The sequence below is a fragment of the Chiloscyllium plagiosum genome, unplaced genomic scaffold (genome assembly GCF_037043375.1).
Source record: "Chiloscyllium plagiosum isolate Xiang-an unplaced genomic scaffold, Cpla_swu_hap1 HiC_scaffold_18, whole genome shotgun sequence".
Taxonomy (NCBI): Eukaryota; Metazoa; Chordata; class Chondrichthyes; order Orectolobiformes; family Hemiscylliidae; genus Chiloscyllium; species Chiloscyllium plagiosum.
In genome coordinates, this window is record NW_028270156.1 from 116,553,663 (window position 1) to 117,130,378 (window position 576,716).

The 576,716-nt window shown below is 48.8% G+C and overlaps 1 non-coding gene across 1 annotated transcript; it reads left to right on the forward strand.

Annotated features, from left to right (window-relative positions):
- Nucleotides 1-8,824: 8,824 nt before the first annotated feature.
- On the forward strand, nucleotides 8,825-8,906 carry trnal-aag (transfer RNA leucine (anticodon AAG)). The gene has a single exon. It is a non-coding gene; the product is annotated as a tRNA-Leu (tRNA).
- The last annotated feature ends 567,810 nt before the right edge of the window (nucleotides 8,907-576,716 follow it).

Sequence of the window (576,716 nt, forward strand, 5' to 3'; positions counted from 1 at the left end):
ACATATACAAATCCTGTTTTCCATATTGTTAATGTGTTTTCATTCTTCCTCATTCACCCACAGGGTGTGAGTATTACTGGTCAGGACAACATGTATTCTTCGCCCCTTGTTCGTTGCTGCCTGGCTACGGCACACACCCGGGTGCGATCCCAGCCGCGGGTCTCTGTCTGCACAGAATGGGTAGTCTGCACATTCTCTATGTGTTTGCGTTTTTATTTCTCCCACTGACCAAAGAAGAGCCAGTTACAGGGATCAACAATCGGAAATGCAGGTTTATGGGATAGGGAATACCGTGGGGTCTGGTGGGATGCGCTTCGGATGGACCGTCTGTACTGGAAGGGCCGAATACCCTGCTTCTCCAAACGATGGGGATTCTTGAATTAAGGGTCAGCTCATGTTTTTCTGGCCCTGGAGTCTCTCGTTGGCAGGACTGGGGAAGATTCTGCATAAGGGACATGAATTAATGGGATTGTAGGAAATTAAAGTTATTATCTCTGTTTCTGAGGTCAGGCTTGCATTCCAGGTTTTATTCGTCTAACTTAAACATCAGCTTTTCCGTGTCCCAGCCCCCAAGGACAACCAGTTGAAAATATCACCCCAACACCACCTTCTCCAGGTTGAAGTCTTGACTTTGTGGAAGAAACTGATTCTGAGCTGATGCAAGCAAGTGCAGCTGCCACCGCCAGTGTCGGAACCACAGATCCAAACAGCAAAATCATCTGTTAAACCCACCACTGCAAAGTTAACGGCTCAACATGCTCCAATTGTGCCACTCAGCTGTCTTAGCAAGATGCACTATAAATCGCTATGAGAGTATAAACGGGGACAACTATTCCCTTGATCAGGAGAATGAGGAATTTCTTGTGCCTCTATACCATCATAGAAGGACCGCACTGTCACCTGTTGCACCACTGGAACCAGAGAGTAACATCGCGCACTCATCCCATTCCCATTTCCGGTTGGATCTAGGAGGCTGTGCTACAGTTTCTCTGAATCCGAGTCTGTGAACTGGGATTATGTGTGATTATCTGCAACACTGGTTATGGCCTTGAGGAAGCTGGTGAAGTCGCCGATGTTAAGCTAAAATGCTGCTGAAGCATACATTTCAACAATATCCTGTACTGTCCCCCGAGTCTTTGATATTTTGGAGAAATCTATCAATCTCAGTTTTCAACATTCTCATTCAAGGATTTCCACAGCCTCTGAAGACATCGAATTTGAAGATTCAATTCATTCTCAGTTCCCACATGCCTGTCACTGTTCGCTGAGTACTGATATTGTACATTTGCTGTTTTAACGAACATTTCCTCCGCTAGTACACTTATTGCTGCTTGCAAGCATCCTGTTTTGTGGTTGCTGTGATCGTGGTCATCTGTATTTTGCATTGTGACCACAGCAACCTCGATTTGAAACCAAATCACGGCACTAAGTGTTCTCTCCGTTGTCCTTTTTGTGACACATTAATTGTTTTACCTTCAAATACCGCTCTTTTACATCTCTGCGTTCCATATATCAGGATTCAAACACACCCGTTGTCGGAGATTTCTCTCCATCCCACGATCATTAAACCTCCTTTCCGCCCCTCCACCCATTTCTCTGAGGCAATGCACAATCTATCACTCTCTTTCACATTCATACTGTTCTGTCTGTGCTGCGGTCACTTTTGCTGGGTAAACGTGCCCCAATCCCACTTTCGGGACCTCCAAACAGGTCGATCCATTTGAATACCGCGGTTGTGAAATCAATCCCCTTGCAGCAGCTTTTACTGACATAGGACAGAGACAATTGGAGCGTCAGACTCATGGAAAAGACCCAGGCCAGCTTTGGGGAAAAGAGATTTTACTGGAAATGATCAGCTTTTGTGGCTTTCTGTGTTGCTCTTGTGGCAATTTCATACGACTCATAATCGAGACACCGAGGTAATTGTATGAGTGCTCGGGTTTGAGGCCCACCATGCCATATTGTAAAATTTTGATTCAGCAAATATCTGCGATGAAGAATCTAATGATTACTATATATCCATTGACAATTGTTGAAAAAAAAATCTGGTTCATTGATGTCATTTCAGGAAGGAATCTGCTGTCCCTACTTGGTCTGGCCTGCATGTGATTTCAGACTCATAACAATATGGTTGAGTCTCAATTGCCCTCTGGGCAATTCAGAATGGGTAATAAATTCTGCTTAGCCAGAATCGCCCTCTTACTAATATAGAAATTTTAAAACAAATGTTCATTAGGCTCAAGCAAGAGTGTTGTGTGCAGTTTTGCAAATCACATTATAGCAGGGATATGATCACACTGAGAAAATTGCAGGAGATATTTACCGGGATATTGTTTGGGATGAAGAGTTTCAGTTGTGAAGAAAGACAGGACAGAGTGGACTGTTTGTCGCAGTGCAAAGGAGATGTAGAGGAGACATGATTGAGTTAGGGTATGGACATAGTTGATTGAACGAGTTTCCCATTGATGGAGGGATCGATTAGCAGGGGCCAGAGATTTAAGAAGAAAGGCAGAATGTTTTGAGAAGATGTGCGAAACTGCTTTATCAGCCAGTAGGTGGTTGGAATTTGGAATACACTGTCTGCATTTTTCAGAGCGGCAGAAACCCTTAGAACCTGAACAAACATTCAGATTTGAACTTGTGATGCCAAGACATATAAGGCTGTGGGATAAACGTTCTGAAATGGGATTCAGTTCATTAGGCAGTTGTTCTTACAAGAGTCGCCACAATTGGTTGAAGGGCCTCCTGTGACACTCTTGTTCTCGGTAGTATAGTGGTTAGTGTCCCCGCCTGTCACAGGGCTCAATTCTCCACTGGGGACTGTGCAAATATTTTAAAACGGTCGCTCCATTCCCAAGTGCGGGTATTGATACTTGTCCTTCCATTCTCGATGGGGCATGTCACAGGAAGGACAGTGCTGCCTGAATACAGTGGGGAATAACAGCAGCTCTCAGGGAGGCAGAGTGTCAGTGAAAGCGCAAACACTTGACTTCTGAAAACTGCACCTTGTTACTGTGTTGGAATGAAAAGCTTTCGGCAGACTTGTTCCGAATTGAAGTGTTTATTGGAAGCAGGAAAGTGAGGGAGGAACAGCGAAAAAGCATTCAAACATGAGTGCAGAAACATTTCCCGCAGCACGAATCAGATTGTAAAACACAGAGTAGCGTTTCGATACACTGAATTTGGGTTGATGAGGTTGAGTTACCAGGGTATAAAGCCATTATAAATGATTCAGGTTTTGCTCACTATGATGGAACATTGGCTCAGTAATTCGCACTGCTGTTCGGTCTGAGGGTTATGTTGATTGGTCAAGTTAAATTGCCCTCTCGTGTCCAGGGATTGAATTAAGTAAATTAAGTGGGTAACGCTGGGACAATGTCACAGGACGCCAGGTTATAGCCCAACAGCTTTATTTGACATCATAATGGGGAGGGTTGCCCCTTCTTCTGGTGAAATATAAGGGAATGGGGAGGAGTGATAGGTCTTGGCGAGATGCTCTTCAGAGAGTCGACACCGGCTCGATTGACTGAAATGCTCTTTCTGCACTGTAGGATTCTGTGAATCTATCGGAGAGGATAATGACGGTGTTTACTGGGGTGTAAAACCAGTAGAAGCGATGCTGACGAGGTATACTGAGGATGAGATTTTATTCACTTGTTGTTTTCAAAAATTTAGAACAGTTATCCCTGAACCAAGAAAGACTTAATTGGGTTTTTTTCAGGTTATGAAATGTTTGGACAGAGTAAATAGGTGGAAAATTCCCTCTTGCAAGTAAGTAAACTTCGAGACGCTAGACATTCAAAAAGTTTGATAAAACCTTTGAAGGAAAAAGAAATGATGAGAACAGAATCGCTGTCACTCCGACAATATGTTTTTCAAAAAATTTGGAAAGGCACATTTGGTAACATACAAGGAATAAATTTCACAAGGAGAGAGACAGCGTGTGGCTAGAAAAAGGTGTAGGGGTGGGGTGTAGTAGGTCGGAAGTTGCGGGGAAACAATGTTGAAGTGGGTTGACTTTAAATGTAAAGACATTTCGTGAACGCGTGGAGCTGAATAAGATTCGGTTCCAAAAACTCTGGATTTTGAAAGATTTGGCATAATATTCTACCTGAAGCATTGTAAATGGAACTGAGTGGATTTTTCTCATTGTGAAGGGATGATATTACATAATGAATAAGAAGTGACCAGTTGCTTGGAGATCGACTTCCGGCTTTAAAGATGTGAGGACAAACACCATGATGTTTGGTCCATTTTCTACTCGGTGAAATCTGCCAAAGCAACGAGCAACAAAACTGGTGGGTTTTCTTTTGCATTTTAACACTCTAATTTTCTAAGCAATACTTTCCTTAAACTGAAATAAAGTCGGAGCAAATTTGAATACAACATTAATCGTTACAATGAGATAAATCTAATTCACTTCTAATTATTACAATGAACATTGTGAGGTTGCAGCAAAATTAAAATGAAACGAACAAAACAGCGTTTCTTGCGATTTAATCCAATTCAGTTTCAACCATATCAGAAAGGCCATTGAGCCACAACATGGCCTTTATTTCCCTCTCCATGACTGCTTCACGTGAGTGAGAAAGTTACTGAAGACATTATGAGTCAAATGTAGGTGTGAATATGACGGAAAATTCTTGTTCTCTGTTTCATTCTGACACAGTTCTGATGAGGTCACATGCCACCGCTCTACAAGATTAGATTACTTTACAGTGTGGAAACAGACCCGTCGGCCCAACAAGTCCACACCGACCTCCCGAAGCGCAACCCACCCATACATTTACCCCTTACGTAACACTACGGGCAATTTAGCATGGCCAATTCACCTAACCTGCACATTTTTGGACTGTGGGAGGAAAACCACGCAGACACGGGGAGAACGTGCAAACAGGAAAATGTAAACGGGGAGGGCGAGTGGGGAAGTGAGGCAGTTGCAGCTCTGGTGAAATTCCTTCTTTGTGATTCACTCAGCAACCAGAGACGTGAACGTGACTCAGGCGTGAGAACTCTTCACATCGAGAACAAAAAGCACTCAAGGGCAGTTAGCACCTCTTCTGGAGTGAGGGTGGGGTGAGGTAATTACCTTTTGACTTCTGTTACTATGTTCAGAAACTGCCTTTTAGATTGAGATGAACAGAAACTGCATTTCTATAAAGCACCATGGAATTTAGCAAAATGTATTGAGTCGCTTCTCGTCGATTTTCACACAGGTTTCCAACTCAGTTGGTATCCATGTGGCTCATATCCAGGTGTGAAGATCTCTGAAGCGAATTGCACGGTTAAGGCAAAAAGGCAAGGAAAGTGGCATCTCGAAATCTATGAGTTCAGAGTATACTCACAATGTGATCTGTCGTTCTCGGATTGTAATGCTACCTCCGGTTTTAGGGTGGAGAACATTCTTTGGGACCCTTATTCTGCAAAACAGACACAGTGACTGAAACTATGCTGCACGGTATGATGTGGAACACGGCCTGCTAAGCTTTGTGCATTTTCCCTGCAGTCAGGTGTGTTTCATGTTTCGTGTAAACGTGAAAGGTGTCCTGTTTCGAGCAATGGATAAAATCATTTAGCAAAGCAAGAATCGAAATTGCAGTAATGTCAAGCAGCTCATGGTAATTTGACCAAATCATAAGCGAACATATATTCTCACGCACCCACAGATACATTTGTAGCTGAAAAGAGTCTGAGAAGATTTTCTCAGCTTACAATTGATTTTTGTATGGATAGATGGGCTATCATTATCTGCTGCGAAATTGAGGTTGCAGACGGGCACATCCCAGCAGTTGTGCGAGTCGGAGAGGGATCATGGAACCTTTTTCACGTGACTTTGCATCTGTTGTTATGCAGGAGCACAATTGGAAGTGCAAGTAATGGGGAGCGCATCCTCCTGGTAGTGTGGCCGAGCGGTCCAAGGCGCTGGATTTAAGCTCTAGTCTTAAAAAAAGCGTGGGTTCGAATGCCATTTCTGCTGATCAACGACGCAGCTTGTTAAAATGCTGTTTCGACCACTGCTGCATTTCTGTTCAAAACAGAAGAAAAATGGGTTTGATTCCCGGGCAATTAACTGTGGTGTGCAAAAGTGCCGACTTTTCCGAAGTGTCTGTGCTGTCATGATCGTCTTCGCCTCCCGCGCGGAAAATCGCAAACAGCTCTACTGTTGCTTTACGCTCCAGGCAAGTTGAGTTTTTACTGGAACCGAATGGAGACTGTAATTTCATCACTGTTGTGAAACAAAGTCCTACGGTGACTCGACTCGTCGTTATTTGGTTTTCTGGCCAATGAGAAAATCATTCCAATGAATTTCGATGTCATATGTTATTGAATTTCTCCCATTTCCTTCATCTCCGTCCTGGAGACATCGGAAGGGAAAGGTAATCTAATCGAGACTGTGATTGGTGAAATTCACTTTTTATGGCCCACTCTTATTATATTCTTACTTTCTCTCTTTTCAGCATTGTCTGGGAAGTGGTGGTGCACTCAGGCTCAGTATGTTTGAAAGAGAAGTTTGGAATTGCCCTGTTGTTAGTTGTGAGATTACTTTATGGCTCATGCCCCCGGACTGTCTCACATTTAGCATTCATGCATCTCTGTGTCTGAAAATACATTTGGTTTGCCAGTTTTGTTTGTGTTCCGTGTTAAATGCTTTCTGTTTTGCGATTCGCTCAATACATTACGAATTAACAGGGTTTCTGAGGTAACTTCCAGCTGCAAAACTCCTCAACTGAGAATCTGGGAAAATTTCACGGAGTATGGTCAGTCGGTGCAAAAGTAAGGAAGTCGTTCGTTTCTGCAGTGTTTCACAACACTACCTTTCCCGTGAGCAGTCGAACAGACGAAATGATTGTGCCACAGACTGCGACGCCAAGCTCCGCTAAAACGTCATCCTTTAAAGCCGGTGTAAGCAATACAACGTTATTGGGGTACACCGCGTGGAAACAGATACTTCGGTGTATCTCGTCCATGCTCATCACAAAGCCAAATTAAACAAGTCCCATTAAACAACGAGCTATTGGAAACAGAAAGGTGAAAGGTAGAACGGCTTCAACTTTCAGTGCTGGATGCCACTGAGCCGCAGCGCGGCCCGGGGAGACTTGTTTCTGTAGTGTAGTGGTCATCACGTTCGCCTAACACGCGAAAGGTCCTCAGTTCGAAAATGAGCAGGAACTGCTTTGTTCTTCAACTGCAGCCTTTTACATCGACAAGAGCTGAGCTTTCTTGCTTGCTTTCCCATCTGCAAACCTGCCTTCGAATTTGCTTGACCACATCTGCTCTCGTAGTGAAATGTAATGCAATTCCATTTCATGACGGTGCAAAGCATTGTAAAGTTTTTCTCCAACCTGCTTCTGATCATATGCCATTCTGTTTGAGCGTGTAGTTACCGCCTTCTGATCCTTCCACGAAAAGCAGTACCGCAATTGCATTCCTTGCGCAGGCGGCCCGGTTCAAAGACAGGAAAGAAGCTGATGCGCTGGTGTCACAGCGCACCACGAATTCCTGAACTAGTCTGTCTGTCTGTCAAATGTAGCCCAAAGTCGTCTCTGAAAGCCCTCATTTGGAACCTGTCTGTCGTTATTCAACGTGAGAGAATTGGCACAAGAGGTCCTGAATCATGTTTTGGAGCAATTCGCACGTTAGTGGCTCATTCAACCAGCAACAGCAATGAAAGAAATTACACTCTCAGAGGAACCTCTGGACCTGTGCTTTCATAGCGTCGTTTGTATTAAGGTGCGCCCTGAGATCTAAGCCACGTTGGAACTGAAACGGAGGAATCGACAGAGAGGCAACAGAATGACATCGCATCCATTTGGTTTTCTTTAAATCACTGACGAGCTGGAAAATGTAAACGGGGAGGGCGAGTGGGGAAGTGAGGCAGTTGCAGCTCTGGTGAAATTCCTTCGGTGTGATTCACTCAGCAACCAGAGACATGAAGGTGACTCAGGCGTGAGAGCTCTTCACATCGAGAACAAAAAGCACTCAAGGGCAGTTAGCACCTCTTCCGGAGTGGGGGTGGGCTGAGGGAATTACCTTTTGACTTCTGTTACTATGTTCAGAAACTGGCTTTTAGATTGAGGTGAACAGAAACTGCATTTCTAAAAAGCACCATGGAATTTAGCAAAATTTATTGAGTCTCTTGTCGTCGATTCCCACATCGGTTTCCAACTCAGTTGGTATCCATGTGGCTCATGTCCAGGTGTGAACATCTCTGCAGCAAATTGCACGGTTAAGGTAAAAGGCAAGGAAAGTTGCTTCTCGAACTGGCTCCGAGGTCAGAGACCTGTGTTCTCGGATTGTAATGCGACCTCCGGTTTTAGGGTGGAGAACATTCTTTGGGACTCTTATTCTGCAAAACAGACACAGTGACTGAAACTATGCTGCACGGTATGATGTGGAACACGGCCTGCTCAGCTTTGTGCATTTTCCCTGTAGTCCGGTGTGTTTCATGTTCCGTGTAAACGTGAAAGGTGTCCTGTTTCGAGCAATGGGTGAAATCATTTAGCAAAGCAAGAATCGAAATTGCAGTAATGTCAAGCAGCTCATGGTGATTTGACCAAATCATAAGCGAACATATATTCTCACGCACTCACAGATACATTTGTAGCTGAAAAGAGTCTGAGAAGATAGACTCAGCATACCATTGATTTTTGTGTGGATGGATAGGCTATCATTATCTGCTGCGAAATTGATATTGTAGACGGGCACATCCCAGCAGCTGTGCAATGCGGACAGGGGTCATGGAACCCTTTTCACGTGACTTTGCATATGTTGGTATGCAGGAGCATAATTGGAAGTGCAAGAAAATGGGCGGTTGCAGGCGACTGGTAGTGTGGCCGAGCGGTCGAAGGCGCTGGATTAAGGCTCCAGTCTCGTCAGAGGCGTGGGTTCGAATCCCACCGCTGCCATTTCTGCTGATTAACTCCAACGACGCCGCTTGTTCAAATGCGGTTTCGACCCCTGCTGCATTTCTGTTTGAAACAGAAGAAAAATGAGCTTTCTTCCCGTGTGGTAAAGTGCCGAATTTTCCGAAGTGTCTGTGCTGTCACGATCGTGTTCGCCTCCAGCGCGGAAAATCGCAAACAGCTCTGCTGTTCCAGGCAAGTTGAGTTTTTACTGGAACCGAATGGAGACTGTTATTTCATCGCTGTTGTGAAACTACGTCCTGCGGTGACTCGACTCGTCGTTATTTGGATTTCTGGCGAATGGGAAAATCGTTCCAATGAATTTCGATGTGAAATGTTATTGAATTTCTCCCATTTCCTTCATTTCCGTCCTGGAGACGTCGGAAGGGAAAGGTAATCTAATCGAGACTGTGACTGGTGAAATTCACTTTTTATTGCCCATTCTTATTATGTTCTTTCTTTCTCTCTTTTCAGCATTGTCTGGGAAGTGGTGGTGCACTAAGGCTGCAGTATGTTTGAAAGAGTAGTTTGGAATTGCCCTGTTGTTAGTTGTGATCCGGCGTTTGGGATGGTTACCCTTCATTGCGTAGAGCATTGAGAGTAGGAGTTGCGATGTGATGGTATATCTGTTCAGGACATCAGTGAGTCTACCGTATAAGCATTGTTGATTATCTGGAAAAAAATCAACTTGTTCACGTATGTTCATTAGAGAGGGACATCTGACATTCTTACCTGGTCTGGCTCACATGTGACTCCAGTCCCACAGCAGTATGGCTGAGTCTGAGCTGCCTCTAGCCAATTCGCAGTAGGGCAATGTATGCTGGTCCATTCGCTGACAGCCTCAGGCCATGAATGAATCAATGAAAATACAGATGTCCATCCCTACCTCTGCAAACAGCTCTAGCTGCAGCAAATCGTACTGGCTTTGTAACAATGTTCAGGCCTTTGTCCCTCTCTGTAACACTCTCCCCACCTCCAGCACCTTCACCTCTCCCTGTTCTGATCATCTGATTAAACGCTGGCAACGTTTCCTCTTCCGACTACACTCCTCCAGCTAGGAGAATCCCTGACGGTCTCTTTAACAAATGTGTCCACATTTATAAATGTTGGGTTCTTCAGAATTGATAGTTTTTTTTCATCTCTTAATCAAATCTGGTAAGTCCTGGGCCAAGATCGTCCGAAGTGGGAGGAGGAGCATTGGGAAGCTGTTGAGTATCTCGAGACTTTCTGTGGGGAAAATGGGAATCCAGGAGAAAACAGCACAAGGAGCGCATGACCACACCAATGCCACTTCCACACCCTTCTCATAGCCACCTTCTGCCCCAAGTGTAATAGAGTCTGTGGAAGTGTGGAAGGCCACATTGGTCTGTACAGCCAACTCCAGACCGCGCCCCAGCCCACCCCCGAGGGTGGGAGAGAGTCAGCCTCGTCTGTGACCCACCGCCAATGAGATGATGAGATAGGAAGTTTCAATCCCCTCACAATTATCCCAGTGCCTTTGTTACAAATTCCAATAATTCCCTGTTAATGCAGTGTCTAATAATGTGATATCACTCAGTACCTCTCCATATGGTATCCCTCACTGTGTCAGTCTATTTTCTGCCTCTGTCAGTGTTTCTCCCTCTTACAGATGGTCTGAGATCCTGAGTCAACAGAATTGTCCACTCCAGAGAGACGCAGCATCACAGGCAAGGGATGGAGACTGGGATTTTCAAGATCTCTGCTGGACTCAGTGCCACTCTGCATGCGTTATCCTCATTGCATCAGTCTAGTTTCCCATTCTGTCTATTTCTTTCTCATGCAGGTAATCAGGATGATCCTAACTCCTGTCTCATCCATCACCTCATTGAAGATGCTTGGTCAGCCAGAGAGAGATGGAGAGGAAGATCTGGAGCCTTCAGTAAATCCTGCAGCCGGTAAGATCACTCACAGTAAACAGCACAGCGTGGAGGTAGTAGACTTCTATATTCAGACCTGGAAGACAGAACATAGATACAGAGCTGGGCAAGGAACAGCAACATTCTAAGATTCACTCCAACCATCTTGTGAGGGTCCTGCCTTCACCTCTGCTGTACTGGTCCTCGATGCGACAACACAGAGGATCGCAGGCATCAATCCTGACCCATGCTGTATTCGTGAACTCTGTAATATCCTCCAGTCCCGATATTTCTTCCTCTGTTTAAAATCTCCTCTCGTCCACACTACACCTCTGTGTTTGTCTCTGTCAGGTTCTCCAATCCCTAACGCACTAATTCCTAACCTTACCCAGTAGATACTAAATTCCTTCATCCCTGTAAACCCTGACAGTCCTGTCTATCCCTGTAAGCTCCTCCCACCAATACCACGTCCATGTCAATGTATTTGTCTTTAACCTCTCCATCGGTCCCTACCTATGTAATCTTCTCCAGCTCCTACAACCCTTCCTTAGCTGTGAAAAATTTGTAATCTCCTTATCCTTCTCCAATTCTTTGATCTTTATCTTGTTAAATTTCATCTTCATTCCCGACACCTCGCGACCAGAGGAACCTCTTTCAGTTTGTGCAACCCTCCCCATTTGTGTAACTGTCTCCAACCCAGAGACCTGGCATTCTCCATGGCCTGAGTATCAGTGCTGCAATGGATAGAATCCTGGATTGTATGTGAGATGGTTTTCTATAACGTCATATCATATTTGTAGATCAAATGCTGTGTACTAATAAATATCCAATAATCCCATTATAAAGGCGTTTTGTGAGCAGACACCCATAATATTATGCAGGACATATTGAGTTTGTGTTTAGACTATGAGATGTCGGAGAATGAGGCCATTTGGCTCATTGAATGTGCTCTGTCCTTCAGTAAGATCATGCCTGATCTGATACTGTTCAACTCTACTTTCCTGCCTTTTCCTCAAAACCTTTGTTTCCCTGATTCATTAAAATCTGCAGGAGGTTACAGAACATTTGGAAAGATAGACAGAAATGGCAAATTGAGTTTAATCTGGAGAAGTGTGAGATGATGTCAAATTCAAGTAGAAAGTTAGCATACTGAGGGATATTGATATACAGAAGGATCTTGGTGCAAGTCAGTAACTCCCAGAAAATAGCAACAGACGTGTTTCAGATGGGGAAGGAAGCAAATGGAACACTGGACTTCATCGGTAACAAGGTTAAGTATAGTGATTTGCATCTGATGTTGTAATTGTATAAAATGCTTGTTTTGTCACGTGGAGTACTGTGTGCAGTTCTCATCTCCACACAATAGGAAGGAGGTAGAGGCTTTGGACAAGGTGCAAAAGGGGTTTATCAGCATGTTGCCTGTGTTGGGGTTTTTTAAGGGTGTGTTAGGTGTAAGAGGAAGTTTAACAAAGTTGGATAGTTTTGTGAGAATATTAGAGGCTGACAGGTGACCAGATACAGGAATATAACATTTGGAACAGGGATAGATAATGTGGACAGTCAGAATCTCTTTTCCAATGTGTAAGTTCCAAATACTGCAGCGCATCGCTTTAAGGTGAGAAAGAGGAAGTTTAAATGAGATGTGTGAAGCCAAATTTTTTTAACGTGAGTGGATGTTACCGAGGGAAGTCATAGAAGCAAAAATGTGAGTAAAGTTTTGAAGTGGCATTTAGACAGAAACATGAACAGGCAGAGAATAGAGGGATATGGACCCATGTGCAGTCAGATGGTATGAGTTAGAATAGTATCTTAGACAGCATAGACGTGGTGGGCCGAAGGGCCTGTTGCTGTGCTCTACTGTTCTATTTACTAACTTCCCAGCATCTGCCCGATCAGACCCCATCAGAATCTTGGATGGTTCATTCCATTTCTCTCTCATTATCTAAACTTCAATGGGTTCAACCTCAACCTACTCCACCTCTTCTCATTAGAAAATCCCCTCCATTCCCAGGATCAGCCGAGTGACCCTTCTCTGGACTGCCTCCAATTCGAAAATACCTTTCTTCGGGCACTCACACTGTTCATAATATTCGAGGTGTGGTCTGACTTGTGCCTTGTATAGTTTTAGCTAGACCTCCATGTTTTAGACTCCATTCCCTCTGTAATAAATGCCAGCATTTGATTTGCCTTCTCTATTACCTGCTGGCCCTGTGAGGTACCTTTTTCAGATTGATAAACAAGAACTCCCTCAACCCTTTCAACTGCCAATCTGAAACCAAACAGTGTTAGCCTGATACTAAGTCGGGAGCATATTGACATTGTTAGAAAGGATATGTCAATATACAATAACTGGCCACTTAGAAACACATTTGATAAAAGAGAGTTTGTTTTTGAGCATGTTAGATTTAATTTGTTAGTGTGAATATAAATGGCAGAATTGTAAGAGTTCAGGAGGGGTATAGTGGTAGGGGGGATAATGTGTATTTGAATTACCAGAAGCCTTTACACAAGTTTCAATAAGGGCTAAAGAGTAACGTGGTAGAGAATAGGGCCCCTTAAAGATCAATAACGTCACCCATGCGTGGAACCAGAGGCGATGGGTGAGATATGAGACAAAATAGTCTTGTCAGTATTTACTGTGGTGAAAGACATGGAAGCTTGGGAACATGGGGAAATAAATAGTGATGTCTTGGAAAGAATCCTCACCAGAGAAGAGAAAGTGCTGGATCTTAAAACAAATAAAGATCGGTCAATCTTCAGTAGCTCATTAAGTTGATTCTAGAATATTGAGGGAAGCTAGGGAAGAGATAGCAGTGTCCCTTACAGAGATACAGTGAGATGTTGGAAGACTGGAGGTTGGCTAGTGCTGTTCATTCGCTTCAGGGTGCAGGAAAAAGCCAGGAAATTACAAGATACAGTGAGATGTTGGAAGACTGGAGGTTGGCTAGTGCTGTTCATTCGCTTCAGGGTGCAGGAAAAAGCCAGGAAATTACAGCCCAGTTAGACCAGTGACGTGGAAATTGTTGGAGGAGATTCTGAGAGAAAGGAGCTCCTTACATTTACAAAGGCAAGGGCGGATTCGAGATGGTCAGCATGGCTTTGTGAGTGGATAACCATGTTTCTCAAACTGGATTGACTCTTCGAGGAAGGCCAAACTTAGATGAAGGCAGAGCAGTCAACGTTGTCAACATTGACTTTAGCATCTAGTCAAGAGGAAGAAGGAAGGTTATGTAAGGTTGGGGAAGAAAGGATCAGGCAGGGCTCCAGAGACTTGCATTGGGTGGCACGGTGTCTCAGTGGTTAGTACTGCTACCTCAAAGCACCACGGACTCCATTTCGATTACAGCCTCAGGCGACGGTCTGTGTGGAGTTTGCACATTCTCCCTGTGAGTTTCCTCCAGATGCTCCGGTTTCCCGCCACAGCCCAAAGATGTGCCAGTTTGGTGACTCAGCCATGCTAAATTATCCATAGTGTTCATGGATGTGTAGGTTTGGTGCATTAGTCAGGACAAATGGAGAGTAATAGGTTGGGGGAATGGGGCTGGGTTGGATACTGTTTGGATGGTTGGTATGGAGGTGTTGGGTCAAATAGCCCGTTTCCACACTGCAGGGATTCTCTGAAGGTACCAGGAAGGAACTGAGGAATGGAATTAGAGCAACTAGAAGGGGGCATGAAAATGCTTTGTTGGGAAGGATTAAGGAAAACCGTGAGGCATTCTCCACATTCTCGACGAACAAGAGGATGGTCAGAGTGAGGATAAGGCCAATCTGGGGTAGTGGAAGGAACTTGTGCTTGGAGTCACAGGAGGTAGGGGAGGTTCTTAATGAATACTATGCCTCAGTATTCACAGCTGAGAAGGGTCTTGTCGTTTGTGAGGTCAGCGTGAAACAGGCTGCTGTACGTGAACAGGCGGATGTTAAGAAGGAGAATGTGCTGAGTAATTTTGTCAAAGATAAGGATCGATAAGTCGCTGAACCAGACTGGATGCGTCCGAAGTTACTACACGAAGCGAGGGAATGGATTGCTGCGCACCTGGTGATGACCTTTGCACCCTCACTGTCCACTGGAGTCAGACCAGATGATTAGAGGCAGGAAATTATTATTCCCTTGTTCAGGAAAGTGAATAGGGATAACCCTGGGAATTGCACATTTGTCAGTCTTATGTCTGTGGTGTGCAGATTTTTGGAGAGGACTTTGGGAGACAGGAATTATTATTCCTTGGGAAACCATAGTTTAATTATAGATAGTAGCATGGTTTTGTAAGGGGCAGGTCATGCCTTAAAAGTCTTATTGAATCTTTTGAGAATGTGACAGAGCACCTTTATGGCTCATTCAGAAAGTATGGAGGCATGGGATACAGGGAAACCTGTCTGTCTGGATACAGGATTACTGGCCCACAGAAGACAGAGGGTGATGACGGATGGAAAACATTCATCCTGGAGCTTAGTGACCAGTTTTTATTTTCTTCAGGAAGTGGTTACAGTGCGCTTTGTGAGTTGATGAATGACTTGGATGTGTGAGTGGAAGAGTGGGTTAGAAAATTTGCCAATGACACAAAGGTCGGTGGAGTGGTTGATAGTGTGGAGGGCTGTTGTAGGTTGCAACGGAACATTGACAGGATGCAGAGCTGAGCTGAGATGTGACAGATAGAGTTCAATCTGGAAAAGCGTGAAGTCATTCATTTTGAAAGATTGAATGCAGAATGCAGTGTGAAAGGCAGGATCCTTTGCAGTGTGGAGGAACAGAGGGATCTTGAGTTCCAAGTCCCTAGATACCTCAAAGTTTCCAACCGAGCTGATCGGCTGGTTAAGAAGGAATATATTGCGTGGGATTTCATGAGTTTGGGGATTGAGTTTTAAATCTGTGAGGTTATGCTTCAGCTCTATAGAGCCCTGGTTGGACCCCACTTGGAATATTGTGTTCAGTTTGGATCCCCTCATTACAGGAAGGATTTGGAAGCTTTAGAGAGGGTAAAGAGGAGATTTACCAGGATGCTGCCTGTAATGGTAGGCATGTCTTATGAATAAAGATAGAGGGAGCTAAGGCTTTTCTCATTGGAATGAAGAAGGGTGAGGGGTGACTTGGCAGAGGTGAACAAGGTGATGAGAGGCATAGTTAGAGTGAATATAGAGAGTTTTTTTTTTCCCTGACATAAATAGCTATTACAAGGGTTTATAATTTTCCGGTGATTCGCGGATGGTTAAGGGGAGATTTCAGAGCTAGTTCCGTTACAAACAGAGTGGTAGCTGAGTGGAATGCACTGCCAGCGTTGGCAGTAAAATTAGATGCATTAGGGACATTTAATATACTTCTGGATAGGCACATGGATGATAATAAAATGAAGGGTATGGAAGTTAGAGTCATAGAGATGTACAACATGGAAACAGACCCTTCAGTCCAACCCGTCAATGCCGACTAGATATCCCAACCCAATCTAGTCCCACCTGCCAGCACCTGGTCCATATCCCTCCAAACTCTTCCTATTAATATAGCCATCCAAATACGTCTTAAATGTTGCAATTGTAACCAGCCTCCACCACTTCCTCTGGCAGCTCATTCCATACACGTACCACCCTCTGCATGAAAAAGTTGCCCCTTAGGTCTCTTTTATATCTTTCCCCTCTCATCCTAAACCTATGCCCTCTAGTTCTGGACTTCCCAACACCAGGGAAAAGATTTTGTCTATTTACCCTATCCATGCCCTTCATAATTTTGTAAACCTCTATAAGGTCACCCCTCAGCCTCCAACGCTGCAGGGAAAACAGCCCCAGCCTGTTCAGCCTCTCCCTGTGGCTCAAATCCTCCAACCCTGGCAACATTCTTGTAAATCTTTTCTGAACCCCTTCAAGTTTCACAACATCTTTTTGATAGTAAGGAGACCAAAATTGCACGCAATATTACAACAGTAGTCTAACCAATGTGTTGTACAGTCGCAACATGACATCCCAACTCCTGCACTCAATACTCAGACCAAAAGACGAAACATACCAAACGCCTTCTTCACTATCCTATCTACCTGCGACTCCACTTTCAAGGTGCTATGAACCTGCACTCCAACGTCTCTTTGTTCAGCAACACTCCCTCGGACCTTACCATTAAGTGTATAAGTCCTGCTAAGATTTGCTTGCCCAAAATGCAGCACCTTGCATTTATCTGAATTTATCTGCCACTTTTTTTTTTATCTTACCGTCAGATAAAAGATTGGCATGTCATCATGGCCGAACGGTCTTGAACTGTACTGTTCTGTGTTCTATGTGTCATATGGTAAACTGGGTAATAAGCTCAGATCAGTGTAAAAGGTTATGGCATTCAGGAGGAGCTAGTCGACTGGACAGAAAATTGGGCCTGATGCTAGGAGACAGAGGGTGATGGGAGACATGTTGTTTTCTGACTGGAGACATGTGACCAGCGGTGGGGTGAGTCCCCTGTTGTTTGTCATTTGGATAAATGATTTGGATGGGAATATTGTTAAGTAAGTTAAGTAAGTTTTTTGGGTGACACTGAAATTGGTGGTAAACTGGACAGTGATGAAGGTTATCTGTGATATAACAGGATGAACAGTACTGCTGGGATAGTGGGCTGAAGAATAGCAGATGGAGTTTAATTAGATCAATGGGAAGTGTGCCATTTGGGTGAAACAAGCCAGGGTGGGACTTGTACAGTTAATGTTCGGGCCTGGGGTAGTGTTGTTAGTCAGAGACCCAGTGATGCAGGTACACAGTTCTTTGAAAGTGGTGTCACACGCAGACAGGCTGGTGAAGCAGGTCTTTGGGATGGTTACCTTCATTGGGCAGAGCATTGAGAGTAGGAGTTGGGATGTCATGTCGTGGTGGACATTGGTGAGGCCACCATAAAAGCATTGTTGATCAGTGGGAAGAACTCATCTGGTTCACTGACCTCCTTTTGTGTCGAACATCTGATATTCTCACCTTGCCTGGCTAACATGTGACTCCAGACCCACAGCAATATGGCTGACTCTGAACTGTCCTCTAGGTAATTAGCAGTGACACCCACATCCCATGAATGAATAAATAAAAATATATATGTCCCTCCCTACCTCTGCAAACCCCTCCAGCTGCAGAAATCCGTACTGGCTTTGTAACACCGTTCAGACCCTGACCACTCTCTGTAACACTCTCACCACCTCCAGCACCTTCACCTCTCCCTGTTCCTTTTGCGACATTAAACCCTGACAATGATTCCCCTTCCCACTGCCCTCCTCCTGATAGCAGACCCTTTGCAATACCTTTAAAACTTACTCCTAAAACACTCTCTCACTTCAGGATTTTAAGTATTTTTTGGTGATCTTCTAAGTCTCCTAATCTAATATGATACATTTTGTCCTCAGAGAGGGGCCAGTGGGAATTTCTTGCTGAGGTTTTGTCTGTTTCAATGGAATGTTCTTTTGTTGAGTGATTTACACTGTTCCTTCAAATGGTTTCCATTTACAGGCACACATTTCAGTTTGTTTCGCCTCTTTACCTTGGTCAGTTCTCTTCTCAAACCCATGTAATAGACTGTTTTTGTTTCTAGTTGTAGCTTGTTCTTTCTGTGATTCACTTTAAAACTTTATATTTCTTTAAGCTGAACTTTATCACAATTTCCTTGAAGATCTCTCCAGGTGACATTACTCATTCACTAAATTTCATCACACAACGGTCGCTCTGGGATAGTTACATCCCTAGCCAGTTGCACAATTTGTTATTCAAAGAAACACTGAAAAAAATTTCTCTGAACTCCTCTTCCAATATCACTGTCAGTGTGACTGTCCCAGATTATGTGAATATTGAAGTTTCCCAAAATTATCACAATGTGTTTGTTAAAAAATTCTAATGGCTTCCTGCTTAATGCAGTGATGAGCAATGAAATGCTGTTCGGTGGTCTAAAACTGTTCTGCTGCTTGTGTCCTTTGCAAGTAGTGGCCAGAATTTACATTCAGACTGACTCTACTTCATGATCTGAGGCCAAATGCTTTCTCTGTAATGCCTTTCTTATCCATTATTGTTAGCGTTACCCATTTTGCCTGAGTTTCCACAAGGTTGTGATCCATTGAATATTTATGTTCCACCTTTTGTTCGCCCTGTAACTACGTCACCCTGGTGTCTAAATCTCTTTTATCTCTGTGTCACAAATCAATCTACCTTAATGATGAGACATTATCCATTCCAAAAAAAACATAATTTACTCTTTCCCACAATTTCCTGTCACAAACCGATTCCCTGATGCACAATCTTAGTTAAACTCTGTCCCTTCCTGTTCCTTTCTGCTTGTCTTCAGCCACATTCCCATGCTGTTCCCATAATTCACCTTTTCCATTTGGATTTGGAAAGCTCCTTTCACCTGGACCCTGTTACTGCATCCTCTCTGTCAGTTGAAAGCCCTGTCCATTAACCGACGACATGATTGGCCAGTACACTGGTCCCAGCAGTTCCAGTGGGATCATCCTAATGGATTATTTTTTTTAAATCATGTAGGGGATGTGGGTGTCTCTGGCTGACCAACCTTTCTTGCCCAGCTCTAGCTGCCTTCGAGCTGAGTCACTTGCTCGGCCATTTCAGAGAGTAATTGAGAGGCAAACATTTTGCTGTGAGTACGTCGTGCAGACGAGCAGCTATCCTTATCTGAAGGACAAGTGTTTGGGTTTTTTGTACATCAGCACTGGTTTCATATTATTTATGGATTGTTAATCACTATTTTTAAAATTATTGACTTCAAATTCCACCATTTCTGATGGCGGGATTCAAACCCACTTCCCCTGAACATTAGCTGAGATTTTGGATACATGCTCTAGCAATAATACCACTCGGCCATCACTTCGCCTGCTTACTGGTTGCTCATCCCTGAGCACTGATACCAGGGCATCATGAAGCTAAACCCATTCTTTCAACATGACTGTGTGATCCTGAGGTCTTCCAGCATTCTAGTGATATCACTCAGTCTCTCTCCATGTGGTATCCCTCACTGTGTGGGTGTAATTGCTGCCTTGGTCAGTGCCTCCACTCTTGCAGTTACTCCAGATCCTGAGCCAACAGAATTCTCCACTCCAGAGAGATGCAACAGCACAGGCCAGGGATGGAGTGGGATTTTACAGATCTCTGTGGGGCTCATTTCCATTCTTCATGTGTAACCCTCACTGCATCCGCCTAATTTTCCATTCTGTCTATTTCTCTGTCTCCTGTAGGTACTTACGAAGTTCCTGACTCAATAGACTTCCCAATTGCTGGGTGTGTCGTCCAACACCTCATTGAGGATGATTGGTCAGCCAGAGAGACAAAAGGCAGGGAGTTGTGGAGCCTTCAATAAATCCTGCAGTGAGGTAAGATCACTCAGTGCACAGAGCAGAGAACAATGAAAGGCCTCCTAACATTGCTAACAAGTCATGACATAGATGCAGTGCTGGACGGGGAGCACAGTACAGTACAGACACACCCCTGGCTCAAACACCACGTCAACATAACTCACATTGCGCTAGGACAGCATGGGGAATTCATAGTTATCAAACCAGGCCTGTGCTGTCTTAGTGAAAATCAGTACAACAGAGGGGAAAGCAGGCCTCTGATGAGAGGTTGGGAATTCTGCCTGGGATCGTTCTGTTCTGTGTTCTCCCTCCATCACTGTACTAAGACTCATTATTCTGCAACTCTGTACCTATGGCATGGCTTGTGCACCAGTGTCTTTAGTCATTTTTAACTCCTTTCACAGTTCCTGTCCCTGTAACCTCCTCCCTTCCTGATAGTCCATCCACATATTTGAAACGTACTGCATTCCAGACTACCATCCCTATCGCTGTAACTTGCTTCAGCATCTACAACATGCTTTATCTCGGAACTGTAATCCTCTTTAGCTGGATACAGAGTGATACAGCGCAGAAACAGAACCTGTGTCCAACTCATCATTTCTGCCCATGTTTCACACACTGAATAAGTCTCATTTGCCTGTATTTGGCCCTTAGCTCTTCGAACCTTCTCCTCTCCATGTACCTGCCCAAATGAGTTTTCCATGTTGTCATTGTTCTTGTATCTCCCATGTGCCTCTGGCAGTCCGTTCTGTCTGTGAACCATCCTCTGTGGATAATGTTGCCCCTCTGCTCCCTCTTTAAATCTCTGCTCTCTCACCTCCCATTTGTACCCTCGAGTTTTGGACTCCCTTGGTTATTCACCATTCTTAGGCCCAATCCTTGTGGCACTCCACTGGTCACAGGTCTCCAATCTGATAAGCAACCCTCCACCACCACCCTCTGTCTTCTACCTTTGAGCCAGTTCTGTATCCAAATAGTTAGTTCTTCCTGTATTCCGTGAGATCGAACCTTGCAAGTCAGTCTCCCATAGGGAAACTTGTCGAATGCCTTACTGAAGTCCATATAGTTCGCATCTACCGCTCAGCCCTCATCAATCCTCTTTGTTACTTCTTCAAAAAACTCAATAAAGTTTGGGAGACATGAATTCCCACTCATAAAGCAATGTTGAATATCCCTAATCAGTCCTTGCCTTTCCAAATACATGTGCATCCTGTCCCTCAGGATCCCCTTCAACAACTTGCCCACTACCGACGTCACGCTCACTGGCCTATAATTCCCTGGCTTGTCTTTACCACCCTTCTTAAGCAGTTGCACCACGTTAGCCAATCTCCAGTCTTCCGCCACCTCACCTGTGACTATCGATGACACAAATATCTCAGCAAGAGGCCCAGCAATCACTTCTCTACCTTCCCACAGAGTTCGAGGGTACACCTGATCAGGTCCTGGCCAATGTACCCCTCTTTATGCATTTCAAGACATCCAACACTTGCTCCTCTGTAATATGGACATTTTGCAAGGTGTCACCATCTATTTCCCTACATTCTATATCTTCCATATCATTTTCCACAGTAAAAACTGATGCAAAATACTCATTTAGTATCTCTGTCTTATAAACATTGTAATTTTACCCAGATCCACCCCTTCCTCAGGAAGTTCATTCCACAATCAAAACACCCTCTGGGTAACAATTTGCCCCCATGTCTTTTTTTTTGAACATCTCTCTCTTCAAACCTAAAAAATGTGGTCCCTCCTCTTGAGACTCCCCCATCCTGCGGAAAAGGCAACTACCACTAAATCGATCTATATACTTCTTTTTTAAAAAAATACCCTTTTATAACATCACGTCTCAAACTTCAGGCTCCAGTGAAAAAAGACTCAGCCTATCCAGCCCTTTTTCAGAACTCAAGCCATCCATGTCCAGCAACGTCCTGGTAAATCTCTTCTGAACCCCTGCAGCTTAATAATATCCTCCCTATAACTGGGCGACCAGAATTGGACAGAGTATTGCAGAACAGGCCTCACCAATGTCTGCGCAATCTCAACATGACGTCCCAAATCCTCCATTCAATGGACTGAGCAATAGTCAGGTATGCCAAGCACTGTCTTACCCATACTGTGATGCAAACTTCAAGAATTATGTACCTGAACCTGGAGGTCGCTCTGCTCTAAAACACTAACCGAGGCCAGAACATTAATTGTATAAGCTCTACCCTTGTTTGTTTTACCAAGTGCATTACCTCACATTTGTTCAGATTGAATTCCATCTACAGCTTTTCAGCCCATTCACTCATCAAGATCACTTTGTAATCTCAAAAAACCTCCTTCACTGTCGACTAAGCCACCCTCCAGCCTTTCCAGCACATCACACATGGCTGTCAATGGTACAAATACCTTTGCTCGGGGCTCCACAATTTCTTCCCTAGCATCGCACAATGTCCTGTGATACACTTAATCAGGTCCTGGGGCTTTCCATACCTTTGTGTCTTAAAACCTCCAGTACCACCTCTTCTATAACATGCACTCTATTAAAGTCATAGAGATGTACAGCATGCAAACAGACCCTTCGGTTCAACTCGTCCATGCTGACCAGAAGACGTAAATAAATCCAAACCATTTACCCGCATTTGGCCCATGTACCTCTAAACCCTTATTATTCATATACCCGTCCAGATATCTTTTAAATGTTGTCATAGTATCAGTATCTGTTACTTTCTCTCTCAGCTCATTCCATACATACATCACCGTGTGCATAGAAAACTGCCCCTTCAGTCCCTTTTAAACCTTTCCCCTTTAACCTAAAACCTGTGCACTCTAGTTTTGGACTCTCCAACCCCGAGAAAAGACCTTGAATGTTTACAAAATCAATACCCCTCATGTTTATATAAACCTCTGTCAGGTCACCACTCAGTCTCCGGTGCTCAGGGAAAATAGCCCCAGCTTATTCAGCAACAATCCTGGCAACATCTTGTAAATCTTTTCTGAGCACTTTCAAATTTCACAACATCCTTCCTATAGCGAGTATACTGGAATGCAGAAAACTCCAAATGTGGTCTAACATATTACTCTTGTTCCCTGAGTTCCCCAGTAGTTGTACACAGTAAGTTCTGGAGTAAAACATGTGTTTAAGGTCTTAGCCATATCATATGGTTCCACACATCAATGGTGTCATTGCTACTTTGTCTCGAGTTACTCTTTTGCTGAATATATTTATACAATCACTTTTGGATTCTCCTTATCATTCTCTGCCAAGGCTATTTCATGTCCCCTTTCTGCAATCCTGATTTCCACCCAAATTGTATTCCTACAGTCCCTGTGATCCACAGAGGTTCCCTTGATCCAGCTGGTGATACCTGACATGTGCTCCCTTTTCCTTGACCAGACCCTCAGTAGACAGCCAGTGTTTGCTAATGCTGTCAGCATTGACCTGCACACAAACAGGAACATGCTGGTGGTGATCGCTCAATTTATCTCACTTTTAATATATTCTCACTTGCCAGACTTCCATGTCCCTGCAAAGAGACTCCCCAATCACATTTTGAAAGTTCCTGGCTAATACAATCAATATTGGTCAGGCCCCATTTTGTAACTTGAACTTGTGGACCAGGCCTGTCCTTTTCCATCGCTGTTTTCAAACTAATAGAACTGTGGTCACTTTGGCAAAATGCTTTCCCACTAATACCTCAGTCCCTTTTCCTACCTTGTTTCCAAAGGGGGTCAGGTTTTGCCCCTTTCTCTTTTCAGGCCAATTACACATTGATTGGGAGTTTCTGGAACACAATTACCAAATTCCTCCCTTGCAAACACTGAACACTGGCAGTCCCAGTCTCAGTTTAGAACGTTTAAAAACCCCAACCATAACAGCGCTATTATTATGATTAATATTTGGGATCTCCCGACATATTTGTTCCTCAGTCTGCCACGGATTATTCGGGGTTAGTGGGACAATCGTGTCAGAGTGATGACCCATTCTTATTTCTCAGTTTCATTAACATAGCTTCACTGGGTGATCCCACAGGAATATGCACTCTAAGTACTACTGGGATGATTCATGCAATCAAAACCCACCACCACACGTCCTCTCTTTCCTCCCCTTCGATGCTTCCTGTAGTATATCTACCTTGAAACATTGAGTAGCCAGTCCTGCCCCTCCCTCAGCTGTGTTTCTGTAATAACTATAATATCCCAATCCCATGTTCCAATCCATGCCCCTAGTTCATCTGTCGGGACTCTTTCATTGAAATAAATGCAGTTTAATCATCAGTTTTTCCACATTCCCTGCGATGTTCTTGCCTGCCTTGCCTGTTGAATGTTCTCTCTTTAACTTGTGCACTGGCCTCAATCTTCTTTCTGGCTTTACGGCTGTTTAAAGTCCAACACCCTGCCAGTTAAGTTTATATCCTCTCAAGCAATTCACCCAACCAGGGTATTGGTCCCCCTCCCGCTCCCGGTTCAGGTGCCTTTCCCAACCTGTCTCCCTGTGTTGACACCTTCAGGGATCTAGGCACTTGTCCACTAAGGTCCCTGTGTTCCTCAGTACTCCACAAGGTTCGCGCATTCATTATGTCTGCACTTCGCTTATCATACCTCCCACAGGGTATGAACTTACATTGATCAGAACTAAACTCTGCTCAGATTATCATCTGATTGTCATCAAACTGTAGCTAGAGACCATCCCCCTCACTGTGAACAACACCCTCACCTTCCACGTCATCGGCAAACCGACTAATGATACCTTCTGCTTTCACATCGGAGTTATTATTCCACAGAATAACCAGCAATGGTCCCTGCACATACCCCTGTGGTACACCCGCTGGTGAAAGAATTTCAAACACGAAGAAGTTTATACCCCAATTTTGTATCCAAATTACTAACTTGCCTTGAATCCCATGGGCTGTTCCCTTTTGGATCAGCCTTCCACTTGGGACCTTGTCAAAGGCCTTATTCAAGTGCAAGTAAACCACATAATCTGCACTGCCTTCCTCAATATTTTGAGAGATCAATTCAAAAAACACAACTGAATTCTGTGGTAGTATCTTCCTCTACCAAATCCGTGATGACGCAGCCAAGTTGACCATTGCCTTTGTAAGTGTTGATCCATCCTCAGAATATTTTCCAATAATTTCCCTCCCTCTGCTGTCGGACTATCTGCTCTGTAATTACCTGGCCTATCCATGGTGCCCTTCTTGAACAAAGGAAACAGATTAACTATCCTCCAGTCATTCGGCACTTCACCTGTGACCAGCCAAAGTACCCACCACGGCCCCAGCAATCTCCTCCCTTACTTCCTATAGCAGCCCAGGATATATTTCATTGGGTACTGGGGGTTTATCCACCTTTATGCTTGTGAAAGCGTTTAATACCTCCTCCTTATTGGTCGTCACATGTTCGAGAACCTCACCATCCTCGACTGGAATCCCTGGCTACAATGCCTTTCTCCTGTGTGAATAAGGACAGGAGGTATTCATTGAAGACCTCACCTACGTCCTCTGGCTCCATGTACAGATTGTTCCTTTGGTTTCTAACAGGCGCAACCCTCTAACTATACTGATAAAATACCTCGTGGCCTTTCCTTAACAGTATCTGCCAAGGATATTTCATGTCCTTTCTTTGACCCTCAATTTGAAGGACCCCATTGCATGTTCTATACATTTAAAGGGCTTCGCCTGTTTTCATCGCAGTGTACTTTCTTTATCAGGATCACAACATCGCTTGATCAGTATTCGCTGGAGTTACTGCCTTTGACATTCACTCATCGGGGACCACACCGGACCTGAATTCTCACCGTATCACTTTAACATACTTCCTTTTTCCGAATATGAGCCCAACTGCAGATTGTTCCTCCCAGTCTGTGTTTGCCAGGTGCTGTATCATAATCGTGATAATGCCCAGTGACAGTGATATTCTAATGATTAGGGGGCTTCCCCAAATTTGGAATCTTCACTTCTGCACTACCCTTATCTCTTTCCAAAATAACTCTGACACTTAGTGTTATGCTCACTATCCCCAAAACGCTACAAAAATCATTGTGTGTGTCATCTTGCCCAGCACCTACAGCCCACAATGTCTGTAACTTCCAGCCCTTACCGAGGGCTCCAAACATCGGCTAACAAGACATGATATAGATACAGTGTTGGAGCGGGAGCTCAGTACAGACGCACCCAAGGCTAAATCACCACTCCGACTGTAAGTTCTGTTGTACTAAGACTCACTACTCTGCAACACTGTATCTGTGGCATGTCTTGTGGACCAGTATCTTCAATAGTTTGTAACTCCTGTAACAGTTACACTCCCTATAACCTCCTCCCTTCCCGATAGTCCCTTCACATAATTGAAATATACTGCATTCCAGACTACCATCCCTATCGCTGTAACTTGTTTCAGTGTCTATACCATGCCTTATCTCTTTAAAAATCACACAACACCAGTTTATAGTCCAACAGGTGTAATTGGAAGCCTACTAGCTTTCGGAGCGATGGTCCTTCATCAGGTGATAGTCACCTGATGAAGGAGCGTCGCTGCGAAAGCTAGTGTGCTTCCAATTAAACCTGTTGTACTATAACCAGGTGTTGTGTGATTTTTAACTTTGTACACCCCAGTCCAACACCGGCATCTCTAAATCATACCTTATCTCGGTAGTCTCCTCCTCCATTAACAGGAGACAGGGTCATGCAGCACGGAAACGGTTCCTTCGATCCAACTAGTCCATGCTGAACAGAGTCCCTGAATGATTCACGATTCCCTGCATTTGACACAAATCCCTTCAAACGTTCTCCTCTCTCTGTACCTGCCCAAATGTCTTTTACATGTTGTTGTTGTTGTTGTTGTTGTACATTTCTCTACCACTTCCCCCAGAAACTCATTGCATACCTGCACCATCCTCTGTGTGAAAAATCTTCTCCTCCGATCGCATTTTCAGTATTTCTTTCCCAACTCACACTTATGCCTTCTAGAAGACAGAACATAGAACATGGAAGCGCGGTACAGGCCCTTCGACTCTCGATGTTGTGCCAACCTGTGGAACCAATGTGAAGTTCATCTAACCTTCTCTATTCCATTCTCATCTATATGCCTGTCCAATGACCGTTTAAACGCCTTTAAAGTTGGCGCGTCTACTACTGTTGCAGGCAATGCATTCCATGGCTCTACTATTCTGAGTAAAGAACCTACCTCTGGCATCTATCCCATATCTATTAATTAATATTAATATTAATTGCTACCTTAATTTCAAGCTATCTCACTTCGTGCTAGGTATCGCCATCTGAGGGAAACGTCTCTCACTGTCTAACCTACATAACCCTCTGATTATCTTATATGTCTCAATTAATTGGCCTCAAATGTCTTCTCTCGATCAAAAACAGATTCTAGTCCCTCAGCCTTCCTCATAAGACCTTCCCTTCAGACTTGGTAAAATCCTAGTAACTCACCTCTGAACCTTTCCAAATCTTTCACATCCGTCCTCTAATACGGTGACCTGAGCCATAGGCAATATTCCAAATGTGGACGCACCAGGGTTTTGTACAGCTGCAGCATAACCTCATGGTTCCGAAATTTAATGATTGTACCAATAAAAGTTCATTCGCCGAATGCCTTCTTAACAACCCTATCAATCTGCGTGGCAACCTTCAAGGATCTATGTACATAGACAGAGAGATGTCTCTGTTCACCTACACTACCAAGAATCTTACCATATCCCAGTACTCTGTGTTTCTGTTACTTCTTCCAAAGTGAATCACCTCACACTCTCAGTCCAGTTCTGCAGCTTATCTAGACTTCTCTATAACCTACAACATTCTTCGTCACTATCCACAACTCTACCGACCTGAGTGTTATCCGCAAATTTGCTATCATATCCTTCAATGCCTTTCCCAAGTCATTTATATAAATGACAAACAATAGTGGTTCCAAAACAGATCGTGGCAGTTCCAACTAGTAAGTGAACTCTAGCATGAGTATTTCCCTTCAACCACGACCCTCTGTCTTCGTTCAGCGAGCCAATTATCCAATCCTCACAGCGAAATCACCCTCAATCCCATGCCTTTGTATTGTTGGCAATAGCCTACCGTGGGGAACCTTAACAAACACCTTACTGTAATCCGTATGCGCACCAACTGCTTTACCCTCATCCACCTCTTTGGTCACCATCTCAAAGAACTCAATATGGTTTGTGAGGCATGTCCTACCATTTAGAAAACTGTGCTGACTCTCCCTAATCAACTTATCCATCTCCTGCTGATTGTACATGCTCGCTTTTACAAGCCTTTCCAACACTTTACCCAGAATCGAAGTAAGGCTCACAGCTTTATAATTACCAGGGTTGACTCTATTCCCCTTCTTGGACAAGGGGACAACATTTGCCGTCCACCAGCCTTCTGGCACTATTCCTGTACACAATGATGTCTTAAACATCAAAGCCAAAGGCTTGGCAATCTCCTTCCTGGCTTTCCAGAGTCCAAGGATAAATCCCATCTGGCCCAGGGAACTGTTTTTTTAACACTTTCCAGAATTGCTAACACCTTCTCCTTCTGCAGTTCAATCCCATCTCGTTATGGACTCCACTACCCTGGGGTAAAGACGTTGGGTAATCAACTTACCTGGACCCCTCATGGTTTTCTAAACCTTTATAAGATCCCCCCTGAGCCACCTACGCCCAGTGGAAATGCGAAAGACAATAATAAAAATATTTCTGCTCATGTCCCTGCCACTACTTTGTCACAATGTTCTGGGATACGCTTGTTTAGGATCTAGCACTTTCTCTACCTTTGTGTTCTAAGACCTCTACTGTAATGGGGACTCTTTACAAGTCATCACTGTTTATTCCCTTTGTTTCCTCGTCTTTGTCCACTGTACGTTCTGACATGAAATGCTCATTTAGGGTCTCGCCCATCTCCTGTGGTTCCACACATGGATGGTCACATTAATCCATGTTCTACCTTTAGTTAATCTTCTGTTGTTAATATACTAGTAGACTATCTTTGGATTTTCCTCAGCCTGATCTGCCAACGCTTTCTATGGTCCCCTTTGGTCCTTCTCGATTTCCCTGTTAAGTGAATTACTCCACCGGCAATGTTTATGACACGTGCCCACTTTTTCTTGACCAGAGACTTAATAACCCCAGTCACCCAGTGTTTCCTACTTGTGATCGGCATGGTCCTTCACACTAACAGGAATATGCTGGCCCTGAACTTTCATTTTATCTCCCTTTTGAATGCTTCCCACCTGCCTGACGTCCTTTACCTGTGAATACCCTCAACAATCAATTGTTAAAACCTCTTGACAGGAGGGAGATTTGCCAGTGTTATGCAGTGAGGATTTAAACTAGCTTGACAGGGGGTTTGGACTCTGAATAAGAGAGGTACCATCGACCAGTCAAGGAAAAATGCATTAGCCATCAAGAGCAAGTTTCCTATCCAGGATATCCTGGGGCACAGTCAAGGGAGGGAAGATACTTCTGGTTTAAAGGGCATTCATTTCAACGCACGAGGCCTGACTGGTAAGGCAGACAAGCTCAGATCACGGATTGACTCTGGGGACTGGGATATTATAGCCAAAACAAAAACATGACTGAGAGAAGGGCAGGACTGGCAGCTCAGTGTTCCACGATACAGAAGATACAGGCGGGACAGAAGGACAAGTAAGTGAGGAGGGGAGCTGCCCTTGTGATAAGGGAGGATATAACAACAGTTATTAGGATACTTTTTCGACGTGATCAAATGAGGTCATATGTTGAGAAGTTACAAACAGAAAGGGGATGGTCAGTCTGCTGGGATGGTGTTCTCGACCCCTAATAGCCAGCGGGTACTACAGGGGCAGATGTGTAGAGAGATTGCAGGTACCTATAGAAATATTAGGATAGTATTGGTTTGATATTTTAACTTCCCCTCGATTGACTTGGCCACCCAGAGTGTAAAAAGCCCGTATGGAGTGGAATTTGTCAAATGTGTCCAAGAAATTTTCCTAAATCAATATGTAGAGGGCCCACTCTGCTCAGGCGGGTGAAACACTGGACCTCCCCTCAGAAAACGAGGTCAGGCAAGTGTCTGAAGTGTCAGTCGGAGAGCACTTTGGGTCCAGTGAACACAACTGTCTTAGTTTTAACATAGTTATGGAAAAAGATCAGAAAGGTCCACAGATTAATGTCTTTAACTGGAGCAGGGACAGGTTTGGGGCCATGAGGCAGGATTGAGCAGAGGTCGATTGGGTGAATTAAAAATCACACAACACCATGTTTTGTCCAACAGGTTTATTTCAAAGCACTAGCTTTCAAAGCGCAGGTGATCAGCCTAAAAGATAAAACTTCCACTAAACGTGTTTGATATTACCTTCCATGACACTGCAATCCTGTTGCTATACATTCTGTGCCTTATGATTGTGCTCCACAACCACCTGATGAAGGAGCAGTGCTCTGAAACCTAGTGCCTTCAAATAAACCTGTTGGACTGTAAGCTGGTGTTGTGTGATTTTTAACTTTTGTTAACCGATATCTTCCTCCAAATCATTTATGTATATCACAAACAACAGTGGACCAAGCACGGATCCCCGTGGAACACCACAGGGCACAGGTCTCCATTTTGAGAAATTCATTTTACTCTCATCCATATGCATATCCAAAAGTTAATGAAATACCCCTAATGTAACTGTCTCTACCACCAACACTGTCAGTGCATTCCACATACCCATCACTCTCTGTGTAACGTACCTACCTCTGACATCTCCCATAAACCTTCCTCCAATTACCTTAAACTTATGCCCCAAGGTTATAGCCATTTTCACCAGGGGAACATTCTCGGGATATCCACTCTGTGCCTCTCATCATCTTGTACACCTCTATCAAGTCAGCTCTCATCCTTTTTCATTCCAATGAGAAAAGCCCTGGATTCCCCAACATATCTCCATTAGATCTGCCCTCCAATCCAGAAATCATCCTGATGAATCTCTTATGCACCCTCTTCAAAGCTTCCACATCTTTCCTATAATGAGGCGACCAGAACATAACACAATATTCCAGGATTAACCAGGGCTGTATGGAGCTGCAGCATAACCTCACAGGTCGTAAACTCCATCCGCCTGCTAATGAAAGCTATCACATCACACGCCTTCTTACCACCCCTATCAACATGGCTGGCATCTTTGAAGGATCTATGGACGTGGATCCCATGAAACTTCTGTTACTCCACACTACCAAGACTCCTGCATTTAACCCAGTAGAGGTTTTCTGCAGAATCCTTCAATCTTTAACCTTCCCTGTTTTGGTACCTTGCTCCAGTACCCACAAAACTCATAAACTGTGAAGCGTCTTCCCGTCTCTATATTCCTCTTTCGCTCTGTAACCTCCTTTATTGATGTCAACCCTCAAAACTATTAACGCCAATTTTAGCCACTTCAATATTACTAATAACTGCAAAATCCTCCAGTCCTGATATTCCTCCTAACTCTGTAACCCTCACCATCCTCCAGTACCCTTCTGGGGAACATTGCAGAGGAAGGAAGAGTTGTAGAGTCCGGGTCATGTTACGGAGATAGGAAGGGCAGCAGAACCTGGAGGATGGTACAAATGTAGGAAGGGACGGGGATCCTTCAGGAGGTTAGAGGTAGCGGGATTCATATAACCTGCAGATGGGACCGAGACTGCGTTGTGGAACCTGAAGGATATTTTAGTCTGAATGATTATTTTTTTTTTATTAGACCATTGGGCCGATCCTGATGACCTAATTTTGCTGATGTTTACCAGAATTGGCTGTGCACAGCTTCAGATTCCCAGGCTGGGAACTGTGAGTTCAGATGTGAATCTATTTGCCCATTCTGTCTGTGTGCCTGACACTGACCTGGTGCTGCTCTAATAGAAAGTACTCTCCGTGTATCTGGTAACCTCCAGATCGACAGGACTGACCAGAGCTCACCTCATCAAAGTCTTCGTTTAGAATGTTCTTTTTTAATTATTATTTTCAAATGTCAGTTTCGTGAGATACAGGAATTGGGGTGATTCCATTTTAAGAGAATGAAACCTTTATCATTGGAGATTTGGAAGCCTTCAAAAATGAGATAATGGCTTTCCAGAGACAGTACATAGTCTTCCTGTTAGGGTGGAAGGGAATGCTGGTGGGTGTAGGGTATGCTGGATGACGAGAGAATGAAGATTTTGGTTAAGATAAAAAGGAAAAAATTGTCAGGTATAGACAAGAGAAATCAAGTGAATTCTCAGAATATAAAGGCAGGAGGAGTATACTTAAGAGGGAAATCAGTAGGGTAAAAAGGGGACGTGAGATAGCTTTGACAAATAGTGTTAAGGAGAATCCAAAGGGTTTTTATAAATACATAAACGACAAGAGGGCAACTAGGGAGAAAATAGTGCCCCTCAAAGATCAGCAAGGCAGCCTTTGTGTGCAACCGCAGGAGATGGTGGCGATATTATACGAGTATTTTGCATCAGTGTTTACTGTGGCGAAGGAAATGGAGGATACAGCATGTGAGGAAGTAGATGGTGACGTCTTGAAAAGCGCCCATATTGAAGAGGAGGAGGTGCTGGATGTCTTGCAATGCATAAAAGCGCATAAATCCCCAGGATATGATCAGGTGTACCTTAGAATCTGTGGGAAGCTAGGGAAGTGACTGATAGGCCCTTTGCTGAGAAATGTGTATCATGGATTATCACGGGTGAGGTGCTTGAAGACTGGAGGTTGGCTAACGGGGTGCCACCATTTAAGACAGGTGGTAAGGGAAAGCTAGGGAACTACAGACCAGTGAGCCTGACATCAGTCGTGGGTAAATTGTTGAAGGGAATCCTGCGAGATAGGATTTACATGTATTTAGTAAGGCAAGGAATGACTAGGGATAGTCAGCAAGGCTTTGTATGTGGGAAATCATGTCTCAAAAAATTGATTGCGTTTTTTGAAGAAGTAACAAAAAGGATTGATGAGGGCCAATCATTGGATGTGATTTCTACGGACTTCAGTGAGGTGCTTGAAATAGTTCCTCATGGGAGATTGGTTAGCAAGGTTAGGTCTCATGGAATACAGGGAGAACTGACTGTTTGGATACAGAACTGGCTCGAAGGTAGAAGACAGAGGGTGGTGGCGGAGGGTTGCGTTTGTGGGCGGCACGGTGGCACAGTGGTTAGCACTGCCGCCCCAGAGAACGGGTTCAATTCCCGCCTCAAGCGACTGACTGTGTGGAGTTTGCACGTTCTCCCCGTGTCTGCGTGGGTTTCCTCCGGGTGCTCCGGTTTCCTCCCAGAGTCCAAAGATGTGCAGGTCAGGTGAATTGGCCATGCTAAATTGCCCGTAGTATTAGGTAAGGGGTACATGTATGGGTGGGTTGCGCTTCAGCGGGGCGGTGTGGACTTGTTGGGCCGAAGGGTCTGTTTCCACACTATAAGTAATCTAATCACACTGGAGGACGATGGTGTGCCACAAAGATTGGTGCTGGTGTCACTATGTTTCGTCATTATATTAATGATTTTGACATGAACAGAGGAGGTACAGTTAACAAGTTTGCAGATGACGCCATAATTTATGATATAGTGGGTAGTGAAGAAGGTTACCTCAGATTACAACGGGATCTGAATCAGATGTGCAAATGGTCTGAGGAGTTTAATTTCGATAAATGTGAGGTGCTGCATTTTGGGAAAGCACATCTGAGCAGGACTTGTACACTTAATGTGAAGGTCCTAGGGAATGTTGCTGAACAAAGAGACCTTGGAGTTCATAAGTCCTTGAAAGTAGAGTCGCAGGTAAGCGAATAGTGAAGACGGTGTTTGGTATGCTTTCCTCTATTGGTCATAGCATTGATTATAGGAGATTGGGGGTCATATTACAGCTGTACAGCACACTGGTTAGGACACTTTTGGAATATTGCGTGCATTTTTGGTCTTTTTCCTATTGGAAGGATGTTGTGAAACTCGAAAGTGTTTGGAAAGGTTTTACAAGGATGTTGCCAGGGTTGAAGGATTTGAGCTATCGGGAGAGGCTGAAATGACTGGGACTGTTTTCCCTGGAGCGTCAGGCTAAGGGGTGACATTCTTGAGGTTTATAAAATCATGAGGGGCATGGATAGGATAAACAGAAAAGGTCTTTTCCCTGGGGTGGTGGAGACCAGAGCTGGAGGGCATAAGTTTAGGGTGAGAGATGAAAGATTTAAAAGGTACTTTAGGGGCAACCTTTTCACGCAGAGTGTGGTGTATGTGTGGAATGTACTGCCAGAGGAAGTGGTGGAGGCTGGTACAATTGCAGCATTCAAAAGGCATCTGGATTGGTATATGAATAAAAAAGGGTTTAGTGGGATATGGGCCAAGATGGAACGAGATTACGATAGGATATCTGGGTGGCGTGGAGAAATTGGACCGAATGGTCCATTTATGTGCTGTACGTCTCTAGGACTCTCTGGGTCTAAATGTTTTTCACTGTTCATTTACAGACTGACATTTCAGTCTGTTTCCCCAGTTTACCTTGGTCAGTTCTCTCTTAAAATCATGTAATTGGCTTTGTTACTGATGCTCGGGTGTGCTTTATGGTCACTTTAAAGTGTCATAATCTCTTTGAATTCCTGTATAATTTCTTGGAGGATCTCGGTGTGATATTTCTATGTCACTCAGCTTCATCACCCAACGGTCGATCTGAGATAGTTACATCCTAGCTATTTGCACAATGTGTTAATCAAAGAAACACTGACAAAAACATTCAAGGAGGATCTCGGATAATATCACTCCTGCCAATGTGTCTGTCCCAGATCATACAAAGATTGAAGACTCCAAAAATTATCTCACCACCTTTGCTACAAATTCCGTTTAATGCAGGGAACGAGCAATGAAATACTGCTAGGCAGCATAAAAACTGTTCACCTGCTTGTGTTTTTGACACACAGCACCCAGAATTTATATTCAGGCTGATTCAACTGCATAATCTGAGGCCAAATGCTTTCTATGTAATACCTTTGTTATCCACTAGTGTCAGAGTTCCAATCTTGCTTTTCTATTCTGCCTGAAATCCTGTAAGGTTGTTTACTGTTGAATATTTATGTTCCCCTTTTGTTCAACCTGTAACCAAGTCTGTCTGGTGACTAAGTCTCATTTTTCTCTGTGTCACAAGTCTATTACCTTATTGTAGATACTTTGCCTATTCCAAAAAAAATGATAATTTCCTCTTTCCCACAATGTCCTCTCACAAACTGATTCATTGATGTACAGTTTTAGTTAAACTCTGTCCCTTCCTGTTCCTTTCTGCTTGTCTTCAGCCACATTCCCATGCTGTTCCGAGGCTTCACATTTTCCCTTTGGATTTGGAAAGCTCCTTTCACCTGTACCCTGTCCCTGCACCCTCCATGTCAGTTTAAAGCCCTGTCCATAAACCTACAGACATGACTGGCCAGGACACTGGTCCCAACAGTGTTAGTTTTAATTCATTCGTGAGATATTGCTGTCTCTGGCTGGCCAGCATCGCATTCCCACTCTGACCAGCCTTAGAGCTGAGTGGCTTGACAGACCATGACAGAGGGCATTTGAGAGTCAATCCCATTGCTCTGGGTCTGGATTCATATGTAGTCTAGACCGGCAGCCTATAACAGATTTTCTTACTTAAAGGGTATTAAGTAGTCAGATGGGTATCCCTGCTACCGGCATTAAATTCTGGATGAACAGTCTAGTGAGAGTAACGCGAGGCTATTGCCTGGTCCACTGATAGCTCGCTCATCCCTGAGTACTGATCCCAGTGCACCTTCTTCCTGACCGTGATTTGATCCTGATAACTTCCTGCACTCTGGTGATATCACACAGTCTCTCTCCATGTGATATGTGTCATTGTGAGGGTTTAATTGGTGCCGATGACTCCACCTTTTGCAGCTCCTTCAGATCCTGAACCAACAGAATTCTCCACTCCAGGGAGACGCAGCAGCACAGATCAGGGATGGAGACTGGGATTTTCCTGGTCTCTGTGGGACACGGTGCCATTCTCCATGTTTGACCATCACTGCATCAGTCTGATTTCCCATTTTGTTCATTTCTCTGTCTCCTGTAGGTACTCGGGATGCTCCTGACTCAGCAGAATTCCCAATTCCTGTTTCGTCCACCACCACACTGAAGACAGTTGGTCAGCCAGAGAGATGGAGAGTGAGATCTGGAGCCTTCAGTAAATCCTGCAGTGAGGTAAGATCACTCACAGTGAACAGAGCAGACTGTATTTAATACATCGAACTTTGGTCCAGAAGACATGACACAGATTCAGTGTTGAAGCACGAACACAGACCATGAAGGTCCCAGGCTCAATCCCCACCCTCTTGTTTATTTTCATCACTGCTGTACTGAGCCTTCCTATGTCAATATAGGAAGTTGACAGTTATCAATCCAGGCCTGTGCTGTCTTAGTGAGGATCAGTAAAACAGAGGGGAAAGCAGGTCTCCCTCAAGGAGATGGTATTGAACCATGGGATCTTTGTGTTCTATATTCACACATTGTCTCTTGTCATGTGATAGAGTCATAAAGGAAGGAAACATGACTTTCGGTACAACTCATTTGTGCCAGTGTCTGGAATACTTGTAATTCCCAGAAAATTTCCTGTTTCTATAACCTCCACCCCTCTCATATTCCCGCTGTATATTTCAAACCTACTCCAATACTGACGACTCTCCCTATGTGTTAATTGCTCCAGTGTCGAGAACATGCCCAATCTCAATAATCTCATCCTTCACTCAGTACAATAATTCCTATTTCTGTAGTCTTGCACAATACTTACGTGCCCCCGTTTCTGTGCACTCCTCCAGCCTGGACCAAAATACCCTCCTGTGTACCTTCCTCAAGCCCCAAGAGAACATAATATCACTGTAACCTTCTGCAGGCCCTATAACACTCCTGCCTACTGGCCTATAGCACCACATGACCTCAGTAACCTGCTCCCAACCTTACTGAGTACCTTATCTGCATAAACACCTCCAGACACTTTTCAAGACACAACAACACTCCACATCTCTGTTAGCTCCTCCACTCCCCGCAGTCCTCCCAGCACCTCAAACATTGTCTCTGTGTAATTCTGCAATTTGGGCAGCACGGTGGCTCAGTGGTGAGCAATGCTGCCTCACAGCGCCAGGGACCCAGGTTCGATTCCATCGTTGAGTGACTGTCTGTGTGGAGTTTGCACATTGTCCCCGTGTCTGTGTGGGTTTCCTCCGACACTCCAAAGATGTGCAGGTCAGGTGAATTGGCCATTCTAAGTTGCCCATAGTGTTAGGTGCATTGTTAGAGAGAAGTGGGTCTGGGTGGGTTACTCTTTGGTGGGTCGGTGTGGACTTGTTGGGCCGAAGTACCTGTTCCCATGCTGTAGGGAATCTAATCTAAACTTTCCCTCTGCGTTCCATATTATTGTCCCTAAATATATCCCTCTATCCATAAACAGCCCAAAACCCTTCAAGCCTCCAAGTCTGTGTGAACTCCCACAGCTCCAACATCCCTCCTTCACTGTGTCACCTTTTTCAGTCCTGAAACACTCTGAAAATATGGACATCCTACAATCCTCCCTATCTGCATAATCCTCTCAGGTCCCTGCAACGCCCCCGATCTGTGGAACCAACTCCAATGCTTGTGACTCTCCCGATCCGTTTCTACAAGACTTATGTAACATCCTCCCGTCGCTCTCACCAGCCCTGTCAATGTAAGCTCCTCCAGTCTCCCCATCAATCTAATCATCTCCATAACCTTCTCCAGCTCTTACACCCCTATCTGTGTAAATGTTACACTCCCCTACTACCATCCCTAAAGCAGAAACCTCCTCCAGTGTCTGTAATACTCCCTATCTGTGTTAGTGTCTCCAGGCTCTATTGCTGTTCCTGTCTCTGTGAGCTCTGACAGATTGTCCAGCGTTCCGGTTCATATAATTTCCAGAACCTCAGCATCCGACATCAACAAATGAATTCATTAACTACAGCCTTCCATATCTCTGTTCGTCCCTCAATTCCATACAACTTCATAGTCTCTGTAAATAGCACCATTCCATAAAATACTCCCTGTCTGCGTAAACTACCCCAATCCTATACTGAGAAACCTCACTGTCCTTTTGATCACCTGTGGTCCCTTCAGATCTCCCTGTATCTTCCCTGACTCCAATGAATACAGCTCATCTCATGTTATAACTCCTCTAACTCATATGTTACTCCCCATCTCTGTGATATTCTTCAGTTACTGCAATTCTAATTCTTTATCTCCAGAGCTTCCAATCCTCCTGATAGATGTAAGGTTATTGATCTCCTACAGCATGTTTGACACCTCTAGCAGCCTCCAACTCCTCAATGCATCCTGTTGCTGTAACCTTCTCAAATGCGACAGCTCACTGTCTTTGTAATATCTTCCAGTATCTGCAACCCTGTTGATTTTTGTAACCTCCTCCAGAACAGCACTCCACATCTCTGTGTAACTGATGAGAATGCTGTAAACCTGCCTTCACAGTCCTCAGTATCTCTCTGAACTCCTGCAGCCCTACAACCCTCAGTATCTCTGGTTCCTCCAATCCCTACAATTGTCCCTGGCTGTGTGAACTGATCCAGCCCCTTCAACCCTCCCTATCTGACTCACTCCTGCAGCTCCAACTACTGTCCATTTCAGTGTAATTCCCGGCACCAACAATCCTCCCGGTCTCTATAAACTCCTGCAGCTCCAACTACCACCCCAATCTGTGTAATCTCTAGTCCGTCCAAACCTCCCTTTCTGTAGCTCCAAATACCACCCAATCTGTCTAAACTCCAGTGCCTACAACCGTCCCTTTCTCTAAAATCTTCTATAGTTCCAACTACCACCAATATCTGTGTAATCTTCAGTCCCACAACCCTCCCAGTCTCTGTATCTCCTGAACCTCCAACTACCACCCCAATCTGAGTAATCTCTAGTCCCTATATTCCTCCTGATCTCTGTAACTCCTTCAGGACTGATAACCCTGTAACTCTCCTTGACATCTTTCAGCCCGACAACCGATCTGAACTCTAATCACCAACAGTGATCTCAAACCACCCAAAATCTGTAACATTCTCCAGTCTCGACAACCCAGCTTTTCTCTGTTAGTTTCTCTGGTAACTGTATTCCCTTTTATCTCCAGTTACAGATCCTTGCTCAGGGAAACAATGTCTCAGTACTGAATCTGTAAGAACACACGAATCTTCGTTGTATCAATAAAGTTGCCTCATTTTCTAAAATTTAATGACTGCAAGTTCAACCTTCTCCACCTCTTCTTATCAATATCCCTCCATTTTGAAGATCAGCCTGGTGAACGTTCTCTGGGCTGCCTCCAATGCAAGGACATTTTCCCTCCAGATAGGGGAGCAAATCTGTTCACTATTCTCAGTGCGGGCTGACAGGAGTCCTCTATAGTTGTTACAAGCCTTCCCTATTTTTATTCTCCATTCCCTTTGGAATCAATGCCAGCATTCCATTTGCCTTCTCTATGTCCTGCTTGCCCTGTATACCACCTTTCTGAGATTTATACACAGGGATTCCCAAGTTACTCTGTGATGTAGCTTTCTGAAACCAAGAAGTGACATCAATAAGCAGGAAGGTGCTGGAATGTATGGTAAACAATATGCCAGAAATGCGAACTGCACAGTTAGAAACCTATGGAAAAAGCGCAGTCCATACGGCCATCATTTATAGGAGTAGAATTAGGCCATTCGGTCCATCGGGTCTATTTCACTATTCGATTATGGTTGAATTGTTTCTCAACCTCGTTCTCTCACTCACTCCCTGTAACCCTTGATCTCCTTACTCATCAAGAACCTAGCTATCTCTGAATCACTTAGCACCCACAGCCCCATGAGGTAGTGAGTTCCACAGATCCATCACCCTCTGGCTGAATAAATTCCTCCACATCTGTATTCGAAAGGGTCGTCCCTTCACTCTGAAGCTGTGCCCTTGGCCCCTAGTCTCTCCTGCTCATGGAAACATCTCGTCCACGTCCACACCATCCAGGCCCCTCAGTATTCTGTAAGTTTGAATGAGATTCTGCCGCTGCCTATGAAACTTCATCAAGTGCAGACCCAGAGACTTCACCTGCTCCGCATATGACACACATTTCATCCCTGGGATTGTTTTTGGAAACCCATTTCTCGTACCCATTCACTTCCTTTGTCCAGACTCTTAATGTATAACGCGTGGAGTGTAGTCCCAACACTGACCCCTGCGGAGCTCCCCTCATCACCAGTTCCCATCGTGAAAAAGACCCCTTTCTTCACACTCTCTGGCTTGTGCCAATCAAACAAATCCTCTACCCATGCTAAGCTTGTTGTTCTGAAATGGAAATATCATTTCACACACACTGCTGGATTTATTTTTCAGTCTGGATATAAACAGCAGAGTTTCACCATTACCTTCCCATCTGTAATTCCCTGGAGAAGGTGGTGGTGAGCTGCCTTCCTGACCCATTGCAGTCCTTTGGGTGTAGGGACAGACACAGTGCTGGGACGATGGTGCGTGTCTTGGAGGGCACCTTGGAAATGCTGGTGTTCCCGTGTACCTGGAGCTCCTGTCCTTCCAGGGTATAGTGGTTCCAGGTTTATGAAGGGCTGTTGAAAGACCCTGCCTGAGTGACCTCTGTTCGAAAAGGTCTGAAGAAGGGCTTATGCCCGAAACGTCGATTCTCCTGTTCCCTGGATGCTGCCTGACCTGCTGCGCTTTTCCAGCAACACATTTTCAGCTCTGACCTCAGTGCTAATTGTAGATCTTTTATTCCTTTATTCATTAATGAACACGAGCTTTGTTGGCTGACCCAGCATTTATTGTTGAGTTTGAGTTGTCTCTGAGAAGGTGGTGGTGAGCTGCCATCCTGAGCCACTGCTGTTGTTATCTGTGTACCCTCCAGCAGGCACTACAACACTCCTGGAACATAGAACATAGAACATAGAAGAATAGAGCGCAGTACAGGCTCTTCGGCCCTCGATGTTGCACCGATCCAAGCCCACCTAACCTACACTAGCCCACTATCCTTCATATGCCTATCCAAAGCCCGCTTAAATGCCCATAATGAGGGAGAGTCCACCACTGCTACTGGCAGGGCATTCCATGAACTCACGACTCGCTGAGTAAAGAACCTACCCCTAACATCTGTCCCATACCTACCCCCCTTAATTTAAAGCTATGCCCCCTTGTAATAGCTGACTCCATACGTGGGAAAAGATTCTCACTGTCGACCCTATCTAAACCCCTAATCATCTTATACACCTCAATCAAGTCACCCCAAACCTTCTTTTCTCCAATGAAAACAACCCCAAGTGCCTCAGCCTTTCCTCATACGATCTTTCTACCATACCAGGCAACATCCTGGTAACCCTCCTCTGCACCCGTTCCAGTGCCTCCACATCCTTCCTATAGTATGGCGACCAAAACTGCACACAATACTCCAGATGCCGCCGCACCAGAGTCTTATACAACTGCAACATGACCTCAGTACTCCGGAACTCAATTCCTCTACCAATAAAAGCCAGTACGCCATATGCCTTCTTCACCGCACTATTTACCTGGGTGGCAACTTTCAAAGATTTGTGTACATGGACACCAAGATCCCTCTGCTCATCCACACTACCAAGTATCCGACCGTTAGCCCAGTACGCCATCTTTTTATTACTCTTACCAAAGTGAATCACCTCACACTTAGCTACATTGAACTCCATTTGCCACCTTTCTGCCCAGTTCTGCAGCTTATCTATATCCCGCTGTAACCTGCCACATCCTTCCTCACTGTCTACAACTCCTCCGACTTTCGTATCATCCACAAACTTGCTCACCCAACCTTCTAACCCCTCCTCCAGGTCATTTATAAAAATGACAAACAGCAATGGTCCCAAAACAGATCCTTGCGGAACACCGCTAGTGACGGCACTCCAAGATGAACCTTTGCCATCAACTACTACCCTCTGTCTTCTTCCAGCCAGCCAACTCCTAATCCAAACCTCCAACTCACCCTCAATGCCATACCTCCGTATTTTTTGCAGTAGTCTACCATGGGGAACCTTATCAAACGCCTTACTAAAATCCATATACACCACATCTACTGCTTTCCCCTCGTCCACCTCCTTAGTCACCTTCTCAAAGAATTCAATAAGGATTGTGAGGCACGACCTGCCCTTCACAAAACCATGCTGACTATCCTTGATCACATTATTCCTATCCAGATGTTCATAAATCCTATCCCTTACAATTCTCTCTAAGACTTTGCCTACAACAGAAGTGAGACTCACCGGCCTATAGTTACTAGGGTTATCCCTACTCCCCTTCTTGAACAAGGGAACCACATTTGCTAGCCTCCAATCTTCTGGCACTACTCCTGTAGACAACGAGGACATAAAAATCAAGGCCAATGGCTCTGCAATCTCCTCCCTTGCTTCCCAGAGAATCCTAGGATAAATGCCATCAGGCCCAGGGGACTTATCTATTTTCACCCTTTCCAGAATTTCCAACACCTCTTCTCTACATACCTCAAAGTCATCCATTCTACTTAATTGTGACTCAGTACTCACATTGACAACAATGTCCTGTTCTTGATTGAATACTGACGAAAAGTATTCATTTAGTGTCTCCCCAATCTCTTTAGCCTCCACACGCAACTTCCCACTACTATCCTTGACTGGACCTATTCCTACCCTATTCTTGACATACCTATAGAAAGCCTTAGGGTTTTCCCTAATCCTACCAACTAAGGACCTTTCATGTCCCCACCTTGCTGCTCTTAGTTCTCTCTTCAGGTCCTTCCTGGCTACCTTATAACTCTCAATCGTCCCAATTGAACCTTCACGCCTCATCTTTACATAGGCCGCCCTCTTCCCTTTAACAAGGGATTCCAATTCCTTATTAAACCACGGCTCCCTCACACGACCCTTTCCTCCCTGCCTGACGGGTACATACTTATCAAGGACACTCAATAGTTGCTCCTTGAACAAGCTCCACATATCAATTACACCCTTGCCTTGAAGCTTACTTTTCCAGGCCACACATCCTAAGTCATGCCTCACAGCATCATAATTTCCCTGCCCCCAGCTATAACTCTTGCCCTGTCGTGCACACTTATCCCTCTCCATCACGAGAGTAAAAGTCACCGAATTGTGGTCACTGTCCCCAAAGTGCTCACCGACCTCTAATTCTAACACCTGGCCTGGTTCATTACCCAGAACCAAATCCAGTATGGCCTCACCTCATGTCTGTAACTGCATACAGATAATGCATCTCTCCCTTTTATATCTGACATCCTCCCTGCCATATAAATCTGACAGTTTCTCACATTATCTCACCTCCTCCATTCCCTTCTGCGCTAGAGATCACTAAAATTTCTTTATTCTTGTTTAAACTTCTGATCACCAAAAATCTCTCCCGTTTTAAAATTGTAACTCCTTCAGTTCCTGTTACTCTCCATCTAACTGTAATCAATGACAGCACAGGTTCCCTTCCTAAATCTCTATAATTATAATGGATGTATGTGTTAATTGGCGCTTTTCTTCCTCCTTATATATCTCAGGACTTCCAGCCCCTACAATCCCACTATTTGGAATGCCCCCATTCTCTGCACCTCCTCATGTTCTGACGATCCTTGAAAACCACCAGTGCCGCAAAGGTTTACATTCCCCCCAGTTACTGCAAGTCTTCTCACTCTGTCACATGCATGTCTGTCACATCCAAGTCTCCATCCAAGTCTCCAGGACCAGACAACATTTGCTGGATGTCAATTTCCTTTTATTGAAGTCTACACATCACCGTAACCAGTTCAGAAGAAGCCCTTTAGACTCGACAAAGCTCCGTCATGAACAAGCCACCATCTCTCTACTTCCTTTGACTTCTTCAGTGTCTGAAACTCTCACAGTATCTCCCAGTAAGCTTCTTTAGTTGCTGCAGGTCTGCCTAGCTTCCCAGATAACCTGTTACATCCCATATAGCTCGCTCAATCACTGTAACACTCTCTGCTCTGTCTAATCCTCCTCTTTCCCACTGTCTTCCAGGCACAACAGCGATCCTGTAAGAGAGCAGAGAAGAATGGGATGTTATAAATCTCAGCTGAGGCATGAGGCCTACCATTACCTGGGAGTCACAAAGGGAGAGAACCTGAGAGAGATCAGCACAGAGTGGGTGAATATAAATCAGCATCGAGGATCGAGGCCGGCTGGGACTTGGAGTTGGAGAAACAGCAGAGCAGGAGGCTCGAAATCAGCACCGAGTCACAGAGGAAGTGACCATGTGAGGGACCAACTTGGAGCAGGAGCATGAGGCTAACATACCTGGGAGTTACAGAGGCAGCAACGTGGGAGGATATAAATCAGCCCTGAGGAACAAGGCCTTATCGTGCCTAGGAGTCACAGAGACGGTGACCTTGTGAGGGAGCAAAGTGGAGTACAAGCTGGAGTACTACATGCACCTGGGAGGTACAGAGACGGTGACCCTGTGAGGGAGCAAAGTGGAGTAGAAGCTGGAGTACTACATGCACCTGGGAGTTACAGAGACGGTGACCCTGTGAGGGAGCAGAGTGGAGTTGGAGATAGAGGAGGACATGTACCTGGGAGTCACAGAGACGGTGACCCTGTGAGGGAGCAGAGTGGAGTTGGAGCTGGAGGATTACACACACCTGGGAGTCACAGAGATAACTTTCTGCTGCTGGGACTTCCCTGCACTGAGTTTGAAAGAAATGCAAGAGCCATCACAGAAAAGGCTGTAAAATCACTGGCTGATAAATACACTGTTATTAGTGACTGTCAGTTAATTGTTGTAAGTCAGCAAATTTAATTTTTCAACTTCTGAAATAAGAGGAACAAGGGAAACTGTGAGCCAATATAATAACTTACCCTCAGCAAGCCACAGTTGAATAAGGGATTTAACGATATTGCTATTTCCCGAATGTTAACTTCTTCTAAGTAATTAATTAAGTTACTCCAGACATGTTGTATTTTAAGATTTGTAAGACATACTTGTCAGATGGAAAATGTGTTCTGTTACATTGGGAAGTTATAGCCCCTGCTCGTGTCCTAGATGGACACTGGATCATGGAACTCAGACAGTGACTAGAGACTCTATGGGAGATCTGTAATGCTGAGAGTTAGATGGATAACACACACGCAGAGCAGATCACCCTGCAGACATGACGGCCTGGAAGAATGAAGGGTCTGGGGAACTAAGCAATCGGAGAGAAACAGACAGGGAATACAAGAATATCCTGGTGTCTTCCTCCCAATTCAGATTCCCAGTTTGGAAGCTGATGAAGGTATTGGCTGCTCAGAGGAGTGAAGTCAGAGCCATGTCTGTGGCCCCACAAGCAGCCTGACTGTACAGGAGGGGAGGGAGAAGGAAGGAGAAGCAATAGGCACAGGGGAGTCAGGAAAGTGAAGAAGGTGTCAGTGTTTCTGTAATTCCAGGATAGTGGGGTTAAGAATGTCACGGTGGCTGCAGGACATTCGTCTGGGGGACAATGAGCAGTCAAAGGTCATGCCCTGTTGGTAGGAATGACCTGGGTACGAAGGGTGAAGTGGTCTGGGGAGTCAGAATTTAGGGAGCTAGGTGGATGGTTAGCAAGCCATCCGCAAATGTTGCAATCCCCGGAATACTCCCATTGCCGTGTCCAAGTGAGAACAGGACTCGGAAGTTTAGGGAAATGAGAGTGTGACTGGAACGATGGTGCTGCAGGAAGGGCTTCAGATTCCTGGAACTTGTTCTGGGGAAGGCAGCAACTGTACAAGCTGGATGGGCTAACGTGACAGAGCTGGGACTGAATTCCTTACAGGGTGTGTAGAAGTATTGGTTTAGATTAGCGTTAGTTAAGGAGACCGAGAGAAAGAGGATCCGTCCAAGAACAGAATGGATTTGGCTGGAGCTACAGAACAACAAGTATATACAATTACACTGTGAGATACAGTTTGTCGGCCAGCAACCATTGGAAAGGATGGAGAAAATAAATAGGCAGGTTCATTTGAGAGCGATGACAATACTACAGATCGGTTATACTGAGAAACTCAATATTTCCAGATATAGACAGGGATACTGGTGGTGAAAGGTCACGAGGGGCAAGTGTTCCTGGGTTACATGGAGGAGGGCTGACTGCAGTAGTATGTGTTCAGCCCAAGAGGGCATGTACTATTGGACCTGGTCCTTGGGAAAGAGGTGGGGCAAGTGGATCCAGCGTCAGTAGGGGAACGTTTTGGGGCGCAGCGATCATTTTATTGTAAAGATCAGGGTGATGGTAGAGAATGATGTGCAATAATTGAGAGTGAGAAGCATTAGTTGACTGAGATGGAGCAAGAATGAAGCTGGGAACCTTTCAACAATGCCTGTGAAATTGTAGCTTTAAATAGAGTGAACCAGGTCAGATTGAGCTGGGGTTATGGGGATATGGCTGCAGTGTGACCATGACTGAGATCTGAATAAACAAAGGTTTTCCCCATTTCTACAGGAAGCGTAAATTGGCCAACACAGTGAAGTAGCATTGTGTATAAAGGATGGGATCAGTATTATTGTGATTCTAATCAATTTTCACCCTATTCCTCCCTGCCCTCACCCCTCATCCCTGCGTATTGATCATGTCAAACATTGGTAACCTTTGAAAAATTCAGTATAGAGGAGATCACTCTGTCCACTCTCTGTATTGGTAAAGATGTGACGATGTTTTTTAAAGCCCTAGTTCTGTCTCCCCGGACAGTGTAGGACTTCAAGTGCAGATCCAGGCACGTTATTAAAATGGTTTGAGAGTTTCTGCCTCTACTCCGCTTCCATGTGTGACACCCAGATCCCAACCATACTCTGGGTAAATAACAACTTCCTTCACCACTTCTCAAATATTTCAACTAATTACATTAAATATTCGCCGCTCTAACTGAGCTCTTCAACAGGAACAAGGTATTCTCTCCCTTTCTAACCAGCCTCCTGACAATATGTGCACCCCAATCAAATCTCCTGTCAGTATCTTCCGTTTCAATTTTTCCTCATAAACTGCACTTCCACTGTCACAGGATAACGAATCTCCTCTGTACACTCTCCAGTCCAATTACATCCTTCCATGTGATGGGGTGACCAGAACAGCGCACCATCCCCAAGCTGTGACTGAACTCATTATTTATACAGTTCCTGCATAAGCTTCGTGCTTTGAAGCTCCGTATTTTGTCTGATAGAGGAAATAATGCCATTTGCTATATTAACAAGATTATTAATGTTTCCAGCTTCCTTCTGCCCACACTGACTATACTCTCATTTATTGTGCATTCTTCTCTATTGTTGATGCTCCAAAATGCATGGCCTTGCACTTCTCTGAGTTGTTTGCTCCATTCACCTGGCTCCTTTAGTTTCTGTTTTTAAACAGTCTGCCATGGGATCTCTCGTTAAATCCAAGTAAGTCACATGCAGTTATGGGTTAGTGCATCAAACCGACACAGTCAGATTAATAACACACGATCTTCCTTGAACGAATCCAGACTGACCGTCCTGGAGTCCCAGGGACTTCTTCAGTGACCGTTTATCCACTGTCTCAGAATTCCAGCCGCGAACTATTCAGTCATTCCCTTGCTCCACATTAAACAAAGCTGCGGTATCAGCCATTCTCCAGGCCTCCAGCACCATTCCTGCATCCAGTAAGGATTGGATGATGTGGGTAACTATCAGGGAGGGGATTTTACCCGGCTTCTTTTAACAGTCTGGAACATTGTTTTACCCCTATTTTAAGGATTTGAATCTCCTGTAAAATTCTCCACTCCAAGTTAGTTGCTCCCAATATTTCACACTGCATCTCTATTTTACTTCAGACCGACAGAGGCTTCAGCCATGTAATGATTTGGTCAAGTCTCATTTTAGTCGGGTTTCATGGAGGGTTTTTCTCCACAAGATGAAGTGCATTTTCTCATGTTACCATCTCCAATCTGCCTCATTAACTGTTCTTCCCTGCCAACATAGTCTTCCTGTCATCTGACACTAAGCGGATGTTTTTTATTCCCCTTTGTCATAACAACTGCCCATTGCCTGGATATCCCAGAATGCACCAGCCTCTCTGTTACAGGGGCCATCTTTAAAAAGTAATTATACTCTTGGATTGTCAATCTGAAACTGGCCTGGACATGACAGAGGGGGTAAATCTGGGGCTTCACTTTGACACCAAGCCGCTGAGGTTCTGGTGGATGGCATGGTGCACGAAAGGAACACTATTTTCCTCCAGGACTGGCAGGGGAGTCCATGATACTATAACCTGCCAGCTTTATTGGAGGTTGACCCCGGTGTCAGTGAGGTGTCAGCCTTCTTAGTGAATGTCAAGCAGTGTCGGAAGGAGGTCAGTGACCTTCTCCACTCACCATGGTAAGTGCCACCATCTTCACTTTGTGACCTCGCCCTCCCTGTCTCTCTGTTACTGCACCCACCTCCTACAAATGCTCATGTTCTCCCACGGCACTGAATGCAGCACCTTCTCTCGGTCTGTACCAGCTGTTAGAAACAATTCCTCCTCCCTTAATACCGCTTGGTAATTGTCACATTTCGTAAGGAACCACCCCACACGAGAGCAGAAAGAGCCATGAGGGATGGGGGGCTCCCCAACATTCAACTCCTCACCCCATCACAGGGAAGGATCCTGACCCTAACAAGCACGAGAAGCTGACTGACCATGTCCAAGCTGTCGGACTAGAATCTGAGACACCCATTGACTCACTGCTGGGTACCGTGACTGACTGTGGACAATGATATCAAGCTTCCTGGTTTGTGTTTGTGCTAAACACCAAGACAATATGGCAGGCGGATGAGCCTGGTTGATCTGGCTAATGGGAAACACTGCTGAGGGCAGGGTAAGGCAAAGCAATAATTCTGTGAGTATTCAAGTCAGTTCAAAGTGAGTATGTACAAACACGGAGTGAACAGCCGAGCGGGACAGGCCATGAGCTGGGTGTGTGTCAATGAGCACAGTGTCCTTGCAGCAGCATTGAGTGTGTACAAACACGGAGTGAACAGCCCAGAGGGACAGTCCATGAACTGGGTGGGTGTCCCTGAACACAGCGTCTTTGCAGCAGTATTGACTGTGTACAAACACGGAGTGAGCAGCCTGGAGGGACAGCCCATGAGCTGGGTGTATGTCCCAGAGCACAGTGTCCTTGCAGCAGCATTGAGTGTGTACAAACACAGAGTGAGCAGCCCTGAGTGACAGTCCATGAGGTGGGTGTGTGTCCCTGAGCAGTGTCCTTGCAGCAGCATTGCAATGAGAGTTGTCAGTGCACCCTGAGCTGCAGCATTGAAGAACAGAAGCGTACTGTCATTGTGTCGGAGATGTGCTGGGATGGCATGGTGAGGCTGGCATGTGACAGATGCCTGCATTGGTGGGTGTGGAGTACATGCAGCTTCTGTCTGTGCAGTGTCCCCCGAGATGTTGCTGTCCAAGATAGAAGGCCGCAGGAGCGAGGGGCGAGATGGAGTCACCAGTTTCCAGCTCGTACTTTCACGTCCAATTCTCCATATTGAGTTTCCCTACTGTGGGAGGGAGGGTATGAAGCTGCAGATTGTTGAGGAGAGATCCATTGAATGTGGCTGTTGAACATCAGTCATCATTCAGTCAACATCTTGCCACTCCTGCACTCAAATCTTGTTTTAAAGAACAGTCCAGCACAGGAACAGGCCCTTCATCCCAGCAAGCCCGCACTGACATATAATGCCATTCTAAAGTTAAAATAAAAGTTTTTGCTCCGATACCTTCTATGTCATTCTATTCCCTACTTACTAATACTTGTGCCAACATGCCTCTTAAACCTTGCTATATTGGCTTCTTCCCCTCTATCAAGCACTTTCGTATTCTATCTGGAACAGCGAACAAAACTTACCTATCACATCTCCTGAATTTTCTCCCTTTTATCTAAAACCGAACTGTCCTTCAATCTATGCCTCTGATAATTTTGTCAATATCTATCAGGTAGCCCCATAGCCAATGATGCCCAGCTGCACACAAACCATGTTTGTTCAATATCTCCTTCTGGCTAATACCCTCCAGACCAGACAACATCCTGATAAACCGTTTCCATACCATCTCCAACACTTCCACATCATTCTGCTGGTATTGCAACCAGTACTGTACACAACATTTGAAATGTGCCTGAAGTAAGTTTCCCTACAGCTGCAATATGACCTACTAATTTTAATACTGCATGCTCCGATGCATGTCTGCAAGTTTACCATCAGTCTTCGTGATCACCCTATCCACCCGTGTTGCCACTTTCAGGGAACTGAGGAGCTGTACACCTGGAACCCTTCGGATGTTGATGCAGCCAGTAGTTTTTCCATCCAGTTTATACTTCTCTCCTGCATTAGACCTTCTAAAACGCCTCACGTCACAACTGTCCAGATAAAGTTACATCTGTGTTTTCTCTGTCCAAGTCTGCAGCTGATCTAAATCCTGCTGTATTCTCTTGCAATCATCCTCATAATTTGCAACTCCGCCAATCTATTGACACATCTCCAGTCACAAAAACACTGTTCCATCATTACTGTGTCTTCTATGACCAAGCAGTTCTCTGTCCATCTTACTAACTGACCGCTGATCCCATTTCACTTCACCTTCTGTATGAGCCTGCCCTCAGGAACCATATCAAAGGCCTTGCTAAGGTCCAAACGGCCAACATTCAGCCCAATTCCCTCATCAATCAATTTTGTCATTTCCTCAAAATAATCCATCAAGTTTGTGAGACAGGATATTCCCCACTTTACTGTGTTGCCTGTTGCTCGTAAGTCCACACTAGAATACTGTTGGAGCTGCACTCATTCAGACAAGTGTTTATTCCATCATATTCCTGACTTGAATCTTGGAGTTTAGATTAGATTCCCTCTGGTGTGGAAACATGCCCTTTAGCCCAACTAATCCACACCAATCCTCAGAAGAGCATGCCAACCAGATCCATTCGCCTGCCCCACATTTAATCCTGACTAATGCACATAACACTGTGGGCAATTTAGTGTGGCTAATTCAGCTGATCTGCACAACTTTAGACTGTGGGAGAAAACCGGAGCACCCGGAGGAAACGTAAGCAGACGCGGGGGGAATGCGCAAACTAAACACAGACACCACGGACGGAATTGAACCGAGGACCTTTGTGCTGTGAGGCAGCAGTGTTAAGTACTGAGCTCTTTGATGGTTACTGAACAGTGGGAGGTATGTCGGGGTGTGATGGTTACTGTACAGTGGGAGGTATGTCGGGCCGTGATGATTACAATACGGTGGGAGGTATGTCGAGCCGTGATGGTTACTGTACAGTGGGAGGTAGGTTCGGCGGTGATGGTTACTGTATAGTGGGAGCTATGTTGGGCCGTGATGGTCACTGCACAGTGGGAGGTATGTCAGGAAGTGACGGTTGCTGTACAGTGGGAGGTGTGTCGGGCCATGAAGGTAATTGTATAGGGGGAGGTATTTTGGGCCGTGATGGTTACTGTACAGTGGGAGGTATGTTGGGCCGTGAGGGTTACTGTACAGTGGGAGACATGTCAGGCCGTGACGGTTACTGTACACTGGGAGGAATGTCAGGCCGTGACGGTTACTGTACAGTGGGAGGAATGTCAGGCCGTGACGGTTACTGTACAGTGGGAGGTATGTCGGGCCGTGATGGTTACTGTACAGTGGGAGACATGTCAGGCCGTGATGGTTACTGTACAGTGGGTGGTATGTCGGACCGTGATGGTTACTGTATAGTGGGAGGCATGTCAGGTCGTGATGGTTACTGCACAGTGGGAGGAATGTCAGGCCGTGACGGTAACTGTACAGTGGGAGGCATGTCGGACAGTAATAGATACTGTACAGTGGGAGGTTTGTCTGGCCGTGATGAGTACTGGACAGTGGGAGGTTTTATGGGCCGTGATGGTTACTGTACAGAGAGAAGTATGTCGGGCTGTGATGGTTAATGTACAGTGGGTGGTATGTCGGGCCGTGACAGTTACTTTACAGTGGGAGGTATGTCGGGCCGTGATGGTTACATTACAGTGGGAGGTTTTATGGGCCGTGATGGTTACTGCACAGTGGGAGGTATGTCGTGCCGTGATGGTTACATTACAATGGGAGGTATGTTGGTCTGTGATGGTTACTGTACAGTGGGAGGTATGTTGGGCCGTGATGGTTACTGTACAGTGGGAGGCATGTCGGGCCGTGATGGTTATTGTACAGTGGGAGGAATGTCGGGCCGTGATGGTTACTGTACAGTGGGAGGCATGTCAGGCCGTGACGGTTACTGTACAGTGCGAGGCATATCAGGCCGTGACGGTAGCTGTACAGCGGGAGGTATGTCGGGCCGTGATGGTTACTGTACAGTGGGAGGTATGTCGGGTCGTGACGGTTACTGTACAGTGGGAGGTATGTCGGAGCGTGATGGTTACTGTACAGTGGGAGGTGTGTCGGACAATGATGGGCACTGTACAGTGAGAGGTATGTCGGACAATGATGGGCACTGTACAGTGGGAGGTATGTCGGACAATGATGGGCACTGTACAGTGGGAGGTATGTCGGGCCGTGATGGCTACTGCACAGTGGGAGGTATTTTGGGCCGTGATGGTTACATTACAGTGGGAGGTATGTTGGTCAGTGATGGTTACTGCACAGTGGGAGGTATGTCGGGCCATGACGGTTACTGTACAGTAGGCAGTATGTCAGAACATGACTGTTAATGTACAGTGGGAGGTATGTCGGACTGTGATTGATACTGTAGAGTGGGAGGTATGTCGGTCTGTGATAAATACTTTACAGTGGGAGGTATGTCAGGCCGTGATGGTTACCGTACAATGGGAGGTTTGTCTTGCCGTGATGGTTACTGTACAATGGGAGGTATGTCTTGCCGTGATGGTTACTGTAGAGGGAGGTAGGTCAGGCTGTGATGGTTACTGTTCAGTGGGAGGTATGTCGGGCCGTGATGGATACTGTACAGTGGGAGGTATTTTGGTCCGTGATGGTTACTGTAGAGTGGGAGGTATGTCAGGCTGTGGTGGTTACTGTTCAGTGGGAAGTATGTCCGGCTGTGATAGTTACTGTACAGTGGGAGGTATATTGGGCCGTGATTTTCACGGTGCAGTGGGAGGTATGGCGGGACGTGATGGTTACAGTACAGTGGGAGGTATGTCGTGCCGTGATGATTACTGTACACTGGGAAGTGTATCGGGCGTGATGGTTACTGTACAGTGGGAGGTAAGTCGGGCTATGATGTTTACGATGTCGTGGGAAGTATGCAGAACCGTGATGGTTACTGTACAGTGAGAAGTATGTCGGACCGTGATGTTTACTAAGTAGTGGGAGACATGCAGAACCGTGATGGTTACTGTACAGTGAGAGGAATGTTGGTCCGTGATGGTTTTTGTACAGTGGGAGGTGTGTCCGACCAGTATGGCTACTGTACAGTGGGAGCAATGCAGGGCCGTGATGGTTACTGTACCGTGAGAGGTATGTCGGGCCGTGATGGTGACTGTACAGTGGGAGGTATGTCAGACCCTGATGGTTCCTGTACAGTGGGAGGTATGTCGGACCGTGACAGTTATTGTACAGTGGGATGTATGTCGGGCCATTGCAGATACTGTACAGTGGGTGTTATGTGGTGCAGTGACGGTGACTGTACAGTGGGAGGTATGCCAGGCGGTGATGTTTACTGTACAGTGGGAGGCATTTCAGGACGCGACGGTTACTGTACAGTGGGAGCTATGTTGCGCCGTGATGGTTACTGTGCAGTGGGAGATATATCGGGCCGTGATTGTTACTGTACAGTTGGAGGTATGTCGGGCTGTGACAGTTCCTGTACAGTGCGAGGTATATCGGGCTGTGATAGTTACTCTACAGTGGGGCGTGTGTCGGGCCGTGATGGTTACTGTACAGTGGGAGGTATGTTGTGCCGTGGTGTTTACTGCACAGTGGGAGGTATGTCGGGCCGTGATGGTTACGATACAGTGGGAGGAATGTCGTGCCGTGATGGTTACTGTACAGTGAGAGGAATGACAGGCCATGATGGTGACTGTGCAGTGGGAGGTATGTCAGGCCGTGATGGTTACTGTACAGTGAGAGGAATGTCAGGCCATGATGGTTACTGTGCAGTGGGAGGTATGTCAGGCCGTGATGGTTACTGTACAGTGGGAGGTATGTCGCGCCGTGATGGTTACTGTGCAGTGAGAGGAAGGTCAGGCCGTGATGGTTACTGTACAGTTGGAGGTATGTCGGGCCGTGATGTTTAATATATCGTGAGAGGTATGCCGAGCCGTGATGGTTACTGTATAGTGGGAGGTATGTCGGGCCGTGATGTTTACTATGGCGTGGGAGGTATGTCGAGCCGTCATAGTTACTGTACAGTGGGTGGTATGATTTTCCGTGATGGTTACTGTACAGTGGGAGGTATGTTGGTCGGTGATGGTTACTGTACAGTGGAAGTTTTGTCGGGCATTGCTGGTTACTGTCCAGTGGGAGGGATGTCGGGCCGTCTTGTTTACTGTACATTGGGAGGTATGTCACTCTGTGATGGTTACTGTACAGTGAGAGGATGTCAGCCATGATGGATACTGTACAGTGGGAGGTGTATCGGGTTATGACGGTTACTGTACAATGGGAGGTATGTCGGTCCATGATGGTCACTGTACAGTGGGAGGTATGTTAGGCCATGTCGTTTACTGTACAGTGAGAGGAATGTCAGGCCGTGATGGCTACTGTACAGTGGGAGGTGTATCGGACAATGACGTTTACTGTTCAATGGATGGCATGTCAGGGCGTGATGGTTACTGTTCATGGGGAGGTATGTCGGGCCGTGATGGTTACTGGACAGTTTGAGGTATGCCATCCATGATGGTGACTGTTCAGTGGGAGGTATGCCGGGCCGTGATGATTTCTGTACAGTGGGAGGTTTGTCGGGCCCTGATGGTTACTGTACAGTGGGAGATATGTCGGGCCGTGATGGTTACTGTACAGTGGTAGTTATGTCGGGCCGTGATGGTTACTGTGCAGTGGGAGGTATGTCGGGCCATGATGGTTATTGCACTGTGGGAGGTATGTCGGTCCGTGTTGGTTGCTGTACAGTGAGAGGAATGTTGCGACGTGATGGTTACTGTGCAGTAGGAGGTATATCAGGCCGTGATGGTAACTGTACAGTGTGTGGTATGTAGGACTGTGACAGTTACTGTACAGTAGGCCGTATGTCGGGCCGTGATGGTTACTGTATATTAGGAGATTTGTCGGGCCGTGATGGTTACTGTACAGTGGGAGGTATGTCGTGCCGTGATGGTTACTGTACAGTGAGAGGAATGTCAGGCCATGATGGTTACTGTGCAGTGGGAGGTATGTTGGGCCGTGATGTTTACTATGCAGTGGGAGGTATGTCGGGTCGTGATGTTTACTATGTCGCGAGAGGTAGGTCGAGCCGTGATGGTTACTGTATAGTGGGAGGTATGTCGGGCCTTGATGTTTACTATGTCGTGGGAGGTATGTCGAGCCGTCATGGTTACTGTACAGTGAGAGGAATGTCAGGCAGTGATGGTTACTGTACAATGGGAGGTGTATCAGGCCATGACGGTTACTGTACAATGGGAGGTAGGTCGGTCCATGATGGTAACTGTACAGTGGGAGGTTTGTCGGGCTGTGATGGTTACTGTATAGTGGGAGGTGTGTTGGTCGGTGATGGTTACTGTACAGTCGAAGGTATGTCACGCCGTGATGGTTAATGTAGAGTGGGAGGAATGTCGGGCCGTGATATTACTCTGCAGTGGAAGGTATGTCGGGCATTGCTGGTTACTGTACAGTGGAAGGGATGTCGGGCCGTGATGTTTACTGTGCATGGGTTGGTTTGTCACTCTGTGATGGTTACTATACAGTGAGAGGAATGTCAGGCAGTGATGGTTACTGTACAATGGGAGGTGTATCAGGCCATGACGGTTACTGTACAATGGGAGGTAGGTCGGTCCATGATGGTCACTTTACAGTGGGAGGTATGCCGGGCCGTGATGGTTTCTGTGCAGTGGGAGGTATGTCGGGCCGTGATTGTTACTGTACAGTGAGAGGAATGTCGGGCCGTGATGGTTACTGTACAGTGAGAGATATGTCAGGCCGTGATGGTGACTGTACAGTGGGAGGTATGTCGGGCCATGATGGTTTCTGTACAGTGGGAGGTATGTCGGGCCGTGATTGTTACTGTACAGTGAGAGGAATGTCGGGCCGTGACGGTTACTGTACAGTGGGAGGTATGTCGAGCCGTGATGGTGACTGTACAGTGGGAGGTATGCCGCGCCGTGATGGTTACTGTACAGTCGGAGGTATGTCGGGCCATGATGGTTACTGTACAGTGGGAGGCAGTTTGGGAGCGACGGTTACTGTACAATGGAGGGTTTGTTGGGTTGTAAAGTTTACTGTGCAGTGGGAGGTATGTCGGGCCGTGATGTTTACTGGACAGTGGGAGGTATGTCGCGCCTTCATGATTACTGTACAGTGAGAGGAATGTCAGGCACATAATGGTTACTGTACAGTGGGAGGTATGTCGGTCTGTGATGGTTACTGTACAGTGGGAGGCATTTCGGGACGCGACGGTTACTGTACAGTGGGACGAATGTTGCGCCGTGATGGTTACTGTGCAGTAGGAGGTAAATCAGGCCGTGATGGTTACTGTACAGTGGGAGGTATGTCGGGCTGTGACAGTTACTGTACATTGGGAGTTATATCGGGCTGTGTTAAGTACTGTACAGTGGGCCGTATGTCGGGCCGTGATGGTTAATGTATATTAGGAGATTTGTCGGGCCGTGATGGTTACTGTACAGTGGGAGGAATGTCAGGCCATGATGGTTACTGTGCAGTGGGAGGTATGTTAGACCGTGGTCTTTACTATGCAGTGGGAGGTATGTCGGGTCGTGATGGTAATTGTACAGTGAGAGCAATGTCAGGCCGTGATGGTTACTGTACAGTTGGAGGTATGTCGGGCCTTGATGTTTACTATGTCGTTAGAGGTATGTCGAGCCGTCATGGTTACTGTACAGTGAGAGGAATGTCAGGCAGTGATGGTTACTGTACACTGGGAGGTGTATCAGGCCATGACGGTTACTGTACAATGGGTGGGAGGTCGGTCCATGATGGTCACTGTACAGTGGGAGGTTTGTCGGGCTGTGATGGTTACTGTACAGTGGGAGGTGTGTTGGACGGTGATGGTTACTGTATAGTGGGAGGTATGTCGGGCCGTGACGGTTACTGTACAGTGGGAGGTATGTCGAGCCATGATGGTTACTGTACAGTGGGAGATATGCCGCGCCGTGATGGTAACTGTACAATGGGAGGTGTATCAGGCCATGACGGTTACTGTACAATGGGAGGTAGGTCGGTCCATGATGGTCACTGTACAGTGGGAGGTTTGTCGGGCTGTGATGGTTACTGTACAGTGGGAGGTATGTTGGTCGATGATGGTTACTGTACAGTAGGAGGTATCTCACGCCGTGATGGTTACTGTAGAGTGGGAGGAATGTCGGGCCGTGATATTACTCTGCAGTGGAAGGTATATCGGGCATTGCCGGTTACTGTACAGTGGGAGGGATGTCGGGCCGTGATGTTTACTGTGCATTGGGTGGTTTGTCACTCTGTGATGGTTACTATTCAGTGAGAGGAATGTCAGGCAGGGATGGTTGCTGTACAATGGGAGGTGTATCAGGCCATGACGGTTACTGTACAATGGGAGGTAGGTCGGTCCATGATGGTCACTGTACAGTGGGAGGCATGCCGGGCCGTGATGGTTTCTGTACAGTGGGAGGTATGTCGGGCCGTGATTGTTACTGTACAGTGAGAGGAATGTCGGGCCGTGATGGTGACTGTACAGTGGGAGGTATGTCGGGCCGTGACGGTTACTGTACAGTGAGAGGTATGTCGGGCCGTGACGGTTACTGTACAGTGGGAGGTATGTCGGGCCGTGACGGTTACTGTACAGTGGGAGGTATGTCGGGCCATGATGGTTACTGTACAGTGGGAGATATGCATCGCCGTGATGGTTACTGTACAGTGGGAGGTATGTCGGGCCATGATGGTTACTGTACAGTGAGAGGAATGTCAGGCACATAATGGTTACTGTACAGTGGGAGGTATGTCGGTCCGTGATGGTTACTGTACAGTGGGAGGAATTTCGGTACGCGACGGTTACTGTACAGTGGGAGGAATGTTGCGCCGTGATGGTTACTGTGCAGTAGGAGGTAAATCAGGCCGTGATGGTAACTGTACAGTGGGAGGTATGTCGGGCTGTGACAGTTACTGTACAGTGGGAGTTATATCGGGCTGTGATAAGTACTGTACAGTGGGCCGTATGTCGGGCCGTGATGGTTACTGTATATTAGGAGATTTGTCGGGCCGTGATGGTTACTGTACAGTGGGAGGTATGTCGTGCCGTGATGGTTACTGTACAGTGAGAGGAAAGTCAGGCCATGATGGTTACTGTGCAGTGGGAGGTATGTTGGACCGTGATCTTTACTATGCAGTGGGAGGTATGTCGGGTCGTGATGGCTTTTGTACAGTGAGAGCAATGTCAGGCCGTGATGGTTACTGTACAGTTGGAGGTATGTCGGGCTGTGATGTTTACTATGTCGCGAGAGGTATGTCGAGCCGTGATGGTTACTGTATAGTGGAAGGTATGTCGGGCCTTGATGTTTACTATGTCGTTGGAGGTATGTCGAGCCGTCATGGTTACTGTACAGTGAGAGGAATGTCAGGCAGTGATGGTTACTGTACAATGGGAGGTGTATCAGGCCATGACGGTTACTGTACAATGGGAGGGAGGTCGGTCCATAATGGTCACTGTAACGAGGGAGGTATGTCAGGCTGTGATGGTTACTGTTCAGTGGGAGGTATGTCGGGCCATGATGGTTACTGTACAGTGGGAGGTATATATCGGGCCGTGATTGTTACTGTACAGTGGGAGGTATGTTGGTCCGTGATGGTTATTGTAGCGTGGGAGGTATGTCAGGCTGTGGTGGTTACTGTTCAGTGGGAAGTATGTGGGGCTGTGATAGTTACTGTACAGTGGGAGGTATGTCGGACCGTGATGGTTACTGTACATTGGGAGGTATATTGGGCCGTGATTTTCACGGTGCAGTGGGAGGTATGGCGGGACGTGATGGTTACAGTACAGTGGGAGGTATGTCGTGCCGTGATGGTTACTGTACACTGGGAGTGTATCGGGCGTGATGGTTACTGTGCAGTAGGAGGTATGTCAGGCCCTGATGGTTACTGTACAGTGAGAGGAATGTCAGGCCATGATGGTTCCTGTGCAGTGGGAGGTATGTCAGGCCGTGATGGTTACTGTACAGTGGGAGGTATGTCGCGCCGTGATGGTTACTTTGCAGTGAGAGGAGTGTCAGGCGGTGATGGTTACTGTACAGTTGGAGGTATATCGGGCCGTGATGTATACTATATCGTGAGAGGTATGTCGAGACGTGATGGTTACTGTATAGTGGGAGGTATGTCGGGCCGTGATGTTTACTATGGCGTGGGAGGTATGTCGAGCCGTCATGGTTACTGTACAGTGGGTGGTATGATTTTCCGTGATGGTTACTGTACATTGGGAGGTATGTTGGTCGGTGATGGTAACTGTACAGTGGATGTTTTGTCGGGCATTGCTGGTTACTGTACAGTGGGAGGGATGTCGGGCCGTCTTGTTTACTGTACATTGGGAGGTATGTCACTCTGTGATGGTTACTGTACAGTGAGAGGATGTCAGTCATGAAGGATACTGTACAGTGGGAGGTGACGGTTATGACGGTTACTGACGGTTATGACGATTATGACGGTTACTGTACAATGGGAGGTGTGTCGGTCCATGATGGTCACTGTACAGTGGGAGGTATGTTAGGCCATGTCGTGTACTGTACAGTGAGAGGAATGTCTGGCCGTGATGGCTACTGTACAGTGGGAGGTGTATCGGACAATGACGTTTACTGTTCAATGGATGACATGTCAGGCCGTGATGGTTACTGTACATGGCGAGGTATGTCGGGCTGTGATGGTTACTGTACAGTTTGAGGTATGCCATCCATGATGGTTACTGTCCAGTGGGAGGTATGCCGGGCCGTGATGATTTCTGTACAGTGGGAGGTATGTCGGACCCTGATGGTTACTGTACAGTGGGAGGTATGCCGGGCCGTGATGGTTTCTGTACAGTGGGAGGTATGTCGGACCGTGATTGTTACTGTACAGTGAGAGGAATGTCGGGCCGTGATGGTTACTGTACAGTGAGAGATATTTCGAGCCGTGATGGTGACTGTACAGTCGGAGGTATGTCGGGCCGTGACGGTTACTGTACAGTGGGAGGTATGTCGGGCCGTGACGGTTACTGTACAGTGAGAGGCATTTTGGGAGCGACGGTTACTGTACAATGGGGGGTATTTTGGGTCATAAAGTTTACTGTGCAGTGGGAGGTATGTCGGGCCTTGATGGTATGTCGGGCCGTGATGTTTACAGTACAGTGAGAAGTATGTCGCGCCCTGATGGTTACTTTACAGTGAGAGGAATGTCAGGCACATAATGGTTACTGTACTGTGGGAGGTATGTCGGTCCGTGATGGTTACTATACAGTGGGAGGCATTTCGGGACGCGACGGTGGGAGGAATGTTGCGCCGTGATGGTTACTGTGCAGTAGGAGGTAAATCAGGCCGTGATGGTAACTGTACGGTAACTGATGAGCCTTGATGTTTACTTTGTCGTTGGAGGTATGTCGAGCCGTCATGGCTACTGTACATTGGGAGGTATGATTTTCCGTGATGGTAACTGTACAGTGCGAAGTATGTCGGGCCGTGATGGTAACTGTACTGTACGGTGGGAGGTATGTCGGGCTGTGACAGTTACTGTACAGTGGGAGGCATATCGGGCTGTGATAAGTACTGTACAGTGGGCCGTATGTCGGGCCGTGATGGTTACTGTATATTAGGAGATTTGTCGGGCCGTGATGGTTACTGTACAGTGGGAGGTATGTCGTGCCGTGATGGTTGCTGTACAGTGAGAGGCCATGATGGTTACTGTATAGTGGGAGGAATGTTGGGTCGTGATGGTTATTGTACAGTGAGAGCAATGTCAGGCCGTGATGGTTACTGTACAGTTGGAGGTATGTTGGCAGTAATGTATACTATGTCGCGAGAGGTATGTCGAGCCGTGATGGTTACTGTATAGTGGGAGTTATGTCGTGTCTTGATGTTTACTATGTCGTTGGAGGTATGTCGAGCCGTCATGGCTACTGTACAGTGGGAGGTATGATTTTCCGTGATGGTAACTGTACAGTGCGAGGTATGTCGGGCCGTGATGGTTACTGTACAGTGGGAGGTATGTCGGGCTGTGATGGTTACTGTACAATGGGAGGTATGTCGGGCTGTGATGGTTACTGTACAGTGGGAGGTATGTTGGTCGGTGATGGTTACTGTACAGTGGGAGGTATGTTGGTCGGTGATGGTTGCTGTACAGTAGGAGGTATCTCACGCCGTGATGGTTACTGTAGAGTGGGCGGAATGTCGGGCCGTGATATTACTCTGCAGTGGAACGTATGTCGGGCATTGCTGGTTACTGTACAGTGGGAGGGATGTCGGGCCGTGATGTTTTCTGTGCATTGGGAGGTTTGTCACTCTGTGATGGTTACTGTACAGTGAGAGGAATGTCAGGCAGTGATGGTTACTGTACAATGGGAGGTGTATCGTGCCATGACGGTTACTGTACAGTGCGAGGTATGCCGGGCCGTAATGGTTTCTGTACAGTGGGAGGTATGTCGGGCCGTGATGGTTACTGTACAGTGGGAGATATGTCGGATCGTGATGGTTACTGTACAGTGGGAGGTATGTTGGGCCGTGATGGTTACTGTACAGTGGGAGGTATGTCGGGCCGGCATGGTTACTGTACAGTGGGAGGTATGTCGCCCTTGATGGTTACTGTACAGTGGGAGGTATGTTGGGCGGTGATGGTTACTGTACAGTGGGCGTTATGCCGGGCCGTGACGGTTACTATACAGTGGGAGGTATGTCGGGCCGTGATTGTTACTGAACAGTGGGAGGTATGTCGGGCGGTGATGGTTACTGTACAGTGGGCGTTATGCCGGGCCGTGACGGTTACTATACAGTGGGAGGTATGTCGGGCCGTGACCGTTACTGTATAGTGGGGGTTATGTAGGGCCGTGGTAGTTACTGTACAGTGGGAGGTATTTCGATCCAGGAAGTTGCAGACTGTATGAGTTGTACAGAATAAGATGCTGCCACCGCCGCCGATGGGCCATTGTACCTCATGGATGCATCGTCATTATTTGCTTAACCTGTTTAAAGTCTGTACCATTCAGTACATATCATTGTATGGGGGGTCTGCAAAATGTGAAGATAGCCCTTGCTCCCTTTACGGACTGTGTAGTGACCATCCTTACGGATAGATGAAATGGAGCGGTGTATCTGAAGCAGGCAGAAAGTTGACAATGTGGTTAATTATTGGATTCCCTTTTATTGATTCCCGCAAAACCTGCTGCAGAGCAGTCTCACAGCCACAGGATCCAGCATCAATGCTGAGCAGTATGATTAGAATAGATTCCCTGCAGTGTGGGAACAGACCCTTCGGCCCAACTAGTCCACACTAACCCTCCAGAGCGCAACCCACCACCATGGCCAATTCACCTGAGCTGCACATATTTGGACTGTGGGATGAAACCCACGCAGACACGGGGAGAATGTGTAAACTCCACACAGGCAGTTGCCCAAGGCTGGAATCGAACCTGGTTCCCTGGTGCTGTAAGACAACTGTGCTAACCACTGAACCACCATACTGCCCTATATGCCAAACACCTGCCCTCTTCTGCCTGGCTGTGTCATTTCAGTGGGACAAAACCTACCAGAGAGGGTGCTGATGTTGCCTGGGACATAGTCCTGTTCACATAATCTTGCTTTCCATACAATATCTGATTGTTGCTTTATTAGTCTGTGGGAAAGATGCAACAAGTCAATTTTACATTTTGTATAATGAAGAGTTAATATCACTTTATTTCTTACATATTTTAAAATAATTGAAGTAAACAATACCATAGCGCACTCAGCTAACTATCACACAATTCAGTGACTGTAGTAAACAGCTGATTCATGTTCAGATCAGTGAACACACCATCTTGCAGGCAGCAAAGCTGTTGGAAATGACTTTGAGGAAAAGCCTGAATTCAGACATAGGGTTAATGGCCCTCACCATGACCTCCAAAACACTGACCATCTCCACAATCTGTCCAGAGAGCTTCCAAACTGGAGCTGGACAGTAACTCACACAATCCCTCACAATAGACTGGTTAGAGACATACGTTAACAACAGGGAGATGTGTGTGGGGCAGACTGTTCAATGGACTAGCACATGGCGCTGGTCCAGACGCAGTTCAATATTTATAACAGCGACCTGTAAACAACCATGTTTGCAAGTATATTTCTTCTGGTATGTGCCTAAACTCTGTAATTCTGCATCTTGGACCCAATCCTGAATGAAGGTGTTATAAAAGGGATGGACTCCTGCAGCACATGGCATCTTACATTGAATGAGAGAAAGTGAGGGCTGCAGATGCTGGATATCAGAGCTGAAAATGTGTTGCTGGAAAAGCGACATTCCTGAAGAAGGGCTTATGCCCGAAATGTCGATTATCCTGTTCCTTGGATGCTACCTGACCTGCTGCGCTTTTCCAGCAACACATTTTCATCTCTTACATTGAATCCCTCATAAACCATATCCAGTGTATGTTAGCCTCACAATGTCAGTGTCCAAACAGAATTGTGCAGCTCCATTGATGGACATTATGATCCCAGCCCAACATCCTTGTGTATGACTTGAGCTGAAAATTTCTCTTTACATGTTTGCCGCATTGGTCTAACCATTAACAGCAAAGTCTCTTTACTGAAGATCTGTCATCCTTTCATAATACCAACATTTAGATTGTCCAATATGCACAAAATTCACCTATTTATTCTGTTCACTTTTATAACAACAATATGATGAAAACAGTGCCCATCTCACAGTAAGGAACATTGAAATGATGAATCTCATTCCACACCCAAGACCACATTATTATTAAGGGCATGAACTTTGAAAATATGCAATTATTTTCCTTTGTATTAATGTTGTGAACTGATAGTCGACTCTCCTCCTCAGATGCTGCCTGAACGTTTGTGCTTTTTCAGAACCACATTTCTTTACTCTGATCTTCAGCATCTGCAGTGCGCACGTTCTCCCTGGTAATATTCAATCATAATAATTTTTGTGGTAACAATTTCACTGTGTGTTTAAACATGTTAGTCAGATATGAATACATTTTGAATTGCTTATGTCTATCTCAGAGCTCAGATAATGTTGTGTGTGAATGTCAATGTCTGTGTGATGATCGGTTTGTAGGCCATGCCTCTGAGAGACTGGCAGATTAACCCTTCAGCTGTTCACAACAAGCAAGTTACGGACTGAACCCAACTAGCTTGAGCTCACAAAACCCAAAGCATAGTGTCCAGCATTGGACATGTTTGGACAATATTTTTCAATTTAATTTATTCATAGAATATGATTGGGCCAGTATTTATTGTCTGTCTCTTGTTGCCCTTGAGAAGGTGGTGGTGAGCTGCCGCATTGAACCACTGCAGTCCATGTGTTGTAGTTAGACTTCCAATACCATTCGGGAGGGACCTTGAAACAGTGACACTGAAGGAACAGCAATATACTTCCCAATAAAGATGGTGGATGGCTTGGAACAGAACGCAAACATGGTGGGGGTCCCATGTATCTGCTTCCCTTGTCCTTCTTGATGGTCGGGGGATCAGAGGTACGTTGTTAGGAGCCTTGGTAAATTTCTGCAGAGCACCGTGTAGATGGCAGGAATTGCTACTACTGACTGTCAGTGAATGAAGTTTGAAGCTGCACTCCCCCAAGGAAATGGGTAGTATTTCATCACACACATATTCAACATGTGCCTTATCGATGGGGTACAGGCTTTCGGAGATCATGAAGTGAGTTATTTCTGCAGGATTCCTAGCCCCTGACATATTATTGTAGCCAAATAATTTACATACGTCAAAGTGTGGCGCTGGTAAAGCATAACAGGTCTGGCCACATCTGAGGTACAGGAGAGTCGATGTTTTAGCATACGCCCTTCACAGGAAAGGATAGTGAAATCATATGGTCAGTCCAGTTCAGGTTAACGGTAATCCCCAGGATATTGCTAGTTGGGTGTTCAGTGATGGTGGTGGCATTGTTCGTTAGAGCATACGGTTCAATTTTCTATTGTTAGAGGAAATCGTTGTCTGGCACATGTGGAATGGAAATGGTTCTTGTCACTTTTATGCACACACCTGCATATTTCCAGGTGTTGTTGCATTTACACAAGGACTGCTTCAGTATCTGAGTAAATCGCGAATGGCATTGAACATTGGCAAACATCAATGGCAAACATCCCCAATTGTGAATTTACACTGTCGGGATGGTCATTTATGATTGGGCCTAGGACAGAGATCATTCTTATAGCTCACTGATACTGTCCCTCTCTCTAATTTAGGAAGTTTGCTTCTAGTTCCACCTGCTCCAGAGGTGTTTAACAACATATCTGAATGGAATAATATTACAGTATCTTCCCCAAGGAGCTGAGTGAGGACTTGGTTAATTCAATCAGTTGGACGGCTAGATATTAATGCCAAAAGTGTGGGTTCAATTCGTGCACTGACTGGGGTGACTAAAGGACTGTCCTACTCAACCTCTCCCTTACTTGAGGCATGATGACTATCCAGTTAAACTATCACCAGTCGTCTCTGTCTAACGAGAGAGCAGCCCAATCATCCTGTCGGAGTATGGTGCCTTAACTTTCCATTTCTAATTTACAGGCTTACCCAGAAACCCCGCCCCTGGGGAACTGCTGCAGAGCTGTCCTCGAGCTGAAATGGCTGCTCTCCACCCACCCAACCACCGTCATTTATGCCAGGTATAGCTTCAGCCAGTGCAGACGAGACTTATTTGCTGTAGTTTTGCCGTTAATCCTGGATACAACACTTGGTCAAACACAGTTATGATAATGTTAAAAGTGCCGTCACTGTCACCTCACCTGTAGAATTCAGCTATATGTTTTCTTGTTGTACACCATTAAACCAAGGCTTCAATGTGCCCAAGGGATGAATGGCCCTGGCAGAGAATAAACTGAGTTTCAGTGAGCAGGTTGGTGCTGAGGAAGTGCTACGTGATCCCACTGTAGATCCCAATAACATTGCAACACCTTATTTGTGATATGGATTAGAGCAATGGGGCATGATTGATTTTCTGATGTTTTGTCTGTGTGTGTACAGGACCCGGCCGGATAGTTTCCCACATTGTCAAGTATGTCCCAGTGCAATATCCCTGCAGGAACAGCTTGAATGGAATGTTCTCAGGGCCCACAGCTTTTGCATTATCCCATCCCTCCTGCCACTTGGAGATACCAAACAAAAATGAATTGAATTGGCTGATAATTGCCAACTGGAGGAGACTAAAATAGATCATCCCATCGACACTTCTGTCTGAACATTTTTGTGAATGTTTCAGCCTTATCTTTTCTATTGTTGTGCTGGCCTTTTCCATCACTGAGGAAGGTGATATTTGCGGATCCTCCTCTTCCAGTGAGTTGTTTGATTGACCACACAATTCACCCTGATTGCATGTGGCAGGATTGCAGAGATTAGATCTGATTTGTTGGTTAGATCTGTCTGTCACTAGCTGTTTATGCTATTTGGTGAGTGAGTGGTCTTGATTTGGAACGTCACCTCATTGTGAGGTGTAGCTGGTGCTGCTCTTGGCAGGCACTCCTGTATTTTCCATTGAACAAGGGTTTATCCCCTGGCCTGATGGGCAGGGTAAAGTGGACCATATGCTAGGTAGTGACATTGGATTTTGTTGTGGAATACAATTCTGCTGCTGTTGGTAACGATTCGAATCACCTCACAAAGGCCAGTGCTGCGTTCTAGACCTATTCGAAATCTGTCCCGTTTAGCATGGTGATAGTATCTCTCACATGTGCATGCATGTATGTGTGACTTTGTCTCCCAGAATACTGTGTGTGGTAGTCACCGTTCCCAATATGGTCATCATCAATGTGTCTGCACAGTAGGTTGGTGAAGATGAGGTCAAGTGTATTTCGCCCTCTCAGTCGTTCCCCCCTGCCCCGGTGCAGACTCAGTCTCACAGCTATGTCCTTTTGGACACGACCATCTCGATCAGCAGTGCTGCTGCTGATCCCCTCTTGGTGGGGTTTGAATTGGCCCACCCAGTATACATTCTCCAGCTCTGTCACCCTCTCAGTGCGTCCTCCGCGTGTTGTTCAATGTGGAGGGACACTGATACATCAGCTGAGGGAGGGGAGTCAGAAGGAATTTTCCATGTCAGTGTTTGATCAGACCCCGTGTGGCTGAGGGAGGGGAAGCAGCAGGAAGTTTCTGTGTCAGTATTTGATCTGACACCGTGAGGCTGAGGGAGGGGAGTCAGCAGGAGGTTTCCTTGTCAGTGTTTGATCTGACACCATGAAGTTTCATTCCGTCACACTGTTGATTTGAGAAGTCTGTGGGACAGCTCTTCCAGTTCTGGCTCTAGCCACGAAATTTTGGGAACGAGGAGTTTGCAGGGTCTATACGGATCTTCATTTTTGCCAGTGTTGACTGAAGGGCCTCTCCTGAGCTGTCTGGCACTGACTCTATGGGTCCTACAAGGTCTCACTCCTGCAGTTTGTCGATGTCCGTTGCCTATTCCACAATTATCTACATTTTCTTCTCCAATAAGTTATTGTACAATTCTGGTTTGAAACTGTCCACCTGTTCCTCTGTATCTTTCCATCATCTCCTCCAGCTGCAACACCCATTTCTATCTCAGTTACCCACCATATCTCCAAAAACTTCAACACTCTACCTTTAGCTGTACATTCCAGCAGAATCTATACCACTCCCTATCTCTGTAACCTTCTCCAGGTATTGCACACTATCTCTATCTCGGTGACATCCTCCAGCCCCTCCACCCCCCTCCCAATCTCTGTAACCCCATTATCCTTCCCTCTCTGTGTGAGCACCTCCAACTCCACGATCCCTCCCTATCTCTGTGACCACCTCCAAAGCCTGCACTTCCCCATCGCTGTGACTTCTTACAGTTCCTACACTTTTCCATATCTTAATAAACTAATTAAAATCCTAAACCCCTGCCTAACTCTCTCAACTCCTCCAAACCCTACACCCCCACCCTATTCCTCTCACCATCTCTAAACCCTACGCCCATCCCTACCTCTCTAACCTCGTCCAAACACTACTCACATCCCTATATCCCTAAAATCCTCCAAACCCTAGACCCCTCCTTATCGCTCTAACATCCTCAAACCCGACACCCCGCCCTATCTCTCTCAACTCGTCGATACCTTACAGCCCTCCCTATGTTTCTAACATTATCCAAACCCAAACCCCCGTCTCCCTAAACTCCTCCAAACACGACAGCCCACCCTAATAACTGAAACCTCCTCCAAACCCGCCACCCCTCCATATCTCTCTAACCTACTCCAGTCCCGAGCAACACTATGTAAACACTCCCGAAGAGTTTTAGCAAATCTCCCTCCCAGGATATTGGTACCCCTCCAGTACAGGTGCAACCCATCCTCCTTCGACAGTTCCCACCTTCCTTGAAATTGAATAAGTACCTGAAATGAGAATATAGGGAGTTCAGTTGGAAGCTAAAGGGCAAGATAAGCAGTGTAGTAATATCAGGATTACTACTGGTGTCATGTGCTACAGTGGCTAGGAGCAGAGATCGTGTGCAGCTGAACACATGGCTACAGGTCTGGTGTAGTCGGGAGGGCTTCAAATATGTGGATCGTTGGCACAGATTCTGGGCAAGGTGAGAACTGTACAAGGAGGACTGGTTGCACCCGAACTGGAGGGGTACCAATATCCTGGGAGAGAGCTTTGCTAAAGCTCTTCGGGCGTCATTGAACATTATTGGTAGGACAATGGGAACCAGGACTACGGATCAGAGGATGGGGTATCTGGTGGATAGGCAAATGCGGCGTGCAGAGAGTCTGTGAGAAAGGTTAGACAGTTGATAGAAAAATTTTCAATCAGTGCGATGAGATGCACTGTGCCTATTTGAACGCAAGACATCTCAAGACTAAAGGGGATGAACTTAGAGCATGGATCAGTATTTGCAACGAAGATGTTGTGGCCATTATGGAGACTTGAATATCACAGGGACAGGAATAGCTGTTGGATGTTCCAGGGTGTGGATGTTTGAAAAGGAATGGAAGAGAAGGTGAAATAGGTGGGTGACTGGCATAGCTAATCAGATATAGTATCACCGCTGCAGAAAGGGAAGTTATCGAGGTAGGCTTGTGCGCAAAGTCAGTATGTCTGGAAGTTAGGAGCAGTCACTTTCTTGAGAGATTTCTAAAGACCACAGACCCACTCGCCCCCAATAGCAACAGAGACACGGAGGAGCAGATTGGGAGGCAGACTTGGAAAGGTGCTGAAGCAATAAGGTTGCTTTCATGTGTGACTTCATCTTCCCTAATATTGATTGGAACTTCTTTCGTAAAAATAGTTTGGATGGAACGGTTTTTGTCAGGTTTATCCAGTAAGGATTCCCGACTCAGTATGTAATTAGACCAACCAGAGGGAAGTCCATATTAGATTTGGTGCTTGGAAACAAACCAGGTCAGGTGTCAGGTCTCTTGGTTGGCGATTTCAGTGACCGTTATCACAACTCCCTGACCTTTACCATTGTCACGGAGACGGACAGGAGCACATTTTGTGGGAAAGTACTTAATTTGAGAAGGTGGAAATACAATGCTATTAGGCCGGAACTACGCAGAATGCATTTGGCACAGCTATATTCAGTTTAATGTACAACAGAAATGTGAAGATTGTTGAGGAATCACATGCTGATAGCCCTCGATAGGTTTGCCCTCGTGAGGCAAGGAAGTACGGTAGAGTAAAGGAACCTTGGATGATGAGATATTGAACATCTAGTCAAGAAGAAGAAATAATCCTGCTTATGGTTGAGGAGGCAAGGATCAAACGGTGCTTTAGTTGGTTCCAAGTTAACCAAGAAGGAAATGAAGAATGGATTCAGGAGTTTTAGAAGGGGGAATGAAAGAAAATCCTTGACGGGTCGGATTAAAGAAAACCGTAAGACGTTCTATACTTGTGTACGGAACAAGTGGCTGGCCAGAATGAGGTGAGGGCCGATCAGGAAGAGTAGATAGAACTTCTGCCTGGAGTCAGAAGAGGTAGGGGAGGTCCTCAATTGATACTCTGCTTCAGCATTCACTACTGAGAGAAGACTTGACGTTTCTGAGGACAGCATAAAACAGACTGACATGCTCGAACAGGTTGATATTAGGAAGGAGGATGTATTGGAAATTTTCAAGCACACGTAGATAGTAAATTCTTCTGGGCCATAGGGCATGTTCCCAAGGTGACTACAGAAAGTGGGGGATGAAATTTCTGTGCCTTTGGCGATGAACTTTCTGCCCTCACTATTCACTGGCGTAGTACCAGACGACGAAAGGGTGGTAAATGTTATTCCCTTGTTCAACACAGGGAATAGGGATAATTTGGGGAACTATAGAGCAGTCAGACTTACGGCAGATGATGGGCAAAATTGTTGGAGAGGATTCTGAGAGACAGGATTTCTGATTATTTGGAAAACCATAGCTTGATTAGAGCTAGTCAGCATGACTTTGTAAAGGGCAGGTTATGCCTCACAAAACTTAGTGAATTCTTTGAGGATGATACAAAACACATTGAAGAAGGTGGGGCTGTAGATGCGTTGTGCATGTATTTTAGCAAGGCGAATGATAGGCTCATTCAGAAGGTAAGGGAGCATGGATACGGTGAAAACTGGCTGTCTGGATACAGAATTGGCCAGCCCATAGAAGGCAGACAGTGGTAGGAGATGGAACATATTCAGCCTGGAGCTCAGTGACCTGTGGTGTTCCACGGGGATCAGTTTTGGGATCTCTGTTCTTTGTCATTTTTATAAATGACTTGGATGAGGAAGTGAAAGAGTGGGTTACTAAGTTTGCTGATGACAGGAAGTTTACTGGTGTTGTGGATATTGTGAAAGGCTGTTGTGAGTTGCAATGGGGCATTCACAGGATGCAGATGGATTACAAAATGAAAAAAAAACATGAAGTAATTTATTTTGAATGTTCAATTTGAATGCAGTTTACAGGGTAAAAGGCAGGTGTCTGAACAGTGTGAAGGAACAGAGGAATCTTGGGGTCCACGTTCATAGATCCCTCAAAGTTGTTTGAGTATTTAGTAAGGCATATGTTATGTTGGCTTTCATTAGCGGGGGATTGAATTTTAGAAATGCGAGGTGAAGTTGCCGCACTATCGGGTCCTGGTTAGACGAAATTTGCAATATTGTGTTCACTTCTGTTCGCCTCATTACAAGAAAGATGTGGAAGCCTTACAGAGGGTGCAGAGGAGATTTAAAAGAATGTCACCTGAAAGATAGATTGAAGGATTTCGGGTGTTTTCTCAGTGATGCAAAGATTGGTGAGAGTTGTATTGATAGAGGTTTACAAGATAATGAAAAGCGAAGATAGAGTGAATCGTCAAAGACTTCTTCCCAGGGCAGGAAAGGTTATCACATGGTAGTATAATTTTAAATTGGTTGGAGGAAGGTTTACGAGAGATGTCAGAGTTAGTTTCTTTGCACACAGAGTGCTGGGTGCGTAGAATACACTGCCAGCAGTCGTCGTTGAGTCAGATACATTAAGAACATTAACGTGACTCTTCTGTATGCATGTGGATGACAGTAAAATGTAGGCTTTGATCTGAGATTAAGATGAAAGGACTGTTCATTACTAAGGTCTGAATGCCGTGTACTGTACTGTTCTAAGATCTATACCTCCACAACTTCTTCCAGCACCAATAATCCTTCTTCGTTCTATAAATTCTACCAGTCATTCAGTCCTCGTTGTTGATGTAATTCCATCCAGACCCGACTCTATTTCTGTAGCTTCCTGTAACATAACTCTCCTTTCACTCTCTGACACCTCTTCCAGCACCTACACTTCTCCGTCGAGTCGTAACCTTGTCCAGTCCATAAACGCCTTCCTATTTCTGTGTTCTTCTCCAGCATCTACACACCACCTTTCCTCTGCAACCTCCACCATCTTGTCCAATCCTTCTAATCCCTACAACGTCCTCCAGTAACTGCACTCCTCCCTATCTCTGTAACATTCTCTATCTCCTACACACCCTCCTTACCTTTGTAAACTCCTCCAGTCCCTCGTTCACCCACTATCTCTTTAATCAGCAAACCCCTTTCGTTTCTCTGTAATCCCCTCCAGCCCCAACATCCCTCCCTAACCCTGCAAACCCCTACAGCTCCTACACCCCCATCTCTGCAAACTCCTCCAATTCCTACATCCCTCTCTATCTCTGTAATCTTCTTCTGCCCTTATACACCTCTTATTGCTGTAAAATTTCCAGACCTTGATTTGCTACCTATCTCAACATGTTCCATTCCCCCTAACCCACTTATTTCTGTCAAATCTACCAATATATTCAACGCTTCCTATCACTGTGGCTTCCTCCAGCACGAACATCCCTTCAAATCTCTGAAATCCTCACTAGCATTACTTAGCTCCCTGTCGCTATAAACTCGTCAAGCTCCTCCATATCTCCTTATCTTTATACATTCTTTCCAGCTCCGACAGCTTTCAATAGCTTTACAAAGTCTTCCAGCCCATACATCTGTCCATATCTAAGTAATCCTGACTATCAATTTCAGCTTCCCCATATCTGGAACATCCTCCTGAATCAATACCTTCATGCAACTGTAACTTCCTCCAACCCTAAGCTCCTCCATATCTCTGTGAACTTTTCACTGTATTTATTAATGGTGCGTCCACAATCCTTTGGATGGCGAATACTTAACATTTTCATACCATTTGAATGAAGTGTTTTCACATCATCACTGTCCCAACTAAGTTGCCCCTTATGCTCAGATTATGTTTTGGACTCCCTGACCCACAGAAACAATTTATCAGCACCTGCCGATCCAGCTCTTGCCATTCAGAATGTTTTACATTTCAATCAAATCACTTCTTCATTTCCTGAACCTCAAGAAAAACAAATCACAAACTCAACTAGAGTAACCCAGACACCACACAATGGAACATTATGCAATGATAGGTGCCAGATATTGCTGACTGGGCCAACATTTATTGCCCATACATTGTTGTTCTGGACAAGGTGGGTGGTGTGTTGCCTAACTGAACTGTTGCAGTCAGTTTGGTGCAGGACACCCACAATAATGTTAGGGAATGAAAGACAGGATTTTCATTAAGTGCCCCCCGTGGAACAGAGGTATATTTTAAAGTCGGGTATGGTCAGTAACTTTATATGTAACTTTCAGTGGGTAGTGTTTCCATAGATCTGTTGAACTTGCTATTACAGATGATTATGGCTTGGAAGATGTTGTCGAAGAAAATTTGGTAAATTTCTACAATGTATTTTGTAACTCGAACATACTGCTTCCATTGAGAGTTGATGGTGGAGGCAGTGAAGTTTGTGGATGTGATAGCAATCAAGCTGGTCTGCAAGTGTGCACTTCCTTATGCATGGTCAGCATAGCTGTTCTAGATATGTTCATCACATGTTTTGGCAATGCGACTCCTTTTTTACATACATGTAATTTAATTCAACAATTATCTGTTGAAATGAGTTTGGAATTGACTGCATGGTCACCGTGCCATTGCAACATGGAAAACAACATCATCAGGACAGGACGAGGTCGTGGAACTCCTTGTGCCTTTTTCCTAGTTTCAGGAGTTTGTAGCCGAGTTATTGTCTGATTCGATATACCTGCCCGTGGCTCACATTTGTCAGGACGTTTCGTTCGCAAAAGTGTTTTTATCTCAGGCACTAAAGTGCAAACAAATAACTAAACTACACCAACCAAAACAGGGAACAAGATGGATGTAGAGTAGATAACCCAAACTTGTCAACTCAGTGTTTAATATAGAGGTGGTCAAGGGCCAATTTGATTGACAAGATGATGTACTTCATTCGTTGCCTTTGCTTCTGCTGAGAATATTAACAGAAAGGAGATTATTCTTCAACAAAGAGAGTTATACTGCTTTCAATCCAAGAAATAAATGAGGTAGTTGTGGTTCTGATGGCCGAGCTGGGAATTTGTGTTGCAGACGTTTCGTCCCCTGTCTACGTGGCATCCTCAGTGTTTGGGTGTCTCCTGTGAAGCGCTTCTGTGATGTTCCCTCCGGCATTTGTAGTGCTTTGTCTCTGCCGCTTCCGGTTGTCAGTTCCAGCTGTCCGCTGCAGTGGCCGATATATTGGGTCCAGGTCGATGTGTTTGTTGATAGAATCTATGGATGAATGCCATGCCTCTAGGAATTCCCTGGCTGTTCTCTGTTTGAATTGTCCTATAATAGTGTTGTCCCAGTCGAACTCATGTTGCTTGTCATCTGCGTGAGTGACTACTAAGGATAACTGGTCGTGTCGATTCGTGGCCAGAAGGTGTTCATGGATACGGATCGTTAGCTGTCTTCCTGTTTGTTCTATGTAGTGTTTTGTGCAGTCGTTGCATGGGATTTTGTACACTCCATTGGTTTTGCTCATGCTGGGTGTCGGGTCCTTTGTCCTGGTGAGTTGTTGTCTGAGAGTGGCTGTTGGTTTGTGTGCTGTTTTGAGTCCTAGTGGTCGTAGTCGTCTGGCTGTCAGTTCAGAAATGTTCTGACACTGGACAAACAGGAAGACAGCTAACGATCCGTATCCATGAACACCAACTAGCCACTAAACGAAACGGCCAGCTATCCTTAGTAGCCACACACGCAGATGACAAGCAACATGATTTCGACTGGGAAAACACTACTATTATAGGATAAGCCAAACAGAGAACAGCCAAGTAATTCCAAGAGGCATGGCACTCATCCATCGATTCTATCAACCAACACATCGACCTGGACCCAATATACCGGCCACTGCAGTGGACAGCTGGAACTGACAACCAGAGGCGGCAGAGACAAACCACTATTTATGCTAGAGGACACAACACAGAAGCGATTCACTGGAGGCTCCCAAGCACTGAGGATGTCATCTAGACAGGGGACGAAACGTCGGCAACAAAATTTCACAGCTCGGCGAACAGGACCACAACAACGAGCACCTGAGCTACAAATCTTCTCACAAACTTTGAATAAATTATGTAGATTGCCTTCAGGATGAGCCAGGAAGGGTATGGAGGAAAAGTAGGATCTTGGATGGAGGTAATGATGTGTATTTGAAGAGTCTGTGAAAGTACTATTGGCCTGCTTCATCCTAACAGTTTTCTCGTTCGGAAAGTTCTCGGATAGAAAATATAGTAAACAGAGTGGAGGATTTAATATGTCATTCAATGTGGGAATGCGTACAGTGAGGAGGATCTAAAGATTTGTGAAGACTGAATAGGCCTCCACATGGGCAAAATCAGCGCAAAAGACATATAATGTGGTTACATGAATTTACCCACTTTGTTGCAGAAACTGATATGCAGTATATATCTTAAATCGTAAAATGTTGGAAAGTACAGGTGTAACTAATACCCAAGTCTTCCTTGGCTATAACCTTGTTATATCTAACAGACAGGTGCAGCAAGTTGTTTGGAAAGCCAGTGGAATGATAAAAATTATTGTCAGAGGACTTAAGCACAAGAGGAGTGACGTTTTTCCTCAGTTAGATAGGAGCTTGGCCGGACTGCACCTGGAGGACTGTGTACAGTTTTGACTCTTTATCTCAGCAATATATTATTGCCGTAGACAGAGGGCAAGGAAGGTTCAAAGAACACAGACCATTGAACAGTACAGGCTCTTTGGCCTACGATGCTGTAACAGTATTTTGTTCCTAGCTTCAGATTAGACTGACCTACATGCCTTTCATTGTACTATCTTCAATGTGCCTATCCAAAAGTCACTTTAATGTCCCTAATGTATCTGACTCTACTACCACTGCTGACAGTGGATTCCACGCATCTAAATCTCTATGTGTAAATAACCTAACTCTGGCATCTCCCCATAATCTTCCTCTCATCATCTTAAAATAATGACTGCCCCTCCCCCGCCACTGTGATAGCCATTTACACCCTGGAAAAAAAATCTCTGGCTATCCATTCTATCTATGCCTCTCATCGTCTTGTCCACCTGTATCAAACCACCTGTCATCATTCCTTGCTCCAATGAGAAAATCTGAAAAAAGCTGAAGAAGGGCTTATGCCCGAAACGTCGATTCTCCTGCTCCCTGGATGCTGCATGACCTGCTGCGCATTGCCAGCAACACATTGCTCACTTTCTCCAATGAGCTCCCTCAAACGTCCCTCATTAGACAAGCCCTCCAGTTCAGGCAGCATCCTGATAAATTCCCTCTGCAATTTCTCTAAATCTTTCCCATATTTCCCATAATGAGGCGACCAGAACGGGACACAATATTCCAAGTATGGTCCCACAAGGACTCTGTTGAGGTGACCATGACTTCGCAGTTATTAAACTCAACCCCCCGCTAATGAAAGCCAACACACCAAACCCTTCTTAACGACCCTATCAATATGTGCAGCAACATTGAGGGATCTATGGACATGGACTCCATGATCCATCTGTTCCTCCACACTGCCAAGAAACCTACCTTGAACTCTGTATTTTGCATTCACATTCGACCTTACAAAGTGAATCACTTCTCACTTTTCCAGATTGAACTCTATCTGCCACTTCTCAGACCAGCTCTGCATCCTGTCAATGTCCCGTTGCAACCTACAACAGCCCTCCGCATTATCCACAACTCCACCAAACTTCGTGCTATCAGCAAACTTGCTAATCAACACATCCACTTCCTCATCCAAGTCCTTTATCAAAATTCAGAAACAGCAAAAGTCCCAGCACAGATCCCAAAATACTGATTGAATTCCCACTTCTACCTTATTTTCTTGCCATTGGTGTAACATTGATAAATTCGTTAAATCAGACAATTGCATTCCGAACGGCGTCTCACTCCAATGGGAGATAGGTTAATGTTCCTACGACCACAGGGATAGTACCAGATTGGATACCATAAGGTATTGGGAGAACAGTGTGCCCAGACACTCGCTGAATGTGCTCTTATTTTCAGTTCAGTTATGCTTGTTCTGATAGTCCTCAAATTCACTTTTCTGCATTTCCCCTATAACCTTTGATTCACTGATTGATTAAAAATATGTGTCTCAGCCTTGAAAATATGTAAAGACCGTTGCTAAATAGTTTTTAAAATCTTTTACAATTGTTTCCCTCTCACTGATGAGAGACATTTTATTCTTCAATGCTTGGTTATTTCTAGTACACATTGGGGAACCTACATTAAATGGCGCCCTCTCCTATCGCACCTCCTATATGCCCAAATGCAAAATAGTAAATAAAAGGTCAGAGCCTGTAATTTCCTCCTCCTTCTCCCATATCAGTTTAAGATACAGTTCATCCACATCTGGGCATGTTTCCACTCTTTACTCTGCCAAAACTTCAAATTCTTCCTCACACTGCCCATCAATCTATCCAAGGGTCACACCCCCTGAATCCAGTAACTGTTTCTCCACATCTCACCATGCTGCCATAGCCACCCCATTTCCCAGGACTCTTTCTTTTTTCCTCCAACCTTCCTCTTCCACTTGGTGACCATACACACCCCCATCCCGGTGGCCTTGTACCTAACCTAGACGTCTTCATTGCTGACTGCCGTCAAGACTTTGGTTGCCTCAATTTCTCCAAGCCAGTCACCCACGCCAACCTCCCTCCCTCCAAACGTGCAGCACTCCATTCGCTCTGGACTAAACTCCCGTTGACCATCAAACCCGTTGACATAGGCGGACGTTTATATCGCAGAGGCTGAAGACAACTCTCCAACACCACGTCATACCTCCCTCTTGCCCACGATCCTACTGTAACGCATCAGGCCAAAATTAAACAGACTATCCGTGCTCTAATTGCCTCTGGTGATCTCCCTCAACTGCGTCCAAACTCATAGACCCCCAGCCCCACACTGCCCAGTTCTACCTGCTCCACATGATCCACAAGCCCAACTGTCCTGACTGACAAATCGTCTCAGCATGATCCTGCCCCACCAAACACATCTCGTCCTACCTCGACTCCATCATGTCCCCCTTGGACAGGCATTTCCCACTTTTTGCCGCAACACCAACCATGACCGCCACTTTTTCAGGAACTTCCTTCAGGCGGCGCCAAGCGCTTTATCTTCACTATGGGCGTTCACTTCTTATACTCGTCTGTACCCCATAAGGATGGCCTCTGATCCCTCTGCTTTATCCTCTCCAATAGACCTATCAAATCCCCCTCTACCAAAACCCTCCTTTGTCACAACGAACTGGTCCTCATCCTCAATAATATTTTCTTTAACTGCTCCCATGTCCTCCAAATCCAGGGCGTGGCCATGCACACTCGGATGGGCCTAGCTGCACCTTCCTCTTTGTTGGCTATTTCGAACAGTCCTTCTTCAATACCGACACAGACACGGTAATGGAAATCTTCCGCCGTTACTTCAATGACTGCATCAGTGCAGCATCCTTCTCCCAGGCTGAACTGGAGCAATTCATCGATTTCGCCCACAACGTCCACCCACCCTCAAATTCAACTTGGTCCATCTCAGAAATCTCCCTCCCATTTCTTGACCTTACCGCTTCCATCTCCAGCCAGTCTCCAGCCGTCCATTTGCTACAAGCGGACAGACTCTCGCAACCACCTGTACAAACCTCCTCCCAACAAATATCCTGTGAGAAATCCATCCAATTCTCCCAATTTATCCTCATGGTGCAGAATGGAGTGTTTTGGATTCCTGGATAAATGGAGCTCTTTCTGGGGTAGATGAACGTCTACACACAGCATGGTTTTCACGTAAACCAAGGGGACATCAATGTCCTTGGGGCGGGGTGGACATTTGCTAATTCTCTTCAGTTGGTTTTGAAATAATTCAATAGGGGATGGGAATGAAATTGCTGTTCTAGTATACACGGGTTGAGAGTAGTGAGGTCAGAAAGAATGATTCATGGTCGCAAGAGGGCACCGACAAACAAGAAGTTGGTTTGAAATGTGTCTACTTCAACCCCAGGAGCATTTTGTATCAGGTGTGTGAACTTGCATCCTGGGTTAGTACCTGAGATTTCGATGTTCTGCACATTTCAGAGACTTGGATAGAGCAGGGACAGGAATGGTTGTTGAAGGTTCCAGGATTTTGGTGTTTAAGTAAGAACAGAAAAATGGGAAAAGAGGAGACCATAGAGGTGAGGGAGGAGGTGTGGGCGCAGGTGTTGCAGTTCCTGTGGTGGCAGGGGAAAGTGCCAGGATGGGAGGGTGGGTTGTAGGGGGCGTGGACCAGACCAGGTAGTCACGGAGGGAACGGTCTTTGTGGAAGACAATTTCACTTCCCACTTGGTTAAAGATGCCATTCAACGCATCTCATCACCATTCCGCACCTCTGCACTCAGACCCCACCCCTCCAACCGTAACAAGGACAGAACGCCCCTGGTGCTCACCTTCCACCCGACCAACCTTCGCATAAACCAAGTCATCTGCCGACATTTCCGCCACCTCCAAACAGACCCCACCACCAGGGATATATTTCCCTCCCCATTCCTTTCCGCCTTCCACAAAGACCGCTCCCTCCGTGACTACCTGGTTGGGTCCACGCCCCCTACAACCCACCCTCCCATCCTGGCACTTTCCCCTGCCACCACAGGAACTGTAAAACCTGCGCCCACACCTCCTCCCTCACCTCTATGGTCTCCTCTACATTGGGGAGACTGGGCGCCTCCTAGCAGAGCGCTTTAGGGAACATCTCCGGGACACCCGCACCAATCAACCATACCGCCCCGTGACCCAAAATCTCAACACCCCCTCCCACTCTGCCGAGAACATGGAGGTCCTGGGCCTCCTTCACCGCCGCTCCCTCACCACCAGACGCCTGGAGGAAGAACGCCTCATCTTCCGCCTCGGAACACTTCAACCCCAGGGCATCAATGTGGACTTCAACAGTTTCCCCATTTCCCCTTCCCCCACCTCACCCTAGTTCTAAACTTCCAGCTCAGCACATGTCCCCATGACTTGTCCGGACTTGTCCTACCTGCCTATCTCCTTTTCCACATATCACTCCACCCTCTCCTCCCCTGACCTATCACCTTCATCCACTCCCCCACTCACCCATTGTACTCTATGCTACTTTCTCCCCACCCCTACCCTCCTCTAGCTTATCTCTCCAAGCTTCAGGCTCACTGCCTTTATTCCTGATGAAGGGCTTTTGCCCGAAACGTCGATTTCGAAGCTCCTTGGATGCTGCCTAAACAGCTGTGCTCTTCCAGCACCACTAATCCAGAATTAGCTCTATCTATGCCTCTCATTATCTTCTATACCTCAATTAGGTCCCCTCTCCTCCTCCTTTTCTCCAATGAGAAAAGTCCGAGCTCAGTCAACCTCTCTTCATAAGATAAGCTATCCAGTCCAGGCAGCATCCTGGGAAACCCCCTCTGAACTCTCTCCAAAGCATCCACATCTCTCCTATAATAAGGCGACCAGAACTGGACGCAGTATTCCAAGTGCGGTCGAACCAAAATTTTATAGAGCTACAACAAGATCTCACGACTCTTAAACCAAATCACCATATGCTTTCTTAACAACCCTGTCCACTTGTGTGGCCATTTTAAAGGATCTATGTATCTGCACACCAGATCCCTCTGTTCTTTCAAATTTCCAAGATTCCTATCCTTAATCCAGTACTCAGCTTTCAAATTCGACCTTGCAAAATGCAACACGTCGTATTTATCCAGGTTGAACTCCATCTGCCACCTCTCAGCCCATCTCTGCAACCTGTCAATGTCCTGCTGCAGCCTACAACAGCTCTGTATACTGTCAACGACCTTTGTGTCGTCTGCAAACTTGCTGATCCATCCTTCAATCCCCTCATCCAAGTCATTAATAAAAATTACAAACAGTAGAGGCCCATGGACAGAGCCCTGTGGAACACCACTCACCACTTACATCCAGGCAGAATATTTTCCTTCTACTAACACTCGCTGTCTTCTGTTGGCCAGCCAATTCTGTATCCAGACAGCTAAGTTCCCCTGTATCCCATTCCTCCTGACCTTCTGAATGAGCCTACCATGGGTAAACTTGTCAGATAAGATGTGAAGCTCAGTTCGGGCGCTTGACAGTTGCAAGTTAGCCAGAAAAGACCTAAAGAGAGAACTAAGAAGAGCCAGAAGGGCAAAAGAGAAGTGCACCTGGTCGAGTTCATTACCCAATACCAAATCCAATGTGGCCTCACCCCTGGTTAGCCTGTCGACATACTGTATCAGGATTTTCTGAGAAGCCAGCGAGTAGATTGCTGAGCCTTTGGCTTTGATTTTTATGTCGTCATTATCCAAAGGAATCGTGCCAGAAGACTTGAGGATAGCGAATATTGTTCCCTTGTTCAAGAAGGGGATTAGAGACAACCCTGGAAATTATAAACCAGTGAGTCTTACCTCAGTTGTGTATAAAGTGTTGGAAACGGTCATAAAAGATAGGATTTATAATAATCTAGAAAGGACTAAGTTGATTAGGGATAGGCAACAGAGTTTTGAGAAGTGTAGGTCGTGCCTCACATACCTTTTGAGTTTTATGGAAGGTGGCCAAACAGGTGAATGAGGGTAAAGTGGTAGTTGTACTGTATATGGATTTCAGTAAGGTATTTAGTAAGATTTCCCACGGTAGGCTATTTTGCACGAAATATGGGGGCATGGGTTTGAGGGATATTTAGCAGTTTAGATCAGAAAGTGGCTCGGTGTAAGAAGACCGAGGGTGGTGGCTGAGGGGAAATGTCCATCTTGGAGTTTACTTACTAGTGAGTACCGCAAGGATCTGTTTTTTGTCCACTGAAGTTTGTCAGTTTTTATAAATGACCTGAATGAGGGCGTAGAACGATGGAGGAGTAAATTTGTGGATGACACTAAGGTCGGTACAGTTTTGGATAGGGCCGAAGAGTGTTGTAGGTCAGAGAGGAACACGGATAAGCTGCAGAGCTGGCCTGACAGGTGGCGAATGGAGTTCAATGCAGAAAAGCGTGACGTGATTCATTTTGGAAAGAGTAACAGGAATACAGAGTACTGGGCTAATGTTAAGATTTTTGGTAGTTAAATGTGCAGAGAGATCTCGGTGTCCATGGACATAGATCCCTGAAAGTTGCCACCCAGATTGATAGAGTTGTTAAAAAGGCATAATGTGTGTTAGCTTTTATTAATAGAGGGATTGAGTTTGGGAACCATGAGGTCATGCTGTCGCTGTACAAAACTCTCATGCAGCTACACATGGAGTATTGCATACTGTTGCAGTCACCGCATACTAGGAAGGATGTGGACGCTTTGGAAAGGGTTCAGAGGATGTGGCCTGGTATGGAAGGCAATGCTGAGGGATGTGAGGCTGTTGCGGTTAGAGAGAAGAAGGTTGAATGTTGACTTAACTGAGATATATGAGATAATCAAAGGTTTCGATAAAGTGGACAGTGAGAGCCTTTCTCCTTGGATGGTGATGACTAGCATGAGGGACACAGCTTTAAATTGAGCGGTGATAGATTAGGGCAAGTGTCAGAGTTAGGTTATTTACTCAGTGGAGTAAGAGCGTGGAACACACTGTCTGCAGCAGTAGTAGACTCACCAAATTTCAGGGCACTTATATGGTCATTGAATAGATATATGGACGAAAATGGAATAGCGTAGATTCGATGGACTTTGGATTGGTTTCACAGTTTGGGGCAACATCGAGGGCTGAAGGGCCTGTACTACTTTGTAATGTTCTGTGCTGTGTATAGGTTAAGAATTGAGTTTAGAGTTGACGAAAGGAAAGCTGAAAATGTAATGGACTTGGTCAAGCAGTTAGGTATATCGGAGGAACAGACAAAAGCAGTAGGATCAGAAAACTTAAATTGCAAATGAGGCCACTGAACTTAGATGAAAAAGAAGGGGAGAGAATGTTCTTAGCTGAGCAATGAGACAGAGAAGAAAGAAAAAAGAGAGACCGAAGAAAGAGAGAGAGAGGAAAGGAAAACAAAATAGAAAGTGTTCTTAACCTCGCAAAACGAGAGAGAGAGAGAATTGGAACTTCAGAAAGTGCAAATTAGTCAGGAACGTCAAGATGAATGATGGAGATGAAGGCAGAATGTAGGGTTGTATACACATCTATTAATATATTGCCACATTTCAATGAGAAATATGCTGACGCTTTCTTTATTGAATTTGAAAAATTGGTTGGGCAGATGGAGGGGGCAGAGAACGTGTGGGTAATGCTAACTCTGTTTAAGCTGGTAGGCAAGCGAGAGAGCTATTTGCAGTAATGATATATGAGGGGTCAAGCGATTATCCACGCATCAAACAGATATTTTGAGCGTCAATGGATTGGTACCAGAAACGTATGGTCGCAGCTGAGAAACATGGAGAAGCAATCATGTCTGAATTACGTTGAGTTTGAATGACATACCAAATTTGTTAGATAGGTGTGGGACCTAAAAACAGTCAAGACATGGTAGACTGGTTAGCACGGTTAGATCTCATGTATTTCAGGGAGAAATAGCCATTTGGATACAAAACTGGCTCAAAGGCAGAAGGCGGAGAGTGGTGGGGGAGTGTTGTTTTTCAGACTGGAGGCCTGAGACTAGTAGAGTGTCACAAGGATCGGTGCTGTGTCCTCTACTTATTGTCATTTACATAAATAATTTGGATGCGAGCATGAGAGGTACAGTTAGTAAGTTTGCAAATGACACTAAAATTGGAGGTGTAGTGGACAGCGAAGAGGGTTATCTCAGATTACAACAGGCTCTAAACCAGATGGGCCAATGGGCTGAGACGTGGCGGATGGAGTTTAATTCAGATAAATGTGAGGTCCTGCATTTTGGGAAAGCGAATCTTAGCAGGACTTATACACTCAATGGTAAGGTCATAGGAAGTGCTGCTGAACAAAGAGACCTTGGAGTGCAGGTTCATAGCTCCTTGAATGTGGAGTCGCTGGTGGATAGGATAGTGAAGAGGCCGTTTGGTATGCTTTCCTTTATTGGTCAGAGTACTGAGTACAGGAGTATGTAGGTTATGTTGCGGCTGTACAGGACATTGGTTAGGCCACTGTTGGAATATTGCGTGCAATTCTGGTCTCCTTCTTCTCAGAAAAACATTGTGAAACTTGAAAGGGTTCAGAAAAGAATTGCAAGGCTGTTGCCAGGATTGGAGGATTTGAGCTATAGGGAGAGGCTGAACAGGCTGGGGTTGTTTTCTCTGGAGCGGCGGAGGCTGAGGTGTGACCATATAGAGGTTGACAAAATTATGAGGGGCATGGTTAGGGTAAATAGGAAAGTCTTTTCCCCGGGGTCGGGGAGTCCAGAACTCGGGGACGTAGGTTTAGGGTGAGAATTACGGGGCATCCTTTTCGCACAGAGGGCGGTACGGGTATGGATTGAACTGCCAGAAGAAGTGGTGGAGGCAGGTACAATTGCAACATTTGAGAGGCATGTGGATGGGTATATGAATAGGAAGGGTTTGGAGGGATATGGGCTGGATGCTGGCAGGTGGGGCGAGATTAAGTTGGGATATTTGGTCGGCAGGGGCAGGTTGGACCGAATGATCTGTTTATATATTCGACATCTCTATGACATATAAGGCTCTAAGAGGGGTTATTCTGCTGGAGGAGTTTAAAAAATCCACTTCCAGAGAAGTTAAGAATTTATGTGGATGGAAAGACGCTTCAAGAAGTGAGTAGAGCTGCAGTGATGGCAGATGAATATGCATTGGAGCATACGGTAAAATGTTGTTTCTGACACAAATTTCATACTTTGGGAGAAGGGAGTACCGTCAACACAACGCAAAGAGAAGTGCACATTGGGAATAGTTTTCCACAGGTGAAAGAAGAAGCCCAAGGAAGTTAAAGGCCTCTGATGTTTTCATTGTGGTAAGATGGAACACGTAAAGTCAAAATGCTGGTCATGGAAGAATGGCATTGTGGGAAGCAATGTGGTAAATGAGGATTAGCCAGTTGGTATTAGTGAAAATTGGAAATGAAACCCCAAGACATGTGGAGGAGCTGCAAGAAATTGCACAGCCTAGGCAGGATCTGGATGCTACATTAGTGCCCAATCTCTATAAAGAATTCCACTCTTTTCGGTAATGTTTACTCGGGAAGAACAAGGGAAGAAGGGAAAGAAGTTGGACTTTTTTGAGAGATACAGGTTATGGTGAGACTCTGATCGGAAGAGATGAAAGTATTTTCAGACTTTCTGACATGTTAACCAAGATTAAATGCTTTTGGAAAAGACAGGCCGAAATTTAGCATTCTCCTATGTAAGATCAAGTTGGAGAGCCAACTCAAGACTGAGGAAGTTACAGTGGGATTTATTGATAGAATGTCAGTTCCAGGAATTCAGTTTGTTCTTGGGAATGACTTAACATGATGCAAGGTGGGAGTGACGCCTCCTATGGTGCAGAAGCCAAAGAAAGATCAGGAACTCGGGAGTCAAAAGAAAAATGCGTAGGAACAAAATTGCACTGTCATAGGTTACAGGAAGAAGGAAACCCGAAAAAGAAAGATGAAAGAGTTGAGGTTCAGTTGGCGAACACCTTACTTGTTATAATGGTGCAAGAAAAAGCGAACAGGCAAAGATCAGGCAGAAGTGTTTAGTCCTGAAAGGTTAATGGATTTACAAAAGAAGGAAGAGAGAATAAAAGATAAATACATTATATACGTGTGTGTGTGTCTGTGTGTGTGTGTATACTCAGAAAATAAATTAGAATGCATTCTTGAGGGAAATTATATTAATGATAGGATCCTAAGACAAAACTGGAGACCATGGCAGGTTAGTGCGCAGGAGGAATGGCCAGAATTGCACCAGATTGTATTGCCCTTTGCAGTCAGACATGAAGTTTTACGAGTTGCGCAATAACTACCTGTAGGAGGTCACCTAGGTGTCAGAAAGACTCAGGCTAAGATACAAAAGCATGTATTTGGCCTTGAATGCACAAGGATGTGGTTAACGTTTGTCCTACATGTCATACATGCCAAATGGTGGGTTAGTCGCAAGCAGTAATAAAACCAGCACCTTTGTGGCAAATTCCTGCATTTGAATAACCTTTCACGAGGGTTATGACTAAATTTGTAGGTCCCCTCCCTTAGGGTGGGAACTAATATTGCTAATCAGAATGGATGCGTCTACCAGATTTCTGGAGACAATCCGTTTTGGAACATTAAAGCAAAAAGGGTGATGGAGGATTTGGTAGCCTTTTATTTACCCGATTTGAGCTACCCAGAGAGATTCAGTCAGTCCAAGCGTCTAATTTTACTGCTAGCTTGATAAAGGAAGTCATGGATAGCTTCGGTATACAGCACTATCAATCAAGTGCGTCGCATCCTGAATCGCAGGGAGCTTTGGAAGGGTGGCATCAGATCGTGTAGACCATGTTTATAAGGTACTGTCAAGATTAGCTGAGTGATTGCTTCATAAGTACCACATTGGTATTGTTGCCATTAGAGATGCCCAAAATGAATCGACTCAAATGATTCTCTTTGAGTCAATATTCAGACATATAGTGAGTGGCCCCTTGAGACAAATGAAATATGAATTGATTGGACTAAAGTCGGAAATCTCACACCTGGATTATGCACACTTGGAGATGAGGTAAAGATTAAAAAGTGTAGGTCAGTTAGATAATCAATACCTGAAGAGGATACCGTAGAGAATGAAGCAGGTGGCAGATAAAAACTCAAAAGTTCAGACGTTTTCCTTTGGGATGATTCATTAGTGTTGTTGTCAGTGGTAGGAGATCATTTCAAAGCCCGGTTTAGTGGTCCCTATCAAGTTGGGAAAAAAGTCAAGTGAAGTAAGCTATCAGGTAAAGATGCCAGATAGAAAAAGATCGTATCGGAGTGTCATGTAAGTATATTGAAAACTTACTGTAAAAGAGAGAGGAAACTGGATTAACAGGTGTTAGTTACAGCCCCGCAGAGTGAGAAATCAAATCCAGGTTTCATGGATTTTGAAGTGCCTCAAAGTATGTTAAACAATGAGAAGTCTGTCTCCAGAGCAATGACCTGATTTGGAAGGTTTGTTGCAGCAGTACGAGGACATATGCAGGAATAGAATGGGTAGGACTAATACTATTGCGCAAGAGGTGGAAGTAGGGAATGCTATTCTGCAAAAACAACACTCAACAAGTATAATCATTTCAAAACCACATAGGTCAAGAAGGAAGTGGATGTGACGCTCAATGATGCCTTCATCGAACTGAGGCAGAGTGAGTGGAGCTCGTCGATCATGTTACTTCTCAAACCTGACGGGACTCAACGGTTTTGTATGGATTATCAGAAGGTCAATACTCTGGCTAAGTCGGATTCCTGTACAATACCACTCTTGAGGTGATTGGACAAGCCAGTTACATCACAAAATTAGACTTACTCTGTGGTTATTGGCAGATACCTTTGTCAGAGAGATCGAAAGAAGTTTCTGCAGTTGTTACCCCAATGGGCTATATCAATTCAAAATGATGCCCTTTTGAATGAAGAATGCACTAAATATATTCCAAAGACGAATGAACAGAATTTTGATCGTATGAAGAAATAGTGCTATTTATCTTGATGATGTGATTTTCAGCCATCCATGGATCGATCAAAGCTCTTTGAATGATGATTAAAAGCAAATCTGCTAATGGTAAGTTGACCTCAAGGAATAAGAAGACAAAGGTAATTTTCTACGACATTCTTCAAAGAAAGACGAGTTTCAGTTTGGGGACTGGGCAGATTCTACCGGAGGTTTGTTCCAAACTTCAGCAGCGTACTGACACCGCCAACAGAGTTAAAAAAGAATAACATGAACTTTCAGCAGACAGAACAGTGCCGGGTGGCATTTGAGAGTTTAAAATCCGTATTAAGAACAACACCAATTTTAGCCACATCAAATATTTTGCTATTACAGAATCGATGCTCGAGATATAGAGTTTAAAATTGCCTTGATTCAGGAAGTTGACAATGGAACTGAACTGCCAATTAGCTACTCTTAAAGAAACTCAATTTACATAAAAAAAGATCGTCTTCCATCGAGAAAGAGTTCTTATGTTTGGAACTGGCCTTAAAACATTTTGAAATTTATGTGACGAACAATTTTTTGGAGACAGTTGTATACACAAACCATAACCCTCTCATATTTCTGGAAAGATTTAGAAACAAAAATAGATGACTATTGGATTGGGGTATTATTGTACATTTAGTTTACAAATTGTACATGTTGAGGGTGGTAAAATGCGTTATTGTGGATTTAAAAGAAATTTAAAATAATTAAGATTGTAGCTAAGATGTAGATACGATTGGACTATATCGATTCCAATGTCATGTATGTGTGCAGAATTAATATGAGAGGAATGAATTAGATTAATAATGCATTTCACAGAAATGGTTTTCAGAAGTAGAGAAAGAAATAAGGCTATCTTTTCACTATGCTGTTTTTTTCATATGAGGGAGGCGATGTTACATAGTTGAAAATAAGTGTGTTCATTTTAAAATGGCGTGTTTTTTCTGAATGTTGCAAGCTCAGCTGCCCAAATGGAAAGGCTGGAAGATGGGCTGCTCTAAAGTAAATACATATAACAATTACTGTTGAATGGATACTGCATATTGGTTGCTGTTTTGACAACAATTAAGTTTGAAGCAATTAGTTTAAATTATGCCCAGGATAGCAAAACCCAGTCAAGTGTGAATTTATTATTTTGATAACATTTGTCTGGTGACAGGGAAGGATGTTCAAGGTATCAAAAAATGTGTGCGTTTTGAAAATTGTTTAGCGCAACTGTCACGGAACAGAAGGGCAACTGCTATAGAACCGGAGAGCTCGCTCGCTCTCAACAAAAAAAAACTAGATGGCACTCTCTATCACGGGTACATTTTCTGTAAAACATCCGTGCAGTAAAAAGTGTAAAGAAGACCCAGGGAGGTCAGCAAATGCAAGGTTAAAGACAGTGGAGAAGATAGAGCCTGTGTGGACTTGAGATTAAGCTAATGTAATGTTTAATAAGAACATTAATAGGATTGTGCTCAGTTATGGGAAAGAGTATTCAATATGTTAATAGTTTTGTTTAGTGTTCTGTTAGGAAAGTAAACTTACTTTTCTTTAAATATTGGAAATTCGGGAGTAACTCTTCAATCCATTACACTTTTAATAGATTGCGAGGCGAGGCGAGATTTTCTGGGTGTTTAGTTTGAATTAACAGAGGGGTTCGAACTCTGCATCCTAACGTAACATACCAATTATATGAAAACATAAATGTTTTTTAGTATAAATGATATTTTCTGTGTGTGATGGAATAAATCTCATGCCGGATTGTTTATAACAAATTAGTCATGATTCAAGACATTGATCTTTGATCATGGCCATGGGGAAGTAAACCTTTGTCAGAGAAGTCTGACGTATTCCAATGAAGTCCAGTGTTGTAACTTATATAGTATATAACAAGCCCATTGACCAGTAACTAATCAACGTCGGGCAGTCGCAAGCTAACCCGTCAGGTCATACAGATGCCACATACATTGCACAAACCTACATTTCTTAATGTCTACAAAGCTGAATGTTATCTTATACTACAGGTTTACCTAGATAGAAACAGAAACACATAAGTGCCATAATGAACAACACATAATCTATGAAGCATGACTGTGTCTTAGGGGCCAGAGGAACTGAACAGTTTGCAGCTGCAACGTCATGTTATTAAAATAAATTCCTCAGCTTAGTTTCAAACAGCAGGGCTAGCACATTGCTGCAAATATTACATTGTGATAAAATGGCTTTCACGGTCACTTTGTGTAAAATCACTTCACATTTCCTTCCACAATCCCACCTTTTTTAAAAATACTGGATAGGGGGTGTTAGCAAAAGGGGGAATATACCCAGAACCAGGGGGAATGCCAGGCGGTGATAGTTGGAGATTGGCAGGTAGTCCACAGGGTCAGTAAGGAAAGGGGCAGAAGGTGCCATGGTCTGGGAATCATCATCTGGGGTGCCATCAGGATGGGGAAATCTAGGCATCTGCGAGATCGCTGGAGAGGAGGGTCACAACATTGAACTGAATCAAACAGAGGATTGTCTGCAGGGTTACTTTGATTTCTAGTCCAGCAGGGGAAATAAGAAGCTGCAAGTTGCACAAATTCCAGAATGGCTCATTTGGTACGAGTTCAGGATGGATGGGGATATGGGCACATATCCACCATCTAGTGTGGTTGGCCTTCTGTGCATAAAGAAAAGTATTAAACTGTAATTCCCATTTACTAGAGGCTATTAGGCTATCCGTTGTGCTCCAATTAAACATAGTTACTGAAACAAAAATAAGAAAGAGTGTAGTATGAGGCAGATTGATCAGGCTGAGCCATTCGGGGACTCATGATTAACTAATATCTCTGATGGGGTCTTCTGGTGTTTCTCTGGGGGTGAGGCGTGGAGCTCTTTAGTATTGTATCACGTGCATCAATTCAGGCCGCCCCTTAACCTTGACTGTTGTGCGGGTGACCAACAGGACGAAGAAAGGGCCTTTCCACCTCGACTCCAATTTGCCCCAGATCTAACTGTTAGGCTTAGCATACCTGTGAATAGCAACGTTGAAATGTTCTGGTTAACTGATACAGATATTTCACATTTGTCTACCACTATTGTGACAGCAGTATCAGTGGTTGGGATGGTTTTGATTCATCTACTAAATACATCTACGATTATTGGACAATATTCATAACAAAGTACATGAGATAATTGTACAAAGCAAATTGTAGGTAAGTTGAAGGCCCACCAGGCAAGGAAGTGGTTTAACATCCCTTTTACAGCATTCAATATTTTAAAAGAATCAATTATGCATCAGCTCTTTCCTCAGCTGCCATTAGAAAATTTGGGTGCCAACAAGTTTGTACTAGAGTATTAACTATTCTGTCCTTACCCAAGTGAGTACAATAATGCACATAATCAACTGAAATAGGCAGCTGTAAAGAAAGAATGTAAACCTGTCCAGCATGGGTCACTTACATTTTGGTTTGAGTATTGGGAGAGCACCCGATTTGAGTCCCCGTCAGCAGGCGATTTTCCTGTGATTCCTGTACCGTACCCATGTGTGGAAAACCGATTCCTTTTGGGTCGCAGACCGGTCTTTACTGGGAACCCAATGGGACCAGATATTTGGGGTGTAAGCCTGGGTGCTTGGCAGCAGCATCTACTCACTCATTTCCCTTAGAGACTTTATCAGTTGCCTCAACGTGAAATGAACATTTTGATAACAGCCACACTGGTTGGACAAAACAGCATTACTAATGGTTTGTCACGTGTAGGTTAAAATCATATATGTTCCCACAAGGTTCGACAACCACCATCCTCGTCAAAAGCAGATAGAGAGTCGGTGTATATTAGCAGATTCCGAGTTGGTGTACAGTAGCAGAATGAGTGTCGGCTCACATTAACAGAATGAGAGTCGGTGTACAGTGGCAGAATGAGAATTGGTGTACATTAGCAGAATGACAGCTGGTGTACATTAGCAGAATGAGAGACGGTGTGCATTAGCAGAATAAGATTCAGTGTACATTAGCAGAATTAGGGACGGTGTGCATTAGCAGAATAAGAGTCAGTGTACATTAGCAGAATGAGAGTCAGTGTACATTAGCAGAATGAGACTGAGTGTATATTAGCAGAATGAGAGTCCGTGTACATTAGCAGAATGAGAGTCAATGTACATTAGCAGAATGAGAGAGGCTGTTCATTAGCAGAATGAGTCGCTATGCATTAGCAGAATGAGAGTCAGTGTACATTAGCAAAATAAGAGTGCACATTAGCAGAACAAGAGTGTATATTAGCAGAATGAGAGTCAGTGTATATGAGCAGAATGAGAGTCAGTGCATATTAACAGAATTTGACTCAGTGTGCATTAGCAGAATGAGAGTCGGTATACAGTAGCAGATGTTCCTTTTGCTTGGATGCATGCATGTTGATCCTCGGGTTAGCTCCAAGGTGACAATAAGGACACATTGTCCCCCATTGGCCATGTTCCACAGTTAAAGCAAAGGCTTGCAATTTCTCCCGGGGGTATTTCGCTGTTTTGTTCCCGGTCCTAAAAAAGTAGCACTTGCGCCTCCCTGTCCACTTTTCCAGTGTCCGCTTGGGAAAGGGATGCTCAGCAGTGGTCGCTAGGCAGCCATCTGAGGTAGGTTCCGTCCCCAGTGTGTATGCTGGTCTCTATCAATCCCATCGGGGCTGACCCACAGCGTATAGGGGTCCCGAGTTCTTAGCACGGCCATCTGATGAAGGTTCTGCCCCCCAGTGAGTATGCGGGTCTCTATCAATCCCGTCGGGTCTGGCCCACAGCGTATATGGTTGTGAATAATCCTCTTAACTGGACTGAAATGGAAGAATGGGATGCAATTACATTGCCATACAATTGAGAAAATGTATATTTCCAAGCTGTCTGATGTTAAAAGACGTAAAAATCTCTTTATTCATGTGAATATGAACAAGTGATCTTCATGGACTGAACAAAAATAACTTACTGGACATTTACTGTGATCATTGAAAGTCCACACATTTAGTTTTCGCCGGAGAATTTATTTTCAGCACATTTTCAAGTGGAAGTTGCAAAAGTTTTGATCAGTATGTGACTATCATTGGTGGTAAAACCAGAAGACTTTGGAAATGCTCAGTAGTCTTGACAGTATCTGTGACGAGAAAGCAAAATCAATATAAGGTAGGGGAATGTGTCTGGGTGCGTTACTCTTCGCTCATTGTGTTCAGGGATGTGTAGGTTAGATTTCACGAAGGCGTTTGGAAAGGGTTCCCACAGTAGGCTATTATACAAAATGCAGAGGAATGGGATTGTGGGAGGCATAGTATTTTGGATCAGTAATTGGCTTGCTGAAAGAAAACAGAGGGTTGTAGTTGATGGAACATGTTCATCTTGGTGTCCAGTTACTAGCGGCGTACCGCAAGGATCTGTGTTGGGTCCACTGATTGTCGTCATTTTTATAAATGACCCGGATGAGGGCTTAGAAGGGTGGGTTAGTACATTTGCAGACGACAATAATGTCGGTGGAGTTGTGCATACTGACAAAGGATGTATTGGTTCCAGAGAGACATAGATATAATGCAGAGCTGGGCTGAGGGTGGCAAATGGAAGTTAATGTGGACAAGTGTGAGGTAGTAAACTTTGGAAGGAGTAATCGGAATGCAAAGTACCGGACTAATGGTAAGAATCTCGGGAATGCAGATGAGCAGATTGAAAGGGTTGTTAAGAAGGCATGCAGTGTTTTGGCCTTTATTAATAGAGGGATTGAGTTCCGGAACCATGAGGTTATGCTGCAGCTGTACAAAGCTCTGGTGCGGCCGCACTTGGAGTACTGTGTACAGTTCTGGTGACTGCATTATACGAAGGATGTGGAAGCTTTGGAAAGGGTGCAGAGGAGATTTACTATGATATTGCGTGGTATGGAGCGAAGGTCCTAGGAGGAAAGGTTGAGGGATTTGAGGCTGTTTTCGTTGGAGAGAAGAAGATTGATGGGTGACTTAATAGAGACATACAAGATAATCAGTTTTCGCCTGAGAATTTAAATCCAGCACTTTTCCAAATATGTAAGAAGGGAAAGAATGGTGAAAGTAAATATTGTCCTTTTCGAGGATGAAAATGGCGAGGTAATAATGGGAAACTCAGAAATAGCAGAAGCAGAACCAACGCTTCCTGTTTGCACACGGATAGTAATTTATTCACAAAATGTACAGCAACTGCAACCAATCTTAATGGAAGTACGATGACGAGGAAGAAGGGATTAAGTAAATTGGTCGGATTAAAGGCAGGTTAGGCTCTCACGCTTGATGACCTGCTCTCTAGGATATTAAAGAAGGTGACAGCAGAGATAGGGGATTGGTTAATTAGAATGTTAAAAAAAAATCCGTGGAATCTGGAATAGTTCCAAAGTATTGGAAAATTAGCAATTAGATTAGATGCCTACAGTATGGAAATAGGCCCTTCGACCCAGCAACTCCACACCGACCTTCCAAAGACAAACATACGCAGACACATTTCCCTACATCTACCCCGTGGAATGCACCTAACACTATGGGTAATTTCGCATGATCGATTCACCTGACCTTCACATCTTTGGGAGGAAACCAAAGCACCCAGAGAAAACCCACGCAGACAGGGGGAGAATGTGCAAACACAACACAGACAGCCACCAAAGGAGGGAATTGCGCCTAGGTCTCTGGCACTATATGGCAGCAGTGCTGACCACTGAGCCACCGTGCCGCCCTGACATGATTCTTCAAAGTAGGACGTATGTAAAAAGTGAGAAACTTCAGAGCAGCGATTTTGACCTCTGTGGTGGGGAAGATGCTTCAGTCAATTGTAAAGTCGGAAATAACTGAACACTTGAAAAAACAAAGATTAATTCATGATGGGCAAGTTGTGCTTGTCAAACTTGCTGGAGTTCTTTGAGAATGAAACCAGCAAGGTGGATAATAAGGATCCATCTATATTTAGACTTCCAGACGGCTTTCAACAAGGTGTTGCATGAAAGATGATCTAGAAGATTAGATCCCAGGAGGTTAAGGGTAGAATAATGTATTGGATAGAGGATTACCTGACTGAAAGAAAGCAGAGCATTAGTATAAATCGTTCTTCTCTGGCGAACTGAAGCTAATGAGGTGCTGCAGGGTTCAGCTGTCAATTTTCAATTGTTTGCAATATACAAATGAAAGGAAGGAGAGACAGAGTGTTGGAACAAAGTTCAGAGATGGTTCTAAACTATGTGGTAAAACAGGCTGTGATGAGCAGATACGGAGTTGGAAGATGAATATTGATCAGCTAGGAGAATGGGGTAACACATGGCAGATGACGTTTAATGTGGAAAAGCGCGAGGTTGTCTGTTTTAGCGGGAACAGTTTAAGGTTAAATTATTAATTAAATAGGAAACAAATTCAAAGTACGTCATCGATGAAGGTTCCAGTTGTCTTCATGCATCACTCGTAGAAAGTACGTGTACAGGTGCAACATGTATTTTAAAAGGCAAATGAAAGACTGGCTTTTATCGCAGAAAAAATTGGATTACAAAAGATATGTTGCTTTAATTATCTAAGACCTTGGTTTCACATCACAAGTATTCTGTCCAGTGTTGTTCCCTGACTTGTGGAAGGATTTGGTGGCATTTCAGACAGTTCCGATGAGGTTCATCAGGTTGATTCCAGGAATGAAATGGCGGTTTACGATGAGCAGTTAAATAGCATCTGCTTATAATCGCTGGAGTTCTGAAGACTGAGGGAGAATCTGATTGACATAAAGAAACTCGAAAGGAGATTGGAAAAATACTCCCCTGTGAGACAGTCTCGAACAAGCAGTCACAGATATAGAGTGAGAGGAGGTAGGGTTAGAACTAAGAGGATGAGAAACTACTTCTCTCAGAGGATTGTGAATCTGTGGAACTCACTGTCCCACAGTGTATTGGAGGGAAAAATCAATGAACGGATTCAAGAAACAAATAGGTGTGTTTCTGATGTGGTGAGGATGACAGTCACCAGGCCAGAAAGTAGAGTTGAAACCAGGATAACATTAGCCATGATGTTCGAAAGGCAGAAAGGCAGTTCGAGGGAGGGCTGCCTTTAGAGGTAGTATGCGCTGAAGTCAGAAATAGGAAAGGTGCAGTCACCTTGTTGGGTGTTTACTATAGGCCACCCAATAGCAGCAGAAATATGGAGAAACAGATTGGGAAACAGATTTTGGAAAGGTACAGAAGCCACAGGGTAGTAGTCATGGGCGATTTTAATTTCCCAAATATTGATTGTAAGCTCTTTAGATCAAGTAGATTGGATGGGGCGGTGTTTGTGCAGTGTGTCCAGGAAGCTTTTCTAACTCAGTATGTACATTGTCCGACCAGAGGGGAGGACATTTTGGATTTGGTACTCGGTAATGAACCGGGACAAGTGATGGGCTTGTTAGTGGGTGAACATTTTGGTGATGGTGACCACAATTCTGTGACTTTCAACTTGGTTATGGAGAGAGATAGGTGCATGCAACAGGGTAGGATTTACAATTGGGGGAAGGGTAATTACGATGCTGTAAGACAGGATCTGAGAGGCATAAGTTGGGAGCATAGGCTGTCAGGGAAGGATGTCAAGGAACAGATACGACGTGTCCTTCATATGTATGTACCTGTCAGGCAGGAAAGAAATCGTCGAGTGAGGGAACCTTGGTTGACGAGGGAGGTTGAATGTATTGTAAAGAGGAAGAAGGAGGCTTACATAAGGTTGAGGAAACAGGGTTCAGACAGAGCAGTGGAGGGATACATGATAACCAGAAGGGACCTGAAGAAAGGGATAAGATTCCCCATGGTAGGCTTATGCGGAAAGTCAGGAGGCATGGGATAGAGGGAAGTTTGGCCAATTAGATAGAAAACTGGCTAACCGGTCGAAGTCAGAGAATGGTGGTAGATGGTAAATATTCAGCCTGGAGCCCAGTTACAAGTGGAGTTCCGCAGGGATGAGTTCTGAGTCCTCTGCTGTTCGTAATTTTTATGAATGACTTGGATGAGGGAGTCGAAGGGTGGGTCACTACATTTGCAGATGATACGAAGATTGGTGGAGTTGTGGATAGTGAGGAGGGCTCTTGTTGGCTGCAAAGGGACTTAGATATGATGCAGAGCTGGGCTGAGGAGTGGCAGATGGAGTTCAACCCTGCCAAGTGTGAGGTTGTCCTTTTTGGAAAGACAAATAAGAATGGGGAATACAGGGTAAACGGTAGGGTTCTTAGTGAGGTGGAGGAACAGCGGGATCTTGGGGTCTATGTTCATAGATCTTTGAAAGTTGCCACTCAGGTGGATAGAGCTTGAAAGAAGGCCTATTGTGTATTAGCGTTCATTAGCAGAGGGATTGAATTCAAGAGTCGTGAAGTGATGTTGCAACTGTACAGGACTTTGGTTAGGCCACATTTGGAGTACTGTGTGCAGTTCTGGTCGCCTCACTTTAGGAAAGATGTGGATGCTCTTGGAGAGGGTGCAGAGAAGATTTACCAGGATGTTGCCTGGAATGGAGAATAGGTCGTACGAGGATAGGTTGAGAGTGCTAGGCCTTTTCTCATTGGAACGGCGAAGGATGAGGGGTGACTTGATAAAGGTTTATAAGATGATCAGAGGAATAGACAGAGTAGACATTCAGAAACTTTTTCCCCGGGTACAACAGAGTGTTACAAGGGGAAATAAATTTAAGGTGAAGAGTGGAAGGTATAGGAGAGATGTCAGGGGTGGGTTCTTTACCCAGAGAGTGGTGGGGGAATGGAATGCGCTGCCTGTGGGAGTGGTAGAGTCAGAATCTTTGATGACCTTTAAGCGGCAATTGGATAGGTACATGGATGGGTGCTTAAGCTAGGACAAATGTTCGGCACAACATCGTGGGCCGAAGGGCCTGATCTGTGCTGTATTGTTCTATGTTCTATGTTCTATGATCATGTTAAATAGTGCAATGAATCAAAGGGCTGAATTTCCTACTCCCACTCTTAATTCCAATGTTATTTTGTTGTTCCATCTGCAGTTCTTTTGGATTTTATTCACTGTTGATAGTTAGGGTGGTAGGCGTAGAGGTGTTTTGGTAAAGGGAGACGCAGGTTGATCAATGTGAACGGAAAAAGATAGTAATGTGGAGAAAAAACACAACCAGGTCTTGTTGATTGTCATAGAAGACCTGGCAACTGGGTGGCCTATCCCTGTTCTTAATTCCTCATGCTTAGTTGCTGAGTGTAAACAAAATCAAATCGTTACAGTCGGACAGACAGCCTATAATTAACATGCCCATTTCATAATAAAGGGGGAAATGACTATTTGAAGCAGAAGTGAAGAGTTCACAATTCTTTCGACATTTCCTGATTATTTGCTGCAACGGCAGTCTGCTGGCTGGGTCATAGGTCTGCAAAATACTTTAGCATCGTCGTAACTTAATAGTTAGACATCGAGTAAAACATTACATTATAAATTCCATTGGATTATGGCTATAATATTTATCTTTTCAAAAAATATTCTGAATATATTCTGGAAGAATACAAACATTGCAAAGGCTAGAAAGGGAAGTTATGAAGAGGACATGAGTTTATAAAAAGGTCTCAGTGTGTCAAGGGAATGAGCACGTACTGGTCTTTGTATAATAATTGGAAAAATGTGTCTATATTTGAACACGTTGGCGAGTTGAATGGAAAAGCAGTGTATTATTTCAATGGACAGATTGCCAAACTGATGCACGAGGAACGGGACCCAAGATCTCAAAGTAAAACGTCTGCATGGACACCAAGTTTTTCGGGAGGCAAAATCAATGTTAAAATATTTTGAAACCAAATACATAAAGAAATAGAGAAGGTTTTTCTAAATTTTACAGATGAATAGTAAGACCAGATTTCCTTTAAAATTATGTCTCCTTGTGTTGAGCTTTGAGTAAGGCTCTCCGTTCACCCTGTCCATACCTCTCATGATTTGGAGATGCTGCTTTTGGACTGGGGTGGACAAAGTTAAAAAAATCACACAACACTAGTTTATAAATGCAAACCGGTTGGTCTGTAACATTTTGTTGTGTGATTTTTACCTTTGCACATCCCTCATGCTCTTAAAACTCCTTAACCAGAAGTGCCTCTTCAACTACTCTGCCTTCAAATAAATTCTAGCCTCTCTTTATAGTTTGAGTACTCTCTTGTCTTGTTACTTCTGAAATTCATCTTCTCAGAACTGTCAGTGTTAAATTGCATCAGCCAGTGTTCTGGTTACCTTAACAATTCATTTATATCATCCTGAAATCTAACACGTTCCTCCTCACTGTGAATCACTCAGCTAATCGTTGTGTCATCGACAAAATTATTTATCATTCTCCACAAATTCCATCCCTCACATTCTCAATGTCATAATTTGTGACTTTCACAAATAAGCCTTGTTTTTCGTGTTTTTCAGATGTTATTCACAAAAGAAGAATTGAGAATTCCAGCCTCTTGTTTCTACTATTTTCGTGAATATACAGCGTGAAGCAGTTGAGGTCTTTTTATGAGGGGGCCTCAAATTTTATTTTGGACATGGAGTTGAATTCTCCTTTTTTTTACTATGCCCTCTGTAAGTTTTCTTTATAAGTCTTGTACGTAATTAATATTGGACGATTCTTAGGTGCCTTTCACCTAAACAGTTGTATTTTATGATGACTTGAATAATGTTCTTTGTAATGTGCTCTACATTAGTCAGAGCAGAAGGAATTTTTTGTGAGCAGAATGGGCAAAGACTCAGAATTTTGTTTGAAAGAGCTGGGGTGATAAGCATAAATATTCAAATAAATTCTACATTATAGACTAGGGGCAGGAGATCAAATCATCTCGTCATGTCTACCTTGAATTGGAACCAAAGTATTAGAACATATGCCGACTGTTCTACAAAGTTTTTTTAAAAAGTTCTTAGAGCAGCATGGATTTTACAGCTGTTCTTGGGACTGCAAGCATAGTTTAAGATTTCTTACAGTCGCTTTTTACAGTTAATATAGTCGTTATAGTTCACTAAAGAAGAATATTTTTCCACTTTGTTTTATCAAATTTTAAAAACAAAGCAGAAAAGAAAACGAGCAATAAAGGTCTCTTTTTTCAAATGAACTATTTTTAACGAGCTTTTCAAGGGTGGTCTACAATGAAATTAGAAAAGTATGTACTGTATATGTTTTAAAAGATTTTTTTTATTAAGACTGCAATGTTTTGTTTGTTTTGAAAAGTCAAGCAGTTTTTTTTAAAATAAGAGAGAGCTGAACGTGTTCAGCTTTGGAGAAGAATTTTATCTTCGAGGAATTTTTTGAAGAGGAATCTTTGTATTGAGTTAATTAGCTAAATAGTTGCTTGTATTTTGTATATGTTTGATATCTATATATGTTTGTTTTTTTCCATTTTAACATTATTTTCTGTAGGTCAAGAAAGGCAACATTTAGGGTGATGAAACATCCTGCTTTTCAGCATTAATATCATTAAGGCAGTACATAATGTACAGTGTGAAATGGTTAGCAGATTTCGATAAGTTATTATCCAGCAAAATCACTCAGATAGATGGGTGACTGTCAGGAAAGGTAAGAAGGAAGTTCAAAAGTCTCCAGTGGCTATTCCTCCATTAAACAAATTCAGTTTTTGGAACAGGTGAAGGGGATTGTCTCTCTGAGGAAAATAGTAGAACCATCAGCTATTGGACACTTGGAACAATTCTTACCTTCGGCATCTTTTGGCAAGGGGCTCTCCTGTCAGCGGCATTAACAGGAGATTCGTTGGCAGTGAGCATAAGTTGAGGATGGGTTGTTGCTCTCCCGGTGCTAGGATTAAGAACGTCTCTAAAAGTTTCAAACTTATTGTTAAAGGTGAGATTGAGAGTCCAGGAATTATTGCACATATTGGGAGAAATGGCCTCTTTAGGGAAAAATATTAAAGCAGTACAGAGTGAATTTAAGAGGTATGGTAGAAGATTAAAAATGTATCGTAAAATTAGTAATTCCTGGTTTTCTCATAATGTCAAACTCAACAGGGAAGGAACAAAATATCAAAGGCAAAAAAAAACAATAGCTGAACACCTGGTGGGTTGTTGAGGGCTTTAGATCTTTTGGAAATTGCAATCTGTTTTGGAATAGAAAGGGCCTGTTCAAAAAGAGAACAATCAATATCTTAGCAGGGAGACTTGCTCATTCTGTGTAGAGAGACGTTATATAGATAGAGAAGGCAAGGAGGTATTCTAAGTTGCAGTGTAAATGGTAGTTTGGATGGAGAAGGTTATGAATGTGGGAAGAGTACGCCAACTGAAAAAAGAGGACTATAGAGTCAGAGTGTAGAATACTTCTGAAGCACTAAGTAACATTTATTTCAATGTAAGGGGTCTTACAGGGAAGGCTGATGAACTTAGGCTATACTTAGGAACGTGGGATTCTGACATCATAGCTATTACAGAAACTTGGCTGAGAGATGGTCAAGACTGGAAATTCAATGTTCCCGGTGTTCGGTGCTCGAGAACGGATAAAAAAAAGAGAGACATTCGATGGGCAGGGGAGGAGGAGGAGGACTGATGCTTTTAATTGAGGAATAAATTATTGCTCTATCTGGGAAAGAATTTTTCTTAAAAATCGTTCAGTTAAAATATATTGGTAGAAATGAATACGAAAGTAAATATCACTTTCAAGAGATTGTACTATTTGCTCATTTGTGACAAATCGTCCAGTGAAAATATATTTTTAGAAATTAAAAATAAGAAATGAAAGAGCACGTTGATGGGATTATACGATGTGTTATCCAGCAGTAAGACAGAAGTTGAGAAACAAACATGTAGTAAGATCTCAGATATATGTAAGCTTAATAATATTGCTTAATGGGGATTTAAATTTTCCAAACGTTGACTGGCACTACCATAGTGTCAACGGTTTGGATAGTGAAGAATTTGTCAAATGAGTTGAAGAAAAATTTCTTCATCAATATGTGGATGATCCTAAGAGAGATGGAGCAAAATAGACCGCTTCTTGTGTAATAGGCAGGGCAAGTGACTTTCGTAAAAATAAGGGAATACTTTGGGTCTTGCAAGCATAACTCCATTAGTTTCAAAATAGTTATGGAAAATAATAAGCCTTTCATTAATATTATATTTCTAATTGGAGGACCATACATTTTAATGGCAGGAGACGAGGATGTTCCAGTTTAATTGGAGTAGAGTGTTAGCAGGTGAATAGAACGTCTGGAAAGTCGGAAGTGGCCAATAGCGTGACGCTGAGAGTTGACGATGAGTTCCTATTAGAGTGAAGGGTAAGGCTGGTAAGATTAAGGAACAATGGATGACTAACGTTATTGAGGTTCTACTCAAGACTAAAAGAGAGTCTTACTTTAGATATAAACAACTATTTGAATTGACTAAGGGATTCATTTGAATAGAATGTGGTCGCATTATTTAGAGAGAAATCATGAAAGCAAAAAGGTGATATGCGATTTCATGGGAAGGTTAAGGATATTCCAAAAATGTTGTGCAACTACATTAAGAGCAGGAGGGTAATCACGGGTAAGGCCTGTTAAAGATCATGAAGGGATCGTTGTGTTGAATCCAGGAGATGGGGAATAAAACCATCCCATTCCTGATGCATAGACAGCAGCAAACACACACTACAGTATGCACATCACATTTATCCAGATTGAATTGTATCTGCTATTTGTCAGCCTATTGATATATTTGATCAAAATCTTTTTGTAATCTTCGAAAACCTTCTTTGCTGTCCCCTGTGCCACCACCTTTGGTGTTTTTCCATAAACCTAGCAACCATGCCTTCTGTATTCTCATCCAAATCATTTACATAAATGACAAACAATTAAAACCCAGAACTAACCTCTGTAGAACACTTCTGGTCACAAGCCACAACTCCGAAAAGCAACCGTCCACCATAACTCTGCCTCCTGCCATTGCATCAATCGAAAGTGCTGGAGGGAAGGTCAGCAGTTCTGGCAGTATCAGAGCATAGCAAAAAAAGAATCAACATTTTCAGTCCAGTATAACTTGTTCAGAACAGGTTTATATCAGTCTCGATATGTTAACTCTGTTTCTCTGTCCAGATCCTGACTCATCCGTTGCATTTCTCCACGATTTTGTTTGTATTTCAGTTTTTCACTATCTCTAACATTTTGTATTTCTTGATTGGTCTAGATGCTGAACCCGGTTATATTTGGACATTATGCATCATTCCTGTTCCCATTATTTGTACCAGTGACACACGTATTACATTGGAGTCTGTTATTTCCTTTAGTTCTGATCATAAATGCGTGAAGCACAACAAATTGATTTTGATTTTAAAGGCATTTTAGAGACAGTTGCACAGTATGAAAATAATGGCAACATATTATTAATTATGACATTGTCTGTGCCCTTTACGAATATGTTTGTCTCATCTGGCTCTGTAAGTTTTCAATACGTTTCTCCGAATAATTACAGCAAGGATGGTGGTCACGCCGCCCATCATCTCTCCACCAACTCATGATGAGCTATATCCTCACTCTTACTCTGTTGTAACTCTCTGTAACCCCACATATTTTGTTATCTATATCTGTTTTATTAATTCTGAGTATCCTGTCCACATATAAACAATTTTATCAAACTGTATAACCTGCAATTATACAGTCTATATATAAAATGTAATTCCGTATACCATGCTTAAAATTGTCCTATTCTATTCACATTGTCGTTCAGCATTCCATGTATCAAAGTTCATTGGTTACCTAACTCTTCATTGCATTTTATGCTATTTGTCAGAAAGAGTGAAGGCTGAATACGTGTGACTGGGAGATATTAATGTACTGCCCAAAGGTCTCCTCAGTTACTGGCCAGTCCTTTCTGTCACATAGGCAATATTTTATTCATTCCGTCCCTTACTCATTAATTCATGACTTTTATTGAACAAGGTTATTGTATATTGTTATGAATAAGGACCCACCCATTAAAATATTTTGAAGCAGGTAGCCCAGACAGTAACTTTACTAATTGTTGGGGTTAAGTGTATAGTGGGCATTCCTGGAGTGAATTAGCTGGTCATGCTGCCGAGTTTAAACAAACCGCATTTATTTATGAAATTACGGAAGGAACCACAAAGAACCGAAAATTGAATGCTCAAACAAAATATCCTCTCCACGTGTGACAGGTAATCCCGACTTAATGATGCTGTTCTAAATTATTTGCAACAATCCCAATAATCAAACCTTTTAGCAAAAGACTAAAAAATGTCACAAACAAGTTTACAGGTTACGAAGTCAGAGGGCAAAAGGAGGGGGAGAATGCCTAGTTTCAACAGTGAGCCTGATTCAACTAACCCCCGAGCTGAATTGACCTGCGCAGCTACAGAGTTCGCCACGCCCCCTTGGTTACACCAGTTTATTTTTAAAATACTTGAAAGCCTTCAGCCTGAGGCATTAACTATTAGATATAAACAAAATGACCCAATGCGATATTCAAAACTGAGACATGTTGGGACTTTGGGTCATTCTGAACCGCTCCGAAAAAATATCAAGGGCGACATAACCTTGTAAAGAGACCAGCTTTGTGACAACTCCTCCCAAATAAAACTGAATCATGAATATCCAAAGATGTCTTCAGTTTTCAAATGCTCCCTAAAATAATGGTTAGTACATTCACTTACTTTCAACATGCGAACGTGCATAACTGCATCCAGATTTAGTGTGTGATATTGCCATTATCGAATGCCTCCACCTGTCATTCAAATCTCGGCAATGCTTTGGGAATCACGTTTTCAAGACCTGCCACAGGCACAATTTTCAAATTGATTGGCTCTATCAACAAGCTGCAGCTAAACTGTCTGACATTTTTATCCTTAAATTAGTCCAAAACCTTTAATGCGTTATAATCAGTGTATACGATTGTCTCAGATATGTTGCTGGTCACATAAACACTGAAATGTTGTAGTGCCAACACAAAGCTCAAAGTCTCTTTCTCAACTTTCGAATATTTCCACTGATGAATGCTCAATCTAATCAATAGGTCTTTCTATCTCCTCGTCGTCTTCCTGCAGGAGCACAGCGCTGACACCCACATCACTCGCATATACAGCGGCCTTGACATGCTTTTGCATCCCATGACACCATTTGTCTGTATCCAATAACATGGCCCACGAAGGTGACTTGTGCTTTGGCAAATTCACTTCTTTGCTCGGTTTAACACCTGACTTCTGAGGTAGATCTAATAAGTCTGATAAGTGTTCTAAACGTTTCTTCCATGAGTGACTAAAGGCTACCAGTTCATCGATGTACATCACACGTTGGGTAATCCAACAACTTATTGGTTAGTCTCTGAAATGTGGCCGGCACACTTTTCTAAACAAATGACATGAATTTAAACTTCAGTGTTATGAAAGCCGAGATTCTCTTTGCTCTTTCTGACAAATATACCTGTCAGGAGTCTCTGAACAAGTATAACTTAGAAATATAACTTGTTTGTCCCATTTTTTAAACACGGTTTTCCAACTGCGGATTGGATATGTATCAGTCTTTGTAACTGCATTGGCTTTGCGACAGTCCACACAAAACAAGGTGTGAAGGCTCAGTTATGGCGCTTGAGGATTACAAGGTAAACAGGAAAGACCTGAAGAGAGAGCTCAGAAGAGCCAGGAGGAAACATGAGAAAATGTTGGTGGATAGGATCAGGGTAAACTCTAAGGCATTCTATGGGTATTTAAGGAATAAAAGAATGATGAGGGTAAGATTAGGGCAAATGAAGGATCGTAGTGGGAAGTTGTGTGTGGAGTCAGAGGAGATAGGGGAAGCACTAAATGAATACTTTTCGATAGTATTCACTCTAGAAAACGACAATGTTGCTGAGGAGAATACTAAAATACAGGCTACTAGACTACGTTTGATTGAGGTTCACAAGGAAGAGGTATTTGAAATCCTGCAGAGTGTGAAAATAGATAAGTCCCCTGGGCTGGATGGGATTTATCCTAGGAACCTCTGTGAAGCCAGGGAGGAGATTGCACAGCCTTTGGCGTTGATCTATAAATCGTCATTGTCTACAGGAGGGTAACAAATGTGGTTCCCCTGTTCAAGAAGGGGAGTAGAGACAACCCACGTAATTCTAGACCAGTGAGCCTTACTTCAGGTAGATAGAACATAGAACACAGAATATTACAGCGCAGTACAGGCCCTTTGGCCCTCGATGTTGCGTCGCCCTTTCATACTTATCTGAAGCCCATCCCACCTACAATATTCCATGTACGTCCATATGACTGTCCAATGACGACTTAAATGCACTTAAACTTGGCGAATCTACTACCGTTGCAGGCAAAGCATTCCACATCCTTACTACTCTCTGAGTAAAGAAACTACCTCTGACATCTGTCTTATACCTAGCTCCCCTCACTTTAAAATTGTATTCCCTCGTGTTTGCCGTCCATATACTTGTTGGTAAAGTGTTGGAAATGGTTATAAGAGATAGGATTTATAATCATCTGGAAAAGAATAATTTGATTAGGGATAGTCAGCACGGTTTTCTGAAGGATAGGTCGTGTCTCACAAACCTTATTGAGTTCTTTGAGAAGATGACCAAACAGGTAGATGGGAGTAAACAGGTTGATGTGGTATATATGGATTTCAGCAAGGCGTTCGATAAACTTCCCGACAGTATGCTATTATACAAAATGAGGAAGAATGGGATTGTGGGAGATATCGCAGTTTGCATCAGTAAATGGCTTTCTGAAAAACGACAGACGGTGATGGTGGATTGGAAATGTTCATCCTGGCGTCCGGTTACCAGTGGTGTACCACAAGGGTAGGTGTTGGGGCCCCTGCAGTTCATCATTTATACAAACGACCTGGATGAGGGCGTAGAAGGGTGGGTTAGAAAATTTGCAGACGAAACTAAGGTCGGTGGAGTTGTGGATAGTGACAAAGGATGTTGTAGGTTACAGAGAGACATAGATAAGCTACAGAGTTGGGCTGAGAGGTGGCAAATGGAGTTTAATGCGGACAAGTGTGAGGTGATTTACTTTGGTCGGGGTAACTGGAATGCAAAGTACTGGGCTCATGGTAAGATTCAAGGTAATGCAGATGAGCAGAAAGAGCTCGGTTGTCCAGGTACACAGATCCTTGAAAGTTGCCTCCCAGGTTGACAGGGTTGTTAAGAAGACATACAGTGTTTTAGCTTTTATTAATAGAGGGATCGAGTTCCGGAACCATGAGGTTATGCTGCAGCTATACAAAACTCTGGTGTGGCCGCACTTGGAGTACTGTGTACAGTTCTGGTCACCACATTTTTAGAAGAACGTGGAAGCTTTGGAAAGGGTGCAGAGAAGATTTACTAGGATGTCGCCTTTTATTGAGCGAAAGTCTTACGAGGATAGCCTGAGGGACTTGAGGCTGTTTTCGTTAGAGAAACGAAGATTGAGAGGTGACTTGATAGAGAAAGAAGATAATCAGAGGGTCAGATAGTTTGCACAGGGAGAGCCTATTTTCCAAGTATGGTGACGGCGAGCACGAGGGGGCATAGCTTTTAATTGAGGGGTGATCGATATAGGACATATGTCAGAGGTAGTTTCTTTACTCAGAGAGTAGTAAGGGTATGGAATGCTTTGCCTGCAATGGTAGTAGATTCGCCAGCGTTAAGTACATTGTAAGTCGACATTGGACAAGCATATGGACATACATGGAATAGTGTAAGTTAGATGGGCTTCAGATTGGTATGACATGTCGGCGCAACATCGAGGGTCGAAGGGCCTGTACTGCGCTGTAATGTTCTTTGTTCTATGTTCTATAACCGTTGGGTATCACTTGACTTTGGCACCATTACTATCGGTGAGCCCCAGTCACTGTAACTCATGTCGATTATGTCATCTTGGAGCATGCGTTCAATCTCTTCTCTCAACATTATGCATAATTAGATTAGTACTTCCCAATTATTTTCCATATAACTCTCCAAGTAATAGTAATAAGTCTTTTGGGTCTCAGAAAGGTAACATAATAATTTATCCCAATTTTAGACAACTTCCTCATTGTCCAATTTAATTTGAGAAATGTCCAATTCAGAATCCTCTGAACCTGGTTCTTCTTTCTGTGTTTTAATCATTAATACCTTCTTTTCTTGCTTGCCTCCCCTGTCAAAACGCCTTTTGAGCATATTCGCATGACTCACTCTGTGAGATTTCTTTCTGTCTGAAGTCCCTATGAAGTAATTTACCTCGCTCATACTTCTTTCTTTATGATAAGGTGAACAAAAACTTGCTTTGAAAAGTTTACTTATCACTGAACCCACCACTAATACGTTATCCCAGAGAGCAAAATTGCATTTTTTTTCATTTCTTGTCGACCACTTGTTTCATTGTATGCTGTAATTTTAAATGTTGTCCAGAAAATTCGCCAGCTCTATTTATTCTTTTCTTCAAATTTCATATATAGTCAAAATGTGTGGTCTTTGAATTCTGACTTATTAATTTCGCCTTCAACCATTTATACCGGTCCTGTCATTTAATGCCCCGAAACTAATTCAAATGGACTGAATTTGGTTGATTCATTTTGTGCATCTCTGACCACAAAAAGCACAAGTAGAATTCCCTGAACCCAATAATCTGGATAGTCTTGAATATAAGTCCTCAACATGGTCTTTAAACTTTGATGTCACCTTCCTAGCGCTCCCTACGATTTTACATGGTGCGCAGCAGATTTGAATTGCTTTATTCTGAAGCTGTCCTTAAATTTCTTAAATATTTTGGATGTGATGTTTGAACTTTGATCTCACTGCATCTCTATTGGTAATCAGTATCTAGTAAAAAAAAAAGGAGTAATTCTTCTACAATTCTTTTGTCTAACGGGGTGGCCTCTGGAAATCTAGTCAATACAGTTTTTTTTAAATTAGGGGCGCATGTCAATCAATTAAGACACTTGTTAAAGGTTCCTCAAATGCAGGAATAGGTATTAAAGGTGCAGGTTTTATTATCGTCCGTGATTTTCCAATTACCTGTCATGTATTGCACATCTAGCAAAATTCAACTACATCCTGGTGGACTCCATGCCCGTAAAAATGTATTTGCATTTCAGCCTGTGTTTTCCTCAATCCCAAATAACCTCCAGGTTGTACCTTATGCACCACTTGCAACAACTCCTTTCTATACTGCAGTGGCAATACGATTTGTTGAATTTCTGCCAATTTCTCATCTGCTTGAATATGTATTATTTCCCTTTCCTCATTACGACATAATTTTTAAGGTAATAATATACAGGGATGCATTCAGATTCCCTCAGTGTATATGCCTTTTGGATACAACTGCTTTAAATTTTCATCTTTCTGATGTAACTCAATTGGTTTGTCTGAGGTAAAATATTTGCATGATCGCGTATTTGCTTCCACTTTGTCTCAACGATCAGATCAAACACAGCCTCTACTAATGCCACTTTAGCTTCCTTAGCTTTTTTTATTCTTCCAATTTCAATTAGTGACATTGTGAATTAATTACCCCACAATCGATAATGATTCGTGAACAAGAATCCTGCATTGCTTCAATTGCCTTTATGTTTCCAACCACAGTCTGCAGCACTCCTACCGTTGAATCAGCTGTATCATTCACAAGGACAAATTGTATTTCTGGAGCTGAGAGTTTGTCAAGTAGTCCTTCCACAATTTCTCCACTCTTTTCTCGACACTCTCTCTTCACTTCATGTAACTGAGTGCTTTTTTGTCTCACTGTAAATTCCACTTACCCGGACCTTTTCTGGTAGTATTCCTTCTGGAGAACACATCTTCTCAACTTTCCGCATCACAGACTCAGAGGATCCTTTGTCCCTTAGTATTGCGTCCTCTTTACCTGCTACTCCTGGCCAATGTGAATAAACTTTACCTTTGCAAGTTTATTTTCTAAGCAGACCCGGCACTTCCTCCGTAACCAACCTCCAATCCGCCTGTGCGCTCTAATGCAACGTTAAGCTTCGACTGTGCTTTTTCTTACCATTTCAACAAAATTCCCAGGTTTATCCTGTTTTCCTAATCTGGCTTTTTCCTAGTCCACTAACACAGTGATTTCATGTGACCTAATTTATTGCAATGCAGACCGCTGGAGCTTTTTAAATTCTTTGTCCCCTTCAAGGGTTTCAATTTTACCGTGCACTAAGTTATCCTAATGATCTTTACTGAGATCTACCTTTCTCTTTCTACGTGAGGATTTCTCTTTGCCCCAACTTTATCCCTCACGGACTGAAATTGATTCTGGAAGCGAAAACGTGTCTTATGGACCGACTCATACTCACCAGCCACTTCAGTTGCCAGCCTTGCCGTTTTAACTCTCTGCTCTTCCATTTGAGTTTGCGCTATGACAGGCAGTGAATTTCTGATCTCCTCCAAAGTAATTCTCTCTCTCAGTGCATCGTAGATTTGCTGTATTTTTAAAGCTCTTGCCCAGCTATCAAAATTACTTTGTGTGATCCTTTCAAATTCAATATAGGTTTGACCAGGATCCCTCCTTAGAGCCCCGAAACGCTGCCTGTAGGATTCTGGCAGAAGCTTATATGTAAGTTATTTACCTCCTCATACTCCCTCCTCCGATCCCTGTTGTGTTGCGAATACCTGCCAAGCTCGACCTACAAGTTTTGTTTGGACCAACAAAACCCACCTAGACACTTGCCATTGCAACTGTTTAGCCAAGTTTTCAAATGAAATGAAAAACGTTTCCATATCCTACTCATCAAATTTAGGCAAGACGTGAATATACTTAAAATGTTTCTCACTAGGCTTTTGACTACCACGGTTTTGCTCATTCTCACTCTCTTCCTCATTAAGGTCACCTTCACCCTTCATCTCCATTCCTTTAAGCTAACTTTCCATTCTAACTGCCTCTGTTTGAAGCACAAACCCTCTGTTTCTTTGTCTCATGCTAAGGACATTCCTTACTTTTTATTCTCTCTTTCCTCTGCTAAACCAATTCGTTGTCTTTCTTTCTCTTCTGATTTTGGTCGTAACTCAATCTGCTTCATTTCTGCTTCCAATGTAAGCTGCTTCAGTTGCAATTAAAGTTTAGTCATCTCTACAGATCCTAACGGATTTCCATCAAACTGGAATGCTGAGCTACTGGCTACAATCATCTCATCTTTCCTCACATTAGGATGTCAGCTTCAACGCCACCTCGTCTACTCATCCCCGCAGCTTGGACTTTTGTGCATTTTGTAAAACTCTCAAGGTCACTTCTTCCTCCTCCAAAACAACCTTGGTTTCTGCAAGAGCCATTGCTATCGGAAGCTCTGTTTCCCCACCAAATCAACACATGAAATAACAGACACGAATACTTGCCACTCGCTGCCTAAATCCTGCAATCTATCCCCAGTCTGTTATGGACAATCCCTGACCCCTCCAAACATTTTAAAGCAGTTAGCCCAGACCGTAACTTTGCTATTTGTTGTAGATTTGTGTATAGTGGATATTCCCAGAGTGAAATAAATGGTCAGACGGCCGAGTTTTAAACAAATAGAATTTACATACCAAATTACCCAGTGGAACACAAGCAACCTGAATAACTAATCCTATTAAAACCCGACAGGGTATACCGACATAAGAATGCTGTTCCAAATTACTTGCAACAATCACGACAAGCAAACCCCTTAGCACCAAGAGTAAAACTGACACAAAGGCTTACAGGTTATAAGGCCAGAATCGCAGAAGGAGGAGGAGAGCGTCCAGTTCCAACAGTGACCTTGACTCAACTAACCCCAGAACAGATCCGACCTGTCCAGCTCGGGAGCTTTTCATATCCTCTTGATTTCACAAGTTTCTTTTTAAAGACTTTAAAGCCTTCTAACTGAGCCATTATCTGTTAGGTATAAAGAAAAGGACTACAAGAACCTTTCGAAATTCAGACATACTGGCATATAGTTTCGTTTAGACCCTCTTTAGAAAAGCAAGGGCAACATAACCTTGTAAAAGGACCGGTTTTGAAACAACATGCCATATTTGGCTTTGGACTGAATTCAATAAATGTCAGTCTTACTGATTTGAAGCCAATAAAGTGAATTCAGGTGTTTGTGAGTTTACACAAAACAGAGTTGAAATCACACTGTGTGTTGAAGATTCAACAGTGTTTTATTAGAGCAACGAGAGGAATGTCCAGACAGATCGACACTTCTTGTATATGGTCAGGGCACATATGCCCACTGAGAATCTATTGGCTGGTTCTGACCTAGTTGAAGAGAGATCAGCACTTTAACTACATCTAGACTGTGTTTTTTGTGGGTGATTGTGGTGGGAGGTTCAGGCGGTTACAACATTACAAATGGACAGCGCCTTCAATAAGAATTATCCATCAATAAGAATTATCCATCATTCTCCCTCACAGCTAACTTCATGAAGTAACCCCAACTTCAGGATGCTGTTCCAAAATAATTGCAAAAATCCTAATAAACAAACCCCTGAGCATAACGGATAAGTGTGACACAAAATGCTTGCAGGTTTTGAGGTCAGAAGTGAAGAGGGAGGGGGAGAACGTCCCATTTCAACAGTGACCCTGACGCAACTAATTCCCAAACTGAACCGACCTGCCTAGCTAGGCAGCTGGCCACGTTTTCTTGATTATACAAGTTTTTTTTAAAAAGTTGGAAGTGTTCTGCCTGAGGCGTTATCTGTTAGGCATAAATAAAAGGACGCCAATAAACCTTTAAAAATTCAGGCATATTGGAGAGGTAATTTAAGACTCTCTGAAAAAAAAGATAGCCTTGTAAACCGACCGGCTTTGTGATAGCATCCCACATTTGGCTTTTGACTGAATCAAAAAAATGTAAGTCTTACTGTTTCGAAGCCAATAAAGTTACGAAAGTGTTTGTGCATTTATCTAACAATTTTCTGAAGCGCACTGTATGTTGAAGATACAAAATTGCCTTATAACAGCAATGAATCGAATGCCCAGGCAAATCCACACCTTCTGTGTATTTGATTGCAAATATGCCCACTGTGAATCTATTGGCTGGTTCCTGTTCTAATCGAGGAGAGATCAGCACTGTAACAACATCCAAGTTGTGTCTTTTGTGGGTGGCTGTGGTGGGGATTTCAGGCAGTTACTGCATTGCAAACGGACAACACAGCAGAATCATCTAGCCTACAATAAGAAAGCGTCCATTCTTCTCCCTCAGAATTAATTTCACTTGAGCAATTGGTGATGGGTGAAGTGACCAATAGCCAGCGATGCCAATATTCAACTCAGTCCAGTTGTTATTGTGACCTAGAGGTACCGTTACTGCAAGGTTTTAACTGGACCTTTTTGTTCAGTGTCTGTGATTGATGTCAGTCCCCATGGATTCTATTAGTATCACTGGATGATTTCCCTCTTCTATTAGTAAGGGGCTTCTTGCAATCCAGTTGTAGCAGCAAATGCATCACCTCCAACATTAACAAATATCAACAGCTGCAGAGACAGGAAGAGGACTGAGAATAGTCTGCGATGCTCCATTAGTGGATCATGATCTGAGAACATTAGACTGGAATGCTGCTACAGTGAACTGCAGTATACTGGGGTCTTTTCTATCTTTCCTGATCTTGATCTTCATTATCAACTCGGATATATAGTGCACTGATGATTTTCCAAGCAGGTTACAATCCCATTCTCGCGATTGTTGGTGTTCCTTGTAAGTCTCCCCATCTCTATCCTTTCATTAATCCCATATGCCATGGTGAACTTCATTGTTATTTCTGTTATCTAAATTTGGCAAAGACGGAACCTATTGTCTTCAGTTACAAATGCAAATTCCATTCATTACCACAAACTTCTGAACTGCCCAACACCTCCCCGCCCCCCCACCCACAAACATCTGCGAACAAGACCGTTCACAATCACAAAGTACATTTTTGCCCTGAATTCATTTATTTCCCCGTATTCTCTCCATCACCAAACTTACCAACCACCAGCTCCATAATATCCCCAGTCCCCATCTTGAGGACTGTGCAGGTGCTAAATAAACCGTTACCTATGCTTTGGTAAAATTCAGACTTTATAATTCCAGTTTTCTTCTAAGCACTCTTTCCGTTACAAATATGTCCATCATAACCTTGTTCTTGTCTCTAAAATAAATTCATGACAGCGACACTGTGTCAAAGAACGAATGTTACTGCCCATGTAATTCTGAGGCTCAGGTTACTACACTATGGACACTGTTTCAAATCTTCCCGCAGATGATGTCAGAACTTAAATTCAAATGACAGGAATTGGAAATTAAAAACTAATTTCACTACTATCAACAATAACAGCATCAGCATTTTGTCAATAAGTTTATCTATCTCATTGATATCCTTTGGTAAAGAAACCGAGCATTGATACCGGGCCTAGCTTAAGACTGACATCAGATGCACAGCAACGTGCTTGGCTCTACACTACCTGAAAGAATGACCTTACAGTAAAGGGCATTTAGTGAGATCAACAAATGCTGCCCTTACCAGTGATGCAGGCATCCCATGTCATAACATTACTGAAGTTTAAATAAAACATTGAATGATGCGAGAGATCAGAAGCAAAAGAAGAACGAGAAACTGCCATAGAAACTGAGCAGATTTGGCAACCTTGAGTCAAGAGAAAAATTGAATTGACATTTCGAGTCCACTGACCAACCATCATAACTGAACACATCTTGGAAATAATGTGATTGATGTTGGTGGCAGTGATGTCGATTATGAAGGGGAGAAGGAGTGAGTTGAATAGACAGAGAAAGGGGGAGAGTAAAGAAAATAAGCAAACAAAGGGATTGACGATGATCAGCTGTAATGGAAATAAAAAGAAAACGAGATTATTCTTATTTATTTTTCTCCTGTTCCCATATTGCTGAATATCATGCCGGTTTAGGGTATACATCATAGTCTCTGGTTAAAGTGAGTTATGTCCCTTTGTCTCTCTTCCCTGAGTGCGATCATCTTCCTTTATTCATTAACAGGATGCTGGGCCAGTATTTAATTCCCTTTCCTCATTGTCCTTGAGAATGTGCTGGTGAGCTGTCTTCCTTACCCACTGAAGTCTGTGGAATGTAAGTAGTCAGTGCTTAGGTCGGTGTGTTTGCATTTCGTTGAGGCTTTGTAGCGAGCGATATAACTGAACGCCTTGCTTGGCTATTTCAAAGGGCAACTGAGAGTCAAATGCGTTGCTGGAGTCACATGCAAGCCCGGTGGTAAATTTCATTCCCTGAAGGACATTAGCGTGCCAGGCAGGATTTTTTGACAATCGTCAATGGTTTCGTAGCTTCATGTGATTTTATTAATTTCAAATTCCACCATTTGACGTGGTGGGATTCGAATTCCGTGGTGGGGATGAGCACCTGGGTCCCTGGATTAACAAACTCAAGATAATACAGCGAGGACATTGCCTTCCCAGCATCTCCAACCATCTCCACTCGCAAAATGGGTGTTGCTGTTGGTGTGGCTATGCTTGAAGCACAGCTATTCGCAAGGCTAAGGAATGATTTGGCAAAACGCTCCATCCTTCTTACTTTTGTATGGTTGAGAAGGTCAGAGGATGGGAAGAGCCTTTGGGGAAAATGAGCTGGGTGTCCTTGGTCATGTGTCACTCACAGAACTCATACCAGGCAGCAAGTAATCAACACAGTAAATTGTGCACTGTCTTTCATTGCAAAATGATTCAAGTATTGCAGTGAAGGCACTTTCCTGCCGTCGTAGAGTATTGTTCAGAAAGTACTTGGGGCACTGTGTACAGATTATCTTTCGCTTATAAGGCCTGATCACCTTGCCACAGAGGGACAGTGTAATGAAGTTTCACCGGAGTAATTCCATGTGGTGATGGCATCACGAGGAGACTGTGAAGGAATAATCTGTATAACTACAGAATAATAAAATGTGATCGCATTAAAACTTGGGGGTTATGAACCAAAACTCATTATTTTCAAAAACAAAACCTTTTTAGCGTTAACTAAAACATGTGTTCTTTTGCGAAACATGCTTTCACATTTGGGCAAATATATAGAAAGGAAATTATTAGAAGGATGGGGAAAAGTGCAGGGAAATGGGGTTAGCATGAATGTGCATTTTGGTCATCATGGACCAGTTTAGTCTGAACGGCCTGTCTCCGTTCTTTCGGACTCTATGACTCTATGATACTATACTTACCTGAGTGGAGCCTCATGTTGCTTTAGCGAGTGCTCCAAGTTCTGAATGAACTCTCAGCGCCACATTGTTCAGCTGGTGTGTGACCCTGTACTGAATGTCGTGTTCATACATTTGTCAGCAGTCACAATCTGATAGAGTTCGCCATTCCCACCAGCTTCTGACCTCCATACAGAAAACCAGCCTGTCTTCTGGGAAATGGGAGATGCCTCCTTGAGACTTGGCACAAACCTTCCACTGTCCCTCCTCGCTGTCAGCAAACCATGGTATTGTTAACATAACACATGTGTACCATTAGCAATGGAGCCAGGAGGACCACCAAGGAGCAGTCTATCTGTGCAGTCTATGCCTCATTGATTTGTCATGTTGGAGCATCAATGACATCCTCCTTTGTGTTACATACTAGAGGGGCTGAATGGTCTCTTCTCTTCATGCGTTCGTGTTTCGAGGGGCTGAATGTCCTCCTCCTGGTCCCAGAGAAAATGTTCACGGACATTATTAGGCGAACCTTGATTACTGCTTACCAGCGTATTATACTAACTAGACGCCTTATAATTGTAGACAGGCAGGGGGCTGGAAGAACACAACAGGCCAGGAAAAAATGAGTTCTTAAATTTCAATTAACCTCCCTTCCAATCCCCCAACTCCTTTCCCAACCCCCTTCCATTCCTCTGATCAACCCCTCTTCCAGTTGTCAACCGGATCCAGTCCTCCCAACGTCCAGCCCAGTGGTACCCCTCTACATACGTTCGCCTAACCCCACCTCACCACACTGCCTCCTCCATTCTCGCCCTGCCTCTTTATCTGTGGCTCCCTTACCACAGCCTCCAGTCCTGAAGAAGCATCACCTCCTGATGCTGCCTGGCTTGTTGTGTTCTTCCAGCCTCCTGACTGTCTACTTTGCATTTCAGCATTTGCAGATTTTTTTTCAAAATCTCTTCCTGTGTAATAGGCCAGAGAAAGCGAATGGGCTATGTCTCTTCTTATCCAATACTTTTGATGGGTTGAATGACTTTCTCACATTCCTGTGAAACAGAAACTCATTAACAAATACATAACCTTTGACTCCATCTATCACTCTCTGAGAAATAGAACAAGACATGACACCATCAACACAGGAAGTTGCATCACATACTCAAGGAAACCTAAACACTTAACTATAAAGTGGGACGAAACAACAGCACTTCACCGGAGGCACAATGATGGTGTTCCCTAATATAGTAATGAACCATCTGAAAATGAACTCTCCAGCTCAGCGACCAAACCGACCTAGAATAAGCGTAATTTCTCTCATCCTTCCTTTAACTAAATCGTTTATTCCAGCAATCATTCTGATTATTTATAAAGTTACTGGTATTACTTTGCTAAGTAATGTGGTATCTGTCTGTCTCTTTGTGTGAATATGTGTGCGAGAGTGATTGAACAATCCTCTGTAATCTCTGGATTACTCCTCGTGCCATGTGAAAAAGAGGTAAGGATCAGGAAGACAGTAGAGCTTAACATTTTGTTAAAAAGCTAGTTCAGGGGTGAGGGTTTCAGATTTTTGGATCATTAGAATCTCTTCCAGGGTAGTGGGACCTGTACAAAAAAGACAGGTTACGTTTTAACTGGAAGATCTTTGTGGGTAATTTTACTAGTGCATTTCGAATGGATATAAACTCATAAACCAGGAGTGTGGTAGCCAAAGCAGCAGGTAAGGAACTGAGAAGAAAGTGGAGGTGAATAGCACATCAGGCACGCCCAGTCTAATGACCATGCTGAGGAAAGGAATCGGATCAGTTCACAATGTGAGTTGGAGGTTGGAATAAATGATAGAGATGAGGCGCAGGTTTTTCAGGGATGAACAAATCAGGATGGAGTTTATGGTGGGTGTGAGGGAGTAAGGTATATGAAATCAGGAAGGTAGTGCAAAAGAAAATATTAAAGAGGAAAGAGGTTAGGGTGGAGTGGGGAGGGGAATTCTGTGATAAATAATCGGCAGCAAAACACGGGAAAACTTGCTGTTTTTCAAAGTGAATACCTGGGAAGGTACTTATTATGCTTCAAAAAATAGCACCCTAAGAGCTAGAAGTCTGTATTCTATTGAAGGAACCGCTGTGTCATGATATTACTGTAGCTATAATAATAGTTGCAAACAGCTGGAATAATGTTCGTGCTTTTGTTGGACAATCCTTGTACTGAGTACATGAATTTCCCTGGATGTTCCCAGAGATGGCTGGGCTGCCCTTGGCTGGTTAAGTGCTGAAGCTCCATGAGACGATGCTGGTTTGTAATCTCTTATTGAGTGTACACTTATTGAGTATAGTCAAAGGAACAAACCAGCAACTACTATTACTTATTTATACAGAATATTTCAGAGTGTCCATGGCTGTCCCCGCAGAGAATCATGCAAAGAAAAACAGGCCTATCACGTCTGCGCCACCAAGTCCACATCCAAAGGCTTTTTTTAACGATTGTGAGGTTACCTGCCTCAACCACCCTCATAGGCAATGCATTCCGCACTCATAACACCCTCTCAGTTCGAAACAGGCTGCATAAATCCTCTTTCAACCCCCTACCTTTTATTTAAAATTGTGTCCCTTGGCGTTTGACCCTTTGAGTAAGAGAAACAGCTGTTGTCTATTCATCCTTTTCATACCCCTTATGCTCTTGTGCTCCTGTACCACACTCCGTCCTCAACCTTCCCTTCTGAAAAGAAAAAACGAGCAAATTTTGTCCTCCTCCTTCACAGTTTGTGTACTCATTTGTCTTGTTATTTCTGACGTGAATCATCCCAGTGTATCGGTGTTAAATTTCATCGACATTGATCTGGTTATCTGAATAATCTGTTCATATACTCCTGTAGCCTAACACTTTCCTCCTGACTGTGAACCACCCAGGTCATCTTTGTGTCATCCACCACATTTTTTATCATTCCACTGCGCACCCCCCCACCCCATCTTCCACATTATCACCATCATAATTCATAAATATCACAAACAAACCGTGATTTCATTCCTGTTCTCCAAATGTTATTCAGAGGAACGTTTCAGAATTCCAGTCTTTTGCTTTTCATATTTTGGTCAATTTACAGAGTGATGCAGTTAACATCTTTTATGAGGGAGCCACAAATAGCATTTTCAACACAGAGTTGAATTCACCTTTTACGCTCTGCCCCTCTGCATGTTTTATTCATAGAGCTTGTAAATAATTTCGGATGAAATAGGGTTTGGCATCTTGCACGGCAACATTATCATTTTGTGTGACACTGTTCTTTGTAACATTCTCTGCAATAATTAGAGTTGAAGAATTGCTCCATCTGCAGGATGGACACGGACTCATTCATTGTTTGTTTAAATCAGCTAGTGTGATGAGGATACATATTCAATTAAATTCTACGTTACGGACAAACTGCAGGAGATCAAATCAAATTCATATCTACCTTGAATTGGAAACAAATATATAATGTAAAAGAATATTCAAAAATGTTGAGAAACCACACTAGCGGAGAAAATAAAATGTTTGCACTTGATGGAGACATAGAGTACATGTCCAATCTGACCAAGAATCAACTGATAGTCCCGAAAGTACAATAAATCTTTTCTAAATTTTCAATGGAAACCAGATCTCGATTTTCCTGAACAGTAATGCTTTCTAACCCATTCTCACTTCCCCAAAAAAACAGCTTTTCCCTGTCACTAAAACTTCATATAACATTCTTCCTCACCATCCTACTCTTTCCTTACACTATCCCTCCTATTGCTACATGCGCTTTGACTGATGATCTCTCTTCACACCCTTCCTCTGCCATTCCCACTGTAAGTTACACCAATTTCCCAGTTAATCCCACTTCTAGCCATCCCGTTCCCTTTTAACTTTCCAACTGAGCTGATGGAATCTGCTGACCTCTGTGTTGCTACCGGTCATCAGGGAATGATGAGATTAAGATGATCAATGTCCAATAGGAACAGAAAACATTGTGTGTCTGTCACTGTCCGATGCACTGTGAACAGGATGGCTTTGTTCCCCATTGTACAGACTGGAGCTTCTTTCTGTATCTCTGTCACAGCGCTTAACCAAACAGCCTCATCACAAATAGGACAAAACTGTTCTCAGAATCAGAAGTCCATGCATCTGTTTTCCGCTAAACATTGTGAGGAGAGTGAGCACATTGTTCAAATAAGCCTTGTTCTATCTTTATGCTCTTTATTACTTCAACTGATTATCTTATGTCATTTGAGGTGAGATCAGAATAACTTCCTTTGCATCAAAGCAGTATTTGAATCATGGACCCTGAGTAAACTGTGTTCCAAGGGAATCGAAGGAAATTCTGCGCTGGTAATTTCTTCCGTGAATAGTGACACCTTTCCCAGAGCTAATGGGAATGACAAATAAACCCTGCACTTGCTAGTGCCTTTCAAAACCATGGATGAATTTGTCCTGTTAGTGATGTCAAGCTATATTATGTTTTCACACTTTGGTCTAAAGTCTCAGAAAAGTAAGACCTTGCTGATTGATTGTCAACCCAGTGAAATCAGGACATTACAATAAGATTACCCTCCCAATTATTTTCAATCGGTTACTTTCTGAGGACTAATCATGTGATGTCAGCGCCACCGAGAAATCATTTTCTCTGTCCAGCAGAATCGCCTCTCATTGGCTCTAGGCTGCCCCACTCCATGATTCTAATTTATTCCCTGACTCATTCGCCGTACTAGCCAGATGCACTAGGCTCACAACTTGTAACAACGTAGAGATGTCCATGACCCTGTGGAACTTTCCTCCCATCCTATATCCTATCCTCTGAATCCATCCCCTCCCCCAATCCCACCTCCTGCAAATATTCACCATCCCTCCTAATATTCCAGTCTCTGATGCTGAATATTCTGCCCTCAGCAAATATCTGAACTTTATCTCTCCGTGCCCCCACCTTTATGAACTTCAGGATCGACATGAAGTTGAACTCTTCTTCTATCATCTTCGCCTCGGTGCCTATATCTTTGGGCAAGATTCCTCTCGATATCTCATAGACCCGGTCACCCAGCTCCAACACTGTCCCTCCACATAGACTACTCTCTCTGCCCTTTTACCCGAACTCAATCTGTTCATTGAGAACTCTTCACGTGACATTGTTTGCCTTAATTTCTCTTCATCCCCCTCACCCAATCCAATTTATTACTGTCTGAACTGACTACGCTACGTGCACTTAGATCGAACCATGACTGTGTTATTCAGCCTCTGCCGATAAGGGTGGTGCTACTGTAGTCTGGTGGACTGAACTCGATGTTGCAGAGGATGAGTGCCGGGTCACAGGTACCTCCACTTATCTCCCCTTGGACAATGACCCCACCATTGCACATCAGACCATTTTATCAACTGTGATAACTGTCTTCATTTCATCTGGAGATTCTCGCCACACTCACCCCCAACCTAACTGCCCCCAAGCTGATGGTCCTCTGATAGCAGAGCACGTGTCTATCGCCTTTTGAAATCCACAAACGGAACTGCTTGGGCAGACCCATTTCTTCGGCCTGCTCCTGCCACACAGAGGGATTGAATGGATACACATGTTGGCCCCAGTTATTCCCGTTTCTTCATGGAGAACGTAGAACAGGTTCTGCTCCAGTTTTATTCCAGCCCCCAATAACAACTCTTTTTCTTTGATTCATAGATGATATCATCGCGGCTACATCTCTCTCTTGTCCAGATTTGGAAACGTTCATCGGTTTCACTTCCAATTTGTATCCCTCCATCACTTTCACCCGCTCTTTCTCTGACTCATCCCTTACTTTCCTCGGCATCTCTGTTTCCATTTCTGGGGATAGACTAGATGCTGATATTCAGTATTAAACCATCGATTCCCACAAATACCTGGAGTATACATCCTCACATCGTGTTTCCTCCAAAGACTCCATTCCATTCCCCCAGTTCTTCCGTCTCCACCACGTTGCTTATGATGATGCCATCTTCAAAAATGTGGCCTCTAAAATGTCCATCTTCTTCCTCAACTGAGGATTCTCCAGCTCTGTTGTCATCATGGCCGTCAACCAGGACCGAACCTCCTTCCCTCCTACCATTTCCCCCCCTCTTCCCTCCCGCAACAGCGTTAGAGTTCGCCTTCTCTTTGTCTACCATCCCACCAGCATTCACATGCAGAGGATCATAAGACCGCATTTCCCCCACCTTCAGCGAAATACCGCCAACCGACACATGTTTGCCTCCTCTCCATTGTCCGCATTCTAGAGGGACCATTCCCTGCAGGACACCATTGTCTGCTCTTCATTCGCTCCCAACATCTTCCTCCATCCCCACCACAGGTCCACTTCATTTTCACCTGCCGAAGGTGTAACACTACACCATTTACTGCCCCCTTACAATCCAAGGGCCCAGTCACACCTTCCAGGTGAAGCAGTACCATACTAACATTTGCCACAATCTGGCCTACTACATTCACTGCTCACAATGTGGTCTTCTCTACACTGGGGAAACGAAGGGTAGACTGAGTGACGCTTCGTTGAACATCAAGGTCCACCTATGTAAAGACCCTGAGCTTGAAGTCGCCTGCCAGTTCAAAACCTCATCCTGTTCCCTGGCGAATATTTCTATGTCAGGCTTGCTGCAGGGTTCAAGGAAAGTTCAGCGCAAGCTGGAAGAACAACACCTCATTTTCACGTGCGGACCCTGCACACTTCAGAGTCAAAATCAAGTTCAATAATTTAAAGGTCTGAACTCCCCCAATATGGTGTGTTATGTTTCATTCGTAGAAGGATTGAATTACAGAGTAGCAATATCATGCTGCAACTATACAAAACGCTGGTGCGGCCATACTTGGAATATTGTGTGCAGTTCTGGTCCCCATATTTCGGGAAGGATGTGGAAGCATTGCAAAAGGTGCAGAGGAGATTTACCAGGATGTTGCCTGGTCTTGAGGGACGGTCTTATGAGGAAAAGCTGAGAGATTGAACCTGTTCTCATTGGAAAGAAGAAGGCGAAGAGGGGATTTAATAGAGACATGCAAGATGATCAGAGGATTAGATAGGGTAAACAGTGAAAGTCTTTTTCCTCAGAGGATGACGTCAGCTTGTTTGAGGGGGCATAGCTACAAATTGAGGGGTGAAAGATTTAAGACAAATGTCAGAGGCAGGTTTTTAGGCAGAGAGTGGTAAGGGCGTGGAATGCACGACCTGCTCATATACTCATCTCAGCAACAATAGGGAAATTTAAACAATCCTTAGATGAGCACCTAGATGATTTTGGGATAATGTAGGGGGACGAGCTGAGAATACTTCACTGGTCGGAGCAACATCGAGGGCCGAAGGGCCTGTTCTGCGCTGTAATGTTCTATATCTTAGCCCCCTACCCATAATACACCAGGACTAGTTATCACATAGCCTTTGTTAGCTCTAACAGTCCTTATTAACATATATGTAGACTCTGCTGCATATCAACCAACATTTTTAGGGCTACCATTAGTTTTGACCAAGGGTCACCGGACCAGAAATGTTAACTCTGGTTTCTCTAAAAAAGATGTTGCCAGACCTGCTGAGGTTTTGCAGCAACTTCTGTTTTACTTCAGCATTTTCATGGCAAGTTCTAACAATGCAGTACGTCATCGATATTTAGAGCCCTGTCTAACATAGGAACTTTGTAATTACTCATTTAATGTCCGAAACATTACTCTAGATTTAACTGATATAGCAGCTTTGGTGTTATTGTTTAGACCAGACATTTTGTCACCGTTTGGAAAGTAAAAGAAATTGAAAGAGTTGGAGAGAAACTCAGCAGATCTGAAATCATCTGAGCAGAGATGCACAGAATTAACATTTGATTCAAATATGACTTTTCAGAATAGTGTCACATCATATTCGATATGCTAACTCTATTTCTCTCTGCAGAAGCTTGCTCATCTTTTTTCGTTTCTTCGCCATTTTCTGATTTTATTCGTTGTTTCCATATCATTATATTTCATTTTTCTTGACAGGTCTACATGTTGAACTTGGTTATATTTGGACAATGTGGTACTTTCCGATCCCTATAATATTTGGTGTGTCTGTGACACCTGTATTACGGCTGAAATTTGTTTCTTCTTTAAGATTCAAAGGAAAAAAAAATCTGAATATCCTGTAAATCTCAGGAAATCCACTTTGTTTGAAGACATTTTAGCGGTAGCTGAACTTGATGAATTAATAGGAACAGATTATTGATGAAGGAACACTCTGTGTCCTTCATTGAACAAGCTTGTCTCCCCACTCTCCAAAGGCTTTGAATAAATATCACAGAACTATCAGAGCAACGGTGGAGGAAACGCAGCCCATTGTCTCTTCCAACTTGGAATGAGCTGTATCTCTACTGTTATTCTCCTATATTGTCCCCATGGCCCTCCACATTTTGTTATTAGTGTCTGTTTTAATTGTAAGTACCCTGTCAAATATGAAGAAAATGATCAGTCTCAAAGAAACAGATGTTGGAGAGAAAAATCAGTAAGTCTGGCAGTGTCTGTGAACAGAAATCAAAGTTAATGTCTCAGGTCCAGTGACCGTACTCGAGCTGTATTCCCAATGATTAAATGGTGTCCATATAAAATATACTTCACTTTATAACATTAAAATTATCCTATTCAGTTCACATTCAGCATTGCATCTCCCAAATGTTGGCTGCTTCCATGAGCATTATATTTAGTTTTATCTGTCAGAAAGATTGATGGTGAATGGGGAATATCATTGTATTTACAATGCAGTCTCCATCCTATCTCCTAGTCAATGTTATATTCATTCCGTCCCTGACTAATTAATTCATAGGTCTTAATTAATACGTTCATTGTACGTATCACATTTAGTTTTGGACTGAGACCCAAAAGCGTAAAAATTATGGTTTTACAGCAAGGGAAACTACTATTCTCTATGGAAGCTCCAAAGTTGCCGGATCAGAGCAGTGAGAGGAACATTCAGGGATGTGCACACTTCCTGTCTAAGTTCAGGTTGACTGAACCTCATCACCTCTGGAGATCTCCCATGCACAGCTTCCAACCTCGTAGTTTGGAAACCATGCACCACCCGATTCTACCGCCTTCCCACGATCCACAAGCCTGACCACCCGAGCCGACCCATTGTCTCAGCCTGCTCCTGCCCCACCGAATGTATTGCTTCGATATTGTCCCTATCTCCCCTAGTCCAGGAAATCCCCACATACGTTCGAGACACCATCCATATCCACCACCTCCTCCAAAACTTCCGTTACCCCGGCCCAAACGCCTCATCTTCACCATGGACACCCAATCACTCTACACCTCCATCCGCCATGACCAGGGCCGCCAAGCCCTCCGTTTCTTCCTCTCCCAACGTCCCCAACAGTACCCTTCAACTGACACTCTCATTCGTTTGGCTGAATTGGTCCTCACCCTGAACAATTTCTCCTTCAAATATTCCCACTTCCTCCAGACTAAAAAGATAGCCATGGGCACCCGAATGGGCTCCAGCTGTGTCTGTCTCTTTGTCAGCTACGTATCACAGTCCATCTTCCGTAGTTACACCAGCACCACTCCCCATCTCTTCATCTGCGACATTGATGACTGCATCGACGCCACCTCGTGCATCCGCAAAGAAGTTGAACAGTTCCTCAACTTCACCAACACATTTCACCCCGACCTTAAATTCACCTGGACCTTCTATAACACCTCCCTCCCCTACCTGGACCTCTCCATCTCCATTGACAACCGACATGATTCTGACAGTTTTTCCAAACCCACCAACTCCCACAGCAACCTGGATTACACCTCTTCATACGCTACCTCCGGCAAACATCCATGCCATATTCCCAATTCCTCTGCCTCCATCATATCAGCTCCCAGGAGGGTCAGTTCCGCTACAGAACACACCAGATGGCCTCCTTCTTTAGAGATCGCAGTTTCCCTTCTCACGTGGTTGAAGATGCCCTCCAATGCATCTCATCCACATCCCGCCCCTCCGCCCTCAAACCCCACCCCTCCAACCGTAACAAGGATAGAACCCCCGTCCTCACTTTCCTTCCTGTCAACCTACACATTAGCCAATTCATCCGCCGACATTTCCGCCACCTCCAAACGGATCCTACCACCAGAGATAAAGTTCCCTCCACATCCCTTTCCACCTTCCGCAAAGACCATTCCCTCCGTGACTAACTGGTCAGGCCCACGCCCCCCAACGAACCACCGTCCCTTCGTGGCACACTCCCTTGCCACTGCAGGAATTGCAAAACCAGCGCCCACACCTCCTCCCTCACCTCCATCCAAGCATCAAAGGAGCCTTCCACATCCATCACAGTTTCACCTGCACATCCACCAATATCATTTATTGTATCTGTTGCTCCAGATGCGGTCTCCTCTACATTGGGGAGACTGGACACCTCCTAGCAGAACGCTTTAGGGAACATCTCCGGGGCACCCGCACCAATCAACCCCACCGCCCTGTAGCATAACATTTCCCACTCCCACTCTGCCGAAGACATGCAGGTCCTGGGCCACCTCCACGACCGCTCCCTCACGACCCGACGCCTGGAGGTAGAATGCCTCATCTTCTGCCTCGGAACACTCAACCCAAGGGCATCATTGTGGACTTCACCAGTTTCCTCGTTTCCCCTCCCCCCACCTTACCTCACTTCCAACCTTCAGCTCAGCATTGCCCTCATGACCTGTCCTACTTGCCGAACTTCCTTCCCACCTGTCCGCTCCACTCTCCCCTCTTACCTATCACCTCCATCCCCACCTCCATTTATCTCTCCATCCTGGAGGCTCCCTGCCTCTATTCCAGATGAAGGGCTTTTGCCAAAAACGTCGATTTTCCTGCTCCTCGATACTGCCTGATCTGCCTTGCTTTTTTAGCACCACTTTGATCTGAACTCTGGTTTCCAGCATCTGAGGTTCTCACTTGTACACATTGACAGTCTGCTGACTGGCGTATGTTCCCGTGGAGGAGAGATCGGCACATCCCTGATTGTGTTTCTTTTGGTGGGTTGGAGGGATTTGTGGAGGGATGGTTACAGCATTGCAAACGTTCAACAGAGCAGAGTTATCTACCCTACGAAAAGAAAACATTCATCATTCTCCCTCACAAGTGATTTCTCTAGAGCAGTCCAGTTATATTGTGTACTGAATATGCTGTATAGAAAGCTGGAACTGTTTTCTCAGTGACTGTGATTGATGTCAGTCTCCATGCATTGTAACTGTGTCACTGGAGGGTTTCCCTCTCCTATTGGCGAGGCGTTTCGCGCAGTGCGCTATTCTACGGTAGCAGCAGATGCATCAGCTCTAATAGTAACAGAGATCAGCACATGCGTATTCATGGGGACGACAGAACTGAATATGAGAATAATGGACTGGATAATTACACCAATGGAAATGAGTCTTTCCTTACGTCTTTTCAAGATTTCCCCCTATTGGGAATTTCTACCGTATCAGATATCAGCTGTACTGATTATTATTCTGGGCGGGGTGGACGCTGTGTAACTAAACAATCCTCGCTAATATCTGTGTTCTCCACCTCTGTCCATTCATTAATCTCAGAAACAAGATTGAACGTAATTGCAATTTCTGTTATCTATATGTGTCAAAGAACAAAACTATTGTCTTCAGTTTCGATTGTAATCTCCATTCATTATCCATGAATTGCAGACCACTTGCTTATAAACATCTGAAAATAAAACTGTTCACAACCTCGAGATCCCTTTTTGCCCTGAATTGATTTATGTCCCTGTTCTCTCTGTCACCAAATGTATCCACTACCAGCTCATAATATCACCAATCTTCATCTCTGTGTCAGTGCTGTTACTGAATAACCATTGTCTGCACGTTGATAAAATTCAGTCTTTATGTTTCGAGCTCTTTTCTAGTTACTTTTCCAGTTACAAATATTCCATTCACAAAATTGTTCTTTTCTCAGACTTTACTTCATGATTAGGAAAATATATCAGAGTAGGAATGTCGCAGGATGCGTAATTCAGAAGCAAACCTTATTAAATGAAAAATATTGTTTCAAGCAATCAGGTTCAAGTCCTAACCCAGTTGATGGAAGAACATAAATAAAGTGATAATAATTGGGATAAAAGTGAATTTCACGAGAAATAACCATAAAATTGACGCTTTGTCTGAAAACGCATCTGTTTCACTGATGTCCTTCGATGAAGAAACCTAACGTTATTACCCAGTGTGGGTTAAGTGTGACTTCAGACCCATAACAATATGCTTAACTTTATATTAGCTTGTCGAATGGCCTCACAGTCAGTATAATCAGTGATGGTTAACAAATGCTGCCCTTGGCAGAGATGCCGACATCCCATGAAATAACAAAATTAAAGGTCAAATCAAATAAAGAAAGACGTTGGAGATCTGAAATTATGTAAAAAATGCAAAGAAAAGAATAGCAATTGCTGGGAAACTTTTCAGAAATGAAAGCAGCTGGAAAATAGTGTGATTAATGCGGGTGGTAGGGAAGTCTGCTTTGAAGGAGAGGAGTAGAGGAAGGGAAGGACAGAAGAAAAAGAGCAAACAAAGGGACTGTTGGTCAATTGGGATCGAAATAAAATGTGAGATTCACCTCATTTATTTTTCGCCGTTCCCACCTTCCTGAATGTCATGCCCACGTAGATACAGATATCCCTCCTTTTCAAAAGTTTGCTTTTAGCCAAATCCCTCCGAATGACCTACATTAGGACCTGTTCTCATGAACCAAAAGAAATCAGGAGAGAATTTTCAGTTTTACAAAGAAAGCGATTTTTTTTCCAAAAAAAATTTTCTTCTTCACTTTACGCCATATCAGATTAAGAAAAGTTTTGTTGGAGCACTCTACTTTCAGATGGCGAGGGAAACCTGTATATGTCTAAGACAATGTTTAAAATGATTTGTTGGAGCAACAAATCCCTCCTGTCTTTCTTCCCTGAGTGTGGCCATCCTCTTTTATTCATTAATGAGATATGGGTATCGTTGGCTGGGCCAGCATTATTTCACTTTTCCAGGTGCTCTTGAGAAGACCTTGAGCCACTGCAGTCCACGTGATTGATCTGAACTGATTTGATTTATTTTTGTCAAAAGTACAATGGAAAGCTTTGTTTTGCAAGTAGTGCAGGCATATGATAGTAAAAAAGAAAACAGAGATCATATGGTACTGAGACAGATGGAGGCATACAAGGTTACAGCTGCACAGGAGGTGCGCCAAGCAAGATCGACGTTATTTAGATTAATATTGTTTGAAAAGTAAGAAATGTCAATTAGTCAGTCTAATTACTGTACGGAAGAAGGTGTTCCCGAGGATGCTGCTCCATGTTTTCAAGCCTCTGCATTTCGTCACTGTTGGAAGAGGTTGCAGGAAATCATTACAAGATCTTTGATGTTGCCAGCCTTTCGGCGACAATGACAAGTATAAATGGATGGAATGTTGTCTTCCGTGATGGTCTGGGTTGTGCACACAACCGTCTGTAGTTTCTTATGGTCCTGGGCAGAGCACTTACGATGTCATGACATTGTACTCAGCAATAGCATGCTTTCAGTTGCCAGTATACTGAGCACTGGGAGACGGACAGTTCCAAAATAGATCGATGTAACAATTGGCTGTTAAATGAATACCCACGTTCTGGTTGTTGTTTTGACAACAATTGAAATTTCACCAATAAATTTAAAGTATGTCACCATACAAAAACACACTTGAGTGTAATGTATTGCCAACATCGAACCAACGAGCCACCACATGCTTCAAACGAATAGAGAAGACATCACCATCACAACGAGACAGAAAGGGACAGACATGAAGGAAAGGAGAGAAAGGATGCTGTGAGAGAAACAGAAGGACGACTAATCAAAGAAAGAAAGGAAAGAAAACAAGGAAGCAAACAGTCACATGGACAGGTGATAGCAAATTCAGGGAAAGAAACAGAAGACAGAGAAAAACAAAACACAGGGAAACAGACAGAGTGAGAGAAACGGCGAGAGACAAAGGATACAGGGAGCTGGGGATGGGGTCACAGGGAGCTGAGGGTGGGGAATGGGAGGGGGGAGTGAAGACTGGAGATAGCTGGGAGTGAGCACTGGAGAGAGCTCGGAGGAGGGATGTGAGAATTTATTGTTACCTGTGCCAAGATGAACACGCAAATCATCGGACAGAACAATGGCTGTAAACCATGTCCGAGAGGCATGTAGGTCATTGTGATTCTGTTCGCCGAGCTGGGAATTTGTGGTGCAGACGTTTCCTCCCCTGTCTAGGTGCCATCCTCAGTGCTTGGGAACCTCCTGTGAAGCGCTTCTGTGTTGTTTCCTCCGGCGTTTATAATGGTTTGTCTCTGTCGCTTCCGGTTATCAGTTCCAGCTGTCCGCTGCAGTGGCCAGTATATTGGGTCCATGCCGATGTGTTTGTTGACTGAATCTGTGGATGAGTGCCATGCCTCTAGGAATTCCCTGGCTGTTCTCTGTTTTGCTTGTCCTATAATAGTAGTATTGTCCAGTCCAACTAATGTTGCTTGTCATCTGTGTGTGTGGCGACGAAGGATAGCTGGTCGTGTCGTTTCGTGACTGGTTGGTGTTCATGGATACGGATCATTAGCTGTCTTCCTATTTGTTCTATCTAGTGTTTCGTGTAGTCCTTGCATACGGTTTTGTATACTACGTTGGTTTTGCTCCTGCTGGGTGTCGGGTCCTTTGTCCTGGTGAGTTGTTGTCTGAGAGTGGCTGTTGGTTTGTGAGCTGTTATGAGTCCTGGTGGTCGTAGTAGTCTGGCTGTCAGTTCAGAAATGTTCTATATGTATAGCAACGTGGCTAGTCCTTGGGTTGTGGCATGTTCTCATTCCGTTGTCTTTCCCTTAAGCATCTATTGATGAAATTGCGCGGGTATCCGTTTTTGGCGAATATATTGTCGAGGTGTTCTTCTTCCTCTTTTTGCAGTTCTGGTGTGCTGCAGTGTGTTGTGGCCCTTTTGAGCAGTGTCTTGATGCAAATTCTTTTGTGTGTGTTAGGGTGTTTGCTTTCGTAGTTCAGGACTTGGTCTGTGTGTGTGGCTTTCCTGAAAAACTTTGTGGTGAATTCTACTTTCGGTGTTCTCTGTACCATCACGCCTAGGAATGGGAGTAGGTTGTCCTTTTCTTCCTCTCTAGTGAATCGGATTCCTGTGAGTGTGGCGTTGATGATTCGGTGTGTGTTTTCTATTTCTGTGTTTTTAATAATTACAAAGATGTCATTCACATATCTGACCCAGAGTTAGGGTTGAATTTGCGGTAAGACTGTTTGTTCTAATTTTTGCATTACAGCTTCTGCTATGAGTCCAGAGATGGGTGATTCAATGGGTGTGCCGTTGATTTGTTCATCTATTTGCTTGTTGAATGTGAAGTGTGTTCTGAGGCACAGGTCCAGTACTTTGAGGATGCAGTCTTTGTTGATAGGTTCACCGTCTTGTTGTCTGTTCTGTATGGCCAGCAGGTTGGCTATTGTTTCTCTGGCTAGGGTTTTGTCGATAGAGGTGAACATTGGTATCCCTTCTTGATATCGTTGATTGATATCCCTTCTACTTTGACGGAGTCATCACTGAACTTGCAGCTTGTGTTGTTTGGAATTTGGCAACACAGCCGTGGGTTTACAGGGAGTACTGTAGGGTGCTGAGGACACAGCCGTGGATACACAGTTAGTACAGTAGGGGGCTGAGCACACAACCGTGGGTATACAGAGACTATGGTATGGGCTGAGGGCACAGCCATGAGTGTACAGGGAGTAGGGTAGGGCCTGAGGACACAGCCATGCGTATACATGGAGTATAGCAGGGGGTTGAGGACACAACCATGTACAGGGAACACAGTAGGTTCTGAGGGCACTGCCGTGGGTGTTAAGGGAGTACAGTCGGGAGGTGAGGACACATCCGTACTTGTAGAGGGAGTATAGTAGGAGACTGTTAACACAGCCGTGGGAGTACAGGGAGGACAGTAGGGGGCTGAGGACACAGCCGTGTGTGTACAGGGAGTATAGTAGGGGGTTGAGGACACAACCATGGGTGTACAGGGAATAAAATAGATTCTGAAGGCACAGCAATGGGTGTACCAGGAGTACAGTAGGGAGTTGAGTACACAGCTGTACGTGTAGAGGGAGTACAGTAGCGGACTGTTGACACAGCCGTGGGTATACAGGGAGTACAGTAGGGGGCTAAGGGCGCAGCCGTCGGTGTACAGGGAGTAGAGTAGGAGGCTGAGGGAACATCCGTGGGTGTACAGGGAGTATAGCAGCGGACTGTTGACACAGCTGTTTGTGTGCAGGGAGTACAGTAGGAGGCTGAGGGCACAGCGTGGGTGTACGGGGATTACAGACGGTGGCTGAGAACGCATCCTCCAGGAGTTCCAGTGCTGAGTGCTATTGTGGTGGTGGTTCAGATACCTATCTTCACTGACTGCAGTCCGTGGGTCAGAAACCTTGGGATCCAGTTGCAGAGGGCGGTGCCAAGATCAAGGTTAGGGAGTTTTGAGAGCATTCAGGAGTGGAAACTGATGTTGCAGGTGGAGCTGTAGTCCATAAGCAACAGTCTGATGTAGGCTCATGATGTTGTCCAGATGTCCCAGGAATGAATGCAGGGCTTGAGATATAGCATTTGCTGGTGAACCATTACATCAGTCGCAAAATTATAGGGGATCATGTCAGGCTGGGAGACTGGAGGTCATGTGGGCCATAACCAGCGTCTCAAAGCACTTCATGTTTTTCAGGTAAGAGCCAGTGTGCTGTCTCACTTACAAGGATGATGATGGTCTTCTTGAAGCAGGTTGGGACTTTAGCTTTTATGAGGGAGAGGCTGAAGATGTTTGTGAATATTGCTGCCAGTTGGTCCTCACAGGATCTGATTGATCTGCCAGGAACATCGTCCATGCCAATCACATTCCTTGAGTTTACTCCCAGGAAGACTGATCATGTCTGCAGCTATGACAGCGGGCACAGGTACATCTGAGGCTGTCGGGGCAGGTGTCAGCCTGTCAGTCACACCGTCATTCATTAGAGACCTCCCCTCCCCCATCTCCCTCAATCGCTATCAACACACCGTGACGTTAGTTGGTGTGAGCACCACATAGTTAGTGTTGAGACGGAATGACATCAGTAGACTGGGATTGTGCACCATCAAGTCCTGTGTCACCATAATGGGGTAAATTCACAACAAAACAGCGGGCAGGGTGTGCTCCTATTGAGCGTAGGTGATGCAGGGAGTGAAGGTTTAACAGGTATAATTCCAGTCAGCCACTGCTTTCACCTGAATGGAGTCAAGCACCTTGAGTGTTGTGCCTTGTAAATGGTGGACAGTCCTTAGAGAGTCAGAAAATGCCATTTACATGAACCAACTGAACGAAGGACCTGAGGATATTTTTGTTACATTTACAGATGATACAATGATGTTTGGATGGCAGGTGATATTGAAGAAGTGGGCAAGCTGCTGAAAGACTTGAACAGTTTAGGATTGTGGGAAAACAATGGCTGATGGAATACAAAATGGGAACCTGTGAGATTATGCATTTTAGTAGGCGTAATAGAGGCAGACACTATGTTCCAATAAGATCCATATAATGTGAAGCACAAAAGGATTTTGAAGCACTCGTCCTTTCTTATGATATTTGTGCAGGTTCAGTTGGCAGCTAGGAAAGCAAATGCGATGTTAGCATTCATTTTAAGGGAGCGAGAATACAAGAGAAGAGACATACTGCTGAGGATATAACGGGCTATGGTCAGATGGCATTGATTTTGGGAGCTGTTTTGGGCACTATCTCGGGGGAAAGATCTGCTGGTGTTGGAGGTGATGCATCTTGGGAATGACGGCTTGGCATATGAGCAGCAGTTGAGGACTCTGTGTCTGTCCTCGATGGAATTTTGAAGAATGTGGGGACTGTCCGATTGAAACTGATCGATTACTGCAAAGATTGCTGCAGTGTGTGTAGAAGATATTTCCACTAGTCGTAGAGGCTATGACAAAATGGCACAGTTTCAGAGTGAAGGGATGGGCTTAATAGCCTAACTCTGTTGCTATATCTCATGCCCTTATGGTCATAGGGTCGTTTATTCAGTGGAGAATTGTAAGTCTCTGACCTGCTCTTGTAACACTTGTATTTGTATGTTGATTTGACTTCACATTCTGGTCAATGGCAACCCCTGTGATATGGACGGTGTGAGGATTCACTGTCAGCCAGTAGTGCAGTAATATGTTCAATATAAGCTGCTATTTGTGTGTCTCATCTGGTGGGAGTACATTGACTCTACGATGATTGTCATTTTCAGTCTGGTATTTTCGAAGGATTGATTCTGCTAGGCCAGTATTGCTTAATTTAACAAAACAGGTGCAATTTATCACAGAACTCAGCAACAATGAATCTTGGAATAGTGAACACCCTTCTAATAACAGTAAAGTCTAAAATGTTAAGTATCATAAACACTGCTTTCCTGTTCATGTTCAAATCAGATAACCTGTGTCATCGAGATGCTTAACTTGGAATTGTTTTTTAATTCTTCTTTGGATGTGGGCATCGCTGGATGGGCCCACCATTTCTTGCCCACCCCTAGTTGCCCCCTTGTGAACATGGTGGTGAGCTGCCTTCTTGAACCGCTGCCGTCCCCCTGCTGTGCGTTGACCCATTCTGCTATTAAAGAGGGATTTCCATGGTTTTGAACTAGCAACAGTGAAGGAACAGCGATACATTTCCAAACCTGGATGTTCACTGATTTTCAGCGAAATTTGAAGGTGATGCTGTTCCCAAACATCTGCTGCCCTTGTAAATATAGATTGAAGTGTTCGTGGGATTGGAAGGTGCTTTCAGAAAATCTTTGGGGAATTTCTGCAGTGTTTCTAGTAGATAGTACATAATGCTGCTACTAAGCGACGGTGCTGGAAGGAATGAATGCTTGGATGTGGTGCCAATCAAATGGGCTGCTTTGTCTGGGATGGTGTCAAGCTTCTTTCGTATAGTTGGGGCTCCACTCAATCAGGCAAGTGGGAAGTATTCCATCTCATTCATGACTTGCGCCTTAAGGATGTTGGACAGGCTTTGGGAAGTCAGGAGGTGAGATACTCGTGCAATATTCCTAGCCTCTGATCTGCTCTTATATTTTCATGGCGAGTCGAGTTGAGTTTCTGGTCAATGATAACCGCCAGAATATTGATAGTGGGGAATTTAGTGATGACAATTCTGCTGAATACCAAGTTGTTATATTGTTTCTTATTGGTGGTGGTCATTGTCTGACATTTGTGTGGCGCAAATGTTACTTGACATTCGTCAACCCAAGCCTGGATAATGTCCAGATCTTGTTCCATTTGGGCATGTACTGCTTCGGTATCTGAGCATATGCGAATGGTGCTGAACATTGTGCAGTCATTGTTGAATAACCCCACTTCCGACCTTATGTTGGAGGGAAGGCCATTGATGAAGCAGCTGAAGATGTTTGGACCTGGGACACTGTCCTGAGGGACGACTGCAGAGATGTTCTGGACCTGAGACGACTGACCTCCTACAACCATGACCATCTTCCTATCTGTCTGGTATGACTCTAATAATGGAGTATTTGCCCAAGATGCCCTTTTTGCTCGAGTTCCTTGATGTCACATTTGAAAGAATGTAGCCTTGATGTCAAGTGCTGGAATTCTATTCCTTTTTCTATGTTTGAACAAAGGCTGTGATGAGGTCAGCAGCTGAGTGTCCCTGGAGCAGCACAAACTGGGCGTCACTGAGCAGGTTACTGTCGATCAGGTGCTGCTTGATAGCACTGTTGATGACACCTTTAATCAATTTACTGGTGATGGAGAGTGGACTAATGAAGCGGTATTTGGCTGGGTTGAATTTGTCCTGCGTTTTATGTGCAGAACACACTTGAGTAGTTTTTCCACATTGTCGTTTTGTAACTATACTGGAACAGCGTTATTAAGGCAGCGAGAAGTTCTGGAACACAAGTCATCAGGACTATTGCCGGCATGTTATCAGGCCCATAGCCTTTGCTGTATCCAGTGCCTTCAACGATTTCTTGATATCAGTTAATCGAATTGGCTGAAGACAGCTATATTTAATGATGGGGACCACAGGAAGAGGCCGAAATGGATCATCCATTCGCAACTTCTGACTGAAGATGCCTGTGAAAGCTTCAGCCTTATCTTTTGCACTGATGTGCTGGGCTCTTCCATCAATGAAGATAGGGATTTTTGAGGAGCACCCTGCTCTGGTGAATAGTTTAATCATCTAGCACCATTCATGATCGGATTAGCAGGACTGCAGAGCTTAAATCTGAAGTGTTGTTTTTGGGATCACTTTGGGATCAAGTCGTTCTGTTTGGTGACTTCAGCGGATTAAACTTTTATCTTTATGTATGCCTGGTGCTGCTCCTGGCTTACCATCCTGCTGACTCTATTGCACCAGAGTTAGTCCTCTCGCTTGATGGTAATTATTGAGTTATATGCTGGGCCATGGCATTACAGATTGTGCTATAGTATAGTTTTGCTCCTAATAATGGACCACAGTGTCTTTTGGATGCTCAGTCTTGAGTCGCTAGGTCTGTTGGAGCTCTGTGCCATTTAGCATGGTGATCGTGCCACACAACACAATAGAGCTTATTCTCAATGTGACCGTGAGATTTGTCTCCACAACGACAGTGCAGTGTCACTTTTACCGATACTGTCATGGACAGATGAATCTGCAGTTGGTAGATTGGTAAGGATGAGGTCAGGGATGTTTTTTCCTTCTCGTTATTCCCTCACCACATTCGCGGACCCAATCTAGTAGCTATGTCCTTTAGGATCCGACCAGCGTGATCAGTAGGCCCGCTTCCAAACCACTCTTGGTGGTTGATTTTGTAAGTTATGAGTCCATGAATATGACTATGTCATGCTGTTGTTTGACTACTCTGTAAGGCAGGTGTCCCAATTTTGGTACTAGACCTCAGATGTTAGTAAGGAGGACTTTGCAGGTTCGACAGTGATGTTTCTAATTTTGACTTTTCCACTGCTCAAGTCGACACCTGGTGGTCCATCCGGTTTAATTTCTTTGAGATTTTGTAGCGATTGGTACAACTGAATGTCACGCTTGACCATTTCAGAGGATGATTGAGAGGCTATCACATTGCTTTGGGTCTGGAGTCACATGTCGGCCAGACCATGTGAGGATGGAATATTACTTCATTGAAGGACATTAGTGAACCTTTTCTTTCTGACGATCGGCATAATTTCCGTCGCATCAGTATATTCTTAGTTCCAGCGATTAAAAAAACGAATGGAATTTCCACCATCTGCAGTGGCGAGATTCGAACCTGGGTTCGCAGGTTCGATTGTTTGGATTGATAATCTAGCGATAATACCATGAGGCCTACTTGGAAACACATGCGGTACTCAGCTGCTATTTCTTGTGTTGCCCTATTTTTCATTCATTGCTTATGTTAATTTGGAATCTCATCCTTCAGTAAATCCTGATTGAAATACAACGTCATGTACGTCCTCGTGACTGCTCGAATTTTATTCAGTCTGTTTTGTTTGAACAGACATTTCAAGGCAGCTGTACATCAGATAATAACAGGAAGAGATAATGGGTAAATGCACACTGTACTTGTCACTGGACCAGCTTCAGGTACGTGAAGTTTTTATTGTGTGTCAAAGAACTTTAGAATTATTACAGCACATATGGAGGCCAGTCAGCCCATCATATGGTCACAAGCTCTCCAACTGCACAACTGGAGATAGAGAGAGTGTGTGAAGATAGATTGTGTGAGAGAGAGATAAACAGAGAGATAGAAAGTGAAGGGAGATAAACTGAGATAGGCTAGACACGGGAGTGACTGACTGAGTGGGGGAGGAAAAGGTGTTAGATGACGATGGAGCTCGATAGATCAGAAGACAGCATCAGGTTAGATGGATGTGGATAGACAGAAATAGGAAGTTTTATTTAGAAATTCCTCTGGACTGCAAACCCTTTGTCTGGGTGCCATACCCTCTGAGCATTACGATGATACTGGCTGTCACCCCAGATCACTTACTTCCGAAAATAACATAGAGCTAGATTACTGACTACTAAACAGAACCCAATAGGCCGATGGGTTAGGTCCATGCAGAAGGTGGATATTTAAAAATAGGCTAAGCCAAGAGCAGCAAGAAATGATAATACCCCCACTCCCCAACCCCCGAGATACTATGTAAGAAACTGGGCGAGAGAATCTCAGTGAGGGGGATTACTGACAGAGGGGAAATCAGCACTTCAGCTGTGGGTCAAATAATGATTGATAAACTTTGCACTCCACTTCTCTAGTTTTGCAATCCATATTTCACTTTACATAGCTCAATATCAGGAGTGCATGTTAACAATCTTATCTCTTTGTACTTTGTATATTTTGGTCTGTACAGAAATTCGTTTTTTTCCCTGTATTACATATTGCAAAAACGCATTTCATTAATATTGTCTCTCCTAATTCCTCATTGCAGATATATCCTCGAATCTGTTCTTCAAGTCCCATGTAGTGATTGAGGCTGTACGTTCGTTTGCCTTAACCACAATAATCCTTGTATTGAAATTAACACAGTTCAGCCCAACTCCCTCAGATCCTGACCTGATATTTAGTTTGAGATTCGCTGATGAAAATTCTCCTCTTCCATTCACTGGTGACATTATATTACAAAAGACTATTAGTAAAGCAGGAAATATTGCGAACAGTCAATTCCAGTTTCCTCACTTGTCCCTTCAATCTGTGAATTACATCATGCACACCGCACAATTCCAGTAAAATGCTGGATAATTATTTTACTTCTAACAACTATTTCTAGCCGCTCGCTACAAATTCTGCAACTCTCTCTGGACCCATTGGATTGACTGCGCTCTTCTCCCTCTCTCAACCAAATCTCTGTAATATTAACATTGCAGTAATATATATTCGCCCAAGCTCCAAGTTCATTTGTTTTACCTGTCAGACTCCTAATATTAAAATCAGCAAACTTCAGCCTGCCAGGCCCATTGTGTTCAGAACACTCTGCCTGTTACTTGTTGGTCTTAGCTGGACTGGGATTAGTCCCAACTCCTCCTCAGTCACTGTACTTGTAGACCTACTGCTGTGCATCCATCCCCCTCCCCACCCGCCACACTATTTAAAGCCTCCTGAGGAACAATAGCAAACCCAGGCGATGAACCAGTTTAGGTCTATCCTGTCCTTCTTGTGTATATCCTATTGAGTTGGGAATCCCAATGACCCATGTATCGGAGATTGCTGCACGTTCAAGACGATCCCAACCTTCTTGTGCATATTTTACTGACCCGGGATACCCAATGATCCACATATCGGAAGAGCTGCCACCTCTACCAGATCTTTAGCCATGTATTTAACTGTACTACCTTTCTATGTCTACCATCACTAGCACGTGGCATGGTCTAGTCTCTTCAAAATTCAAATATCCTTTCAGCACAACTCTGGCAAGACATTTTCTTTAAAAATGGATAGACTTGTTAATAAAAACGTATTTCTGACCACATTAACCAGGAACGTGGGGTCCACTGAATCAGTCCAATTACCACAGGATCTGATATCTACCACGTCCATCAAACATGTTTGACAAGGCATACATATGGAATATCTATTTGCAGATGGACAAGGATAAATAGAAGTTAATCCAAAAGACCAGAAAATCTCAAAGCAGATGCATGCCATTCAGGGTATTCATTCTGCTTTACTGTTCAATTGGAATTTTGCTCTTCTGTTCCTTTCAATGACAGGATCTTTACCCAGCATCCCTAGCGCGTCAGAAAGCGCTAAGGTCTTTGTGCGCACAGCCCTGCGTCGGGACCATCTAGTGCGAAGCGATGGGGTGTGGGGAGTCCCAGGGGTAGCACAAGGAAAGGCTGCATGCTGAAGGGCTGAAAGTAATGGAGTGGATAACCAGGGACACTGCAATCACACAAGTGGCCGGGCAAGTCTCCTAATCACCCAGGCCAGCCCGAGCCCCATGGCCATTTTTACAGCAAACCAGCTGCATTTGTTGTTTCTCCACGGTGTGGGAGCTGTTGGACCACATTGTGATTCACAGTGACAATGTCTGCAGTAAATGCTGTATGCTGGAAGAACACTGGATTCGAGTCTGAGTTTCAAACATTGCAACACTACAGGGAGGGAGAGTGTTACCTGGACGCTGTGTTTTAGGAGACAGTTACACTCCTTAGATCCACTAACTCAAATTCAGCCTGTGGTCAGGGACAGGGAGGATGTGGCTATGAGTGAGGCAGGTAGAGGGATACAGGAGGTAGAGTTGCAGGAGCCCCAGCCCCTGTCTGTGTCTAACAGGTACACGTCTTGTTCCCTGTTTGGATGGGAAAGGGGACTGCAGGGAGGATGAGCTGATTGGCCATTTCACTGAGTTTTGGGAGCATTTCAAGGAAGGGAAGAAAAGAGAAAAGTTGTTGTAATTGGGGATAATTTAGTTAGAGGCATAGACACTGTTCTGTGTGACTGCGATTGAGATTCCTGATGGATGTGTTGCCTAACTGGTGTTCAGGTGTGGGATATCTCCTCAGGGCTGCAGAGGAACTTGCAGTGGGAGGGTAAAGATCCAGTCGTCGTGGTCTCAACAGGTACCAAACGACAGAGATAAAACTAGGGCAGAGGTTTTGCTAAGGGATATGAAAAGCTAGGAGGTAAATTAGAAAGCAGAACCAAAGAGGAAATAATCTCTGGATTATAGCCTGAGCCATGAACTAATTAGCGCAATGTCAGCAGGTAAATGTGTGGCTCAAAGATTGGTGTGAGAGAAATGGGTTTCAATCATGGAACTTTGACACAAATACTGGGCAAGGAGGGAACTGTTCCGATGGGATGGCCTTCATCTGAATCTTGAAAAATCAGTAAAACGTTGAGAGAACATCTATCATCCATGATCTGATGCAAAATGTGCGTAAGAAAATATGGGCTTATAACAAACAGATGGCATGCAGATGTTAACAGAGAATTGTACGTGACAAACACAATTCAGATTGTTATTTCAGGATCAGAGAGGGCACGTGTGGGTCAAGCTGTTGATGTTATTGATGTTAAGGAACTGTGATGACGTACCATTTACTGCACTCAATTACATTGTGATTATGACATTGGGGAAAAGACAGAAAACAGAGAGGTCTGGGGGCATTGCTGTTCAGACTAGGAGGAAGGTCAGTTATGTTCCCCAGTCACCAGTATTGGAACGTCACTCCTTATAATGGACTATGATGTTGTGGCCATTACAGGGACTTAGTTGTGAAAGGGACAGGACTGGCTGCTCAACATTTCAGGGTTTCATTGTTTTTGTTCAGATAGAGAGGAAGGTAAAAGAGGTGGAGGAGTTGTATTATTAATCAGGGAGAATGTTAGATCTGCACTCAGAGAGGGCATACTGGAGGGTCCATCCACTGAGGCAACATGAATACAGCTCAAAAGTTAGGTGAATGCAAACACTGTGTTAGGATTATACTGCAGTTCATCCAAAAACCACGGAGAGATTGAGGAACAAATACATAAGCTGATTATGGAAAGGTGTCTTGAAAACAGAGTTGTCATCGTGAGAAACTTTAACATCACAAGTATTGACTGGAACTCCCTCACATTAAGAAACTTGGATGGGGCACAATTTGTTCGATGCATCCTGGAGGGTTCTTGCAAAAGTATGTCGATAGTCCACTAGAGGAGCGGCCATACCTGACCTCATATTGGCGAACGAGCCTGGCCAGGTGACTGACCTTTCATGGGACACCATTTTGGGAAGCAGTGATCACAACTCCTTCACATTTAAGATAGATATGAACATGGATAAGTCCGGACCTCGTGAGAAGCAACTGAATTCGGGAAAGGATAAATTACGTCAGAATCAGGCAGGGGCAAGGGAGTGTTACTTGGAAGGAGCAGTTATCACACAAATGCACATTTGACATATGAAAACGGTCCATTCAATCCTGATTACAATATCGCCTGCTGAGCATCCTCCCGACTGCTCCAATTTCAATCTATTTCGTTTGAACATGTATTTCAATGCCGCTGTATACCAGAGAACAAGAAGAGATAATGAATGATTGTGCACTGTGTCCTTCACTGGACCAGCTTGTCTCTCCAGGCTTCCAAGGTATTTCGTGTGGGTCAGAGTACTTCAGAATTAACACAGCACAGAAGGAATCCATTCATGCCACCGTGTGTCCACGAGCTCTCCAACTGCACAATGTAAAAGCAGAGAGAGTTATTAGAGATAGACTGAGAGAGACCGAGATAGAGAGAGAGAAAGAGAGAGAGAGAGAGAGAGAGAGAGAGAAAACAAAGGAAGTAATTGAAGGGAAATAAAAAGAGCGGTGAGACGACAGAGCAACAGACTGAGTGATAAAAGAAGGGATGTTAGACGGGACTGAAATTAGATAGTTCAGCGGACAGCATGAGTAAAAATAGGCAAAGTATGTAAATTTTATTTCGCACTTCCCCTGGATTGCAAACCCTTTGTCTGGGTACCATACCCCGTGAGCACTGTACTGATACTGGCTGTCATCCCAGATCATTTATCTGCAATAATATCACAGAGCCGGTTGGCTGGCAGTTAAACAGAATCCAAGAGACGAATAGATTAGTTCCAGGGAGAAGGTGGATTGATTGAAATAGACTGTCCCAACAGCAGTAGGAACTGATTAACCCCCGAGACACTGTGAGAATCTCAGTGAGGGGACTCACTGACACAGGGGCGATCAGCATCTCAGCTGTGGGTCAAATAACTTCCATGGTTTTGTAACCTACATTTCAATTTATATAGCTCAATATCGTGAATGCATTTGAACAATCTTGTCTCTTTGTACTTTTCATATTTTGGTTTGCACAGAAAATCATTTTGTCCCTATATTTTGTGTTGAATGAACACAGTTCATTACTGGGGAAGAAAGGATCTGTTCCAATAGAACAGTCTTCATCTGAAACATACTGGGACCTTAGTCCTAGCGAATCGCAGAACTAGGGCTGCAGACAGGGCTTTAAACTGAATAGGAGTGGAGGGTGGGGGCGGCGGGAAGGGAATCAGTTTTGAAGTTTATCAGAAAAGCTGAAATCCGTACAGCATTCAGATAGGCTATTAAAATAGAAATATTTTAAAACAGCAACAAATAGAAAAGAGTATCTGGAAATGATTAACAATCAAACTTCAAGCACACTGGACAAACGAATAATGACGAAAAGATTAGATTGGATTACTAACAGTGTGGAAACAGGCCCTTCGGCCCAACAAGTCCACACCGACCCGCCGAAGCGCAACCCACCCATTCCCCAACATTTACCCATTTACCTAACACTATGGGCAATTTAGCATAGCCAATTCTCCTGACCTGCACATCTTTGGATTGTGGGAGAAAACCGGAGCACCTGGAGGAAACCCACGCAGACACGGGGAGAACGTGCAAACTCCACACAGTCAGTCGCCTGAGTCGGGAATTGAACTGGGTCTCTGGTGCTGTGAGGCAGCAGTGCTAACCACTGTGCCACCGTGCCGCCCACTGCCACAGAAGAGCGATGGCTAATAGAAGACTGACGGTGTTATATCTGAAAGCGTGCAGCAGAAGGAACAGGGTGAACGAGCTTGTGGCATAGATCAAAATTAGCAGATATGACGTGGTGGGCATCATGGAGACGTGGCTGCAAAGGAATCAATTTTGGCAGCAGAATATTCCAGGATATTATATGGAAAAGGTCAGCAGGTTGGCAGAGGGGGTGGGGTTGCCTTATTGGGAAAAAATGAAACTAAATCAAGAGTAGGAAATGAAGTAGGGTCAGATAGTGTAGAGTCTGCTTGGGTAAATTTGAGGAAACACGAAGTTAAAGCAATCATAGTTTGAGTTTTGTACAGGCCTCCAAACAGTAGTCAGGAGCTGAGCTAAAAGATATGCCAGGCAATATAAATGATGCGTCGGAAAGGCAAAGTACAGGGATTTTGGGGGATTTAAATGTGCGGGTCGACTGAGGAAATCAGGTTGGTAGTGGATTGAAAGAAAATCATTTCATGGAATATCTACAAGATAGCTTTTTGTGGCAGCTCGTGTTGCAGCCCACTCAGGGACAGGCAATACTGGATCTAGTGTTGTGAAATGAGACAGATAGATAAGGGAGCTTAATGTGAAGGAACGCGTCAGAATCAGTGCTCATAATAAGGTTAAATTTATTCTGCAATTTGAGAAGGGAGATGATAGAATTATATGTAAAAGTATGTCAGCTGAATAAACGCAACTGCAGAGGCATAAGAGAGAAGCTGGGTAGAATTGACTGGGACGGGTTCTAGCAGGAAAGGCAGGGGAACAGCAATGGAAGGAGCTTCTAGGAGTAATTCAGCAGAAAGTGCAGAGATTCATTCCGTGGAAAAGGAGGCATGGTAAAGGGAAGATGAGGCAACTATGGCTAACTAGGGAAGTCAGGGATAGCATAAAAACAGAAAAGAAAGTATACAATGTGGCGAAGGGCAGTGGTAAACCAGAGACTTGGGAAGTTTACAAATACTAACAGAGGGCAACAAAAATATATAAGGAAGGAGAAGATTAAACATATGGATAAGTTAGCCAGTAAAATAGATGAAGATTGTAAGCGATTCTTAAGATATATAAAGTGCAACAGAGAGGCTGAAGTGGATACTGGGCTGCTGGAAAAAATATGCCAGATAGGCAGGAGTGGGGAACAAAGAAATGATGGAGGAACTCTGTGTCCGTCTTCATGGTGGGAGACGCAAGTAATTTCCCAAAAATTGAAGAGAGTGAGGGGACAGAGCTGAGTATGTTATTCATGAACAATGAGAACGTTTTAGAAAACTGAATGGCCTGAAGTTGGATAAATCACTTGGACCAGATGAACTACACGTCTGAGCTCTATACAGAGCAGCGAGATCAGAATCCAGAAGTCAATACTGGGAATGACATTGGCACTCTGGCCAGTGTACACAGACCCACCGAGTGAGGAGTTATAACATTGAAAATGATCTGGATCTCCTTGTACACCAGTCACTGAAAGCAATATTGGAGGAACAGAACTTAGTTAGGAACATAAATGGTGTGTTGAACATCATTAAAATGGGATTTGAGTCTAGGAGTAAGGGTGTTTTGCTGTAGCTGTACAGCACCTTGGTGAGACCGCATCTCGAACATTGTACAGTATTGTGTGCAGTTTTGGTCTCCTTACCTAATAAAGGACAAACCTGACATTGAGGGATTGCAATAAAGGATGATCACACTGATCACTGGGATAATAGGTTTGGTGTGAGAGCAGAATTTGGGTACACGGGGCCTGTTCTCCATGCGGTTTAGGAAAATGAGCGGAGAACTCAGTGAAATATACAAAATAGTGGCAGGGCCAGACAGTGTTGAAGCCGGGATGATAATTCCCTTGGCTGAGACGTCTAAAACAAGGGGTCACCGTATTAGGTACAGACAGGCGACTCTGCATTGAGATGAGAATAAATGTCTGCACTCAGAGTCTGTTGAACCTGGGGAATTCTTTCCCATACAAGGTTGTGGATGTGAAGGCACTGAACATAAATAAGGATTTCTAGGCACTAACGTAATGGTGGGAGAGCAGGAGAATGCTGTAGGGATAGAGGATCAGCCATCATGACAGGTAATATGGTAGCTGTGATCCTGTGGAACACAGTGTTAGTGAAAATCGTACAATATCAATAATGGATCCTGTTGGAAACAAGCAGTGTAAGTGGGAAACAACCAAAAACGCAACTAAAAATCAAAACAAAAATGACAATTGTTGAACAAAAATGACATTTTAGTCAAAATAACTCTTTAACTCATATATTGTAATGATATAGTGCAGTAAATGTATCACTTTCGCACTACAGTCACTGATGACAGGGAGGGAGAGTATTCGAAAAATGAAGAACACTTATAATGGGGTCAGGCTCTGAAGTTGTGGAATTGAATATTAATTCCTACAGACTTTAACGTACCAAAGTGTCAAGTGAGGTGTTACTTGAGTTTGAGATGTGCTTCATTGGAACATTGCAGTAGCCTGCACTTGCTTAGAATCCTTACAGTGCGAAACCAGGCCCTTCGGCCCAACAGATCCATACTGACCCTCCAAAGAATATCAGAACCAAACCCATTATCTACCTTATTCCTGAAGGTTTAACCCTGACTAATGCACCCAACATCCACATCCCTAAGCACTATGGGCAATTTTGCACGGCCAATTCACCTAACCTGTACATCTTTGAAATGTGGGAGGAAACCAGAGCACCCGGAGGAAAACAATGCAGACTCGGGGAGAATGTGTAAACTTCACTCCAACAGTCACCGGAGGCTGTAATCGAACCCAGGTTCGTGGAGCTGTGAAGCAGTAGTGCTAAACACTGAGCCACCATGCCGGCCAGGTCCGAAATATTATAAGGCCACCAGACTACAGGAGCCGAAATTAGGTCATTCGGTCCATCGAGTCTGCTCCATCATTTGATTATGACTGATAGATTTTCACCCCATTTCCCTGCTCTCTCTCCGTATCTTTGATCCCCTTAGCAATCAAGAACTTTTAAGCCTCTGTTTTAAATATACTCAATGATCTGGATTCAAAAGTTTTGTGTAGTAAGGAATTTCACATCTTAACCATTCTCTGGCGAAAGACGTTTCATCTTATCTCCGTCCAAAAGGGACTTCCCTTTGATCTAAGCCTGTGCCCTCAGGTCCTTGTCTCTGTTACCATTGCAGACGTCCTCCCAATGTCCTATGTGTCCAGGCCATTCAGTATTCGGAGAGTTTCAATCAGATCCACCCACGTCCTTTAATCTCCATCGAGTATAAACCCAGATTCCTCAAACGTTACTCATGTGTTAAGCTTTTCATTTCTGGGATCATTCTCGTGAACCTCCTCTCAAGACACACCACGTCCAATACATCCTTCCTGAGGTATGAGGCAGAAAATACTGAAAATGTTGTCTGATCAGAGCGTTAGAAAGCCTCAGAATCATTGCCTTTGTATTCCAGTCCTCCCGAGATGAATGACGACTTCGTATTAGCCTTCTTAACTACTGACTCAGACTGAAAATTTATCTTTGGCCAATCCTGGAATACCAAGTCACTTTGCACTTCAGATTTCTGAATTTTCTATTGACTATTTGGCAAATAGTCCATGTCTGAATTCTTCATACCAAAGTGCATGACCTCACACTCTCCCACATTGTATTTCACCTTCCACTCCTTTTCCCATTCTCCTGAACTGCCGAAAACTTTCTACAGGCTCCCTGCCTCCTGAATACTACATGCTCCTCCAACTGTCTTCGCATCATCTGCAAATGTAGCCAGACTGCCTCAGTTCTGCCATCCAGATCATTAAACTACAAAGTGAAACGCTGTGATCTCAGCACTGACAGTTGTGGAACAATACTAGTCACCGGCTGCCATCCTGAGAGGGACCATTTTATCCCCATTCTACCTCGTTCCACACAGCCAACCTTCTTTCCATGCTAGCACTTGGCCACTAACACCGCGGACCATTAGCTTACTCTGCAGACTCCTGTGCAGAACCTTACAGAGGCCTTCTGGAAGTCCACATCGATAACTCCCATTGCCTCTCCTAAATCTAAACTGTTTGTTACCTCCTCAAAAAAGTCTCATTAGCTGAGAGCAAGGTAGTTTATTGAAATGGGGAGCAATCAGAAGTCAGTGTCATTCCTACAGACAGAGTGGAGATGTTCGTCAAGGCAGTTTCTGTTTGCTCACTAATGTAAAGGAGACTGCATTGTGAGCAACAATGACAAGACACTGGATTGAACGAGTACAACTGAAATGCTGCTTCACCTGGAAGGTGTGATTGCGGCCTTGGACAGTGAGGAGAGAAGATGTGAATGGGCAACTGTTGCAGCTTCTGTAATTGCAGGTAGGTGCCATGGGGGGAGTGGGGAAGTGTTCGGGGTAATGGAGGGTGTCACAGAGGGAATGGTCCTTGTGAGATACTGACAGGATGGGTTAAGAAAGCTGTGTTTGATGGTGCTGTCCTGCTGGAGGTGATGGTGTTGTCAGAGGATGATTCTGTGAATGTGGATTCTAGTGCAGTAGGAAGTTATGACAAGGGGAGATCTATCATTGTTTTGGGAAGGAGGGGAAGGAGTGACGGAAGTAGTAAGGGAGATGGGACAGTCGCAGCTGAAGGATCAGCTCACCGGAATTAGGAGATTTCTGGTTTGAGAGAAAAGGAGGTCACATAGGAAGCTTCCCACTGGAATGTGGGAACAGAAATCGAACAGAAATAACAGAGCCAGAGAAACTGGGACAATGGAGTGACTCTCATCTGATTATGTGTTCAGCCACATTCGGAGGTTCCCCCTGAATGATTGAAAAGAGCCAGGCATTTCAATTACAGATATATGTCTTATATCTGGTCTAAAATGGAACGTGAAAATGGACCCAGGTGAAGGTCAGTGGATTATTGTGGGAGATATATAAGCAGATACTTCATAATGCTCAGCAATGATTGACTATAATCAAAAAGAAGATGATATGAAAACGTGAAGATGACCCCACCCCCACCCCCCACCCCCCATGATACACAAGGGCTGTAAAGGATACTCATCAATCACAAAGTAAAGAATTCAGATCGGGGAGCATTAGCGTCTGCCAACTTTGGGAAGTTTAAGTTTGGAACCAGAAGCAGATTGTATAAAAAAAACATAAAGGAAAATATTCCAAAACTGTCAAGAAATATGAAGAAAAACTAACTGCAAGAGTTTTCCTATATCGAATAAAAAACGTTCAGGATGTGTATGTGTGATCTTTGGAAGGAAGGCAGGAAAGTATATGTGGGACACCTGGAGGATGCGACTGGGGATTTGATTTCAGGGAACAGGCAGATAATTTAAAACAGTATTTTACATTATTCCTAACAGGGGAAGGCACAAAGAGTTTCAGTAATATAAATAAAACCATAGTCAGATGTAAGTTCTTGTACTGTCTCGAATAAACGAACAAGGCATTTCTAAATGTTCTACCAAGAGTAAACAGATAATCAGCAATTCATAGAATTGGTTACAGAATTATTGGTGGCACTATGGGAAATATTCCATAACTTTCTGGATGGCAGGAGTATTTCAGTGAAACTGGCGAAACTCCAATGTGGTGCCTCTCTTCAAGTAGACAGTGAGTCTTCAAGTGTTTAGGTTCTCCCTTTGTCTGAATAGTGGAGCATATTTGAGAGGCTTAATGGCCTCATGATGCACTTTCATCCTGAGTGATTTAAAAAAAGTAAAACTCTGCTCCTTCCTCTGGTGCGTTGCATACTGGGGATGAATATTTTACTAAAGCTGGGAATTATTTTGAAAATTATCTGGAACATTGTACAAACGATATCTTCCAGAGAATTCAAGAAACCGCTCTCATAAGAACATTTCATAATCAAGTGGGGGTGTTGCGTAGGTGTGTGTGTGTGTGAGAGAGGGAAGGTGTTGCATGTAGTAGTTTTGAGAGATAGAGCCTTATTCTGGGGAAGGCACTGTAACAGATATATAGTAAGTGCGAGGGAGCAGGGAAAATACAATGAGCCTTATCCTGACAGGGCGGGGAAGGTTATTGATGCTTTTCCTGTATTGCTGGACGTTTCTTCAGACCACAGATACTGCACTAAGCTGGATGGTGAGCTCAGACCATGCTAGGTAGGTCTGGTGGTGCGGCCCCCTCTGGGAAGAGAATCGTTCCCCTCTGTACTAGTCCATTCACCAGAACCTCCGTGCCCCTGACGACAAGCTGTTGTGTAATTTCCCCTTATCTGCCATGCTCAGGTAAACTATGCAGGGCAGCTCCAAACTGAGAAAGCTCAACCGTGTGCCGATCGGCCTTTTAAAGATGGCACCAGTGCCAGGGTTTACTGAATATCCATGTGCATCCGGATAAGGTGAGTACCTCCAGCCATGATGAGTTGGATAACGGGCTGGCATTGAATTAGAGGGACACCATGGGGTGGGGTTAGTAGTTAATGAGGTCAGTCCGATAAGATAGCACCAGGAAGTTAACATGACCTCGTGCAGACCTTGCATCTGACACACTCAATGAAAATGACACTGAGACAAATTATTGTTAGATTCAGGCCAGTGAGACGAAAACTCTGCTGATCCTACTCCCAGTTACAAAGCTGCATGGCAAATGCTCATCCAATACCCTAAATCATCATAACTTACACCAATATCCTGTTCACCCATCAGTCCTGGCCTATATTGCAAGATGCTATCGAAATGTTTTCATTTCACAATTTTTAAACCTACCATCAGATCCTTCTCTGAAATTCACTCTCAATCTCCCCCTCCCTTTAACCAAACTCCTCCCATTTGTTGGTATTAATTCTGATTCCCCCACCATTTCTCTCTGGCAGTGAGTTTCACACCGACAGCACCCCGTGTCATGCCACAATGGAGATATGGAGCTGTAAATGGATCGGAGCTGCACATCCTGACATTTCCAGCATGGCCCCACGCGAGGCAATGATCTAACACAGCGTTACTCAGCAATACAGTGATTGGCTTACACAGTTGTATATGCTGGGAAGGTAATTGCTCCAGATGAACAGATAAATTCACTGCTGTTCACTGCACAGCTCCCCATGCTACACAGATACCCAGTCCGTGATTATATAACAATGCCTTTATGTGTTCTATCCAGCGCCCTGTGCAGAACAGATTATCTAGTCCAAGTTTACAGATCAGTGCATTGTTGGACAGATAAGCAGTGGACTGGTGAGCTCTAAACAGTGTTCGATCCTGGACGGATTTCTGAGCAGTACACTAGCCTGGTCTACGCAGTGCTTCATGCTGAGCAGGTACCACATCTGGGCTTATAAGTGTCTGGGCTGGATCTGAGAGGTAGACTGAGTATCCGATATAATTCATGGCATAATTATCACTCCTCCAGCTCAGCCCATCCCGCTTGTAAATGTGAGTTGCTGTGTTTCAGATAGAATTTCCTTGGTCAAAATATTTGACATTATGCAAAACAGAATTTATTCAAACACTGAGAACAAAAGACAACAAAAGGAAGAGGAACTTGCAATAACTTAATTCTCTTGGAAAACGGAGCAGAATAATAGATTATTTAACTACTACACAGAGGCTGCTCAAATATGGTAGCATCCAACGAGCACACACGTGTCAAAAAACAAATTCAGGAAACAGATTGTCTCACATGTTGTTCTCCAATTCACGAGGAAAGAACATCAAAAGACAATTCTGAGAGAAATCACAGAGAGAGTGTGCAGCACCCGGGAGAGATTTCCTGCCTTCCAACCCTGCTGAGACACCAGCAATAACTGGCGAAAAGATAAAACTAAGAATCCTGGTTCTGTGAGAGTTTGATCATCTCTCCACAGGACCAGTTTGCGCTGTAAGGAACACAAGGAATGGACTGTATCTACACCGTCTATGGCACTGTAATTGTCTCTCAAAAATGCCTAAAGCTACCTAAGCTGGACAGATAATGTCAAAGTTAAACATAAATAAATAAAAGATGCAGCAGGCCTGGTGATCAGACACAGATGGCTTCGGGAGCCCAGCATTTCTTATACTGCCAAAACACAGTAGCATCATCGATCTTGTGAAGAGAAAGCATTATCTCTCTGCTTCACTTCTATGTTTACAACTGGAAATATGCCATTAGCCCAATAATCAGCCAAATCAAAATCCCACCCAAACCAAGTTTTGTTGTGATATATCAGAGTTGCCATGAACGGGGTTAATTGGAGATGTTTGTTCAGTGATTGTGATTAATATCAGTCTCCCTGGACCTAACTGGGTCACTGGGAGGAGGGGGGGGGGGTCCCTCTTCCATATTTACAGGCTTCTTCAACTTGTTATGCCATAGTATTTGGGACAGAGACAACCTCAACAAGATTGGGATAAGCAGCTGCAGAGAAAGAGAGAGAGATCAGAATCTGAGAACATTAAAATGTTCCAACGATGAATTTGAATTTGAGCACATTAGACGGGAATCTTCCAACAATGGATCAGAACCTGAGAAAATTAGACTCGAATCTTCCAACAATGGTGTTTATCTTGGGGTCTTTACTATCTTTCTCAGGAATGTCCACAGTTAGGCTTGCGGATACAAGTCGTACTGATCATTATTTAAGCTGGGTATTGTCCCATCCTCGCTATTGTTGATGGTCCTGGTAAGCCTATCTCTGTCAATTCTATAAATGCTGCTGAATGTTATTGTTCTTCTGGGTAATTATATTTAACAAATACATAAACTTTCAATCACAAACGCCACTTCCTTTTCATGCATTTCGAAACTACTTACTCATAAACATTTGAGAAGGAATAAGACTGTGTGGAACCTTGAGTCTCCTTTTTACTGTGAACTGTTTTATGTCTCCATATTCTCTCTGTCATCAAACCTGCCGACACCCACCTACACAATATCCCCAATCTCCAGCTCTGCCTGCGTTCTGTTGCTGGCTTCGCCATCATCTACCCCTTTTTTAACGACAAATTATAAGGCCCTCTGACCTCTATTCCAGTTACAAACAGTTTGACCACAAACGTGTTCTTGGCTCGACAGGTACTTCGCAACAAGGATACTGTATCAGCAAAAGTAAATTCACTGACAGTGTAATTCAGAGGCACAGGTTATGACTCTAAAAACATTGTTTGAAATCCTACCACAGCCGATGACTAAATTTAAATTCCAGTGGAAAAAAGTGGAATGAAACCTAATTTCACTCTTGGCAACCATAAACCGTCATCATTTCTTTTCTTATTTTATTGATAACATTTGGTAAAGAAACTTAACATTTTTGCCCTGTCTGGTATAAGTGTCACTTCAGATCCACAACAATATGGTTGCCTCCATATTGTCTTGACAAGTGGCCGGTGGTCAAGGACAGTTAGGATGGACAACACATGCTGCCCTTAAATGATGTTGGCATCCCGGGAAACAACAACATTAGAGGTGAAATAACTAAGAAAATGTGGATGCTGGAGTTCTGAAATAAAATTCTCCACCGTCGGAGAGAATGTTGGAGAATCTCAGCAGGTATGGCAGTCTGTTGGGAGAAACACAGATAACGTTTCAAGATCAGTGACCCTACCAAAACTGAATGCAACTGGGAAATAATATTATTTTATCAAGGATAGTTGGAAGGCTGAGCGGGAGGTTTGTGTTGAATTGATCATGCCCAGCAAGAGAGAGAGAAAGCGGGTGATAGGCAGAAAGGAAAAGCAAGCAAAGGGATTGCTGGTGATGGACCAGAAGGAAAATAAATGGGAAGTTATTCTAACATTTCCCCTTTTCGCATATTGCTGAATATCATTTTTATTTCGGGATGTCCCTGCTTAACGTGAGTTATGTTTCCTCTATCTCTCGTCTCTGACAGTGGTGATCAACTCCTTCAGCAATACTTATAGCTGCGGAGATATAGAGAAACGCAATGTTCCATTGACAACTGCTTCTTTGGAGAGAGGAGCTGTTGCTGTGGGACTGTATGGAGATGTAGCAGCTTTCTCAGCCAGGGACCGAGGCTTTTTCAACACTGAAGGGTGCACCCTGGATGTGGGGCATTGACTTGCTACTGTCTTTGGAAACTCAGTGGAGGGTCTGTGAATCGTGTTCTCAGGTTTGTGATGTCAGCTGCTGGATTCATTCAGGGAGCCCCGAGGATCTGGTGACCCCACTATAGGCACTGCGTTTAGAGAGTGTCTGGATCCATGGGAAAAAATGTAGCTCAGACTACACAGAAGGGAAGGTTTGTAAACCGTGTGGAGCAGGCACTGCACTATCTTCCCTGGGATTTCCAGGAACATTTGTCTAAGCTGGAACCAGTCAGGTGTAAAGTGTAAAACCAGCTTGTCTCAATATTGAGGTGGTCACTGAGCTGTGTCCCCTCCTCCAATATACCTGTAACCTCACACCAGGGACAGGACTGTGCTGACACCCATGATGAAATAAACTGGATTGATTCTGGAACTTTGCAGGCAGGAGTGAGTAATATATCCACCATCTCTGAAGTGCAGTCGTCCAATGTATTCATGAGCTGACAAAAATATCTGCCAGCTGAGTGGAATCCCTCGGTTCGATCTCTGCAGGGGAACACACAGAAACGAACTTCCAGAAATATGAGGGAACAGAGTGACTGGTAAAAATGGGAATCTGCAGGAAATCAGAATTAATGAAGAGTATGTTTTTGAAAATCTAATTGCATTGAAGTTTCATAAGTTGCTGCATCTGATGAGCTACATCCCAGAGTACTGAGATGATAGCAGAGCTAGTGAAAGAATTACTCATTATTCTTCAAAGCTGGGTAAATTCCGGAAAGGATGCTGCAGACGGTAAAACAGTTATTGTAAACCTAAATATTTAAAACAGGATGGAGAGGGAAAACAGAAAACTAACTAGCTTGATGTCAGCTGTGAAAAAAAACATTGCAACGTTTTATAAGGAATGTGACAACTAGACACTTGGATAATATTGATATGATTGAGTCTATCTAGATTCAGGAAAGGGAAATGATCTTTGATAAACCTGTTTGTGGAGATTGTTCGCTGTGACATCGACAATTGGGAACCAGTGGAAGTGGAGTATTTGAATTTTTAGAAGATGCTTGTCATGTTTGAATACAGGTGAGTGGGAAATGTTAGAGTCCATGGGTAGGTAGGGGTAGAATATATACCACATGGATTAAAAATTGAATAACGGAGATACGAGAAGAATACTGTTATTCTCTGGACTGACGGCTTAATGGGTATCAGAAGGAACCGTGTTTGGGCAATAGCTGTTCACAAGGTATAAAAATGATTCAGATGTGAACAATAAATACCATCATGTACATTTATATTTATTAAATGTTAAAGAGATTGGGAAGTGCTGTTGTTGAAAAGGACTTGGATGCCCTTGGTTATAAGTCACTGACAGAATTAATACGGAGGAGAAAGTGAGGTCTGCAGATGCTGGAGATCAAAGTTGAAACTTTATTGCTGGAACAGCACAGCAGGTCAGGCAGCATCCAGGGAACAGGAAGACTGCAGTCTTCTTCTTGACCTCTCCGCCTCCATCCTACTCCGACCTATCACCCTCACCTTGACCTCTTTCCACCTATCACATTTCCAACGCCCCTCCTCCAAGTCCCTCCTCCCTACCTTTTATCTTCTCCTGCTGAACACTCTCTGCTCATTCCTGAAGAAGGGCCTGTGCCCGAAACGTCGAATCTCCTGTTCCCTGGATGCTGCCTGACCTGCTGTGCTGTTCCAGCAATAAAGTTTCAACCAGAATTAATACGGAGGCAAGCAGAATGATGGAAGTACCAAAGTTAGAATATCTTTCCCACTGATCGTGTTTTGTTGAGAGAGTATTTAGTGCATTGTATACAGGTTTGGTCTGCTTTATAAATAATGATATATTTGTCACCGAGAGAGTGCAGAGTAGTTTCACTAGACTAAACCCTGGCATGATGTTACAATGAGGAGAGAGTGCTGTAGTTATGTGTTTAATCTGTAGCGCTGCGAAAGAATAAGAATTTGAAGCTTGATGGTTATGGACTGAACCTCATTATGTTCCAAACAGATGAATAGGGTGAAAATGCCATGCTTTTCATTGGATGTTTGATTCCCGATAGTTTACATGCATGTGCAGAGAACCTATGTTTATTGACAGAGACGTACAGGCTCTGAATGAACTCTGGACCCTTTAATGCACAGTTACTGTATGACACTGCACTGAATGTCACTTTGGACACAATCCTGTCGGCAACCAAAATACCTTCATTCTGAAACAGTTAGTCATTCCTCACCGGCGTCTGACCTCCTTGGGGACCATTGGTCTGCCTTCTTGGAGATAGAAGACAACTTGGAGAATGGCCTAAAAACGTTGGCTTCATTCCGTCTGCCAGAAAACCATTTTAATGTATCACATATGTACCATGGGTAATTAGCCACGTGGATCAATTTTGAGCAGTCTATCTGTTCACTCGCTGCTCCATTTGTTTGTGATGTTGGAACATCTCCGACACCTTCCTGTTCTTGTGTTGGTGACTTGACAAGCTGAATAACATTCTCCTGTTCCTTTGTAAGTGACTCCGGGTGTGAAATGGTTTTTTCTGATCCCATGTACGTGACATGTCGGAGAGAGCAGACTTCCTGTCTTCCTGTGCAATAGGCGGGAGGGACTGAATGAGCTATCTCTCTTCTTGCGCAGTAGTTGTGATGGTCTGAATGACTTCCCCACATTCTTGTGAAACCAGATTTAGGTGCTGAATGAACTCTTCCTTTTACAGTGGAAATGTGCTGTGCTGTTACATAAATGTTACCCAGACTTTAACAGCACGATCTTGAATGTTTTCCAGGTCTTGCTGCACATGGCCACAGATTGTTTCAAGAGTTGAAGTGGGACAATTAGTTCTGAACATTTTGTAAACTTCAGTGATTAGCCCCTCTTCTGCTGGGACGGTGGCTCAGTGGCTAACACTACTGCCTTACAGCACCAGGGGTCCACCTTGGGCAACTGTCTGTGCGGAGTTTGCACATTCCCCACTTCTCTGCGTGAGTTTATTCCGTGCTCCGGTTTCCTCCCACAGTCCAAAGATGTGCAGGTCAGGTGAATTGGCGATGTTAAATTGTCCATTATATTAGGTGCGTTATTCAGAGTGTGTCTGAGTGGGTTACCCTTCGGAGGGTCGGTGTGGACTGGTTGGGCTGAAGGGCCTGTTTTCACACTGCAGGGAATCTAATCCGCTCAGTTTGGACTCAATAGGCTGAATGGCCTCCTTCCACTCTGTAGGGATTCTATGATGACAAACTGGAGATACCTGGGCTGAGGAAGCTACGCTGAGGATCTCCTGCAGATGTGCCCCACGGCTGAGATGATTGATGCACACCAATGATAATCATCTTCTCTTGTGCTGTGAATGACTCCAAACAGTGTAGAGGTCGCAATTAATTCTCACCAAGTGCGATTTTTTTCAGGCTCCTTCATGTCATCCTCAGACAATTATTGCCTTGAGTTCAGGGCCAGTCTCTCTGACCTGAGCCCCTGTGTTCTCTCTAGTGTTCATATCAAAAGGTCATGATGTCGAAGCAGAGAATGCTTTCTTCAGACAGACGGTAGTGAATGTCAAGAATTCTCTTATGCAGAGTGTTCAGGGAGCTAGATAACTAAAAGGGGCAAGTGGTATCCCGCAGGGTTCAGTTGTCTGCTCTTTGTTATTTTTATAAATGACTTCGATATGTGTGTTGAAGAGTGGGTTAGTAAGTTTGCCGATGACACAAAGGTTGTTGGAGTGGTACAGAGTTTGGAGGGTTGTTGTAGGTTTCAACGGGATAGTGACAGGATGCAGAGCTGGGCTGAGAGTGGGAGATGGAGTTCGAACTGGAAAAGTGTGAAGCGATTCCATTTGCAAGCTCGAATGTAAATGCGGAATACTTGGTTAAAGGCAGGATTCTTGGCAGTGAGGAAGAACACAGGAATCTTGGGGTTCATGTCCACAGATCCCTCAAAGTTGCTACCCAAGTTGATCAGGTAGTTAAGAGGGCGTATGGTGTTTTGGCTATCAGTAGCAGGGGGAATAGAGTTTAAGGGCCGTGAGGTTATGATGCAGCTTTATAGAGCCCTGATTAGACCGCACTTGGAATGTTGTGTTCAGTTCTGGTCTCTTTATTAAAGGTAGGATAAGGAAGCTTTAGATAGGGTAAAGTGGAGATTTACCAGAATGTTGTCTGGACTGGAAGGCAGGTCTTATGAAGAAAGTTTGAGGGAGCGAAGGCTTTTCTCATTGGAGAAAAAAATAGATGAGAGGTGACTTGATACAGGTGTACAAGATGATGAGATGCATAGAGAGAGTGAATAGCCTGAGACATTTTCCAAGGGCAGAAGTGCCAATCACTAGCGGGCATGACTTTAAAGTAATTGGAGGAAGGTTTAGGGGAGATATCAGAGGTAGGTTCTTTAGATAGAGAATGGTGGGTGTGTGGAATCGACTGCCAGCAGTGGAAGTAGAGTCAAATACGTGAGGGAAACTTAAGAGAATCTTGGATAAGCATATGGAAGAAAGTGAACGGAAGCATAGTGATTAGTCTGATTTTAGAGTAGGATAAAAGGCTCAACATGTATGGAAGTGCTCAAGAAGACTTGTACATTAAGGAAGATTTGAGACTTGACGCAGGTCAGCCATGATCTTAGTGAAGGCATGTTTGGGATGTGAATGACCTGCCCATGCTTCTGATATTTTCACATTCTGTTATTGGAACGTTAGTGGGTGTTATTTTCCTAGAAGGACTTTTATGGAAGGTTGCAGCCAGAGAGACCAGAGGATTTTGTGAGCCATCGATGGGTCAGGTATGGGGGCTGTATTCACAGTGAAACTGGGTCTACAACATGACCAACAAATGAAACACAAGTTACAGAGAGGGGAAGCTCTGTAAATGGAGATGAGCGACCTCATTCATATCCAGTCTGTGTTTTCCAATTATATTTTCCAAATCTCCCAAACCATGTGGGACAGTCTTGAGGGACCGAATGTTCTCCTCTGTTTCTGTGCACCAGGTTATAGCAGTAAGTGGCCTTCACGGGGGGCAAGGGGCCCCATGTATTTGTGGTGACAGGGAGCAAGAAGCTCCTGGTGCTTGAGGTTACAGAAAAAAATTGCGATATTTCTTTTAAAAATTAACTTAATTATTCATTGAAGTAACTTTTAAACAAATGCATAATGGGGAATTATACAGACAGAACAGATGATTCATCATCAACGTTAGTAAAATTATGTGAAAGATTTTCTGAAAAATCTGAGGTCTTTCGAAAACTGTCTGGCGGTCTACACAAAACATTGGGAGATGAAGAATGGCCCTTCGGAGGCCATAAAGCTGTTCAATCGGTTAAATCGACTCAATAATTGATCTGGCAACGTAACATGCAGGCGGGGACCGAAGAGTTAATTGGACTGTGGCGTCAGTTCTGTGATGAGAGGAACGAAGAATCAGTTTTGCGATCATGGTAAGATACTGCCACTAAATTCGGGGTTGAATTAATTGCAAACTCCGCTTCTGAAGACACAGAAGATGAAAAGCCCACATTAAAAATGATCCCTGTAAGGGAACTACCGAAACCACAAGATGCTGCTCCCAACGCAACTGTCCGCGTTGATTGCCCATGGAAGCCCCATGAAATCATGTCTATTATTAGTAGACACCGTCACAAGGTGCCTCAACAATCTGTTGATTTCTAAAATACTACAATTAAAGTTTATGATGGTAATGCAAAGGATCTTTGGTCTCTTTTACGACAATTTTTTTCCTGCTCTGAATAATCCCGTTTTATTGAAAACATTAATCATGACAATTTTACTGATTTTGCTAATGCTGTAATTCAGGAGCAACAAATACAAGATAATAGTCTAGCTGCTGCATCTGCTGTATTGGCAAAACCTATTGACCTTTTTCGTATTCTGGAGCTAATACCGAAAAATAAAAAGACTGCTGGGGATTTGTTTTTGAACGTTTTAGAGAATGCTATGAATCTTATTCTGGAGATAAAGACCGAAATTTTAATGCTGTTAATACGAAGTAATACTCTAAGTTATTAAACCGTTTGTCATCCTCTGTAACCACAGCAGTAAAAACAAATAACTTGGAATGGGTTGAAGCCACGCCTAATCAACTCCAGCATTCTATTAGAGTTCTAGGGAAACATCAATGTGAAGAAAAACCTCAACTTTGTGTGAAATAGGAATTTATTGTTCGAGAAGGATCTTCCAAGCAAACATCTTGGCGTAATAATAAAGGTTCTGTAACTATGGACTTAATCAGAGCGCTCGTTACCCTCCATCCAAAAAATATGTCTATTGACTTTTTTAACTGTAATAGCCAATATCATTGTGTCCGATCCAAGTCTGCTCTATCTGTGGCAGTACTTACTATTAGGGTACTGCTTGCCCTAAAAAGGTATCAAAAGAGGAACAAAGAAGACAATTCACCATTTTTTCTCAGAATAATTCTTTTCCTCAATGACTACATAATTTTCCTTTATGTGTAATGACTTTTAAGCTGGAACCTATAGTTCTACTCAAAATGAACAACAAACGGTATCCTTTTTTAAAATTGACACATGATCTTCAATGTATTCTGCAAGATCTGACATGGACTTGCCAATTTCTACAATGAGAGAGCAGAGAATATCTACTTTCTGAACAAGTTCCTATTTATTTTCAAGGTTTTTCCCTATCTCATCGTTTTGTATTTACAAACAAAATATCATGCAACTTGATGGGACGAGATTTGCTGTACGTCTTTCAAGTAAAACTTGAATTTTCCCCCAATGGTGTCCAGCATGATTCTGATTCATACAAACGTCAATTGAATGTATCCACTAAACAACAGTGGTGGTCACTTGATATTGGTCCCCAAATTCCGAAGACCACATACTTTTGCTTATGACCGAACAGGCCAGGATAAAATTCTTGAAAATTTGTTTGCAGATTTAATTGGAACCAAATGGATTGTGCACATTTTGGCCCATGTCACTGGTCCAGAAAGAGAGGCAGATTCTGTTGAAATACCTCCTCATCTATGGAAGCAAGGGGATTTATCAGCACCTCATATCATCCGAAAAGTTAACTCGCCTCATCATGCTGAAGAACATGGCTCTATGGTTCACCGTGCAACTACCAAGGCTGACCCACATTGTTATGTGTTACAGACAATTCAAAACAATTTGACTGTTCAATATTATACAACTCCTACTTCCTACAGTGCTACATTTCAACATCATGAGAGTCGAGACATCCTTGATTTAGATAATCCGGATGTATGGTCTTAGACATCCACGCATGTTGGACTTACAGACTGTGAATCTATTCAAGCTGATTTAAAACCAGATGTTATCTTAACATCCATTCGCCAGTATCCACTGACACAGCAAGCTATTCCAAGTATTACTTATTTAATAAAAGACTTCCTCCATCAAGATATTTTAGTCCCATGCCAATCGCCTTGTAACACTCCAATTATGGCTGTCCCAAAATCTGGATAACCAAATCAATACAGAATGGTTCAAGATTTGAGAGCTGTCAATGCTATTGTTCAGCCACTTTATGCCTTAGTTCCAAACCCAGCACATATTTTATCAAATATACCTGCGGATACTAAATGTTTTGATGTTGTTGATCTTCAAAATGCATTTTTCTCACTACTACTTCATGAGAAAAGCCAGTACTTATTTGCCTTCACCTTCAATGGACAACAGTTAACTTGGACTCGACTACCTCAAGTTTCGTTCATTCTCCAACACTTTTTTTCTCAGATCGTACAGAAACAGCTGAAATGTCTAACCTTAACGAGTGGATTGACATTCGATCAATATGTGGACGACCTCCTTGTAGCCAGCATTGATGAAAAATCAAATATATCTGATGTTATCCTTCTTCTGAATTACTTAAATCACTTGGGTTACGTGGTCTCCTCACAAAAAGTCTCCATCGCACGATCTCAAGTCAAGTTTTTGTGTTTTATTATATCATCTTATTCACGTTCCCTGGAACAGAGCCGCATAACTCCTATTGTCAACTTTCAGCCCCAACTCCTGCGAGGCAAATGCACCAATGACTGGGCATGGTCAACCTTTGTAGACAGTGGATTCCCAATGCAGCTCTCCTTACTAAGACGTTGACTCAATATATTTCCAATGAGGGTACATTTACCCTTTCCTCAGAAGCAATGCAAGCCTTTAATGAACCGAAACAAACTTTAACACTAGCTCCAGCTCTTGGTCGACCACTTTATGATAGACCTTTTCAATTATATTGTACAACTTTAGATGAATGCGCTTCTTCACTGCTTACTCAACAGCATGGAGACAAATATCGCCAAGTTGCTTATTTCTCTACTAAACTGGACACTTGCTTCAGGGCATCCCCGTTGCACACAGATCTTGACTGTCAATTACCTCAGTTTAAAATCGGCAGAGAATCTTACATTGCAACAAGACATCGTCATTTAGAGTACACATTCAATAATCGCCCTTTTATGTAATATGCAAACGCAGCATTTGACAGCAGCTCGACAAAATTGTTACGAGATTTATCTTTTAATTAACCCTCCATTGACTTTTAAGAATTGCACTACCATCAATCCAGCTACTTTTGTGAGTCATCCTCCTTCAGCATTGTTAACTCCAGAACATGATTGTGTTCTCCTGATTAATAAGGGTGTCCAATTTCGGCCTGATCTTTCCGATATACCGATCTCCAATCCTGACAACAATATGTTCACTGATGGAAGTTCCTATATCGACCATACAGGAAATCGTCTTTCAGGTTATATTATGGTTGATGACTGTGGATTCATCTTAGAGTCAGTTGCCTTTGATAGCTCTTTTTCAGCTCAGCAAGCCTAACGTTTTGCACTCAGTCGTGCTTGTATTTTAGAGACAGTCTCAGCACTAACATTTATACTGATTTACTGTATGTTTTTGATGTTGTACATGATTTTGGGCAACTTTGGAGTAACAGGGGATTTTCGACATCATCTGGTATTCCCATCTCTCACCGACAATTAGTGTCATACCTTCTAACCGCGCTCTTACTTCCAAAACAGGTACCTTTTATAAAATGCACTGCTCATGGAAAAGGCCAAAACTCTATTGATATTGGTAACCGTGCCACTGAGATGGCTGCAAAACAAGCAGCTTGTAACCGCCTCGTGATTGTGCCTAAAATAATGACTCAGACTGAATGTTCTGACAAGAATAAGTCTGCCTCGAATAAACTAATGCCAACCATTCAAGATGTAATTACCCTGCAGACGGACGCCTCTGAATCTGAAAGGCAGTTGTGGTTGAAAGCGGCTATTATTGTAATCCTGTTACTAAACTATGGACCACTCCAGCTGGACAGATTTGTTAGTCAAATGAACTGGCTTTATGGGTAGTTGATTGTATTCATAATGCTACTCGCTCTAGTGCTCATTCAACGTCTGATACGCTTTTGAATGCCTGGTGGCATCCTCCCCTCCAGCAGACGGCTCAACAAGTAAGTGGTGGATGCCTTACATGTCAGGAACACAATCCTGGAAAAGGCATTCCTTGCTGCGGGTCAGGTACCCCTATCTGAGGGACATTTTCAAACTATTCAATTAGATTTTATTGAGTTAGAAAAATTAAAAAATTATAAATATGTTTATTTATTGCTGATGTTTTCTCTAAATGGATTGAAGCTTATCCTACTTCAAACACTACTGTGAAAACTGTTGTAAGTATCCTGTTTAAGGACATTATTCCCAATTTGGTATTCATCTTTGCCTCTCTTCTGATAATGGTTCTCATTATATTGGTGAGATAAATGGGAATTGAGCTCTCATTTTGGCATCAAACGTCAACTTCATTGTGCGTACCACCCTCAGGCTGCGTGCCTTGTGGAACGCTGTAACCAAACTTTGAAAACTAAACAGGCTAAATTAACTTCAGAATCTGGTCACTTGGACTATTTTACCTACGCTGCACGCCAGTGGGAAAGACTTGTTTATCCACGCCGAAATAATTTATGGCCGAGTATTTTGTAACCCCTGGAATGATACCATTTCCCCTGTCTACTTTCACCATATGACGGATGATATGAATTTTTATGTACTTTCCCTGAATAAAGTTTTGCGACGAGTTCGTGCAGCTTATGAAAATCTCCCCTGTGTTGAAGGACTTCATAACCTTAAGCCAGGGTCTTTTGCCCTTGTTAAAAATTGGTTGCGCCGTGGCCTACAACTCTGATGGAAATGACCCTTTCAAGTCCTCCTCACTACCCCTATGGTTGTCAAGGTAGCAGGGAGATCTGCATGGATTGTAAGGTTGTTAGAAATCTATCTAAGAAAGTTGGGGGCGGGGGGGGGGGGGGGGGGGAGGTGTGTGTGTGGATGATGGAAATGATGCAGAAAATCAGAGTTGATAACAGAATAATAAAATGTTTTTTTTTAAATGAATGAAGAAAAGAAGTCAGAACCAGATCAGTAGGTCATGGTTGCCTTTTCAATTTGTAATTTCCTTTTTGTTTTAGATATTTTAATTTGCCACAGAAATGAATACCAGGAATAGAGTTATTTTAATCCTAATATATGGACTTGCCTTGGATGGTATTAGTATACAAGAGGGGGCGATCTATGTGTGTGACCCTGGACACCAAGAGACTGTATACCACCTATGGCAGGATGACATTCTTGTGTGCCGAGAGATTGACTCCTTTGATGAATGGAACATTACCCAAGATGATTGTCATAACGGACAACTGCATCAAAGAGATCGAAAACTCCAGATGGTCTTTACCTTGTCAGGGTGTTATGTGTAAATTTGATTTCAGTTGCACTATGGAAAACCCTGATAAGCCTTGTTCTCATTTAAATAGGTCACGTAATAAAAGAGACAAAGGGGGAATGTTACCTTTAACCTATAGCAGGGTGAATAGACAACAGCTGTACTTTTTAGTCAAAGTGTCAGCTTCCTTACAGTCTGAAACCAGGAAATTAGAATGGAGAACAGAGAAGTATGACACAACTACTTCATGTCTGTCTTCCCAGAAAAAAAGACATAAACAAAGCCTTCCCAGCAGTAGGAAAAAAAACCTGAGTCTGATGAGAAAAGGATATAGTATGAAATTAGTAAATAAACTAATTTGGAGAAATTATTGGAACTGAAAATAACGGATATAGAGAAAAATCAACATACATTGATGAAATTAGAAACATTGTTGAGAAACTGACTGTTAGATTAATTTCAGAAAAAAACAATAGAGGCACTAAACTTTGATTTTCAACAGGTCTTTAATAAAATCCCAAGCCTAGTGTGCAAAGTAAAAGCATATGGGATATGCGATAATATATGGACATGGTGTTACAATGGGAGTGTTGACAGGAAACAGAGAATAGGAATACATTATGGTTTTCAGTTTGGAAGGCTTGTGTCGTATCGCAAAGATTGGTGCTGGGCCCCAGATATTCACAATGCATGTCAAACATCTGGTTGAGTGAATCAAATACAATGTTTCCAAGTCTGCTGATGGAACGAGGATTTTGAAAGGTGAGTTGGATGTGAAAAAAGCTTTAAGATGATTGAGACAAAATGAATAAATGAGTAACTATGTGGCAGATGAAGAGCAGTGTGGACTGATGTGATGTCTACTTATTTGGGAACAATAGGATGCCAGCCAGCCATTTGAAAAGAGAGTGGTTGAGAAATGTCGACCTACAAAGGGAACTACACTTTTTTCGTTATTATTTGGACAGAACTCCGAGTTCCGTGCAGTGCAGTCAGTTCTGAAGATAGAACCCAATAATGGGTATACATTGCCACACAAACCAGTGTACACAGACCCATAAAGTTGGGAGCTGTACCTTTGAAAAAGATCTGGGATCACTTGGTACACCAGTCACTGAAAGCAATATTGAAGGAACTGAAAGTAGATAGGAAGATAAATGGGGCGTTGACCTTCGTTTCAGGGGGATTTGAGTCCAGGAGTAAGGGTGTCTTACCGCAGCTGTACATGGCCTTGGTGAGACCCCGTCTTGAACATTGTGCAGTATTGTGTGCAGTTTAGGTCTCTTTGTCTAATAAAGGACAAACCTGACATTGAGGGAGTGCAACGAAGGATGACCAGGCTGATCTCTGGGATGACAGACTTATTGTGGGAGCAGAGTTTGGGGCGATTGGGCCTGCATTCCATGGGGTTTAGGAAAATGAGTGGAAATCTCAGTGAAATATATAAAACTCTGACAGGGTGTGCCAGATTGGAAACAGGGAAGAAAATACCCCTGGCTGGGACGTCTAAAACAAGATGCCATTATATTAGATACAGGCAGGTCACATTGTGTTGAGATAAGAATAACTGTCTGCACTCAGAGACTGGTAAACCTGGGGAATTCTCGCCCATATAAGGCTATGGAAGCCAAGGCACTAAAGACTAATAAGGAAGCATTCACACTGATGTGATGGGGAGAGAGCAGGAGTATGGTGTGGAAATAAAGGGCCAGCCATCATAATATTGAATTGGGTGGCAAACTAGACAGACCAATGCGACAACTGCACTTCCTATTTTATAGCTTCACAAGGTGAATCACATTAAGGATGTGTGCAGTGTGTGAGAAACGTGCATTGAGGAGATGTTCATCCATGAACAAGAATGGGGGAGGCTCAATGTGCTGTATGTCCTAATCCATTCCCGATGTTTCTGTACCGTCTGTGGGAAAGCTCTTTTGTAAATGTTGTCACAAATTCTCAGACGTTAGGAAGGACGTCTCTGCAGAGTCGACAGGACTGTGTTTCCCGTTTCCTTTTCCGACACTCAGGCTGGGCTGGATATTCAGTCCGGTTTTATCGTTTAAGTCCTCGGAACAGTTCGCCACGATTGAGTGTCTTTCTTGGTTGATTCAGAAATCATTGAAGAGTTTATCACATGTCTGTGAGCCTGGAGTTACTTTTCGGCCAGACCAGGGAAGCACAGGAGATTTGCTTCCTGAAAGTACATCGGAGATGCAAATTGGTGTGTACAATCGACATTGACTTCAAGGTCAAAGTTACTGACACTAGGTTTGAGACCTCATTATTTTATTAATTGTTTTTAACTTCCACTGGCTGCTAGGGCATTAGCCTGGTCTGAATTAGTAATCCAGTGACATTTCCACAACAGCACCATCTCCACATGGGGACTGATCGGAAACCACACTGAGCAGGTTATTGTTGTGCTGCTTGACAGCTCCATCAAAAAGAACTCCCACCAATTTGACTAGTGTGATGAAAGTGGTAATTGGTTAGATTGTAATTATTCTCCAGTTAGGGGACTGGACATAGCTACGTAATTTTCCACATTGCCTGGTAGATGCCAGCTGGAATTAATCAGCTTTCAAAGAGACATGGCTTTTTGTTCAGCACAACTCTTCAGTCCTATTGCAGGAATGGTGACAGGACAAATTGCCTTTTTCATATCTACTGTGTTCAGTTCTTTCTTCATGCCACGTGCTGCGAATTGAATTGGTGGAAGACTGGCATCCGTGATTCTGTGGGCATCATGATGAAGATGACTTGCATCATCAACTAATCACTCCTGGCTGAGGATGGTACAGATACTATTCCCTTGTTTTTTACACTGATGAGCAGAGCTGATCCATTGATAGGATTTGGATAATTGTGGAGCCCTCTCCACCATTTAGTTGTTTAATCGTCTATCGTGATTTTTGTATGGATGTGGCAGACAGCAGAGCTTCAATCTGGGTGTGTTGACCTTGTGAGAATGTCTCCCTCTCTATCATTTGATTTGGTTTAATTTGATTTGATAGGATTTATTGTCGCGTGCATTTAAGTGGAGTGAAACTCTTTTTTCATACATGGTTCTGGCAGATCATAGTGGATGTTAGAGCTGCCCTTTTTTAGAGAGATGGAGTGGGCAAAATCTAAAAGTCTACTTCAACTGTCTGGTTTTGAAGAGCCACAAAATAGCCAGAATTTAAAATAGATTGCTTCAGCATAAGTGAAAAAAGGGCCTTTGCGAAGGGAATTTTTCAAAGTCAAAAGAAAGGATAATCTGATTCGCAAGATTCTGATACATGCTAACATTGTGATAAAGAAGATTCTTTTTTTAAATTAATGATTTGTAAGAGAACATAGATGAAATAATGAAATTGTAGCATTAACAGTAGAAATAATAATAACATTACGAGTTTTGTAACAGAATCAACATTTTAATGTAAAATGTGAACATGGAATTTGATAATGGATATCCTGCCCAATGGAGAATAGAATTCATGCAATCCTTCGAGGTAAACAATAATGGGCATGACAGAAAAGATCACAGCCATTAACTTTGGAATGCAACATAGAAAGATCCCAAGGCCAAGACGTAACAAAACTCATTAAACATCCGAAGCAAATAAGAACTGACCGATGTCCATGGGAGTGTCCATCATTGATCAGTTATTTTACAAGATTCGTCCTGCAGAAGGGGTGTGGAGGGGACACTGACTACGTTGTGTATGATCATTGCAACACAGAACGTACAAAAATACTGTCTTCTGCAAATTGAAGTGTATCATTGATCTCTCTTCTGATCTGAGCTGTGGATTAAGTAAACCATTATCTTCTCATGTCAAAGCCAGATTCAAGTAAGATCCTTTGGTACTCTCACAGCAATAACCAGCTTTTGCTTCAATTAAAGTCAACTCCGTGCCTGTCCCCTGTCTGCCTCCAGAGACTTTGCCCCTAGCTGGGTAATCTCACTCCTACAGGAAGCAAGGTCATACAGATCAGAGGGTAAAGGAAAAATAGACAGAGGCATGCAGGCTACACCACAAAGGTCATGCAATAGGCAAGATCAGCGTGAGCAAGATCAGCATTATTTGAAGTTGGACAGTCCATTCCTCAGTTTAATAATGACTGGGAAGATGCTGTTAATAAGCCGCTGATTTGTGTGTTCAAGCTTCTGTATTGTCTGCCTGATGGAAGAGATTATAGGAGATCCATGGTGCAATGGGTCTTTGATAATGTTGTCATTCTTTCCGCGGCTGCGAGCTGTGTACATGCAGTCAATGGATGGGAGGTCAGTTTCTGTGATGACATGGACTGTGCACACAACCTTCTGTCATTTCTCTTACTGTCCTGGGCAGGGCTGTGGCCACACCAGGCCATTATACACCCAGATTGTTTGCTCTCAGTGGTGCATTTGCAGATATTGGTGAGTGTCCTTGTGGACATGTCAAAGGTCTTGAGCTGCCATTGAAATAAGAGGTGTTGCTGTGCCATCTCGACTGTCACATGTACTTGGGTAATCCAGGACAGGATGTCGGTTATCGTCACTCCAAGGAACTAATGCTCTCCACCCTTTTCAACTTCAGTTTCATTAATATAGATGAGGACCTGTTCTCCTCCTTTCTTTCTGAAGTCATTGATCAGTTGGTTAGTTGTGCCGACGTTGAAAGAGAGGTTTTTTCATTGTGCCACGTGACCAAGCCCTCTTTTTCCGTTCTGTATTTTGACTTACCATCATGACACATCTGTCCTACTATAATGGTGTCATTAGTGAACATGTAGATGGCGTTCATTCTGAATTTGGCAATACAGTCGTGGGTGTGCAGGGAGTAAAGTAGGGCGCTGAGGACACATCGTTTGGGATTTCAGTGTAGAATGTTATTGTGGAAGAGGCACAGTTGCCTACCTTCTCTGATTGCAGACTGTGGGTTAGAAAGCTGAGGATCCAATTGCAGAGGGCGGAGCCGAAAGTAAGGTCACGGAGTTTTGTAATCAGTTTGAAGGGAATAATGGGGTTGAAGGTGGACCTATAATAAATGAGCAGGAATCTGACGTAGGTGTCCTTGTTGTCCAGACGTTCCAGGGATATGGTATCCACTATGGACACATTCCACTGGTCGAAAAATTGTAGGGGACTGAGGCAGGCTGGAAGACTGGAGCTGATGTGGCCATGTCTAAACTCTCGAAGCATTTCATGCCCCCCTCAGTCTCCTGCGCTCTCAAGATAAATGCCCCAGCTTATCCAACCTCCCCCTATGACTCAGACCCTTGAGTCCTGGCAACATCCTTGTAAAGTTCCAGTTCAATACCATTCTTCCTATGGCAATGTGACCAAAACTGAACACATTGTTGAACTTGGAACGATTTGGAACTGTAAGTTTTACTCTACTGCCAATTATTGTGCTAATGTAATATTGTTTTTATTATTTGTGTATTCTGAAATCTTATCATTCATTAAATCCTCTGATGGAAATCCCCTCGTGTGAATGTCCTCCTGACTGCTTGGATTTGAATCAATCTATTTTGTTTGGATAGATATTTTGAGGCCGCTGCATATCAGAGAACAGGAAGAGATGATGGATGATTGTGCAGTGTGTGCCCTTGTTTGGACCAGCTTGTCTCTCCAGGCACGTAATTCTTTTAGAATATAGAACATAGCACATAAACAATACAGCACAGAACAGGCCTTTTGGCCCACGATTTTGTGCCAAACGTTTGTTCTAGCTTAAGCAACTATCCATGTACCTATCCAATTGCCGCTTAAAGGTCACCAATGATTCTGACTCTGCCACTCCCACAGGCAGCGCATTCCATGCCCCACCACTCTCTGGGTAAAGAATCTACCCCTGACATCCCCCCGATACCTTCCACCCTTCACCTTAAATTTATGTCCCCTTGTAACACTCTGTTGCACCCGGGGAAACAGTGTCTGACTGTCGACTCTATCTATTCCCCTGATCATCTTATAAACCACTATTAAATCACCCCTCTTCCTTCGCCGTTCCAACGAGAAAAGGTCTAGCACTCTCAACCTATCCTCGTACGACCTGTTCTCCATTCCAGGCAACATCCTGGTAAATCTCCTCTGCACCCTCTCCAAAGCTTCCGCATCTTTCCTAAAGTGAGCCGACCAGAACTGCACACAGTACTCCAAATGTGGCCTTACCAAGGTCCTGTACAGCTGCAACATCACCTCACGACTCTTGAATTCAACCTCTCTGCTAATGAACGCTAATACACCAAATGCCTTCTTACAAACTCGATCCACCTGAGTGGCAACTTTCAAAGATCTATGAACATAGACCCCAATATCCCTCTGCTCCTCCATCTTACTAAGAACCCTACCGTAAACCCTATATTCCGCATTCTTATTTGTCCTTCCAAAATGGACAACCTCACGCTTGACAGGGTTGAAATCCATCTGCCACTCCTCAGCCCAGCCCTGCATCATATCTAAGTCCATTTGCAGCCGACAACAGCCCTCCTCACTATCCACAACTCCACCAATCTTCGTATCGTCTGCAAAGTTACTGACCCACACTTCGACTCCCTCTTCCAAGTCATTAATAAAAATTATAAACAGCAGAGGACCCAGAACTGATCCCTGCGGAACTCCACTAGTAACTCGGCTCCAGGCTGAATATTTACCATCTATCACCACTCTCTGACTTGGACCGGTTAGCCAGTACTCTATCCAACTAGCCAAATTTCCCACTATCCCATGCCTCCTGGCTTTCCGCATAAGTCTACCATGGAGAACCTTATCAAATGCCTTAATAAAATCCATGTACACTACATCCACTGCTCTACCCTCATCCACATGCTTGGTTCCCTCCTCAAAGAATTCAATAAGACTTGTAAGGCAAGACCTACCCCTCACAAATCCGTGCTGGCTGTCCCTATTCAAGCAGTGTCTTCCAGATACTCATAAGTCATATCCCTCAGTACACTTTCCATTACTTTGCCTACCACCGAAGTATGACTAACCGGCCTTTAGTTCCGTCGTTATCCATATTCCCTTTTTTGAACAGGGGCACAACATTCGCCAGTCTCCAGTCCCATGGTACCACCCCCATTGACAGTAAAGACGAAAAGGTCATTGCCAACGGCTCTGCAATTTCCTCTCTTGCTTCCCACATAATCCTAGGATATATCCCGTCAGGCCCGATGGACTTGTCTATCCTCAAGTTTTTCAAAATGCCCAACACATCTTCTTTCCTAACAAGTATCTCCTCTAGCTTACCAGTCCGTTTCACACTCTCCTCTTCAACAATACTGTCCCTCTCATTTGTAAATACTGAAGAAAAGTACTCATTGAAGACCTCTCCAATCTCTTCCGACTCAATACACAGTCTCCCACTACTGTCCTTGATCAGACCTACCCTCGTTCTCGTCAAAAGGCCTTGGGGTTATCCTTGATCCTACCCGCCAAAGTCTTTTCATGCCCTCTCGTAGCTCTCCTAATCCCTTTCTTCAACTCCCTCCTGGCTACCCTGTATGCCTCCAACGCTCTGTCTGAACCTTGTTTCCTCAACCTTATGTAAGCCTTCTTCTTCCTCTTTACTTGACATTCCACCCTGCCCTCATCATCCAAGTTTCCCTCACACGACCATCTCTTTCCTGCCTGACAGGTACAAACATATCAAGGACACGTCGTACCTGTTCCTTGAAAATGTTCCACATTTCAACGACATCCTTCCCTGACAGCCTATGCTCCCAACTTATGCTCCTCTGACCCTGTCTTGCAGTATCGTGTTTACCCTTCCCACAATTGTAAAACCTACCCTGTTTATTTTGGGTCATAGTACCTCAGAATTTTTACATCACAGAAGGAAGCTATTCATCCCATTATAGGTCCATGAGCATAGAACATTACAGCTCAGTATCTACAACATCCTTCAGCATTGGCCACAGCTCCACCCATCTTACTGTCAACTGTAAATGTATTAACTCATCCTTCCATTCCCTCATTAAGGTCATTTTCAAAAGGACAAACAACAGTCACTCCAAAACAGATCCCTGCAATATACCAATGGCAACTGAACTCGAGGATGAACATTCCCCATCAACTACCACCCTTGTCTTCTTTCTGCTAGCTAATTTCTGATCCAAACCGTTAAATCGATCTCAATTCTACGTCTCCGTATTTTCTGGGAGAAAGTAAGGGCTGTTGATGTTTGAGATCAGAGTCGAGAGTGTGGCACTGGAATAGCAGAGCAGGTCAGGCAGCATCCAAGGAGCTCAGAAAAAGTGAAGACTGCAGATGCTGGAGACCAGAAAACTGACTCCTGATGAAGATAACACACAACGGAAGCAGCGACTCTCTTCCTCCCTGGACGCTGCCTCATCTGTTACCACACTCTCCATATTTTCTGCAATAGCCTACCATGGGGGATCTTATCAAACGCTTTACTGAAATCCATATACCCCATTTTACCCCCATCCACCTGTTTGGTCACCTTCTCAATGAACTCAGCAAGATTTGTGTGGCATGACATACCCTTCACACAACCTTGCTGACTATCCCTAATCAAATGATTCCTATCTAGATGATAAAAAATCCCATCTCTTATAATCCTGGTAAATAATTACCAGGGTTGTCTCTCCTCCATTGTTTGAGCAAAGTGACAACATATGCTGTCCCCCAGTATTCTGGCACTGTTCCTGTAGCCAATGACGATATAAAGATCCGAACCCATGGCTGTGTAACCTCTTCCCTAGCTTCTCATAAAATCCTAGGATAAATCCCATCTTTCCCAGGGGACTTACGTATATTCACACTCTATAGAATTGCTAACATTTCCACCTTATTAGCCTCAATCCCATCCAGTCTAATAGCCTGTATCTCAGTATTGGCCTCGACAGCATTGTCTTTTTTCATTGTGAATACTGATTCAAATATTTATTTAGAGCCTGTACTATCTCCTTGGACTACACACACAACTTTACACTACTGTCCTTGATTGGCCCTGATCTTAATTTGGTTGTTCTTTTATTCGTGACATACCGATAGTTAGTTTGAGGGTTTTTCTCGATCCTACTTGCCAAAGACTTCTCATGTTCTCGCCTGGTTCTTCTTAGCTTTTTCTTTAAGTCCTTCCAGGCTAACTTGTAACTCTCAAGCATCCGAACTGAGCCTTCACGTTTCATCTTTACACAAACCTCCTTCCTCTGCTTGACAAGAGATTCAACTTCTTCAGTAAACCACAGCACCCTCACCCAAACACTTCTTCTTTTCCTGACAAGTATAAACCTATCAAGGACACACAGTAGCTGTTCCTTGAAAAAGTTTCACATTTGAATGGTGCCCATCCCCTGCAGTTTCCTTCCCCATTCAATGTATCCTAAAACCTTTTCTAATCGCATCATAATTGCCTTTCCCCTAGCTATAACTCTTGCCCTGCGGTATACACCAGTCCCTTTCCATCGATAAGGTAAACATAACTGAATTGTGTTCACTATCAGCAAAGTGTTCACATACCTACAAATCTAACACCTGGCCTGGTTCATTACTCAGTATCAAATCCAATTTTGCCTCGCCTCTTGTTGGCCTATCCACATATTGTGTGAGGACATCATTCTGCACACATTGGACGAAAACTGACCCAGACAAAGTAATTGAACTCTAAGTTTCTGGTCAATATTTGGAAAGTTAAAGTCATCCATAACAATTACTCTGTTATTTTCGCTCCTATCCAGTATCATCTTTGTAATCCTTTCCTCTACATCTCTGAAACTTTTCAGAGGGCGATAGAGAGCTGTCAACATGGTGACCTCTCCCATACTACCACAGTAGAGGAGTCGTAGTCAATCATCATTTCTGCCAACGTAATACTGTCTTTGATTAACAATGCCACCCTCCCTCTTTTTGAAACTTCCTTGTTTTTAGTGAAGCATCAAAACCCCGGAACCTACAACAGTCGTCCTGCCATTACTCTATCCATTTATCCAAAATGTCCACAACATCAAGCTGTTCAACTGCACAATTTGGAAACATTTAGTGATTGGAGGGATGTTAAACGAGGGTGAGTTGGATAGTTCAGAAGTCAGCGTGAGGGGAGATAGACAGGAACAGACATAAAATGGAAATTTTATTTCGAAATTATCACGGACTGCAAGGCCTTTGTCTGGTGCCATACCCTGTGAGCACTGTGCGGATACTGGCTGTGGTCCCAGACCGTTTATATTCAATAATATCACAGAGCTGAGTTGCTGGCAGTTAAACAGAGTCCAAAAGCCAAGCGATTTTTTTAACAGTGAGAAGGTAGTTGAATTTAAATAGACTGGGTGAGCAGCAGATGGAACTGCGAACCCCCCTCGATACTGAGATACTGCGCCAGAGAATCTCAATGAGGTGGATCACTGACAGAGGGGAAGTCAGCATCTGAGCTGTGGGCCAAATAATGATTGATAAGGTTTGCACACCACTTCCGTGGCTTTGTAATACATATTTCAATTTATGTAGCTCAATATCATGAGTGTATCTTATCTCTTTGTACTTTCCATAGCTTAATATGACAGAAAATAATTTTGTCCCTGTATTTTGTGTTGAATAAACAGATTTCAGTCCTCATTTCTGTTCTTCATATGAGTTGTAAAGAGTAACATTCCAATACTGATGACTGGGGAATATTATTGTCCCTCCCTCCAGTCTGAACTGCCATGTCCCCCAATTCTCTCTGTTTTCTGCCTCCTCCACAACGCCATAATCACACTGTAATTGAAGTCCAGTAAATGACACTTCGTCACAGTTCATTAACATCGATAACATCAATAGCACAGGCCTCGTCTGCACCCTCTGATCCTGGAATAACAATCTGAATTGCATTTGTCACGTACAATTTGTTGTTAACATACCCATGCAATTTGTATGTTATAACTCCACGTTTCTCAGACACACATTCCCCTCAAATCATGATCTATAAAAACTGTTTCAATGTTTTATTTAGATTATAATGCTTGATTGCTAGTTCCTGGACGGACGTTTGCATTTATAAACAGAGAAGCATGTTTACATTCTGATAAATTTATGGCATTGCTCCCATATCCAAGGCAGATTGAATGGTTACACTCAATTGATCTAGCAGCTTCAAGATTTGATCCATCAGTCACCCTCACATATCCCAACCAGAATGCGAAAGTTTTAATCATTGTTTTGAATTTTAATAAAACAGTATTGAATTGACAGGCGTTGGCTGGAGCTATTTGTTCAGTGAGTGTGATTCATGTCAGTCTCTGTGGATCATAAATGTGTCATTGGATGGTTTGCCTCTTCTATTAATTAGGGACTCGGTTCGATGTTCTATCCAAGAATGAGCCGGACCATCACCGACTGGGCTAACAGGGATCAGCAGCTCGAGAGACAGGAAGAGAATCTGAGAACATTAGATTGGAATGTTCCAACAATGGATTAGAATCTGAGAACATTAGACCTGAATATTCCAATAATGGATCAGAATATGAGAGTATTCGACTGGAATATTACAATAGCAGACAGGAGGTTATCCTGCGGTCTTTACTATCTTTCTCAGCCTTGGATATCATTAGCATCACGGATCTAAGTTGTCCTTTGGATTATTCAAGGTGGTTACTATCCCATCCTCGCTATAGTTGGTGTTCCTGGTAAGTCATTCCATCTGACCATTAAATCGAGTTGAACTGAATTGCTGTACATACTCAAATTTTTGAATTTTGAAGACATCATTTTCAGATCCAGTCAAAAATGTTATTCTTTACAAATTATAACTAGCAAATTACTATTCACACCTAACTCAACAATACATGAGGAGAAACCAGACTGTTCTTAAACTCTATGATCTTTTTTCCTCCATTCAGATTTACATTTCTACATATTCTCCCCACTAACCAATCCTGCCCAGGACCACACTCAGGATACTTCAGTCTCCTTCTCAGCCTCAGGGCAACTGCTGAAAAATCCATCGTATGTGCCTTTGGTAAATGCAGATATAACCGTTTCAAATCCCTTCTAATTATGCTTCTGTCACAAAATATGTGCATTTGAGATGACCAATTTGTCCTCTCCACAGAACATGTCAGATGGTGGTCAAGTCATTGACTCATAATCAAGAGGCACAGAATAATAATCTTTTGGTGTCTCCTGTTGGAAGTTGATGGAATGCAAATGAAATCATCGCCACTTGTTTTTAAACTGAAGCCTATCTGTTTGCCTTATGTCCTGTAGAGACGTTAATGTGTCATCCTTCCCTGCTCAGGTCTCTGTGTGATTGCAAACCCACAGCAGTGTGTTTTACTCTCCACTGTTCTGTGGAACAGCTGAACCAGTTACTCAGTTCAGGATCGGCATAACATGCTGGTCTGACCAGGGCTGCATACATCCCGTGAGAGCAGAACAGAATAAAAGATAGTTCCTTCCTCTGCCTGATTTCCATATTCCTGCAAGTCATTTTCATTCAGGTAGGTGACCATTCCCTGTTTCGAGTGAATTCTTTCTGACTGAGTCTCCTTCCGAGAGTGATATTCATCTCCACGGCACCTCTGCTGATGACTTTACTGATGCTGATGTACTGATGTGAGGAACTTCTAAATTCCACATCATTCACAATGTAGAGAGAAGGAATTGCTTTTTATGCCACAGGAAACAAGCTGAGACATCTAAGTGAGGGAAAAGAATTATTGCGATCAAACCTGAGAGTGTTGTTGAGATAGTATTTGGGGTATTGTGGACAGATGCTCTCTCTTTGATAAGGAATAAATCTCTTGGCAGAAAGAGTGTAAAGGAGTTTCACCAGACTAATTTTTGTGATTGTACCACTCGGGAGTGCATGAGGAGTAATGTGTAGTGCTTTGAGGGAATGAGAGGTGATTGGATTGAACCTTAAGGGGATGGACAGTCACTCATTATATTCCAAACAGACACTGATACGGTGATAAATTCCATGGCTTGTTTATTACTTGGTTTACATGATTCTCGAACGTTTAAAAGCCTCTGGGAACGTCCCTCTCACCACACGCCACTCCCCAGTTCGATTGCGAGAGAGAGAGAGAGAGAGAGAGAGAGGACCAGTTTTTGAGTAACCTCTTCCCACATTATGAACGTTATGTGATCCACAATCCTGACAGGAGCCTCAATACCTTCATCCTAAAACAGTTAACAATTACCATCAGCTTCTGACCTACATGGAGAACATGGGTTGTCTTCAGAGATAGAAGATGCCTCTTTGAGACTTGGCACAAAACATTTGGCTTCATTCTTCTCTGCCGGCAAAACATGTTAAAGTATCATGTGTTGCACAGGCAATGGAGCCACGAGGAACATCGTGAGCCATCTCTGAGTGCATTCCCTGCTCCATTGGTTTTTCAGGTTGGAGCATCAATGACAAACTCCTGTTCCTGTATAAATGTCTTGAGGCGCTAAATGGCCTCCTCCGGGTTCCATTAAAAACCGTTAAAGGGTCTTATTGGCCTCTGCCTGTTCCTGTTTAACAGCTCAATGTACTGACCAGAGCCCACCTCTTCCTGGGAAACAGGCAGGAGGATGGAATAGGCTGTCCCTCTTCTTGTTTTGTCGTTTCGATCGGCTGAATCCCTTCCACATATCCGTGTGTTACAAGTTGAGGTGCTGAATGTGCTCCTTTTTAACTGTGGAAATGTGCAGTGTCTGGGTGTGCTGTTATTTGAATGTTACCGACACTTTTACAGCACAAACCGGAATGCTAACCAGGTCTTGCTGTACATGAACATACACTGGTTTAGGAGCTGATGGGGTACAAAATGTTCTGAACATTGTGTGACCTTCGATGATCACCCCGCTTCTGATCTTATGATGGAAGGGGGTGGGGTGCCAGGGGTGCTGGCGCTTAGACGTTGACGAAGGATCTGAAAATATTTGTGCTGAGGAAGTTAATCTGAGAATTCCTTAAGAGATGTCCAGGGACTGAGAGGATTGTCAGCCACCAACCACAAACATCTTCCTTTGTGCTCTGAGAGACCCCACAGCAGTCGGGACGTTAAACGTGATTCCCATGAAGCTCAAAATAAGTAGGTGGTCCAGATGCCATCCTCAGTCAAATACCGCCTTGATATCAAGGTTATTCAATCTTTCCTTAGCCCCTGTGTTCACCTCTTGTTCAAATCAATAGGTGATGGTGTATGTGTCGGGAGTGTGGCCCTCTCACAGAGGGTAATAAATGCCAGTAATTATATGGGCTAGAGAGTTTAGGGAGCTTAATCACGGAAAGTATTTAAAGAGGAGGTAGATGAATTTTTGACCTGTCCATGATCTCTCTCCATTTAAATTGTTTCCTACTGTTCTATCCTTCCTACCACAATAGTCAACTCACGTTATATTATTTCTGCTGAAGGTTTGCTCACTAAGCTTCCCTGTCTATATCACAATGCACATTCCCAAGCTCCATTTGAAGATATATTGAATGATAATCTTGGTGTACAAGGTAATTCGGTTTTGATCCATTTAGTCCTTTCATCCAGATATTTGACATAGATTATTGATCATTGATGACCCCATAGTTTTGTAAAACTATTCATTTATATCTACTGTCTATATCCTGTTAGTGACAGCATCCCTGGTCCTGTGCAGCAGTTCAGGTGGGTTGAATGGCCTCCTCCTGGACTGTGTAATGCACTCAACAAGCTGAATTACTTCATTCTATATCCCATGTAACTCATTGGAGGGGCAGAATGGTCTCCTCCTGTCTCATTGTAACGATCCTGTGTGGTTGAATGGAGTGGTCCCCTACCCTGTAACAGAATGGAAGGGTGGATTGGTGGAACAACACTTAGAGTAGTGGCAAAAGGATATCTCTGTAACAGCATCGAGGGCTGGATCGAGGAAACAACACATTGGATAGGGGCAGCAGTTGGCCATTCGGCTGCACCATTCAGAATTCTCATGGCTGATCAGAGTGTGTCTGACCATCCTTCTCCTGTCTGTTCCCCATAAAACATGGTCTCTCACATCCAGCAAAGATCAGTCGAGCTCATCCTTGAATATCTTCAATAACCTAGTCTTCACTGCTCCCAGAGGATGAGGACACAACGGGTAGCACAACGCTAAAGGGAAATGGATGTCCTTATTTCATTGTGGAACCCATTATTTTAAAACTGTGTTCACCTCACATTAAATCACTGCCCCTTTTCAGAGATAAGGATACAATAACTCGGAATAGACATAAACCATTCCGGCCTCCAACTCTGTTATACCTTACCAGTGACTCTTCCCAATCAAATAGGTATCAAACCCAGATTCTGCTGCTGTCTAAGGAAGGGAATACCTGACAGCATTACACCACACAAGCATTAAAGAAAGGAACAGAATCAATTCTGACATGCCATTCAATCATTTCTTATCTGTTCCTCAACATCAATCTCCTACTTTCTCCCTAGAATCCTTGATCTCCTAAAAAATCAAAAACTTATTTATTTGTACCTTAATGACACTAGTGTCTGTGTTATTTTTGTGTGTATGTATGTGTGTGTGTGTGTCTATGTGCGTGTTATCTGTGTATTTTTGTGACTACGTCAGTCTGTCTGTGTGTTTTATCTGTGTTTCTGTCCATTTGTGTGCAATCATATATGTCTCTGTGTGGTTCTATGTCTGTGTATGCCTATGTCCTTGTATGCATTGTGCATGGTAGTATATTGAGGTGTTGCCAATACTTCTGTGTATTTCAATTCCTGCATCTCTGTGCAATGAGGCATCTGTTCCTTTGCGAGTAAGAGAGATGAGGTTGGAACTGACAGTGGGTTTAAATTGAGAATTGCTCTTTACTGAACATTGCTCCAGACTCGTTTGGTGGGACGTGGATGTTTCAGAATCTCCACACAAAGCCTCCTAGTACTCTTCGGCTCTTTCCAAGATCATCCACACATGTCGGGGTAGGGGGGTGAGGAAACGGATATGGGGCACTCCACCACCTCGCTTGGCCCTTGCAGTCCAATTCCAGATTGTTTCCCCTGGAATGGGAGAAGGGGAGGGATGGAATGAGGATGGGAGTGGGTGTCCCTGCTGTTTGTGCAGGTATTGCTGGAAGGGGGAAGGGGAAGGTGTCCAGTGTTGTATCCACGTCGTGTTATTAGTGTGCAGAGCTATGGCGTCAGTGACAGTAAAAGTGGGGAAGGGAAGGTGCTGAATTCAGTGAGAGTGGTAATGCTTGAGCCTTTTTGGAGAGAGATTGTGAGAATTGTTCCAGGTAGGTGCTATGACAGATACACTGTGAGGTGTGAGGGAGAAGAGAGAATATCGTGACACTTATCCTGTCAGAGCGGGGAGGATATTGATCCTGGTCCTGTATTGCTGACCAATTCTTCAGATCATCCCAGCGTCGAGGCGTGTCTCCCTATACGTCTTGTCCAAGTCTATCACTAATACCGCCACAGAATCTGAGGGACAGAATCTGTCCCTCAGATTCCACAGAATCAGTTTGGGTGGATCTTACAAATAGCAAGGAGAAGCAAACATGTGTGTGTTATATATCGAAACCAAAATTGTTGTGCAAGTACTTTGCATCATATGCTCCGGAAATTGGATATGCAAGTATATGCAAGGCGAGGCAATGACATAGTGATATTATCGCTGGTATCTTAGCCCAGAGACCCAGGGAATGTTCTGGATACCCGAGTTCGAATCCTGCCATGGCAAATGGTGGAATGTGAATTCGATAAGTATTTGGAATCAAGGGTTTATGATGACCAGGAATCCATTGGCGATTGTTCGAAAAACTCATCAGAATGACTGCTGTCCTTTAGGGAAGAAAACTGCTGTCCTTACCTGGTCTGGCCTGCATGTGACTCCAGACTCAAGGCAACGCTGTTGACTCTTAACTGCCCTCTGGCATGGGCAATGGATTTTGGTTAATAATGCGTCGCTCTCATCCCGTGAATGAGTAACAAATAATCGTGCGTGCTGCAGTAATAATGGATGGTCTGAAGTTGCATTGCAACTGCGCTAACTAAGTGACTGCTCATGCTGTTAAAAATATATTCCATAACTGTATATCAAGTAGGTCGAAGAATATGTTGTGAAACAAACTTGGGAGCAGGTTATTTCGGATTTGGTGTTGTGTGGTCACGAGGACTAATTACTAACCTTGATCTGCAGCAGCTTTGAGGAATTGTGACATTACTATGTTGCATTTACACGTCGTCTGCCTACAATATAGAAATTTTGAACATTATAGTCAAACATCGTGGAGGCCTGGAGGCTAGAGGGTCAAGTTAGCTTCAGTAAATTTGAAAAGTACAATATAACATTCAGTGAGAGACAAGCAATGGTTGTTCGAGTCATAGAGTCCTACAGCACGGAGATATTCCCTTTGGCCCAAAGTGGTCCATTCCGCACAAAATGCCCATTCACACTGATCCCACTTCCCTTCAATTGTCTTGGATTCGTCTAATCATTTCCTATCCAAGTATTTGTCCAAATACCTTTTAAATGTTGTTAATGTACCACCTCAACCACTTCCACTGGCAGCTCAATCTATACGAGTACCACTCTGTGTGTAAAATTGCTCCTCAGGTTCGCTTTTATTCGTTCTCCTCTGACCTTAAACTGATGCCCTCTAGTCCGGGATTGCCCAACCTTGGGGAAAAAAAGACTGAGTGCATTCACTCTATTCATGTTTCCCACTATCTTTTACACTTCTATCAGATCTCCCTCAGTCTCATACACTCTAAAGTAACAAGTCCTAACTGGTCCAAACTCTCCCTATACCTCAGACCATTGAGTCCTTGGCAACATCTTTGTACATTTCTTGTGCACTATTTCCAGTTTAATAATATCCTTCCTCGAGTAAAGTGAAGAAAACTGAACATAACGCTACAAGTAAGGAATCACCAACATACTGTATAACTGCAACATAACTCCCCAATGCCCTGACTGATGAAAGTCCGTGTGCCAAAAGCCTTCTTCACTGTCCTGTCTATCTCTGAATCAACTTTCAGAGAACCGTGCACCTGAATTCCAGGGTCCGTCTGTTCCACTACAGCCCATAAGGCCCAACGATTCACCATGAAACTCCGACCTTGAATTGACTTTGCAAAATGCAAGATCTCACATTTATCCACATTCAACTCCATTTGCCATTTCTTGGCCGACGTCCGCAACTGATCAAGGTCCTGCTGCAATTTCTGATAACCTTCTGTCCACGAGACCACATTATTTATTGTCATCTACAATCTTACTAATCATGCCTTGTACATTCTAAACTAAATCATTGTACATAAAACAAACAGTAATTGTCCCAGTACCGAATACTGAGGCACTCCACTAGTGACAGGCCTCCAGTCCGACAAGCATCCTTCCACTATTACTCGATTCTTACTACCCTCAATGTTGTATCCAATTGCCATGTTCTCACTCCTTTCCAGGCAATCTAACCTTCCAGAACAGCATACCATGTGAACACTTATAGAAGGCCTTAATAAAATCAGTTGGCCTACTTATACCACCCTGCCCTCTTCAACGTTGCTGGTCACTTCATCAAAGAACTCTAAAAGATTTGTGAGCCATGATCTCCCATAAACAAAGCCGTGCTGACTGCTCCTAATTACACCCTGCCTTTCCAAATGTATGTATATCTTATCTCTAAGAATCTTCTCAAGTACCTTACCTACTATAGATGTTAGATTTACGGATCTATAGCTCCCAGATTTTTTTTTGTAACCCTTCTTGAATAAGGGCACAGCATTCCCCGTCCTCCAGTCATCTGGGACGTCACCCCTGCCTAGCGATGATGTAAAAATATCAGCCCGACTCCCGCAATCTCTTCTCTTTCTTCTTGCAATGTTCTTCAATATATCTGGTTTATAGAAATACTGCAAAGTCTGAAATAAAAGTCTATTTCTTTAAGGTAAAAAACACCGAAGTGATTTTATGATTGTTAACATAACAAATCAAAGATTATATTAGTCATAGGAAGTGACTTCAGAAGAATTCCAGACATTGTGGAAACCTGAGAAATGTCAGAAATTTATAATCCAGAAAAGAAGAGACGTGAAACTGATAAGGAAATGAAAAAGAGAACATACATGCTAACAAATAGGAACACAAAGACTGCACAAATCTACATTTTGTATTTCAAAGGAAACAAAACAAAGCAAGGTTAAATGTGGAAATTTGTCGTCGAGAGAGGAGAGTTCATTGTGGAGAACAGGGAAATGGCAGAGAAAATAATCTGTTACTCTGCATCTGTCATCATGGAGAATGACCCAGAAAATCATCCAGAAATAGCAAGTGATCATATAGGGCTTGTAGAACAAAAGACGCAAAGTCGATTCATATCAGCAATCAGTTCATATCAGTTTATTCATATACTAACCGTGATCCAAACATGGTAGGTAGATGAATGATATGGATCCAAGCACCTAGAAAGAGAAAAAGTGATATTGTGAAGAAATGCAGACCATATCAGTAACAAGGTAGTCCTTGAACATGTAGCTGGATGGAGCACTACTAAGTCTAACGAAACAAATGTAATTAATTTCAAAATGCCTTAAATAAATCAACAATAGAAATATTAATTGCACTGCCAATGGCTGTGTTTTATTTTCCTGCATATTCCACAGAGGCTGGAATGCCATTGTAGATAAATGGAAGGTAATAAACGTGATCCAAGCATGATAGGTAGATGAATGGAAAGGATCCAAGCATCTAGAAAGAGAAAAACTGATAGTGTGGAGAAATGCAGACCAATTAGCAAGACATCTGCAGAGAAACGTTTGGAATCTATGAGACAGGATGCGATATTGGATATTTAGAAATTAACAGCAACATTGGAGAGAATCAGTATGCATTTTTGAAAGAGAAATCATACTTGATAACTTCGGAAATTCTTGAAGGGTGATTGGAAGAATGTATGTAAGTGGAAAATTAAAGTTGTGTTCACCTTCAAGTACAGGAGTCAGAGTATCGATGCAACAAAATGTTGAAGTCGTTTCACAGCGAGTTGGTGAGACTGTACCTGAACTATTGTGTACAGGGTTGGTTAGACTGTACCTGGAGTATTGTGTACAGTTTTGGTGAACCAATCTGAGAAAGAATATACTGAACACAGAGGTCATGCAATGGGCATTCTCCAGATTCGTCCCTCAGGTGGCGAGATTGCCTTGTGAGGAAACTTGGCCTGTGTTCTCGTGAGTTTCAAAGAATGAGAGGTGATCGCAGTAAAATGTAGAAAATTCACTAAACATATGACGAATTCAAAATAAACAGGATGTTTCTCTGGCTGTCTACCCGACATTTAAGACAAGTAATGGCAGGATAAGGGATAGGCCATTTAAGACCGCAATAAGGAGGAAATTCTTCACTCGGAGACGAGTGACTAATACCTTCTGGCATGGAAACCTTCTGGCACGGCAAGATTAGGGAGAATCCCTAGATAATCTACAGTGTGTCAACCAGAAAAGAATAAACAAGGAACAGGTCGGACTCACTAGTGACTTGCTAAGTTGCATCAAAATCAACTTAGCGGTAGGAGACAGATGATGGTGGTAGAAGCCTGAATGTGTGACTGGAAGCCAGTGTCCAATAGTGAACCACGGGGAGCAGTGTTGTGTGCCTTATTATTGTGATTCGGAGGTACCAATGTTGGACTATGGTGGACAAAGTTAAAAATCACAGAACACCAGGTTTATAGACCAAGAGGTTTATTCGAAGGCACGAACTTTCAAAACGCATAACCACCTGATGATGAAGCAGCACTTCAAAAGTTAGTGTCTCCGAATAAACCTGTTGGACTGTAACCTGATGTTGTGTGATCTTTAACCTTATCATTTGTGGTATTCATAAATGGTGTATCTGTGAAAATGGGCGAGGGTGGGGAGAGTGAGATGAGCAATTTTGTGTTGGACACAAAAATTGGCCGGGTGGTTGTCAGTGAGGAGGAAGGTCTAATATTACAGGAAGATATAGAATGAATCAGATGGGTAGATCAATGGCCGATGGAATGCAACCCTGATAAGTATGAGGTGGTGCACTTTGGAAAAAGGAACCAGACAGGGAATACTCAATGAATGTATTCGCAATAGGAAGGACAGGGGTTCTTCTCCATATATCGCTGAATGTGAGTAAACAGGTTAGTGCATAAGTTGAGAAAGCACAGGGGCCCGTAAACATAGCCTTTATTCATCGAGGCATTAATTATAAGAGCGATGCGGAACTTTGGTTAGACCGTGTGTAGTTCTGGGAACCACATGACAGGAAGGATCTGATTGTACTGAAGGGGGTGCAGAGGTGATTCATCAGGATGTTCCCTGGGATGGGGCATATCAGCTATGGAGAGAGGCTGGATAAGCTCGGGTTGTTTACGTTGGAGTGGAGAGGCTGAGGGAGACGTGATTCAGAAGGATAAGAATATGAGGGACATGGACACGGTGGATAGACAGCAGCTATTCATTTAAGTCATGCGGAGAAGAACAGGGAAGCACATTCTTAAAGTGAAGGGTTTGAGAATAAGAGAGGACATGAGGATCGTTTTTCACCCAGAGGGGTTTGGGGCCTGGAATGCACTACGGAAGAGGGAGTTGTCATGCATAACCTCACACCTGTTACAAAGTACTTAGACGACCTATTGAAGTATCACATAACATTCCCAGCTATGGGACTCCTGTAGAATAGTGGGACTAATGTAGACCGTGCTGTATTTCTGATGGTACAGAGTCAATGCTTCGATGGTTGCATGGTTCCGTCAGGTAAGTCATTGAGAAGCTTACGACAGGAATTGATGGGTTTCAGAAAACTATATGCACAAGGGTAATAAGAGTGAACTTGTAATAGCTTCATAAAGTATGTCAATGGCAAAATTAAGGGAAAAGAACGTGCAGTTTCTTTACAGTTTGAATCCAGAAAATGGAGAATGGAGAAGAGGGAAATTACAGAACTATGCAGCAAACATTTCAGTTATGTATTCACAGAAGAAAACAAAACAAAAAGCAATCTTCTCAGCAATACTTGGAAACTTTAATCTGGTGAGAAGAAAGGGAGTGGAATGAACTTAGCAAATAAATGTGATGGAGAAAGTATTTTAACTGAAAGTAATGAGCTGAGAAAAAGTCAACAGAGATTTATCAAATGGGAATCACATTTGTGAAACTGACATTTAGCAAAATTATGGAGAAGCAATCAATGCAATACGATTGGATTTTCAGAAAGATTTTTGATAAAGCCCCAAGCATACTATGCAAATTAGAAACATATGGGAATGTGGCTAATAGAAGGGCATGGTTTAGAATGGGGAGCTAACAGGAAACAGTGAGTAAGAATAAGATAATGTTTTTTTAGAGCGGAGGACTCAGGGATATAGCAGGATTCAGTGCTGGGACTTGGTTTTTCAAGTACACACCAAATTTTTCTTAGAGGAAATCAAATACAATATTTCCAAGCCTGCTGATAGCACTAATCGGTGTTGAATTGTGAGTGGTTGAGGAGGATGTAAAAAAGCTCCAATGTGACTGAGACAAGTGGAGTTTCTGTGCAAACATGTAGCAGATGGAGATCAATGTGGGTAGATGTGACGTTGTGCCCTTTGATGGGAAAAAGAGAACGGCAGTCTATCATTAGAAAAGTCTGGAAAATATTACAGGATCAGAATGCAGTTAGGATGATAAGTGTGGTGTTGACCTTAATTTCAGGGAGATTTGAGTACAGGTGAAAGGGTGTCTAACTACAGCTGTACAGGGTCTTGGTGAGACACCACCTCGAACACTGTGCACTATTATGTGCAATGTGGGTCTCCTTACCTAACAAAGGACAAGCCTGACATTGAGGAAGAGCAGCAAAGGATGACCAGACTGATCTCTGGGATAACAGACTTGTTGTGGGAGCAGAGTTTGGGTTGACTGAACCTATATTCCATGTGCTTTAGCAAAATGAATGGAGACTTCAGTGAAATAAATAGAAGTCTGACAGAGCGAGACAGATTAGAAGCTCTGGCCATTTTAGAGACCATTGAAGAGTTTAGCACATGTCTGTGCATCTGGAGTCAATTTTATGCCAGACCAGGAAAGCACGGGAGATTTACATCCTGAAAATACACTGGGGAAGCAAACTGCTGTTGACAATCGACATTTGCTTCAGGGTATCTGTGAGTGAAACCAGATGTTAGATCTCGGTATTTTATTAGTTGTTTTTAACTTCCACCAGCTGTCAGAGCATTAGCCTGGTCTGGATTAGTAATCCAGTGACTTTTCCAAAACAGCAGCATCTCCACATGGGGACCTGTCAGAAACCACACTGAGCAGGTTATCTCTGTGCTGCTTGACAGCTCTGTCAAAAAGAACTCCCACCAATTTGATTATCGTGATGGGACTGAGCGTGTGATAATTGGTCAGATTGTAATTCTTCCCCTTTTAGGGAACTGGTTTGCTGAGTAATTTTCCACATTTCCAGGGAGATGGAGTTGTAATGAAACAGTTTCCCCAGCGACACGGCATATTGTGCAGCACAAGTTTTCAGTCCTATTGCAGAAATGGGGTCAGGGCCCATTGCATATGTCGTATCTATTGTGTTCAGCCGTTTCTTCATCTCAATTGCAGTGAATCGAGTTGGTTGAATTCTGGCATCTGTGATTCGGTGGGCATCATGGTGAGGGTGAGTTGGATCATTGGCTCAGCACTTCTGGCTGAGGATGGTGCAGATACTACATCCTTGTCGTTTACACTGACATGCAGGGCTGTTTGATTATTTAGGATGGGGATGCTTGTGGACGCCTCTCCTCCGTCATTTGTTCAATCATCCATCACTATTTATGACTGAATGTGGCAGGCCTGCAGAGTTTCAATCAGATCTGTTGGTCAAGTGCGGTAGCATTAATGGGCTAGCATCAGGTTGTGTTTCAAGTGGTTCTGACCCTGACACGTTCACCCACACTCGTCACTGAGCCATAGATCGTGTTGATAGTAACGCCAGACTGAGGAGATTATCCAGGGCGAAAAAGTTACAGGTTGTGGTTGAATGCAGATCCGTTTCTCCTGCTGCTGTGGTCTGCAGCACTTTATGAATGCACAGTTTTGAGCTGCAAAAATTGCAATGCACTTCTGATGTCTGTTCCTCAATTTACATCTAGACTCATTTCCCAAATCAGCCCTCTACTCAATGACCTACTCTGGTTTCTGATTTGATAATACTTTCATTTTCAAATTTTCATTGTACTGAGAGTCTCTTCCGGGTCATGCTTTCAACCTGACACATTCCACAGAAGCATTTAACTGATTTTATTTCAATTATTTAATTCATTGAGTAATACCATCTTCTGTGTTTAAAGTGAATGCTTTTCCCTCTGTTTCTCTTTCTGACCACGATTAAATGCTCTGCTGTGTCAGTGACGCCAGCCTCATGTAGTTTCAGAGCCAATTAATTATATGGATTCTCAGTAATCTTCACCAGATTGTATGTTTTCTCTTTTGGTTAGATGCTGTCCCTGACTTGCCTTATCGCTCATAGCTGCGTTGTCCTCCCATGAGTATGTTTAATCTTCTTTGCGATGAATTTTTGATATCCTCCGAATTATCCCCATAAACTCCTGACATTGCTGCTCCATGGTCTTTCTTGCTCGTTTCCCCTTCCAATTAACTCTGGCCAGCTCCTCCCGTATGTCTTTGTAGTTACATTGCTTAATTATAATCACATTACATCAAGAAGAGAGCAATAGATATAAACCGAAAGAAGGAGTTTTGAGAGATTGGACACGAGGAAATTGGTGGATTTCTTAACTAGATACAAAGATACAACGAGAAAGAGAATATAGATGTGGAGATGTGAAAAATGAAAAAAACTAGATTATCAAAAGAAGTAGATGTATATCTCTCAATGTTTTGACAATTCCTGTGTGCTGTGGTCCTTTGTACAATGCATGCCTAACAGAATAATATGCTCAAATGCTGGGTCTGCTGCCAGAATTTATATCTTCAATATTATGACAGGCACTAGCTTTGGGAAGAACCCAACAGGCCAATATATTTAATTCCTGGTTGAAATAATTTGGGACAACAGAAGCATATATTTATAACACACATCCTGATAAGAATGAGAGACAAGAGTAGAGAATCCCAGAAAGGGGGGAACGTTGAGAAATGGGGAACATATCACTTCAGATGATGACCAAATAATGTGTTAATGTTTTATAAATGTTATACATCATGTGCATCGTTTTTTGTTAACTGTGTCTCCGTGGTTCATTCCGAATGTAATGTACACATATGAACAATCTTACTTATCTGAACACACACTAATTAAACAGTGTATATAAAATCATTTTTCCTATATTTCGAACTGTCCTGTTGTCATGCTACCAGTATACATGAACACCAACTGGCCACCAAAAGACATGGCCCACTTTCACTCGTTTCTATACATACAGACATAAAAGGACACCACTTTTACTTGGACAACACACACGTCCTACTACAGGTGAAACAAAAACACACACGAAAGTTCTTAGTGGCATGGCAATCTAATCAGAAATACATTGATAAACATATCGATTTAGATCCTATCTACATTCCCTTGAAAAAAAGAACTGGAAATGACATCACCCACCTTAAGAAACCAAGACCGATAAATAGACTCTCACTGATGATGTTACCCAGTCATGGTGACGAAACATCTGAAAAGAAACATTCTAGCTCAGCAAGCTAACTTACATACTTATAAATTGTTATTTTTCTTTTAATAGTGAAATTTGGGACTTCTCTGTCACTCATATTTTAACAGATTACGAGACGAGGTGAGCTTTTCTGGGTATGTGGTCTTAATTAACAGAAGGGTTCGATATCGACATCATATCAGCTTGAGGACTTGTCGTATGGGATTTGGACAGATTTGAACAGGTTTGGGATGAAAATAAAGGTCCCAGCAGATTCTATCATTTGGCAGTTAGTGACCTAGATCTTCAAATAAAACAGGTGAGAATATTCGTTTAATTTTGATTCCTTGTGGTTGGTTAAATTAAAAGTAATGACTTTACAAAAGAGGTTCTGGGGTTTGTAGATGATTCCCAAATTTGCCAAGAAAGTTTAGAAAAACAGCGGAATGGCATTTTCGAATTAACTAATAGATTAGAATTGGGTTTAACCAGGGACAAAAGCAAAGCTGAAATTTTAATGGAGTTGGTCAATCACTTTGGTGTATCAGAGAAAGAGGCAACTGCATTCGAGTTACGAAAACTTAAATTGCAAATGTGGCAACTGTAGTTAGAAGGTAAAGAAAGAGACAGAAAGAGAGAGAGAAGATAGAGAAAGAGAATGAGAGGAACAAGAAAGGGAGAGAGAATTTGAACTTCAGAAGTTGAGAATTAGATAAGAAAGTTAAATTAACAGAATGAAGATGAAGGGAGAACGTAGGGATGTATATAACTATGTTAATATATTGCCATATTTCGGTGAGAAAAATATCAAAACCGTTTTTACGTAATTTGAAAAATTGGTTGAATCGATGGTGTGTCCAATGAACATGTGGGTAATGCTAGTTCAGACTAAACGGGTAGGCACAGCTAGTCAGGTATGCGCGGTGCTGTCGGATGAGGGGGCAAGAGATTCTGCAGACGTCAAACAAGGTATTTTGATTGCTTATGAACTGGTACTAAAAGCATATAGACAGAGGTTCACAAATATAGATGGAACCAGGTCAGAGTTATGCTGAGTTTGAAATAATTCAACGCAGTCATTTTGATAGATAATTGTGGGCTTTAAAGTGGATAAGACCTGTGAGGCTTGAAGGGAGATTATTCTGCTGGAGAAGGTTAAAGACTCACTTCCAGAGATGGTAAGAATTCACGTGAATGAACAGACAGTTCAAGAAGTGAGAACCGCGGCAGAAATGGCAGCTAAATACGCATTGGAGCATGAGATTAAATTTAGCTTCTGGGAGGGTTTTCATCCACTGAGGAATAGAATTTTTGAGAAGGGGAGACCTGACACTGCAAAACATACAGTAAAGCACACTGGCAATTATTTAGCGCAGGAGAGAAAAGATACCCAAGGGGTTGAAAGGGCATTGAAGTGAGGCACTTTGGGAAAAGATGCAGTAAAAGAGGTTAAGCCAGTGTATTAGTGAAACCGGTAAAGGAGACATGAAGTGGAGCCAATGAGGTGCAGGAGAGTGTACAGCCGAGACAGGGGCTGGTTATGGAGTCATGCCTGATCTCTATAAAAAATGCGCTTCTGTGTATAAGGTTTACGCGGTGGGGGTGAGGGGGGAGGACAAGAAGTTATAATTTTGTGAGGTACAGGTTCTGCTCCGTCTCTAATAGTTGAGAAGTGAGGCGCCGGAAAAGCACAACAGATCAGGCAGCATCCGAAGAGCAGGACAATCTACATATCATGCATAAACCCATCGTCAGGAATGTGGCGAGGGGCCAAGGGGGCTGAAAGATAAATACGAGGGTAGTAGCTGGGCTGGTGAGAGGGTCACTGGGAAGGCAATAAGAAGACGCAGTTGGGAGTGATAGTGATATGTCGGAGGGGAGGGTGGAACCTATCGCCTTCCAAGCTACCTCCCACCCAGCTCCACCCCCACCCTCCCATTTATTTCTCAGCCCCATGCCCCTTCCCTTACCCCCATTTTCCTGATGAATGACTTGCACCTGAAACGTCAACTCTCCTGCTCCTCAGATGCTGCCTGACCTGCTGCGCTTTTCCAGGCCTACAGTTTTCAACTCTGATCTCCAGCATCTGCAGTTCTCACTTTCTCTCAGCTTCTAATAGTAAGAGGTGAAAGTATTTTCACTCTTTCTGACATGTTAATCAAGAGCGTGATAATTTGTGGAACGGGGCAGAAATTAAGCATCAGGTTGGAATGCCAAATCAAGGTTTGGGAAGTAACAGGGTGAGTTAATGACAGCGTGTCTGTTAGGAATACAGTTTGTTCTTGGGAACGATTTTGAAGGATCCAAGTTGGGAGAGGCACCCCTTGTGGCGGAGAAGCTGAAGGAAGACTAGGGAACTTGGGAGTTAAAAGAAAAATACTCTGGAATTTTTTTCCAGACTGTGTAGCAACACGATACCACTGCCATAAGTTACAGCAGGAAGGGAAAACGACACAAAAAGACAAAAGGAGTTGATATTCAGTTAACTGACACCCTGTTTAATGTAACGGTGCAGGAAAAGACTGAACAGGCAGAGGGTCAGGCACAAGTGTTTCGTCCCGAAAGGTTAATGGACTTACAAAATATACACACACACATACTCATAAAAAGGAATCAGAATATATTGTGAAACATTATTAACTTAAAGATAGAATCCTAAAATTAACATGGAGACCACGACAGGTTACTGCAGAAGGGAAATGGGCCGAGGTGCACCAGATTGTGTTACCAGTAGCAGACAGTGTTACGGGTAGCACATGAACTAACTGTAGGCGGTCACCTAGGTGTATGGAGACTCAGGCTAAGGTACAGAAGCATTTCTAGTGGTCTGGAATGCACAAGGACGTGGTTAATTTTTATTGTACATCTCATACATGCCAAATGGTAGGTACGTCACAGGCAGTAAGAAAACCAGCAGCTTTGTTGCCAATTCCTGCATTCGAAGAACCTTTCATGTGGCTTATGATCAGTTGTGTAGTTCCCCTTCCTAAAGTAAAAGTGGAAACCAATATTTTCTGACCATAATGGATGTGTCTACCTGATTTCCAGAGACAATCCCATTACTGAGTGTTAAGGCGAAAACGGAGGTGGACGGGTTGGTAGCTTTCCTTACTCGCTGTGGGTTATGCAGAGAGATTCAGTCAGACCAAGGCTCTCATTTACCGCTCAGCTGTTTAAGGAAGTCATGGATAGCAGAGGCATACAGCGCTTCAAATTATGTCCGTCCCATCCTGAGTCCCAGGGAGCCTTGGGAAGTTAGCATCAGACACTAAAGGCCATGTTAACAGCGTACTGTCAGGGTTGCCCGAATGATTGGGATAAAGGTGTCCCATTAAATTGCTTGCCATCGGTGATGCCCCAACTAAATCTACTCAGTTTACTTCCTTTGCGTTAAATTCGTACATTAGTGAGAGGTCATTTGAAATTAATTAAGTATAAATTGACAGGACCGAGGTCTGAGATCTCAAACATGGATTATGTATGTGAGGTGAGGGAGCGATTAGATTATGTATGTGAGTTAGCTAAACAGCACCAGAAGAGGGCACAGTATAGAATGAAGCAGGTGGCAGATAAAAACTCTGAAACTTTGACGATTTCCCGTGGGGATGAGCTATTAGTATTGTTAACAGTGGTAGGAAATCTCTTCAAAACCAAGTTTATTGGCCCCTTTCAAATTAAAAATTGTTGAGTCAGTTAAACTATCTGGTAAAGATAGCGGATATGACAAAACACCAATATCACTTATTGTATCTGTTGCTCCCTCTGCATTCTATGCCTCCTAGCAGAGCGCTTTAGGGAACATCTCCGGGACACCCGCACCAATCACCCACACCGCCCTGTGGCCCAACATTTTAACTCCCCCGTCCCACTCTGCCGAGGACATTTAGGTCCTGGGCCTCCTTCACTGCAACTCCCTCACCACCAGGCGCCTGGAGGAACAACACCTCATCTTCTGCCTCGGAACACTTCAACCCCGGGGCATCAATGTGGACTTCAACAGTTTCCTCATTTCCCCTTCCAACACCTCACGTCAGTTCCAAACTTGCAGCTCAGAACTGTCCCCATGACTTGTCCTACCTCCCACTCACAAGTCTATACTGACTGCGCCGAATCAAACCCTGTGTAAGTAATGGGTGCAGTCAATGGTATGCTTTCTGTCATTGTAAGATGATTCAAGTTTGTAAATAATGCCATCTTCCTGTAGTTGTAGATCCTTGTTGAGAGATCATTTGGGGCACACTCTCCAGATTTGATCTCCTTTGTAAGGAATAATCTCCTTACCACAGACACGGGTGATGGTTTCATGTGCAGACACAGTGAAGAATCTGAGTGTTTAATCTGTAGAGCCGTGTGCGATGAAGAAATGGAGACAAGGAGTGGCAGCAATCTCTTATTCAAAAGAGACATTGAAAGGGTGAAAAACTCCATACATTACCCAGGATTTATTGGTTTGATTTATTGCCACATGTACCTCAGTACAAGGGGAAACACTTTATTTATGAGCAGTGGAGGCAGAACATAGTAAATATGGCCAGACAGATCATCGGGTGGAAATAGACTTTGAAAGTGTAAGGCATACAGGATACACTGCACAGGACGTGCACTAGACAAGATAAAAATGAACACAGTCAGCAGTATTTGAATTAGAGAGTCCATTCATCAGTCTAACGTGACATTCCGAATAGTTTATATGCCTTAATTAACTTTCCGTACGTTATTAAGCGTCGGCGTGTGAACCCTGTACTGAACATCAGGTTGTTCACAGTCCCCAACAGCATCAACAATACCCTCCATCTGAAACAGGTAGCCATTCGTACCAGCTTCCACCCTGCATAGAGAACACCAGGCTGTCTTCTCGGAGATGGAAGATGCCTTCTTGAGACTTCACACAATGGGCGGCACGGTGGCACAGTGGTTAGCACTGCTGCCTCACAGCGCCAGAGACCCGGGTTCAATTCCCGCCTCAGGCGACTGACTGTGTGGAGTTTGCACGTTCTCCCCGTGTCTGCGTGGGTTTCCTCCGGGTGCTCCGGTTTCCTCCCACAGTCCAAAGAAGTGCAGGGTTAGGTGAATTGGCCATGCTAAATTGTCCGTAGTGTTAGGTAAGGGGTAAATGTAGGGGTATGGGTGGGTTTCGCTTCGGCGGGTCGGTGTGGACTTGTTGGGCCGAAGGGCCTGTTTCCACACTGTAATAATCTAATCTAATCTAATCACTAAAAAACCCACGTGTGTATCATGAGAAAAGGAGCCAGGAGGAACAATGTGGAGAAGTCTGTCTGTGCAGGCTCTGCTCCACTTGTTCATCACGTTAGAGCATCAATTCAGAGACAATGAGGACTGCTGATGCTGGAGATCAGGGTAAAGCATCGATTGCTAGAAAAGCACAGCAGGTCAGGTAGCATCCCAGGAGCAGGACATTCCACGTTTTGGGCATAAGCGATTCATCAGAAATCAGAATCAATTACCTCATTCTATCCCATTGCAAGTGCGTGAGGGGAATGGCCTCCTCCTGTTGCTGTGTAAGTGACTCCAGGGCTGAGTGGCCTTCTCCTGTTCCTGTGTAAGTAACTCCACGGGCTGAATGACCTCCTCCTGTTCCTATGTAAGTGACTCAAGGGGCTGAACGGCCTCATCCTGTTCCTGTAAGTGACTCCAGGGGCTGAATGACCTCCTCTTGTTCCTATGTAAGAAACTCAAGGGGCTGAACGGCCTCCTCCTGTTCCTGTGTAAGTGACTCCAGGGGTTGAATGACCTCATCCTGTTCCTGTAAGTGACTCCAGGGGCTGAATGGCCTCCTCTTGTTCCTCTGTTAGTGACTCAAGGGGCTGAATGCCTTCTTCCTTTTCCTGTGTAAAACGTCACTCAAGGAGCAGAGTGGCCTTCTCCTGATCCTGTGTGAGTGACTCCAGGGGCTGAATGGCCTCCTCCTGTTCCTGTGTAAGAGACTCAAGGGGCTGAATGGCCTCATTCTGTTCCTGTGTAAGAGACTCAAGGGGCTGAATGGCCTCATCCTGTTCCTGTGTAAGTGACTCCAGGGGCTGAATGGCATCTTTCTCGTCCGATTGGGCAGGGCAAAGGGCCTGATTTGGGTTGCCCCGCTTCTTGTTTGACAGCTCGATGTACTGACAAGTGTGATGATGCTGCAGCTTTAAGAGGTTATTTTTGTCCTATTTTCTTTTCAGAGAGAGATTGAATGATCGTTACCAAGCTGGTTAGTTAAGACCACTAGAGTAAACAGCGAGGCATGCCTTAGGTTAATTTTGATGCAGACTGAATGGGTGTGGCCAGCTCTCACAGATTAAGATCTCTGGGTTTTGGTTTCTCAGTAACATCCGAAACTATAGGGGTCTCCACAGACTTGGAAGCTTCCGTGAATGTGCCCTGGCTGCTACTCTCTGAATGTTCTCTTGATGCTGGTTTTACATCCTGAATTGGAAATATTTTGACATTCTGTGTCTGAATTTTCCTTTCTGCCAGGGGCTGTGTTTATGGGAATTCCCTATATTGGAACAGTTCATTCGTAATAGTTCCTAGATCTATTAGTCTGTTAACTTGGCCAATATAATTACATTATTCTAAATTCCTCTTTCTTGGTTATATTTCATCTTTCGTGTTTAAGTAAATGGTGTTTTGCTTCACACCGATTAGTTTGACAAGTCACATTGCATCTGGAATAGTGACTTGCATTTTCTTTAAAATAAGAGTCTAGGCTACCGCCTTCAAATATTGTCGAGGGGTTCTGGTGTGCTCGATCATACGAGACACCTTCTCTTCCTGAGTAATAGGCTGGAGGTACTGAATGGGTTGTCCCTGTTCTTCTCCAATAGTGTCAATGGGATGAACGACTTCCTTATATTACTGTGAAACCAATGTGAGGTGCGGCGAATGAGCTCTTATCTTACAGTGACAATGTGCTGTGTCAGGCAATGTTGTGACATGAATTTTACCGACATTTTAACAGCACAAGCCTCAATGGAGTCTGGGCCTTGCTGCACATGGACGCAGACAAGTTTAGGAGCTGAGGGGGGCGTCAAATTATTCTGAACATTGCGGAATCTTCATTGACCATCCCCACTTCTGATGTTATGATGGGGAGGGTGAGGGTGGGAAGACATTGATGAAACAGCTGAAGATGTTTATGAAGGGGAAGCTACCCTAAGGATCTCCCACAGAGGTGACCCAGGACTGAGATGATGAACATCTTCCTTTGTGCCATGTCTGACTCCAAACACTGGCGAGTTTAGATTACATTACAGTGTGGAAACAGGCCCTTCGGCCCAACAAGTCCACACCGACCCGCCGAAGCGTAACCCATCAATACCCCTACATTTACCCCTTACCTAACACTACGGGCAATTTAGCATGGCCAATTCACCTGACCTGCACATCTTTGGACTGTGGGAGGAAACCGGAGCACCCGGAGGAAACCCACGCAGACACGGGGAGAATGTGCAAACTCCACACAGTCAGTCGCCTGAAGTGGGAATTGAACCCGGGTCTCTGGAGCTGTGAGGCAGCAGTGCTAACCACTGTGCCACCGTGCCGCCCATGAAGTGAAGGTGTTGAGGTTTAGAGAAGATATGAGGATTGACTTTTACCCAGAGGGTATTGGAGTCCGGATTAAACTTCCTTAGAGGATAGTTGTGATGGGTAATTGCACAACCATTAAAACTTGCTTGAAGTATCATAACATTTATGTTTACAGATCTCATGTAAGAAAGTGGGACTCATGTAGATCATACTGCTTTTCTGACAGTACAGATTATATGCTTCTGTGATTGTTTTATTATGGACAGTGAAAGCAGTTATGTAGATAATTGGTGCGTTGACCATCATCTCAGGGGGATTTGAGTACAGGAATATGGGCGTCTTACTGTAGCTGTACAGGGCCTTGGTGAGACCCCATCTCGAACAGTGTGCAGTATTATGTGCAGTTTTAGTGTCCTTACCTAATAAAGGAAAAATATGATATTGAGGGTGGGCAGTGAAGGATGACCAGACCGATCTCTGGGATGACAAGCTTCTTGTGGGAGCAGAGTTTGGGGTGACTGGACCTGTATTCCATGAGCTGTTGGAAAATGAGTGAAATATATAAAACTCTGATGGGGAGACAGTATGGAAGCAGGGATGATGATTCCCCTGTCTGGGAAGTCTAAAACAGGGGCCCACCGTATTAGGGACAGGCAGGCCACTCTGCATTGAGATGAGAATAAATGTCTGCACTCAGAGACTGATGAACATGGGGAACTCTCTCCCAGATCAGGCTGTGGAAGACAAGGCACTGAATATAAATAATGATTAATAGGCACGAAAGGGATGGGAAGAGAACAGGAATATAGTGTGGAAATAGAGGATCAGCGATCATTCCACGCTGTTCTCTGATAACGCGGCAGCTGTGTTCCTGTGGAACACTATTATAGAAAGCGGTGCAATATAAATAATGGGGGCTATGGGAAAAAGAGGGTAAGGTGCGAAGACCCAATAATGTCCGGAAATATCAAAACATAAAAATTAGTCAGCCTAACACAAACAACAGCACAGTCTATGTAAATCTTTAAACCATATATTGTAATGAAATAGTGCTGTAGATGTACAACTTTCACACTACAGTTACTGAATACAGCAATGTAGCTTTCACCAAGCTCTTCACCAGAAAGCACGCAAACGGACTGACCACATGACGCTACTGCGGGATTCCAGTTACAGTAGATTCGCGACATTAAGGAGAGATGCCCTTCAACAAAACAAGTCCACACAGAAGAGTAACCCACCCAGACCCATTCCCTAATCCTATATTTACCGCTGACTAACACACCTAACACAATGGCCAATTTAGCATGGCCAACTCACCTGACCAGCACATCTTTGGACTGTGGGAGGAAACTGGAGCACCTGGAGGAAACCCATGCAGACACAGGGAGAATGTGCAAACTCCACGTGTAAGTTAACCCAATGTGGAAATTGAACCCGGGTGCCTGGTGCTAACCACTGAGCCACTCTGCCGTCCCAAGATTTCTCCCCAAGATTCTTCCCCTGGTTTGCAAGAAAGTTCCTTATAAATGTCGACTACAATTCCCAGTTCTGCAAGTAGGTTTTCTCGCTGAGCTGGAAGATTCATACATCCATAATCTCAACCTGAGCTACAAATCTTCTCAAACCTCGCTAACAATTCCCAGTTTCAGGCTCAGTTTCAAGACGTGCAGTGCGGATTACACTCCTGGTTTAGCTGAACACATTGAGGGTGCATTTTGCAGACAGAGGACCCTGAGGGTGGGTTTTGCTGTTCAGCTGGTGCCGGGGATTGAATCATGTCACAGTGAACGGGAGCTCGCTTTATGAAGAAAGTTGCACAATTCATGAATCGTGTTGCAGCTAAATCGTGTTTAATAAGCACACATTATTGGAGAACTGCCTGTGTATTGAATGGAGGAGCAAAATTGATGGGCCGAAGGGACTACACTAATTTTTATTTTATATGTCCTGATGTTTAAACATACTGAGGGATATGAACCTTGTGTGGGGAAAATTGCATTGAGGAGATTTTCTCTATGAACTAGAATGGAGAAGGCTCAATGTGTTTAAAGACCTCCGCCTTTCCCGATGTTTCTGTGCAGTCTGTGGGAAAGCTCTGTAAATGTTGTGAAAATCTCTCAGATGTTAAGAAGGAGATCTCTGCATGGTGATGGGACCGTGTTTCCAATTCTCTTTTCCAATGCCGAGACTGGTGCTGGGTGTTCTGTCCAAGTTTATCCTTTAAGACCTCGGAGCAGTTTGATACAACAGAGTGTCTTGCTTGGGTGTTTCCGATACCATTGAAAAGTTTATCACATGTCTGTGTGTCTGGAGTCACTTTTTACCCAGACCAGGAAAGCACGGGAGATTCACTTCTTGAAAGTACATTGGGGTAGCAAATTGGTGCTTACAATCGACATTGGCTTCAAGGTCGACGCCAGATTTTACATCTGTTACTGACGCCAGATTTTACATCTTGATATTTCATTAATTATTATTAACTTCCACCAGCTGCCAGACCATTAGTCTCGTCTGGATTAGTAATCCAGTGACATTTCTACAACAGCATCATCTCCACTTGGGGACCTATTGGAAATCACACTGAGCAGGTTATTTCTGTGCTGCTTGACAGCTCTGTCAAAAAGAACTCCCACCAATGTGACTATCGCGACGAGACTGAGGGCGTAGTAAATGGTCAGACTGTAGTCATTCTCTTGTTATGGGACTGATTAAGCGGCTATACAGGACATTGGTTAGGCCACTGTTGGAATATTGCGTGCAATTCTGGTCTCCTTCCTATCGGAAAGATGTTGTGAAACTTGAAAGGGCTCAGAAAAGATTCACACGGATGCTGCCAGGGTTGGAGGATTTGAGCTATAGGTAGAGGCTGAACAGGCTGGGGCTGTTTTCCCTGGAGTATCAGAGGCTGAGGGGAGACCTTATAGAGGTTCACAAAATTATGAGGGGCACGGATAGGATAAATGGACAAAGTCTTTTCCCTGAGTTCGGGGAGTCCAGAACTAGAGGGCATAAGATTAGGGTGAGAGGGTAAAAACAAGCACTGCAGATGCTGGAAACCTGAGTCTAGATTAGAGTCCCATTAAAGCTACTGCACTTGACTGGTTACATTCCAAAAAGCAGAACCACCATCTGATGGAGAAGGGGGAAGTCATCTCAGGACTAACAGATAAGATCGAAGCTCTGAATTCTTCCCTCATCCAGTTGGAAAAACACAGCAATTCAGGCAGCATCCGAGGAGGAGTAAAATCGACGTTTCGGGCAAAAGCCCTTCATCAGGAATACAGGCAGAGAACCTGAAGGGTGGCGGGCAAAGATATAAAAGAGTCCTGAAGGGCAACTTTTTCACGCAGAGGATGGTACGTGTATGGAATGAGCTGCCAGAGAATGTGGTGGAAGCTGGTACAATTGCAACATTTAAGAGGCATTTGGATGGATATATGAATAGGAAGGGTTTGGAGGGATATGGACTGGGTGCTGCCAGGTGTGACTAGATTGGGTTGGGATTTGTGCCCGGCATGGACAGGTTTGACCGAAGGGTCTGTTTCCATGCTGTATATCTCAATGACTCTATGACTCAATGGATATAGTTGAGTAATTTTCCACCTTGCTAGGGAGATGTCAGAGTTGGAACTGGATTGAAACAGCTTCCCCATGGACAAGACGTGTTGTGCAGCACAAGCCTTCAGTCCTATTACAGGAATGGGTTCAGGGCCCATTGCCTTTGTCTTATCTACTGTGTTCAGATGTTTCTTCCTGTCACATGCAGCGAATCAAATTGGTTGAAGACGAGCATCTGTGAAACTGTGATCATTATGTGGAGGGTGAGGTGTATTATCGACTCAACACTTCTGGTTGAGGATGATGCAGATACTACATCCTTGTCTCTTACACTGATGTTCAAAGCTGTTCCGTTATTTAGGATGGGGATATTTGTACAGTCCTCTCCTCCAGTAAGTTGTTTAATAGTCCATCTACATTGATGACTGAATGAGGGAAGAATGCAGAGCTTCGATCTTATCTGTTAGTCTTGGGCTGACTTCCCCCTTCTCCATCAGATGGTAGTTATGCTGTTTGGAATGTAACCAGTCAAGTGAAGTAGCTTTAATGGGTTGTCATCAGGTTTAGATACACATGGTTCTGACTGTGGCATGTTCACCGACACTCGTGACTGAACCATCACATGGCTTGATGATAATGGTACAGCGATGGATTATCCTGGGGAAAAAGTTAGGGATTATGATTGAATGCAATTCTGCTGCTGAGATCTACAGCATCACATGATAACCCAGTTTTAGCTGCAATATCTGCAAATAAATTCTACTGATTTTCCCCCAGTTCACACCGAGACCCATTCAAACCTCAGTGACCTAACCTGACTTCTGATTTGCGAACACATCCAGTTTCATATTTTCATTCTGCTGAGGGCCTCTCCCTGATGTCATACCTCTAATTTGTAACAATACTCAGATACTTTAACATATTCATCTGAATCATTTTCTTTCCAGTAATGCCATCTACAGTGTTTGAAGGGAATGTTTTGCCTTCTGTTTTTCTCCCTGACGATGATTAAGACCTCTGTCGTGGCAGTGACGCCAGCCTTATGTCGTTTCAGAGCTAATGAACTTGTGCACTTTGCATTATCGTTCACTTCCCAATGTACCGCGCTCCGTGCTGGGCAGGGCATTTGAGCAGATTTGACGCACGTCTTTGGAACTTGTTCAAAAACAGAAATTGCAGAAGAAACTAAGCAGTCTGGCTGAATCTTGTGGCGTGAAAGGAGAGTTCATCTTTCGGACCCAGTGACCTTTCCCAGTTTCTCCAGAAATATTTATGTTTTTGTTTCCAGTATCCATAGTTATTAGTTTAATTGAAAATTTGTTCTACGCCTATTCATTTCTGGAGAAACTCAGCAGGTCTGGCAGCATTTGCAGAGATAGAGAAAAAGAGTTAGCGTTTCAAGTCCAGTGTAACACTTCGTTAGAAATGAAAACGATTGGAAAATAGGCATTTTAGTCCTTTGGTAGAGGTGGGGGGGGGGGTGACGGAGAAGGGGTAGGTGACAGGGAAAAGAGGGTGTGAGAACAGATAAACAGGCTTTTAGCAGTGGTGAACGAGAAGATAATATAAAATGAATTTAAATTAAGATGTGACTGGGGGAAATGGGTTTTCTCTATTGAGAAAGATAAAGAAGACACAACCACACAAGGTCATAGGGAGACCAGGAGAGAGAATATATAGCATGTCGTATTATATAGATCTGGCAAGAGATACATTTTCACTGTAGAGATCATCACCGCCGTCAGACAAAGGAACGCAGGTGCTTGACGTCTTACTGGCACTAGTAAAACTTTCATGCTGCCTTAGTATTGGAACATAAAGACAAAACATATAACAGAATGAAGTTTGGACTGAGTACTGTTTACCAGTCGCTTTTAATATTGTTTCAAATTTGCAGTGCTTATTTTTAAATGCTTGTTCTTGAAGTTAGTATCAGATGGGGTTTAGGATCTTGAGGGGTAACATTGTAGAAATTTTTAAAACCATTGGAGGAATGGGTAGGATGAAAAGCCAAGATCTTTTAACAAGATAGGAAAATTAAATTATCGAGTGCATAGGTTTAAGTGGGAAGATTTAAAAGGGAGGAAGAGCGAACTTTTTTTTTACAGAGGGTGATGTTCATGGAATGAGCTGCCAGTGGAAGACTGGCAGATGCAAGTATAGCTCCAGCATTTGAAACATTTGGACAAACATATGAATGTGAACCGTTCAGAGGCATATGGGCCAAATGCAAGCAGATGGAAAACCTGGCTGGCATGGACAAGTTGGGCCAAAGATTGTGTTTGTGGGCGATATAACTGTATGAATATAGAAAGCAAAGGAAAGGAAAGAAAAGATGTGATGTAAACAAAGTGACAAGAAATATAAAAACAAGCAGCACGAGCTTTTCCATTTATATAAGAATAGTTCAAGAGGTGGGTGTAATATTTGGTAGGAAGAGAGTCAGGAAAGTTTATTGAGAAAAATGTGGAGGTTGTGACATGGGAAACAGGCTACAGGATACAGACAGATAGTTTCCACCAGTATTTTACATCGTTCCTCACAGGTGAAGGTGCTGTAAATATTTCAATGGTATAAACAAAATGGTAAAAGGAGGTAAGTTCTAGAACTGTCTCGAACAAAAAGAACAAGGCATTTCCTAAACAGATAAGACCAAGGGTAAACAGACCATAAACGATTCATAGCTGGTTTTAAAAGAAGTGGTCACAGAGTGGCTGGTGGCTCTGTGTTAAATATTCCATAACTCACTAGATTAAAGGAGTGTTCCAGTGAAACTGGAGACCCTCCAATGTGGCATCTGTTTTCAAGAAAGGAGCGAGACTGAAAGCCGGAACCATTTAGCCTCAACGTTATTGCTGGGAATTTGTGACAGTCTGTTATTAAGAAAGGAACTGCAGGGCATTTTAAAAAGCATCACACAGAGTCAGCATGGTCTTATTAGAGGCAAACTATATTTTGTCTGTAAAATCATGCAAAATTTTTCTGGAGATCCATGAGAATGTATCACGCGGCCTTGATAAATGGGGACTGATAGATATGAGGTTTTCCGGAGATTTTCCACAAGGTATCACAAAATAAAGGTTCTTACACAGGGCAAAAGCTCATAGTATGACGGATAATGCGTTAGCATGGGATGACAATTGGTATGCACTTAGAAATCGGAGAGTCAGGAATTTTCGATGTTTATGAAAAAAATGTATCTACTGGAGTACCACAAATATCAGTCTGATTGCAAGAGCTGCTTGCAATCTATAGTGATAGCCTGTTGGCGGGAGCTGAGTGCAAAATACATCGGAGTTTTTGGATGACACAGAGAACCAAATGGCCGGCTGTTATTTAATGGAGAGGACTCCCAATAAAAGAGCAGTACAACGGATTGGAGTGTTCATCTGTATGAAAAATAACGTCAGCATATTAACGCAAATATATGGTTCATTAGACTGGTTCCTGAGATGAAAGTGTTGATTTATTGAATACATCAAAAATGCTGAGACCATTATTCATTGTGGTTTAAATGAATAGGGTGGCATTATTGCAATGGACAAAATACAGAGGAGGCTTGACAAAGTAGATGTTGAGAATGTGGTTACACACCTGGGGAGAGTGTCTCACTCCGGGACATAGATACAGAATAAGGAATATCGATTTCAAACTGAGATGCAAAGAATTATCTTCTTTCAGAAGGTAGTGAATGGCTGGAATTCCCTAACCCAGAGAGTTCTGGAGACTGGGTCACTGATTGTATTTACAGACGGTGTGGATTGGCTTTTGACATATCAGCGAGTTGAGGGATGCAAGGGGTTAGCAGGGAAGTGGAGTTGAGCCCTGGAGTAGATCAGCCACGTTCTTACTGAATGACAGTGCAAGATTGAGAGGCCGAATAGCCGGCCCCTATTCCTATTTTTTACGTTATTATTTATGCTTTTGATAAATAACTGGTTATTATCCTGGAAGTTATGATGTAAGTTATTTTATTCAGGAAGAGCAGAGGATTTGTAAGGGTTGACCTTGTGTGAGGTATGGGGACTGTATTCACAGCGAATCTGGGTCTGTAACATGACCCACATCTGGAGCAGAAGTAACAGAGAGGGGAAGCCTGGAAAGAGAGATTGGGTGGGGGTCACTTCCTGAACTAGCCTAGATTTTCCAATTACATTTCCAAACTACACCTAACCATCGGAGTGGCCTTGATCTCCTCCTGTGCAGCAGGAGCGAAGGGCTGAATGGAACATCAGAACATAGGGCTGAGGGTCACGAGTGGGCCATTCGGCCCTTTGGCACTACTCCACCAGTCAATAAGGTCATGGCTCATCTCATTGTATTCCCAGCTGCACTTTTCTCTCATTGCACCATTATCCCTGATTCACCTAACTATAGAAATAGAGACAAAGTCAGCCCTAATATAATATAAAGATTCTGCCATCCCAAACTTCTCCGAAAGAGAATTCCCACTTGAATGAATTCCCACTTTGTGAATTTCTGTTCACTCCGGTTCTGACAGAGGTTGGAAGGTGTCACTGTTTCCTTCTCTGGTCCCACTCCTTCACTGCTCACAACGCATTTTAAAGGAAACCAGATATGGCCGATGATAAAGATCTAAGACTGGGTCAGGTTCAGTTATCAGAACAAGTCAGTTAGATTTCATTCGTCAGTTACAAGTAATTAATAGAACTAACTGAGGAGTATGATGGATATGTGGTTGGCACTGCAGCCTCACATCACCAAGGAGCTGGGTTCAATTCCAAACTCAGGTGACCCTCTATGTGGAGTTTGAACATTCTCTATGCATCTATATGGGTTCCCCCCCAATGCTCCAGTTTCCACACAGAGTACAAAGATGTGCAGCTTAGAGTGGATTGATCATGCTAGATTGCCCATTGTTGAGAGAGGGTCCCCTTCATGGTAACCTATGTCAGTGGGGGGAGTTGGACCTGCGCTGCTGACCTCCCTCTGCATCATAAACCAGCCGTCCAACCAACTGAGTGGGAGACTGTGTAACTGTTACAGACAGAAACATTCACAGACAAAGGGCAAAAAAAAAACGATCATAACAAGGAAAATGGTACAAATCAGATAACGGTCAAGATAACAGCTGAGGATAAAAAAGTTATCTGCTCGAAATTGTATTTTATAACTGGACAAGTGTTTCGAAGCAGGGTTTGGCTGAATACAATAAAGTGAGACAAAGTGAAATAGCCAGAATTACTAGCTGTGATTGGATGTAGAATACGTGCATATGTAGAGAGAGAGAGAGAGAGAGAGAGGGACAGAGAGAGAGAGAGAGAGACGGAAAATCGTCGTGTTAGTTCCCCTTATCTGCCATAAGCGGGGTCAACTGTGCAGTGTCGCTCCAAACTGAGAAAGTTCAATAGTGTGACCATTGACCAATGAAAGATGCCACTCATGCCATTGATCACGGACTATGAGTGGCATCAGTCCAATGGTGAGTACCTCCAGCCATGATGGGTTGAAGAATCGGGCTGGCATTGAATGAGAGGAACGCTATGAGATTGAGTGGGAAGTTAATGAGGTGAGTTCGATAAGATAGCACCAGGAAACTAGCTCAGCCTCGTACAGACAATCCCTTTGTCACACTCAATGAAAATGTCACTGAGATTATTTATTGTTATGTTCAGACTCATGAGTAGAAGACTCTGCTGACCCCTCACCCAGTTACAAGGTTGCAGAACAATTGCTCACCCAAAACTCTCCATCATCTGTACTGACATCAATATCCCCTTCACCTATCATTTCCTACAATACTGGCTCATGTTGCAGAACGCGCCCGAACTGTCTTAATTTCAGCAACGCAGATCACAGTTTGAATCCAGTGACCCTGTTTCACAACTGAAAGCACACTGGGAAATAATATTACATATCCTGGAAACAGGGATGGTTGGGTTGGAGAGAGAAGTGGGGGCTGAAAATGTGTTGCTGGAAAAGCGCAGCAGGTCAGGCAGCATCCAAGGAACAGGAGAATCGACGTTTCGGGCGTAAGCCCTTCTTCAGGAATGAAGACAGTGTGTCCAGCAGGCTAAGATAAAAGGTAGGGAGGAAGGACTTGGGGGAGGGGCTTTGGAAATGCGGTATCTCTCTGGCCGGGACTATGGAATACCGTGTAGGGAATTAGGACTCTATATCAGAGTGATCATGTTACTAGATGAGTAATTCCGAGGCATGGGCTGTGACTTCAAGGCAGTGTTTGAAATCCTAAGACAGCCGGTGTCAGAGATTAAATTTGAATCATAAAAATTGGAATGAAACCTAATTTCACTCATGGAAACTAGAAACCACCAGGATTGATTCTTATTATTTCACTGATAGTCTTTGGTAAATAAACTTACCATTATTGCCCAGTCTGAACTCAGTGTGACTTCATACCCACAACAAAATTGTTGACTCCATTTTGTCTTGACAAATGGCCGCGTGGTCAAGGACAATTAGTGATGGCTAACAAATGCTGCCCTTGCCCATGATGCTGGCATCCCGTGAAACAACAGCACTAAAGGTGAAATAAATCAAGGAACGGTGGGTGCCAGAGATCGAAAATAAAATTCTCCAGCGTCTGAAAGTGTTGGAGAATCTCAGCATGTATGGCAACCTCTGTCAGGAGCAACGCAGATCACAGTTTGAATCCAGTGAGTCTGTTTCACAACTGAAAGCAAACTGGGAAATAATATTACATATCTTGGAAACAGGGATGGTTGGGTTGGAGAGAGAGGTGGGGGCTGAAAATGTGTTGCTGGAAAAGCGCAGCAGGTCAGGCAGCATCCAAGGAACAGGAGAATCGACGTTTCGGGCATAAGCCCTTCTTCAGGAATGAGGAAAGTATGTCCAGCAGGCTAAGATAAAAGGCAAGGAGGAGGGACTTGGGGGAGGGGCTTTGGAAATGCGATAGGTGGAAGGATGTCAAGGTGAGGGTGGATTGGGGGCGCAGAGGTCAGGAAGATGATTGCAGGTTAGGAAGGCGGTGCTGAGTTCGAGCAGAGAGGTGGCCAGTTTTAAATAGAATGGATGGAGAAATGGCCAAAAAAGAGAGGAAAAGAAATGAAAAATGAGCAAATAGATTGCTGATGATGAACTGAAAGGAAAACAAAATGGCAAGGTATTCTCACATTTCCCCATTTCCCATATTCTTGGATATCACGTCCATTTAGATATATCCCTGTTTATAGTGAGTTCGGTTCCCTCCATCTCTCTTCTCTGAGTGTGATTATCAACACCATTAGCAATACTGGTGCTGCCCCTATAGTTGCTGAGGTACAGAGAAAGGCAATGTTACATTGTCAACTACTTCTTTGAGGAGAGAAAGTGTTACTGTCGGACTGTGCAGAGATGCAACGGCTTTCTAAGCCAGGAAAAGAATCTCAGGAGTGGAAATAGTTTTCAAAACTGAACGCGTGCATCATGCGTGTGGGAAATTGACTTGTTCCTGACATTGGAAAATCAGTGGAGTTTCTGTGGATGCTTATCTCGGGTTTGTATTATCAGTCGCTGGGTCTGGTGACACCACACTGTACACTGCATTTACAGAGTGTCTGGGTCCCTGGTAAACAAATGGAGATGAGGTGCCACAGAAGGGAAGCTCTATAAATAGGAAGGAGCAGGACAGTGCACTTTTCTCCCTGGGATTTCCCAGGATATTTGTCTAAGCTGGGCCAGGTGTAAGGTATGAAACCAGTTTATTTCAAATTTGAGGTGGGCACTGAGCTGTGTCCCCTCGTTCAGTATACCATGTAGCTTCAGACCAGTGACAGGACTGTGCTGATGCTGACCATGAATTAAACTGAATTAATTCTGGAACTTTCCAGGCAGGAGCGAATAACATATCCATTATCACCGAAGTGCAATACTCCGGTCTATTGACTCGCTGACAGAAGCTACCTGTCCGCTGAGAGCCATATATAGAGTCCATCTCCCCGAGGAAGGTACAGAAACAACCTTCCAGAGATACAAGGGAACACAGTGACTAGTGAAAATTAGCTACAGCAGGAAATTAGAATAAATAAAAGGTATCTCTTTGAAAATCTCATTGAATTGAAGGTTGGTATGTTGCTGCATCAGATGAGCTACATCCAAGAGTATTGAGGAGGTGGCAGTAGAAAGTGAAGGAATTACTGATTACTCTTCAAAGCTGGTTAGATTCTGGAAAGGATCCTGCAGACTGGAAAGCAGCTTTGTAAACCTAAGTATTTATAACAGGACGGCGAGGGCAATCAGAAAACTAAATAGTGGTTAGCTTGTTATCAGGTGAGAAAAACATTGGAACCTTTTGTGAGGAATGTGACAACTGGACACTTGGAAAATAATGACATGATTTGGTAGATTAGGCCCAGATTTAGGAAGGGGAAATGATCTTTGATCTTTGATAAACCTGCTGGATTTTGTGAAGGTTGTCTGTTGAGACATCTACAATTGAGAACCAATGTGAGTGGAGTGTTTGCATTTTAAGCAGCTGTTTGACATGGTTGAATACAGGTGAGTAGAGAACGTTAGAGTCCATGGGTAGGTAAAGTGGAATACACCGAATGTATTAAAAGTTGGATAATCGAGAGAATGAAGAGAGTGTTTTTTAATCTGGAGTGAACAGTTTGGGGTATCAGTCGGATCAGTGTTTGGACAATAACTCTTCGCAAGACATAAAATGTTTCAGACAGGAACAACAAATATCATCATTCACATTTATATTCATTAAATAGTGAGAAGTTGGGAAGTGCTGTTGTTGAAACAGACCTGGATGTACTTAGTCATAAATCGCTGACAGACCTTTTACGCAGCAGCAAGTAAATGATATGTGGCTCTTCATACAAAATGATTAAAGTACCAGAGTAACTGCATCTTTCCCAGTGGTAGTGTTTTGGTTTAGAGACTATTTGGGATATTGTGTACAGGCTGAATCTGATTAATAAATAATGATCTTGTCAGCAATACAGTTCAAAGAGATTTCACCGAAACCCTGCATGATGTCACTATGAGGAGAAAGTGAAGAAACTCGTATTTAATATGCGCGGGAATAAGAAGTTGAAACTTGATGGTGATAGTTGGACACTCATTATGTCCCAAGCCATTGAATAGGGTGAAAATTCCATACTTCTCATTGGATGCTTGTTTCCCGGTAATTTCCATGCCTCTGCAGAGCCCCATGTCTATTGACAGATAAGTACAGACTCTGAATGAACTTTAATGTACAGTTGCTTGTGACCCTGCACTGAATGTCACATTGTCAGCAGCTACAATGCCTTCATTCTGAAACAGTTAGCCATTCCCCACCAGTTTCTGACATACATAGAGACCATGGGTCTAACTTCCTGGAATGGACAACACTTTGGTGAATGGGTAAAAATGTTGTCTTCATTCCCACTACCAAAAAACCATGTTAAAGTAACACAAATGTACAATGAGTAATGAAGCAATGTGGAACAAGTTTAAGCAGTCTATCTGTGCAGCCCATGCACCATTTGTTTGTGATATTGGAGCATCTCTGACACCATCCTCTTCCTATGTCAGTGACCTGATAAGCTAAATGATCATTTCCTGTAGCTTTGTAAATGGCTCCAGATGTGAAATGGTCTCTTTCTGATCCCGTGTAAATGATGCATGGGAGTGAGCCGTCTCCTCTCTTCCTATGTCACAGGCAGGAGGGACTGATTGGGCTATCCCTCTTCTTGCCCAGTAGTTTTGAAGGGCTGAATGACTTCCACATATTCTTGTGAACCCAGATTGAGGTACTGAATGTTTTTTTTCCTTTTGCTGGGGAAATGCGCAGTGTCTGGCAGTGCTGTTACATGAATATTACCCAAACTTTAAAAGCAAAAGTTTGAATGTTGTCGAGGTCTTGTCGCACATGGATACAGATGGCTTCAGAAGCTGAGGGCTGAATTCTTTTTCTGAACTTCGCGTAGTCGTAAGTGAATATCCCCACTTTGGATTCGTGTGAAATCAATGGACTGAATGGCCTGCTTCCACACTGCAGGGATTCCCCGCTGGCCAACTGCAAATGTCTGGGAATCTCCTGCAGTGTGGAAGCAGAGATACCCCACGGCTTGAGATGATTGATGCCCACCAATAATAATCACCTTCCCTTGTGCTGTGAATAACTCCGAGCAGTGGAGAGGTCAAATCGAGTCACGTTAATGCGATTTTGCTCAGGCTCCTTGATGCCATTCTGAGTCTAATACTGCCTTGACGTAGGGGCCAGTCTCTCTTACCTGAGCGTCTGTGTTCCCTCTTTTGTTCATCTCAATACGTCATGGTGAAGAAGCAGAGATTTATTTCTTTTTCAAACAGAGGGAAGTGAATATCAGGAATTCTCTTAAACAGTGAGTTAGGGGATCTAGATCACTGAAAGGGACCAGTGTTGTTCTGCAGGGATCGATTGTTGGACAGCTGCTCGTTGTGATTTTCATAAATGACTTGGATGAGGAAGCGGAAGAGCGGGTTAGTAAGTTTGCCGATTCCACGAAAGTTTGTGGACTGGTACATAGTGTGGAGGGCTGTTGTCGGTTGCAATGGGGCATTCACAGGATGCAGAACTGGGCTGATAAGTGCCAGATGGAGTTTAACCTGGAAAAGTCTGAAATGATTATCTTTGCAAGCTCGAATGTGAATGCAGAATAGAGGGTTAACATCAGGATTGTTGGCAGTGTGGAGGAGCAGAGGGATATTGGGGTCCATGTCCATAGATCCCTTACGTTTGCTACCCAAATTGTGATAGGGTTGTTAAGAAGGCATATATTATGTTAGGTTGATTAGCAGGGGGATTGAGGTTAAGAGCCGCGAGGTGATGCTGAAGATCTGTAGCGCCCTGGGTAGACCACACTTGGAAAAGTTTGTTTAGTTCTGGTCACCCCATTCTAGGAAGGATGAGGGAGCTTTAAAGAGGGTGCAGATGGAACTTACCAGGATGCTGACTGGACTGGAGAGCAGGTCTTATGAAAAAAGATTAAGCGAGCTAGGGCTTTTATCATTGGAGTGAAGCAGGATGAAAAGTGACTGGATAGAAGTGCACAAGATGATGAGAAGCATAGATAGAGTGAATAGTCAGAGACCTTTTCCCCAGGCAGAAATGTCTGTAACGAGGGTACATAATTTTAAGGTGACTGGAGGAAGGCTTCGGGGCGATGTCAGAGTTCGGTTCTTTGCACATAGAGTGTTGGGTGCGTGGAATGCCCTGCCAGCAATGCTAGTCGAGTCAGTTATCTGAGGGACATTTAAGAGATGCATGGATAGGCACATGAAAGATAATGTACAAAAATATGTCGATGAGTCTGATCTTCGAGAAGGATAAAAGATCAGCATAACCTCGAGGACGGAAGGGCCTGTACTGTGCTGTACTGTCCTATATTTTCTGTGCTATGAAAGTATTACAGAGGCTTTAGATTTATTTTGACCTGTCAGAGAGTTGAGTACTACGAAGACTTAGGCATGAAAGAGGACATGAGATCGAGAGAAGATCAGCCATGATCTTACTGAAGGGCAAGGCAAACTTGAGGGGTCGGGGTAGGAAGCAATAGTCTTGCTTATCTTTCAACAATCTCACATTCTATTATTGGAAAGTTAGTGGGTATTATTTTCCTGGAAGTTCTGTTATTGATGGTCATAGTCAGGGAATCCAGAGGATTTTCTGAGCCATCTCTTGGTGAGGTACCCGAGCTGTGTTCACAGTGAAACTGGGTCGATAACGTGACCAACAAATAAAACACGTTTTGCAGAATGGGGAAGGTCTGGAAAGAGAGTTGAGGGGTCTCTTTCAAAACCAGCTTGGGTTTTCCAATTACATTTTTCAAATCACCCAAACCGTGTGGGAAAGTCTTGAAGGTCCGAATGATCTCCTCTGTTTCTGTGCAACAGGTTATAGGAGTAAATAGCCTCCAAATACTCCTGTCAAGCAAGTATGAGAGGCAGAATGGAACACAGGAACATGGGACTGAGGAGCAAGAGTGAGTCATTGGACACTGTGAGCCTTGTCCACCAGGTACTAAGATTGTGGCTGATCACGTTGTGGTCTCAGCCCCACTTAACTGTCCGTATCCCATTATTCATGACTCACTTCACGGTCAAATAATTAACTAACGCATCGTTGAATAAATGTAAACAAAGAAGCACCAGAAACATTTGGGGAAGAGAATATCCACTCTAAAAGCCTTTTAGACCTATTCCTCATCCCTCTGAACAGCACGGAAACAGACACTTTTGTCCAAATTGTCTGCGCCGACCAGACATCCTCATCTGATCTCGTCTCATTTGCAAGCATCTTGCCAATATAGCTCTGAACCATTCTTATTTATGTACCTATCCAAATATATTTTAAATGTGTGATTATATCCGATTTCATGGGTGTTGTTGTATTCTAAGATAATTTTCCTTACTGTCCACTGCACCAGATTTTGCTGTTAGCTGTAAACTTACTAATCATACCTCTGTAAACTTGCTAATCATATCCAAGTTGTGTATTTTTATATGATGAAAAGCAGCGAGCTCAACACTGAGTTTTTCAGCACATCACTGTCCACAGGCCTCCAGTCTGGAAAATAATCCGTTACCTTCAAGACAATTTTGCATCCAATTGGTTAACTTTCCCTGGATTCCATGGGACCTAACTGCTTTAAATGTTCATTTTTATGCTGAAACTCAATTAGGTTAGCTGAACTAAGCATAGTTCCACGATCACCTATTTACTCCAGTTTTGTCTCAACTATCTGATGAAACAATGTCTCTGCCAATGCCACTTCTGCTTCCTTATCTTTACATTTTTGATCTCTCCTGTTTCAGCTGGTGACATTGTGACCTTGTTACACCGCAACCAGGAAAGATTCCAGAATGAGGCTCCTGCATTGCTTCAGTTGCCTATTTCTCCACTGGCTTTTCAACCAGAGCAGGCAGCATTTCTATCGGTGAATCAGCTCGATACTTTGCAAGGACAAGTATCCCTGGAGCTGACAATTTGCCAATACTCCTACCACAATATATCCACACTTCACTGGATACTCCATCGCCACTTTACGTAAATGTGTGCTTTTTGTCTCACATGAATTCACTTCAGCAGTACCTTTTCTGGAAATAGTCCTTCAGGAGTACATGCCTTCGCATCTTTCAGCATCACAGACTGAGAGCATCCGGTGTCCCTTAATATTGCTTCCTCTTTATCTGCTACTCCTGACCTTTGTGAATACACATTCCTTTGCAGGTATGTTTTATACGCAGATCCGGCACTTGCTCCGTAACCAACCTCCGATCAGCTTGGAGACTCTGATGCAGCTTTCTAGCCTCCACTGTGTTTTCTGTTACCGCTTCAATAAAACTCCCCTGCTTATTCTGTTTTCCGACATCTGTTTCTTTTTCCGTAGCCTACCAACAGAGTGATTTCATGTGACCTAATTTATTGCAACGAAAAGACTGGAGCTTTTTAGCTTCTTTGTCCCCTTCAAGGGTTTCCCTTTTACCCTGTGGTAAGTTATCCTTCTGATCTTCACTGCGATCTACATATCCTTTTCCATGTGAGGATATCTCTTTGCCCCAATTCCCATCCCTCATGGACTGAAATTGATTCTGGAAGAAAAAATGTGTTTTATCGAACAATCCATAATCATCAGCCTCTTCAGCTGCTAACCTTGCTGTTTTAACTCTCTGCCCTTCCACAAGAGTTTGCACTACTTCAACAATGAATCTTTGAATTTCTCCAAAATAATTATCTATCTAAGTGCATCATAGATTTGCTCGATTTTAAAGTCCTTATCCATTTATCAAAATTACTTTATTTGACCCTTTCAAACTCAATATAGGTTTGACCAGGGTCACTCCTAACATTCCAGAAATGGCATAAGTTCATTCGCACTTTCTTCATCTCCTCATACTCCCCAGATCCTTCCTCTGATATTGTTGCGGATCCCTCACTAGCTCTACCTACAAGTTGCGTTTGGATCAACAAAGTCCACACGGCCATTGGCCACTGCAATTGTTTAGCCAGTTTTCCAAATGAAATGAAAAAGATTTCCATATCCTACTCATCAAATTTAGGCAAAGCGTGAATATACTTAAAAAGTATCTCACCAGGCTTTTGACTACCATGGATTGCTCATTTTCACGCTGTTCCAAACTAAGCTTACTTTCAGCCTTCATCACCATCGTTTTCAGCTGACTTTCCACTCTCAGTGTCCATCTCTGAAGCTCAAACGCTCTCTCTTTTTGTTTCTCTCCTGATAAAACCATTCTTTTTTTTCTCTTTTCTGGATAAAACCAATTCGTCTTCTTTGTTTCTCTTTTAATTTTAGTCCTAACGCAAACTGTTTCATTTCTGCTACTAACTCAAGCTGCTTTATTTGCGATTGAAGTTTAGTCATTTCTATAGAACCCAATGGAGTTTCCAGCAAATTAGAATGCTGAACTACTGCTGCAATCATCTCATCTTTCCTCACATTAGGAGGTAGCTTCAACTCCAGCTTGTCTACTAATTCCCGCAGCTTGGATTTATGTGCATTTTGTAAAACTCCCAAGTTCGCTTTTCCCATCTTCAAAACACCCTTCGTGACTGCAAGAGCTAATGTTATCTGAAGCTCTGTTTACTCACAAAATCAACACACGAGAAACGAGACTCTAAAATCTACTACTCGCTGTCTAAATTGCGTAACCCCCCCAATCTGTTATGGACCATGCCCGACACCCCCCCCCCAAAAAAAAAACATTTTAAGCAGGTAGTCCACACGTAACTTTGGTATTTGTTGAAAGGTAGTGTATAGTGGCTATTCCCGGGGTGAAATAGCTGGTCAGACTGCCGAGTTTTAAACAAACAGACTGTATTTACCAAATTACGGAATTAAGCACATGAAACTGAAAATAGAATACGTTACACACGTTATCCAACCAAGAGGCTATCCTGACTTTAGGATGTTGTTACAAAATGCATGCAAGAATTCCAATAAACAAATGCTTTATCACAAAAAGCAAATCTGATACAAAAAGCTTACAGGTTATGAGGTCGGAAGAGCAGAAGGAGGGGGAAATCGTCCAATTTCAACAGTGACCTTAACTCAACTAATCTCCGAAATGAACTGATCTGCCCAGCGAGAGAGCTGGCCACGTCAACTTGATTATACAAGTTTCCATTTAAAGTCTTGAAAGTGTTATGCCTGAGACATTACCAGTTAGGTACAAACAAAAGCATTCCAAATGAATCTTTCAAAATTCAGACATATTAGAATCGTGGGTCATTTAATATCTCACTGAAGAAAAAAGTTCATGGATAACATAACTTCGCAAAAGGACCGGCTTTGTGACAACATGTGCCACATTTGGCTTTGGACTGAATTCAAACAATGTAAGTCGTTCTGCTTTGAAGCCAATAAAGTGTGTTCGGTGTTTGTGAGTTCATATTTAAAAAAGGCGCTGAAGCACATTGAGTGTTGCAGATAAAAAATTGCCTCATTAGGTCAATGAAAGGAATGCCCAGGCAAATCCACACTTTCTGTGTAATGGAGTGCAAATGTATACACTCTAAATATATTGACTCGTGCCTGTTCTAATCGAGAAGCGACCAGCACGGTAACAACATCTGGATTGTGGTTTTTGAGAGGGGTGGTGCTGGAGGTTCAGGCGATTACAATATTGCAAATGAACAACGTCTGTTTGTTCAGTGACTATGATTGATGTCAGTCTCAATGGATCATAATGATGTCACTGGACGGTTTCCTTCTCCTATTAATAAGGGGCTTCTTGCAATGCTTTATGCCATTGTATCAGCAGATGTATCACCTCCGTGACTAACGGTGATCAACAGCTGCAGAGACAGGAAGAGAAGCAGTAAGCATCTGAGAATAGTCTGGAATGTCCCATTAATAGATCAGAATCTACGAACATTAGACTGGAATACTGCAACAATGGACAGGCGTTTATCCGAGGGTCTTTCCATTCTTTCCTGGTCTCAATCGACATTATCAGATCGGATATACGGTGTACTGATGATTATTCAGATAGTTTACTATCCCATGCTCGCTATTGTTGGTGTTCCCGGTAAGTACCTCCATCTCTATCCATTTACTAATCCCATAAACCATGGCGAACTTCCTTGCTATTTCTGTTACCTATATTTGACAAAGACAGAAAATGTTGTCTTCAGTTTCAAATGCAAATTCCATAAAATTGTCTACAAATTTCAGAACCGCCCACACCCCTGTCCTCACAAATACCTGAGAGCAAGATTGTTCACAATCCCGAAGAACATTTTTACCAGGAATTCATTTATGTCTCTGTATTCTGTCAATCATCAAACTTATCCACTATCAGCTCGATAATATCCCCAGAAATCCGTCTTGGCATCAATGCTGACGCTTAATAAACCATTATTCATGACTTTATGGTTAAAGGTCTCCTCGAAGCATAATTTCAGTTGCAAATATTTCGATCGCAACCTTGTTCTTGTCTCTAAAATAAACTCATGATAGGGACGCTGTGTCAGTGTAATACTGTTGCAAGAAATGTAATTTACAGGCGCAGGTTATTACACATAAAGGCACTGTTTCACATCCGACCACAAATTATGTCATAATATCAATTCAAATGACAGGAATTGGAAATAAAAGCAAGTTTCAATAATTATAACCATAGCATCACCAGCATATAGTCTATAAGTTTATCTATTTCACGGATGTCGTTTGGAAAAGAAATCTAGCATTATTACCTGATCTGACTTAAGACTAACATCAGACCCACAGTAATGTGCTTGGCTCTGTACTACCTTCGGGAATGAGCTCACAGGAAAAGATCAACAAATAATGCCCCTGATAGCTCTGCAGACATTCCCATATAATAACAGCAGTAAAGGTTAAATAAATCAAAGCATGGTGCAAGAGATAAGAATCAAAAAGAACGAGAAAGTGCCAGAGAAACCAAGCAGATTTGGCAGCCTCAGATCGAGAGAAAAAAAGAATTGGCATTTTGAGTCCAATGACCAGACATCAGAACTGAACACCGCTGGGAAATAATGTGATTGATGTTGGTGACAGGGACGTTTGCTATAAAGGGGAGAAGGACTGAGTAGAATAGATAGAGAAAGGGAATGACAGAGTGAAAGAAGCAAAAAAACGGATTTTTAATGATTAGCTGGGATGGAAAAGAAACAAGATTAACCTTATTTATTGTTCTTCTGTTACCATATTACTGAAAACTGTGACCATGTAAGGTATACATCAAAGTCACTGTTTAAAGTGATTTATGTCGCTTTGCCTCTCTTCCCTGAGTGTAAACATATTATTTTATTCATTAATGGGATGCTGGGCTAGTATTTAATTCCTTTTCCCTATTGTCCTTGAGAAGGTGTTTGTGAGCTGCCGTGCTGACCAGTGCAGACCGTGGGCTGTAAGTAGTCAGTGCTTAGTTCTGTCCGGTTTCATTTCTTTAAGACTTTATAGTGACTGATATAACTGAATGGCTGGCTTGGCAATTTCAAACTGCAACTGTGAGTTAACCACATTGCTGTGGATCTGGAGTCGCACGTAAGCCCGATCAGGTGAATATGTTGGATTTTCTTCCATGAAGGGCATAGGGGTGTCAGGTAGGACAAACGAGAATGGTTTCATTGTTTTATTTGATTCTTAATTCCTGATAGTTTATTGAATTCAAGTTCCAACATTTGCCGAGGTGGAATTCAAATCCGGGGTCTGGGTCATTACATGGGTCCCTGAATTAATATTCCAGAGATCATATAGCTAGGCCATTGCCTCCTCATCATCTCCAACCAACTCCAATGGCAATAGTGATGATGCTGTTGGCGTGGTTTGGCTTTATAAGGCAAAAAAATGATTTGGCAAAACATGCCATCCTTCTCATTTTGTATTTATGAGAAGGCGAGATAATGGGAAGTGCCCTTGCTGAAAAGGAACTGGATGTCCTTGGTAATGAGTCACTGACAACAAATTCATTGCAAAATGATTAAAGTGGAAGAGTGAAGCCACCTTCTTGCATGTGTAGAGTGTTCTTGAGATCGAACGTGGGACACTGTGAACAGATTTTCTCTCCTTTATAATAAATGATTTCCTTGCTACATAGAAACAGAGTAAATGAGTTTTACCAGACTAATCCCTGCAGTGATGGCACCATGAGAAGAGTGTGAAGGAAGTTAGTGTTTAATCTGTAATGCTACAAAAGAATAAAAACTGATTGCATTAAAACTTGATCGTTATGGACTAACACTCATTATTTTCAAAACAAAACGTGATAGCGTGAAATATAGTGTGTTTTCTGCAATACACGTCTTCACATTTGTACAAATATATAGATAGGCAACACTGAGAACGATATGGGCCAAGTGCAGGGAAATGGGCTGAGCATGGATTGACATTTTGGTCAGTATGAACCAGTTTGGGCTAAAGGCCTGTTTCCATGTAGCAAGATTCTATGACTCTATGTTAATTTACATAGCTCTGTTGAATTCCACCCCCCCCCCCCCACTTCCATGTTGGTTGAGCAGTCGAATTCTGATAGAGTTCGCCATTTCCCCCCAGCTACTGACCTCCGTACAGAACACTAGACTGTCTTTTCTGTAACAAAGCTTGTCCCTCTTTTTTGTTTAAAAGCTGTTCCTTGGCCCAAGGAGATCCTGTCATTGATGTTTATCAGCGGGACAATAAAACGGGGCCTGACTCCGATCAGTCTCGTTTGGTACAGAGATGAAAAGGTTTTCCAGAGGCGTTTTGTTTATATGTTAACAGATGAGACTTCTGCCCTTCAACTTTAACCTGAAAGCATGTGCGTCATTTATACTGGTCTTTAAATGGACTTTGCTTATTGGGACTGTTGTGTATTTTCCGAACATCATAATTAAGTGTATCTGCATAGGTATGTTCTGTAGGGTTTCTTTATTCTGTTCTTTGTGTTTCACTGTGTAATTTTTTGCATACAGTTTTTGTCTTCTTAAATCTAGTAGACAACCTAGCTAACTTACTCCGGGTAATTTTTATTGTGCACTTACCGAAACAAGTTGCAATGTTATGCTCTGGGCGGCCTACTTAAGAATACTTTGAGTGGTCTAGCCTAGTCCATACAGACTGGGGCTCTTTTCGGGAGTTCACACAGCGAGTGTGAGGTGCTCATGTCTTTATTTCGGGTGTTTGGTTTGATGGGTAGACGAAGCTTGGGATATTAATGGTTGGTCCAGTCACCAAAGGTTTTCTGGATGTGGATGCAATGACTTTTGAAGGTTTGAAAAAAGTGAATAAGACCAAGCTGCAGGAATTAGCAGAGAAGCTGGAATTGGACCTGCCTGCTTCTTTAAGGAAAGGAGAGATACTTACAGCCGTAGCTCTCAATTAAACGTGCTGGAGAAACCATCAAAATCTACAGAGCTGGCAAGAATTCAAATGCAAAGGAGGCAGCTTGTGTTAGTGGCAAGAGATAAGGAAAGGGCAGCAGAAATGAATCAATTAGAGTTAGGATTAAAAGCAGAAAAGAGGGAAAAAGTGCAACAGAAGAGATGGAAAAAGAGAGAGCAGCAGAGGAGAAAGAAAGAGAGTGCGTTTGAACAGCAAAAACTGACACTTTAAAAAGGGAAGTCAGCGTAAAGGGCTGGAGATAAAGGCTGAGGCTAGGGTTAGTGAGGAAGAGAGTGAGGATGAGCAAATCCCTGGTAGTCAGAAGCCAATCCTCGGTCAAGCATTGCCTAAGTTTGATGATAAGGATATGCAAGTTGTTTTCAACTCATTTGAAAAGGTGGATAGACAAATGCAATGGCCAGAGTCAATGTGGGTTTTGTTAATCCAAACGAAACTTGTAGGTAGGGCTAGTGAAGCATTCGCATCCCTATCAGAAGAGGTATCTGGGGAGTATGAAGAGGTGAAAAAAACCATTTTCACTGCATATGGGTTGTACCAGAAGGCTAGAGACAAGGTTTCTGGAATCTAATGAGGGATCCTAGTCAAAACTATATTGAGTTTGAAAGAATCAAGCAGAGTACTTTTGGTAGATGAATAAGAGTTGAAAAGCAAGCAATCCAATTTGCCCTTATAATGGTAAGTATTTTGAGGAAATTCAAAAATTCACTGCCTGAAGCAGTGCGACCTCAAGTGGATAAAAAGAGAGTTAAAACAGCAAAGTTATCAGCTGAAGTGGCTGATGATTATCAGCTGGTCCGTAACTCATTTTGGCTTCCAGAATCCATTTCAGTCCATGAGGGATAGAAATTGGAGCAAAGAGAGCTGAAGAAGGGCTTATGCCCGAAACGTCGATTCTCCTGTTCCCTGGATGCTGTCTGACCTGCTGCGCTGTTCCAGCAACACATTTTGAGCTCTGATCTCCAGCATCTGCAAACCTCACTTTCTCCGCAAAGAGATATCCTCACGTGGAAAGGGAAATATAGATCTCAGTGAAGACCATAAGGATAATTTAACACAGGTTAAAAAAAAACCTTGAGAGGGGTAAGAAGTGATGACCTCCATTTCCTCATTAAGACATCATTTGTTAAGTAGTAACAGTTAGGAATGCATTCGCTCTCTTTCTTGCTAAATGTCTCAGGAGTTTTCATTGTAATACAGGTGCCACACAAAATCACAGTGTTGGTAGGCTAGGACAACCATATGTATAAAACCAGACAATACTGTAAGATTTGTTGGACCAGTAACAAAAAGCCTAAGGGAAGTTAGACAACTGCCTACAGAGTATACAAGATGATCAGAAGTTGATCAAGGAGAAGGTGCCAAATATGCTTGAAATATACATACAAATATACATACGTTTATTCACATAGACCAGGAGTCATAGGTAAAGCGGTTCCAATATTAAAGGAGACAGGATCTTCTCAGTCTGCAATACTGAGGGATGAGAAGATATGCACGCCTGAGAGACTATTGCCAGAAAATGAGCTGGTAACAAGAATTCATGGTGAGACAAGAAGTGCTCAGTTATGTAAAGGGAGAACTGTGGATAATGTGTGATAGGATTACTGGACCCCAAACTCTCAGCTCCAGGAATAAAATTTGTCGTTGAAATTGATATAGCTGATTCACTGGTAAAGGCGTACTGCCTAGTCTAGTTGAAAAGCCAGTGGACACGCAGGCAATGGAAGACCCGGAGAATGTTTATCCAGGAATTTTCCCTGAATGTATGATCACAGATCACAATGTGCAGGTTGAAGCGGGAGGGATCAAAAGGAAGCTGATGTAGAGTTATCCAAATCTTATTTTGATTAGATAAGTAGAACAGGGAATGAACACTTTGGAGAACATGCAAGTATTTTTAGCTCTGCTAAGTTGATTGACTTGCAGCAGAAAGATGAGGAATTAACAGTTATATCTTAAAACAGTTATGTCTGTTATTACTTAACAAATTATGTCTAACTGAAGAAATGGAGATCATCACACTTCGAATCAGATCAGACATGGGCAGAAATTCATCAAATTGTTTTTGCCAATTATGTATAGCAAGGAGATGCTATGATTGACAGTTGAGCTACCAATTGGTGGTAATTTTGTGGTGAGGACAACACCAGTTAAAATATAAGGGTTTGTTCACAGGTCTAGACTATACAAAGATGTAGCTGAGTTTTGCCAGACGTGTCAAACATATCATATAGACAATAATAAAACTTGCACCTTTAATACCTATTCAAGTATTTGAGGACCGTTTCACAAGAGTCTTGATTGATTGCGCAGGTCCCCTACCACAAACAAAAGGTGGGAATAAGTATTTATTAACAATAATGGATGTGTCGACTAGATATCCAGAGGCAATCTCATTATGCGGCATCACAGCTAAAAAGGTTGCAGAAAAAAATGCTTTTTTTTACTAGATATGGACTACCAATTATGATACAGTCAGATCAACGATCAAACTTCACATCCAAACTATTCAAGGAGGTGATGGATAACTTGGGAATAAAGCAATGCAAATCTACTGCTCACTATCCAGAATCACAGAGAGCACGAGAGAGATGGCATCATAAACTGAAGACCAGGTTGAGCATTTATGGTCAGGATTATCCAGATGATTGCGAAAAGGAAATTTCTTTTTATTTTTTTTTTACGATAAGAGATGCACCTTATCGTATCGTACCTTATCGTATCGAAAAGGAAATTTCTTTTTATTTTTTTTTACGATGAGAGATGCACCTGAATCGACCAAATTCAGTCCATTTGAATTATTTTTGGGCAAGAACTAGGAAGACCATTAAAATTGATTAAGGAGAATTTAACAAGTCAGAATTCAGAGACCACCCATTTGGACGATGTGCCAAATTTTAGGGAACGATTAAATAGAGCTGGAGAGTTGGCTAGATGCATTTAAAAGTATCACAGCATACAATTAATCAGGAAGCGGATAAGAACTCTTTAAAATTGAAAATTTTGTAATTGTGAATAAGGCATTGAAGTTCCTTCCAGTAACAGGTGAACCTTTAAAACAAGGTTTTGTGTACCATATCAAATTGAGAAGAAATTTAGTGAGGTGAACTACTTGATAAGGAGTCCCGACAGGAAGAAATCTCACGAAGTGTGTCATGTGAATATGCTCAAAAGATAGGTTGATAGTGAAAGAAAGCAAGAGGAGAAGGTGTTGATGATTACAGCACAGAAGGAAGAAACAAGTTCAGAGAATTCTAAAATGGACATTCCTCAAAGCAAATTGAACAATGAGAAAGTTGTCAAAAATTGGGATAAATTATTGAGTTACCCTCATAAGAAAATTGAAATGACCCAAAAGAGTTATTGCTATCACTTTGGGATATATACGGAAATAAACTGGGACGTACTAGCATAATTGTGCATGATGTAGATATAGGAGATGCTGTTCCGATTAAGCAACATCCTGATCGGCATAATCCTCCAAAGTTGGCACAGGTTCAGAAAGAGATAGATTGAATGCTCCAAGATGTCATAATTGAAGTGAGTTACAGTGACTGGAACTCACCTATAATCATGATGCCAAACTCAAATGGTACCCGATTGTCATGTGGGGGCTATCACAAAGTCAACACTGTTACACAGACTGATACATATCCAATTCCATGTTTGGACAACTGTGTTGAAATAGTGGGAGAAGCCACTTACATTTCTAAGTTAGACTTGCTCAAAGACTACTGGCAAGGACCTCTGCCATAGAGAGCAAAGGCAATTTCAGCTTTCATAACACCAAATGAACTGTATCAGTTCAAAGTCATGGCATTTGGTATGAAAAATACTCCAGCCGCATTTTAGAGATTGACAATAATGTTTTTGCCGGATTACCAAACTATGAACTGCACATTGATGACCTGGTGTTTTTTTCGTCACTCATTGATGGAACACTTTGAGTATTTGTCGGACTTGCTCTCTCGACTTCAGAAGGCAGGCTTGGTGATAAACCTAGCTAAAAGTGAATTGTGAAAACCCAAGTCACTTTCCTAGGCCATGTTATTGTATATGGACCAATAGCCCCATGAGATACAAGAAGAAAGTAGTGGGAAAATTCCCACACTATCGACAAAAAGCAGTATTATGGTTCCTGGGATTGATTGGATTTTACTGAAAATTTTACTTTAGCAGTGTGGCTACTCCACTCACCAAATTATTAAGAAAGGGCAAGAACCATCAGTGGACAGCAAACTGTCCAAAGGCAATTGACACCCTAAAATCTGTGTTAACCACTGCCCCCAGTATGAGCCACACTGGATTTCATGAAGCCTGTCAAGGTGGCTATCGAGGCCAGTGATGTGGGTGTCGGTGTGGTACTCCTGCAGGAAGATGGTGAGGGAATCAAAAGACACATCGGATATTTTTCCAGGAAGTTGAACTTCATCAATAGAAATATCCAACGATGGATAAAGAGAATTTAAGCTTGGAGTTGGCATGACAACATTTCAGTGTTTATATCTCCAGCGATGCATCTGAGACAGTTGTATTCGCTGATCACAACCCATTGATATTTGTGGAAAAAACTAAGGACAAAAATGCCAGACTGTTTCGATGGAGCTTGTTGTTGCAGCCATTCATTATGACAATTGTGCATGTGGCAGGTTGTGAAAACGTGATTGCTGAAACGATACTGAAACTTGAATGAGATATGGAGGCGTTTGGTTGTGGGTGTACCGTGGCCTGAATTTGAATGGGGTTGTGCATGTTTGCATGTTTACAGTTGCTATATTGTGTATGTGCATTTTTAGACTACCAACTGGGTTTGAATGGTTAAAATGCAGCCATCTTTTGCTATTGATGGTTTATTTTTTTAAGTGGGAAGGCGTCACAAAGCTAGTCCTTTTTTGTCAAGAAGTTTTTTATTGGCTCAGGTGGAGTCTGTCCATGACTTGTTTTTCAGAGGGACAATAAAACAGGGCCTGATTCCGGTCACTGGATCAGTGGTGCTGGAAGACCACAGCTGTTCAGGCAGCATCAAAGGAGCAGTCAGTCTGGTTTTGACCAGAGACTAAAAGGGTTTTCAGTAGCCTTTTGTTTATCTGTAAACAGATGAGACTGCAGGTCAAAGTGGTCTTGCTTTAGAAGTGACCTGTATAATCAAAGGGGAGTGGTGAGCTCTTTTAGCTGAAATCGCTGAGCTGAGCTGAGCTGAGCTGAGCAGCTTTCAGTTGTGTCTTGAACTGGGAATTTCAACAGGGAGCTGTGTGGAAACTCTCTCTCTCTTCTGCCCTTCAACTTCAACTTGTAAGCTTGTGTTCCATTAATAGTGGTTTTCAAAGCGAGTTTACTTATTGAGACTTTTACGTGAATTCGGAACAGCATAATTAAGTCTAGCTGGATAGGTTGAGTTCTGTAGGGGCACTTTATTCTGTTCTTTGTGTTTCATTGTGTACTTTTGTGAATAAAGTTTTTGTCTGTCTTAAAATCTAGTAGTCAACGTAGCAAAATTACACGATGTATTTTTCATCATACATTTAATGAAACAAATTGCAAAGTTATGCTCTGGGCTGTTTGCTTAAGAATGTTTTGAGTGGTCTAGACTCGTCCATAACATCTCGAAAGGGAAGATGCCTCCTTGGAACTTGGTACAAATCATTCATTTTCCGTCCTCACTGTCAGCAAACCATGTTAACTTAACACGTGTGTACCATTAGCAATGGAGCCAGGAGGATCAACATGTAGAAGTCTGTCTGTGCAGTCTCTGTTTCATTAGTTTGTCATGTTGCAGCATCAAAGACATCCTCCTGTTTCAGTACCACAGTTTGGAGGGACTGGATGGCCCCGAGAACACTGAGTTCCCGATTCCAAATAATCTCCCTTCCAGTCTGCTGACTCCCTTCCCAGTCCCTCCCACTCCCTTCCCATCACCTCCCCATCCCTTCCCAGCCCGTCCACCTCCCTTCCATTACTCTGATCAACCCTTATTTCAGCTTCCAACTGGATTCATTCCTCCATTCGACTAGCCCGATGGTACCCTCTACCAGTGTTGATCCATCCCCACCTCACCACACGACCTCCTCCTCCCCACGCCGCTTCTTTATCCTTACGTCCATCCCCACTCCTGAAGAAATGTTACACCCAAGGTGTTGACTTCTCCACTTCCTGATGCTGCTTTGCTTGGTGTGATCTTCCAGCCTCCTGCTTTTCGATATTTACATATTTAAAAAAATCTCTTCAGGTGTAATAGGCAGGAGTGAATTAGCTGTGACTCTGCTTGTCCAATTGTTTCGATGGGCTGAATGGCTTTCTCACAGTCCTGTGAAAACAGCTTGACATGCTGAATGATCTCCTCTTTTTATCCTGTGAAAATGTTCAGAGTCGACCTGTGCTGTTACATGAATATTACCTACACGTTAACAACATGAGTTTGAACGTTATCCAGGTTTTGAATCTTTATGTGATTTTCATAGAACATCTTCACTTTTGATCGAATGATGGAGGGAAAGACAATGAGGAAGCAGCTGAAGGTGTTTGTGCCGAGGAAGCTACCCGAAGGATCGCCCACAGAGATATCCAGGGACAAAGAGGATTGCTGTCCACCAGCCACATTGTGTTCTGAATGACCCAGTGGGGAGTTTACACCTGATCCCATTAAGTTCAATCTTACTTAGACTCCTTGACACCTTGCTCCGTCAATTCCTGCCATAGTGTCAGGGCCAGTCACTCTGACGCTGAGTTCACATCTTTTGTTCACGTCACTAGGCCAAGATATATGTGTGGGAGTGTTTCCTTCTCTCAGAGGGTAGAGTCTGTTTTAGGGAATCTCTGTCCCAGACAGCTGCATTACAGAAATGATTGGGAGGGGGTGGGAGTGAGTGTCAATGGATTTTGACATGTCAGAAATTCAAGGGCTACAAGGAATTGATTTACTCTAGATGCAGTTTTATAGGCTGGAGGAGCTGATTAGCCTCCTCCTGTAACTGTATATCAGTATCCAGGGCTGAAAACCTTCATCCTGTTCTGGTGTAACTGAAATCCATACAGACTAATTCTACCACCCGAGGAGAAAGTGAGCACTGCAGATACTGGAGATCAGAGCGAAAAAAGTGTGGCACGGGAAAAGCACGACAGGTTAGGCAGCATCTGAGAAGCAGGACAATCGATGTTTGGACATTCCTGATGAAGGGCGTACGCCTGAAACATCGATGCGCCTGTTCCTTGAATGCTGCTTGGTTTGCTGTACATTTCCAGCACCACACGTTTCGACGTCTAACGACCTGCCAAAGTCAACCTTCCTGGTCACATCATCAAATAACTTTGAGAGTTTTTTTTTAGGCATGAAGCTCCATGCACAAAGCCATGCTTACTATTCCTAATCAAACCCTGCCTTTCCAAATGCATGTACATCTTATTCCTTGGTATCTTCTCAAGTAATGTACCTACCAATGATGTTAAACGTACTGGTCTATAATTCCCAAGCTTTTAATTTACAGTTCTTTTTGAATAAGGGCACAGCTCTTGTTCTCCCCCTGTCTTCCGGAATCTCAACATTGGTTAATGGTGATAACAATTTTTAACCAGGGTCCCCGCAAGTTCTTCGCTCGCTCCTTGCAGTATTAATGAATGTACTTGTTAAGGACTGTGAGATTAATCCACCGTCAAACATCCTTGTACGCCCAATACATCCTCTACTGTGATATGGACTGCCACTAAGATATCATCACTAACTTCCTCAAGTTCCAAAGTATTTATGTCTTTCTCCATGGTAAATACAGCGAACAAATGTTTGTTGAGGACGTCGTCCATCTCTTATGGTTCCAAACACATATGTCCACTTTGGTATTTAAGGAATCCTAATCTCTCACTAGTTATTGCTTTCCTTTCATATTCTTGAAATACCTCTTTGGATTCAGCCTAATCTTCTCAGCCAAGGTTCTTTCACACTACCTTTGTCGCCCTCCTGATTTCCATCAAAGTTAAACTCCTATATCCCTCATATACCACCAGAGATTCCCTTGATCCCAGTTGCCTGTGCCTGAGCCACGCATCCCCATTTTTTGAGTCAGAGCCTAAATATCTCTTGCCATCCTGGCTTCCCCATTCCTGCCAACCTTGCCCTTCACCGTCACAGAAACATAAAAACCTTGAACTCTAGCTATCTCACGTTTGAAGACCTCCCACTAGCCAGGAGTCTTTTCAAGTGCAAACAAACTGCTCCAGTTGACCCCTGCAAGCTTCTGTCTAATTCCATCAACATTCACCTTGTCCCAGTTTAGAACTTGAAACTTTGGAACATTTTTGTCCCTTCTCCATAGCTATTTGAAAATGGTCACTGGTCCCAAAGTGCTCCCCCACTGTCACATCAGTCACCAGTCCTACTCTATTTCTCAAGAGTTGTTCGAGTTTTGCTCCTTCCCAAGTAGGACCCTCTACATACTGTTTGAGGAAACCTTCCTGAACACATTTACCGGATTCCACTCCATCGAATTCCCTCATGCTACGGCAGTCTCAGTGTGTTACAAAAATTAAAATCCACTATTATGACAACCATATTGTTCCTGCATGTCTCCCTTCCCCGTGCATATTTGTTACTCTAATTCACGTTGACTATTTGGAGGCCTATATTACAACCACTGTGACATCATCATCCCCTTCCTGCTTCTTAGCTGCACCCCCAAAGCCTTATTGGATGATCCGTCAGTTATTTTATCTCTGATTACTGCTGTTATAATCCTCTTATTCAGAAATTCAACTGATCCTCCCCTACTTCCACCATCCCTGTCCCGCCTAAAACACCTGTGCCCTGGTACGTTAAGACACAAGTCCTGTCCATCGCTTAGCCATGTTTCTATAAAGGTTTTTATCGCAATCCCACGTTCCTATCCACGTCCTTAGTTTATTGGACTTATCTGGCAGCCCTCTTGCATCGAAATAAATACAGTTTAATCTAACATGCATTCCTTGCTCCCTATCATGTTCCAGCTTGATCTGTCTCTTCACTTTACTGTTTCTGCTAACTGTATCTCCTTCCAGCCTCGCACTTGCCTCCCTGATCATGAGGATACCGCCGCTCGCCAATATAGTTTAAACCCTCCCTTATAGCACCAGCAAAATTCGCCACCAAGATATTGGTGCCCTCCCCAGTGCATGTGCCACCTGTCCCTCCTGATCAGGTCAACTCTGTCACAGAAAAGATCCCAATGATCTAAAAATCTAAATATCTTCGCCCCCACCCCCGCACCAATTCTTTAGTTACTTATTTATCTGCCATATCATCCTCTTCTTACTATTATTAGATCATCACACTGTAAGTAATCAGGAGATTACCACCATCAAGGCCCTGGTTTTTAACTTGTCTCCTAGCTCTCAGTAATCACTCAGTAGGACCCCATTCCTATATCTACCTGTGTCATTTATGGCAACGTGCACAATGAGTTCTGGCTGCTGCCCCTCCACTTTGAGGATGTTCTGCAGCCACTCGGAGACATCCTGGCACCTGGGAGGTAACACACTATCCTGGATTTCCATTTGAGGCCACAAAACCTCCGATCTGTCCCTCTAACAATCGACTCTCCTATCTCTAAGGTCCTGTTTACCATTACCCTTTCCCACTGTGGCCCAGAGTCAATGGTAATGCCACCAACTTGGCTACTACTGCTTTTCCCTGAACCGTCATTCCCCTGAACAGTATCCAAAACGGTTTGCTTGTTTTCGCGGGGAATGGCCACAGCGGATTCTTGCACTCTCTGCCTACTCCGTTCCCCATTACAGGTCGTCGTCCACCACCTCTCTGTCATGAACACAACAGGAAGCAAGGACTGTCTGGTGGATTAAATTGCCTTTATTTAAATGCAACAGGACTGACAGGTAAGCCTGATGAACTCATGGAATGCATCTTAACATGGGACTGGGATGTTATAGTCATTACAGAAACATGATTCGTGCCGGTCTTGGGTGTGACCACAACAAGAAAGCTCTTATCTACGAAGTTCTCAGTATCTCGGATGATCCTGAATGCATTCAGCTCCAGCTCACGAACACGGTCTCCCAGAAGTTGCAACTGGGTTCACTTTCCACACGTATAGTCTTCAGGGACGGTGAAAATTTACCTGAGATCGCACATCCTGTAGGAGGAACGTGCAACTGCCCTAACTGCTATCCGCACTGCTGCAACACTAAAGTTGAAAGCACTTTATTTGAGCTTGCCTGTAGCTTTTGCTGAGCTGTTGCTTTCCAAAGCCTCTTGAGCCAAACATAACTACTTACTCTGCTACCAACAGCATTTCTCTCTACCGCTTCACAGTTAGTTTTGGTTAGGGAAGGAGGGAAACACTGCAGTGACATAGCACTTGGACATTAGGGGCTCCTTGACAGCTGGCCACTTACTACCTGCTCTCCAGCCAAGGTCACTGCTTGGCCTTGGAAGGTGGCTTACTGAGGTCTTCCTTTTGGTAGTGCTGACTGTGCTAATCTTCACCCCGACAGCCAATCCGCAATCTCACAGTCCCTTGGTCCTTTCTGTCTAATAGTCCTGCATTTATGAATTCCATGAATCCGTTGACTGCATTCCAAACTGTGTCTCACTCCATAGCGAGAGAGTTTGATGTTCCAGTGAATACAAGGCTGTTGTAAAAATGATACAATTCAACATAGGAACAACAGTATGTCTATCCGCTTACTGAGTCTGCTTTTCCACTCAATTAGGTGAGATCTATTTTGATAATCCCCCATTCCACTTCTCTGCATTTTCCCCATAAATCTTGTATAAAAATCAGTCTGCCTCAACCCTGAATGTACTTAATGAGCCAGCCTCAACAGCCCACAGAACTTTCTGCACTTTTTTCCCTCTCACTGATATGAGACTTGGTGGCCTTTAACCCCATGCGGTATTTCTAGCACTCTGTTTGAAAGTTGTAACGATATTAGATATTATTCTGTCCTAGCACGTCATCTCTGTGGCCAGAGGCAAAACAAAAATGAAGAGTTAAGACACTGTAATCTCCTCACTCATCTTCCACGTCAGCCGAAGATACAGATCATCCTGATCTGTGGATTTGCCCACTCTCTATCCCGCATAAACTTCAATTCTTCGTCAGCTTCTGTATTAATTCACTTAAGGATCACATGGTCGCTCTCCCTGAATCCAGGAACTCCTTCCTCAAACTGAAAACCCAAGGAAAGTCCGTGTCCTCTGGCTCCGTATACTCCCCATTCTCTCCCACGTTATCCTCTTCCCCTTAATAAACCGAAAGAATGTATTTGAATTGTTGCTAATCTTACCGTCTAATGTTTTAACTCCCCGCCTCTACTTCTGCTCTTCTACTGACTTTTTAAGTTTAGCCCTACACTTTCTATATTCTTTGAGGACCTCCATTGACCTGCTCACTTTTTAACTGCTTTAATCTTCTCTTTCCTTTTTAATTCTGTTCGAAATTTGTGTCGACATCTGAGGTTCTCTTGGCTTTTTTTCCTACATGGTATCTGCGGTGTAACATGCTGGGCCGACACTGTCATCAATTCCATTATGATCAAGTGATTCCCCTAACACCCAGCCCCAAGCAGTTCTGCTACAGTTTCACCCAGAAGCAACTGCATTTTGGCCAGATTCTGTCATTTTTTTTTTCATAAAATCGGTCTCCCAAATCCAAAAAGCTTTTATTTTTCAAACATTTTTGGGTCTTTTCCTTCGCAAACTCCAAACATATGAGTCACGGCCATTGGTCCTTTCATGCTCTCCCAATCCTGCCTGCAACATCTGACTGGCTTCGTTCCCCACGGCGAGGCTCAGCACAGCCCCGTATCTGCTGCACGTTGATATAAGAAACTCTGTGCAATAATTTTCATGGCACTTGTCCCCTCTAAAAAGTTATCACTGCCCGAATGAATGTTTGGAATTGAAATGCCTGAATATAATGATCGTTTTGTTATATTAACACACCTCAGTAAATTGGTTTTATATCAGCTCCTGTACTTTCGTTTATCTTGGAGACTACAATATATCCCCAGCGGTGTGTCTGTCGTGGTTTTGGTCCTGAGCTCTAACGACCAAGCCTCATTAGAAGATCCTTCTAACAGCGGTAACTGACTCCATAATTAATAATGCAACCCCACTTACTCTTTTATAACCTCTCCTGTCGTGCCTATAGATCTTGTACCACTGGTTATTGAGTTGTCAGCACTGACCTCCCTCAAACACATCCCTGTGATGGCAAAAAATGTCACACATCCCCATTTCACCTTGTTCACTTATCATATCTGTCTGCCGGACAATATTCCCAGCATTGAGGTAAAGGACTTCCAGCCTGGAATACAACACCTGGAATACTCTATAACGAGGAGTTCTTCAGTCATTCATTGTTTGTTCTCAAGCTGCCCAATTCACGAACAAAACTGTTACTCTAGGAAAAGTGAGAACTGCAGGTACTGGGGATCAGAACCGAAACGTGTGGCGCTGGTAAAGCACAGCCATCGGGCAGCATCTGACGAACAAGAGAGTCAAAACTTTGGGCATCTGCCCTTCATCAGGAAGGCATTGGAGCCTTCCCATGTTTTCCGTTTCATGATAGATAGGATATTGGGAAACAGAAGGCAGTATAGTATATAGTCCTGAAATGGAAAGCAGTCAATCATTTGTTTGGACAGGGAGTAGACAGTTTGTGGTGAAGTACAGATTGATTTAAGTACAAACACAAGAATAGATAAACCACTTAGGCCAGATGGACAAAACCCGAGGTTACTACAGGAAGACAGGGAAGAGATTCCTGTGCCTTTAGCGATGATCTTTACATCCTCACTGTCGACTGGAATACTGCCAGATGTTTGCAGGGCGGTAAATGTTACTCCTTTTTCAAGGAAGGTACGAGGGATTATCCTAAGAATTAGAGACCAGTTAGTCTTACATCAGTATTGGGCAGGTATTGGGTGGGTTTCTGAGAAACAGATTTATGATAACTTGGAAAATCATATTTTGATTTGAAATAGTCAGCATGGCTTTGTGGGAGGCACATCATGCCTCAGAAAACGTATTAAAAACTTTGAGGATGGGATCAAACACATTGAAGAAGGTAGAGCAACGGATGTAGAGTCCATGGATTTTAACATGGCGTTTGATAATATTCCCCAAGGAAGGTTTCTTCAGAAAGGAAGGACGGATGGGATACAAGGAAACCTGTCTGTCTGGATACAGAACTGGCTGGCAGAAAGTGGTGGTTAATGGGAAGTATTCAGTCTGGAGCTCAGTCATTAGTGTGGTTCCGTTGGGATTAGTTCTGGGGCCACTGCTGTTTGTGATTTTTATAACTGACTTGGATGAGGAAATGGAAGGGTAGGTTAGTAAGTCTGTAACAAAGATAGATGAAGTTGTGGATTGTGTGGAGGGCTGTTGTTGTTTGCAATAGGACATTGACAGGATGCAGAACGGGGCTGATAAGTGGCAGATGGAGTTCAACCTGGAAATGTGTGAAGCAATTCATCTTGGAAGGTCGAATCTGAACGCAGAAAAAAGGCAGGATTCTTGTGGAGGAACAGGGTGATCTTGTGGTCCATGTCATAGCTCCCTCAGAGTTGCCACCCAGTTCGATAAGGTTGTAAGAAGGCATATGATGTTTCCATTAGCGGGAGATAGAGTTTAAGAGCTGCGACGTTATGCTGCTGCTCTATGGAACCTTGGTGAGATCACACTTAGAATATTGTGATCAGTTCTGGTCGCCTCATTGTAGGAAGGATGTGGAAACTTTAATGAGGGTGTTGAGTAGCTTTATCAGGATGATAACAAAGAAGAGTTCAGGGCTTTACTTATTGGAGCAAAGAAGGATGAGAGATGACTTAATAGATGTGCACAAAATGATGAGAGTCAAAGTTAGAGTGGATAGGCAGAGACTTTTTCCCATGGTGGAAATGTGTATCACGAGTGCGAAAAACATAATGTAATTGGAGGAAGGTTTAGTGAAGAATGTAGGTTCCTTACACAGAGAATGGTGGGTAGGTGGAATGTACTGCTGGCAACTGTAGTAGTGTCAGCTGCATTAGGAATATATTAAGCAACTATTGGATAGGCAAATGAATGATAGCATAATGAAGGGTAAGTAGGTTAGTCTGAACTTAGAGTAGGATAAAAGGTTGGCTGGTCGTCAAGGGCCAAAAGGTCTGCATTGTGCCGTTCTGTTCTGTGTTTTATGTTTCACCCAGCGTGAGGATTCTTATCAATTGTTGAATGTGTGAGGGAGTGATGTGTGTGAGATCAGGAAGCTTTGTAAGGGCGTTAGGCCAAGACGTACAGTTATTGTGTGCATTCTTACAGTCACCTGAGTACCAGTACAATATGTGTGTGACGACCTACACCAGACAGAATCGTCAAATTCAGTTATTAAGGTGATGCTGGACTTGTCATTTGCTGCTGTTTTCTTCAGATAGATTCTTTTGGGTGACCCATGCATTAATTGTTTCCATCAACAGAGATGTACACATTTATTTTGATTATGGTGAATGTGAAGGTGACATTTAATGGACACGGTTTTAGAGGTTTCTTTGCGAGACACAATGTGCTGCAGAATACTGTCAACCTGATAACGTCTTCGCCCATTGCCTGGTCCAGGTAGCAGATGCTTGGAGTCTGGGAGGCAGGCCAGATGCCATCACAATAAATAACTTGTGCAATGTGATTCTGACACTCTATGCCCATTCATCTGCCCCCGGGCAAGGCTCAGACCGAAGATGCAGTCGAAATAATTTGTTGTGAAATAATGATTGAATGATTACCCTGACCCAGGTGGAAGCTCTCTGGATTCATTTAAGAGCAGAACTATGTCTTACCAAGTATCATAGGCAGTTGTGACTGAATGCCAATCTTTCAAATTCTTCCTTCAATGTAAGCTGATCTGAAAAAAAATCAGATATTTGAGGTGAACCCGGGAGACTACAGCTAAGGTAAGAGTTTTTTTCAAAATTACTTACCTGTAGCGGGCATCGGTGTTTTGTTTTCTCTCTCCTTCACAGAAAGAGCGGGAGCAGCAGAGGAAGTGACGGCAAGCAGAGGGGCAGCCGGGAAGGAGAACTGAGTATAAATACTCACTGTTTCACCACCAACGGTCATTTGAGTGGGAGCAGCGGCCGAGTTGAGGTGAACCCGGGAGACTACAGCTAAGGTAAGAGTTTTTTTCAAAATTACTTACCTGTAGCGGGCATCGGTGTTTTGTTTTCTCTCTCCTTCACAGAAAGAGCGGGAGCAGCAGAGGAAGTGACGGCAAGCAGAGGGGCAGCCGGGAAGGAGAACTGAGTATAAATACTCACTGTTTCACCACCAACGGTCATTTGAGTGGGAGCAGCGGCCGAGGTGAGGTGAACCCGGGAGACTACAGCTAAGGTTAGAGTTTTTTTCAAAATTACTTACCTGTAGCGGGCATCGGTGTTTTGTTTTCTCTCTCCTTCACAGAAAGAGCGGGAGCAGCAGAGGAAGTGACGGCAAGCAGAGGGGCAGCCGGGAAGGAGAACTGAGTATAAATACTCACTGTTTCACCACCAACGGTCATTTGAGTGGGAGCAGCGGCCGAGTTGAGGTGAACCCGGGAGACTACAGCTAAGGTTAGAGTTTTTTTCAAAATTACTTACCTGTAGCGGGCATCGGTGTTTTGTTTTCTCTCTCCTTCACAGAAAGAGCGGGAGCAGCAGAGGAAGTGACGGCAAGCAGAGGGGCAGCCGGGAAGGAGAACTGAGTATAAATACTCACTGTTTCACCACCAACGGTCATTTGAGTGGGAGCAGCGGCCGAGTTGAGGTGAACCCGGGAGACTACAGCTAAGGTTAGAGTTTTTTTCAAAATTACTTACCTGTAGCGGGCATCGGTGTTTTGTTTTCTCTCTCCTTCACAGAAAGAGCGGGAGCAGCAGAGGAAGTGACGGCAAGCAGAGGGGCAGCCGAGACCCGGAAGCAGTTAGTGTAAGCTTAGCTGGGTTAGTTTTTTCCCCCTTTAAAAGCGTGAAGGAGAGGAACCCGAGGCACTACACGGGTAGTGCCTCCCACCCGCCCTCCTCCTCTAACCTAATAATAACATCTGTTGTGGCAAGCAGGTAAGTGCTGAATTTTGCTTGTATTATTTAGACACAGTTTTTGTTTAAACAGTTAGCTTTAGAGGGATGGCAGTGAAGGCAGTGCAATGTTCCTCCTGCAACATGTATGAGGTGAGGGATGCCATCGACGTCCCTGCCGATTACACTTGCAGGAAGTGCACCCATCTCCAGCTCCTCCAAGACCGTGTTAGGGAACTGGAGCTGGAGTTGGATGAACTTCGGATCATTCGGGAGGCAGAGGGGGTCATAGATCAGAGTTATAGGGAAGTAGTAACTCCAAAGATGGCAGATAGATGGGTTACAGTGAGGGGGACTGGGAGGAAGCAGCCAGTGCAGGGACCTCCTGCGGCCATTCCCCTCAAGAACAAGTATACCGTTTTGGATACTTGTGGGGGGGATGACTTACCAGGGGTAAGTAACGGGGCTCAGGTCTCTGGCACGGAGCCTGTCCCCGTTACTCAGAAGGGAAGGGTGAAGAAGAGCAGAGCAGTAGTAATTGGGGACTCGATAGTTCGTGGCACAGATAGGCGGTTTTGTGGGAACGAGAGAGACTCACGTTTGGTATGTTGCCTCCCAGGTGCAAGGGTACGTGATGTCTCTGATCGTGTTTTCCGGGTCCTGGAGGGGGAGGGGGAGCAACCCGAAGTCGTGGTCCACATTGGCACCAACGACATAGGTAGGAGGAGTGCTGAGGATGTTAGACAGGCTTTCAGGGAGCTAGGTTGGAAGCTTGGAGTTAGAACAAACAGAGTTGTTGTCTCTGGTTTGTTACCCGTGCCACGTGATAGAGATTCGAGGAATAGGGAGAGAGAACAATTAAATGCGTGGCTTCAGGGATGGTGCAGGAGGGAGGTGTTCCAGTTTTTGGATAACTGGGGTTCTTTCTGGGGACGGTGGGACCTCTATAAACAGGATGGTCTACACCTGAACCTGAGGGGAACCAGTATCCTTGGGGGGAGGTTTGCTAGTGCTCTTGGGGGGGGTTTAAACTAACTCGGCAGGGGCATGGGAACCCAGATTGTAGCTTCAGGGTGCAGGGCCTGGAGTGTAGGGAGGTGAGGAACATGGCATCAATTTCCAAGGAGGGTGCCTGTAAACAGGGAAGTGGCTTGAAGTGTGTATACTTCAATGCAAGAAGTATACGAAATAAGGTAGGTGAACTTGCAGCGTTGGTTGGTACCTGGGACTTCGATGTTGTGGCTATTACGGAGACATGGCTAGAACAGGGACAGGATTGGCTGTTGCAGGTTCCGGGATTTAAATGTTTTAGTAGGTTTAGAGGTGGGGGTAAAAGAGGGGGAGGTGTGGCATTGCTTGTCAAAGATAGTATTACAGCGGTGGAAAGGACGATGGATGAGGACTTGCCATCTGAGGTAGTTTGGGCTGAGGTTAGGAATAGGAAAGGTGAGGTCACCCTGTTAGGAGTCTTTTACAGGCCTCCTAATAGTCCTAGAATCATTGAAGAAAGGATTGGGAAGGTGATTCAGGAGATGAGTGAAAGTAATAGGGTGGTTGTTATGGGGGACTTTAACTTTCCTGATATTGATTGGGAAAGCTATAGCTCAAGTTCGTTAGATGGGTCAGTGTTTGTTCAATGTGTGCAGGAGAGTTTCCTGACACAATATGTAGACAGGCCAACAAGAGGTGAGGCCATACTGGATTTGGTTCTTGGTAACGAACCAGGCCAGGTGTTAGAATTAGAGGTAGGTGAGCACTTTGGGGATAGTGACCATAATTCGGTGATTTTTACACTCGTGATGGAGAGGGATAAGTGTGTACTACAGGGCAAGAATTATAGCTGGGGTAAGGGAAATTATGATGCGGTGAGGCATGACTTAGGATGTGTGGCTTGGAAAAGTAGACTCCAAGGCAAGAGTGTAAATGATATGTGGAACTTGTTCAAGGGGCAACTATTGAGTGTCCTTGATAATTATGTACCTGTCAGGCAGGTAGGAAAGGGTCGTGCGAGGGAGCCGTGGTTTAATAAGGAATTGGAATCCCTTGTTAAATGGAAGAGGGCGGCCTATCTCAAGATGAGACGTGAAGGTTCAATTGGGGCGATTGAGAGTTATAGGGTAGCCAGGAAGGACCTGAAGAGAGAGCTAAAAGCAGCAAGGAGGGGACATGAAAGGTCCTTAGTAGATAGGATTAGGGAAAACCCTAAGGCTTTCTATAGGTATGTTAGGAATAAAAGAATGACTAGGGTAGGAATAGGTCCAGTCAAGGATAGTAGGGGGAAGTTGCGTGTGGAGGCGGAAGAGATTGGGGAGACACTGAATGAATACTTTTCTTCAGTATTCACTCAGGAACAGGGCATTGTTGTCGATGAGAATACTGAGGCACAAATAAGTAGAATGGATGGCTTTGAGGTATGTAGAGAAGAGGTGTTGGAAATCCTGGAAAAGGTGAAAATAGATAAGTCCCCTGGGCCTGATGGCATTTATCCTAGGATTCTCTGGGAAGCAAGGGAGGAGATTGCAGAGCCATTGGCCTTGATTTTTATGTCCTCTTTGTCTACAGGAGTAGTCCCAGAAGACTGGAGGATAGCAAATGTGGTTCCCTTGTTCAAAAAGGGGAGTAGGGATAGCCCTAGTAACTATAGGCCGGTGAGTCTCACTTCTGTTGTGGGCAAAGTCTTAGAGAGAATTGTAAGGGATAGGATTTATGCACATCTAGATAGGAATAATGTGATCAAGGATAGTCAGCATGGTTTTGTGAAGGGCAAGTCGTGCCTCACAAACCTTATTGAATTCTTTGAAAAGGTGACGAAGGAGGTTGATGAGGGGAAAGCGGTAGATGTGGTATATATGGATTTTAGTAAGGCGTTTGATAAGGTTCCCCATGGTAGGCTACTGCAGAAAATACGGAGATATGGCATTGAGGGTGAGTTGGAGGTTTGGATTAGGAATTGGCTGGATGGAAGAAGACAGAGGGTAGTAGTTGATGGCAAAGTTTCTTCATGGAGTGCCGTCACTAGCGGTGTTCCGCAAGGATCTGTTTTGGGACCATTGCTGTTTGTCATTTTTATAAATGACCTGGAAGAGGGGTTAGAAGGTTGGGTGAGCAAGTTTGCGGATGACACGAAAGTCGGAGGAGTTGTTGACAGTGAGGAAGCATGTGGCAGGTTACAGCAGGATATAGAGAAGCTGCAGAGCTGGGCAGAAAGGTGGCAGATGGAATTCAATGTAGCTAAGTGCGAGGTGATTCACTTTGGGAAGAATAACAAAAAGATGGGGTACTGGGCTAATGGTCGGATACTTGGTAGTGTGGATGAGCAGAGGGATCTTGGTGTCCATGTACACAGATCTCTGAAAGTTGCCACCCAGGTAAATAGTGCGGTGAGGAAGGCATATGGCGTACTGGCTTTTATTGGTAGAGGAATTGAGTTCCGGAGTCCTGAGGTCATGATGCAGTTGTATAAGACTCTGGTACGGCCGCATCTGGAATATTGTGTGCAGTTTTGGTCGCCATACTATAGGAAGGATGTGGAGGCATTGGAACGGGTGCAGAGGAGGTTTACCAGGATGTTGCCTGGTATGGAAGGAAAATCGTATGAGGAAAGACTGAGGCACTTGGGGCTGTTTTCACTAGAGAAAAGAAGGTTTAGGGGTGACTTGATTGAGGTGTACAAGATGATTAGGGGGTTAGATAGGGTCGACAGTATGAACCTTTTCCCGCGTATTGAGTCGGGTATTACAAGGGGGCATAGCTTTAAATTAAGGGGGGGTAGATATAGGACTGATGTTAGGGGTAGGTTCTTCACTCAGCGAGTCGTTAGTTCATGGAATGCCCTGCCAGTAACAGTGGTGGACTCTCCCTCTTTATGGGCATTTAAGAGGGCATTGGATAGGTATATGGAGGATAGTGGGTTAGTGTAGTTTAGGTGGGCTTGGATCGGCGCAACATCGAGGGCCCAAGGGCCTGTACTGCGCTGTATTCTTCTATGTATGTTCTATGTTCTATGTTTGTGAATTGTAATTCACAGAAATGTGAAATATCATTATTCAACCAAAGAATAATTGCATCATCTCTGAAAACAATTAGGTTGATATTATATTAATGGAACTAAAATATACTTTCCTGTCAACATTTTATGATACAAAAATAAAGAATGTATATTTTATTTAATATCGAACAAAGAATGTGTTATCTGACTATAGTGCTGATCACAATTACATACTTTTGGATACATGAACACCAACTAGCTACAAAAGGACATCATCCTCTCTCACTGGTATCATCACATACGGATGAGGAAGGACACCACTTCAACTGGGACGCCACATCCATCCGAGGACAAACCAAATAGAGGCACGTACGAGAATTCCAAGAAGCATGGCATTCCAACCAGAACTCTATCCACAAACTCATCGAGTTAGACCTCAACTTCCACCTCTGAGAAAAGGAACAGGACATGAATTCACCATAGGAAATAACATAAGCACAGGAAATGACATCATCAATCCAAAGAAAGACAAACATATAAATAGAAAGCTGGAATTTTCAGCATTAGTTCGGCAGAGACCCACTGAAGATGAAGATGGTTAAAAGTCAGCAAATGAACCTCCCAGCTCAACGAGCAAACCTACATAAAAAACCTCAACCTGAGCTACAAATATTCTCAAAACTCGCTACAATTACATACTCATTGTCCATATTCAAATGAATACATCGTCGCTCCAGCATTTGAAAAGTCGTTGGCTTCTGAATGATTGTATTTTAGAGTGAGAAAACGATGGAACCATCAGACAGAAATACCGTTCTTACAAATTTATATATAATCAATCAGTTTAATTTCTCACAAAATATGAAAGCTTCAGCTCTTTACCAACAATTGAAAAAAGACAATAATTTAACACGAAAATAGAATATTAGGTTGAATAAATGATTTGTGTTATTAAATTGCAGTAAACAATAATTTTTAGATTGAATGGTAGTTAATGTGAAATGTGAGAAAGAACGATGAACATACATCTATGTGAGTGAACAGTCAGACATTTTCAAATAGTTTTGTGTCAAAGCAAAGACAATATTTGTTTTATTTGTAGGGATACATGATTTAAAATATTCGTACGCTGAGTACTAATTAGACTTCATCATCAAGCTGATCTTACAATACTTGCATTTTAAGTGGTTATGCTGCATCAAAATGATCAGATGTTTGCCAACATTTACAACTGGAAATAATCTGATACTGGCTTTGACTTGCATTTGTACATGATGGAGAACAGAACTTTAATGTACAGAAGGAGGCTATTCGGCCTCTGTGTATGCATCAGCTTGTGAAATACCTCCTAAATCCTTCCATTTGCCATCTCTATCAATGTTGCCCTTGAAATCCAGAACTTCAATTATATCCCTCTTGAATGCTCATTCACAAATCTGCCAGGCAGGGCATTCCAAATCCTAACAACTCTCTCAATAAAGAACTTTTGCCTTATCTCACTCCGAGGTCTTGTGCTGACGAGCTTGAAACTGGGATGCTGTAATGCCAGCTAAGAAAAACGGGGTATTCTTATTTTACCCTGATTATTTTTTTCATAATTTTGATCACTGCAGTAAGTACACATCTTCGTCTGTTCTGATCAATGAAGAGTAATTTCATTACTCTAATTTCTGGCGTTCCTTCTTTAACTAATTTATTCATTCCACTTATCATTCTGATTATTTATAACGATACTGGTATTATTCTGCAAAGTAATGAAGGGTGTGTGTGTGTGTTTGTTTGTGACAGAGAGAGAGAGAGAGAGAGAGAGAACAATTCTCTGTAATGTCTGAATTACACCCAGTGCCTCGTGTAAAAGAGGTAAGGATTAGGAAGGCAATATAGATTAACATGTGGTTAAAGAGCTAGTTCAGGGATGAGAGTTTCAGATTTCTGCGTCATTGGGCCCTCTTCCAGGACAGGTGAGAGCTTTATAAAATGGACAGATTTCATCTTAACTGGAGGAGTACCAACATCCTGGTGGGGAGGTTTTCTAATGCAATTTAAGTGGATTTAAACTAATAAACCAGGAGGCAGGGAAACAAAGAAGCAGGTCAGGAACTGAGCAGAAGGTAGAGGTGAGTTGGACATCAGGCATGGCCAGTCTCATGACCATGCTGCGAGAAGGATTCAAATCAGTCCAAAATGTGAGTTGAAGCTTGGAATAAATTATAGAGATGTTTATCAGAGATTAACAAATGAAGATGGAATGTATGGGAGACATGAAGGAGTGAGGTGTGTGAGATCAGGAAGTTCGTACTCAAGAAAGTATTAAAGGGAAAAAACAAATCAAAAGAACTTACTTAAAAAAAAAAACATTCGTCCTTAAAGCACACAGCATTTGGTATAAAATTGAAGAGCTGGCAGTAAATACAGAGATAAATGGGTATGACCTGGTAAGGATGATTGAAACATGGTTACAGGAAGATCAGGACTGGTCAGTGAACTGCCCATGGGTACTCGGAATTCCGAAAGGATATGCATAAAGGTAAATGAGATGGAATTGATGTATTGGTTAAGGATGATATCAAGGCTATATTAAGAAATGATATAGGCACGAGGACACAAAATGAAAATTAGTCCAGGTACAAATAAAAAGCAACTGAAGAAACCTCTTTGGGAGAGTAATTTTCAGCCACCGTCTCCACAAATTATTTCTGAGTTCGGAAATAATGAGGGGTCGTGACAAGTTAACAACGGTGGGTTAAACGTGCATATTGAATCAAGTAATCAACTTGGCAAAGGGTAGGTTCCAAGTTCAATTCATAGAGTATATGAAGGATTGTTTGTGAGAGCACATGTCATGGAACCAACCAGAGAGCAGGGTACTTTAGATTTGATGTACGGAATGAATGAAAAACGATCTTGCATTTGAGGATCCTCTTGGAAAGAATGAGCACAACATACTATCGTTTCAAATTCAGATTGAAAGACTGAGAACAGAGTCACATACAAGAGCCTTAATGTTGGTTAATACTTTCAGTGGCCTAAGGAAGGTGTAGTTTGGGCGGGGCAGGATAGTCAAAGGTAGGACAACTGAAGACATTTGGCAAATACTTAAGGGGATACTAAATACCTCTCAATTAAAGTATATTCGTGAGAGAAAAAGAATTGCATGACAGAGAAAACAATATCCATGTCTAGATAAGGAAGTCAATGACAGCATGAGGGCAAAGCCTTAGGCAAATCATGCTGCACAAGTTAGTCACTTTCCGGGGGATTGGGTAAGGCAATGGCCTCGTGCATTACAGCTGGACTGTTCATCGACAGACCCAGATAATGTTCTGGGGAGCTGGGTTCAAATCCTGCCATGGCAGATGGTGGAGTTTGATTTCAAATTTGGGAGTAACAAACTGATGGTGAATATGAATAGATTGTCAGGAGAAGCTCACCTGTTTCACTAATGTCCAATTGGGAAGAAAACTGCCATCCTTACCTGGTCTGGCCGATATGTGACTCCAGACCCACCGCAATGTAGATAACTACTAACTGCCCTCTGGGAAATCAAGAGTGGGCAATAAATGCCGGCCTAGGTAGCAATACCCTCTTCCTGTGAATTAATGAAATCAAACAAAGAAAAATCAGCAAAGGGTTAACACACAACATTAAAAGAAGCTATGACAGGAAATGAACGGAAACATAAACACTGATAAGAGTAGCTTTCACTAGTACATAAAAAGAATCGCAGAGTGAAACTAAGTGATGGCTCTTTGCAGGATGAACCTGACAAGGTAACAATGAGAACCTCAAAAATGGCAAGAGGCACAAAAGCAATGCTTTCTGTTTTCACAGACTACACTAAACAATGTAGTTCCTACACAGGATCTTGTCGGGATTACTGCTGTTTGTCATTTTTATAAGTGACCTAGATGGGAATAAAATGATGTATTAGTAGATTTAATGATGATACTAAGATTGGTGAAGTGTGGATAGTGCTGAAGGATGTTGCAGATTACAGAGGGATATAGGTAAGCTGCAGAGATAGGCTGAGAAGTGGCAACTTGAGTTTAGGGTGAAAGAGTGTGAGATGATTCACTTTGGAAGGAGCAAAAGGAATAAAGAGCACTGGGCCAATGGTAAGATTCCTGTCAGTGTCGATAAGCAGAGAGATCTCGGTGTCAATGTACATAGATCACTGAAACTTGCTGATCTGGTCAATAGGCTTGTTAAGAAGGCGTACAATATGTTATCTTTTATTGGAAGAGTGATAGAATTTTGGAGCCATACGATCATACTGCAGGTGCACAAAACTCCGGGGTGGCCGCATTTGGGGTACTGCTTATATTTCTGCTTGCTGCATTGCAGGAAGGACGTGGAGGGTTTGGAAAGTGTTTAAAAGAGATTTACGAGGAGGTTGCCTGATTTAGAGGGAAGTTGAAAATGTGTTGCTGGAAAGGCGCAGCAGGTCAGGCAGCATCCAAGGAGCCAGAGAATCGACGTTTCGGGCATAAGCCCTTCTTCAGGAATTGGATTTGGAGGGAAGGTCTTATAAGAAAAGTCTGAGGTAGTTGACGCTGTTTTGGTTCGAGAGAAGAAGGTTGAGTTGTGTCTGAATTGATCTGTATAAGATAATCAGAGGGTTAGATAGAGTGGACAGTGTTAGGAATTTTTAAGTGTACCTTCAAGAGAGTTGAAAGGCTGGGATGGGGCTTAACAAGTGCACAGAGTACTGGAAAAAAAAATGTAATACTTGGTCAAACAGCTAGCAGTTTCTGGGTTGTTGTGTTTCTGTTCGCCGAGCTGGGAATTTATGTTGCTGAAGTTTCGTCCCCTGTCGAGGTGACATCCTCAGTGCTTGGGAGCCTCCTGGAAAGCGCTTCTGTGTTGTTTTCTCCGGCATTTATAGTGACTTGTCTCTGCTGCTTCCGGTTGTCAGTTCCAGCTGTCCGCTGCAATGGCCGGTATATTGGGTCCAGGTCGATGTGTTTGTTGTTAGAATCGGTTGATGAGTGCCATGCCTCTACGAATTCCCTGGCTGTTCTCTGTTTGGCTTGTCCTATAATAGTAGTATTGTCCCAGAGAACAGCCAGGGAATTCCTAGAGGTGTGGCACTCATCCACATATTCTATTAGCAAACACATCGACCTGGACCTGGACCCAATATACCGGCCACTGCAGCGGACAGCTGGAATTGACAACCGGAAGCGGCAGATTCAAACGATTACAAATGCCGGAGGAAACAACACAGAAGCGCTTCACGGGAGGCTCCCAAGCACAGGTGATGAAACGTCTGCAACACTAATTCCCAACTCAGCGAACAGAAACACGAGTACCCGAGCTACTAATCTTCTTACAAAATTTGAGTATCTGGATTGCTATGAGACAAATTAAAATTCAAATTCAACCAATCAGTTTAAACAATTAGCCAAGATGCCAAATGTTAATCAAGTTTGTATTTAGTGTTTTGACAATATTAAAACCAATGAAACAATCCAATCTTTTGGGGGAAAAGACCAAACATTTTGAACAGTTGACCAGAGCGGCAAAGACAAGCAAGCAACCAACAAGTCCAGCCTGGCAGCAGAAAGATCTGATCTCTGACAGGGACCTTTATCAACCAAAGACCTGGGTAGCAGATTCCCAAGAATAAGAAAAATAAACAGGAATGTGGACAAGAATCGACAGCTGCCTGGTTTTGAAATAAGAGTTTTGAAAAAAATCTTCATCAGGATTTTTTGATCGGACTATTATTGTAGAGGTGGAGTTATCAGTGTGCATATCAGTCTATTGGTGCGTAAAAACGGCGAACTTGCAAAGCTTTGGGCAACGCCATGACAACCTTTGAAAAGGTAAGGTTTTTTCGGTGATTAAACAGAAGAACGAATATCTGTGGGTAAGCAGTTTGCAGGTGCCCAAATTGAAAGAATGGATCAAACCCGTTCAGTTATCAGGCCAAAAGCAGCATTTCCTATTCAGTCAAAAGTTCAAATGCTGCCAATTAACATAAAATGGCTCTTGGAGATTAAGGATCCATTTTCGTGTTAACAACATAAAATCAACCATATAAGAATAGTTTCTTGTGTCAAGGAGGTTTCTATAACAGAGAGGCAATTGGACAGATGGGGAGAGTCAACTGCTATCAGAAAGAATGATGACCGGGAAGTTTCATTCGTGAAAGAAATATTGGAGTCTCACATGCTCTGCCCAAAACGCTCTATCCATTAATAAAAGCGCACAACACGCTGAGCAAATATTCTTGAAAACAGAAAACAACTGAGATGGCATTTCAGACAGAGAAAGACGAGGGAGTAAGATGCAGACATTTCAAGAGAGTCCATTCTGTGTGAACCTTGAGGAACAAAGTTTTAATTTTGTTCTTACTAATAATGGATTTATAAGTGGAATCTGCATTAGTGAAACCGCATATCAGGAAAATCTTGTTTTATTCCATAATAAGCAATTAGTTACAGAGTGATTGTTCAGTTTGTTACTGATGTCTTCACTATTAAAGTTAGAATCAAAGAATACCTAGAGTAGGGAAATAGGCCCTTCAGACGAACAAGGACCACACTGACCTTCCAAAGAGTAAACCACTCAGATGCATTCCACTCCCAAATTAACTGTGTTTACTCCTGATTAATGCACCTAACTTATACATCCGTGAACACTTTGGGCAATTTAGCATGCCCAATTCAAGTAACCTGCACATCTCCGGATTGTGAGAGGAAACAGGAGCACGTGTTTGAAGCCCACGCAGACACGAGTAGAATGTGATAACTCCACATAGACAGTTGCCCGAGGCTGGAATCGAACCTGGATTTTTTGCGCTGTGAGGCAGCAGTGAGCCATGGTGTCACACCCAGACAGGCAAATACTATTTTTTTAATGACAGAGTGCGTGAAAGGATTCCATTTCATTGGACCATTCCTCTATAACAACTGGGTGTCAATAAGGAGGGACACATCACATGTCACACTCCCTTACCATATTAAAAGGCGAGAAATCTTTACTGGGTGCATTGCTTTTAATTATCAGATGGATGTTGACCTCAACTTCATAATATTATAGGGAGTTTGAATTGGTCAAATGAATAATATATTGGTATATGGAGCATAGCCGGAAAAATGTGTCTGTGTTTGAATAGATTGGTGGTTTGAATGGAAAAACAGTGCATTAATCGAATGGAGATTTTGCAAAGCTGAGGCACAGAGGAATCAGGCACTTGGATCACAAAAAAAAAACACGTTGCGTGCACATCATAGGGAGGCAATATAAATTTTAAAACCTTTTGCTGGAGAATACATTCAGGAGTAGGGAAGATTTCGTACAGTTTTGCAGGGTATGGTGAGACCACTTCAGGAGAGCTGAAGGCCCAATTATATGAAAAACTATCCAGAGAAGATTCACTCAACTGATTTCTGTGAGGAGCATTTACCTCTGGAGGAAACATTGTCAGACTGGCCTTGGATCAATTGGAGTTTAGGCAAATGACGCATGATCCCGTTTAAACCCATATAATTCTGAGTAGTCTATTCAAGTTGAATGCTGAAACAATATTTCAATTTGTGCAAGAGATTTCCAGAAATGGATGGACTCCTGGAAACTGCAGAATATCCCAGTGAAGGAGTTGGTGATTGTTTGAACCATCTCAACGGGTTTTGCGTCTGTGGTAACTTCCCTTCCAGAGGTTGGTGGAAGGTAAGACATTGAATATTCTTCAGACACAGGCAGACAGTTCATCGGCTATGAATTATGAATTAAAGTTATAGGGCATAGCAGGAATGTGTGTTTCTGGCCACAATCAGATCATCCATGATCTTATCACATGGCAGACTTGGTTCAAGTTGTCCAGTCACCTACTCCTGATCTTAGTTTCTACATTGCTATTGTCTTTAGATACTGACAAATAATGAAATCATTCTCAAGGGCACAAAGGCTCTCCCTTTCAGAATGATGAGCACAACTTACAAATGTGCTTTTTAATCAGCACTGCGAAAGCACTCGTGGAAGTTTCATGGAGTTATGGAAAGATCAGATGCTTACGTCAAAGTAAAAGCCTCATTAAAACTGCGTTAGAAATCAGATAGGTTAGAATGGATGTCTTTAGTGGAGCAGGTTCCTGTCAGTTGTTCTTGTAAGGTGAATTACGTTAGCAAGACCAGCATTTATTGCTTATGTCTAATTTCCATTCAGAATACGGTGATAAACCCCAGTGATCCTCGTGGTGCAGGGACATTAACTGATATGTTTCAAAGAGAGCCACAGGATTCTGAACAAGTGACAGTGAATGGACAATGATATTGATTCAAGCCAGGATGCTGTGTAACCTTGGAGATTGTGTTCCTCACCACATGATGCTCACAGCGATGGAAATAGTGGGACAGTCTCTTGCTGTTCTTATTTTGGGGAAATTAAGAGTGATGTCGTTAAGGTCTTTTATGAGGGAGCCAGAAATAGCATTTTGAACACAGAGCTGAACTCTCTTTTTACGCACGCTCTGCCACCTCTGCATGTTTTATTTATAAAGCTTGTGAATAATTTAGGATGGACCAGGATTTGGCATCTTGCACTGGAACATTTGTATTTTCCGTGACACTGAAGTATGTCCTTTGCAACATTCCCAACAATCGTCAGAGCTGAAAATAAAATCTGCAGAATTTACGGATTCATTCATTGTTTGTTTGAAAACGTGAGTGTGATGGGGATAAATATTCAATTAAATTGCGCGTAATGGACACACTGCTGGAGTTCAAAATCATATTCTCACGTTTTCCTTGAATTGGAAGCAAATTATTAGAACAAACGCCCATTGTTGCAAATACTGTAAAAACAAGTTTAAGAAATGTTGAGTTGTCTCACTAGGCGAGAAAATACATGTCGTCTGCACTTGATGGAGATACAGACATTCAGAATAGCTGCACAATCTGAACAAGAATCAGGTGATAGGAAAACCATATAACAAGTCTTTTCTTAGATCATGACCCCACCATGGCACATCAGGCCATTGCATCAACTGCGATAACTGATCTAATTTCTCCTGGTGATATCCTCCCCCCCACCACACTGCCCTCCCACACACCAATCAATGGCCCCAAGCTGATGCCCCTCTGATAGCAAAGGTCGCTTCAATCTCCTTCAGACATCCGCAAACAGGGTGGGCCAGACAGACACATTGCTTCAGTCTGCACCTGCTACAAACAACTCATCTCTTCCTACTTTGACTCAGTAATCCCTCCTGGTCCAGTCCCTGCCCACGTACATCTGTGATTCATCTGACACTTTATACCAATTTCAGAATGTCCATTTTACAGGTTCCATCCACCTCCTCTTTCCCATGGACGTACCATCCCATTATACATCCATCAACACCCCGCCCCACCCCCATTAGGATCGTCTCAGGTCTCTCCGCTTTTTCCTGGAACAAAGGCCTGAACTGCACCCAGACACCACCACCATCCTCCAACTGGCTGAGCCCATCCTCACGCTCAACGACCTTTCTTTTTAACATCCCCATGATCACTCAAACTTTGCCTTTCCTACACATCTTTTCTCTCTTCTGGTGTATCTTGTGCCTCAGCTCCTGACTACTGCTTGGAGGCCTGTACAAGTCTCCAATTATGTTCTTTTCCACCTTTTCTATACCTCAATTCTACCCACACAGATTCCCCATCATCTGACCCTACTTGATTTCTTACTATTGATTTAGTTTTATTTATTACCAATAAGGCAACGTCACCTCCTCTGCCCACCGGCCTATCTTTTCAATAAGATGTGTATCATTGAATATTCAACTCCCAATCCTGATACCCTTGCAACCATGTCTCCGTGATGCCCGCCACGTCATACCTGCCAATTCTGATCTGCGCCACAAGCTCATTTACTCTATTCCTTCCAGTGCATACATTGGGATATAACACCTTGAGTCCCGTATTAACAGTTCCTCTTCACATTGTCATTCCTTTGTCCAGTGTGCTTGAAGTTTGAGTGCTAACACTCTCCACACACTCTGTCATATTTATGTCTGTGTGGGAGATTTTAATAACTTCTCCTGAGTTCATCACTCTTACCTCCTCCTTTTACTCGGGTTTTCTCATTCCGCCAATATCTGATCTTGCCCACCCTCACGCTATTTAGTTTTAAGCCCTGTCTAGAGCCCTGGATGTGCAATCCCCTAGTACTCTGATCCAATCACGGTTTGGATGCATACCACGCTATTGGATGCCATTCAGCCCGTTTACTCTGCTTTGCTATTCAACTGAATTCTAGTTATTCTGTTTCTGTCAATGGCAGGGTCTTTACCCAGATCCCGAGTGGGTCAGAAAGTGCCCAGTGTCTTTGTGTACACAGGCCTGCTTCGGGAGCATCCAGTGCCAGGCGATGAGTTTTGGGGAGTCTCAGGAGTGGCTCAAGGAAAGGCTACATGCAGTGATGGATGGACTGAGGGACTGAAAGGGATAGTTTGGGAACCAGTGACACTTCACTCACAGAAGTGGCCGGGCAAGTCTCCTGAACGCCCAGGTCACCATGAACACCAGGGTCGCTTGTACGAAAATCAGTTGCATTTGCCGCATTTCTTCATCGACCTGAAGCAGAAATACTGCCGATGGCATAAACACGGAGATAGACAGTGAAGAGACGAAAGGAGATAATGCTCCTAATGCAAACAGGGGGAGATTGTACAAACGCCACACAGATAGGTTCCAGATATTGGAGTTGAACCCGAGTCCCTGGCACTGTGAGGCAGCAGAGATGTGTCACCATGCCACCCAATGATGGCTAACAGGATTAGCGTAGTTACATGCTGCCTTCTGCACTCAATTCCCTGGAATACTCTCCCCCAATCTCGATAAGACTGGGAAGCCTTTCTATAGCAGCAGAGGATAATTTAAAATAAACAATAAGGCGGAGAATATGGAACGTATAAGCTAGCTCCCCATAGGAAAGGAAGAGTTTAGTTAAGAACTATAACAGGAAGAGATGCAAGAGTGAACATTGGACAATTTGAAAACGAAGCCAGCCTCAGAGAAACAAAGAACAAAGAATTGGAGGATGAACTGAATAGATGCTTTGCATCAGTCCTCACAATGGTTGACAACTAGCAGCGTTCCAGAACGTCAAGACAGTCAAGGGCGAGAGATGGGTGTAGTGGTAGGTGGTGATGAGAATGTGCTGTGGAAGCTGCAATGTTTGAAGATGAATAAATTACAAACTGGAAGGCTAACAATCCAAAGTTCTGAATGAAATAGAGAAGATTGTGGAGGCAGTGTGCTAGTGGATTTTAAAAGATAAATGTCCTCAGGGAGCGTCGCAGAGAACTGGACAATCAGAATGTAAAATCTCTTGTAAGGAAGGAAGCAAAGCAAAAGACAAGAAATCATAAGGCAGTTAGCCTGGCATCGGTCATTAATCGGGTTTTCGAGCCCACTATTAACAATGAGGCCGCAGAGTAGAGTCAAACAGATGTACAGCACGGAAACAGGCCCTTCAGTCCATCTCGTCCATGCCGAATCAGATATTCCAATCTCATATCGTCCCATTTGCCAGCATCCAGCCCTAACCCCCCTGAAAACTTTTTAATCATATACCCATCCAGATGCGTTTTAAATGTTGCAATTGTACCAGCCTCATTAGCTATGGTTGATTTGTGTCTTCAATTAAATTTTAAGCATTTGAAGAATATATATCTGTTATAATTGATGTATATTTTCAAATTCTAGCTATTGCCTGAATCCTGGCAAAGCTTTTAGTGATTTGCCCAAGCCACAAACTTGCCATCTCAGCCAACTTCCCTCTTAGTTTCCTTTGTTCAGATTGCAATTTCTAGTGTCAGAATTAAGTACGTCACAGTCAGACCTCACAGGGTCCATTGTAGTAACTTTATTAATTAGACTTTCTCGTTGCATAGGAGTAAATCTAAAGTAGCCCAACCTCTAATTGATTGTGCTATGTTAAATTTCAATGACGAGATGTGGGTGGTATTAATTGCACATTTGTCATTGAACATTCCCACTTTTGAACTTATGATGGAGGGAAGGGTATTGATGAAACAGCTGGAGATGGCTTAGCCTGGGATATTTCGCTGAAGAACTGGGCCCTTGTAATGCAGTACTTGGAGGTGCAAAGTAAAATAGGGATGAGTCAGCATGACTTCTGAATTTTGTTCATCTATTGGTTACAAGTTGCATAAGCAGAGATATAAAAACAGTTAAATTAATAAAAATAAATCAGCACGAGCTAAATACAATAACGATTGCGGGTCGGGGGATGTGTTATTTCTGCATCATGTGGTAGCTGGAGACATTCACTGTCTCCCTCAGCAATCCTAACCTGCGGTGTGACCAGTTCACTAAACGTGCTATCCACTAACTCCTCAGCGTCGCGGATGCTCCACAGTGAGTCAACCCTTAGCTCCAGAGCCGTCATGCCGTCAAACAACAGCTGCAGCTGGACACACTTCTTGCAAGTGTAAGAGTCAGGAACGTCAGGCACGTTCCTAAGGTCCCACATCAAGCAATAGTCACATGCCACGGGTTTGAGGTCCCCTGCCATTGTAAGCTTAACTTTATATGAACTAACTAAAACCAAGCAATGCACTTAAAAAAATGAACAAGTTGGATAAGAAATAAAAGCCTTACCTGAAAGGAGCTTTTTCTTCCGTTTTGGGGGAGGTGGGGTGGTTAGGGAGATATACGTGTAGTATCTCGATATAGCCACTGCCCAGATATAAATTAAGCCCTAACCTTACCGGCAGCCCTCGCTTCACTCCCCCTTCTCTCCTCGCCGCTCTGGAAAAATATAGTTCGTTGTCAAGTAGGTTTGGTGGAGGTGATAGATATCAGATTCCTCTTTCACAGTTAATAAACTCACACTTAAGTATTTATTGTCAAGTCTGTTCATTTTAAAGAAAAAAGTCTTGCCGGAGTTGTGCTGAAATGATATTTAAGTTTTGGTGTGCCAATGAGGTTAGGAATAGGATGGTAGTAGAGTTAAATACATGGGCAAATAACTGGTAGAGGAGGCAGCATTCCGATATCATTGGGATTCCCGAGTTCCTCTCTCAAACAAATCTCTATAATATTAACATAGCAGTTATATATACTCACGCAAGCTCCAAGTTCATCCGTCTTGTCTATCATATTCCTCACATTATAATCAGCGCACTTCAGACTGTCAGGCCCATTGTGTTCAGCAACCTCTGTCTGTTTGTTGTTGGTCTTAGCTGTACTGGGATTAGTCGCCAACCCCGCCTCAGTCGTGTACTTGTGGACCTACTGCTCTGGTTCCCACTGTGACCCCTCCCCCCAACGGCCAAAATAGTTTAAACCCTCCTGAGTGACAACAGCAAACCTGCCTGCCAGGAGATTGCTGCCAGTTCAGGTCCATCCCGTCCTTCTTGCGTCCATCTTAGTGACCTGCAAATCCCAGTGATCCACATATTGGAGCTTGCTGCCAATTTCGGTCCATCCCGTCCTTCTTGTGTATATCCTATCGACTCAGGATCTGATGGTATTGGGCTGAAGTGTGTTTATGTCAACGCAATGATTATTATGGGTAAGGCAGATGAGCTTACAGCCTGATTCTATACATGGGACCATGATGTTGCAGCCATTCCAGGCACTTAATTTGGAGAGGGACAGGACTGGGCGTTCAACGTTCCAGGGTTTTGTTGTGTTAGATGAGATACAGAGGAAACTAAAAGAGGTGGAGGAGCTGTATTACTAATCAGGGATAATGTTGCATTTGCACACAGAGAGGTCGTACTGGAGAGCTCAACCACTGAGGCAACATGAGTACAGCACAAAAATAAGATTGATGCAATTACTGTATTCGGATTATACTATAGTCCTTTCAACAGCTACCGAGACTTTGAGAACAAATTTCTGGGCCAGTTATGGAAAGGTGTAATAAAAACAGTGTTGTCATAGTGAGTGACTTCAACATCCCCAGCATTGACTGGGACTCTCTTAGAGTAAGTGTCTTAGACGGGGCAGAATTTGATTTGTTTACTTGAAACAATATGTGGATATGGAAATGTGTTGCTGGAAAAGCGCAGCAGGTCAGGCAGCATCTAGGGAACAGGAGAATCGACGTGTCGGGCATTAACCCTTCTTCAGGAATCCACAATATGTGGATAGTCCACTACAGGAAGAGTCATACTGGACCTCGTATTGGCTAATGAACCTGGACAGGTGACTGACATTTCAGTGGGACAACATTGTGGAATCATTTTGGAATCAGTTTTAAGATAGCTAAGAACATTGAAAAGTCAGGACCTTTTGAGAAGCTATGGAATTGGAGTAAGGCAATTTACGTCAGTATCAGGCAGGAGCTAGGGAGTGTTAATTGGGAGGAGTAGCTATCAGGCAAATCCACATTTTGTGTGTGGCAACTGTTGCAATATCATCTGACGAACGTCCTCCCGACTGTTCGAATTTCAATCTATTTTATTTGAACAGATATTTCGAAGTCGCTGTATACCAGAGAACAGCAAGAGATGATGGATGACTGTGCCCTGTATCCTTCAATGAACCAGCTTGCCTCTACAGGCGTCTAACGTTTTTCTTGTGGGTCAGAGAACCTCAGAATTAATAAAGCCCAGACGGAAGCCATTCAGTCCTTCATACACCCACAAGCTCTCCAACTACGCTATCTGAAAGCAGAGAGAGTTATTGGAGATAGAGAGAGAGAGAGAGAGAGAGAGAGAGAGAGAGAGAGAGAGAGAGAGAGAGAGAGAGAGAGAGAGAGAGAGAGAGAGAGAGAGAGAGAGAATGAAATAGAAAGAAAGAATGTGAAGGGAGATAAACAGAGAGGAGAGAAAACTGAGTGCCAGAGTGAGTGAGAAATGAAGGGGTGTGAAACGGGGATGAAATTAGACAGATCAGGAGAGAGCATGAGGAGAAATAGACAAAAGATGGGAGTTTTATTTAAAACTTCCCCTGAACCGCAAGCTCTTTGTCTGGAAGCCATACCCTGAGAGTACCATACTGATACTGGTTGTGATCCTAGATCATTTATCTCCTATAATATCATAGAGTTGAGTGGCTAACCGCTAAACAGAATCCAATAGACCAATTGACGGGCTCCAGAGAGAAGGTGGATTAATTTAAATGGACTGTGTCAATAATAACAGGAACCGATAACCTCCTGAGTCACTGTGCGAGACACTGGGCCAGCGAATCGCAGTGAGAGGGATCACTGTCAGAGGGGAAATCAACATCTCAGCTGTGGGTCACGTAATGGCTGAAAAAGTTTGTACACAACTTCCATGGTTTAATAATCCACATTTCACTTCATATAACTCGATATCAAGAGTATATTTTAACAATCTTATCACTTCGTACATTTCATATTTTGGTTTGTCCAGAAAATCATTTTGTCCCTGTATTTTGTGTTGAATAAACACATTTCATTTCTGGGGAAGAAAAGACCTGTTCTGATGGTTTGGAGATTCCGGTGTTGGACTGGGGTGTACAAATATAAAAATCACCCAACATCAGATTATAGTCCAACAGGTTTATTTGGAAGCACACTAGCTTTCGCAGCGGCGCTCCTTCATCAGGTGATAGTGGGGGGCTCAATCGTAACTCAGAATTTATATCAAACATTTACAGTGAAACGTAACTGAAATCATACATTGAAAATTTGATTGTCTGTTAAGCCTTTCATCTATTAGAATACAGTGATAGCTTCACTTCTTTCATGTGTAATTCACAAAACCTTTTTTTTTCGAAGTTGCATTCTTGGGTTAGCTGTTAACAATGGTGATAGCTAGACAATATGATGAAGGTGTTGACCCCTGTGTTGTCTGTCTATGCCATAATGCTTAGATTGATTCTAATCTCAAAAGTGAAATAACGGAGTTTTACATAAATTCATGCAGTTTTTGAGCTCAGAGTTCTACGTGAATGCATGCAGTGTTTGAGCAAATTACAATGTAACCCTGCAAGGACAAATTCACCCCACTTATGTGTGCATGTGGGTCTTTGTCTTTATTTGTGTGTGTCTGTCTGGGTTAGGGGTTGTGAGTGTGAGAAAGTGTATGTGTGTGTGTAGTGAGTGCAGAATGTCTTAAGTATGTGAAGGGGTGCGTGTGGGAGCGTGTGTGTCTGTAAGGGAGTTTGCTGGTGTCTGTGTACGTGTCTGTGTGTACGTGTGTCCGTGTGTGTGTGTGTGTGTGTGTGTGTGTGTGTAGGAGTATCTGTGTGTATGTATAGTGCAATGGTGGTCACCTGCAATGTGACATGAACCCAAGGTCCCGGTTGAGGCCCTCCCCATGGGTACTAAACGTAGCTATCAGCCTCTGCTCGGAAACCTTTCTATGCTGCCTGTCCCGAAGTCCACCTTGGAGGATGGTCACCCGAAGGTCCGAGGCTGAACGTCCTGGACCACTGAAGTGTTCCCAAATTGGGAGGGAACCCTCCTGTCTCTTGATTGTTGTGCTGTTCCCATTCTTCCGTTGCCATACCCTTTGCACCGTTTCCCTAATGTACCATGCATCTGGGCATCCTTGCCTGCAACATATAAGTTAGACAACTTTGGCTGAGTCACATGAGTACCTGCCATGTACAATGTGGGACGTGTCGCGACGCTTAATGATGGCATCTATGTCCACACTCTGATCCGTCTTGCAGCGTCCATCATGACAGTGTTGTATGGGGTTGTCCTAAGAGCCGGGCAGCTTGGTACGAACAACGATCTGTTTGAGACCCTCCCTCCCAGCCTCCTCCTCTAACCTAACTTTAAAGTCCACAGGTCAGCTACACAGTGTTCTTGTTTTGGAGACTAAGTGTAGAGTAATGGCAGTACAGTCATTGGAATGTTCCTCCTGCAGGATGTTGAAGTAGGGGTGACCACCGATGCTCCTGCCGACTTCATCTGCAGGAAATGCAGTCAGCTCCTGCTCCTTACAGAACGCGTTAGGGAACTGGAACTGGAGTTGGATGAACTGAGGATTATTCGAGAGGCTGAGAGGATGATCAATAGAAGCTACAGGGACATTGTTCCGCCAGAGAACAGAGGTAGCTGGTAACAGTTAGAGGTGAGAAGGGGAGGAAGCAGGCAGTGCAGAGATCCCCTGTGGTCGTTACCCTCAACAATAAGTATACCGCTTTGGATACTGTTGGGCGGGAAGGCCTAGCAGGGGTAAGCTGCAGTGACCGGGTCTCTGGCACGAGGTCCGGCTCTGAGGCTCAGAAGAGAAAGGGAGAGAGGAGGAGAGCGCTAGGTAGAGGAGCCTCTATAGTTAGAGGGACGGACAGGCGATTCTGTGGACATGGGCGAATCTCTCGGATGGTTTGTTGCCTCCCGGGTGCCAGGGCCTGAGTCGTCTCGGACCGTGTCTGCAGAATCCTTAAGGGGAAAGGTGTGCAGCCAGAAGTCGTGGTGCACGTTGGCACCAACGACATAGGTAAGAAGAGGGGTGAGGAGGTCATTCAGGAGCTCAGGGAGTTAGGCTGGAAGCTAAAAGCTAGGACGGACAGAGTCGTTATCGCTGGGTTGTTGCCGGTGCCACGTGACAGTGAGGCAAGGAATAGGGAGAGAGTGCAGTTGAACACGTGGCTGCAAGGATGGTGTAGGAGGGAGGGCTTCAGGTATTTGGACAATTGGACTGCATTCTGGGGAAGGTGGTACATGTACAAGCAGGACGGGTTGCACCTGAACCAGAAGGGCAGCAATATCTTGGGAGGTAGATTTGCTAACACCCTTCGGGGGGATTTAAACTAATTTGGCAGATGGATGGGATCCGGACTTGTCGTCCAGCAAGTAGGTTAGCTGTTTTTCAGGATGTCCAAGAATATCGGGAGGCCGTGGAGAAGGTAGCACTGACAGGGAATACTTGCAGACACAGAGATTGGTTCAAGTGTGAATACTTCAACGCAAGGAGAATCAGAAATAAGGAGGATGAACTTAAGGCGTGGATCGGTACCTGGGACTACGATGTTGTGGCCATCACGGAAACGTGGATAGAAGAGGGATAAGAATGGTTGTTGGAGGTTCCTGCTTACAGATGTTTCAGGAAGATTAAGGAGGGTGGTATAAAAGGAGGAAGGTGGGGTTGCTAATTAGAAATGGTATAATGGCTGCAGAAAGGCAGTTTGAGGGGGATCTGCCTTTGGAGGTAGTATGGGCTGAAGTCAGAAATAGGAAAGGAGCAGTCACCTTGTTGGGTGTTTACTATAGGCCCCCCAATAGCAGCAAAGATGTGGAGAAACAGATTGGGAAACAGATTTTAGAAAGGTGCAGAAGCCACAGGGTAGTAGTCATGGGCGATTTCAACTTCCCAAATATTGTTTGGAAGTTCATTACATCAAGTAGATTGGATGGGGCGGTGTTTGTGCAGTGTGTCCAGGAAGCTTTTCTAACTCGGTATGTAGATTGTCCGACCAGAGAGGAGGCCATATTGGATTTGGTACTTGGTAACGAACTGGGACAAGTGATGGGCTTGTTAGTGGATGAACATTTTGGTGATGGTGACCACAATTCTTTGACTTTCACCTTGGTTATGGAGAGAGATAGGTGCGTGCAACATGGTAGGTTTTACAACTCGCGGAAGGGTAAATACAATGCTGTAAGACAGGATCTGAGGAGCATACGTTGGGAGCATAGGCTATTAGGGAAGGATTTCCACGTCGTGGAAATGTGGAACTTTTTCAAGGAACAGATGCGACGTGTCCTTGATATGTATGTACCTGTCAGGCAGGAAAGAGATGGTCGTGTGAAGAACCTTGGTTGACAAGGGAGGTTGAATGTCTTGTAAAGAGGAAGAAGGAGGCTTACATAAGGTTGAGGAAACAAGGTTCAGACAGAGCGTTGGAGGAATACAGGATAGCCAGAAGGGAGCTGACGAAAGGGATTAGGAGAGCTAAGAGAGGGCATGAACAATCTTTGGTGGATAGGATCAAGGAGAACCCCAAGGCATTTTATGCGTATGTGAGAAACATGACAATGACGAGATCGAGGGTAGGTCTGATCAAGGACAGTAGTGGAAGACTGTGTGTTGAATCGGAAGACATAGGAGAGGTCTTGAATGAGTACTTTTCTTCAGTATTTACAAACTAGAAGGACCGTATTGTTAAAGAGGAGAGCGCGAAACAGACTGGTAAGCTAGAAGAGACACTTGTTAGAAAGGAAGATGTGTTGGACATTCTGAAAAACTTGAGGATAGACAAGTCCCCCGGGCCTGACGGAATATATCCTAGGATTATGTGGGAAGCAAGAGAGGAAATTGCAGAACCGTTGGCAATGATCTTTTCGTCTTCACGGTCAACGGGGGTGGTACCACGGGACTAGAGAGTGGCGAATGTTGTGTCCCTGTTCAAAAAGGGAATAGGGTTAACCCCGGGAATTACAGGCCAGTTAGTCTTACTTCGGTGGTAGGTAAAGTAATGGAAAGGGTACTGAGGGATAGGATTTATGAGTATCTGGAAATACACGGCTTGATTAGGGACAGCCAGCACGGATTTGTGAAGGGTAGGTCATGCCTTACAAGTCTTGCTGAATTCTTTGAGGAGGTGTCCAAGCATGTGGATGAGGGTAGAGCCGTGGATGTAGTGTATTTGGATTTTACTAAGGCATTTGATAAGGTTCCCCATGGTAGGCGCATGCGGAAATTCAGGAGGCATGGAATAGTGAGAAGTTTGGCCAGTTGGATAGAAAACTGGCCAACCAGTCGAAGTCAGAGAGTGGTGGTAGATGGTAAATATTCAGCCTGGAGCCCAGTTACAAGTGGAGTTCCGCAGGGATCAGTTCTGGGTCCTCTGCTGTTTTTTTTTTTATTAATGACTTGGAAGAGAGAGTCGAAGGGTGGGTCAGTAAATTTGCAGATGATCCGAAGTTTGGTGGAGTTGTGGATATTTAGGTGGTCTGTTGTCGGCTACAAAGCGATTTAATATGATGCAGAGCTGGGCTGAGTAGTGGCAGATGGAGTTCAACCCTGTCAAGTGTGAGGTTGTCCATTTTGGAAGGACAAATAAGAATGTGGAATACAGGGTTAACGGTAGGGTTCTTAGTAAGATGGAGGAGCAGAGGGATCTTGGGGTCTATGTTCATAGATCTTTGAAAGTTGCCACTCAGGTGGATAGATGTAAGAAGGCCTATGGTATATTAGCGTTCATTAGCAGAGGGATTGAATTCAAGAGTCGTGAAGTGATGTTGCAGCTGTACAGGACCTTGGTTAGGCCACATGTGGAGCCCTGTGTGCAGTTCTCGTTGACTCACTTTAGGAAAGATGTGGAAGCTTTGGAGAGGGTGTAGAGAAGATTTACCAGGATGTTGCCTGGAATGGTGAATAGGTTATACGAAGATAGGTTGAGAGTGCTAGGCCTTTTCTCATTGGAACGGCGAAGGATGAGGGTGACTTGATAGAGGTTGATAAGATGATCAGAGGAATAGATAGAGTAGACAGTCAGACACTGTTTCCCCGGGTACAACAGAGTGTTACAGGGGGACATAAATTTAAGGTGAAGGGTGGAACGTATAAGGGGGATGTCAGGGGTAGGTTGTTTACCCAGAGAGTGGTGGGGGAATGGAATGCGCTGCCTGTGGGAGTGGCAGAGTCAGAATCATTGGCGACCTTTAAGCGGCAATTGGATAGGTACATGGATGGGTGCTTCAGCTAGGACAAATGTTCGGCTCAACAGCGTGGGCCGAAGGGTCTGTTCTGTGCTGTATTATTCTATGTTCTTTTTTCTATGAGGTTTGGCGGTATTTAAACGCAAGTAGTGGAGGTGTGGAGAAGGTCTTGGTGAGGTGCTCATCCGCATTGATAATGTATTGCAGGTCACGAAGAACATGACGTAATTTTTCAGCTCCTGAGAAGTACTGAACAACGAAGGGTACCCTGTCAGTTGCAGCACGTGTCTGTCTCCTGAGGAGGTCATTACGGATCCTTGCTGTGGCACATCGAAACTGACAGTCGATGAGATGAGCATCGGACCCCGTTCTTGTGAGGGCATCCTTGAGTACTTCCAGGTGTCCTTCACGTTCCTCCTCATCTGAGCAGATCCGGTGTATGCGGAGGGCTTGTCCATAGGGGATGGCTGTTTTAATATCTTCTGGGTGGAAGCTGGAGAAGTGTCGCATTGTGAGGTTGTCTGTGGGTTTGCGGTAGATGTTCTGATGGGACAGCCTTTATATAATCCATGGTGGTACCAGAGTCCGAATGAATCGCATAACTAGGGCGGTAGACAGGGATGTAAATGGAATAGGAGTTGTGGTGGTAGTGAGCGAACATGAATCAGTTATAGGGGTAATTGGAAACCTGAATTAAAAGAGGGGGTAAAAGTGCAGAATTCAGGATAAATTATTAGAATCTCCATCACATACATAAATAGGATAGAGTATCTCGAAATGATTAACAAACAAACTTCAAGCACATTGGAAAACGAATGACAATGAGAGGAGTGATGGTTAATACAAGACTGACAGTGTTATGTCTGCATGCATGCAGTATAAGGAATAGGGTAAATGAATTCGTGACCCGGATCTAAATGGCAGGTATAACGTCATGAGTATCACGGAGACATGACTGCAAGGGGATCAGGATTGGGAGCTGAATTTTCAAGAATATGCACCCTATCCAAAAGATATGCAGGTGGGCTGACGAGGTGAGGTTGCCTTATTAGTAAGAAATGAAATTAAATAAATATCAAGAAATAACATAGGGTCAGATGGTGTAGAGTCTGCATGGGTAAAATTGAGGAAGCACAATGTTAAAGCAACGACAGTTGGAGTCTTATACAGGCCGACAAACAGTAGTGAGGAGCTGGGCCATCAGATACATCAGGAGATAGAAAAGATGTGTAGGAAAGGCAAGGTTACAGTGATTATGGGCGATTTCAATATGCAGGGGGACTGGGCAAATCAGATTGGTAGTGGATTATAAGAAAAGCAATTCATGGATTGTCTACAAGATGCTTTTTTGAGTAGCTTGTGGTGCAGTCCAAGAGGTAAAGGCAATACTGGTTTTAGTGTTCTGCAAAGAGCCAGACTGGAGAAGGGAGCTTAAATTGAAGGAAGCCATCGGAAGCAACGATCATAACATGATTGATATTTTTTCTGCAATTTGAGAGGCAGAAGATAGAATCAGAGGCAACAGTACTTCAGCTGAATAAAGGCAACTGCAGAAGCATAAGGGAGAAATTGGGTAGAATTGACGGGGACAGTAGCCGAGCAGAAAAGACAGTAGAACAGCAATGGCAGGAGGCTCTAAGAGTAACTTAGGAGACACAGCAGAGATTCATTGCAAGGAGAAAGAGGCATGGTACAAGGAGGATGATGCAACCATGGCTGACGAGGGAAGACAGGGATAGCATCAAAGCAAAAGAGAGAAGTATATAATGTGGTGAAAGACAGTATGAAAGAAAAGTATTGGGAAGCTTACAAAGACCAACAGAGGGCAACAAAATTTTATAAGGAGGGAGATAATGAAATAAGTGGGTAAGCTAGCCACTTAGATATATAAAGTGCAAAAGAGAGACAAAAGTTGATAATGGAAATGATGCCAGAGAGATAGTGGTGGAGAACAAAGGAATGGCTGAGGAACTTTGCGTCAGTCTTCACAGTGGAAGATACGATTAATTTCCCATAATATCAACAGAGTGAGGGGAAGAACAGTGTATGGTTGTCATCACCAAAGAGAACGGGTTGGAAAACTGAATGGTCAGAATGCAGATAAATTATCTGGACCAGATGGACTACACCCAAGCCTTCTAAGGGAGATAGCTGAAGGTGTAGTGCAAGCGTTAGTTGTGATCTTTCAGGAATGACTAGAATCAGGAAGGGGCAAAGTGGACTGGAAAATCGCTAACGTTACACCCCGTTTAACAAGGGATTAAGGCAGAAGACAGAAAATTACAGACTGATTAACCTGATCTCAGTTGTGGGTAAGATCCTGAAATCCATCATGAAGGATGCGAATTCTGAATACTTGGATATAGATGGTAATAGGGCAGTTACCATGGTTTCATCAAGGGGCGGTCATGCCTGACAAAACCACTGGAATGTTTTGAGGAAGTACTGAGCAGATTAGGAGAACCAATAGATATTATCTACCTACACCTCAAGACGTCCTTTCACAAATTGCTACACTGGAGGTTATTGCGAAAGGGGACCCATGGTGTCAGATGCAACGTGCAAGCATCGATTGAAGCTAGCAGAGATAAGGGTAAAATGTGCCTTCTCACGATGGCAGTCAGCAACAAGCATTGTTTCACAAGGCACAGTGTTGGGAGCACCAAATTTCACACTTAATGATCTATATGAAGGAACTGAGGGCACTTTGGCTACTTTTTAGTATTAAAATCACCAGAATGTGGAAACACGCCTTTTGGCAAAATAAGTTCACACAAACCCTCCGAAGGTAACCCAAGCAGGCCCATTTTCTACTTACTAATAACGTAATGTTTGGAGAATTTAGCATTTCCATTTCACCTAGTCTGCGCATGTTTGGACTGCAGCAGGAAACCAGAACACCCCCAGGAAACCCATGCAGATATGGGGAGAATGTGCAAAATCCAAACTGGCAATCACGCGAAGTGGGAATCGAACCTGCGTCCCTGGCACTGTACTATGCACTAAGCTACTGTGCCACCCACAGCCTGATGTTCAGACAGTACAAAGACATGAAGAGGGTCAGATAACATTGAAGAGGAGGAGAGCTTATAGAAAGGTGCTCTACCGATTCTCTTCAACTTGCCAAAGCTCTGGACTTGAACCCCACCTTTCCTACAACAACAAGGATAGACAGCCATGGTCCTCAATTTCCATCTCGCCAACCTCCAGATACAAGTCATCATTCCCCACTATTTCTGCCACCTCCAGTCAGACCCCACCACCAGAGGTCTATTTCCCTCCCCACCACTATCAGCATTCTGCGGGGACCATTCCCTCCACGAACCCCTCATTAGATCCACGCTGCCGCCACCCCCCAACCAAGCCATTGTTCACTCCCGGCATCTTCCCTTGCCATCTCAGGTTGTGTAAAACGCGCGCCTACACCTCCCTCCTCACCTCCATCCAAGGCCCCAAAGGATCCTTCCACTCCCCGTAGACATTGTATTGTGTCCATTGTTCCCTGTCGCCTGTACATTGAGGAGGCAGGATGTCAACTTTTGGAACGTTTCAGGGAACATCTCTTGGACACACACACACACGCACACAAACACACACACGCACACACACCACCACCCTATGGCAGAAACTTCAACTCTCCCTCCCAATCCGCCAAAGATATGCCAATCCTGGGGCTGATCCACTGCCAAACCCAAGTCACCCAACACCTGGAGGAACAACATCTCATCTTCCACATTGGAATCGTGCAACCACACGGTATCAATGTCAATTTCACCAGTTTCCTCATCTCACCTTCCCCCAATTTATCTCGGATCCAACACTCCAAATTCGAACTGCCCCTTTGAACTGTCCAATCTGTCCATCTTCTCTGACCTTCACGAACACAACCCACCTTCGTCTAACTATCGCCTTCCACGCTACCATCCCTCCAGCCTTACCCTCTCCTATTTATCTTTCAGCCCCCTTCCGCCCACCCTCCTCAATCCTGACGAAGAGCTTATGACTGAAATGTCGCACCTCCTGCTCCTAGAATGTAGCCTGACAGGCTGTGCTTTTCTGGTTCCATACTTTTCGACTGTGATCTTTTGCATCTGCAGTCCTCAGTTTCGCCTGTAGAAGGACGTAGGCAGTTTGGGAGATTGGGTAAAGAACTGGTCGATAGAGTACAGTGTGCGAAAGTGTGTGGTCGTTCTCTTTACCAGAAAGACAAGAGGCATGGACTATTTTCAATATTAAGAGTTAAATCAGAAGTCTGAATTGCAAAAAGACTTGGGAGCTCTAGTCCAGGAGTCTCTCAAGGGAAACTTGCAGGTTGTCAGAAGTAAGGAAGGCACATACAACGATGCTATTCATTGCAAACGGGTTTGAATATAAAAGTAGGGATATACCTCTGAGGCGGTATAAGGCTCTGGTCAGACTACATTTGGGGTATTGTGTGCAATTTTGGGCCCTGTATCTCAGGAAGGATGCACTGGCACTGGAAGTTGTTCAGAGAAGATTCATAGAAATGGTTCCAGGAATGAAAAGCTTAGCATATGTGGAACATTTGAGGACTCTGGGTCAATATATGTTGGAGTTTAAAATGATCTGGGACATCTAATTGAAATTACCAAATACTCAATGACATGGACAGAGAGGATGTTTGGAAGATATTTCTATTGATAGGAGAGACAATGACTCGACGGCCCAGCATAAAGGGAAGACCGTTTAGAACAGAGATAAGGGGATAGAGTCGGGGATCTATGGAATTCACGGCAACAGAAGCTGGAGAGACCAGGTTATTATGTATATTTAAGACTGAGATGGATAGTTTCTTGATTGTCAAGGGGATCAAGGGTTATGGGGAGAAAGCGGGAGATTGATGTTGAGAAGCTTAACAGCTATGATCAAATGGCGGAGCAGACTCAATGGGCTGAAAGGACACATTTCTGCTCCTATGTCTTCTGGTCTTCTGGTTAATGTTTGTTGTCCTCATCCCTCACTATAGATGCGTCCTGATTCTAACCTTATGATTTATAAAGAGGCCCGTTCCAATACTGATGACTGGCAATATCATTATCTCTGCCTCCAGTCGCAGCAGCAATTTCCCCGAATTCCTCTGTCTCCTCCCCAATGTCATAATCACACAGTAATTAAAGTCCAATAAATGATACTTCATCATAGTTTATTGACATCAATAACATCAACAGCATGACCCTCACTTGCCCCTTCTGATCCTCGAATACCAATCTGAATTGTATTGGTCATGTAAAATTCTCTGTTAACATATCCATGCAGTTTTCCTGTTATAATCCATGTTTTCTTAAGCACATTTTCCCATCAGATTATGGACTAAAAAAATTCACTCACCAATAGAATCACTGATCAATAATTTCAGGCTGTAAGTTTCCATTTATAAATGGAGAAACTGGTTTATGTTCCAACACTCCTCCGTCATTACTCTCATATCCAAGGCAGATTGAATGATTACACACAAACAATCTGCCATCTCCAACATCCCTTCCCCCAGTCACTCCCACATATCCCATGCTGAATGTGTAAATGTTAAACGTTATTTTGAATTTTAATAAAATTAATATTGAATTGAAAGGGGTTAACCGGAGCTATTTGTTCACCGACTGTGATTATTGTCAATCTCTGTGGATTCTAATTATCCCATTTGGGGGTTTCCATCGTTAAACGATAAATGGGCTCTGTCAATGCATTATCCCATAGTGTGAGAGGGAGTATCACCGACAGCACTAACAGGGATTAGCAGCTCCAAAGGGAAGGGAGGAGAGATTAGAATCTGAGAACATTACACTTGAATGTTACAACAACGGATCAGAATTTGAGAACATTAGATTTGAATGTTCCAACAATAGACAGGAGTTTATCCTTGGGTCTTTACTTTCTTGGAAATGTGTTGCTGGAAAAGCGCAGCAGGTCAGGCAGCATCTAGGGAACAGGAGAATCGACGTTTCGGGCATTAGCCCTTCCCGAAACGTCGATTCTCCTGTTCCCTAGATGCTGCCTGACCTGCTGCGCTTTTCCAGCAACACATTTCCATCTCTGATCTCCAGCATCTGCGGACCTCACTTTCTCCTCTTTACTTTCTTTCTCAGCCTTGGATATCATGAGCATGGCGGATCCGGGAAATCCTTTGGATTATTCCAGGTGGTTACTATCCCATCCTCACTATAGTTGGTGCTCCTAGTAAGTCATTCTCTTTGACTGTTACACTGGGTAGAACTGAATTCCTGCTCATGATTTGTAAATTTTAGAAAATGGAAATCAATATGTTCGGTTCCAACCAACAATTCATTCCCTTGTATAATATATGAAGCAAATTACTATTTACAAATTACTCACTGATATGCTAGAAGGAACCAGACTGTTGTCAAGCTCCATAATCCTTTCTGTCCTGCACAGATGTACATTATCATATCCTCCCACCCACCAATCCTGTCCAATACCACCTTGATGATATCCCAGTCGCCTCCTCAGCCTCAGTGCAATTCCTGAATGTACCATCGTTTGTGCTTTTGTTAAATCCAATACAGCTCTTTCTTCAGTCTCTTCAAACCACGTGCAATCTCCTCCATTGCTTCCCAGAGAATCCTAGGATAAATGCCATCAGGCCCACGGGGCTTATCTATTTTCACCCTTTCCAGAATTTCCAACACCTCTTCCCTACATACCTCAAAGTCATCCATTCTAATTAATTGTGACTCAGTATTGACATCGGCAACAATGTCCTGTTCCTGAGTGAATACTGGCGAAAAGTATTCATTCAGTGTCTCCCCAATCTCTTCAGCCTCCACACACAACTTCCCACTACTATCCTTGACTGGACCTTTTCCTACCCTAGTCATTCTTTTATTCGTGACATACCTCTCGAAAGCCTTCGGGGCTTTCCCTAATCCTACCAACTAACGACTTTTCATGTCCCATCCTTGCTGCTCTTAGCTCTCTCTTCAGGTCCTTCCTGGCTACCTTATAACTCTCAATCGCGTCAATTGAACCTTCATGCCTCATCTTTACATAGGCTGCCCTCTTTCCTTTAACAAGGGATTCCAATTACTTATTAAACCACGGTTCCCTCACACGACCCTTTCTGCCCTGCCTGACAGGTACATACTTATCAAGGACATTCAATAGTTGCTCCTTGAACAAGCTTCACATATCAATTGCGCCCTTCCCTTGAAGCCTACTTTTCCAAGCCACGCATCATAATTTCCCTGCCCCCAGATATAACTCTTGCCCTGCAGTGCACACTTATCCCTCTCCCGTGAGGGAACAACAAAGGAAAGTTAGCTCCTGTCTCTGCCTGTTTACTATATTCCGACAGTTCATTTCCATTCAGGTAGGTAACCGTTCCTTGTTTTAAGTGTATTCCATATCTTTGAAATTCTTCACAAGAGTGATGTTCATCTCCATGTTTGGTGTTGGCTTTATTGATGTTGATGTACAGATGTAAGGAACTTGTAAATTTCACGTCAGTCTCAGGGCATAGAAAAGGAATGGCTTTTTCACACCACAGGAAAGAAACAGAGACGGAAAAGTGAGGGAAGGGAATTATTGTGATCATCCCTGAGAGTGTTGTTGAGGCAGTATTTAGGGTATTGTGGGCAGATGTCTTTCTCCTTTATAAGGAATGATCTCCTCGCCACAGAGAGAGTGTGAAAGAGTATCAACAGACTAATCACTGGGATCATGGTACCATGAGGAGTGAGTGAAGATTAAATCTGTAGCGCTGTTAAAAAATAAGAGGTGATTGCATTGAAACTTGAGGGGATGGACAATCACTCATGTTCTCAACAGACACAATGAACGTGATAAATTCCATGGATTGTTTTTTTTTTTTTTACTCGGATTATAATTCTCGACAGTTTAAATGCCTCTGAGAACGTTTCCCCTACTTCAGCCCCACTCTCTATGTCGATTGACAGAGACAGGTTCAGGCTTTGCATACAGTCCCCTCACATTAATACAGTGCATTTGGCATGTTATCTACAATCCCGACAGCAGCCACAATACTTTCACTCTAAAACAGTTAACTAGACCCAACAGCTTCTGTCCTTGATGGAGAACATGGGTCTGTCTTCTCGGAGGTGGAAGATGCCTCTTGAGACATCGCACAAAATATTTGGCTTCTCTCTTCACTACCAAGATACCATTTTAAATAGCACACTTTCCACAGGAAATGGGGCATGAGGAACATCATGGAGCCGTCTCTGAGTGCAGTCTCAGCTCCACTGCTTTCTCACGTTGGATCATCAATTACACCCTCCTATTCCTGAATAAGCCCTGGAGGAGATGAATGTTCTCGCCCTGGTCGCATGGAACATGTTTAATGGTCTGATTGTACTTTGCACGTTCCTGTTTAGAGGTTAGATGCACTGACCAGACTGCTTCATTTCCTGTGGAACAGGCAGAAGGGTTAAATGGTTTGTCCCTCTTCTTGTTCATTCGTTTTGATGGACTGAATGACTCCCACATACCCATGTGCAACCAACTTGAGATGCTGAATGAGCTCCTCTTTTAACTGTGGAAATGTGCAGTGTTTGGCCGTGCTATTACATGAATGTTACCGACACTTTAACAGCACAAGCCTGAATATTGTCTGGGTCTTGCTGCATATGGACACAGACTGGCTCAGACGCTGACAGTGGACAAGATGTTCTGAAAATTGCCTGATCTTCAGTGACCATCACAACTTCTGATCTTATGGTGGAGGAAAGGATTGATGCAGCAGCTGGAGCTGTTTGTGTTAAGGAAGCTCCCCTATGGATCTCCGAAAGTGATGTCCTGGGACTGAAAGGATTGATGTCCACAAACCAAACATATCTTCCGTTGGGCTATGGATGAGCCCAACCAGAGGAGATATTGTGGCTGATGCCCACTAAATTTAATTTAGTCAGCGTTCCTTGATACCTTCCTGAGCCAACTCCTGCCTTGATGTCAGGGTCTGTCACTCTTAGCTGGGCTGCTGTGTTCACCTCTTTTGAACATATCAATAGGTTATTGTGTCTGTGTGGGGAGTGTTTTCTTCTCACAGAGGGTAGTGAATGTCAGGAACTATCTGAACTAGAGAGTCCATGGAGCTAGATCACTGAAAGTATTTACAGAGGAGGTAGATTGGTTTTTGCCCACTATCATTGTGTTGAACGGTGTGAAGAATTGGGAATTGAATGGAGTTGATGCCGACAGTGGATCAGCCATGATGGTATACAATGGCACAGCAGGATTAACTGGCTGAATTACCTCATCCTGTTCCTTATGTGCTCATATCCTGTAACTGGAAAGTTAATGGTTGTAATTTTCCTGAATGTTGCAGTCAGAGAGAGAGCAAAGTATTTTGTGTATCATCTCTGAGCGATGTCTGTGGGCTGTATTCACAGTGAATCTGGGTCCACTACATGACTAACAAATGAAACACAAGTTGCAAAGAGGAGGCTCTCTGTAAAGAGACTAGAGGCGTCTTTCGAACCCAGAGTGGATGTCCAAATAGCATTTTCCAACCCACTACAAACCGTGTGTGACAATCTGGAGGGATTGAATGAGATCCTGAGTTACTGTGGACCAGGTATTTGGAGCAAGTGGCCTCCATCTGCTCCTGTGCGGGGCTGAATAGAACATTGGAACATTTTAGTGAGGATCAGGATTGGCTTATTAGCCACTTTGCCACTGCTGTACCAGGTTCTAAGTTCATGGCTGATCTGGTTGTGGTCTTAGAAGCACTTTTCTGTATGCACCATTTTCCTTCATCAATTCTCTGATCAATGCAAACATCTAGACATCACAATCTTCTGGGAAAGGGGATTCCCACTTGTACAGCTCTTTCAGAATTTCTCATTCCTGTTCCAACCAATGTTACAGGGTCACTAATTCCTTTTGCAGTCACACTCCTCCACTGGTTACAACAAATTTCAAAGTTTAGTGATAAGGCCAATAATATTAGTGTCAGTCTGGCTCATCTTCTCGAAAAATGTCACAAACAGATAAACGTGCAGCTGCATGCACGCATGAACACACACAGTTTAAGACAAAACAGAAAAAAGTGAAAACTTTCCAGAGTTTCATAATGGCTGAACTCGTAACAAATGAAAGATGACAGAATGTCCCAAATGTTATTCTGTCCTCTGAAGTTCTTCCGCTCACACAAGCTGCTGGTAATGGGATATCTCCCCGGAACTGTTGGATTTGGTTCAATTCGCTTTGCGTCAGATAGTGGAAAGATGCCACAGAAACTTTCATCAGGAAATCTCCACGATTGGTAAAGATGACGCAGGATTTTTTTTCTCTTGTGAGGCGGAACACAATGAGAGAGAGACGAAGCACTAGGCTGCTGCTGCTGAGGCAGGTAACATTTTTCTCCCACCCTATGCTAAAATATGCAATAATGCCAATTGAATACCAAAAAGGACCATGTGTGATTTTCTTGAACATTCTCTGGAATGGATGATAAGGTGCTATATGCAAATGCATCATTACTGCTGTTGTACATTGTGCCTTTCCTTAGCAACAACAAAAAAACAAAATCCCAGCTGTATAATTTGATGGCATGTTTACATGTGTCTGCATAATTTTAAGAAATCGTTTGATGTCTTCATTTCATCTGCGTTAAAATCAATTTTACGACAGAGTGTGATGCCCTTCGTTGTGGTTCTGTTCACCGAGCTGGGAATTTGTGTTGCAGACGTTTCGTCCCCTGTCTCGGTGACATCCTCAGTGCTTGGGAGCCTCCTGTGAAGTGCTTCTGTGATGTTTCCTCCGGCATTTATAGTGATTTTGCAATTCCCATGCAAAGACTGCACAAAACACTACATAGGACAAACAGGAAGACAGCTAACGGTCCGCATCCATGACCACCAACTCGCCACGAAACGACACGACCAGCTATCCTTAGTAGCCGCACACGCAGATGACAAGCAACATCAGTTCAATTGGGACAACACTACTATTATAGGACAAACCAAACAGAGAACAGTCAGGGAATTCCTAGAGGCATGGCACTCATCCACAGATTCAATCAGTAAGCACATCGACCTGGATCCAATATACCGACCACTGCAGCGGACAGCTGGAACTGACAACCGGAAGCGGCAGATACAAATCACTATAAATGCCAGAGGAAACATCACAGAAACGCTTCACAGGAGGCTCCCAAGTACTGAGGATGTCAACTAGCCAGGGGACGAAACGTCTGCAACACAAATTCCCAGCACGGCGAACAGAATCACAACAACGAGCACCCGAGCTACAAATCTTCTCACAAACCTTGAAGCCCATCTGCTAATTTAAACCAGACACACAGAAAAAATCACCTCGCCTCATAGTCGGTAAAAGTGTGAGTGACAAAGAACGACCAAATCCCACTATTTATAGAAAATAATCGCAGTTTATTTTTAACTCGAAGAAAAATAAGAAAACGTCAATTTTCCTGTGAATCTTCATCTGTCGGTTTTCCTGGGTCTTTTCTTCGGTCTTCTGCTGCACAGATTTCATAGAACAGGTACCTTTCAGAGAGCGATTCTGCAGTCAGTCTGCATTTGTTAGTGCTGTTTGCTGCTCTGACTAACTGTTCAAAATGCCCGCTTTTATACCACAAAACATCAAATTGTCTCATTGGTTTTATATCATTAAAATTGAAATTCAATAATAATCAGCTCAGTTATTTGTTTCAGCCAAATGTTGCTTTTTAAAAACTTTTCTGCACACTCTGTGCTTGTTAAGTCCTTGCCAGCTTTCACTCTCTTTAAAAGGTACAGTACCTGCCTATGCATTCATAACAATCATTACATTTTATTCTTAATATGTATAAATGTATTCCGTAGTTTTAAACACTCTAACAAGAGAAAATATGTATCCAGATGTTTTTTCTCAAAATCGTGTATGGTTCAAAAACTGATAATTCTTCATATCCCAGGAACGTGTGTACAGGGAGGAGGACAGACATTTTTCGGGCACGTTCCTGATAAAGGGCTGATGCCTGAAACATTGAATTTCCTGCTCCTCTGATGCTGCCTGACCTGCTGTGCGTTTCCAGTGCAAGACGTTTCGACGTTGACCTCCAGCATCTGCAGTTTCGCTGTCCAGATGCTGTAAAACATTGCTACGATTAAACCCGATACACTTTCCCAGAAACAACATCATTACAAACCACTTGTTACATCTGCAGGCTAACTTCATGGATAGGAGCAGCAGTTGACCATTTGGCTGCACCATTCAGAATGCTCATGTCTGATCCGAGTGTGTCTGACCACCCATCTCCTGTCTCTTCCCAACAAACATTGACTCTCCTGTCCAGCAAAGATCACTAGAGCTCAGCCTTGAATATCGTCAATAAACGCGTCTTTACTGCTCTCTGAGGAAAAGGGCATCAGAGATAGCACAGCACTAAAGGGAAAAAAAACGCTATTTCAGGACTCGCTATTTTAAAACTGTGTTAACCTAACACCAAATTGTCACCTTTTTTGAAATATATGGACAGAATAATTAGAAATAGACATAGACTATACAGCCCTCTAAACGTGTCCAATATTACCACTGACTCATTCTCTGCTCCTGTCCCAGGAAGAGAATACCAGATAGCATAACACCACACGAGCATTAAAAAAAGGAGCAGAATTAGGCCATTCGGCGCATCGAGTCTGAATGTCATTTAATAATGGCTGAGAGGTTTCTCAACATCATTCTCCTGACGTCTCTCTGTAACCATTGGTACCCCTATTCATCAAAAAACTATCTATGCCTGGCTTGTAGACTGAAGTGTCTGTGTTTCTTTGTGTCTGTGCATGCACGTCTGTTTGTTCACGTGTTTGTGTGTCTGTGTATTTTTGTGTAAACATTTGTTCTTCCGTGTATTAGCCTCTGCATCTTATCTGTTTATGTCTGTTTGTGTGTGACAGCGTATGTCTCTGTATGCCTCTACATGTGTGCAGGTCCGTCTCAGTGCATGTGCTGTGAGTCTTAGTATGTTACGGTGTTTACATATATCTCTAAGTATTTCTGTGCCTGCATCTTTCTGCAATGGGATATTTGTTGTTTTGGGAGGGAAAGAAGTAGCAGAACAGACCGAGCGGTTAAAGTGAGTCTTGCCCTCCACTTATTCAGTTTCTTATTCAGTTGGTTGGATGTGGATATTACAGAATCTCCATCCGATTCACTTCGTCCGCTCCGGCTCATGTTAGCGTCCTCCCAACATGGCGGGGAGAGGGGGGAATGGGAACGGATATCACCCAGCTTGGCCCTTTTTGTCTTGTTCCAGGCTTTTTATCCTGGAATGGGAGAAAGGAAAGCGGGGAATGAGCTGTTCGTACTGTTGTAGGTGGTGATGGGGGAGAGGGTTGCTGAATGTTGAGGTGTCTGGAGGGAGTCAGTCCACAGTGCAGAATCCATAAGGTGTTATTGGTGTGGGGGTTATTGCATAGGCGACAGACAAAATGGTAGAAGGCAGGTGCTGAATTCAACAGTGAGAGTGGTTGTACATGAACTTTATTTGGAGATCGAGCGTGAGCCTTGTTCAGCGGTAGGTGCTATAACAGATATACTGTGAGTGTGAGGGAGCAGAGAGAATATGGTGACGCTTATCCTGGCAGAACGAGGATACAGAATGTCCTGTATTGCTGGATATTTCTTCAGTTTATCTCAACATCGAGATGAGCCTCAATGAACGTCTTCTCTAAGTCTGTCACAAATAATGCCACCGACCCTGTCCCTCAGATCCCACAGAATCGGTTTGGGAGGACCTTCGCAATGAGAAACAAGCATTGATGTTTTCTGCCATGCAAAATTGCCGTGCAAATTTTGTATATCTTATGCTGTGGAAAATTGGTATTGTTGGTGCTGCTGTAATACTGAATTATCTCACTGCGTAAACTAAGTGACTGCTAATACTGTGAAAAATAAATTCCAGAAGTGTGTATCAGGTAGCTTGAAGAGTGTGTTGTGATCCAAACTAGAGACAAGTTTAGTTTGGATTTGGTCATGTGTGCTCAGAAGGACTAATTAATAACCTTGTTCTGAAGAAAAGTGACATTAATATGTTGCATTTTACACGGCATCTGCATATAAAATCGAATGTTGAACATGATGGTCAAACGTAATGGAAGCCTGGAGGCTGGAGGGTCAAGTTCGCGCCAGCGAATTGGGAAAGTACAATATGGCATTCAGTGGGAGACAAGCAATGTTTGACAGAGTCATACAGTCCTAAAGCACAGAGGCAGACACTTTGTTCCAAACCGGTCCATTCCAACCAAAATGTGCATTCACACTAACCCCATCTCCCTGTCATTGTACCGTTTCCATCTAATCCTTTTCTATCTGTGTATTTGTCCAAATTCCTTTTAAATGTTGTTAATGTAAACCCCTCCACCGCTGGCTGCTCATTCCATATGTGCACCAGCCTCTGTGTAAAAAAAAAAGTTGCCCCTCAGGTTCCCTTTAATTCTTTCCCCTCTGACATTAAACTGATGCCCTTTGTCTATGATTCACAACAGTGGGAAAAAGAGTGAGTGCATTCGCCCTATCTAGTCTCTCATGATGTTATATACTTCTGTAATATATGATTTCAGTCTTGTAACTCTAAAGAAAAAATCTAGCCTGTCCAAACTCTCCCTATAATTCAACTATTGAGTACTGGCGATATCCTTGTGAATTTCTTCTGCACTCTTTCCAATTTCATCACATACTCACGGAGCAAATTGAACAAAAACGAACACAGTATTCCAAGCGCAGCCTCACAAACATCCTGTATAACTGCAACGTAACTCCCCAACTTCGAGTTTTGATTCCCTGACTAATGAAGGCCAGTATGCCAAAAGCATTCCTCACTGTCGTCTACCTATGACTCTACTTTGAGGGAACCGTGCACCTGAATTCCAAGGACCCTCTGTTCCACTGCACTCCTTCAGGCCCAACCATTCACCATGAAACTCCTACCTTGATTGGATTTTCCAAAATGCAAGACCTCACATTAATCTATATTTAACTCCATTTGCCATTTCTCGACTAACTACCTCAGTTGATCAAGGTCCTGATGCAATTTCTGATAACCTTCTTCACTGTACACGATACCGCCTATTTTAGTGACTTCAGCAAAATTACGAATCATGCTTTGTACATTCTCAACAAAATCATTGATAGAGATAATAGCAATGGTCCCAGCGCAGACCCCTGAGGCACTCCACTTGCCACAGGCCTCAGTCCGACAAGCATCCTTCCACTCTTGCACTCTCCTATCTAACATCAAACCAATTGTGTGTTCAGTTTTCCAGCTCCCTCTGGATTCCATCTGATCGAACATTTCAGAGCAGCGTATCATGTGGAACCTTGGGGCGACGCGGTGGCTGAGTGGTTAACATTGCTGCCTCATAGCGCCAGGGACCTGGATTCAATTCCCGCCTCAGACAACTGACTGTTTGGAGTTTCATCATTCTCCCGTTTCTGCGTGGATTTCCTGCGGGTGTTCCGGTTTCCTCCCACAGTCCGAAGATGTGCAGGTTACGTGAATTGGTCATGCTAAATTGCCCGTAGTATTAGGTGCATTAGTCAGGGTGGGTTGCTCTTCGGAGGGGTCGTGAGGGTTCTCACACTGTAGGGAATCTAATCTAATCTAAATGCCTTTCTGAAATCTATGTAGACTACGTTTGTCACTCCACCCTCGTCTACATTCCTGGTCAGTTCATCAAAGAACTCTAAAAACTAGTAGTCATGATTGGGAGATGCCGGTGTTGGACTGGGGTGTACAAAGTTAAAAAAATCATACAACACCAGGTTATAGTCCATCAGGTTTAATTGGAAGCACACTAGCTTTCGGACCGATGCTCCTTCATCAGCGTGTGCTTCCAATTAAATCTGTTGCACTATAACCTGGTGTTGTGTGATTTTTAACTTTAAAAAATAGTAAATTGCGATCTTCCATACACAAAGCTGTGCTGACTGCTCCGTTCTTTCCAAATGTATGTGTATCTTATCACAGAGTCTTCTCAAGTAACATACCTATCACAGTTGTGAAGCTAACTGGTTTATAGTTCCCATGTTCTTCGTTGCAACTCTTCTTGAATAAGGGCACAACATTCGCTCACCACCAGTCTTCGGTGACTTCACCTGTGGCTAACGATGATGCAAAATTATCAGCCAGGGCTCCAGCAATCTCTTCTCTCTCTGATTGCTGTGTTCTTGGATATATCTGGTCAGGGCCAGGAGTCTATAGAAATATTGCATAGTTTGAAAAATACGTCTTTTTTTAAGGTACAATTACCAAAGGAAGGGCAAGTGATTTAATGATGGTTAACATAACACATTAAAAATTATATTAATCATAGGAAGTGACATCAGGAGAATTTCAGACATTGCAAAAACGTGAGAATACTCAGAAATTTGTCTGTGTGGAGTTTCCAATGCTCCCGCTGTCTCCGTTGGTTTCCTCTGGATGCTCGGGTTTCCTCCCACAATCCAAAGATCTGCAGGCTAGGTGAATTGGCCATGAAAAATTGTTCCATATTGTTCAGGGATGTGTGCATTAGGTGCATTAGTCTGGTGTAAACGTAGAATCGTATGGAAATGGGTCTGCGTGGATTACTCTTCGAAGGGGCAGTGTGGAACTGCTGGGCCCAAAGGCCTTTTTCACAATATTAGCATGCTCAGAGCACAAAATCTGCATAAACGGACAATCTGTATTTCAAAGAAAACAAATTCGGAAATTGAGTAATCGGGAGAGGAGAAAATATTGTTGGAAACAGGGAAATGGCCGAGATATCAACGAGTTACTTTGCATCTGTGTTCATAGAGGAAGAGCCAGAAAATCACCCAGAATTACCAAGTGGAACTTGTGACACTAAAGACATAAAGTCAATTTATGTCAGTACCAAGAACCTGTAGATTGATTGCGCATTTCTAAGTCTGACAAACCAGATGTACTTCACATCAAAATATTAGCAATAAATCAGCAAGAGAATTGTTAACTGTGCTGTCGATGACTGTGTTATTTTCCTGCTCTTTGTGCAGAGGCCAGAAGCCATTGTAGATAAATGGAAGGAAGTAAACGTGTTCCAAGAATTGTAGGTAAATGGAATGGATCCGAGCATCTGCAACGGAAAAAGAGACAGTGTGGAGAACTGCAGACCAATTAACTTGACATCTGTAAGAAAACCGTTGGAATCTACTACATACCACGTGATGTTCGATATTTAGAAATGAACAGCAACATTTGAGAGTATCCGCATGTGTGTCTGACAGAGAAACCATACTTGACAAACTTCGGAATTATTTGAAATTGTTTCTTACAGCATAGATAATGGGGAATCAGTAGAATTGGCATAGTTGGATTTTCAGAAGGCTTTTGATAAGAACTCATGCAGTGAGTTCGTAATAAAATTCGTGTGAAAGCATTTTTAGGAACATGTGTAAGTGGAAAGTTAAAGTTATGTTCGCCTTCATTTAAGGGAATCATAATATAGCTGGAAGGACATGTTGAAGCAGTTTCACAGAGTGTTGGTGAGACTGTATTTGGAGTATTGTGTACAGTGTTTTTGATTCAATCTGAGAAAGAATATACTGACCACAGAGGAAGTGTAATGGACATTCTCCAGGTTAATATCTCAGATGGCGAGATTGAGAGGTGACTGCAGTGAAATTTAGAAAATTCACTGAACATATGACAAGCTGGAAATAAACAAATTGTTTCTCTGGCTGTCTAATCTACGTTTAAGGCCAAAAATGGCAGGATAAGGGACAGGGCATTTAAAATAGAAAGAAGACACAAATCCATCACTTGAAGGGACTGACGAACACAGGGGTATGAAAACATGCTTGCAGGGTAAGATTAGGGAGAATCCCCAGGTATTCTGCAGGCATATCAAGTGGCAGAGTGACTCAGTGGTTAGCACTGCTGCCTCACAGCACCAGGGTCACAGGTTCAATGCACACATTGGACTACTGTCTGTGTGGAGTTTGGCAGTTCTCCCCGTGTCTGCGTGGGTTTCCTCCGGGTGCTCCGGTTTCCTCCCACAGTCCAAAAGAGTGCAGTTCAGGTGAATTCGCTATGCTAAATTGCCCATAGTGTTAGGTGCAATCGTCAGAGGGAAATGGGTCTGGATGGGTTGCTCTTTGTGGACTGGTTGGGCCTAAGGGCCTTTTTCGACACTGTAGGAATCTAATCTTATTAAAAGCTGAACAATTCGCACTCATCAATGACTTGCCAAATTGCATTCAAATCAACTTAGTGTTAGCAGAGCATGGTGTTAGAAGGCTGTTTGTGTGACTGTAGATTGATGTCCAAAGTGCACCACAGGGATCAGTGCTGTGCTCTTACTACTGGTAATTCGAAAGTGCCAATGTTGGACTGGGGTGGACAAAGTTAAAAGTCAGATAACACTAGATTATAGTTGTTGTGGTTATGTTCGTCGAATTGGGAATTTGTATTGCAGACGTTTCGCCCCATGTCTAGGTGACATCCTCAGTGCTTGGGAGCCTCATGTGACGCGCTTCTGTGATGTTTCCTCCGGCATTTATAGTAATTTGTCTCTGCCACTTCCGGTAGTCAGTTCCAGCTGTCCGCTGCAGTGGTTGGTATATTGGGTCCAGGTCGATGTGCGACCACTAGGACTCATAACAGCACACAAACCAACAGCCACTCTCCGACAACAGTTCATCAGGACGAAGGACCTGACACCAGCATGTGCAAAACCAATGTAGTGTACAAAATACGATGCAAGGACTGCACAAAACACTACATAGGACAAACAGGAAGACAGCTAACGATCCGCATCCATGAAAGCCCACTAGCCACGAAACGACACGACCAGCTATCCTTAGGAGCCACACACGCAGATGACAAGCAACATGAATTCGACTGGGACAGCACTACTATAATAGGACAAGCCAAACAGAGAACAGCCAGGGAATTTCTAGTGGCATAGCACTCATCCACAGATGCAATCAATAAGCACATCGACTTGGACCCAATATACCAACCACTGCAGCGGACAGCTAGATCTGACAACCAGAAGCGGCAGATACAAATCACTATAAATGCCGGAGGAAACATCACAGAAGCGCGTCACAGGAGGCTCACAAGGACTGAAGATGTCACCAAGACAGGGGATGAAACGCCTGCAACACAAAATCCCAGCTCGGCGAACAGAACCACAACAACGAGCACCCGAGCTACAAATCTTCTCCCAAACTTTGAACAAGATTATAGTCCAACGGGTTTATTTGGAGGCAACAGCTTTCGAAGCACATCATCACCTGATGAAGAAGCAGCGCATCGAAAACTAGTGCCTCTGAATAAAACTGTTGGACTATAACCTGGTGTGATTTTGTAACCTTAAAACCAATTAGCCAGTTGGTTGCAATTGAGGAGGAAGGTCTAAATTTACAGGAAGATGTAAGTGGAACGGTCAGATGGGCAGATCAATGACAGTCGGATCGTAAGCCTACTTAAAGGCGATGATAAAGGGTAGCACACAAATGAATGGGAACACCCTAGGAAGGTCAGCGGGTGCTTCTCCATACATCCCTGAATGGGTATGGACAGGGTACCACACAAGTTGATAAAGCATAGCGACTGTAAACATGGCCTTTTTTTCATCGAGGCATAGATTATAAGAGCTATGCAGAACGTTAGTTAATCCAAGTTGGAATAATTTGCGTAGTTCACGTTACAGGAAGATTGTGACTGGACTGGAGGGGGGACAGAGGAGATTCACCAGGATGTTCCCTGGGATGGACCATATCAGCTATGGAGAGAGGCTGGATAAGCTCGGGTTGCCTACTTTGGATCAGAGAAGGCAGAGGGGGAGGTGATTCAGGAGGATAAGATTACAAGGGTCATGAAGAGCGTGGATTGACAGCATTTGTTCCTTTTAATCAAAGGGTCAAGAACAGGTCAGCCCACTTTTGAAGTGGAGGGTTTGAGGTTTAGTGAGAATTTGAGGATTTGTTTTAACCCAGCTGGTGGTGGGTCCGGAGATGTATGTCCTGAGAGGGGAGTTGACACGGGTAACCTCACAATCGTGAAAAAATGATTCAAGGTTGCGCACTTGAAATACCATAACATTCCCGGTTACGTGTCGTGGGTCAGAAAGTGGGACTAATGTGGACCGTGCTGTATTTGTGATGGTACAGAGTCTATGCTACTCTGATTATATGTCTGCGGAATGTCAGTCATTCAGCACCTTAAGCCAGAATTGATGAGTTTCTGAAGAGTATATTATAAAGGTTATAAAAGTGAATTTATAATTGGTTTTAAACACATGTACGTGGCAAAATTAAGGGAAAAATTAAGTTCCCTGCCAGGCTGAGACCAGAGAATTGAGGAAAGGGTAATGGCAGAACTCTGAAGCAAATATTTCAGTTTTGTCTTCACAGACGAAAACAAATATATAAAAAAAATCAATCTTCCCAGCAATACTAGGAAACTTTAATCTGGTGAGAAAGAAAGGAAATTGAATGGAATTGGCAACTAAACAGTTTTAGAGGAAGTATTGGAACCGAAATTAATGGGCAGAGATAAAGTTAATAGAGATTTATGAAAAGGGAATCATATTTGAGAAACTGATTGAGCAAAATTATGGGGAAGCAATCAATACAATATGACTGGATTTTTAGGAAAATAGGTGATAAAGCTCCAAGCCTGCCATGCAAATTCAAATCTTATGGGACTGGGGTTAATATGTGGACATAATTTAGAATGGGAGAGCTGACATGTCACAGCGAATAGGAATAAAACAATGTGTTTTCGAGTGGAAAGCTTGTGGTTATAGGAGGAATCGGGGCTTGGGTCCCAGCTATTCCCAATAAACACCAAACTTGTGGGAATCAAATGCAATATTTCCAATTCTGCTGATGGCACTAAATGTCGATGTCGGATTGTGAGTCGTTGAGCAGGATGTAAAGAATCTCCAAGATTGAGAAAAGTGAAGTGAATTGACAAGCACGTGGCAAACGGAGAGCAATGGGGGTAGATGTGACGTCGTGCCATTGGGTGGGAAAACAGAACGGCAACCTACAATTTGAAAAGGGATTGGTTGAAAAAATAATGATTTATAAAGGAACTTATGCTGCATTTTTGTTTCGTTCTGCGCAGACCTCCGCGATCTATGCAAGGCAGTGCGTTCTGAAGCAAGCAGTCAATACTGGGAATGAGTTCGGCATGCTGACCAGTGTACATAGAGCCACCAAGTGGGGAGCTGTAACATTGAAAAGTGTTTGGATCTCCCTTCACACCATTCACTGAAAGCATTATTGCAGGAACAGAAAGCAGGTAGGAAGATAAATGATGTGTTGACCTTCATTCCAGGGGATTTGAGTCCAGGAGTAAGGGTGTCTTACTGCAGCTGTACAGGGCTTTGGTGAGACCCCATCTTGAACATTGTGCAGTTTTAGTCTCCTTACTTAATAAAAGACAAACCTGACATTGAGGTAGAAGGCGAAGGATGACCAGACTGTTCTCTGGGATGACAGGCTTGTTGTGGGAGCAGAGTTTGGGCGACTGGGCCTGTATTCAATGGGCTTTAGGAAAATGAGTGGAGATCTCAGAGAAGTTTATAAAACTCTGACAGGGCGAGACAGATTAGAAGCAGGGATAGAAATTCCCCTGACTGGGATGTCTAAAACAAGGGACCACAGTATTAGATACAGGCAGGTCACTCTGCATTGAGATGAGAATAAATGTCTGTACTCAGAGACTGGCGAACCTGGGGAACTCTCTCCCCGATCAGGCTGTGGAAAGCAGGACATTAAATATAAATAAAGATTTCTGGACGCTAAAAGGATCAGCAGACAGCTGGACCACAGCTGTCACAGGCTTTCAGATGTTAAGAAAGAGATCTCTGCAGTGTCAACAGGACTGTGTTTCCCGTTCCCTTTTCTGACAACGAATTTTCTGTAGTTTTATCGTTTCAAATCTTGGAGCAGTTTGATAATGGTGCAATATAAATACTGGCGGCTGTGGGAAAGAAGAGGTTAAGGGGCGATCCCTGAAATATCAGTAAAAACCAAAAATGAAAGGTGGTCTAACACGCACTAGCACAGTCTAAGTTCATCTTTAAAACATATATTGCAATGTACTTTACATGTAACACATCAATACTACAGTCACTCACTACAGCCCTGTACCTTTCACGATGCTCTTCACCAGATATTTTCGGGGCTGACTGACCACGTGATGTTGCCGTGGAATTCCAGTTTTCCCCAAAATTCTCCCCCAGTTTGAGATGATGTTTCTTCGAAATGCATCCCTGTTTTAGTTGAACACACTGAGTGTGGTTTTTGCAGGTAGAGGATCACGAGCTTGGGTTTTGCTGTTCAGCCAATGTTGGAGATGGAATCGCGTAACAGTGAACAGGAACTTGCTTTATTTTTTTAAGCACACAATTCATGAACGGCACGGCAGCTCAACCATGATTAATAGGCATGTGACATCACAGAACGGCCTGTATATTGATTGGAGGAGCAAAATTGATGGACAACAGTGAAGACAACAGTTCTTATTACGTATTTCACGATGTTTAAGCATATTTAGGGATGCGAACAATGCGTGAGGAAAACTGCACTGAGGAAATTTTCTACATTAGCTAGAATGCGGAAGGCTCAATGTGTTGAATGCCCTACTCCTTTCCTGATGTTTCTGTGCAGTCTGTGGGAAAGCTCTACAAACGTTGTCAATAGCTCTTACATGTTCGAAAAGAAATCTCTGCAGGGTCGACAGGACTGTGTCTCCCATTCCCTTTTCCAATACGGAGTCCATTGCTGGGTATTGGGTCCGGTTTTACCCTTGAAGTATTCGAACCAGTTTGATACAATTGAGTGTCTTGCTTGGCCGTTTCAGAGACCATTGCAGAGTTTATCACATGTCTGTGTGTCTGGAGTCACTTTTAGGCCAGACCAGGAACGCACGGAAGATTCACTTCCTGAAAGTACATTGGGGAAAGAAATAAATGTTTACAATCGACAATGGCTTTTGGGTCACCATTACTGGTACCGGATTTTAGATATTTATATGTTATCAATTGTTTTTAACTTCCACCAGCTGCCATAGCATTGCCTAGTCTGGATTAGTAATCCTATGACATTTCCACAGCAGCACCATCTTCATATGGGGACCTTTCAAAAACCGCACTGAGCAGGTTATTTCTGTGCTGCTTGACAACTCTGTCAGAAAGAACTCCCACCAATTTGAGAATCAAGATGGGACTGAGGGCGTGGTAATTTGTCAGATTGTAATTATTCACCTCTTAGCAGACTGGACATACTTGAGGAATTTTCCGCATTGCCAGGGAGATGTCAGAGTTGGAGCTGCAATGAAGCGGCCTCCCCAGGGACACGGCATGTTGTGCAGCACAAGTCTTCAGTCCATTGCAGGAATGGAGTCAGGACCCATTGCCTTTGTAGTATCTACTGTGTTCAGCTGTTTCTTCATCTCACGTGCAGCAAATCGAATTGATTGAAGACTGGCATCTGTGATTCCATGGGCATCATGGCGAGGGTGATCTGCATCATCCAAGCGACACTTCTGGCTGAGGATAGTGCATACACTGTATTGTTGTCTTTTACACTGATATGCCGGGTTGTTCCATTATTTAGGATGGTGGTATATCTGGAGTCCTCTCCTCCATTAATGGTCCGTTGACATTTATGACTGGATGTGGCAGGACTGCAAATCGTAGATCTGATCTGTTAGTATTGGAATAATATCTCCCTCTCTCCCAGATGTTAGCCCTGATGTCTTGAATCCAACCAGTCAGGTGCGGTAGCTTTAATGGGTTATCATTACGTTTAGATACACAGGATTCTGACTCTGGCACACTCGTCACTGAACCATAGATCAGCTTGATGTTCATGGTAGCCTGGTGGATTATCCTCTGTAAAGTTACAGATTGTGATTGATTACAATGCTGCTTCTGCTGCTGCTGTTGTCCACAGCATCACATGACAGAACCAGCTCGAACTGCAATATCTGCGATTCCATTCTCCTGACCGTCCCGCAGTTCAGATCGAGACCCATTCACCCATCAGCCCTGTACTCAGTGCCCTAACCTGGTTTCTGATGTGGTAACACTTCCATTTTCATATCCTCATTCTGCTGAGGGTTTCTCCTGAGTGTCACGCCTTCAATTTGTTACATTACTCAAACACTTTAACATATTCATCTGAGTCTTTTCCTTTCCTGCAATACCATCTTCTGTGTTTGAAGTGAATGTGTTTCCCTTTGTTTTTCTCCCTGACCATGTTTAAGAGCTCTGTAGTATCAGTGATGCCAAACTTATGGAACCAAGGAATTTGTGCACCGTGTGTTATCGTTCACTTCCTGGTGTATGGAAGGCCATGCTGAACAGGGCGTATGAGCAGCTTTGACACATAATTTTGGAACTTGTTCAAAAACAGAAATTGCTGAACAAACTATGCAGGTCTGGCAGGATATTCTGGAGTGAATGCAGAGGTAATTTTTCGGCTAAGTGTCCCTTCTACAAAGCTCCCAGGTACTATAGCGTTTTTTTATATTTTTATTTCCAGTATCCATAGTTGTTGGATTAATTGAAAATTTGTGCTGTGCCTATTCTGGAGAAACTCCGCAGGTCTGGCAGCATTTGGAGAGACATAGGAACAGAGTTAGCGTTTCAAGTCCAGTGTGACGCTTGTTCAGAATTGCAAATTATTGGAAAATGGGCTTTTTATTCCCTTGTCAGAGGTGGGGGATGGATGACAGTGTAAAGAGGGTGTGGCAAAAGATAAATCGAGCTTTTATCAGCGGTGAACAAGAAGATGATGTAAAATGGGTTTAAATTAAGACTTGAGTTGGGGAAAGGATTTCTTTATGTTGAGTGCAAGCTAAAGGAGGCACAACCACATAGGGAAACCAGGAGGAAGAATGTTGACTATGTGGTATTACATAGATTTGAGCAGAGATACGTTTTCACTGCAGAGATTTTCGCCCCTTCAGACAAAGAAATTCAGGTATTTGAATTCTTATTGGCACTAGTAAGAGCTTCATGCTGCCTTTGTAATGTCATATGGAGAAAAACAAATCACGGTATGAAGTTTTGAGCTGAGTGTTGTTTACCATTCGCTTTTAATTTTGTTTCAACTTTGCAGAAATTACTTTTAAATGCTTGGTCTTGAAGTTAATATCAGATGGAGTGTAGGGGATTGAGGTGTGAAATGAAAGAAGTGCATAAAATCATGAGAGACAGGGATAGGTTGCATAACCAACGTCTTTTCGACAGGATAGTGAGATTAAAACATGGAGGACATACCTTTAAGGTGAAAGGGGAAGATTTAAAAGGGACGAAGAAGCAACTTTTTCATGCAGAGGTGATGTGTGCATGGAATGAGCTGCCAGAGGAAAAGTGGTAGATACAGCAGCAATATTGAAAAGACAGTTGGACAAACATATTAATGGGAAACGTACAGAGGCATTTGGGGCAAGTGCAACCAGGTGGAACTAGTCTAATTTGGAAAACCTGGTCAGAATGGAGAAGTTGGATCAAAGAGTCTGTTTGTGGGTGATATTGCTGCATGAGCGCTTCTGTGTTTCTAACAGACAAATTCAGGATGAGTGCGTGACCTTTTGTGGAAATGAAGTCAGGAAAGTATATTGAGGATATTTGGAGGGTGTGACGGGGGAATTGCCCAGAGGGAATTTACAGGTAATTTAAATCAGTATTTTACATTGGTCCTGACAAGGTGAGGCGCTGTAAATATTTCAATGCTATAAACAAAATGGTATTAGTAGGGAAGTTCTAACAAAAGCAACAAGGTTTTATTTTAAAAAAGTAGAGAAATGTAAGGGGGCGGCAGGTCAGCAGAAGTTCATAGCTGGTTTTAAAGGAAAAGGTTACAGAGTGACTGGTGGCACTGTGTAATATATTCCATAAGTCTCTGGATTACAAGAGTGTTCCAGCGAAACTGTAATTCCTCCAATGTGGTACCTGTCTTCAAGAAAGGAGCGAGACTGAAAGCAAGAACCATTTAGCTTCACCATTATTGCTGGGAATCTGCAAGAGTTTGTTATTAAGGAGGGAGTCTCAGGGTATTTAGAAATGCTTCAAGCAGAGTCAGTATGGTTTTATGAAAGGGGACCTATATATAAAAAAAATCATGCAAAGTTTATCTGGATACCCCTGAGAATGTAACAAGCGGACTTGATGAAAGGGAACTGGTAGACATGAGGCTTTCCAGAGAATTTCCAAAAGGCATCACAAAATAAAGGTTCTTACATAATACAGGACCTCATAATATGACCGATAATATATTTGCATGGAGTGACGATTGGTTAACACATAGAAACTGGAGAGCAAGGATTAATAGATCTCTATGATAAAATGTATCATAAATGGCATGAGTTATTGACCATCAATACTGATAGCCTGACGGTGGAACCTGAGTGCAATATACATCCGAGTTTATGGATGACACTGAGAACCAAAAGACAGGCTGTTATTTAATGAAAATGACTCACAAAAAACAGCAGTTCAAAGGGATTGGAGTGTTTCTGTGTATGAAACATAAAGTCAGCATGCTGATGAAGCAAGTAACTAGGTTGGTTCATTAGGCAGGTTCCTGGGATGAAAAGGTTGAATTATTGAGTACATGTAAATTGGTGAGGCGATTGTTTATTGTGCCTGAAATGAATGAGGGTGTTATTAATGGAACTTACAAAATACAGAGAGAGCTGAAAGGTAAATGTAGAGAATATGGGTCCACTCTTGGCCATTGTCTTGAATTCGGGGATTATAGGTACAGAATAAGGGATACCGAATTCAAACTGAGATGCAAAAAATGTCTTATTTCTGAAGGTAGTGAATATCTGGAATACACTAACGCAGAGAGTTGTGGGGGCTGGGACACGGAACGTCTTTACAGACTGAGTGGAATGGTTTTTGACATATCAGCGAGTTGAAGGATACAAGGGGTTAGCAGGAAAGTGGAGTTGAGCCCTAGAGTAGATCAGCCATGTACTTATTGAATGACAGTGTAGGCTTGAGGGGCCGAATAGACCGCTCCTAATCCTATTTCTTTCGTTCTTATGTTATAGTTTTGGAAATTAAGTGGTTATTTTCTTGGAAGTCGTGTTGCACAATGTTGCATTCAGGTAGAGTAGAGGATTTGTTTGAGTAAACTCTGGATGGCGTATGGGGGCTGTATCTACAACTAATCTGGGTCTGTACCATAACCCAAGTGGGGAGCAGAAGATACAGAGAGGGGAGGCCTGGAAAGGGGTTTGGGGGGTGGGGGTCCCTTGCTGACTCAGCCTGGATTTTCGAAGTACATTTCTTAAACTACACTAACCACCGGAGTGGCCTCGATCTGCCCCTCTATAGCAGGATCGAAGGGATGAATGGAACATCCAAACATAGGGCTGACAGACACGCTTGGGCCTTTCGGCTCTTTAACACTACTCCAACATTAAATAAGGACATGGCTCACCTCATTGTGGTCCCAGCTGCTCTTTCCTCTCCATGCACAATTATCCCTGATTCACTTGTCTATGGAAAAGCAGACGAATCCAGCATTGATATAATATAAAGATTCAGCCATTCAAAACTTCTGGGAAAGAGAATTCCCATTGAATGAATTCGCACTTTGTGAATTTCTCCTCACTCTGGTTTTGACTGAGGTTGGGGGGTGTCAACAGTTTCCCTTTCTAGTCCCACTTCTCCATTATTCACAACAAACTTTACATGTAACCAGGTTGGTGATATGGCCGATGATAAAAGTCTCAGACTGCGTCAGGTTCAGTGACAGGAACAGTCAGACAGTTTGTTTTTCTTAAGCCACAAGGAGCATGGTGGATCTCTGTTCAGCACTGCTGCTTCACATCACCAAGCAGCTGACCTTAATTGCAACTTTAGGCAATCCTCTATGTGGAGTTTAAACATTCACCCCGTGTCTGTGTGGGTTTTCTCCCAGTGCTCCAGTTTCCCCCCACGATCTAAAGATGTGCAACTTAGAGTGGATCAGCCATGCCAGATTGCCCATAGTGCCCATGGATCTGTAGGTTAGGTGGGTTAGTCATGGGAAAAGCTGGGTTACGTGGTGGGGGAAGGGCTGTCTCGGATGCTTTTCAGTGGGTTAGTGTGAACTCGATGGGCAGAAGGTCGTGCTTCAACATTGTCGAAGTTTCACGAAAATGACACAAGTTTGTGCTTTAAAAATTCCCAGTGTGTATTTACCTGATCCACTGTCCTCAAGGTTCTGTGTGTTTAATTCAAATCATGTCTCATTCCACGAATAGCCTGTTAAAGCCTCCATAATATAAGCTCTTCATCGCAGTGAAGTGAAACATCTCTGAACTGCTTCCAATGTAATTATATCATTTCAAAGGTAATGAGACAAAAAAATTCTGACAAGCAATTAATTTTGTTTTTGATAATTTGTTATTTTTTTTGCAGATAATTGGAGGCAGAAATATTGAATTGTTTTGAGACACAGACCGCAAGTTCATAAATAACGACGGAGTCATGGACTTTTGGGAAAGGGGCAGGAATGTACAGTGTGGGGGTAATGCTTACAGTGGTACAAAATGACAATGCTCCACAACATCCAGGAATATAAGGCAAAACGAAATGATGACATGGAAAGCATTCTAAAATATTAACAGTGAAAGAATACAGTTCCAAAGACCATGGGGCTGCTCTGTCAATAGAGAGGAAGACCACTCGTGGTGGTTTACGCTGAGGGATACCACACCTCGGGTGATGGGATAAGTTTGAGAGCGCATCCCCTTCACGGTAACCTCTGTCAGTATGGGGAATTGAACCTGGGCTCTTGGTTTCCCTGTACATCACAAACCAGCCGTCCAGCCAACTGCGTGGGAGACTGTGTAACTGCTATATACAGAAAAAAGTCACAGACAAAGAGCAATAGAAATGTTCATAACAAGGAAAAAAGGTACAATTCAGAGAACGGTCAAGATAATGGCTGAGAATAGAAATGTTCTTTGCTATGATTTGTATGTTATAATGAGAAAAGTGTTTAGAAGCTGCCTTTAGCTGAATACGATAAGGTGAGACAAGTGAAATAACCAAAATTATTAATTGTAATTTGATATTGATAACCATAAAATAAGAGTATATTTTTGATTGGTCTGTGTAAAATGTGCTTACCAATCCATAGACGTATAAAGCTGGTGGAATATATTGTTAGGAGAGTCCGTCCCCCATGGGAAATGGCCTTGAACAGGTGCTTGAAGAAAACCGGGGTAAAAGTTTTTGAGTGTCGTCTGGTCAGTGACATAAACCCAAGGGGTTGAATGTCTGAAGCTCGTCTAAGATGGAGGACCGGCCACAATCAGATCACCCCCGATCTTATTCATACTAGAGCACGTTTAAATAGTTGAATGGTCTCATGATGGATTTGAATAGTATGTGATTTTAAAAACATTCATCTCTACTCCTTCCCCTTACGCATTACATACTGGGTCACTGACATTTTTCTGAAAACTAGAATTACTTGGAACGTTGTCTGGAACATTCCATAATTGGCATTCTTCAGAACATTCTATCGCATTGTGGGGGTATTGCAAAAGTGAGGGGAGAGAGAGAGAGTGCTGCATGCAGTAGATGGAGCACCATTTAATGAGTGGGACACCATGGGGTGGGGCGGGTAGTTAATGAGGTGAGTTCTATAAGATAGCACCAGGAAACTAGCTCAGCCTCGTATAGACAATCCCTCTGTCACACTCAATGAAAATGGCCCTGAGACAAACTGTTGTTCAGTTCAGCCCAATGAGTCATACACTCTGCTCACCTCACTCCCAGTTACAAAGCTGCAGAACAAATGTTTATCCAAAATACTCCATCATCTGAACTGACACCAATGTCCCATTCACCCATCATTCCTGAGAATACTGGCTCTGGTTGTACGATGGTCTCGAAATATCTTCATTTCAGCATTCTGAAACCTGTGATCTTCCATGAAGTTGTCTCTCAATGTCTCTTTCTCTTTTTCACAAAATGCTTTTGTTTGTAGGTATTTTAACTGATTCCTCTGTCGTCACTCTCTGCCAGTGATTTACACACCCACAACACCCCTTGCCATTGCACAACGGAGGTATGTAGCTGTCAATGGACGGGAGCTGCATATCCTGTCACTGACAGCATGGGCTGCTAGTTTCTCCACACTGGGTAGAGATCTAACACAGTGTTACTGAACAATGCACTAGGGTGGTGCACACAGCTCAGCATGCTGGGAGGGTAACAGATGAATCCACTGCTATTCACAGTACAGCTCCCCACACTGAACATGATACCTTGTCCGCGTTTATAGGGGAAGACTCTGGTGTGGGCTACATATCGCCCATGCTGGACAGACCGTTTTGTCCAGGCTTCTTAATCAATGCACCAGTGTGGTCTTTACTGCTCCCCATGTTGGACAGATAGCTAGTGGATTACTGAGAGCTGCACAGTATTCCATCCTGGACAGACTGCTGAGTTGTACTGAGCCTGGTCTGCACAGTACTGCGTGCTGAGCAGATATCTCATCTGGTCTTATACATATCTGGGCTGGAACTGTGGTGTGGATTGTGTATCTGATATAATTCCTGATACAGTTATCAGTCATCCAGCTCGGCGCATTCCGCTGTCAAACCCCGTGTTCCTGAAACTTATTGTCCACTAAATAATTATCCAATTAAAACAGGAATATCTGTCCTTCTTGTTTTGGACCCGAACAGACGCCTCTCATAATATATGAAGAAGGACCTGAACGGTTTCTTATTTTAAAAGTAAATTTGAGGTGCTGTGTTTCAGGTGCATTCGTTTGGTCAAAATATTTGACATTAAGCAAAACGCAATTTATTCAAACAAAACAGAGGAACTTGGAATAGTAATTTATTGGAAAACTTAACAGATTAGTAGGTTATTTAATTACTAAACAGTAATGGCTCCAATATGGTAACATCCTAGAAACGCACACTTGTCCAAAAACCAATTGAGGAAACATATTGTCTGACCTGCATTTCTCCAATCCAGGAGGAATGAACATCAAAAGCCAATTCTGAGAGAAATCTCAGCGCGTGCAGCAGTTGGGAGAGGTTTACTGCCTTCCATCCCTGCTGAGACCCCAGCAATAACTAGTGAAAGGTAAAACTAGGAATCCTGGTTCAGTGAGAGTTTGACCATCACCCTACAGGACCAGGCCTTGGCTGCAAGGACAACAAGGAATGGACTGTATCTACACCATCTATACAGCTGTACAAAGTTAAAAATCACACAACACCAGGTTATAGTCCAACAGGTTTAATTGGAAGCATACTAGCTTTCGGAGCGACGCTCACCTGCTGAAGGAGCGTCGCTCCGAAAGCTAGTATGCTTCCAATTAAACCTGTTGGACTATAACCTGGTGTTGTGTGATTTTTAACTTTGTACACCTCAGTCCAACACTGGCATCTCCGAATCATGACTGCTATACAGCTGTAGTAGGTCTCTCAAAAATGCCTAACCCCATCGAAGCCATGCAATGTCAGTAAGATAAATGTCAAAGTTAAATAGAAATAAATAAAGCCAAAGGATGCAGCAGGTCTGGTAATCAGACACAGCCTCATGAGCCCAGCAATTCCTACAGTGCCAAAAGAGAGGAGAATCACTGAGCCAGTGAAGAGAAAGCATCATCTCTCTGCCTCTAACTTTAAAATTCGTGACGTGCCATTAGCCCGACAGTCAGCGATGTCAACATCTCAGGAAGACCAAGCATTATTGCCATTTTTCATGGTTGTTGAAAGGGGTTAAATTGAGCTGTTTGTTGCGTGACTGTGATTGATGTCAGTCTTCATGGATCCTAACTGTGTCCCTGGAGCCTTTCCTCTTCTATTAATAAGGGTCTTTCTTCAACCTGTTATCACATAGTATCAGCGGCAGTGTCATCCTCAAGATGATTGGAATCAGCAGCTACAGAGAGAGGGAGAGGAAGGCAATCTTGGAACAATAGACTGGAATGTTCCAACAATGGATCAGAATCTGAGAGTATTCAACTGGAATGTTCCAACAATGGACAGGAATTTACCTGCAGGTCTTTACTGGCTTTCTCAGGATTGGGCGTAGATAGCTTTGCGGATGAAACCCGTACTGAGGATTATTCTAGTTGAGTATTATCCCATCCTCACTATTATCGGTGTTCCTGGTAGCCAATTTATGGCCATTTTATAAATGATGGTGAAGGTTACTGTTATTTCGATTATTTATATATTAAAAATGCAAAAACTGTTATCTTCAGTTTCAGTCACAAACTCTACTTCATGTACATCAATATTAGACTCCTCACTCATAAACATCTAAGATAGAACAAGACTATTCAGACTGTTGAGTCTCCCTTTTTCCCTGAACTGTTTTATGACTCTGTATTCTCTTTGTCATCAGACCTGCCTACACCTAACTTTATAACATCCCCAGTGCTACCTCTACCTCAGTGCTGTTGCTGAATTAGCCATCATCTGCCTCCTTCATAACTTCATACTTTACGGCTCCAGTTCTTTTCTGACGACTCTTCCAGTTACAAATATTTTGACTACAAACTTTTTCTTGTCTCTCCAGTTATTTCATAATAGGGACCTTATATTTGAGTAATAATGTCACTGGCGGTGTAATTCAGATGCAATTCACAGGCACAAGTTCTGACTTTAAAAACATTGTTTCAAATCCTCCCGCAGCTAATGTTAGAACTTAAACTGGAATGGAAATAATTGGGATGAAACCTCATATTACAAACGGCAACCATAGACAATCAGGATTTCTTTTATTATTTCACTGATAACCTTTGGTAAAGAAACTACATGTGACAAAAAAAAAAAAGATCTGCTCCATGTCTTGACAAATGGTCTCGCAGTCAACGGCAATTACTGATGGATGACAAATGCTGGCCTTGCCAGTGATGCTGACATTCTGTGAAACAACAGCATTAAATGTGAAATAAACCAAGGAACTGTAAATGATGGTGATCTGAAATAAAATTATCCAGTGTCTGAAAACATTGGAGAATCTCAGCAAGTGTGACAGCGTCTGTCAGGAGAAAAACAGATAGAGAGAGAGCGAGATAGAGAAATGAAAAGCGAACAAAGGGACAGCTGATGATGAACCAGAAGGACAATAAAATGGGAGCTTATTCTCAGATTTCCCCTTTTCACATATTCCTGAATATTAATGTTGATGTGTCCCTGTTCAAACTGAGTTATATTCCCTCTGTCCTTCTTCTCTAATTGTGGTGATCTACTACATCTGCAATACAAGTGCTGCCATTATAGTTGCTGAGATACAGAGAAAGGTAATGTTACATTGTTGCCTGCTTCTCTGGAGAGAGGGACTGTGAGTGTGGGACTGTGGAGAGATGTAACGGCTTTATCTGCTAAGAAGAGAAACATTTTCAACACTAAATGGGTGCACCGTGTGTGTGAGGATTTGACTTGCTCCTGTCGTTATAGAGTAAAGAGAGGTTCTATGGACGCTTCTTTTGGGTTAGTGTTATCAGATGCTGCATCCATTCAGTGAGACCCAAACATATGGCGATCCCCTAAACATCATGGCATAGAGAGAGAACACAGGGGGCCAACACCTTGTCTAACTATCACGATAGTTAACAGCTAACCCGAAAATGTAACTTTTTAAAAATGTTTTGTGATATACGCATGAAAGAAGTGAAACTATCACGGTATACTAACAGATGAAAGGCTTAACAGACAGTTAATATTTCAATGTATCATTTCAGTTCCATCACACTATTATTTTTGGTAAAAATTCTGTGTGTTAGGATTGAGCCCTCCACTATAACCTGATGAAGGAGCGACACTCCAAAAGCTAGTGTGCTTCCAATGAAACCTGTTGGACAATAAGCTGGTGTTGTGTGATTTTTATCTAAATGTTTAGAATAGGATGGAGAGGACCAACAGGAAAATAAACAGCTTTACATCAGCTGTGTGAAACACATTGTAACATTTTATAAAGAACGTGACAACTAGACACTTCGAGAATAATAATATGATATGGTAGAGTTAGCCTCGATTCAGGAAAGGGAAATTATCTCTGATAAACCTGCTGGAGTTGGTGGAGATTGCCCGTTTTAATATCGACAACTGAAAATCAATGGGAGCAGAGTGTTTGAATATTCACAAAATGTTTGACACGGTTGAGTACTAGTGAGTGGGGAATGTCAGAGTCCATGGGTAGGTAGTGGTAGAATACACAAAATGGATCAAAAATTGGATAATGGGCAAAATGAAGAGAGTGGTGTTTTTCTCTGGGTGGAAGTCTTGTGGGATATCAGAAGGATCAGTGCTTGGGAAAAAGGTATTCGCTTCGTATAAAATGATTCAGATGGGTATAACAATTATTATGATTCTCATTAATATTTATTAAATGGTGAGAGGTTGGGAAGTTCTGTTGCTGAAAAGGACCTGAATGTCCTTTGATATAAATCACTAACAGAATTCATACGGGACAGGAAGTAAATTATACGTGGCTCTTCGTACAAAATGATTGAAGTACCAGAGTTAGTATATCTTTCCGAACGGTGTGTTTTCTTGAGAGAGTATTTTATTGCATTGCGTACACGTTCAGTCAGTTTTATCAATAATAATCTCTTTGTCACCAAGACAATGCAAAGGAATTTCAATGGACTAAACCCTGGCATGATGGCATCATGCGGAGAGAGGGCATAACTCTGTGTTTAATATGTAGCACTGTGAGAGAATAAGAAGTTGAAACTTGATGGCTATAGACGAATACTCATTCCATCCCAAACAGCTGAATAGGGTGAATATTCCATATTTTTAACTGGATGGTTGACTCTCGATAATTTACATGCCTGTGCGGAACCCTCATGTCTATTTACAGAGAGGTAGAGGGTCTGAATGAATCCTGACATTTTAATGCACAGTTACTGTGTGACACTGAATTGAATGTCACTTTGGACACAATCCTGTCAGCAGATACAATGTCATCAATCTGAAAGAGTTAACAATTCTGCACCACATTCTGACGTCCATGGAGACCATGGGTCTACTATCTTGGAGATGCAAGACACCTTGGTGAAAGGCTATAAAAAGCTGGCTTCATTCCTACTGCCAGAAAACCATGTTAAAGTTACACATATGTACTATGAGTAATTAAGCCACGAGGAACAAGATGGTGCAGTCTATCTGTTAGTCCCTGCTCCATTTGCTTGTGACACCTTCCTGTTGCTGGGTTAGTGACTTGAGAAGTTGAATAATCGCTTTCTGTCCCTCAGTAAGTAACTCCAGGTGCAAAACACTCTCTTTCTGATCCCCTGTAAGTGAGGGAGTGAGCAGATTCCTTCTCTTCCTGTGTATTTGGCAGGAAGGACTAAATGAGCTATCACACATCTTGTCCAATAGTTTGATGGGTTGAATGACTTCCACATATTCTTGTGATCACAGATTGAGGTGCCGAATGAGCTGCACTTATTACTGTGGAAATGTACAGTGTCTAGAAATGCTGTTACATGAATGTTACCCAGACTTTAACAGCACGATCTTGAATAGTGTCCAGTTCTTGTTGCACATGGACACAGACTGTTTCAATATCTGAGGAGGGTCACATTGTTCTGAAAACTATATAAACTTCAGTGAATATCCTTATTTCTGCTCAGTTTGGACTCAATGGGCTGAATGGCCTCCTTCCACGCTGTAAGGATTCCATGATGACAAATTGGGGATGCCTGGGCTGAGGGAGCTACTCTGAGAATCTCTTGCAGTAATGGCCGACGGCTGAGATGATTGACGTCCACTGATGATAAACATCTTCCATTGTGATGTGAATGATTCCAAACAGTATAGAGACCGTAATCAATTCTCATTAAGTGCGGTTTTCGTCAGACTCCTTGATGTCATCCTTAGTCTAATACTGCCTTGAGTTCAGGGCCAGTCTCTCTGTGCAATCCCTTGTGTTTCGTCTTTTGTTCATATCAATAGGTCATGGTGCAGAAGCAGGGAATGTTTTCTTCACACAGAGGATAGTGAATGTCATGAATTCTCTTGTACAGAGTTAGGGAATCTAGATCACTGAAAGCGACCAATGGTGTCCCGCAAGGATCAGTTCTGGGACCTCTTCTGTTTGTGATTTTTATAACTGACTTGAATGAGGAAGTGGATGGGTGGGTTAGTAAGTTTGCCGATGACACGTAGGTTTGTGAAGTGGTACATGGGTGTTTGCAGGGCTTTTGTAGATTGCAACAGGACATTGAGATAATGCAGAGCTGGGCTAAGAAGTGGCCGATGGAATTCAAACTGGAAGAGCGTGAAGTAATTCCCTTTGAAAGCTCGGCTTTGCAGAATATAGAGTGAGAGACAGGGTACCTGGCAGTGTGGAAGAACAGTGGGATTTTGGCGTCCATGTCCATAGATACCTCAAAGTTGCTACCGAAATTGATAGGGTTGCTAAGGAGGCGAATGGTGTGTTAGCTTTCATTTGAAGGGAGATTGACGTTAAGAGCGTGTGGTTATGCTGCAGCTCTGTAGAGCCCTGGTTAGACCACACCTGATGTATTTTGTTCACTTCTGGTCACCCCATTATCGGAAGGATGAGGAAGCTTTAGAAAGGGTGCAGAGTAAATTTACCAGAATGCTGCCTAGACTGGAGGGCAGGTCTTAAGAAGAAAGGTCGAGGGAACTAGGGTTTTTCTCATTTTCATTAAGAAGAATGAGAGGTGACTTGATAGAGGTGTAAAAGGTGATGAGAGGCAAAGAGAGTGAATAGCCAGGGCAGAAATGTCTATCACCAGCGGTCATAATTTTAAAGTAACTAAAGGAAGATTTAGGGGATATGTCAGCGGTAGGTTGTTTCACACAGAGAGTGGTGGTAGTAGAGTCAAATACGTGAGGGAAACTTGGGAGACTCTTGGATAGGCACATGGAAGAAAGTGCACGGAAGAATGTAGGTGAGTCTGATCTTAGAGTAGGATAAACGGGTGGTACAAAATCAAGGGTCGAGGGCCTCGAGTGTGCTGTTACTGTTCAATCTTCTGTGTTCAATGGAAGTGTTTGTAGAGGTTGAAGATGGATTTTGACCTGTCAGAGAGTTGAGAATTATGAAGATTTGGACTTTAAAGAGGATTTGAGACTAAGAGCAGATCAGCCACGATCTTAGTGAACGACAAGGCAGGCGTAGGGGGGTGAACAACATGCTCTTGTTTCTGATGTTCTCACATTCTGTAATAGGAAAGTTAGTGGGTATTATTTTCCTGGATGGTCTATTTGAATGTTGTGGCCTGGGAGAGCAGAGAATTTTGTGAGCCATCTCTGGGTGAGGTATGGGGGCTGTATTCGCAATGAATCTGAGTCTGCAACATGATCAATAAATGACACACAAGTTGCAGAGAGGGGAAGCTCTGTAAGGAGAGATGAGGATTCTCTTTCATAATCATCCTGGGATTTCCAATTACGTTTTCCAAATCACCCCAAACCGTATGTGACCGCATTAAGGGACTGATTAGTAGCCTCTGTTTCTGGCACCATTTTATAGCAGCAAGTAGTCTCCAACTGCTCCTGTCTAGCAGGTTTTAGGGGCTGAATGGAACACAGAAACATGGGACTGAGGAGCAGGATTGGGTCATGAGATACTTCGAGCTTTTGCCAGTAGGCACTAAGATTGTGGCTGATCAGGTTGTGTTGTCAGCCCCACTTTAATGTCTGGATTCCATTATCCGTAACTCACTTCTCTGTCAAATATTTAACTAACCCAGCTTTGAATTCTTGTAATCAAAGAGGCATCTCAATCTTCTGGGGAAGAGAATTTTCACTTGAAAGGCCCTCTTTAGAATTTTTCCTCATCCCTCTTATTCAATCAGAGAGACATACAGGTGGAAAACATATTCTTTATTCCAGCTTGTCCGTGCTGAACAGATATCACAATCTGATCTAATCTCACTTGCCAGCATTTAGCTCATATCGCTCTGAACCATTCCTATTGATGTACCTGTCCAGATACATTTAAGCATGTAATTGTATCTGCTTCCATCACTTTCTCTGACAGGACTTTTCGTACATGCACCACCCTCTGCATGAGAAAAGTTACCCCTAAGGTTCCTTCTAAATCTTTCCCCCGTCACCTTCAAGCTATGACTCTACTTGTGGACTCCCCGGCCCTGGGGAAAAGAACTTGGCCATTCAGACTATCCATACCCCTTATGATTTTATAAACCACTTTCATGTCACCCATCAGCATCCGACAGTCCAGGGGAAAAAGCCTCAACCTGTTCATCCTCTCCCTGTCGATGAAACTTTCAGGTTCCCGAGAACCATTATAAATCTTTTCTGCACCCTTTCAAGTTTAACAACATCAATTCTTTAGCAGACCCAACCAAATTGTACGCAGTATTCTTAATGTGGGCTCACAAGCGTCCCTGTGCAAGCGCAACATGCCACCCCAACTTCTATACTCAATGTTCTGACCGATTCAAGCAAGCATGCCAACTGCATTGTTCACCACACTGTATACCTGCAATTACACTTGCAAGGAACTATGAACCTTCCCCCGCAGGTCACTTTGTTCAGCAACCTTCCCCAGGGCACGACCCTGCTTTAACTTACCAAAATGCAAAACCTCACAAATATCTAAATTTAACTTTATCTGCCAGTCCTTGGTCCTTTGATGGTCAACGGTGCCGTTGTACTCTGAGATAATCATCTTCACTGTCTACTGCACCATGATTTTGATGTTATGTGTAAACTTACTAACCATGCCTCTGATATTCCCATCCAAGTCGTTTATATCCATGATGAAAAGCAGTGAGCTCAGCACTGATTCTTTCAGCACACTGCTGGCGACAGGACTCCAGTCTGGAAAACAATCCATTACCTTCAGGACAATTTTGTATCCAACTGGTTGGCTTTCCCTGGATACCTTGTGACCTAACCTTAATAACCTGTCTATCATGCGGAACCTTATTAAATACCTTGCTGAAGTCTGTGTAAACAATATATACATCAATGCCTTCTTCAGTCTTCGTTGTCACCTCTTGAAAATACTCAAACACATCAATGAGACATGATTTTCATCACACAAAGCCATGTTGACCATCGCTAATCAGTCATTGTCTTTCTAAATGGATAGAAGTCCTATTCCTCAGAATCCCCTCCAACAAGCTCCTCTACACTGACGTTAGGCTTACTGAGTCTATAATTTCATGTGCTTTTGGATCGCGGTTCCCTTTTCTCGTTCCACTCTTCCATAAAAAAAAATAACTGGTATGGTGATGTGGCCAAGGATATAGTATTCAGAGTGTGTCAGGGTCATTGTTAGGAACAAGTCAGATCGATTCTTTAATGTGCTAAAGCATCACGTTTATGACAAAAGCAAAATTCCTCAAACTATGATGGAAACAAGAATGACGAGAGGATTTGCAAATATGTACATTGATACTTCCCTTTGAAAAATACTGTGGAACACACACACACACACACACACACACACACACACACACACACAAACACACACACACACACACACACACACACACACACAAACACACACACACACACGCACACACACACACGTTTGATAACAAACTGAAAAGCAAAATATATGCAAAGTTAACTTGAAATAAATATTTGTCCAAATATTAATCGAACTCATGACCAAAGGAAAAACGAGAGTTTGACCCAAATGCTGTTCTATTAATAGAGTAATCAAGTGCTACAACATGGAGAGAGGCCCTTTGGCTCAAACGGGTCCATGCTGACCCAAATGTCCATCCACACTAACCCCGTTTACCAGCACTTGGCCCATCGACTTATCTTCCTTTCCTGCCCATGTACTTGTCCAAATGACATTTAAATATTGTTAATGTAAATGCCTCAACCACTTCCGCTGGTAGCTTATTCCTGTTGTGTACCACTCACTGTGTAAAATAGTTTCCATCAGTTTCCCTTTATTATTTCCCCTCTCACCTTAAACTGATGTCTTTTCGTCCTCAATTCCACAACACTGGTAAAATAGGTTGTGTCCATTCACCCTATCCATGCCTGTCATAATCTTGTGCACTTCTATTGGATCCCGCTGAGCCTACTATACTCTAAAGAAAAATGTTATCGCTTGTCCTACCTTTCCCTATAAGTTACACTATTGAGTCCTGGCAACATCTTTGTAAATTCCGTCTGCACACATTCCAATTTAAAAATATTCTGATCGCAATGTGACAAAAACTGAACACAACACTACAACTTCAGCCTCACCAACCTCCTACATAACAGCAACATTTAATCCCAATTTTCTCCTCCATGTGCTGACTGATAAATGCCAATGTGCTAAAAGCCATGTCACTGCCATGTCCACCTGTGACCCCAATTTCAGAGAACGGTGTACCTGAACTTCATGGTCCCTCTGCTCAACTGCACTCCTTAAGGCCCAACCATTCACCGTGAAACTCCTACCTTGATCTAACTCTGCAAAAATATTCCTCGACCGACTTCTCTAGTTGATCAAGTTTGTGCTGCAATTTTTGATAAACTTCCTCACTGTCCACGATACCGCCTATTTTAGTGTCATCTTCAAATTCACTGATCATGCCTTGTACATTCTCAATAATATCATTGACATAGATAATAAACAGCAATGAACTCAGCACTGACCCCAGAGGAACGTCATGTGTTTCAGGCCTCGAGTCCAAGAGCAGCCTTCCACTATTACGCTCTGCTTACTACCATCAAGCCAATTGTGTATCCAATTTGCCAGCTCCCTCTGGATTCCATGCGATTCTAACCTTCCAGAACAACTTATCAACGGAAACCTTGTCAAAGGCCTTCCTGAAAACTATACAGATTACATCTATGGCCGTGCCCTCATCAACATTACTGGTCACTTCATCAATGAACTCAAACAAATTTGTGAGGCGTGATCTCCCATTCACAAAGCCATGCAATCTGTTCAGTCTAAACAACAATTAATAATAATTATTAAAATTAATAATAATTAATGGTATGTTTTATTGGAACTTGCATCATGGGTGAAGGGCAGAATTGATTTTGTACCTGTGTCTTAGAACTGTGTTGAAAACAAGCAAGTGTGGCATAGTGGCTCACTGCTGCCTCGTAGTCCCATGGATCTGGGCTTGATTCCAGCTTCGGAAGATTCTCTGTGTGGAGTTTGTACATTCTCCATGTGTTTGTGTGGGTTTCCTCCGGTTGCTTCGTTTTCCTCCCACAATCCAAAGATGTACAGATTAAGTGAACTGGCCATGCTAAGTTACCATTGTGTTATGTGCATTCGTTGGGTAGGGGAATGGGACTGGCTGGGTTACTGTTTGAAGGGTCGGTGTGGCCTTGTTCGGCCAAATGGCCTGTTTCCATACTGTAGGGAATCTGAAAAAAAGCAATTTCTAATCAAACGCTGTCTTTCCAAATCCATTTAGCCCTCAGAGTAACTTACAAGTAACCTACAAGTGACCTACGTACCACAGATGTTAGACTTCCTGGACTATAGTTCCCAGATGTTTCTTTGCTTCCCTTCCTGAATAATGGCACACCATTTTCTACCCTCCAATCATCTGGAACCTAACCTGTGGCTAACGATGATGCGAAAATATCACCCAGGTCGCCGCAATATCTTCTGTAGCCTCTTGCAATGTTCTTGGATACACCTGCTTAGGATCAGGAGGTTTATCCACCTTCATACATTCTAACACATCCAACACATCCTCTCCTGAGATATTGACTCACTCCAAGATATCACCACGACCTTTGTTAACCTCCCAAGTCTTCATGCATTTCTCCACGGTACAGACAGAGGAGAAATATTCATTGAGAATCTCGCAAATCTCCTACGGTTCCAGACATGCATGTCCACTTTGGATCTTGAGCGGTCATACTCTCATTTAGTTATTCCTTTTACTTTAATATACCTAAATAACATCTTTGGATTCACCCTACTCTTCTCAGCCCCACCCCTCCTTTTCGCTGGTCAAAGCCTCAATATCTCCTGACATCCGAGGTTCCCTATTCCTCCCAACCTTGCCTTTCACCCTCACGTAAACATATAGAACTTGAACTGTAGACATTTCACTTTTAAAGGCCTCCCACTTGCCAGACATTCTTCCGTCTGCAAACAAACTCCTCCAACCAACCCCTACAAGCTCCTGTCTAATTCCATCAACGTTTGCCTTTCCCCAATTTAGAACTTGAACATGTGGACCGGTTTTGTTCTTCACCATAACTACTTTAAAATTAATGCATCTATGGTCACTTGTCTCAGAGTGCTTCCGCACTGTCACCTCTGTCACCTGTCCTGCCCTAGTTCTTAGAGTAGGTCAAGTTTCGTCCTTCCCGAGTTGCATTCTCTACATACTACTTGAGGAAACTTTTCTGAACACACTTAATAGATACAGCCTATCTAGTCCTTAATTCTATATCATTCCAAGTCTATGTTAGGAAAATTAAAATCTCCTACTATGGCAATTCTATTGACCCTGCAAGTCTCCCCAATCTCTTTACATATTTTTATTCCTCTAATTCCCCGTTTACTATTTGGGGGCCTCTATAACAACCCAAATGCTGTCACCATTCCCTTCTTACTTCTTAGCTCCACCCACAAATCCTCATTGGATGATCCATCAATTATTTTATCTCTGATTACTGCTGTGATTCTCGTCTCAATCAAAAATGTAACTCCCCGTCCCCTCCTTCCACCATCTCTGTCCCGCATAAAGCACCTGTACCCTGGTACATTAAGTTGCCAGTCCTGTCCCTCCCTTAGCCATGTTTTAGTAATGGCTATAATATCCCAGTCCCACATAACTATTCACATCCTGAGATTATCAGCCTTACCTGTCAGCCATCTTGCATTGAAACAGTTGCAATTTAGTCCAACAGGCATTCCTTGTGGCCTGTCGTTTTCCAGCCTAACCTGTCTCTTCAGTTTACTGCTTCTGATTACTGTATCTCTTTCCAGCCTCACACCAGCCTTCCTGCTGTTGAGGATCCCACCCCTCCGCAACTCCAGCCAAACTCGTTGAAACCCTCCCTTGTAGTACTAGCAAACCTGCCTGCCAGGATATTGGTCCTCTTCCAGATCAGGTAAAACCCGTCATTCCCGAACAGATCACCTCTGCCCCACAAAAGATCCTAGTGATCCAAAAATCTAAATCTCTGCCCCATGCACAAATTCTTAAACCACCCATTCATCTGCCATATACTCCTGTTCTCACCCTCGCTAGCACAGAGCACTGGAAGTAAACTGAATATTAGCACTGTCGTGGTCCTGTCTTTTACCCTTTTTCTTAGCTCTCGAGAATCAATCTGGACCTCATCACTATGTCTACCTGTGTCATTTGTACCAATGTGCACAATGACTTCTGGCTGCTCTCCCACCCCAGTGAGAACGTGCTACTGCCGCTCTGCGACATCCTGGACCCTGGCACGTGGGAGGCTACACACCATCCTGGATTCTCATTTGCAGACACTGAATCTCTTGTCTGTCATCCTCGCTATCGAGTCTGAATAAGTACTTTTGAAGTTATTCTGCTCGCACAACCTTCTGACAATGGGATTCCTTCCTGAAACAGTTGGATTTGGCTGAATTGCGTTGCCTCAGGCAGTGGGGAGTTTCCAATGAATCCTCATCAGGAATCCTCCATGAGTGGGAAAGGCGACTGTTTTTTTTTCACTCCCACATGTTGCTGTGATGAGTGACAGGGAAACAGAAAGGGAGCAATCACAGATAGGCTACATTTTTTCCATCTCTAAGTTAAATCAATAACGTTATCAGACCCCAAACTGTACCGCGTGAGCTCTCCTTGAACATTGTCCAAACTATATGATACCATCACATTCTCGATTCCAGGTCAGTGCATTATTGCTGTTGTCGTACACGGAATCAATTCATTAACAATAAATGGCCCAACTTGTTTTGAAGATCTGTTAATATGTGCCTGCATAATGTAAAAATAAGCGTTTCATGTCTTCACAGTATCTGTGTTAAGATGACTATGTTTTATTCTTAAACAATTACAGAAATTATTGGAAAAGCTCAGCCTGTCTTGCAGCATGTATGAAGAGAAATCAGAGTTCAATGTTTCCGTCCAATGACTTTTCCTTTCAAACTGATTTATTCTGAATTTTTCCCAGTTTTATTCTCCCACACAAAAAGAAATATCCATCCAGTATTCACCAACTATACTCTTCTCAAGATCTTATATGGTCAATACAACATCCCTCATTCTCAGGCTGAACTGTTAATGCTTCATAACGGAATGCCTTCATCCCAAGAATGAGTAAAGAGAAAAAAAACTTTGAAACGTTTCAAAAGCAATTTTGTTTTTATTTTCAGTTGAGGTAATTATAACTGCACATAATACTTCAGATGTGATCTCAGCAATGCCCTGCACTGATGCAGAAAAAACATGGCTAAGATCATACCCAATCCCCCTTGCACGAAACAGAATCATTCCATTTACCTTCCAAATCATTTGCTGCATCTTCAGAGTAATTTGATGTGAGTAATGTGTCAGAACACACAAATCCCTCGATACCACTAATGCCTGCATTGTCCTTGCATTTAAATCATTTTCTGCTCTTTTGTCTTTTCCTCAAAACAGAAAATTCTTATATATCTATCTATCTTATATATATAGAGAGAGAGTACAGTTATTTTTTTCTGGTGAAGCTTGGCTCACAACTGTTCTCTGTTTGCTTGATGCGCTCTGACCTCCCCCCAGTCTGTGTCACATTGCAGACGTTCTGCCCTCCCTCTGTCTCTATCCCATTGCAGCCGCCCTCCCCTCCCACTGTCTGCATCCCATTATGGTCGTTACGCCCTCGCCCTGTCTGTATTCCATTTCAGACGCCCAACCTCCCTTCTCTGTATCTCACTGCAGACGCTCTGGATTCCCTGTCTGTATCCCATTGCAGATGTTCTGCCCTCCCTGTCTGTATCTCATTGCAGACGCTCTGCCCTCCTCTGTCTCTATCCCATTGCAGATGCTCTGCCCTTCCCCTGTCGCTATCCCAATGCAGAGGCACTGCCCTCCCCCTGTCTCTATGCCATTGGAGACGCTCTGTCTCCAGTTGACATCTTATTGAATGACTACCCTGATGCATGAGCAAACTGTGCTCCATCCCTTTCATCCAATTCATTGGTATGGATTGTAATTGTTTGATGACATCATACAGATCCATGAAGAATTCCGCTAGTTACAGCTTTCCAAACACAAAATGAGTAATGATCTCTACTCTGTATTTCCAGACGTACATCAGGTGGGCCTTGACCACTCACTCTATCCATGCCTTTCATCATTTTATAAACTTCTAGAAAGTGCAAATGTGACTCCAATCAACACGAATGGCTGTGCTTTCAGTCATCCTGCGTCTAAATTCTAAAATTCAGAAATCGTATCTCTTCCTTCTCCATCAAGGCACAATTCCAAAAAGAGTTCAATCAACTTGTTCAGTCATATTATGAAACAGTTCTGTGGGCTTTAAAACTGGAATTTTCGGCCCAGTGATAGGGACACTACCATCATTCAGCATTAGCCGCTAAAGCTGCAACATGATGCTTCTGTGTGTTTATTCAGCAGCCTGTTGTAACATGCTGTGACACACCTCCACAGGACATGAATACACACCACCTTCTCCAGTGATAGGGGCACTATCAAACAGTCATGGACTGGAATCGACTCCAGAGTTCTGTCTCGGAAACGTGGGCACCATCCATTAAAAAGGCCTAAACAATGCCCAGATTTTGGGTCATATTTTAAGTGTATGGATCTATTAAATTCTGGTTAACGTTATCAAATTTTACAGGAGACATTTCTCATTGAAAAAGGTACAAGTTAATCGCCTTAACTGTAGGATGTTGAGTGCATTTGCTGTGCCATTGAGATAAACAATGAATCTCTTTAATTGCTTGGCTATCATTCCTGGTTTAAATGGCTATTATCAGTAGTCTCTTATATTAGGGGAAGAAATCCTTCCACACACTTTGCACTATGAATGATCTCGAGTAGATATCAATACTGAACACCAGAGATGAGGAAGGAGCACAATTCTGGTCCCCAAACACCGGTCACTATTTCAAAACTCTCACATGTGGCTTCCCTCTTCCTAAAAGCATTCATTGATACAAGGCAACTGTTTCCTTTCCAGCTTTTGCTCACTGATTCCTCCTTCTGCCTGCGCAAGGCAAACCAAGCTCTGGGTCTTTTCGAAACTCAAGGCTGGTGTCTGTCGGCCTTCTGGTTAAGCGATTGTCGTTTTAATCCGAAGGGGGAATATGAGGGGACAGTAATATCATTCACTGGGCTGAGGTGTGGCAGATGGAGTTTAACATGGATACATGTGAGGTACTGCATTTTGGTAACACAAATAAGGGGAGGGCTTACACATTGAATGCTGGGATTTGGTAGTTACATAGAAAAGAGAGTCCCAGTGGCGCAGGTGTAATTCTTTGAAGTTTGTGGCGCAGGGTGTTTCAGGTTACTTCATTGCTTAGACCATTGAGTTTAGAAGTTGGGAAGTCATGCTGAGATTATGCAGGACATTGATAAAGCCTCTTCTGAAGTACTGTGCGCAGTTCAGTTATAGGAAGGAGATTATTAAGCTGGAGAGGGTTCAGAATATATTTACCAGGATGTTACCAGTAACACCTCATCTTCTGCCTCGGAAGCCAGCAAACACACAGCATGATCATTGGATTCACTGATTTACAAATCTCCCCTGGCCAACCCAGATCCCAGATCCAACCTCTGGACTCACATCTGCACTCTCGAGGAGACATAATGTCCATCTTCCTTCCCCCCCATCTGATCCACACTCCCCACCGATCTATCGCTATCACCTCCTACCTTCACTCACCTATCAGTTTTCCCCAGCCTAATTCCATCACCCAGTTTCTCTTAGCCCCCCTCTCCCTCTCCTGTCCTGAAGAAAGGTCCTGCCTGAAACGTCGACTCTCTTGCTCCTCGGATATTGCCTTGATTCTTGTGCCTTTTCCAACGCCATGTTTTACCTACACTGAATTATCAAACATCTGCAGTCCCCATTGTCTCTTAGGTATCATGTCGTTGTCTGTTATAACCGCACGTAGTCTTAGGGATATTTTCTTCTCAGATCATGGACGATAAAAGTTCTCTCAATGTCTTACTGATATTGCAGTGCTTGATCAGTAGACACAGAATTTATGTTTCAATTTATAAAATGAGAAGCATGCTTATATTCTGATAAACCTCTGGCATTGCTCCCATATCCAAGGCAGATTGAATGCTTACACATGATTGATCTACCATACCCAACATTTGTTCTCTCAGTCACCCCCACATATCCCATCCAGAATGTGTAAATTTTAATCATAATTTTGAATTTTAATAATTAGTATTGAATTGAAAGGGGTCAACGGGAGGTATTTGCTCAGCGACTGTGATTGATGTCAGTCTCCGTGCATCCTAAATGTGTAACTGGAGGGTTTTCCTCTTCTATTAATTATGGACTCGGTTCAATGTAGCAGCGGGAACCAATGTATTAATGTGTCAATGTATCCCATAGTATCAGCGGGAACATCACCGACAGCACTAACAGGGATCAGCAGATCCATATATAGAAGGGGAAGAGCGATTAGAATCTGAGAACATTAGACAGGAATATTCCAACAATGGACAGGAGTTTATCCGAGGGTCTTTGCTGTCTTTCTCAACCTTAGATGTCATTAGTTTTGCGGATCTATGATGTATTGCTTGTTATTCAAGCTGGTTACTATCCCATCCTTGCTATAGTTGGTGTTCCTGGTCATTCATTCTATCTGTTCATTAAGCCAGGTTGGACTGAATTGCTGCTCATATTATTTAAACTTTAGCAAGGTAGATGTCAAGATTTTCAATTCCAATGAAATATTCCATTCCTCACAAATTATATCGAGCAAATTATTCAAGACAAATTACTCACCAATGTGTGAGAAGAACCAGACTGTTCTCAAACTCCATAATACTTCTATCCCTGCACAGATCTACATTTCTATATCCTCCCCACTCACGAATCCTGTCCAATACCACCATCATGATAACCCCGTCTCCTCCTGAGCCTCAGTGCATCTTCTGAATAAACCATCAACTGTGCCTTTGTTAAATCTGGATACATTTATCAAGTCCTTTCTAACCACATGTCAATTACAGAATAATTGTTCTTGAGTATGTTGAACTTGTTCGCTGCACAGATTCTATCAGGCGTGCAGACACTGCATGCTGCTTAAGTCATTGACATGTAATTTAGAGGCACAGAATAATAATCAGTTGGTATGTCTTGAAGGAAATGGATGCAATTGAACTGAAACCATGTCATTTGTGAGAAAAAGCCCATCCGCTTGCTTCATGTCCTTCAGAGAAGTCAATGTGTTATCCATCCTCAGTCATGTCTGTGCATACCCACAGCAATGTGATTTACTCTTTATTGTCCGTGGAACAGCTGAACCAGCCACTCAGTTCAAGATCAGCATAACATGCTGGCTTGACCATGGCTGCACATATCCCGTGAGAGAAGAACAAAAGTAAAATTAGCTCCCTTCCTCTGCTTGTTTTCCTTATTCCTACACTTCATTTCCATTCAGGTAGATAATCGCTCCTTGTTTCAAGTGCAGTCTTTCTGACTGAGTCTCTCCCCAATAGTGATGTTCATCTCCACGGGCACCTCTTTTGCTGGCTTTACTGATGCTGACATGCAGATGTAATGAACTTTTAAATTCCATAACAATGGCAGTGCATAATATAGATACAGAGACCAGGAAGTTAGGGAAAGGAATTATTGTGATCATCACTGAGTGGTTGAGCCAGTATTTGGGGTATTATGGACAGATTGTTTCTCCTTTAAAAGGAATTATCTTATTGCAATAGAGGCTGTGTAAAGGAATTTCACAAGGAAAATCCCTGTGCTGATGGTAAAATAGGAGTGAGTGAAGGTTAATCTGTAGCATTGCATTGAAACTTGATATAGATGGACAATCACTCGTTGTATTCTACACAGACGCTAAGAATGTGATACATTCCATGGCTTGCATTTTTATTTTTACTCGGGATGCAAGATTAAGTGCCTCTGAGGATACAATCTTCAGTCAACTCCTGCCTTGATATCAGGGTCAATCCCTCTCACCTAAGCACGTCAGTTAAACACTTTTGTTAATGTTAATACGTGATGGTATCTGTGTGGAGAGTATTTTCTTCTCATAGAGGTTAGTGAATGTCATGTATTCTCACGTCTAGAAAGTTAGGGGAGCGATATTACTCCAAGAGCAGGTAGATGGAGTTTTGACCTGTCAGAGAGCTGAGGGTCGTGAAGAATTGCGCATTAAAGAAGAGCTAATGCCAACAGTAGGTCAGCCATGATAGCATACAATGGCGTGAGCATCCAATTTACCTATTCCTGTTTCTTATGTTCTCATATTCTGTCTTTGGAAAGTGAATGGATGTAATATTCCTGGAAGTGTTGCTATTGAATGTTGAGGGCAGTGAGAGAAAAGTATTTTGTGAGCCATCTCTGGTAGAGATATGGGCCCGATATTCACAGTGAATCTGGAGCTACCACATGAACAACAAATCAAATACCACTTGAAGAGATGAGACACTCTTTCGAGGTGGGAAACCACATTCATATCCTGATTGGATTTCCCATCACATTTTCCAACCCACAGCAATCTACACAGTGTTGAGGGACTGAATGATATCCTGTAATACTGCGGACCAGGTATTTGGAGCAAGTGGTCTCTAACTGCTCCTATACAAATGGTGTTAAGGACTGAATAGAACAGAGACCTGAGGAGCAGGAGTAGGTCATTAGACACTTTGTCATTGCTCGGGCAAACAGTAAGATCATCCCTGATCTGAGTGTGGTCTCCGCAGCACTTTTCTGTCTGTCCATACTTTCCCTCCATTCACATGTCTGTCAAATGATGAATAAACTCAACTTTGAATAAACGCAAGCATTCAGGCACAATACTAGGAAACTGTACAAAGCCAAAGTACACAGGCAGCACAATTCTGGAAGGCAGCAGGCTTTTGTCTGTCAGTCTTGTTCCAATCCAATTAATTCTGCTGCAGTTTATCATTTTAGATTTGTTCATGGAATGTGGGTGTTGTTGAAAGGCCAACATTTATGGATCATGTCTAATTACGCTGGAAATGGTGATGTTGAGCTGCCATCTTGGGATGAAACCTCTGGGGAAGAGAATTCCCAGTTGTACAGCCCGTGCGAATTTCTCATTTCTGCTCCGATCAATGTTGGAGGTTCACTGTGTCCTTTTTCAGACCCACTTCTCCACTGGTTACAACAGGTTTGAATTGTAACCTAGGTCATTCTCTCGAAAAATGTGAGACACAGAGCCACACACGTGCAGACACATACACAATCGCACTGTCTGAAGAGGAAACGTAATAGGAAAAGGTTTCCAGAATTTCATAGTAGTTGAACTCATTTCAAATGGTAAAGAGATAATGCGTCCGAACTGATATTCTGTCCCCGACGTTCGTCTACTCAAACAAGCTGCTTGTATGAGACTTTCTCCTGGAACAGTTGGATTTGGCAGAATTTCATTTCCTTCAAGCAGTGGAGCGATTCCCATGAATCCTCAACGAGAATCCTCCAAGTTTGGTAAAGTTGACTTAAGGATTTTTTAAATTTCACATTTTGCTGTCAGGAGGGACAAATTAAAGAGAGGGTAGCAATAGACTGTGGCTGACGGCCATAAGATCAACGGATATAGCAACAGAAGTTAGGACATACAGCCTATCGAGTCTGATCCACCATAAAAATATTGCTGACAAGTTTCTCAACACCATTCTCCTGCTTTCTCCCTGTAACCCTTGATCCCTTTGATACTCAAGAAGCGAACTATCTCCAGCTTAAATATACACAAAGACCTGACCTCCACTGCCTTTGTTGCAAACGTTTCGTCCCCTGTCTAGGTGACATCCTCAGTGCTTGGGAGCCTCCTGTGAAGCGCTTCTGTGGTGTTTCCTCCGGCATTTATAGTGGCCTGTCCCTGCCGCTTCAGGGGACGAAACGTTTGCAACAAAAACTTTCAGTTCGGCGAACAGAACCACAGCAACGAATACCCGAGCTACAAATCTTCACACAAACTTTTAATTAGTCAATCTGTAATTTTCCATTGTTTGCTTTACTCCCTTTTTAAACAGGGGTATCACGTTAACGATTTTCCAGTCCTCTGGGAATCTCCCTGATTCGAGAATTTCCTGAAAGATTACCGTCAACACCTCCACTGTCTCATCAGCTATCTGCCATGGAAATCTGGAGTGGAGTCCATCTGGTCCAAGTGATTTACTTGCCTTCAGGCCATTCAGTTTTCCCAGCACCTTTTCCTAGGTGATGCCCACCATACTCAGATCTGTCCACTGAGTATTTTCAATGTTTGGGATATTACTCGTGTTTTCAACCGTGAAGACTGACACGAAGTAATTTTTCAGCTCCTCATCCATTTCCTTGTTCCACATTACTATCGCTCCTGTGTCAATTTCTAGCGATCAAATGCCCATTTTGCCTCTCGTTTGCCCTTTATGTATCGAAAGAAGCTCTTACAGTCTTTCTTTATATGACTGACTTACTTACCCACATATTTAGCCTTCTCACTCCTTTTTTCTTGCTCTCTGTTGATCTTTGCAAGTGTTACGACATGGTGGTGAACGCCTCTGTTAATTAAACCAAACACCCGGAAAGCTCACCTCATCTCGTAATCTATTAGAATATGAGTGACAGAGAAATCCCAAATTCCACTATTTAAAGAAAATAACGCCAATTTATTTTTAACTGTAAAAGTAAACATTACGCCACATCTATTTACAACTTTAACCAACCCACTCCCACAACTGCCCCCAAATCTCTAACAATATGATGTTTCAATAAGACACTTATGAAGATTACATCAACTTAATTTCAAAACCACACAGCCACTGCCGTCCTCTGTGATGTTACTCTTCTGGCTGATAAATTCCGTGGGTCGTCGTATTTCTGTTTACTGTGAATATGTTTCATATGAAAAAATATATATGATTAGTGAGTATTTCCTAATTTCTTGCAGAGCATGATGGTTGATCCCTAGGCTTCTTCCGTCTCGATGGCATCTGCTCTCTCCCTAATTTTCAAAATGTTCGCATTTTTATGTCCTCAGCATCAAATTGTCTCACTGGTTCAATGTTGGCAAAACAATGAATTCAACCTCGATTTGCTTTCAGTGACAGAGAGAGTGAAGGAAAGAGAGTGTTGCATGCAATAGTGAGAGTGGTGTAGCAAGAGCCTTGTTCGGGGGTAGGGGCTGTAACAGATATACACAGAGTGTGAGGGAGTAGAGAGAAGAGGCAGACATTTGTCCTGGCAGAGTGGGGAAGGTTATTGTTGCAAGTCATGTATTGATGGGCATTTCTTCAGATCATCTCAGCATCGGGGTGAGCCTCCCCAATGTCCTGTCCATGTGTGTCACTAATAACACCTCAGACCACATCCCACAGCTTCTTCAGAATCAGTTTGCATGGATCTTGCAAACAACAAGGAGGAACACACATTGGTGCCTTACAGATCTAAACCAAAAATGCTGTGCAATTTTGTGCATCCGATTCTCTGGAAATTAGATGTGCAAATATCGTGGGTGCTGCAGTAATACTGGATCTAAAATCGCATTTAAACTGCGTTAACTAAATGATTGCTAACGCTGTGAAAAATACATTTCTTGTGTATATGAGGTAGATTGAAGAGTATGTTGTGAACCAAAGTAGAGAGCAGGTTACTTCGGGCGTGGTGTTGTGTGGTCAGAAGGACTAATTACTTACCGTGCACTGAGGCAGCTATTGGGCAATCATGACATTAATATGTTGCATTTTACACGGCGCCTGCAAGCAATATAGAATGCTTGAACATTGCACTCAAATATCATGGAAACCCGAAGGCTAGAGGGTCAAGTGAATTGGAAAAATACAGTATGATATTTAGTGTGAGACAGACATTGGCTGTTAGTGATCGAAACACTGTAAAGTCTGAAAAATACGTACATATCACTAAGTTACAAACACAAACGAAAGGAAGGTGACTCATTAATGGTTTACATAAGAAATTAATGATTGCATTAAATCTAAGGAAGCAGCTTCAGAAGAATTCCAGATATTGTGCAAACCTGAACATTCTGAGAGATTTACTTTAAGGACGACGAAGGTGTTAAGGAACTCAAAAAGAACATGAATACAAGCAAGCAGGAAACATAAAGGCTGCTGCTTACATCTACGATCCATACACCAAAGAAAACAAAAGCAAGAGCAACGATGGAAATTTGTAAGGTAGAGGAGAATTTATTGTGGGGAACAAGGAAATGGCAGAGAAACTAACCAGCTACTTTGCATCTGTCTTCATGGAGGAAGCGCCAGGCAATCTCTGTGTAAAGCAAGTGATCACATGGGACTTGTGGAATTAAAGACATAAAGTCAATTCGAATCAGCAACAAGGTATGACTAGAGAATGGAGATAGATTGATCATTGCTAAGTCTGATGGGCCAGATATACTTCATATGAAAATGTCAGATATAAAGCAGTATATTAGTTGAATATCGGTGACTGTGTTTTATTTTCTTGCAGATCCTTCAAAGGCCATAGCCATTGTAGATAACTGAAAGGTAGTAAACATGATCCATCTATTTACGCAATGAAGAAAAGATAATGTGGAGGACTGCAGACCAATTGATTTCACATATGTATGGAAAGAGTCGGAATTCATTATATAAGAAGTGATATTGGGCACTTCGAAATGAACAGCAACATTGCAGAGAATCACAATGCATTTCTGACAGATAAATCATGCCTGACAAACGTCGGAAATACTTGAAGTTGTTTCTTGCAGCATAGACCACGGGCAACCAGTGGGAGTAGTGTATTTGGATTTTCAGAAGTCTGGGCGGGAAAGATTTCTGGCTGTAACAACTGCTCCGTTCTTTGAGGTATTTTAGGTGTTGGAGGTGATTTCCTAGCATTCCAGGAACAGCAATTACTGTTTTGTAAGCTGTTGTATAGCTTTGGAACTTTGGGGGGGAAAAGTCAAAGCAACAGCAGTTTTAAGAGGGAGAAGAACAGAAAAAGGCAGCACATGGTGAGGGGAAGAAACTGACAGGACAGCGTACCTGCACATTTCCTGCCTTTGCTGTTTGAATTCATGTTCGCTGGATATCGGAATGCCTCTAGGAAAATTAACAACCAGTGAAATTTACAACTGGTTTAAAGGGACTGTTTGGACAACGTTCCCGTGGGCGGAAGTGACGGGAACTGTGTCCTACAGAAAGTCTGTAGAAGTGAGTAGAGTGGGTTCTCCCTTGATTATATGCTTTTGAGATATGTCTCTTGATTAATCTTAAAATATAAGCCATAAATATAAATTTAACCTTGGGCAATGTTTTGTAGAGGAGTAAGACAGTTTTGTTTTTCTGGGTCTGTAGATTGTGAAGGAGCTCAAATGGCCTTAGTAGAATCATATGCGCTTTTTGTCAGATGTGGGAGTTTAAGGAGGATTTAAGGGTTAGTGCGGATTATATCTGCAATAAATGCTTCTGGTTGCGAATCCTATTAGATCGAATGGATCGGTTGGAAAGAAAGTTAAAGACAATGAAGAATTTGTAACAGCAATAGCATGATATGGGTGGCAGTCTCAGATACAGTTACATAGATGGGAAGAGAGGTAAGCACCTAGTGCAGGAATCTTCTGGAGCTGTCCCCATTTCAAACAAATATGCTGTTTTGGAAAATGTAGCGGGTGATGGATTCACGGGGTAACGTAGCACGAACAGGCATGTTTATGGTATGGAGACTGGCTCTAATGCAACAAGAGATACGTCGTATGCCACGAGATCATTTGTGTTAGGAGACTCCCTAGTCTGAGGTACAGACAGACGATTCTGTGGCAGAGAATAAAGCAGAATGGTATGTTGCTTCCCTGGTGCCAGGACCAAGGATGTCTCAGAAAGGGTGCAGAATGTTCTCACGGGGGAGACGGGCCAGCAAGAGGTCATTGTCCAAATCGGAACCAACGACATAGGAAGGGGAATGTTTGAGATTCTGGATGGAGATTGCAGGGTGTTAGGGAGAAATTTTAAAAGGAGGTTCTCGAGAGTAGTAATATCTGGATTACTCCCGGCACTACGAGCTAGTGAGGGTAGGAACGGGGGGATAGAGGAGATGAATGCATGGCTGTGTAGGTGGTGTATGGGAGAAGGATTCACATTTTTGGATCACTGAAATCTCTTTTGGGATAGAAGGAACCTGTCCCAGAAGGATGAATTGCACCTAAATTGGAAGGGGATGAATATACTGGCAGGGAGATTTGCTCCAGCTGCTCGGGAGGATGTAAAATAGTAAGGGGGGGGGGTTGGGGAGAGGGGGCAGGGAGATAGTGAGGAAATAGATCAATATGAGATTGGTACAATTGAGAACAGAAACGAATCAAACAATCAGGGTAGGCAAGGACAATGTAGAACTAATAAAGTAAACTGCATTTATTTCAATGCAAGGGGCGTAACAGGGAATGCAGATGAACTCAGGGCATGGTTAGGAACATGGGACTGCGATATCATAGCAATTACAAAAACATGCCTCAGGGATGGGCAGGACTGGCAGCTAAATGTTCCAGAATACAAATGCTACAGTAAAGATAGAAAGGGAGGCAGGAGAGTAGGGGGAGTGGCGATTTTGATTAAGGATAGCATTACAGCCGTACCGAGGGAGGATATTCCCAGAAATACATTCAGGGAAGTTATTTGGGTAGAACTGAGAAATAAGAATGGGATGATCACCTTATTGGGATTCTATTTTACACCCCCTAATAGTCAGAGGGAAATTGAGAAATAAACTTGTAAGGAGATCTCAGTTATCTGTAAGAAAGTAGGGTGGTTTGGTAGGAGATTTTAACATTCCAAATATAGACTGGGACTGCCATAGCTTTAAGGTTCTTGATGGAGAGGAATTTGTTAAGTGTGTACAAGAAAATTTTCTGATTCAGTATGTGGATGAACCTGGTGCAAAGCTTTACCCACTCTGGGGAAATAAGTCAGTGGAGGTGCACTTTTGGGGCAAGCTACCGTAATTCTGTTAGATTTAAAATAATGATGGAAAAGGATAGACCATATCTAAAAGTTGAAGTTCTAAATTGGAGAAATGTCAATTTTGACGGTATTTGGTAAGAACGTTCAAAACCTGATTGGGGGCAGATGTTCACAGGTAAACAGACGGCTGAAAAATGGAAAGCCTTCAGAAATGAGATAACAAGAATCCAGAGAAAGTATATTGCTGTTAGGATGAAAGGAAAGGCTGGTAGGTATAGGGAATGCTGGCTAACTAAAGGGTTTGATTAATAAAAAGAAGGAAGCATATGTCAGGTATAGACAGGATAGATCGAGTGAATCCTTAGAAGGGTATGAATGCAGTTGGAGTATACTTAAGGGGAAAGTCAGGAGGGCAAAAAGGGGACATGAGATAGCTTTACCAAGTAGAACTAAGGAGAATATAAAGGGTTTTTTTTTACAAATACATTAAGGACAAAATCCTAACTTGGGAGAGAATAAGGCCCCTCAAAGTCCAGCAAGGCAGCCTTTGTGTGGAGCCACAGAAAATGGGGGAGATACTAAACGAGTATTTTGCATCAGTATTTACTGTGGAAAAGGATATGGAAGGTATAGAATGTCAGGAAATAGATGGTTACACGTTGACAAATGTCCATATTACAGAGGAGGAAGTGTTGGATGTCTTGAAATGGTTTAAGGTGGATAAATCCCCAGGACCTGATGAGGTGCACCCGAGACTCTGTGGAAAGCTAGAGAAGTGATTGTTGGGCCTCTTGCTGAGATATTTGTATCATCGATAGTCACAGGTGCGCTGGCGGAAGACTAGAGGTTGGCTAACGTGGTGCCACTGTTTAAGAAGGGTGGTACAGACAAGCCAGGAAACTATAGGCCAGTAAGCCTGACGTCGGCAAGTTGTTGGAAAGAATCCTGAAGGACAGGATGTACATGCATTTGGAAAGACAAGAACAAATTAGGGATAGTCAACATGGCTTTGTGCATGGAAATCATATCTCACAATCCTGCTTGAGTGTTTTGAAGAATTAACGAAGAGGGCAGAGCGGTAGATGTGATCTATATGGACGCGTTCGACAAGATTCTCCATGGGAGACTAGATGGCAAGTTTAGATCGCATGGAATATGGGGACAATGAGCCATTTGCATACAGAACTGGCTCAAAGTTGAAGACAGATGGTGGAGGTGGACGGTTGTTTTTCAGACTGGAGGCCTGTGACCAGTGGATTAGCACAAGGATAAGTGCTGGGTCCTTTATTTTTAGTCATTTACATAAATGATTTGGATGCGAGCCTAAGAGGTATTGTTAGCAAGTTCGCAGATGACAACAAAACTGGCGTGCAGTGGACAACGAAGAAGATTACCTCAGAATAAAACAGGATCTTGATCAGATGGGTCAATGGGCTGAGAAGTTTAATTCCGATTAATTCATGGAGTTTAATTCAGATAAATGCGAGGTGCTGCATTTTGGGAAAGCAAATTTTAGCAGGACCTCTCCACTTAATGGCAATGTCCTGGGGAGTGTTGCTGAATAAAGAGAGCTTGGAGTGCTGGTTCATGACTTCTTGAAAGTGGAGTCGCAGGTAGATAGGATAGTTAAGGCGGCGTTTGGCATGCTTTCCTTTATTGGTTAGAGTATTGAGTATTGGAGTTGGGAGGCCATGTTGCGGCAGTACGGGACACTGGTTGGAATACTGTGTGGAATTCTGGTCTCCTTCCTATCGGAAATATGTTGTCAAAATGGAAAGGGTTCAGGAAAGATTTACAAGGACCTTGACAGGTTTGGAGCATTTGAGCTACAGGAAGAGGCTGGACAGGCTGGGGCTGTTTTTCCTTGAGCGCTGGAGGCTGAGGGGTGATCATATAGAGATACATAAAATTATGAAGGGTATGGAGAGGGTAAATGGACAAAGTGTTTTCTCTGGGATCATGGAGTCCAGGACTAAAGGGCATAGGTTTAGTCTAAGAGGCGCAAGGTGTGGGGTGGCACGGTGGCACAGTGGTTAGCAATGCTGATGCAAAATGCCAGAGACTCAGGTTCAATTCCCACCTCAGGCTGTGTGGACTTCCTGTGTGGAGTTTGCACGTTCTCCCCATGTCTGCGTGGGTTTCCTCCCACATTCCAAAAATGTGCAGGCTAGGTGAATTGGCCATACTAAATTGCCTGTAGTGTGAGGAGAAGGGATAAATGTAGGGAAATGGGTCTGGGTGAGTTGTGCTTCGGCGGGTTGGTGTGGACCTGTTCCCACACTCTAAGTAATTAAACGTAAAGGACCTAAGGGGCAACTTTTTCACACAGACGGTGGTACGTGTATGGAATGAGCTGCCAGAGGATGTGGTGGAGGCTGGTACAATTGCAGCATTTATAAGGCATTTGGATGATTATATGAATAGGAAGGGTTTGGAGGAATATGGGCCGGGTGCAGGCAGGTGGGACTAGATAGGGTTGGGCGATCTGGTAGATATGGATGGGTTGGACTGAAGGGTCTGTTTCCATGCTGTACATCTCTATGCCTTTATAACTCACACAGTAAGTTCGTAAATGCAATTAATGTGAATGGTATATGGAGGAATACGTGTAATTGGAAAGTTAAAGTTAGGTTGGAGTTTGTTTAAGGGAATTGGAATATAGAGGTAAAGACATCATGAAGCAGTGGCATAGAATGTTGGTGAGAGTGTACCTGAGATATTGAGTGCAGTGTTGGTGACCTAATCTAAGAAAGATTACACTGATCACAGAAGACGTGCAATGGACATTCTCCAGATTAATTCCTCAGATGACAATATTTTCTGATGGGGTGAGTTGTCGTGCGACCTCTCCAGTTTCAAAGCTTGAGAGGCGATCGCAGTGAAATTTCAAACCATCTATGATACACGTGATGTTTATCTAGCTGTCTACTCTATATTTAAGGCAAATAGTGACAGGATAAAGTATATGCCATTTAAGATCATAATAAGGCGGAAATCCTTCCCTCAGAGAGGACTGACTAACACAGGGGCATGGAAGCCTGTTGGCAGGGCAAGATTAAGGAGAATCGCCAAATATTCTTCACGTATATCAAGTGGAACAGAACAACCAGGGAACATGTAGGGCCTGTTAGTGACTTGCAAAGTTGCATCCCAACTCAACTTCATGGGAGAAGGCTGTTTCTGTGAGTGGAGCCCAATTTCCCCTGGTGTACCGCAGAGATCAGTGCTGTGTCCCTTTTTATTTGTGGCATTCATAAGGGATGTGAATGTGAAGTGGGTAGTGGGAGTGTGATAAGTAAGTTTGTATTTGACACAAAGATTGGCCGGGTGGTTGTCAGTCAGGAGGAAGGTCTTATGTTACAGGAAGATACAGATGGATTGGTCAGATGGTCAAATCAATGGCAGATGGAATGTAACCCTGATAACTATGAGGTGATACACTTTGGAAGAAGGAACAAGACAGGGGAGTACTCAAAGAATGGCATCACACTAGGAAGCTCAGAGCGTGCTTCTCCACACATCCCTGAATGTGACTGGATATGATAATTGATGAGTTCAGCATGATTGTAGATAAAGCCTTTATTCATTGACCCAAAGATTATACGAGTTTTATATAGCACTTTCGTACAGCCAAATGAAGTATTGTGTGTAATTCTGGGAGCCACATTACAGGAAAGATGTGATTGTACTGGATGAGGTGCAAAGGAGATTCACCAGAATGTTCCCTGGGATGGAACATATGAGCTGTGGAGAGGGGCTGGGTAAGCTCAGGTTATTTATTTTGGAGCTGACAATCTGTTGCTGGAAAAGCGCAGCAGGTCAGGCAGCATCCAGGGAGCAGGAGAATCGACGTTTCGGGCATGAGCCCTTCTTCAGAATTGAGGTAAGTGTGCCAAGCAGGCTAAGATAAAAGGTAGGGAGGAGGGACTTGAGCGAGGGGCGTTGGAAATGCGATAGGTGGAAGGAGGTTAAGGTTAGAGTGATAGGCCAGATTCGGGGTGGGGGCGGAGAGAACAGGAAGAAGATTTCAGGTTAGGAAGGTGGTGCTGAGTTCGAGGGTTGGGACTGAGACAAGGTGGGGGGAGGGGATATGAGGAAACTGGAAAAGTCTGAGTTCATCCCTTGTGGTTGGAGAGTTCTTGGGCGGAAGTTTAGGCGCTCTTCCTCCAGCCATCGTGTTGCTATGGTCTGGCGATGGAGGAGTCCAAGGACCTGCATTTCCTTGACGGAGTGGAAGGGGGAGTTGAAGTGTTAAGACACGGGGTGGTTGGGTTGGTTGATCCGGGTGTCCCCCAGAGGTGTTCTCTCCCACCGAACTCCCCCGACCCCTCCACCAAGGACATGCAGGCCCTTGGACTTCGCCATCGCCAGACCATAGCAACATAATGGCTGGAAGAAGAGCGCCTCATCTTCCGCCTAGGAACACTCCAACCACAAGGGATGAACTCAGATTTCTCCAGTTTCCTCATTTCCCCTCCCCCACCTTGTCTCAGTCCCATCCCTCGAACTCAGCACCACCTTCCTAACCTGCAATCTTCTTCCTGACCTCTCCGGCCCCACCCCCACGCCGGCCTATCACTGTCACCTTAACCTCCTTCCACCTATCACACTTCCAACGCCCCTCCCCCAATCCCTCCTCCTTACATTTTATCTTTGCCTGCTTGGCACACATTCCTCATTCCTGAAAAAGGGATTATGCCCAAAACGTCCATTCTCCTGCTCCTTGGATGCGGCCTGACCTGCTGCGCTTTTCCAGCAACACATTTTCAGCTCTGATCTCCAGCATCTGCAGTCCTCACTTTCTCCTTATTTATTTTGGAGCAGAGAAAGTTGAGTGAGGAAGTAATTCGAGTTTAATATCGCAAGGGGCATGGACAGGGTGAATAGACAACAGCTGTTCTTTTTAATCAAAGTGTCAGCTTCCTTCCAGTCTGAAACCAGGGAATGGAGAATGGACAACAGAGAAAGATGACACAACTACTTCACTTCTGTCTTCACAGAAAAATACATAAACAAAGCCTTCAAAGTTTGTGTGAAGATTTATAGCTCGGGTGTTCGTTGTGGTTCTGTTCGCCGAGCTGGAAGTTTTTGTTGCAAACGTTTCGTCCCCTGTCTAGCTGACATCCTCAGTGCTTGGGAGCCTCCTGTGAAGCGCTTCTGTGGTGCTTCCTCTGGTATTTATAGTGGCCTGCCCCTGCCGCTTCCGGTTGTCAGTTTCAGCTGTCCGTTATAGTGGCCGGTATATTGGGTCCAGGTCGATGTGTTTGTTGATGGAGTTTGTGGATGAGTGCCATTCTTCTAGGAATTCCCTGGCTGTTCTTTGTTTGGCTTGCCCTATAATGGTAGTGTTGTCCCAGTCGAATTCGTGTTGCTTGTCGTCTGCGTGTGTGGCTACTAGCGATAGCTGGTCGTGTCGTTTCGTGGCTAGTTGATGTTCGTGATGTCACCTAGACAGGGGACGAAACGTTTGCTACAAAAATTTCCAGCTCGGCGAACAGAACCACAACAAAAACAAAGCCTTCCCAGCAATAGGAGAAAACTTGAGTCTGATGCGAAAATGATGTCGAATGAAATTAGTAAATAAACTAATTTGGAGAAATTATTGGAACTAAAAATAATGGGCATAGAAAAAAATCAACACACATTGATGAAATGGGGAACATACTTGAGAAACTGACTGGTTGATTAATTACAGAAAAGACAATAGAGGCACTGAATTTGGATTTTCAGCAAGGATTTTAATAGAGTCCGAAGCCTAGTGTGTAAAGTAAAAGCACAAGGGATAGGGGGTAATACATGAACATGGTGTTAAAATGGGCGTGTTGACAGGAAACAATGCGTAGGAATAAATGGATAGTTTTCAGTTTGGAAGGCTCGTGAGGCATCGCAATGATTGTTGCTGGGGCGCCAGATATTCACAATACATCTCAACCATCTCGTTGAGGGAGTCAAATGCAAAGTTTCCATGTCTGTTGACGGAACCCGGATTTTGAAAAGTGAGGAGGATGTGAAAAAATCTTCAAGGTGATTGAAACAAATTGAGTGAATGATTAAATATGTGGCACATGAAGACCAATGTGGATAGATGTGATGTTGTCTACTTTGTTGGGAAACACTAAAATGGCAGCCAACCATTGGAAAAGGGAGTGGTTGAGAAATGTCGATCTATGAAGGGAACTGCACTTTTCTTTTGTTATTGATTGGACAGACCTCTGAGTTCCAGAGCAGTGAGTTCTGAAGACAGAAGCCAATACTGGGGATACATTAGCACACAGACCAGTTTACACAGACCCACCAAGTGTGGAGCTGTAACATTGAAAAGGATCTGGGATCACTCTATAAACCAGTCACTGAAAGCAATATTGCAGGAGCAGAAAGCAGTCAGGAAGATAAACGGGGTGTTGACACTCATTTCAGGGGGATTTGAGTCCAGGAGTAAGGGTGTCTCAGTGCAGCTGTACAGGCCCTTGGTGAGACCTCAATTCGAACATTGTGCAGTACTGTGTGCAGTTTTTTTTTCCCGTATCTAATAAAGGACAAACCTGACATTGAGGGAGTGCAGCGAAGGATGACCAGACTGATCTCTGGGAATACAGACCTTTTTGTGGACCAGAGTTTGGGGCGACTGAGCCTGTATTCCACGGGGTTTAGGAAAATTAGTGGAGATCACAGTGAGATATATAAATCGCTGATAGGGTTAGATAGATTGGAAGCAGTGATAATAATTCCCCTGGCTGGGTCGTCTAAAACAAGGGGCTACAGAATTAGGTACACACAGGTCACATTACATTTAGATAAAAATAAATGTCTGCACTCAGAAGACTGGTGAACCTGGGAATTCTCTCTCACATAAGGCTGTGGAAGGGACGGCACTCTAAACCAATAAGGATGTCTAGAAACCGAAAGGATGGGGGAGAGAGCAGGAATTGGATAGCAAGCTTGACAGACCAAAGGAACTACCGCAGTTCCTATTTTATTGCTTCATAAGGTTAATTACATTAAGGGACGTGTAGAGTGTGTGGGGAAATTGCATTGAGGAGATGTTCAGACCTTAACTAGAATGGGGCAGGCTCAATGTGCTGTATGGCCTATTCCATTCCAGATGTTTCTGTGCGGTTTGTGGGAAAGCTCTGTAAATGTTGTCACAAGTTCGCAGATGTTAGGAAGGAGGTCTCTGCAGGGTCAACAGGACTGTGTTTCCCGTTCCCTTTTCCATACTGAGGCTGTGGCTGGGTGTTCTGTCCGGTTTTATCCTTTAAGACCTCGGAGCAGTTTGATACAATAGGTTGAGGAGAAAGTGAGGCCTGCAGATGCTGGCGATCAGAGCTGAAATTGTGTTGCTGAAAAAGCGCAGCAGGTCAGGCAGCATCCAGTGAACAGGAGAATCGACGTTTCGGGCATAAGCCCTTCTTCAGGAAGGATTCCTGAAGAAGGGCTTATGCTCGAAACGTCGATTCTCCTGTTCCCTGGATGCTGCCTGACCTGCTGCGCTTTTCCAGTGATACAATAGGTTGTCTTGCTTGCCTTTTCAGAGACCATTGAAGAGTTTCTCACATCTCTGTGTGTCTGGAGTAACTTTTACGCCAGACCAGGAAAGCACGGGAGAATCACTTCCTGAAAGTACATTGGAAAATCAAATTGGTGTTTACAATCGACATTGACTTCAAGGTCACTGTTACTGACACCAGATTTTAGATCTCGATATTTTATTAATTGTTTTTAACTTTCACAAACTGCCAGAGCATTAGCCTGGTTTGGATTATTAATCCAGTGACTTTTCCAAAACAGCACCATCTCCACATGGGGACCTATTGGAAACCACATTGAGCAAGTTATGTCTGTGCTGCTTGACAGCTCTGTCAAAAGGAACTCCCAATTTGACAGAGGGGGTTGTAATTGCTTAGATTACAATTATTCCCCGCTTAGGAACTGGACATAGCTGAGTAATGTTCCACATTGCCAGGGAGATGTCAGAGTTGGAGCTGGAATGAAACAGCTTCCCCAGGAACACGGCCTGTTGTGCACAAGTTTTCAGTCCTTTTATAGGAATGGTGTCAGGGCCCACTGCCTTCGTTGTATCTACTGTGTTCAGCTGTTTCTTCATGTCACGTGCAGCGAATTGAATTGGTTGAAGACTGGCATCTGTGATTCTGTGGGCATCATGATGAGGGTGAGTTGAATCATCGACTCAACACCCCTGGCTAGGATTGTACAGATACTATTTCCTTGTTTTTTACACTGATGTGCAGAGCTGATCCATTGATTAATTGTTTAATCATCTATCACGATTTTTGGCCAGATGTGGCAGGCTGCAGAGGTTTCATCTGGGTGTATTGACCTTGTGTCAATTTCGCTCTCTCGATCGTATGATTTGGTTTCATTTGATTTGATAGGATTCATTGTCACATGTATCTAAGTAGAGTGAAACTCTTTGTTTATACACAGTTCTGGCAAATCATAGTGAGAGTTGGAGCTGCCTTTTTTTAGAGACATGGAGTGGGCGAAATTTAAAAGTCTACTTCAGCTGTCTGTTTCTGAAGAGCCACAAAATAGCCAGAAATTAAAATAGATTGCTTCAGCATTAGTGAAAAAAGTGCCTTTGAGAAGGAAATAATTCCAAGGCAAAAGAAAGGATAATCTGATTCGCAAGATTCTGAAACATGCCAACATAGTGATAAAGAAGGATTTTAAAAACAAATTGATGATTTGTAACAGAACACAGATGAAATAATGAAATTGAAGCACAAAAACTTTGAAGAATCACTACAAAAGGTAACTTATTCTGATCTCAGTAAGGATTCTTTTCATCCACAAAAACAGCAACTCAAGTTATCTTTTAAAAGTTAGCTGCGCCTTTGAAACTATTGAAATAAGTTCTAGTTAAATATTTGGTAAATAATCATGGACACAGATTTCAACGCAATTATAAAACCTTAAAGAGATGCCTGGCATGTCTTGTCTAATTCACTAAGAAAAAAGTTAACGGTAGAAATAATAATAACATTACGAATTTTGTAATAGAATGAACTTTTTTTAATGTAAAATGTGATAACGGAATTTGATGAGAGACAGCCTTCCCAAATGGAGAGTAGAATTTATTCAATTCTTCAAGATAAACAATAAGGGGTATGACTAAAAAGAGCACAGCGAATAACTTTGGAATGCATTATAGAAAGATCCCAATGACGAGAGATAACAAAAATCGTTAAACATCAGAAACAAATAAGAACCTCGGGCTGTCCATGCGAGTGTGCGTCATTGATCAGTTGTTTTACAAAATTGGTTCTGCAGAAGGGGAGTGGAGGGGACACTGACAAGTTTGTGCACGATCATTGCAACATAGAACGTATAAAAATGCAATTTTTTTACTGTAAAATCGAAGTGGGTCATTGATTTACCTTCTGATCTGAGCTAAAGATTAAGGAAAGGATTGTCTTCTCATGTCAAAGCCAGATGTGAAGAAGATCCTTTGGTATTCTCCCAGCATTAACCAGGTTTTGCTTCAATTAAAATCCATTCCGTGCCTGTGCCCTGTCTGCCTCCAGAGTGTTTGACTCTAGCTGGGGAATCTCAGTCCTATAATAAGCAAGGACATACAATTCTTAGACTGAGGCAAAGAGGCTACACCAGAAAGAGCATGCAATAGGCAACATCAATGTCAGCAAGATCAGCATTATTTGAAGTTAGAGAGTTCATTCCTTAGTTTAATAATGGCTGGGAAGATGCTGTTCATGAGCCGCTGGTTTGTGTGTTCAAGCTTCTGTTTTGTCTGCATGATGGAAGAGATTGCAGGAGGCCCAGGGTGCGATGGGTCTTCGATCAAGTTGTCAGCCTTTCCGCAGCAGTGAGCTGTGTAAATGGAGACAATGGATAGGACGTTGGTTTCCGTGATGGCATGGGCTGTGCACACAACCTTCTGTCATTTCTCTTCCTGTCCTGGGCAGGGCTGTGGCCACACCAGGTCATTTTGCACACAAATAGTTTGCTGTCGTCGTGCATTTGTAGACATTGGTGAGGGTCCTTGTGGACATGTCAAATGCCCTGAGCTGCCAGAAAAAGAAGAGGCGTTATTGTGTCATCTTGACTGTCACATCTACATGGGAAGTCGGTTCTCGTCACTCCCAGCATCTTAATGCTTTCCACCCTTTCAACTTCAGTTCCATTGATGCAGATGGGGACATGTTCTCCACCTTTCTTTCTGAAGTCATTGATCAAATGGTTAGTTCTGCCGACATGGAAAGAGAGGATGGTCTCAGTGCAGCACATCACCAAGTCCTCTATTTCCGTTCTGTATTTATTTTGCCATCATTACATACCTGTCCTACTATGATAGTTTCATCAGTGAACATGTAGTTGGCATTCGTTTAAAATTTGGCAATACAGTCGTGGGTGTACAGGGAGTATAATAGGGGGCTGAGGACACATCCTTTGGGATTTCAGTGTTGAATGTTAGCATGGAAGAGACACACGTACCTATTTTCACTGATTGTGCACTGTAGGTCAGAAAGCTGAGGATCCAACTTCAGAGGGTGGAGCCGAGACTAAGGTCAGGGAGTTTTGTGATCAGTCTGAAGGGAATAATGGAGTTGAAGGTGAACCTATAGTCAATGAGCAGGAATCTGACGCGGGTGTCCTTGTTGTTCAGTTGTTCCAGGGATATGGCACCCGCTATGGACCCATTCCACTGGTAGGAAAGTTGCAGGGTACCGAGGCAGGCTGGGAGACTGGAACTGATGTGGGCCATGACTAGCCTCTCGAGACAATTCATGCCCCCCTCAGTCTCCTGCACTCTAAAGAGAAAAGTCCCAGGTTATCCAACCTCTCCCTATGACTCAGATCCTTGAGTCCTGGCAACATCCTTGTAAAGTTCCAGTTTCATACTATCCTTCCCATAGCAAGGTGACAAAAACAGAACACAATGTTGAACTTCGAACTATTGGAAATTGTAAGTTTTTACTCTGCTGCCAGTTATTATGCGGCTGTGATATTATTTTATTATTTGTGTTATTCTGAAATCTTATTATTCATTAAATCCTCTGAAGGCAATCGCCTCAGGTGAACGTCCTCTTGACTGTTTGAATTTGAATCAAACTATTTTGTTTGGGCAGATATTTTGAGGCCGCTGTATCTCAGAGAACAGGAAGAGATTATGGATGTTTGCGCAGTGCGTATCCTTTACTGGACCAGTTTGTCTCCCCAGGCACCTAAAGCTTTTATTGTGGGTCAGAGTACCTCAGAATTGTTACATCACAGAAGGAAGCTATTCAGCCCATTGTAGGTGCATGAACATAGAACATTACAGGTCAGTACCTGCAACATTCTTCATCAGTGCCCACAGCTCCACTGACCTTACTGCGAACCGTAAATTTACTAACTCATCCTTCCATTCCCTCATTAAGGCTATTTTCAAAAAAGACAAACAAAAGTCGCCCCAAAACAGATTTTACAGTATACCACTAGCGACTGAACTCGAGGATGAACATTCCACATCAACTACCACCCTCTGTCTTTTCTCAACTAGCCAATTTCGAGTCTAAACCGCTAAATCACCCTCAATTCCACGTCTCCGTATTTTCTGGGAGAAAGTAAGGACTGCAGATGTTCGAAGTCGAAAGTGTGGTACTGGAAAAGTACAGCAGGTCAGGCAGCATCCAAGGAGCTCGAAGAAAGTGAACACTGCAGATGCTGGAGGCCAGAACACTGATTCCTGATGAAGGGCTTACAACTGAAACATCAACTCTCCTACTCGTTGGACGCTGCCTTATCTGTTCTGCTTTTCCAACATGACACTCTCCATATTTTCTGCAATAGCCTAACAAGGGGGACTTATCAAACGTTTTACTGAAATCCTTACACTCCATTTTATTCTCATCCCCCTGTGTGGTCACCTTCTCAATGAACTCAGTATGTTTTGTGAGGCATGACATACCCTTCATTAAACCTTGTTGACTATCCCTAATCAAATGATTCCTTTATAAATGATTATAAATCCTATCTCTTATAATCCTTTCCAAAACTTTACCCATAACCAAAGTAGGCTGGTGTATAATTACCAAGGTTGTCTTTTCTCCATTTCTTGAACAAGGGGACAGCATTTGCTGTCCTCCAGTCTTCTGGCACTATTCCTGTAGACAATGGCGATGTAAAGTTTCAAACCAATGTTTGTGTAACCTCCTTCAAACTTCTCAGAGAATCCTAAGATAAATCCCATCTGGCCAAGAGGACTTATCTATTTTCACACTACCTGAATTGCTCACATCTTCACCTTACGAACCTCAATCCCATCTAATCCAATAGCCGGTACTCCATATAGGCCTCGACAACGTTGTCTTTCCAGTGTGAATATTGATTCAACTACTTATTTAGCGCCTGTCTATCTCCTTGGACTACACACACAACTTCACACTACCGTCATTGGTTGGCCCTAATCTCAATTTGGTCATTCTTTTATTCGTGACATACTGATAGAAAGCTTGCGGGTTTTCCGGATCCCGCTTGCCAAAGACTTCTTATGCTCTCTCTTGGCTATTCTTAGCTCTTTCTTTAAGTCCTTCCTTGATAGCTTGTAACTCTCAAGCATCCGAACTGAGTCTTCACGTTTCATCTTTACATAAGCCTCCTTCTTCCTCTTGACAAGAGATTCAACTTCTTTAGGAAACCACAGCAGCCTCACTCGACCAATTCCTTCTTTCCTGACAGGTATAAACTTACTCAGGACACATAGCAACTGTTGTTTGAAAAAGCTCCACATTTAAATTATGCCCATCCCCTACAGTTTTCTTTCCCATCCTATGCATCCTCAAACCTTTCCTAATCGCAGCATATTTGCCTTTCCCCCAGCTGTAACTCTTGCCCTGCGTATACACCTGTCCCTTTCCATCGCTAAGGTAAACGTAACTGAATTGTGGCCACTATCAGCGAAGTGTACACCTACCTCCAAATCTAATGCCTGGTCTGGTTCATTATCCAGTACCAAATCCAATTTGGCCTCGTCCCTTGTCAGGAAACAATTCTGCACACATTGGACAAAAACTGACCCATTTAAAGTAATTGAACTGTAGCGTTTCCAGTCAGTATTTTGAAAGTTAAAGTCCTCCATAACAACTACTCTGTTATTTTCGCTGTATCCAGTATCATCTTTCTATCCTTTCCTCTACATCTCTGGATCTTTTCAGAAGGCTATAGAGAACTGTCAACAGGGTGACCTCTCCGTTTTTGTTTCTAACCTCTTCCCATACTAACTCAGTAGACGAGTCCTTATCAAGCATCCTTTTTGCCAACGTAATGCTGTCTTTGATTAGCAATACCACCCCCACCCCACCCCCACCTCACTTTTAGTACCTTCCTTGTTGTTAATGAAACATCTAAATCCCGGACCCTCTAATGATTAGTCCTGTCTCTGCTCTATCCATTTCTCCAAAATGGCCACAACATCAAATTGTACAACTGCACACTTTGGAAACAGGGAGTGATTGGAGGGATGTTAAACGAGGGTGAGTTGGATAGATCAGAAGACAGCATGAGGGGAGATAGACAAGAACAGACAGACAATGGAAGTTTTATTTAGAAATTCTCACAGAGCTGAGTTGCTGACAGTTAACTAGAGTCCAAAAGGCCAAGTGATTTTTTTTTCTACAGTGAGAAGGTGATTTAATTTAAATGGACGGGGCGAACAGCAGCAGGAACTGAGAATCCTGCTCAATGCGGAGATATTGCGCCAGAGAATCTCAATGAGGTGGATCACTGACAGAGGGGAAATCAGCATCTCGGCTGTGGGCTAAATAATGATTGATAAAGATTACACATCACTTCCGTGGTTTTGTAATACACATTTCAATTTATGTAACTCAATATTATGAGTGTATCTTATCTATTTGCATTTTCCCTAGTTTAGTACGGACAGAAAATCATTTTGTCATGTATTTGTGTTCAATAAACAGATTTCAGTTCTTATTCCTCACTGTTAATGTATCCTTGAATCTGTTTTTCATATGAGTTATAATGAGTAATATTCCAATACTGATGATTGGGGAATACTATTCCCCCTCCGTCCAGTCTGAACTGCCATGTCCCCCAATTCTCTCCATTTTTTTTGTCTCATCCACAATCCCATAATCACACTGTAATTGAAGTCCAGTAAATGATATTTCATCACAGTTCACTAACATCGATAACATCAATAGCACAGGCCTCATCTACCTCTCTCTAAACCTGGAATAACAATCTGAATTGCATTTGTCACGTTCAATTCTCTGTTAAAATATCCAAGCCATTTGTCTGTTATAACCCCACGTTTCCCTTCAGATCATGAACTATAAAAATTATCTCAATGTTTTATTGAAATTATAATGCTTGATCACTAGTTCGAGGATGTATGTTTCCATTTATAAACAGAGACGATTGTTTACATTTTGATAAACTTACGGCATTACTCCTGCATCCGATGCAGATTTAATGGTTACACTCAATTGTTCTACCAGCCTCAAGATTGTTCCTTCAGCCACCCTCACATATCCTATCCAGAATGCGGAAGGTTGAATCATTGTTTTGAACTTTAATAAAACAATACTGAATTGAAAGGCGTTGCCTGGAGCTTTTTGTTCAGTGATTGTGATTGATGTCAGTCTCGGTGGATCATAAATGTGTCACTGGAGGGTTTGCCTCTTCTATTAATTAAGGACTCGGTTCAATGTGTTATCCCAGTATGGGCCGGAGCATCACCGACTGGACTAACAGCGATCAGTAGCTCGAGAGACAGGGGGAGGAGAGATCAGAATCTGAAAACATTAGACTGGAATGTTCCATTAATGGATCAGAATCTGAGAACATTAGACTGGAATATTACAACACACAGGACTTTATCCTTCGATCTTTACTACCTTTCTCAGCCTTGGGTATCATTAGCATCAAGAATCGAAGATATCCTTTGGATTATTCAAGGTGGTTACTATCCCATCCTCGCTATAGATGATGTTCCTGGTAAGTCATTCCATCTGACCATTAAACTTAATTGAACTGAATTGTTTTTCATATTCAAATTTTAGAATTTGGAAGTCATCATTTTCAGATCCAGTCAAAAGTTTTATTCCTTACAAATTATAACTAGCAAATTACTATTCACAACTTACTCAACAATACGCAAGGAGAAACCAGACTGTTCTTAATCTCCATGATCTTTTTTCTCCATTCATATTTACATTTCTACATATTGTCCCCGCTCACCAATCCTGCCCAAGACCATTACCAGGATATTTCAGTCACCTTCTCAGCCTCAGTGCAACTGCTGAATAATCCATCATTTGTGCCTTTGGTAAATCCAGATATAACCGTTTCAAGTCCCTTCTAACTGTGCTTTCGTCACAAAATATTTGCACTTGAGATGGGTAATTTGTTCTCTCCACAGAATCTGTCAGATGGACAGACAGTGCATTGTGATCAAGTCATTGACACATCATCAAGAGGCACAGAATAATAATCTTTTGGTGCCTCATGAAGGAAGTTGATGGAATGCAAATGAAATCACCACCACTTGTTTTAAACAGAAGCCTATCTGTTTGCCTCATGTCCTGTAGAGAAGACAATGGGTCATCGTTCAGTGGTCAGGTCTCTGTGTGACTGCAAACCCACAGCAGTGTGTTTTATTTATTTATTTCTTGTTTTTTTCTTGTTCTTTATTAAAAACCACACTACTGCCTAACCGCGGTAGTGCTTATTTTTTCCCAAGCACCCATGTTGTGTGTGTGTGCAGGTGTGAGACACAGTGAAAGACACAAGATGCACGAATCTTTATTCAATTTCCCCAAGCAGGAAGATAGGAAAACACCCTAGTGGGCAGTGATGTGTGATCAAAACAGTGAAGGGGAGGGTAGGGACTAAATCAAAATAGAGTTGTCGGGAGAAATAATGCACTCCACTCCCTGCGGCGCCCACCTCTCCCTGAACAACTCCAGGGTGTTGGTGGACACTGTGTGCTCATTCTCCAAGTACACCCGTGCCCTAATGTAACCGCGGAAAGCAGTGTGTTTTACTCTGTACTGACCTGTGGAACAGCTGAACCTATTACTCAGTTCAGGATCGGCATAACATGCTGGTCTGACCAGATCTGCATACATCCCGTGAGGGCAGAACAAAAGAAAAGACAGCTCCCTTCTTCTGCCTGATTTCCATGTTCCTGCAAGTCATTTCCATTCAGGTAGGTGACCTTTCCCTGTTTCGAGTGAATTCTTTCTCATTGAGTCTCCCTCCGAGAGTGATATTCATCTCCATCGGCACCTCTGGTGATGACTTTATAGATGCTGACTACAGATGTGAGGAACTTCTAAATTCCACATCATTGGCAGTGTAGAGAGAAGTAATGGCTTTTTTTACACACGGGAAATAAGCTGAGACATCTAAGTGATGGAACAGAATTATTGCGATCAACCCTGAGAGTGTTGTTGAGATAATATTTGGGGTATTGTGGGCAGATTTTCTCTCTTTTATAAGGAATAATCCTCTTGGCAGAAAGAGTGTAAAGGAGTTTCACCAGACTAATTGTTGGGATGAATATACCATCGTGAGGGCATAAGGATTAATCTGGAGTGCTTTGAGGGAATAAGAGGTGATTGCATTGAACCGTAAGGGGGTGGACAGTCACTCATTATATTCCAAACAGACTGTGATACAGTGATAAATTACATGGCTTGTTTATTACTAGGTTTACATGATTGTCGATACTTTAAAAGTCTCTGGGATCGTTCCTCTCACCCCACGATACTCCCCATTTCGATTGAGAGAGATAGAAAGAGAGGGTCAGTCTTTGACTAACCTCTCCCCACATTATGAAGGTCACGTAATCCACAATCCCGACAGCAGCCTCAATACTTTCATGCTAAAACGGTTAACTATTTTCATCAGCTTCTGACCCCCATGGAGAACATGGGTCTGTCTTGTCAGAGATGGAAGATGCCTCTTTAAGACTTGGTACAAAACATTTGGTTTCCTTTCTCACTGCCGGCAAAACAGCTTACAGTATCACGTGTCCTGCAGGGAATGGAGCCACGAGGAACATCATGAGCCGTGTCTGAGTGCAATCCCTGCTCCATTGTTTTTTCAGGTTAGAGCATCAATGAAACGCACATGTTCCTGTATAAATGTCTTAAGGGGCTGAATGGCCTCCTCCTGCTCCCATGGAACAGTATCAAAGGTTTGATTGGGCTCTGCCTGTTCCTGTTTAACAGCTCAATTTACTGACCAGAGCCCTCCTCTTCCTGGGGAACAGGCAGCACGATTGAATGGGCTGTCCCTCTTCTTGTTCACTCATTTCGACGAGTTGAATGGCTTCCACATACCCATGTAACCAGTTTGAGGTGGTGAATGAGCTCCTCTTTTAACTGTGGAAATGTGTAGTGTCTGGCCATGCTGTTACATGAATGTTACCAACACATTAACAGCACAAACCTGACTGCTGTCCAGGTCTTGCTGCACATGAACACAGACTGGTTCAGGAGCTGAGGGGGACAAAATGTTCTGAACATTGTGTGATCTTCAGTGATCACCCCGCTTTTGATCTTATGATGGATGGGTGGGAGTGGTGCCAGGGGTGTGGGCGCGTAGACGTTGATGAAGGAGTTGAAGATGTTTGTGCTGAGGAAGTTAACCTGAGGATCTCATGAACAGATGTCCTGGGACTGAGAGGATTGTCAGCCACCGCCCACAAACATCTTCCTTTGTGCGCTGAAAGACCCCAACCATTAGGGAGAGAACACCTGTTTCCCATTAAACTCAAATAAGTAGATGATCACGATGACACCCTCAGTCAAATACCGCCTTGATATCAAGGCCGTTCACTTTGTCCTGAGCCCTTGTGTTCACCTCTTGTTCATATCAATATGTGATGGTGTCTGTGTGGGGAGTGTTTTCCTCTCACAGAGGGAAATCAATACCTGAAATTATCTGGGCGAGTGAGTTAAGGGAGCTTAATCGCTGAAAGTATTTAAAGTGGAGGTAGATGTATTTTTGACCTGTCAGAGAGCTGGCGGGTGTGATGGATTGTGTATTAAAGAGGAGTTAATGCTCACAGTAGATCAGCCATAATCATATACAATGGCTTGACCGTCCGAAAAGCCTGATCCTGTTCCTTATGTTCATATTTTCTGTAATTACAAAGTTAATGGTTGTAATGTTCCTAGACGTTCTGTTATTGAATGTTGCAATCAGAGAGAGCAAAGCACTTTGAGTCATCTCTGGGTGAGGTTAGGGGGCTTTATTCATAATGGATCTTGTTTAGACCATGACCAACAAATGAAGTACAAGTTGCAGAGAGGAGACACTTTGTGAAGAGACCAGAGGCGTCTTTCGAAGCCAGACTGGATTTCCAAATCACATTTTCCAACACTCACCAAACCGTGTGTAACAGTCTCTAGGGACTGAATGAGATCCTGTGTTACTGTGGACCAGGTATTTGGAGTAAGTGGCCTCCACCTGCTCCTGTGCAGGAGCTGTGAGGGGCTGAATGCAACATGGTAACATGGGCCTGTGGAGCAAGAGTGGGCCATCAGGCACTGTGTCACTGCTCCACTACGCACTATGATATGCTTATGGTCTCAGCAGCACTTTTTTGCCTTTGTGCCATTTTCCTACTCTCATTTGTCTGTCAAATGTTTAACATGCACAGCTTTGAATAAATGGAAATATCCAGTCATCACAAACTTTAACAGCCCTTTGAGAATCTCTTGATCGTGTACTGACCACTGTTCGAGGGTCACTGATGCATTTTCCGACTCCTCTCCTGGAGAAAGCAAATTTTAAATCCAACCAGTTCAGTGCTGTGACCAATGAAACAGGTCTCAGACTGGGTAATTTTCTAGAAAAATGTGGGGAACAGAAAGTTGTACTCTGGACGAATGGTAAAATGATCGAGTGTCCCAAATATTTTGCTGCCTTTGAAGTTATTCTGTTCACACACATGTCTGGGAATGCTGATTTCTTCCCGGAACAGCAGCATTTGGCTGAACTCCCTTTCCTTCGGGCGGTGGGAAGATTCCTATGATTCCTCATCAGGAATCCTCCATGAGTCGTAAACATGACTCAGGGATTTTCTGCTTTTAAACCTTGTTTTCAGGCAGAGCAAAGTAAGAGAGAGAGAGACCAATTCGCTGCTGCTTCTGAGGCAAGTAATATTTTTCTCCCTTTTATGTGGAAAAATACAATAATATCAACAGAACACAAAACTGGACCATATGCATTCTCCATGACCATTCTCTGGAATGGATGATAATGGATTGTATGCAGGTGCATCATTGCTGTTGTTATGCACAGTGTCTTTCATTAGTATAAAAAAAAGTGTCTGCTTTATAATTTGATAATATGTTTATATGTGTCTGCGTATTTTTTTATAATTGGGTTGATATCTTCTTAATATTTGTGTTTATATCAGTACATCTCATTCATAAAAAATATTCTCTAACTTTAGTCTCCTTAACAAGAGAAAACATATATCCAGCTGAAACACATTTTTCTGAAAATCGTGGTTCAATAAGATTTCTCATCTAAGACCTAAACAGATAATCCTCGATAACAAAAGGCCTTCATTTCACGAATGAGAAAAGGGAAGCATTTTTGAAATCTTCGAAAGGAATTATATCCTTTTTTTTATTATTTAGAGGATCAAACCTGTACCCAGTGTATCTGATGTGGTCTCAGCAATGCCCTGTACAGATGTAGTGAAACATTCCTGATTAAACCCAATACCCACGCAATGTACTCAACGAGCTGAATTAGTTCATTCTATATTCCTGTGAAACGCCTTCGAGGGGCAGAATGGTCTCCTTCCATCTCATTGTAACAATCCTGTGTGGCTGAATGGGGTGGTCCCCTACTCTGTAACAGATTCGAGGGGTGGATTGAGGGAACAACACTTCGGGTAGGGGCAACAGTATATCTCTGTAACAGCATCGAGGGCTGGATTGAAGGAACGGCACATGATATGGGGCGGCAGTTAAACATTCGGCTGCACCATTCAGAATGCTCATGGCTGATCCGATTGTGTTTGCCCATCCTGTCTGTTCTCAATAAACATTGACTGTCGGGTCCAGCAAAGATCATTCGAGCTCAGCCTTGAATATCTTCAATAACCAAGTCTTCACTGCTCCCTGAGAATGTGGATACCACAGGTAGCACAACACTAAAGGGAAAGGGACGTCCTTATTTCATTGTGGGACCAATTATTTTAAAACTGTGTTAACCTCACAAAAAATGACTGCCCCTTTTCGGTTATAAGAATACAATAACTAGAAATAGACATAAACCATTCCGCCGTCCAACTCTGTCCCACATTACCACTGACTCGTTACAATCAAATATGTATGAAACCAAGCCTCTGCTGCTGTCTCAGGAAGAGAATACCTGACAGCATTACACCACATGAGCATTAAAAAAAGAACAGAATTAGGCCATTCGGCCCGTTAAGCCTGACATTCCATTCTACCATTTCTTATATGTTCCTCAACATCATTCTCCTACCTTCTTCCTCGAATCCTTGATATCCGTATAAATCAAAAACTTATTTATTTGTGTCTTGATTACACTAGTGTCTGTGTGTTTGTGTGTGTGTGTGTGTGTGTGTGTGTGTGTGTGTGTTTGTGTGCTTGTTATCTGTGTATTTGTGTGACTACGTCTGTCTGTCTGTGTATCAGCCTATGTGGTTCTATCTGTGTTTCTGCCTATTTGTGTGTGACTGTATATGTCTCTGTGTGCTTCCATGTGTGTGTATGCTTATCTCCTTGTATGGAGTGTGAATGTTAGTATATTGTGGTGGTTACCAATACTTCTGTGTATTTCAATGCCTGCATCTCTGTGCAATGGGGTATCTGTTCTTTTTTCAAATGAGAGAGGTGAAGTTGTAACTGACAGTTGGTTTAAATTGAGAATTGCCCTTTACTGAATATTGCTCCTTTCTTGGTTGGTGGGACATGGATGTTTCAGAATGTTCTCACAAGCCCCTGGTACTCTCCTGCTCTTTCCAGGACCTTCCACACATGTGGGGGTAGGGGGATGAGGGAATGGATATCGGGCACTCCACCACCCGGTTTGGCCCTTGCTGTCCAATTCCAGACTGTTTCTCCTGGAATGGGAGAAGAGGATGGAAGGAATGAGTGTGGGAGTGGGTGTCTCTGCTGGAGAGGGGAAGGGTGAGGTGTCCGGAGGGAGTCTGACCACACTGTTGCATCCATGCGGTGTTATTACTGTGTGGGACTATTGCATCAGTGACAGAGAAAGTGAGGGAAGGAAGGTGCTGAATTCAACAGTGAGCGTGGTCGTGCTTGAGCCTTATTTGGAGATAGAGCAAGAACCTTGCTCGGCGGTGGGGGGTGCCATAACAGATATACAGTGAGTGTGAGGGAGCAGAGAGAATATAGTGACACTTATCCTTACAGAGCGGGGAGGATATTGATGCTTGTCCTGTATTGCTGACCAATTCTTCAGATCGTCCCAGCGTCGAGCTTCCCTGTACGTCTTGTCCAAGTCTATCACTAATAATGCCATAGATCCTGTTCCTCAGATCCCACTGAATCAGTTTGGGTGGATCTTACAAATAGCGAGGAGAAGCAAACATTGGTGTGACATATATCGAAACCAAAACTGGCGCGCAAGTATTTTACATCATATGTTCTGGAAATTGGATATGCACGTATATGCAAGGGGAAGCAATGACATAGTGATATTATCACTGGATTCTTAACCCAGAAACCCAGGTAATGTTGTAGGGCACAGGTCCGAATCCTGCCATCTCAGATGGTGGAATTTGAATGCAATATGTAATCTTTGATCAAGGGTGTATGATGACCAGGAATTCATTGTCGATTGTTGGAAAAACTCATCTGATTCACTAATGACCTTTAGGGAAGGAAATTGTTGTCCTTCGCTAGTCTAGCCTGCATGTGACTCCAAACCCAAGACAATGCTGTTGACTCTCAACTGCCCTCAGCCATGGGCAATAAATGCTGGTTATAGATGCGACGCCCTCATCCTGTAAATGAGAAACAAATAATCGTGGGTGTTGCAGTAATAATGGATGGTGTCAAATTGCATCGAAACTGCATTAACTAAGTGACAGCTCATGTTGTTAAAAATAAATTCCATAAGTGTGTATCAGGTGGGTTGAAGAGTATGTTGTGAACCAAACGAGAGAGTAGGTTATTTTCGATTTGGTGTTTTGTGGTCAGGAGGACTAATTAATAACCTTGCCCCGAAGCAGCTTTGAGGAATTGTGACATTAATATGTTGCATTTCACATACCGTTTGCATACAATATAGAAATTTTGAACATTATAGTCAAACATTAGATTAGATTACTTACCGTGTGGAAACAGGCCCTTCGGCCCAACATGTCCACACCGACCCGCCGAAGCGCAACCCACCCATACCCCTACATTTACCCCTTACCTGACACTAACGGGCAATTTAGCATGGTCAATTCACCTGACCTGCACATCTTTGCTCTGTGGGAGGAAACTGGAGCACCCGGAGGAAGCCCATGCAGACATGGGGAGAATGTGCAAACTTCACACAGTCAGTCACCTGAGTCGGGAATTGAACCCGGGTCAAGTTAGTTCCAGTGAATTGGAAAAGTACAATATAACATTCAGTGAGAGACAAGCAATGGTTGTTCGAGTCATAGACTCCGACAGCACGGAGATTTTCCCTTTGGCCCAAAGTAGTCCATTCCAAACAAAATGTCTATTCACACTAATCTTATTTTCCTGCTATTGCTCGGTATCCTTCTAATCCTTTCCTATCCAAGTATTTGTCCAAATGCCTGTTAAATGTTGATAATGTACCTACCTCAACCACTTCCACTGGCACCTCATTCCATATGCATACTACCCAGTGTGTAAAAAAAAATGCTCCTCAGGTTCCCGTTTATTCTTTCTCCTCTGACCTTAAACTGATGCCTTCTAGTCCGGGAGTGCCCAACCCTGGGGAAGAAAGACTGAGTGCATTCACTGTATCCATGCCTCCCATGATCTTATACACTTACATCAGATCTCTCTTAGTCTCATACACTCGAAAGTAAAACGCCCTAACTTGTCCAACGTCTCCTTAAAATCCAGACGATAGAGTCCTTCCAACATCCTTGTAAATTTCTTGTGCACTCTTTCCAGTTTAATAACGTCCTTCCGAGAGCAAAGTGAACAAAACTGAACATAATGCTACAAGTATGGCCTCACCAATATCCTGTATAATTGCTACATAACTCCCCAAATTCGATATGCAATGTCCTGACTGATGAAGGTTTGTGTGCCAAAAGCCTTCTTCACTGCTCTGTCTATCTCCGAATCAACTTTCAGAGAACCGTGCAACTTAATTCCAGGGTCCGTTTGTTCCACTGCACTCTTTAAGACCCAACGATTCACCATGAAACTCCGACCTTGAATTGACTTTGCAAAACGCAAGAACTCACATTTTTCCACATTCAACTCCATTTGCCATTTCTTGGCCCATGTCCCCAACTGATCAAGGTCCTGCTGCAATTTCTGATAACCTTCTGTCCACGAGGCCACATTATTTAGTGTAATCTTCAATCTTACTAATCATGCCTTGTACATTCTAAACTAAATCATTATACATAAAATAAACAGTAATTGTCCCAGCACCGAATACTGAGGGACTCCACTAGTGACAGGCCTCCAGTCCGACCAGCATCCTTCCACTATTACTCTCTACTTCCTGCCATCAAGACAATTGTGTGTCTAATTTGCCACGTTCCCACTCCATTCTATGCAATCTAACCTTCCAGAGCAGCGTACCATATGAACCATTATTGAAAGCCTTACTAAAATCAATTGGAATTCATATACCACCCTGCTCTCGCCAACATTCCTGCTCACTTCATCAAAGAACTCTAAAAGATTTGTGAGCCATGCTCTTCCCATACACAAAGCAGTGCTGACTGCTCCTAATCACACCCTGCCTTTCCAAATTTATGTATATCTTATCTCTCAGAATCTTCTCAAGTACCTTACCTACTACAGATATCCAGTCTACTGGTCTATAGTCCCCAGGTTTTTCTTTGTAGCCCTTCTAGAATATGGGCACAGCATTCCCTGTCCTCCAGTCATCTGGGACCTCACCCATGGCCAGCGATGATGTAAAAATATCAGCCATGCCCCCACAATCTCTTCTCTGTATTCTTGCAATATTCTTCAATATATCTGTTTTATGGAAATACTGCAAAGTCTGAACCAAAAGTCTATTTCTTTAAGGTAAAACACCAAAGAGTGATAAAGTGACTTAATGATGGTTAACATAACAAATTGAAGATTATTTTAATGATAAGAAGTGACTTCAGAAGAATTCCAGACGTTGTGGAAACCTGAGAAATGTCAGAAATTTACAATACATAAAAGGAGGGCGATGAAAATGAAAAGGAAATCAAAAGGCGAACCTGCATTCTCACACACAGGAATACGAGGACTGCACAAATCTACAATCTATATTTCAAAGGAAACAAAACAAAAATAATGTCAAATGTGGACATTTCTAATCGGGAGAGGAAAGTTTATTGTGGAGAACAGGGAAATGGCCGAGAAAATAACCGTTACTCTGCATCTGTCATCATGGTGAAAGACCCAAAAAATCATCCAGAATTGCCAGGTGATCGTATAGGGCTTGTGGAACTAAAGACACAAAGTCAATTCATATCAGCAACAAAGTAGTACTTGAACATATAGCTGGATTAAGCATTGCCACCTCTAACGAGACAAACGTAATACATTTCAAAATGCCATAAATAAATCAGCATTGAAGTATTAATTGCACTGCCGATGGCCATGTTATATTTTCCTGTATATTCCACTGGGGGGAGGGGGGGTGGGGGCGAAGCCATTGTAGATAAATGGAAGGTAATAAACGTGATCCAAGCATGGTAGGAAGATGATTGGAATTGATCCAGTCATCGAGAAAGGGAAAAAGTGATAGTGTGGAGAAATGCAGACAAATTAACTTTACATCTGTAGAGACACTTTTGGAATCTGTGAGACAGGATGCCATATTGGATATTTAGAAATTAACAGCAACATTGGAGAGAATCAGTATACATTTTTGAAAGAGAAATGATACTTGATAACACCGGAATTTTCGAAGGGTCATGGGAACAATGTATGAAATTAACAAGTTAGAGTTGGGTTCACCTTCAATTAAAGGCGTCAGAATATCGATGCATCGACATGTTGAAGTAGTTTCACAACGTGTTGGTGAACCTGTACCTGGAGTATTGTGTACAGGGTTGGTAAGACTGTACCTGGATTATTGTGTACAGGGTAGGTGAGACTGTACCTGGAGCGGAGTGTACGGGGTTTGTGAGGCTGTAACTGGAGTATTGTGTACAGAGTTGGTGAGACTGTACCTGGAATATTGTGTACAGGGTTGGTGAGACTGTATCTGGACTATTGTGTACAGGGTTGGTGAGACTGTACCTGGAGTATTGTGTACAGGGTGGTGAGATTGTAACTGGAATATTGTGTACAGGATTGCTGAGAAAGTACCTGGAGTATTGTTTACAGGGTTGGTGACACTGTACCTGGAGTATTGTGAACAGGGTTAGGGAGAGTGCATCTGGAGTATTGTGTACAGGGTTGATGAGACTGTACCTGGAGTATTGTGTACGGGTTGGTGAGTATGTACCTGGAGTATTGTGTGCAGGGATGGTGAGGCTCTATCTGGAGTATTGTGTACAGGGTTGGTGAGACTGTCCCTGGAGTATTGTGTACAGGGTTGTTGTGACTGTACCTGGAGTATCGTGTAAAGGGTTGGTGAGACTGTACCCGGAGAATCGTATACAGGGTTGGTGAGACTTACCTGGAATATTGTTGACGGGGTTGGTGTGACTGTACCTGGAGTATTGTGTACAGGTTTGGTGGGACTGTACCTGGAGTATTGTGCACGGAGTTGTCGAGGCAGTAACTGGAGTATTGTATACAGGGTTGGTGATGCTGTCCCTGGAGTACTGTGCACAGGGTTGGTGAGTCTGCACCTGGACTATTGTCAACAGGGTTGGTGAGAGAGTACCTGGACTATTGTGTACAGGGTTGGTGAAAGTGTAACTAGACGATTGTGTACAGGGTTGGTGAGAAAGTACCTGGAGGTTGGGAGGTTGAATGTCTTGTAAAGAGGAAGAAGGAGGCTTACATAAGGTTGAGGAAGCAGGGTTCAGACAGGGCAGTTGGGCAATACAGGATAGCCAGAAGGGACCTGAAGAAAGGGAATAGGAGAGCGAAGAGAGGGCATGAAAACTCTTTGGCGGATAGGATCAAGGATAACCCAAAGGCATTTTATGCGTATGTGAAAAACATGAGAATGACGAGAACGAGGGTAGGTCCGATCAAGGACAGTAGTGGGAGACTGTGTATTGAGTCGGAAGAGATAGGAGAGGTCTTGAATGAGTACGTTTCTTCAGTATTTACGAATAAGAGGAACCGTATTGTTGAAGAGGAGAGTGTGAAACGGACTGGTAAGCTAGAGGAGATACATGTTAGGAAGGAAGATGTGTTGGACATTTTGAACAACTTGAGGATAGACAAGTCCCCCGGGCCTGATGGGATATATCCTAGGATTATGTGGGAAGCAAGAGAGAAAATTGCAGTACCGTTGGCAATGATCTTTACAACTTCACTGTCAACGGGGTGGTACCAGGAGACTGGAGAGTGGCGAATGTTGTGCCCCTGTTCAAAAAAGGGAATAGGGATAACCCCGGGAATTACAGGCCAGTTAGTCTTACTTCGGTGGTCGGTAAAGTAATGGAAAGGGGACTGAGGGATAGGATTTATGAGTATCTGGAAAGGCACTGCTTGATTAGGGACAGCGAGGACGGATTTGTGAAGGGTAGGTCTTGCCTAACAGGTCTGATTGAATTATTTGAGGAGGTGACCAAGCATGTGGATGAGGGTAGAGCAGTGGATGTAGTATACATGGATTTTAGTAAGGCATTTGATAAGGTTCCCCATGGTAGGCTTATGCGGAAAGTCAGGAGGCATGGGATAGAGGGAAATTTGGCCAATTGGATAGAAAACTAGCTAACCGGTCGAAGTCAGAGAGTGGTGGTAGATGGTAAATATTCAGCCTGGAGCCCAGTTACAAGTGGAGTTCCGCAGGGATCAGTTCTGGGTCCTCTGCTGCTCGTAATTTTTATTAATGACTTGGATGAGGGAGTCGAAGTGTGGGTCAGTAAATTTGCAGATGATACGAAGATTGGTGGAGTTGTGGATAGTGAGGAGGGCTCTTGTAGGCTGCAAAGGGACTTGGATATGATGCAGAGCTGGGCTGAGGAGTGGCAGATGGAGTTCAACCCTGCCAAGTGTGAGATTGTCCATTTTGGAAAGACAAATAAGAATGCGGAATACACGGTTAACGGTAGGGTACTTAGTGAGGTGCAGGAACAGAGGGATCTTGGGGTCTATGTTCATAGGTCTTTGAAACTTGCCACTCAGGTGGATAGAGCTTGTAAGAAGGCCTATGGTGTATTAGCGTTCATTAGCAGAGGGATTGAATTCAAGAGTCGTGAAGTGATGTTGCAACTGTACAGGACTTTGGTTAGGCCACAGTTGGAGTACTGTGTGCAGTTCTGGTCGCCTCACTTTAGGAAGGATGTGGAAGCTTTGGAGAGGGTGCACAGAAGATTTACCAGGATGTTGCCTGGAATGGAGACTAGATCGTACGAGGATAGTTTGAGAGTGCTAGGCCTTTTCTCATTGGAACGGCGAAGGATGAGGGGTGACTTGATAGAGGTTTATAAGATGATCAGAGGAATAGATAGAGTAGACAGTCAGAAACTTTTTCCCCGGGTACAACAGAGTGTTACAAGGGGACATAAATTTAAGGTAAAGGGTGGAAGGTATAGGGGAGATGTCAGGGGTGGGTTCTTTACCCAGAGAGTGGTGGGGGCATGGAATGCGCTGCCTGTGGGAGTGGTAGAGTCAGAATCTTTGGTGACCTTTAAGCGGCAATTGGATGGGTACATGGATGGGTGCTTAAGCTGGGACAAATGTTCGGCACAACATCGTGGGCTGAAGGGCCTGTTCTGTGCTGTATTGTTCTATGTTCTATGTTCTACCTGGAGTATTGTATACAGGGTTGGTGAGACTGCACTTGAAGTATTGTTTACAGGGTTCGAGACGCTGTCCCTGGAATATCATTTTACAGTGTTGGTGAGGCTGTACTTGGAGTGCTGTGAACAGGGTTGGGGAGAGTGCATCTGGAGAATTGTGTCGGGTTGGTGAGACTGTACCTGGACTATTGTGTTCATTGTTAGTGAGACTGTCCCTGGAGTATTGTGTACATGGTTGTTGAGACTGTATTTGGAGTATTGTGTACAGGGTTTGTGAAGCTCTACCTGCACTATTGTGTACAGGGTTGGTGAGACTGTATCTGGAGTATTGTGTAAAGAGTTGGTGAGGCTGTACCTGGAAAATGGCGTACATGGTAGCTGAGACTGTATCTGGAGAATTGCGTACATGGTTGGTGAGACTGTACCTGGAGTATTGTGTACAGGGATGCTGAGTACGTGCCTGGAGTAATGTGTACAAGTTTGTTGAGTCTGTATCTCGAGTGTTGTGTACAGAGTTGGTGAGAATATACGCGGAGTATTGTGTACAGGATTGGTGAGGCTGTACCTGGCGTATTGTGTACAGAGTTGGTGAGACTGTACCTAGAGTATTGTTTTGAGGGTTTGTGAGTCTATACCTGGAATATTTGGTACAGGGTTGGTGAGACTGTACCTGGTCTATTGTGTACAGTGTTATTAAGACTGTACCTGGTGTATTGTGTACAGGGTTGGTGAGACTGTAACAGGGGTATTGTGTACAGGGTTGGTGAGACTTTTTCTGGACCATTATGTACAGGGTTGGTGAGGCTGTACCAGGAGTGTTGTGTACAGAGTTGGTGAGGCTGTACCTAGAGTATTGTGAACAGGGTTGGTGAGGCTGTACATGGTCTATTTTGTTCAGGGTTGGTGTGACTGTACCTGGACTATTGTGTGCGGTGTTAGTGAGTCTGTACCTGGAGTATTGTGCACAAGGTTGTTGAGACTGTATTTGGAGTATTGTGTACAGGGTTTGTGAAGCTCTACCTGCACTATTGTGTACAGGGTTGGTGAGACTGTATCTGGAGTATTGTGTAAAGAGTTGGTGAGGCTGTACCTGGAAAATGGCGTACATGGTAGCTGAGACTGTATCTGGAGAATTGCGTACATGGTTGGTGAGACTGTACCTGGAGTATTGTGTACAGGGATGCTGAGTACGTGCCTGGAGTAATGTGTACAAGTTTGTTGAGTCTGTATCTCGAGTGTTGTGTACAGAGTTGGTGAGAATATACGCGGAGTATTGTGTACAGGATTGGTGAGGCTGTACCTGGCGTATTGTGTACAGAGTTGGTGAGACTGTACCTAGAGTATTGTTTTGAGGGTTTGTGAGTCTATACCTGGAATATTTGGTACAGGGTTGGTGAGACTGTACCTGGTCTATTGTGTACAGTGTTATTAAGACTGTACCTGGTGTATTGTGTACAGGGTTGGTGAGACTGTAACAGGGGTATTGTGTACAGGGTTGGTGAGACTTTTTCTGGACCATTATGTACAGGGTTGGTGAGGCTGTACCAGGAGTGTTGTGTACAGAGTTGGTGAGGCTGTACCTAGAGTATTGTGAACAGGGTTGGTGAGCGTGTTCCTGGAGTATTGTGTACAGGGTTGGTGAGGCTGTACATGGTCTATTTTGTTCAGGGTTGGTGTGACTGTACCTGGACTATTGTGTGCGGTGTTAGTGAGTCTGTACCTGGAGTATTGTGCACAAGGTTGATGAGACTGTATCTGGACCATTGTGCACAGCGTTGTTGAGACTGTACCTGGAGTATATTGTACAGAGATAGTGAGACTGTACCTTGAGTATTGTGTGCAGGTTGGAGAGACTGTATCTGCACCATTGTGTACAGGTTTGACAGACTGTATCTGAAGTATTGCGTACATGGTTGGTAAGACTGTATTTGGAGTACTGTGTACGGGTTGAAGAGACCGTGTCTGGAGTATTCTGTGCAGGGTTGGTGAGACAGCACCTGGAGTATTGTGTACAGGGCTGGTGAGACTGTACCTGCAGTATTGTGCACAGAGTTGGTGATCAGGTACATGGAGTATTGAGTACAGGGTTGGTGAGACTGTACCTGGACTATTGTGCACTGATTGGTGAGACTTTACCATAAATATTTGTGTACACGGTTGCTGAGACGGTACCAGGAGCATTGTGTACAGGTTGGTGAGACTGTATCTGGACCATTGTGTACAGGTTGGCGAGACTGTACAAAGAGTATTGTGTACAGAGTTGGTGAGACTGTACATGGAGTATTGTGTACAGGGTTGATGAGGCTATTCCTGGAGTATTGTCTACAGGGTTGGTGAGACTGTATCTGGAGTATTGTGTACAGGGTTGATGAGACTGTCCCTGGAGTATTGTGGACAGGGTTGGTGAGACTGTACCTGGACCATTGTGTACAGGGTTGGTGAGAATGTATCTGGAGTATTGTGTACAGGGTTGATGAGACTGTCCCTGGAGTATTGTGTACAGGGTTGGTGAGACTGTCCCTGGACTATTGTGCGCAGTGATAGTGAGCCTGTACCTGGAGTATTGTGCACAGGGTTGGTGTGACTGTACCTGGAGTATTGTGTACAGGGTTGTTGAGACTGTATCTGGACCATTGTGTACAGAGTTGATCAGACTGCACCTGGACAATTGTGTACAGGTTTGGTGAGACTGTATCTGGATCGTTGTGTACATGGTTGCTGAGACTGTACCTGTAGCATTATGTACAGCGTTGTTGAGACTGTATCTGGATTATTGAATACAGGGTTGTTGTGACTGTACCAGGACAATTGTGTACAGGATTGGTGTGGCTGTATCTGGAGTATTGTGTGCAGGCTTGGTGGGACTGTACTTGGAGTATTATATACAGGGTTGGTGAGACTGTACCTGGAGTATTATGTACAGGGTTGGTGTGACTGTATCTGGATAATTGTTTGCAGGGTTGGTGAAAGTGGCCATGGTGTACTGTGTACAGGGTTGTTGAGACTGTATCTGGAGAATTGTGTACAGACTTTTTGAGACTATACCTGGACCATTGTGTACAGGGTTGGAGAGGCTGTACCTAGAGTATTGTGTTGTGGGTTTGTGAGACTGTACCTGGAGTATTGTGTACAGGGTTGATGAGACTTACCTGGTGCATTGTGTACAGGGTTGTCGAGGCTGTACCTGGAGTATTGTGTACAGTTTTGGTGAGAATGTACCGAGACTGTTGTGTACAGGGTTGGTGAGACTATACCTCGAGTATTGTGTACAGGGTTGGTGTGACTGTACCTGGAGTATTGTGTACAGGGTTGGTGAGACTGTACCTGGACCATTGTGTACAGGGTTGGTGAGAATGTACCTTGAGTATTGTGTACAGGGTTGGTGAGACTGTCCCTGGACTATTGTGCGCAGTGATGGTGAGCCTGTACCTGGAGTATTGTGCACAGGGTTGTTCAGACTTTATCTGGACGATTGCGTACAAGGTTGGTGAGACTGTACCTGGAGTATTGTGTACAGGGTCGTTGAGACTGTATCTGGACCATTGTGTAAAGGGTTGATCAGACTGCACCTGGACCATTGTGTACAGGTTTGGTGAGACTGTATCTGGATCGTTGTGTACAGGGTTGCTGAGAATGTACCTGTAGCATTGTGTACAGCGTTGTTGAGACTGTATCTGGATTATTGTATACAGGGTTGTTGTGACTGTACCAGGACAATTGTGTACAGGATTGGTGTGGCTGTATCTGGAGTATTGTGTACAGGCTTGGTGGGACTGTACTTGGAGTATTATATACAGGGTTTGTGAGACTGTAACTGGAACGTTGTGTACAGGGTTGGTGAGAATGTACCTGGAATATTGTGTGCAGGGTTGGTGAGACTGTACCTGGAGTATTGTGTGCAGGGTTGGTGAGACCGCACCTGGAGTATTGTGTACAGGTTTTGATGAGACTGTACCTGGAGTATTGTGTACATAGTTGGTGAGATTGTAACCGGACCATTGGTGAGGCCGAGATGGAATACAATGTGTAGTTCTGGGAACCACATTACAGGAAAGATGTCATTGCTCTGGAGGGGTTGCAGAGGAGATTCACCAGGATGTTCCCTGGCATGGAACATATCAGCTATGCAGAGAGTCTGGATAAGTTCGGGTTGTTTAATTTGGAGCAGAGAAGGCTGAAGGGGACGTGATTCAGAAGGATAAGATTGTGAGGGACATGGACAGTGCGGATAGACAGCAGCTGTTCCTTTATGTGAGAGGGAGAAGAACAAGGGGGAGCACACTATTAAGGTGAACGCTTTGAGATTTAGAAAGGACTTGAGGATCACTTTTTAACCAGAGGGTTTTGGGATCTGGAATGCACGACCGGGGAGGGAGTTATCACGGGTAACCTCACAGCTGTTACAAAATACTTGGACGACCTCTTGTAGTGTCATAAGATTCCCAGCTATGGGGCTCGTGTAGAAAACTGGGACTAATATAGACCGTGCTGTATTTCTGACAGTGCAGAGTCTATGCTTCTATGAGTGCATGGTTGTGCAATGTCAATCATTGAGAATCTTAAGACAGGAATTGATGGGTTTCAGAGCACTCTATATGCACAAGCGTAATAAGACTGAACTTGTAATAGCTTCAAAAAGTACGTCAAAGGCAGAATTGCAGGAAAAAAAGTGCAGCTGCTTTACAGTCTGAAACCAGAGGATGGAGAATGGAAAAGAGGGAATTGGCAGCAAACATTTCAGTTATGTGTTCAGAGAAGAAAACAAAACAAAAAACAATCTTCCCAGCATTACAAGGAAAGCTTAATATGGTAAGAGAGCAAAAGGGAATAGAATACAATTCGCAAATAAACGTTATGGAGAAAGCATTTTAACTGAGAGTAATGGGCTGAGAAAAAGGCATCAGAGATTTATAAAATGGGAATCATATTTGAGAAACTGACTTTTAACAAAACTGTGGAGAAGCAATCAATGCAATACGATTGGATTTTCAAAAAGAGTTTTGATCAAGCCCCAAGCCTACTATGCAAATTTGAATCGTATGGGACTGTGGCTAACAGAAGGGTATGGTTTTACAATAGGACAGCTAACAGGAAACAGTGAGTAGGAATAAATCAATGTTTGTTTAGTGCGGAGGACTCGGGGGTATAGCAGGATTCAGTGTTTTTGCCCTCGCTATTTCAAATACACATCAAACTTTTGTTAGAGGGAATCAAATGCCTGTTGACGGCACTAATCGATGTCGGATTATGAGTGGATGAGTAGGATGTAAAAAAGCTCCAAGGTGACTGAGGCAAGTGAAGTATCTGTGCAAATACGGGGCAATAAAGAACAATGTGGGTAAATGTGACGTTGTGCTCTTTGATAGGAAAAAGAGAACGGCCGCCTACCATTTCAAAAGGTTGGAAAATGTTACTCTATAAAGGGACTTATGCTTCTCATTGTTTTATTCTTCACCGACCTCCACCGTCCATACCGGGCAGTCAATTCTGAAGCCAGAAGAAAATCCTGGGAATGGCATTTGGACACTTAGCAGTGTACACAGGCCCACCAGTTGGGTAGCTGTAGCATTGAAAAGGATCTGGATCTCCCTGTACACTGGTCACTGAAAGTATTTTTTGATGGAAAAGAAAGCAGTTAGGAAGGTAAATGGCATGTTGACATTCATTTCAGGGGGGTTTGAACACAGGAGTAAGGGTGTCTTACTGCAGCTGGACAGGGCTTTGGTGAGACCCCATCTTGAACTTGTTGCAGTATTGTGTGCAGTTTTGGTCTCCTTACCTAATAAAGGACAAACCTGACATTGAGGGAGTGCAGCGAAGGATGACCAGGTTGATCTCTGGGATGACAGGCTTGTTGTGGGAGCAAAGTTTGGGGCAACTAGGCCTGTATTCCATGGGCTTTAGGAAAATGAGTGGAGATCTCAGTGAGATATATAAACTCTGACAGGGTGAGACAGATTAGAAGCAGGGATGATAATTTTGGAGCCATTTCAGAGACCATTGAAGAGTCTATCTCATGTCTGTGCAGCTGGAGTCACTTTTAGGCCAGATCAGGAAACCACAGGAGAGTCACTTCCTGAAAGAACATCAGGGAAGCAAACTGCTGTTTACATTCGACATTGGCTTCAGGGTACCAGATTTTAAATCTCGACATTTTATTAATTATTTTTAACTTTCACCAGCTGCCAGAGAATTAGCCTGGTCTGGATTAGTAATCCAGTGACATTTCCACAACAGCATCATCTCTACATTGGGACCTATCAGAAACCACAGAGAGCAGGTTATTTCTGTGCTGCTTGACAGCTCTGTCAAAAAGAACTCCCACCAATTTGTCTATCGTGATGGGACTGAGGGGGAGGTAATTAGTCAGATTGTAGTTATTCTCCTCTTAGGGGACTGGACATAGTTGAGTAATTTTCCACATTGTCAGGGTGATGGAGCTGGAACGAAACAGCTTCCCCAGGGACACGGCATGTTGTGCAGCACAACTCTTCAGTCCTATTGCAGGAATGGGGTCAGGGCCCATTGCCTTTGTCGTATCTACTGTGTTCAGTTATTTCTTCATGTCACGTGCAGTGAATCAAATTGGTTGAAGGGTGCCAGCTGTGATGCTGTGGACATCATGACGAGAGTGAGATGGATCATTGACTCAACACTTCTGGTTGAGGATGGTACAGATACTACATCCTTGTGTTTTACATTGATATGCAGGAATGTTCCATTATTTAGGATGGGGATGTTTGTGCAACTCTTTCCTCCGTCATTTGTTTCATCATCCATCACCATTTATGACTGAATGTGGCAGGACTGCAGAGATTCAATCAGATCTATTGGTCATGCACGGTAGCTTTAATGTGTTAGCATGAGGTTTAGGTTCGCGTGGTTCTGACCCTGACATGTTCATCCACACTCGTCACTGAACCGTAGATTATGTTGATTGTAATGGCAGACTGAGGAGATAATCCCGGGCAAAATGTTACAGGTTGTGGTTGAATGAAGGTCTGCTTCTCCTGCTGCTGTGGTTTACAGCACTACATGAATGACGCAGTTTTGAGCTGCAATATCTGCAGTGCAATTCTGCTGTCTGTCCCTTAGTTCATATCGAGAACCACTCACCCATCACCCCTGTACTCAGTGACCTCCTCTGGTTTCTGATGTGCTAGTACTTTCATTTTCAAATCCTCGTTCTGCTGAGGGTCTCTCCCTGTGTCATGCTTTCAATCTGACACATTCCGCAAAAGCAGTTAACGGATTTTAATTCAATTATTTAATTCATCTGCAGTTTTCCTTCAGTAATGACATTTTCTGTGTTTGAGGTGAATGTGTTTCCCTGTTTCTCTCCCTGACCCTGATTAAGACCTCTGTAGTTTCAGTGATGCCAGCCTGATGTAGATTCAGAGCCAATGAATTGTCTGGATTCCCAATCATCTTCACCACATTGTATGTTTCCTCTTTTGGTTTGATGCCTTATCGCTCATGTCTGCCTTGTCCTCCCATGAGTATGTTGCATCTTCTTTGGGATGAATTTATGATATTCTCCAAATTATCCCAATAAACTACTGCTATTGCTGCTCCATCGTCTTCCCTGCTTGGGTCCCCTTCCAATTAACTCTAGCCAGCTCCTCCCACATGTTTTTGTGTTTATGTTACTCACTTATAATCACATTACATCGAGAAGAGAGCAATAGACATAAACCGAAAGAAGGAGTTTTGACAGATGGGACACGAAGAATAATTAGGGGGTTCTTTACTAGATAAAAAGAGAGAACCAGAGACAGGATGGAGATGTGAAGGTAAGAAAAATGAGAAAACGAGATTATCGAAAGAAGTATATGTACATCCCTCAATGTTTTGGCAATTCCTGTGTGCTGTGGTCCTTTGTATAGTACATGTAACAACAGAGTAGTATGTTCAAATGCTGGATCTGATGCCAGAATTTTCCTCTCCAATAATATGACAGACACTAGCTTTGGAAAGAACCCAACAGGCCAATATATTTTATTCCCGATAGAAAGGGGATTAACTGAAATAAGTTGGGACACCATAACCAAGAGTTATATCACACATTCTAAAAAGAATGAGAGACAGGAGTAGGGAATCCCAGAAAAGGGGGAACGTTGAGAGAAGGGGAACATATCACTTCAGGTGAGGATCAAATAATGTTTTAATACGTTATAAATGTTGCACATCATGTGCACCATTTTTCGTTAACTGTGTCTCCTTTGTTCATTCAGAATGTGATGTACACATATGAACAATCTTCCTTATCTGAACACACACTGATTAAACAGTGTATAAAAAATCATTTTTTCTCGATTTCAAACTGTCCTGTTGTCATGCAACCAGGATACATGACACCAACTGGCCAGGAAAAGACATGTCCACTGTCACTAGTTTCCATACATACAGACAGGGAAGAACACCACTTTGACTGGGACTACACACACATCCGAGGAAAGGCGAAACAAAGACACGCACGTAAGTTCTGAGAGGCGTGGCCTTCTAACCAGAAGTAGATTAATAAACACATCAATTTAGATCCTATATACTTTCCCTTGAAAACAAAGAACTGGAAATGACATCACCCAACTTAAGAAACCAAAACCTATAAATAGAGAGCCGGGACATACCACCATCTGATGATATTACCTAGTCACGGTGACGAAACATCTGAAAACAAACCTTCCAGCTCAGCGAGTTAACTGACATACTTATACATTGTTTTTTTCTTTTAATAGTGGAATTTGGGACTACTTTGTCACTCATGTTTTAACAGAGTACGAGGCGAGGTGAGCTTTTCTTGGTGTGTGGTTTTAATTAACAGAGGGGTTCGACATCGACATGATAACGGTTTGAGGGCTCATCGTAAGGTATTTGGACAGATTTGAACAAATTTGGGGTACAAAAGGACCCTGCAGATTCCATGACTTGGCCGTTAGTGACTGAGACCTTCAAATAAAACAGGTGAGAAAATTTATTTAATTTTGTATCCTTGTGGTTGGTTAAATTAAAAGAAATTACTAAAGAGATTCTGGGATTTGAAGATGCTTCCCAAATTTGCCAAGAAGGCGTAGAAAGACAAAGGAAGGGCAGACTTTTAGAATTAACATGTAGATTAGAATTGGGTTTCACCAGGGACAAAGGAATGCTGAAATTGTAATGGAGTTGGTCAAGCACTTTGGTGTATCAGAGAAACAGGCAACTGTAGTCGAGTTAGAAAAACTTTAATTGCACATGTGGCAACGGGAGTTAGAAAGAGAGGAAAAAGAGAGGGAGAATTTGAAATTCAGAAGTTTGCAATTAGGTAAGAAAGTTAAATTAGCAGGATGAAGATGAATGGAGAACTTGGAGATGAATACTACTATGTTAATATATTGCCAAATTTCGGTGAGGAAAATATCAAAAAAAAAATTATTATATTTGGAAAGTTGGCTTGGCAGATGGTGTGTCCAGTGAACCTGTGGGTAATGCTAGTTCAGACTAGCCTGGTGGGCACAGCTTGAAAGATATGTGCAGTGCTGTCGGATGAGGGAGCAAGAGATTATGCAGAATTCAAAATAGGCTATTTTAAGTGTTTATGAATTGGTGCTCGAAGCATAATGACAGCTGTTCAAAAATATCGAGATGGAACCAGGTCAGGCTGATGTTGAGTTTGAAAGAAGTAAGCACAGACATTTTGAGAAATGGGTGCAGGCCTTGAAAATGGACAAGATCTGTGAGGCCCAAAGGGAGATTATTTAAAGCCTCGCTTCCAGAGACGGTAAAAATTTATGTGAATGAATATAAAGTTGAAGAAATGAGAAGCGCGGCAGAAATGGCAGATAAATATGCATTGGTGCAAGAGAAGAAATTTAGCTTCTGGGGGGATTTTCATCCCGTGAGGGATAGAAATTGGGAGAAGGGGAGATCCTACCACTACAACACATTGAAACATTGAGTAAAACACACGAGCAATAGTTTACCACAATGAAAAAAAAAGCCAAGGAGTTTAAAAAAGATGGTGAAAGGCCTCAGGTGTTCTCACTATAAGGGTGTGGAACACATAAAATTACAGTACCAATGGTTTAAGAAGGGCACTGGGAAAAGGTGTTTTCAGTGCAGTAAGCTGGGGCACACAGTGCTTGGTGTTGAAGGAGGACATTTTGGGAAAAGATGTGGTAAAAGAGGATAAACCAGTGGCATTTGTGGACCTGGAAAAGGAGACCCAAGTGGAGCTCAGGAGCTGCAGGGAGATGCACAGCAGAGACAGTGGTTGGATATGGAGTCAGTGCCTAATCTCCATAAAGAATTTGCCTCTGTGGATAAACTTTACAAAAAAAAAAATGGGTGGGGAAGGAGGACAAGAGTTATAATTTTGTGAGTTAAGGGATCAAATAGTGTCTAATAGTTTAGAAGTGAGTAGCCGGAAAGGCACAACAGATCAGTCAGCATCCAAAGAGCAGGACAATCGACATATTAGGCGTAAACCCATCGTCAGGAATGTGGCAGGGGGCAAGGGGGCTAGAAGATAAATAGGAGGGTAGGAGCTGGGCTGGCAGAGGGTTACTGGGAAGGCGATAATAAGATGTAGGTGGGAGTAATAGTGATATATCGGAGGGGAGGGTGGAGTCGATAGGTGGGAAGGAAGATTGACAATTAAGACAGATTTAGAGGGAGGTGCTAATTTGAATGGTTGGATCTGGGGTGAGTTTTGGGGAGGGGAGATTTGGAAATTGGTGAAGTTGTTGTTGATGCTGTATAGTTTGAGGGTTCCAGCTTTCCTAGCACCTCTCCACTTGACCCTCCTCTCCGACCTTCCACCATCACCCCCCACCTGCATCTATCTATCACCTTCCAAGCCCCCTTCCACCCAGATCCACCTCCACCCTCCTATTTAATTCTCAACCCACTTCTCCGTCAATTAACCCCACTTTCTTGATGAAGGATATATGCCTGAAACGCCAACTGTACTTCCCCTCGGATGCTGCCGGCCTGCTGTGCTTTTCCAGCCCCACACTTTCCAACTCAGATCTCCAGCATCTGCAGTCTTCACTTTCCCTCGGCCTCTAATAGTAAGAGATGGAAGTAATTTCACACTTTCTGACATGTTACTCGAAAGCGTGATAATTTATGGAATGCGGGCAGAAACTAAGCATTCCCTGGTGTAACATCAGGTTGAAGTGCCAAATCAAGATTGGCAAAGTAACACGGTGAGTGAGTGACAGGATGTCTGTTCCAGGAATACAGTTTAGTCTTGGGAATGATTTAGCAGGATCCAAGATGGGAGAGGCCCCCCTTGTGGTGAAGTCAAAGGAAGACTAGGTTACTGGGCAATTAAAATAAAAATACCCAGGGATTTTTCCAGACTGTGTAGTTACAAAATCCCACTGTCATAAGTTAAAGCAGGAAGGAAAAACGAAAGAAAAAACAAAGGAGTTGACGTTCAGTGAACTCACACCGTTTGATGTAACGATGCAGGAAATTTGTATATATTGTACACACACACACACACACACACACACACACACACACACACACACACACACACACACACACACACACACACACACACACACACACACACACACACACACACACACACACACACACACACAATCAGAATATATTGTCGAAAGTTATGAAATATAGAATCCTTAAATTTAATTGGAGATCACGACAGATTAGTGCAGAACGGAAATGGACTTAGGTGCACTGGATTGTGTTATCGATAGCAAACAGTGTTACAGATAGCACATAAACTAACTGCAGGCAGTCACTGAGGTGTACAGACTCAGTCGAAGGGACAGAAACGTTTCTAGTGGCCTGGAATGCACACGGACATGGTTAATTTTTGTTGTACATGTCATACATGCCAAATTATAGGTACGTCACAGGCACTATTACAACCAGTACCTTTGGTGCCAATTCCTGTACTTGAAGAACTTTTAATGTGGGTTATGATTAATTGTGGAGCTCCCCTTTCTAATGTAAAAGTGGAAACCAATATCTGCTGACCATAATGGATGTGTCTACCAGATTACCAGGGATAATTCCATTATGGAGTGTTAAGGCAAAAGGGGACATGTAGGAGTTGGTAGCTTTCTTTACTCGCTGTGGGCTACGCAGTGTGATTCAGTCAGACCAAGGGTTTCATTTTACCGCTCAACTGTTTAAGGAAGTCATAGATAGCTTCAGCATACAGAAGTTTAAATCAAATGCTTCCCATACCAAATTACAGGGAACCTTGTAAAGTTGGCATTAGACACTGAAGATAAAATTAACAGTGTACTGTCAGAATTACCCGAATGATTGGAATAAGGGCGTCTCATTATATTGTTTGCCAATAGAGATGCCCGAAATAAATCTTCTCAGTTTACTTCCTTTGAGTAAACATTCGTACATTAAATGAGAGGTTATTTGAAATTGATTAAATATAAAAATTGACAGGACCGAAGTCGGAAATCTCACACTTGGATTATGTATCTGAGGTGAGGGAGAAATTAGATGGTGTAGGTGAGTTAGCTAAACAGCACCTGAAGAGGGCACAGTGTAGAGTGAAGTAGGTGGGAGATAAAAACTCTGAAACTTTAATGATTTCCCGTGGGGATGACGTATTAGTATTGTCACCAGTGTTAGGAAATCGCTTCAAAGCTAGTTTCAAATTTTAAAAAATGTTGAGTCAGTTAAACTATCTGGTAAAGCTTGCGGATATGACAAAACAACACGTTAGAGTATGTCATGTGAATCAATAATGCTCCAGACACTGTAGGACTCAGGAGCAGAGTTAACAGATGAACGAATTGTGCAGTTTTTTCTGTATAATGTTGTGATCTTTTGCAAGCGATTGAAAGCTCACATGCTACTATTGTTGAACGATTACAAGAAGTAAACTTGATAAGAAATTTAAGAAACAGAATTCAAGAAGGCAGAGGGGACGTATCTGGGACATTACATTGGCCATGGAAGGTTGACCCCATGGAACACAAGGAATTTCCACAACCATCCTCGAAGAAAAAGGTAGTTCGATTTCTGGAACTGTGGACTCTATTGGAACTTTGTTCCAAACTTCATCAGCGTATTGGTACCCCTGATGGATTTACTAATGAGAACACAGAATTGTGGAGGACTGAACAATGCGGGGGGGGGGGGGAGGGGGCATTTGTGAGTTTTAAAGCAAGATTAATCACAGCACCAGTTTTAACTGCACCAAATATTTTGAAACCCTTTGAAAATTGTGTTTGATGGGAGGGAAATAGGGTCGAAAGTGTACTGATTCAGAAAGATAATGAAGGAATTGAATGGCTAATTGGCTACCTGTTGAAAAAAAAACTCTATATCCACCAGAAAGAAATACAAAATCCCCATTATTGAAAAGAAAGATTGAGTTTCATACTAGTTTACGTTTCGCACTGACCTGACAATATTTTAATGTTTATATGACAAACAAATTGTCGGAGTTGGATGTGGACAACAACGACAATCCTCTCACATTTTTTGGAATATTTAAATACCAGAATATGAAACTATTGCATTGGGGTCTGATGTTACAGACTTCAAACATACAACATATACATTCTGTGGGTCGTATAAATGTGATAGCTGATGTGTTATCACGGATTAAAAGGAAAATGTGTAGATAAAATTTGACTTATTCCAGTGTTATATATGTGTGCAGAATTAATATGAATGGTATAACTGAGATTAATACGTCTGTATTTTGTAATAATGGGATTAAGAATTAAAGGAAAAGAAATGAAGCCATCTTTTCATTCTGATGGTTCAATTATTACTGAAGAAGGGAGGTGTTATGAAGCCGAAAGCATGTCTGGCCACTTTAAGACAGAACGGGTTTTGTTGAATAGAAAGTACAGCCACAGATGCCAGCTAAAGGTCAGACTATTCCAAATGTCACCATTAGCTGGGAAATGGATACCTGAATTTTGGTTGCTGTTTGTACAACAATTAAAATACAACCAAAAAATTTAAATAACGCTCAGGATACCAGAAGCCAACGGAAATCGATATTATTGTTTGGACAATTGGAAAGTATGACATTTATTGTAACATGGGAAGTATTTGAACCTAGCATTTTGAACACTATACGGAGAGCCACTGCCATCCAACAGCAGAGTAACTGCTGTAGAGCAGGAGTGATAACCGGTCATCTCAAACAGTCTCTAGCAAAGATACATATTCATGTCAACCCTACTTTCAGTAAAGAAAAACGACCCAGGCAGATCAGCAGCTGGAAGAGCAGGGTTGGATTAGAATAAGTCAACATGGATATATTAAGGGGACGACGTGCCTGACAAACCTGTTAGAATTCTTTGAAGAGGTGACAAGCAGGTTAGACCAGGGAAACCCAGTGAATGTGGTTAATCTAGACTTTCAAAAGGCATTTGATACGGTGCCACATGGGAGGGGGAGAGGGCGAATAATTTAGAAGAGAGCTGAAGGTAAATGTTTCACACAGAGAGTGGAGTGTGTACAGAAAGTGCTATCAGATGAAGTGCTGAAGGCGGTTACAATCGCACATTTAAAAAGTATCTGAAAGAGGAGGGATATTGGCCAAATGCTGGCAAATGGGACTGGATCAGATTTGATATCTGATCGGAGTGAACAGATTGGGCTAACGGGTCTGTTTCCGCTCTGCATGACTCTCTGATTCTATAAGAGGGATGACGAAAAATTCTGAAAGGACCTTTCAAGTCGGAATTCTCTTCACTGGAAGTTTATCGTGCCTCGATGTTCACGTTGTTTAAAAGCTGTGTTAGTTAAACATTTGGTAGAGAGTGAATGATGGATACTGGGATACAGACAGGAAAGTGGGCCCTAATCTGATCAGCCACAGTCTTAGTGCCTGTTGGAGAAGGCTCAAAGTGTCTAACGACACAATCCTGCTCCTCAGTCCCATGTTCCCGTGTTGCATTCAGCCCCTCAAACCTGCTAGACAGGAACAGTTGGCGGCTACTTACTCCTATAACCTGTTGCACAGAAACAGAGGAGACCATTTGGCCCTTGAAGACTGTCCCACATGCGTTGAGGTAATTTGGGAAGTGTAATTGGAAAATCGAGGCATGGGTATGAAAGCGGCTCCTCATCTCTGTTTACAGAGCTTTCCGTCTCTGCAAAATGTGCTCCATTTGTTGGTCATGTTGTAGACCCAGATTCACTGTGAATATATCGCCCATACCTCAGCCAGCAATGGCTCACAAAATCCTCTGGTCTCCCTTTGTGCAACACCCACTAACTTTCCAATAACAGAATGGGAGAACAACAGAAACAGGGACAGGTCGTTCACTCCCCAAGCCTGCCCTGCCCTTCACTAAGATTATGATTGATCTGCTATTGGTCTCAAATCCTCTTTCATACCCAATTCTTCATAGCCCTCAACTCTCTGACAGTAAAATATCCATCTACCTCCTCTTCCAATATTTTCAGTCATCTTCCTCCGAAACACTCTTGAGAAGATAAATCCTGACATTCAATACCACCTGTTTGAAGAAAACACTTGCTGCTCCTATATCATGAGTTGCTGGAAAAGCGCAGCAGGTCAGGCAGCATCAAACGAGCAGGAGAATCGTCATTTCGGGCATAAGCCCTTCTTCAGGGCTTATGCCCGAAACGTCGATTCTTCTGCTGGTGGATGCTGCCTGACCTGCTGCGCTTTTCCAGCAACACATTTTTCAGCTCTGATCTCCAGCATCTGCAGTCCTCACTTGCTCCTTTATCATGGGGTATTGATATGAACAAAAGAGGTTGACACAAGTGTTCAGGTAAAAATGACTGGCCCTGATATCAAGGCAGTGGTTGACTTCTGTTGACATCAAGGAGCTTAAAAAAACTGGACTTAATGGGAATCAGAGTAAACTGTCCAGTGTTTGGAGTCAAACATGGCACAAAGGAAGATATTCATTATCTCAGTCCTGGGTCACCTCTGTGGGAGACCCTCAGGCTAGCTTTCTCTTCACAAACATCTTCAGCTGCTTCATCAATGTCTCCCCGACCCACTCTCCCCACCATAAGATCAGAAGTGGGGATGGTCACTGAAGATTCGACCATGTTCAGAACATTTTGTCCCCCCTCAGCTCCTGAACTGATCCATGTGCAGCAAGACCCGGACACCATTGGGACTTGTGCTGTTAAAGTGTCCGTAACATTCATTTAACACCATTGCCTGACACTGCACATTGTCACAGCAAAACAAGAGTTCATTCAGCACCTAACGCTGGTTTCACAGGACTATGAGGAAGCTATTCAGCCCATTGGCAATATTGGAGAAGAACAGGGACAGCCCATTCAGTGTCTCCAGTCTATTACTCAGGAAGAGAAGGAGTCTAGTGTGATTGACCACACCAGAGTCCCTCGAAAATATTTGAAGGCGGTAATCCACACACTATTGTTTTCTTATTTTAAAGGAAATGTAAAGTGTCTGTTCCAGAAGCAATGTGACTGGTCAAACTCTTCTGAGGTAAGCAAAACACCATTTATTTCACAACAAAAGTTGAAACACAAAACCAAAGAAAGATGAATTTAGAATAATGTAGTTCTACTGGACAGCTTAACAGAAAAATAGATCGTGGAGCTATTACTAATGAACTATTCCAACATAGGAAATTCCCATAAACACAGCCCCTGGCAAAAAGGGAAATTCAGACACAGAATGTCACAAATATTTCTCCAATCCAGGAATTAAAAACAGCATCAAGAGAAAATTCAGAGAGAGTGGCAACCAGGAGACATTCACTGAAGGTTCCAACTCTGTGGAGACCCCTATAGTTTTTGATGTTTCTGAGAAACCAAAACCCAGTGATTCCTAATTTGTGAGAGCTGGCCACACCCATTCAGGCTGCATTAAAATAAACACTAGGTCTCCCTAGCTGTTTACTAAAGTGGTCTTAACTAGCCAGCTTGGAAATGGTCATGCAATCTCTCTCTGAAAAGAAACCAGGACAAAATAATTTCTTAAAGCTGCAGCATTGTCACACTAGTCAGTACATCGAACTGTCAAACAGGAACCAGGGGTAACCAGTCAGGTCCTTGGCCCTATCCAATCGGACGAGGAAGAAGCCATTCAGTCCCTTGAGTCACTTACACAGGAACAGTCGGAGGCCAGTCCCACCTCAATGCACTTACACAGGGACAGAATGAAGTAATTTGTGCTGATTCCTGATGAATGTCTTACGCCCAAATCGTCGATTCTCCTGCTTCAAGGATGCTGCCTGACCTGTTGTGCCTTTCCAGCAATCGACACTCTACTCTGATCTCCAGCATCGGCAGTCTTATGTGTCTTACAATTGATGCTCGAACATGATGAACAAGTGGAGCAGAGACTGCACAGACAGACAGCTCCACGTTTTTCCTCTTGGCTCCGTCTCTCATGATAGACACGTGGGATTTTATCGTGGTTTTCTCGTGGTAAGGAGGGAAGCCATATGTCTTGTGTGAAGTCTCACGAAGGCACCTTCCATCTCCGAGAAGACAACCTGGTGTTGTCTGCGTAGAACGGAAGCTGGTGGGAATGGCTTCCTGTTTCAGATGTAAGCTACTGTGGCTGTTTTGGGGATTGTTAACAACATGACGTTCAAATTGATGAATGGACTCTCTAAGTTCAAATAATGCTGATATTGTTCATGTTGATCTTGTCTAGAACACGTCATGTTCAGTGTAACCTGTCTGCCTTATTCTGTCCAAGTCTATTTCCACCCTATTATCTGTCGGGCCTTGCTGACTATGATCTGCCTCCACTGCTCATAAATAAAATGTTTCCCTTTATTGAGGTACACGTGGCAATAAATCAAATCAATCAATCCTGGGTATAGTCTGGAATTTCTCTCCCTGTCAATCTCTGTTTTGGAAATAAGTGATCACTGCCACTCCTCGTGTTTCATCATCACCATTTCTTCTCTCTCAAAGCTCTACAGATTCAACACTCAGCTTCTTAACTCTATCCTCATGTTAACATCATCCGTGTCTGTGGTAAGGAGATCATTCCTTACAAAGGAGATCAAATATGTAGAGAGTGCCCTAAATGCTCTCTCAGCAAGGCTCTAAAACAGTAGGAGGATGCCTTTACTTATGTACACGATTTATCTTACAATGAAGGACAGCATACCATTGACTGTACCCTTTACTTACACAGCGTTTGATTCGGACCAGTCAGCATAGACTTGTGAGTGAGAGATCATGTATCCCAAATTTGTTAGAGTTCTTTGATGAAGTGACCAAGAAGGTTGATGACGACAGAGCGGTAGACGTCGTCTCTATGGATTTCAGTAAGGCCTTTGATAAGGTTCCATATGGCAGGCGGTGCTGGAAGGTTCTATCACGTGGAATGCTGGGGCAACTGGCCAATTGGATACACAGTAGGCATGTTGATAGGAAGCAGAGGGTTTTGCGGAAGGATGCTTGTCAGACAGGAAGCTGGGTCCATAGCTGTTTGTTATCTATGATTTGGTTGAGAATGTACAAGGCATGATTACTAAGTTTGCAGATGACACTAAAATAAGTGGGAGCATGATCAGTGAGGAAGTTAATCAGAAATTGCAGCAGGACCTTAATCAGGTGGGGAAGTGGGCCGAGAAATGGAAAATGGAATTTAACATGGAAGTGTGAGGTCTTGCAGTTTGGAAACTCAAATCAAGGTAGGTGAATGGGAGGGCCTTAAGGAGTGCAGTGGGCAGAGAGACCTTGGCGTTCAGGTGCACGGTTCTCTGAGAGTGGAGTCACAGGTGGACAGGGCAGTGAAAATGACAGTTGGGACACTGGCCTTCATCAGGCAGGACATTGAGTATAGAAGTTGGGAATTTTTGTTGCAGTTACACAGGACTTTGGTAAGGCCGTACTTGGAGTATTGTGATCAGTTTTGTAACGTTTGTTATAGGGAGGATGCTATTAAATTAGAAAGAGTGCAGAAGAAATTTACAAGGAATTTGCCAGGTCCCAATGGTCTGAGTTATTGGGAGAGGTTGGACAAGCTAGGACCCTTTCTTTAGAGTGTAGGAAACTGAGGGGGGGGGGGGGACCTTGTAGAGGTATATAAGATCATGAGGGGTATGGATAGGGTGAATGCTCTCAGTCTTTTTCCGCAGTTTAGAGAATCGAGGACGAGAGGGGGTCAGTTTAATGTTAAAGGGTAAGGAATAAAAGGGAACCTGAGGGGCCACTTCTTTACATAGAGGGCTGGTACGTGGATGAGCTGCTGACGGATGTGGTTGAGGGGGGTACATTAACAACATTTCAAAAGCATTTGGATAAATATGTGAATCGGAAAGGACTGGAAGGTTATGGGCCAAATGCAGGGATATGGGGTTAGCATGGATGGACATTTACAAAGTGGAGTCGAACCCCTCTGTTAATTAAAATCAAACGCCCAGAAAAGCTCACCTCAACTAGTAATCTGCTAAAATTTGATTGACACAGATCTCCTACATTCCACTATTAAGAAAAATTAACAAGTGTCTTTCTTAACTTTAACAGTGAACACTAAACAACAACTATTCCTAAATACATGGCCCTCTTTTCTTACCTACTTACTATCTGACTCCAACTCTATAAAATTATGCTGTTCCAATTACCCACATATTAAACATTACAATCTCAAGACTATAAGACCATGAGACATAGGAGTGGAAGTAAGGCCATTCGGCCCATCGAGTTCACTCCACCATTTAATCATGGCTGATGGGCATTTCAACTCCACTTACCCACATTCTCCCCGTAGCCCTTAATTCCTGGTGACTTCAAGAATTTATCAATCTCTGCCTTGAAGACCTTTGGCGTCCCAGCCTCCACTGCACTCTGCAGCAATGAATTCCACAGGCCCATCACTCTCTGGCTGAAGAAATGTCTCCGCATTTCTGTTCTGAATTGACCCCCTCTAATTCTAAGGCTGTGCCCACGGGTCCTAGTCTCCTCGCCTAACGGAAACAAATTCTTATCTTCCACCCTTTCCAAGCCATGTATTATCTTGTAAGTTTCGATTAGATCTCCCCTTAACCTTCTAAACTCCGATGAGTACAATCCCAGGATCATCAGCCGTTCCTCATATGTTAGACCTACCATTCCAGGGATCATCCGTGTGAATCTCCGCTGGACACGCTCCAGAGCCAGTATGTCCTTCCTGAGGTGTGGGACCCAAAACTGGACACAGTACTGCAAATGGGGCCTAACCAGAGCGTTATGAAGTCTCAGTAGCTCAACGGTGCTTTTATATTACAACCCTCTTAAGATAAATGACAACATTGCATTCGCTTTCTTAATCACGGATTCAACCTGCTTGGTTACCTTTAGAGAATCCTCAACTTGCCCTCCCAGATCCCTTTGTACTTTGGCTTTATGAATTTTCTCATCGTTTAGAAAGTAGTCCATGCTTGTATTCTTTTTTTCCAAAGTGCAAGACCTCGCATTTGCTCACATTGAATTCCATCAGCCATTTCCTGGACCACTCTCCCAAACAGTCTAGATCCTTCTGCAGCCTTCCCACTTCCTCAGTACTACCTTCCTGTCCACCTAACTTTGCATCATCGGAAAATTTCGCTAGAATGCCCCCAGTCCCTTCCTCCAGATTATTACGTGAATAGCTGCGGCCCCAAAACTGACGCCTATTGGATATCGCTTGTCACCGGCTGCCATTCCGAAAAAGAACCTCTTCTCCCAACGCTCTACCTTCTGTCAGACAGCCAATCCTCAATCCATGCCAGTAGCTCTCCTCGAACACCATGGGCCCTCCAACCTAAGCCCTTTTGTTCTGGACTCCCCGATCCTAGGGAACAGAACCTGGCTGTACAGAATATCCATGCCCCTGATGATTTTATAAACATCAATAATGTTATCCCTCAAATCTGACACTCCGGGGGGAAACACCTCAACGTAATCAGCCTTTCCCTGCAGTCAAACCTCCAGTCCTGGAACATATGTGTAAGTCATTTCTGAAGAAAACCGAGTTGTACGCAGTATTCTTAAAGTGGCCTCACCAACATCCTGTACAGATGCAACATGCCACTCCAACTCCTATACTCAATGCTCTGACTCATTAAGGCAAATGTGCCAAATGTGTTCAGCATACACTGTCTACCTGCGACTCCACTTTCAAGGAACAATGTACGTGCAGCCCTATGTCCCTTTGTTTCACAACACGCCCCAGGACCTCACCATTAAGTGTATAACTTCTACGCTGATTTGCATTCCCAAAATGCAAAACCTCGTATTTATCTACATTGAACTTCATCTGTCACTCCTTGCCCCTTTGCCCCTTTGCCCCATCTAATTGTGGTCTCGTTGTACTCTGAGATAATCTACTCCACCACTTTTCTGATGTAATCAGCAAATTTACTAACTATGGCCCCAATATTCACATCTAAATCCTTGACATAAATGATGAAATGCAGTGAACTCAGTACTGATTCTTACAGCACACTGCTGCTAACAAGTCTCCAGTCTGAAAAATACCCCTCTTCCGTCAAGCCAATTGTGACTAGCTTCCTCTGTATCCCAAGTGACTGAAACTTACTAATCTTTCTACCAATCAGAATGCAATACTAGCTATGAAGATGGGCTGAGTTGGTTAGGTTTATTTTCACTAGAAAAAAGGAGATTGAGGAGGGTCTTGATTGAAGTTTGCAAAATCATGACGAGTATAGACAGGGTTTATAGAGATAAGCTTTTTTCTCAGGGTGAGGGGTTCAATAACGATAGGTCGTGCTTTCAAAGTGAGGGGTGGAATGTTTAAGGATAAGTACTTCACACAGAGGGTAGTGAGCGTTTGGAACGCGTTGCCAGCAGGTGGTGGGAGTAGAGGCAGGCACACCAGATTCATTTAATATGCGTCTGGGCAGATGCATGAGTAGGTGTGGAGCAGAGGGACACAGATCCTTTGGAATTTACTGACAGATTTAGACAGTACATTTGGATCGGCTCAGGCTTGGAGGGCGAAGGGCCTGTTCCTGGGCTGTAAATTTTATTTGCTCTTTGTTCTTTAAATGAACATCTTGCTGAAGTCCACATAGACAATGTATACCAAACTGCCTTCATCAATCTTCTTTGTCACCTCTTCAAAAACTCAACCAAATTAATGAGACATGATTCCTCATGCAGAAAGCCACGTTGTCTATCCCGATCAGCGCTTGCCTTCCCAAATGTATGTAAATGCTATCCCTCAAAATCCCCTCCAACAACCTAGCCACCACTGACATCAGGCTCACCGGTCTATAGTTCCCCGGCTTTTTGGATCTCTGTTTCCTTTTCTAGTCCCACTCCTCCACTGCTCACAACAAATGTTAAATGTAGCCAGGTTTGTGATATGACCGATCATGTCGGTCTCAGACTGGGTCAGGGTCAGTTTTAGGAACAAGTCAGGCTAGTTTCTTTAATCTGCTAAAACAACACGTTTATGATCCAGAACAATGTTACTCAAACTATGATGGAAAGATGAATGGCAAACTGTTTGGGTATTGCAAATAGAAAATCAACATTTCCGTTTCTAAAAACACACACACACACACACACACACACACACACACACACACACACACACACACACACACACACAAACAAAATCTCTGCAACTTTAACTTGAAAGCACTTTGTTCAGATATTATTGTAACTCATGACAAAAGAAAAAATTGCAAGATTTTCTAAAACGTTATTCTGCTTCTGAAAATATTGTACTCACACAGCTGCTTGCAATGCGATTTTATCCTGAGAGACTTGGATTTGGCTGAATTCCCTTTGCTTTACGCTGTGAGTAGATTCCAATGAATTCTACTCAGGGGTCACTGAAATAGTAGCACGGTGGTTGGCGCTGCTGCCTCACCAGGGACTTGAATTCGATTCCAGCCTTGGTTGACTGTATGTGAGAAGTTTACATATTCTCCCCTTGTCTGTGTGAGCTTCTAATGGGTGATTCAGTTTCCTACCACAGCTCAAATTAGGTAGGTTATGTGGATTGGTCATGCTAAATTGTCTGTAGTGTTCAGGGATTGCTGGGTTAGTTGCATTAGTCAAGGGTAACTATAGGGGAATGTGTTGGGAAGGTTGGTATGGACTTGTTGGGTCGAAGGGCCTCTTTCAACACTGCAGGGATTCTACAAAAATAAGAATGGTAACGATGACTGTAGAGTTCTTTTTAGCTCTCAAACATTGCTGTGATGAGGAACAATGAAGGAGAGAGAGTGCAATAGGCCATTCCTTCTCTGGCAGATTACATTCCCTCCCTCTCTGAGCCGAATCACACAATAATGTCATCTTCTCCCAAACTGGACTATGTGAGGTCTCCTTGTACATTGTCCAAACTATGTCTCCATCACATTTCCTGTTCCATGTAGGTACATCATTGCTGCTGTCATGCACAGAGCCATACCCTTAGCAAAAAATGGTCTCGGTCGATTTGAAATATGTTTACATTGCCCTGCGCCATTGAGAAATGAAATGTTTAATTTATTCAGAATACCTGTGTTAAAATGAATGCATTTTTTAAAGAAATGGAGAAATTGCTGGAAAACCTCGGCAGGTCTGTCAGCATCCAGATGCCTTTTCCATGCTGTAGTTGTACCAGCCTCCACCACTTCCTCTGGCAGCTCATTCCATACACACACCACCCTCTGTGTGAAAAGGTGCCCTTTAGGCCTCGTCAAAAAGGTTCCACTCTCCACTGTCAACCAATGCCCTCTAGTTTTGGACACCCCTAAACTTGGGAAATGCACTGACTACTCACCATATCCATGACCATTCTGATTTTATAAACCTCTACAGCTGCCAAATGTGATTCCAATCAACATGAATAGCTGTACTTTCAGTCATCCCGGGCCTAAATGCTGAAATGCAATACGAACACCTCTTCCTTCTCCATCAGGTCACAATTCTAAATCCATTTTAATCAGTTTGTTCAGATGTATCCTGAGACACTTCCATGGGATTTACACCTGGACCTTTGTGCCCGGAAGTAGGGATACTAGCACCACTCAGCAATACCCATAAAACTGTAACAGTATTCTCCTGTGTGTTTGTTCATCAGACTGTCCTGACATGCTGTGACATACCTCTGCAACAGGCAGGATTTGAATCCATGCCTTCTAGTCCAGACCTAGGAACACTACCACACAAATTCAGGAATTGGAATCAAATCCAGAGTTCTGGCTCAGAGAAAGGGACAATACCCACTACACTACCATACCCAGATTTTGGGTCATATTTTAGTGCCCGCTTTCAGCTTAGTGTGGATTTATTATAATCAGGTTACTATTACTGAATTACAAAAAGACACTTTGTATTGTTAAACAAATGCAAGATATTTGTCTCAACTGTCCGATATTGAGAGTACGTGGTATACTATCGAAATTAACTATGAACGTCTTTAATCGCTATTACCTGTAGTCTGCAATATGAGGGAAAGAAATCTTGCTGACACACTATGCCCAATGAAGGGTCTCAAATGGAAATTTATTACAGAACACCAGGGACGAAGAAAGAACTTAATTTCTGGACGCAAAACACCGATCACTCTTACCCACCTCTAACATGCGACCTCCGTCGTCATAAAACCATGAGGTGATATCTGGCTCCTGATTACTGTTCAGCCTCACCTCCCCACTGACTGTGTCTGCAATCTGTCCCTTCTCCCCTAACTACACAAGGCAAACCAAGTTCAGGGTCTTTGTGAAAATCAAGGCCGGAGTGTGCAGGCATCCTGGAGAGGTATGGGCATTTTAATATTGAAGGGGGAGGGGGAGGTGGCAGTAATATCACACAATGGGCTGGGAGGTGGCAGATGGAGTTTAGTTTGGATTAATGTGAGGTATAGGATTTGGTAAATCAAACAAGAGTAGGACCTATGCAATTAAAAGTAGGGTCTTTGGCAGTGTTGTAGAACAGAAACCGAGGCCGTCGGGTATAATTCTTTATAATTTGCATCTCATATAGATAGTGTGGTTAAGAAGGTGTTTAACACCTCGTAGGTCAAATCTTTGAGTATCGGAATTGGGGCGTTATGTTGAGGTTGTGCAGGACATTGGTGAGGTCTCTTCTGGAATACTGTGTCCAGTCTGGTCATCCTGCCAGCTCATTCCATAGGCACACCACCCTTTGCGTGAAAAAGCTGCACCTTAGGTCACTTTTAAATGTTTTCCCTCTCACGTTAAACTTATGTCCTCTAGTTTTGAATTCCCCGTACCCTTAGAAAATATCTTGGCTATTCACTTTGATATTATTGACCTTGATATTATTAAGCTGGAGAGGGTTCAGAAGAGATTAACCTGGATGTTGCTGGGAATGGAGGGAGTGAGCGAGAAGGAGAGGCTGGGTCGGCTGGGACTTTTTTTCACTGGATAGTATGAGATTAAGGGGTAACTTTACAGAGGTTTGTAAAATCATGAGGGGTGCAGATAGGGTGAAGGGCTGATGTATTTACCCTAGAGTTGGGGATTCAAAACTGAGGGACATTTTAAGGTGCGAGGAAAAGGAGTTACAAAAGTGAAGAGAGGTAATTATTTTAGACAGAATCTGGCTTGGGTGTGGAATGAACTTCCAGAGGAAGTGGTGAAAGCAGGGCAGTTACAACGTTTAAAGGGCATTTAGATCAGTACATGGTTAATACATCAGTTTGGATGGTGCTGTGAGCAGCTGCCCTCTCCCTCCCCATCTCTGAACGTCTCCCTGTTGGTTTTCACCCTCTGCCAATGTCTGTGCAGTGGCGTGTGGAGGCCAGCAGAGGGTGGCATTGCATCACTTTAAGCACCACAGAGACGGCCAGTCCAGCCCCACACAGAGACATGCAGATACACACACGTGAATGGTTAGGACACGACGTGAAGCTCATCTGATAACTTAAATGAAACATAAAGAAATGCTCAATTAGCCTCGTAAACTGTTAAATATGAGTGACATATCTGCCAAATTCCAACTGTTTAAATAAAAGCATCAATTTATTTTTTTCACTCTGAAGGTGAACAATTTACAGCAACTATTCACAACTCTGGGACCCTCTTTCTCTTAACCACTTATTACCCGAATCCAGCTCTACAGCAATATATTGTTTCTTGGAATGCCATCCTCTCATATCACAGGTGCTTGTAAGCTCTCAGTTCAGAACAGCGTTCATCCTCTCTTAAAGGTACAGTACACACTTTCAACTTCATCACATTATACCCTGATGAATATCGATAAGTGGGACCTATCCGGATTTCTCTTGCTCAATATTTCATCTACTCTGTCTCATATATGTCACGATTTCTGTTGCTCCATTGACAGTATGCCATTATTCGACTTTGTCCATAGGAATAAATCAGTATTTAACTTGCTCACACTCGTGTGTGTGGGGCAGGATTTCAGTTGTTTCATGGGGCCTGTGCACTACAACAATCTCAATGTTTGTAGATGGCACCGAACCTGGAAGAACTCTGAAGTCTATGGAGGACAGTGTGGAATCACACGTTGGTATAGTGTTCAGGTGTAAGGCAGATGGGGATCATTGCAGATTAGTGTGAGATGATGCACCTTGGTAGGAAAGACAATGAAAGACAGTTGAAAACGGGCTGTGCCATTATTAATGGTGTGCAGGAGCAGAGAGCGCTGCTTGTATATGAGCAGATTGTTGAAGATGTCAAGACAAGTGGGGAGGGCAATAACTATCACAGATTAGTTTCAGTATCTGAGCTGTTTACAGAAGTGGGTGTAGGAGGGAGTCTCCGTGCTCCCTTCCTGGGAGGTGGTGGTGACGATGTGTTGTGAGCCCACCCTCCTGCCCACCGAGACCGTGGGGACTTCATTTGTACCCGCTCGACACAAAAGGGAGATGGCATCAAGGCCACAGCTTCTAAGTTGTGCCGGGGGGAAACGGAGGTGCCAATGGGTTTAAAGTGAGAATTGCCCTTCACTGAACATTGCTCCTTACTCGGTCAGTGGGACGTGGATGTTTCAGAATCTCCACACGAGGTCCCTGTCCTCTCCGGCTGCTACCAGGGTCCTCCCCATCTGGCTGGGGGAGGAGGTTGAGGGAATAGATATCGGGCACTCCACCACCCGGCTTGGCCATTTCTGTCCTATTTCAGGCTGTTTCTCCTGGAATGGGAGAAAGGGAGGGAGGCAGGGTGGGAGTGGGTGGTCCTCCTATTAGTGCCGCTGTAGGTGGGGAATAGGGACATGGTGAGGTTCCGGAGGAAGTCAGTCCACAGTGTTGAGTCCATGCAGTGTTATTAGTGTTGGGGGGTAAACTGGATGGGGGGGATGCTGCATGCAGTAGTGAGATGGTGGACCATGAGCCTTGTTCAGGTGTCGGTGCTATAACAAATTTACAGTGAGTGTGAGGGAGCAGAGGGAATACAGTGACTCTTATCCTGATAGAGCGGGGAAGGCTATTGATGCTTGTCCTGTATTGCTGGACATTTCTTCAGACCGCAGATACTGCACTGAGCTGGGTGGTGAGCTCAGACCATGCTCGGTGGGTCTGGTGGTACACCTCCCTCTGGGAAGAGAATGGTTCCCCTCTGTACTAGCCCATCCACCAAGACCTCCGTGCCCCTGTCGACAAACCGTTGTGCAATTGCCCCTTTTCTGCTATGCTCGGGGTAAACCGTGCAGGGCAGCTCCGTACTGAGAAAGCTCAACCATGTGCCCATTTGCGTTTTAAAGATGGCACCATTGTCAGGGATCACGGAATATCCAGGGGTATTCGGGTGATGATGTGTACCTCCAGCCATGAAGGACTCCCATTTACAAAGCTGTAGAACAAATGCTCATCCAAACCTCTCCATCATCTGACCTCACACCAATATCCCTTTTTCCCATCTTTCCTGGGAAGACAGGTTCATGTTACAGGATGCTCTCGAAGTATCTACATTTCAGCATTCTGAATCCTGGGAACACATCTTTCCATGACACTGTCTCTCAGTCCTTCTCTCTCTGTCTATACCCCAAACCCCTCCCATGTGGTGATATTTAAACTGATTTCCCCCGCCATCTTTCTCTGACAGTGATGTTCACACCCACAGCACCCCGTTATCATGGCACAGTGGAGATATGGAGCTGTAAATGGATTCGAGCTGAACATCCTGTCACTTCCAGCCCGGGCTGCAAGTTTCCCCACACTGGGCAGGGATCTAACATAGTGTTACTAAGCAATGTACTGGGGTGGGGTACACAGTCTTACATGCTGGGAAGGTAACCGCTCCTGGTTTACAGATCGATGCACTGAGGTGGTGTACACAGTCCTAAATGCTGGGAGGGTAACTGCTCCTGGTTTACCGATCAATGCACTGGGGTAGTGTACAAAATCCTACATGCTGGGAGGGTAACTGCTCCTGGTTTACAGATCAATGCACTGGGGTGGTGTACTCAGTCCTACATGCTGGGCGGGTAAGTGGTCCTTGTTTAGAGATCAATGCACTGAGGTGGGGTACGCACCTCTACATGCTGGGAGGGTAACTGCTTCAGGTGTACAGATCAATGCACTGGGGTGGGGTACACAGTCATACATGCTGGGAGGGTAACTGCCCCTCTTCTACAGATTAATTAACGGTTGATCACTGCACAGCTCGCTGTGCTGGTCAGACTAACTGGTTGAGTTTCATAGATAATGCAATGATGTAGTCTGTGCAGCTCCACATACTGCATGAATAATTCTTTCAGGTTCACACATAAGTGCACTGCTGAATTCTGCACAGCTCCCCATCCTAGATAGATATTTACTCTGGGTTTATTGATCAATGCACGGCTGTGGTCTGCACAGCTCCCCGTGCTGGACAGATATATAGCCTGAGTTACAGATCAATCCACTGCTGTGGTCTACACAGCTCCCCGTATTCCCATGTAGCAGTTTTGAAATGCCAAATGTTCCCTTCCATTTCCTGTGTAACAGGTATGAGAGATTAAAAGATCTGCTCCAATCGCTGAGTAACAGCCTCCAATGGCTGAATGACCTCATTCTGTTTTTGTTTTAAACTCTAGATGGGCTGAAGAGCCTGCTTCAGCACTGGTGCAGTTGTGAATGGTGTTGAATATTTTGAAGCCATCAGTGAAATGCCCACTTCTGACTTTATGATGTTGGGAAAGCCATTGATTCTGCAGCTGCTGCTAGCCCTCAGTGCCTCATGGATGGCCAGTTTCCATGTACTCACCCCTTTAGAAGTATGTCCTACTTCACAGGAGGGAGTGCCACATCACACAGTGAGCAGTACGCCTAATATGATTTATCTCTCCATCCCGGAGTCTCTCAGCCTCATTTATGATGAAGGTCTACTGCCCGAAACGGTGATTTTCCTGCTCTTCGGATGCTACCTGACCTGCTGTGCTTTTCCAGGAACACTCTAATCTTGAGTATGTCAAATATGGGGCTAGGACTGTGCCTCCACCAGGACTGTGTGCTGGCTGCTCCTACAGATACTGTCAGGGACAGATCCGTCTGGGACAAGGAGTTCGGTTAGAATGTTTCCCCCAGTCTGGCTGTTGTGTATTGAAGCCTGTCCCTGCTCAGGCAGCGGTGGTCCTGTGGAGACAATTTTGGTGATGGACATTGAGGTCCTCCACCCAGAGGACGGTCTGTGTCCTTATCACCCTCAGTGCTGCCTCTGATGTGTTTCCAACACCGAGGGGAACTGACTTATCACCGAGAGGAGGGGTGGGGAGGCAGGAGATAACCATCCTCAGGCGATTTCCTTGATCATGTGTGATCTGTTACCATGACATTTCCTGGGTTCTGGAATCAATGTTGGGGAATCTCAGGGCAACTCTTTCCCAAACTATCCCATGGTGTCCCCACCGCTGGTGGGTCAGTCATGCCGGTGGAACAGGATATACCTAGGGATGGTGATGGGGCTTCATGAAGCATTATGTGGGCGGCACGGCTGCACAATGGTGAGCACTGCTGCCTCACAACGCCAGAGACCCGGGTTCAATTCCAGATGACTGACTGTGTGGAGCTTGCAAATTATCTGCGTGGCTTTCCTCCGGGTGCTCCGGTTTCCTCCCACAGTCCAAAAATGTGCAAGTTAGGTGAATTGGCCATGAGAAATTGTCCGTAGTGTTAGGTGAAGGGGTAAATATAGTGGAATGGGTTGGGTGATTTGTTTTTCAGCGGGTCGGTGTGGACTTGTTGGGCCGAAGGGCCTGTTTCCACACTGTACGTAATCTAATATAATATAATCTAAATTACCCATCAGGACAGATCCTGTGAGTATGACGGTGTCGGACTGTTTCCTGACTGGGAGTGCGGTGCTGGAAAAGCACAGCAGGTCAGGAAGCATTCGAGGAGCAGGGAAATGAACGTTTCAGGGATGAGGCTTGTGGGGGGAAGGGGCTGAGAAATAAATGGGAGTGGGCTGGGGTTGGGGCTGAGGGAAGAGAGCTGGGAATGTGATAGGGAGACGTAGGTGGTGAAGAGGTGATAGATCAAAGAGGAGGGTGGAGTGGATGGGGGGTGGGGGGAAGGTCATGGACAGGTCAAGGTGTTCCCCGGAGCGTTCTGTCCCCGACATTGTTTATGAAAGGCCGGGCGTCAGTGAATTGAACAAACGATAAGATCCCGAGGGAAGAGATCCCGTTCCAGGGAGAAGGAGACACTGTCCCGAAGGCACCTCAGGCTGTTAAAGGAGTGAATACGTTTTCCATGTGTTTGCATTTCTCCACGACACAGGATAGACCACAATTTAGACCAAAATACAGGAATTCCCAAACTCCGTTTGTCTTCAGGAAACTGGGAGAGAATCCTTCAGGACAGCAACGTTTCCACCCTCCGTATTAGGAACTGGGAAGGAGTGACCTGGGTCTGCTCTCGAGTGATCGAGTATGTGGGAATGTTCTAGAAACCATCTGTCCTTATGGATGTGTCTCTGTGTGTTTGGGGAGGGAGGGTTTCTTTTGGTTTATGTCACATATTTGTCAGTAATTCTGAACTTCCCATTTGTTATTCCAGCTCCAATTATTTTAATAAATCCCTGAATACAGGGACACATTTGAAAATCTCACTGGGTCCCCGATCAAACGGGTCCCTTTGCCTCCAGGCTGATGGATAATGGGTTTGTTTTCCTTCCTCACAGTTAACGTAGTGACCATCTACGTCCTGCTTTATAAAGATTGTGGATTGTCTCCATGTGTCAGACGTTACCTGGGGGCCATGGCAGCGGCGGATCTCCTGGTCATTATCCTCGACCTGATCCTGAGACACATTCGCATTGTTTATTGGGAACAGTTTAATTTCCTAAACTCCGTAACCGTGTGTAATATCCACGCCGTCCTGCTTTATGCAGCCACTGACTGTTCTGTCTGGTTCACCGTCACTTTCACCTTTGATCGGTTTGTGGCCATTTGTTGCCAGAAGCTGAAAAGTAAATATTGCAGTGAGAAAACGGCGGCTGTGGTTCTGGGAACAGTGACTGTGCTGAGCTGTTTAAAGAACATTTACTGGTATTTTATGCTCACGGCTTGGTATCAGCTGGGGAACCACCCCGGGTTTTGTGAGGTAACAGTCGATGTTCTATGGTCCAGGGTCTGGGTCATAATCGAGTTCCTCCACCACATTCTAACCCCGTGTGTCCCATTTCTCCTGATTCTGCTGCTCAACGTTCTCACCGTCAGACACATTGTAGTGACCAGCAGAGCCCGCAGGAGACTCCGCGCTCACACAAATGGGGACGCTCAGTCTGACACAGAAATGAGAAACCGAAAAAAATCCATCATTTTACTGTTTGTGATCTCGGCCAATTTCATCCTGTTATGGTCAATGTTAATGCTGTATTCTATATGGAGCCGGATGTATGATTTGGGGTTTTACTCTGTGTATCTCGATGCATTTGTGCAGGAATTGGGCTTCATGCTGCAGCTCCTCAGTTGCTGCACAAACACCGCGATTTATGCCGTGACCCAGACTAAGTTCAGGCAGCAGCTGAAGAATGTGCTGAAATATCCCTTCACCCAAATCCATCCATCCATCAAATTCTCTCATTAATCAATCCATCCGTGATTTTCTCATTTCAGTTCAGTGTTTCAGCGATGGAGCAGCCTGTCGCTATGGTAACAGACTGAGGGTAGCGCTGGTTTGTCCAACCTTATCCCACAGGGGGGTTTCAGGGAAACATTTCAATGTTTCTCACAACTCAGGGGCCAGTGAGAAAAGGCACCATCCCACTGACTGTATCCATCATTTCCATTTGTAAACAATAAGAATGTTGATTAAAGCGTGCCGAGCAGCAGAGTGACTGATGTTGTTGTGTGTCTTTGTAATGGAGAAGCTGAGCTGGAGAGAGACAGACTCAGCCCCAAGTCCCGGTCCTCCGGGAAGGGGAGGGCACCGTGCCCTGAGCACTAGAGCTGGGTTTAACTCCCTCTGTCCCCTCCCCCCACTCCAACCTGGCCTCCCCATTTCCTCTCCACCACTCTTTCTCCACATTTCTCCCTCCCTCGCTCTGCACACTCACTCTTTTTCAGCACCTCCCCCTTTCAGTCTCCCTCGTCCTCTCCCTCACACAGACATCCCCAAACCTGGCTTCTCCACCTGCCTCAACTCTTCCCTCTCACCCTCCCACTCACTCACTCTCACTATCCTGCCGTCGCTGTCTCCCTCCCACAATTCGCAGTCTCTACTCAATTTTCCCTTCCTCCCACATCTCACCCCAATCCCCCCAGATGCAGCCTCACCACCAAACCCCGCTCCTCAGTCTCTGGGTCTGAGGGAGAGGGAAGGACCAGGGAGACAGAGTGTGTCAGAGAGAGGGAGGGAGGGACAGGAGTGAGAGAGATTCATTCAGAGATAAACCTCAGGGTTACTGATTCATTATCAATAGGACCCTCCTCACACTAACTGTGTCACTATCACCCTGATCACCTCACGCTTACAAATTCAGTACGAGCTGGACACGCTCACACCTTCGGCGTCAATATCAAACTGACCCCCTCACACTTACTGCATCACTGTCACCCTGACCCCCACACACCAACTGTGTCAGCCTGACCCCTTATACTTAGTGAGGCACTATCAACCTGTTCCCCTCACACTTACTCTGTCACTATCACCCTGACACGCTCACTCTGACTGCGACACTATCGCCCTGACCCCCTCACATTTGTGGCGTCACTATCACCCTGACCCCCATGCACTTATTGCATCACTATCGCACTGAAGCCCTCACACTTATTGCATCACTATCACCCTCATCCCTCAGAGTTACTGCATCACTGTCAACTGGGCCCCTTACTGCATCACGAACAGCCTTTTCCCCTTACACTTACTGCATCACTGTAACACTGACCCCCTCACATTTACTGCGTCACTGTAACACTGACCCCTCACACTTACTGTGTCTCTAACAACCTTACCGCTCGCGCTTACTGCCTCACTATCAAACTGACACCCTCACAGTGACTGCATCACTATCACCCTGAACCGCTCACACTTACTGTCTCACTAGAACGCGAACACCCCCACACTGACTGTGTCACTATCACCCTGACCCCCTCACACTTACGGCGTCACTAATACCCTGACCCCATCACACTTACTGCATCACTGTCACCCTGACCCCCTCACTCCTACTGTGTCATTATCAGCCTGACCCCTCAGACTTAGTGAGTCACTATCAGACTGTTCCCCTCACATTTACTGCGTCACTATCACTCTGACCCCCTCACTCTGACTGCGTACTGTCTCCCTGACCCGCTTACACTTACTGCATCACTATCAGCCTGACCCCATCACACTTACTGCGACACTATCGCCCTGACAACCTCGCACTTATTGCGTCACTATCGCCCTAACGCCCCCACACTTATTGCATCACTATCACCCTGATCCCTCAGAGTTACTGCATCACTATCAACTGGGCCCCTCAGACTTACTGCATCACAAACAGCCTTTTTCCCTTACACTTACTGCGTCACTGTAACACTGACCCCCTCACACTTACTGCATCTCTATCAGCCTGACCCCTCGCACTTACTGCCTCACAATCACCCTGACCCCCTACAGTGACTGCGTCACGATCACCCTGACCCGCTCACACTTAAATCATCGCTATCACCCTGACCCCATCACACTTACTGAATCACTATCAGCCTTATCCCCACACAATTACTGTGTCACTATCACCCTGACCCCATCACACTTACTGTATCACTGTCACCCTGAACCCTCACACTTAAAGCGTCACTGTCACACTGACCCCCTCACACTTACAGCGTCACTTTCACCCTGACACCGTCACACTTACTGCGACACTATAACCCTAACCCCCCACACTGACTATGTCACTATCAGTCTGACCCCCTCACACTTATTGCATCACAATCACCCTGACCCCCCTCACATTGACTGCATCAATATCACTATCAGCAGTGACAGCAATGTCACTGCGTCACCCTGAACACAGTGACGCAGTACGTGTGATGTGTTCAGGGTGACAGTGATACAGTAAGTGTAAGGGGGTCAGGGTGATAGTGGCACAGTAAGTGTGATAGGGCCAGGGTGATATGACACAGTAATTGCGTGTGGGTCTGGCTGATAGTGATGCAATAAGTGTGAGGGGGTCAGGGTGAAAGTGACACAATAATTGTGAGCGGTTGATGCCCTCACACTTACTGCGGCATTAAAAGCCTGACCCCATCACACTTACTGCGACCTTATCGCTCAGACCTCCATACACTTATTGCATCACTATCGCACTGACACATTCACAATTAGAGCACCACTGTCACCCTGATCGCTCAGAGTTACTGCATCACTGTCAACTGGGCCACTCACACTTACTGCATCACGAACAGCCTTTTCCCCTTATACTTACTGCGTCACTGTAACACTGACCCCCTCACACTTACTGCGTCACTGTAACACTGACCCCCACACACTTACTGCGTCACTATTACCCTGACCCCCTTACACTTACTGCCTCACTATCACACTGATCCCCTCACAGTGACTGCGTCACTATCACCCTGAACTCATCACACTTACTGCATCACCATCAGCCAGACCCACACACACTTACTGTGACACTACCACCCTAATCACCTCACACTTACTGTATCACTGTCACCCTGAACCCATCACACTTACTGCGTCACTGTCACCCATCCCCCTCACACTTACTGCGACACTGTCACCCTGACACCCTCACACTTACTGTGTCACTGTCACCCTGACCCCCTCACACCTACTGCGACACTATAACCCTAAAACCCCCATAATGACTGTGTCACTATCAGCCTGACCCCCTCACACTTACTGCGTCACTATAACCCTAATACCCCCACACTGACTGCGTCACTATCAGCCTGACCCCCTCACACTTACTGCGTCATTGTCACCCTGAACCCATCACACTTACTGCGTCACTGTCACCCTGACCCCCTCACACTTACTGCGTCACTATCACCCATCCCCCTCACACTTACTGCGTCACTGTAACTCTGCCATCCTCACACTTACTGTGTCACTGTCACCCTGACCCCCTCACACTTCCTGCGACACTATAACCCTAACATCCCCACAATGACTCTGTCACTATCAGTCTGACCCCCTCACACTTACTGCGACATTGTCACCCTGACCCACCTTTCATTGACTGCATCACTATCACTGACAACCGCTCACACTTATTGTGTCACTATCACCCTGACGTCCTTACACTTACTGCGTCACTATCAGCCTGACCCCATCACACTTACTGTGTCACTATCACCACGACCCCGTTACACTTATTACGTCACTATCACACTGACCCCCATACACTTATTGCATCACTATCGCCCTGACGCCCTCACACTTATTGGAATACTATCACCCTGATCCCTCAGAGTTACTGCATCACTGTCAACTGGGCCCCTCACGCTTACTGCATCACGAACAGCCTTTTCCCCTTCCACTTACTGTGTCACTGTAACACTGACACCCTCACACTTACTGCGCCACTGTCAAAATGACCCCCTCACACTTACTGCGTCACTATCACCCTGACCCCCTCACACTTACTGCCACACTATCACCCTTGCCCCCTCACAGTGACTGCGTCACTACCACCCTGACCCACTCTCACTTACTGCGTCACTATTATCCTGAACCCCTCACAGTGACTGCGTCACTATCACTCTGAACCCCTCACACTTACTGCATCATTATCAGCCTGACCCACACACAATTACTGTGTCACTGTCACGCTGGCCCCATCACACTTACTGCATCACCGTCACCCTGACCCCCTCACACTTACTGTATCACTGTCACCTTGAATCCCTCACACTTACTGCGTCACTGTCACCCTGACCCCCTCACATTTACTGCGTCACTGTCACCCTGAAACCCCCACACTTACTGTGTCACTGTCACTCTGACACCCTCACACTTATTGCGACACTATTACCCGAACACCCCCAGAATGACTGTGTCACTATCAGCCTGACCCCCTCACACTGACTGCGTCACTATGACCCTGACTCCCTCACACTCACCGTGTTATTGACACCCTGGCCCCCTCACATTGTCTGCATCACTATCACCATTAACCGCTCACACTTATTGTGTCACTATCATCCTGAACCCCCCACACATACGGCGTCACTATCACCCTGACCTCCTCACACTTACTGCGTCACGATCAGCCTGACGCTATCACACTTACCGCGACACGATCGCCCTGACCACCTCGCACTTATTGCGTCACTATCACCCTGAGGCCCTCACACTTATTGGGTCACTATCACTCTGATCCCTCAGAGTTACTGCGTCACTGACAACATGGCCCCTCACACTTACTACGTCACTATCACCCTGACCCCCTAACAGTGACTTCGTCACTATCACCCTGACCCCCTCACAGTGACTTCGTCACTATCACCCTGACCCCCTCACACTTACTGCATCCCTATCACCCTGACCCCCTCACACTTACTGCATCACTATCACCCGGACCCCCTCACACTTATTGTGTCATTATTACAGTGAAACCCTCACACTTACTACGTCACTATCACCCTGACCCCCTTACACTTACTGCCTCACTATCACCCTGACCCCCTCACACTTACTGCATCACTATCACCCTGACCCCCTCACACTTACTGCATCACTATCACCCGGACCCCCTCACAATGACTTCGTCACTATCACCCTGATCCATTCACACTTACTGCGTCACTATCACCCTGACCCACTCACACTTACTGCATCACTGTCACCCTGTCCCACACACAATTACAGTGCCACTATCACCCTGGCCCCATCACACTTTCTGTGCCACTATCACCCTGACCCCCTCACACTTGCTGTATCGCTGTCACCCTGACCCCCTCACACTTACTGTGTCATTATCAGCCTGACTCCCTCACAATTATTGCGTCACTATCACCCTGAACCTCTCACACTTACTGTGTCACTATCACCCTGACCGCCTCACAATTATTGTGTCACGATCACCCTGACCCCCCCTCACACTTACTGCATCACTATCACACTGACCCCCTCACACTTACTACGTCACTATCACCCTGACCCCCTAACAGTGACTTCGTCACTATCACCCTGACCCCCTCACAGTGACTTCGTCACTATCACCCTGACCCCCTCACACTTACTGCATCACTATCACCCTGACCCCCTCACACTTACTGCATCACTATCACCCGGACCCCCTCACACTTATTGTGTCATTATTACAGTGAAACCCTCACACTTACTACGTCACTATCACCCTGACCCCCTTACACTTACTGACTCACTATCACCCTGACCCCCTCACACTTACTGCATCACTATCACCCTGACCCCCTCACACTTACTGCATCACTATCACCCGGACCCCCTCACAGTGACTTCGTCACTATCACCCTGATCCATTCACACTTACTGCGTCACTATCACCCTGACCCACTCACACTTACTGCATCACTGTCACCCTGTCCCACACACAATTACAGTGCCACTATCACCCTGGCCCCATCACACTTTCTGTGCCACTATCACCCTGACCCCCTCACACTTACTGTATCGCTGTCACCCTGACCCCCTCACACGTACTGTGTCATTATCAGCCTGACTCCCTCACAATTATTGCGTCACTATCACCCTGAACCTCTCACACTTACTGTGTCACTATCACCCTGACCGCCTCACACTTACTGCTTCTCTAACACCCTGGCCCCATCACACTTACTGTGTCACTATCACACTGACACCCTCACAATTATTGTGTCACGATCACCCTGACCCCCCCTCACACTTACTGCATCACTATCACACTGACCCCCTCACACTTACTGTGTCACTATTACACTGAAACCCTCACACTTACTGTGTCACTATCACCCTGACCGCTCACACTGATTGCATCACGATCAACCTGACCCACTCACATGTATTGCATCACTATCACCCTGACCCCCTCACATTATTGCATCACTATCAGCCTGACCCCCACACATTTACTATGTCACTATCACTCTGGCCCCATCAACTTACTGTGTCACTATCACCCTGACCCCTTCACACTTACTGCATCACTATCAGCCTGACCCACACCCAATTACTGTGTCACTATCACGCTGGCCCCATCACAGTTACTGCATCACTGTCGCCCTGACCCCCTCACACTTAGTGTATCGCTATCACCCTGAATCCCTCACACTTACTTCGTCACTGTCACCCTGACACCCTCACACTTACTGAGTCACTGTCGCCCTGACCCCCTCACGCTTATTGCGACACTATCACCCTGGCACCCCCACAATGTTTGTGTCACTATCAGCCTGACCCCCTCACAGTTACTGCGTCACTATGACCCTGAAATCCTCACACTCACCGTGTCATTGTCACCCTGACCCCCCTCACATTGACTGCATCACTATCACCCTCAACCTCTCACACTTACTGTGTCACTATCACCCTGACCCCTCACACTTATTGCGTCACTATCACACTGACCCCCTCACACTTACTGTGTCACTATCAGCCTGGCCCCATCACACGTACTGCGACACTATCGCCCTGACCCCCTCGCACTTATTGCGTCACTATCGCCCTGACGCCCTCACACTTATTGGATCACTATCACCCTGATCCCTCAGAGTTACTGCATCACTCTCAACTGGGTCCCTTCACACTTACTGCATCAATAACAGCCTATTCCACTTACACATACTGCGTCACTGTAACACTGACCCCCTCACACTTACTGTGTCACTGTCAACCTGACCCCCTCACACTTACTTCGTCACTGTCACCCTGACCCCCTCACACTTACTGCGTCAGTGTCACCCTGACACCCTCACACTTACTGAATCACTGTCGCCCTGACCCCCTCACGCTTATTGCGACACTATAACCCTGGCACCCCCACAATGACTGTGTCACTATCAGCCTGACCCCCTCACAGTTACTGCGTCACTATGACCCTGAAAGCCTCACACTCACCGTGTCATTGTCACCCTGACCCCCCTCATATTGACTGCATCACTATCACCCTCAACCCCTCACACTTACTGTGTCACTGTCAACCTGACCCCCTCACACTTACTTCGTTACTATCACCCTGACCCCCTCACTCTTACTGCGACACTCTCGCCCTGACCCCCTCACACTAGTTGTGTCACTATCGCCCTGACCCCATACACTTATTGCATCACTATCGCACTGACACCCTCACACTTATTGCATCACTATCACCCTGATCCCTCAGAGTTACTGCATCACTGTCAACTGGGCCCCTCACACTGACTGCATCACGAACAGCCTTTTCCCCTTACACTTACTGCGTCACTGTAACACTGACACCCTCACATTTACTGCGTCACTATCACCCTGACCCACTCACACTTACTGCGTTATTAACACCCTGAACCCCTCACACTGACTGTGTCACTATCACCCTGACACCCTCACACTTACTGCGACACTATCGCCCTGACCCCCTCACACTTATTGCATTACTATCGCACTGACACCCTCACACTTATTGCATCACTATCACCCTGATCGCTCAGAGTTACTGCATCACTGTCAACTGGGCCTCTCACGCTGACTGCATCACGAACAGCCTTTTCCCCTTACATTTGCTGCGTCACTATAACACTGACCCCCTCACACTTACTGTGTCACTGGCACCCTGAACCCCTCACACTTACTGCGACACTCTAACCTTAACACCCCACAATGACTGCGTCACTATCAGCCTGACCCCCTCACATTTACTGCGTCGTTGTCACCCTAACACCACCACACTTACTGCGTTACTATCACCCTGACCCACATACACCTATTGCATCACTATCACCCTGATCCCTCAGAGTTACTGCATCACTATCAACTGGGCCCCTCAGACTTACTGCATCACAAACAGACTTTTCCCCTTACACTTACTGCGTCACTGTAACACTGACCCCCTCACACTTACTGCGTCACTGTCAACTGGGCCCCTCACACTGACTGCATCACGAACAGCCTTTTCCCCTTACACTTACTGTGTCACTGTAACACTGACCCCCTTACACTTACTGCGTCACTGTCAACTGGGCCCCTCACACTGACTGCATCACGAACAGCCTTTTCCCCTTACACTTACTGCGTCACTGTAACACTGACCCCCTCACACTTACTGCGTCACTGTCAACTGGGCCCCTCACACTGACTGCATCACGAACAGCCTTTTCCCCTTACACTTACTGCGTCACTGTAACACTGACCCCTTCACACTTACTGCGTCACTGTAACACTGACCCCTTCACACTTACTGCGTCACTGTAACAATGACCCCCTCACATTTACTGCGTCACTGCAACACTGACTCCCTCACACTTACTACATCACTATCACCCTGACACACTCACACTTACTGCTTCACTATCCCCCTGACCCCCTCACACTTACTGTATCACAATCTGCCAGACCCCCTCACACCTACTGCGTCACTATCACCCTGGCCCCATCATACTTACTGTGTCACTATCACCCTGACACCTTCACACTTACTGTATCACTGTCACCCTGACCCCTTCATACTGACTGCGTCACTATGACCTGACTCCCTCACACTACTGCATCACTGTCACCCTCACACATACTGCGTCACTGTAACACTGACCCCCTCACACTTACTGCATCACTGTCACCCTGACCCCCTCATACTGACTGCGTCACTATCACCTGACCCCCTCACACTACTGCATCACTGTCACACTCATACTTACTGCGTCACTCTAACTATCACCCTGACCCCTAACACTTACTGTGTTACTGTCACTGATCCCCTCACATTTACTCTGTCACTATCATCCTGACACCCTCACACTTAGTGCGTCACTGTCACCCTGACACCCTCACACTTACTGCCTCACTATCACCCTGACCGCCTCACACTCACGCCATCACAGTCACACTGGCACTCTCACAATCACTCCATTACTGTCACCCTGACCCACTCACACTCACTCTACCCCCGTCGCCCTGAGTCCCTCACACTCACTCCATCACCGTCATCTTGACCCTCTCACACTCACTCCATCATCGTCACTCTGACCCCCTCAATGGCACTATATCACTGTCAACCTGACAAATACACTCTCGCGCTATCACCGTCACCCTGATCCCCTCACACTCGCGCAACCACCGTCACTCTGAACCCCACAAATTCTCTCCACCACAGTCACCCTGACGCCCTCACACTCACTCCATCACCGTCCCCCTGACCACCTCACACTCACTCTACCTGTGTCACACAGACCCCCTCAAACTCACTCCATCACCTTCACCCTGACCCCTTCAAACTCACTCCATCACCCTGAACCTGACCCACTCACACTCACTCCATCACCGTCACACTGACCCTCTCACACTCGCTCCATCACTGTCACCCTGACCTCCTAACACTCACTCCATCACTGTCACACTGACACCCTCACACACACTCCATCACCGTCACAGTGACCCTCTCACACACACTCCATCACTGACCTCTTGCCTCCCTCACACTCACTCCATCACTATCATTCTGAGCCCTTCATACTCACTCCAACACCCCCACCCCGATCCCTTCACACTCACACAATCACTGTCACACTGATACCACCACACTCCCTCCGTCACCGTCACCCTTACCCCCTCACTCTCATTCCGTCACATTCACCCTGACCCCCTCACACTCACTCCATCACCGTCACCCTTACCCCCTCACTCTCACTCCATTACCGTCACCCTGATCCCCTCAAGCACACTCCATCACCCTCACCCGGATCCCTTCACACTTGCACAATCACCGTTACACTCATCCCACCGTCACCCTGATCCCCCCGCACTCACTATCACTGTCACACTGATCACCTCACATTCACTCCATCACCGTCAAGCTGACTCCCTCACACTCACTCCATCGCCCACACCCAGACCCCCTCACACTCACTCCATCACCATCACCCTTACCCATTCCCACTCAATCCATCACCGTCACCCTCACCCCCTCAAACTCACTCCATCACCATTGCCAGACCCTCTCACATTCACTCCATCACCGTCACGCTGACCCACTCAAACTCACTCCATCACCCTCAACCTGACCCCCTCACACTCATGCCATCACAGTCAACCTGACCATCTCACACTCATTCCATCAAAGTCACCCTGACCACCTCACACTCACTCCATTTGTGTCAGCCAGACACCCTCACACTCACTCCATCTGTGTCACCCAGACACCCTCACACTCACTCCACCACCCTCACACTGACCCCCTCAAACTCAATCCATCACCGTCACACTGACCCCCTCAAACTCACTCCATCACTGTCACACTGACAACGTCACAGTCGCACCATCTCCGTCACACTGAACCCCTCACATCTACTCCACCACAGTCACACTGACCCATTCACTCTCACTCCAACACCCTCACACTGATCCCCTCACACTCACCATCACCGTCACACTGATCCCCTCACACTCGCTGCATCACCGTCGCCCTGACCCATTACACTCACTCAATCACCGTCACCCTGACTCCCTCACACTCACTCAATCTCAGTAACCCTGACCCCACAGCACTCACTATCACTGTCACGCTGATCCCCTCACATTCACTCCATCACCGTCAAGCTGACTCCCTCACACTCACTCCATCGCCCTCACCCAGACCCCCTCACACTCATTCCATCACCATCACCCTGACCCCCTCACACTCACTCCATCATTGTCACCCTGACCGCCTCACACTCACTCCATCACCATCAACCTGACCCCCTCACACTCATTCCATCACCATCAACCTGACCCCTTCATACACACTCCATCTGTGTCACCCAGACCCCATCACACTCACTCCAGCACCATCGCTCTGACCCCATCACTCTCACTCGATCACCGTCACACTGATCCCCTCAAACTCACTCCATCACCCTGAACCTGACCACCTCACACTCCTTCCATCACCATCACCATGATCTCCTCACTCTCACAATATCACCATTACTCTGACCCCCTCACACTCACTCAATTACTGTCACCCTCACCCCCTCATACTCACTTCATCACCGTCACACTGACCCTTTCACACTCAGTCCATCACCATTGCCCTGACGCCATCACACTCAGGCCCGCACCATCACACTGATCCCCTCACACTCACTCCATCACGGTCACATTGACCCCCTCACACATTCACTCCATCACTGTCACCCTGACCCCCCCATACTCATTCCATCACTGTCACATTGACCCCATCACACATTCACTCCATCACTGTCACCCTGACCACCCCATACTCATTCCATCACTGTCACACTGACCCCTCACATTCACTTCACCATAGTCACCCTGACACACTCCTTCTCACTCCATCACCATCGCACTGACCGCTCACACTCACTCCATCACCATCACACTGACCCCCTCACACTCACTCCATCACTGTGACCCTGATCCCCCCCACTCATTCCATCACAGTCACACTGACCCCCTCACATTCACTCCATCAACATCACACTGAACCCCTCACACTCACTCCATCACTGTGTCCCTGAACCCCACACTCATTCCATCACTGTCACACTGACCCCGCACACTCACTCCATCACCATCACCCTTTACCCCTCAGATTCACTTCATCACAGTCACTCTGACACATCCCTCTGACTCCATCACCATCACCCTGACCTACTCACACTCACACCATCACCATGACTCTGAACCCCTCACATTCACTTCATCACAGTCACCCTGACCCTCTCACACTCACTCCATTACCGTCACCCTGACTCCTTTACTCCCACTCCATCACCGTCACACGGATCCAATCACATTCACTCCATCACCGTCACACTAACCCCTAACAATCACTCAACCACCATCACCCTGACCCCCTCAAACTCACTCCGTCAACTTAATTCTAACCCCCTCACACTCACTCCATTACCGTCACCCTGCCCCACTCACACTAGCGTTATCACCGTCACACAGACCCCCTCACGCTCACTCCATCACCATCACCCTGTACCCCTCACATTTACTTCATCACAGTCACTCCATCACTGTCACCCTGATCCCCCCCACTCATTACATCACTGTCACACTGACCCCCTCACATTCATTCCATCACCATCACACTGACCCCCTCACACTCAATCCATCACTGTCTCCCTGACCCCCCACACTCATTCCATCACCGTCACACAGGCACCCTCACACTCACTCCATTACCATCACCCTGTAGCCCTCACATTTACTTCATCACAGTCACTCCATCACTGTCACCCTGATCCCCTCATTCATTCCATGACTGTCACACTGACCCCCTCACATTCACTCCATCACATTCACACTGACCCCCTCACACTCACTCCATCACTGTCTCCCTGACCCCCCACACTCATTCCATCACTGTCACATTGACCCCTCACACTCACTCCATCACCATCACCCTCTAACCCTCACATTCATTTCATCACAGTCACTCTGACATATCCCTCTGACTCCATCACCATCACCCAGACCTACTCACACTCACTCCATCACTGTGACCCTGATCCCCCCCACTCATTCCATCACTGTCACACTGACCCCCTCACATTCACTCCATCACCATCACACTGACTCCCTCACACTCACTCCATCACTGTCTCCCTGAACCCCCCACACTCATTCCATCACTGTCACACTGACCCCTCACACTCACTCCATCACCATCACCCTGTACCCCTCACATTCACTTCATCACAGTCACTCTGACACACTCCCTCTCACTCCATCACCGTCATCCTGACCTACTCACACTCACACTATCGGCATCACTCTGAACCCCTCACATTCACTTCATCACAGTCACCCTGACCCTCTCACACTCACTCCATTACCGTCACCCTGACGCCCTTACTCTCACGCCATCACCGTCACACGGATCCAATCACATTCACTCCATCACCGTCACACTAACCCACTCACACTCACTCAAAAAACATCACCCTGACCCCCTCAAACTCACTCCATCAACTTAATTCTGACACCCTCACACTCACTCCATCACCGTCACCCTGCCCCCTCACACTCGCGTTATCACCGTCAGACAGACACCCTCACACTCACTCCATCACCATCACCCTGTAGCCCTCACATTTACTTCATCACAGTCAGTCCATCACTGTCACCCTGATCACCCCATTCATTCCATCACTGTCACACTGACCCCCTCACATTCACTCCATCACATTCACACTGACCACCTCACACCCACTCGATCACTGTCTCCCTGACCCCCCATACTCATTCCATCACTGTCACACTGACCCCTCACACTCACTCCATCACCATCACCCTCTACCCGTCACATTCACTTCATCACAGTCAACCTGACCCTCTCATACTCACTCCATTACCGTCACCCTGACGCCCTTACTCTCACTCCATCACCGTCACACGGATCCAATCACATTCATTCCATCACCGTCACACTAACCCCCTATCAATCACTCAACCACCATCACCCAGACGCCATCAAACTCACTCCATAAACTTAATTCTAAACCCCTCACACTCACTTCATCACCGTCACCCTGCCCCACTCACACTAGCGTTATCACCGTCACGCAGACCCCCTCACGCTCACTCCATCACCATCACCCTGTACCCCTCACATTTACTTCATCACAGTCACTCCATCACTGTCACCCTGATCCCCCCCACTCATTACATCACTGTCACACTGACCCCCTCACATTCATTCCATCACCATCACACTCAACCCCTCACACTCACTCCATCACCGACTCCCTGACCCCCCACACTCATTCCATCACCGTCACACAGACACCCTCACACTCACTCCATCACCATCACCCTGTAGCCCTCACATTTAGTTCATCACAGTCACTCCATCACTGTCACCCTGATCCCCCCATTCATTCCATGACTGTCACACTGACCCCCTCACATTCACTCCATCACATTCACACTGACCCCCTCACACTCACTCCATCACTGTCTCCCTGACCCCCCACTCTCATTCCATCACTTTCACATTGACCCCTCACCCTCACTCCATCACCATCACCCTCTACCCCTCACATTCACTTCATCACAGTCACTCTGACACATCCCTCTGACTCCATCACCAGCACCTTGACGGACTCACACTCACTCCATCACTGTGATCCTGATCCCCCCCACTCATTCCATCACTGTCACACTGACCCCCTCACATTCACTCCATCACCATCACCCTGACGCCCTCACACTCACTCCATCACTGTCTCCCTGAACGCCCCACACTCATTCCATCACTGTCACATTGACCCCTCACACTCACTCCATCACCATCACCCTCTACCCCTCACATTCACTTCATCACAGTCACTCTGACACATCCTTCTGACTCCATCACCAGCACCCTGACCTCCTCACACTCACTCCATCACTGTGACCCTGATCCCCCCCACTCATTCCATCACTGTCACACTGACCCCCTCACATTCACTCCATCACCATCACCCTGACTCCCCCACACTCATTCCATCACTGTCACACTGACCCCTCACACTCACTCCATCACCATCACCCTCTACCCCTCACATTCACTTCATCAGTCACTCTGACACATCCCTCTGACTCCATCACCATCACCCTGACCTACTCACACTCACTCCATCACTGTGACCTTGATCCCCCCACTCATTCCATCACCATCACACTGACTCCCTCGCACTCACTCCATCACTGAATCCTGACCCCCCACACTCATTCCATCACTGTCACACTGACCCCTCACACTCACTCCATCACCATCACCCTCTACCCCTCACATTCACTTCATCAGTCACTCTGACACATCCCTCTGACTCCATCACCATCACCCTGACCTACTCACACTCACTCCATCACTGTGACCCTGATCCCCCCCACTCATTCCATCACCATCACACTGACTCCCTCACACTCACTCCATCACTGTTTCCTGACCCCCTACACTCATTCCATCACTGTCACACTGACCCCTCACACTCACTCCATCACCATCACCCTGTACCCCTCACATTCACTTCATCACAGTCACTCTGACACACTCCCTCTCACTCCATCACCGTCACCCTGACCTACTCACACTCACACTATCGCCATCACTCTGAACCCCTCACATTCACTTCATCACAGTCACCCTGACCCTCTCACACTCACTCCATTACCGTCACCCTGACGCCCTTACTCTCACTCCATCACTGTCACACGGATCCAATCACATTCACTCCATCACCGTCACACTAACCCACTCACAATCACTCAACCACCATCACCCTGACCCCCTCAAACTCACCCCATCAACTTAATTCTGACACCCTCACACTCACTCCATCACCGTCACCCTGCCCCCTCACACTCGCGTTATCACCGTCACACAGACACCCTCACACTCACTCCATCACCATCACCCTGTAGCCTTCACATTTACTTCATCACAGTCAGTCCATCACTGTCACCCTGATCACCCCATTCATTCCGTCACTGTCACACTGACCCCCTCACATTCACTCCATCACATTCACACTGACCCCCTCACACTCACTCCATCACTGTCTCCCTGAACCCCACACTCATTCCATCACTGTCACACTGACCCCTCACACTCACAACATCACCATCACCCTCTACACCTCAGATTCACTTCATCACAGTCACTCTGACACATCCCTCTGACTCCATCACCATTAACCTGACCTACTCATACTCACACCATCACCATCACTCTGAACCCCTCACATTCACTTCATCACAGTCACCCTGACCCTCTCACACTCACTCCATTACCGTCACCCTGACTCCCTTACTCCCACTCCATCACCGTCACACGGATCCAATCACATTCACTCCATCACCTTCACACTAACCCCCTAACAATCACTCAACCACCATCACCCTGACCCCATCAAACTCACACCATCAACTTAATTCTAAACCCCTCACACTCACTTCATCACCGTCACACTGCCCCACTCACACTAGCGTTATCACCGTCACGCAGACCTCCTCACGCTCACTCCATCACCATCACCCTGTACCCCTCACATTTACTTCATCGCAGTCACTCCATCACTGTCACCCTGATCCCCCCCCACTCATTCCATCACTGTCACACTGACCCCCTCACATTCATTCCATCACCATCACACTCAACCCCTCACACTCACTCCATCACTCACCCCCTGACCCCCCACACTCATTCCATCACCGTCACACAGACACCCTCACACTCACTCCATCACCATCACCCTGTAGCCCTCACATTTACTTCATCACAGTCACTCCATCACTGTCACCCTGATCCCCCCATTCATTCCATGACTGTCACACTGACCCCCTCACATTCACTCCATCACATTCACACTGACCCCCTCACACTCACTCCATCACTGTCTCCCTGACCCCCCACACTCATTCCATCACTGTCACATTGACCCCTCACCCTCACTCCATCACCATCACCCTCTACCCCTCACATTCACTTCATCACAGTCACTCTGACACATCCCTCTGACTCCATCACCAGCACCTTGACGGACTCACACTCAATCCATCACTGTGATCCTGATCCCCCCCACTCATTCCATCACTGTCACACTGACCCCCACACATTCATTCCATCACCATCACCCTGACCCCCTCACACTCACTCCATCACTGTCTCCCTGAACGCCCCACACTCATTCCATCACTGTCACATTGACCCCTCACACTCACTCCATCACCATCACCCTCTACCCCTCACATTCACTTCATCACAGTCACTCTGACACATCCCTCTGACTCCATCACCAGCATCCTGACGTACTCACACTCACTCCATCACTGTGACCCTGATCCCCCCCACTCATTCCATCACTGTCACACTGACCCCCTCACATTCACTCCATCACCATCACCCTGACTCCCTCACACTCACTCCATCACTGCCTCCCTGAACCCCCCACACTCATTCCATCACTGTCACACTGACCCCTCACACTCACTCCATCACCATCCCCCTCTACCCCTCACATTCACTTCATCAGTCACTCTGACACATCCCTCTGACTCCATCACCATCACCCTGACCTACTCACACTCACTCCATCACTGTGACCTTGATCCCCCACACTCATTCCATCACCATCACACTGACTCCCTCGCAATCACTCCATCACTGATTCTTGACCCCCCATACTCATTCCATCACTGTCACACTGACCCCTCACACTCACTCCATCACCATCACCCTCTACCCCTCACATTCACTTCATCAGTCACTCTGACACATCCCTCTGACTCCATCACCATCACCCTGACCTACTCACACTCACTCCATCACTGTGACCCTGATCCCCCCCACTCATTCCATCACCATCACACTGACTCCCTCGCACTCACTCCATCACTGATTCCTGACCCCCCATACTCATTCCATCACTGTCACACTGACCCCTCACACTCAATCCATTCACCATCACCCTGTACCCCTCACATTCACTTCATCACAGTCACTCTGACACACTCCCTCTCACTCCATCACCGTCACCCTGACCTACTCACACTCACACTATCGGCATCACTCTGAACCCCTCACATTCACTTCATCACAGTCACCCTGACCCTTGCACACTCACTCCATTACCGTCACCCTGACGCCCTTACTCTCACTCCATCACCGTCACACGGATCCAATCACACTCACTCCATCACCGTCACACTAACCCACTCACAATCACTCAACCAACATCACCCTGATCCCCTCAAACTGACTCCATCAACTTAATTCTGACACCCTCACAATCACTCCATCACCGTCACCCTGCCCACACACACTCGCGTTATCACCGTCACACAGACACCCTCACATTCACTCCATCACCATAACCCTGTCGCCCTCACATTTACTTCATCACAGTCAGTCCATCACTGTCACCCTGATCACCCCATTCATTCCATCACTGTCACACTGACCCCATCACATTCACTCCATCACTGTCACACTGACCCCCTCACATTCATTCCATCACCATCACACTCAACCCCTCACACTCACTCCATCACCGACTCCCTGACCCCCCACACTCATTCCATCACCGTCACACAGACACCCTCACACTCACTCCATCACCATCACCCTGTAGCCCTCACATTTAGTTCATCACAGTCACTCCATCACTGTCACCCTGATCCCCCCATTCATTCCATGACTGTCACACTGACCCCCTCACATTCACTCCATCACATTCACACTGACCCCCTCACACTCACTCCATCACTGTCTCCCTGACCCCCCACTCTCATTCCATCACTTTCACATTGACCCCTCACCCTCACTCCATCACCATCACCCTCTACCCCTCACATTCACTTCATCACAGTCACTCTGACACATCCCTCTGACTCCATCACCAGCACCTTGACGGACTCACACTCACTCCATCACTGTGATCCTGATCCCCCCCACTCATTCCATCACTGTCACACTGACCCCCTCACATTCACTCCATCACCATCACCCTGACGCCCTCACACTCACTCCATCACTGTCTCCCTGAACGCCCCACACTCATTCCATCACTGTCACATTGACCCCTCACACTCACTCCATCACCATCACCCTCTACCCCTCACATTCACTTCATCACAGTCACTCTGACACATCCTTCTGACTCCATCACCAGCACCCTGACCTCCTCACACTCACTCCATCACTGTGACCCTGATCCCCCCCACTCATTCCATCACTGTCACACTGACCCCCTCACATTCACTCCATCACCATCACCCTGACTCCCCCACACTCATTCCATCACTGTCACACTGACCCCTCACACTCACTCCATCACCATCACCCTCTACCCCTCACATTCACTTCATCAGTCACTCTGACACATCCCTCTGACTCCATCACCATCACCCTGACCTACTCACACTCACTCCATCACTGTGACCTTGATCCCCCCACTCATTCCATCACCATCACACTGACTCCCTCGCACTCACTCCATCACTGAATCCTGATCCCCCCCCACTCATTCCATCACTGTCACACTGACCCCTCACATTCATTCCATCACCATCACACTCAACCCCTCACACTCACTCCATCACTCACCCCCTGACCCCCCACACTCATTCCATCACCGTCACACAGACACCCTCACACTCACTCCATCACCATCACCCTGTAGCCCTCACATTTACTTCATCACAGTCACTCCATCACTGTCACCCTGATCCCCCCATTCATTCCATGACTGTCACACTGACCCCCTCACATTCACTCCATCACATTCACACTGACCCCCTCACACTCACTCCATCACTGTCTCCCTGACCCCCCACACTCATTCCATCACTGTCACATTGACCCCTCACCCTCACTCCATCACCATCACCCTCTACCCCTCACATTCACTTCATCACAGTCACTCTGACACATCCCTCTGACTCCATCACCAGCACCTTGACGGACTCACACTCAATCCATCACTGTGATCCTGATCCCCCCCACTCATTCCATCACTGTCACACTGACCCCCACACATTCATTCCATCACCATCACCCTGACCCCCTCACACTCACTCCATCACTGTCTCCCTGAACGCCCCACACTCATTCCATCACTGTCACATTGACCCCTCACACTCACTCCATCACCATCACCCTCTACCCCTCACATTCACTTCATCACAGTCACTCTGACACATCCCTCTGACTCCATCACCAGCATCCTGACGTACTCACACTCACTCCATCACTGTGACCCTGATCCCCCCCACTCATTCCATCACTGTCACACTGACCCCCTCACATTCACTCCATCACCATCACCCTGACTCCCTCACACTCACTCCATCACTGCCTCCCTGAACCCCCCACACTCATTCCATCACTGTCACACTGACCCCTCACACTCACTCCATCACCATCCCCCTCTACCCCTCACATTCACTTCATCAGTCACTCTGACACATCCCTCTGACTCCATCACCATCACCCTGACCTACTCACACTCACTCCATCACTGTGACCTTGATCCCCCACACTCATTCCATCACCATCACACTGACTCCCTCGCAATCACTCCATCACTGATTCTTGACCCCCCATACTCATTCCATCACTGTCACACTGACCCCTCACACTCACTCCATCACCATCACCCTCTACCCCTCACATTCACTTCATCAGTCACTCTGACACATCCCTCTGACTCCATCACCATCACCCTGACCTACTCACACTCACTCCATCACTGTGACCCTGATCCCCCCCACTCATTCCATCACCATCACACTGACTCCCTCGCACTCACTCCATCACTGATTCCTGACCCCCCACACTCATTCCATCACTGTCACACTGACCCCTCACACTCAATCCATTCACCATCACCCTGTACCCCTCACATTCACTTCATCACAGTCACTCTGACACACTCCCTCTCACTCCATCACCGTCACCCTGACCTACTCACACTCACACTATCGGCATCACTCTGAACCCCTCACATTCACTTCATCACAGTCACCCTGACCCTTGCACACTCACTCCATTACCGTCACCCTGACGCCCTTACTCTCACTCCATCACCGTCACACGGATCCAATCACACTCACTCCATCACCGTCACACTAACCCACTCACAATCACTCAACCAACATCACCCTGATCCCCTCAAACTGACTCCATCAACTTAATTCTGACACCCTCACAATCACTCCATCACCGTCACCCTGCCCACACACACTCGCGTTATCACCGTCACACAGACACCCTCACATTCACTCCATCACCATAACCCTGTCGCCCTCACATTTACTTCATCACAGTCAGTCCATCACTGTCACCCTGATCACCCCATTCATTCCATCACTGTCACACTGACCCCATCACATTCACTCCATCACTGTCACACTGACCCCTCACACTCACTCCATCACCATCACCCTCTACCCCTCAGATTCACTTCATCACAGTCACTCTGACACATCCCTCTGATTCCATCACCATCACCCTGACCTACTCACACTCACACCATCACCATCACTCTGAACCCCTCACATTCACTTCATAACAGTCACCCTGACCCTCTCACACTCACTCCATTACCGTCACCCTGACGCCCTTACTCTCACTCCATTACCGTCACACGGATCCAATCACATTCACTCCATCACCGTCACACTAACCCCCTCACAATCACTCAACCACGATCACCCTGACCCCCTCAAACTCACTCCATCAACTTAATTCTGACCACTCGCACTCGCGTTGTCACCGTCACACAGACCCCTTCACACCCACTCCATCACCATCACCCTGTACCCCTCACATTCACTTCATCTCAGTCACCCTGACACACTCACTCTCACTCCATCAGCATCACCCTGACTCACTCACACTCACACCATCACCATCACCCTGAACCCCTCACATTCACTTCATCACAGTCAAACTGACACACTCACTCTCACTCCATCACCATCTCCCTGACACCCTTACACTCTCTCCATCATGGGCATCCTGACCCCATCACTCACTCGATCACCATCACACTGATCCAATCACACTCACTCCATCACCTTGAAACTGATTCCCTCACACTCACTCAATCATCATCTCCCTGACACCCTTACACTATCTCCATCACGGTCACCCGGATACATCACTCTCACTCGAACACCATCACCCTAACCACCTCACACTCACACTCACTCCATCACTGTGACCCTGAACACTCGCACTCATTCCATCACTGTCACACTGACCCCCTCACATTCACTCCATCACCCTCACACTGACCCCCTCACACTCACTCCATCACTGCCTCCCTGACCCCCCACACTCATTCCATCACTGTCACACTGACTCCCTCACACTCACTCCATCACTGTCTCCCTGACCCCCCACACTCATTCCTTCACTGTCACACTGATCTCTCACACTCACTCCATCACCATCACCCTGTACCCCTCACATTCACTTCATCACAGTCACTCTGACACACTCACTCTCACTCCATCACCGTCACCCTGACCTACTCACACTCACACTATCGCCATCACTCTGAACCCCTCACATTCACTTCATCACAGTCACCCTGACGCCCTTACTCTCACTCCATTACCGTCACACGGATCCAATCACATTCACTCCATCACCGTCACACTAACCCCCTCACAATCACTCAACCACGATCACCCTGACCCCCTCAAACTCACTCCATCAACTTAATTCTGACCCCTCGCACTCGCGTTGTCACCGTCACACAGACCCCTTCACACCCACTCCATCACCATCACCCTGTACCCCTCACATTCACTTCATCTCAGTCACCCTGACACACTCACTCTCACTCCATCAGCATCACCCTGACTCACTCACACTCACACCATCACCATCACCCTGAACCCCTCACATTCACTTCATCACAGTCAAACTGACACACTCACTCTCACTCCATCACCATCTCCCTGACACCCTTACACTCTCTCCATCATGGGCATCCTGACCCCATCACTCACTCGATCACCATCACACTGATCCAATCACACTCACTCCATCACCTTGAAACTGATTCCCTCACACTCACTCAATCATCATCTCCCTGACACCCTTACACTATCTCCATCACGGTCACCCGGATACATCACTCTCACTCGAACACCATCACCCTAACCACCTCACACTCACACTCACTCCATCACTGTGACCCTGAACACTCGCACTCATTCCATCACTGTCACACTGACCCCCTCACATTCACTCCATCACCCTCACACTGACCCCCTCACACTCACTCCATCACTGCCTCCCTGACCCCCCACACTCATTCCATCACTGTCACACTGACTCCCTCACACTCACTCCATCACTGTCTCCCTGACCCCCCACACTCATTCCTTCACTGTCACACTGACCTCTCACACTCACTCCATCACCATCACCCTGTACCCCTCCCATTCACTTCATCACAGTCACTCTGACACACTCCCTCTCACTCCATCACCGTCACCCTGACCTACTCACACTCACACTATCGCCATCACTCTGAACCCCTCACATTCACTTCATCACAGTCACCCTGACGATCTCACACTCACTCCATTACCGTCACAATGACGCCCTTACTCTCACTCCATCACCGTCACACGGATCCAATCACATTCACTCCATCACCGTCACACGAACCCACTCACAATCACTCCACCAACATCATCCTGACCCCCTCAAACTCACTCCATCAACTTAATTCTGACACCCTCACACTCACTCCATCACCGTCACCCAGCCCCCTCACACTCGCGTTATCACCGTCACACAGACACCCTCACACTCACTCCATCACCATCACCCTGTAGCCATCACATTTACTTCATCACAGTCAGTCCATCACTGTCACCCTGATCACCCCATTCATTCCGTCACTGTCACACTGACCCCCTCACATTCACTCCATCACATTCACACTGACCCCCTCACGCTCACTCCATCACGGTCTCCCTGACCCCCCACACTCATTCCATCACTGTCACACTGATCCCTCACACTCACGCCATCACCATCACCCTCTGCCCCTCAGATTCACTTCATCACAGTCACTCTGACACATCCCTCTGACTCCATCACCATCACCCTGACCTACTCCACTCACACCATCACCATCACTCTGAACCTCTCACATTCACTTCATCACAGTCACCCTGACGCTCTCACACTCACTCCATTACCGTCACCCTGACGCCCTTACTCTCACTCCATCACCGTCACACGGATCCAATCACATTCACTCCATCACCGTCACACTAACCCCCTCACAATCACTCAACCACCATCAACCTGACCCCCTCAAACTCACTCCATCAACTTAATTCTGTCCCCCTCGCACTCGCGTTGTCACCGTCACACAGACCCCTTCACACTCACTCCATCACCATCACCCTGTACCCCTCACATTCACTTCATCACAGTCACCCTGACACACTTACTCTCACTCCATCACCATCTCCCTGACACCCTTACACTCTCTCCATCATGGGCACCCTGACCCCATCACTCACTCGATCACCATCACACTGATCCAATCACACTCACTCCATCACCTGGAAACTGACTCCCTCACACTCACTCAATCATCATCTCCCTGACACCCTTACACTCTCTCCATCACGGTCACCCGGATACATCACTCTCACTCGATCACCATCACCCTGACCACCTCACACTCACACTCACTCCATCACTGTGACCCTGAACACCCGCACTCATTCCATCACTGTCACACTGACCCCCTCACATTCACTCCATCACCCTCACACTGACCCCCTCACACTCACTCCATCACTGTCTCCCTGACCCCCCACACTCATTCCATCACTGTCACACTGACCCCTCAAACTCACTCCATCACCATCACCCTGTACCACTCACATTCACTTCATCAGTCACTCTGACACATCCCTCTGACTCCATCACCATCACCCTGACCTACTCACACTCACTCCATCACTGTGACCCTGATCCCCCTCTCATTCCATCACCATCACACTGACTCCCACACACTCACTCCATCACTGTCTCCCTGACCCCCCACACTCATTCCATCACTGTCACACTGACCCCTCACACTCACTCCATCACCATCACCCTGTACCCCTCACATTCACTTCATCACAGTCACTCTGACACACTCCCTCTCACTCCATCACCGTCATGCTGACCTACTCACACTCACACTATCGGCATCACTCTGAACCCCTCACATTCACTTCATCACAGTCACCCTGACCCGCTCACACTCACTCCATTATCGTCACCCTGACGCCCTTACTCTCACTCCATCACCGTCACACGGATCCAATCACATTCACTCCATCACCGTCACACTAACCCACTCACAATCACTCAACCAACATCACCCTGACCCCCTCAAACTCACTCCATCAACTTAATTCTGACACCCTCACACTCACTCCATCACCGTCACCCTGCCCCCTCACACTCGCGTTATCACCGTCACACAGACAGCGTCACACTCACTCCATCACCATCACCCTGTAGCCCTCACTTTTATTTCATCACAGTCAGTCCATCACTGTCACCCTGATCACCCCATTCATTCCATCACTGTCACACGGACCCCCTCACATTCACTTCATCACAGTCACCCTGACCCTCTCACACTCACTCAATTACCGTCACCCTGACGCCCTTACTCTCACTCCATCACTGTCACACGGATCCAATCACATTCACTCCATCACCGTCACACTAACCCCCTCACAATCACTCAACCACCATCACCCGGACCCCCTCAAACTCACTCCATCAACTTAATTCTGACCCCTCGCACTCGCGTTGTCACCGTCACACAGACCCCTTCACACTCACTCCATCACCATCACCCTGTACCCCTCACATTCACTTCATCACAGTCACCCTGACACACTCACTCTCACTCCATCAGCATCACCCTGACTCACTCACACTCACACCATCACCATCACCCTGAACCCCTCACATTCACTTCATCACAGTCAAACTGACACACTCACTCTCACTCCATCACCATCTCCCTGACACCCTTACACTCTCTCCATCATGGGCATCCTGACCCCATCACTCACTCGATCACCATCACACTGATCCAATCACACTCACTCCATCACCTTGAAACTGACTCCCTCACACTCACTCAAACATCATCTCCCTGACACCCTTACACTCTCTCCATCACGGTCACCCGGATACATCACTCTCACTCGAACACCATCACCCTGACCACATCACACTCACACTCACTCCATCACTGTGACCCTGAACACCCGCACTCATTCCATCACTGTCACACTGACCCCCTCACATTCACTCCATCACCCTCACACTGACCCCCTCACACTCACTCCATCACTGTCTCCCTGACCCCCCACACTCATTCCATCACTGTCACACTGACCCCTCGCACTCACTCCATCACCATCACCCTGTACCCCTCACATTCACTTCATCACAGTCACTCTGACACACTCCCTCTCACTCCTTCACCATCACCCTGACCTACTCACACTCACACCATCACCATCACTCTGAACCCCTCACATTCACTTCATCAGAGTCACCCTGACCCTCTCACACTCACTCCATTACCGTCACCCTGACTCCCTTACTCTCGCTCCATCACCGTCACACGGATCGAATCACATTCACTCCATCACCGTCACACTAACCCCCTCACAATCACTCAACCACCATCACCCTGACCACCTCACACTCACTCCATCAACTTAATTCTGACCCCCTCACACTGACTCCACCACTGTCACCCTGTCCCCCTCACACTCGCGTCATCACCATCACACTCACACTCACTCCATCACTGTGACCCTGAACACCCGCACTCATTCCATCACTGTCACACTGACCCCCTCACATTCACTCCATCACCCTCACACTGACCCCCTCACACTCACTCCATCACTGTCTCCCTGAACCCCACACTCATTCCATCACTGTCACACTGACCCCTCACACTCACTCCATCACCATCACCCTGTACCCCTCACATTCACTTCTTCACAGTCACACTGACACCCCCCCTCTCACTCCATCACCATCACCCTGACCTACTCACACTCACACCCTGTAGCCATCACATTTACTTCATCACAGTCAGTCCATCACTGTCACCCTGATCACCCCATTCATTCCGTCACTGTCACACTGACCCCCTCACATTCACTCCATCACCGTCACACTAACCCCCTCACAATCACTCAACCACCATCACCCTGACCCCCTCAAACTCACTCCATCAACTTAATTCTGTCCCCCTCGCACTCGCGTTGTCACCGTCACACAGACCCCTTCACACTCACTCCATCACCATCACCCTGTACCCCTCACATTCACTTCATCACAGTCACCCTGACACACTTAGTCTCACTCCATCACCATCTCCCTGACACCCTTACACTCTCTCCATCATGGGCACCCTTACCCCATCACTCACTCGATCACCATCACACTGATCCAATCACACTCACTCCATCACCTTGAAACTGACTCCCTCACACTCACTCAATCATCATCTCCCTGACACCCTTACACTCTCTCCATCACGGTCACCCGGATACATCACTCTCACTCGATCACCATCACCCTGACCACCTCACACTCACACTCACTTCATCACTGTGACCCTGAACACCCGCACTCATTCCATCACTGTCACACTGACCCCCTCACATTCACTCCATCACCCTCACACTGACCCCCTCACACTCACTCCATCACTGTCTCCCTGACCCCCCACACTCATTCCATCACTGTCACACTGACCCCTCAAACTCACTCCATCACCATCACCCTGTACCACTCATATTCACTTCATCAGTCACTCTGACACATCCCTCTGACTCCATCACCATCACCCTGACCTACTCACACTCACTCCATCACTGTGACCCTGATCCCCCTCTCATTCCATCACCATCACACTGACCCCTTACACTCACTCCATCACTGTCTCCCTGACCCCCCACACTCATTCCATCACTGTCACACTGACCCCTCACACTCACTCCATCACCATCACCCTGTACCCCTCACATTCACTTCATCACAGTCACTCTGACACACTCCCTCTCACTCCATCACCGTCATCCTGACCTACTCACACTCACACTATCGCCATCACTCTGAACCCCTCACATTCACTTCATCACAGTCACCCTGACCCTCTCACACTCACTCCATTACCGTCACCCTGACGCCCTTACTCTCACTCCATCACCGTCACACGGATCCAATCACATTCACTCCATCACCGTCACACTAACCCACTCACAATCACTCAACCAACATCACCCTGACCCCCTCAAACTCACTCCATCAACTTAATTCTGACACCCTCACACTCACTCCATCACCGTCACCCTGCCCCCTCACACTCGCGTTATCACCGTCACACAGACAGCGTCACACTCACTCCATCACCATCACCCTGTAGCCCTCACTTTTATTTCATCACAGTCAGTCCATCACTGTCACCCTGATCACCCCATTCATTCCATCACTGTCACACTGACCCCCTCACATTCACTTCATCACAGTCACCCTGACCCTCTCACACTCACTCCATTACCGTCACCCTGACGCCCTTACTCTCACTCCATCACTGTCACACGGATCCAATCACATTCACTCCATCACCGTCACACTAACCCCCTCACAATCACTCAACCACCATCACCCTGACCCCCTCAAACTCACTCCATCAACTTAATTCTGACCCCTCGCACTCGCGTTGTCACCGTCACACAGACCCCTTCACACTCACTCCATCACCATCACCCTGTACCCCTCACATTCACTTCATCACAGTCACCCTGACACACTCACTCTCACTCCATCAGCATCACCCTGACTCACTCACACTCACACCATCACCATCACCCTGAACCCCTCACATTCACTTCATCACAGTCAAACTGACACACTCACTCTCACTCCATCACCATCTCCCTGACACCCTTACACTCTCTCCATCATGGGCACCCTGACCCCATCACTCACTCGATCACCATCACACTGATCCAATCACACTCACTCCATCACCTTGAAACTGACTCCCTCACACTCACTCAAACATCATCTCCCTGTCACCCTTAAACTCTCGCCATCACGGTCACCTGGATACATCACTCTCACTCGAACACCATCACCCTGATCACATCACACTCACACTCACTCCATCACTGTGACCCTGAACACCCGCACTCATTCCATCACTGTCACACTGACCCCCTCACATTCACTCCATCACCCTCACACTGACCCCCTCACACTCACTCCATCACTGTCTCCCTGACCCCCCACACTCATTCCATCACTGTCACACTGACCCCTCGCACTCACTCCATCACCATCACCCTGTACCCCTCACATTCACTTCATCACAGTCACTCTGACACACTCCCTCTCACTCCTTCACCATCACCCTGACCTACTCACACTCACACCATCACCATCACTCTGAACCCCTCACATTCACTTCATCAGAGTCACCCTGACCCTCTCACACTCAATCCATTACCGTCACCCTGACTCCCTTACTCTCGCTCCATCACCGTCACACGGATCGAATCACATTCACTCCATCACCGTCACACTAACCCCCTCACAATCACTCAACCACCATCACCCTGACCACCTCACACTCACTCCATCAACTTAATTCTGACCCCCTCACACTGACTCCATCACCGTCACCCTGTCCCCCTCACACTCGCGTCATCACCGTCACACAGACCCCTTCACACTCACTCCATCACCATCACCCTGTACCCCTCACATTCACTTCTTCACAGTCACCCTGACACACTCACTCTCACTCCATCAGCATCACCCTGACTCACTCACACTCACACCATCACCATCACCCTGAACCCCTCACATTCACCTCATCACAGTCAAACTGACACACTCACTCTCACTCCATCACCATCTCACTGACACCCTTACACTCTCTCCATCATGGGCATCCTGACCACATCACTCACTCGATAACCATCACACTGATCCAGTCACACTCAATCCATCACCTTGAACCTGACACCCCGACACTCACTCAATCATCAGCTCCCTGACACCCCTACACTCTCTCTATCACGGACACCCGAACACATCACTCTCACTCGATCACCGTCACCCTGACTACCTCACACTCACACTTACTCCATCACTGTGACCCTGAACCCCCGCACTCATTCCATCACTGTCACACTGACCCCCTCACATTCACTCACTCACCATCACACTGACCCCCTCACACTCACTCCATCACTGTCTCCCTGACCCCCCACACTCATTCCATCACTGTCACACTGACCCCTCGCACTCACTCCATCACCATCACCCTGTACCCCTCACATTCACTTCATCACAGTCACTCTGACACACTCCCTCTCACTCCTTCACCATCACCCTGACCTACTCACACTCACACCATCACCATCACTCTGAACCCCTCACATTCACTTCATCAGAGTCACCCTGACCCTCTCACACTCACTCCATTACCGTCACCCTGACTCCCTTACTCTCGCTCCATCACCGTCACACGGATCGAATCACATTCACTCCATCACCGTCACACTAACCCCCTCACAATCACTCAACCACCATCACCCTGACCACCTCACACTCACTCCATCAACTTAATTCTGACCCCCTCACACTGACTCCATCACCGTCACCCTGTCCCCCTCACACTCGCGTCATCACCATCACACTCACACTCACTCCATCACTGTGACCCTGAACACCCGCACTCATTCCATCACTGTCACACTGACCCCCTCACATTCACTCCATCACCCTCACACTGACCCCCTCACACTCACTCCATCACTGTCTCCCTGAACCCCACACTCATTCCATCACTGTCACACTGACCCCTCACACTCACTCCATCACCATCACCCTGTACCCCTCACATTCACTTCTTCACAGTCACTCTGACACCCCCCCTCTCACTCCATCACCATCACCCTGACCTACTCACACTCACACCATCACCATCACTCTGGACCCCTCACATTCACTTCATCACAGTCAACCTGACCCTCTCATACTCACTCCATTACCGTCACCCTGACTCCCTTACTCTCACTCCATCACCGTCACACGGATCCAATCACATTCACTCCATCACCGTCGCACTAACCCCCTCACAATCAATCGACCACCATCACCCTGACCCCCTCACACTCACTCCATCAACTTAATTCTGACCCCCTCACACTCAGTCCATCATCGTCACCCTGTCCCCCTCACACTCGCTTTATCACCGTTACACTGATCCCTTCACACTGACTCCATCACCATCACCCTGTACCCCTCACATTCACTTCATCACAGTCACCCTGACACACTCACTCTCACTCCATCACCGTCTCCCTGACACCCTTACACTCTCTCCATCATGGGCACCCTGATCCCATCATTCACTCGATCACCATCACACTGATCCAATCACACTCATTTCATCACCTTGAACCTGACTCCCTCACACTCACTCAGTCATCATCTCCCTGACACCATCACGGTCACCCGGACGCATCACTCTCACTCGATCACCGTCACCCTGACCACCTCACACTCACACTCTCTCCATCACTGTGACCCTGGACCCCCGCACTCACTCCATCACTGTCATACTGATCCACTCATATTCACTCCATCACCATCACGCTGACTCCCTCACACTCACTCCATCGCCCTCACGCTGACCCCCTCAAACTTACTGCATCAACGTCAGCGTGACCCCTCACATTCATTCCATCACAGTCACCATCACCCCTTCACACTCACCCAACCACCATCACCCTGAACCCCTCACACTCACTCGATCAACGTATATCTATCCCCCTCACACTCACTCCATCACCGTTACACAGATTCCCTCACATTCACTCCATTAGCGTCACCTTGACCCCCTCAAACTCAGTCATTTACCGTCACGCTGACACTCTCACATTCACTCAACCACCATGTCCCTGGGCCCCTCACACTCACTCCATCACCATCACCCTGATCCTCTCACACTCACCCAATCACCGTCGCCCTGACCCAATCACACTCAGTGCATCACCATCACCCTGAACTCCTCACACTCAGACAATAACCGTCACACTGACCCCCTCACATTCACACCATCACCCTCGCCCTGACCCCTCAAACTCACTCCATCACCGTCACCCTGACCCCCTCACACTTACTCCATCACCGTCACATTGACCCACTCACACTCTGTCCATAACTGTTACACTGATACTCTCATACTCACTCCATCATCATCACCCTGACGCCTCACACTCACTCCATCACCGACACCCTGACCCCCTCACACTCAGTCCATCTCCATCAACTTGAATCCCTCATACTCAGTCTGTCACCGCCACACTGACCCTCTCACACTTACACCAACACCGTTACCCTGAAACCCTCACACTCACACCATACCGTCACCCTGACCCACTCACGCTCACACCATCACCTTCACCCTGACCCCTCACACTCGCACCATCACCCTCACCCTGACCCCTCACACTCGCTCTATCGCCGTAACCCTGACCCCCTCACACTTACTCCATAACCGTCACATTGGTCCACTCACACTCACTCCATCACCCTCGCCCTGATCCTCTCAAACTCATTCCATCACTGTCACCCTAACCCCCTCACAGTCACTCCATCTACCGCGCCCTGACCCCTCACACTCACTCCATCACCGTCACCCTGACCCCCTCACACTCACACCAACACCGTTATACTGACCCCCTCACACTCACTCCATCACCATCACACTGACACTCTCACGCTCACTCCATCACCGTCACCCTGATCCCCTCACACTCTCACCAACACCGTCACCCTGACTACATCTCGGTCACTCCACCACCGTCACACCGACCCCCTCACACTCACTACATCACAGTCACCCTGAACCGCGCACAGTCGCTCCATCACCATCACCTGGAGACACTCAAACTCTATGCATCAACGTTACCCGGACCCCTCACACTCACTCCATCACTCACGCTGACCACCTCACACTCACACCATCACTGTCATCCTGACCCTCTCACACTCACTCCATCTCTGTCAATTTGACCCCCACACACTCACACAATCACCGTCACACTGCCCCTCTCACACTCACCCCAGCTCGGTCAGCCAGACCCTCTCACACTCTCTCTGTCACTGTCACCCTGACCCGCTCACACTCATCCCATCACCATCACCTGACCCTCTCACACTCACTCCATCACCCTCACCCTGACCCCGTCACACTCACTCCATCACAGTCAACCAAATCCCCTTAAACTCATTCCTTCTCCATAACAATGAGCCCCTCACACTCACTCCGAAACCATCACCATGACCCCCTCACACTGACTCCATCACAGTCACACTGACCCCCTCACACACACCCAGTCACCGTCACTCAGACCCATTCACACACACCCAGTCACCGTCACCCTGACCCACTCACACACACTCCATCAACGTTTCCCTGACCCTCTCACACACACTCCATCATCGTCACCTCGAACCCGACACACTCTCTCCATCAATGTCGCTCTGACCACCTCTCACTCACTCCATAACGTCAACCTGGCCCCACACTCTCACCATCACCGTCAACCTGATCCCCTCACACTCACTCCATCACCATCACCCTGATCCCCTCACACTCACTCCATCACCTGATCCCCTCACACTCACTCCATCACCGTCACACTGACCCCCTCACAATCCTCCAACAACGTCACCCTGAACCACTCACACTCAGTCCATCACAGTCAAACTGATCCCCCCACACTCACTCCATCACTGTCTCCCTGACCCCCTCACACTCACAGCAACACCATCACCATGATCCCCTCCCACTCAGTCCACCACCGTCACACTGACGCCTTCACACTCACTCCATCACCGTCACACTGACCCTCTCACACTCACTCCATCACCGTCACCCTGACCACCTCACACTCAAACCTTCACCCGAGCCCTGATCCCTCACACTCACTCCATCACCGTCACCCTGACTCCCTCACACTCACACCAACACCGTTACCCTGACCCACTCACAGTCACTCCATCACACTGACACTCTCACGCTCACTCCATCACCGTCACACTGATCCCCTCACACGCTCACCAACACCGTCACCCTGACGACATCACGGTCACTCCACCACCGTCACACTGACCCCCTCACACTCACTACATCATAGTCACCCTGAACCGCTCACAGTCGCTCCATCACCATCACCCTGAGACACTCACACTCACTCAATCACTGTCACCCTGAGCTCCTCACACTCACTGCATCACTGTCACGCTTACCACCTCACACTCACTCTATCACAGTCACACTGACTCCCTCACACTCACTCCTTCACAGTCACACTGACACCTTCACACTCACTCTATCACCATCACCTTGAACCCCTCATACTCACTGAATAATCGTCACACTGACCTCCACACACTCACTCAATCACCGTTACCCTGACCCTCTCACTCTCACGCCAGCACAGTCAGCCTGACCATCTCACAGACTCTCCGTCACAGTCACCCTGACCCTCTCACACTCACTCCATCACCCTCACCCTGACCCCCTCACACTCACTCCATCACAGTCAACCTGATCCCCTCACACTCATTCCTTCTCCATAACACTGACCCCGTCACACTCACTCCGGCACAATCACCCTGACCCCCTCACACTCACTCCATCACCGTCACACTGACCCCCTCACACACACCCAGTCACCGTCACCCTGACCCGTTCCCACACACCCAGTCAACGTCACCCTGACCCCTTCACACTCACTCCATCAACGTTACCCTGACCCTCTCACACACACTCCATCATCGTCACCTTAACCCCGACACACTCGCTCCATCACTGTCGCCCTGACCAACTCTCACTCACTCCATCACCGTCAACCTGACCCCACACTCTCTCCATCACCATCAACCTGACCCCCCACACTCACACCGTCAACGTAAACCCTGACCCTCTCATACTCACTCCAACACGGTCACCCTGACCCCCTCACCCTCACTCCATCACGGTCAACCTGACCACTCACACTCGCTCCATAACCGTCACCCTGACCCTCTCACACGCACTCCAGCACGGTCACCCTGACCCTCTCACAACCACTCCATCACCCTCACCATGACCCCCTCACACTCACTCCATCTCCGTCACACTGAACTCCTCACACTCACTCCATCACCGTTACCCTGACTCAATCACACTCACTCCATCTCCGTCACACTGATCCTCTTACACTCATAAAATCACCGTCACATTGATCCCCTCACACTCACTCCATCTCCGTCACACTGATCCACTTAGGCTCATTCAATCACCGAGACACTGATCCCATCACACTCACTCCATCACCATAATCGTGACACTCTCACAATTACTCCATCATCGTCACGCTGGCCCTGTCACACTCACTCCATCACTGTCACCATGACCACTTCTCACTCACTCCATCACACTCACCCTGACCCCCTCACACTCACTCCATCACCGTCAACCTGACCCCCTCACACTCATCCCATTGCTGTCTACTGATCCTCTCACATTCACTCCAGCACCGTCACACTGACCCCATCACTCTCCCTCCATTACTGTCACCCTGATCCACTCACACTTACTCTATCACTGTCAACCTGACCAACTAACACTCACTCCACCAACGTCACCCAGACTCCCTCACACTGACTCCATCACCATCACCCTGACCTTACTCCATCACCATCACATTGATCCACAAACACTCACTCCATCACCATCGCCCTGACCCCGTCAAACCCTCTCCATCACGGTCACACTGCCCCACATACTCTCACTCCATCACTGTCAACCTGAACCCCTCACACTCACTCCCTCATCATCACCCTGACTCCCTCACACTCACTCCATCCCTGTCACAGTGATCCCCACACAGTCACTCCATCCCAATCACCTGACCCCATCACACTCACGCCACCTACGTCACATAGAGACTCTTAAACTCACTACATCACCTTCACACAGACCCCGACACACTCACTCCATCTCCGTCACACTGCTCCCCTCACACTCACTCCGTCACCGTCACCCTAAAACCCTCACACTGACTCCATTACCGTCACCCTGAACTCCTCACACTCACTCCATCACCGTCACACGGATCCAATCACATTCACTCCATCACCGTCACACTAACCCCCTCACAATCACTCAACCACCATCACCCTGACCCCCTCAAACTCACTCCATCAACTTAATTCTGACCCCTCGCACTCGCGTTGTCACCGTCACACAGACCCCTTCACACTCACTCCATCACCATCACCCTGTACCCCTCACATTCACTTCATCTCAGTCACCCTGACACACTCACTCTCACTCCATCAGCATCACCCTGACTCACTCACACTCACACCATCACCATCACCCTGAACCCCTCACATTCACTTCATCACAGTCAAACTGACACACTCACTCTCACTCCATCACCATCTCCCTGACACCCTTACACTCTCTCCATCATGGGCATCCTGACCCCATCACTCACTCGATCACCATCACACTGATCCAATCACACTCACTCCATCACCTTGAAACTGATTCCCTCACACTCACTCAATCATCATCTCCCTGACACCCTTACACTATCTCCATCACGGTCACCCGGATACATCACTCTCACTCGAACACCATCACCCTAACCACCTCACACTCACACTCACTCCATCACTGTGACCCTGAACACTCGCACTCATTCCATCACTGTCACACTGACCCCCTCACATTCACTCCATCACCCTCACACTGACCCCCTCACACTCACTCCATCACTGCCTCCCTGACCCCCCACACTCATTCCATCACTGTCACACTGACTCCCTCACACTCACTCCATCACTGTCTCCCTGACCCCCCACACTCATTCCATCACTGTCACACTGACCCCTCACACTCACTCCATCACCATCACCCTGTACCCCTCACATTCACTTCATCACAGTCACTCTGACACACTCCCTCTCACTCCATCACCGTCACCCTGACCTACTCACACTCACACTATCGCCATCACTCTGAACCCCTCACATTCACTTCATCACAGTCACCCTGACGCTCTCACACTCACTCCATTACCGTCACAATGACGCCCTTACTCTCACTCCATCACCGTCACACGGATCCAATCACATTCACTCCATCACCGTCACACGAACCCACTCACAATCACTCCACCAACATCATCCTGACCCCCTCAAACTCACTCCATCAACTTAATTCTGACACCCTCACACTCACTCCATCACCGTCACCCAGCTCCCTCACACTCGCGTTATCACCGTCACACAGACACCCTCACACTCACTCCATCACCATCACCCTGTAGCCATCACATTTACTTCATCACAGTCAGTCCATCACTGTCACCCTGATCACCCCATTCATTCCGTCACTGTCACACTGACCCCCTCACATTCACTCCATCACCGTCACACTAACCCCCTCACAATCACTCAACCACCATCACCCTGACCCCCTCAAACTCACTCCATCAACTTAATTCTGTCCCCCTCGCACTCGCGTTGTCACCGTCACACAGACCCCTTCACACTCACTCCATCACCATCACCCTGTACCCCTCACATTCACTTCATCACAGTCACCCTGACACACTTACTCTCACTCCATCACCATCTCCCTGACACCCTTACACTCTCTCCATCATGGGCACCCTTACCCCATCACTCACTCGATCACCATCACACTGATCCAATCACACTCACTCCATCACCTTGAAACTGACTCCCTCACACTCACTCAATCATCATCTCCCTGACACCCTTACACTCTCTCCATCACGGTCACCCGGATACATCACTCTCACTCGATCACCATCACCCTGACCACCTCACACTCACACTCACTCCATCACTGTGACCCTGAACACCCGCACTCATTCCATCACTGTCACACTGACCCCCTCACATTCACTCCATCACCCTCACACTGACCCCCTCACACTCACTCCATCACTGTCTCCCTGACCCCCCACACTCATTCCATCACTGTCACACTGACCCCTCAAACTCACTCCATCACCATCACCCTGTACCACTCATATTCACTTCATCAGTCACTCTGACACATCCCTCTGACTCCATCACCATCACCCTGACCTACTCACACTCACTCCATCACTGTGACCCTGATCCCCCTCTCATTCCATCACCATCACACTGACTCCTTACACTCACTCCATCACTGTCTCCCTGACCCCCCACACTCACTCCATCACCATCACCCTGTACCCCTCACATTCACTTCATCACAGTCACTCTGACACACTCCCTCTCACTCCATCACCGTCATCCTGACCTACTCACACTCACACTATCGCCATCACTCTGAACCCCTCACATTCACTTCATCACAGTCACCCTGACCCTCTCACACTCACTCCATTACCGTCAGCCTGACGCCCTTACTCTCACTCCATCACCGTCACACGGATCCAATCACATTCACTCCATCACCGTCACACTAACCCACTCACAATCACTCAACCAACATCACCCTGACCCCCTCAAACTCACTCCATCAACTTAATTCTGACACCCTCACACTCACTCCATCACCGTCACCCTGCCCCCTCACACTCGCGTTATCACCGTCACACAGACAGCGTCACACTCACTCCATCACCATCACCCTGTAGCCCTCACTTTTATTTCATCACAGTCAGTCCATCACTGTCACCCTGATCACCCCATTCATTCCATCACTGTCACACTGACCCCCTCACATTCACTTCATCACAGTCACCCTGACCCTCTCACACTCACTCCATTACCGTCACCCTGACGCCCTTACTCTCACTCCATCACTGTCACACGGATCCAATCACATTCACTCCATCACCGTCACACTAACCCCCTCACAATCACTCAACCACCATCACCCTGACCCCCTCAAACTCACTCCATCAACTTAATTCTGACCCCTCGCACTCGCGTTGTCACCGTCACACAGACCCCTTCACACTCACTCCATCACCATCACCCTGTACCCCTCACATTCACTTCATCTCAGTCACCCTGACACACTCACTCTCACTCCATCAGCATCACCCTGACTCACTCACACTCACACCATCACCATCACCCTGAACCCCTCACATTCACTTCATCACAGTCAAACTGACACACTCACTCTCACTCCATCACCATCTCCCTGACACCCTTACACTCTCTCCATCATGGGCACCCTGACCCCATCACTCACTCGATCACCATCACACTGATCCAATCACACTCACTCCATCACCTTGAAACTGACTCCCTCACACTCACTCAAACATCATCTCCCTGACACCCTTACACTCTCTCCATCACGGTCACCCGGATACATCACTCTCACTCGAACACCATCACCCTGACCACATCACACTCACACTCACTCCATCACTGTGACCCTGAACACCCGCACTCATTCCATCACTGTCACACTGACCCCCTCACATTCACTCCATCACCCTCACACTGACCCCCTCACACTCACTCCATCACTGTCTCCCTGACCCCCCACACTCATTCCATCACTGTCACACTGACCCCTCGCACTCACTCCATCACCATCACCCTGTACCCCTCACATTCACTTCATCACAGTCACTCTGACACACTCCCTCTCACTCCTTCACCATCACCCTGACCTACTCACACTCACACCATCACCATCACTCTGAACCCCTCACATTCACTTCATCAGAGTCACCCTGACCCTCTCACACTCAATCCATTACCGTCACCCTGACTCCCTTACTCTCGCTCCATCACCGTCACACGGATCGAATCACATTCACTCCATCACCGTCACACTAACCCCCTCACAATCACTCAACCACCATCACCCTGACCACCTCACACTCACTCCATCAACTTAATTCTGACCCCCTCACACTGACTCCATCACCGTCACCCTGTCCCCCTCACACTCGCGTCATCACCGTCACACAGACCCCTTCACACTCACTCCATCACCATCACCCTGTACCCCTCACATTCACTTCTTCACAGTCACCCTGACACACTCACTCTCACTCCATCAGCATCACCCTGACTCACTCACACTCACACCATCACCATCACCCTGAACCCCTCACATTCACCTCATCACAGTCAAACTGACACACTCACTCTCACTCCATCACCATCTCACTGACACCCTTACACTCTCTCCATCATGGGCATCCTGACCACATCACTCACTCGATAACCATCACACTGATCCAGTCACACTCAATCCATCACCTTGAACCTGACACCCTCACACTCACTCAATCATCAGCTCCCTGACACCCCTACACTCTCTCTATCACGGACACCCGAACACATCACTCTCACTCGATCACCGTCACCCTGACTACCTCACACTCACACTTACTCCATCACTGTGACCCTGAACCCCCGCACTCATTCCATCACTGTCACACTGACCCCCTCACATTCACTCACTCACCATCACACTGACCCCCTCACACTCACTCCATCACTGTCTCCCTGAACCCCACACTCATTCCATCACTGTCACACTGACCCCCCACACTCACTCCATCACCATCACCCTGTACCCCTCACATTCACTTCATCACAGTCACTCTGACACACCCCCTCTCACTCCATCACCATCACCCTGACCTACTCACACTCACACCATCACCATCACTCTGAACCCCTCACATTCACTTCATCACAGTCAACCTGACCCTCTCATACTCACTCCATTACCGTCACCCTGACTCCCTTACTCTCACTCCATCACCGTCACACGGATCCAATCACATTCACTCCATCACCGTCGCACTAACCCCCTCACAATCAATCGACCACCATCACCCTGACCCCCTCACACTCACTCCATCAACTTAATTCTGACCCCCTCACACTCAGTCCATCATCGTCACCCTGTCCCCCTCACACTCGCTTTATCACCGTTACACAGATCCCTTCACACTGACTCCATCACCATCACCCTGTACCCCTCACATTCACTTCATCACAGTCACCCTGACACACTCACTCTCACTCCATCACCGTCTCCCTGACACCCTTACACTCTCTCCATCATGGGCACCCTGATCCCATCATTCACTCGATCACCATCACACTGATCCAATCACACTCATTTCATCACCTTGAACCTGACTCCCTCACACTCACTCAGTCATCATCTCCCTGACACCATCAAGGTCACCCGGACGCATCACTCTCACTCGATCACCGTCACCCTGACCACCTCACACTCACACTCTCTCCATCACTGTGACCCTGGACCCCCGCACTCACTCCATCACTGTCATACTGATCCACTCATATTCACTCCATCACCATCACGCTGACTCCCTCACACTCACTCCATCGCCCTCACGCTGACCCCCTCAAACTTACTCCATCAACGTCAGCGTGACCCCTCACATTCATTCCATCACAGTCACCATCACCCCTTCACACTCACCCAACCACCATCACCCTGAACCCCTCACACTCACTCGATCAACGTAACTCTATCCCCCTCACACTCACTCCATCACCGTTACACAGATTCCCTCACATTCACTCCATTAGCGTCACCTTGACCCCCTCAAACTCAGTCATTTACCGTCACGCTGACACTCTCACATTCACTCAACCACCATGACCCTGGGCCCCTCACACTCACTCCATCACCATCACCCTGATCCTCTCACACTCACCCAATCACCGTCGCCCTGACCCCATCACACTCAGTGCATCACCATCACCCTGAACTCCTCACACTCAGACAATAACCGTCACACTGACCCCCTCACATTCACACCATCACCCTCGCCCTGACCCCTCAAACTCACTCCATCACCGTCACCCTGACCCCCTCACACTTACTCCATCACCGTCACATTGACCCACTCACACTCTGTCCATAACTGTTACACTGATACTCTCATACTCACTCCATCATCATCACCCTGACGCCTCACACTCACTCCATCACCGACACCCTGACCCCCTCACACTCAGTCCATCTCCATCAACTTGAATCCCTCATACTCAGTCTGTCACCGCCACACTGACCCTCTCACACTTACACCAACACCGTTACCCTGAAACCCTCACACTCACACCATACCGTCACCCTGACCCACTCACGCTCACACCATCACCTTCACCCTGACCCCTCACACTCGCACCATAACTCTCACCCTGACCCCTCACACTCGCTCTATCGCCGTAACCCTGACCCCCTCACACTTACTCCATAACCGTCACATTGGTCCACTCACACTCACTCCATCACCCTCGCCCTGATCCTCTCAAACTCATTCCATCACTGTCACCCTAACCCCCTCACAGTCACTCCATCTCCCGCGCCCTGACCCCTCACACTCACTCCATCACCGTCACCCTGACCCCCTCACACTCACACCAACACCGTTATACTGACCCCCTCACACTCACTCCATCACCATCACACTGACACTCTCACGCTCACTCCATCACCGTCACCCTGATCCCCTCACACTCTCACCAACACCGTCACCCTGACTACATCTCGGTCACTCCACCACCGTCACACCGACCCCCTCACACTCACTACATCACAGTCACCCTGAACCGCGCACAGTCGCTCCATCACCATCACCTGGAGACACTCAAACTCTATGCATCAACGTTACCCGGACCCCTCACACTCACTCCATCACTCACGCTGACCACCTCACACTCACACCATCACTGTCATCCTGACCCTCTCACACTCACTCCATCTCTGTCACTTTGACCCCCACACACTCACTCAATCACTGTCACACTGCCCCTCTCACACTCACCCCAGCTCGGTCAGCCAGACCCTCTCACACTCTCTCTGTCACTGTCACCCTGACCCGCTCACACTCATCCCATCACCATCACCTGACCCTCTCACACTCACTCCATCACCCTCACCCTGACCCCGTCACACTCACTCCATCACAGTCAACCAAATCCCCTTAAACTCATTCCTTCTCCATAACAATGAGCCCCTCACACTCACTCCGAAACCATCACCCTGACCCCCTCACACTGACTCCATCACAGTCACACTGACCCCCTCACACACACCCAGTCACCGTCACTCAGACCCATTCACACACACCCAGTCACCGTCACCCTGACCCACTCACACACACTCCATCAACGTTTCCCTGACCCTCACACACACTCCATCATCGTCACCTCGAACCCGACACACTCTCTCCATCAATGTCGCTCTGACCACCTCTCACTCACTCCATAACGTCAACCTGGCCCCACACTCTCACCATCACCGTCAACCTGACCCCCTCACACTCACTCCATCACCATCACCCTGATCCCCTCACACTCACTCCATCACCTGATCCCCTCACACTCACTCCATCACCGTCACACTGACCCCCTCACAATCCTCCAACAACGTCACCCTGAACCACTCACACTCAGTCCATCACAGTCAAACTGATCCCCCCACACTCACTCCATCACTGTCTCCCTGACCCCCTCACACTCACAGCAACACCATCACCATGATCCCCTCCCACTCAGTCCACCACCGTCACACTGACGCCTTCACACTCACTCCATCACCGTCACACTGACCCTCTCACACTCACTCCATCACCGTCACCCTGACCACCTCACACTCAAACCTTCACCCGAGCCCTGATCCCTCACACTCACTCCATCACCGTCACCCTGACTCCCTCACACTCACACCAACACCGTTACCCTGACCCACTCACAGTCACTTCATCACACTGACACTCTCACGCTCACTCCATCACCGTCACACTGATCCCCTCACACGCTCACCAACACCGTCACCCTGACGACATCACGGTCACTCCACCACCGTCACACTGACCCCCTCACACTCACTACATCATAGTCACCCTGAACCGCTCACAGTCGCTCCATCACCATCACCCTGAGACACTCACACTCACTCAATCACTGTCACCCTGAGCTCCTCACACTCACTGCATCACTGTCACGCTTACCACCTCACACTCACTCTATCACAGTCACACTGACTCCCTCACACTCACTCCTTCACAGTCACACTGACACCTTCACACTCACTCTATCACCATCACCTTGAACCCCTCATACTCACTGAATAATCGTCACACTGACCTCCACACACTCACTCAATCACCGTTACCCTGACCCTCTCACTCTCACGCCAGCACAGTCAGCCTGACCCTCTCACAGACTCTCCGTCACAGTCACCCTGACCCTCTCACACTCACTCCATCACCCTCACCCTGACCCCCTCACACTCACTCCATCACAGTCAACCTGATCCCCTCACACTCATTCCTTCTCCATAACACTGACCCCGTCACACTCACTCCGGCACAATCACCCTGACCCCCTCACACTCACTCCATCACCGTCACACTGACCCCCTCACACACACCCAGTCACCGTCACCCTGACCCGTTCCCACACACCCAGTCAACGTCACCCTGACCCCTTCACACTCACTCCATCAACGTTACCCTGACCCTCTCACACACACTCCATCATCGTCACCTTAACCCCGACACACTCGCTCCATCACTGTCGCCCTGACCAACTCTCACTCACTCCATCACCGTCAACCTGACCCCACACTCTCTCCATCACCATCAACCTGACCCCCACACTCACACCGTCAACGTAAACCCTGACCCTCTCATACTCACTCCAACACGGTCACTCTGACCCCCTCACCCTCACTCCATCACGGTCAACCTGACCACTCACACTCGCTCCATAACCGTCACCCTGACCCTCTCACACTCACTCCAGCACGGTCACCCTGACCCTCTCACAACCACTCCATCACCCTCACCATGACCCCCTCACACTCACTCCATCTCCGTCACACTGAACTCCTCATACTCACTCCATCACCGTTACCCTGACTCAATCACACTCACTCCATCTCCGTCACACTGATCCTCTTACACTCATAAAATCACCGTCACATTGATCCCCTCACAATCACTCCATCTCCGTCACACTGATCCACTTACGCTCATTCAATCACCGAGACACTGATCCCATCACACTCACTCCATCACCATAATCGTGACACTCTCACAATTACTCCATCATCGTCACGCTGGCCCTGTCACACTCACTCCATCACTGTCACCATGACCACTTCTCACTCACTCCATCACACTCACCCTGACCCCCTCACACTCACTCCATCACCGTCACCCTGACCCCCTCACACTCATCCCATTACTGTCTACTGATCCTCTCACAGTCACTCCAGCACCGTCACACTGACCCCATCACTCTCCCTCCATTACTGTCACCCTGATCCACTCACACTTACTCTATCACTGTCAACCTGACCAACTCACACTCACTCCACCAACGTCACCCAGACTCCCTCACACTGACTCCATCACCATCACCCTGACCTTACTCCATCACCATCACATTGATCCACAAACACTCACTCCATCACCATCGCCCTGACCCCGTCAAACCCTCTCCATCACGGTCACACTGCCCCACATACTCTCACTCCATCACTGTCAACCTGAACCCCTCACACTCACTCCCTCATCATCACCCTGACTCCCTCACACTCACTCCATCCCTGTCACACAGACCCCGACACACTCACTCCATCCCAATCACCTGACCCCATCACACTCACGCCACCTACGTCACATAGAGACTCTTAAACTCACTACATCACCTTCACACAGACCCCGACACACTCACTCCATCTCCGTCACACTGCTCCCCTCACACTCACTCCGTCACCGTCACCCTAAAACCCTCACACTGACTCCATCACGGTCACCCTGAACTCCTCACACTCACTCCATCACCGTCACACGGACCCTCTCACACTCACTCCGTCACCGTCACCCTGACCCTCCTCACACTCACACCTTCACCCGCGCCCTGACCCCTCACACTCACTGAATCACCATCACCCTGACCCCCTCACACTCACACCAACACCATTACCCTGAACCGCTCACACTCACACCATCACCGTTACCCTGACCCACTCAAGCTCACTCCATCACCGTCACCCTGACCCCCTCACACTCAGTCCATCACCATCACACTGACACACACACGCTCACTCCATCACCGTCACACTGATCCCCTCACACCCTCACCAACACCGTCAACCTGACTACATCACGGTCACTTCACCACCGTCACACTGACCCCCTCACACTCACTACATCACAGTAACTATGAACCGCTCACAGTCGCTCCATCACCATCACCCTGAGACACTCACACTCACTGCATCACGGATACCCGGACCCCTCACACTCACTCAATCACTGTCACCCTGAGCTCCTCACAATCACTCCATCACTGTCACGCTGACCACCTCACGCTCACTCCATCGCTGTCATCCTGACCCTCTCACACTCACTCCATCACTGTCACTCTGACCCCCACAAACTCACTCAATCACCGTCAACTTGCCCCTCTCAAACTCACGCCAGCACAGTCAGCCTGACCCTCTCACACTCTCTCCGTCACTGTCACCCTGACCCCCTCACACTCATACCATCACCGTCACCTGACCCTCTCATACTCACTTAATCACCCTCACCCTGACCCCCTCACATTCACTCCATCACCGTCAACCTGGCCCACTAGCACTCACTCCATCACCGTCACCCTGATCCCCTCACACTCATTCCTTCTCCATAACACTGATCCCCTCAAACTCACTCCGTCACAATCACCCTGACTCTCTCACACTCAATCCAGCACGGCCACCCTGACCCATTCACACTCACTCCGTCACCGTCACCCTGACCCCCTCACACTCACACCATCACCGTCACCTGACACTCTCACCTTCATTCCAGCACGTTCACCCTGGCCCCCTCACACTCACTCCGTCACCCTCACCGTGACCCCCTCACACTCATACCATTACCATCTACTGATCCTCTCACACTCACTCCAACACCGTCACACGGATCCCATCACTCTCCCTCCCTTACTGTCACCCTGACCCACTCACACTTACTCTATCACTGTCACCCTGACCACCTCACAATCACCCAGTCCACGTCACCCAGACTCCCTCACACTCACTCCATCACCATCACCCTGACCTTCCTCCATCACCATCACATTGATCCACTAACACTCACTCCATCACCATCGCCCTGACCCCGTCAAACCCATTCCATCACGGTCACACTGACCCACATACTCCCACTCCACCACTGTCAACCTGAACCCCTCACACTCACTCCATCATCATCACCCTGACTCCCTCACACTCACTCCATCACTGTCACACTGACCACGTCACAGTCACTCCATCCCAATCAGCTGACCCCATCACAATCACTCCACCTACGTCACATTGGGACTTTAAACTCACTCCATCACCTTCGCACAGACCCCATCACACTCACTCCAACTCCGTCACATTGCTCCCCTCACACTCACTCCGTTACCGTCACCCTAAAACCCTCACAGTGACTCCATCACGGTCACCCTGAACAACTCACACTCACTCCATAACCGACCCACTGAACTCCTCACACTCACTCCATCATCGTCACACTGACCCCCTCACACTCACTCCGTCACCGTCACCCTCAAACCCTCACACTGACTCCATCACGGTCACCCTGAACACCTCACACTCACTCCATAACCGACCCCCTGAACTCCTCACACTCACTCCATCACCGTCACACTGACCCTCTCACACTCACTCCGTCACCGTCACCCTGATCCCCCTCACACTCACACCTTCACCCGCGCCCTCTCCCCTCACACTCACTCCATCACCATCACCCTGACCCCCTCACACTCACACCAAAACCATTACGCTGAACCCCTCACACTCACACCATCACCGTTACCCTGACCCACTCAAGCTCAGTCCATCACCGTCACCCTGACTACATCACGGTCACTTCACGACCATCACACTGACCCCCTCACACTCACTACATCACAGTCATCCTGAACCGCTCACAGTCGCTCCATCACCATCATCCTGAGACACTCACACTCACTGCATCACCGTTACCCGGACCCCTCACACTCACTCAATCACTGTCACCCTGAGCTCCTCACAATCACTCCATCACTGTCACTCTGACCTCCACACACTCACTCAATCACCGTCACTCTGCCACTCTCATACTCACGCCAGCACGGTCAGCCTGACCCTCTCACACTCTCTCCGTCACTTTCACCCGGACCCCCTCAATTCATACCATCACCAACACCTAACCCTCTCACACTCACTCCGTCTCCCTCACCCTGACCCCCTCACATTCACTCCATCACCGTCAACCTGGCCCCCTCACACTCACTCCATCACCGTCACCCTGATCCCTTCACACTCACACCATCACCGACACCTGACGCTCTCACACTCACTCCGTCACAATCACCCTGACTCCCTCAAACTCACACTATCACCGTCACCTGACCCTATCACACTCACTCCAGCACGTTCACCCTGGCCCCCTCACACTCACTCCGTCACCGTCACCCTGACCCCCTCACACTCATACCATTACCGTCTACTGATTCTCTCACACTTACTCCAGCACCGTCACACTGACCCCATCACTCTACCTCCATTACTGTCACCCTGACCCACTCACACTTATTCTAATACTGTCACCCTGACCAACTCACACTCACTCCGCCAATGTCACCCAGACTCTCTCACACTCACTCCATCACCATCAGCCTGACCACCTCGCACTTACTCCATCACCATCACATTGATCCACTAACACTCACTCCATCACCATCGCCCTGACCCCGTCCAAACCATTCCATCACGGTCACACTGACCCACATACTGTCACTCCACCACTGTCAACCTGAACCCTCACAGTCACTCCATCATCATCACCCTGACTCCCTCACACTCACACCATCACTGTCATACTGAACCCCTCACAGTCACTCCATCAGAGTCAGCTGACCCCATCACAGTCACATTGAGACTCTTAAACTCACTACATCACCTTCACACAGACCCCGACACACTCACTCCTTCTCCGTCACACTGCTCCCCTCACACTCACTCCGTCACCGTCACCCGAAAACCCCCACACTGACTCCATCACGGTCACTCTGAAAACCTCACACTCACACCATAACAGTCACCCTGAATTCCTCACACTCACTCCATCTTCGTCACACTGACCCTATCACACTCAGTCCGTCACTGTCACCCTGACCCCCTCACACTCAAACCTTCACCCGCGCCCTCACCCCTTCACTCTCACTCAATCACTGTCACACTGAACCCTTCACAGTCACTCCATCCCAATCACCTGACTCCATCACACTTACTCCACCTACGTCACATTGAGACTCTTAAACTCACTCCATCACCTTCACACAGACCCGTCACACACACTCCATCACTGTTACACTGACCCCCTCACAGTCACTCCATCCCAATCACCTGACCCCATCACACTCACTCCACCTACGTCACATCGAGACTCTTAAACTAACTCCATCACCTTCACACAGACCCCGTCACACTCACGCCGTCTCCGTCACACTGCTCCCCTCACACTCACTCCGTCACTGTCACCCTAAAACCCTCACACTGACTCCATCACAGACACCCTGAACACCTCTCACTCACTCCATCACCGTCAACCTGACCCCCCACACTGACACCGTCACTGTAACCCTGACACTCTCATACTCAATCCAGCGCGTTCACCCTGACACCCTCACACTCACACCATCACCAACACCTGACCCTCTCACACTCACTCCATCACACTCACCAAGACCCCCTCACACTCACTCCATCATCGTCACCCTGACCCTCTCACACTCACTGCATCACCCTTACCCTGATCCCCTCACACTCACTCCATCACCGTTACCCTGACCCAATCACACTCACTCCATCACCGTCAACATGACCCCCCACACTGACACCGTCAATGTCACCCTGACACTCTCATACTCAATCCAGCACGTTCACCCTGACACCCTCACACTCACACCATCACCAACACCTGACCCCCTCACACTCACTCCATCATCGTCACCCTGACCCTCTCACACTCACTCCAGCACGGTCACCCTGACCCTCTCACACTCACTGCATCACCCTCACCCTGATCCCCTCACACTCACTCCATCACCGTTACCCTGACCCAATCACACTCACTCCATCACCGTCAAACTGATCCCCTCACACTTATTCGATCGATGTCACCCTGACCCCCTCAAACTCACTCCATCTCCGTCACACTGATCCACTTACACTCATGAAATCACCGTCACATTGATCCCCTCACACTCACTCCATTTCCGTCACACTGTTCCACTTACACTCATTCAATCACCGTCACACTGATCCCATCACACTCAATCCATCACAATTATCGTGACACTCTCACAATTACTCCATAATCGTCACGCTGGTCCCGTCACACTCACTCCATCACTGTCATCATGACCACCTCTCACTCACTCCATCACAGTCAAACTGAAGCCTAACACTCTCCATCTCGCTCACTCTGGCCCCCTCACACTCGCTCCATCAGCGTCACCCTGACCCCCTCACACTCACACCGTCAACGTCACCGTGACGCTCTCACACTCACTCCAGCACGGCCACCCTGACCCCCTCTCACTCAATCCATCACCGTCACCCTGACCCCCTCACACTCACACCATTACCGTCACCTGTTCCTCTCACACTCACTCCAGTACATTCACCCTGACCCTCTCACAGTCTCTCATTCACTGTAACCCTGACCCCCTCACACTCACTCCATCACCCTAACCCTGACCCCCTCACATTCACTCCATCACCGTCAACCTGGCCCCCTCACACTCACTCCATCACAGTCAACTTGATCCCCTCACACTCATTCCTTCTCCATAATTCTGATCCCCTCACACTCCGTCACAATCACCCTGACCCCCTCACACTCACTCATTCACCGTCACCCGGACCCCCTCACACACACCCAGTCACCGTCAGCCTGACCCGTTGTCACACACCCAGTCACCGTCACACTGACCCCCTCAAACACACTCCATCAACGTTACCCTGACTCTCTGACACACAATCCATCATCGTCACCTTGACCCCGACACACTCTCCATCACTGTCGCCCTGACCACCTCTCACTCACTCCATCACGGTCAACCTGACCCCACACTCTCTCCATGACCGTCACACTAATCCCCTCACACTTATTCCATCGATGTCACCCTGACCCCCTCACACTCACTCCATCTCCGTCACACTGATCCACTTACACTCACTCCATCACCATTAACGTGACACTCTCACAATTACTCCATCATCGTCACGCTGGCCCCGTCACACTCACTCCATCACTGTCACCATGACCACCTCTCACTCACTCCATCACCGTCAACCTGAAACCCCACACTCACTCCGTCACTGTCAACCTGACACTCTCATACTCACTCCAGCACGCTCACCATGACCACCTCACACTCACTCCATCACCGTCACACTGATCCCCTCACATTCACTCCATCAACGTCACCTTGACTCCCTCACAGTCACTCCATCTCCGTCACACTGATCCACTTAGACTCATTCAATCACCGTCACACTGCTCCCATCACATTCACTCCATCGCCATTATCGTGACACTCTCACAATTACTCCATCACCATCACCCGGACCCACTCACATTCACTCCATCACAGTCAACCTGAACCCTCACACTCTCTCCATCACACTCATCCTGACCCCCTCACAGACACTACATCAGGGTCACACTGACCCCCTCACACTCACACCGTCACCGTGACCCTCTCACAATCACTCCCTCACCGTCACCCTGACCACCTCACACTCACACCATTACCGTCACCTGACCCTCTCACACTCACCCCAGCACGTTCACCCTGACAAACTTAAACTCACTCCGTCACCGTCACCGTCACCCTGACCCCCTCACACTCATGCCATTACCTTCTACTATCCTCTCACACTCACACCAGCACCGCAACACTGACCCCATCACTCTCCCTCCATTACTGTCACCCTGACCCACTCACACTTACTCTATCACTGTCACCCTGACTACCTCACACTCACTCCGTCCACGTCACCCAGACTCCCTCACACTCACTCCATCACCATCACCCTGACCACCTCACACTTACTCTATCTCCATCACACTGATCCACTAACACTCACTCCACCATCATCGCCCTGACCCCGTCAAACCCACTCCATCACGGTCACGCTGACCAACATACTCTCACTCCACCACTGTCAACCTGAACCCCTCACACTCACTCCATCACTGTCACACTGACGCCCTCACAGTCAAACCAACCCAATCAGCTGACTCCATCACACTTACTCCACCTACGTCACATTGAGACTCTTAAACTCACTCCATCACCTTCACACAGACCCGTCACACACACTCCATCACTGTTACACTGACCCCCTCACAGTCACTCCATCCCAATCACCTGACCCCATCACACTCACTCCACCTACGTCACATCGAGACTCTTAAACTAACTCCATCACCTTCACACAGACCCCGTCACACTCACGCCGTCTCCGTCACACTGCTCCCCTCACACTCACTCCGTCACCGTCACCCTAAAACCCTCACAGTGACTCCATCACAGTCACCCTGAACACCTCTCACTCACTCCATCACCGTCAACCTGACCCCCCACACTGACACCGTCACTGTCACCCTGACACTCTCATACTCAATCCAGCACGGTCACCTGACACCCTCACACTCACACCATCACCAACACCTGACCCTCTCACACTCACCCCATCACCGTCACCCTGACCCTCTCACAATCACTCCAGCACGGTCACCCTGACCCTCTCACACTCACTCCATCACCCTCACCCTGACCCCCTCATACTCACTCCATCTCCGCCAACCTGACCCCATCACATTCACTCCATCACCGTTATCCTGACCCAATCACACTCACTCCATCTCCGTCACACTGACCCCCTCACACTTATTCCATCGATGTCACCCTGACCACCTGACTCTCACTCCATCTCCGTCACACTGATCCTCTGACACTCATGAAATCACCGTCACATTGATCCCCTCACACTCACTCCATCTCCGTCACACTGATCCATTTACACTCATGAAATCACCGTCACACTGATCCCATCACACTCACTCCATCACCGTTATCGTGACACTCTCACAATTACTCCATCATCGTCACGCTGTTCCCTTCACACTCACTCCATCACTGCCACCATGACCACCTCTCACTCACTCCATCACAGTCAACCTGAACCCTCACACTCTCTCTATCACACTCATCCTGACCCCCTCACACTCAATCCATCAGCGTCACCGTGACCCTCTCACATTCACTCCAGCACGGTAACCCTGACCCCCTCACACTCACTCCATCACCGTCACCGTGATCCCCCCACACTCATACCATTACCGTCTACTGATCCTCTCACACTCACTCCAGCACCGTCACACTGACCCCATCACTCTCCCTCCATTACTGTCACTCTGACCGACTCACACTTACTCTATCACTGTCACGCTGATCAAATCACACTCACTCCATCAACGTTACCCAGACTCGCTCACACTGTCTCCATCACACTCACCCTGACTCCTTCACACACACTCCATCAGCGTCACACTGACCCCCTCACACTCACACCGTCACCGTCACCGTGACCCCGTCAAACCCACTCCATCACGGTCACACTGACCCACATACTCTCACTCCACCACTGTCAACCTGAACCCCTCACACTCACTCCATCATCATCACCCTGACTCCCTGAACTCACTCCATCACTGTCACACTGACCCCCTCACAGTCACTCCATCCCAATCACATGACCCCATCACACTCACTCCACCTACGTCACATTGAGACTCTTAAACTCACTCCATCACCTTCACACAGACCCCGTCACATTCACTCCAACTCCGTCACATTGCTCCCCTCACACTCACTCCGTCACCGTCACCCTAAAACCCTCACACTGACTCCATCATGGTCACCCTGAAAACCTCACACTCACTCCATACCCGTCACCCTGAACTCCTCATACTCAATCCATCACCGTCACACTGACCCTCTCACACTCACTCTGTCATCGTCACCCTGACCCCCCTTACACTCACACATTCACCCGCGCCCTGACCCCTCACACTCCATCACCGTCACACTGACCCTCTCACACTCACTCCATCAGCGTCACCCTGACCCCCTACTACTCACTCCATCTCCGCCAACCTGACCCCATCACATTCACTCCATATCCGTTACCCTGACCCAATCACACTCACTCCATCTCCGTCACACTGATCCCCTCACACTTATTCCATCGATGTCACCCTGACCCCCTGACTCTCACTCCATCTCCGTCACACTGATCCTCTTACACTCATGAAATCACCGTCACCCTGATCCCCTCACACTCATTCAATCACCGTCACACTGATCCTATCACACTCACTCCATCACCATTATCGTGACACTCTCACAATTACTCCATCATCGTCACGCTGTTCCCTTCACACTCACTCCATCACTGTCACCATGACCACCTCTCACTCACTCCATCACAGTCAACCTGAACCCTCACACTCTCTCTATCACACTCATCCTGACCCCCTCACACTCAATCCATCAGCGTCACGGTGACCCTCTCACATTCACTCCAGCACGGCCACCCTGACCCCCTTACACTCACTCCATCACCGTCACCCTGACCCCCCTCACCCTCACATCATCTTCGTCACTTGACCCTCTCACACTCACTCCAGCACGTTCACGCTGACCCCCTCATACTCTCTCCGTTACCGTCTCCGTGACCCCCTCACACTCATACCATTACCGTCTACTGATCCTCTCACACTCACTCCAGCACCGTCACACTGACCCCATCACTCTCCCTCAATTCCTGTCACTCTGACCCACTCACACTTACTCTATCACTGTCACGCTGATCACCTCACACTCACTCCATCAACGTTACCCAGACTCCCTCACACACTCTCCATCACACTCACTCTGACCCCCTCACACACACTCCATCACCGTCACCGTGGCCCTCTCACACTCACTCCAGCACGGCCACCCTGACCCCCTCACACTCACACCATTACCGTCACCTGACCCACATACTCTTACTCCACCACTGTCAACCTGAACCCCTCACATTCACTCCATCATCAGCACCCTGACTCCCTCACACTCACTCCATCACTGTCACACAGACCCGTCACACACACTCCATCACTGTTACACTGACCCCCTCACAGTCACTCCATCCCAATCACATGACCCCATCACACTCACTCCACCTACGTCACATTGAGACTCTTAAACTCACTACATCACCTTCACACAGACCCCGACAAACTCACTCCTTCTCCGTCACACTGCTCCCCCCACACTGACTCCATCACGGTCACTCTGAAAACCTCAGACTCACTCCATAACCGTCACCCTGAATTCCTCACACTCACTCCATCACCGTCACACTGAACCTCTCACACTCACTCCATCACCATCACCCTGACCCCCCTCACACTCACACCTTCACCCGCGCCCTGACCCCTCACACTCACTCCATCTTCGTCACACTGACCCTATCACACTCAGTCCGTCACCGTCACCCTGACCCCCCTCACACTCAAACCTTCACCCGCGCCCTCACCCCTCAATCTCACTCAATCACTGTCACACTGAACCCTTCACAGTCACTCCATCCCAATCACCTGACTCCATCACACTTACTCCACCTACGTCACATTGAGACTCTTAAACTCACTCCATCACCTTCACACAGACCCGTCACACACACTCCATCACTGTTACACTGACCCCCTCACAGTCTCTCCATCACAATCACCTGACCCCATCACACTCACTCCACCTACGTCACATCGAGACTCTTAAACTAACTCCATCACCTTCACACAGACCCCGTCACACTCACGCCGTCTCCGTCACACTGCTCCCCTCACACTCACTCCGTCACCATCACCCTAAAACCCTCACACTGACTCCATCACAGTCACCCTGAACACCTCTCACTCACTCCATCACCGTCAACCTGACCCCCCACACTGACACTGTCACTGTCACCCTGACACTCTCATACTCAATCCAGCACGTTCACCCTGACACCCTCACACTCACACCATCACCAACACCTGACCCTCTCACACTCACTCCATCACACTCACCCTGACCCCCTCACACTCACTCCATCATCGTCACCCTGACCCTCTCACACTCACTCCAGCACGGTCACCCTGACCCTCTCACACTCACTGCATCACCCTCACCCTGATCCCCTCACACTCACTCCATCACCGTTACCCTGACCCAATCACACTCACTCCATCACCGTCAAACTGATCCCCTCACACTTATTCGATCGATGTCACCCTGTCCCCCTCAAACTCACTCCATCTCCGTCACACTGATCCACTTACACTCATGAAATCACCGTCACATTGATCCCCTCACACTCACTCCATTTCCGTCACACTGTTCCACTTACACTCATTCAATCACCGTCACACTGATCCCATCACACTCAATCCATCACAATTATCGTGACACTCTCACAATTACTCCATCATCGTCACGCTGGTCCCGACACATTCACTCCATCACTGTCATCATGACCACCTCTCACTCACTCCATCACAGTCAACCTGAAGCCTAACACTCTCTCCATCTCGCTCACTCTGACCCCCTCACACTCGCTCCATCAGCGTCACCCTGACCCCCTCACACTCACACCGTCAACGTCACCGTGACGCTCTCACACTCACTCCAGCACGGCCACCCTGACCCCCTCTCACTCAATCCATCACCGTCACCCTGACCCCCTCACACTCACACCATTACCGTCACCTGTTCCTCTCACACTCACTCCAGTACGTTCACCCTGACCCTCTCACAGTCTCTCATTCACTGTAACCCTGACCCCCTCACACTCATAGCATCACCGTAACCTGAGCCTCTCACACTCACTCCATCACCCTAACCCTGACCCCCTCACATTCACTCCATCACCGTCAACCTGGCCCCCTCACACTCACTCCATCACAGTCAACTTGATCCCCTCACACTCATTCCTTCTCCATAATTCTGATCCCCTCACACTCACTCCGTCACAATCACCCTGACCCCCTCACACTCACTCATTCACCGTCACCCGGACCCCCTCACACACACCCAGTCACCGTCACCCTGACCCGTTATCACACACCCAGTCACCGTCACCCTGACCCCCTCAAACACACTCCATCAACGTTACCCTGACTCTCTGACACACACTCCATCATCGTCACCTTGACCCCGACACACTCTCTCCATCACTGTCGCCCTGACCACCTCTCACTCACTCCATCACGGTCAACCAGACCCCACACTCTCTCCATGACCGTCACACTGATCCCCTCACACTTATTCCATCGATGTCACCCTGACCCCCTCACACTCACTCCATCTCCATCACACTGATCCACTTACACTCATTCAATCACCGTCACACTGATCCCATCACACTCACTCCATCACCATTAACGTGACACTCCATCATCGTCACGCTGGCCCCGTCACACTCACTCCATCACTGACACCATGACCACCTCTCACTCACTCCATCACCGTCAACCTGAAACCGCACACTCACTCCGTCACTGTCAACCTGACACTCTCATACTCACTCCAGCACGGTCACCATGACCCCCTCACACTCACTCCATCACCGTCACACTGATCCCCTCACATTCACTCCATCGATGTCACCTTGACTCCCTCACAGTCACTCCATCTCCGTCACACTGATCCACTTAGACTCATTCAATCACCGTCACACTGCTCCTATCACATTCACTCCATCGCCATTATCGTGACACTCTCACAATTACTCCATCACCATCACCCGGACCCACTCACATTCACTCCATCACAGTCAACCTGAACCCTCACACTCTCTCCATCACACTCATCCTGACCCCCCCACAGACACTACATCAGCGTCACACTGACCCCCTCACACTCACACCGTCACTGTGACTCTCTCACATTCACTCCATCACCGTCACCATGACCACCTCACACTCACACCATTACCGTCACCTGACCCTCTCACACTCACTCCAGCACGTTCACCCTGACAAACTTAAACTCACTCCGTCACCGTCACCGTCACCCTGACCCCCTCACACTCATGCCATTACCTTCTACTGATCCTCTCACACTCACACCAGCACCGCAACACTGACCCCATCACTCTCCCTCCATTACTGTCACCCTGACCCACTCACACTTACTCTATCACTGTCACCCTGACCACCTCACACTCACTCCGTCCACGTCACCCAGACTCCCTCACACTCACTCCATCACCATCACCCTGACCACCTCACACTTACTCTATCTCCATCACACTGATCCACTAACACTCATCCACCATCATCGCCCTGACCCCGTCAAACCCACTCCATCACGGTCACGCTGACCAACATACTCTCACTCCACCACTGTCAACCTGAACCCCTCACACTCACTCCATCATCAGCACCCTGACTCCCTCACACTCACTCCATCACTGTCACACTGACCCCCTCACAGTCAAACCAACCCAATCAGCTGACTCCATCACACTTACTCCACCTACGTCACATTGAGACTCTTAAACTCACTCCATCACCTTCACACAGACCCGTCACACACACTCCATCACTGTTACACTGACCCCCTCACAGTCACTCCATCCCAATCACCTGACCCCATCACACTCACTCCACCTACGTCACATCGAGACTCTTAAACTAACTCCATCACCTTCACACAGACCCCGTCACACTCACGCCGTCTCCGTCACACTGCTCCCCTCACACTCACTCCGTCACCGTCACCCTAAAACCATCACAGTGACTCCATCACAGTCAACCTGAACACCTCTCACTCACTCCATCACCGTCAACCTGACCCCCCACACTGACACCGTCACTGTCACCCTGACACTCTCATACTCAATCCAGCACGGTCACCCTGACATCCTCACACTCACACCATCACCAACACCTGACCCTCTCACACTCACCCCATCACCGTCACCCTGACCCTCTCACAATCACTCCAGCATCACTGTCACTGTCAACCTGACACTCTCATACTCAATCCAGCACGTTCACCCTGACACCCTCACACTCACACCATCACCAACACCTGACCCTCTCACACTCACTGCATCACACTCACCCTGGCACCCTCACATTCACTCCATCATCATCACCCTGACCCTCTCACACTCACTCCAGCACGGTCACCCTGACCCCCTCACACTCACTGCACCACCCTCACCCTGACCCAATCACACTCACCCCATCACCGTCACCCTGACCCTCTCACACTCACTCCATCACCCTCACCCTGACCCCCTCATACTCACTCCATCTCCGCCAACCTGACCCCATCACATTCACTCCATATCCGTTACCCTGACCCAATCACACTCACTCCATCTCCGTCACACTGATCCCCTCACACTTATTCCATCGATGTCACCCTGAACCCCTGACTCTCACTCCATCTCCGTCACACTGATCCTCTGACACTCATGAAATCACCGTCACACTGATCCCATCACACTCATTCCATCACCATTATCGTGACGCTCTCACAATTACTCCATCATCACTGTCACTGTCAACCTGACACTCTCATACTCAATCCAGCACGTTCACCCTGACACCCTCACACTCACACCATCACCAACACCTATCCCTCTCACACTCACTCCATCACACTCACCCTGACCCCCTCACACTCACTCCATCATCGTCACCCTGACCCTCTCACACTCACTCCAGCACGGTCACCCTGACCTCCTCACACTCACTGCATCACCCTCACACTGATCCCCTCACACTCACTCCATCACCGTTACCCTGACCCAATCACACTCATTCCATCACCGTCACACTGATCCTCTCACACTTATTCCATCGATGTCACCCTGGCCCCCTCACACTCACTCCATCTCCGTCACACTGATCCACTTAAACTCATTCAACCACTGTCACACTGATCCCATCACACTCACTCCATCACAATTATCGTGACACTCTCACAATTACTCCATCATCGTCACGCTGGTCCCGTCACACTCACTCCATCACTGTCATCATGACCACCTCTCACTCACTCCATCACAGTCAACCTGAAGCCTAACACTCTCTCCATCGCACTCACCCTGACCCCCTCACACTCGCTCCATCAGCGTCACCCTGACCCCCTCACACTCACACCGTCAACGTCACCGTGACCCTCTCACACTCATCCCGTCTCCGTCACACTGCTCCCCTCACACTCACTCCATCACCGTCACCCTCAAACCCTCACACTGACTCCATCACTGTCACCTTGAACATCTCTCACTCACTCCATCACCGTCAACCTGACCCCCCACACTGACACCGTCACTGTCACCCTGACACTCTCATACTCAATCCAGCACGTTCACCCTGACACCCTCACACTCACACCATCACCAACACCTGACCCGCTCACACTCACTCCATCTCCGTCACACTCACCCTGACCCCCTCACACTCACTCCATCATCGTCACCCTGACCTTCTCACACTCACTCCAGCACGGTCACCCTGACCCTCTCACACTCACTGCATCACCCTCACCCTGATCCCCTCACACTCACTCCATCACCGTTACCCTGACCCAATCACACTCACTCCATCAGCGTCAAACTGATCCCCTCACACTTATTCCATCGATGTCACCCTGACCCCCTCACACTCACTCCATCTCCGTCACACTGATCCACTTACACTCATGAAATCACCGTCACATTGATCCCCTCACACTCACTCCATCTCCGTCACACTGATCCACTTACACTCATTCAATCACCGTCACACTGATCCCATCACACTCACTCCATCACAATTAGCGTGACACTCTCACAATTACTCCATCATCGTCACGCTGGTCCCGTCACACTCACTCCATCACTGTCAGCATGACCACCTCTCACTCACTCCATCACAGTCAACCTGAAGCCTAACACTCTCTCCATCACAATCACCCTGACCCTGTCACACTCGCTCCATCAGCGTCACCCTGACCCCCTCACATTCACACCGTCAACGTCACCGTCACCCTCTCACACTCACTCCAGCACGGCCATCCTGACCCCCTCTCACTCAATCCATCACCGTCAACCTGACCCCCACACACTTACACCTTCACTGTCACCCTGACACTGGCATACTCACTCAAGCACAGCCAGCGTGACCCTCTCACACTCACTCCAGCACGTTCACCCTGATCCCCTCACACTCACTCCGTCACCGTCACACTGACACCCTCACACTCACACCGTCACCGACACCTGACGCTCTCACAGTCACTCCATCACACTCACCCTGACCCCCTCACACTCACTCCATCACGGTCACCACGACCCATCACACTCACTACATCACCGTCACCGTGACCCTCTCACACTCACTCCAGCACAGTCAGCCTGACCCTCTCACACTCACTCCATCACTCTCACCCTGACCCCCTCATACTCACTCCATCTCCGCTTTCCTGACCCCATCACATTCACACCATCACCGTTACCCTGACCCAATCACACTCACTCCATCTCCGTCACACTGATCCCTTCACACTTATTCCATCGATGTCACCCTGACCCCCTCACTCTCACTCCATCTCCGTCACACTGATCCATTTACACTCATTCAATCACCGTCACACTGATCCCATCACACTCACTCCATCACCATTATCCTGACACTCTCACAATTACTCCATCATCGTCACGCTATTCCCTTCACACTCACTCCATCACTGTCACCATGACCACCTCTCACTCACTCCATCACCGTCAACCTGAACCCTCACACTCTCTCTATCACACTCATCCTGACCTCCTCACACACTGTCCATCTGCGTCACCGTGACCCTCTCACATTCACTCCAGCACGGCCACCCTGACCCCCTCACACTCACTACATCACCATCACCCTGACCCCCTCGCCCTCACACCATCTTCGTCACCTGACCCTCTCACACTCACTCCAGCACGTTCACCCTGACCCTCTCACACTCTCTCCGTCACTGTCACCGTGACCCACTCACACTCATACCATTACCGTCTACTGATCCTCTCACACTCACTCCAGCACCGTCACACTGACCCCATCACTCTCCCTCCATTACTGTCACTCTGACCTAATCACTCTTACTCTATCACTGTCACGCTGATCACCTCACACTCACTCCATCAACATCACGCAGACTCCCTCACACTGTCTCCATCACACTCACCCTGACCCCATCACACACACTCCATCAGCATCACACTGACCCCCTCACACTCACACCGTCACCGTGACCCTCTCACACTCACTCCAGCACGGGCACCCTGACCCCCTCACACTCACACCATTACCGTCACCTGAACCACATACTCTTACTCCACCACTGTCAACCTGAACCCCTCACAATCACTCCATCCTCAGCACCCTGACTCCCTCACACTCGCTCCATCACTGTCATACTGACCCCCTCACAGTCACTCCATCCCAATCACCTGACCCCATCACACTCACTCCACCTACGTCACATTGAGACTCTTAAACTCACTCCATCACCTTCACACAGACCCTGTCACACTCACTCTATCACTGTTACACTGACCCCCTCACAGTCACTCCACCTACGTCACATTGAGAATCTTAAATTAACTCCATCACCTTCACACAGACCCCGTCACACCCACGCCGTCTCCGTCACACTGCTCCCCTCACACTCACTCCATCACCGTCACCCAAAAACTCTCACACTGACTCCATCACAGTCACCTTGAACACCTCTCACTCACTCCATCACCCTCAACCTGACCTCCCACACTGACACCGTCACTGTCACCCTGACACTCTCATACTCAATCCAGCACGTTCAACCTGACACCCCCACACTCACACCATCACCATCACCTGACCCTCTCACACTCACTCCATCACACTCACCCTGACCCCCTCACACTCACTCTATCATCGTCACCCTGACCCTCTCACACTCACTCCAGCACGATCACCCGGACCCTCTCACACTCACTGCATCACCCTCACCCTGATCCCCTCACACTCACTCCATCACCGTCACCCTGACCCAATCACACTCACTCCATCACCGTCACACTGATCCCCTCACACTTATTCCATCGATGTCACCCTGACCCCCTCACACTCACTCAATCTCAGTCATACTGATCCACTTACAATCATGAAATCACCGTCACATTGATCCCCTCACACTCACTCCATCTCCGTCACACTGATTCACTTACACTCATTCAATCACCGTCACACTGTTCCCATCACACTCACTCCATCACAATTATCGTGACACTCTCACAATTACTCCATCATCGTCACGCTGGTCCCGTCAAACTCACTCCATCACTGTCATCATGACCACCTCTCACTCGCTCCATCAGCGTCACCCTCACCCCCTCACACTCACACCGTCAACGTCACCGTGACCCTCTCACACTCACTCCAGCACGTTCACCCTGACCCTCTCACAATCTCTCATTCACTGTAACCCTGACCCCCTCACACTCATAGCATCACCGTCACCTGACCCTCTCACACTCACTCCATCACCCTCCCCCTGAACACCTCACATTCAATGCATCACCGTCAACCTGGCCCCCTAACACTCACTCTATCACAGTCTACCTGATCCCCACACACTCATTCCTTCTCCATAACACTGACCCCCTCACACTCACTCATTCACCGTCACCCGGACCCCCTCACACACACCCAGTCACCGTCACCGTGACCCGTTCTCACACACCCAGTCACCGTCACCCTGACCCCCTCAAACACACTCCACCAACGTTATCCTGACCCTCTCACACTCACTCCAGCACGGTCACATTGACCCTCTCACACTCACTGCATCACCCTCACCCTGATCCCCTCATACTCACTCCATCACCGTTACCCTCACCCAATCACACTCACTCCATCACCGTCAACCTGATCCCCCACACTGACACCGTCACTGTCACCCTGACACTCTCATACTCACTCCAGCACGGTCACCCTGACACCCTCACGCTCACACCATCACCATCACCTGACCCTCTCACACTCACTCCATCACACTCACTCTGACCCCCTCCCACTCACTCCATCATCGTTACCCTGACCCTCTCACACTCAATCCATCAGCGTCACCCTGACCCTCTCACACTCACTGCATCACCCTCACCCTGACCCCCTCATTCTCACTCCATCACCGTTACCCTAACCCAATCACACTCACTCCATCACCGTCACACTGATCCCCTCACACTTATTCCATCGATGTCACCCTGACCCCCTCACACTCACTCCAACTCCGTCACACTGATCCACTTACACTCATGAAATGACCGTCACATTGATCCCCTCGCACTCACACCATCTCCGTCACACTGATCCACTTACACTCATTCAATCACCGTCACACTGATCCCATCACACTCACTCCATCACCATTATCGTGACGCTCTCACAATTACTCCATCATCGTCACGCTGGCCCCGTCACACTCACTCCATCACTGTCACCATGACCATCTCTCACTCACTCCATCACAGTCAACCTGAAACCCCACACTCACTCCGTCACTGTCAACCTGACACTCTCATACTCACTCCAGTACGGTCACCATGGCCCCCTCACACTCACTCCATCACCGTCACACTGATCCCCTCACACTTATTCCATCGATGTCATCTTGACTCCCTCACACTCACTCCATCTCCGTCACACTGATCCACTTAGACTCATTCAATCACCGTCACACTGATCCCATCACATTCACTCCATCGCCATTATCGTGACACTCTCACAGTTACTCCATCACCACCACCCGGACCCACTCACACTCACTCCATCACAGTCAACCTGAACCCTCACACTCTCTCCATCACACTCATCCTGACCCCCTCACACACTCTCCATCTGTGTCACACTGACACCCGCACACTCACACCGTCACCGTGACCCTCTCACACTCACTCCAGCACGGCCACCCTGACCCCCTCTCACTCACTCCATTACCGTCACCCTGCCCCCCTCACACTCACACCATTACCGTCACCTGACCCTCTCACACTTACACCAGCACAATTATCGTGACACTCTCACAATTACTCCATCATCGTCACGCTGGTCCCGTCACACTCACTCCATCACTGTCATCATGACCACTTCTCACTCACTCCATCACAGTCAACCTGAAGCCGAACACTCTCTCCATCACACTCACCCTGATCCCCTCACACTCGCTCCATCAGCGTCACCCTGACCCGATCACACTCACACCGTCAACGTCACCCTGACCCCCTCTCACTCAATCCATCACCGTCACCCTGACCCCCTCACACTCACACCATTACCGTCACCTGATCCTCTCACACTCACTCCAGCACGTTCACCCTGACCATCTCACAGTCTCTCATTCACTGTAACCCTGACCCCCTCACTCATATCATCACCGTCACCTGACCCCCTCACATTCACTCCATCACCGTCAACGTGGCCCCCTCATACTCACTCCATCACAGTCAACCTGATCCCCTCACACTCACTCCGTCACAATCACCCTGACCCCCTCACACTCACTCATTCACCGTCACCCTGACCCCCTTACACACACCCAGTCACCGTCACCCTGACCCGTTGTCACACACCCAGTCACCGTCACCCTGACCCCCTCAAACACACTCCATCAACGTTACCCTGACCCTCTCACACACACTCCATCATCGTCATCTTGACCCCGACACACTCTCTCCATCACTGTCGCCCTGACCACCTCTCACTCACTCCATCACGGTCAACCTGACCCCACACTCTCTCCATCACCGTCACACTGATCCCCCACACTGACACCGTCACTGTCACCCTGACACTCTCATACTCACTCCAGCACGGTCACCCTGACACCCTCACGCTCTCACCATCGCCATCACCTGACCCTCTCACACTCATTCCATCACACTCACCCTGACCCCGTCACGCTCACTGCATCACCCTCACCCTGACCCCCTCATACTCACTCCATCACCGTTACCCTCACCCAATCACTCTCACTCCATCACCGTCACACTGATCCCCTCACACTTATTCATTCGATGTCACCCTGACCCCCTCACACTCACTCCATCTCCGTCACACTGATCCACTTACACTCATTCAATCACCGTCACACTGATCCCATCACACTCACTCCAACACCATTATCGTGACTTTCTCACAATTACTCCATCATCGTCACGCTGGCCCCGTCACACTCACTCCATCACTGTCACCATGTCCACCTCTCACTCACTCCATCACAGTCAACCTGAAACCCCACACTCACTCCGTCACTGACAACCTGACCCCCTCACACTCACTCCATCACCATCACCTGACTCTCTCACACTCACTCCATCACACTCACCCTGACCCCCTCACATTCACTCCCTCACCGTCACACTGATCCCCTCACACGTATTCCATCGATGTCACCTTGACTCCCTCACACTCACTCCATCTCCGTCACACTGATCACCTCACACTTATTCCGTCGCCGTCACCCTAAATCCCTCACACTGACTCCATCACGGTCACCCTGAACACCTCACACTCACTCCGTCACCGCCACCCTGACCCCCCTCACACTCACACCTTCACTCGCGCCCTGACCCCTCACACTCACTCCATCACTGTCTCACTGACCCCTTCACAGTCACTCCATCCCAATCACCTGACTCCACCACACTCACTCCACTTACGTCACATTGAGACTCTTAAACTCACTCCATCACCTTCACACATACTCTGTCACACTCACTCCATCTCCGTCACACTGATCCCCTCACACTCACTCCGTCACCATCACCCTAAACCCCTCACACTGACTCCATCACAGTCATCCTGAACACCTCACACTCATTCCATAACCGTCACCCTGAACCCCGCACACTCACTCCATCATGCTCACACAGAGTCCCTCGCACTCACTTCATCATCGTCACACTGAACCGCTCACTCACACTCCATCACTGTCACCCTGACTTTCTCACACTCATTCAATCATCGTCACCCTGACGCCTCACACTCACTCCATCACCATCACCATGACTTCCTCACAATCACTCCATCACCATCACCATGACCCCCTCACACTCACTCCAACACAGTCACAAAGACCACTCAAACTCCCTCCCTCAGCATCACCCTGACCCCTTCACACTCACTCCATCACCATCACCCTGACCCCGTCACACTCACTCCATCTCTATCAACCTGACCCCCTCACAATTACTCCATCACCATCACACTTACACTGTCACACTCACTCCATCACAATCACCCTGAACCCATCACACTCACTCCATCGCCGTCACCCCTACGCTGTCACACACACTCCGTCACCATCATCCTGAACCCCTCACACTCACTCCATCACCGTCAACCTGACCCCCTCACACTCACTCCATCACCGTCACCATGGCCCCTCACACTCATTTCATTACTGTCACCATGAACCCCTTACACTCACTCCATCACTGTCACCCTGACCCCCTCACACTCACAGCATCACTGTCACCCTGATCCCCTCACACTCACTCCATCACAATCACCCTGAGCCTCTCACACTCACTCCATCACCGTCACCCTGACCCCCTCACACTCACTCCATCACATTTTCCCTGACCCCCCCTCACACTTACTCCATCACTGTTAACGTGACCGTCTCACGCTCACTCCATCACGGTCACCCTGAACCCTTCACACTCACTCCATCACTGTCACACTGACCCACTCACACTCACTCCATCAACGTCACCCACAACCACTCACGCTCACACGATCACCATCATCCTGAACGCCGCACACTCACTCCATCAATGTCACCCTGAAGCCCTCACACTCACTCCATAACCGTCACCCTGAATCCCGCACACTCACTCCATCATGCTCACACTGAGTCCCTCCAACTCACTCCATAAACGTCACGTTGACCCCCTCGCATTTACTCTATCACAGTCACACTGAACCCCTCACACTCACTCCATCACCATCACCCTGACCCCCTCACACTCACTCCATCACATTTTCCCTGACCCCCTCACACTCACTCCATCACTGTTACCCTGACCGTCTCACGCTCACTCCATCACGGTCACCCTGAACCCTTCACACTCACTCCATCACTGTCACACTGACCCCCTCACATTGACTCCATCACCGTCACCCGGACCCACTCCCACTCACTTCACCACTCTCATCCTGATCCCCCACGCTCACTCCATCATTCTCTCTCCGACCTCCTGACCGTCACTCCATCACTGTCACCCTGATCCCCTCACGCTCACTCCATCACTGTCCCCCTGACCCCTCAAAATCACCCAATCACCATCACCATGACCCCCTCACACTCACTCCATCACCATCACTATGACCCCCTCACACTCACTCCAACATAGTCACAAAGACCCCTCAAACTCTCTCCATCGCCATCATCTTGACCGCCTCGCGGTCAGTCCATCACCATCACCCTGACCCATTCACACTCACTCCATCACCATCACCCGGATCCACTCACACTCACTCCATCACCATCACCCTGGGCCGCTCACACTCTCTCTCTCACCGTCGCATTGACCCCCGCACACACTCCATAACCGTCCCCCTGACCCCTCAAACTCACTCCATCACCATCACCATGACCCCCTCACACTCACTCCAACACAGTCACACAGACCCCTCAAACTCACTCCATCGCCATCACCATGACCCCCTCAGACTCACACCATCACCGTCACCTGATCCTCTCACACTCACTCCAGCACCCTCACACTGACCCCATCACTCTCCCTCCATTACTGTCACCCTGACCCACTCACACTTACTCGATCACTGTCACCCTGACCACCTCACACTCACTCCGTGAACGTCACCCAGACTCCCTCACACTCACTCCATCACCATCACGTTGACCACCTCACACTTACTCCATCACCATCACATTGATCCACTAACACTCACTCCATCACCATCGCCCTGACCCCGTCAAACCCACACCATCACGGTCACACTGACCCACATACTCTCACTCCACCACTGTCAACCTGAACACCTCACACTCACTCCATCATCATCACCTTGACTCCCTCACACTCACTTCATCACTGTCACACTGACCCCCTCACAGTCACTCCATCCCAATCCACAGAGTCCATCACACTCACTCCACCTTCGTCACATTGAGACTCTTAAACTCACTCCATCACCTTCACACAGACCCCGTCACACTCACTCCATCTCCATCACACTGATCCTCTCAAACGCACTCCGTCACCGTCGCCCTAAACCCCTCACACTGACTCCATCGCGGTCACTCTGAACACCTCACACTCACTCCATAACCGTCACCCTGAATCCCGCACACTCACTCCATCATGCTCACACTGAGTCCCTCCAACTCACTCCATAAACGTCACGTTGACCCCCTCGCATTTACTCTATCACAGTCACACTGAACCCCTCACACTCACTCCATCAACATCACCCGGATTCCCTCACACTCACTCCATCACCCTATCCCCTCACACTCACTGAATCACCGTCACACAGACCCCCTCACTCTCACTCCATCACCCTCACACTGATCCTCTCACACTCACTCCATCACCGTCACCCTGACCCCCTCACACTCACTCCATCACTGTCACCCTAACCCCCTCACATTCACTCTATCACAATCACCTGACACCATCACACTTACTCCAGCTAGGTCACATTGAGAGTCGCAAACTCAATCCATCGCCGTCACACTCACTCCATCTCCGTCACACTGACCCCCTGACACTCACTCTGTCAACGTTACCAAACCCCCACTTCCTCTCTCTCATCCCCTCTCTCTCATCACCTCTCTCTCTAAGCCCCCTCTCTCCCCCTCTCTCTCCACCCCTCTCTTTCCCCTCTCTCTCTCCCCCTCTCTCTTTCCCCCTCTCTCTCCCCCCTCCCCCTCTCTCTCCACCTCTCTCTCTCCTCTCTCTCACCCCTCTCTCTCAAGCACTCCCTCTCTCACGCCCTCTTTATCACTCCAATCTCTCTTACGCCCTCCCCACTTTCTCTCTCTCAATCACCCTTTGTCTCTCACACCCTCTCTCTCACACCTCTCTCTCACTCCCTCTGTGTCTAACCGCCCCCTCTCACCACCCCCTCTCTCAACCCCCCTCACACTCTCATCCCCTCTCGCTTATCCCTCTCTCTGTCTCCCCTCTCACCCCTCCTGCCTCTCACCCCCTCACCCCATCCCTCTCTCACCCACTTTCTCTCTTACCCCGCGCTCTGTCTCTAACCCGTCCCCCTCACCCCTCTCGCTCACCGCCTCTCTCTCACCCACTCTCTCTCTCACACCCTCTCCTTCTCAGTCCACTCTCTCTCTTACCCCTCACTTTTTCTCTCTCAATCAACCATTCTCTCTAAACCCCTTCTCACCCCCACCCCCTCTCTCTCCACCTCTCTCTGCCCCCCATCTCTCCCCTCCATCTCCCTCTGTCTCTCTCACCCCCACTCTCTCCATCCCATCTCACTCTCTCGCTCTCACCCCACGTATTTATCTCCCTTTCCACTCCTATTTCTCACACCCCTTCTCTCACACCCCCCTCTCTCTCTCACCTCTTCTCGCTCTCACACCCCTTCTCTCTCACACCCCTTCTCTCTCTCTCACCCCTTTCTCTCTCACCCCTCTCTCTCTCACACCGACTCTCTCTCAAACACACCCTCTATCTCACACCAACCCCTTCACCCCCTCTTTCTCATCCTTCTCTCACTCCCCTCTCTCTCTCCTCCCCTCTCTCTCCCCTCTTCCCCCCACCCTCTCTCTCCCCTTTCTCTCCACCCTCTCTACACGCTTTCTCTCCAGCCCATCTCCCCCACTCTCTCTCTCCCCCCTCTCTCCCCCCTTTTACTCCACCTATCTCTCCCCACTCTCACACCCTCTCTTACCATCCCCTCTCTCACCCCTCTCTCTCATCCCCCTCTCTTCACCCTCTCTTTGTCTCTAACGCTATCTGTCTCCCCTATCTCTCTGTCGCCCTCTCTCTGCCCCCTCTCTGTCACCGTCCCTCTGTCTCCCCTCCCTCGGTCCCCCTCACTATGTCCCCATCTCTCGGTCCCCCCTCTGTCCGCATCTCTCTGACCCCCTCTCTCTGTCGCCCTCTCTCTGCCCACTCTCTGTCACCGTCTCTCTGTCCCCCCTCCCTCTGCCCCCTCCCTCTGTATCACTCTTTCTGTCCCCCCCTCACTGCCCCTCTCATTGTCGTCCTCTCTATGCCCCCTCACTGTCACCGTCTCTCTGCACCCCTCTCTCTGTCCCCGTGTCTCTGTCCCACTGCTCTCTGTCCCCTTCTCTCTGCCCCCTCTTTGTCACCGTCTCTCTGCACCCCTCTCTCTGTCGCCCCTCTCTCTCTCCCCGTTTCTCTGTCCCCCTGCTCTCTGTCCCCCTCTCTCTGCCCGCTCTCTGTCACCGTCTCTCTGTCCCACCTCCCTCTGCCCCCCTCCCTCTGTCCCCCTTCCCCCTGTCCCCCTCTCCCTTCCCCTCTCTCTGTCTCCCTCTCTCTGTCCCCTCTCCCTCTGTCCCCCTCTCTCTTTCACCCTCTCTCTGCCCACCTCTCTGTCCCCTCTCCCTCTGTCCCCTCTCCCTCTGTATCCCTCTCTCTTTCACCCTCTCTCTGCCCCCCTCTCTCTCTGTCCCCCTCTCTCTGTCCCCTCTCTCTTTCACCCTTTCTCTGTCCCCCTCTCTCTGTCCCCCTCTCTCTGTCCCCCCCTCTCTGTCCCCCTCTCTCTGCCCCCTCTCCCTCTGTCCCCCTCTCTCTTTCACCCTCTCTCTGCCAACCTCTGCCCCCCTTTCTCTGTCCCCCTCTCTCTGCCCCCCTCTCTCTGTCCCCGCTCCCTCTGTCCCCCTCTCTCTTTCACCCTCTCTCTGCCCCCCTCTCTCTTTCACCCTCTCTCTGCCCCCCTCTCTCTGCCCCCCTCTCTCTCTGTCCCCCTCTCTCTGTCCCCTCTCTCATTCACCCACTCTCTGTCCCCCTCTCTCTGTCCCACTCTCTCTGTCCCCCCCTCTCTGTCCCACTCTCTCTGCCCCCTCTCCCTCTGTCCCCCTCTCTCTTTCACCCTCTCTCTGCCCCCCTCTGCCCCCCTCTCTGCCCCCCTCTCTCTGACCCCCTCTCTCTGTCCCCCTCTCTCTGCCCCCCTCTCTCTGCCCCCTCTCTCTCTGTCCCCCTCTCTCTTTCACCCTCTCTCTGCCCCCCTCTGCCCCCCTCTCTCTGTCCCCCTCTCTCTGTCCCCCTCTCCCTGTCACCCTCTCTCTGTCCCCACTCTGCCACCGTCTCTCTGCCCCCCTCCCTCTGCCCCCCTCCCTCTGTATACTCTTCTCTGTACCCCCTCACTGTCCCCCCTCTCTGACCCCCCTCTCTCTGCCCCCCGCTCTGTTCCCCCCTCTCTGTCCCCCTCTCTCTCTGTACCCCCTCTCTCTGCCCCCCATCTCTCTGTTCCCCTTCTCTCTGTCCCCCTCTCTCTGTCCCTCCTCTCTCTGCCGCCCTTCTGTCGCCCTCTCTCTGCCCCCACATTGTCACCATCTGTCTGTCCCCTCTCCCTCTGTCACCTCTCGCTCTGTCCCCTCCCTCTGTCCCCCTCCCTCTGTCCCCCCTCTCTCTCTCTGTCCTGCCCTGACTGTCCCCTCTCTTTGTCGCCCTCTCTCTGCCTCCTCTCTGTCGCCTCTCTCTCTCTGTCCCCCCTCTTTCTGCCCCCTCTCTCTGTTGCCCCTCACTCTGTCCCACGTCTCTCTGGCCCCCTCTCTCTGTTCCCCCCTCAGTACCCCCGTCCCTCCCTCTGTCCCCTCTCTCCCTGTCACCCTCTCTCTCTGTGCCCCCTCTCGCAGTCCCCCTCTCTGTGTTCCCCCCCACTGTGTCCCACCCACTGTGTCCCCCCTCTGTCCCCTCTCTCTGTCCCCCTATCTCTGTCCCCCTCTCTCTGTCCCCTTCTCTCTGTCACCCTCTCTCAGTTCCCCCCTTTGTTCCCCTCCTCTGTGTCCCTCCTCTGTTCCCTCTCTCTGTCCCCCTCTCTCTCTGTCACCCTCTCTCTCTGTCCCTCTCTCTCTCTGCCCCCTCTCTCTGCCCCCTCAAACTGTTCCCTGCTCTCTGTCCCCCCATCTCTATCGCCCTCTCTCTGCCCCCTCTCTCCCCCATTCTGTACCCTCCATCTGTCCCCCTCTCTCTGTCCCCCTCCATCAGTCCCCTCCCTCTGTTCTCCCTCTCTCTGTCCCCCCCTCTCTGTCCCCCCTCTCTGTCCCCTTCTCTCTGCACTCCCCCATTCTGGTCCCGGCGCCCCCCCTCTGTCCTCTCTCTCTCTGTCCCCCACTCTCTCTCTCCCCTCCTCTCTCTGACCCCCTCTAACTCCTTCACTCTCTGTGACCCTCTCTCTGTCGCCCACTCTCTGCCCCCTCTCTCTCTGTCCCCGCGTCCCTCTGTCCCCCTCTTTCTGTCCCACTCTCTCTGTCCCCCCCTCTCTGTCCCCCTCTCTCTGTCCACCCACCTCTCTGTCCCCCTCTCTCTGTCCACCCACCTCTCTGTCCCCTCTCTCTGTCCCCCTCTCTCTCTGTCCCCCTCTCTCTGTCCCTCTCTCTCTCTGTCCCTCTCTCTCTCTGTCCCCCTCTCTCTGTCCCACTCTCTCTGTTCACTCTCTCCCTCTCTGCCCCGGTGCTCTCTCTGTCCGCATCTCTTTCTGTCCCCCTCTCTATCCCTCCTCTCTCTGTCCACTCCCTCTCCGTCCACCCCTCCCCCCCGTTCCCCACTCAGTCCATCCCCCTCTCTCTGTCCCCCAGTCTCTGTCCCCGGCTCACTGTCCCCCTCTCTCTGACGGACTCTCTCTCCCCAACTCTGTACCCCGCTCTCTGTCCCCCACTCTCTGTCCACCCCCCCTCTTTCCCGCTCTCTCTGTCCGCCCACTCTCTGCCCCATGTCTCTCTGTCCCCCCTCTCTGTCCCACTCTCTCTGCCCCCCTCTCTGTCACCATCTCTCTGTCCCCGCTCACTCTGCCCCTTTCTCTCTGTCCCCGCGTCCCTCTGTCCCCCTCTTTCTGTCCCACTCTATCTATCCCTCCCTCTCTGTCCCCCTCTCTGTCCCCTTCTCTCTCTGTCCCCCTCTCTCTCTGTCCCCCTCTCTCTGTTCCCCTCTCTCTGTCCCCCTTTTTCTGCCCCCTCTCTCTGTCCCCCCTCTCGCTGTCCCCCTCTCTCTGTCCCCCCTCTCTCTGTCCCCCCTCTCTCTCTGTCCCCCTCTCTCTGTCCCCCTCTCTCTGTCCCCCTCCCTCTCTGTCCCCCTCTCTCTGTTCCCCTCTCTCTGTCCCCCTCTTTCTGCCCCCTCTCTCTGTCCCCCCTCTCGCTGTCCCCTTCTCTCTGTCCCCCCTCTCTCTGTCCCCCCTCTCTCTCTGTCCCCCTCTCTCTGTCCCCTCTCTCTATCCCACTCTCTCCCCCCCTCCCTCTCTCCCACTCTGTCCCCCACTCTCTGTGCCCCACTCTCTTTCCCCCATCCCTATGACCCCCTCTGTCCCCATGCTCTCTCTGTCCCCATCAATTACTGTACCCCCTCTCCCTCCACTCTCTGTTCTCTCCCCCTCTCTAGAGCACGACCCCATCTGTCCCCCTCTCTCTGACCCTCTCTCAGTCCCCCTCTCTCTGTCCCCGCTCACTGTCCCCCACTCTCTGTCCCCCCACACTCTGTCCCCCCACTCTCTGTCCCCCCACTCTCTGTCACCCCTCTCTCTGTCCCCCCTCTCTCTGTCCCCCCTCTCTCTGTCCCCCTCTCTCTTTCACCCTCTCTCTTTCACCCTATCTCTGTCCACCACTCTCTGTCCCCCTCTCTCTGTCGCCCTCTCTGTCACCGTCTCTCTGTCCTCCCTCGGTCTGTCCCCCTCTCTCTGTCCCCCTCTCTCTGTCCCCCTCTGTCTGTCCCCCTCTCTCTGAACCTCCCTCTCTGTCCCCCCCTCTCTCTGTCTCTGTAGCCCCTCCCTCTGTCCCCCTCACTCTGTCCCCCTCTCTCTGTCCCCTCTGTCTGTCCCCCTCTCTCTGAACCTCCCTCTCTCTGAACCTCCCTCTCTCTGACCCCTCTCTCTGTCCCATCTCTCTGTACCCCTCTCTCTGTCGCCATATCTGTCACCGTCGCTCTGTCGCGCTCTCACTGTCCACTTCTCTCTCTGTTCCCATCTCTCTCTGCCCCAACCTCTCTGTCCTCCCCTCTCTGTCCCCCCCTCTCTGCCCCCCCTCTGCCCCCCCTCTCTGTTCCCCCCTCTCTGTCCCCCCTCTCTGTCCCCCCTCTCTCTGCCCCCCCCTCTCTGCCCCCTCTCTCTGTCCCCTCTCCCACTGTCCCCTCTCCCTCTGTACCCCTCTCTCTTTCACCCTCTCTCTGCCTCCCTCTCTCTCTGTCCCCCTCTCTCTGTCCCCTCTCTCTTTCACCCTCTCTCTGTCCCCCTCTCTCTGTCCCCCTCTCTCTGTCCCACTCTCTCTGTCCCCCTCTCTCTCTGTCCCCCTCTCTCTCTGTCCACCCGTCTCTCTGCCCCCTCTCTCTCTGTCCCCCTCTCTCTGCCCCCTTCTCTCTTTCCCGGCGTCCCTCTGTCCCCCGCTCTCTGCCCCCTGTCTCTGCCCCCTCTCTCTGCCCCCTCTCTCTGACCCCCCCTCTCTCTGCCCCCCTCTCTCTGTCCCCCCTCTCTCTGTCCACCCTCTCTCTCTGTCCCCGTCTCTCTCTGTCCCCTCTCTCTCTCTGTCCCCCTCTCTCTGACCCCTCTCTCTGTCCCCTCTCTCTGTCCCACTCTCTCTCCCCCTCCCTCTCCCCCACTCTGTCCCCCACTCTCTGTGCCCCCACTCTCTTTCACCCCTCCCTATGACCCCCTCTGTCGCCCGCTCTCTCGGTCCCACCTCCTTCTGTCCTCCTCTTTCTGCCCCCTTTCTGCCCCCCTCTCTGTCCCCATGCTCTCTCTGTCACCATCTCTTACTGTCCCCCCTCTCCCTCCACTCTCTGTCCTCTCCCCCTCTCGACCGCACGACCCCATCTGTCCCCCTGTCTCTGACCCTCTCTCTGTCCCTCTCTCTCTGTCACTGCTCTCTGTCCCCCACTCTCTGCCCCCCCACTCTCTGTCCCCCCATTCTCTGTCCCCCCCTCTGTCCCCCCTATTTTTGTCCCCCCCCCCTCTATCCCCCTCTCTCTTTCACCCTCTCTCTTTCACCGTATCTCTGTCCACCCCTCTCTGTCCCCCTCTCTCTGTCGCCCTCTCTGTCACCGTCTCTCTGTCCTCCCTCGGTCTGTCCCCCTCGCTCTTTCCCCATCCCTCTGTCTGTCCACCTCTCTCTGAACCTCCCTCTCTGTCCCCCTCTCTCTGACCCCTCTGTCTGTCCCCCTCTCACTGGACCTCCCTCTCTGTCCCCCTCTCTCGGACCCCTCTCTCTGTCCCATCTCTCTGTCCCCCTCTCTCTGTCGCCATATCTGTCACCGTCTCTCTGTCGCGCTCTCACTGTCCACTTCTCTCTCTGTTCCCATCTCTCTCTGTCCCCCCCTCTCTGTCCCCCCCTCTCTGTCCTCCCTCTCTGTCCCCATCTCTCTGTCCCCATCTCTCTGTCCCCATCTCTCTGTCCGCGCTCACTCTGTCCCCCCTCTCTCTGTCCCCCCCTTTCTGTCCCCCCTCTCTGTCCCCCCCTCTCTGTCCACCCTCTCTGTTCCCCCCTCTCTGTCCCCCCCTTCTGTCCCCCCCTCTCTCTGTTCCCTTCTCTCTCTGACCCCCTCTCTCTGTCCCCCTCTCTCTGTCCCCCTCTCTCTGTCGCCATATCTGTCACCGACTCTCTATCGCTCTCTCTCTGTCCACCTCTCTATCTGTTCCCATCTGTCTCTGTTCCTCCCTCTCTGTTCCCCCTCTCTGTCCACCCTCTCTCTCCCTCTCTCTCTGTCCTCCCCCCTCTGTACCCACCTCTCTGCCTCACTCTCTCTCCCACCCTCTCTCTGCCCCATCTCTCTCTGTCCCCCCTCTCTGACACCGTCTCTCTGTCCCCGCTCACTCTGTCCTCCTCTTTCTGCCCCCCTCTCTCTGTCCCCCTCTCTCTCTGTCCCCCTCTCTCTGTCCCCGCTCACTCTGTCCCCCTCTTTCTGTCCCCCTCTCTCTGTCCCCCTCTCTCTCTGTCCCCCTCTCTCTTTCCCCGCGTCCCTCTGTCCCCCTCTCTCTGTCCCACTCTCTCTGTCCCCCCCTCTCTGTCCCCCCCTCTCTGTCCCACTCTCTCTCTATCCCCCTCTCTCTCTGTCCCCCCCTCTCTCTGACCCCCTCCCTCTGTTCCCCTCTATCTGTCCCCCCTCTCTCTGTCCCCCTCTCTCTGTTCCCCTCTCTCTGTCCCCCTCGTTCTGACCCCTCTCTCTGTCCCGCTCTCTCTCTGTCCCCCTCTCTCTCTGTCTCCCGCTCTCTCTGTCCCCCCCTCTCTGTCCACCTCTCTCTCTGTCCCCCTCTTTCTGCCGCCCCTCTCTCTGTCCCCCCTCTCTCTGTCCCCCTCTCTCTGTTCCCCACTCTCTGTCCCCCTCTTTCTCTGTCCCCCTCTCTCTCTGTCCCCCTCTCTCTCTCCCCCTCTCTCTGTCCCCATGCTCTCTCTGTCCCCATCTCTTACTGTCCCCCTCTCCATCCACTCTATGTCCTCTCCTCCTCTCTACCGCACGACCCCATCTGTCCCCCTCTCTCTGACCCTCTCTCTGTCCCTCTCTCTCTGTCCCCCACTCTCTGTCCCCCCACTCTCTGTCCCCCCACTCTCTGTCCCCCCTCTTCCTGTCCCCCTCTCTCGGTCCCCCCTCTCTCTGTCCCCCCTCTCTCTGTCCCCCTCTCTCTTTCACCCTCTCTCTTTCACCCTATCTCTGTCCACCCCTCTCTGTCCCCCTCTCTCTGTCGCCTCTCTGTCACCATCTCTCTGTCCTCCCTCGGTCTGTCCCCTCTCTCTGTCCCCCTCTCTCTGTCCCCTCTCTCTCTCTGTCCCCCTACCTCTGACCCCTCTCTCTGTCCCCTCTCTCTGTCTCACTCTCTCTCCCCCTCCCTCTCCCCCACTCTGTCCCCCACTCTCTGTGCCCCCAATCTCTTTCACCCCTCCCTATGACCCCCTCTGTCGCCCGCTCTCTCGGTCCCACCTCCTTCTGTCCCCCTCTTTCTGCCCCCTTTCTGCCCCCCTCTCTGTCCCCATGCTCTCTCTGTCACCATCTCTTACTGTCCCCCCTCTCCCTCCACTCTCTGTCCTCTCCCCCTCTCGACCGCACGACCCCATCTGTCCCCCTGTCTCTGACCCTCTCTCTGTCCCTCTCTCTCTGTCACTGCTCTCTGTCCCCCACTCTCTGCCCCCCCACTCTGTCCCCCCACTCTCTGCCCCCCCCTCTGTCCCCCCTCTCTCTGTCCCCCCCTCTCTATCCCCCTCTCTCTTTCACCCTCTCTCTTTCACCGTATCTCTGTCCACCCCTCTCTGTCCCCCTCTCTCTGTCGCCCTCTCTGTCACCGTCTCTCTGTCCTCCCTCGGTCTGTCCCCCTCTCTCTGTCCCCCTCTCTCTGTCCCCCTCTCTCTGCGCCCTCCCAGTAACCATCTCTCTGCCCCCGTCCCGCTGTACACCCTCCCTCTGCCCCCCTCGCTCTTTCCCCATCTCTCTGTCCCCCTCTGTCTGTCCACCTCTCCCTGAACCTCCCTCTCTGTCCCCCTCTCTCTGACCCCTCTGTCTGTCCCCCTCTCACTGAACCTCCCTCTCTGTCCCCCTCTCTCGGACCCCTCTCTCTGTCCCATCTCTCTGTCCCCCTCTCTCTGTCGCCATATCTGTCACCGTCTCTCTGTCGCGCTCTCACTGTCCACTTCTCTCTCTGTTCCCATCTCTCTCTGTCACCCCCTCTCTGTCCCCCCCTCTCTGTCCTCCCTCTCTGTCCCCATCTCTCTGTCCCCATCTCTTTGTCCCCATCTCTCTGTCCGCGCTCACTCTGTCCCCCCTCTCTCTGTCCCCCACTTTCTGTCCCCCCTCTCTGTCCCCCCTCTCTGTCCCCCCTCTCTGTTCCCCCCTCTCTGTCCCCCCCTTCTGTCCCCCCCTCTCTCTGTTCCCTTCTCTCTCTGACCCCCTCTCTCTGTCCACCTCTCTCTGTCCCCCTCTCTCTGTCGCCATATCTGTCACCGACTCTCTATCGCTCTCTCTCTGTCCACCTCTCTATCTGTTCCCATCTGTCTCTGTTCCTCCCTCTCTGTTCCCCCTCTCTGTCCACCCTCTCTCTCCCTCTCTCTCTGTCCTCCCCCCTCTGTACCCACCTCTCTGCCCCACTATCTCTCCCACCCTCTCTCTGCCCCATCTCTCTCTGTCCCCCCTCTCTGACACCGTCTCTCTTTCCCCGCTCACTCTGTCCTCCTCTTTCTGCCCCCCTCTCTCTGTCCCCCTCTCTCTCTGTCCCCCTCTCTCTGTCCCCGCTCACTCTGTCCCCCTCTTTCTGTCCCCCTCTCTCTGTCCCCCTCTCTCTCTGTCCCCCTCTCTCTGTCCCCGCGTCCCTCTGTCCCCCTCTCTCTGTCCCACTCTCTCTGTCCCCCCCTCTCTGTCCCCCCCTCTCTGTCCCACTCTCTCTCTATCCCCCTCTCTCTCTGTCCCCCCCTCTCTCTGACCCCCTCCCTCTGTTCCCCTCTATCTGTCCCCCCTCTCTCTGTCCCCCTCTCTCTGTTCCCCTCTCTCTGTCCCCCTCGTTCTGACCCCTCTCTCTGTCCCGCTCTCTCTCTGTCCCCCTCTCTCTCTGTCTCCCGCTCTCTCTGTCCCCCCCTCTCTGTCCACCTCTCTCTCTGTCCCCCTCTTTTGCCGCCCCTCTCTCTGTCCCCCCTCTCTCTGTCCCCCTCTCTCTGTTCCCCACTCTCTGTCCCCCTCTTTCTCTGTCCCCCTCTCTCTCTGTCCCCCTCTCTCTCTCCCCCTCTCTCTGTCCCCATGCTCTCTCTGTCCCCATCTCTTACTGTCCCCCTCTCCCTCCACTCTCTGTCCTCTCCTCCTCTCTACCGCACGACCCCATCTGTCCCCCTCTCTCTGACCCTCTCTCTGTCCCTCTCTCTCTGTCCCCCACTCTCTGTCCCCCCACTCTCTGTCCCCCCACTCTCTGTCCCCCCTCTTCCTGTCCCCCTCTCTCGGTCCCCCCTCTCTCTGTCCCCCCTCTCTCTGTCCCCCTCTCTCTTTCACCCTCTCTCTTTCACCCTATCTCTGTCCACCCCTCTCTGTCCCCCTCTCTCTGTCGCCTCTCTGTCACCATCTCTCTGTCCTCCCTCGGTCTGTCCCCTCTCTCTGTCCCCCTCTCTCTGTCCCCTCTCTCTCTCTGTCCCCCTCTCTCTGACCCCTCTCTCTGTCCCCTCTCTCTGTCCCACTCTCTCTCCCCCTCCCTCTCCCCCACTCTGTCCCCCACTCTCTGTGCCCCCAATCTCTTTCACCCCTCCCTATGACCCCCTCTGTCGCCCGCTCTCTCGGTCCCACCTCCTTCTGTCCCCCTCTTTCTGCCCCCTTTCTGCCCCCCTCTCTGTCCCCATGCTCTCTCTGTCACCATCTCTTACTGTCCCCCCTCTCCCTCCACTCTCTGTCCTCTCCCCCTCTCGACCGCACGACCCCATCTGTCCCCCTGTCTCTGACCCTCTCTCTGTCCCTCTCTCTCTGTCACTGCTCTCTGTCCCCCACTCTCTGCCCCCCCACTCTCTGTCCCCCCACTCTCTGCCCCCCCTCTGTCCCCCCTCTCTCTGTCCCCCCCCTCTCTATCCCCCTCTCTCTTTCACCCTCTCTCTTTCACCGTATCTCTGTCCACCCCTCTCTGTCCCCCTCTCTCTGTCGCCCTCTCTGTCACCGTCTCTCTGTCCTCCCTCGGTCTGTCCCCCTCTCTCTGTCCCCCTCTCTCTGTCCCCCTCTCTCTGCGCCCTCCCAGTAACCATCTCTCTGCCCCCGTCCCGCTGTACACCCTCCCTCTGCCCCCCTCGCTCTTTCCCCATCTCTCTGTCCCCCTCTGTCTGTCCACCTCTCCCTGAACCTCCCTCTCTGTCCCCCTCTCTCTGACCCCTCTGTCTGTCCCCCTCTCACTGAACCTCCCTCTCTGTCCCCCTCTCTCGGACCCCTCTCTCTGTCCCATCTCTCTGTCCACCTCTCTCTGTCGCCATATCTGTCACCGTCTCTCTGTCGCGCTCTCACTGTCCACTTCTCTCTCTGTTCCCATCTCTCTCTGTCCCCCCCTCTCTGTCCCCCCCTCTCTGTCCTCCCTCTCTGTCCCCATCTCTCTGTCCCCATCTCTCTGTCCCCATCTCTCTGTCCGCGCTCACTCTGTCCCCCCTCTCTCTGTCCCCCACTTTCTGTCCCCCCTCTCTGTCCCCCCCTCTCTGTCCCCCCTCTCTGTTCCCCCCTCTCTGTCCCCCCCTTCTGTCCCCCCCTCTCTCTGTTCCCTTCTCTCTCTGACCCCCTCTCTCTGTCCCCCTCTCTCTGTCCCCCTCTCTCTGTCGCCATATCTGTCACCGACTCTCTATCGCTCTCTCTCTGTCCACCTCTCTATCTGTTCCCATCTGTCTCTGTTCCTCCCTCTCTGTTCCCCCTCTCTGTCCACCCTCTCTCTCCCTCTCTCTCTGTCCTCCCCCCTCTGTACCCACCTCTCTGCCCCACTCTCTCTCCCACCCTCTCTCTGCCCCATCTCTCTCTGCCCCCCCTCTCTGTCACCGTCTCTCTGTCCCCGCTCACTCTGTCCTCCTCTTTCTGTCCCCCTCTCTCTGTCCCCCTCTCTCTCTGTCCCCCTCTCTCTGTCCCCGCTCACTCTGTCCCCCTCTTTCTGTCCCCCTCTCTCTGTCCCCCTCTCTCTCTGTCCCCCTCTCTCTGTCCCCGCGTCCCTCTGTCCCCCTCTCTCTGTCCCACTCTCTCTGTCCCCCCCTCTCTGTCCCCCCCTCTCTGTCCCACTCTCTCTCTATCCCCCTCTCTCTCTGTCCCACCCTCTCTCTGACCCCCTCTCTCTGTTCCCCTCTCTCTGTTCCCCCCTCTCTCTGTCCCCCTCTCTCTGTTCCCCTCTCTCTGTCCCCCTCTTTCTGACCCCTCTCTCTGTCCCGCTCTCTCTCTGTCCCCCTCTCTCTCTGTCTCCCGCTCTCTCTGCCCCCCCTCTCTGTCCACCTCTCTCTCTGCCCCCCTCTTTCTGCCCCCCCCTCTCTGTCCCCCCTCTCTCTGTCCCCCTCTCTCTGTTCCCCACTCTCTGTCCCCCTCATTCTGCCCCCTCTCTCTGTCCCCTCTCTCTCTGTCCCCCTCTCTCTCTGTCCCCCTCTCTCTCTGTCCCCCTCTCTCTCCCCCTCTCTCTGTCCCCATGCTCTCTCTGTCCCCATCTCTTACTGTCCCCCTCTCCCTCCACTCTCTGTCCTCTCCTCCCCTCTACCGCACGACCCCATCTGTCCCCCTCTCTCTGACCCTCTCTCTGTCCCTCTCTCTCTGTCCCCCACTCTCTGTCCCCCCACTCTCTGTCCCCCCACTCTCTGTCCCCCCTCTTCCTGTCCCCCTCTCTCGGTCCCCCCTCTCTCTGTCCCCCCTCTCTCTGTCCCCCTCTCTCTTTCACCCTCTCTCTTTCACCCTATCTCTGTCCACCCCTCTCTGTCCCCCTCTCTCTGTCGCCCTCTCTGTCACCATCTCTCTGTCCTCCCTCGGTCTGTCCCCTCTCTCTGTCCCCCTCTCTCTGTCTCCCTCTCTCTGTCCCCCCTCTCTGTCCTCCTCTCTCTGTTCCCTCTCTCTGTCCCCCCTCTCTGTCCCCCTCTCTCTGCCCCCTCCCAGTCACCATCTCTCTGTCTCCCCTCCCTCTGTCCCCCCTCCCTCTGTCCCTCTCGCTCTGTCCCCCTCTCTCTGTCCCCCCTCTCTGACCCCTCTCTCTGTCCCATCTCTCTGTCCCCTCTCTCTCTGTTCCCATCTGCCTCTGTCCCTCTCTCACTGTACCCCCTCTCTGCCCCCCTCTCTCTGCCCCCCTCTGTCCCACTCTCTCTGTCACCCTCTCTCTGTGCCCCTCTCTCTGCCCCCACCTCTCCCACACTGTAACCCTCTCTGTCCCCCAATCTCTGTCACACCTCCCTCTGACCCCCTCTACCTCCCCATCTCTCTGTCCTGCTCTCACTGTCCCCCTCTACCTCCCCCTCTTTCCATCCCCTCTATCTGACCCCATCCATCACCCACACTCTCTATGCCCCTTTCTCTCTGTACCTTCTCTCTGCCCCCTCTCTCTCTGTCTCCGCACTCTGTCCCCTCTCTCTCTGTCCCCCCCTCTCTCTGTCCCCTCCTCTCTCTGACACCCTCTCTCTCTGTCCCTCTCTCTCTGCCCCCTCTCTCTGCCCCCTCTCTCTCCCCCACTCTCTGTCCCACTCTCCCTGTTGCCTTCTCTCTGCCCTCTCTGTCCCCCTCTCTCTGTCCCCCTCCCTCTAACCCCCAATTTCTGTCCCCCACTCTCTGTCCCCTCCCCTCTCTGACCCCCTCTAACTCCCTCACTCTCTGTGACCCTCTCTCAGTCGCCCACTCTCTGCCTCCTTTCTCTGTCCCCGCGTCCCTCTGTCCCCCTCTTTCTGTCCCACTCTCTCTGTTCCCCCCTCTCTGTCCCACTCTCTCTGATTCCCTCTCTCTCTGACCACCCTCTCTCTGCCCCCTCTCTCTCTGTCCCCCTCTCTCTCTGTCCCCCTCTCTCTGTCCCCGCTCACTCTGTCCCCCTCTTTCTGTCCCCCTCTCTCTGTCCCCCTCTCTCTCTGTCCCCCTCTCTCTGTCCCCGCGTCCCTCTGTCCCCCTCTCTCTGTCCCACTCTCTCTGTCCCCCCCTCTCTGTCCCCCCCCTCTCTGTCCCACTCTCTCTCTATCCCCCTCTCTCTCTGTCCCCCCCTCTCTCTGACCCCCTCTCTCTGTTCCCCTCTCTCTGTTCCCCCCTCTCTCTGTCCCCCTCTCTCTGTTCCCCTCTCTCTGTCCCCCTCTTTCTGACCCCTCTCTCTGTCCCGCTCTCTCTCTGTCCCCCTCTCTCTCTGTCTCCCGCTCTCTCTGCCCCCCCTCTCTGTCCACCTCTCTCTCTGTCCCCCTCTTTCTGCCCCCCCTCTCTCTGTCCCCCCTCTCTCTGTCCCCCTCTCTCTGTTCCCCACTCTCTGTCCCCCTCATTCTGCCCCCTCTCTCTGTCCCCTCTCTCTCTGTCCCCCTCTCTCTCTGTCCCCCTCTCTCTCTGTCCCCCTCTCTCTCCCCCTCTCTCTGTCCCCATGCTCTCTCTGTCCCCATCTCTTACTGTCCCCCTCTCCCTCCACTCTCTGTCCTCTCCTCCTCTCTACCGCACGACCCCATCTGTCCCCCTCTCTCTGACCCTCTCTCTGTCCCTCTCTCTCTGTCCCCCACTCTCTGTCCCCCCACTCTCTGTCCCCCCACTCTCTGTCCCCCCTCTTCCTGTCCCCCTCTCTCGGTCCCCCCTCTCTCTGTCCCCCCTCTCTCTGTCCCCCTCTCTCTTTCACCCTCTCTCTTTCACCCTATCTCTGTCCACCCCTCTCTGTCCCCCTCTCTCTGTCGCCCTCTCTGTCACCATCTCTCTGTCCTCCCTCGGTCTGTCCCCTCTCTCTTTCCCCCTCTCTCTGTCTCCCTCTCTCTGTCCCCCCTCTCTGTCCTCCTCTCTCTGTTCCCTCTCTCTGTCCCCCCTCTCTGTCCCCCTCTCTCTGCCCCCTCCCAGTCACCATCTCTCTGTCTCCCCTCCCTCTGTCCCCCCTCCCTCTGTCCCTCTCGCTCTGTCCCCCTCTCTCTGTCCCCCCTCTCTGACCCCTCTCTCTGTCCCATCTCTCTGTCCCCTCTCTCTCTGTTCCCATCTGCCTCTGTCCCTCTCTCACTGTCCCCCCTCTCTGCCCCCCTCTCTCTGCCCCCCTCTGTCCCACTCTCTCTGTCACCCTCTCTCTGTGCCCCTCTCTCTGCCCCCACCTCTCCCACACTGTAACCCTCTCTGTCCCCCAATCTCTGTCACACCTCCCTCTGACCCCCTCTACCTCCCCATCTCTCTGTCCTGCTCTCACTGTCCCCCTCTACCTCCCCCTCTTTCCATCCCCTCTATCTGACCCCATCCATCACCCACACTCTCTATGCCCCTTTCTCTCTGTACCTTCTCTCTGCCCCCTCTCTCTCTGTCTCCGCACTCTGTCCCCTCTCTCTCTGTCCCCCCCCTCTCTCTGTCCCCTCCTCTCTCTGACACCCTCTCTCTCTGTCCCTCTCTCTCTGCCCCCTCTCTCTGCCCCCTCTCTCTCCCCCACTCTCTGTCCCACTCTCCCTGTTGCCTTCTCTCTGCCCTCTCTGTCCCCCTCTCTCTGTCCCCCTCCCTCTAACCCCCAATTTCTGTCCCCCACTCTCTGTCCCCTCCCCTCTCTGACCCCCTCTAACTCCCTCACTCTCTGTGACCCTCTCTCAGTCGCCCACTCTCTGCCTCCTCTCTCTGTCCCCGCGTCCCTCTGTCCCCCTCTTTCTGTCCCACTCTCTCTGTTCCCCCCCTCTCTGTCCCACTCTCTCTGATTCCCTCTCTCTCTGACCACCCTCTCTCTGCCCCCTCTCTCTCTGTCCCCCTCTCTCTCTGTCCCCCCTCTCTGTCCCCCTCTCTCTGTCCCCCTCTCTCTGTGTCCCCCTCTCTCTCTGTCCCCCCTCTCTCTGTCCCCCTCTCACTCTGTCCCCCTCTCTCTCTGTCCCACTCTCTCTGCCCCCTCACTCTCTGCCCACTCTCTCTGTCCCCCCCTCTCTGTCCCCTCTCCCTGTCCCCCTCTGTCTCTGTCCCCCTCACTCTCTGTCCCCATCTCTGTCCCTCCTTCTCGCTGTCCCCCTCCCTCTCTGTCCCCACCTCTCTGCCCCCCTCTCTCTGCCCCCACCTCTCTGCCCCCCTCTCTCTGCCCCATTTCTCTCTTGAACCCCTCTCTGTCCCACTCTCTCTGCCCCCTCTCTGTCACCGTCTCTCTGTCCCCGCTCACTCTGTCCCCCTCTTTCTGTCCCCTCTCTCTGTCCCCCTCTCTCTCTGTCCCCCCGTCTCTGTCCCCCTTCTCTCTGTCCTCCTCTCTCTCTGTCCCCCTCTCTCTGTCACACTCTCTCCCCCTCTCCCTCTCCCCCACTCTGTCCCCCACTCTCTGTGCCCCCACTCTCTTTCCCCCTTCCCTATGACTCCCTCTGTCTCCCGCTCTCTCGGTCCCCCACTCCCTCTGTCCCCCTCTTTCTGCCCCCTTTCTGCCCCCCCTCTCTGTCCCCGTCTCTCTGTCCCCATGCTCTCTCTGTCCCCATCTCTTACTGTCCCCCCTCTCCCTCCACTCTCTGTCCTCTCCCCCTCTCTACCGCACGACCCCATCTGTCCCCCTCTCTCTGACCCTCTCTCTGTCCCCCTCTCTCTGTCCCCGCTCTCTGTCCCCCACTCTCTTTCCCCCCACTCTCTGTCCCCCCACTCTTTGCCCCCCCTCTCTCTGTCCCCCCTCTCTCTCTCCCCCTTCTCTCTGTCCCCCCTCTCTCTGTCCCCCTCTCTCTTTCAACCTCTCTCTTTCTCCCTATCTCTGTCCACACCTCTCTGTCCCCCTCTCTCTGTCGCCCTCTCTGTCACCGTCTCTCTGTCCTCCCTCGGTCTGTCCCCCTCTCTCTGTCCCCCTCTCTCTGTCCCCCTCTCTCTGTCCCCCCCTCTCTGTCCCCCTCTCTCTGCGCCCTCCCAGTCACCATCTCTCTGTCTCCCCTCCCTCTGTCCCCCCTCCCTCTGTCCCTCTCGCTCTGTCCCCCTCTCTCTGTCCCCCCTCTCTGACCCCTCTCTCTGTCCCATCTCTCTGTCCCCACTCTCTCTGTTCCCATCTGCCTCTGTCCCTCTCTCACTGTCCCCCCTCTCTGCCCCCCTCTCTCTGCCCCCCTCTGTCCCACTCTCTCTGTCACCCTCTCTCTGTGCCCCTCTCTCTGCCCCCACCTCTCCCACACTGTAACCCTCTCTGTCCCCCAATCTCTGTCACACCTCCCTCTGACCCCCTCTACCTCCCCATCTCTCTGTCCTGCTCTCACTGTCCCCCTCTACCTCCCCCTCTTTCCATCCCCTCTATCTGACCCCATCCATCACCCACACTCTCTATGCCCCTTTCTCTCTGTACCTTCTCTCTGCCCCCTCTCTCTCTGTCTCCGCACTCTGTCCCCTTTCTCTCTGTCCCCCCCCTCTCTGTCCCCTCCTCTCTCTGACACCCTCTCTCTCTGTCCCTCTCTCTCTGCCCCCTCTCTCTGCCCCCTCTCTCTCCCCCACTCTCTGTCCCACTCTCCCTGTTGCCTTCTCTCTGCCCTCTCTGTCCCCCTCTCTCTGTCCCCCTCCCTCTAACCCCCAATTTCTGTCCCCCACTCTCTGTCCCCTCCCCTCTCTGACCCCCTCTAACTCCCTCACTCTCTGTGACCCTCTCTCAGTCGCCCACTCTCTGCCTCCTCTCTCTGTCCCCGCGTCCCTCTGTCCCCCTCTTTCTGTCCCACTCTCTCTGTTCCCCCCCTCTCTGTCCCACTCTCTCTGATTCCCTCTCTCTCTGACCACCCTCTCTCTGCCCCCTCTCTCTCTGTCCCCCTCTCTCTCTGTCCCCCCTCTCTGTCCCCCTCTCTCTGTCCCCCTCTCTCTGTGTCCCCCTCTCTCTCTGTCCCCCCTCTCTCTGTCCCCCTCTCACTCTGTCCCCCTCTCTCTCTGTCCCACTCTCTCTGCCCCCTCACTCTCTGCCCACTCTCTCTGTCCCCCCCCTCTCTGTCCCCTCTCCCTGTCCCCCTCTGTCTCTGTCCCCCTCACTCTCTGTCCCCATCTCTGTCCCTCCTTCTCGCTGTCCCCCTCCCTCTCTGTCCCCACCTCTCTGCCCCCCTCTCTCTGCCCCCACCTCTCTGCCCCCCTCTCTCTGCCCCATCTCTCTCTTGAACCCCTCTCTGTCCCACTCTCTCTGCCCCCTCTCTGTCACCGTCTCTCTGTCCCCGCTCACTCTGTCCCCCTCTTTCTGTCCCCTCTCTCTGTCCCCCTCTCTCTCTGTCCCCCCGTCTCTGTCCCCCTTCTCTCTGTCCTCCTCTCTCTCTGTCCCCCTCTCTCTGTCACACTCTCTCCCCCTCTCCCTCTCCCCCACTCTGTCCCCCACTCTCTGTGCCCCCACTCTCTTTCCCCCTTCCCTATGACTCCCTCTGTCTCCCGCTCTCTCGGTCCCCCACTCCCTCTGTCCCCCTCTTTCTGCCCCCTTTCTGCCCCCCCCTGTCCCCGTCTCTCTGTCCCCATGCTCTCTCTGTCCCCATCTCTTACTGTCCCCCCTCTCCCTCCACTCTCTGTCCTCTCCCCCTCTCTACCGCACGACCCCATCTGTCCCCCTCTCTCTGACCCTCTCTCTGTCCCCCTCTCTCTGTCCCCGCTCTCTGTCCCCCACTCTCTTTCCCCCCACTCTCTGTCCCCCCACTCTTTGCCCCCCCTCTCTCTGTCCCCCCTCTCTCTCTCCCCCTTCTCTCTGTCCCCCCTCTCTCTGTCCCCCTCTCTCTTTCAACCTCTCTCTTTCTCCCTATCTCTGTCCACACCTCTCTGTCCCCCTCTCTCTGTCGCCCTCTCTGTCACCGTCTCTCTGTCCTCCCTCGGTCTGTCCCCCTCTCTCTGTCCCCCTCTCTCTGTCCCCCTCTCTCTGTCCCCCCCTCTCTGTCCCCCTCTCTCTGCGCCCTCCCAGTCACCATCTCTCTGTCCCCCTCCCTCTGTCCCCCCTCCCTCTGACCCCCACGCTTTTTCCCCATCTCTCTGTCCCCCTCTGTCTGTCCACCTCTGTCTGAACCTCCCTCTCTGTCCCCCCCTCTCTCTCTCTGTAGCCCCTCCCTCTGTCCTCCTCGCTCTGTCCTCCTCTCTCTATCCCCCTCTGTCTGTCCCCCTCTCTCTGAACCTCCCTCTCTGTCCCCCTCTCTCGGACCCCTCTTTCTGTCCCATCTCTCTGTCCCCCTCTCTCTGTCGCCATATCTGTCACCGTCTCTCTGTCGCGCTCTCACTGTCCACTTCTCTCCCTGTTCCCATCTCTCTCTGTCCCCCCCTCTCTGTCCTCCCCTCTCTGTCCTCCCTCTCTGTCCCCATCTCTCTGTCCCCATCTCTCTGTCCCCATCTCTCTGTCCCCGCTCACTCTGTTCCCCCCCTCTCTGTCCGCCCCTCTGTCCCCCCCTCTCTGTCCCCCCCTCTCTGTTCCTCCCTCTCTGTCGCCCCCGTCTGTGCCTCCCTCTCTCTGTCCCCCTCTCTCTCTGTTCCCCTCTCTCTCTGACCCCCTCTCTCTCTGTCCCCCTCTCTCTGTCCCCCTCTCTCTGTCGCCATATCTGTCACCGACTCTCTGTCGCTCTCTCTCTGTCCACCTCTCTCCCTGTTCCCATCTGTCTCTGTTCCTCCCTCTCTGTTCCCCCTCTCTGTTCACCCTCTCTCTCCCTCTCTCTCTGTACCCCCCTCTGTCCCCACCTCTCTGCCCGTCTCTGTCATCCCCTCTCTCGGCCCCATCTCTCTCTGTCCCCCCTCTCTGTCCCACTCTCTCTGCCCCCTCTCTGTCACCGTCTCTCTGTCCCCGTCTCTCTGTCCCCGCTCACTCTGTCCCCCTCTTTCTGCCCCCTCTCTCTGTCCCCCTCTCTCTCTGTCCCCCTCTCTTCGTCCCCGCTCACTCTGTCCCCTTCTCTCTGTCCCCGCGTCCCTCTGTCCCCCTCTCTCTGTCCCACTCTCTCTGTCCCCCCTCTCTGTGCCCCTCCTCTCTGTCCCCCCCACTCTCTGTCCCCCTCTCTCTGTCGCCATATCTGTCACCGTCTCTCTGTCGCTCTCTCTCTGTCCACCTCTCTCTCTGTTCCCGTCTGTCTCTGTCCCCCCCTCTCTGTCCCCATGTTCTCTCTGTCCCCATGCTCTCTGTCCCCATCTCTTACTATCCCCCCTCTCCCTCCACTCTTTGTCCTCTACTCCTCTCTACCGCACGACCCCATCTGTCCCCCTCTCTCTGACTCTCTCTCCGTCCCTCTCTCTCTGTCCCCGCTCTCTGTCCCCAACTCTCTGTCCCCCCACTCTCTGTCCCCCCCACTCTCTGTCCCCCCTCTCCCTGTCCCCCTCTCTCTGTCCCCCCTCTCTATGTCCCCCCTCTCTCTGTCCCCCTCTCTCTTTCACCCTCTCTCTTTCACCCTATCTCTGTCCACCTCTCTCTGTCCCCCTCTCTCTGTCGCCCTCTCTGTCACCGTCTCTCTGTCCTCCCTCGGTCTGACCCCTCTCTCTGTCCTCCTCTCTCTGTATCCCTTTCTCTGTCTCCCTCTCTATGCCCCCCCTCTCTGCCCCCTCTCTCTGTCCCCCTCTCTCTGTCCCCCCTCTCTGTCCCCCTCTCTCTGCCCCCTCCCAGTCACCATCACTCTGTCCCCCCTCCCTCTGTCCCCCCTCCCTCTGTCCCCCTCGCTCTGTCCCCCTCTCTCTCTCCCCCCCTCTCTGCCCCCACCTCTCCCACACTGTAACCCTCTCTGTCCCCCAATCTCTGTCGCCCCTCCCTCTGAACCCCTCTACCTCCCCAACTCTCTGTCCTGCTCTCTCTGTCCTCCTCTACCCTCCCCCTCTTTCCGATCCCCTCTATCTGACCCCATCTATCACCCACACTCTCTGTGCCCCTTTCTCTCTGTACCTTCTCTCTGCCCTCTCTCTCTGTCTCCGCACTCTGTCCCCCATCTCTCTCTGTCCCTCTCTCTCTGCCCCCTCTCTCTGCCCCCTCTCTCTCCCCCACTCTCTGTCCCACTCTCCCTGTTGCCCTCTCTCTGCTTACTCTGTCCCCCTCTCTCTGTCCCCCTCTCTCTAACCCCCAATTTCTGTCCCCCACTCTCTGACACCTCCCCTCTCTGACCCCCTCTAACTCCCTCACTCTCTGTGACCCTCTCTCTGTCGCCCACTCTCTGCCCCCTCTCTCTCTGTCCCCGCGTCCCTCTGTCCCCCTCTTTCTGTCCCACTCTCTCTGTCCCCCCCTCTCTGTCCCCTCTCTCTGACTCCCTCTCTCTCTGACCACCCTCTCTCTGTCCCCCTCTCTCTCTGTCCCCCTCTCTCTGTCCCCCCTCTCTCTGTCCCCCTCTCTCTGACCCCCTCCCTCTCTGTCCCCCCTCTCTCTGTTCCCCCCTCTCTCAGTCCCCACCTCTCTCTGTCCCCCCCCTCTCACTGTCCCCCTCTCTCTCTGTCCACCCGTCTCTCTGTCCCTCTCTCTCTCTGTCCCCCTCTCTCTGTCCCCCTCTCTCTCTGTCCCCATCTATCTCTGTCCCTCCTTCTCGCTGTCCCCTCTCTCTGTCCCCTCTCTCTGTCCCCCTCTCTCTCTGTCCCCCTCTCTCCCTGTCCCCATCTCTCTCTGTCCCTCCTTCTCGCTGTCCCCCTCTCTCTGTCCCACTCTCTCTCTCTGCCCCGGTGCTCTCTCTGTCCGCATCTCTTTCTGTCCCCCCTCACTATCCCTCCTCTCTCTGTCCACTCCCTCTCCGTCCACCCCTCCCACCCGTTCCCCCCTCAGTCCATCCCCCTCTCTCTGTCCCCCTCTCTCTGTCCCCCTCTTTCTCTGTCCCCCTCTCTCTCTGTCCCCCTCTCTCTCTGTCCCCCCTCTCTGTCCCTCTCTCTCTGTCCCCCATTTCTCTGTCCCCCCTCTCTCTGTCCCCCTCTCTCTCTGTCCCCCACTCTCTCTGTCCCCCATCCCTCTGTCCCGCTCTCTCTGTCCCCCCCTCTCTCTGCCCCCCCCCTCTCTCTGCCCTCCTCTCTCTCTGACCCCTCTCTCTGACCCCCTCTCTCTGTCCCCCTCTCTCTGTCGCCATATCTGTCACCGTCTCTCTGTCGCTCTCTCTCTGTCCATCTCTCTCTCTGTTCCCGTCTGTCTCTGTACCTCCCTCTCTGTCCCCACCTCTCTGCCCCCTCTCTCTGCCCCCCCCTCTCTGCCCATCTCTCTCTGCCCCCTCTCTGTCACCGTCTCTCTGTCCCCACTCACTCTGTCCGCCTCTTTCTGTCCCCTCTCTCTGTCCCTCTCTCTCTCTGTCCCCTCTCTCTGTCCCACTCTCTCTGCCCCCTCTCTGTCACCGTCTCTCTGTCCCCGCTCATTCTGTCCCCCTCTTTCTGTCCCCTCTCTCTGTCCCCCTCTCTCTGTCCCACTCTCTCCGTCCCCCCTCTCTGTCCACCCCTCTCTGTCCCCCCCTCTCAGTCCCCCTCTCTCTCTGTCCCCCTCTCTCTCTGTCCCCCTCTCTCTCTGTCCCCCCTCTCACTCTGTCCCCCTCTCTCTCTGTCCCCCTCTCTCTCTGTCCCCCTCTCTCTCTGTCCCCCCTCTCACTCTGTCCCCCTCTCTCTCTGTCCCCCTCTCTCTCTGTCCCCCTCTCTCTGTCCCACTCTCTCTCCCCCACTCTGTCCCCCACTCTCTGTGCCCCCACTCTCTTTCCCCCCTCCCTATGACCCCCTCTGTCTCCCGCTCTCTCGGTTCCCCCTCCCTCTGTCCCCCTCTTTCTGACCCCTTTCTGCCCCCCCTCTCTGTCCCCGTCTCTCTGTCCCCATGCTCTCTCTGTCCCCATCTCTTACTGTCCCCCCTCTCCCTCCACTCTCTGTCCTCTCCTCCTCTCTAACGCACGACCCCATCTGTCCCCCTCTCTCTGAGCCTCTCTCTGTCCCCCTCTCTCTGTCCCGCTCTCTGTCCCCCACTCTCTGTCCCCCCACTCTCTGTCCCCCTCCCAGTCACCATCTCTCTGACCCCCCTCCCTCTTTCCCCCCTCCCTCTGTCCCCCTCGCTCTGTCCCCCTCGCTCTGTCCCCTCTGTCTGTCCCCCTCTCTCTCTGAACCTCCCTCTCTGACCCCCCTCTCTCTGTTCCCCCCTCTCTCTGACCCCCTCACTCTGTCCCCCTCTCTCTGACCCGTCTCTCTGTCCCATCTCTCTGTCCCCCTCTCTCTGTCGCCATATCTGTCACCGTCTCTCTGTCGCGCTCTCACTGTCCACTTCTCTCTCTGTTCCCATCTCTCTCTGTCCCCCCTCTCTGTCCTCCCCTGACTATCCTCCCTCTCTGTCCCCATCTCTCTGTCCCCATCTCTCTGTCCCCATCTCTCTGTCCCCATTTCTCTGTCCCCGCTCACTCTGTCCCCCCTCTCTCCATCCCCCCTCTCTGTCCCCCTCTCTCTCTGTTTCCCTCTCTCTCTGACCCCCTCTCTCTCTGTCCCCCTCTCTCTGTCCCCCTCTCTCTGTCCCCCTCTCTCTGTCGCCATATCTGTCACCGTCTCTCTGTCGCTCTCTCTCTGTTCCCAACTGTCTCTGTCCCCCCTCTCTCTTTCCCCGCTCACTCTGTCCCCTTCTCTCTGTCCCCGCGTTCCTCTGTCCCCCTCTGTCTGTCCCACTCTCTCTGTCCCCCCCTCTCTGTCCCCCCCTCTCTGTCCCCCTCTCTCTGGCACCCTCTCTCTGTCCCCCTCTCTCTCTGTCCCCCTCTCTCTGTTCCCCTCTCTCTGTCCCCTCTCTCTGTCCCCCTCTCTCTGTCCCCCTCTCTCTGTCCCCTCTCTCTGTCCCACTCTCTCTCCCCCTCCCTCTCCCCCACTCTGTCCCCCACTCTCTGAGCCCCCACTCTCTGTCCCCCCTCCCTATGACCCCCTCTGTCTCACGCTCTCTCGGTCACCCCCTCCCTCTGTCCCACTCTTTCTGCCGCCTTTCTGCACCCCTCTCTGTCCCCGTCTCTCTGTCCCCATGCTCTCTCTGTCCCCATCTCTTACTGTTCCCCCTCTCCCTCTACTCTCTGTGCTCTCCCCCTCTCTACCACACGACCCCATCTGTCCCCTTCTCTCTGACCCTCTTTCTGTCCCCCTCTCTCTGGCCCCGCTCTCTGTCCCCCACTCTCTGTCCCCCCACTCTCTGGACCCCCACTCTCTGTCCCCCCTCTCTCTGTCCCCCCTCCCTCTGTCCCCCCCTCTCTCTGCCCCCTTCTCTCTGTCCCCCCTCTCTCTTTCACCCTCTCTCTTTCACCCTATCTCTGTCCACCCCTCTCTGTCCCCCTCTCTCTGTCGCCCTCTCTGTCACCGTCTCTCTGTCCCACTCTGTCTGTCCCCCTCTCTCTGAACCTCCCTCTCTGTCCCCCCCTCTCTCTGTTCCCCCCTCTCTCTGACCCCCTCTCTCAGTCCCGCTCTCTCTGACCCCTCTCTCTATCCCATCTCTCTGTCCCACTCTCTCTGTCGCCATATCTGTCACCGTCTCTCTGTCGCGCTCTCACTGTCCACCTCTCTCTCTCTGTTCCCATCTCTCTCTGTCACCCCCTCTCTGTCTTCCCCTCTCTGTCCTCCCTCTCTGTCCCCATCTGTCTGTCCCCATCTCTCTGTGCCCTTCTCTCTGCGCCCCTCTCTCTGCCCCCCCCTCTCTCTGCCCCATCTCTCTCTGTCCCCCCTCTCTGTCCCACTCTCTCTGCCCCCTCTCTATCACCATCTCTCTGTCCCCACTCACTCTGTCCCCTTCTCCCTGTCCCCGCGTCCCGCTGACACCCTCTTTCTGTCCCACTCTCTCTGTCAACCTCTCTCTGTCCCACTCTCTCTGTCCCCCTCTCTCTGTCCTCCCCTCTCTGCCCCCCCCTCTCTCTCCCACACTGTAACCCTCTCTGTCCCCCAATCTCTGTCGCCCCTCCCTCTGACCCCCTCTATCTCCCCCTCTCTCTGTCCTGCTCTCTGTCCCCCTCTACCTCCCCCTCTTTCCGTTCCCTCTATCTGACCCCATCTATCACCAACACTCTCTGTGCCCCTTTCTCTCTGTACCTTCTCTCTGCCCCCTCTCTCTCTGTCTCCGCACTCTGTCTCTGTTCCCCCCTCTCTCTGTTCCCCCTCTCTCTCTCCCCCCCTCTCTCTCTGTCCCTCTCTCTCTGCCCCCTCTCTCTGCCCCCTCTCTCTCCCCACTCTCTGTCCCACTCTCCCTGTTGCCCTCTCTGTGCCCACTCTGTCCCCCTCTCTCTGTCCCCCTCTCTCTAACCCCCAATTTCTGTCCCCCACTCTCTGTCCCCTCCCCTCTCTGACCCCCTCTAACTCCCTTACTCTCTGTGAACCTCTCTCTGTCGCCCACTCTCTGCCCCCTCTCTCTCTGTCCCCCCCTCTCTCCGTCCCCCCCTCTCTCTGTCCCCCCCTCTCTCTGTCCCCCTCTCTCTCTGTCCCCCCTCTCTCTGTCCCCCTCTCTCTCTGTCCCCCTCTCTCTCTGTTCCCCTCTCTCTGCCCACTCTCTCTGTCCCCCCTCTCTGACCCCTCTCTCTGTCCCCCTCTCTCTCTGTCCCCGTCTCTCTCTATCCCCATCTCTCTCTGTCACCCCTCTCTGTCCCCCTCTCTCTGTCCCCCTCTCTCTGTCCCCTTCTCTCCGTCCCCGCGTCCCTCTGTCCCCCTCGTTCTGTCAGACTCTGTCTGCCCCCCCTCTTTGTCCCCCCTCTCTGTCCCCCTCTCTCTGTCCCCCTCTCTCTCTGTCCCCCTCTCTCTGTCCCCCTCTATCTGTCCCCCTCTCTCAGTCCCCCCCTCTCTCAGTCCCCCTCTCTCTGACCCCCTCTCACTGTCCCCCCCTCTCTCTGTCCCCCTCTCTCTGTCCCCCTCTCTCTGTCCCCCCTCTCTCAGTCCCCCCTCTCTCTGTCCCCCTATCTCTGTCCCCCCTCTGTCTGTCCCCCTCTCTCTCTGTCCCCCCTCTCTCTGTCCCCCACTCTCTGTCCCCCTCTCTCTGCCCCCTCTCTCTGTCCCCCTCTCTCTGTAGCCATCCCTCTCCCCCTCCCTCTCCCTACTCTGTCCCCCACTCTCTGTGCCCCCACTCTTTGTCCCCCCTCCCTATGACTCCCTCGATCTCCCGCTCTCTCGGTCCCCTCCTCCCTCTGTCCACCTCTTTCTGCCCCCTTTCTGCCCCCCCTGTCCCCGTCTCTCTGTCCCCATGCTCTCTCTGTCCCCATCTCTTACTGTCCCCCCTCTCCCTCCACTCTCTGTCCTCTCCCCCTCTGTATCGCACGACCCCATCTGTTCCCCTCTCTCTGACCCTCTCTCTGTCCCGCTCTCTCTGTCTCTGCTCTCTGCCCCCCGCTCTCTGTCCCCCGCTCTCTGTCCCCCCTCTCTCAGTCCCCCCTCTCTCTGTCCCCCTCTCTCTGTCCCCCTCTCTCTGCCCCCCGTTCTCTGACACCCTCTCTTTCCCCCACTCTGTAACCCTCTCTCTGTCCCCACTCCCTCTGACCCCCTCTATCTTCCCCACTCTCTGTGCCCCTCTCTCTGTCGCCCCCTCTCTGTCCCCTTCTCTCTGTCCCCTCTCTGTCCGCCTCTCTCTCTGTCCCCCTCTCTCTCTCTGTCCCCCTCTCTCTGTCCTCCTCTCTCTGTCCCCCTCTCTCTGTCCCCCTCTCTCTCTATCCCCTCTCTCTCTCTGTCACCCACTCTCTGCGCCCTTTCTCCCACCCGATCTCTGTCCCCCTCTCTCTGTTGCCCTCTCTCTGCCCACTCTCTGTCCCCCTCTCTCTGCTCCCTCTCTCTCTGTACCCCCTCTCTCTGTCCCCGTCACTCTGTCCCTCCTCTCTCTGTCCCCCTCTCTCTGTCCCCCCTCTCTCTGTCCCCCTCTCACTGTCCCCCGTTCTCTGTTCCCCGCTCTCTGTCCCCCCTCTCTCTGTCCCCGTCTCTCTGTCCCTCCTCTCTCTGTCCCCCTCTCACTGTCCCCCGTTCTCTGTCCCCCGCTCTCTGTCCCCCCTCTCTCTGTCCCCCTCTCTCTCTGTACCCCCTCTCTCTGTTCTCCCTCTCTCTGTCCCTCCTCTCTCTGTCCCCCTCTCTCTGTCCCCGTCTCTCTGTCCCCCTCTCTCTGTCCCCCTCTCTCTCTGTCCCCCTCTCTCTGTCCCCCTCTCTCTGTCCCCCTCTCTCTGTCCTCCCTCTGTCAGTCCCCCTCTCTCTGTCCCCCTCTCTCTGTCCCCCTCTCTCTGTCCCCGTCTCTCTGTCCCTCCTCTCTCTGTCCCCCTCTCACTGTCCCCCGTTCTCTGTCCCCCGCTCTCTGCCCCCCTCTCTCTGTCCCCCTCTCTCTGTCCCCCTCTCTCTCTGTCCCCCTCTCTCTGTCCCCCTCTCTCTGTCCCCCTCTCTCTGTGCTCCCTCTGTCAGTACCCCTCTCTCTGTCCCCCTCTCTCTGTCCCCCCTCTCTCTGTCCCCCTCTCACTGTCCCCCGTTCTGTGTCCCCCGCTCTCTGTCCCCCCTCTCTCTGTCCCCCTCTCTCTCTTTCCCCCTCTCTCTGTCCCCCTCACTCTGTCCCCCTCTCTCTGTCCTCCCTCTGTCTGTCACCCTCTCTCTGCCCCCCTTTCTCTGACATCCTCTCTTTCCCCCACTCTGTGCCCCTCTCTCTGTCGCCCCCTCTCTGTCCCCTTCTTTCTGTCCCCTCTCTGTCACCCTCTCTCTCTGTCCCCCTCTCTCTCTCTGTGCCTCTCTCTCTCTGTCCCCCTCTCTCTCTGTGTCCCCCTCTCTCTGTCCCCCATCGCTCTCTATCCCCCTCTATCTCTCTGTCACCCTCTCTCTGCGCCCTCTATCCCACCCGGTCTCTGTCCCCCTCTCTCAGTTGCCCTCTCTCTTCCCACTCTCTGTCCCCCTCTCTCTGCCCCCTCTCTCTCTCCCACTCTGCACCCCTCTCTCAGTCCCCCCTCTCTCTGTCCCCCTCTCTCTGTCCCCCTCTCTCTGCCCCCCGTTCTCTGACACCCTCTCTTTCCCCCACTCTGTAACCCTCTCTCTGTCCCCACTCCCTCTGACCCCCTCTATCTTCCCCACTCTCTGTGCCCCTCTCTCTGTCGCCCCCTCTCTGTCCCCTTCTCTCTGTCCCCTCTCTGTCCGCCTCTCTCTCTGTCCCCCTCTCTCTCTCTGTCCCCCTCTCTCTGTCCTCCTCTCACTGTCCCCCTCTCTCTGTCCCCCTCTCTCTCTATCCCCTCTCTCTCTCTGTCACCCACTCTCTGCGCCCTTTCTCCCACCCGATCTCTGTCCCCCTCTCTCTGTTGCCCTCTCTCTGCCCACTCTCTGTCCCCCTCTCTCTGCGCCCTCTATCCCACCCGGTCTCTGTCCCCCTCTCTCAGTTGCCCTCTCTCTTCCCACTCTCTGTCTCTGCTCTCTGCCCCCCGCTCTCTGTCCCCCGCTCTCTGTCCCCCCTCTCTCAGTCCCCCCTCTCTCTGTCCCCCTCTCTCTGTCCCCCTCTCTCTGCCCCCCGTTCTCTGACACCCTCTCTTTCCCCCACTCTGTAACCCTCTCTCTGTCCCCACTCCCTCTGACCCCCTCTATCTTCCCCACTCTCTGTGCCCCTCTCTCTGTCGCCCCCTCTCTGTCCCCTTCTCTCTGTCCCCTCTCTGTCCGCCTCTCTCTCTGTCCCCCTCTATCTCTCTGTCCCCCTCTCTCTGTCCTCCTCTCTCTGTCCCCCTCTCTCTGTCCCCCTCTCTCTCTATCCCCTCTCTCTCTCTGTCACCCACTCTCTGCGCCCTTTCTCCCACCCGATCTCTGTCCCCCTCTCTCTGTTGCCCTCTCTCTGCCCACTCTCTGTCCCCCTCTCTCTGCTCCCTCTCTCTCTGTACCCCCTCTCTCTGTCCCCGTCACTCTGTCCCTCCTCTCTCTGTCCCCCTCTCTCTGTCCCCCCTCTCTCTGTCCCCCTCTCACTGCCCCCCGTTCTCTGTCCCCCGCTCTCTGTCCCCCCCTCTCTCTGTCCCCGTCTCTCTGTCCCTCCTCTCTCTGTCCCCCTCTCACTGTCCCCCGTTCTCTGTCCCCCGCTCTCTGTCCCCCCTCTCGCTGTCCCCCTCTCTCTCTGTACCCCCTCTCTCTGTTCTCCCTCTCTCTGTCCCTCCTCTCTCTGTCCCCCTCTCTCTGTCCCCGTCTCTCTGTCCCCCTCTCTCTGTCCCCCTCTCTCTCTGTCCCCCTCTCTCTGTCCCCCTCTCTCTGTCCCCCTCTCTCTGTCCTCCCTCTGTCAGTCCCCCTCTCTCTGTCCCCCTCTCTCTGTCCCCCTCTCTCTGTCCCCGTCTCTCTGTCCCTCCTCTCTCTGTCCCCCTCTCACTGTCCCCCGTTCTCTGTCCCCCGCTCTCTGCCCCCCCTCTCTCTGTCCCCCTCTCTCTGTCCCCCTCTCTCTCTGTCCCCCTCTCTCTGTCCCCCTCTCTCTGTCCCCCTCTCTCTGTCCTCCCTCTGTCAGTACCCCTCTCTCTGTCCCCCTCTCTCTGTCCCCCCTCTCTCTGTCCCCCTCTCACTGTCCCCCGTTCTCTGTCCCCCGCTCTCTGTCCCCCCTCTCTCTGTCCCCCTCTCTCTCTTTCCCCCTCTCTCTGTCCCCCTCACTCTGTCCCCCTCTCTCTGTCCTCCCTCTGTCTGTCACCCTCTCTCTGCCCCCCTTTCTCTGACATCCTCTCTTTCCCCCACTCTGTGCCCCTCTCTCTGTCGCCCCCTCTCTGTCCCCTTCTTTCTGTCCCCTCTCTGTCACCCTCTCTCTCTGTCCCCCTCTCTCTCTCTGTGCCTCTCTCTCTCTGTCCCCCTCTCTCTCTCTGTCCCCCTCTCTCTCTGTCCCCCTCTCTCTGTCCCCCTCTCTCTGTCCCCCTCTCTCTGTCCTCCCTCTGTCAGTACCCCTCTCTCTGTCCCCCTCTCTCTGTCCCCCCTCTCTCTGTCCCCCTCTCACTGTCCCCCGTTCTCTGTCCCCCGCTCTCTGTCCCCCCTCTCTCTGTCCCCCTCTCTCTCTTTCCCCCTCTCTCTGTCCCCCTCACTCTGTCCCCCTCTCTCTGTCCTCCCTCTGTCTGTCACCCTCTCTCTGCCCCCCTTTCTCTGACATCCTCTCTTTCCCCCACTCTGTGCCCCTCTCTCTGTCGCCCCCTCTCTGTCCCTTTCTTTCTGTCCCCTCTCTGTCACCCTCTCTCTCTGCCACCCTCTCTCTCTCTGTGCCTCTCTCTCTCTGTCCCCCTCTCTCTCTGTGTCCCCCTCTCTCTGTCCCCCATCGCTCTCTATCCCCCTCTATCTCTCTGTCACCCTCTCTCTGCGCCCTCTATCCCACCCGGTCTCTGTCCCCCTCTCTCAGTTGCCCTCTCTCTTCCCACTCTCTGTCCCCCTCTCTCTGCCCCCTCTCTCTCTCCCACTCTGCACCCCTCTCTCTCTGTCCCCCACTCTCTGTCCCCCTCTCTCTGTACACCTCTCTCTCTGTCCCCCTCTCTCTCTGCCCCCCCTCTTCCCCCCTCTCTCTGTCCCCGCCTCTCTCTGTCCCCTTCTCTCTGCACACCCCCGTCGCCCTCTCTCTCTCTGACCACCTCTCTCTGTCCCCCTCTCTCTGTCCCCCTCTCTCTCTGTCCCCCTCTCTCTGCCCCCCCTCTCTCTGTCCCCCCTCTCTCTGTCCCCCTCTCTCTGTCCCCCTCTGTCTGTCCCCCTCTCTCTCTGTCCCCCCTCTCTCTGACCACCTCTCTCTGTCCCCCTCTCTCTGTCCCCCTCTCTCTCTGTCCCCCTCTCTCTGCCCCCCCTCTCTCTGTCCCCCCTCTCTCTGTCCCCCTCTCTCTGTCCCCCCTCTGTCTGTCCCCCTCTCTCTCTGTCCCCCCTCTCTCTGTCCCCCTCTCTCTGTCCCCCTCTCTCTGCCCCCCGTTCTCTGACACCCTCTCTTTCCCCCACTCTGTAACCCTCTCTCTGTCCCCACTCCCTCTGACCCCCTCTATCTTCCCCACTCTCTGTGCCCCTCTCTCTGTCGCCCCCTCTCTGTCCCCTTCTCTCTGTCCCCTCTCTGTCCGCCTCTCTCTCTGTCCCCCTCTCTCTCTCTGTCCCCCTCTCTCTGTCCTCCTCTCTCTGTCCCCCTCTCTTTGTCCCCCTCTCTCTCTATCCCCTCTCTCTCTCTGTCACCCACTCTCTGCGCCCTTTCTCCCACCCGATCTCTGTCCCCCTCTCTCTGTTGCCCTCTCTCTGCCCACTCTCTGTCCCCCTCTCTCTGCGCCCTCTATCCCACCCGGTCTCTGTCCCCCTCTCTCAGTTGCCCTCTCTCTTCCCACTCTCTGTCTCTGCTCTCTGCCCCCCGCTCTCTGTCCCCCGCTCTCTGTCCCCCCTCTCTCAGTCCCCCCTCTCTCTGTCCCCCTCTCTCTGTCCCCCTCTCTCTGCCCCCCGTTCTCTGACACCCTCTCTTTCCCCCACTCTGTAACCCTCTCTCTGTCCCCACTCCCTCTGACCCCCTCTATCTTCCCCACTCTCTGTGCCCCTCTCTCTGTCGCCCCCTCTCTGTCCCCTTCTCTCTGTCCCCTCTCTGTCCGCCTCTCTCTCTGTCCCCCTCTCTCTCTCTGTCCCCCTCTCTCTGTCCTCCTCTCTCTGTCCCCCTCTCTCTGTCCCCCTCTCTCTCTATCCCCTCTCTCTCTCTGTCACCCACTCTCTGCGCCCTTTCTCCCACCCGATCTCTGTCCCCCTCTCTCTGTTGCCCTCTCTCTGCCCACTCTCTGTCCCCCTCTCTCTGCTCCCTCTCTCTCTGTACCCCCTCTCTCTGTCCCCGTCACTCTGTCCCTCCTCTCTCTGTCCCCCTCTCTCTGTCCCCCCTCTCTCTGTCCCCCTCTCACTGCCCCCCGTTCTCTGTCCCCCGCTCTCTGTCCCCCCTCTCTCTGTCCCCGTCTCTCTGTCCCTCCTCTCTCTGTCCCCCTCTCACTGTCCCCCGTTCTCTGTCCCCCGCTCTCTGTCCCCCCTCTCGCTGTCCCCCTCTCTCTCTGTACCCCCTCTCTCTGTTCTCCCTCTCTCTGTCCCTCCTCTCTCTGTCCCCCTCTCTCTGTCCCCGTCTCTCTGTCCCCCTCTCTCTGTCCCCCTCTCTCTCTGTCCCCCTCTCTCTGTCCCCCTCTCTCTGTCCCCCTCTCTCTGTCCTCCCTCTGTCAGTCCCCCTCTCTCTGTCCCCCTCTCTCTGTCCCCCTCTCTCTGTCCCCGTCTCTCTGTCCCTCCTCTCTCTGTCCCCCTCTCACTGTCCCCCGTTCTCTGTCCCCCGCTCTCTGCCCCCCCTCTCTCTGTCCCCCTCTCTCTGTCCCCCTCTCTCTCTGTCCCCCTCTCTCTGTCCCCCTCTCTCTGTCCCCCTCTCTCTGTCCTCCCTCTGTCAGTACCCCTCTCTCTGTCCCCCTCTCTCTGTCCCCCCTCTCTCTGTCCCCCTCTCACTGTCCCCCGTTCTCTGTCCCCCGCTCTCTGTCCCCCCTCTCTCTGTCCCCCTCTCTCTCTTTCCCCCTCTCTCTGTCCCCCTCACTCTGTCCCCCTCTCTCTGTCCTCCCTCTGTCTGTCACCCTCTCTCTGCCCCCCTTTCTCTGACATCCTCTCTTTCCCCCACTCTGTGCCCCTCTCTCTGTCGCCCCCTCTCTGTCCCCTTCTTTCTGTCCCCTCTCTGTCACCCTCTCTCTCTGTCCCCCTCTCTCTCTCTGTGCCTCTCTCTCTCTGTCCCCCTCTCTCTCTCTGTCCCCCTCTCTCTCTGTCCCCCTCTCTCTGTCCCCCTCTCTCTGTCCCCCTCTCTCTGTCCTCCCTCTGTCAGTACCCCTCTCTCTGTCCCCCTCTCTCTGTCCCCCCTCTCTCTGTCCCCCTCTAACTGTCCCCCGTTCTCTGTCCCCCGCTCTCTGTCCCCCCTCTCTCTGTCCCCCTCTCTCTCTTTCCCCCTCTCTCTGTCCCCCTCACTCTGTCCCCCTCTCTCTGTCCTCCCTCTGTCTGTCACCCTCTCTCTGCCCCCCTTTCTCTGACATCCTCTCTTTCCCCCACTCTGTGCCCCTCTCTCTGTCGCCCCCTCTCTGTCCCCTTCTTTCTGTCCCCTCTCTGTCACCCTCTCTCTCTGCCACCCTCTCTCTCTCTGTGCCTCTCTCTCTCTGTCCCCCTCTCTCTCTGTGTCCCCCTCTCTCTGTCCCCCATCGCTCTCTATCCCCCTCTATCTCTCTGTCACCCTCTCTCTGCGCCCTCTATCCCACCCAGTCTCTGTCCCCCTCTCTCAGTTGCCCTCTCTCTTCCCACTCTCTGTCCCCCTCTCTCTGCCCCCTCTCTCTCTCCCACTCTGCACCCCTCTCTCTCTGTCCCCCACTCTCTGTCCCCCTCTCTCTGTACACCTCTCTCTCTGTCCCCCTCTCTCTCTGCCCCCCCTCTTCCCCCCTCTCTCTGTCCCCGCCTCTCTCTGTCCCCTTCTCTCTGCACCCCCCCGTCGCCCTCTCTCTCTCTGACCACCTCTCTCTGTCCCCCTCTCTCTGTCCCCCTCTCTCTCTGTCCCCCTCTCTCTGCCCCCCCTCTCTCTGTCCCCCCTCTCTCTGTCCCCCTCTCTCTGTCCCCCCTCTGTCTGTCCCCCTCTCTCTCTGTCCCCCCTCTCTCTGTCCCCCACTCTCTGTCCCCCCTCTCTCTGCCCCCTCTCTCTGTCCCCCTCTCTCTGTCCCCTCCCTCTGTCCCACTCTCTCTGTGGCCATCCCTCACCCCCTCCCTCTCCCTACTCTGTCCCCCACTCTCTGTGCCCCCACTCTCTGTCCCCCCTCCCTATGACTCCCTCTATCTCCCGCTCTCTCGGTCCCCTCCTCCCTCTGTCCCCCTCTTTCTGCCCCCTTTCTGCCCCCCCCTGTCCCCGTCTCTCTGTCCCCATGCTCGCTCTGTCCCCATCTCTTACTGTCCCCCCTCTCCCTCCACTCTCTGTCCTCTCCCCCTCTGTATCGCACGACCCCAACTGTTCCCCTCTCTCTGACCCTCTCTCTGTCCCGCTCTCTCTGTCTCTACTCTCTGCCCCCCGCTCTCTGTCCCCCGCTCTCTGTCCCCCCCTCTCAGTCCCCCCTCTCTCTGTCCCCCTCTCTCTGTCCCCCTCTCTCTGCCCCCCTTTCTCAGACACCCTCTCTTTCCCCCACTCTGTAACCCTCTCTCTGTCCCCACTCCCTCTGACCCCCTCTATCTTCCCCATTCTCTGTGCCCCTCTCTTTGTCCCCCCCTCTCTGTCCCCTTCTCTCTGTCCCCTCTCTGTCCGCCTCTCTCTCTGTCCCCCTCTCTCTCTCTGTCCCCCTCTCTCTGTCCTCCTCTCTCTGTCCCCCCTCTCTCTGTCCAACTCTCTCTCTCTATCCCTCTCTCTCTCTGTCACCCACTCTCTGCGCCCTCTCTCCCACCCGAACTCTGTCCCCCTCTCTCTGTTGCCCTCTCTCTGCCCACTCTCTGTCCCCCTCTCTCTGCCCCCTCTCTCTCTGTACCCCCTCTCTCTGTCCCCGCCTCTCTGTCCCTCCTCTCTCTGTCCCCCTCTCTCTGTCCCCCCTCTCTCTGTCCCCCTCTCACTGTCCCCCGTTCTCTGTCCCCCGCTCTCTGTCACCCCTCTCTCTGTCACCCACTCTCTGTCCACCTCTCTCTCTGTCCCCCTCTCTCTGTCCCCCTCTCTCTGTCCCCCTCTCTCTGTCCCCGTCTCTCTGTCCCTCCTCTCTCTGTCCCCCTCTCTCTGTCCCCCCTCTCTCTGTCCCCCTCTCACTGTCCCCCGTTCTCTGTCCCCCGCTCTCTGCCCCCCCTCTCTCTGTCCCCCTCTCTCTGTCCCGCTCTCTCTCTGTCCCCCCCTCTCTCTGTCCCCCCCTCTCTCTGTCCCCCTCTCTCTCTGACCCCTCTCTCTGACCCCTCTCTCTGACCCCCTCTCTCTGTCGCCATATCTGTCACCGTCTCTCTGTCGCTCTCTCTCTGTCCACCTCTCTCTCTGTTCCCCTCTGTCTCTGTACCTCCCTCTCTGTCCCCACCTCTCTGCCCCCCTCTCTCTGCCCACCTCTCTCTGCCCATCTCTCTCTGTCCCACTCTCTCTGCCCCCTCTCTGTCACCGTCTCTCTGTCCCCGCTCAATCTGTCCCCCTCTTTCTGTCCCCTCTCTCTTTCCCCCTCTCTCTGTCCCACTCTCTCCGCCCCCCCCTCTCTGTCCACCCCTCTCTGTCCCCCCTCTCAGTCCCCCTCTCTCTCTGTCCCCCGCTCTCTCTGTCCCCCTCTCTCTCTGTCCCCCCTCTCTCTCTGTCCTCCTCTCTCTTTGTCCCCCTCTCTCTCTGTCCCCCTCTCTCTGTCCCACTCTCTCTCCCCCTCCCTCTCCCCCACTCTGTCCCCCACTCTCTGTGCCCCCACTCTCTTTCCCTCCTCCCTATGACCCCCTCTGTCTCCCGCTCTCTCGGTTCCCCCTCCCTCTGTCCCCCTCTTTCTGACCCCTTTCTGCCCCCCTTCTCTGTCCCCGTCTCTCTGTCCCCATGCTCTCTCTGTCCCCATCTCTTACTGTCCCCCCTCTCCCTCCACTCTCTGTCCTCTCCTCCTCTCTAACGCACGACCCATCTGTCCCCCTCTCTCTGAGCCTCTCTCTGTCCCCCTCTCTCTGTCCCGCTCTCTGTCCCCCACTCTCTGTCCCCCCACTCTCTGTCCCCCCTCTCTCTGTCCACCCTCTCTCTGTCCCCCCACTGGCTGTCCACCCCTCTCTGTCCCCCTCTCTCTGTCGCCCTCTCTGTCACCGTCTCTCTGTCCTCCCTCGGTCTGTTCCCCTCTCTCTGACCCCCTCACTCTCTCCCCCTCTCTCTGACCCGTCTCTCTGTCCCATCTCTCTGTCCCCCTCTCTCTGTCGCCATATCTGTCACCGTCTCTCTGTCGCGCTCTCACTGTCCACTTCTCTCTCTGTTCCCATCTCTCTCTGTCCCCCCTCTCTGTCCTCCCCTGACTATCCTCCCTCTCTGTCCCCATCTCTCTGTCCCCATCTCTCTGTCCCCATTTCTCTGTCCCCACTCACTCTTTCCCCCCTCTCTCTGTCCCCCCTCTCTGTCCCCCTCTCTCTCTGTTTCCCTCTCTCTCTGTCCCTCTCTCTCTGTCCCCCTCTCTCTTCGCCATATCTGTCACCGTCTCTCTGTCGCTCTCTCTCTGTTCCCATCTGTCTCTGCCCCCTCTCTCTTTCCCCGCTCACTCTGACCCCTTCTCTCTGTCCCCGCGTCCCTCTGTTCCCCTCTGTCTGTCCCACTCTCTCTGTGCCCCCCTCTTTGTCCCCCCTCTCTGTCCCCCTCTCTCTCTGTCACCCTCTCTCTCTGTCCCCCTCTCTCTCTGTCCCCCTCTCTCTGTTCCCCTCTCTCTGTCCCCCTCTCTCTGTCCCCCTCTCTCTGTCCCCCTCTCTCTGTCCCCTCTCTCTGTCCCACTCTCTCTCCCCCTCCCTCTCCCCCACTCTGTCCCCCACTCTCTGTGCCCCCACTCTCTGTCCCCCCTCCCTATGACCCCCTCTGTCTCCCGCTCTCTCGGTCCCCCCGTCCCTCTGTCCCCCTCTTTCTGCCGCCTTTCTGCCCCCCCTCTCTGTCCCCGTCTCTCTGTCCCCATGCTCTCCCTGTCCCCATCTCTTACTGTCCCCCCTCTCCCTCCACTCTCTGTGCTCTCCCCCTCTCTACCACACGACCCCATCTGTCCCCTTCTCTCTGACCCTCTCTCTGTCCTCTCTCTCTGTCCACGCTCTCTGTCCCCCACTCTCTGTCCCCCCACACTCTGTCCCCCCACTCTCTGTCCCCCCTCTCTCTGTCCCCCTCTCTCTGTACCCCCTCTCTCTGCCCCCCCTCTCTCTGTCCCCCCTCTCTCTGCCCCCCTCTCTCTGTCCCCCCTCTCTCTTTCACCCTCTCTCTTTCACCCTATCTCTGTCCACCCCTCTCTGTCCCCCTCTCTCTGTCGCCCTCTCTGTCACCGTCTCTCTGCCCCCCTCTGTCTGTCCCCCTCTCTCTGAACCTCCCTCTCTGTTCCCCCCTCTCTCTGTTCCCCCCTCTCTCTGACCCCCTCTCTCAGACCCCTCTCTCTGACCCCTCTCTCTGTCCCATCTCTCTGTCCCCCTCTCGCTGTCGCCACATCTGTCACCGTCTCTCTGTCGCGCTCTCACTGTCCACCTCTCTCTCTGTTCCCATCTCTCTCTGTCCCCCCCTCTCTGTCCTCCCTCTCTGTCCCCATCTCTCTGTCCCCATCTCTCTGTGCCCTTCTCTCTGTCCCCGCTCACTCTGTCCCCCCTCTCTCTGCCCCCCCCTCTCTGTCCCCCCTCTCTGCCCCCCCTCTCTGTCCCCCCCTCTGTCCCCCCCCTCTCTCTGTCCCTCTCTCTCTGCCCCCCTCTCTCTGCCCCCCCTCTCTCTGCCCCATCTCTCTCTGTCCCCCCTCTCTGTCCCACTCTCTCTGCCCCCTCTCTATCACCATCTCTCTGTCCCCACTCACTCTGTCCCCTTCTCTCTGTCCCCGCGTCCCGCTGACACCCTCTTTCTGTCCCACTCTCTCTGTCAACCTCTCTCTGTCCCACTCTCTCTGTCCCCCTCTCTCTGTCCTCCCCTCTCTGCCCCCCCTCTCTCTCCCACACTGTAACCCTCTCTGTCCCCCAATCTCTGTCGCCCCTCCCTCTGACCCCCTCTATCTCCCCCTCTGTCTGTCCTGCTCTCTCTGTCCCCCTCTACCTCCCCCTCTTTCCGTTCCCTCTATCTGACCCCATCTATCACCGACACTCTCTGTGCCCCTTTCTCTCTGTACCTTCTCTCTGCCCCCTCTCTCTCTGTCACCGCACTCTGTCCCCTCTCTCTCTGTTCCCCCCTCTCTCTGTTCCCCCTCTCTCTGCCCCCCCCTCTCTCTGTCACCCTCTCTCTCCCCCTCTCTCTCTGTCCCTCTCTCTCTGCCCCCTCTCTCTGCCCCCTCTCTCTCCCCCACTCTCTGTCCCACTCTCCCTGTTGCCCTCTCTCTGCCAACTCTGTCCCCCTCTCTCTGTCCCCCTCTCTCTAACCCCCAATTTCTGTCCCCCACTCTCTATCCCCTCCCCTCTCTGACCCCCTCAAACTCCCTTACTCTCTGTGAACCTCTCTCTGTCGCCCACTCTCTGCCCCCTCTCTCTCTGTCCCCCCTCTCTCCGTCCCCCCTCTCTCTGTCCCCCCCTCTCTCTGTCCCCATCTCTCTCTGCCCCCCCCTCTCTGTCCCCCTCTCTCTCTGTCCCCCTCATTCTCTGTCCCCCTCTCTCTCTGTCCCCCTCTCTCTCTGTCCCCATCTCTCTCTGTCCCTCCTTCTCGCTGACCCCTCTCTCAGTCCCACACTCTCTGTCCCCCTCTCTCTCTGTCCCACTCTCTCTGTCCCCCCTCTCTCTGTCCCCCTCTCTCTGTTCACTCTCTCTCTCTGACCCAGTGCTCTCTCTGTCCACTCCCTCTCCGTCCACCCCTCCCCCCCGTTCCCCACTCAGTCCATCCCCCTCTCTCTGTCCCCCAGTCTCTGTCCCCGGCTCACTGTCCCCCTCTCTCTGACGGACTCTCTCTCCCCAACTCTGTACCACTCTCTCAGTCCCCCACTCTCTGTCCCCCCTCCCTCTGTCCCGCTCTCTCTGTCCCCCCCTCTCTGTCCCCCTCTCCCTGTCCCCCGTTCTCTGTCACCCGCTCTCTGTCCCCCTCTCTCTGTCCTCCTCTCTCTGTCCCCCTCTCTCTGTCCCCCTCTCTCTGTCCCCTCTCTCTGTCCTCCCTCTGTCAGTCCCCCTCTCTCTGTCCCCCTCTCTCTGTCCCCCTCTCTCTGTCCCCCTCTCTCTGTCCCTCCTCTCTCTGTCCCCCTCTCTCTGTCCCCCCTCTCTCTGTCCCCCTCTCACTGTCCCCCGTTCTCTGTCCCCCGCTCTCTGTCCCCCCTCTCTCTGTCCCCCTCTCTCTGTCCCCCTCTCTCTCTGTCCCCCTCTCTCTGTCCCCCTCTCTCTGTCCCCCTCTCTCTGTCCTCCCTCTGTCAGTACCCCTCTCTCTGTCCCCCTCTCTCTGTCCCCCCTCTCTCTGTCCCCCTCTCACTGTCCCCCGTTCTCTGTCCCCCGCTCTCTGTCCCCCCTCTCTCTGTCCCCCTCTCTCTCTTTCCCCCTCTCTCTGTCCCCCTCACTCTGTCCCCCTCTCTCTGTCCTCCCTCTGTCTGTCACCCTCTCTCTGCCCTCCTTTCTCTGACATCCTCTCTTTCCCCCACTCTGTCCCCCTCTCTCTGTTCCCCTCTCTCTGTCCCCCTCTCTCTGTCCCCCTCTCTCTGTCCCCTCCCTCTGTCCCACTCTCTCTCCCCCTCCCTCTCCCCCACTCTGTCCCCCACTCTCTGTGCCCCCACTCTCTGTCCCCCCTCCCTATGACCCCCTCTGTCTCCCGCTCTCTCGGTACCCCCGTCCCTCTGTCCCCCTCTTTCTGCCGCCTTTCTGCCCCCCCCCTCTGTCCCCGTCTCTCTGTCCCCATGCTCTCCCTGTCCCCATCTCTTACTGTCCCCCCTCTCCCTCCACTCTCTGTGCTCTCCCCCTCTCTACCACACGACCCCATCTGTCCCCTTCTCTCTGACCCTCTCTCTGTCCTCTCTCTCTGTCCACGCTCTCTGTCCCCCACTCTCTGTCCCCCCACACTCTGTCCCCCCACTCTCTGTCCCCCCTCTCTCTGTCCCCCTCTCTCTGTCCCCCCTCTCTCTGCCCCCCCTCTCTCTGTCCCCCCTCTCTCTGCCCCCCCTCTCTCTGTCCCCCCTCTCTCTTTCACCCTCTCTCTTTCACCCTATCTCTGTCCACCCCTCTCTGTCCCCCTCTCTCTGTCGCCCTCTCTGTCACCGTCTCTCTGTCCCCCTCTGTCTGTCCCCCTCTCTCTGAACCTCCCTCTCTGTCCCCCCCTCTCTCTGTTCCCCCCTCTCTCTGACCCCCTCTCTCAGTCCCCCTCTCTCTGACCCCTCTCTCTGTCCCATCTCTCTGTCCCCCTCTCGCTGTCGCCATATCTGTCACCGTCTCTCTGTCGCGCTCTCACTGTCCACCTCTCTCTCTGTTCCCATCTCTCTCTGTCCCCCCCTCTCTGTCTTCCCCTCTCTGTCCTCCCTCTCTGTCCCCATCTCTCTGTCCCCATCTCTCTGTGCCCTTCTCTCTGTCCGCGCTCACTCTGTCCCCCCCCTCTCTCTCCCCCACTCTCTGTCCCACTCTCCCTGTTGCCTTCTCTCTGCCCTCTCTGTCCCCCTCTCTCTGTCCCCCTCCCTCTAACCCCCAATTTCTGTCCCCCACTCTCTGTCCCCTACCCTCTCTGACCCCCTCTAACTCCCTTACTCTCTGTGAACCTCTCTCTGTCGCCCACTCTCTGCCTCCTCTCTCTCTGTCCCCCCCTCTCTCCATCCCCCCTCTCTCTGTCCCCCCCTCTCTCTGTCCCCATCTCTCTCTGTCCCCCCCTCTCTCTGTCCCCCTCTCTCTCTGTCCCCCTCATTCTCTGTCCCCCTCTCTCTCTGTCCCCCTCTCTCTCTGTCCCCATCTCTCTCTGTCCCTCCTTCTCGCTGACCCCTCTCTCAGTCCCACACTCTCTGTCCCCCTCTCTCTCTGTCCCACTCTCTCTGTCCCCCCTCTCTCTGTCCCCCTCTCTCTGTTCACTCTCTCTCTCTGACCCAGTGCTCTCTCTGTCCGCATCTCTTTCTGTCCCCCCTCTCTATCCCTCCTCTCTCTGTCCACTCCCTCTCCGTCCACCCCTCCCCCCCGTTCCCCACTCAGTCCATCCCCCTCTCTCTGTCCCCCAGTCTCTGTCCCCGGCTCACTGTCCCCCTCTCTCTGACGGACTCTCTCTCCCCAACTCTGTACCACTCTCTCAGTCCCCCACTCTCTGTCCCCCCTCCCTCTGTCCCGCTCTCTCTGTCCCCCCTCTCTCTGTCCCCCTCTCACTGTCCCCCGTTCTCTGTCACCCGCTCTCTGTCCCCCCTCTCTCTGTCCTCCTCTCTCTGTCCCCCTCTCTCTGTCCCCCTCTCTCTGTCCCCTCTCTCTGTCATCCCTCTGTCAGTCCCGCTCTCTCTGTCCCCCTCTCTCTGTCCCCCTCTCTCTGTCCCCCTCTCTCTGTCCCTCCTCTCTCTGTCCCCCTCTCTCTGTCCCCCCTCTCTCTGTCCCCCTCTCACTGTCCCCCGTTCTCTGTCCCCCGCTCTCTGTCCCCCCTCTCTCTGTCCCCCTCTCTCTGTCCCCCTCTCTCTCTGTCCCCCTCTCTCTCTGTCCCCCTCTCTCTGTCCCCCTCTCTCTGTCCCCCTCTCTCTGTCCTCCCTCTGTCAGTCCCCCTCTCTCTGTCCCCCTCTCTCTGTCCCCCCTCTCTCTGTCCCCCTCTCACTGTCCCCCGTTCTTTGTCCCCCGCTCTCTGTCCCCCCTCTCTCTGTCCCCCTCTCTCTCTGTCCCCCTCTCTCTGTCCCCCTCTCTCTGTCCCTCTCTCTCTGTCCTCCCTCTGTCTGTCCCCCTCTCTCTGCCCCCCTTTCTCTGACATCCTCTCTTTTCCCCTCTCTCTGTCGCCCCCTCTCTGTCCCCCTCTCTCTGTCCCCTCTCTGTCCCCCTCTCTCTCTGCCCCCCCCTCTCTCTTTGCCCCTCTCTCTCTCTGTCCCCCTCTCTCTCTGTGTCCCCCTCTCTCTGCCCCCCCCTCTCTCTCTATCCCCCTCTATCTCTCTGTCACCCTCTCTCTGCGCCCTCTCTCCCACCCGGTCTCTGTCCCCCTCTCTCAGTTGCCCTCTCTCTTCCCACTCTCTGTCCCCCTCTCTCTGTCCCCCTCTCTGTCTGTCCCACTCTCTCTGTCCCCCTCTCTCTGTCCCCCTCTCTCTGTCCCTCCTCTCTCTGTCCGCCTTTCTCTCTGTTCCCCTCTCCCTGTCCCCTCTCTCTGTCCCCCTCTCTCTGTCCCCCTCTCTCTCTGTCCCCCTCTCTCTGTCCCCGTCTCTCTGTCCCCCCTCTCTCTGTCCCCCCTCTCTATGTCCCCCTCTCGCTGTCCTCCCTCTGTCAGTCCCCCTCTGTCTGTCCCCCTCTCTCTCTGCCCCCCTCTCTCTGTCCCCCACTCTCTGTCCCCCCTCTCTCTGCCCCCTCTCTCTTCCCCCCTCTCTCTGTCCCCGCCTCTCTCTGTCCCCTCTCTCTGTCCCCACCCCCCCCGTCGCCCTCTCTCTCTCTGACCACCTCTCTCTGTCCCCCTCTCTCTCTGTCCCCCTCTCTCTCTGCCCCCCCTCTTCCCCCGTCTCTCTGTCCCCGCCTCTCTCTGTCCCCCTCTATCTGCCCACCCCCCGTCGCTCTCTCTCTCTCTGACCACCTCTCTCTGTCGCCCTCTCTCTCTGTACCCCCTCTCTCTGTCCCCCTCTCTGTGTCCCACTCTCTCTGTGCCCCCCTCTCTGTACCCATCTCTCTGTCCCTCCTCTCTCTGTCCCCCCTCTCTCTGTCCCCCTCTCTCTGTCCCCCCTCTGTCTGTCCCACTCTCTCTCTGTCCCCCTCTCTCTGTCCCCCCCCTCTCTGTCCCCCCTCTCTCTGTCCCCCTCTCTCTGTCCACCCTCTGTCTGTCCCCCTCTCTCTCTGCCCCCCTCTCTCTGTCCCCCACTCTCTGTCCCCCCTCTCTCTGCCCCCTCTCTCTTCCCCCCTCTCTCTGTCCCCGCCTCTCTCTGTCCCCTCTCTCTGTCCCCACCCCCCCGTCGCCCTCTCTCTCTCTGACCACCTCTCTCTGTCCCCCTCTCTCTCTGTCCCCCTCTCTCTCTGCCCCCCCTCTTCCCCCGTCTCTCTGTCCCCGCCTCTCTCTGTCCCCCTCTATCTGCCCACCCCCCGTCGCCCTCTCTCTCTCTGACCACCTCTCTCTGTCGCCCTCTCTCTCTGTACCCCCTCTCTCTGTCCCCCTCTCTGTGTCCCACTCTCTCTGTCCCCCCCTCTCTGTACCCATCTCTCTGTCCCTCCTCTCTCTGTCCCCCTCTCTCTGTCCCCCTCTCTCTCTGTCCCCCTCTCTCTGCCCCCCCCTCTCTCTGTCCCCTCTCTCTCTGTCCCCTCTCTCTGTCCCCCTCTCTGTCCCCCCTCTCTCTGTCCCCCCTCTCTCTGTTCTCCCTCTCTCTGTCCCTCCTCTCTCTGTCCCCCTCTCTCTGTCCCCTCTCTCTGTCCCCCTCTCTCTCTGTCCCCCCCTCTCTCTGTCCCCCTCTCTCTGCCCCCCTCTCTCTCTGTCCCCCTCTCTCTCTGTCCCCCTCTCTCTGCACACCCACTCTGGTTCCCCCCCCTCTGTCCTCTCTCTCTCTGTCCCCTCTCTCTCTGTCCCCCTCTCTCTCTATCCCTCTCTCTCTGACACCCTCTCTCTGCCCCCTCGCTCTGTCACCCTCTCTCTGTCGCCATATCTGTCACCGTCTCTCAGTCCCCCTCTCTCTGTCCCCCACTCTCTCTGTCCCCGCTCACTCTGTCCCCTTCTCTCTGTCCCCGTGTCGCTCTGTCCCCCTCTCTCTGTCCCACTCTCTGTGTCCCACTCTCTCTGCCCCCCCCTCTGTCCCCCCCTCTCTGTCCCCCTCTCTCTCTGTCCCCCTCTCTCTGTCCCCCTCTTTCTGCCCCCTCTCTCAGTCCCCCCCTCTCTCTCCCCCCTCTCTCTGTCCCCCTCTCTCTGTCGCCCCTCTCTCTTTCCCCCTCTCTCTGTCCCCTCTCTGTTCCCCCCTCTCTCTGTCCCCCCTCTCTCTCTGTCCCCCCTCTCTCTGACCCCTCTCTCTCTGTCCACCTCTCTCTGTCCCACTCTCTCTCCCCCTCCCTCTCCTCCACTCTGTCCCCCACTCTCTGTGCCCCCACTCTCTTTCCCCACTCCCTATGACCCCCTCTGTCTCCCGCTCTCTCGGTCCCCCCTCCCTCTGTCCCCCTCTTTCTGCCCCCTTTCTGACCCCCTCTCTGTCCCCGTCTCTCTGTCCCCATGCTCTATCTGTCCCCATCTCTTACTGTCCCCCCTCTCCCTCCACTCTCTGTCCTCTCCCCCTCTCTACCGCACGACCCCATCTGCCTCCTCTCTCTGACCCTCTCACTGTCCCCCTCTCTCATTCCCCGCTCTCTGTCCTCCAATCTCTGTCCCCCCACTCTCTGTCCCCCCACTCTCAGTCCCCCTTCTCTGTGTACCCCCTCTCTCTGTCCCCCCTCTCTCTGTCCCCCTCTCTCTTTCACCCTCTCTCTTTCACCCTATCTCTGTCCACCCCTCTCTGTCCCCCTCTCTCTGTCGCCCTCTCTGTCACCGTCTCTCTGTCCCCCTCTCTCTGTCCCCCTCTCTCTGTCCCCCTCTCTCTGAGACTCCCTCTCTGTCCCCCCTCTCTCTGTAGCCCCTCCCTCTGTCCCCCTCGCTCTGTCCCCCTCTGTCTGTCCCCATCTCTCTGTCCCCATCTCTCTGTCCCCATCTCTCTGTCCCCGCTCACTCTGTCCCCCCTCTCTCTGACCCCCCCTCTCTGCCCCCCCTCTCTGTCCCCCCCTCTCTGCCCCCCCCTCTCTCTGTCCCTCTCTCTCTGTTCCCCTCTACCTCCCCCTCTTTCCGTCCCCTCTATCTGACCCCATCTATCACCCACACTCTCTTTGCCCCTTTCTCTCTGTACCTTCTCTCTGCCCCCTCTCTCTCTGCCCCCGCACTCTGTACCCCCTCTCTCTGTCACCCCTCTCTCTGTCCCCCTCTCTCTGTCCCCCCTCTCTCTTTCCCCCTCTCTCTGTCCCCTCTCTGTTCCCCCCTCTCTCTGTCCCCCCGCTCACTCTGTCCCCCCTCTCTCTGACCCCCCCTCTCTGCCCCCTCTCTGTCCCCCCCTCTCTGCCCCCCCTCTCTCTGTCCCTCTCTCTCTGTTCCCCTCTCTCTCTGACCCCCTCTCTCTCTGTCCCCCTCTCTCTGCCCCCCTCTCTCTGTCGCCATATCTGTCACCGTCTCTCAGTCGCTCTCTCTCTGTCCACCTCTCTCTCTGTTCCCATCTGCCTCTGTTCCTCCCTCTCTGTCCCCCCTCTCTGTCCCTCCTCTCTGTCCCTCTCTCTCTGTCCCCCCTCTGTCCCTACCTCTCTGCCCCCCTCTCTCTGCCCCCCCTCTCTCTGCCCCATCTTTCTCTGTCCCCTCTCTCTGTCCCACTCTCTCTGCCCCCTCTCTATCACCATCTCTCTGTCCCCACTCACTCTGTCCCCTTCTCTCTGTCCCCGCATCCCGCTGACACCCTCTTTCTGTCCCACTCTCTCTGTCACCCTCTCTCTGTCCCACTCTCTCTGTCCCCCTCTCTCTGTCCCCCTCTCTCTGCCCTCCCTCTCTCTCCCACACTGTAACCCTCTCTGTCCCCCAATCTCTGTCGCCCCTCCCTCTGACCCCCTCTATCTCCCCCTCTCTGTCCTGCTCTCTCTGTCCCCCTCCACCTCCCCCTCTTTCCGTCCCCTCTATCTGACCCCATCTATCACCCACACTCTCTTTGCCCCTTTCTCTCTGTACCTTCTCTCTGCCCCCTCTCTCTCTGTCCCCCTCTCTCTGTCCCCCCTCTCTCTTTCCCCCTCTCTCTGTCCCCTCTCTGTTCCCCCCTCTCTCTGTCCCCCCTCTCTCTGTCCCCCCTCTCTCTGTCCCCCTCTCTCTCTGTCCACCTCTCTCTGTCCCACTCTCTGTCGCCCCTCCCTCTCCTCCACTCTGTCCCCCACTCTCTGTGCCCCCACTCTCTTTCCCCACTCCCTATGACCCCCTCTGTCTCCCGCTCTCTCGGTCCCCCCTCCCTCTGTCCCCCTCTTTCTGCCCCCTTTCTGCCCCCCCCCTCTGTCCCCGTCTCTCTGTCCCCATACTTTCTCTGTCCCCATCTCTTACTGTCCCCCCTCTCCCTCCACTCTCTGTCCTCTCCCCCTCTCTACCGCACGAACCCATCTGTCCCCCTCTCTCTGACCCTCTCTCTGTCCCCCTCTCTCATTCCCCGCTCTCTGTCCTCCACTCTCTGTCCCCCCACTCTCTGTCCCCCCACTCTCTGTCCCCCCACTCTCAGTCCCCCCTCTCTGTGTACCCCCTCTCTCTGTTCCCCCTCTCTCTGTCCCCCTCTCTCTTTCACCCTCTCTCTTTCACCCTATCTCTGTCCACCCCTCTCTGTCCCCCTCTCTTTGTCGCCCTCTTTGTCACCGTCTCTCTGTCCCCCTCTCTCTGTCCCCCTCTCTCTGAGCCTCCCTCTCTGTCCCCCCCTCTCTCTGTAGCCCCTCCCTCTGTCCCCCTCGCTCTGTCCCCCTCTGTCTGTCCCCATCTCTCTGTCCCCATCTCTCTGTCCCCATCTCTCTGTCCCCGCTCACTCTGTCCCCCCTCTCTCTGTGCCCCCCTCTCTGCCCCCCCTCTGTCCCCCCTCTCTGCCCCCCTCTCTCTGTCCCTCTCTCTCTGTTCCCCTCTCTCTCTGACCCCCTCTCTCTCTGTCCCCCTCTCTCTGTCCCCCTCTCTCTGTCGCCATATCTGTCACCGTCTCTCAGTCGCTCTCTCTCTGTCCACCTCTCTCTCTGTTCCCATCTACCTCTGTTCCTCCCTCTCTGTCCCCCCGTCTCTGTCCCTCCTCTCTGTCCCTCTCTCTCTGTCCCCCCCTCTGTCCCTACCTCTCTGCCCCCCTCTCTCTGCCCCCCCCTCGCTCTGCCCCATCTCTCTCTGTCCCCTCTCTCTCTCCCACTCTCTCTGCCCCCTCTCTATCACCATCTCTCTGTCCCCTTCTCTCTGTCCCCGCATCCCGCTGACCCCCTCTTTCTGTCCCACTCTCTCTGTCACCCTCTCTCTGTCCCACTCTCTCTGTCCCCCTCTCTCTGTCCCCCTCTCTCTGCCCCCCCTCTCTCTCCCACACTGTAACCCTCTCTGTCCCCCAATCTCTGTCGCCCCTCCCTCTGACCCCCTCTATCTCCCCCTCTGTCTGTCCTGCTCTCTCTGTCCCCCTCTACCTCCCCATCTTTCCGTCCCCTCTATCTGACCCCATCTATCACCCACACTCTCTATGCCCCTTTCTCTCTGTACCTTCTCTCTGCCCCCTCTCTCTCTGTCTCCGCACTCTGTCCCCTCTCTCTCTGTCCCCCCCTCTCTCTGTCCCCCTCTCTCTAATCCCCAATTTCTGTCCCCCACTCTCTGTCCCCTACCCTCTCTGACCCCCTCTAACTCCCTTACTCTCTGTGACCCTCTCTCTGTCGCCCACTCTCTGCCCCCTCTCTCTCTGTCCCCGCGTCCCTCTGTCCCCCTCTTTCTGTCCCACTCTCTCTGACCCCCCCTCTGTCCCCCTCTCTCTGTCCCCCTCTCTCTCTGACCGCCCTCTCTCTGTCCCCATCTCTCTCTGTCCCCCTCTCTCTCTGTGTCCCCTTCTATGTCCCCCTCTCTCTGTCCCCCTCTCTCTCTGTCCGCCTCTCTGTCTGTCCCCCTCTCTCTGCCCACTCTCTCTGCCCCCCCTCTCTGTCCCCTCTCTCTGTCCCCCTCTCTCTGCCCACTCTCTCTGTCACCCCCTCTCTGTCCCCTCTCTCTGTCCCCCTCTCTCTCTGTCCCCCTCTCTCTCTGTCTCCTTCTCTCTCTGTCCCCATCTCTCTCTGTCCCTCCTTCTCGCTGTCCCCCTCTCTCTGCCCCACTGTCTCTCTCTGCTCCGGTGCTCTCTCTGTCCGCATCTCTTTCTGTCCCCCCTCTCTATCCCTCCTCTCTCTGTCCACTCCCTCTCCGTTCACCCCTCTCCCCCCGTTCCGCACTCAGTCCATCCCCCTCTCTCTGTCCCCGAGTCTCTGTCCCCGGCTCACTGTCCCCCTCTCTCTGACGGAGTCTCTCTCCCCAACTCTGTACCCCTCTCTCAGTCCCCCACTCTCGGTCCCCCTCCCTCTGTCCCGCTCACTCTGTCCCCCATCTCTCTGCCCCATCTCTCTCTGTCCCCCCTCTCTGTCCCCCTCTCTCTGTCCCCGTCTCTCTGCCCCCCTCTCTCTCTGTCCCCTCTCTCTGTCCACCCTCTCTCTGTCCCCCCTCTCTGTCCCTCCTCTCTCTGTCCCCCCTATCTCTCCCCCTCTCTATGTCCCCCTCTCTCTGTCCGCCTCTCTCTCTGTCGCCCTCTCTCTGTCCCTCCTCTCTCTGTCCCCTCTCTCTGTCCCCCCTCTCTCTGTCCCCCTCTCTATGTCCCCCTCTCTCTCTCTGTCCCCCCTCTCTCTGTTCTCCCTCTCTCTGTCCCTCCTCTCTCTGTCCCCCTCTCTCTGTCCCCCTCTCTTTGTCCCCCTCTCTCTGTCCCCCTCTCTCTGTCCCCCTCTCTCTCTGTCCCCCTCTCTCTCTGTACCCCCTCTCTCTGTTCTCCCTCTCTCTGTCCCTCCTCTCTCTGTCCCCCTCTCTGTCCCCCTCTCTCTGTCCCCCTCTCTCTGTCCCCCCTCTTCCTGTCCCCCTCTATCTCTGTCCCCCTCTCTCTGTCCCTCCTCTCTCTGCCCCCACTCTGTCACCATCTCTCTGTCCCCTCTCCCTCTGTTCCCTCTCGCTCTGTCCCCCTCTCTCTGCACCCCCACTCTGGTCCCCCCTCCCTCCCCCCTCTGTCCTCTCTCTCTCTGTCCACTCTCTCTCTGTCCCCCTCTCTCTCTATCCCTCTCTCTCTCTGACCCCCTCTCTCTGACTCCTCGCTTTGTTCCCCGCTCTTTGTTCCCCTACTCTATCGCCCTCACTCTGTCCACCCCCCTGTCACCGTCTCTCTGCCCCCTCTCAGTCACAGTCTCTCTGTTCCCCCCCGTCCACCCCTCTCTGTCGCCCGCTCTCTGCCCCCTCTCTGTCACAGTTTCTCTGTCCCCCCTCTCTCTGTCCCCCTCATTCCCCCTCTCTCTGTCCCCCCCTCACTGTCCCCTCTCAGTCACCGTCTCTCTGTTCGCCCCCCGTCCCCCGTCTCTCTGTCCTCCCTTTCACTGTCCCCTGTCTTTGTTGGCCTCTCCCTGCCCCGTCTCTCTGCCCCTTCTCTCTCTGGCCCCCCTCTTTCTGCCCCCTCTCTCTGTCCTCCTCTCTCTGTCCCCCCTCTCTGTCGCCCTCTCTCTCACTATCCCCCTCTCTCTCTGTCACCCACTCAATGCGCCCTCTCTCCCACCCGATCTCTGTCCCCCTCTCTCTGTTGCCCTCTCTCTGCCCACTCTCTGTCCCCCTCTCTCTGCCCCCTCTCTCTCTGTACCCCCCCTCTCTGCCCCCCTCTCTCTGTCCCCATCTCTACGTCCCCCCTCTCTCTGTCCCTCTCTCTGTCCCCCTCTCTCTGTCCCCCGTTCTCTGTCCCCCGCTCTCTGTCCCCCCTCTCTCTGTCCCCCTCTCTCTCTGTCCCCCTCTCTCTGTCCCCCTCTCTCTGTCCCCCGCTCTCTGTCCCCCGCTCTCTGTCCTCCCTTTGTCTGTCCCCCTCTCTCTGCCCCCCTTTCTCTGACACCCTCTCTTTCGCCCACTCTGTAACCCTCTCTCTGTCCCCACTCCCTATGACCTCCTCTATCTTCCCCACTCTCTGTGCCCCTCTCTCTGTCCCCCCTCTCTGTCCCCTTCTCTCTGTCCCCTCTCTGTCCCCCTCTCTCTCTGTCCCCCTCTCTCTCTGTCCCCCCTCTCTCTCTGTCCCCCTCTCTTTCTCAGCCCCCCTCTCTCTGTCCCCGTCTCTCTGTCCCTTCTCTCTCTGTCCCCATCTCTACGTCCCCCCTCTCTCTGTCCCTCTCTCTGTCCCCCTCTCTCTGTCCCCCGTTCTCTGTCCCCCGCTCTCTGTCCCCCCTCTCTCTGTCCCCCTCTCTCTCTGTCCCCCTCTCTCTGTCCCCCTCTCTCTGTCCCCCGCTCTCTGTCCCCCGCTCTCTGTCCTCCCTTTGTCTGTCCCCCTCTCTCTGCCCCCCTTTCTCTGACACCCTCTCTTTCGCCCACTCTGTAACCCTCTCTCTGTCCCCACTCCCTATGACCTCCTCTATCTTCCCCACTCTCTGTGCCCCTCTCTCTGTCCCCCCTCTCTGTCCCCTTCTCTCTGTCCCCTCTCTGTCCACCTCTCTCTCTGTCCCCCTCTCTCTCTGTCCCCCCCTCTCTCTCTGTCCCCCTCTCTTTCTCTGCCCCCCTCTCTCTGTCCCCCTCTCGCTCTCTCTATCCCCCTCTCTCTCTCTGTCACCCTCACTCTGCGCCCTCTCTCCCACCCGATCTCTGTTCCCCTCTCTCTGTTGCCCTCTCTCTGCCCACTCTCTTTCCCCCTCTCTCTGCCACCTCTCTCTCTCCCACTCTGTACCCCTCTCCCTGTCCCCCTCTCTCTGTACACCTATCTGTCTGTCCCCTCTCTCTCTGCCCCCCTCTTCCCCCTCTCTCTGTCCCCGCCTCTCTCTGTCCCCCTCTATCTGTCCCCTCACTCTCCAACCCTCTCTGACCCCCTCTCTCCCCCGCTCTCTGACCCCCCTCTCTGTTGCCCTCTCTCTGTCCCCCTCTCTCTCTGTCCCCCTCTCTCTGCCCCCCTCTCTCTGCCCCCACTCTGTCACCATCTCTCTGTCCCCTCTCCCTCTGTTCCCTCTCGCTCTGTCCCCCTCTCTCTGCACCCCCACTCTGGTCCCTTCTCTCTCTGTCCCCATCTGTCCCCCTCTGTCCTCTCTCTCTCTGTCCCCTCTCTCTCTGTCTCCCTCTCTCTCTATCCCCCTCTCTCTCTGACCCCCTCTCTCTGCCCCCTCGCTTTGTTCCCCTCTCTCTGTCCCCCTCATCCCCCCCTCTCTCTGTCCCCCCCTCACTGTCCCCTCTCAGTCACCGTCTCTCTGTTCACCCCCCGTCCCCCCTCTCTCTGTCCCCCCCTTCACTGTCCCCTCTCTTTGTTGGCCTCTCTCTGCCCCGTCTCTCTGCCCCTTCTCTCTCTGGCCCCCCCTCTTTCTGCCCCCTCTCTCTGTCCCCCTCTCTCTGTTCCCTCTCTGGTCCCCCCCCCTCTGCCCCCCCCTCTCTTTTCCCTCTCTCTCTGTACCCCCTCTCTCTCTGACCCCTCTCTCTCTGACCCCCTCTCTCTCTGACCCCCCTCTCTCTCTGTAACCCCTCTCTCTGACCCCCTCTCTCTCTGTCCCCCCTTCTGTCCCCCCCTCTCTGTTCCCCCCTCTCTGTCTCCCTCTCTCTGACCCCTCTCTCTGTCACCGTCTCTCTATCCCCCTACACTCTGTCGCACCTTTCTCTGTTCCCCCTCTCTTTGTCCTTCCCTCTCTCTGTCCCCCTCTCTCTCTGTCCCCCCCTCTGTCCCCCCTCTCTGTCCCCACTCTCTGTCTCCCTCTCTCTGCCCACTCACTCTGTCACCGTCTCTCTATCCCTCTGCTCTTTGACCCCCCTCTGTCTCCCTCTCTCTCTCTGTCCCCTCTCTGTCCCCCTCTCTCTGCCCCCTCTCTCTCTGTACCCCCCCTCTCTGCCCCCCTCTCTCTGTCCCCATCTCTACGTCCCCCCTCTCTCTGTCCCTCTCTCTGTCCCCCTCTCTCTGTCCCCCGTTCTCTGTCCCCCGCTCTCTGTCCCCCCTCTCTCTGTCCCCCTCTCTCTCTGTCCCCCTCTCTCTGTCCCCCTCTCTCTGTCCCCCGCTCTCTGTCCCCCGCTCTCTGTCCTCCCTTTGTCTGTCCCCCTCTCTCTGCCCCCCTTTCTCTGACACCCTCTCTTTCGCCCACTCTGTAACCCTCTCTCTGTCCCCACTCCCTATGACCTCCTCTATCTTCCCCACTCTCTGTGCCCCTCTCTCTGTCCCCCCTCTCTGTCCCCTTCTCTCTGTCCCCTCTCTGTCCCCCTCTCTCTCTGTCCCCCTCTCTCTCTGTCCCCCCTCTCTCTCTGTCCCCCTCTCTTTCTCAGCCCCCCTCTCTCTGTCCCCGTCTCTCTGTCCCTTCTCTCTCTGTCCCCATCTCTACGTCCCCCCTCTCTCTGTCCCTCTCTCTGTCCCCCTCTCTCTGTCCCCCGTTCTCTGTCCCCCGCTCTCTGTCCCCCCTCTCTCTGTCCCCCTCTCTCACTGTCCCCCTCTCTCTGTCCCCCTCTCTCTGTCCCCCGCTCTCTGTCCCCCGCTCTCTGTCCTCCCTTTGTCTGTCCCCCTCTCTCTGCCCCCCTTTCTCTGACACCCTCTCTTTCGCCCACTCTGTAACCCTCTCTCTGTCCCCACTCCCTATGACCTCCTCTATCTTCCCCACTCTCTGTGCCCCTCTCTCTGTCCCCCCTCTCTGTCCCCTTCTCTCTGTCCCCTCTCTGTCCACCTCTCTCTCTGTCCCCCTCTCTCTCTGTCCCCCCCTCTCTCTCTGTCCCCCTCTCTTTCTCTGCCCCCCTCTCTCTGTCCCCCTCTCGCTCTCTCTATCCCCCTCTCTCTCTCTGTCACCCTCACTCTGCGCCCTCTCTCCCACCCGATCTCTGTTCCCCTCTCTCTGTTGCCCTCTCTCTGCCCACTCTCTTTCCCCCTCTCTCTGCCACCTCTCTCTCTCCCACTCTGTACCCCTCTCCCTGTCCCCCTCTCTCTGTACACCTATCTGTCTGTCCCCTCTCTCTCTGCCCCCCTCTTCCCCCTCTCTCTGTCCCCGCCTCTCTCTGTCCCCCTCTATCTGTCCCCTCACTCTCCAACCCTCTCTGACCCCCTCTCTCCCCCGCTCTCTGACCCCCCTCTCTGTTGCCCTCTCTCTGTCCCCCTCTCTCTCTGTCCCCCTCTCTCTGCCCCCCTCTCTCTGCCCCCACTCTGTCACCATCTCTCTGTCCCCTCTCCCTCTGTTCCCTCTCGCTCTGTCCCCCTCTCTCTGCACCCCCACTCTGGTCCCTTCTCTCTCTGTCCCCATCTGTCCCCCTCTGTCCTCTCTCTCTCTGTCCCCTCTCTCTCTGTCTCCCTCTCTCTCTATCCCCCTCTCTCTCTGACCCCCTCTCTCTGCCCCCTCGCTTTGTTCCCCTCTCTCTGTCCCCCTCATCCCCCCCTCTCTCTGTCCCCCCCTCACTGTCCCCTCTCAGTCACCGTCTCTCTGTTCACCCCCCGTCCCCCCTCTCTCTGTCCCCCCCTTCACTGTCCCCTCTCTTTGTTGGCCTCTCTCTGCCCCGTCTCTCTGCCCCTTCTCTCTCTGGCCCCCCCTCTTTCTGCCCCCTCTCTCTGTCCCCCTCTCTCTGTTCCCTCTCTGGTCCCCCCCCCTCTGCCCCCCCTCTCTTTTCCCTCTCTCTCTGTACCCCCTCTCTCTCTGACCCCTCTCTCTCTGACCCCCTCTCTCTCTGACCCCCCTCTCTCTCTGTAACCCCTCTCTCTGACCCCCTCTCTCTCTGTCCCCCCTTCTGTCCCCCCCTCTCTGTCCCCCCTCTCTGTCTCCCTCTCTCTGACCCCTCTCTCTGTCACCGTCTCTCTATCCCCCTACACTCTGTCGCACCTTTCTCTGTTCCCCCTCTCTTTGTCCTTCCCTCTCTCTGTCCCCCTCTCTCTCTGTCCCCCCCTCTGTCCCCCCTCTCTGTCCCCACTCTCTGTCTCCCTCTCTCTGCCCACTCACTCTGTCACCGTCTCTCTATCCCTCTGCTCTTTGACCCCCCTCTGTCTCCCTCTCTCTCTCTGTCCCCTCTCTGTCCCCCTCTCTCCATCCCCATCTCACTGACCCCTCTCTCTCTCTCCCGCTCTCTGATCTCCTCTTTGTCATCCTCTCTCTGCCCCCTCTCTCTCTGCCCCCCGTCCCCCTCTCTCTGTGTCCTCTCTCTCTCCCCGCTCTCTGACCCCCTCTCTGTCGTCCGCGCTCTCTGTCTCCCTCTCTCTCTGTCCCCCCCTCTGTTCTCCCCCTCTGTCCACCCCCCTCTGTCCCCCTCTCTCTGCCCCCCTCTCTCTGTCTCCTCTATCTCTCCCTCTCTCGCTCTGCCCCTTCTCTGTCCGCCTCTCTCTCTCTGTCCGCCACTCTCTCCATCCACCCACTCTCTGTCCCCCTTTCTCTGACACCCGGTCTCTGACCCCCCCGTCTCCCTCACTCTGTACCCCTCTCTCCGTTCTCACTCTCTTGACCAACTCTATCTCCCCAACTCTCTGTTACCCTCTCTCTGCCCCTCTCTCTTTCCCCTCTCTCTCTGCCCCCCTCTCTCTGTCCCCCTCTCTCTGTCCCCCTCTCTCTGTCCTTCTCTCCCTGCCCCCCTCACTCTGGCCCCCTTCTTTCTGCCCTATCCCTCTCTGTCCCCCTCTCTCTGTCCCCCTCTCTCTCTCTGTCCACCTCTCTCTGTCCCCCCTCTCTCTGTCCCCTTCTCTCTGTCCCCCCTCTCTCTGTCCCCCCTCTCTCTGTCACCCTCTCTCTCTGTCCCCCTCTCTCTCTGTCCCCCTCTCTCTGCCCCCCTCTCTCTGTCCCCCTCTCTCTGTCCCCCCCCTCTGTCCCCCCTCTCTCTGACCCCCTCTCTCTGCCCCCTTCTCTCTCTGTCCCCCTCTCTCTCACTGACCCCCTCTCTCTCTGACCCCCTCTATCTCCCCCACTCTCTGTCCCCCTCTCCCTGTCGCCGTCTCTCTGTCCCCCCCTCTCTCTGTCCCCCTCTCTCTCTGTCCCCTCTCTCTCTGTCCCCCTCTATCTGTCCCCTCACTCTCCCACCCTCTCTGACCCCCTCTCTTCCCCGCTCTCTGACCACCCTCTCTGTTGCCCTCTCTCTGTCCCCCTCTCTCTGCCCCCACTCTGTCACCATCTCTCTGTCCCCTCTCCCTCTGTTCCCTCTCGCTCTGTCCCCCTCTCTCTGCCCCCCACTCTGGTCCCCCCCCCCTCTGTCCTCTCTCTCTCATCCCCTCTCTCTCTGTCCCCCTCTCTCTATCCCTCTCTCTCTCTGACCCCCTCTCTCTGCCCCCTCGCTCTGTTCCCCGCTCTTTGTTCCCCCATCTCTATCGCCCTCTCTCTGTCCACCCCCCTGTCACCGTCTCTCTGCCCCCTCTCAGTCACCGTCTCTCTGTTTCCCCCCCGTCCACCCCTCTCTGTCGCCAGCTCTCTGCCCCCTCACTGTCACAGTTTCTCTGTCCCCCCTCTCTCTGTCCCCCTCATCCCCCCCTCTCTCTGTCCCCTCTCAGTCACCGTCTCTCTGTTCGCCCCCCGTCCCCCCTCTCTCTGTCCTCCCCTTCACTGTCCCCTCTCTTTGTTGGCCTCTCTCTGCCCCGTCTCTCTGCCCCTTCTCTCTCTGGCCCCCCTCTTTCTGCCCCCTCTCTCTGTCCCCCTCTCTCTGTTCCCTCTCTGGTCCCCCCCTCTGCCCCCCCTCTCTGTTCCCTCTCTCTCTGACCCCCTCTTTCTCTGACCCCCCTCTCTCTCTGTAACCCCTCTCTCTGACCCCCTCTCTCTCTGTCCCCCCCTTCTGTCCCCCCCCCTCTCTGTCCCCCCTCTCTGTCTCCCTCTCTCTGACCCCTCTCTCTGTCACCGTCTCTCTATCCCCCTTCTCTCTGTCGCACCTTTCTCTGTTCCCCCTCTCTTTGTCCTTCCCTCTCTCTGTCCCCCTCTCTCTCTGTCCCCCACCTCTGTCCCCCCCCTCTCTGCCCCCCCTCTCTGCCTCCCTCTCTCTCTCTGTCCCCCTCTCTCTGTCCCCCCTCTCTCTGTCCCCCCCTCTCTCTGTCCCACCGTCTGTCTGTCCCCCACCTCTCTGTCCCCCTCTCTCTGCCCCCTTCTCTTTCTGTCCCCCTCTCTCTCACTTACCCCTCTCTCTCTGACCCCCTCTATCTCCCCCACTCTCTGTCCCCCCATCTCTCTCGCCGTCTCTCTGTCCCCCTCTCTCTCTGTCCCCTCTCTCTCTGTCCCCCTCTATCTGTCCCCTCACTCTCCCACCCTCTCTGACCCCCTCTCTCCCCCGCTCTCTGACCCCCCTCTCTGTTGCCCTCTCTCTGTCCCCCTCTCTCTCTGTCCCCCTCTCTCTGTCCCTCCTCTCTCTGTTCCCCTCTCTCTGTTCCCCTCTCTCTGTTCCCCTCTCTCTGTTCCCCTCTCTCTTTTCCCCTCACTCCTGTCCCTCCTCTCTCTGTCCCCCTCTCTCTGTCCCCTCTCTCTCTCTGTCCCCTCTCTCTCTGTCCCCCTCTATCTGTCCCCTCTCTCTCCCAACCTCTCTGACCCCCTCTCTCCCCCGCTTTCTGACCCCCTCTCTGTTGCCCTCTCTCTGCCCCCGCGCTCTCTGCCCCCCCGACCCCTCTCTCTGACTCCCTCTCTCTCTGACCCCCCTCACTCTCTGTACCCCCTCTTTCTGACCCCCTCTCTCTCTCTGTCCCCCCCTCTGTCCCCCCTCTCTGTCCACCCTCTCTGTCTCCCTCTCTCTGCCCCCTCTCTCTGTCACCGTCTCTCTATCCCCCTTCTCTCTGTCCCACCTTTCTCTGTTCCCCCTCGCTTTGTCCCTCCCTCTCTCTGTCCCCCTCTCTCTCTGTCCCCCTCTCTCTGTTGCCTCTTTCTGCCCCCTCTCTCTCTGTCCCCACTTTCTCTCTGACCCCCTCTATCTCCCCCACTCTCTGTCCCCCTCTCTCTGTTGCCCTCTCTCGCTGTCGCCCCTCTCTCTGTCCCACTCTCTCTGTCCCACTCTCTCTGCCCCCCGACCCCTCTCTCTGTCCCCTCTCTCTCTGTTCCCCTCTCTCTATCCCACTCTCTCTGTCCCCTCTCTCTCTCCCTTGCTCTTTGACCCCCCTCTGTCTCCCTCTCTCTCTCTGTCCCCTCTCTCTGTCAACCTCTCTCCATCCCCATCTCACTGTCCCCTCTCTATCTCTCTCCCGCTCTCTGACCCCCTCTCTGTCATCCTCTCTTTCTGCCCCCTCTCTCTGCCCCCTCTCTCTCTGCCCCCCCTCTCTCTCTGCCCCCCACTCTCTGACCCCCGTCCCCCTCTCTCTGTGTCCTCTCTCTCTCCCCGCTCTCTGTCCCCCTCTCTGTCGCCCGCTGTCTCTGTCCCCCTCTCTCTCTGTGCCCCCCTCTCTGTTCTCCCCCTCTGTCCCCCCTCTCTCTGTCCCCCTCTCTCTGCCCCCATCTCTCTGTCTCCTCTATCTCTCCCTCTCTCGCTCTGCCCCCTCTCTGTCCCCCTCTCTCTCTGTCCCCCACTCTCTCCATCCACCCACTCTCTGTCCCCCTCTCTCTGATACCCCGTCTCTGACCCCCCCTGTCTCCCTCACTCTGTACCCCTCTCTCTGTTCTCACTCTCTGACCAACTCTATCTCCCCAACTCTCTGTCACCCTCTCTCTGCCCCTCTCTCTTTCCCCTCTCTCTCTTTCCCCTCTCTCTCTGCCCCCCTCTCTCTGTCCCCCTCTCTCTGAAACCCCCCTCTCTCTGCCCCTCTCTCTATCCCCCACTCTCTCTGCCCCCCTCTCTCTGTCCCCCTCTCTCTGTCCCTCTCTCCCTGCACCCCTCACTCTGTCCCCCTCACTCTGCCCCATCCCTCTCTGCCCCTCTCTCTCTGCCCCCTTCTCTCTGTCCCCTCTCTCTCTCTCTGCCCCCTTCTCTCTCTGTCCCCCTCTCTCTCACTGACCCCCTCTCTCTCTGACCCCCTCTATCTCCCCACTCTCTGTCCCCCTCTCTCTGCCGCCGTCTCTCTGTCCCCCTCTCTCTCTGTCCCCTCTCTCTCTGTCCCCCTCTCTCTGTCCCCTCACTCTCCCACCCTCTCTGACCCCCTCTCTCCCCCGCTCTCTGACCCCCTTCTCTGTTGCCCTCTCTCTGTCCCCCTCTCTCTCTGTCCCCCTCTCTCTGTCCCTCCTCTCTCTGTTCCCCTCTCTCTGTCCCCCTCTCTCTGTGTGCTCTCTCTCCCCTGCTCACTGTCCCCCTCTCTCTGTTCCCCCCTCTCTCTGTCCCCCTCTCTCTGTTCCCCCCTCTCTCTGTCCCCCCTCTCTCTGTTCCCCCCTCTCTCTGTGTCCCCTCTCTCTGTCCCCCCTCTCTCTGTCCCCCCTCTCTCTGTTCCCCCCTCTCTCTGTGTCCCCTCTCTCTGCCCCCTCACTCTCTCCCACTCTGGACCCCTCTCTCTGTCCCCCACTCTCTGTCCCCCTCTCTCTGTCCCCCCCTCTCTCTGTCACCAGTCTCTCTGCCCCCTCTCTTCCCCCCTCTCTCTGTCCCCTCTCTCTCTCCCCCGCTCTCTGACCCCCTCTCTGTTGCCCTCTTTCTGCCCCATATCTCTCACTAACCCCCTCTCTCTCTGACCCCCTCTATCTCCCCCACTCTCTGTCCCCCTCTCTCTGTCGCCGTCTCTCTGTCCCCTTCTCACTGTCCCCTCTCTCTCTCCCGCTCTCTGTCCCCCTCTCTCTGTCCCCCTCTCTCTCTGTCACCCTCTCTCTATCCCCTTCTCACTGTCCCCTCTCTCTCTCCCGCTCTCTGTCCCCCTCTCTCTGTCCCCCTCTCTCTGTCCCCCTCTCTCTCACTGACCCCCCCTCTCTCTGACCCCCTCTATCTCCCCCACTCTCTGTCCCCCTCTCTCTGTCGCCGTCTCTCTGTTCCCCTCTCTCTCTGTCCCCTCTCTCTCTGTCCCCCTCTATCTGTCCCACCCTCTCTGACCCCCTCTCTGTTGCTCTCTCTCTGCCCCCGCTCTCTGCCCCTCCGACCCCTCTCTCTGTCCCCCTCTCTCTGTTCCCCTCTCTCTGTTCCCCTCTCTCTGACCCCCTCTCTCTTTTCCCCTCACTCCTGTCCCTCCTCTCTCTGCCCCCGCTCTCTGTCCCCCCGAGCCCTCTCTCTGTCCCCCTCTCTCTGTTCCCCTCTCTCTGTCCCCCTCACTCTGTCCCCTCTCTCTCCCCCGCTCTTTGACCCCCTCTCTGTCGCCCTCTCCCTCTGCCCCCCTCTCTCTGTCCCCCTCTCTCTATCCCTCTCTCACTGCCCCCTCTCTCTCCCTCCCGCTCTCTGACCCCCTCTCTGTCACCCTTTCTCTCTGCACCCTCTCTCTCTGCCCCCACTCTCTCTGCCCCCTCTCTGTCCCCCCCACTCTCTGTCCCCCTCTCTCTGACCCCCTCTCTCTCCCCCACTCTGTACCCCTCTCTCTGTCTCCCTCTCTCTGCCCCCCTCTCTGTCACCGTCTTTCTATCCCCCCTTCTCTCTGTTCCCCCTTTCTCTGTCCCCCCCTCTCTGTCCCCCCTCTCTCTGTCCCCCTCTCTGTCTCTGACCCCCTCTCTCTCTGACCCCCTCTATCTCCCCCGCTCTCTGTGTCCCCTCTCTCTGTCCCCCCTCTCTCGCTGTCGCCCTCTCTCTGTCGCCCTCTCTCTGACCCCCTCTCTCACACCCGCCTCTCCCTGTACCACCTCACTGTCCCCCTCTCTCGCTGTCGCCCCTCTCTCTGTCCTACCCTCTCTGTCCCACTCTCTCTGCCCCCCGACCCCTCTCTCTGTCCTCTCTCTCCCCCCCGCTCTTTGACCCCCTCTCTGTCACCGTCTCTCCCTCCACTCTCTCTGTCTGTCCCCCTCTTGGTCCCCATCTCACTGCCCCCTCTCTCTCTGCCCCCTCTCTCTCTCCACCCCTCTGTCTGAACCCCGTCCCCTCTCTCTGTCCCCCTCTCTCTGTCGCCGTTTCTCTGTCCCCTTCTCTCTGTCCCCTTCTTTCTGTCTCCCTCTCTCTATCGCCCTCTCTCTGTCCCCTCTCTTTCTCCCCCACTCTTTGACCCCCTCTCTGTCGCCCTCTCTCTCTGCCCCCTCTCTCACTGCCCCCTCTCTCTGTCCACCTCTCACAGTCCTCTCTCGCCTGCTCTCTGACCACCTCTCTGTCACCCCCTCTCTCTGCCCGCACTCTCTCTGCCCCCTCTCTCTGTCCCCCTCTCTCTGTCCCCTCTCTCTCTCCCCCGCTCACTGACCCCCTCTCTGTTGCCCTCTTTCTGCCCCCTATCTCTCTGCCCCCCTCTCTGTCCCCCCTCTCTCTGTCCCCCTCTCTCTCTCTGTCCCCCTCTCTCTATCGCCTTCTCACTGTCCCCTCTCTCTCCCGCTCTCTGTCCCCCTCTCTCTGTCCCCCTCTCTCTGTCCTCCTCTCTCTGTACACCCTCTCTCTGACCCCCTCTCCCTGTCTCCCCTCTCTCTGCCCCCCCTCTCTCTGCCCCCCTCTCTTTGCCCCTCCTCTCTGTCCCCCCTCTCTCTGTCCCCCTCTCTCTGTGTGCTCTCTCTCCCCCGCTCACTGTCCCCCTCTCTCTGTTCCCCCCTCTCTCTCTGTCTCCCTCTCTCTGTTCCCCCCTCTCTCTGTCCCCCCTCTCTCTGTTCCCCCCTCTCTCTGTGTCCCCTCTCTCTGTCCCCCCTCTCTCTGTCCCCCCTCTCTCTGTTCCCCCCTCTCTCTGTGTCCCCTCTCTCTGCCCACTCTCTCTGCCCCCTCACTCTCTCCCACTCTGGACCCCTCTCTCTGTCCCCCACTCTCTGTCCCCCTCTCTCTGTCCCCCCCTCTCTCTGTCACCAGTCTCTCTGCCCCCTCTCTTCCCCCCTCTCTCTTTCCCCCTCTCTCTCTGTCCCCCTCTCTCTGTCCCCCTCTCTCTGCCACCCTCTCTGTCCCCCCTCTCTGTCCCCCTCTCTGCCCCCCCTCTCTGACCCCCCTCTCTGCACCCCCCTCTGCCACCCCTCTCTGTCCTCCTCTCTCTGTCCCCCTCTCTCTGTACCCCTCTCTCTGTCCCCTCTCACGGTCCTCCCCTCTCTGTCCCCCTCTCTGCCCTCCCTCTGTCCCCCTCCCTCTGTCCCCCTCTCTCTGACCCCTCTCTCTGCCCCCCTCTCTGACCCCCTCTCTGTCCCCCTCTCTGCCCCCTCTCTCTGACCCCCCTCTCTGCCCCCCACTCTGCCACCCCTCTCTGACCCCCTCTCTCTGTCCCCCTCTCTGTCTGTCCCCATCTCTCTCTGACCCCCTCTCTCTCTGTTCCCCTCTCTCTGTCCCCCTCTCTCTGTCCCCCTCTGTCTCTGTCCCTCTATCTCTCTGTCCCTCTCTCTCTGTCCCCCTCTCTGTCCCCCATTTCTCTGTCCCCCTCTCTCTCCCACCTGCCTCTCTCTGTCCTCCTCTCTCTGCCCCCCTTTCTCTGACACCCTCTCTTTCCCCCACTCTGTAACCCTCTCTCTGTCCCCACTCCCTCTGACCCCCTCTATCTTCACCACTCTCTGTCCCGCGCTCTCTGTCCCGCGCTCTCTGTCTCTCGCTCTCTGTCCCCTCTTTCTCTCTCTTTCCCGCCCTCTCTCTGTCCACCTCTCTTTCCCCCACTCTCTCTGTCCAGCTCTCTCTCTGTCCCCCTCTCTCTGTCCCCCTCGCTCTTTGACCCCCCTCTCTGTCCCACTCTCTATCTCTGTCCCCTTCTCTCTCTATCCCCCTCTCTCTCTGCCCCCTCTCTCTATTTCCCCCCTCTCTCTGTCCCCCAGCTGTCTGTCTCCCCCGCTCTCTGTCCCCTCTCTCTCTCGCTTTCCCGCCCTCTCTCTCTGCCCCCCCTCTCTTCCCCCCCTCTCTCTGTCCCGCTCTCTCTCTGTCCTCCTCTCTCTGTCCCCCTCGCTCTCTGTCCCGCCTCTCTCTGTCCCCCTCTCTCTTTCACCCTCTCTCTTTCACCCTATCTCTGTCCACCCCTCTCTGTCCCCCTCTTTCTGTCGCCCTCTCTGTCACCGTCTCTCTGTCCCCCTCTCTCTGTCCCCCTCTCTCTGTCCCCCTCTCTCTGAGCCTCCCTCTCTGGCCCCCCTCTCTCTGTAGCCCCTCCCTCTGTCCCCCTCGCTCTGTCCCCCTCTGACTGTCCCCATCTCTCTGTCCCCATCTCTCTGTCCCCATCTCTCTGTCCCCGCTCACTCTGTCCCCCCTCTCTCTGACCCCCCCTCTCTGCCCCCTCTCTGTCCCCCCCTCTCTGCCCCCCCTCTCTCTGTCCCTCTCTCTCTGTTCCCCTCTCTCTCTGACCCCCTCTCTCTCTGTCCCCCTCTCTCTGCCCCCATCTCTCTGTCTCCTCTATCTCTCCCTCTCTCGCTCTGCCCCCTCTCTGTCCCCCTCTCTCTCTGTCCCCCACTCTCTCCATCCACCCACTCTCTGTCCCCCTCTCTCTGATACCCCGTCTCTGACCCCCCCTGTCTCCCTCACTCTGTACCCCTCTCTCTGTTCTCACTCTCTGACCAACTCTATCTCCCCAACTCTCTGTCACCCTCTCTCTGCCCCTCTCTCTTTCCCCTCTCTCTCTTTCCCCTCTCTCTCTGCCCCCCTCTCTCTGTCCCCCTCTCTCTGAAACCCCCCTCTCTCTGCCCCTCTCTCTATCCCCCACTCTCTCTGCCCCCCTCTCTCTGTCCCCCTCTCTCTGTCCCTCTCTCCCTGCACCCCTCACTCTGTCCCCCTCACTCTGCCCCATCCCTCTCTGCCCCTCTCTCTCTGCCCCCTTCTCTCTGTCCCCTCTCTCTCTCTCTGCCCCCTTCTCTCTCTGTCCCCCTCTCTCTCACTGACCCCCTCTCTCTCTGACCCCCTCTATCTCCCCACTCTCTGTCCCCCTCTCTCTGCCGCCGTCTCTCTGTCCCCCTCTCTCTCTGTCCCCTCTCTCTCTGTCCCCCTCTCTCTGTCCCCTCACTCTCCCACCCTCTCTGACCCCCTCTCTCCCCCGCTCTCTGACCCCCTTCTCTGTTGCCCTCTCTCTGTCCCCCCTCTCTCTCTGTCCCCCTCTCTCTGTCCCTCCTCTCTCTGTTCCCCTCTCTCTGTCCCCCTCTCTCTGTGTGCTCTCTCTCCCCTGCTCACTGTCCCCCTCTCTCTGTTCCCCCTCTCTCTGTCCCCCTCTCTCTGTTCCCCCCTCTCTCTGTCCCCCCTCTCTCTGTTCCCCCCTCTCTCTGTGTCCCCTCTCTCTGTCCCCCCTCTCTCTGTCCCCCCTCTCTCTGTTCCCCCCTCTCTCTGTGTCCCCTCTCTCTGTCCCCCTCTCTCTGTCCCCCCCTCTCTCTGTCACCAGTCTCTCTGCCCCCTCTCTTCCCCCCTCTCTCTGTGTCCCCTCTCTCTGTCCCCCCTCTCTCTGTCCCCCCTCTCTCTGTTCCCCCCTCTCTCTGTGTCCCCTCTCTCTGCCCCCTCACTCTCTCCCACTCTGGACCCCTCTCTCTGTCCCCCACTCTCTGTCCCCCTCTCTCTGTCCCCCCCTCTCTCTGTCACCAGTCTCTCTGCCCCCTCTCTTCCCCCCTCTCTCTGTCCCCTCTCTCTCTCCCCCGCTCTCTGACCCCCTCTCTGTTGCCCTCTTTCTGCCCCATATCTCTCACTAACCCCCTCTCTCTCTGACCCCCTCTATCTCCCCCACTCTCTGTCCCCCTCTCTCTGTCGCCGTCTCTCTGTCCCCTTCTCACTGTCCCCTCTCTCTCTCCCGCTCTCTGTCCCCCTCTCTCTGTCCCCCTCTCTCTCTGTCACCCTCTCTCTATCCCCTTCTCACTGTCCCCTCTCTCTCTCCCGCTCTCTGTCCCCCTCTCTCTGTCCCCCTCTCTCTGTCCCCCTCTCTCTCACTGACCCCCCCTCTCTCTGACCCCCTCTATCTCCCCCACTCTCTGTCCCCCTCTCTCTGTCGCCGTCTCTCTGTTCCCCTCTCTCTCTGTCCCCTCTCTCTCTGTCCCCCTCTATCTGTCCCACCCTCTCTGACCCCCTCTCTGTTGCTCTCTCTCTGCCCCCGCTCTCTGCCCCTCCGACCCCTCTCTCTGTCCCCCTCTCTCTGTTCCCCTCTCTCTGTTCCCCTCTCTCTGACCCCCTCTCTCTTTTCCCCTCACTCCTGTCCCTCCTCTCTCTGCCCCCGCTCTCTGTCCCCCCGAGCCCTCTCTCTGTCCCCCTCTCTCTGTTCCCCTCTCTCTGTCCCCCTCACTCTGTCCCCTCTCTCTCCCCCGCTCTTTGACCCCCTCTCTGTCGCCCTCTCCCTCTGCCCCCTCTCTCTGTCCCCCTCTCTCTATCCCTCTCTCACTGCCCCCTCTCTCTCCCTCCCGCTCTCTGACCCCCTCTCTGTCACCCTTTCTCTCTGCACCCTCTCTCTCTGCCCCCACTCTCTCTGCCCCCTCTCTGTCCCCCCCACTCTCTGTCCCCCTCTCTCTGACCCCCTCTCTCTCCCCCACTCTGTACCCCTCTCTCTGTCTCCCTCTCTCTGCCCCCCTCTCTGTCACCGTCTTTCTATCCCCCCTTCTCTCTGTTCCCCCTTTCTCTGTCCCCCCCTCTCTGTCCCCCCTCTCTCTGTCCCCCTCTCTGTCTCTGACCCCCTCTCTCTCTGACCCCCTCTATCTCCCCCGCTCTCTGTGTTCCCTCTCTCTGTCCCCCCTCTCTCGCTGTCGCCCTCTCTCTGTCGCCCTCTCTCTGACCCCCTCTCTCACACCCGCCTCTCCCTGTACCACCTCACTGTCCCCCTCTCTCGCTGTCGCCCCTCTCTCTGTCCTACCCTCTCTGTCCCACTCTCTCTGCCCCCCGACCCCTCTCTCTGTCCTCTCTCTCCCCCCCGCTCTTTGACCCCCTCTCTGTCACCGTCTCTCCCTCCACTCTCTCTGTCTGTCCCCCTCTTGGTCCCCATCTCACTGCCCCCTCTCTCTCTGCCCCCTCTCTCTCTCCACCCCTCTGTCTGAACCCCGTCCCCTCTCTCTGTCCCCCTCTCTCTGTCGCCGTTTCTCTGTCCCCTTCTCTCTGTCCCCTTCTTTCTGTCTCCCTCTCTCTATCGCCCTCTCTCTGTCCCCTCTCTTTCTCCCCCGCTCTTTGACCCCCTCTCTGTCGCCCTCTCTCTCTGCCCCCTCTCTCACTGCCCCCTCTCTCTGTCCACCTCTCACAGTCCTCTCTCGCCTGCTCTCTGACCACCTCTCTGTCACCCCCTCTCTCTGCCCGCACTCTCTCTGCCCCCTCTCTCTGTCCCCCTCTCTCTGTCCCCTCTCTCTCTCCCCCGCTCACTGACCCCCTCTCTGTTGCCCTCTTTCTGCCCCCTATCTCTCTGCCCCCCTCTCTGTCCCCCCTCTCTCTGTCCCCCTCTCTCTCTCTGTCCCCCTCTCTCTATCGCCTTCTCACTGTCCCCTCTCTCTCCCGCTCTCTGTCCCCCTCTCTCTGTCCCCCTCTCTCTGTCCTCCTCTCTCTGTACACCCTCTCTCTGACCCCCTCTCCCTGTCTCCCCTCTCTCTGCCCCCCCTCTCTCTGCCCCCCTCTCTTTGCCCCTCCTCTCTGTCCCCCCTCTCTCTGTCCCCCTCTCTCTGTGTGCTCTCTCTCCCCCGCTCACTGTCCCCCTCTCTCTGTTCCCCCCTCTCTCTCTGTCTCCCTCTCTCTGTTCCCCCCTCTCTCTGTCCCCCCTCTCTCTGTTCCCCCCTCTCTCTGTGTCCCCTCTCTCTGTCCCCCCTCTCTCTGTCCCCCCTCTCTCTGTTCCCCCCTCTCTCTGTGTCCCCTCTCTCTGCCCACTCTCTCTGCCCCCTCACTCTCTCCCACTCTGGACCCCTCTCTCTGTCCCCCACTCTCTGTCCCCCTCTCTCTGTCCCCCCCTCTCTCTGTCACCAGTCTCTCTGCCCCCTCTCTTCCCCCCTCTCTCTTTCCCCCTCTCTCTCTGTCCCCCTCTCTCTGTCCCCCTCTCTCTGCCACCCTCTCTGTCCCCCCTCTCTGTCCCCCTCTCTGCCCCCCCTCTCTGACCCCCCTCTCTGCACCCCCCTCTGCCACCCCTCTCTGTCCTCCTCTCTCTGTCCCCCTCTCTCTGTACCCCTCTCTCTGTCCCCTCTCACGGTCCTCCCCTCTCTGTCCCCCTCTCTGCCCTCCCTCTGTCCCCCTCCCTCTGTCCCCCTCTCTCTGACCCCTCTCTCTGCCCCCCTCTCTGACCCCCTCTCTGTCCCCCTCTCTGCCCCCTCTCTCTGACCCCCCTCTCTGCCCCCCACTCTGCCACCCCTCTCTGACCCCCTCTCTCTGTCCCCCTCTCTGTCTGTCCCCATCTCTCTCTGACCCCCTCTCTCTCTGTTCCCCTCTCTCTGTCCCCCTCTCTCTGTCCCCCTCTGTCTCTGTCCCTCTATCTCTCTGTCCCTCTCTCTCTGTCCCCCTCTCTGTCCCCCATTTCTCTGTCCCCCTCTCTCTCCCACCTGCCTCTCTCTGTCCTCCTCTCTCTGCCCCCCTTTCTCTGACACCCTCTCTTTCCCCCACTCTGTAACCCTCTCTCTGTCCCCACTCCCTCTGACCCCCTCTATCTTCACCACTCTCTGTCCCGCGCTCTCTGTCCCGCGCTCTCTGTCTCTCTCTCTCTGTCCCCTCTTTCTCTCTCTTTCCCGCCCTCTCTCTGTCCACCTCTCTTTCCCCCACTCTCTCTGTCCAGCTCTCTCTCTGTCCCCCTCTCTCTGTCCCCCTCGCTCTTTGACCCCCCTCTCTGTCCCACTCTCTATCTCTGTCCCCTTCTCTCTCTATCCCCCTCTCTCTCTGCCCCCTCTCTCTATTTCCCCCCTCTCTCTGTCCCCCAGCTGTCTGTCTCCCCCGCTCTCTGTCCCCTCTCTCTCTCGCTTTCCCGCCCTCTCTCTCTGCCCCCCCTCTCTTCCCCCCCTCTCTCTGTCCCGCTCTCTCTCTGTCCTCCTCTCTCTGTCCCCCTCGCTCTCTGTCCCGCCTCTCTCTGTCCCCCTCTCTCTTTCACCCTCTCTCTTTCACCCTATCTCTGTCCACCCCTCTCTGTCCCCCTCTTTCTGTCGCCCTCTCTGTCACCGTCTCTCTGTCCCCCTCTCTCTGTCCCCCTCTCTCTGTCCCCCTCTCTCTGAGCCTCCCTCTCTGTCCCCCCTCTCTCTGTAGCCCCTCCCTCTGTCCCCCTCGCTCTGTCCCCCTCTGACTGTCCCCATCTCTCTGTCCCCATCTCTCTGTCCCCATCTCTCTGTCCCCGCTCACTCTGTCCCCCCTCTCTCTGACCCCCCCTCTCTGCCCCCTCTCTGTCCCCCCCTCTCTGCCCCCCCTCTCTCTGTCCCTCTCTCTCTGTTCCCCTCTCTCTCTGACCCCCTCTCTCTCTGTCCCCCTCTCTCTGCCCCCCTCTCTCTGTCGCCATATCTGTCACCGTCTCTCAGTCGCTCTCTCTCTGTCCACCTCTCTCTCTGTTCCCATCTGCCTCTGTTCCTCCCTCTCTGTCCCCCCTCTCTGTCCCTCCTCTCTGTCCCTCTCTCTCTGTCCCCCCTCTGTCCCTACCTCTCTGCCCCCCTCTCTCTGCCCCCCCTCTCTCTGCCCCATCTTTCTCTGTCCCCTCTCTCTGTCCCACTCTCTCTGCCCCCTCTCTATCACCATCTCTCTGTCCCCACTCACTCTGTCCCCTTCTCTCTGTCCCCGCATCCCGCTGACACCCTCTTTCTGTCCCACTCTCTCTGTCACCCTCTCTCTGTCCCACTCTCTCTGTCCCCCTCTCTCTGTCCCCCTCTCTCTGCCCTCCCTCTCTCTCCCACACTGTAACCCTCTCTGTCCCCCAATCTCTGTCGCCCCTCCCTCTGACCCCCTCTATCTCCCCCTCTCTGTCCTGCTCTCTCTGTCCCCCTCCACCTCCCCCTCTTTCCGTCCCCTCTATCTGACCCCATCTATCACCCACACTCTCTTTGCCCCTTTCTCTCTGTACCTTCTCTCTGCCCCCTCTCTCTCTGTCCCCCTCTCTCTGTCCCCCCTCTCTCTTTCCCCCTCTCTCTGTCCCCTCTCTGTTCCCCCCTCTCTCTGTCCCCCCTCTCTCTCTGTCCCCCCTCTCTCTGTCCCCCTCTCTCTCTGTCCACCTCTCTCTGTCCCACTCTCTCTCCCCCTCCCTCTCCTCCACTCTGTCCCCCACTCTCTGTGCCCCCACTCTCTTTCCCCACTCCCTATGACCCCCTCTGTCTCCCGCTCTCTCGGTCCCCCCTCCCTCTGTCCCCCTCTTTCTGCCCTCTTTCTGCCCCCCCCCCTCTGTCCCCGTCTCTCTGTCCCCATACTTTCTCTGTCCCCATCTCTTACTGTCCCCCCTCTCCCTCCACTCTCTGTCCTCTCCCCCTCTCTACCGCACGAACCCATCTGTCCCCCTCTCTCTGACCCTCTCTCTGTCCCCCTCTCTCATTCCCCGCTCTCTGTCCTCCACTCTCTGTCCCCCCACTCTCTGTCCCCCCACTCTCTGTCCCCCCACTCTCAGTCCCCCCTCTCTGTGTACCCCCTCTCTCTGTTCCCCCTCTCTCTGTCCCCCTCTCTCTTTCACCCTCTCTCTTTCACCCTATCTCTGTCCACCCCTCTCTGTCCCCCTCTCTTTGTCGCCCTCTTTGTCACCGTCTCTCTGTCCCCCTCTCTCTGTCCCCCTCTCTCTGAGCCTCCCTCTCTGTCCCCCCCTCTCTCTGTAGCCCCTCCCTCTGTCCCCCTCGCTCTGTCCCCCTCTGTCTGTCCCCATCTCTCTGTCCCCATCTCTCTGTCCCCATCTCTCTGTCCCGGCTCACTCTGTCCCCCCTCTCTCTGTCCCCCCCTCTCTGCCCTCCCCTCTGTCCCCCCTCTCTGCCCCCCTCTCTCTGTCCCTCTCTCTCTGTTCCCCTCTCTCTCTGACCCCCTCTCTCTCTGTCCCCCTCTCTCTGTCCCCCTCTCTCTGTCGCCATATCTGTCACCGTCTCTCAGTCTCTGTCCACCTCTCTCTCTGTTCCCATCTACCTCTGTTCCTCCCTCTCTGTCCCCCCGTCTCTGTCCCTCCTCTCTGTCCCTCTCTCTCTGTCCCCCCCTCTGTCCCTACCTCTCTGCCCCCCTCTCTCTGCCCCCCCTCTCTCTGCCCCATCTCTCTCTGTCCCCTCTCTCTGTCCCACTCTCTCTGCCCCCTCTCTATCACCATCTCTCTGTCCCCACTCACTCTGTCCCCTTCTCTCTGTCCCCGCATCCCGCTGACCCCCTCTTTCTGTCCCACTCTCTCTGTCACCCTCTCTCTGTCCCACTCTCTCTGTCCCCCTCTCTCTGTCCCCCTCTCTCTGCCCCCCCTCTCTCTCCCACACTGTGACCCTCTCTGTCCCCCAATCTCTGTCGCCCCTCCCTCTGACCCCCTCTATCTCCCCCTCTGTCTGTCCTGCTCTCTCTGTCCCCCTCTACCTCCCCATCTTTCCGTCCCCTCTATCTGACCCCATCTATCACCCACACTCTCTTTGCCCCTTTCTCTCTGTGCCTTCTCTCTGCCCCCTCTCTCTCTGTCCCCGCACTCTGTCCCCCCCTCTCTCTGTCCCCCCCTCTCTCTGTCCCCCTCTCTCTAACCCCCAATTTCTGTCCCCCACTCTCTGTCCCCTACCCTCTCTGACCCCCTCTAACTCCCTTACTCTCTGTGACCCTCTCTCTGTCGCCCACTCTCTGCCCCATCTCTCTCTGTCCCCGCGTCCCTCTGTCCCCCTCTTTCTGTCCCACTCTCTCTGACCCCCCCCTCTGTCCCCCTCTCTCTGTCCCCCTCTCTCTCTGACCGCCCTCTCTCTGTCCCCATCTCTCTCTGTCCCCCTTCTATGTCCCCCTCTCTCTGTCCCCCTCTCTCTCTGTCCGCCTCTCTGTCTGTCCCCCTCTCTCTGCCCACTCTCTCTGCCCCCCTCTCTGTCCCCTCTCTCTGTCCCCCTCTCTCTGCCCACTCTCTCTGTCACCCCCTCTCTGTCCCCTCTCTCTGTCCCCCTCTCTCTCTGTCCCCCTCTCTCTCTGTCTCCTTCTCTCTCTGTCCCCATCTCTCTCTGTCCCTCCTTCTCGCTGTCCCCCTCTCTCTGCCCCACTGTCTCTCTCTGCTCCGGTGCTCTCTCTGTCCGCATCTCTTTCTGTCCCCCCTCTCTATCCCTCCTCTCTCTGTCCACTCCCTCTCCGTTCACCCCTCTCCCCCCGTTCCGCACTCAGTCCATCCCCCTCTCTCTATCCCCGAGTCTCTGTCCCCGGCTCACTGTCCCCCTCTCTCTGACGGAGTCTCTCTCCCCAACTCTGTACCCCTCTCTCAGTCCCCCACTCTCGGTCCCCCTCCCTCTGTCCCGCTCACTCTGTCCCCCATCTCTCTGCCCCATCTCTCTCTGTCCCCCCTCTCTGTCCCCCTCTCTCTGTCCCACTCTCTCTGTCCCCTTCTCTCTGTCCCCGCGTCCCTCTGTCCCCCTCTTTCTGTCAGACTCTGTCTATCCCCCCTCTCTGTCCACCCTCTCTGTCCCCCTCTCTCTGTCCCCCTCTCTCTCTGTCCCCCTCTCTCTGTCCCCCTTTCTCTGTCCCCCATCTCAGTCCCCCCCTCTCTGTCCGCCTCTCTCTCTGTCCCCTCTCTCTCTCCCCCTCTCTCTGTCACCCTCTCTCTGTCCCCCTCTCTCTCTGTCCCCCCTTCTCTGTCCCCCATCTCTCTGTCCCCCCTCTCTCTGTCCCCCTCTCTCTGTCCCCCCTCTCTCTGTCCCCCTCTCTCTCTGCCCCCTCTCTCTGTCCCCCTCTCTCTGTCCCCCTCTCTCTGCCCACTCTCTCTGTCACCCCCTCTCTGTCCCCTCTCTCTGTCCCCCTCTCTCTCTGTCCCCCTCTCTCTCTGTCCCCCTCTCTCTCTGTCCCCATCTCTCTCTGTCCCTCCTTCTCGCTGTCCCCCTCTCTCTGTCCCACTCTCTCTCTCTGCCCCGGTGCTCTCTCTGTCCGCATCTCTTTCTGTCCCCCCTCTCTATCCCTCCTCTCTCTGTCCACTCCCTCTCCGTCCACCCCTCCCCCCCCCCGTTCCGCACTCTGTCCATCCACCTCTCTCTGTCCCCGAGTCTCTGTCCCCGGCTCACTGTCCCCCTCTCTCTGACGGACTCTCTCTCACCAACTCTGTACCCCTCTCTCAGTCCCCCACTCTCTGTCCCTCCTCCCTCTGTCCCGCTCTCTCTGTCCCCCATCTCTCTGCCCCATCTCTCTCTGTCCCCCCTCTCTGTCCCCCTCTCTCTGTCCCCCTCTCTCTGTCCCCTTCTCTCTGTCCCCGCGTCCCTCTATCCCCCTCTTTCTGTCAGACTCTGTCTGTCCCCCTCTCTGTCCCCCCTCTCTGTCCCCCTCTCTCTGTCCCCCTCTCTCTGTCCCCCTCTCTCTCTGTCCCCCTCTCTCTGTCCCCCTCTCTCTGTCCCCCCTCCCTATGAACTCCTCTATCTCCCGCTCTCTCGGTCCCCCCCTCCCTCTGTCCCCCTCTTTCTGCCCCATTTCTGCTGTCCACTCTCTGTCCTCTCCCCTTCTGTATCGCACGACCCCATCTGTCCCCCGCTCTCTGTCCCCCGCTCTCTGCCCCTCTCTCTGTCCACCCTCTCTGTGTCCCCCTCTCTCTGTCCACCTCTCTCTGCCCCCTTTTCTCTGACACCCTCTCTTTCACCCACTCTGTAATCCTCTCTCTGTCCCCACTCCCTCTGACCCCCTCTATCTTCCCCACTCTCTGTGCCCCTCTCTCTGTCCCCCCCTCTCTGTCCCCTTCTCTCTGTCCCCTCTCTGACCCCTCTCTGTCCCCCTCTCTGTCCCCCTCTCTCTCTGTCCCCCTCTCTCTCTCTCTCTGTCCCCCTCTCTCTGTCCTCCTCTCTCTGTCCCCCCTCTCTGTCGCCCTCTCTCTCTCTCTATCCCCTCTCTCTCTCTGTCACCCACTCTCTGCGCCCTCTCTCCCACCCGATCTCTGTCCCCCTCTCTCTGTTGCCCTCTCTCTGCCCACTCTCTGTCCCCCTCTCTCTGCCCCCTCTCTCTCTCTACCCCCCTCTCTGCCCCCCTCTCTCTGTCCCCGTCTCTCTGTCCCTCCTCTCTCTGTCCCCCCTCTCTCTGTCCCTTTCTCTGTCCCCCGCTCTCTGTCCCCCGTTCTCTGTCCCCCGCTCTCTGTCCCCCCTCTCTCTGTCCCCCTCTCTCTGTCCCCCTCTCACTGTCCCCCGTTCTCTGTCCTCCCTTTGTCTGTCCCCATCTCTCTGCCCCCCTTTCTCTGACACCCTCTCTTTCCCCCACTCTGTAACCCTCTCTCTGTCCCCACTCCCACTGACCCAGTCTATCTTCCCCACTCTCTGTGCGCCTCTCTCTGTCCCCCCTCTCTGTCCCCTTCTCTCTGTCCCCTCTCTGTCCCCCTCTCTCTCTGTCCCCCTCTCTCTCTTTCTGTCCCCCTCTCTCTCTCTCTGTCCCCCTCTCTCTGTCCCCCCTCTCTCTCTATCCCCCTCTCTCTCACTGTCACCCTCACTCTGCGCCCTCTCTCCCACCCGATCTCTGTCCCCCTCTCTCTGTTGCCCTCTCTCTGCCCACTCTCTTTCCCCCTCTCTCTGCCCCCTCTCTCTCTCCCACTCTGTACCCCTCTCTCTGTCCCCCACTCTCTGTCCCCCTCTCTCTATACACCTATCTCTCTCTGTCCCCCTCTCTCTCTGCCCCGCCTCTTCCCCCTCTCTCTGTCCCCGCCTCTCTCTTTCCCCCTCTCTCTGCACCCCCCCTGTCGCCCTCTCTCTCTCTGTCCCCCTCTCTCTGTCCCCGTCTCTCTGTCCCTCCTCTCTCTGTCCCCCTCTCTCTGTCCCCCTCTCTTTGCCCCCCTCTCTCTCTGTCCCCCTCTCTCTGTAACCCCCTCTCTCTGTCCCCCCTCTCTCTGCCCCCCTCTCTCTGTCCCCCTCTCTCTCTGCCCCCCTCTCTCTCTGTCCCCCTCTCTCTGTCCCCCCTCTCTCTGCCCCCCTCTCTCTGTCCCCCTTTCTCTCTGTCCCCGTCTCTCTCTGTCCCCATCTCACTGTCCCCCTCTCTCTGTCCCCCTCTCTCTGTTCCCCCCTCTCTCTGTTCCCCTCTCTCTGTCCCCCCCTCTCTCTGTCCATCTCTCTGTCGCTCCTCTCTCTGTCCCTCGTCTCTCTGTCCCTCCTCTCTCTGTCCCTCCTCTCTCTGTCCCCCTCTCTTTGCCCCCTCTCTCTCTGTCCCCCTCTCTCTGTCCCCCCCTCTCTCTGTCCCCACTCTCTCTTTCACCCTCTCTCTGTCCTCCTCTCTCTGTCCCCCTTTCTCTGTCCACCTCTCTCTGTCCCCCCTCTCTCTCTGCCCCCCTCTCTCTGTCCCCCTCTCTTTGTCCCCCTCTCTCTCTGTCCCCCTCTCTCTGTAACCCCCTCTCTCTGTCCCCCCTCTCTCTGCCCCCCTCTCTCTGACTCCCTCTCTCTCTGTCCCCGTCTCTCTCTGTCCCCATCTCACTGTCCCCCTCTCTCTGTCCCCCTCTCTCTGTTCCCCCCTCTCTCTGTTCCCCTCTCTCTCTGTCCATCTCTCTGTCGCTCCTCTCTCTGTCCCTCGTCTCTCTGTCCCTCCTCTCTCTGTCCCTCCTCTCTCTGTCCCCCTCTCTTTGCCCCCTCTCTCTCTGTCCCCCTCTCTCTGTCCCCCCCTCTCTCTGTCCCCACTCTCTCTTTCACCCTCTCTCTGTCCTCCTCTCTCTGTCCCCCTTTCTCTGTCCACCTCTCTCTGTCCCCCCTCTCTCTCTGTCCCCCTCTCTCTCTGTCCCCTCTCTCTGTCCCCCCTCTCTCTGTCCCCCCTCTCTGTCCCTCCTCTCTCTGTCCCCCCTATCTCTCCCCCTCTCTATGTCCCCCTCTCTCTGTCCGCCTCTCTCTCTGTCGCCCTCTCTCTGTCCCTCCTGTCTCTGTCCCCCCTCTCTGTCCCCCCTCTCTCTGTCCCCCTCTCTATGTCCCCCTCTCTCTCTGTCCCCCCTCTCTCTGTTCTCCCTCTCTCTCTCCCTCCTCTCTCTGTCCCCCTCTCTCTGTCCCCCTCTCTTGGTCCCCCTCTCTCTGTCCCCCTCTCTTGGTCCCCCTCTCTCTGTCCCCCACTCTCTCTGTCCCCCTCTCTCTCTGTACCCCCTTTCTCTGTTCTCCCTCTCTCTGTCCCTCCTCTCTCTGTCCCCCTCTCTCTGTCCCCCTCTCTCTGTCCCCCTCTCTCAGTCCCCCCTCTTTCTGTCCCCCTCTGTCTCTGTCCCCCTCTCTCTGTCCCTCCCCCCTCTGTCCTCTCTCTCTCTGTCCACTCTCTCTCTGTCCCCCTCTCTCTGGCCCCTCGCTTTGTTCCCCGCTCTTTGTTCCCCCATCTCTATCGCCCTCTCTCTGTCCACCCCCCTGTCACCGTCTCTCTGCCCCCTCTCAGTCACCGTCTCTCTGTTCCCCCCCGTCCACCCCTCTCTGTCGCCCGCTCTCTGCCCCCTCTCTGTCACAGTTTCTCTGTCCCCCGTCTCTCTGTCCCCCTCATGCCCCCTCTCTCTGTCCCCCCCTCACTGTCCCCTCTCAGTCACCGTCTCTCTGTTCGCCCCCCGTCCCCCGTCTCTCTGTCCTCCCTTTCACTGTCCCCTGTCTTTGTTGGCCTCTCCCTGCCCCGTCTCTCTGCCCCTTCTCTCTCTGGCCCCCCTCTTTCTGCCCCCTCTCTCTGTCCTCCTCTCTCTGTCCCCCCTCTCTGTCGCCCTCTCTCTCACTATCCCCCTCTCTCTCTGTCACCCACTCTCTGCGCCCTCTCTCCCACCCGATCTCTGACCCCCTCTCTCTGTTGCCCTCTCTCTGCCCACTCTCTGTCCCCCTCTCTCTGCCCCCTCTCTCTCTGTACCCACCCTCTCTGCCCCCCTCTCTCAGTCCCCGTCTCTCTGTCCCTTCTCTCTCTGTCCCCATCTCTACGTCCCCCCTCTCTCTGTCCCTCTCTCTGTCCCCCTCTCTCTGTCCCCCGTTCTCTGTCCCCCGCTCTCTGTCCCCCCTCTCTCTGTCCCCCTCTCTCTGTCCCCCTCTCTCTCTGTCCCACTCTGTCTGTCCCCCTCTCTCTGTCCCCCTCTCTCTGTCCCCCGCTCTCTGTCCTCCCTTTGTCTGTCCCCCTCTCTCTGCCCCCCTTTCTCTGACACCCTCTCTTTCCCCCACTCTGTAACCCTCTCTCTGTCCCCACTCCCTATGACCTCCTCTATCTTCCCCACTCTCTGTGCCCCTCTCTCTGTCCCCCCTCTCTGTCCCCTTCTCTCTGTCCCCTCTCTGTCCCCCTCTCTCTCTGTCCCCCTCTCTCTCTCTGTCCCCCCCTCTCTCTCTGTCCCCCTCTCTTTCTCTGTCCCCCTCTCTCTGTCCCCCTCTCTCTCTCTATCCCCCTCTCTCTCTCTGTCACCCTCACTCTGCGCCCTCTCTCCCACCCGATCTCTGTTCCCCTCTCTCTGTTGCCCTCTCTCTGCCCACTCTCTTTCCCCCTCTCTCTGCCACCTCTCTCTCTCCCACTCTGTACCCCTCTCCCTGTCCCCCACTCTCTGTCCCCCTCTCTCTGTACACCTATCTGTCTGTCCCCTCTCTCTCTCTGCCCCCCTCTTCCCCCTCTCTCTGTCCCCGCCTCTCTCTGTCCCCCTCTATCTGTCCCCTCACTCTCCAACCCTCTCTGACCCCCTCTCTCCCCCGCTCTCTGACCCCCCTCTCTGTTGCCCTCTCTCTGTCCCCCTCTCTCTCTGTCCCCCTCTCTCTGTCCCCCTCTCTCTGCCCCCACTCTGTCACCATCTCTCTGTCCCCTCTCCCTCTGTTCCCTCTCGCTCTGTCCCCCTCTCTCTGCACCCCCACTCTGGTCCCTTCTCTCTCTGTCCCCATCTGGCCCCCTCTGTCCTCTCTCTCTCTGTCCCCTCTCTCTCTGTCTCCCTCTCTCTCTATCCCCCTCTCTCTCTGACCCCCTCTCTCTGCCCCCTCGCTTTGTTCCCCTCTCTCTGTCCCCCTCATCCCCCCCTCTCTCTGTCCCCCCTCACTGTCCCCTCTCAGTCACCGTCTCTCTGTTCACCCCCCGTCCCCCCTCTCTCTGTCCCCCCCGTCACTGTCCCCTCTCTTTGTTGGCCTCTCTCTGCCCCGTCTCTCTGCCCCTTCTCTCTCTGGCCCCCCCTCTTTCTGCCCCCTCTCTCTGTCCCCCTCTCTCTGTTCCCTCTCTGGTCCCCCCCTCTGCCCCCCCTCTCTTTTCCCTCTCTCTCTGTACCCCCTCTCTCTCTGACCCCTCTCTCTCTGACCCCCTCTCTCTCTGACCCCCCTCTCTCTCTGTAACCCCTCTCTCTGACCCCCTCTCTCTCTGTCCCCCCCTTCTGTCCCCCCCTCTCTGTCCCCCCTCTCTGTCTCCCTCTCTCTGACCCCTCTCTCTGTCACCGTCTCTCTATCCCCCTACTCTCTGTCGCACCTTTCTCTGTTCCCCCTCTCTTTGTCCTTCCCTCTCTCTGTCCCCCTCTCTCTCTGTCCCCCCCCCGTCCCTCCTCTCTGTCCCCACTCTCTGTCTCCCTCTCTCTGCCCACTCACTCTGTCACCGTCTCTCTATCCCCCTGCTCTTTGACCCCCCTCTGTCTCCCTCTCTCTCTCTGACCCCTCTCTGTCCCCCTCTCTCTATCCCCATCTCCCTGACCCCTCTCTCTCTCTCCCGCTCTCTGATCCCCTCTTTGTCAGCCTCTCTCTGCCCCCTCTCTCTCTGCCCCCCGTCCCCCTCTCTCTGTGTCCTCTCTCTCTCCCCGCTCTCTGACCCCCTCTCTGTCGTCCGCGCTCTCTGTCTCCCTCTCTCTCTGTCCCCCCCTCTGTTCTCCCCCTCTGTCCCCCCCCTCTGTCCCCCTCTCTCTGTCCCCCCTCTCTGACCCCCTCTCTCTGTCTCCTCTATCTCTCCATCTCTCGCTCTGCCCCTTCTCTGTCCGCCTCTCTCTCTCTGTCCGCCACTCTCTCCATCCACCCACTCTCTGTCCCCCTTTCTCTGACACCGCGTCTCTGACCCCCCCGTCTCCCTCACTCTGTACCCCTCTCTCCGTTCTCACTCTCTTGACCAACTCTATCTCCCCAACTCTCTGTTACCCTCTCTCTGCCCCTCTCTCTTTCCCCTCTCTCTCTGCCCCCCTCTCTCTGTCCCCCTCTCTCTGTCCCCCTCTCTCTGTCCTTCTCTCCCTGCCCCCCTCACTCTGGCCCCCTTCTTTCTGCCCTATCCCTCTCTGTCCCCCTCTCTCTGTCCCCCTCTCTCTCTCTGTCCCCCTCTCTCTGTCCACCCTCTCTCTGTCCCCTTCTCTCTGTCCCCCCTCTCTCTGTCCCCCCTCTCTCTGTCACCCTCTCTCTCTGTCCCCCTCTCTCTCTGTCCCCCTCTCTCTGCCCCCCTCTCTCTGTCCCCCTCTCTCTGTCCCCCCCTCTCTCTGTCCCCCCCTCTCTCTGACCCCCTCTCTCTGCCCCCTTCTCTCTCTGTCCCCCTCTCTCTCACTGACCCCCTCTCTCTCTGACCCCCTCTATCTCGCCCACTCTCTGTCCCCCTCTCCCTGTCGCCGTCTCTCTGTCCCCCCCTCTTTCTGTCCCCCTCTCTCTCTGTCCCCTCTCTCTCTGTCCCCCTCTATCTGTCCCCTCACTCTCCCACCCTCTCTGACCCCCTCTCTTCCCCGCTCTCTGACCACCCTCTCTGTTGCCCTCTCTCTGTCCCCCTCTCTCTGCCCCCACTCTGTCACCATCTCTCTGTCCCCTCTCCCTCTGTTCCCTCTCGCTCTGTCCCCCTCTCTCTGCCCCCCACTCTGGTCCCCCCCCCTCTGTCCTCTCTCTCTCATCCCCTCTCTCTCTGTCCCCCTCTCTCTCTATCCCTCTCTCTCTCTGACCCCCTCTCTCTGCCCCCTCGCTCTGTTCCCCGCTCTTTGTTCCCCCATCTCTATCGCCCTCTCTCTGTCCACCCCCCTGTCACCGTCTCTCTGCCCCCTCTCAGTCACCGTCTCTCTGTTTCCCCCCCGTCCACCCCTCTCTGTCGCCCGCTCTCTGCCCCCTCACTGTCACAGTTTCTCTGTCCCCCCTCTCTCTGTCCCTCTCATCCCCCCCTCTCTCTGTCCCCTCTCAGTCACCGTCTCTCTGTTCGCCCCCCGTCCCCCCTCTCTCTGTCCTCCCCTTCACTGTCCCCTCTCTTTGTTGGCCTCTCTCTGCCCCGTCTCTCTGCCCCTTCTCTCTCTGGCCCCCCTCTTTCTGCCCCCTCTCTCTGTCCCCCTCTCTCTGTTCCCTCTCTGGTCCCCCCCTCTGCCCCCTCTCTGTTCCCTCTCTCTCTGACCCCCTCTTTCTCTGACCCCCCTCTCTCTCTGTAACCCCTCTCTCTGACCCCCTCTCTCTCTGTCCCCCCTTCTGTCCCCCCCCTCTCTGTCCCCCCTCTCTGTCTCCCTCTCTCTGACCCCTCTCTCTGTCACCGACTCTCTATCCCCCTTCTCTCTGTCGCACCTTTCTCTGTTCCCCCTCTCTTTGTCCTTCCCTCTCTCTGTCCCCCTCTCTCTCTGTCCCCCGCCTCTGTCCCCCCCTCTCTGTCCCCCCTCTCTGTCTCCCTCTCTCTCTCTGTCCCCCTCTCTCTGTCCCCCCTCTCTCTGTCCCCCCCTCTCTCTGTCCCACCGTCTGTCTGTCCCCCACCTCTCTGTCCCCCTGTCTCTGCCCCCTTCTCTTTCTGTCCCCCTCTCTCTCACTTACCCCTCTCTCTCTGACCCCCTCTATCTCCCCCACTCTCTGTCCCCCCTCTCTCTCGCCGTCTCTCTGTCCCCCTCTCTCTCTGTCCCCTCTCTCTCTGTCCCCCTCTATCTGTCCCCTCACTCTCCCACCCTCTCTGACCCCCTCTCTCCCCCGCTCTCTGACCCCCCTCTCTGTTGCCCTCTCTCTGTCCCCCTCTCTCTCTGTCCCCCTCTCTCTGTCCCTCCTCTCTCTGTTCCCCTCTCTCTGTTCCCCTCTCTCTGTTCCCCTCTCTCTGTTCCCCTCACTCCTGTCCCTCCTCTCTCTGTCCCCCTCTCTCTGTCCCCTCTCTCTCTCTGTCCCCTCTCTCTCTGTCCCCCTCTATCTGTCCCCTCTCTCTCCCAACCTCTCTGACCCCCTCTCTCCCCCGCTTTCTGACCCCCTCTCTGTTGCCCTCTCTCTGCCCCCGCGCTCTCTGCCCCCCCGACCCCTCTCTCTGACTCCCTCTCTCTCTGACCCCCCTCACTCTCTGTACCCCCTCTTTCTGACCCCCTCTCTCTCTGTCCCCCCCTCTGTCCCCCCTCTCTGTCCACCCTCTCTGTCTCCCTCTCTCTGCCCCCTCTCTCTGTCACCGTCTCTCTATCCCCCTTCTCTCTGTCCCACCTTTCTCTGTTCCCCCTCTCTTTGTCCCTCCCTCTCTCTGTCCCCCTCTCTCTCTGTCCCCCTCTCTCTGTTGCCTCTTTCTGCCCCCTCTCTCTCTGTCCCCACTTTCTCTCTGACCCCCTCTATCTCCCCCACTCTCTGTCCCCCTCTCTCTGTTGCCCTCTCTCGCTGTCGCCCCTCTCTCTGTCCCACTCTCTCTGTCCCACTCTCTCTGCCCCCCGACCCCTCTCTCTGTCCCCTCTCTCTCTGTTCCCCTCTCTCTATCCCACTCTCTCTGTCCCCTCTCTCTCTCCCTTGCTCTTTGACCCCCCTCTGTCTCCCTCTCTCTCTCTGTCCCCTCTCTCTGTCAACCTCTCTCCATCCCCATCTCACTGTCCCCTCTCTATCTCTCTCCCGCTCTCTGACCCCCTCTCTGTCATCCTCTCTTTCTGCCCCCTCTCTCTGCCCCCTCTCTCTCTGCCCCCCTCTCTCTCTGCCCCCCACTCTCTGACCCCCGTCCCCCTCTCTCTGTGTCCTCTCTCTCTCCCCGCTCTCTGTCCCCCTCTCTGTCGCCCGCTGTCTCTGTCCCCCTCTCTCTCTGTGCCCCCCTCTCTGTTCTCCCCCTCTGTCCCCCCTCTCTCTGTCCCCCTCTCTCTGCCCCCATCTCTCTGTCTCCTCTATCTCTCCCTCTCTCGCTCTGCCCCCTCTCTGTCCCCCTCGCTCTCTGTCCCCCACTCTCTCCATCCACCCACTCTCTGTCCCCCTCTCTCTGACACCCCGTCTCTGACCCCCCCTGTCTCCCTCACTCTGTACCCCTCTCTCTGTTCTCACTCTCTGACCAACTCTATCTCCCCAACTCTCTGTCCCCCTCTCTCTGTCCCCCCCTCACTCTGCCCCTCTCTCTATCCCCCTCTCTCTCTGCCCCCCTCTCTCTGTCCCCCTCTCTCTGTCCCTCTCTCCCTGCACCCCTCACTCTGTCCCCCTCACTCTGCCCCATCCCTCTCTGCCCCTCTCTCTCTGCCCCCTTCTCTCTGTCCCCTCTCTCTCTCTGCCCCCTTCTCTCTCTGTCCCCCTCTCTCTCACTGACCCCCTCTCTCTCTGACCCCCTCTATCTACACCACTCTCTGTCCCCCTCTCTCTGCCGCCGTCTCTCTGTCCCCCTCTCTCTCTGTCCCCTCTCTCTCTGTCCCCCTCTATCTGTCCCCTCACTCTCCCACCCTCTCTGACCCCCTCTCTCCCCCGCTCTCTGACCCCCTTCTCTGTTGCCCACTCTCTGTCCCCCTCTCTCTCTGTCCTCCTCTCTCTGTCCCTCCTCTCTCTGTTCCCCTCTCTCTGTCCCCCTCTCTCTGTGTGCTCTCTCTCCCCCGCTCACTGTCCCCCTCTCTCTGTTCCCCCCTCTCTCTGTCCCCCTCTCTCTGTTCCCCCCTCTCTCTGTCCCCCCTCTCTCTGTTCCGCCCTCTCTCTGTGTCCCCTCTCTCTGTCCCCCCTCTCTCTGTCCCCCCTCTCTCTGTTCCCCCCTCTCTCTGTGTCCCCTCTCTCTGCCCACTCTCTCTGCCCCTCACTCTCTTCCACTCTGGACCCCTCTCTCTGTCCCCCACTCTCTGTCCCCCTCTCTCTGTCCCCCCCTCTCTCTGTCACCAGTCTCTCTGCCCCCTCTCTTCCCCCCTCTCTCTGTCCCCTCTCTCTCTCCCCCGCTCTCTGACCCTCTCTCTGTTGCCCTCTTTCTGCCCCATATCTCTCACTAACCCCCTCTCTCTCTGACCCCCTCTATCTCCCCCACTCTCTGTCCCCCTCTCTCTGTCGCCGTCTCTCTGTCCCCTTCTCACTGTCCCCTCTCTCTCTCCCGCTCTCTGTCCCCCTCTCTCTGTCCCCCTCTCTCTCTGTCACCCTCTCTCTATCCCCTTCTCACTGTCCCCTCTCTCTCTCCCGCTCTCTGTCCCCCTCTCTCTGTCCCCCTCTCTCTGTCCCCCTCTCTCTCACTGACCCCCCCTCTCTCTGACCCCCTCTATCTCCCCCACTCTCTGTCCCCCTCTCTCTGTCGCCGTCTCTCTGTTCCCCTCTCTCTCTGTCCCCTCTCTCTCTGTCCTCCTCTATCTGTCCCACCCTCTCTGACCCCCTCTCTGTTGCTCTCTCTCTGCCCCCGCTCTCTGCCCCTCCGACCCCTCTCTCTGTCCCCCTCTCTCTGTTCCCCTCTCTCTGTTCCCCTCTCTCTGACCCCCTCTCTCTTTTCCCCTCACTCCTGTCCCTCCTCTCTCTGCCCCCGCTCTCTGTCCCCCCGAGCCCTCTCTCTGTCCCCCTCTCTCTGTTCCCCTCTCTCTGTCCCCCTCACTCTGTCCCCTCTCTCTCCCCCGCTCTTTGACCCCCTCTCTGTCGCCCTCTCCCTCTGCCCCCCTCTCTCTGTCCCCCTCTCTCTATCCCTCTCTCACTGCCCCCTCTCTCTCTCTCCCGCTCTCTGACCCCCTCTCTGTCACCCTTTCTCTCTGCACCCTCTCTCTCTGCCCCCACTCTCTCTGCCCCCTCTCTGTCCCCCCACTCTCTGTCCCCCTCTCTCTGACCCCCTCTCTCTCCCCCACTCTGTACCCCTCTCTCTGTCTCCCTCTCTCTGCCCCCCTCTCTGTCACCGTCTTTCTATCCCCCCTTCTCTCTGTTCCCCCTTTCTCTGTCCCCCCCTCTCTGTCCCCCCTCTCTCTGTCCCCCTCTCTGTCTCTGACCCCCTCTCTCTCTGACCCCCTCTATCTCCCCCGCTCTCTGTGTCCCCTCTCTCTGTCCCCCCTCTCTCGCTGTCGCCCTCTCTCTGTCGCCCTCTCTCTGACCCCCTCTCTCACACCCGCCTCTCCCTGTACCACCTCACTGTCCCCCTCTCTCGCTGTCGCCCCTCTCTCTGTCCTACCCTCTATGTCCCACTCTCTCTGCCCCCCGACCCCTCTCTCTGTCCTCTCTCTCTCCCCCGCTCTTTGACCCCCTCTCTGTCACCGTCTCTCCCTCCACTCTCTCTGTCTGTCCCCCTCTCTCGGTCCCCATCTCACTGCCCCCTCTCTCTCTGCCCCCTCTCTCTCTCCACCCCTCTGAACCCCGTCCCCTCTCTCTGTCCCCCTCTCTCTGTCCCCCTCTCTCTGTCCCCTCTCTCTCTCCCCCGCTCACTGACCCCCTCTCTGTTGCCCTCTTTCTGCCCCCTATCTCTCTGCCCCCTCTCTGTCCCGCCTCTCTCTGTCCCCCTCTCTCTCTCTGTCCCCCTCTCTCTATCGCCTTCTCACTGTCCCCTCTCTCTCCCGCTCTCTGTCCCCCTCTCTCTGTCCCCCTCTCTCTGTCCTCCTCTCTCTGTACACCCTCTCTCTGACCCCCTCTCCCTGTCTCCCCTCTCTCTGCCCCCCTCTCTCTGCCCCCCTCTCTTTGCCCCTCCTCTCTGTCCCCCCTCTCTCTGTCCTCCTCTCTCTGTGTGCTCTCGCTCCCCCGCTCACTGTCCCCCTCTCTCTGTTTCCCCCTCTCTCTGTCCCCCTCTCTCTGTTCCCCCCTCTCTCTGTCCCCCCTCTCTCTGTTCCCCCCTCTCTCTGTGTCCCCTCTCGCTGTCCCCCATCTCTCTGTCCCCCCTCTCTCTGTTCCCCCCTCTCTCTGTGTCCCCTCTCTCTGCCCACTCTCTCTGCCCCCTCACTCTCTCCCACTCTGGACCCCTCTCTCTGTCCCCCACTCTCTGTCCCCCTCTCTCTGTCCCCCCCTCTCTCTGTCACCAGTCTCTCTGCCCCCTCTCTTCCCCCCTCTCTCTTTCCCCCTCTCTCTCTGTCCCCCTCTCTCTGTCCCCCTCCCTCTGTCCCCCTCCCTCTGTCCCCCTCTCTCTGCCCCCCTCTCTCTGCCACCCTCTCTGTCCCCCCTCTCTGTCCCCCTCTCTGCCCCGCCCTCTCTGACCCCCCTCTCTGCACCCCCCTCTGCCACCCCTCTCTGTCCTCCTCTCTCTGTCCCCCTCTCTCTGTACCCCTCTCTCTGTCCCCTCTCACGGTCCTCCCCTCTCTGTCCCCCTCTCTGCCTTCCCTCTGTCCCCCTCCCTCTGTCCCCCTCTCCCTGCCCCCTCTCTCTGCCCCCCTCTCTGACCCCCTCTCTGTCCCCCTCTCTGCCCCCTCTCTCTGACCCCCCTCTCTGCCCCCCACTCTGCCACCCCTCTCTGACCCCCTCTCTCTGTCCCCCTCTCTGTCTGTCCCCATCTCTCTCTGACCCCCTCTCTCTCTGTTCCCCTCTCTCTGTCCCCCTCTCTCTGTCCCCCTCTGTCTCTGTCCCTCTATCTCTCTGTCCCTCTCTCTCTGTCCCCCTCTCTGTCCCCCATTTCTCTGTCCCCCTCTCTCTCCCACCTGCCTCTCTCTGTCCTCCTCTCTCTGCCCCCCTTTCTCTGACACCCTCTCTTTCCCCCACTCTGTAACCCTCTCTCTGTCCCCACTCCCTCTGACCCCCTCTATCTTCACCACTCTCTGTCCCGCGCTCTCTGTCCCGCGCTCTCTGTCTCTCGCTCTCTGTCCCCTCTCTCTCTCTCTTTCCCGCCCTCTCTCTGTCCACCTCTCTTTCCCCCACTCTCTCTGTCCAGCTCTCTCTCTGTCCCCCTCTCTCTGTCCCCCTCGCTCTTTGACCCCCCTCTCTGTCCCACTCTCTATCTCTGTCCCCTTCTCTCTCTCTATCCCCCTCTCTCTCTGCCCCCTCTCTCTATTTCCCCCCTCTCTCTGTCCCCCAGCTGTCTGTCTCCCCCGCTCTCTGTCCCCTCTCTCTCTCGCTTTCCCGCCCTCTCTCTCTGCCCCCCCTCTCTTCCCCCCCCCGTCCCGCACTCTCTCTGTCCTCCTCTCTCTGTCCCCCTCGCTCTCTGTCCCCCCTCCCTGCCCCCCTCTCTCTCTGTCCCTCTCTCTCTCTCTGCCCCCTCTCTCTGCCCCGGTCTCTGTCCCCCTCTCTCTGTTGCCCTCTCTCTGCCCACTCTCTGTCCCCCTCTCTCTGCCCCCTCACTCTCTCCCACTCTGTACCCTTCTCTCTGTCCCCCACTCTCTGCCCCCCTCTCTCTGTACCCCTCTCTCTCAGTCACCAGTCTCTCTGCCACCTCTCTTACCCCCTTTCTCTGTTCCCCTCTCTCTCTGTCCCCCACTCTCTGTCCCCCTCTCTCTGTTCCCCTCTCTCTGACCCCTCTCTCTGTTCCCCCCTCTCTGTCCCCCCTCTCTCTGTCCCCCCTTTCTCTGTCCCCCTCTCTCTCTGCCCCCCTCTCTCTCTGTCCCTCTCTCTCTGTCCCCTCTCTCTGTCCCCCCCTCTCTGCCCACCCCCGTCCCCCTCTCTCTGTCCTCCTCTCTCTGTCCCCCTCTCTCTGTTGCCATATCTGTCACCGTCTCTCTGTCCCCCACTCTCTGTCCCCCTTCTCTCTGACCCCCTCTATCTCCCTCATTCTCTGTGGCCCTCTCTCTGTCGCCAACTCTCTGCCCCTCTCTCCCTCCCCGCCTCTGTCTGCCCCCATCTCTGTCCCCCTCTCTGTCTGTCCCCATCTCTCTCTGTCCCCCTCTCTCTCTGTCCCACCCACTCTGTCCCCCTCTCTCTGTCCCCCTTCTCTGTTTCCCTCTCTCTGTACTCCTCTCTCTGTCCCCCTCTCTCTGTCCCACTCTCTCTGCCCCCCACTCTCTGTCCCCCTTTCTCTGTACTCCTCTCTCTGTCCCCCTCTCTCTGCCCCCCCTCTCTCTGTCCCCCCCTCTCTGTCCCCCTCTCTGCCCCCCCCATCTCTGCCCCCCTCTCTGCCCCCCCCCCTCTGCCACCCCTCTCTGTCCTCCTCTCTCTGTCCCCCTCTCTCTGTCCCCCTCTCTCTGTCCCCCTCTCACGGTACTCCTCTCTCTGTCCCCCTCTCTCTGTCCCCCCTCTCTCCCCCACCCGTCCCCCTCTCTCTGTCCTCCTCTCTCTGACCCCCTCTCTCTGTTGCCATATCTGTCACCGTCTCTCTGTCCCCCACTCTCTGTCCCTCTTCTCTCTGACCCACTCTATCTCCCTCACTCTCTGTGGCCCTCTCTCTGTCTCCAACGCTCTGCCCCGCTCTCCCTCCCCATCTCTCTCTGACCCCCTCTCTCTCTGTCCCCCTCTCACTGTCCCCCTCTCTCTGTCCCCCTCTCTCTGTCCCCCTCTCTCTCTGTCCCTCTATCTCTCTGTCCCTCCTCTCTCTGTCCCCTCTCTCTGTCCCCCCCTCTCTGCCCACCCCCGTCCCCCTCTCTCTGTCCTCCTCTCTCTGTCCCCCTCTCTCTGTTGCCATATCTGTCACCGTCTCTCTGTCCCCCACTCTCTGTCCCCCTTCTCTCTGACCCCCTCTATCTCCCTCACTCTCTGTGGCCCTCTCTCTGTCGCCAACTCTCTGCCCCTCTCTCCCTCCCCGCCTCTGTCTGTCCCCATCTCTGTCCCCCTCTCTGTCTGTCCCCATCTCTCTCTGTCCCCCTCTCTCTCTGTCCCACCCACTCTGTCCCCCTCTCTCTGTCCCCTCTCTCTGTTTCCCTCTCTCTGTACTCCTCTCTCTGTCCTTCTCTGTCCCACTCTCTCTGCCCCCACTCTCTGTCCCCCTTTCTCTGTACTCCTCTCTCTGTCCCCCTCTCTCTGCCCCCCTCTCTCTGTCCCCCTCTCTGTCCCCTTCTCTGTTTCCCCATCTCTGCGCCCCTCTCTGCCCCCCCCCCCCCCCTGCCACCCCTCTCTGTCCTCCTCTCTCTGTCCCCTCTCTCTGTCCCCCTCTCTCTGTCCCCCTCTCACGGTCCTCATTTCTCTGTCCCCCCTCTCTCTCCCCCTCTCTCTGTCCCCCCTCTCTCCCCCACCCGTCCCCCTCTCTCTGTCCTCCTCTCTCTGACCCCCTTTCTCTGTTGCCATATCTGTCACCGTCTCTCTGTCCCTCACTCTCTGTCCCCCTTCTCTCTGACCCACTCTATCTCCCTCACTCTCTGTGGCCCTCTCTCTGTCGCCAACTCTCTGCCCCGCTCTCCCTCCCCATCTCTCTCTGACCCCCTCTCTCTCTGTCCCCCTCTCACTGTCCCCCTCTCTCTGTCCCCCTCTCTCTCTGTCCCTCTATCTCTCTGTCCCTCTCTCTCTGTCCCCCTCTCTGTCCCCATTTCCCTGTCCCCCTCTCTCTTTGTCCTCCTCTCTCTGCCCCACTTTCTCTGACACCCTCTCTTTCCCCCACTCTGTAACCCTCTCTCTGACCCACTCCCTCTGACCCCCTCTATCTTCCCCACTCTCTGTCCCGCGCTCTCTGTCCCGTGCTCTCTGTCCCTCGCTCTCTGTCCCCCGCTCTCTGTCCCCTCTCCCTCTCTCTGTCCCGCTCTCTCTCTGTCCCCCTCTCTCTGTCCCCCTCGCTCTTTGACCCCCCATCTCTGTCCCCCTCTCTCTCTGTCCCCTTCTCTCTCTATCCCCCCTCTTTCTCTGCCCCCTCTCTCTATTTCCCCCTCTCTCTGCCCCCCAGCTGTCTGTCTCCCCTGCTCTCTGTCCCCTCTCTCTCTCTCGCTTTCCCGCCCTCTATCTGTCCCCCCTCTCTTCCCCCCCCTGTCCCGCTCTCTCTCTGTCCTCCTCTCTCTGTCCCCCTCGCTCTCTGTTCCCCCTCTCTGTCCCCCTCTCTCTGTCCCCCTCTTTCTCTCTGTACCCCTCTCTCTGCCCCCTCTCTCTGCCCCGGTCTCTGTCCCCCTCTCTCTGTTGCCCTCACTCTGCCCACTCTCTGTCCCCCTCTCTCTGCCCCCTCACTCTCTCCCACTCTGTACCCCTCTCTCTGTCCCCCACTCTCTGCCCCCTCTCTCTGTACCCCTCTCTCTCAGTCACCAGTCTCTCTGCCACCTCTCTTCCCCCCTTTCTCTGTCCCCCTCTCTCTCTGTCCCCCTCTCTCTGTCCCCCTCTCTATGTCCCCCTCTCTCTGACCCCTCTCTCTGCCCCCCTCTCTCTGTCCTCCCCTCTCTCTGACCACCCCTTTCTCTGTCCCTCTCTCTCTATGTCCCCCTTTCTCTTTGTCCCCCTCTCTCTCTGTCCCTCTCTCTCTGTCCCCTCTCTCTGAACCCCCTCTCTGCCCACCCCGTCCCCCTCTCTCTGTCCTCCTCTCTCTGTCCCCCTCTCCCTGTTGCCATATCTGTCACCGTCTCTCTGTCTCCCACTCTCTGTCCCCCTTCTCTCTGACCCCCTCTATCTCCCTCACTCTCTGTGGCCCTCTCTCTGTCGCCAACTCTCTGCCCCCTCCCCTTCCCGCCTCTGTCTGTCCCCATCTCTGTCCCCCTCTCTGTCTGTCCCCATCTCTCTGCACCCCCTGTCCCCCTTTCTCTGTACCCCATCTCTGTCCCCCTCTCTCTGTCCCCCTCTCTCTGCCCGCCGCCCCTCTCTGTCACCCTTTCTCTGCACTCCTCTCTCTGTCCCCCTCTCTATGTCCCCTCCCAGTCACCATCTCTCTGTCCCCCTCCCTCTGTCCCCACTCCCTCTGTCCCCACTCCCTCTGTCCCCCTCCCTCTGTCCCCCTCCCTCTGTCCCCCTCTCTCTGTACGCCCCCCTCTCTGCCCCCCCTCTCTGCCCCCCTTTCTCTGTAGTCCTCTCTCTGTCCCCCTCTCTATGCCCCCTCCCAGTCACCATCTCTCTGTTCCCCTCTCTCTGTCCCCCTCTCTCGGTCCTCCTCTCTCTGTCCCTCTCTCTCTGTCCCCCTCTCTCTGTACGCCCCTCTCTGCCCCCCATCCCCCTCTCTCTGTCCTCCTCTCTCTGACCCCCTCTCTCTGTTGCCATATCTGTCACCGTCTCTCTGTCCCCCACTCTCTGTCCCCCTTCTCTCTGACCCCCTCTATCTCCCTCACTCTCTGTGGCCCTCTCTCTGTCGCCAACTCTCTGCCCCCCTCTCCCTCCCCGCCTTTCTCTTTCCCCCTCTCTTACTGTCCCCCTCTCTCTCTGCCCCCTCACTCTATTTCCCCCTCTCTCTGTCCCCCAGCTGTCTGTCCCCCCTCTCTTTCCCCCCTCTCTCTGTCCCGCTCTCTCTCTGTCCCCCTCTCTCTGTCCTTCTCGCTCTCTGTCCCCCCTCTCTGTCCCCCTCTCTCTCTGTCCCCCCCTCTCTCTCTGTCCCCCTCTCTCCGCCCCCTCTCTCTGCCCCGGTCTCTGTCCCCCTCTCTCTGCCCCCTCACTCTCTCCCACTCTGTACCCCTCTCTCTGTCCCCCACTCTCTGCCCCCCTCTCTCTGTACCCTCTCTCTCTGTCACCAGTCTCTCTGCCCTCTCTCTGTCCCCCTCTCACTTTCCCCCTCTCTCTGTCCCCCTTTCTCTCTCCCCCCCTCTCTCTGTCCCCCCCTCTCTCTGTCCCCCTCTTTCTCTGTCCACCTCTCTCTCTGTCACCCCTCCCTCTGTCCCCCTCTCTCTCTGTCCCTCCTCTCTCTGTCCCCTCTCTCTGTTCCCCCCTCTCTGCCCCCCCGTCCCCCTCTCTCTGTCCTCCTCTCTCTGTCCCCCTCTCTCTGTTGCCATATCTGTCACCGTCTCTCTGTCCCCCACTCTCTGTCCCCCATCTCTCTGACCCCGTCTACCTCCCTCACTCTCTGTGGCCCTCTCTCTGTCGCCAACTCTCTGCCCCCCCTCCCTCCCCGCCTCTGTCTGTCCCCATCTCTGTCCCCCTCTCTCTCTGTCCCCATCTCTCTCTGTCCCCCTCTCTCTCTGTCCCACCCACTCTGTCCCCCTCTCTCTGTCCCCCTTCTCTGTCCCCCTCTCTCTCTGTCCCCCTCTCTCTCTGTCCCTCTCTCTCTGTCCCCCTCTCTGTCCCTCTCTCTCTGTCCCCCTCTCTGTCCCCCATTTCTCTGTCCCCCTCTCTCTCCCACCTGCTTCTCTCTGTCCTCCTCTCTCTGCCCCCCTTTCTCTGACACCCTCTCTTTCCCCCACTCTGTAACCCTCTCTCTGTGGAGAAAATGAGGTCTGCAGATGCTGGAGATCAGAGATGGAAATGTGTTGCTGGAAAAGCGCAGCAGGTCAGGCAGCATCCAGGGAACAGGAGAATCGACGTTTCGGGCATTAGCCCTTCTTCAGGAATGAGGAAAGTTGGTCCAGCAGGCTAAGATAAAAGATAGGGAGGAGGGACTTGGGGGAGGGGCGTCGGAAATGTGATAGGTGGAAAGAGGTCAAGGTGAGGGTGATAGGTCAGACTGGGGTGGGGGCGGAGAGGTCAGGAAGAAGATTGCAGGTTTGGAAGGCGGTGCTGAATTTGATGGATTTGACTGAGACAAGGTGGGGGGAGGGGAAATGAGGAAACTGGTGAAATCCGAGTTCATCCCTTGTGGTTGGAGGGTTCTTTGGCGGAAGATGAGGCGTTCTTCCTCCAACCGTCGTTTCGCTGTGGTCTGACGATGGAGGAGTCCAAAGACCTGCATATCCTTGGTGGAGTGGGAGGGGGAATTGAAATGTTGAGCTACAGGGTGGTTGGGTTGGTTGGTCCGGGTGTCCCAGAGGTGTTCCCTGAAACGCTCCGCAAGTAGGCGGCCTGCCTCCCCAATATAGAGGAGGCCACATCGGGTGCACAGGATGCAATAGATGATATGTGTGGAGGTACAGGTGAATCTGTGGCGGATATGGAAGTTTCCTTTGGGGCCTTGGAGGGAGGTGAGAGGGGAGGTGTGGGCGCAAGTCTTGCACCTCCTGCGGTTGCAGGGGAAGGTGCCGGGAGTGGAGGTTGGATTGGTGGGGCGTGTGGATCTGACGAGGGAGTCACGGAGGGAGTGATCTTTACGGAATGCTGATAGGGGAGGGGAGGGAAATATATCCTTGGTGGTGGGGTCCGTTTGGAGGTGGCGGAAATGACGGCGGATGATGCGCTGTACATGGAGATTGGTGGGGTGGTAGGTGAGGACCAGTGGGGTTCTGTCCTGGTGGCGGTTGGAGGGGCGGGGCTCAAGGGCGGAGGAGCGGGAAGTGGAAAAGATGCGGTGGAGGGCATCGTCGACCACGTCGGGGGGAAACCCTCTCTCTGTCCCCACTCCCTCTGACCCCCTCTATCTTCCCCACTCTCTCTCTCCGTCTCTCTGTCCCGCGCTCTCTGTCCCCCTCTCTCTGTCCCCCTCTCTCTGTCCCACTCTCTCTCTCCCCCAGCTCTCTGTCTCCCCCGGTCTCTGTCCCCTCTCTCTCTCTCTCTTCCCCGCCCTCTCTCTGACCCCCCTCTCTTTCTCCCTCTCTCTCTGACCCCCCTCTCTGACCCCCTCTCTCTGTCCCCCTCTCCCTCTGTCCCCCTCTCTCTGGCCCCCTCGCTCTCTGTTCCCGCTTTCTTTGTCCCTCCCTCTCTCTGTCCCCCTCTCTCTCTGTCCCCCTGTCTCTGTTGCCACTTTCTGCCCCCCCTCTCTCTGCCCCCCTCTCTCTCTGACTCCCTCTATCTTCCCCGCTCTCTGCCCCCCCCTGTGTCCCCCCTCTCTCTGATCCCCTCTCTCTGACCCCCTCTCTCTGCCCCTCGTCTCTGTCACCCCCTTCTCTCTGTCCTCCTCTCTCTGTGTATTCTCTCTCTCCCCGCTCTCTGACCCCCTCTGTCGCCCACTCTCTCTGTCGCCCCTCTCTCTGTTGCCGTCTCTGTGTCCCCCTCTCTCTGCCCCCTCTCTCTCTCTGCCCCCCCTCTCTCTGCCCCCTCTCTCTCTGCCCCCCATCTCTCTGCCCCCTCTCTCTGTCCCCATCTCTCTGTCCCCTCTCTCTCCCCCGTTCTCTGACCCCCTCTCTGTCGCACTCTCTCTGCCCCCTCTCTCTCTGCCCCCCTCTCTGTCCCCTCTCTCTCTGTCCCCCCTCTCTCTCTATCCCCCACTCTCTCCATCCACCCACTCTCTGTCCCCCTGTCTCTGAACCCCCCCTCTGCCCCACACTGTACCCCTCTCTCTCTCTCCCTCTGCCCCCTCTCTCTGTCACCGTCTCTCTATTCCCCCTTCTCTCTGTCCCACATCTCTCTTTCCCCCCTCTCTCTGTTCGCCCCTCTCTCTGACCCCTTCTCTCTCTGTCCTCCTCTCTCTCTGTACCCCTCTCTCTGTCTCCTCTTTCTGCCCCCTTCTCTCTCTGTCCCCCTCTCTCTCACTGACCCCCTCTCTCTCTGACCCCTCTATCTCCCCCTCTCTCTCCCACGCTCTCTGACCCCCTCTCTCCCCCGCTCTCTGACCCCCTCTCTGTTGCCCTCTCTCTGCCCCCGCGCTCTCTGCCCCCCGACACCTCTCTCTGTGTTCCCTCTTTCTGTTCTCCTCTCTCTGTCACCCTCTCTCTGTCCCCCTCTCTCTGTCCCCCTCACTCCTGTCCCCCTCTCTCTGCCCCCCCTGCGCCCCCCTCTCTGTCCTCCTTTCTCTGTACTCCTCTCTCTGTCCCCCTCTCTATGCCCCCTCCCAGTCACCATTTCTCTGCCACCGCTCCCTCTGTCCCCCCTACCTCTGTCCCCCTCCCTCTGTCCCCCTCTCTGTGTCCGCCCATCCCTGTCCCCCTTTCTCTGTACTCCTCTCTCTGTCCCCCTCTCTATGCCCCCTCCCAGTCACCATCTCTCTGTCCCCCCTCCCTCTGTCCCCCCTCCCTGTGTCCCCCTCCCTCTGTCCCCCTCCCTCTGTCCCCCTCTCTCTGTCCACCCCTCTCTGTCCCCCCCTCTCTGCCCCCCTCTCTGACCCCCCTCTCTGCCCCCCTCTCTGCCCCCCCTCTCTGCCACCCCTCTCTGTCCTCCTCTCTCTGTCCTCCTCTCTCTGTCCCCCTCTCTCTCTGTCCCCCTCTCTCTATCCCCCTCTCTCTGTCCCCCTCTCTCGGTCCTCCTCTCTCTGTCCCTCTCTCTCTGTCCCCCTCTCTCTGCCCCACCCTCTGCCCCCGCCCTGTCCCCCTCTCTCTGTCCTCCTCTTTCTGACCCCTTCTCTCTGTTGCCATATCTGTCACCGTCTCTCTGTCCCCCACTCTCTGTCCCCCTTCTCTCTGACCCCCTCTATCTCCCTCACTCTCTGTGGCCCTCTCTCTGTCGCCAACTCTCTGCCCCCTCTCCCTCCCCGCCTCTCTCTGTCCCCCTCTCTGTCTGTCCCCATATCTCTCTGCCCCCCTCTCTCACTGTCCCACCAATCTGCCCCCCTCTCTCTGTCCCCCTCTCTCTGTCCCCCTCTCTCTGTCCCCCTCTCTCTCTGTCCCTCTATCTCTCTGTCCCTCTCTCTCTGTCCCCCTCTCTGTCCCCCATTTCCCTGTGCCCCTCTCTCTCCCACCTGCCTCTCTCTGTCCTCCTCTCTCTGCCCCACTTTCTCTGACACCCTCTCTTTCCCCCACTCTGTAACCCTCTCTCTGTCCCCACTCCCTCTGACCCCCTCTATCTTCCCCACTCTCTGTCCCGCGCTCTCTGTCCCGTGCTCTCTGTCCCTCGCTCTCTGTCCCCCTCTCCCTGTCCCGCGCTCTCTGAACCTCGCTCTCTGTCCCCCACTCTCTGTCCCCCCCTCTCTGTCCCCCAGCTCTCTGTCTCCCCCGCTCTCTGTCCCCTCTCTCTCTCTTGCCCGCCCTCTCTCTGTCCCCCCTCTCTTTCCCCCACTCTTTCTGTGCCGCTCTCTCTCTGACCCCCTCTCTCTGTCCCTCTCGCTCTCTGTCCCCCCTCTCTGTCCCCCTCTCCCTCTCTGTCCCCTTCTCTCTCTATCCCCCCTCTCTCTGCCCCCTCTCTCTATTTCCCCCCTCTCTCTGTCCCCCAGCTGTCTGTCTCCCCCGCTCTCTGTCCCCTCTCTCTCTCTCGCTTTCCCGCCCTCTCTCTGTCCCGCTCTCTCTCTGTGCCCCTCTCTCTGTCCCCCTCGCTCTCTGTCCACCCTCTCTGTCCCCCTCTCTCTGTCCCTCTCTCTCTCTCTGTCCCCCTCTCTCTGCCCCCTCTCTCTGCCCCGGTCTCTGTCCCCCTCTCTCTGTTGCCCTCTCTCTGCCCACTCTCTGTCCCCCTCTCTCTGCCCCCTCATTCTCTCCCACTCTGTACCCCTCTCTCTGTCCCCCACTCTCTGTCCCCCTCTCTCTGTACCCCTCTCTCTCTGTCACCAGTCTCTCTGCCCCCTCTCTTCCCCCATCTCTCTGTCCCCCTCTCTCTGTCCCCCTCCCTCTGTCCCCCTCCCTCTGTCCCCCTCTCTCTGCCCCCCTCTCTCTGACCCCTCTCTGTCCCCCCCTCTCTGTCCCCCTCTCTGCCCCCCCTCTCTGCCACCCCTCTCTGCCCTCCCCTCTGCCACCCCTCTCTGTCCTCCTCTCTCTGTCCCCCTCTCTCTGTCCCCCTCTCACGGTCCTCCTCTCTCTGTCCCTCTCTCTCTGTCCCCCTCTCTCTGTACCCCCCTCTCTGCCCCCCCGTCACCCTCTCTCTGTCCTCCTCTCTCTGACCCCCTCTCTCTGTTGCCATATCTGTCACCGTCTCTCTGTCCCCCACTCTCTGTCCCCCTTCTCTCTGACCCACTCTATCTCCCTCACTCTCTGTGGCCCTCTCTCTGTCGCCAACTCTCTGCCCCCCTCTCCTTCCCCGCCTCTCTGTCTGTCCCCATCTCTCTCTAACCCCCTCTCACTCTGTCCCCCTCTCTCTGTCCCCCTCTCTCTCTGTCCCTCTATCTCTCTGTCCCTCTCTCTCTGTCCCTCTCTCTGCCCCCCTTTCTCTGACACCCTCTCTTTCCCCCACTCTGTAACCCTCTCTCTGTCCCCACTCCCTCTGACCCCCTCTATCTTCCCCACTCTCTGTCCCGCGCTCTCTGTCCCGCGCTCTCTGTCCCTCGCTCTCTGTCCCTCGCTCTCTGTCCCCCGCTCTCTGTTCCCTCTCTCTCTCTTTCCCGCCATCTCTCTGTCCCCCCTCTCTTTCCCCCTCTCTCTGTCCCCCTCGCTCTTTGTCCCCCCTCTCTGCCCCCCTCTCTCTCTGTCCCCTTCTCTCTCTATCCCCCTCTCTCTCTGCCCCCTCTCTCTATTTCCCCCCTCTCTCTGTCCCCCAGCTGTCTGTCTCCCCCGCTCTCTGCCCCCCTCTCTCTCGCTTTCCCGCTCTCTCTCTGTCCTCCTCTCTCTGTCCCCCCCTCTCTCTGTCCCCCCTCTCTGTCCCCCTCTCTCTCTGACCCCTCTCTCTCTCTGTCCCCCTCTCACTGCCCCCTCTCTCTGCCCCGGTCTCTGTCCCCCTCTCTCTGTTGCTCTCTCTCTGCCCTCTCTCTGTCCCCCACTCTCTGACCCCCTCTCTGTGTACCCCTCTCTCTGTCCCCCTCTCTCTGTCCCCCTCTCTCTGTCCCCCTCTCTCTGTCCCCCCTCTCTCTGTCCCCCTCTCTCTGTCCCCGTCTCTCTGACCCCTCTCTCTGTCCCCCCCTCTCTCTGTAGCCCCCTCTCTCTGTCCCCCCCTTTCTCTGACCCCCTCTCTCTGTCCCCCTCTCTCTCTGTCCCCCTCTCTCTCTGTCCCTCCTCTCTCTGTCCCCTCTCTCTGTTCCCCCCCCTCTGCCACCCCCCCGTCCCCCTCTCTCTGTCCTCCTCTCTCTGTCCCCCTCTCTCTGTTGCCATATCTGTCACCGTCTCTCTGTCCCCCACTCTCTGTCCCCCTTCTCTTAGACCCCCTCTATCTCCCTCACTCTCTGTGGCACTCTCTCTGTCGCCAACTCTCTGCCCCCCTCTCCCTCCCCGCCTCTGAATGTCCCCATCTCTGTCCCCCTCTCTGTCTGTCCCCATCTCTCTCTGTCCCCCTCTCTCTCTGTCCCACCCACTCTGTCCCCCTCTCTCTGTCCCCCTTCTCTGTTTCCCTCTCTCTGTACTCCTCTCTCTGTCCCCCTCTCTCTGTCCCCCTCTCTCTGCCCCCCACTCTCTGTCCCCCTTTCTCTGTACTCCACTCTCTGTCCCCCTCTCTCTGTCCCCTCCCAGTCACCATCTCTCTGTCCCCCCTCCCTCTGTCCCCCCTCCCTCTGTCCCCCTCCCTCTGTCCCCCTCCCTCTGTCCCCCTCTCTCTGTCCCCCTCTCTCTGTCCCCCTCTCTCTGTTCCCCCCTCTCTGCCCCCCATCTCTGTCCCCCTTTCTCTGTACTCCTCTCTCTGTCCCCCTCTCTATGCCCCCTCCCAGTCACCATCTCTCTGTCCCCCCTCAATCTGTCCCTCTCTCTCTGTTCCCCTCTCTGTCCCCCATTTCTCTGTCCCCCTCCCTCTCCCACCTGCCTCTCTCTATCCTCCTCTCTCTGCCCCCCTTTCTCTGACACCCTCTCTTTCCCCCACTCTGTAACCCTCTCTCTGTCCCTACTCCCTCTGACCCCCTCTATCTTCCCGCGCTCTCTGTCCCGCGCTCTCTGTCCCGCGCTCTCTGTCCCTCGCTCTCTGTCCCCCGCTCTCTGTCCCCCTCTCCCTGTCCCGCGCTCTCTGACCCTCGCTCTCTGTCCCCCACTTTCTGTCCCCCCCCCTCTCTGTCCCCCAGCTCTCTGTCCCCCTCTCTCTCTGTCCCCCTCTCTCTCTCTGTCCACCTCTCTCTGCCCCCTCTCTCTGCCCCGGTCTCTGTCCCCCTCTCTCTGTTGCCCTCTCTCTGCCCACTCTCTGTCCCACTCTCTCTGCCCCCTCACTCTCTCCCACTCTGTACCCCTCTCTCTGTCTCCCACTCTCTGCCCCCCTCTCTCTGTACCCCTCTCTCTCTGTCACCAGTCGTTCTGCCCCCTCTCTGTCCCCCTCTCTCTGTCCCCCTCTCTCTGTCCCCCTCTCTCTGTCCCCCGTCTCTCTGTCCCCCTCTCTCTGTCCCCCTCTCTTTGCCCCTCTCTCTCTGTCCCGCTCTCTTTCTGTCCCCCTCTCTCTGTCCCCCTCGCTCTCTATCCCCCTTCTCTGTCCCCCTCTCTCTCTCTGTCCCCTTCTCTCTCTATGCCCCTCTCTCTCTGCCCCCTCACTCTATTTCCCCCTCTCTCTGTCCCCCAGCTGTCTGTCTCCCCCGCTCTCTGTCCCCTCTCTCTCTCGCTTTCCCGCCCTCTCTCTGTCCCCCCTCTCTTCCCCCCACCCTCTCTGTCCCGCTCTCTCTCTGTTCCCCTCTCTATGTCCCCCTCGCTCTCTGTCCCCCCTCTCTGTCCCCCTCTCTCTCTGTCCCCCTCTCTCTCTCTCTGTCCCCCTCTCTCTGCCCCCTCTCTCTGCCCCGGTCTCTGTCCCCCTCTCTCTGTTGCCCTCTCTCTGCCCACTCTCTGTCCCACTCTCTCTGCCCCCTCACTCTCTCCCACTCTGTACCCCTCTCTCTGTCCCCCACTCTCTGCCCCCCTCTCTCTGTACCCCTCTCTCTCTGTCACCAGTCGTTCTGCCCCCTCTCTGTCCCCCTCTCTCTGTCCCCCTCTCTCTGTCCCCCTCTCTCTGTCCCCCCTCTCTCTGTCCCCCTCTCTCTGTCCCCCTCTCTCTGTCCCCTCTCTCTGTCCCCCTCTCTCTGTCCACCTCTCTCTGCCCCCCTCTCTCTGTCCCTCTCTCTCTGTCCCCCTCTCTCTGTCCCCCTCTCTCTGTCCCTCCTCTCTCTGTCCCCCTCTCTCTGTCCCCCCTCTCTCTGTCCCCCTCTCTCTGTCCCCCTCTCTCTGTCCCCCTCTCTCTGTCCCTCCTCTCTCTGTCCCCCTTTCTCTCTGTCCCTCTCTCTCTGTCCCCTCTCTGTGTCCCCCTCTCTCTGTCCCCCTCTCTGTCTGTCCCTCTCTCTCTGTCCCCCTCTCTCTGTCCCCCTCTCTCTGTCCCTCCTCTCTCTGTCCCCCTTTCTCTCTGTCCCCCTCTCTCTGTCCCCACTCTCTGCCCCCCTCTCTCTGTACCCTCTCTCTCTGTCACCAGTCGTTCTGCCCCCTCTCTGTCCCCCTCTCTCTGTCCCCCTCTCTCTGTCCCCCTCTCTCTGTCCCCCCTCTCTCTGTCCCCCTCTCTCTGTCCCCCTCTCTCTGTCCCCTCTCTCTGTCCACCTCTCTCTGCCCCCTCTCTCTGTCCCTCTCTCTCTGTCCCCCTCTCTCTGTCCCCCTCTCTCTGTCCCTCCTCTCTCTGTCCCCCTCTCTCTGTCCCCCCTCTCTCTGTCCCCCCTCTCTCTGTCCCCCTCTCTCTGTCCCCCTCTCTTTCTGTCCCCCCCTCTCTGTCCCCCCTCTCTCTATCCCCCTCTCTCTGTCCCCCTCTCTCTGTCCCCCTCTCTCTGTCCCTCTCTCTCTCCCTCTCTCTCTGTCCCCCTCTCTCTCTGTCCCTCTCTCTCTGTCCCCCTCTCTCTGTCCCCCCCTCTCTCTATCTCCCTCTCTCTCTGTCCCCCTCTCTCTCTGTCCCCCTCTCTCTGTCCCCTCTATCTCTCCCTGTCTCTCTGCCCTCTCTCTGTTCTCACTCTCTGACCCCCTCTATCTCCCCAACTCCCTGTCACCCTCTCTCTGCCCCTCTCTCTTTCCCCTCTCTCTCTGCCCCCTCTCTCTGTCCTCCTCTCTCTGTCCCTCTCTCTCTGCCCTCCTCACTCTGTCCCCCTCTGTCTGCCCCCCTCTGTCTGCTCCCATCGCTCTTTGTCCCCCTCTCTCTATCTCCCCCACTCTCTGTTCCCCCTCTCTAACTGCCACTCTCTCTCTGCTCCCCTGTCTCTGGCCTCCTCTCTCTTTGGCCCCCTCACTCTGTCGCCTCTTTCTGCCCCCTCTCTCTCTGTCCCCCCTCTCTCTGTCCCCCTCTCTCTCTATCCCCATCTCTCTGTCCCCCTCTCTCTGCCCCCTCTCTCTCTGTCCCCCTCTCTCTGTCTCCTCTATCTCTCCCTCTCTCGCTCTGCCCCCTCTCTCTCCCCTCTCTCTCTCTGTTCCCTACTCTCTCCATCCACCCACTTTCAGTCCCCCTCTCACTGACACCCCCTCTCTGACACCCCCTGTCTCCCTCACTCTGTACCCCTCTCTCTATTCTCACTCTCTGACCCACTCTATCTCCCCAACACTCTGTCACCCTCTCTCTGCCCCTCTCTCTTTCCCCTCTCTCTCTGCCCCCCTCTCTCTGACCCCTCTCTCTGTCACTCTCACCCTGCCCCCCTCACTCTGTCCCCCTCTGTCTGCCCCTATCCCTCTCGGCCCCTCTCTCTCTGTCCCCCTCTCTCTCTGTCCCCTCTCTCTGTCCCCCTCTCTCTCTGTCCCCCTCTCTCTGTCCCCCTCTCTCTCTGCCCCCTCTCTCTGTCCCCCTCTCTCTCTGTACCCCTCTCTCTGACCCCCTCTCTCTGTCCCCCCTCTCTCTGTCCCCCCCCTCTCTGTCCCCCTCTCTCTGTCCCCCTCTCTCTGTCCCCTCTCTCTGTCCCCCTCTCTCTGTCCACCTCTCTCTGTCCCCCCCCTCTCTCTGTCCCTCTCTCTCTGTCCCCCTCTCTCTGTCCCCCTCTCTCTGTCCCTCCTCTCTCTGTCCCCCTCTCTCTGTCCCCCCTCTCTCTGTCCTCCTCTCTCTGTCCCCTCTCTCTGTCCCCCTCTCTCTGTCCCTCCTCTCTCTGTCCCCCTTTCTCTCTGTCCCCCTCTCTCTGTCCCCTCTCTGTGTCCCCCTCTCTCTGTCCCCCTCTCTGTCTGTCCCTCTCTCTCTGTCCCCCTCTCTCTGTCCCCCTCTCTCTGTCCCTCCTCTCTCTGTCCCCCTTTCTCTCTGTCCCCCACTCTCTGTTCCCTCTCTCTGTCCCCCTCTCTTTCTTTCCCCCCCTCTCTGTCCCCCCTCTCTCTATCCCCCTCTCTCTGTCCCCCTCTCTCTGTCCCCCTCTCTCTCTGTCCCTCTCTCTCTGTCCCCCTCGCTCTCTGTCCCTCTCTCTCTGTCCCCCTCTCTCTGTCCCTCTCTCTCTCTGTCCCCCTCTCTCTGTCCCCCTCTCTCTCTGTCCCCGTCTCTCTCTGTCCCCCTCTCTCTCTGTCACCCTCTCTCTGTCCCCCACTCTCTGTTCTCCCTCTCTCTGTCCCGCTCTCTCTCTCTGTCCCCCTCTCTCTGCCCCCACTCTGTCACCATCTCTCTGTCCCCTTTCCCTCTTTTCCCTCTCGCTCTGTCCCTCTCTCTGCCCCTCCCCCCCCCACTCTCGTCCCCCCTCCCCCCTCTGTCCCCCCTCTCTCTGTCCCCCTCTCTCTCTGTCCCCCCCTCTCTCTGACCCCCTCTCTCTCTCTGTCCCTCTCTCTCTCTGACCGCATCTCTCTGCCCCCTCGCTCTGTTCCCCGCTCTCTGTTCCCCCATCTCTATCGCTCTCTCTCTGCCCCCTCTCAGTCACCGTCTCTCTGTTCGCCCCCCCGTCCACCCCTCTCTGTCCCCCCTCTCTCTGTCCTCCTCGTCCCACTCTCTCTCTGTCCCCCCTCACTGTCCCCTCTCAGCCACCCCCCTCACTGCCCCCTCTCTGTCACTGTCTCTCTGTCTCCCCTCTCTCTGTCCCCGTCTCTCTGCCCCCTCTCTCAGTCCACCCTCTCTCTGTCCCAAACCTCTGTCCCCCCGTCTCTGTAGCCCTCTCTCTGCCCCCTCTCAGTCACCTTCTCTCTGTTCCCCCCTGTCCCCCTCTCTCTATCGCCCGCTCTCTGCCCCCTCTCTGTCACAGTCTCTCTGTCCCCCCTCTCTCTGTCCCCCCTCTCTGTCTCCCCCGCTCTGTCCCCCTCTCTCTCTCTGTACCCCTCTCTCTGCGCCCCCTCTCTCTGCCCCGGTCTCTGTCCCCCTCTCTCTGTTGCCCTCTCTCGGCCCACTCTCTGTCCCCCTCTCTCTGCCCGCTCACTCTCTCCCACTCTGTCCCGCTCTCCCTCTGTACCCCCCTCTCTGTCCCCCCCTCTCTGCCCCCCTCTCTGCCCCCCCTCTCTGCCCCCTCTCTGCACCCCCCCCCCCCTCTGCCACCCCTCTCTGTCCTCCCTCGGTCTATCCCCCTCCCTCTGTCCCGCTCTCTCTGTCCCCCTCTCTCTGTCCCCCCCCCTCTGTCCCCCCTCTCTCTGTTCACCCCCTCTGTCACCCCCTCTCTGTTCCCCGCTCTCTCTGTAGCCCCTCTCTCTGTCCCCCCTCTCTCTGTCCCCATCTCTCTCTCTGTCCTCCTATCTGCCCCCCTCTCTCTGTCGCCTCTTTCTGCCCCCCTCTCTCTCTGTCCCCGTCTCTCTGACCCCCTCTCTCTCCCCCACTCTCTGTCCCACTCTCTCTGTCGCCCTCTCTCTGACCCCCACTCTCTCACACCCGCCTCTCCCTGTACAACCTCAGTGCCCCCCCTCTCTCTGTCGCCGTCTCTCTGTCCCCCTCTCTCTGCCCCTCTCTCTCTGCCCCCTCTCTCTCTGCCCCCTCTCTCTCTGCCCCCTCTCTCTCTGTCGCCCTCTCTCTGTCCCCATCTCTCGGTCCCCTCTCTCTCTCCCGCTCTCTGACCCCCTCTCTGTCGCCCTCTCTCTGTCGCCCTCTCTCTCTGCCCCCCTCTCTGTCCGCCCTCTCTCTGTCCCCCTCTCTCTCTCTATTCCCCACTCTCTCCATCCGCCCACTCTCTGTCCCCCTCTCTCTGACCCCTCCTCTCTCCCCCACACTGTACCCACCTCTCTCTCTCCCTCTGCCCCCTCTCTCTGTCACCGTCTCTCTATCCCCCCTTCTCTCTGTCCCACCTTTCTCTGTTCCCCCTCGCTTTGCCCCCCCTCTCTCTGTTCCCCCCTCTCTCTGTCCCCCCCTCTCTCTGTCCCCCCTCTCTCTGACCCCTTCTCTCTCTGTCCTCCTCTCTCTCTGTCCCCCTCTCTGTCTCCTCTTTCTGCCTCCTTCTCTCTCTGTCCCCCTCTCTATCACTGACCCCCTGTCTCTCTGACCCCCTCTATCTCCCCCACTCTCTGTCCCCCTCTCTCTGTCGCCGTCTCTCTGTCCCCCCTCTCTCTGTCCCCTCTCTCTCTGTCCCCCTCTATCTGTCCCCTCTCTCTCCCTCGCTCTCTGACCCCCTCTCTCACCCGCTCTCTGACCCCCTCTCTGTTGCCCTCTCTCTGCCCCCGCTCTCACTGCCCCCCGACCCTTCTCTCTGTCCCCCTCTCTCTGTTTCCCTCTCTCTGTTCTCCTCTCTCTGTCCCCCTCTCTCTGTCCCCCTCTCTCTGTCCCCCTCACTCCTGTCCCCCCTCTCTCTCTCTCCCCTCTCTGCCCCCCCCCCTCTGTCCCCCTTTCTCTGTACTCCTCTCTCGGTCCCCCTCTCTATGCCCCCTCCCAGTCACCATCTCTCTGTCCCCACTCCCTCTGTCCCCCCTCCCTCTTTCCCCCCCCCTCTGTCCCCCTCCCTCTGACCCCCTCTCTCTGTCCCCCTCTCTCTGTCGCCCCCTCTCTGCCCCCCCGCTCTGTACCCTTTTCTCTGTACTCCTCTCTCTGCCCCGCTCTCTATGTCCCCTCGCAGTCACCATCTCTCTGTCCCCCCTCCCTCTGTCCCCCCTCCCTCTGTCCCCCTCCCTCTGTCCCTCTCCCTCTGCCCCCTCTCTCTGCCCCCTCTCTCTGTTCCCCCCTCTCTGTCCCCCCCTCTCTGCCCCCCTCTCTGCCCCCTCTCTGCCCCCCCTCTGTGCCCCCCCTCTGCCCCACCTCTCTGTCCTCCTCTCTCTGTCCTCCTCTCTCTGTCCCCCTCTCTCTGTCCCCCTCTCTCTGTCCCCCCTCTCTGTCCCCCCCTCTGCCCCCCCCCGTCCCCCTCTCTCTCTGTCCTCCTCTCTCTGACCCCCTCTCTCTGTTGCCATATCTGTCACCGTCTCTCTGTCCCCCACTCTCTGTCCCCCTTCTCTCTGACCCCCTCAATCTACCTCACTCTCTGTGGCCCTCTCTCTGTCGCCAACTCTCTGCGCCCCTCTCCCTCCCCGCCTCTCTCTGTCCCCCTCTCTCTCTGCCCCCTCTCTCTCTGTCGCCCTCTCTCTGTCCCCATCTCTCTGTCCCCTCCCTCTCCCCCGCTCTCTGACCCCCTCTCTGTCGCCCTCTCTCTGTCGCCCTCTCTCTCTGCCCCCCTCTCTGTCCGCCCTCTCTCTGTCCTCCTCTCTCTCTCTATTCCCCACTCTCTCCATCCGCCCACTCTCTGTCCCCCTCTCTCTGACCCCTCCTCTCTCCCCCATACTGTACCCATCTCTCTCTCCCTCTGCCCCCTCTCTCTGTCACCGTCTCTCTATCCCCCCTTCTCTCTGTCCCACCTTTCTCTGTTCCCCCTCGCTTTGCCCCCTCTCTCTCTGTCCCCCCTCTCTCTGTCCCCCCCTCTCTCTGTCCCCCCCTCTCTCTGACCCCTTCTCTCTCTGTCCTCCTCTCTCTCTGTCCCCCTCTCTGTCTCCTCTTTCTGCCCCCTTCTCTCTCTGTCCCCCCTCTATCACTGACCCCCTCTCTCTCTGACCCCCTCTATCTCCCCCACTCTCTGTCCCCCTCTCTCTGTCGCCGTCTCTCTGTCCCCCCTCTCTCTGACCCCCTCTATCTGTCCCCTCTCTCTCCCTCGCTCTCTGACCCCCTCTCTCACCCGCTCTCTGACCCCCTCTCTGTTGCCCTCTCTCTGCCCCCGCTCTCACTGCCCCCCGACCCTTCTCTCTGTCCCCCTCTCTCTGTTTCCCTCTCTCTGTTCTCCTCTCTCTGTCCCCCTCTCTCTGTCCCCCTCTCTCTGTCCCCCTCACTCCTGCCCCCCCCCCCCTCTCTGTCCCCCTTTCTCTGTACTCCTCTCTCGGTCCCCCTCTCTATGCCCCCTCCCAGTCACCATCTCTCTGTCCCCACTCCCTCTGTCCCCCCTCCCTCTGTCCCCCTCCCTCTGACCCCCTCTCTCTATCCCCCTCTCTGTCGCCCCCTCTCTGCCCTCCCGCTCTGTCCCCTTTTCTCTGTACTCCTCTCTCTGTCCCCCTCTCTATGCCCCCTCGCAGTCATCATCTCTCTGCCCCCCTCCCTCTGTCCCCCTCCCTCTGTCCCCCTCCCTCTGTCCCCCTCCCTCTGCCCACTCTCTCTGCCCCCTCTCTCTGTTCCCCACTCTCTGTCCACCCCTCTCTGCCCCCCTCTCTGCCCCCCCTCTCTGCCCCCCTCTGTGCCCCCCCCGCCCCACCTCTCTGTCCTCCTCTCTCTGTCCTCCTCTCTCTGTCCCCCTCTCTCTGTCCCCCTCTCTCTGTCCCCCTCTCTCGGTCCTCCTCTCTCTGTCCCTCTCTCTCTGTCCCCCTCACTCTGTCCCCCCCTCTCTGCCCCCCCGTCCCCCTCTCTCTGTCCTCCTCTCTCTGTCCTCCTCTCTCTGTCCCCCTCTCTCGTTCCTCCTCTCTCTGTCCCTCTCTCTCTGTACTCCTCTCTCTGACCCCCTCTCTATGCCCCCTCGCAGTCACCATCTCTCTGTCCCCCCTCCCTCTGTCCCCCCTCCCTCTGTCCCCCTCCCTCTGTCCCCCTCCCTCTGCCCCCTCTCTCTGCCCCCTCTCTCTGTCCCCCCCTCTCTGTCCCCCCTCTCTGCCCCCCTCTCTGCCCCCCCTCTCTGCCCCCCTCTGTGCCCCCCCCCTCTGCCCCACCTCTCTGTCCTCCTCTCTCTGTCCTCCTCTCTCTGTCCCCCTCTCTCTGTCCCCCTCTCTCTGTCCCCCTCTCTCGGTCCTCCTCTCTCTGTCCCTCTCTCTCTGTCCCCCTCTCTCTGTCCCCCCCTCTCTGCCCCCCCGTCCCCCACTCTCTGTCCCCCTTCTCTCTGACCCCCTCTATCTCCCTCACTCTCTGTGGCCCTCTCTCTGTCGCCAACTCTCTGCCCCCCTCTCCCTCCCCGCCTCTCTCTGTCCCCCTCTCTTACTGTCCCCATCTCTCTTTGTCCCCCTCTCTCTCTGTCCCAACCCTCTGTCCACCTTTCTCTGTCCCCTCTCTCTGTCCCCCTCTCTCTCTGTCCCTCTATCTCTCTGTCCCTCTCTCTCTGTGCCCCTCTCTGTCCCCCATTTCTCTGTACCCCTCTGTCTCCCACCTGCCTCTCTCTGTCCTCCTCTCTCTGCCCCCTTTCTCTGACACCCTCTCTTTCCACCACTCTGTAACCCTCTCTCTGTCCCCACTCCCTCTGAACCCCACTATCTTCCCCACTCTCTGTTCCCCTCTCTCTGTCCGCGCTCTCTGTCCCTCGCTCTCTGTCCCCCACTCTCTGTCCCCCACTCTCTGTCCCCCTCTCTCTGTCCCACTCTCTCTGTCACCCACCTCTCTGTCTCCCCCTCTCTCTGTCCGCGCTCTCTGTCCCTCGCTCTCTGTCCCCCACTCTCTGTCCCCCACTCTCTGTCCCCCTCTCTCTGTCCCACTCTCTCTGTCCCCCAGCCCTCTGTTTCCCCCGCTCTCTGTCCCCTCTCTCTCTCTCTCTTTCCCGCCCTCCCTCTAACCCCCTCCCCCCCTTTCTCCCTCTCTCTCTGTCCCGCTCTCTCTCTGTCCCCCTCTCTCTGTCCCCCTCGCTCTCTGTCCCCCCTCTCTCTGCCCCCCCTCTCTCTGTCCCCCCCTCTCTCTGTCCCCCTCTCTCTCTGTCCCTCTCTCTCTGTCCCCCTCTCTCTCTGTCCCCCTCTCTCTGTTCCCCTTCTCTCTGTCCCCCTCTCTCTGTCCCACTCTCTCTGTCCCCCTCTCTCTGTCTCCCCCCTCTCTGTTCTCCCCTCTCTCTGTCCCCCCCTCTCTCTGTCCCCCCCTCTCTGTCCCCCCTTTCTCTGTCCCCCTCTCTCTCTGTCCCCCTCTCTCTCTGTCCCTCCTCTCTCTGTCCCCTCTCTCTGTCCCCCCCTCTCTGTTCCCCCCCCGTCCCCCTCTCTCTCTGTCCTCCTCTCTCTGTGCCCCTCTCTCTGTTGCCATATCTGTCACCGTCTCTCTGTCCCCCACTCTCTGTCCCCCTTCTCTCTGACGCCCTGTATCTCCCTCACTCTCTGTGGCCCTCTCTCTGTCGCCAACTCTCTGCCCCCTTCTCCCTCCCCGCCTCTGTCTGTCCCCATCTCTGTTCCCCTCTCTCTCTGTCCCATCTCTCTCTGTCCCCCTCTCTCTGTCCCCCTCGCTCTGTTCCCCTTCTCTCTGTCCCCCTCTCTCTGTCCCACTCTCTCTGTCCCCCTCTCTCTGTCCACCCCTCTCTGTGCCCCCTCTCTCTGTCCCCCCTCTCTCTTTCCCCCCTCTCTCTGTACCCCCCTCTCTCTGTCCCCCCTTTCTCTGTCCCCCTCTCTCTCTGTCCCCCTCTCTCTCTGTCCCCCTCTCTCTGTCCCCCTCTCTCTCTGTCCCTCCTCTCTCTGTCCCCTCTCTCTGTCCCCCCTCTCTCCCCCACCCGTCCCCCTCTCTCTCTGTCCTCCTCTCTCTGTGCCCCTCTCTCTGTTGCCATATCTGTCACCGTCTCTCTGTCCCCCACTCTCTGTCCCCCTTCTCTCTGATCCCCTGTATCTCCCTCACTCTCTGTGGCCCTGTCTCTGTCGCCAACTCTCTGCCCCCTGTATCTCCCTCCCCGCCTCTGTCTGTCCCCATCTCTGTCCCCCTCTCTCTCTGTCCCCATCTCTCTCTGCCCCCTCTCTCTCTCTGTCCCAACCACTCTGTCCCCCTCTCTCTGTCCCCCTTCTCTGTCCCCCTCTCTCTGTCCCTCTCTCTCTCTGTCCCTCTCTCTCTGTCCCCCTCTCTGTCCCTCTCTCTCTGTCCCCCTCTCTGTCCCCCATTTCTCTGTCCCCCTCTCTCTCCCACCTGCCTCTCTCTGTCCTCCTCTCTCTGCCCCCCTTTCTCTGACACCCTCCCTTTCCCCCACTCTGTAATCCTCTCTCTGTCCCCACTCCCTCTGACCCCCACTATCTTCCCCACTCTCTGTCCCCCCTCTCTGTCCCCCTCTCTCTGTCCCACTCTCTCTGTCCCCCAGCTCTCTGTCTCCCCCGCTCTCTGTCCCCCGCTCTCTGTCCCCCACTCTCTGTCCCCCACTCTCTGTCCCCCTCTCTCTATCCCACTCTCTCTGACCCCCCTCTCTTTCTCCCTCTCTCTCTGTCCCGCTCTCTCTCTGTCCCCCTCTCTCTGTCCCCCTCGCTCTCTGTTCTTCCTCTCTTTGTCCCTCCCTCTCTCTGTCCCCCTCTCTCTCTCTGTCCCCCTGTCCCTGTTGACACTTTCTGCCCCCTCTCTCTCTGCCCCCTCTCTCTCTGACCCCCTCTATCTCCCCCGCTCTCTGTCCCCCTCTCTCTGTTGCCCTCTCTCGCTGCCGCCCCTCTCTCTGTCCCACTCTCTCTCTCTTCCCCTCTCTCTATCCCCCTCTCTCTGTTCCCTCTCTCTCCCTTGCTCTTTGACCCCCTCTGTCTCCCTATCTCTCTCTGTCCCCTCTCTCTGTCCCCCTCTCTCTATCCCCATCTCACTGTCTCCTCTCTCTCTCTCCCGCTCTCTGACCCCCTCTCTGTCATCCTCTCTTTCTGCCCCCTCTCTCTGCCCCCTCTCTCTCTGCCCCCCTCTCTCTCTGACCCCCTCTCTCTGATCCCCGTCCCCTTCTCTCTGTGTCCTCACTCTCTCCCCGCTCTCTGACCCCCTCTCTGTCGCCCGCGCTCTCTGTCCCCCCCCCCTCTCTGTCCCCCCTATCTCTGTCCCCCCCTCTCTGTTCTGCCCCTCTGTCCTCCTCTCTCTCTGTCCCCCTCTCTCTGTGTCCTCACTCTCTCCCCGCTCTCTGACCCCCTCTGTCTGTGTCCTCACTCTCTCCCCGCTCTCTGACCCCCTCTCTGTCGCCCGCTCTCTCTGTCCCCCCTCTCTCTCTGTCCCCCACTCTCTCCATCTCCCCACTCTCTGTCCCCCTCTGCCCCCTCTCTCTCCCACCCACATCTCTCTATCCCTCCTCTTTGTCCCCTTTCTCTCTGTCCCCCACTCTCTCAGTCCCGCTCTCTCTGTTCCCCATCACTGTCCCCCTCTCTCTCCCACCCGCCTCTCTCTCTGTCCCCCCTCTCTCTGTCCCCCCTCTCTCTGTCCGCCACCTCTCTGTCCCCCCTCTCTGTCCCCCTCTCTCTCTATCCCCCCTCTCTGTCCCCCTCTCTCTCTGTCCCCCTCTCTCTGTCCCCTCTATCTCTCCCTGTCATTCCGCCCTCTCTCTGTCCCCCATTCTCTCCATCCCCCCACTCTCTGTACCCCTCTCTCTGTTCCCACTCTCTGACCCCCTCTATCTCCCCAACTCCCTGTCACACTCTCTCTGCCCCTCTCTCTTTCCCCTCTCTCTCTGCCCCTCTCTCTGTCCTCCTCTCTCTGTCCCTCTCTCTCTGCCCCCCTCACTCTGTCCCCCTCTGTCTGCCCCCCTCTTTCTGCCCCCATCGCTCTGCCCCTCTCTCTCTATCTCCCCCACTCTCTGTTACCCCCTCTCTCTGTCCCCCTCTCTCTCTGCCCCCCTGTCTCTGGCCTCCTCTCTCTTTGGCCCCTTCTCTCTGTCGCCTCTTTCTGCCCCCCTCTCTCTGTCCGCCCTCTCTCTGTCCCCCTCTCTCTGTCCCACTCTCCCTGCCCCCCTCACTCTGTCCCCCTCTGTCTGTCCCTCTCTCCCTGCCCCCCTCACTCTGTCCCCCTCTGTCTGCCCCTATCCCTCTCTGCCCCTCTCTCTCTGTCCTCCTCTCTGTGTCCCCCTCTCTCTGTCCCCCCCTCTCTCTCTCCCCCTCTCTCTGTCCCCCCTCTCTCTGTCCCCCTTCTCTCTGTCCCCTCTCTCTGTCCCGCTCTCTCTGTCCCCCTCTCTCTCTGTACCCCTGTCTCTGCCCCCCTCTCTCTGTCCCCCTCTCTCTGCCCCCCTCTCTCTGTCCCCCCTCTCTCTGCCCCTCTCTCTCAGTCCCCCTCTCTCTGTTCCTCCTCTCTCTGTCCCCCTCTCTCTGTCCCCCTCTCTCTCTGTCCGCCTCTCTCTGTCCCCCCCCCCTGTCCCCCTCTCTCTGTCCCCCTCTCTCTGTTCCTCCTCTCTCTGTCCCCCTCTCTCTGTCCCCTCTCTCACTCCCCCTCTCTCTGTCCCTCCTCTCTCTGTCCCTCCTCTCTCGGTCCCCCTCTCTCTCTGTCCCCCTCTCTCTGTCCCCCTCTCTCTCTCTGTCCCCATCTCTCTCTGTCACCCTCTCTCTGTCCCCCTCTCTCTGTTCTCCCTCTCTCTGTCCCCCTCTCTCTGTTCTCCCTCTCTCTGCTCCCTCTCTCTCTCTGCCCCCTCTCTCTCTGTCGCCCTCTCTATGTCCCCTCTCTCTCTGCCCCCTCTCTCTCTGCCCCCTCTCTCTCTGCCCCCTCTCTCTCTGTCCCCCTCTCTCTGCCACCTCTCTCTCTGCCCCCTCTCTCTCTGCCCCCTCTCTCTCTGTCGCCCTCTCTCTGTCCCCTCTCTTTCTGCCCCCTCTCTCTCTGCCCCTCTCTCTCTGTCGCCGTCTCTCTGTCCCCCTCTCTCTGCCCCCTCTCTCTCTGCTCCCTCTCTCTCTCTGTCCCCATCTCTCTGTCCCCTCTCTCTCCCCCGCTCTCTGACCCCCTCTCTCTGTCGCCCTCTCTCTGACCCCCACTCTCTCACACCTGCCTCTCCCTGTACAACCTCACTGCACCCCCTCTCTCTGTCGCCGTCTCTCTGTCCCCCTCTCTCTGTCCCCTCTCTCTCTGCCCCTCTCTGTCTCTGCTCCCTCTCTCTCTCTGCCCCCTCTCTCTCTGTCGCCCTCTCTCTGTCCCCTCTCTCTCTGCCCCCTCTCTCTCTGCCCCCTCTCTCTCTGCCCCCTCTCTCTCTGTCCCCATCTCTCTGACCCCCGCTCTCTCCCCCACTCTCTGTCCCCCTCTCTCTGTCGCCCTCTCTCTGACCCCCACTCTCTCACACCCGCCTCTCCCTGTACAACCTCACTGTCCCCTCTCTCTCTGTCGCCGTCTCTCTGCCCCCCTCTCTCTGTCCCCTCTCTCTCTCTGCCCCTCTCTCTCTGCTCCCTCTCTCTCTGCCCCCTCTCTCTCTGTCGCCCTCTCTCTGCCACCTCTCTCTCTGCCCCCTCTCTCTCTGCCCCCTCTCTCTCTGTCGCCCTCTCTCTGTCCCCTCTCTTTCTGCCCCCTCTCTCTCTGCCCCTCTCTCTCTGTCGCCGTCTCTCTGTCCCCCTCTCTCTGCCCCCTCTCTCTCTGCCCCCTCTCTCTCTGCTCCCTCTCTCTCTGTCCCCATCTCTCTGTCCCCTCTCTCTCCCCTGCTCTCTGACCCCCTCTCTGTCGCCCTCTCTCTGCCCCCTCTCTCTCTGTCCCCCTCTCTCTGTCCCCCTCTCTCTCTGTCCCCATCTCTCTCTGTCACCCTCTCTCTGTCCCCCTCTCTCTGTTCTCCCTCTCTCTGTCCCGCTCTCTCTCTCTCCCCCTCTCTCTGCCCCCACTCTGTCACCATCTCTCTGTCCCCTCTCCCTCTGTTCCCTCTCGCTCTGTCCCTCTCTCTGCCCCCCCCACTCTGGTTGCCCCCTCCCCCCTCTGTCCTCTCTCTCTCTGTTCCCTCTCTCTGTCACCCTCTCTCTCTATCCGTCTCTCTCTATCCGTCTCTCTCTCTCTGACCGCATCACTCTGCCCCCTCGCTCTGTTCCCCGTTCTCTGTTCCCCTATCTCTATTGCCCTCTATCTGCCCCCTCTCAGTCACCGTCTCTCTGTTCGCCCCCCCCGTCCCCCCTCTCTCTGTCCCCCTCATCCCCCTCTCTCTCTGCCCCCCTCACTGTCCCCTCTCTGTCATTCCTCTCTCTGTCTCCCTCGTCCTCCCCTCTCTCTGTCCCTCCCTCACTGCCCCCTTTCTGTCACTGTCTCTCTGTCCCCCCTCTCTCTGTCCCAGTCTCTCTGCCCCCTCTCTCAGTCCACCCTCTCTCTGTCCCAAACCTCTGTCCCCCCCTCTCTGTAGCCCTCTCTCTGCCCCCTCTCAGTCACTATCTCTCTGTTCCCCCCCGTCCACCCCTCTCTGTCGCCCGCTCTCTGCCCCCTCTCTGTCACAGTCTCTCTGTCCCCCCTCTCTCTGTCCCCCTCTCTCTGTCCCCCCTCTCTGTCTCCCCCTCTCTGTCCCCCCCCCCCGTAGCCCTCTCTCTGCCCCCTCTCAGTCACCATCTCTTTGTTCCCCCCCGTCCACCCCTCTCTGTCCTCCCTCGGTCTGTCCCCATCCCTCTGTCCCGCTCTCTCTGTCCCCCCTCTCTGTTCCCCCCTCTCTCTGTAGCCCCTCTCTCTGTCCCCCCTCTATCTGTCCCCATCTCTCTCTGCCCCTCTCTCTCTATCTCCCCCACTCTCTGTTCCCCCACTCTCTCTGCCCCCTCTCTCTGTCGCCTCTTTCTGCACCCCTCTCTCTCTGACCCCCTCTCTCTCCCCCACTCTCTGTCCCCCTCTCTCTGTCGCCCTCTCTCTGCCCCCTCTCTCTCTGCTCCCTCTCTCTCTGTCCCCATCTCTCTGTCCCCTCTCTCTCCCCCGCTCTCTGACCCCCTCTCTGTCGCCCTCTCTCTGCCCCCTCTCTCTCTGCCCCCCTCTCTGTCCCCCTCTCTCTCTGTCCCCCTCTCTCTCTCTATCCCCCGCTCTCTCCATCCGCCCACTCTCTGTCCCCTTCTCTCTGACACCCCCTCTCTCCCCCACACGGTACCCCTCTCTCTCTCCCTCTGCCCCTCTCTCTGTCACCGTCTCTCTATCTCCCCTTCTCTCTGTCCCACCATTCTCTGTTCCCCCTCTCTTTGCCCCCCCCTCTGTCCCCCCCTCTCTCTGTCCCCCCCTCTCTCTGACCCCTTCTCTCTCTGTCCTCCTCTCTCTCTGTCCACCTCTCTCTGTCTCCTCTTTCTGCCCCCTTCTCTCTCTGTCCCCCTCTCTCTCACTGACCCCCCTCTCTCTGACCCCCTCTATCTCCCCCACTCTCTGTCCCCCACTCTGTCCCCCACTCTCTGTCCCCCTCTCTCTGTCGCCGTCTCTCTGTCCCCCTCTCTCTCTGTCCCCTCTCTCTTTCCCCTCTCTCTGTCCCCTCTCTCCCACCCTCTCTGACCGCCTCTCTCCCCCGCTCTCTGACCTCCTCTCTGTTGCCCTCTCTCTGCCCCCGCTCTCTCTGCCCACCCACCCCTCTCTCTGTCCCCCTCTCTCTCTGTCCCCCTCTCTCTCTGTCCCCCTCTCTCTGTTCCCCTCTCTCTCTGCCCCCCCCTCTCTGTCCCCCCCTCTCTGTCCCCCCCTCTCTGTCCCCCTCTCTCTGTCCCCCTCTCTCTGTCCCTCCTCTCTCTGTCCCCCTCTCTCTGTCCACCGCTCTCTCTCCCCCTCTCTCTGTCCCCCTCTCTCTCTGTCCCCCTCTCTCTGTCCCCCTCTCTCTCTGTCCCCCTCTCTCTCTGTCACCCTCTCTCTGTCCCCCTCTCTCTGTTCTCCCTCTCTCTGTCCCGCTCTCTCTCTGTCCCCCTCTCTCTGTCCACCGCTCTCTCTCCCCCTCTCTCTGTCCCCCTCTCTCTCTGTCCCCCTCTCTCTGTCCCCCTCTCTCTCTGTCCCCCTCACTCTCTGTCACCATCTCTCTGTCCCCTCTCACTCTGTTCCCTCTCGCTCTGTCCCCCTCTCTCTGCCCCCCACTCTGGTCCCCCCTCCCCCCTCTGTCCTCTCTCTCTCTGTCCCCTCTCTCTCTGTCACCCTCTCTCTCTATCCGTCTCTCTCTATCCATCTCTCTCTCTGACCGCATCTCTCTGCCCCCTCGCTCTGTTCCCCGTTCTCTGTTCCCCCATCTCCATCGCACTCTCTCTGCCCCCTCTCTGTCCCCGTCTCTCTGCCCCCTCTCAGTCACCATCTCTCTGTTTGCACCCCCGTCCACCCCTCTCTGTCGCCCGCTCTCTGTCCCCCTCTCTGTCACAGTTTCTCTGTCCCCCCTCTCTCTGTCCCCCTCGTCCCACTCTCTCTCTGTCCCCCCCTCACTGTCCCCTCTCTGTCTTCCCTCTCTCTGTCCCCCTCTTCCTCCCCTCTCTCTGTCCCCCTCTCACTGCCCCCTCTCTGTCACTGTCTCTCTGTCCCCCCCTCTCTCTGTCCCCGTCCCTCTGCCCCCTCTCTCACTCCACCCTCTCTCTGTCCCAAACCTCCGTTCCCCCCTCTCTGTAGCCCTCTCTCTGCCCCCTCTCAGTCACCATCTCTCTGGTCCCCCCCGTCCACCCCTCTCTTTCGCCCGTTCTCTGCCCCCTCTCTGTCACATTCTCTCTGTCCCCCCTCTCTCTGTCCCCCTCTCTCTGTCCCTCCTCTCTGTCTCCCCCTCTCTGTCCCCCCTCTCTGTAGCCCTCTCTCTGCCCCCTCTCAGTCACCATCTCTTTGTTCCCCCCCGTCCACGCCTCACTGTCCCCCTCTCTCTGTCCCTCTCTCTCTGTTCCCCCTATCTGTGTCCCCCTCTGTCCCGCCCTCTCTGTAGCCCTCTCTCTACCCCCTCTCAGTCACCATCTCTTTGTTACCCACCGTCCACCCCTCTCTGTCCTCCCTCGGTCTGTCCCCCTCCCTCTGTCCCCCCCTCTCTGTCCCCCTCTCTCTGTCCCCCCTCTCTGTCCTCCCTCTCTGTCTCCCTCTCTCTGCCCCCTCCCAGTCACCATCTCTATGTCCCCCCGCTCTCTGTGCCCCCCTCTCTGTTCCCCCCTCTCTCTGTAGCCCCTCTCTCTGTCCCCCCTCTCTCTGTCCCCCCCTCTCTCTGCCTCTCTCTCTGTATCTCCCCCACTCTGTTCCCCCTCTCTCTCTGCCCCCGCTCTCTCTGTCCTCCTATCTGCCCCTTCTCTCTGTCGCCTCTTTCTGCCCCCCCTCTCTCTCTGTCCCCCTCTCTCTCTCTCCCCCACTTTCTGTCCCCCTCTCTCTCTGTCCCCCTCTCTCTGTCGCCGTCTCTCTGTCCCCCTCTCTCTGCCCCTCTCTCTCTGCCCCCTCTCTCTCTGTTCCCCCTCTCTCTCTCTATCCCCCACACTCTCCATCCGCCCACTCTCTGTCCCCCTCTCTCTGAACCCCCCTCTCTCCCCCACACTGTACCCCTCTCTCTCTCTCCCTCTGCTCCCTCTCTCTGTCACCGTCTCTCTATTCCCCCTTCTCTCTGTCCCACCTCTCTCTTCCTTCCCCTCTCTCTCCCCCACTCCCTGACCCCCTCTCTGTCGCGCTCTCTCTGCCCTCTCTCTGCCCACTGTCTCTCTGCCCCCCTCTCTGTCCCCCTCTCTCTCTCTATCCCCCACTCTCTCCATCCGCCCACTCTCTGTCCCCCACTCTCTGACCCCCCCTCTCTCCCCCAAACGGTACCCCTCTCTCTCTCCCTCTGCCCCCTCTCTCTGTCACCGTCTCTCTATCCGCCCTCGTCTCCGTCCCACCTTTCTCTGTTCCCCCTCTATTTGGCCCCCCTCTCTGTCCCCCCTCTCTCTGTCCCCCTCTCTCTGTCCCCCCTCTCTCTGACCCCTTCTCTCTCTGTCCTCCTCTCTCTCTGTCCCCCTCTCTCTCACTGACCCCCTCTCTCTCTGACCCCCTCTATCTACCCCACTCTTTGTCCCCCACTCTCTGTCCCCCACTCTCTGTCCCCCTCTCTCTGTTGCCGTCTCTCTGTCCCCCCCTCTCTCTGTCCCCTCTCTCTCTGTCCCCCTCTATCTGTCCCCTCTCTCTCCCACCCTCTCTGACCGCCTCTCTCCCCCTTCTCTGTTGCCCTCTCTCTGTCCCCCTCTCTCTGCCCCGCTCTCTCTGCCCCCCCGACCCCTCTCTCTGTCCCCCTCTCTCTGTCCCCCTCTCTCTGTCCCCCTCTCTCTGTCCCCCTCTCTCTGTTTCCCTCTCTCTGTTCCCCTCTCTCTGTTCCCCTCTCTCTGTCCCCCTTTCTCTTTTCCCCTCACCCCTGTCCCCCTCACTCCCCCGCTCTTTGACCCCCTCTCTGTCGCCCTCTTTCTCTGCCCTCTCTCTGCCCCCCTCTCTCTGTCCCCCTCTCTCTATCCCCCACTCACTGCCCCCTCTCTCTCTCTCCCGCTCTCTGACCCCCTCTCTGTCACCCTTTCTCTCTGCCCCCTCTCTCTGCCCGCCCTCTCTCTGCCCCCTTCTCTGTCCCCCCACTCTCTGTCCCCCTCTCTCTGACCCCCTCTCTCTCCCCCACTCTGTGCCCCTCTCTCTGTCTCCCTCTCTCTGCCCCCCTCTCTGTCACCGTCTTTCTATCCCCCCTTCTCTCTGTTCCCCCTTTCTCTGTTCCCCCTCTCTCTGTCCCCTCCTCTCTCTGTGCCCCCCTCTCTCTGTCCCCCTCACTCTGTCCCCCCTCTCTCTGTCCCCCCTCTATCTGTCCCCCCTCTCTCTCTGACCCCCTGTATCTCCCCCACTCTCTGTCCCCTGCGCTCTGTCGCCCTCTCTCTGACCCCCACTCTCTCTGTCCCCCTCTCTCTCTCTGAACCCCTCTCTCTCTGACCCCCTCTATCTCCCCCGCTCCCTGTCCCCCCTCTCTCTGTTGCCCTCTCTCGCTGTCGCCCTCTCTCTGACACCCTCTCTCACACCCGCCTCTCCCTGTACCACCTCACTGTCCCCTCTCTCTGTCCCACTCTCTCTGTCCCACTCTCTCTGCCCCACCCGACCCTCTCTCTGTCCCTTCTCTCTTTCTGTTCCCCGCTCTCTATCCCCCTCTCTCTGTCCCCTCTCTCTCTCCCCCGCTCCTTGACGCCCTCTCTGTCACCCTCTCTCCCTGCCACCTATCTCTCTGTCCCCCTCTCTCTATCCCCATCTAACTGCCCCCTCTCTCTATCTCCCGCTCTCTAACCCCTCCTCTGTCATCCTGCTTTCTGCCAACTCTCTCTGCCCCCTCTCTCTCTGCCCCCTCTCTCTCTGCCCCCCTCCGACTGAACACAGTCCCCGTCTCTGTCCCCCTCTCTCTGTCCCCCTCTCTCTCTGTCCCCTCTCTCTCACTGCCCCCTCTCTCTTTCCCCCTCTCTAGGAGAGAGAGAGAGTACACAGAGAGAGGGGGACAGAGAGGAGGGGCAGAGAGAGGGTGGACAGAGAGAGGGGGAACAGAGAGAGGGGGGAACAGAGAGAGGGGGGAACAGAGAGAGGGGGACAGAGAGAGGAGGACAGAGAGAGGGGGACAGAGAGCGGGAGAGAGAGAGGTGACAGTGAGAAGGGGATAGAGAGAGAGGTGGGGACAGAGAGAGAGAGGGGGACAGAGAGAGTGAGGGGGGAATGTGGGAGAGAGAGAGGGGGAGAGAGAGGGGGGAATGTGGTAGAGAGAGAGAGACTGGGGAATGTGGGAGAGAGAGTTCAGAGTTCAGAGAGTCCCCCCCCCCCCCCTTGCTAGGAAATTGTTTCAGTTAAACGAGGAGACTAGGACCCGTGGACACAGCCTTAGAATTAGAGGGGGTCATTTCAGAACAGAAATGCGGAGGCATTTCTTCAGCCAGAGAGTGGTGGGCCTGTGGAATTCATTGCCACGGAGTGCAGTGGAAGCCGGGACGCTAAATGTCTTCAAGGCCGAGATTGATAGATTCTTGTTGTCTCGAGGAATTAAGGGCTACGGGGAGAACGCTGGTAAGTGGAACTGAAATGCGCATCAGCCATGATTGAATGGCGGAGTGGACTTGATGGGCCGAATGGCCTTACTTCCACTCCTATGTCTTATGGTCTTATGGTCTTATGGCTCTCTGTCCCCTCTCTCTGTCCCCTCTCTCTGTCTCCTCTCTTTCTCCCCCGCTCTTTGACCCCCTCTCTGTCGCCCTCTCTCTCTGCCCCCTCTCTCACTGCCCCCTCTCTCTGTCCCCCTCTCTCTGTCCCCTCTCTCTCTCCCCCGCTCTCTGACCCCCTCTCTGATGCCCTCTTTCTGCCCCCTATCTCTCTGCCCCCTCTCTGTCCCCCCTCTGTCTGCTCCCCTCTCTCTCTCTGTCCCCCACTCTCTCTCTGTCCCCACCTCTCTCTCTATCCCCTTCTCACTGTCACCTCTCTCTCTCCCGCTCTCTGTCCCCCTCTCTCTGTCCTCCTCTCTCTGTCCCCCTCTCTCTGTTCCCCCCTCTCTCTGTTCCCCCCTCTCTCTGTTCCCCCTCTCTCTGTCCACCCTCTCTCTGCCCCTCCTCTCTGTCCCCCTCTCTCTGTGTACTCTCTCTCTCCCCGCTCTCTGACCCCCTCTCAGTCGCCCGCGCTCTCTGTCGCCCCTCTCCCTGTTCTCCTCTCTCTGTCCCCCTCACTCTGTCCCCTCTCTCTGCCCCCCCCACTCTCTATCCCCCTCTCTCTGCCCCCCTCTCTCTCCCGCTCTCTGAACCCCTCTCTGTCACCCTTTCTCTCTGCCCCTCTCTCCCTGCCCCCACTCTCTCTGCCCCCACTCTCTCTGTCCCCTCTCTGCCCCCCCACTCTCTGTCCCCCTCTCTCTGACCCCCTCTCTCTCCCCCACTCTGTACCCCTCTATCTGTCTCCCTCTCTCTGCCCCTCTCTGTCACCGTCTTTCTATCCCCCCTTCTCTCTGTTCCACCTTTCTCTGTTCCCCTTCTCTCTGTCCCCCCTCTCTCTGTCCCCCCTCTCTCTGACCCCCTCTATCTCCCCCACTCTCTGTCTCCCGCTCTCTGTTGCCCTCTCTCTGACCCCCACTCTCTCTGTCCCCTCTATCTCCCCCGCTCTCTGTTCTCCTTCTCTCTGTCCCCCCTCTCTCTGTCCCCCCTCTCTCTGACCCCCTCTATCTCCCCCACTCTCTGTCCCCCGCTCTCTGTTGCCCTCTCTCTGACCCCCACTCTCTCTGTCCCCTCTATCTCCCCCGCTCTCTGCCCCCCATCTCTCTGCTCCCTCTCTCTCTGTCGCCCTCTCTCTGTCCCCCTCTCTCTCTATCCCACGTTTCTCTGTCCCCCCTCTCTTTGCCCCCCTCTCTCTGTCCCCCCTCTTTCTGTCCCCCCCTCTCGGACCCCTTCTCTCTCTGTCCTCCTCTCTCTCTGTCCCCCTCTCTCTCACTGACCCCCTCTCTCTGACCCCCTCTATCTCCCCCACTCTCTGTCCCCCTCTCTCTGTCGCCGTCTCTCTGTCCCCCCCTCTCTCTGTCCCCCTCTATCTGTCCCCTCTCTCTCCCACCCTCTGTGACCCCCTCTCTCCCCCGCTCTCTGACCCCCTCTCTGTTGCCCTCTCTCTGCCCCTGCTCTCTCTGCCCCCCCCGACCCCTCACTCTGTCCCTCTCTCTCTGTTTCCCTCTCTCTGTTCTCCTCTCTCTGTCCCCCTCTCTCTGTCCCCCTCACTCCTGTTCCTCTCTCTCTCTCCCCCGCTCTTTGACCCCCTCTCTGTCGCCCTCTCTCTCTGCCCCCTCTCTCTCTGCCCCCCTCTCTCTGTCCCCCTCTCTCTATCCCCCTCTCACTGTTCCGTCTCTCTCTCTCTCCCGCTCTCTGACACCCTCTCTGTCACCCTTTCTCTCTGCCCCCTCTCTCTCTGCCCCCACTCTCTCTGCCCACCCCCACTCACTGTCCCCCTCTCTCTGAGCCCCTCTCTCTCCCCCACCCTGTACCCCTCTCTCTGTCTCCCTCTCTCTGCCCCCCCCTCTCTGTCACCGTCTTTCTATCCCCCCCTTCTCTCAGTTCCCCCTTTCTCTGTTCCCCCTCTCTCTGGCCCCCTCTCTCTGTCCCCCCCCTTTCTGTCCCCCCCTCTCTCTGACCCCCTCTATCTCCCCCACTCTCTGTCCCCCGCTCTCTGTCGCCCTCTCTCTGACCCCCACTCTCGCTGTCCCCCTCTCTCTCTCTGACCCCCCCTCTCTCTCTGACGCCATCTATCTCCCCCGCTCCCTGTCCCCCCTCTCTCTGTTGCCCTCTCTCGCTGTCGCCCTCTCTCTGTCGCCCTCTCTCTGACCCCCTCTCTTACACCCGTCTCTCCCTGTACCACCTCACTGTCCCCCTCTCTCGCTGTCGTCCCTCTCTCTGTCGCCGTCTCTCCCCCGCTCTCTGACCCCCTCTCTGTTGCCCTCTCTCTGCCCCCTCTCTCTCTGCCCCCCGACCCCTCTCTCTGTCCCCCTCTCTCTCTCTGTCCCCCCTCTCTCTGTCCCCCTCTCTTTCTCTGTCCCCCTCTCTCTGTCTCCCTCTCTCTGCCCCCCCTCTCTGTCACCGTCTCTCTATCCCCCTTTCTCTCTGTTCCTCCTTTCTCTGTTCCCCCTCTCTCTGTCCCCCCTCTCTGTCCCCCTCTCTCTGTCCCCCTCTCTCTGTTGCCTCTTTCTGCCCCCTCTCTCTCTCTGTCCCCCTCTGTCTCTGTCCCCCCCTCTGCCCCCCTCTCTCTCTCTGCCCCTCTCTCTCTGTCCCCCACTCTCTCTGTTCCCCCCCTCTGCCCCCTCTCTCTCTCTGCCCCTCTCTCTTTGTCCCCCACTCTCTATGTTCCCCCCCTCTGCCCCCTCTCTCTCTCTGCCCCTCTCTCTCTGTCCCCCTCTCTCTCTCTGTCCCCCTCTCTCTCTGCCCCTCTCTCTCTGACCCCCTCTGTCTCTGACCCCCTCTCCCTCTGCCCCCCTCTCTCTCGGTACCCTCTCTTTCTGTCCTCCTCTCTCTCTGTACCCTCTCTCTGTCCCCCTCTCTCTCTGTACCCTCTCTCTCTGTCCCCCTCTCTCTTCGTCCCGCTCTCTCTGTTCCACCCCTCTCTGTCACCCTTTCTCTGACCCCCCTCTCTCTGTCCCACTCTCTCTGTCCCTCTCTCTCTCTCTGTCCCTCTCTCTCTCTGTCCCCTCTCTCTCTGTCCCCTCTCTCTCTGTCCCCTCTCTCTCTGTCTCCCTCTCTCTCTGTCTCCCCTCTCTCTGTCTCCCCTCTCTCTGTCTCCCTCGCTCTCTGTCACCCTCTTTCTGCCCCCTCTCTGTCCCCCTCACTCTCTGTCCCCCTCTCTCTACCCCCCTCTATCTACCCCACTCTCTGTCCTCCACTCTCTGTCCCCCTTTGTCTATCGCCCTCTCTCTGACTCCCTCTCTCTCCCAACCGCCTCTCTCTCTCTCCCCCGCTCTCTGCCCCCTCTCTCTGTCGCCCTTTTTCTGTCCCCCTCTTTCTGACCCCGTCTCTCTCCCACCTGCCTCTCCCTCTGCCCCGCTCTCTGCCCCCTCTCTCTGTCGCCCTCTCTCTGTCCCCTCTGTCTTCTACCCGCCTCTCTCTGTTCCCCCTCTTTGTCCCACTCTCTCTCTGTACCCCTCTCTCTGTTCCCGCTCTCTCTGTCCGCCTCTCTCTGCCATCCGCCTCTCTCTGACCCCCTCTCTCTCCCACCCGCCTCTCTCTCTGCCCCTCTCTCTCTGTCCCCCACTCTCTCTGTTCCCCCCCTCTGCCCCCTCTCTCTCTCTGCCCCTCTCTCTTTGTCCCCCACTCTCTATGTTCCCCCCCTCTGCCCCCTCTCTCTCCCTGCCCCTCTCTCTCTGTCCCCCTCTCTCTCTCTGTCCCCCTCTCTCTCTGCCCCTCTCTCTCTGACCCCCTCTGTCTCTGACCCCCTCTCCCTCTGCCCCCCTCTCTCTCGGTACCCTCTCTTTCTGTCCTCCTCTCTCTCTGTACCCTCTCTCTGTCCCCCTCTCTCTCTGTACCCTCTCTCTCTGTCCCCCTCTCTCTTCGTCCCGCTCTCTCTGTTCCACCCCTCTCTGTCACCCTTTCTCTGACCCCCCTCTCTCTGTCCCACTCTCTCTGTCCCTCTCTCTCTCTCTGTCCCTCTCTCTCTCTGTCCCCTCTCTCTCTGTCCCCTCTCTCTCTGTCCCCTCTCTCTCTGTCTCCCTCTCTCTCTGTCTCCCCTCTCTCTGTCTCCCCTCTCTCTGTCTCCCTCGCTCTCTGTCACCCTCTTTCTGCCCCCTCTCTGTCCCCCTCACTCTCTGTCCCCCTCTCTCTACCCCCCTCTATCTACCCCACTCTCTGTCCTCCACTCTCTGTCCCCCTTTGTCTATCGCCCTCTCTCTGACTCCCTCTCTCTCCCAACCGCCTCTCTCTCTCTCCCCCGCTCTCTGCCCCCTCTCTCTGTCGTCCTTTTTCTGTCCCCCTCTTTCTGACCCCGTCTCTCTCCCACCTGCCTCTCCCTCTGCCCCGCTCTCTGCCCCCTCTCTCTGTCGCCCTCTCTCTGTCCCCTCTGTCTTCTACCCGCCTCTCTCTGTTCCCCCTCTTTGTCCCACTCTCTCTCTGTACCCCTCTCTCTGTTCCCGCTCTCTCTGTCCGCCTCTCTCTGCCATCCGCCTCTCTCTGACCCCCTCTCTCTCCCACCCGCCTCTCTCTCTGCCCCCCTCTTTCTCTCCGCCTCTCTCTCTGTACCCCTCTCTCTGCCCCCCTCTCTCTGTTCCCCTTTCTCTCTGGCCCCCTCTCTGTCACCTTCTCTCTCTGTCCCCCTCTCTCTCTCTGTCCCCCACTCACTCCATCCCCCCACTCTCTGTCCCCCTCTCTCCCCCGACTCTGTACCCCTCTCTGTCCCCCACTCTCTGTCCCCCTCTCTCTGTCCCCTCTATCTCCCCCTCTCTCTGTCCTCCTCTCTCTGTCACCTATCTCTCTCCCCCACTCTCTGACCCCCTCTCTGTTACCCTCTCTCTGCCCCCTTCTCTCTGCCCCCCTCTCTGTCCCCCTCTCTCTCTGTCCCCCACTCTTTCCATCCCCACACTCTCTGTCCCCCTCTCTGACCGCCTCTCTCCCCCCCACTCTGTACCCTCTCTGTCCCCCACTCTCTGTTACCCCCTCTCTCTGTCCCCCTCTCTGTTCGCCCCTCCCTCTGCTCCCCGACCCCTCTCTCTTTCCCCTCTCTCTCTCTGTCCCCTCTCTCTGTCTCCCTCTCTCTGCCCTCCCCCGTCACCGTCTCTCTATCCCCCCTTCTCTCTGTTCCCCCTTTCTCTGTTTCCCCTCTCTCTGTCCCCGTCTCTCTGTCCCCCTCTCTCTCTGTCCCCCTCTCTCTCTGCCCCTCTCTCTCTGACCCCCTCTCTCTCTGCCCCCCTCTCTCTGTTCCCCTTTCTCTCTGGCCCCCTCTCTGTCACCTTCTCTCTCTGTCCCCCTCTCTCTCTCTGTCCCCCACTCACTCCATCCCCCCACTCTCTGTCCCCCTCTCTCCCCCGACTCTGTACCCCTCTCTGTCCCCCACTCTCTGACCCCCTCTCTCTGTCCTCCTCTCTCTGTCACCTATCTCTCTCCCCCACTCTCTGACCCCCTCTCTGTTACCCTCTCTCTGCCCCCTTCTCTCTGCCCCCCTCTCTGTCTCCCTCTCTCTCTGTCCCCCACTCTTTCCATCCCCACACTCTCTGTCCCTCTCTCTCTGACCGCCTCTCTCCCCCCCACTCTGTACCCTCTCTGTCCCCCACTCTCTGTTCCCCCCTCTCTCTGTCCCCCCCTCTCTGTTCCCCCTCTCTCTGCTCCCCGACCCCTCTCTCTGTCCCCTCTCTCTCTCTGTCCCCTCTCTCTGTCTCCCTCTCTCTGCCCTCCCCCGTCACCGTCTCTCTATCCCCCCTTCTCTCTGTTCCCCCTTTCTCTGTTTCCCCTCTCTCTGTCCCCATCTCTCTGTCCCCCTCTCTCTCTGTCCCCCTCTCTCTCTGCCCCTCTCTCTCTGACCCCCTCTCTATCTGCCCCTCTCTCTCGGTACCCTCTCTTTCTGTCCCCCTCTCTCTCTGTACCCTCTCTCTCTGTCCCCCTCTCTCTTTGTCCTGCTCTCTCTGTTCCAACCCTCTCTGTCGCCCTCTCTCTGACCCCTCTCTTTCTGTCCCCTCTCTCTCTGTCCCCTCTCTCACTGCCTCCTCTCTCTATCCCCCTCTCACAGTCCCCTCTCTCTCCCGCTCTCTGACCACCTCTCTGTCACCCCCATCTCTGCCCCCTCTCTCTCTGCCCCCTCTCTCTGTCCCCCTCTCTCTGTCCCCTCTCTCTCTCCCCCGCTCCCTGACCCCCTCTCTGTTGCCATCTTTCTGCCCGCTATCTCTCTGCCCACCTCTCTGTCCCCCTCTCTCTCTCTCTGTCCCCCTCTCTCTGTTCCCCCCTCTCTCTGTTCCGCCTCTCTCTGCCCCCGCTCTATCTGCCCACCCTCTCTCTGCCCCCTCTCTCTGTTCCCCCCTCTCTGCCCCCCCTCTCTCTGCCCCCCTCTCTGTCCCCCCCTCTCTCTGTTCCCTCTCTCTGTGTCCCCCCTCTCTCTGACCCCCCTCTCTGTCCTCCTCTCTCTGTGTACTCTCTATCTCCCCGCTCTCTGACACCCACTCTGTCGCTCGCGCACTCTGTCGCCCTTCTCTCTGTCGCCGTCTCTCTGTCCCCCTCTCTCTGCCCCATTTCTCTCTCTGCCCCCCTCTCTCTGCCCCGTCTCTCTCTGCCCCCCATCTCTCTGCTCCCTCTCTCTCTGTCGCCCTCTCTCTGTCCCCCTCTCTCTCTATCCCACGTTTCTCTGTCCCCCCTCTCTTTGCCCCCCTCTCTCTGTCCCCCCTCTTTCTGTCCCCCCCTCTCGGACCCCTTCTCTCTCTGTCCTCCTCTCTCTCTGTCCTCCTCTCTCTCACTGACCCCCTCTCTCTCTGACCCCCTCTATCTCCCCCACTCTCTGTCCCCCTCTCTCTGTCGCCGTCTCTCTGTCCCCCTCTCTCTCTGTCCCCTCTCTCTCTGTCCCCCACTATCTGTCCCCTCTCTCTCCCACCCTCTGTGACCCCCTCTCTCCCCTGCTCTCTGACCCCCTCTCTGTTGCCCTCTCTCTGCCCCTGCTCTCTCTGCCCCCCCGACCCCTCACTCTGTCCCTCTCTCTCTGTTTCCCTCTCTCTGTTCTCCTCTCTCTGTCCCCCTCTCTCTGTCCCCCTCACTCCTGTTCCTCTCACTCTGTCCCCTCTCTCTCTCCCCCGCTCTTTGACCCCCTCTCTGTCGCCCTCTCTCTCTGCCCCCTCTCTCTCTGCCCCCCTCTCTCTGTCCCCCTCTCTCTATTCCCCTCTCACTGTTCCCTCTCTCTCTCTCCCGCTCTCTGACACCCTCTCTGTCACACTTTCTCTCTGCCCCCTCTCTCTCGGCCCCCACTCTCTCTGCCCACCCCCACTCACTGTCCCCCTCTCTCTGAGCCCCTCTCGCTCCCCCACCCTGGACCCCTCTCTCTGTCTCCCTCTCTCTGCCCCCTCTCTGTCCCCCCCCACTTTCTGTCCCCCCCTCTCTCTGACCCCCTCTATCTCCCCCGCTCCCTGTCCCCCTCTCTCTGTTGCCCTCTCTCGCTGTCGCCCTCTCTCTGTCGCCCTCTCTCTGACCCCCTCTCTCACACCCGCCTCTCCCTGTACCACCTCACTGTCCCCCTTCTTCGCTGTCGTCCCTCTCTCTGTCGCCGTCTCTCTGTCCCCCACTCTCTCTGTCCCCCTCTCTCTCTCTGACCCCCTCTCTCTCTGACGCCCTCTATCTCCCCCGCTCCCTGTCCCCCCTCTCTCTCTTTTGCCCTCTCTCGCTGTCGCCCTCTCTCTGTCGCCCTCTCTCTGACCCCCTCTCTTACACCCGTCTCTCCCTGTACCACCTCACTGTCCCCCTCTCTCGCTGTCGTCCCTCTCTCTGTCGCCGTCTCTCTGTCCCCCCCTCTCTCTGTTCCCCTCTCTCTCTGTCCCCCTCTCTCTGTCCCCTCTCTCCCCCGCTCTCTGACCCCCTCTCTGTTGCCCTCTCTCTGCCCCCTCTCTCTCTGCCCCCCGACCCCTCTCTCTGTCCCCCTCTCTCTCTCTGTCCCCCCTCTCTCTGTCCCCCTCTCTTTCTCTGTCCCCCTCTCTCTGTTTCCCTCTCTCTGCCCCCCCTCTCTGTCACCGTCTCTCTATCCCCCCTTCTCTCTGTTCCTCCTTTCTCTGTTCCCCCTCTCTCTGTCCCCCTCTCTCTGTCCCCCTCTCTCTGTCCCCCCTCTCTGTTGCCTCTTTCTGCCCCCTCTCTCTCTGTCCCCCTCTGTCTCTGTCCCCCCCTCTGCCCCCTCTCTCTCTCTGCCCCTCTCTCTCTGTCCCCCACTCTCTCTGTTCCCCCTCTTTGTCCCACTCTCTCTCTGTACCCCTCTCTCTGTTCCCGCTCTCTCTGTCCGCCTCTCTCTGCCATCCGCCTCTCTCTGACCCCCTCTCTCTCCCACCCGCCTCTCTCTCTGCACCCCTCTTTCTCTCCGCCTCTCTCACTGTACCCCTCTCTCTGCCCCCTCTCTCTGTTCCCCTTTCTCTCTGGCCCCCTCTCTGTCACCCTCTCTCTCTGTCCCCCTCTCTCTCTCTGTCCCCCACTCACTCCATCCCCCCACTCTCTGACCCCCTCTATCTCCCCCGCTCCCTGTCCCCCTCTCTCTGTTGCCCTCTCTCGCTGTCGCCCTCTCTCTGTCGCCCTCTCTCTGACCCCCTCTCTCACACCCGCCTCTCCCTGTACCACCTCACTGTCCCCCTTCTTCGCTGTCGTCCCTCTCTCTGTCGCCGTCTCTCTGTCCCCCACTCTCTCTGTCCCCCTCTCTCTCTCTGACCCCCTCTCTCTCTGACGCCCTTTATCTCCCCCGCTCCCTGTCCCCCCTCTCTCTCTTTTGCCCTCTCTCGCTGTCGCCCTCTCTCTGTCGCCCTCTCTCTGACCCCCTCTCTTACACCCGTCTCTCCCTGTACCACCTCACTGTCCCCCTCTCTCGCTGTCGTCCCTCTCTCTGTCGCCGTCTCTCTGTCCCCCCCTCTCTCTGTTCCCCTCTCTCTCTGTCCCCCTCTCTCTGTCCCCTCTCTCCCCCGCTCTCTGACCCCCTCTCTGTTGCCCTCTCTCTGCCCCCTCTCTCTCTGCCCCCCGACCCCTCTCTCTGTCCCCTCTCTCTCTCTGTCCCCCCTCTCTCTGTCCCCCTCTCTTTCTCTGTCCCCCTCTCTCTGTCTCCCTCTCTCTGCCCCCCCTCTCTGTCACCGTCTCTCTATCCCCCCTTCTCTCTGTTCCTCCTTTCTCTGTTCCCCCTCTCTCTGTCCCCCTCTCTCTGTCCCCCTCTCTCTGTCCCCCCTCTCTGTTGCCTCTTTCTGCCCCCTCTCTCTCTGTCCCCCTCTGTCTCTGTCCCCCCCTCTGCCCCCTCTCTCTCTCTGCCCCTCTCTCTCTGTCCCCCACTCTCTCTGTTCCCCCTCTTTGTCCCACTCTCTCTCTGTACCCCTCTCTCTGTTCCCGCTCTCTCTGTCCGCCTCTCTCTGCCATCCGCCTCTCTCTGACCCCCTCTCTCTCCCACCCGCCTCTCTCTCTGCACCCCTCTTTCTCTCCGCCTCTCTCACTGTACCCCTCTCTCTGCCCCCTCTCTCTGTTCCCCTTTCTCTCTGGCCCCCTCTCTGTCACCCTCTCTCTCTGTCCCCCTCTCTCTCTCTGTCCCCCACTCACTCCATCCCCCCACTCTCTGTCCCCCTCTCTCCCCCGACTCTGTACCTCTCTCTGTCGCCCACTCACTGTCCCCCTCTCTCTGTCCCCTCTATCTCCCCCTCTCTCTGTCCTCCTCTCTCTGTCCCCTATCTCTCTCCCCCACTCTCTGACCCCCTCTCTGTTACCCTCTCTCTGCCCCCTTCTCTCTGCCCCCCTCTCTGTCCCCCTCTCTCTCTGTCCCCCACTCTTTCCATCCCCACACTCTCTGTCCCCCTCTCTCTGACCGCCTCTCTCCCCCCCCCACTCTGTACCCTCTCTGTCCCCCACTCTCTGTCCCCCTCTCTCTGTCCCCTCTATCTTCCCCTTTCTCTCTCCCCCCCGCTGTCTGACCCCCACTCTTTCGCCCTCTCTCTGCCCCCTCTCTCTGTCCCCCACTCTCTGTCCCCCACTCTCTCCATCCCCCCACTCTCTGTCCCCCTCTCTCTGACCCCCTCTCTCTCTCCCACTCTGTACCCCGCTCTCTGTCCCCTTCTCTCTGTCCCCTTCTCTCTGTCCCCTTCTCTCTGTCAACATCTCTCTGACCCCCCTTATCTCTGTCCTCATCTCTGTTAATCCCCCTCTCTCTGTCCCCCTCTCTCTGTCCCCTCTCTCTCTCTCCCCCCCACTCTCTCTGTCCCCCTCTCTCTGTCCCGTTGATCTCTCCCTCGCTCTCTGCCCCCCTATGTCGCCCTCTCTCTGCCCCCTCTCTCTCTGCCCCCGCTCTCTCTGTCCCCCCTCTCTCTCTGTCCCCCTCTCTCTGACCCCCCTCTCTCCCCCCCACTCTGTACCCCTCTCTCTGTCCCCCTCTCTCTGTCTCCCTCTATATTCCCCTCTCTCTGTTCCCCTCTCTCTGTCACCCTCTCTCTGCCCCTTCACCCTCCCACCCGCCTCTCTCTTTCGCCCATCTCACTGTCCCCCTCTCTCTCTGTCCCTCTCTATCTTCCCCACACTCTGCCCCCCCTCTCTCTCTGACCTCCTCTGCCTCTGTCCCCCTCTCTCTCTGTCCCCCTCTCTCTCTGACCCCCTCTCTCCCTGACCCCCCTCTATCTCCCCCACTCTCGGTGTCCCTCTCTCTGTCCCCCTCTCTCAGACACCCTCTATCTCCCCCACTCTCTGTGCCCCTCTCTCTGTCGCCCTTTCTATCTCCCTCCTTTCTCTGTCCCCCCTCTCTCTGTCCCCCTCTCTCTGTCCCCCCTCTCTCTGACCCCTCTCTCTTTATGTCCTCCCCTATTTCTCTCTCTCCCTCCCTCACCTTATCTCTCCCTCACTCTCTCTCTCCCTCTGTCTCTCCCTGCTCCTTCGCTCTCTCTCCATCTTCTCTCACACTCGATCCCCCTCCCTCGGTGTCTCTCTCTCTCTCCACCTCCCTCCGTTTCTCTCTGACTCAATCTCTCACCCTCTTGTCCTGCCCTTCCTCTCTCTCTGACACACTCTGTCTCCCTGGTCCTTCCCTCTCCCTCTGACCTAGAGACTGGGTGTTTGTGGTGAGGCTGCGTGTGGGGGGTGGGGGTGAGATGATTGAGAGATGTGGGAGGTGGGGAAAATGGGGTCGAGACGACATTGCGGGAGGGAGACAGAGACGGCAGGAGAGAGAGAGTGAGGGTGAGGGGGAGAGAGAAGAATGGAGGCAGGTGGAGAAACTCATGTTGGGGTGTGAGAGAGAGAGAGGGAGAGTGAGTCAGAAAGAATAGTGGAGGCAGGTGGAGAAACCGGGGTTGGGGGGGGGGTGTATGAGAGGGGACCAGAGAGAGTGAAAGGGAGAGGAGGTGAGAGAGAGAGACAGTGTGCAGAGAGAGAGAGAGGGAGAGAATTGCGGAGGAAGAGTGGGGGAGAGGAAATGGTGAGGCCAGGTTGGAGTGGGAGGGACAGAGGGAGTTAAACCCAGCTGCTGAGCTCAGGGCGCGGTCCCCTCCACTTCCCTGAGGACCAGGACTTGGGGCTGAGTCTGTCTCTCACCAGCTCAGTTTCTCCAACACAAAGACACACACCAACATCGGTCACTCTGCTGCTCGGCACGCTTTAATCAACATTTTTATTGTTTACAAATGGAAGTGATGGATACAGTCAGTGGGATGGTGCCTTTTCTCACTGGCCCCTGAGTTGTGAGAAACATTGAAATGTTTCCCTGTAACCCCCCTGGGGGATAAGGGTGGACAAACCAGCGCTACCCTCAGTCTGTTACCATAGCGACAGGCTGCTCCATCGCTGAAACACTGAATTGAAATGAGAAAATCCCGGATGGATTGACTAATGAGGGAATTTGATGGATGGATGGATTTGGGTGAAGAGATATTTCAGCACATTCTTCAGCTGCTGCCTGAACTTAGTCTGGGTCACGGCATAAATCGCGGTGTTTGTGCAGCAACTGAGGAGCTGCAGCATGAAGCCCAATTCCTGCACAAAGAGATGGAGATACAGAGGGGTATCCACAATCCACAACATCCGGAACCATATAGAAAACAGCATTAACGTTGACCATAACAGGATGAAATTGGCCGAGATCACAAACAGTAAAATTATGGATTTTTTTCGGTTTCTCAATTCTGTGTCAGACTGAGCGTCCCCATTGGTGTGAGCGCGGAGTCTCCTGCGGGCTCTGCTGGTCACTTCAATGTGTCTGACGGTGAGAACATTGAGCAGCAGAATCAGGAGAAATGGGACACACGGGGTTAGAATGTGGTGGAGGAACTCGATTGTGACCCAGACAATGGAGGATTGACCAGCGACTGTTACATCACAAAACCAGGGGCGGTTCATCAGCAAATACCGAGCCGTGAACATAAAATACCAGGAAATGTTCTTTAAACAGCTCAGCACAGTCACTGCTCCCAGAACCACAGCCGCCGTCTTCTCACTGCAATATTTACTTTTCTGCTTCTGGCAACAAATGGCCACAAACCGATCAAAGGTGAAAGTGACGGTGAACCAGACAGAGCAGTCAGTGGCTGCATAAAGCAGGACGGCGTGGATATTACACACGGGGACGGAGGCCCTCAGGAAATGAAACTGTTCCTCATAAACAATGGGAATGTGTCTCAGGATCAGGTCGAGGATAATGACCAGGAGATCCGCCGCTGCCATGGCCCCCAGGTAACGTCTGACACATGGAGACAATCCACAATCTTTATAAAGCAGGACGTAGATGGTCACTACGTTAACTGTGAGGAAGGAAAACAAACTCATTATCCATCAGCCTGGAGGCAAAGGGACCCGTTTGATCGGGGACCCAGTGAGATTTTCAAATGTCAGTTATAGAATGTCGGGGACAGAACGTTCCGGGGAATGTCAGTTATAGAATGTCGGGGACAGAACGTTCCGGGGAACCCCTTGACCTGTCCATGACCTTTCCCCCTACCCACCCCACCAACATGATGTTCTGTACCTGGACACACTGTAACATTAATGGGGTGAGAGACGGAGGGTCCAATCACAGGGATGGGAACTAAAGGCATTGCCAGATCAGCTGAAATGGTTAGATATACCACATTCTCAATTCACCGCACAGAATCAGCCCAGACACCATCAACCTAGAGGAGATATCTGTTCACCGTGGAACACTGTGCAGACCAGGCCACTGTCCTGCTCAGTACAACCCAGCAATCTGTCCAGAGTGGAGCACTGCAGAGATCAGATCAGGGCATTGACCTATAATCCCAGACCACTTATCTGTCCAGCGCGGTGAGAAGTGCAGACCACAGCAGTGCATTGATCTATAAGCCCAGATTAGATATCTGTCCAACACGCGGAGCTGTGCAAACCACAGCAGTGCATTCATCTATAACCCCGTAGTAGATATCTGTCCAACACGGGGAGTTGTGCAGTCCACAGCAGTGCATTGATCCAAAACCCCGGAGTAGATATCTGTCCAGCAGCGGGAGAAGTGCAGACCACAGCAGGGCATTATCTATAAACCTCAACCAGAATGACTGACCAGCACAGTGACCTGTGCAGTGGTCACCCGTGAATTAATCTGTAAACCAGGAGCAGTTACCCTCCCAGCATGTAAGACTGTGTACATCACCCCAGTGCACTATCTGTAAACCAGGAGCAGTTACCCTCCCAACATGTAGGACTGTGTACCCCACCCCAGTGCATTGATCTGTAACACTGTGATAGATCACTGCCCCGCGTGGGGAAACTTGCAGCCCGGGCTGGAAGTGACAGGATGTGCAGCTCACATCCATTTACAACTCCATATCTCCATTGTGCCCTGACAAGGGGGTGCAGTGACTGTGAACATCACTGCCACAGAGATACAGAGATGGAGGGGGAATCAGTTTAAACAATAACAAATGGGAGGGATATGGGAAATAGACAGAGAGGGGGACACTGAGAGACAGTGTTATGAAAGGATGTGTTCCCAGGTCTTAGAATGCAGAAATGAAAACATTTTAACAGCATCCTGTAACATAAGTGTTTCCAGGAATTGTAGGTGAACATGATATTGGTGGGAGTTCGGATGATGCAGAGTTTTGGATGAGTATTTGTTCTGCAGGGTGTAGGGTCAACAGAGTCTTTGACTCATTGGGCTAAATCTAACAATAATTTGTCTCAGTGCCATTTCCATTGACTGTGACAGAGGGATCATCTACACTAGGCCGAGCTAGTTTCCTGGTGCTATCTTATCGAACTCACCTCATTAACCACCCACCCCATGGTGTCCCTCTCATTCAATACCAGCCCGATTCTCCAACCCAATATGGCTGGAGGTACTCACCATCGCCCGGGTGTCCCTGGATATTCAATGATCCATGACACTGGCGCCATCTTTAAAAGGCCACTGAGCACACGGTTGAGCTTTCTCCGTTTGGAGCTGCCCTGCACAGTTTAACCCGAGCATGGCAGATAAGGGGTAATTACACCACGGTTTGTCGACAGGAGCACGGAGGGCCAGGTGGATGGGTAGTACAGAGGGGGACCATTATCTTCCCAGAGTGGGCCACATCACCAGACCCACCGAGCATGGTCTGAGCTCACCACCCAGCTCAGTGCAATACAGGACAAGCATCAATAACCTTCCCCGCTCTGTCAGGATAAGGGTCACCGTATTCTCTCTGCTCCCTCACACTCACTGTATATCTGTTATAGCACCTACCCCCGAACAAGGCTCATGGTCCATCACTCTCACTGCCGCATGCTGCACCTTCTCGCTCTCTCTCTGTCTCTGTCTGTCTCTTTCTCTCTCTCTCGCTCTCTCTCCCTCCACTTTACCCCCCCCCCCCCACCACCACCACATTAATAACACTGCATGGATACAACAAAGTGGACTGACTCCCTCCAGACACCTCACCATGACCATGTCCCCCACCTACACCAGCACTAACAGCAGGGCCACCCACTCCCACCCTCTCTCTCTCCCTCTCTTTCTCGCATCCCAGGAGAAACAGCCTGGAATAGGACAGGAAGGGCCTATCCGGGTGGTGGAATGCCCGATATCCGTTCCCTCACTCCCCTCCCCCTGCCATGTGGGGAGGACCATGGTATGAGCTGGAGAGGAGAGGGACACCTCGTGTGGAGATTCTGAAACATCCAGGTCCCACCGACCGAGTAAGGAGCAATGTTCAGTGAAGGGCAATTCTCACTTTAAACCCACTGGCAGCTCCGTTTCCCCCCGGCACAACCTAGAAGCCGTGGCCTTGATGCCATCTCCCTTTTGTGTTGAGCTGGTACAAATGGAAACCCCACGGTCTCAGTGGGCAGGAGGGTGGGCTCACAACACATCGTCACCACCACCTCCCAGGAGGTGTAGGAGGGAGTCAGCTGTAAACAGCTCAGATACTGAAACTAATCTGTGATAGTTACTGCTCTCCCCACTTCTCCTGACATCTTCAACAATCTGTGCTCATATACACCCAGGACTCTCTGTTCCCACACCCCCTTTACAATGGCACAGCCTGTTTTAAACTGTCTTTCATTGTATTTCCTACCAAAGTATATCACCACAAACTGCTCTGCAATGATCCCCATCTGCCATAAACCTGAACACTACACCAACGTGTGATTGTCCTGTTAGAGTTCCACACTGTCCTCCATAGACTTCAGAGTTCTTCCAGGTTCGGTGCCATCTACAAACATTGAGATTGTTATAGCGTCACAGTCCCCATGAAACAACTGAAATCCAGCCCCACACACACGAGTGTGAGCAAGTGAAATACTG